Genomic DNA, 447,408 nt, shown 5'->3' on the forward strand with positions numbered 1-447,408 from the left:
TTTTTTTTTTTATTGTGTCCTCCTCATTATGACCCTTTTTTGGATTTTCAGTGCAGACTATTGTCATTTTATCATTTGCTTCTCCAGTCAGAATTTAATGTCTTGCACAGGGGCATACTATTAAGTGCTTGAAGTCAGACTTGAACACATGAAAATAAACCTTCCTGATTAAGTTCAGTGTACTATCTACTGCACCACCTAGCTATCCCAATTGTAAGCCATTTAGTAATTGCTTGCTGATTGATTTTTCTTTGTTTTCTTAAAAAAAAAAAAAAAAAAAAACAGGAATATGTGCTTTTTCAGAAGTTTTCCCCCAGCATCTATCAAAACAATCATGAATTGGTTATTATTTATTATTAATATGGTTAGTAGTGCTTATAGTTTTTATAGTATTGAACCAGCCCTCAAAATTCTGGAATGAATTTGAAGTGGTTATAGTGTATGATTTTTGTAATATGCTATCATCATCTTGCTAATACTTTACTTTTAATTTTTGGATCAATTGATTAAAGAACTTGATCTATATTTTCTTTTTCCTGTTTTAGGTTATCAAGATTAATTTTTTGTCATTAAAAATAATTTCATGGGTTTTGCTCTACATCCATTTTAAAAATAATTTATATAATATTAGAATTCATTGTCCTTTAAATGTTTGGTAAAATTCCTTTATAAATTTATCTCTTTTTGGGTTTTCTTTTATTTTTCCTTTGACAAGTCATTTATGATTTATTGAATTTCTTTTGCTAAGATATTCTCTTTCCTCTTCTTTGGAGCTGGGCAATTTATGTTTCTATAAATATCATTTATATCATTTAGAGTATCTGGTTCACTTATATATAATTGGGTGAAATAGATTTTTTTTTTTTTTTTGCTCAGGCAATTGGGGTTAAGTGACCTGTCCAGGGTCAATAGTTAGAAAGTGTTAAGTGTCTGAGGTGAAATTTGAACTCAGGTCCTTCTGATTCCAAGCCTGGTGCTCTCTATTCATTGTGCCACCTAGTTACCCTGAAATAGTTCTTTAAAATTGTTTTTATTTCTCTATTGATTGTGAATTCACTTTTTTCATTTTTACTATATTTTGATTTTCTTTTTCTTATTCAGTTTTGCTGATGGCTTGTTGATTTTATTGTTTTATTTCTTTTCAAAAGCAGTACATTTTATTTACTTAATTTTTAACTTTTATTTTTGTATTTTAAGTTTTCTATTTTAGCATTTAATTTAAAGGATTTAATTTGTTGGTATTCAATACTTCTTTTAGTTGCCTGTCCAAAGCAATGAATTAATTTCTTTCTCTTTTTTTATTAATGAAAGAGTTTAGCTATGCACATTTTCTCCTTATCACTGCTTTGGATGCACCTGACAAATTTTTATATATTGTTTCATTGTTGTCATTATCTTTATTGATATTTTATATCATTGTTATTTATATTGTATAATTTAATTTGTGACCTATGTTTTAATTAGGATTAAATTATTTAATTTTTAATAATTTTTTAATCCTTGCTTCAAAGGCCCTTTACTGAATGTATTTTTTTAAAGTCACAATTGGTAAAATTTTTGCCAATTTTTAATATTTTATTTTTCTACATTTGTTTATGAGATTTTTATGTCCTGATACATAGTCAGTTTTTGTGAATGTGATTGGCACAGATGATAAATGAGTATAGTACTTTTGATTCTCATTCAATATTCTCCAGAGCCCTAGCATAACTAATATTTCTAAAATTCTATTGCAGTCCCTAATTTCTTTCTTATTTATTTATTTTGTTTTGTTTTGATTTATCTGCATTTGAGAGGGATAAGTTAAGATATACCACTATTATAATTTTATTTCTATTTCTTCCTATAATTCATTTAAGAATTTAGATACTATGTGATTCAATATGTATATGTTTAATATTGATTTTAATTTATTGTCCATGGTAAAGTTTAACAAAATGTTCTTAGCCTCTTTATCTGTTTTAATTGGATCTGTTTTTTATTTTGCTTTGTTTTAGATCATGATTGTTACGTTTACCTTTTTTAAAAATTCCACTTGAAGCACAATAGATTCTACTACAGATCTTATTGTAATTCTGTGTCCTTATGTTTAAACTGTTTCATGTAAATAACATTGTTAGACTCTGTTTCTAAATCTCTTCTGTGCTGCACTTTTTTTTTCATTTTTTGCATCAGTTCATTACTTTCACAATTATGATTATTGTATATTTCCATATTCTCTTTTCCTTTTCTTTTCCCCCATCCCTCTTTTAAAAAATCCATTTTTTCTCTAATGCTTTTTAAAATCTATTCTTCTTTTTATTGTCCTCCTTTCTCTTAACCTCTCATTCTTATTTTTTTCTTGAATAAGATTTAATTCTATACCCAATTGTGTGCATACATTCCTTCCTTAGCTAGTTCAGAAGAAAGTGGTTTAAATGTCATCTGCTCTGCCTCCCCTTCCTTGCTAACTACTCCCTTCACGTATGACTTTTGTGTCTCCTCCATTTTGTGAGATCATTTACCCCATTCTTCCTGTCCCTTCCCATTCACTCATTCAAATAGAACAGAATCAATCCAGGCCCTTGGTCTAATTATAATTAGACTCCCTCTATGACCCTTACTGATACTAAAATTCTGAGGATTACATGTCTTACCTTCCCATATAAGAATGTAAACAGTTTAATCTTGTTTAATCCCTTATCATTTTTTCATTCAAGTTTATCTTTGTATTCTTCTCTTGACTCCTGTGTTTGTTATATGAAATTTGTTATTTAGATCTGGTCTTTTTCATGAAGAATACTTTGTAATGTTTTGTTAAAGATCCATTTTTTCCCTGGCATAAGATTATTCTTAGTTTTATTGAATGAAAAATTCTTGGTTATAAATCTAGGTCCTTTGCCTTCTAGAATAAAATATTCCAAGGTCTCTTACTTTTTACAGACATGGCTATTAAACCATATGTGATTATGATTATGACTTCTTGGTATTTCAATTCTTTCTTTCTAGTTACTTGTAGTATTTTTTACTTGACCTGAGATTTTGGCTGTTATATTCCTGAGAGTTTTCATTTTGGGATTCTTTTAGGAGGTAACCAGTAGATTTTTTCAATTTCTACTCTACTCTCTGGTTCTAAGATATCTGTATAGGTTTCTATTATGATTTCTTGAAATAATATGTCTAGGATCTGTTTTGTTCATGGATTTCAGTTAATCCAGTGATTTTTAAATTTTTTTTCTCAAACTTTTTTTCAAGTCAGTTCTTTTTCCTTTGAAATATTTCACATTTTCTTCCCTTTTTTCAGGCTTTTGACAATGTTTTGTTATTTTATGAAGTCTTTTGAAGTCATTAGTTTCTATTTGACTAATTTTATTTTTTTCTTTCTTTTTAAATTTTTTTATTATAACTTTTTATTTACAAGTTATATGCATGGGTTATTTTACAACATTGACAATTGCCAAACCTTTTCTTCCAATTTTTCCCCTCCTTCCCCCCATCTCCTCCCCCCGATGGCAGGTTGACCAATACATGTTAAGTATTAAAGCATATATGTCCTAACAGTTATTTTGCTGTATAAAAAGAATTGGGGTTTGAAAAGTGTACTAACTAATTTTAATTTTAAGTGTTATTTTCTTCAGAAAAGTTTTGTACCTCTTTTTGTAAGGTTTTATTTTATTTTATTTTGCTTTTTCTCTTAGGTCTTGACTTTTTTCTCATTCTTTTAGCTACTGCTCCCATTTTTAAAATGACTTTTAATTCCACACCTTTGCTTTAACTCTTATAAGAACTCTTTTTGGAATGAGATGATTCAGGTTAACTCCAATAGACTTATGAGGGAAACAGTCATTTGCATCCAGAAAGAGGACTTTGGGGACTGCATTTGGATCACAATATAGTATTTTCACTTTTTTGATTATTCTTTGCTTGCTTTTTTTCTTTCTCATTTTTCTCCTTTTTTTTTGATCTGATTTTTCTTGTGCAATAAGATAAATGTGGAAATACATATAGAAGAATTGCACATGTTTAACCTATATTGGATTACTTGCTATATAGGGGAAGAGAGTGGGGGTTAGAGAAGAAGAAAAATTTGGAACACAAGGTTTTGCAAGGGTGAATGTTGAAAACTATTGTTGCACGTATTTTGAAAATAAAAAGCTATTAATTTTTTTTATAAAAGAACTCTTGTTGGACTTGTATTCAAACTGCATTTATTTTTCAGGCTTTACTTGTGGATCTTTTTTCAAGTAATTGTCTTCTTCTCTGTGTGTTTAATCTTCTCTATTGCCATGGTAGGTCTTTATGGTTAGTTTTTTTTTTTTTTTTTTTTAATGATTTATTCACTCTTCCAGCCTATTTCTTGACTCTGGATATGATGTTTACTCCTTGGAGGAGAGGTAAAAGATGGAGGTATTTGTTTTCAGCTTCTGTCCCTTTGCATTATTGTGCTGTTTTTGCATTTCTAAGAGTCTGAAAGCTTTCAGTTCCTGCCAAAGGGATTTTATCTGGCTTGAGGTTGGTTTGTTGCCCTCCTACTGTGAATTCTGAAAGTTCTTGACCCAGATTTGGCTTATTTCTAACTGGAAGTTTCAGGAGATTGCTACTTGTCTTAGCCACTATTGACCTGCTGGGAGACTCTGCTGGGTCCCCTTTGATCTTGGATATTGCTCTCTACTTTAGGGATTCAGAGTCACACAGCTATTGCTTGTTTCTGGAAATGTGTTCATTGGTCTCTTCACAGCTAAAGCCAACATTTTAATACTCTCCTCTTTACCTTGGATCTGTGACCTATATTTGGAGACAGGTGACAGTCATGCTAGTGGGTATCTGTTCCCGTACCCACTGCTTCACTCAGGTGATCCTCTAAAATCTCTTTCTGGCTCCCTGACTTTGCCTTCTCTCAGTCCCTGGGAACTAGATTTCTCCCTACCACTGTAATTGTAACCACTCCCTTCCTAGTATCTTTAGACTTCTTTATCTCCCTAAGCCTCTTAGGCCAGGAAAATGACTCCCTGTGACTTCTTGACTTTCCTGGTCTGAATTCAATTTTTGTCAGAGATTGGGTTTGGGGGAGTTAGACTGTGAGGCTTCCTGTCACTCTGCCAGCTTGGTTCTGCCTCTTGAAAACACACTTTTATGAAAAGCAGCACAACACTGTCCAGCACATATGTGGAGCTCTAAGAGGTTAGAGGAACTGCCCATGCTCACACAGCTCAGATCTAAGAGTGTACACAAAGCTAAAGATTGCTGGCTTTTAGATCAGTCCTCTTTTCACTACCCCAACAATCAGGCTTTTACATTTTTTGAGAGCAGGGATAGTTTTTAACTTATATTCCATATTCTCTGTGCCTAATGCCATTTTCAAATGCTTGTTGAATGACTGATTAAGAAGAGTTAAGCCATCCCTTGATCTGCTTTCTTTGGAATAATCTCATATAGTTCTCGCAAGAACTCAAGAAGATAGATAGCAAAATATTATTAGCCTTATATTACTGAAGTTTAGAGAATGGTAATGACTTCACCTCAAACATTCAATTAGTAAATATGGGAAACAATGTTCAAACCCACACTTCTTAACTGTAAGTCTAGTGTCTGGCCAGTATAGCTGGATAAGAAAGATATTTCTTATCACTGTGCAATGGAAATGTTCTCTCTTGACATGAAATAGCTTAGCTGTCCTTATATTATTCATAGACTGAGCAAATGGAGGAGCAAGAAAGGACAATGCCTTTTGATACAACTCCCCACAAATAGTCTGGAAATGAGTTTCCGAAGTGGTTGGCTGAGATGAGTAAAGAATACCAAGGTCATTTTGCCCAGCTGTAAGAAACATTCTGTGGTAGGCTGTCCAATGTGGAAATCTGTTTGTTTGTAGCATTTTATGAGGATTGCTTAGGGCCTGGTGGAATTCTGTGTATTCATGGCAGATGATCCTCAGATAGCTTTCAAATTCTAGGAAGCAGCTGTATGTTTTGCATAATTGCCTTTACACTATTCAGTCACAGATGTCATCAAATGTTCTTAAATTTGACACAAACCAAACTGAACTGCTATTGATCAGTTGCCTGATGCAAGGATCTCAGGTTTTACCTCCATCAGATGTCACTTTTTCCCTCAAGTAATATAAAAGTGACCTCAGTCACTGTGGCTTCTTAGCTTTCCTTGAACCTGTATTGATTGCTCAATTAAAATGTCTCCCTGGTCATCTCAGAACTCATGTCTGTATTATACCCCAGATGCCAAACCTGTGTTCCATATATCCAAGTTCATCATCACTTCCCACCTGGAGTCAAAAAGGAACTATTTGGGATGGCCAACTAAAATATTTAAAATGGAGGGATGAGTTCAGCAGGTTAAGGGTGGGATAGGCTTTAGTCAAAATTATTTCATGACATGAATAGTTGCCAATGGGTCTTGTCCCATATGCTTTCCTCACTTCCAGTAAAACCATGTTCTTATTTTCAGTATTTTAGTGTTTAGAACACAATCCAATTGGAACACTGAGCACACACATTCCACAGTGGGCTTGCAACTTTCAAAAAAAAAAACAACAAAAAACACTGGTATTTGTACTGAATGTGATATTGACGCTGCAGGGGACCAAGAATGTTTGCATGCTTGGCAATTTTGGAGCCATTGAAATACACTTGGGACTGATTGATTAATTGGATGGATTAAACACCACTATAATCTGAACCATCTAAAGGAAATGATATTGGCAGTCAGTTCCTAAATTCATCTACGTCCCATTACATTTTTTCCCCCAAGCAAGCTTATTAAGCAGAGACATTATGGCAAAAGGAGCCTAGGTTCTAATCTTAGTTCTTCCACTTCCTCACAGTGTGACCTTTTACAACAACAATTATTTCTATTACTATTGTTATTATGTTTTACTGATGCTTTTTGTATTTGCCTATCAATCACTTTTGGTTATGTCTCCATCACACACCCACATGCACACACACATACACACATAGTAAGCTTTGTTTTCTAATAAATAAAAATAGCTAGGTAAAACCAACAAAGAGATATATGCAACAAACATGCATCTGATCATGTGTGTGACAATATGTGCCTAAAACTCCCACATCTCCACCAAAAGATTACTTCCTCATCTTTTCTCTGGAACCAAGATTAGTTATTATAATCTCTCCATGTTATAGTCATTAGACGTCTTATGAAATTGAGTCTCAATGTTCTCTATAAAATACAGAGGTTGCACCAGACAGTTTCAAAATTCCTTCAAGATAAAGCATTCTATGATTCTCTTCACACAAAAATTGATATTGGGTACCATCATCAATCAGCACACCAGATAAAACACAGCTTTTCCACAGAAACTATCATTATGAATAAAAAGTCTGTAACAACTCTGAGTCATCAAAAGCAGAATGTCACGTCCAATGTGACTTCAAGTGCATTGAGGCAGAAGGGCTCTCCAGCTGAGGTAGATAACTACAAACATCTCACTGGCTGAAGGGTGCATCTGATGTTTCCAGAAGCTTGATTCTAACTGATTTCAAATCTGAATCCTTGTGAATTATAAGGCCAATTTTCCAATCAATTCTGACTGAAATTAGGAACCTGGGTAGAGATTTAGAGGTTGGCAAGAGGGCCTTGCTGTATGATTGCCAGAGATAATTCCTGTTGCCACATTCTGGACCAAGTGCAGCTCCTAGTAATAAAACATCCTGGCGGAGATGCAAAGTTTTGCAAAGCTAAGAGTAAGTGTAATCCAATCTGGATGTAAGGAATGCATTCAAGCCAGTTTCCAAATCAGTAACAGGCAAGCAAGGTTTAATCCTTTACCATCATGTCAAAAGCTGTTGCACTGGGGGGTTTAAGTACATTTCTTAAAAGGGGACTATCCATTCAGCATCACTTCAAAAAATTTCCCTCTAATGTAGAAATAGAAAAACTGGAATTTGGGGGTAGGAGTTAGTGAATTCAGAGGCTTGGTGATTTCACTTTTTTCTTAGCTGAAGACCAATGTTAAAGCTTATCTTTTAGGAATTAACCTCTACTCAGCATTTCACCTCTGTAGAATATTTCAACCATAAAAAGTAGACATCTCAAATTGTCCAGCATTGGTGGGTGTATTGATCATTCTTTCCCCAGTGTTGGAGGTGGTGCCTGGTCAGAGAGATGAGACTTATGGGACACGCCCTTGGATTTATGATACCAGACCTGAGTAATATTGGAGGTGTTTCTCAAGAAAGCACACCCTGTGTCTTGCCCAATGATTTCAAGTTTCCATTTTGGCAGAAATGACACATACACTCACTCAATCATGATGGAGAAACTGAGTTATGGACCAGTTATTCTCATAAAAATTATTTTTAAATGAGTAAGGGGAGATGGTTTTCATTTAATTTATAAATGGACCTGGACCTTCATGTAATCTGACTAAACCAGATGTTATTTAATAATGAAAGAGGCATCAGTGATCAGAGTCATCTATTTAGGTATTCCATGCAACTCTACCCCTAAAAAACTTTAGGGGTAGAGTGATTTGAAATAGGAACATAAATATTAGCTCAAGCCAGTAACCTATTAAGGAGCATACTCAATATCCTGGGACCTTTATTCTTCAAACCAGTCCTTATGGAACAATGGGATCAATGATTTCATTTGTAAATTTTAAATTTCCTTGGGAAAAATTTCATCTAGGCTCAGAGTTTTGAATTCCTTAGGGCAACTGGATGTTCTCTTCCTTTTTTTCATTTACCTTAGTTTTCAAATATCTTTGACTATGCTCACTATACTATTTAAATCATCAGTAAGCCTATTGTGTAGTGGTCACTATGCCATCTCTATTTTTCTGCTTCTTATGGGCAGAAATTCTTTCTTTTCTTGTTTGTATTTGTCTCCAGTTTTAGTATAGTGCTTAGTATATAATAAACACTTATATAATACTTGATGATTAACTTATTCCTGGTCATTACTCATTCTCCTTGGTCAGGGAGATAGACACAAAATGAGAATAGAGTTGGGGTTTTTTGTTTGTTTTTTTGTTTTTTATTCAATTGTATCTTAATATCATAGCATTTGGCCAACTAAAAAAAAGACTTCTTTTTCTCCTTAGTCATGTTTTGCATGAGCTCATCCTTATCTATGTGACTTTTTCTTCTTTGGTACATTATATCTTTAACACTCACAAACACAAAATAAGTTAGAGAAGAAACATCTTATTGGCCTTCCTATACATCTCTTAGCTAGCTTGACCGTGCCTAGCCAAAGCATTTTAAGAGGTAAACTGATGCATCCTTCATAGAGTCATAGGACTTTTCAATTGGGGTGAATCTTAGAGATTACATATCCAATCATCCTATCCTCTCCCTTGCTTTCCAGATGAGAAAACAGAGACAGCAAAAGGTAAAGAAAGCCATTCTATTTCTGGTTTGCATGGGAGTAAAAGAAGGAAAAAAAGTAAAATCATTAAGATGGTTTGGAAGGTGTCTCAACTTTTTAAAGAGGTTACAACTTGAATTTATAAGGAGAATTTGGGAGAAACTGAGAAAAATAGAAAAGAAATAAGGGCCAAGTTCAAGATTTTAATAATAGAGGGACACCAGAGTCAGATCAAGTACAAAATAGGTAGGGTATATCATGATTAAAGGGGACTGAGGAAAACTTAGAACTGGAAGTCACAGACGTCATGGAGTCCAATATTCTCACTTTACAAAAAAAGAAACTGCAGCCCAGAAAGAACCAAATTTCAAATAATATTAGAAATGGATTTTGAATCCATTGATTCATAGACTCATAGGATTTGAATATTGTAATCCCTTAAAAGATTATCTAATGCAACTTCCTGCCCCTTTCTCCCAACACTTTATAGATAAAGTAACTAAAGTCAAGGGAAATGATTTGCTTTCTATTTACCAGCCTACTTACCACTTTACCAATCACTGATAGAATTCAGGACAGAAAAGCACATACCCAAGTGCTCCCCAACTTCTAATGTTCTCCTCCAGAGATGCAATTCAAACCAGACAGACAACCTGGGACAAAAATAATGCTGCGACCAGGAGAGAAAGTACAAGGTGGGAATTCATCTAACAAATAGCCAAAATGATGTTCAAACTTTGGGTCTGTAATTCTATAGTTAGTACTTTCCACTAGTAATACTTCATCAGCAGATCATTAAATATTATATCATTAATCTATAATCAGGAATATCAGTGGGGGGGGAGCAAATCCTCTTCTACCCTTCTAAAGAAGATAAAATAACAACAGGAATAGCAGTAAAATTAAGCATAAAAATAACAAAACATCATAAAATCAAGGATTTTCTTTATATCTAAAAAATCACTGAGGCAGCATGAAAAGAACACTGGATTTTAATTGCAGAATCATAGGTAAAAATAGAAGTGACCATCTACTTCAGTTCTTTCACTTTAGAGATGAGGAAACTGAGGCATGGGAGATTAATTGAAATGAACGTTTAAGGTTACATAGGTAATAAATATCCAAACTGGAATGTATGGGGTATTCAAGAAGTTATACCTCTTACCAAGCCCTTTTCAAAGCTACTCCACCTGATTCACTTTTCACCTGTGGTTCCAAGAAGCGATAGTCACATTATTAAAACCATTTCAGGAGATGAACTAAAGGAGGCTGATGGTAACTAATGGACCTCATACTTGTTGGTGCATTAGGGGGATGTCTCCCTCAAGCATGTGGAAACTTCTCCAGCAGAATGGGCAGATGAGAAGAAGTAGTTCCTACAGCCATCAGGTTGACTGAAGTAGGCACTGTGAAGCCATTAGAGCTTGGTCAGACATTGAAGATGCCAAGGGCACCTCAAGTTATATCCACTTGTCTTGACTTTTGTCACTAGATTTTGGTAACTCTGGAAGAGAAAATAAGACTGATGACTTTGTGCAACTCTGCCTTACTCAAATTCAACTCATCCAAGTCAAGACATCATCCTGTGATATCATTGGTTCTCTTAGACAAGGAAGTAAAACAAGTATCCATATTGCTTATTCCCTATATACTATCTGGATGACTCACTACTTTTAAAATAGTATATGTACAGGAAAGTCCTTTCAAGGAAGGATCACAGGATTATACATTTATATCTAAACAGGACATTATAAACCATCCATTCTGATAGTATCAATAAGGAGATAGAGTGGGCTGTTAAGTGCCTTAAATCTAGGAATTGTATAAAGGGCCCTTGAATCTACTTCTTCTGGACTCCAAGTTTAAAACCACTCCATTATACAGTACTGCCTACCCTAGATAAAGTAAAACACCAGCACAATCTAAAAAGTTCTTGAACGGGAGTGTCTTCTGGGTTATAGCCATGGTCTATGTCCCCTCTGGGGTCTGCGTGCCTGGGACTCTGAGCAGATGCCTCAGTGGGATGTTTCCCCATACCATGCCAGCACATTTATGCTTACTTGCTTCCTTCAGTGCAGGGTGGGGGGGAAGAGTTGAGCTCTGTATGTGATATAGACAAACCACAACAAGGAAATCCTTGGAACTATGAAATCAAATTAAATCAGAGTTTCTGGCTTGGGATTTAAACAACTTAACTGCCCTAATTTCTCTCTAGAAGCTAGAAGACAGAGCCAGTTCCCATCTTGTACTTTCTCTCCTGGTCAGAGCATTCTTTTTGTCCCAGGTTGTCAATCTGGTTTGAGTTGGACTTCTGGAGAAGAACATTCAGGGTTGAGGAGAGACTATCTCAGAAGCTTGGAGATGACTGGAATATGTGGCTCTGTGCCCTGAGTTCTGCAATCAGTGGCTGGTAAATCTTACACACTAATGGATCTTAACTGCTTCCCTGCCTTCCTCCCTCCTTTGGAAAACAGTCTAGCTTTTTCAGGAGAAAGAATAGATTGATGAGACATACCCCCATGGCTTATGTCTTCTTCCAAGACAGGAACCAGATCTTTTCATTTTCTTGTGTTTTTTGGCATTTGGACAGAGGAGTTTGGTTGAAAAAAAAAAGAAAGAAAAGTGCAAGATCACCTAAAGAAAACCAAAAACAAATGCACCATCTATAGTACAACAGAAAAACCACTGGCTTTCTTTCTTGTGAGATCTCGGGCTTATCATTTAAAATATTTCTGAATCCTCACTTTCCTCACTTGTAAAATGATTGGGTTAGATTAGTTGGCCTCTGTGCTTCTTTGATGATTTGGATTCAGGAGTGGGGATCAACCATTCCTTTTTGGAGGCAGTTAGGATTATTTGACTTGCTAGGATCACACAGCTAGCAAGAATCTGAGATCAGATTTGAACTCATGTTCTCCTGACTTCACAACTGGTAGTCTAGCCATTGTGCCATTTAGCTGCCTTTAGTGCTTTAATTTATTGTTTTTAAACAGGCTTCTCACAACAACCCTGTGAAGAAGACAGTACACTGATTATCTCCATTTTGAAGATGAGAAAAATAAGACTCAAGAAGGTGAACTGACATACTTTGAGTGAAGCAACTAATAATTGTCTTAGAAAACAAACTCAGATTTTCTTGACTCTATGTTTATACTTTCTCCTCTTTCAGAAAATTTTGAGATGTATAGTTAGAGATAGGCCAAGAAACCCAATTGATACCAAATGGATTCTGGACCTCTGAGATTGACTTGTCTCTTCTCACTAAATTCCACCCTTCTGGATGGAGTTCAAGGAAAATATCATTTTAACAATTGTACTATCTTAGATACAATTCATAACCAGATTCATTCCAATTCCTTTTCTATTCCCCAATCCTGTGGTCTATTTTCACCACCTGTATCCAATAAGGAGAAGTGACCAGTAGAGATTTTTCCATTGGCAAAATCAAAGTCTAGTCAAGGTCACTTTAAAACAGGTACATTTCTCAACAGAGGGGGTTTTAAAGTCCTTCTAGACTTTCCTGAAACAAAAAAGCAACTCTGACACAATAAGCTATGTAGATCAAGAACTTCTGAGTCTTAAGACATTCTAAAGCCTGAGCTGACTTTAGTTGCAATTCCCAGCTCATTCACAGAAAGCAAAGGAGGTAGGAGGGGGTGAGGTTAAGCGGGGGAGTAAGCACTAGGGAGAGGGATTGAAATGATCTGAAAACTCTTGCCTCAAGGTCTGGTGCAAAAGATCTTCTGAAGTCTGGAGTAAAAACAGTTTCAATCTATGTAAATATCGGGAAATTAAATTCCATATGTTCCTTGCCAGATGCTTCCAGCTGTTGCAGCTGTGCATGAACAGTAAGTAGACAGTTTGGATTTGTCAAGCAAAAAGAAGTGTCTTTCTTTGCAGAGAGGGAGACCATGTCTGCCAATCAGAGGTCAAAGAGTAATGTGTATGAGTGACAATGCCAGCAATCTGACAGGACAAACCACTGGACAGTTGTAAGTTCCATATGAAGCTTAAAGCTAGGAGATCAGACTGAGGGTATCATGGTCCCTGGGGACTAGGATCAACTTTAAAATATGTTGTTTATTCCAAATTTTATTGGAAGAGCATGTGTATGGAAAAAAATGCACAGTTGTAATTGAAGCACAGAGGATCATGGTAAGAAAATCAAACCTTGTCACATCATCAAAATAAGGAGGGGGGAAACATGACATTATAATTCATAGAAGACAAGAATCCTTCATAATGTGACAGCTGTTATTCATTCATCAGGTGCTTCATGTGAGCCTTATGTGAACTTCATTAAGTAGCCCACGTGAATTGTTTCTTTCTTACTCTTTTTTGTCACTATTAAACTTATTTAAATACTCTTCAAATCTTTGGATAACACAAAGCTAGGACGCATACTTGATAAGAGAGATAATTGACTCAAAAGCTGAAATAATCTCAACACAATTGAACACTGGAAGTGAAATCACCAACATGGTCTTTAAAAGGGTTCAAGGTAGAGACCTACATTTATATTCAAAAATCCAATTGCCCAAGTACAGAATGGTAGATACCTAGTTGGGCAATAATGTATAGGCGCTATTATAAACCTAAAGCTTAAAAGGAACTGAGAGTAGCATATGGGAGCTAAAATCTAGGACAAAGGTAGGCTATGAAAAAAAATGTGGTGTCCAAATCAAATTAAAGGAGTTGATTTTGTTCTCAGAAGTTCAGTCAAATGAGTTCAAAAAGATAAAACTTGAAGATACTTTAGTGGCCATTGAATCCAATCTCATTTTATAAAGAAACTAAAGCAGAAACTGATTATGTGACTTTCCTAGTATTACATAGCTAGTGATTGACTGAGGCAGGCTTGGAATCCAAATCTTCTTCACTCTAAGTTCAAAGTCCTATACATTACTCCATGCAGTACGGAGTGATGTCTAGGTCTCATTCCCACATTTTAAACAAAGATGTTGACAAACTAGAAAAGGTCTAGAGGAGGATAAATGGGGTGATGAGGGGATCTGGAAGATAAGTAAAATGAGTAACAGGCAAAAGAACTGAAAATAGTTTAGAAAAGCAAAGACTAAAGAGGATAAAAAAGTTATTTTCAGATATTTGAAGGGCAATGTTTTAGAGGGATGTAACCTACAAAACTCCTAACCTAGACAAATGATTTCCAAAAACTTTACTCATTTTCAAATGCTTAGATGATTCTGAATTCTAAGATTCTACAAGTTACCAGGAGGCAAATTTTGCTCAATTTTAAAAAATAATTCTCTACCAACTTTAACCATCCAATTATGTACTAGTCTATTTTATGGCACAATCTATGCAGATATACAAAAATCGGGTGAATCAGGACTTCTGAAGGATGCTTTTGTGGAGATTTCTGTACCAGTTATGATGCTAAATTACATGACCCTTGTGGTCATCTTCTAGAATTGGTGATTCTCTAAATATGCAAAAGGTTTATCATTATTCAGTAACATATATTTTTATCATTGATCAGTAACTCACATATGTATCACAATACATAAAAGGATGACAAACCTTTTCTACCCAGAATATGAAAAATGTTTTCCAGTAAAAGCAATGAATCTAAGAACAACTTACATTTCTGAAAGTCCATTCCTTGAAAAGATTCAAAGACATCACAAGCATTAGCTCATAACACCTTTGACAAGGTATAAGCCTGCAGTCCAGAGCAGCCTAAATCAGATTAAAATATAATTGGGAAATATTTAAGAAAATAAATAAAGATACAACAGAACATAGATAACATTAATTTGTGGTTTTCTATGTAAATTTGTAGCTCACAAGGATCCTTAGGTATAGTTTGGTAGCCCTTTTCTGTATGAGTTTGGCACCACTATTCTAGTTCACCAATTGGCTTTACTAATAAGGAATGTGAGATCCACAGAATCTCACTACCAAGATCAATGAGGCAGTAAATAGAAAACCTGAGATTCACAACCTGTTGTTTTTGGTTGTTGTTTTTTTTTATTATTCTAATTCAACTGCTCTGTGAACTACATCATAATCTTCTCTGTCTCCTTAACTGTTCTTAGGTGCTTTGTATGGGCCCCTCCTTACTGCTAACCCATTTCATTTTGTATTAAGAATCTTGTGAAGTGGTCTCAATATGACTTTTCATTGTATAATTCCATTTGTCTGGGACCAATTAATATATATATATATATATATGTTTATATAACTTTGAATTATGTAATTATAACTTTGAACAGTGTAAATTCAAATCAGTAGGCCACTTCACAGTGTTCATTATTTGAACTTATAGAGGAGTGGTTGAATACTTCTTTGTCTGCATATCATATTCTTCCTAACTAAATTTAAGATCCTTGAGAATAGAGACTGTGTAACCCCTTTGTATCCCCTGTGCTGAGATTAGTATTGAGCACAATACTATCTAATAGTATATATTATATATGGTTATATATGGTTATTATTATATATAAGCATAATGTTTATTCCTTTACTCAACAATATACCATACATAAATATATATATGTATATATATATATATATATATATATATATATATATATTTACTGAATATTTATTAACCTAAATCAGCTTCTACTTCTCTTACCAGTTACTAGTGAGGAGAGTTACAAAGGTGGACTTCTGACGAAAGTTTCCAGAGCAAGTTATTGGCTTATAAAAAAACATAATCTTGAAGTCTTATTTTCTTTGGTACAAAGAAGTCCCTTTTGGTTCTGAGTTTAGTTTTTCAAACCCATATCCCAGTCACAGAGTGGATAGAGCACTGGCCATGGAGTCAGGAGGACCTGAGTTCCAATTCAGCCTCCGACATTTGCTAGTTTTATGACCTGGGTAAATCATTTAATTCCTCATTGCCTCAAAATAATAATAGTAAAGGAAAAGTCTACTGGCAAATGTTGACCATACTCCCTGAGAAATGTTTAGCATGATTACTGATCCTTGCTTTGGGAAGGAAAGCAACTGTTCAATCCAATGCACCACTTCCCAAGTCAGCAAGTATAGAAATAGTGCTTGAAAGGAAAAATGAAAATAAATCTAAGCCCAGTCAAATCAAGAAGCCCAGAATGAGCAGCAACCTCCTTGCTGATACTTAAAATTTTTATTTCCATAAATACCTTTTCCATAAACTACTTTACTTCCTTACTCATCCATGTCATACCCACTTATTCAGTACCTTGTCCTGGGCCTTCTCTTTTCATTTTATATCTCTCATATGCTGATCTCATTCAACTACTGATGAATCCTAAATTTACATATTCAGCCCTAATCTCTTCTGTGTTGCCTTCCTGCTTCATCAACTCTCTATTCAACATTTCAAACTATATGCTGTCTAACACCTCAAGCTCAACATGTCCAAAATAAAATTCATTTGCTTTTCCCTAAGCTCTTACTATTAGTATTAAGGGAATACTCCTTACACCCAGGATCTTAAATGTTATCATTTTCGTCAACTCCCAACTCTTGCACAACTCATGTATCTCATCACTTGCCAGATAACATAATTGCTCTCCCATATCTCTCACATAGTTCCCTTCTCTCCATTCATGCAATCATCTCCCTACCACAGGTCCTCATAACTTTCTAATTGAACTTCTTGTTTCATATATCTTCCTAATACAATCCATCCTCCACAGAGCTGGTAGTAATTTTCCTAAAGTACAAGTCTGAACATGTCAGCCCATCCTGCCATACTTAATAAACTCCAATAGCTTCCTATTACTTTTAGGAGCAAATATAAACTAAAATGTTCTTTATAACCTAGCTCTTTCCAATCCCTGTGACAAACTCTATGGAAAGATAAGTGGTACAGTGGATAAAGAACTGGGCCTGGAATCAGAAAGACTCATTTTCCTGAATTCAAACCCAGCCTCAGACACTTACTAAATGTGTGACCCTGGGAATATCACTTAAGCTTTTTGCCTCAGTTTCCATATCTGTAAAATGTGATGGAGGAGATAGCAAACAATTCCAGTAACTTTGCCAAGAAAATCCAAAATGTCACAGAGTGACTACTACTAAAATGACTAAAGAACAAAATAAACTTTACAGTTCAGACATATTGAACCTCTTGCTATTCTGAATATAGTGTTTTATCTCCCAATTTCTTCACTTTTCATCAACTGTTCCCCCGTGTCTGTCAATGGCCTTTAGCTTTTGGAATCTTACATACTATAAGACTCATTTCCTTGTGTAAGCTCTTCCCTAGTCTCCTTAATGGCTTCTTCTATAAGGGTATCTTCTATCTATTCTATAATTATCAGAAATATACTGATTTATTTATGTCATGTTCTCTATTAGAATATAAATTTCTTTGTGGCCAGTAGGAAAATTTGTTTTGCTTGACTATGCCTATTTGTTACAAGGGTTTTCATTTGTTTGTTTCCTTGGTATATGTGTGTATAGGAGTAACAGAGAAAAATATTTATATATTTATCATACTTAAATATTATTTATATGTATGTGTTTATGTGTGTGTATTTATATATATATATATATATATATATATATATATATATATAAAGAGAGAGCAAGAGAGAGAAAGAGAGAGAGAGAGAGAGAGAGAGAGATGTTAAGATATACATACATATTTAAGAATATAAGATCCCGAAGAGCAATGGCAAATTTGTTTTGTCTGGAAATTGTGTATGTCACTGAGGTAAGAAAGTGAGTCACTTTTTTACGCAGAAAAGTAAGGGAGAGGGGAAACTACTTAATTTCTAAAAAGTAATTTCCTTGAGCGTAAGGATTATTTTCTACTCTTTTGTATCCCAAGATGCATGTACCTGACAATTGCAAACAGTTAATTTTTTTAATTGTTTTTAATTGATTGATTAAGCACAGCTCTCCTGGCTCTACTTTTAGTCAGGGACTCTTGAGTCAGTGGAGACTAGATCCCACAAGAAAACAAAAACAAAACAAAATTCAGGAACTATAACTTAGCGCACACTAATCATTGTGGGTGACTCTTGCCACGTCTGGTCTTGTTTTCTCATCATTTTTTTCCTTCCTCTGACACTGACCAAATGGCCTCTCTCTAAAAGACGGGCTCTGTGGGCTTTCCTGACATCACTACAGACATTTGGTAAACAAGAGGAGGATATGTGGCCCTAAAGTAAAGAACTTTGGCGGGAGGAGTTACTCAGCATTTACTGTCTGTAAAGGTGAGAGTCACCGTGGAAAAATCCAGCAGCCCGTATTGTTCTAACCTTTATTTAAATATAGTGCCTGTGACCCATGTTTCCAGGGAATTGAAAATAGTGGTTTTTGCTGACCACATCATCTAAGTTCTAAAGTATTTCATACTTGTACAATCTTTTATGGGATCAGCACCAGGGGAGGTAGGAAGAAATTATTAAAATGAGGTATGGTGGTATTTGAAAAAAAGAAGTCAGCATGTGCAGGCTTGTGAGTGAGTGTGAGAGTTTGTGTGTGTGTGTGTGTGTGTTTCATGGCTCTGCTGCTATGTATGTACGTGTGTATGAATGCATGTGCTTGTGTGTGGATGTGGATGTGAGCTTATCATCCTCAAGAGAAACATCAAATATCTGAAGCTTGCCAAAGTGTATGGTTTCCTTTATATTACTCTGTTATGCTGGGAAATCACCCTGTCTCCTTTCTGCAATCCCTGACTCCCCAACCTAACCACCATTTTCCTAGACATAAGATACTGTCTCAAATTTATCATTCCCAATCTAATTCCTATCAGTACCCTTCACAATAGTAAGTCAATTAGTCAACAAGCATGTATTAAGCACTTACTATGCTACAGTCACTGTGCTAAGCAATGCAAATACAATAGGAATGTTGGTTGAACAGTTGTCTGTGCCATTAATCAATTAATGATAGATCCAAAAATGAGTATAAAATACACTTCACAACTTTAGTTGCAGAGGTGGGGGGCTAGGATGGTAGAATATGGCATATACTGTATTGCATATGCAAGATTGCATAAAACTATGTTGATGTATTTCTTGATTTTGCTGAACTCTATCCTCCTTTTTTATTTATTGTTATAAGGAATGATTCTTTGATAAGGGAGCAGGTTATATCTGGAAATGAAGGCAATGAGAAAAATGAAATTTATCAATACAATTTTTAAAAAGGAAGCAACTTGATTGTTCAACTTTCTAGATAAAAAACATTAAAATATATATTTCCTTGATGAAAAATGTTTTGTAAGGTTTGGGTGGAAATCATCAATCTAAATGAGGTGTTTCCCAAAATCTTACAAAGCTTTGTAGCCTATGCTAGCCATACTTAGAGCTTTAAAGAAAAAAAAAATCATTTTTTATCTGTGCTAGACCCTGAGTGGTGTACAAACCCTCCACCCGTCCTGATTTTTATCCTTGAGTTTTGTTACAACACATGTTCCAGATTTCCTTTCTTTTTCTTCTCTGACATGTTCCCACTATTTTCCCCCTTATTCTACTTTGTTTCCTTTTGCTTCATGATAGATTGACTGAATTCTTTTGTTTTCTCTGTTCATCTTTTCTCATTCACTGATGTGGGAAGGACTATCCAGTTCCTCTCACCTTTTGAATAAACATAGAGCTTTGGAGGCACAGACTTTTAGGGCCAAAAAAGAAATTAAAATACAGTAGACTATAAATTCATAGAGGTAAACAAAGAAAATACTTTGGATATAATTTATAATTAATTTTATAGATGAAAAAACTGAGATCTGGAGAGGGGATATCAACCATCCACAGTAATACATAGTGGTGCAAAGATTGGGACTAACACCAGCATCACATGTCCTTTATTATTTATAACAAATTTTGCATCTAGCAAATATATATATATATGTATACAATTATTTCCATATTTCTGTGATTCTTCACCAATGAAGAAATGGCCCTTACATGGATTGCCTTTATTTAATGATTAAGGAATTTGAAAACCTAGAGCAATTACTTCATAAACTTTTATCTGCAGCCATTACACCCACTTGAAATACAGTATACCTTCACTCAGAGGCTACTTGGAATATTATTGATAGAGCACTAGTTCTGGAATTAGTGAGAATGACTTGAATCCAAATAGGACATCAGACACTTAACAGGTGTATAATTCTGGGTAAATCACTTAATCTCTGTCTGCCTTACTTTCTCCAACTTTAAAATGGGGGTAATAATAGTACCTACCTCTCAGACTTGTGAGAATGAAATGAGATATTATGTATAAAGCATTTGCTACATAGTAGGTGCTTAAATAAATATTTATTCTCTTCCCCCACTTTTCTGCTTAAATGGTAAAGAGCTAATTAACACATATTTATAGACAAAATACCATAATCATGTGTTTTGAGTAATGACATAAAGTACACCATGTGGAATTGTTTAGATTTTTCTGCCTTTAGCATGTATACTGTTTTCAGAACTATGATGAACAGAAACCAATGGATGTTGAGGGTTCAATAAACTTTAGACAGCTTGGGAATGGTTAACTTAAGTCTACTCTTTAGAAGGACAAAATTCTTTTTTTCTACTTATCATAGGAATTAACTTTAGAAGCCAGAAATCTAAGCTTTAGGCATTGATTGTAAAAACCCATCCCTCAGTTTACTCTTTTTTATATTCATATTCACTGATTGAAACATTTCCTCCTTAGCCCCTGGAAGTATTTAAAGCCCTGGAAGGCTTTAAGGAGGCAACGAGGGAAAAGGATAATTTTACAATCCAATAATAATAATAATAATAAACAGTATTTATTTAGCACTTTAAGTATGCAAAATGCTTTACGTTACATTTAATTCTTACAACAATCCTATGAGGTATTTTTATTATTCCCATATTACTGATCAGGATACCATGTCTCAGAGATATTTATTTGCCTATGGTCACATGGCTATTAAATCTCTGAGACTGGATTTGAAATCAGGTCTACCTATTTCAAACTCAAGTGCTCTATCTACTATACTACCTGACTGCCCTTACTATGACATCTAGATATCTACTATGAGAAACCATGAAAAAGAATGGCATAGAGAATAGAAATATGCTACTGGAGTCAAGAATAACTGGGTCTACTTTCTATAACTGGGCCCACTTTCTGTCTTTGACTCGTACAGGTTGTATGATCTAAGGTAAGTAAATTAATTATGAAACCCTATAAAACTGTATGTTACAGTGTTGGTTGGTAGTGGGAGTTTTCCACAATGATGAAATCATAAGTCCCACCTTCCAAAAAGGCCACAAAAATGACCTCTCCCACACAAAGTAAGAAATCATATCAGAGCTCTGCATTTTATAAATATAAAATCTGTGATCATTCAGCATGAAAAATCACCTAAGCAGAAAAGTGTCATGAAACATTCTTAGACCCTTACCTATAATTGAAGGCTTCCTACCTTTGTACAACATGTTAGACCTTGTGCTTTACTGGCATAGTCTAAAATAATCTAGAATTCCCTACTTGTTACTATGGGGCATGTGACAGTGTATTAACAAAACCATGATATCCGTATTAGCTTATATTTCTATGGCACATTAAAGTTAGTAAAACTTTTTCATTTCAGCAAAAGTTTAATTTACAAATGAAGGTAATTTTTTTCACAAATAAAGATACTGAAGAGAAGGAAGGGGTAAAAGGAAAAGGAGGGGGAAGAGGAGTAGAAGGAGAAAAAAAGGAGGAAGAAAAAAGGGGGAAGAGCAGGATGAGGAGAAAGAAGAACAACAAAAAGAGGAAAAGGAGGAGGAAAGGAGTTTTCTAAAGTTCTTTGACTTTGGGGACAAAAGACACAAAGTAAAAAAAAATAGTAAACAAAAAGACAAGAATTGAATATAGATCGCCTGTTCTATATCCAGTTCTTTAAATAGTTCTATTTTTTCATTTTTCTATGAGTAATTAGATTCATAAACAGATTTTACAAAAGTCCATTTTGAAAACTTCAGACTTTGACCACCTGGTAGGAGATGGGTAGGCCAAATCTAAAATACTTTGTCTACTTTCTGACTTTTATTTATGCAAAGAAATTTCAGAATTGCATCTACCTTAATTTTGGCAGGATATCAGTATAAATTTTGAAGATCTATCAAGAAACAAAGAGAAAACTCTGGATCTTCTTTGCCAAAAAATATAAAAATAATTTTTAAAAAAAGATTGTCTTGATGTTTAAGAAGATGAAAATTGTAGTTTCAATATTTTCAGGGAATGAAAGCATTGAATATTATTCAATCTGGAAAGAACCTAGAGATCATGCAATTCAAAGTTCTTAACCTGAAGTTCATGAACTTAAAAAAAGTTTTAATTAACATATTTTAATATAATTGGTTTCTATTCCTAATAAGATATTTTATTTTATTAATTTTAAAATATTATTCTAAGCAGGAATACATAGGATTCAGACAAAACAGTCCATGACATTAAAAAGATTGTGAATCACAACTCTAGTCCAAAATGTCATTTTACACACGAGGACACTCTGGTCTAGGAAAGGAAATGACTTGTCCAGAGGTATTCATTCATTCCTGAGCAAGAACATTTAACTTTTATGAAACACATTCTATTGGAAAGTACAACAGATATGAACTCACAAATATAAGAAGTGTCAGTTTATGCTCACTCATTTGTGACAAACTTATTCTAATAAAAGAAAAATGATTTTGTTCAAGTACATAAAATTAGTCATCAACTACCAGATGTTAGCACACAGTGGACCCAGTAGATGTATGCCCAGAAATGGGTTGGGTAGAAATGCACATAACAGAAGGGGCAGAGGTGGAATAAGAACTTAAACTTTACTCTTTTCATGTAAAAGTTTTAAACTTCTCTGAAAAACAAATGATATGTAGCACCAGTTTATCATTTAAATATCTAATATCTAAAAATTTATATTTGGACTCTTGATTTTAATTTTCTTTTGTTTGAGTATATCAAACAATATCTTTGTGCCTATTTCATAAAGATAGAAATAAACAAAAAGTTTTGCTTTTTGGTGAGGCAATTGGGGTTAAGTAATTTGCCCAGGGTCACACAGCCAGTACGTGTCTGAAACCACATTTGAACTCAGGACTTCCTGACTCCAGGACTGCTGCTTTATCCACTGAGCCTTCTAGCTGCCTCTGAAGATAAAAATTTTAATGAAATTGATTAGAATGATGAAGTTCTGGTAGAATTCTTCTATTAGAACTGGAATAGTGAAGGTAGAATATTAGAACATGGAATGTTAGAACTTAAAGGAACATTATAAAATAACATATAAAAAATTGAAAGATACCTTAGAACATATCATGCTAAGTTGGAAGGGATCTTGAGTATATAAATATGGAACTGCAAGTGATATTAGAATATAGAATTCCCATTCACTACTATATTGTAATAAAAGTGGGAAATATTTCTCCATCTTTCTTAATTTCCCACTTCTGCAGTATATTCAGTAAAGCCCTAGAGAGGAGGAAAATTCAGCGTTTGGGGGAGGAAAAGCAAATATACTTTAAACAAGAGAGGTATTCGTACATTGCTAAATCTTTCCAAGAAATGAAATAACAAAGGACCCTGTATCCAAGAGGAGCCACACATATCTCAGAATATGTAAGCATCATGGAAAAAAATTCTTGCTGGATTATTATTATTATTGAAAGGTTAGCTGGAATGAAAAGCAGGCTTATGTAGCCAAAGTGGCTTTCAGACTTTTTAATTCATCAGGTTTCATCTACCAACATTTGGCCCCTGGCACAAGTAATAAGATTACCTAGTTAATCATGAAGCCCTTTGGAATTAGCATGCTTCTACCTCCCATCAAAGGTCCCCCTGGATATATGAATGCAACAGCAAGTTTGTGAACTGTGGGTCTGTGGTAATTATGACAGAGAATAGGAATCTTATAAACAAGGAAAAAAACCAAAGAAACATCTTTGAGGGGGGTCTTATTGAAAAACAAAAACATTCATGAATTCTTAGTATGATTACTTGGTAAGGGAAGGCTGCTGTTGAAAGGGGCATTCTGCCTGGGAGAAACTGTGTGAGACTTTCTGTCTTTTCCCAATGTGCCTACATTGGGAAGGTGCTAGGGAGCAGAGCCTCTTTCCTTGGATATTTTTTTCTCTCCCTATTCCACTGTTTCTATCCTATTGACCTTCCCTTACTGACAAGAGAAACCAGTGAACATGAAAGGAAATATTCATTAACTGGCTTTTGCACAAAGGAAGGCAAGTTGTCTAGGAAAACATGTGAGAATCTGTTGAAAGAAATGAGGATAATCTATAGAAGACTGGGATGTGGGGCAGAGGGGCAAAGAGGTGGGAAAGAGTGAAGAATTAGGAAGATGAATGAAAGATAGGGGAGACAATCCCTATATTTATGCCCACCTGCATTTTTTATTTCCTTCACAAGATAATTGTACAATATTTCAGAGTCTGATTCTTTTTGTACAGCAAAATAACGGTTTGGTCATGTATACTTATTGTGTATCTAATTTATATTTTAATATATTTAACATCTACTGGTCATCCTGCCATCTGGGAGGGGTGGGGGGTAAGAGGTAAAAAATTGGAACAAAAGGTTTGGCAATTGTTAATGCTGTAAAGTTACCCATACATATAACCTGTAAATAAAAGGCTATTAAATAAAAAAAAGAAAGAAAGATAGGGGAGAAAAAGGAAAATTTAAGACAGTAAAAAGAAAGGAAGAAAAGAGATGAGAAGAGAAAGATGAGGGAGATGGAGTATATGTATATGTCTTCAGTTTAACAGGAAGAATATTCTCACAGCTAGAATTGTTCCACATTGAAAGGATGAATATATCCTTTTGAATTAATATGTCCCAATTTTAAGTGGACACTCAAGATGCTGTCAGAAATGTTGTAGAAATTATTCTGAATAAAGTTAAAGTTTAGAATAGATCACCCTTCAATCTCTTCTAGATCTAAGATTCTATGAGTCCTAGAAAACTAATTCCCTTTTTTACTCCTCAGCCATACAGTTATAGAATGGACACAGTAGTCATGGAACATTTGAGGGAACTGAGATTCCTTAACCTGCAGAAGAAAAGACCTTTTAGGAATCTCCAAATTTCAATTATTTGAAGAGTTTTTGTATGGAAGAATATTTAGAATTTTTCTCAGGAAGGCAGAATTAGGAATAGTTGATGGAAGTTACATAGAATGAATGATCAATAAATAAATGAATGAAAGAATTAGCATTTTTAATCATTTTAGCACGTTTCATTTTAATCATTTTAGCATTTTCAGCTAAGTGCTGAAAATACCCTGCCATCACCACCACCAAAAAAAAAAAAAAAAAGGCAGACAAGATAGTTTCTGTCCTGAAGGAACTTACATTCTAATAAGGAAGAAAGTATAATATATAAGGGAGTGTTTAGGGAGCAGAAGGAATGATGATTATAGCTATGGGGCAACTTATTAATTTGTCCTTACTAGGAATAATATTGTTGATTTTATTATTGTTGTTATGAGAGATAGATTTGGAAAGGGAGGGGACTGGGTATGATATGTCATGGAAATGATTTGGCATGATGGTATTGAGGCTAAACAAGATACAGCAAGATAAATGCTGTAGCTCAAGTAATATCATGGAGATGATTAGAAAGTGACAGATACTAACTTCCTATCCATTAAAGCTTCAGAAAGTAGAGGGTTGATCATCACCGGAAGATTTTAAGTAGAATATGAATGACTAATTTTCTGATATTTTGTTAAGCTGACCTCTGAGGGGCCTTCCAACTCCAAAATTCAGAGGTGTTATGATGGAATGTTAGATCTGAAATGGACAAATTTTACTTAAAAATCCTTAATTTAATGGTAAGGGAATGGGCTTAGAATGGATCTTGTGACAAGTTCAAGTTCCTAAAATGAGTTTAAGAGACAAGGAAAGATGAAAAGATACATAGTCAATTAAACTAGGGCTTCTTAAGCTTTTTCCTCTCATGACCCCTTTTTGCTGGAGAAAATTTTATGCGACCCTGTCTCAAATCCGAGCCAAGGTGTTTCTGGAAGCATTTGTGCATATGTAGTACAAAGTACATATGTTGTATGTTTAGAACCAATACTAGTAAAGTTGTGCAATTCAACATAGGCAAGTGCTGCCAGAAACACCTTGGATTCATTATGCATTTAATTTCAAGTTAATTTTTGGTCATTGCATTCAGAAACTTTATTGTTGCCAAATTTTTCACAAACTCCACATTCATTTACACAATCCATATGGGGTCATGATCCACAGTTTCAGAAGCTATACATTAAACTATGGACTGGCAATATTTCTTCTCTATCTTTTTATCATTTTTCATTGTTCAGCCTCAGACACAGTATATTTGATATATGAGTGGGAGTGAGAGGGTACAGAGAAGAGAAATATAAAAGATTTTCTGAATCTGATTATATTTGTCCAAGGAGACAGGGCCAGATTCTGTTGTCAGTGTATAGGCTACAAGAGACTGGACTAGATTCCCACTCCTTGGGGATGAGGGAGAAATGTTCAACCCCAGCTCCATCTTTTCTTGGGGGAGTAATCAATGGTGAGAAGAACAGAACAAGAATAGACTATAGCTGCCAGACTTGTCTAGGGCTCTACCTACTCTGGGAGTGGGGAGGAACATCTGACCCAGTCCCGAGTACAGGCATGGAGATCTGTTCCCTTCAGTAGCAGTAGTAGGGGACACACAGGATTTCTGTAATTGGATCTTCTACAGCCTATGGTCCTAAGCTTTGATTTGAGTCTGTTCCCTATTTCTTCCACTCCTTCTTAAAAAAAATAGTGAAAATGTACCAGATCATTCAGTAAACCAAGAGAATTATGAGCTGGGAGAAATGTGCTTGAGAGTTTTATGTCTCAGCATGATCTGTTCCCAGGGGAGAAGTATTTGTGTGGAAGAAGGAAGATTTTTGGAGGACTAGGGAACAGAGATAAGGCCTCAGACTAATTGAAAGGCTATGCTTTCTGGGAGATATCTCTGTCTCCTCATCTGCAGGAATTGCACCTTTCCTTAACTTCTCAGATTTTCCTAGACTAAGCAGGGTTGAACTTGAAGCCAAGGTGCTCCTATAAGAACTGGGGGCAAATGGGAGAAGCAGTTCCTTTTCTACTAAGCTGATTTTCATGAGCCAGCAGACCATGGGGCTGCTGTTTTGAAAGGGCCTAGGACTCCAAAGAAACTAAATTTCCACAAATTAGCTAAAAGAGGGTCAGCTATGTTTTAAAGCTACTTGGCATCTGATCCTGACTCTGACTGCTTCTGTTTCCATCTTAGAAAACATTCCTTTCAACTCCAACCATCTTCTGGGTTTTGGACTCAAGTTTATACCACTTCAATCCAGTCCCATTTTAATTAATAGCTAAATAAGTCCTCTTCTTTGACCTTGAACAAGTCATTATCCCTTGTTCCTGCCTTAACTTTCCTCTTTTATAAAGAATCAGTGATACCCAAGGTCCCTTTCTACTCTAATAATATTTTTCAAGGGGTTTGAAGGGATTGGGTTATTCCCTCTTTCAGGTCTTTCCCTAGAAGTATCTATCTGTTTGCTGTAAGTAATCAATAAACATTAATGTCTATGTGTCAAGCACAGTACTGGTTACTGGAGACACAATGGTAAGCATGAGACAATTCTTGCTCTCAAAGAATTTATAATCTATAATAGGGGTTCATCGTGCTTACAGATTGGTATGAATAGGATATGTATAAGACAAGTACAGTATGATTGAAAAGGTAGATGTGGCTTAAAAAAGATCTTTTGAGGGAGAACCAAAAGTTTTCCAGGAATGAATAGCAGTCTCATTGAAAAGGTATATAGACAAATTTGAAGTAGTATGGCATGTACAGGAAACAGAAAGTCCAGGTTGGCTAGACCATACGTTATATAAGGTTGAATAATATCTAATCATCCTGAAAAGATAAACAATGCAGAAATTGAAACATTAAATGCCATTGGGGGATTTTGTCCTAGAAAGCAATGAAGAGCCATTGAACATTCAGAGGATTCCTATGGTCAAACTTCCTATGCTTTTAGAATATCAGAGCCATAAAGCACAGAATATGGACTGTTTACAAAGGGTAAGTTGGCAAGAAGAGATAATGGATTCAGGGAGATTAATTAGGAAGATATTAATATCTATTAATATAATCCAAAAAAAAAGGAAAAGGATTTGGATTAACAGGTAGAACTAAACAGTAATTGAATGTGGTATGGGAAGAGGGGAAGGAGAAGAAATAAAAATTGACAGTGACTCCTAGGTTTCAATCCTGGATGACTGGGATAATCATGTTGCTTTTCACAGGAATAGGGATAATATGAAGAGGAGGAGTTTTAGAGGAAAATCTAATTAAAACTTTTGGACATGTTGAATTTGAAACACCTAAGTCAAGTAAGCAGTTGATGTAAATTTGAGATATGGGATTAGAGCACAAAAATGGAATTGGAGCATAAGAGAAATTGGAGCTCCTTTGCATAGAGATCATAATTGAAACAATGGGATTAATGAGAGCATCAAGAAAAGCTACAGAAATGAGACTCCTGTAGTAAATCCATTCACAAGGATAAGGATAAGGCTACTGAGCCTTTATAAGATATAATGAAGCATTGGTTCACTAAGATAGACAAGATCTTCAGCATTGTCCTGAAAATCTAAGGAGGAGAAAGTATTCAAAAGAGGATATTCAAAAGCCTCAGGAACTTAATAGAATATTGCAATCTTGGGTCTACATAAGCAAAGGAACTAATGAAGGGAATGGAACTAAAAGGAACAGGCAGGAAGAGTCCAGAGTCCAGTAGATCAGAGAATTAACAGGAAAGGACATAGTAAACTTTGATCCTATCTCATACTTACTTTTCTATTAACTACTGATTGTGGGAGACTGTGGGCACATGCATGTTTATTATAGATAGAAGAGTGTGATAGGCCTACAGTAACCTTACTTCTAAATAAGTGAGGGGCCAAATTTGTTAGAATTTGAATTTATTAGAATTTATGCACCACTATTAAGGTCCCATTGGAACATTGGTCCCAAAAGTCCCATTTGACAATTATAACTCCCATTTCTAGCCAACAGACAAACATAAACCTTCATATAACCTTGGAAGATGAAGCAGCAGGCTAATAAGAAAGTAGAATTTAGGAGACAGGGAGATAGCTTGCTTCTCAATTGAATGCATATGACAAGGTAGAGGAAGTAACTCCTTCTTTGTCCAACCTCTTTTGATATCAGTTTTATCTATTTAGTAAGAGGCTTCCCACAGAAAGGAAATGGTAGGAAGAAAGAAACTGGGACTCATGATAGTGACAGGGATATGAGCTAGACAACGAAACAAAGAGAAATCTCAAAAATAATATCTCACATTTATTCAGCACTTAATAAATGAGCCTCAATAACTCTCTCACTCCTATGGAATGCATAGGGAATGTATCCATTTTGGATTATTGGTGCTAATTGAAAAGCTTAATACCAATGGACAATAAAATAATAAAAATCCAAAATCAATTAATTTAAAACATTTATATTGTTGTGTATTATATTTTCTGAATACTTTTTCCCTTAAAATTACACTTTGTTTTGGTTGACAATTAATTTAGAACTATGGACTCCTAGAGGAGAAAAGAACCAAAAAACACAGAATATTAGGACACATAATATTCAAGCAAGGAGGTATATTATAATTTAGATTGTCAGAACATTTCCCTGGATCTCAGTTTCCCATTTATAAAAATAAGAGGGATTGGAACAAGTGATTTCTTAAGTCTTTTGTAGTTCCAGATTTATAATTTTATGACTTTATATGGAATGTTCAAAGTGGGAGGAATCTCAGAACACCAAATCTCAGGGTTGGCAAGGAGATATAATCCAATCTTCTCATTTGTCCTATGAAACTGAGGTCCAGGGAGTTAAAGTAGCTTGTTCTTTCTCATAAAACTGTGAGAAATGATTTATTTGGATCCTACCCTATCCTAATCGGTATTCATCAGTTTGACTTATTTCATAGGGACGTGATTATAAGTCCTGTATATTAGATCCCAAAGCTGTGAACTGAAGATCATAAGGTCACTTGCTTAATCATAAGGAAGCCAACCAGAGGTTCTCCATCCTTGGTTTGTTTGTTGGTTTGTTTTTATTTTTGTTTTAATTATTATCACCAAGCCAGTGTGGTAGAGGTGACTCAATTACATGGAAAGTTCCCCAAAATTATTTTTGTACCTCCAGAGCATTCACTCTTGTCTAACTTGAGCAGATGACATTTTTATGATTATCTTATGACTACTTAGTCAGTGGAGATGCCCCATGCTTCACCCAACCTGAGACCTTCCTGCTGACATATCACTTCTAGCTGATGCATCATTTTTAGGCTACAAAGCAGGATCTTTCAACTACTGGGATTCTGTACTTCGCATAGTCCTTCTAGCATGTTCAAGTATTAAATCTGTTATCAAGCCTTATAAAAATAAGAACCTGGAAGAAGGGGACATCTAAGAGTGAGAAAGATCTAATGTCTACGACCTCTTTAAAAAGGGGCTCTGCATCAGTTTCTTTTATTGTAGGTTGGACAATTTTAATCTCAAAACTAACTAGTGGCAAGCTTGGGACTAAAATCCAGGTTATAAAGTGTTACCATTCTACCTCTATACCCTAAGAATTGTTACTCTTTTGGCCAGTAACCTTCAGGGTCTTTCCCTTCTGGACTGATTGTTTTAGTTTGTTAGTTTTAGTTTTTGTGACTAGGTAAAAGAGGCCATTTTTTGCCTTATTTCTTACTTCACTTAAATCCAATTCACTTGAAAGCCATGATATCACTCTCTGATGTCACAATCCTTTTGGGAACAAAGGACAAAGGACAGTCCAAAGTTACATACTTTCCTTATTTCTTTCTACTTTTAAAAGCTGTGTGCTAGATTTCTTTCTCTGCTGTCTTAAAAGGGAGAAAAGCTTCCTTTCTGTTTCTGTCTCTAATCTTTTCATGACAATTCATGGCCTGGATACCTGGCTGAGAGAAGGGATATATAGCTTTCTTCACAAAGATGTGGGGGCTTCTGGAGAAAATCAGGGAACTCAGGATTGGCTCCATCTCCCATCTACTCTGTTCATAGGCGATTTTCACATTTTGTCCTCCATAACTCTTATTTTAGGAATGTTGCTGAAGAATCCTCTTGCTAGTATAGATGTGCCGCAAAGTAGAGATTCAAGCTTATCATAAGAATCTGTATGTAGGGTTAGCTGGAAGAACTTGGCTGTATCTTTATTCTGACACTTATTTCAGAGCACATAGCAACCCAGCTGAAGCCTGGCTTGGGCTGAGGAGAGTACACTGAGAGTCAGAGAAGGAGCTTGAGAGAGGTGAAAACAAAACAAAACAAAACAAACAAACAAAAAACAACCCAAAGAACAAGACTAGAAATACTGAGTTCAGTTTGAGATTGCCATTTTGCTGGCCCTTCTCTTCTACAGGGTTCAATGCTTTAAATACAATTCTTTAAAATAAATAAGTTATTGAGTTAACCATCTGTGCTAGTCCCTGAGACAAATACATTTAAAAACCAAATCTAACCAAAGCAAACCAGGTCTCTTCACTTCATGAGTTTCTATCTAAAAAGAAAAACCACAAAAACTAGAATAACATATGAATTCATCCTTCTTCATGGTCAAGACAAGATAGTGTTATTAGAAGGAAAGCAAAGAATCATTGAATGGACTTTTTCAGGTGACTTAGAGTTTGGGGCACTGAAGTCCCACATCTCATTTTACAGATAGGGAAACTGAGGCCCACAAAGATTAAGTGATTTACCTACAGTCAAACAAGTAGTAGTAAGTTACAGAGCTGGAATTTCAATCCAATCCTCCAATTCTAATCCAGTATATGGTTGGTTGGTTGGTTGGTTGGTTTTACTGCACACTGCCTTTATTATACCACACTGTTATATTTATAAAAACTGATTTTTAAAAAAATTAATTTTGGAAACAGATTATATTACATTTATACAGAGTTTAAAAGTTTGCAAAGGCTTTGTATTACATAATACATTAGATCATTATTATTTACTTTGTCATAGGAGCATACACCTAGAAATGGAAGGCAGCTCAAAAGCTATATACCTTGGTAATTTTTTGGATGAAAAAACTGGAATTCAGAGAGCTAAGTGATTTCTCTAAATTCACATAGATTTGAGCATTGGCCTATTTTATTCCAAATCTAGCATTCCATACATTGTACTCAAAGCATAAAATTTTAGAATGCAGAATGCTAGTTCTTGAAAATAATTCAGAGACCTAACTTTTGTACATAAAGGAAATAGCAACTTAACGATGGGTTAACTTTTTCAAGTTCACAGAGACAGAGCCAAAATTCAGGGCTCCTGAACATTCATCGAATATTCTTTTTATACCATCATACCATTTGTTTCTCTGAGATGATCTATGACCCAAAGTAGTTAGGTGTGAGTTGTTGTTTTTTTAATGCCACTTTGGTTCTAACAATGTAAGCTTAGTATGGCATTGATAAATATGAGATCATTCCTCTTTTAAGTACCCCCCCCAAAGATAGAGATCATTGGAAGCTAGACTTCAAATGATTATGCATGGTAGCTTGGAATCAAGCAAACAAGAGGCCTGTGTTTAAAATTCTTGAGAGAAACCTCAAATAATTGTGAAGAACAATACCAACTGCAAGTGCAGTCAAGTTGAGGTCATAATAAAAGGTGGATTTCTAATATGGAGTGTGGGGAGGGAGGGAGAGAGGGTGAAAAACAGGAAGTTAAAGTAGTGCCAGTGATAGAGTCTGTGATATGAAGCCAAAATGAATTAGTTTCTATTTCCTGAACTTGGCATTTAATTTACCACCTCTAGGTCTTTGAACAGGCTGGCCCCTGTACTTGGAAAGTATTCTTTTCATATCCATAACTTTATGATTTCTTAACAGCTACCTCATCATAAATCAATTTAGGCACAATTTCATAGGACTTTCCAGATCCTTGTTTTTGTGCTCTCTGTCCCTTCTCAAATTATCTTCCATATACTTACCTGTTTCCATGCTGCTTTCCCCCTACTATAATGCACAGCATTTGCGTGCAAAGACTTGTTTGTTTTGTTTTGTTATTTTTGTATACTTTAGTCACAGTAAGAAATTAATAAATGTTTCCTGGATTGAATTGAATTAAATAGTTGAAAGATAAAGGCCCATAAAGACCTTTTGCATATGCTTGCCAAATAGGCTCTTTTACTAAATTTGACAGTCATTCATTAATTCTGAACCTATAAAAGAAAAGTAAAGTAGAGAATTCAGGTAATTTTCTGGATATTTTAGACTAGCTACAGATTGAGGAAAAATGTTCTACTACTTTATAACTATGTAATAACATCTATGAGCCTAAAACTCATCATCTGTGAAATGTGAATGATGAAGCTACCCAAGTTACTTCTCAGGTACATTATGAGGGAAATGTTTTGCAAACTGCAAAGTATATCTAAATTTGGACTGCTATCATCATCATACTCATCATGTTGGTTCAAATTATATGAGCAATTGTGATATCAAGAATGATCTGACATTTGTGGGATACCAGTAACATGACCTTCTATATTATTCCCTACAAGTGGTCATCCAATATTGTCCCAAATACCTACACAGATAGGAAATAAATCAATGTTCAGTTTGGTCTTTTTGGAGGAAGTGATATATAATTCATTTTTGCCAGATTTCTATCTAAGATGGTTAACATAAAATGATTCATTTAAGGGAAAATCATCATCCCTCAAAAATGTCAGAGGATACATATCTGCATACCCTTTCCATTTAGTTCAATTGTTCCATGTACATAAGTCTTATGTATCAACCACGGACCTGGCCTCCTCTAGGTAAGAGACTAAATATTGCACTTCATTTATTTTACCCCAGTGTTTAGCAGAGGGCTGCATCCACAATACGTGATTAATGGCAGCACCATGGTTAGCTAATTTTGTCTCTGAGGCAAGAATATGAAATTTAACCCACCCCTTCATAATACTAGGACATGATTGAAATAGATAGAAGATTCATTTTTAATTTTTTTATTAAGTACCCTATACATAGTATGGAAAGTGCTAAGTAAATGATGGTTAGATGGAATTGGTTTTTCTTGTGTTCCAGTGCTTTGCACACTAGTGTCATTACCCTCATTTGCATTATACCTATTATGAGTTTTCTTAATGTCTATTTTTAGTCTTGGACAAAATGATAGGTCTATGGCACAGTGATCCATGGTGCCATGTTGGGAGGACATTAAGGTCTCAGACTAAAAACTGGAAGGGAAGCTGGAAAGTTAGTGAGACCCAGACCCTCAGTTTTCAAATGAGGTATCAAAAAGGCTGAGCAAATGAGACTTACAAAGTTAATAAATGTCTGAAGTGTAAGAAGAACTAAGGTCTTTCTAAATCACAGAATCATAGAGTAAGAGCTTGAAAGAAACTTAGAAGTTCTTATGTTCTATCCATTCGTTTTATAGATGAGGTAACTGAAACCTTGAAGGGGTAAATGACCTGCTCAGTGATGGCTAGGAAGTGTTCAGCGCAATATTTAACTTAGGTCTATTTTGGCTCCAATACTAGTGAATAGTGGATACACTGTGCCATGATATCTGACTGAACAACTCTATCATTCTATCCTCTATTCCCATACCATCTCATTTTTGTCTATCTTTATAAAAGATGAAATTAACAGGTTTTTTTTAGCTTTTTCCAGTTTGTTTTTTTAAATACAAAGACAGGCAGAAATATTAGATTGGCTGTAGTTACCAAAACTTGAATACATAGCAGATCTCAGGAGGTAAAGTTGTAATTGTTGTTTGGTTGGGTTTTTTTGTTTGTTTTTTGTTTTTTTAAGAAAAAAAAATTGGTCAAGTTCTCTGAATTCTCAGTCACATCTCCAAAATAGCTCAACCTCCTTGAAGTTTACCTTGCCCCCCGAAATCACATATTAGTCTATCATTTGGGGCTAGGAATATATATGCTGGGTGACTGATCCTGGGCACGCTGCCTTACACCCCACCCCCTCTTTGCAGAAGACATGGACAGGGTGGGAGGGTCCAGCCCATTGTGGTATACCTCAGCTTACCATCATGTCTAGCTTTGACAACCACCAAAGGTTAAAATAACGTTAATAAAAACTTAATGAACTTTAAGAAACCTCAGAGCCATTCCAGGGCAACTCAAATCCAACATGAAGGTTTGGGGTCAGTTCCTGTTGGCTGCAATTGTTTCTTCTTTCTCCGTAATACAGGCACATTTTACTGGTCTATGACATACAGGCTACAAAGTTGTTGGCAACCATGGACAAGTTTGATGGGCATTTTGCCTGCCTGAGAAATACAGGATCAAGCCAATTATTAGTTCATGACCTGCATGTTCTCCATCTGCTCAAATGCAGTTTACTGGTCTTTTGCATGTCCCTGCAAAGTTGTTAGGACTGCAGACGCAAAATTCCAGTCTTGGCTTCTTGTCATGCTTCTGTGATCTAGGTTGATTAAAACCACATTGGACAAAGTGCAAGGACGGAAATACCCAGTTCCTGAAGGGAGAGTGTCAAAAGGGACATGAATGATTAGGTGGCTCACTCTGAATTAGGAGACCCTTTGCTTGCTTCAGAATTGGGCTGGTTGGAATTCTTCCTGAAGTTGAAAATACAAGGAATGTGACATGAGTCATGGGAATGTTTTCTGATGAAGTAGTTAAGCTCCCTATATCTTTATGCAAACCTAAGTCTTTCTTCTCCCCAATTCCCCTTAAAGTAAGCCAATGTTCCCATATTCTGCTTTCTATCAACTTGAGGAGGGGAGGAGGCAAGGATGAGGGATATCTCTCTTTTAAGAAAGGTTAGAGAGATTGAATTATGAGAATAGAATGGCTGAAAGACCCATATAGCACAGCTGGAAAGGGACTAAAGGAAGGAAACATGAATGCTTTCATAAGTGTTGGAAAGGAGGTCTTGGAGATGTTATCAAGGGTAGTAAGGATAATTTGAAATAGAATCCAAAGAAAAAATAAAATTGTCAATTTTCCCATGTTTATGTGGTATGAGACAGTTATATACTCTGTCATCATATATACTGGGGCCCAATCTCCAAAGCATGTCTTAACACCATGTTATTGTGATGTGAGAGGATGAGTCCCTTCTTCTTAGGCCCCATTTATTCATTCATTCACTCATTCATTCAATGAAACAAACATTTTTAAGTGTTTACTTTATGCATTGTGTAGAATCATAGATCCAGACGGGACCTTAGACTATTTAATTAATAAGAAAAATGAAACAGTGAATTTTTCATGATCTCACAGATAGTATCAGAAATAAAATTTGAACCCAAGTTGCCGATAACCATAATATTTCTACTGTTCTTCCTTCTCCATTAGGTTACCTCCTAGGTAAGGCACCATCCCAGTTTTTATGGAATTCACAAAATCATGAAAAATAGTTGCAACAAATCTGACAGACTCTATTTCTTGGATGATCCAGTGTGGCTTCCATCAGATGAAGAGTGCCTTGGAAAGTAGAGAAATCTACAACTTTAACCTTTTTTTAAAGCAGGAAGTAGGAAAATTACAGATGATTCTATGGAGGGCCCTCTTCCCCAAACAATAGATGATCTACATGGGGAATGAATGGCTTTGGCCTTCTAAGTAAGAGTCTGTTGACACCCATAGAACAATGATCATGATCACTTCTGATAAAAATGGAATGTGTTGCTGTTCTGCCTTCATTGCCCCCCTCCTTTTCTTTGGCTATTTTCCACTGTAACAGAAGGACATTTTCACAGAGAGTGAACGAGAGGAAAAAAAAAAAAAACACAGCACTCTACTGCCAAAATGGTAAAATTTATCTGCCAAAAAACCGGCAACTTTTCACCAGGGGCAAACATGTGACTTTTTTTTTTTTCTTCTTCTCCAGGATGGAATTGTGCTGTCACAGCAGAAATCGATCTCCTTTCTTTGGAAATTAGCAACACTTTGCTCTTGACTGATCTGGTGAAAATTCCCGAGTCTCAGTTCTTATATGCAAAAGCTGGGGGAAAAAATAGGTTTCTTCTCATTTTCCACCTGTCTCATTACTCTCTAGTTTACAAGAAACTCCATGAAATCACAATGAATGAAAACTGGCCAGATATTAGATGATATATCCTGGTGTCCACTGCACCAAACCTTGTCAAATAATGGTGGTTTATTGCAGCTGAGAACTTTGCAATGATATGTGTCCTTCCTCTCTTAGCTCTGAATCCTAGCTCTGTACTCATAACCTCCAGCTCTCCTTCCCCAACCCTTCCATGTCCCCTTATATATTTTCCTGCAGCAAAACTTCTCTGATCAGAGTTGCTTTGAATTGAATTGCCCCGCATGTCATTAGTACCAGAATATGAATGCAAATAAATGGGCTACCAGGTGTTTTGCAATCAGCCTTTGACAATGAGACACTAGTACACTTTGGGTGCTATATATGGCAGTTAAAAATAAATCTCCTAGATTGTCAGAACTGGAAGGGACCCTAGAAACCATCCTGTCCAATCATCTTATTTTACAGAGGAGGAAAAAGAAGTAAAGAGATGTCAAATGTCTAGCCCAAAGTCATGTACCTAATGAAATGATAATGACTCCTGTTCTCTCTTCCCTTTGCCACATGAGACATCAGATTCCACTTTGCTACCATTAGGCAAGATTGTTTTTTATCAAAGTTATAGCAAACAAATATTGGTAGACTTAAATCAACTATTTTTATTAAAAGTTTATTATATGCCAGATATTGAGCTTGTTATGCAATGGTGATTGAAAGAAAAGCAAAAATAGCTCCTGACTTCAAGGTGACCACAGTCTAATAAGAGAGACAATGTGCATACAACTGTGTACAAATAAGATATATACAAGATAAATTGGCGGTAATCTCAAAGAGGAAGCACAAGAGATGTGCTGGTAAATATTTAACAATTATACCTCCTGAAAATAAAATATACATTGAACATCTTTTCCCCTTTTTATTTTATTTTTATTCCCATCTTTTTTTCTGATTAAACATGTATGTTACCTTTTAATGCACATTTCTTTATGAATCATGTTGGGAGAAAAAAATAGGAACAAAAGGGAAAAACCATAACAGAAAAAAAAAGAAAAAAAGGGGGGAAAAAGTGAACATAGCACGTGTTGATTTACATTCATAATCTCATAGTTCTCTCTCTGGATGCAAATGGTATTTTCTATCCAAAGTTTATTGAAATTACCTTGGATCATTGAACTGCTGAGAAGAACCAATCCTTTCATAGGTGATCATCACACAAGCTTGCTGCTACTTGTTCAATGCATTCCTTTTTCTATTTGTTTTGTTCAGCATCAGTTTGTGTAACCCTTTCCAGGCCTTTCTAAAGTCAGCTTGATCATTATTTTTTATAGAACAATAATATTCCATTACTTTTATATACTATCACTTATTCAACATTTGTCCAGTTGATGAGCGTCTACTCATTTTCCAGTTCTTTGCCACCACAAAAAGACAAACTGCCACAAACATTTTTTGCACATGTGGATCCTTTTCCCTCCTTATGATTTCCTTAGGATATAGACCCAGACAAAAACAATAAATCAAGATCCAGTTGCAGCATTTGCTGGTTTCTGAAGTGTAAATGCTCACACTAAGAATTTAACAATCAGCTCTCCTGAGTTGCTTTAAGATGACTCTCATACACTGCTATATAAGACTAACATTTAAGGGGATTTTTACTTCTTACAGAAGATGGCATTTTAGCTGACACTTGAAGGAAATCAGGGAAGCCAAGAGGTAAAGATGAGGAGGGAAAATATTCCAAGCAGTCAATAAAAATTCATGGTCAAAAGATGGAAGGATCTTGTCCAGGAAACTACATTAGAGTATGCACAAAACCATCCATTTTTGTTGCACTCTTAGTTAAGCTGTATCTCCTCTGTGACTTCGTGCCTCATCATGACCCTATTGTACAAAATGACTTCCAGAATTAAACAGGGAACCCCAAATTCTATGATTCTAACACTCTCATCTCAGGCAGGGTAAAGATAAAAAAGAAGGTACAAAGTGGAGTCATCCATAGGAGAAAGCACATTTGTCATAATAGGAAGAAGAGGAGGGGGAGAGAAAAAAGAAGAAAGAGGAAGAGGAAAAAAAAGAAGAGGGGAGTAGCTAGGTGACACAGTGGATAGAGCACCAGCCCTGAAGTCAGGAGGACCTTAGTTCAAATGTGATCTCAGACATTTAACACTTCATAGCTATGGGCAAGTCACTTAACCTCAATTGCCTCAGCATTAGAGAAAGGGAGAGAGGAACAATACTGCTGCTGCCTGACATTTGTATTGTGCCTCATTATTGTCAAAACTCTATCCCAAATATTGTTTCATTTGATCCTAGGGAAAATACTATGGGGTAGGAAGGGCAGCTATTGAGACCATTTAATAAATGAAGAAATTAACACTGAGATGTTAATTGACTTGACCAAGTCTTAACAAATAAAGAAAAATCAGAGTTTTATCTCATATCTTCAATCTTTTGGCTCAATTCTACTACTAACATCAAGGTTTCTATCTGTATATTCCTATGTTATATTGTTCTATTATACCTCAACAAGATTATGCACTCTCAAGAAAAAGGACTAGTTTTGAATTTTTTATAAGCCCTTAATGAAAACTGAATTCTCATTGAATTCAGAATCATAATATCATATATTTAGAGATGAAAGAGATAATCTCTCTTTCTTTCTCACTTTATAGACAAAGAAACTGAGGCCTAAGGACATGCGTATATCTAGAATTTTAACAGAAACCTTTTGACTCAAAATCCATCTCTAATAGAAAAGCTTTCAACTTGTCTTATCAGGGATTGTCTTGTCATCTTACCAGGCCATCTATTCTCCCACAATCATCTCTTTTTTACCAAAACTTCAATTTTGCCTCTGGTTCCCTTGACCGTAACAGGGAGAGTTTCTGCTTCCTCTTGCCTTTATATGGCTTCTTAGACTTCTCTTCTACATGTTCTTATGAAGGTTTCCCCATCCTGCTTTACCATGTTTCTAGCCCTTTTCTATGTAGTTTTTTTCCCATCAAAATATAAACTTCTTGAAGAAAGATATTATCTTACTTGCTTATATATGTACCTGAGCACTTAGCAAAGGGAGTAGTATATAGCAAGACTTCAATAAATCTCTTTCCTTTCCTCCCTCCTTTCCTCCCTTCTTCCCTCTCTTCCCTTCTCTCCTTCCTTTTCTCTTTCTCTCTCTCTCTCTCTCTCTCTCTGTCTCCCCCCCTCTATCTCTGTCTTCCCCACCCCTCTGTCTGCCTGTCCCTCCCTCTCTCTATTCCCTCTGTTTTTTCTCTTACCATTTCCTTCTTCTCTTTCGTTTCTTTTTCTCCTTTCTTAACTCTCTTTATCCCTTCCTCTCTCTCTTTTTCTTCATCATCTCCCCATTTTTGTCTGGATCTTTGTATCTCTGTTTCTCTATCTTCCCCCCCATTTCACTTGCTATCCCCTTCTACTATACCACATTATATATACAAAAGTCAAGTTGGCTTAACTTTCTATTTCATTACCTATGACCTGTCAGATTATAAACACTGAGGGAAGAGAGAGGAAGGAGGAGCAAGCATTATGTAGTGCTTACAATGTTAAAAATTTTACAAATGTTATCTCATGTGATTTGCACAATAACCTTGCAAAATATGTGCTACTTTTACCCCTATTTTATAGTTGAGGGAAACTGAGGATGATGTGTCCGATATTATACAGCTTTTTCCTTAAGAAAGAGATCCAGAAATCTGTGAAGATACCTACCCTCCATGACAACATATTTGTTGTGATTTTTTAAGAGGAATTTTGGCCCGCTGTAGGGACTTAAAAAGTTTCCAATTGTTTTTTGCCCACTTAGTTGACTATTGAATTGGTCTCTAAATAATTTATATACCAGAAAAGAGATAATCTGTTATAATATCACAAACAAAATTCAAAAAAGGGCCTTTGATGTGCTTGTGTGACTTCCTAAAATATCATTCCATAAAGAGATGACACAATCATGTCTTCCTCACTTTCTGTGTCACTCAGCTTCATTGTTTTCTGTATCATCTCTCCCTTGCTTCAGGAATCAGCCAAATAAAGTAGAGTACATAGTAGGCATCTCTGATTGTGATATACAGTCACTTGTGGTGTGGATGGAATCAGGAAAAGAAGCTTAGGATCAGTCTTTGCCCATAAAGCTTTGTTACATGCTGTACCTTGGTTTAAGTGCCCATAAATCTCATTAAAAATCATTTAAATTATAGGGACTCCAGAAATAGCTTTAACTGAGTGATGATCAAATATTTAGTTCCACAGTAGAGGAAGTCTGTGGATCCTGGCAGGTTGTGGGAAAAAAAGTCCTATTTAGTTAGATCATCTTTAACTTGGATAACTGTTAAATTCGTAAATTAAAAGTATATGAACAGGACTGGGAACATTTTGAAGTCAAAGATTTATGGTTTGGAGGTTCAAACTGTTCCAGTTCTCAAAACGTGCTGGTATATTTTCCTAGGACACGGGATGTTATTTGAGCTGTTCTAGTAACAACAGGAATCTTTTCTATGCTCCCCACTCCCATCCCCCATACATACCCAACCCTTCCTCCTCCCCAGGATCCTTGATCCTATCTCCTGGTACTCTGTGCTCCTCAGGCAGGAGGGAGCCATTAGTAGAATGGGGAAGACAATAGAAAGACTAGAATCCTGAGGAGAATTACAGAGGAATGGAAATTCACTGAGTCAGTCCCAAAACAGCAATTGTCAAGAGGGGAATTAAAATGACAAAGGACAGTAGATAGTGTTGAGTGCAACCATGCAGAGAAAATAGAACACTAAAAATGGAGTCAGAAACCTGCTTCAAATCCTCAGATACTAGCTAAGTGACTCTCCACCAGCCAGTAAGGCTGCTTCTTCCTTCCTTTCTTCTATAGACTGAAGGGACTGGACCTGATAGCCTGTAAGGTCCCTTCAAACTTAAAATCAATGGTTCCCTATTTCTTTAAAAATGTGCAAGGAAAAATCAATCTTTGAGATGGTAACTAAATTTAAATAATAAACATATAGTAAATGCAAGATGTAGTGTGATCAGCCACTGCATAAAATAAGAAAAAAACACAAGATAATTCCTGTCTTAAAGAATTATAATCTGTAAGTGGAATTATGGTATGTACACACACATACATGCAAAGGTATATACAATGCAGAATGCAATAAGAAAAAAGAAGAGTAATATAGTGTGCTCTTACAAATTGAGGAGGAACATAATGTTTTCAGCTGGAGTGATCAAGAAAAACTGTATAGAGAACATGGCTTTTGGGCAAGACTTTTCTCTATGGAAACTTCTCTGAACCCCTTCCTTTTCCCACACTCTAAATCTCAGCTAGAAATAATGTCTCTCTCACCTAATCTCAAGTACTTTTCTTTTTTCTTATCCACTTGGAATATTGTCATTTGTGTCATAAGCATCTGATGAATGTTTTCAGTCATCCACTGCATTACAATTTAAGGATAGAAATGATGTTGTAATGATCTTTGTATCTTCATGTAGTATCCATTACTGTCTAGTACATGAGTTCTTACTTTTTATGTGTTGTGAACCCCTTTAGCAACCTAATAAAGCTTATGGGCTCCTCAGAATTATTTTAAATGCATAAATTAAAATTTAGATTACAAAGGAAACTAAATACATTGAAAGAAAAATATATTGTCCTGCCTATGATTGTGAAATCCTTGAAATCTATCCATAGACCTCTAAGAAGACCCTGTAATTTTTGTTGTTAGATCATTGCACCAATGTTTACTGAATGCTAAATAAATTACTTCTGAGGTGCTCTCATATCAAATAAGTAATTATTTATCATGTGATATTTTTCAATTTTCCCTAAAGTGACACTTTGATTACATTGCTTTCCTTTGCAGGCTTTCCTTGACCTAAACAGAGAATCCGACATTCAAAGTTCTCCATAGACTGATCCCACCCAACATTTTCAGACTTAACTTCTACTACTCCCTTACACAAATTACTAGGGCAGTTACTCATGATCTTTAAAAACACTTATTTTAAAGCTTGTCCTAATTCCAAGCCTTTCCTTGTGTTCTTCCTCCCTTGCTCAAAAGGCTTTCATCCTTCCTTTAAGGAAATGGTACCTATCATTCAAAATCCATGATATGAGGACTTCTCTAAATGATTTGTTTTTCTGGATGCTTTCAGCATGAAATTATAGAATCCTTGTGCTATTAATTAGAGTTAAGAAATGAATGGATGGCTACTTGTCAGTGATGTTGCAACAATATTCATGATGTGGGTAGAAGCTGGGCTTGATGCCTTCTAAGGTTCCTTCCAGCTATGTAATTCTATGATCCTAGGGGACTTCTAGCCAACATGGCTGCCTGAACAGAGGCAGTCTGCCCAGCTCTCACAAATAAACTATCGTAAAAGCAGAGGTTTTTTTTTTTTTTTTTTTTTTTTTTGCCAAACTGAAAAATGATCAAGAAGTCCAGTAAGAAACTACAGAGACTTCTTCCATTGTAGAATTGCATAGAAAGTCAACCAGAAGTCCAAGTCCCATAGAAAAGAGTACCACCAGGAGGATCAGTGCCAGAAAAGACAACTTACAGCTTAGCATAAGCAGCCAGAAATGAGTCAGTGACTTATGAAGCCAATAGGATCCTAAGTCTATAGGTACCCCCTGAGAAAGTCCTAGAGATGTGAGAAAGTCCAGAATGGAGATGCGGAACAGCCGCCACTGGTATGTATCAATGCAACATAATGCTTAAACTTGGGCAGTGCAGATGTCCAGGAGCTATTAGGTCCCTAAAACTCTGTCTTGAGAAGTCATGCAAAACCCCGAAGTTACAGAACTTTAAATCTCAAAGATCAGTGAATCCTAATCCTGAGAGACAGCGCACAAGAACTCAAGTAACCCAGGTAAAAAACAAGCAGACCTGACTACCCTAAGTAAAAGGGCATGTAGGAGAGGAAACTGGCCCTAGCACAAAGTTCTGGTTCAGGAACTAAGACTGGAACAACAAGAAAAAGGGAAAGAATATATTAGCCAATTTGTGAGATTAATGTCAAACTAATGATCCACTAAAAAGAGAAAGAATAATTGTAGCAACTGCAAAGAAAGAATCAAAGGGGGAAAATGGATTTTCCATAAAAACTACTTGAATACTTAGAAGCATTGAAGCAAGAGACAAAAAATTAAATAAAAGCCCTAGAGAAAGAAGTAAAATAATATATAAAGTTTAGAAGAGAAAGTAAAAAATTTTAGCCTAGAAATGAACTCTCTGAAAACTAAAACAAAACAAATGAATTATTCGATAAAACAGTAAGAAATGATGAAAAAAAAATCAAAAGACTGAAAATAAAGAAGAAATATATAAAAAATAATCAATCTAGGAAACAGGACAGGAGAGATACTTTTTACAATTAGTGGACTCTGTGAAAACCATGAAAAGAGCCCTGGACATTATAGTTCAAGAAATCATAAGGAAAACTGCCCAGATCTATGAGAACCAGAGAGCAAAGTAAAGATAGAATACATTAATCACCCTCCTGAAAGAAAATCCCAAAGAAAAAGTTCCAGGAATATCATAATCAAAATCCAGAGCTCCCATGTCAAAGAAAAAACACTGCAAGAAAGCAGAAAGAATCAGTTCATGTACTGAGGAACAACAGTCAATATCATATAAGCCCTGAAAGCTTCTACATAAGTGAAAAGTAATCTTGAAATATGATATTCCAAATGGCAAAAGATATAGGCTTGTAACCAAAAATAACTTTCCCTGCAAAGGTAAGAGGGAAAATGGAAGAGAGACTTTCAACAATTTCTGATGAAAAGAACAGAACTGGATAGAAATTTTGAAATGAAAGCAAAGAATCAAAAGAAATCCAGAAAGATACATTATTCAGGCAATTGGAAGGAACTACGTGATGATGTAATATTAAAAATCTAATAAGGGGAGAAAAACAAGTTTCCCTTCAAAACCTTCATGTTTTCAAAAGAATATTAAGAGAACTAAAAAAGAAAACAGATAATGGGGTTAGTTAGCTTTGTTCTGAGAGTTTTAAGAAAAAGTGAAGAAATAATTGAAATATGTACTAGGGAAGAAAGGAGGAAGGAGGTAGAACTTACTATTTGTCATTTTGAGCACATAACAAAAATATTAAACAAATATGGAGGAAGGGATGATGAAAGATAGATTGATTAAATTGGTGTAAAATTTACCAAATGCTTACCATTTGCCTGATATTATACTAAGAACAAGAATATAAAACTAAGCAAAAAAGACATCATTATCCTCAAAGAGGTTATATCCTAATAAAGAAAGATAAAGATATAAAAAGAAAGCTAGGAAGTAAAGGAGGATAAAAAAGTAAAGACTGCTAGGTGAAAAGTGGAGGTCTGGAGAATGAAAAATGGAGCCCTTTGTGAAATGAACATAGTCTGGGTAATTGTTAAAATGACAATACAAACCAGAGAAGTACCACTCAGAAGAGAGGGTAACAGGGGAAAAGAGCAAATATTATTTATCTAAAATTATCAAAAGAGGATTGAATACACACCCACACACACAGAGAAATTAGTTAAGAAATACATGAAACTCTATAGATCAATTAGGGATAGAAAGGGATGGAGCTTTAAAGGAAAGATAATACCCAAGAGGAATAGCTGAAAGACAACACAATTCCTGATCTTCAAGGAGAAATGAAGGAAAGAAGGAAGGAAGGAAGGAAAGAAGGAAGGAAGGAAGGAAGGAAGGAAGGAAGGAAGGAAGGAAGGAAGGAAGGAAGGAAGGAAGGAAGGAAGGAAGGAAGGAAGGAAGGAAAAATCTAAGGAGGAACCATCAGTTGGATAAGGGTTGACCATTATATGAATCCAATTATGTGTTAGTATGTTATTAAAAAAAAAAAACCTGAAACATTTCAGGTAATTAATTTACAGTGAAATGATCAGTATCAGGAGAACAATTTATACAAGAACAACAAGATTTTAAAGAAAAGTAACTTTGAAAAACTTAAGAATTCTGATCAATGCAGTAGCAAACCAAGACTATAGAATCTCAGTGAGGAAGCAAGTTATCCACCCCTTTTCAGAAAGGGCATAGACCCAAGGTGAAAAAAGACATACATCTTTGGACATGGCCACTGTGTGGATTGTTTTACTTGAGACACTTGTTTTGTTTTGTTTTTTCCTTTCTCTTTATGAATTTCTGTCTGTCTGTTTTTGTGTCTCTCTGTTTCTCTGTGTCTCTATGTCTCTGTCTCTGTCTATGTCTATGTCTCTCTGTCTCAGTGTCTCTCTCTCTCTCTGTTTCAGTCTCTCTCTCTCTTTCTTTCTCTCTCTCTCTCTCTCTCTCTCTCTCTCTCTCTCTCTCTCTCTCTCTCTGTCTTTCTGTTGTGAACCAAGGAGATTAGCAATAGGGATGGTAAAACAAAAGGTAAGTTATTGCAATGTTTTTGAAATGCATAGAAAAGAAAAGAATGAAATTCAAAGAAAGCACAAATAGGATAGTTTGAAAAGTAATGTATAGAATACATGTGTATATATTCATGTATGTATATTATATTTGGTGTGTATGTGTATCTATGTATGTACCTATGTGTATATATATATATATATATATTTTTTATATTTGTATTTTTAAAGCAAATAGTATGAAATGAGATTCTGATATATATATATATATGTATATATATATTTGTATTTTCTTCTGTATATGTGAATATATTCCCTTTTTTGGTATATGAGTGATGATCTTAATTATTTAATATTTCTCCAATTTGATTATGTTCCTACAGGGAAGGGATCATAGCTAATGTTGCTTTTGTATTTCTTTCTGTGCCTCACCAAGCATAAATATCAGGTACTTCTGTGCCTTCTAACAATTCATTACACATAGTAGGAAGTGAACAAAAATTTGTTCAATTCAACAAACTGTAAAATATAAAAGAAAATATGGCCAGGTACCAGAAGGAATGTACATATTACAGTAAATTTAAGTGGCATGACATATGGGGAAAGTTTGTAAATTTTAAAGCACTGTTTAAATGCCCATCATTAATATATTCTTCTTCTTTTCATCTGATATTCATTCAATGGAGTTTGATTAGAAATGATGTGGGGACAAGTTACTATCCTTCTATGTTCTTTTATGCTTAGTGTTGGCAAACAATTAAGCAGGAAGGTAAAACACCTGCCTTTAGTAGTTGAATAAAAGTATAGAACAAATCTAGCATGTATCATGTACCTCATTCATGAATACCATCATGTATCTAGTAGTATCATGTACCTCATTCTTTTACCACATGGTTTTAACTTCTATAACCAATTAGTTTGTTCTAAAGTTCAATATTTTTAAAGCTTCTCATCCATAGAGTTTGAAGATATTGATGTGGTGATATCTATTAAAACATTATTACTGAATGTTGTGATATGGGAGCCACCTGCCAGTGGCTGCTGGAAGTCTAACTCAGACCTGTAGAATGAATCTCTTCATGTGAGAGGATTATGATGATACAAGGAGACTGAGAGGCACTTGCATTGTCTGACCTCTCTCCTCTTCTCTCTGCCTCCAATTTATTTCATTCCCCATCCACAAGAAACATCTGCATCAACAAAAGCTGCCATGCAACTCCTTCAAATGTTATGATTCACAGCTGTGGAGGGTCTCGGAGAATTGACCTGGCCCTTTACCTAGGCATGGTCCTTAATAATTGAAGGTTTATATATCAATGTAATATCCAGGTAATATGAGGAATTGTTTTTTTATCTTGATTACAGTGGAGTTTATTTTGTTGAACTATCAAGGATATTTTTAAAATAAGTGTTTCTTTTTTTAATAGCTTTTCATTTTTCCAAATACACACAAAAATAGTTTTTAACATTCATATTTGTTAAACTTTGTGTTCCAAATTTTTCTCCCTCCCTCCCACCTTCACCCCTCCCCTAGATATTAAGCAATCCAATATAGGTTAAATATGTATAATTCTTCTAAAAATATTTGTCTGAACATATCTAAACATTTGTCATTCTTTGAAAGAAAAATCAGATCAAAAGGGAAAAAAAGTGAGAAAAAAAGAAACTAGAAAGCAAACAAAAAAAAGTGATCCACATTTAGTCTCCACAGTTCTCTCTGAATGTAAATGGTTCTTTCTGTCACAGGTCTATTGTAATTGACTGTATCAAGGATATTTTTAGCATGGTATTTGTAGTATGAGGATTTGTCATCTGTTAAATTTTGAAGGAAAATGAGCTTCTGATGTATAATTGTCCTCAACTGACCATGTTCTTCTAAGTATTCACTAGGAGCTAATTTTTTTACAACCTGCCTTTGCATGGTGTTTACATACTCCTAGTAAAAATCTGCAATGATCCAAAAATACAATTGTCTTAAAGATGACCTCTCCATAATTTCTGGTGTCAGTAACCTGGCCTTGTATAATTATTTTAAATTTTTACATTTATATAAAGAAATTTATACAATTCAGTCATTTGTTTAAATCTTTTTTGATTGAGATAATGTAATATCATGCATAGAGGAGCTATGGAATCTACTCTTCGATCTTAGATGTTGCTTAGATTTCAACCAGAGGAAAACCAATATTAGGAACATTGTGTAATGCCGCATGGCTATTTATTGTCAGATTTTGCTGTTTCCCAGTGAAGAAGTATTTGTGCCAAAAATATTCCTGTTAAGTTTCTAAATTCCTTATCATACAAAATGAGATTATCCATTAACTTTCACCCTCAATGGTACAAAAAATCCTGTATTTCATTAATACAGTCCAGGTGTAATTTTGAATGCTTTCTAAATTCATTGGCATATGTTTCACTGTTTTAAAAGACTGATATTGCAAAGGTATTAATTTCCCTTTACATGTTCCTCCCTTTGAACTTTGACCATCAGTATATCATTAAATTTCTTGATATATCTTATGGCCACAACTTTTCCTCAATGAGTCTTGGCTAGAGAAGACAAAGGTATTTCCTTGGTAAGTATTAGTTTAATCTATTGGTCCTGTTTGACTCTCAGATGAAAGGTAGAAATCCATATTTTTATGTGGTACACTATCCATCCATCCATCCATTCAGATATTTACATGTATATGTATATATATATATAATATATTACAAATAAATGATAGAATATTAATAATGTTTAGAATTATGACAGAATATATATGTAATATAAAAATATATATGTATACATTTGGGAATTATTGAAGAAAGTTATCACAAAAAGAAACAATTAATTGATGTATTTCTCAATGCAGCCATGTAACTTGAAGTCACTGGTGTACAAGTGATAATGAATATGTTTTAGAGCAACTCTCTTTTGATAGAAAAATTCATGCTTAGTCATATTCAAGAGACATTGAAGTGAGTCTAGGGCTAGGCAGAAATAGAATGGGCTGTCCTTATCTCCTTAAAAATATCACTTGAGACTAGAATTTCCTTTTAATTTTGATCCTCAACATACTATGTAGTCCTTTATAGATACTATAGATGAACACTTTGTTTTTCCATTTTTAGTGACTTCAGAGATGAAGGGCACTTTCCAGTAATGAACTTTATACCTGACAGAAAAATGAGAATCTTCTCTCATCCAGAGGTATGCTGTAAATGATGACCTGTTGTAATTTCTGAATTTTTGAGAACCAATCATCTTTTGATTACTTAGAATAAAATTTCCTTTTTTCCTTTAAGAAATCAAATGGGGGGGGTAGAAAGAGAGAAGAAAAAGTTCTATCAAGGCTTTACATTCCAAGACACAAATATTTCTTTCAGGAAAATGTGGGTGCAGTTTACAGTTGAGTAATGTAGCAACAGATGGAACTCAACATGAGGCATAAGGATCCCTGGGTGTTTCCTAATGGAGGCCTAACTTGCCAGAAGAGAGAGCTGAGTTGTAAGGTTGTTTTATAGCAATGAAAATAAACAACTTTATTCAAACATAATTAATCTACCCAAAAATATTCTCCTTTGGTGTTTTTGTTCTCACCACTGTTTGGGGAATCTCTCCATAGGCTTGAGTCACCAAACTTCTATTTTGAAATTTTAGGTTATGTTTAGCTACAGACATGTTATTCCACAGAGAGACCTTAGTCACCCTTTCTCTGTGCTGAACCAATACCCTCTACCATTTGTCTCCATTCTACTTTTTCAGGTTTATCATCTCTCTATTCCTTGCCATTGGTCTCTACTCCAACGATACCCTCACTATTCATTCAACATGTCATATGCACTTTTCTACCTTCATAATTCCCTTCATAGAGAATCCTTTTTAATACATTTTATTTCCTATCTTCTTGTAAGAATCCCATTCATTCTTCAAGGTACAACTTAAATCTTACCTCCTCCTTACTTTCTTTATCTCAATAGCATATGAAACTCTGTCTCCCTCTCTTTGTCTTTCATTGTGTCTGTCTTTATCTCCATCTTTCTCTTTGCCTTGTCTCTGTCTCTAAATGTATGTTTGTGCCTCTCTGTGTCTCTGTCTCTGTCTCTCCCTTCCTTTCTTCTTCCCACTTTCACTCCTTCCTTCCTTCCTTCCTTCCTTCCCTTCTTCCCTCTCCCTCCCTCTGGTCTCTCTCTGTCTCTGTCTCTGTCTCTATCTCTGTCTCTCTCTGTTTCTCTCTCTCTTTCTCTGTCTCTCTCTCTCTCCCTTTTTTTCCTTTCCTCTATGTGTGTTTGTCTTTCTCTGTCTCTAATCCTCTTCCTTTTCTCTTCCCTTCTCCCCTCCCTCTTGCAAAGAGCACTTACCACATCAATATTTCACAATTCAGTTTTAGGTCTTATGGTGAGAAGAACACTGGATATGTATTTTTTTAATCATAGGGCCTAAAATACTAGCTCTGTTACTGTTTTTTTTTTAAACTGTGGCAAATTATTTCTCCTCTGTGGGTCTCAAAAGTTTTCTCATCTGAAAAATGTGGGATTAGATTACCGGGACTATGTATGTGTGAGCACATGTGTATGTATGTATTTTTGTGTCTGTACAATTGATAATATGGTGAAGCCTGTGGAACTCTTCTCAGAATAATTGTTTCAAATGTACAAAATAAAATACATAATGTTATAAATGAAATAAATTATATTAAAATGCTACTTTCCAAGTATTTAAAAACAAATAAGTTCACAGACATCTTGAAATATATCTATGGAACCCCAGTTTAAAAATCCTTGTACTAAATAAACTGTACACTCTGTCTTTGATTGCACATGATCCCTGGCCTGTGATAGAATGCTCTTGATACATTATATGATTGCCATTTTATTTTAAGCCAGACATGTGTCCTTTCTTCCTAAACAAACTCATATTTATTTTGTATATGGTTTTATATAGACATGTTGTCAGGCATGTTCAAATTGGAAGCTTCTGGAGAGCAGAGAAAATTTCATTTTGTCTTTGCAATCCAGAGATTAGCTCAGGGACTGGCACATGGTAGCAAGTCAAGTACATGGTTGTTGATTGATAGGAATATCCCTTTCCCAATACAGATCAACACCTGATCTGCAATTTGCCATCTGATACTGAGAGGTTGAGAAGCTTGCCCAGGGTCATAGACAGCAGGTGTCAGAGTTAGTCCTTCATCCCTTCTTGCCTCTCTCTGACCACTAGGCCATGAAACCTCTCCATTGAATATTATTATTCTGTACATGTTTTCAAATCTTCCAAACTATACTATAAGATCCTTAAAGATAAAGAAGAATATTTTATAATTCTTTGTATTCTGTGGAATATTGACTGTGGGACAAAAGATAGAAACCCAAAGAGTGCAGATGGAATACTTCAGCTGATAGACATCTCTTGAATTGAATTTTATTTTGTTTTGTTTTTTAATTTATTTTAGATTTAAGTACAAAGTAAGAAAAAATTGCCATGTACACAGAAGAACATAAGAGAGAATTCAATATAAAGCAATAAATTTCCATTTCAAGAAAACTTATATAATAAATACTACACATTGTTTTAAAAGCTATGCAGATTTTCTTTGCTGTTTTTTAGTTTTTCTTTTGTTCTATGCTATGCACTTTTCACTTTATTTTTTCCCTTCTTTCTCCTCCCCCCTTCCAATAGAAGACTACAATTAAGCAAGGATATATATGCACATAAATATCTATAAAATATATTTATATATTGTAAACAGATTCAGCCATTCTGGAGAACAATTTGGAACTATGCCCAATGGGCTATCCAAATGTGCATGCCCTTTGATCCAGCAATGTTTCTATTGGGCCTCCCAAAGAGAGCTTTAAAAAGGGAAAGGACCCATATGTATAAAAATATTTGTGGCAGCCCTTTTTGTAGTGGCAAAAAATTGGGAACTGAGTGGATTCCCATCAGTTGGAGAATGGCTAAATAAGTTATGATATATGAATGTAATGGAATATTATTGTTCTGTAAGAAATGATCAGCAGGATGATTTTAGAAAGGCCTGGAGAAACTTACATGAATTGATGCTAAATGAAATGAGCAGAACCAGAAGATCATGGTATATGACAACATCACCATTTCAGGATGATCAATTCTGATGGATGTGGTTCTTTCCAACAATGAGATAATTAAGGCCAGTTTTAATGATTTTATGATGAAGAGAGCCATCTACACACAAAGAGAGGACTGTAGGAATTGAGTGTGGATTATAAACATAACATTCTCACTATTTTTGTTGTTGCATTTCACTTGTATTTTGCTTTCTTATTCATTTTCTTTCCTTTTTGATCTGATCTTTCTTGTGCAACAAGATAATTGTACAAATATGTTTACATATATTGGATTTGATATATATTTTAACATATATAACATATTGGATTACTTGCCAACTAGGGAGGAGGCAGGGGGAAGGAGGGGAAAATTTGGAACACAAGGTTTTACAAGGATCAGTGTTGAAAAATTATCCATGCATATGGATAGAAAGCTTTAATAATTAATATATATATATACACATATGTACTACTATACTATTCTTATTACCATTTGTCATCTGTTTCTCTGACAGTGGATATCATCTTCTTTCACAGGTCCAAGTCCTTCTATGTTTTTTTTAATTCAACTAGTTCATCATTTCCTATATCCCAGCTTTTTAAACTGTGGTTCATGACTATATATATTCATAACTGAATATGGATGTTGTGAAATTATGACTTATTATCAGCAAATGTTTCTTTTGTATACCTATTTTATATACCTTTATACTCAGCATCATATAAAAAACTTGGGGGAAAAAAGCATCATGAGCGCAAATTTTTTTTTTTTTAAAACCCTGTCCTACACCATGGCAATATCCCAACCCAATTACATTCTGTTTGATATTGTCTATGAAAGCTTTTACTCCAATATTCTGCATTCCCTCTTTACCTGGATTCATAAGTTTTATTTACACAAGACAATTTTAAATTAAAATAATCAAAATTATTCATTTTGTACTTCAACAATGTTCTTACCTGTTCTCCTATGATTTAAGGTATGATACTACTGATTCTGCTTCCTTTACATTTTCCCCTCTTCATTTCTTTGAAGTTGCTGATTTTTTGTTCTTCTAAATGAAGCATGTTATTTTTTTCTCAACAAGATAAAATTTTTAATTAATTTAATTGGAATAGCATTACATAAATAGATTAGTTAGGTAAAACTGACATCTTTTTATTATATTGGCTTTACCTACCCATGGACAATAAATATTGCTTCAGTTATTTAGATCTAACTTTGTTGGTATAAAAAATGTTTTATGCTTGCATTTGTATAGTTCCTGTTTTCTGTTTTTCCAGGATTATTTTCAGATATTTTATTATATGTAATAATTTTAAGTGATATAAAATAATATTGAATAACATGGTAACTCATAGTATAATTTCCATATTTTTCTTTTAAATAAATCTATTTTAGTTCTAAATTTGTATGAAATTATGATTACAATGCTTGCTTTTGTAATATACTAAATTATACTTCTGACCTTTATTTTATGATTTTATATATATATGTATAATTTTTATAGCATTTCTTTAAAGCAACATATTGTTGAATTAAAATTTTTAATCTATCACTTTCCATTTTATGAGTAAATTCATACCAATAACATTCCAAGCTATAATTTAGTGTTGTATTTTTTCTCTTTCCTATTCCAATCCCTTGTCATTCTTCTGCTTTACTTCTACTTTAGGCTCCTGTTGCTTAACCCATATACTCTTCCAGAAATCCCTCTCTTGTCCATTCCCTTTACTGTATCCACTTGCCCTCTTGTTTGTTTGTTTGTTTCTTTCTTTCTTTCTTTCCTTCTTTCTTTCTTTCTGAATCTGGAAGAATATGCATACATACATACATATATCCATCCATCCCTCCATACATATATATATATATATATATATATGTACACACACATATAGATATATAAATATATAAAACTTTCCTCTTTAATGTGTTTTTGATGAGAATAAGATTTCAGAACTACTTACCAAATTCTCCTATTTCAATTTTTCCTTTTCTTTTTCTTTTGTAGATGATTCAATAGCTGATAGGAGATAGTTGATCCTTTTTATCTCCCCCTAAACAGTTTTTTTTTCTCTAATCACCCCTCATACTTGTGAAGATCGTGTATTTTTAAATCGACAGGAGTCAGGAATTCAGGTTAGGGGAAAATCGTCAGTCTTTATTCTCAGTGAAGAAGGATAGGAGGTGGAAGAGAATCGGCGATAGCAATGTGTGCAGCTGAGTCAAAAAGCTAGCTCGACCGCATCCACACAACCAGCAGCCGGAGTCTCGAACCCAGGCCCAATCTCCCAGCTTCTTCCTGTCTCTCTGCCTCCACCCACCAAAATCATCATTTCCTATCACACATCAGGACTTGACGGAGTGGGCAGGGACCATTCTTTATCCAATCATTATATTAATAGAGTATAGCCCAATACTATTTAGCCTCACGTACTTGGGACCTCAGTGCATCAACTCAAACCTCAGCCCATTACATTCCCCGCTTTTTTTTAGAACACAGGTGGTCTGCCATCCCGACTCCTCAGGGGTCAGAGCCCCCAAGGGAGGGTGATCACAGCCTCCAACTTCTCAGGAAGGAGGTGAAGCACTGAAGGAGGGTGATCACAGCCTCCCTGACTTCTCAGGAAAGGCGGTGAAAGCACTAAAGGAGATGATCATGCCCCCCTGACATCTTAGTAAGGGAGATGAAAAGCACAAAGGGAAATGGGTTGTAGGGTTTCTGGGCTGAAGGGTCTTATTATGCAAACCATCAGCATGGGAGATATTACACAGCATATGCAATAACGCAGAGGTTATTAGGGATGACCCCCCTCAGTCAGTGCAGGCTCGATTGGTGTAACAAACATGAATTTGCATAAGTAGCGGAATAGCAAACAACATAAATCAACATGGTGTGGAAAAGATCACCAGAAGTCCTAGGAAGAGGGTTAAAACAACATCACATACAACTTCTTCAGCAGCCAAGAGATAGTCCAAAACCAATCTATTGTCCATTGCTTTCCATGTCAGGGAATCCTGATCCCCTGAGTTTTGAAGTCCTGCAAAGTAATTTGTGTTAGGGAATCCAATGATTCCAGCAGATTTTTGAAGTGTTGTAACAGTCTTATCATTTTCAGAGAATCCAATGATTCCTGAGAGTTTTGAAGTCCTATGGCTCGAGAATCCAATGATTCCTTGAGGGCTTTGAAGTCCTATGTCTCAGAGAATCCAATGATTCCTGAGGGTTTAAGTCCAACAATCTTTGATGTCCATAGTCCGCCATAACTGCCCGCACGCCTTTCAATGGTGAGCACAACGCAACAGCACCACCGATATTTCTGTCTCTCCTTGTTTCAAGCTCCGTCTCTCTCGATGGACAAGGTGAATAGGCTCGTTGGCCTCCATCTGGATTCCTTCTCCACCTGTAGAGATACAAGCAAACCCTCTCCCCAAAAGAGTTAGCCTATCTGGTCCTTTCCATTCACCACTTTCTGGCGCTTATCTAAAGATAGTTGGCTCTGACTGGACACTGACCTTCTGGTGGGTTATAAAACCTGTTGCCGGGCCAGTGCATCTTTGTCAAAAATCAAGAAGTTAATAGTATAAAGAGCTGATTGAAGTTCTCTAGGGTTACCTGTGGCCCCTTTCTTTTGTTTTGAGGAGCCGCCTTAATATCTCTGCTCCTCCACTATTGCCTGTCCTTGAGGATTAAAAAGGTATGCCGTGGTGTGTAAATTTATACTGTGCACAAAAGTGTGCAAAAATGTTTGTATAAGCAGGACCATTGTCTGTTTTTTGCTTTGGCACAACCCATAATGGAAATGCTTGTGAGGAATTAGTGACCACTGGGCTGTCTCTTTGCTGCTGGCATTGCAAAGTGAATCGAAAAGGTGTTCCACAACATGGATGAAAGACAGACACAAAAGATTTATAATGGGTCACATCCATTTTCCAGATTTCATTGGTCCTCAAACCAGAGGTTCTTCCCTGGAGGCAGTGTAGGAGCGTGGAAAGGAAGGCAAGCCATACAGGCTTTTGCTGTGCTCCTAGCTTCCTCTCTTGTTATTCCAAATTGTAAACGCAAAGCTCCAGCAGCCTGATGATATTTAGAATGAGATGCCTGAGCTTCTTGGAACAAAGGGTATTGACCAACATAGTTAAGGCTATCTGCCTTTGAATTGCCAACAAATATGTGACCTGAAGTCCACTAGAGAATGGACATGTAATTATAGATCTTACCTGGATGCTTTCTCACTTGCTCTTGAAGTTTTGTTAAAGAGCTGATATATATTAGAGGCTGCAAATTTTATTTGGGCTGTGGCAATTTTTACACACCTACTGAATAGGCCGAATCAGATATTATATTTATGTCTCCTGGATATAAGTAAGGCTAGAATCGCTACAATAACATTTGCTAGTGGACTGAAATGAGTTCTGACTACTCTTTTATAGTTAGATCATGAGGTACACAGCACAATATTATGTTTGGATCACGTGAAGATAGTTGGTCCTTTAAGAGGAACTAAGAAACTTTTCTTCAAGAACCATTGCCAATTATGTAATAGTCTAGTTATCTTAATGGAGACCCATGTAAAAATTTGGAGCCATGGCTAATAAAATTTGCCACTTGGGATGGTCTCCACAACACCATTAATTTGTGTATTGGTAAAAAGGTGTATATCTTGTCGATCTTGTCCCAGATAATTGTACCTGCTTGCTTAGTGCCTTTAATAAATTCCTAGCAACAAGCACTGGGCGTGTAAGGCTTTTGTTCTTTAAGCGGAGGTTCACCCACTTATCACACTGTGTCCTTGATTGAAGGACTGCTGTGGGTGCCTCTTGTGTGGGCAAAACTGATATCTCCAAGGGTTTTAGTGACTCTTTCAACCACATTGAAAAGCCAGTTCAACTTCTCTCAAAGCCTCTTGAGTTTCTTTTGTGGCTGGGGAATTTAAAGCACTGTCTCCTTAAAATGTCATATAACGTTGTAACTGATAGGTAGTCAAACCTAACACTGGTCGATCCATTGATATCTCCTATCAATTTCTGAAAATCATTCAATGTGTTTAGCTTTTCTGTTCTTAAGGAGAGTTTTGAACTGTAAGCACCTTAGGTATACTTATATCCTAAATATTGAAAGGAGCATGTCTTTGAATTTTTCTGGTGCTATGTATAATTTGTAATTCTTAGTGTTTCTATGGTCTTTTGTAACATGCCTCTAAATTTGTTTCAGGTGCACATCCCAAATGTCATCCATGTAATGTAATAGCATAACTTTGGGAATGCTTTTCACTGGAGCAAAGAGTAGCAACATACATTGAACATAGTAGGGCTGTTTTCATTCCCTGTGGCAAAACTGTCCATTCATATCTTTTATAAGGCTCAGCTAAGTTAACGCTGGGCACTGAAAAGCAAATCTTTCATATCCTCCTTATCCAGAGGGATAGAATAGAAACAATCCTTAATATCTATGACCCAAAGAGGCCATTCTCTAGGCAACTGAGTAGGAGATGGAAGTCCAGGCTGAAGAGTTCCCATAGTTTCCATCTGTTCATTCACTTTTCTTTCTTTTTTTTTTTTTTTAATTTAATAGCCTTTTATTTACAGGATATATGCATGGGTAACTTTACAGCATTAATTGCCAAACCTCTTGTTCCAATTTTACCTCTTACCCCCTACCCTCCCTAGATGGCAGGATGACCAGTAGATGTTAAATATATTAAAATATAAATTAGATACACAATAAGTATATGACCAAACGTTATTTTGATGTACAAAGAATCAGACTTTGAAATATTGTACAATTAGCTTGTGAAGGAAATCAAAATGGGTGTGTGCATAAATATAGGGATTGGGAATTCAAGTAATGGTTTTAGTCATCTCCAGAGTTCTTTCTCTGGCATAGCTGGTTCAGTTCATTACTGCCCATTGAAATGATTTGGTTGATTCAAGGCTGAGGATGGCCTGGTCCATCAGAACTGGTCATCATATAGTATTGTTGTTGAAGTATATTCATTCAATTTTCTTAAATCCGTTAACATCCTCCATTTTCCAGATTTCTTTTTCACAACAAACACTGGGGAATTCCAAGGACTTAGAGAAGGTTTTAAGTGTCCTTGGTCAAGTGCTCCTGTACTATATCTAATAAGGCCTGAATTTTATCGTTACTTAAGGGCCAGTGCTCTATCCACACTGTGTATAGTTTTCCATTGGATAGGAACAGGTGAAAGTGTGGCAGGCCTTCAACAGCAGCCCTGCTTAAAAACCAAGTACTCATTTTAACCCTAATTGCTGTAAAACGCTCTTCCCCACAGATTGATGGGGATTTTTTCAACTATAAAGGAGTAAAAACTCCGTTTTGCCTAAAAGTCCATCTCATAGGGCAGCACTAACTTCAGCTGCTATTGATCCTCCTCAACCAGACATGTAGGTGTCTGCTTTAATCTTGTCAGTGACTGGCCAGTGGCACCCTAATGACCATCCGACTCACCAGTGTCACCAATCCCTTCCAATGGAAGCATTTATATAGATTGTGAGCATAGGTCGTCAGTTGTTACAGCTGCTGTCCAGGAAATTGCTGGATTTGTGATTGAATCAGAATCTGGTGACTATCACCAGGCTGCTTATTAGGATTCTGTATGAGTAAACCTGATGCTACTATTTCTCCTGGTGATAAGTCACATTGTCTGCCTGTATTGGTGACTGGGAATTATCTACATTCCCCAGTTCCCACATCAGTATGTGGATGGACACTGTTTTGTACATACCTTCAGGAGGTAAATGGTCATACTGTGCCTGGAGGCAACGGATCCATAGGCTGGAGAGGACAATTTCACCCTCCAGGGGTATCTCAGTTGTCTCAGCTGCATACAACTCTATTCTCCAATGTAACCCTTCTCCCATTAGGTTGTCCCTGGCTGATTGATTGTGTAATCCCTTTCTCCCATCATATGGCTTCTGGCTGATTGGTCATATTGGGGTATTGGCTGCTAGGGCACTCTCTGGATGAACCATTGGCGCCATCATGCCCAAGTGTTTTGCCTGGGCCCTGGGGCGGGCCCTCATCCGTTTCCTGAACCTGTCTACATTCTGAGGCCCAATGGAAGCCCTCTGTTGCATTTTTTGGACATGGGATACTGGTCTTGTTCTCCCACCCTGTTTTCTCACTCTGCCTCTATACCAACATTGACTTTCAGATGCCCCTACTTTTACCACACTGAAAGCATTGACGTCTCTCTAGAAGTCCCTTGCTGGAAGGGACCCTGTCTACCATGTTGGGATCTTGGGAAGTTCGATCAGAGTCTGGCTATAAAAGGCATTTGTGGCCCACTGTGGCACAAGCTCTTATGAACTCCTCTAAAGGAGCATCCTTGTGCAGTCCTATATAATCCTTCTGCACAACTTATTAGCATTTTCCTTAGCAAGTTGCCTTATTAAAACATCTGTTGTTGGATTTTCCCCATTAGTTCTTGTGATGAGTCTGCCAAACGTCCCACAAAGTCAGCAAAGAGCTCATCTGCCCTTGTGTTATTTTTGTGAAGGCCTCACCTTTGTCATTTTATTGTAATCGCACGCTTTGAAGCATTAGCAGCAATTTGCTCAATGCTGCTACTAATAATTAACCTTGGTTGACATTGCATATGGACCTATACCTTGTAGTAGGTCATGGTATCGCAGCATGAACAGCATTTTGACTATTTTGTTGGGCCTTGTATCCTACAGAACTCACTATATTCAGAAAGCCAATGTAATTTTGTCCAGGTTCTAGGCATTTTGAAGGATTTCCAGTCATCAGATCAAGATTTCAAAAGCCAAATTCTGTAATAGCATCTTAACATAAGCTATGTAGCCCCATAAATAGTTCAGGCCTTTTAAGATCTTTAATGATTTCTATGTTAAAGGGCATCTCGACTTTTGTTGACCTGAGGCATTAGACTGGGAAATTCAGATAAGTGGCTGAAGCTCGGATGTCCACACCCTTTCTTTTGGCCTCTTAAGCCCCCTTGCAGTCTGCTCATGATTGATGCTGGGGAGGTGCTGGGCTGTCACTGCCCCCACTGCCTCTCCTCCTCCATCCCAGAGGGTGGAGTTGTGGAGGAGAGTCAATCACTTGCTCCTGGGGTGGGCTGAAGCGCCCCTGAGGGGAAGGCCCACACCCTTGCTCTTAAGTCTCCATGCCCTGTGGGGATATGGTCATTAATCTTCTTGTCTTTCTCCTTAATATCATGGCTAATTTGAGAAGTAGAAGGGAGCCACAGGTTTTCTTCCCTTCTAGGGATAGGGTTTCTAGTGCTAACTGAAATATATTGTATAAATAAAATGCCTCAATGGAAATTGAGTGAGGACCACATTTCGAAATGCATGGACATCTCTTGTCCAACCCGAACCAACCGGATCAAGAGATCTGCTCCTCCTTACAAAACCAAGGGGAATGCAGTTTAACATATCCACAAATCTCCTATCTGTTCCCAAGTTAAAGTAACCCAAGTATTTCTATCACTTATGCATGCTTTCTTAGCACCACTCTTGGTGGGGTTGAAGGATGGAGAGTCTTTGGCTAGCATTTGTCCCATTTTAGCCAAAAAAGATTATGGTTTAGTTTTTAAGAAAATAAGTTCCATTTGTCTATTAACAATACTCACCCAGTTCCTGGTCACGAGACTTCTTCAGTCCTTGGTTCCCACCTACCAAATTGAAGATCGTATTTTAAATCAACAGGAGTCAGGAATTCAGGTTAGGGGAAAATCGCAGTCTTATTCTCCAGTGAAGAAGATCGGAGGTGGAAGAGAATCGGCGATAGAATGTGTGCAGCGAGTCAAGAAGCTACCGACCAGCATCCACACAACCAGCAGCTCAGAGTCTTGAACCCAGGCCCAATCTCCCCCAGCTTCTCTTCCCCTCTCTCTGCCTCCACCCACTAAAATCGCATTCCTATACAACACATCAGACGCAGGGAGAGTAGGAGGACCATTCTTTATCCAATCATGTATATTAATAGAGTATAGCCCAATTACTATTTAGCCTCATGTACTTGGGACCTCAGTGCATCAACTCAAACCTCAGCCCATTACACATACTCAGCTCAGTCTGTCTTTCAAGCAACCAAAATAAAGATGATTGTCATAAAAGAACTGATAATATTTTTACATATAAGAAATGATTTGAATTGATTAGTTCCTTAATAATTGGTTCTTAATATTTATATTCTCCTGTATATTCTATTAAAATTTCTCTAAAATCCTTTTGTTTTTGTCACAAATATCTAAAAGTCTTTCAAATTATTAAATTCCTTTTTTAATTCAGAATTAAATTTATCTTTGCTGGATAAGTTACCCTTGGTTGTAACCCCCACTTTTTTTTGTTTTATGGAATACAGTATTCCAAGATCCATGGTCTTTGTCTTTCAACATATTGGGTAGGTCTTATATAATTCTTATTGTAGCTCTATGATACTTAAATTGTGTTTTTTTTCTTATTGCTTCCAACATTTTCTCTTTAACCTGTGAGCTTGGAAATTTGGCTATGATATTCCTGTAAATTTTCATCCTGGGATCTCTTTCAGATCATTATTGGTAGATTTTTTAAAAATTTTCTACTTTGTTTTCTTGTCCTAAAACTTCAGGGCAATTTTCCTTGATAATTTTTTGTAATATTGTATCAAGATTCTTTTTTTAATAATAATTTTCAGGCGGTCCAACTATTCTTATTTTTCCTCAATTTGATCTCTAGATCAATAATGTTTTGACTATATATATCACCTTCTCTTCTATTTTTAAAATTCTTTTGATTTCATTTTATTATTTTTGGATCTTAAAATAGCATTAGCTTTCCTTTGCCCAATTCTAGTTTTTTAGAAATTATTTTCTTAAGTTTTTGGTTTTCTATTTCAAGTTGGTTGACTTTCTTTTCATTATTTTCTTGATTTTCTAATATTGCTTTTTTTCTCCTAATTTTTCTTTAATCACTTTTATTTGATTGTAAAAGTCCTTTAAAAGTTCTTCTAAGAAATCTGTTTGTGCTTGAGGCCATTTAATTTTTTTTTTTGAAAAAAGAAAAAAAAAAGGTTTAGCTCCATTATTTTCCTCTGACTATGAACCCTGATCTTCTCTATCCCCATAACAGCTAACTATAGTTGGTTGCTCCTTTTTATTTATGTATTTTTATTCTATTTCTTCACAGGTATTAGTGTGATCAAGTTCTTTTTTATTTTTATTTTTAGAAGTTATTTAGTTTCAATACACATTGCGTTATGAGTCAAGTTGGGAGGGAAAAATCAAGCAAAAGGGAAAAAAAACATGGGAGAGAAAAAATAACATGTGCTGATTTACATTCAGTCTCCATAGTTCTTTTTCAGGATGCAGATGGCATTTTCTATCCAAAGTCTATTGGGATTGCTTTTGATCACTGAACCACTGAGAAGAACCAAGTCTTTCATAGTTGATCATTGCACATTCTTGCTGTTGTTATGTACAACATATTCCTGGTTCTACTTGTTTCACTCAACATCATTTCATGTAAATCGTTCCAGGCCTTTCTAAAATCAAATCATTTTTTATAGAACAACAATATTCCATTATTTTCACATACCACAATTTATTCAACCATATCCCAACTGATGGGAATCTACTCATTTTCCAATTCTTTGTTACCATAAGCAGAGCTGCTATAAACATTTTTGCACATGTGGGTTGTTTTCCCTTCTTTATAATTTCTGTGGGACGAACTGATGCTGAGTGAAATGAGCAGGACCAGGAGATCATTATATACTTCAACAACAATACTATATAATGACTAGTTCTGATGGACCTGGCCATCCTCAGCAAGGAGATCAACCAAATCATTTCCAATGGAGCAGTAATGAACTGAACCAGCTAGGCCAGAGAAAGAACTCTGGGTGATGACTAAAACCCATTACATTGAATTCCCAATCCCTATATTTATGCACACCTGCATTTTTGATTTCCTTCACAAGCTAATTGTACAATATTTCAGAGTCTGATTCTTTTTGTACAGCAAAATAACTGGTCATGTATACTTATTGTGTACCTAATTTATATTTTAATATATTTAACATCTACTGGTCATCCTGCCATCTGGGGAGGGGTGGGGGTAAGAGGTGAAAAATTGGAACAAAAGGTTTGGCAATTGTTAATGCTGTAAAGTTACCCATGCATATAACCTGTAAATAAAAGGCTATTAAAAAATAATAATAATAATTTCTGTGGGATACAGAACCAGTAGTGGCACTGCTGAGACAAAGAGTGTGCAAATTTGATAGCCCTTTGGGCATAGTTCCCTCCAGAATGATTGAATCATTTCACAACTCCACCAAGAATTCATTAGTGTTCCAATTTTCCCACATCCCCTATAACATTTATGATTATATTTTCCTGTCATCTTAGCCAATCTAAGAGGTGTGAGGTGGTACCTCAGAATTGTTTTCATTTCAATTTCTCTAATCAATACTGATTTAGAGCATTTTTTTCATATGACTACAGATGGATTTAATTTCACCATCTGAAAAATGTTTGTTCATATCCTTTGACCATTTATCAATTAGGGAATGATTTGTATTCTTATAAATTTGACATAGTTCTTTATATATTTGAGAAATGAGACTTTTATCAGAAACACTGGTTATAAAGATTTTCCCCAGCTTTGTACTTCCTTTTTAATTTTGTTTCTATTGGTTTTCATTTGTGTGTGATCAAGTTCTAACCCCAAGGTATGGGGAATAATGCCCCAAGCCTCAGGTCTTTTTTACTGTTATTTTCTGAGTTGTATACCAAGGCTCAATTTTGAGCTTTCCCTTTCTCTCCCAAGTCAAGGCTAAAGTACTTTGTCATGCTGACCTACATATGATTGTAATTCCTTTGATTCCTTCCATGGCTGCAAGTGCCTGCGAGTACCCACAGTCAGCAGAGTCCCTGCCCTTCTGTTATTGCACTCACCTGGTGGGTACTAGCTACTTCAGTCAGCACACTCTTGCTTTGGTGTCCCTTGATAGCAAAGGATTATTATTCAGTCTTCTTCTACTTAGTTGTCAAACATCTCACAAACAATCCATGAGATGAAAGTTTCTAAGGGTGAGGCTGCTTCTCAGTCCTATCTGCCCATGAAACTTGTTTGTTAAGTCCGCTAAATTGGTCTGAAGGTATTTGCACTTCACTGAGGTCGAATTTTTGGAACTGGATGTCAGATCTTTCCTGGAGTCTTCTTAGTTGCCTTAGGAGAACAACTGTTTTACCCTGATTTTTGTTTATTTCTGCTACTCTACATTCCCCCTCTGAGGCAATATTCTGTCTTTTTCTATGGAGGAAATTTATAGAACTGAAAAATTTCTGGCCTACTTTGCCATCTTCCATGCTTTCTTGAGGTGAATAATTTCAGATAGATTTTATTCCCAAATTTTCCATATTGGTTCTCTATTTTGTTCTAATTATCAGGTAATTACTTAATTCTCTAAATCATGTTATGTGGGTACCAAACACTTAAGCTAAATCTACCTTAGACATTCTGTTAAATTCATAAAACATATAATAATCAATACTATGTTTACAGCCTAAGAATGTTAAAATACAAAAGAAATACACCCTGCTCAAAATAGCTTATTCCATAAGGGGATGCAAAATATAAGCAAATATGCAAGATACTATTTTTCTACAAACATATGCAACAAAGGTACTGAAGTCATGAGTGTTTGGATAATGCTGATCCAATCTCAGAAAATGGATATATATATATATATATATATATATATATATATATATATATAATGACAGTAGTAATAAGTTGAATTGGAATAGAATATTAAGGTATGGAACGTGCTTTCTTCACAATAATCCTATGAGGTATGTATGTAGGTAGATAGTTTAAATATTATTGTCCCCTTTTTACATATATGGAAATTGAGGTAATGAAAGATCCAGTACCCTACTCTTTATCAGAAAGTGTTCAAGTATCTAAAGTAAGTTATGCCTAGGATAATATATTATGACCAAGTAGGATTTATACCAGGTATGCAGGGCTGGTTCAATATTAGGAAAACTATTAGCATAATTCACTATATCAATATCCAAAATAACAAAAATCATATTATCTCAATAGATGCAAAAAAAGCATTTGACAAAATCCAGCACCCATTCCTATTAAAAACACTAGAGAATTTAGGAATAAATGGAGTTTTCCTTAAAATGATCAATAGTATCTATTTAAAGCCATCAGCAAGCATCAGATGTAATGAGAATAAACTAGAACCATTCCCAATAAGAACGGGGGTAAAACAAAGATCGAAATGTAGTCATGATTTAGACATAAAGAGTGATATTATGAGCAAATTAGAAGAAGAATAAATGGTTTACCTCTGAGATCTGTTGAGAAGGAAGAAATTTGTGACCAAAGAACTCAAGTATATTATTGAATAAAAAATGGATAATTTTGATTATGTTAAGTTTTGTTTGTGCAAAAAAAAAAAAAAAAAAACACAGACAAGATTACAAAGGAAACAATAAACTGTGGGAAAATGTTTTACATTTAAGGATTCTGATAAAGGCCTCATTTGTAAAATATATAGCAAATTGATTCAAATTTATAAGAATTCAAGCTATTGTCCAATTGATAAATAGTCAAAGGTATGAACAGACAATTCAGACAAAGAAATTGAAAGCATTTCTAGTCATATGAAAAGGTGCTCTAAATCATTATTGATCAGAGTAATGCAAATTAATACAATTCTGAGGTACCACTGTACCTCTCAGATTGGCTAAGATGGAGAGCAAAGATAATGAGAAATATTGGAGGGAACGTGGGAAAACTGAAACACTAATATATTGTTTATGGAGCTGTGAACTGATTCAACCATTCTGGAGAGCAATTTGGAATATGCCCAAAGTGATATAAAACTGTGCATACCCCAAGAAGTGTTTCTACTGGGTTTGTATCCTAAAGAGATCATATAGGAGGAAAGGGACTCACGTGTGCAAAAAAAAATGTTTGTGACAGCCCTTTTTGTAGTGACAAGAAACTGGAAACTGAGTGGATGCTCATCAGTTGGAGAATGACAATAAATTATATTAATGTTATGGAATATTATTGTTCAATAAGAAATGATCAGCAGGATGATTTCAGAAAAGCCTGGAAAGATTATATGAACTAATGCTAAGTGAAATGAGCTGAACCAGGATACCATTTTACATGGCAACATCAAGATTATGCAATGATCAATTCTGAGGGACATGGCTCTCATCAACAATGAGATGATTCAGACCAGTTCCAATGATCTTGTGATGAAGAAAGCCATCCACATCCAGAGAAAGGATAGTGGGAACTGAATGTGGACCACAACATTGTATTTTCACTCTTTTTGTTGTTGTTTTCTTGCTTTTTTAATTTTCTTTCTCATTTTTTTTCTTTTTGACCCGATTTTTTTTTTTTTTTTTTTTTTTTTGTGCAGCATGATATTTGTGGAACTACGTATAGAAGAATTCCACATGTTTAATATATATTGGATCACTTGCCATCTAGGGAAGGGGGTGGGGTAAGGGAGGGGAAAAATTAGCACACAAGGTTTTGTAAGGGTGAATATTTAAAATTATCCATGTATATATTTTGAAAATAAAAAGCTTTAGTTAAAAAAGAGTGATGGAGAAAATGTTAATAATTCAGATGAAATGTAAATGTAGAATGCATACATTTGGTGTTACTGAAGGGAATCAATTATTAAACATTTAGCAGCATGACCCTGTTGCCTTATTTCATCTATGCAGCTATTAATACCAACTTTATGGTCTTCTCTTCTGGCTTTCCTTTACCATGACCCTAATCTAGCCCCAGTCAACAATAAGCATTTATTAGGTGCCTACTATGTCAGGTACTAGGCACAGTGCTGGATTTAGAAATACAAAAATGAGAAATTAGAAAGAGGAAAATGAGAGGAGTTCTGCCTCAAAAAGCTTACATTCTTCTGGGAGACTATAACATGCTCATTGATGTGTTACAAACAAAATATATTTAAAGAAATATTGATAGAGTCATAGAATAGGAATTGGGTGTCTCTCAAAGAAAGTGACAAAGTTTTGGGGAGAGAGGTTCCATGAGATAGGAGAGAAGAGTGAGAGCATTCTAACCAACATGGGGAACGACCTATATACAAACAGCACAGAGGTTAGAAATGGAATGTCATAGAGATTAGAAATTAGTAATTAGTAAAGTATAACAGAAGTAATATATAATTATCCTGATAAAATAGTCTGAATCTGGACTGTTAGGGGACTTAAAATATCAAACAGAAATGTTTATATTTTATCTTAAATATAATAATAAACAATTAAACTTTTTTTCACTAAGGGAGTGAGATGATAAGAATAATTCTTTAAGATTATAATTTTGTCAGCTAAGTAGCAAATGGATTGGAAAGAGGAGAAAATTGCATTCAGGGAGATTATTTTGATAATCAAGATGGAATGAGATCTTAGTCTAGGATAATTGAAATATCAATGGAGAAAAGATAATGGATGCCAAAGATATTGAGAAAATAGGATCAATAAGATTTGGCACCTGAATGCTTAGGATCCAGCTGAACAGTATAGTGTTTGGGCTAGCTTTCTGGAGGATCTTGGGACCAGCCTTGGTCTTAGTGGAGGAATAAAGGAGGCAGGAAAGCCACCAGGATGGTCAAAGATGGACTGTCTCATTTCCAGTCATTCTCAGCCCTTATATATCTTAGTACAATTACATCTTTACATCATACTGAATATGTGTGAAGTAGAGAGCCATTGCATCACCATACTAAGTACTAAGTATATATGTGAACTAGAGAATCATCATCTCATTAGTTCCACTGAGTTAACACTATTATGGGCCAGAACTCTGAACTTGAAACAAGGGTTCCTTACAAAGTGCTAACTCAGTGGAATTGATAAAGACAATGGTTGTTTAACATGGTGCTTAATAGTTCTCTAGTTCAGTACATGTACTTAGTACTTAATATAGTTCTACAAGATTCACACCTATGATAATGGAGTATATAACAGCCAGCAAAGTCTGAGAGACAGATTCATTCCATTGTCCATCTTTGTGGTGGCTGGAGGCTGAAGCACAAACCTTTGGACTCAAAGAGATTCATTCACTTCATCTCATGCTGCCTTGGTGGCAGGCTCTCCTCCTTCGCTTCTTCACTGAAACCAAGATGCCAAAGGCCTCCAGAAAACTAGCTGAGCCCCAAGTGAAGGAGATAGGACTTTGAAAGAGACAATAAAGGATTTGAACTTTAACACCTGGCTGTTCTTGTAGTGATTACTGAATTGAAATGAAGAACATTATATAACACCTTTTTTAAAGTATACTTCTCCAGAGTTCCAGCCCTCTATAGAACAGTAATAAGAATGAAGAGTTGGAGTTGAAGCTGACTTCTAAATTGCAAACTTCCAGTGACTGGGAAAATAATCATGATACCCTTAACAGAAACAAGAAAGATAAGAACAATAGTGAGTTTGATTGAAGAGATAATGAGTTCTTTTGGGGTATATTGAGTTTGAGAAGCCTATAGTAAAATCAGGTGGAGATATCCAATGGGCAGTTAAAAAATGGAGTTTATGAGAGACATGAGTAATGTGTGTAGCTAGAGTATGTCTAGAATTCCCAATTAAGATCTAGGACAGAACAATGGGATATACTTACACATGAGGGATAATAATTCAACAAAGGAAATCAAGGAGAAAGCAAATAAATAAAAAATAGAACCAAGTATCATGAAATCCTATGATATCCAGAAAGATAAAGTGTCCAACAAAGTTAGTTGTTTCAGAGAGGATTCAGAATCAAATATCATTGGATATGTCAATTAAAATTTTATTGGAGGGCTTGGAATAGGTTTTTGTAATAAGAATTGTAACAAAAGCCAGGTTGTAAAGGGTCGAGAAAGGAATTGACGTGACAAAGTGAAGGCAAGAAATATGGATAGCTTTTTCCAGGAGTTTAGCTAGGGAAATGAGGATATAGCATAAAAAATTGAAAATATGATAGGTTTAATTGGAGATTTTTTTTTCTTCCTTTTTTAGTGTGAGGAAGTTCTACATATATTTACAGAAAACAAGGAAGGAATCTTTGGATAAGAAGAGATTTAAAATGAAATAAAACAATAGGAAAACCAAAGGGTCTAGTTCTAGAAATTAAAAGAAAGGATGACATTAAGAGTAAAAGTAAAAGCTTTGGTATGGATAAGAAGGACCATATCTTCTTCTGAGACTGAAGCAAAGGAAAAGAGAGTGGTAACTGACTGTTTCCCAGATTGATAGTTTTTTTTTTTTCTTTTGTGATGAATAAGTTTAATTCCCTTGCTATCTCCAGTTTCTTTTAATTGCTTCAATTTCCTTTTCTACTCAGTTTCACATGTTGGCGAGTTTTATTACTTTTCTAATATTCTTGAATCTATCAAGGTCAAAGACACAAAATAATTAAATTGAGAATCTTGGTTCCTGCTAGTCTTCCAATCTCTTATCTTCAATGAGAGCTTAGAGAAATCTGATCAACATAGAAGCCTGTAGGAATGAGTACAAGCTCTAAATTGAGAGAAGTTGCCTAAGTAAAAGAGCAAGCTTACCAAGTAGACTTGTCATTAGAGAAAATATTGGTCTTAAAATATTTAAAAATCTTAGTGATTTCTACTGTCTTGGTGACAGGGAAGGCACAATAAGAGAGGTTAGATTTATACTGTGACAGAATAAGATATGACTTCATAATTTGGTACATGACCAATGGTCTTTACAGAACTTTAAATTTCCTATTCACATATTCTATCCTATTGAAACACTGTTTCTATTTGCTTGCTATGTTTTGAGTGGCCCTTAGTAAATGAATTTACTTCTTCTAAAGTAAAAAGCTCCCCATGAGAAGCAGGTAACAGGAAAAGGTATACTTTGGAAATTCTGAGTTTCCATGTCATTATTATCAAATGGTTTATCCAAGATGATATTGGTGATATTAGTAGATAATGGATGTTTTTTTAGTAGTTTGCCTTCATTTTGCTGCCTAGGAAAAGTCTGCTGTCATTAGCAGATAAGTAGATAATTCCTGAAAATGTCCTGGACTCTCCTGTTATTTCTATAACCCTTTGAATTAAGAATAGAAAGAACCATTCCACCCACTACATGATCTGCCAGGGAATGTGGTTTCCAATACCTGCAGATGCTAATTAGGAGTTTTCCTATGACATTCAGTTTCCTCAAAGAGAAAATATCTTTTTTATAAGGGAAGAAGAAAAAATGAATAAAGATTAATCAGAGCCTCAAGATGTTCAAGAATTTTAAACCTTATTACCTCAGTGAAAAGTTATCCAGTCATTCTTCAACTATTTAACATAATGTATAGTTGCTGACAAATCACATTGCTGATCTCACACTTGCAGGTGAATAAGCATGGTATTATCTAAGATTTTATTTGAAAAACATGTTCATCTAATGATTAAATTGAATGGCACTTACTTTAATGGACACATTTGGTGTTTATTATAGAAAGCTCCAAGTTTGATTCTTTCAATCCCTCCCTCCTAAGAGATCACATAGGAAGAAAATCCACCACCATCAACCATTTCCAATGCAAAAAAACTTCTACAGGATTGGTCGAGAATAGTAAATCTCATGTAAACTTTTGGGAAAATAAAAAAAGAAAAAGCAGTGCAAGTCTCTCCTTCCTCTATGCTATACATGGAACTTTATATACATTATATACATCAGAAATTAGAAATGCAGCTAGAAGAGATCTTAGAGATTATCTAACTTAACCCAGTTATTTAACAGATGAAGACAATGAGGAATAGAAAAGTTAGAAGACTTGCCATTAGTAAGTGATAAAGCCAGCATTTGAACCCCTGTGTGTTGAATCCAAATCTACTGCTGCTTCAATGATATTATGTGTTTTCCATTGTGGGCTCCAGGCCAGCAACATGCTACCACACTCTGAGAAGTGGATGATGTGCACATAAAAGAAATCTTTGAGAGTACAACCAACATCTTTGACCTTTCTTATTGTGTGATACATTGTACAAGAAAGAAAAGGCAATAAAGAATATAAAATGAGAAGACCAGTGGATCAAACCCAGAAGGTCCATGTTAGAGACAAAACAATTTTCAGAACATTAAAAAATGGAAATGCCAACACAATAATAGATTTTACTATTTAAAAAAAGATAATTGGGAATATATCAATAGCTATTGGTCTCCAAACCAATGTATATGATTAGTTTATGAATATATTTATGGATAGTTTATATGAATAGTTTAGAACTATATTGATGAATATATAAGAAGGAATAGACAAGATTTCACAAATCAGAGGTTGCACTAAGATGGTGGAGTAAAGTAGGGACTCACCAAAGTTCTTCCCCAAGCTCCACCAAATGCTTTTGAATAGTGACTATAAGCTAATTTTAGAGCATCAGGACCCACAAAAAGATAGACTAGAACGATTTTCCAGCTGAAGACAATTGAGAACATGAGCAGCAAAGGTCTGTTGCACCAGGATGGGAATGGAGCACAGTTCTGCCAGCATAGCCCTGTCCCCCCCAAAAAATAAAAAACAGCCATTAGGGCCTCCACATCTGTGGTGGCAGCAGCAGCAGATTCCAGAACCCTCAGCCTAAGGACAACTTGGAAGATTGTCACGAAAGGTGTATTGCATAAGGCTGTCAGGAGAACCCCAGAAATGAGGAGCAGGCTTTGGGAGTCACTGAATAAACACCAGCAGCAGCTTCAGGAAGTCCAAACCCACAGATAAAAAGGATGAACAGCTAATCAGAAGGAAATTATGGGGGTGTCTTTGCTAGCACAGAGGCAAAACTTTGAATCACTTTGCCGATACTCAGACTGGGTTGCAGGGCTGACTCATAGTATAGGTCCTTAAAAGATCTTTGAAAATAGTTGCACAAAATCCCTGAATCTTGGGACATTGTATCTTCTACCCCAGAAACAGAGCCATACTTTAACAGTTAAAATCCAATAAGCTGTGAAAATATACTAATAACAGAAAAAAAAGATTCTAACAATAAAAAGTTACTATAGTGACAAGGAAGATGAAAATACACACTCAGAAGAACATAACAAAGAAAATGTTCCTGATCCAAAGCCTCCAACAAAATTAAAAATTGCTTTCAGACCATGGAAGAGCTCAAAAGGGATTTTAAAAAGTAAGAGAGGTAGAAGAAAATTGGAAGAAAAATGAGACTTATGCCAAAGGAAATACAAAAAGCTAAAAGGGAAAAGCATGCCTTAAAAAGCAAAATTGGCCAAATAGGAAAGGAGGTACAAAAGCTCATTGCTGAGGAAAATAACTTTTTTAAAAAATTAGAATTGAGCAAATGGAAGCCAATGACTTTATGAGACATCAAGAAACAATAAAATAAATCTAAAAGAATGAAAAATATAAAACAATGTGAAATACCTCATTAGAAAACCAAGTGATTGGGAAAAGTAGATCCAAAAACATAATTTAAAAATTAGTGATCTACCTGAAAGTATGATTGAAAAAAGTCCTATGCATCATCTTTCAAGAAATTATATTTTAAAAAATTGAACTGATATTCTAGAAGCAGGGGTAAATTAGAAATTGAAAGAATCTACCAATCATCTCCTGAAAGAGATACCAAGATAAAAACTCCCAAGTATATTATGGCCAAATTCCAAAACTCCCAGGTTAAGGAGAAAATAGTGCAAACATTCAGAAAGAAACATTTCAAGTATAGTAGAGTCACAATTAGGATAACACAAGATTTTGCATATTCGACATTAAAGGATCATAGGGCTTGGAATATGCTATACCAGAGAGCAAAGGAGGTAGAATTAAAACTAGGAAGCATCTGTCCAGCATCATTGAGTGTAATCTTTTAGAGAAAAAGGTGCATATTCAATGAAATAGAGAATTTTCAAGAATTTGTGATGAAAAGTCCAAAACCAAATAGAATATTTGACATTCAAATACAGGACTCAAAAGAAGCATAAAGGGATAATCACGAAAGTGATATCATAAAGGACTTAATAAGGTTTATCTGTTAACACTCCTACATGGGAAGACAATACTTTTAAGTCATAAAAATGTCTTATTGTTAGGACAATTAGAAGGAATAGACAGAGGGCACAGATGTGAGCTGAATATAAATGGATAATATCTAAAAATATAAAATTAAGGAGTGAAAAGGAATGTACTAGGAGAAAGGGAAAGGGAAAGGTGGAATAACATAAATTGTCTCCCACAAAAGAGGTAAGAAAAAGCTTTTACAATGCAAGGGGGAAAGGAGAAAGGAGAGGGAATGAGTGAACCTTATACTCTAATGAGAATTGCTTCAAAGAGGAAATAACCTACATACTTAATATGGGTATACAAATCTATCTTACCCTATAATTAAATAGGAATGAGATAGGGAAAGCAAATTGTAAGATAGGGTAGTCAGAAGCAAAACACTTTTGAAGAGTGACAGTGAAAGGAGACAGAGAATAAAATAAATGGGGAAAGGGAGGCATATAACTAGCGGTAATAATTGTGAAAAGAATTTGGAAACAAGTTTCTCTGATAAAGGTCTTATTTCTTATATACATATATATATATATGGAACTAAGTCAAATGTATTTTTAAAAAACAAGAGCCTTTCCCCAATTGATAATTAATCAAAAGATATGATTTATGTCCAAAGACTATAAAATCATACATATCATTTGACCTAATATTACCCATTCTAAGCATATATCCCCCAAAAAAACTAAAAGAAAAATAAAGGAAAAGTACTTAAATGTACAAAAATATTTATAGCAGCTCTTATCTGCTATGAGCAAAAATTGGAAAAAGAGAGGATACCCATCAATTGGAGAATGACTGAATAAATTTTGATATGGGATTACATTGGAACAGAATGTTCTGTAAGAAATGATGAATAGGATGCTCTCAGAAAAACCTGGGAAATCTTCCATGAGTTCATATAAAGTGAAATGTACTGTGTACAAAATAATAGCAATGTAGTGGAATGTAGCTGTGAATGACTTTGCTATTCTCATCAAGACTTCTCTGAAAGACTTTATGATGGAAAATGTTATCCATTCCCAGAGAAAGAATTAATAGTGTTTGAATACAGATTGAAGCATACCTCTTTTTTGCTTTTGCTTTATTTTTCTTGAGGGTTTTTTTGGGCGGGCAGGGGACAGAAATCTATGGGTTTTTTGCAACGTAACTTTGCTTTGCATAACTTCACATGTGCCTTCTCAATGTGGGGGAAGACACTGGAGAGAGAAGAAGGGAGAAAATCTGGAACTCAAAGTTTTAAAAAACAAATGTAAAAACGTTGTTTTACATGTCTGAGAAAAATACAATATTTTTAAAAAGATTTCACAAATCATATTCTATAACAGGCCACATCTTTGCAGTCATACAGCTGAATGAAGGGAATTGAGAATACAAGATCCTACTGGGTTATTGTTGTTGTTGTTTGGTTGATTGGTTTTTGTTGACTAAGAAAAAAATAGCATAACAAAATTAAGTACTAAATATTTTTCTCCAATAAGGTATCACCCATGCATATGTTAAGATTATAAAACATTTCTTGATAGTTATAATAATAGAGAGAACTTTTTTTCAAATATTATGTGATTATTAATATAGAGCAAAGCATAAAATAGAAAGCTTTCTGTGCAACAAAGATGTCATGGAAGATGTCCCACATTAAGCCCAGATGAAAGAGAGGTAAAAAGAAAAAAAGAAATGAGTTCATGCAGTGAAAGTTCCTTCTTCTCTCCTCCTTGACATCTTAACCCATTATTTCCTCCTTCACCCCCAAAGAGGTAGTTCTTCTCCTTGTCAAAGTAAACACCTATACATATACTCTTTTTTAAAAATATACTTTGTACTTTCTTTTTTAAAATTTATTTTGATAATAGCTTTTTATTTTCAAAATACATGCAAAGATAGTTTTCAGTATTTACCCTTGTAAAATCTTGTCAAATTTCCCCCCTCCCTTCCTCCCTTCCTTAGACAGCAAACAATCAAATATACATGTATATATCACATTCCATCTTCCTAGTGGTTTCCCTTTTAGATGACTTTTCCTTTATACTGTATGTATGTATGTATGTATTATATGTATGTAATAATTTGAATGTTGCTTTCCCCTTTAGAATTCAAGTTCCTTGAGGGAAGGAATCTGGTTTTTTTTGTTTTGTTTTTTTTTTTTTGTCTTTCTTTCCTTCCTTAGTATTTATCAGAGGAATTGATACACAGTGAGTGCTTAAAAATGCTTGAATGATTGATTGAATAAAGAACACTGCAGGATAGAGTAAGATATAGATAACAAGCACTTGGAGACAGAGGACATGGATTGTGATCCTTATTTTACTATCTGCTATCTGCATGACTGTGGGTTAGGTAGTACCCTTTTCCATGCTTTAGTTTCCCCAGTTACAAAAAGAATATGGGATTAGATGATAGCTGAGATCTTTTTTTTCATCTCACAATAAAATTTTTTAATCTTAACTTTTTTTTAAATTTTTATTAAAACTTTTTATTTACAGCATATGCATGGGTAATTTTTCAGCACTGACTCTTGTGAAACCTTGTGTTCCAAATTTTACCCTCCTTCTCCCCACCCCCTTCCCTAGATGCCAGATAATCCAATACATATTAAATATGTTAAATATATATTACATCCAACATATATACATATTTATGTAGTTATCTAACTGCACAAGAAAAACCGTATCTAGAAGGAAAAAAAAACCTGAGAAAGAAAACAAAATACAAATAAACAACAACAGAAAGAGTGAAAATGCTGTGTTGTAGTCTACACTCAGTTCCCATAATTCTCTCTCTGGGTGTAGATGGCTCTCTTCATCACAACATTATTGGATCTGATCTGAATCATCTCATTGTTGGAATGAGCCATGTCCATCAGAACTGATCATCATATAATCTTGTTGTTGCTATGTACAATGATCTCCTAGTTCTGCTCATTTCAGTTAGCATAAGTTCATGTAAGTCTCCCCAGGCCTTATCTACTATCTTCCAATTCTCATCTGATTTAGTGATAACAGCCATTTCTGTGTAATATCTTACACAGGGACATAAACCTCAGTTCTTCACTGGATCCATGATTTCACTGATACAGATATTCCCTCAAGGAATGTAGATCACAACCAAACTATACCACAGTATATATGTATGCAAATAAGCATACATATATTCACATACACATATCTGTATATATATGTGTGTGTATGCATATATACCCATTGCATACATATATGTATGTACATATACCTCAATTAGCACTCTGAACTCATTCTTATTTGGAAGATTTGGTACTAATTACAAATCTTTGAGATGACATATTGTATGCAAATTTTAGCATGATTGCAAGGTTTTTTTTACTCTGCAAAATAGGTTGCAGACCTGGAAAATTAGAGTATTTGGGGGACTATCACCATATATTTGAAATCTCCCAGTGTAAGGTCAAGAATTAAATTAGGGTTTGGAACAGAGAGTGAGTCAAGAACTAACCTATGTTATGCAGTATTCTGTTAACTATCCTATGTCTTATAGATAAATCGTAAGAAGGTATAAATCAAAGAAGGAATTTGGAATTTGGGGTGTGGAGTATAGATAAAGATTTTTGCAATGGCTAAGTTCAGTTTTGTTCTATACCAACAGCTTCTGTACTGTGAAACATTTCTTTCTCACATGTGGAATTCTTTCCTAACTTTTCCGTCTATTCAAATCACACTTAACCACCAAAGCAATTCAAACCCCATTTCTTCCATAAAGTACTGTCTAGTACAGCTCACACTGTCCTCTACTCAGAACTCTTATAGCACATACAATCTGAATCACACAATTTAGCACTTAATTATAGACTTGTTTGTATTTTTTTTTATTGATCCATGTGTGTCAGACCTGTCTTTTCAATTAAACTACAGTTTCCTTAAGGATAGAATATTATAACTATATAGAATGTTAAAGTTTGAAAAGACTACAAAATCACAGACCCAGAAGAATTAAAAGGAGCATCAGAGGAAGAACAATTCAAACAAGTCATCAGATAAAGAATCCCCTTTATAACATGCTCCATCACTTTTTCTTGAGGAGGAAGGGGGAACTCAGTAACTTTCAAAGCAGCAAATTCCATTTTTGGATACTTATCATAGTTGGCAAGTCTTTATTCAATCATGACAATATTTTTTTCTTTCTTGATAGAAGGGAGGTAGGAAGGAGAGAATGAGTATCTAAAAGTGGTTTTTTCCTATATTTAAAAAATTACTAAATATGTCTCTTTGCAGATTTTACCCATTGCTTGTAATTCTTCCCAAGGAGACAAGAACAAGTTTAATCTTTCACCCCCATAGGGGTAAAGATAGCTGTCATATAAGCCCAAAGTTTTCTCTTCCTTAAGTCAAATACAGTTCAGTTATCATGACATTTCTTTCTTACCTGCTTGTTTTCACAAGATGCTTTCCAGGATATATCACAAAATTGCAGATAATGCAAAACTTTTGTTTTGGACACATTGAGTTTGAGAATATAAGTAGGTAGAAATGTTCAATGACCAATTGAAAGCGTCTTCTTCTCTTCCTCCTCTTCCTCTTCCTCCTTCCCCTCCTCCTCCTCCTTCTCCTTCTCCTCCTCTTTCTTCTTCTTCCTCTTCTTTCTTCTACTGCATCTTGTTCTTCTCTTCTTTTTCTTCATTAGTTTTTGTTATTATTATTGTAAGCCTAAAGCACTCTCCTCACTACAGCTCTGTAACATAGGTACTATAACAATTTTTGATTCTTATTTGAATATCCCCAAAGGCCAAGGGAGATGGAGTCCCTTACTTTAAAAAAAAAAAGGCTTATTTGCTAAAGTCAGCTACAAAGTGGTAAAATAGGCTCTTAAAGGCTTACTTGAATAAAATAGAGAAAGAGAAGATCAATGAATTGGGCTTGCAACTTAAAAAGCTAGAAAAAGACCAAATTAAAAACCCCCAATCAATTATTAAACTTGAAATTCTAAAATTAAAAGGAGAAATTAATAATATTGAAAGTAAAAAAAAAACTATTGAACTAATAAATAAAACTAAGAGTTTGTTTTATGAAAAAAACAATAAAATTGATAAACCTTTGGTAAATTTGATTAGAAAAAGGAAAGAGGAAAATCAAATTAGTAGTCTTACAAATGAAAAGGGAGAACTTTCCACCAATGAAGAGGAAATTAAAGAAATAATAAGGGTTACTTTGCCCAACTTTATGCCAATAAATTTGATAACCTAAGTGAAATGGATGACTACCTCCAAAAATATAGGCTTCCCAGATTAACAGAGGAGGAAGTAAATTGCTTGAATAGTCCCATTTCAGAAAAAAGAAATAGAACAAGCTATTAATCAACTCCCTAAAAATAAAATCCCCAGGACCAGATGGATTTTCATGTGAATTCTACCAAACATTTAAACAACAATTAGCCCCAATGCTTTGTATTGTTTTATTATTATTATTATTATTATTATTATTATTATTATTATTATTATTATAACTTTTTATTGACAGAACCCATCCATGCCAGGGTAGTTTTTTACAACATTATCCCTTGCACTCACTTTTGTTCCGATTTTTCCCCTGTCTCCCTCCTCCCTCCCCTAGATGGCAAGCAGTCCTATATATGTTGAATATGTCCTAGATACAATATATGTGTGCAGAACCAAACAGTTCTCTTGTTGCACAGGGAGAATTGGATTCAGAAGGTAAAAATAACCTGGGAAGAAAAACAAAAATGCAAACAGTTTACATTCATTTCCCAGTTCTTTCTTTGGGTGTAGTTGCTTCTGTGCATCATTGATCAATTGAAACTGAATTAGATCTCTGTGTCAAAGAAATCCACTTCCATCAAAATACATCTTCATACAGTATCGTTGTTGAAGTATATAATGATCTCCTGGTTCTGCTCATTTCACTTAACATCAGTTCATGTAAGTCTCTCCAAGCCTCTCTGTATTCATCCTGCTGGTCATTTCTTACAGAACAATAATATTCCATAACATTCATATACCACAATTTACCCAACCATTCTCCAATTGATGGGCATCCATTCATTTTCCAGTTTCTAGCCACTACAAACAGGGCTGCCACAAACATTTTGGCACATACAGGTCCCTTTTCCTTCTTTAGTATCTCCTTGGGGTATAAGCCCAGTAATAGCACTGCTAGGTCAAAGGGTATGCACAGTTTGATAACTTTTTGGGCATAATTCCATATTGCTCTCCAGAATGGTTAGATTCGTTCACAACTCCACCAACAATGCATCAGTGTCCCAGTTTTCCCGCATCCCCTCCAACATTCATCATCATTTTTCCTGTTATCTTAGCCAATCTGTCTTTCTCTGATCAATAATGATTTGGAACACTCTTTCATATGAATGGTAATAATTTCAGTTTCATCATCTGAAAATTGTCTGTTCATATCCTTTGACCATTTATCAATTGGAGAATGGCTTGGTTTCTTATAATTTAGAGTTAGTTCTCTATATATTTTGGAATGAGGCCTTTATCAGATCCTTTAACTATAAAGATGTTTTCCCAGTTTGTTGCTTCCCTTCTAATCTTGTTTGCATTAGTTTTGTTTGTACAAAAGCTTTTTAATTTGATGTAATCAAAATTTTCTATTTTGTGATCAATAATAGTCTCTAGTTCATCTTTGGTCACAAATTCTTCCTCCTCCACAGGTCTGAGAGATAAACTATCCTATGTTCCTCTAATTTATTTATAATCTCGTTCTTTATGCCTAAATCATGGACCCATTTTGATCTTATCTTGGTATATGGTGTTAAGTGTGAGTCCATGCCTAATTTCTGCCATACTAATTTCCAGTTATCCCAGCAGTTTTTGTCAAATAATGAATTCTTATCCCAAAAGTTAGGATCTTTGGATTTGTCAAACACTAGATTGCTATAGTTGACTATTCTGTCTTGTGAACCTAACCTATTCCACTGATCAACTAATCTATTTCTTAGCCAATACCAAATGGTTTTGGTGACTGCTGCTTTATAATATAGTTTTAGATCAGGTACAGCTAGGCCACCTTCATTCGATTTTTTTTTTTCATTAATTCCCTTGAGATTCTCGACCTTCAACAATGCTTTGTAAACTATTTGAAAAAATAGGGAATGAAAGACTCCTACCAAATTCCTTTTATGACACAGACATGGTACTGATACCTAAACCAGATAGATTGAAAACAGAGAAAGAAAATTATAGACCAATTTCCCTAATGAATATTGATGCTAAAATCTTAAATAAGATATTAGCAAAAATACTACAGAAAATCATCCCCAGGATAATACACCACGATCAAGTAGGATTTATACCAGGAATGCAGGGCTGGTTCAATATTAGGAAAACTATTGATATAATTGACCATATTAATAACCAAATTAACAAAAAACATATAATCATCTCAATAGAGGCAGAAAAAGCATTTGATAAAATTCAACATCCATTCCTATTAAAAACACTTGAGAGGAATAAATGGACTTTTCCTCAAAATAATCAGTAGCATCTATTTAAAACCATCAGTAAGCATCATATGTAATGGGGACAAACTGCAACCATTTCCAATAACAGTAGGAGTGAAACAAAGTTGTCCACTGTCACAGTTACTATTTAATGTTGCATTAGAAATGCTAGCTTTGGCCATAAGAGTTGAGAAAGAGATTAAAGGAATAAGAATAGGCAATGAGGAAACCAAATTATCATTCTTTGCTGATGATATGATGGTATACTTAGAGAACCCCAGAGATTCTACTAAAAAGTTATTAGAAAAATAGGCTCTTAAAGTTTTTTTTTTTTGTTTGTTTGTTTTTTTTACTCCAAGTCCTGTTTCACTCTGAGGGGGAAATATATCTTGTGAAGATAAATTTTGTGCAGGAGAATTGGACACATTGATGCTTCCTTTTGCAAAATAAGTAGAATTATTGCACTTTTGCTAAAGTGATAATATTATTTGATTTGTTTGATAAGCTAATCAGGCTGTTACATAAATCCCAGGGGCTGTCTTCATTCATTCATGCAGTCAACAAATATTTTGAAGGTAGTTATTATATAAGCCTATGCCAGCTACTGGGGGGAAGAATGTAAATATGACATGGCAAGTCACAATGATTTTAATCAAATAAAGTGTATTTTCATAATGCCCAGGATCACACAGCTTGGAAGTGTTGAGTGTCTGAGGTCAGTTTTGAACTCAGGTTCTTCTGACTTCAGGGCTGGTGCTCTATCAACTGTGCCATCTAGCTGCCCCTGCTTCTTTATTTTTTAAGTTTAATATGCCTTTTAAAATCATTTATTGTTAATAAATATTGCTTTATGAATCATGTTGGGAGAGAAAAATCAAACCAAAAAGGAAAAACTATGGGAGAAAAAAAAAAAGAAAAAGAAGTCAACATAGTATGTGTTGATTTACATTCAGTCTCCATAGTTCTTTTTTGGGATGCAGATGGTATTTTCTGTCCAAAATTTATTGAGACTGCTTTAGATCACTGAACCAGTGAAAAGAATCAAGTCTTTCACATTTTTGCTTTTATTGTGTACAATGTGTTTCTGGTTCTGCTTGTTTCACTCAGAATCAATTCATGTAAATTTTTCCAGATCTTTCTAAAGTCAGCGTGTTCATCATTTTTTAAACAGTAATATTCCATTATTTTTATATATCATGACTTATTCAGCTATTATCCAACTGATGGGCATCTACTCATTTTCCAATTCTTTGTTACCACAAAAAAGAGCTGCTACAAATATTTTTGCCCATGTGGGTCTTTTCCCCTCCTTTATGATTTCCTTGGGATACAGACCCAGTAATGGAACTACTGGGTCAAAGGACATGCACAGTTTGATAGCCCTTTCATAGGTCCAGATTGCTCTCCAGAATGGTTGGATCATTTTATAATTCCACCAACAATGCATGAATGTCCCAGTTTTCCCACATCCCCTCCAACTTTTGTCACTATCTTTTCCTGTCATGCTAGCTACTCTGAGAGGTATAAGAGGTACCTCAGAGTTGTTTTAATTTAATTTGCATTTCTCTAATCAGTAGTGATTTAGAGCATTTTTACATGACTACAAATGGCTTTAATTTCATCATCTGAAAATCATCCATTCATATTTTTGACCCCTTATCAATTGGGGGATGACTTGTATTCTTATAAATTTGCCACAGTTCTATATATATTTTAGAAACAAGATCTTTATCAGAAACACTGGCTGTAAAGATTTTTTCCCAGTTTTGTTCTTCCCTTTTAATCTTGTTTCTGTTGATTTTGTTTGGGCATTTTTTTTTATTTTAATGTAATTAAAATTGTCCATTTTGCCTTTCATGATATTTTCTAGTTCTTGTTTGATCATAAATTCCTTCCTTCTCCCAAGATGTGACAAGAAAATTATCCCTTGCTCTCCTAATTTGTTTATGGTATCATCTTTTTTGCCCAAATCATATATCCATTTTGACCTTATTTTGGTATAGGGTGTGGCATGAAGGTCTATGCTGAGTTTCTGACATTATTTTCCAGTTTTCTTGGCAATTTTTATCAAACAGTGAGTTTTTATTACAGAAGTTGGAGTTTGAGAGTGTTTTAAATACTAGATTACTATAGGCCTTGATTATTGTGTTGTGTGTATCTAATCTATTCCACTGATTCACTACTCTATTTCTTAGCCAGTACTAAATGGGTTTGATGACTACTGCTTTATAATATAGTTTTAGGTACTGCAAAGCCACCATCCTTTTATTTTTTTCATTAATTCCCTTGATATTCTTGATTGTTTCTCCATAAAATAAATTTTGGGCAGTTTGATTGGTGTGGTACTGAACAAGGCAATCAATTTAGAAAGAATTGCCATTTTTATTATATTAGCTCGGCCTATTCTGAGAAAGTGACATTTTTCCAACTGTTTAAATCTGATTTTATTTGTGTGAGAAGCATTTTATAATTGTATTCACATAGTTCCTGGATTGTCTTGGCAGGTAGACACCCAAATACTTTATTTTGTCTACAGTTGTTTTAAATAGAATTTCTCTTTTTAATCTCTTGTTGATGGGCTTTGTCAGTAATATGTAAAAATGCTGATGATTTGTATGGGTTTATTTTATAACCTGCAACTTTGCTAAAGCTGTTAATTATTTTGAGTAGACTATTGTATTATTTTCTAGGATTCTTTAAGTATATCATCATATCATCTGTAGAGTGACTGTTTTATTTCCTCGTTGCCTATTCTAATACCCTTACTTTCTTTTTCTTTTCTTATTGCTAAATCCAACATTTCTAGTACAAAGTTGAATAATAGTGGTCATAATGGGCATCCTTGTTTCACCCCGATTTTATTGGGCATATATCCAGCTTCTCTCTATTAGAAATAATGCTTGCTGTTGGTTATAGATGCATACTGCTTATTATTTTAAGAAAAGCTCCCTTTATTCCTATGCTTTCTAGTGTTTTTAATAGGAATGGGCATTATATTTATAGACAGATAAATTTCTATACCCAGCTAAATGATTACGTTATTTCCTCTTAGAACCAAAATCGATGAGATCAAACTTCAGACAATGCTCATCCCCTTCCCTTCTTTCCTTGAATTGTAACAGGTCTTCTGCACCTCTTCATGTGAGCTAATTTGTCCCATTATATCCCTCTTTTCCTCTTCTTCCAGGGCAGATTTTTCCCACCCTTTAATGTCTTTTTCTTTGAAATCATCACTTCAGAGTCCATTCACAACCTCATCCTCCCTCCATGTGAAGCCCCTCTCTGTCTGCCCTAGTAACAGATACAGTTCTCAAAATTTACAAATATCATTTTCCCATCTAGGGATATACACAGTTTAACGGTTAAATAATATATATTTTTTCATTTACCTTTCTATGCTTCTCTTGAGTTTAGTTTTTTCCAATAGAAATGATGAAAGTCTCTTATTTCACTGAAGATCCATCTTATCACCTAAAAGATGATGCTCAGTCACATTAGGTAGCTAATTCTTGGTTGTAAACCTAGTTCTTTTGCTTTCTGGAATATAGTATTCCAGGCTCTCTGATCCTTTATTGTAGAAGCTGTCAGATCCTGGATGTTATCTTGATTGTTAGTCCTTGATATTTGAATTAGTTTTGTCTGGTAGCTTGCAGTATTTTTTCCTTGAGATTATAGTTGAGGAGTTTTGCCACAGTGTTCCTTGGGGTTTTCCTTGTAGGATCTCTTTGGGAAGGTGATCAATGGATTCTTTCAATAAGTATTTTCCCCTCTGATTTTAGAATATCTTTAGAATTCTTCTATTTTTTCATTCTTTTTATTTTGTTTGACTGATTCTTCATGTTTCATAGAGTCATTAGCTTCTATTTACCCCATTCTAGTTTTTAATGTGTGATTTTATTAAATTAGCTTTTGTATCTTTTTCCATTTGGTGAATTCCACTATGGAAGGTGTTTTCTTCAGTGGATTTTTTTTTTGCATTTGGCCAATTTTTTTTTAAGGAATTGCCTTCCTTTTTCAAGCTGTTGACTCTCTGGCATAGTTCTCAATTTTTTTCTCATTTGCCTTTTAAACTCTTTTATGAGCACTTCTAAGAAGCCTCTTTAGGCTTGAGACCAATTACATTACTCTGATATTTCCTCTGTGGACATTTTATCCTTGTCTGAGTTGGTGTTTTGGTCTTTCTTCCCACCACAGTACCTTTCTATGCTCATTGTCTTTCCTTTCCTTTTGGTATTTCCTTTTTTTTTTTTTTTTTTTTTTTTTTTTTTGGTGGTCATGCTTTTCCTGCTCTATTAAGGAAGCAGCCTGGTTTCCCAGAGTTTGCCTTCTGAGCTGGGATTGGAGGCTGCCCCACTGATCTGCCCTTCAACTCGACCATGATTGAGGGTCTCAGTTGCTGATTTGCTGTAATTAAGACCCTCTCATTGGCTTTTCCATAGTCTGTCTGAAATGAGGTGAACATTATCTTTACTTCAGTGAGACTGACCTTTCATGAATTTTTTTCCAGTTTATCTTGAACTGGAGAGTGGCTTCATTCTTTCAGACTGTTCGAAGGCTGGTTTTTATGTGGTTTTTAAGGGAAACTGGAAGAACTCAATCCACCATCTTGGCTCCACCCCACCCCAGAAGTTAAATATGTTTTATTAACATTTTCTTCATCATTTTCTTAAGTCTAGATAATCAAGAAAACAATAAATTAAGCCATGATTTGCAGATTTTTGCTGGTTTCTTGATTTTTCATAAACTTTTAAAAATAATATTTCATTTTTTCAAAAACATAATTTTTCCACATTAATTTTTGTAAAATGTTGTGCTCCATTTTTTTCTCTCTCCCTTAGCTTCACCTCCCCAAAACAGTAAGCAATCTGATATTTGTTAAATATGTGGAATTCTTTTAAATATATTTCCTTATTTGTCATGTTGTGCAAAAAAAATCAGATCAAAAGGGAAAAATCCATGAGAAAGAAAACAAAACAAAACAAAACAAAAAAACAAGCTAACCACCACCAACTAAGTTGAAAATATTATACTTTGATCCACATTCAATCTCCATAGTTCTCTTTCTAGATATGTAAGGCTGCTATAAATATTTTTGCACATATGGCTCCTTATTCCTCTTTTATGATTTCTCTGGGATATAGATTCAATAAAAACACTGCTGTAGCAAAGGTTATGAATAGTTTTATAGCTCAATTGGGTTTAGTTCCAAATTGCTTTCCAGAATGGTTGGATCCGTTCACAACTCCACCAAGAATGCATTAGTGGCCCAATTCCCACATCACCTCCAATATTCATCATTGTCTTTTCCTGTCATTTTAGTTAATCTGAGAGGTATCTGAGATAAATGATACCTCAAAGTTGTCTTAATTTGCATTTCTCATATCAATATTAATTTAAAACATTTTTATATCAGTAGAAGTGATCGATTTTTCATCTGAAAATTGTTGGTTCATGTCCTTTAACCATTTATCAATTGGAGAAATTATTTGTATTCTTATAAACTTGAATCAATTCTCTATATATTTTTAAAATGAAACTTTTATCAGAAATATTGGCTTTAAAAAGTTTTCTGCTTCCCTTATAATTTTGGCTATATTGGTTTTGTTTGTGCAAAACTTTTCAATTTAATGTTATCAAAATTATCCATTTTGCATTTTATAATGTTCTCTAGTTTTTCTTTGGTCACAAATTCTTCCTTTTTCCACAGATCTGAAAGTTAGAGTATCCCTTGTTCTCCTAATTTGCTTATAGTTTCACCATTTAGGTCTAAATTATGAACCAATTTCAATCTTATATTGGTATATAGTATATCAGATGTTAGTTAATGCCCAATTGATGTCATACTATTTTACAATTTTCCTAGCAATTTTGTCAAATAGTTTGTTCTTATCCTAGAAGTATGAGTTTTGGGGTTTATCAAATGCAAGATTACTATACTCATTGACTCTTGTGTCTTGTGGGTGCAACTTATTATACTGATCTAGTACTCTATTTCTTAGCCAATTTGTGGTTTCATTCATGCCAAACAATTCGGGTGTGTGAGTGGCAGAAGAAGAATTGAACCTATCTTCCTTGCACCCAGATAAGCCCTCTATCTACCACAGTCTAGCATTTTGTGCAAAGTAGAGCTATAAATGTATATTTTATTGTGTTCATTATTTATTTTTAAATAAGTCTTATATTTCATTAATATAGGAAGTTCAAGGTGAAGAAATTCTTTTATCAGTCTAGACTGGCCTCCAATCTGCAAACTATAATCTTAAAGTGTTGTCTGAGACAAGACAAAAATGTTATATTCTCAGGCCATACAGTCAGCAGCTTGGAGTTGAACCCAAAGCTTATTTCTCTGTTCACTATACTGGGCTACTAAAATTTATTAAATACTATCTTTTAATTCCTTCTCATCTATTTCCATTCATCACCCTTATTCTTGTTGCTATTAAATTCTTAAGAGTAAAGCAAAACTGTAGGTTGATCTTTTCTGGTTTAGTCTCATTCTCTCTTCCATTTATAGGAGTAGCTCTTTCTTACTCTTGTGTCTGCTTAAATGAAGTATGAAATCTCTCACATGTTATGAACTTACATTTTCCTTGGTCCTCCTTTCTCATCTCAACCCATGCCTTAAAGTTCCTTTATTCTGGGACTGATTCAAGTTCTTAGCTTTGAAGTATCCAGTTTTGAAAATTGAATACCATATTGATGAGAGAGTTAATATTCCTTAAACTGTCTAGGTTTTAGGACTTTAAAAGGAAGATGTGGAGAGGGAGAGGGAGAAATGTGGAAAGATACCACAAAGATAAGGATTTAGTTTGTTATCCACAAGACCTTTTGAAAAAAACACACATTTGGGAGAAGATGGAGACATGGAATTATGTGGAAACAGAAATAAGATGGAGAGGTGAAGTGTAAGTATTTAGAGATATAAAATAGAAGCACGAATGGATGGGTGAATAAATTAAAAAGTATTTGTTAAGTGAGTTACTTACTTTGTGCTAAGTTTTATTTTAAATACTGAGGATATAAATAAAAAAGTAAAAGCAGTCCCTTTACTCAATGAGCTTAGATTCTCATAGTGGAAAGCAGTACCTATAGAGGTATAGTACCCAGGAAGAGACAAAGGAAAGCTACAGAGAGGGGGAATGAAACAAGGTAGTAAAAAAGATACTTATATATCTTTTCTAAGAGCATAGCTTATTTGATTACCCCTCTATACTAGGAAAGGAGGGTTTTTTTGTGGTACAAAGGGCATACATTTAACAACATGGCAGCAAGTGAGTGAAGTAAAGCTGAATGGGTCTAGATATAGCTGACTTAGAGAAGTAGGGAGTGACAATTTGGAAGAAAAAGTTGTATTTATCACTTCTTTGGTATTGTTATGTAGACTATGTGGGTCCTAAAGAAAATAGAATTCATAAGGAAAAGGGCATATTTGATGCCCTAACAACTCTAGAGTGGTACTATAAGTCACGTAGACTATATCGATTCCTTGGAAAGATGGGATTTAATCCTTAGAAACCCTAAGATTTCAGGCATTGGAGAAATCAGAAATCTAAAAACAAAACAAAACAAACAAACAAAAAACCAAAAAAACCAGTTGATTGATTCTCTCCTTTGTACAGACTCTTTACTGAAGTTTGGAGGAAGAGGAGAAAGCAAAGGAGGAGAAAGAGGAGGAGGAAGAAGAGAGGGGAAAAGAATAGTGATAGTGATAGTACTGCTACTATTCTTACTATTCCTACTGCTAGCTAATATTTACATAGCACTTTAAGATTTTCAGTGCATATTATTTCATTTGATCTTTACCACAAAGCTGTGAAGAAGGTGCTATTATCAGTTCTATTTTATAAATGAGGAAATTGAGGTTAGGAGAAGTTAAGGGTCCTTCACAGTCACAAAACTAGGGAGAATTCAAAAAAGGATTTCATCTTAGATGTTACTGATTTGAGCTTCCACTGCAGCCAGTGACTCCCACTACACTACCTAGCTGTCCAACATAAGCTTAGGGTCAAAGCTACAAGTTACAAATAAACTGAAGCAGGCTTAACTGGATCATCTCTAAGGTTTCTTGCTGCTCTACTACTCTGTATCTTAGCATTCATTGCTCTAAGGTCTTCTGCATGTCTAACCTATGTTTTAGTATGCTCAAGGACATTTCCATTTCTAACACTATACAATTTTCACTGAGTCATCTCAGGCCAGATTCCCTATGGGACTCTGACCCAAAAAAGGGTAGCAGAGCTCATCACCTGGAGTGTTCCAAAGGAAGGGGAGGATAGAGAGCAAGTCAGGAAGAATTGGAACAACTGCGGGTAATTGTCCAGAAAATTATGCCTCTTTAAGGATTTCCATCTATCTGCCAAAAGGGAACTCTATCCTCCCCTCCCCTAGTATGAATTTTTCAACAAATTAATCTTGAAAACCGGAAACCTTATATAGGACATGCTGCGAGGTTCCTGTGAGGTTGTCTTGAACTCCAGATCTTTAATCCATTACATGGTTTCCCTTTGGAATATGCTGTCAATTCTTGTAAATTCCTTAGATCCCAGGGATACCCTTCTGTTGAATGGGGGAGGAGCTGAGTGAAGCCTGCTGCTATCATCTTTCTATATATCAAAGTTGGCTCCATTCTGCATCTTTTCTCAAGGCTAGACTCTGCAAGCAGAAAAAGGTAAAACTAGTCTCACTGCTTGCTTCTTTTGCCTAAATATAAGAAGATTGCTCTGTAGAAGATAGATGAAGATGGCATAAAGGCCACATATTAAACTAGTCTTTTACATATAGAAACCCCAAAGATTGGACAAATGATGGGGACTGAAGATCACATTTGAGAGGGAAGAAGTGAAGGGAAAAGAGAAAGGTTAAAAGTGTAGAGAGATTAAAAAAGAAGACAGAGAAAGGGAAACAATGAGAATGAGAGGAAGACAAGAAGACTAAGAGGCAAGAATGGGAAAGAGAGAGAGAGTTGGGTAAGGCAAAAAAGAAAGAGGGAAAAAAAGAGAGGGATGTAGAGAGCAAGGGTAAGATACAAAGGGATAATGTAAAAGAGAAAGAGGAAGAAATGGAAAAAGGAATGGGAGAAATAAGGGAATAAAGAAGAATGTGAGAAATTGAATGGGAAGAGGGAAGGAGAAGGAAAAGAGGAGACAGATAGGAACAGAGAGGCCTCCAGAGAGAGGAATAGAGACAATAATTCCTGAAAGACATTAAATACTACCCCTTTGATGATTTGTAAAGTTTAATTTCTGTAATGTGTTCTGATGACTGAGGCCTTCTTTCATTTTTTCAATATAGATTACTGAATGGATGGATGACTTATTTTGTGGGTGGAAGATATCACAGCATCCTGATATACTGATTTAAGAAGAAAATGTGGAGGCGGGAAGAAATACATCTAGACAGGGATGAAGGTTCCAAATCAATTATCCCTCCCTTTCATATTCCCTTCAGCCCCCTTTTGCTGTGGAATGAAACCAGGATAACGAAGAGGAGCAAAAGATGAGCAGTGTCCTATGGGATATGGAGTTTATAACTTATGCATTGCCTGGAAATGCCATAAGAAATTAATATTTGTTACAGAAACAGCAGGGCTGCATTAATATTTTAATGTTGGATGAATATTTAATCCAAAACTCTGAATTGAAAGCGAACAAGACAACTACGGCCTGAACAGTTAGACTGCTCCTGTTACGAAATGTTAATGATTTATTGACTGTGGCGGTAGTAATAACATTACCCGATTTCAGTTACGTAATGCCTCTGAAATATTGGTAAGCAGTTCCTAAGAACCAAAATAAGGATCGGAAGATAATAAAGAATTCACCTAAGTTTGTCCCCCATTCCTTTCCTTACAGTGAGCCAGTGTCTGCCTGCTTTTCCCAACTGGGCTAGAGCCTCTTGGTTCACCATTTCTTTATTGAAACAGGTTATTTTGTTTTGTTGTGAAACTCGCCTAAAGGGCATTGCTTTAATGCATGAAATTAAAATAAAATTACAAACTGCTTTTACAGATTGTCAAATGTAAAGAGCAAAAACACATTTCTTATTTAAAATACACTATCTTCCTACAGATTGCTGGATTCAGAGAGCCCGGAAGGACCTAAGAAACCATTTAGTCCCTCCCTCTCATTTTACAAAGGAGAAAAACAAAGGCCCAAAGAAGATACTACCAAAACAATCAAGTAGGTAGTTGGACTTTGAATTGGGTTTTCCCAACACCAAATCTAGTGTGCTTTCTTTTATAACATAATGGAGCTATAACTCTTCTTCTGACATATTGGTCTGAATAGAATTATGGCTGCAAGTGGAAGCTGCGGGGATAAAATTAACTCTGACATGGAAAAGAATTTACAAAATGGAATGTTGGTAGTCCATCCATATGTGCCTTCCCATACTTATTTGTTCTAATTCTATAGAATACAGAGGATCTAAATAGTACAGATTTTCCCAGAATAAGTAACAGACAATAGGAAGCTGCCAGTCAGCCTTGCTTTGTTGCTTTGTGGATCAGGGCAGCTGTTCACTAAACAAACACTTATAACAAACAAATACTTTTTGCATATTTACCATGAGCACAGCACTACTAAAGAGCTGTAAAGAATACCAAGACAGATAATATAATCACTGTCCTCTAGGAGTTTACAACTTAAACAAATACATTCTATTAAATAACAGGAAAAAAAATGTCATGAGATACTCTAATATTAAGTGCTAAATTAGGATACCCCTCTCCAGTGAATCATGATCGTTCCATTCTCTATACTCACAAAGCCTTTTGTGCCTCTCTGTACATTAAGATTCTATATTTAAACTGTATTACAGTCATATGTATATTAGCTGTCATTCTTAGTAGAGTATAAGTTGTCTGAGGGTAGGAAACATGTTATTAGCAAAGTAAATTAGCTATTTATACAATGTAAAATGGCAATTATGGTTCTATAAAATGGGGATTACTTATCTCTTCTCTCTCCCTGCAGGGGTGTCTATTTTTAAAGAGAGTGCTTAACCCAACCCAAGGTAACAATGAGTCTGAAATGGACTATGTATGGAAGTAGGGTTAGTATGAAAAATGAGTTCCTTTTGATCTGAAACCACATGGACCACAATATTCAAATCAGACAGCTATCCTCACTAATGTACAAAATTACACAATGAACTCAGTTCCCTGTGGCCTTCAAAGACAAAACTCAAGAATCCCAGGGACATGCACCTCTCATGGTTCACCAGCGTAGTCTGAGAAATTCCTGAAGGGTATCAGGGAAACTCCACTGCTCCAAACATCTGCCAAAAAGGACAGGTTCCAGCAGCTATTGTTCAATTGCTACCTATAGCAATCCACTCCCTGATCCTTGGTTCTTGATATCTTAGAATACCTGCATGACCACTGATGGCAATTCCCAGCCCTTTTTTATCCAGTTTAATCTAGATGAATCTTGTTTTTTATGCTCTCATCTTTGAGGATTTTCTAATAAACTAATTACTACTATTGACATTGTGCCCCAAATTACAGTTCATGCTGGTACATGAGTTGTTGCCCCCCCCTCTTAGGGCCCACAACACTCCCCTGAATTAGCGTATGAGAATAGTTCCTATACCTTTTTGCCTTTTCTGGATCTGGAGTCCATTGTATCAGAAAGCTCCAGCTATACCATTTTTCTTTTTGGATCATGTGGAGAAAGTTCTTCCTGATTCAGTACAAAAAGATCACTTGGGCTCCCATATTCATATCAGGTGACTACATCTACTAAGGTCCAAAACTATTAGCCAAGCTCCCTGAAGGCTTCTAAGACCAGTTCAATAACCCCAGATGGAGGGGGCACCTGATAAGAATAGGGGCAGCTGTTATAATCTCTTCAGAGAGGCCCATCCCCTCCAGATGTCCACCCACTCAGGGTCCCATGATCCCATCTGGAGGAAACTCCATCAGCTGTTGCCAGTTGCATGTGTAGTGTTCAAATCAATTACTTCCCACTACAGACCCTTTGGGAGAGAGGGATTTCACTGGAATGTTAGGGTGTTACCCTGATAGCAACCCCATGTTATTTCCACTTTTTGGAGGGAGTTGTAATGTTGGGGAAGGAAGAGGGACACTAATGGGCTAGTTGAATGTTGAATATGATTTTGTACTGGTTTATAAATTCCTATTATCCTTTAAATATATTACATTTTTGTGGAGAAAAAATAGACTATCCCATATCCAATATCCATCTTGGATAATGAATCTTTAAAAAGGAGGTGGAACCCCCTTTGCCCACATTTAAGAAAATCTTGAAAGGAGCTATATCATAAATAGAAAAAGATTTTCTTGAACCAATTCTAGGTAGGAACATTTAACAAAAGGAAGAAACTGATCATTTGGGGATCATCCATCATAATTGGATATAATTTGGGTGATGACAGTTTTAGGGGTAATTGACTTTAGGTTTTATTGTGTATATGTTGTATATGCGTGTATTTATTATATATATGTACATATATAGAGAGAATATATATGTTTATACACACACAATACACCCACATAGATTTGTGTATCAATAGAGTTAATGTGTGTATGTATATATGTAAAATAATTTGAGGGGAAAATCAGGTTAAATATTGTTTTCCCACAACCAAATATAAGTCCCTTAAAGGGAGATGGTTTTTGGTTTGTTGAGAAGAGAATTTGTACTTTTTGGATAATAACATAAAATACAGTAATGATAGGCTCCTGCCCAGTGATAAAGTACTCTAACAAGTGCTAAAAATATTATTTGTCTGGCATTTTATAAATCTAATCAAAAGAGCTTTAAAGTAAAAGAAAAAAGATGTAGTATATAGATAACTGCCTAAGAATATCCAGCAAGCTAGAAAACAAGGACTAGTTATAATGAAAGAATAAGAATGCCAATAAAGACACTAAGAAATTCAAAGGAGATAAAAAGCAAGAAAGAAACCAGAAATTACCCAATTAAACTTAAAAAATATGTATAATGAATGGGTAATACTTAAGATAGACTAAAAATACATAGGAAGAAAAATTTAACATCATGGTATCACTGAAACATTGTGGAATGAGACATATTTGAATATTATACCTATTCAAAAGAAGAAAAATAAGTAAAAAGAGGGAGACGCTATATATTAAAAACAGTTTGAAATATTTGGATAATAATGGAGACAGAAAAAAGGCAATATTGACATTGGAATAGGCTACACAGCCTTTGGATAAAATTTATATCTCTACTAAGAACATTATTCCTATCTCCTTCCCAATATAATCTTGGACCATGTTACCAGGCTCTAATGGGCAAATTTTCACCTTATCTTGTCTGGAATCACACCTCCACATCATTTTTTAACCACTTCCACACTATAATGCCTCCATTCCATAATTATCCCCATCCCTTCTTATCCTCCCAAATCTTGGACTCTTCTTCTGGGAATCTGAGCTCTGATAGGTGAATTTGTGCCTTTTCTTACCAGGAACAAGACATCCACACCACAATTCCATTCAGCCTTCCTCATCCCTTTTTCAACTTTTCTTTATCTGTTGTCTTTCTGGTTGTAATGCAAGTTCCTTGAAAACAGTCATGCATTCTTATATTTGAATCCCCAAGATTTAGTACTAGTTTCTGGCATATAAAACAGGTTATATATATTTCTATCTATCTAGCCACTTAACTATCAAGACTTTTAGAAAGAGATCTTAAGTCTGGGACAAAGACTATTATGTAATATTGGTGGTATATTTCAAAAGCAGAACAGTTAATAACTTCATGACTTGGCTATTTAATGAAAATTTCATCCCTCAGAGGCTGAGAGGAAGAGTTATTCTAAAGTTTTAAAGGAACAAGAGGAATTGGTTGTAGAATAGAATTACAAAAAGAAAGAAAATAGGGGAAATGTGCACCACATCTTAAAATCTATGACAGGAGAAGAAAACTGGGAATAATTCAATGTGCACCATAAATTTCATGAGGGCAAATTTCAAAGGGATTAGAGAAAAGTGAAGTAGGCATTCTAAGAATTAAAATCTACAGGGAAAGTTAGGTCAGGAAAGATTGGAAACAACCAGGAGTGAAATTATGAAGACACATAGAAAAATAATTCTAATGAAGAGGAAAGAAGAAACAATCTTATTGCATAATGAAATACCTACGGTTTTAATGGGAAATGACAGAGCAACTTAAATTTTGAGAAAGCATATACAGGAGGTAGAAGCAAAGATAAATGAAGAATAAAAAAAGTGTAACAAAGTCTGAAGAATAATGTCAGGAGTAAAAAACTTCATAACCATAGCTAAAGATCACTAAAGAGAAAATTATTTTAAGTTATGTTAGGGAAAAAGAGAAGTTTCAAAAAAAGAATGAAACAGCTGCTTGTGGTAGATAGGATAGAAGTAACAGATGACAGGGAGAAGATAGAATTGGTCAACTTTAATTGGAATAATATTAATAACTAGCATTTATATGTAGTTTAATATTTATAATTATATTTTATAAATATTCTATCATTTTATCCTCACAATAACCATGGCACATAGGTATTATTATTACATACATATATATATATATATATATATATATTTCACAAGTTAGGAAACTGAGGCAGATAGAGGTTAAGTGAATGGCCCAGAGTCACATAGTAAATGTCTAATGCAAGATGTGAACTCAGATCTTTCTGATTCCAACATCAAGTCTTTCTCCATGGTGCTACTAAATGTCTAGAATGATCTTTGGACTGGAAAGGACAAAATAGAAATGGCTAACAGAGAGGTGTAAGCCAATATAAATACTTTTTTAAGGAAGGTAGAAAGATAGCAACTAGTTGGGTTTTTCTGTTGTTTTTTTTTTTTTTTTTTTTTTATGAATTCAAGTCACCAGACTCACAAATTATAGTGCAGGGTAGTAATCAAATTGGCAGATGTGGTCACTCAGCCACAGTTGGTAAATTTGGAAGTATTGTAAAGAATGAAGTGATGTTGCAGGGCCAGCGATGGACAAATGTCTAGATTAACAACAACAATAACAACGTGTCTATCTTGCAAATTATAGCTCAATTGATCTTGACTTCGATTTATGGAAAAATTCTAGGATGGATTACACAGGGGATTGATAGTCAGCCTCTTAAAGAGGCATCAGTAATTTCCATGAGCTAGTAAGGTTTCATCAAAAACAAAATTATTATGTCAAACTAACCATGTTTCTTTTGTTGATGAGGATTGCTAAACTCAATCATGGAACATGGTCTATAGCACAGAACCTAAGAGTTAAAGGTCTTCAGAAAATGAGTCCTATCCATTCCTGATTAGGAATTCATTTTACAACATTCCTAAGTGGTAGTTGTCCAACCTCTGCTTGAATGAATGCTTCCAGGGAATCTATTTCCTATGGCAGTTGATTTCACTTCTAGACTAAATGCTAGGAAATTCTTACTTATACCAAGACTAAGCATTCCTATCTACACCTTGAACCTATTGTTCTTAATTGTACCCTTAAGACCAAACTTTAAATATTTAAAGATAGTTATTACCCCTATGCATACACATACAACATAAGCACAGTAAATGTTTTGGGTTTAGGTTTTTTGTATATTTTTGTTTTGTCTTTCACACAGTATAATCTCTCTCCCATATTGTTGGAATGGAGAAGTCCTGTTCTGCACATTGAATACGTAGGAACACTCACTTAATTTTTAGGTAGTGAATGAATGTTGAGTACAATATTGCTTGTATACATAAAGAATTTACTGAGTTAATCCCTCATCCTCCTGAGTAGACCCACATGAAAAGAGAAGATATAAATATGTAGAGGAAATATTATAAGGGAAGCCTTAACATGTTACTGATTTCCAGCTTTATTTCTTTGTAAAGCTGTTTTCTCTCAAGGTAATGGGATGGCATAATGAATAGAATTCTGGACCCAGGAAGATCTCAGTTCAATTAATCCCTAATGCAATAAATGGACTATTTTTATCCCAGTGTTACTATATCTTCTCCATAAATATAGTATGAGACATTTATCAAATACTTTGATAAAAATCCAACAATGATAATGATTTGCCAGTCTGGTCATCATATTAAAAAAAAGACAAACATATTTTACTCCGATTTTTACAATATTTGATTTTTTTTTAATTTCATTTTATACTTGTTAACAAAATACAGGAATGATGGCTAAAATGATAATCTAGATCTTTTTGAGCCCCATATTTATCACCTTTTTCCGGGGGGAAAAATCCTAATTAGAAATATTCAAAAATAGAATGGATTATCCCAGGAAATGATGAGTTTTCCTTCATTAAAGGTCTTAACATAAAGTCTATATGATCAATCATTGGGTGTAGGATAGAGGATATTCTTCAGCCTACGATTGAACTAAATGGCCTCCAAGGTTTCTTCCTACTATAAGATTGTGTGTTTCTATAATTCTATGAATGAATGAATGAATTTGACTTTTTCCCCCTTTTTTTCATGTGGGTATTTTTTTTTGTTTTATTGACTTTTTACACTGCAAATATTTGCAGATTATTCCTACTAAAGGTAAAAATTAGGTAAATTAATACTAATGATTCAATGACCTCATCTAAAAGTGAAATTCTACCACTTCATATTGTACCACATCTCACCTCTCTATTTTTTTTCAAATAAAGAAATCTATTTTTCTCCCTTCCAAAATTTCTTTTGTTCACTTTCATTTATTTCCTATATTCTTATCTAAGCACATCTACTTTCCCCAAATGGCATAGAAGCTCCTGGAGAGCAAGAACAGTTTCATTGCAATTTCTTTATGACCAGTACCTAGGACAGTGTCTTGTATATTGTACAATATTTGTGAATAAATAAATTAAGAGACTGATTAATTGATAGAGAAGCAATGTGATGAATTAGAATATGTAGGAATAGGACTTGAATTTCAATTCTGATTGCTCCTAGCTATGCATCTCTGGACACGTTATTTCATCTTTCTGAGTTTCACTTTCTTTTCTGGAAAATGGTGATGATTCCTATTCCATCTCTTTTATAGAGCTATTGTAAGAAAAATATTTTGTGAAACTTAAAAAATGCACTACAAATGTGAATTCTTATTATTATTAGGGTTTGGCGATTTCCTGACCGTGGTTCCCTTGCATAGACCTAGTCTAGGCTCATGTTGTTGAGGAAATGTGGGATTTGTTCCACCATTTCCATCCTTTGGGATCCATTGAAGATTTGGAATTTCAAGAGGTTTGGGGAGCAAGGGATTATTGTTTTCTTACTTTTTTTTTCAACTCAACCTCAGGGTCAGGTTGGATTTCCACACACACCCCCTGTTCTTAAGTACTTGAACTTCTGGCTCTTTCTCACACCCCATGTTGAGTGAAGCTACCTCCTTTCCTATTGGTTGGCAAGGAGCCTTTCTCCTTCAGCCCATCTGTAATGTATATGGAAGTGAAGGCAAAGAGATGGATTTCACAAAACTTAATCAGAGTCTTTAGTGAATCAACAAGGGCTGAGGAAGAGGTGGGAGACTTTAGGGGTGTGGGAAGAGAGTGGGCAGGTTTCCAGCTCCATCACATATGGCAATGGTTTCCTCGAAAACTGAATATGGTATTTGTTTCTTACAGTGACATAGTTCAGAGTAGTGCTGAAGCCAAATTTCTAATATAGGAACCCTAAACCCAACCTTCAGATCTTTTCAACTTCTCCTGATTGTTCCTTTCTCAGTTCTCAATATCCCTCCCCCATCCCACCCCTGACTGGCCCTGCTCCCCCTCATCATTTTTGAAGAATATCTGTTCCTTGTTGAAAGCTTGGGAGGTATGAGAAGAATGTTTTGATTTAATACAGTTCGCCTGCACTTTTCTTTCACAAATCAATTAATTTCTCCACATTTTGACAATGTAAGTCTGAAAGGGAGAGTGAAGGGGGAGCAATACTGGGTGGTTAGGGGATGGGGTATGAAGAGGTGAGCAGAGTACAAGCACAGAGTCCCCTGTTGTGATTTAGAGGGGAAAAGACAAATTACCTTTTTACTTAGTGTTGAGAGAAAAGGGGTGGAAGGAAATATAGTATCTGAAATTAACACACATTAGCATAAAGAGGGGAATAGTTGGGCATCATTTAGAAGGTTAAAAAAAAGACAATAACAACCTTCATTTCATGTTGACAAATACCTTAGGGGCTGTACTGTTTCTCTCCATCCTTATCCTGGGCCCATTTTTAAATCTTCTCTCTAGTCAATTTATGCCTTGAAATTCACTTCCATAGTTCCCATACACTACATTCTGAGGCATACAGGGAAGTTTTAGGATAGAAAAGAAAAAGTCTAAAACTAAGAATAGTTGAAAAGCTTCCTCTCTGAATTCATAGTGCACCTACAGATGGCATCATTCAGTTAAGAATTTGATGGACTTGCTTAGAAAGTTAGAGTCAGGAAGTATATTCAAGCTTATTTTACAGAGGAAACTGAGGTAGAGGAAAAGTGATTTAATCCTTGTTCTGGAGGGAGATGGTGTCTAAGCTAAATCTTACGGCTAAGCTAAATCAGGTTTTGTGACTCTCAGGACAGTACTCTTTGCTCTATACCACAATGCTTCCTTCCTGTGTATGAGTCTTGCTCTCAATTATACTGAAAGTTTGCAGAGGGCAGGTGGTGAGGAGGGGGGTGGGGGGTGGGAAGAGTGATTTCTCCATCTTTTGTATTCTAGTAAAGTATTCTATTCTAGTACAATGCTGAGTGCACAAATAGAAATCGGTGTCTGACTTTGGTGAATGCTGGTACTAATATTTATCCTTCTGCTTCAATTGTTCCCTATGTTTATGTTTTTGAAGGGGAGATGGAATGAATGAGATCTGTGATTTCTTCTGCTTAAAAAGATCCAGATTAAGACCTTATATCAATGTAAGTCAGTATCTTCTTTGAAATTCTTAGGGAATTTAGGTAAGGGACACTAAGAAGGTAAGTGACTTGGACATGGACATGGACATGTGCGGGGTAGGACTTGAACTGGATCAATATTTACTGCAGGTCCATCCTCTAATAAGAGCACTGTGTTGCTGCCTCTTATTTTATACTTATACATGTATATGTATGTACATATTCATGTGCAAACACAAAAACATATACATGTAGATATAAATCTTTTATATATAGTGTCAATCTTGTTTTGATATCATGTTTTAGTGATTAAGTGATCTGAATGGGCTCAAAATACTTTTTCCTACATTTAAGAGATAACTGATGATAACTGACTGATTTAAGGGATTAAGTGGGAATCGTGATTTTGTCATTTGTTCATCTCTTGAAGATTCTGTCTGCTTATTTATACATTACATATGCATTATTTACTTATTCATACTTATTTAAAAATCATATCAAATCAGTGATTCTTAACTTTTTTGGCAGTCTTATGAACCCCATGAACCCATTCTCAAAATAATGTTCTTTTTAAAATAATTGAAGGAAATGTTAAATTTCATTTAAAGGTTATTGAAAATAAAGAAGTTCACAAATCCCCTACAATGAATTCATACCTCAGTCAACCCCAGGTTAAGGACCACTGGTGTAGGATATCTTTAAGTCTCCTTTCAGCTATAAAATTTTAAGATTCTACATTAGTTGATTTATCTAAGTATCAGTTGCTTCATCTATACAGTGGGATAAATAGTAACTCTCCTGCCACCTCACAGGTTACTTTGGGGCTCAAATAAGAGAAATACAAAGCATTATGGACTATAAAGCATTGTACATGTCAGTTACTGTAATTATAATTTGGCATAAAATAGAATTTTAGCCTCTTATTAATGAATCTTCACCTGTCCAAGATCGGAGAACTAAAAGAGTATAGTGAAATATCCTGTCTTTCATAACTGCATAACAATTATGACAAAGGAATTATGAGAAAGGTTTTGAGTTTGTGGAAATAGCAAGGAATAACTTCAGGGAATAACAGGGAACAATTCATCTTTCTGCTTTTTTATACCTACACTGATGTTGGAGAAGAAAATTCCTGCCTTCACTGGAAAATTATAGAGAAATACTTTCCATTTAGCCTTATCTCTCTGATACCTGCTGACAAGCACTATCTTCCCTTTGATTGAATATCCCCCAATTTGTAAAATCTAATTATATCTTAGCGCCAGAAGGTCATGCACATTTTTTTTTCCATTTTGTCACTGTTAGAATCCAGTCTAAGAACAAGAGCCTATTGCAGAAAAAGGAATGAATTTAGTATTAGAATAGAACATAGAACTTGACCATATCCACTCTATAATAGAGTAACTAAAGAGAGTATTTATTAATGTGCCTGCTGTGCATATTGATGAAGTGGAAGGAGCATAGATTAGGTTGAGTCAAAACAACATAGGAAAATAATGATTCCCTTGAAGTCTGCCCTGGTGAGACTCCTGGTAAGCATTAAGCTTATTTTAAGGACTTTGGTAATCTAGAAAGCATCCAAAGGTGAACAATCAAGAGTGAAAAACTTTGAGTTCATGCTTATAGGGATAGATAAAAAAGAACTTGGGATACTTAACCTAGAGAAAAGAAGATTCAAGGGTAAAATGACAGCTACATTGAAGAAGTTGAAATGCTTTCATGTGAAAGAGACATTATATTTATTGGATTTGGCATTAGAGGGCAAGACTAATTCTAGGAACTATGAGTGAAAGTTGCAAAAAAAAAAAAAAAAAAAAAAGGCAGATGTGAGGTAAGGGGAAAAAGTACAGCATCAATTAGAGCTATCCAATGGTGGATTGAGCAATCTTGACAAAGAAGATTTCTCCCTCACTGGAAGTCTTCAAACACTAGATGAGGATATACATGTTGTAATAGGAATTCTTTTTGTTTGTTTGTTTTTTTTTTTAATCTGGATTGGACTGAGTGATCAGTACGGTCCCTTCCCACTCTGGAATTCTGCAGTTCTGTGAAATTTGACTTCTAGCTCCATATGTACCACTATTTTATCCTACAACCTAGTAAACTACAAAATTTTTAAAATCAGAGATTGTAATGGGCTGAGGTTTGAGTTGATGCACTGAGGTCCCAAGTACATGAGGCTAAATAGTAATTGGACTATACTCTATTAATATACATGATTGGATAAAGAATGGTCCCTGCCCACTCTGTGCAAGTCCTGATGTGTTGTACAGGAAATGACGATTTTGGTGGGTGGAGGCAGAGAGAGGAACAGGAAGAGAAGCTGGGAGAGATTGGGCCTGGATTCAATTCTCCTAGCTGCTGGTCGTGTGACTGCGGGTCTAGCTAGCTTCTTGACTCAGCTGCACACATTGCTATCGCCGATTCTCTTCCACCTCCGATCCTTCTTTACTGAGAATAAAGACTGACGATTTTCCCCTAACCTGAACTCCGGACTCCTGCTGATTTTAAAAATACACGCTCTTCACAAGAGATTGTGTCTTATTCATCATCTTTTCATTCTTATAGCACAGGACCTCACATACAAGAGGCCTCTAGTAAATGGGACCTTGTTAAATTTAATTAAATTAACGATACATAGGTAACTTCACTATTATTGAAATCAATTTTGGGTTATGCTAGCTTAATTTTAAAAATGTGATGAATCTTTTCTTCAGAGACCCTACTGATAAGCATATACTGCAAGATAAGAGCCATCTCCAGTCATTCTGACCTATGTGTTGCCACTGAACTCTGATGACTTTGGAGGGGAAAGTAAGACCAATGACTTTGCACAATCCTAATTCACTAAAATCCAATGCACTTGCAAGTCAAGACATCACCCTCCTAATATCATTGGTCCTCTTCAAAAATGAAGATAAATAATATTGCAAGGCAATCAAAGACAGAAAGATTTTTTTTTTAAATCATGGCAGTGAGGGCAGCTAGGTGGTACAGTGGATAGAATACCAGTCCTGAAGTCTGGAGGATCTGAATTCAAATCTGTCTTCAGACACTTAACACTTCCTAGCTGTGTGATCCTGGACAAGTCACTTAACCCCAATTGCCTAAAGAAAGGAAGGAAGGAAGGAAGGAAGGAAGGAAGAAAGAAAGAAAGAAAGAAAGAAAGAAAGAAAGAAAGAAAGAAAGAAAGAAAGAAAGAAAGAAAGAAATCATGGCAGCATTTCTGTGAATGCAAAGAACTAGAAAAATGACATAGTCTATAGAGATTAAACCTTGATACCAGAAATACATGGGGTTCAAGTCCTGCTGTTGAAACATTCTATCTGATCAAATCAAAACAGTTTAGTGATTTTGATACCTTTCCAAGACTATAAATTGAGAAATTTTTCTCATCTAGGAGTTTTGTACAATAATGAAATCACAAATCTAGTCCCTCTTCATATTCTACTGTTTGTTGATAAAGGAATGATTAAACAAACTATGGTGTATAAAAGAATGCAATATCACTGTGCTATAAGCATAATTAATACAAGAAATTCAGAAAAAATGGAAAGATGTACATAAGCTGATACAGTGGTTAATTAAAAGAACCAAGAAAATTTTCCAACGTTATAAATTAAAAGAACAATAAAATGAAATTAAAATAAATTAAATTAAATATAATTATAATGTCCAGACTTGGTGAGTTGAGAAAATGAACTTCCTTCCTTTCACTACACAGATGAAGGAATATAGGTAAAGAAAATAGTATTTTAAATTAGGAGCTATCCAAGAGTGGATTGAGCTGCCTTGAAAAGGAGAAAAGGGATGCCCTCTCACTAGGGACTGATTTTCAAAGAAATGCTGGATTACCATTTAATACACATGTATACTGTAGTAAACAATATAAACACTGTCAGACAATAGTCAGAGTATTGACTGATTTTGCTGAACCACTTTTCTTTTCTTTTTCTTTTTCTTTTCTTTTTAGATCTTTCTTGCAAGATTTGACATATTATGTAAAGGGAGAGAGATGCATTAAGAAACTAAAGTAAGCTAATAGATAGCAATTTTTAAAAAAAAAATGAATCTTATTAAAAGAAATTTTAAGAAAGAAAAAAAACCCTAGTAATTTGGATGGAGGAAGGGGCCAACAGAAATCTTGGTCTCCAATAAGAGTCAGTGCCTAAGAAGTGCTATATAAATACAAAGGATCTTCTTATGAATTGGCATTTGGGCAGGTAGTGTCCTTGTATACTAGTATGCTTGATGTTATTCTACTAGTAACAATAACATCATTTTGTGATTTTCTGCCACAATCCTTTAAATGGATAATCATAGATTCATAGAACAAGAGACTTAATAAGTAACTTAAGATATAGAAAATTGGAACTAGAAGGGGTCTTAGACACCATCAATTGCAATGTCCCTGTTTTTGCAGCGAAAAGATTGAAGCAAAAGAGAACTAACTGACTTACCCAGATTCAGAGTAGTGGTAACTGAGCTGAGCTGTAAATTCATGTTTTTAGTCTTTTTATACTTTCTGCCATGCCAATATTGAATAGAGATACACACATTTGCATATGTAGTCATTAAGATGTATACATGTAGGGTGCATATATAGATATATGTATATATATTTATTCATATATGCTTTTATTATTGACTGAAAGCAGTTTCATTAAGCCTGAGAAACAAATGGCTCAGTAGTAGGGAGAATAACTCAACCTGAGAATTCCTAATTGATTTTCTGGTAGTTGGCAAAATCATATGGTTTTTTTAAAGGTATTTTTGTAAATGTCAAGTAAAAAGGCAGCTCGAGCTCTAGTGTGATGTCAGGTTATTGCCTTTTCTCTGTTCCCATCAGCAGGAGCTTTAAAACTAGTTTGATCACAGCAGTGGAAATAATGTTCAAAAGGTCGATTAATATCAATATTAAACATAAGGATGATTTAATTTCTCCCAAGGGACCACTGTTCTCCATGTAGTTATCTTATGTGATACCTGTGCATACAGATAGATATCAGGAACTGAGTGGAGGAAAAGAATAGCCCCAGGAGTCAGGAGCCCTGGATTCCAGTAGCAGCTCAGTCAGTACTTACTTTCTCTGTAACTTTCAAAAGTCATTTCTCTTTTTTGGCTATCATTTCTCCTTTGTGCAAAAAAATGAGGTTTGATTGTATGACTTTGAAGGTCTTTGTTAGCTTAGATATTTGAATGAACAAAAGGGACATTTAAGAGTTTACCATGTGCCAAACATTGTGCTAAGCACTAGAAATACAAATAAAAAAAAAGACAATAAAACAAAACAAAACAAAATCAAGAGGACAACAACTTATAGGACAACAATGGCAGAGAGTGTCATTTTATTTACCATTTTATTTTCCACAATTACATATAAAAAAGCAATTTTTAACATTTGCTTTTTTATTATAGCTTTATATTGACAGAACATATGCATAGGTAATTTTTCAACACTGATACTTGCAAACACTTCTGTTCCAACCTTCCTCTTCCTTCCCACCACACCCTTCCCTAGATGGCAGGCAGTCTCATACATGTTAAACATGTTAAAGTATACCTTAAATATTATATATGTGTACATATTTATATAGTTCTCTTGATGCACAAGAAAAATCAGCTTTAGAAAGGTAAAAATAACCCGGGAAGAAAAACAAAAATTCAAGCAGTCCACACTCATTTCCCAGTGTTCTTTCACTGGCTGTAGCTGGTTCTGTTCATCACTGATCAAATGGAACAGAATTGGATCCGCCCATTGCCAAAGATAGCCATTTCCATCAGAATTGATCCTCATATAGTATTGTTGTTGAAGTGTATAATGGTCTCCTGGTTCTGCTCATTTCACTTAGCTTATTCACTTCACTTAGTTCATGTTAGTGTCTCTAAGCCTCTTTGTATTCATCCTGCTGGTCATTTCTTACAGAACAATAATAATTCCATAATATTCATATACCATAATTTACCCAGCCATTCTCCAATTTATGGGCAACCATTCTCTTTCCAGTTTCTAGCCAGTATGAAAAGGACTGCCACAAACATTTTGGCACATACAGGCCCCTTTCCCTTCTTTAATATCTCTTTGGGATATAAGCCCAGTAGTAACATTGCTGGATCAAAGGGTATGCACAGTTTGATAACTTTTTGAGCGTAGGTCCAAATTGTTCTCCAGAACGGTTGGATCCATTCCCAACTCCACCAACAATGCATCAGTGTCTCAGTTGTCCCACATCCCCTCCAACAATCATCATTGTCTTTTCCTATCATCTTAGCTAATATGGCAGGTATGTAGTGGTATTTCAGAATTGTCTTAATTTGCAGTTCTTTCATCAATAGTGATTTAGAGCATCTTTTCATATGAGTAGAAATAGTTTCAATTTCATCATCTGAAAATTGTTCATATCTTTTGACCACTTATCAATTGATAAGTTGAATATTTATCAATATTAATTATCAAATTATTATCAATAAGAAATCAATCAATGGCTTGATTTCTTATAAATTTGAGTCATTTCTCTATATAATTTGGAAATGAGGTCTTTCTCAGAACCTTTGAATATAAAAATGTTTTCCTATTTTATTGCTTCCTTTCTAATCTTGTTTGCATTAATTTGCTTGTACAAAACATTTTTAACTTAATATAATCAAAATTATCTACTTTGTGATCAATAATGAACTCTAGTTCTTCTTTGGTCACAAATTCCTTCCTCCTCCACAGATCTGAGAGATAAACTATCCTATGTTCTTCTAATGTATTTATAATCTTATTCTTTATGCCTAAATCATGAGCCCATTTTGATCTTATTTTGGTGTACAGTGTTAAGTGTGATTCCATGCCTAGTTTCTGCAATATTAATTTCCAATTTTCCAAGCAGTTTTTGTCAAATAGTAAATTCTTATACCAAAAGTTAGGGTCTTGGGGTTTGTCAAACATTATATTCTTATAGTTATTGACTATTTTGTCCTGTAAACCTAACCTATTCCACTGATCAACTAGTCTATTTCTTAGCCAATACCAAATGGTTTTGGTGATCGCTACTTTATAATATGGTTTTAGATCAGGTACAACTAAGCCTCCTTCAATTGTTTTTTTTTTTTTTTTTTTTATTAGTACCCTTCAAATTCTTGATCTTTTGTTCTTCCAGATGAATTTTGTTATTATTTGTTCTAGATCATTAAAATTGTTTCTTGGAAGTCTCATTGGTATAGCACTAAATAAATAGATTAGTTTAGATAGTATTGTCATCTTTATTATAGTCACTTAGCCTATCCAAGAGCACTTAATATTTATCCAATTATTTAGATCTGACTTTATTTGTGTGTAAAGTGCTTTGTAGTTTTGCTCATAAAGTGCTTTGACTTTCCTTTGGCAAATAGATCCCCAAATATTTTATACTTTCAGCAGTTATTTTAAATTGAATTTCTCTTTTTATTTCTTGCTGTTGGATTTTGTTAGTGATATATAAAAATGCTAAGGATTTATGTGGATATATTTTGTATGTGGCAACTTTGCTAAAGTTGTGGATTATTTCTAATAGGTTTTTAGTAGAATCTCTGGGGTTTTCTAAGTATACCATCATATCATCTGCAAAGAGTGATAATTTGGTTTCCTCATTACCTACTCTAATTCCTTTAATCTCTTTATCATCTCATTGCCAAAGCTAGCATTTCTAATATAATATTGAATAATAATGGTGATAGTGGGCAACCTTATTACATTCCTGATTTTATTAAGAATGGTTGCAGTTTATCATCATTACATAAGATGCTTACTGATGGTTTTAAATACATGCTCCTGACTATTTTAAGGAAAAGTCCATTTATTCCTATACTCTCTAGTATTTTTAATAGGAATGGGGTGTTGGATTTTATCAAATGCTTTTTATGCATCTATTGAGATAATTATATGATTTTTCTTAATTTGGTTATTGATATAATCAATTATATTAATAGTTTTCCTAATATTGAAACAGCCCTGCATTCCTGGTATAAATCTTACTTGGTCATGGTGTATTATCCTAGAGATGATTTTCTGTAATCTTTTTGCTAGAATTTTATTTAAGATTTTTGCATCAATGTTCATTAGGGAGATTGGTCTATAATTTTCTTTTTCTGTTTTAGTCCTATCTGGTTTAGGTTTCAGTACCATGTTTGTGTCATAAAAGAAATTTGGTAGTTCTCTTTCAATCCCTATTTTTTCAAATAGTTTATATAGCATTGAAGTTAATTGTTCTTTAGAATTCACATGTAAATCCATCTGGTCCTGAGGATTTTTTCTTAGGGAGTTGCTTAATAGCTTGTTGTATTTCTTTTTTTCTATTTAAGCAAATTACTTCCTCTTCTGTTAATCTGGGCAATCTATATTTTTGTAAATACTCCTCCATTTCACATCAAATTTATTGGCATAAAGTTGGGCAAAGTAACTCCTGATTATTGCTCTAATTTCTTCTTCATTAGTGGAAAGTTTTCCCTTTTCATTTTTAACACTAACCATTTGATTTTCCTCTTTCCTTTTTCTAATCAAATTTACGAAAGGTTTTATTTATCTATTTTATTGGGTTTTTTTCATGAAACCAACTCTTAGTTTTATTTATTAATTCAATAGTTCTATTTTATTAATTTCTCCTTTCATTTTTAGAATTTCAGGTTTAATATTTGATTGGGGGTCTTTAATTTGCTCTTTTTCTAGCTTTTTTAGTTGCAAGCTCAATTCATTGATTTGCTGTTTCACCCATTCATTCTTTAGGATGAGATTATTTAGTTTCCAATTACTTTTTGGTCTATTTTCCCCTGGCTTTTTATTGAGTGTAGTTTTTATTGCATTTTGATCTGAAAAGAAGGCATTTACTATTTCTGCCTTTCTGCAATTGATTTAGAGGTCTTTATTCCCTAATATATGGTCAGTTTTTTGTATAAGTTCCATGAACTGCCACAAATAAAGTGTACTCCTTTATGTCTCCATTCAATTTTCTCCAAAGATCGATCATACCTAACTTTTCTAGTGTTCTATTTACCTTTTTAACTTCTTTCTTATTTATTTTGTGGTTTGATTTATCTAGTTCTGAGACTGCAAGGTTGAAATCTCACAGTATTATAATTTTGCTGTCTATTTCTTCTTGCAGCTTTCTTAACTTCTCCTTTAAGAATTTAGATGCTATACCACTTGGTGCATATATGGTTAATATTGATATTGCTTCATTATCTATGCTACCCTTTAGCAAGATATAGTGTACTTCTTTATCTCTTTTAATTAGATCAATTTTTGTTTTTGCTTGATCTGAGATCAGGATGACTATCCCTGTTTTTATTTCTTCACCTGAAATATAGTAGAATCTGCTCTAGCCTTTTACCTTTACTTTGTTTTATTGCTCTGCTTCAAGTGTGTTTCCTGTAAACAACATATTGTAGGATTTTGACTTTTAATCCAGTCTGCTAATCACTTCCTCTTTATGAGAGAGTTTACCCCATTCACATTTATGGTTAAAATTACTAATTCTGTATTTCCTGTCATCTTGTTACCCTAGATTATGCTTTTCTCTTTCCTTTCCCCATTACCTCCCTCCCCAGTATTAAACTTGTGAGAACCACTTGCCTCATGCAGCCCTCCCTCATTAGGATCCCTCCCACTCTCTTACAGTCCCTCCCATTTTTTAAACATTTCCCTTACAAATTCTGCATTCCCTTCTATTTAGCTTACTCCTTCCCTTTTTGCTTTTCCCCTCCCTCTTTTCAATGAGGTGGGAGAAGTTTCTCTATAAATCAAATAAGTCTAATATTTTCTCTTTGAACCAATTCTTATGAGAGTAAGATTCACACTATATTCATCCCCCTCCCTTCTTTCTCTCAGATATATTAGGTTTCCTTTGCCTCTTTGTGAGATGTAGTACCTCCACTTTACCCCCTTTTCTGGTACAATTTCCTTTCCATCTCTAGCGTCTTTTTTATATTATAAAAATAAAACCAAATTATACATGTATTATTTATGATTACTCATAACAGAAATATAGTTCCCAAGATTTCTTTTTACCTTTTTATGTTTCTCTTGAGTCCTCTATTTGGAGGGTAAACTTTTTGTTTAGTTCAGGTTTTTTCATCAGAAATAGATGAAATTCACCTATTTTATTGAATGGCCATCTTCTCTCCTGGAAGAAAATGCTTATTTTGGTTGGGTAAGTTATTCTTGGCTGCATACCAAGTTCCTTAGTGTAATATTCTTCTCTAAAATATAATATTCTCTGTGAGCAGGTTTCTTGGGGGGCTTCTGGAGGCAGCCTTAGTTTCAGATTCAGAGTAATCACCCCAAATGCAGCCAGGAATTAAAATACAAATTCTTTTTTGTCTCTTTCCAAGTCTTGTCTCCTTCCCTGGGCCAGATTAGCTTTCTTAGAGGCCTATCTCTCTCCTTGGTTCCAAGAGTTCTTGTCACTAGTCCTTTGCCTCTGCCAGCTTCAGTCTCCAGCCAGCACAAAGGTGGAAGATGGAATGAATCTGTCTCCTCCTCCAAGAGCTTCTAGTGGACTTGTCCTTTATGGCCCTAAAGCTCCTCCTTATATGCCCCATACTGAGTATACATCAATCATTATATCACTAGGAAACCATTATTTGTTGTAGGATTAAATCAATGCTAAACTAGATTTAACCACTGTCTCCTCAATTCCACTTACTTGGCACATTGTAATAATCCTAACACAGCCTTTCAGAATATCAGATTCCAGGCCCTTCAATTCTTTAATGTGGATGCTGCTAGATCCTGAGTAATCCTTATTGTGGCTTCTCTGTATTTGATTTTTTTCCTAGCTGCTGGTAGTATTTTTTCCCTTGATCTGATAGTTCTAGAATTTAGCCACAATATTTCTTGGAGTTTTGATTTTAGGATCTCTTTCAGTAGGTGATCGATGAATTCTTTCAATGGCTATTTTACCTTGTGTTTCTATAACAGCTGGGCAGTTCTCTTTGATTATTTTCTGAAAAATAATGTCTAAGCTTCTTTTTCATCATGATTTTCAAGAAGTCCAATAATCCTTAGATTATCTCTCCTAGATCTATTTTCCAGGTCTGTTCTTTTCCCAAGTCAGTATTTAACTTTTTTTGCTATGTTTTTCTTTTTTTTTTCTTTTTTTAGTTTTGCTTGACTGATTCTTGGTGTCTCCTTGAGTCATTCATTTCCATTTGTTCAATTCTGATTTTTAATGAATTATTTTCTTCATTTACTTTTTATTTCTTTCTGTAACTGTATCAATTGAGTTTTTAAGTGAGTTTTGTTCTATGGATTTTTTTTCTATTTCACCAATTTTATTTTCTAGGGAGCTATTTTCTTTTTCCAATTCACTAATTCTGTTTTTCACGGAGTTGATTTCTTTATCCACTCTAACTTTTAATGAGTAACATGACTTATCCAGACCCTCTTGCAAAACTTCCCTTTCCTTTCCCCATTTTTCTTCTAGCTCTTTTTAAAAAGACTTTTTAATTTCTTCTATGAGAGCTTTGTGTGATGGGGACCAGGTTATATTATCATTTGGAGCTTCATCTGGAGACAATCTGCTTTTAGTCTCCTAGGGTTTGAAGTCTGCTCTCTTTCAGTATAGAAGCTATCTATAGTTAGAGCCTGCTTTGCCTTTTTACTCATTTTGACAAAGAAAGAAAGAAAGAAAGAAAGAAAGAGAAAGAAAGAAAGAAAAGAAAGAAAGAAAGAAAGAAAGAAAGAAAGAAAGAAAGAAAGAAAGAAAGAAAGAAAGAAAGAAAGAAAGAAAGAAAAAGAAAGAAAGAAAGAAAGAAAGAAAGAAAGAAAGAAAGAAAGAAAGAAAGAAAGAGAAAAAACAACTGCAGTATGCTTTTGGGGCAGTGTGGTATTACCAAGCTTCCTCAACAAACAACAGGAAGCAGCAGTCAGACAGTAGTGGAACATCAATGACTGTGTGGGATCAGCATCTGGGCTAGGATTAGCATCTACACTGTAGTCAGCAACTTCACTGGACTGCAGTGACAGTGGTTGTGCTGAGATTGTCCTTCCCAGGCCTGGATTCTAGCATTTTGGGGTTATACCCTTTTTGTTTATAGCTTTTCTGCTGGTCTACTGGCTTGCTGCCAGAGCAGAGTAACTGACACTGTGGTAAAATTCTCCCTGAAAATTTTCCACTAGCTGAGACCACACCCCACCCACCCCCTCTGGTTTGCTCAGAGGGAGCTGTTTTCTGTGCTCTCACTACCTACTTGCCTGAATTCTGCACTTGGCCTAGCTGCCCCTGTCTGCAAGCAAAAACAGATCTTTTCTGGTGAATTTTGAGATTATCTTCTGTTGGTAATGTGTTGTACTCCCAATATCCATGGGTTTTGACAGTTAAGCACTAATTCTGAGGCTGTTTCATAAAAAAGTAATCTGAGAGTAAGAGAGAGCTTAGATAGATATGTGTGTCCTCTCCGCCATGTTGGCTCTGCCATTAACATTTGTTTTAAAACTTTGAGTTCTAGATTATTTTCCTTCCTCCCTTCCCCCTGCTTAAAAATCAATTTATTAATACATCTTTTCTATGAATGATTATACCTGCTTAAATACTGTTCCCAGAGCTAGAAGTGGAAAAACTAGGAAGTGTGGGTTAGATGGTCCATCATGATGATCTGCTCCCACTAGATCAGAGTTTATCAGGTTAGAGATGTAGAATTATTACCTAATATTCTATATTCTACAACCTTCTATTAGGCTATGATTCTAAAGTCCCTGGTAGTTCCCCATCCTATATTTTAAGATGCTTTCTAAGTCTAACCAAAAGAGGTATATTCTTTATTTCATACTCTTTCCAGCATATTCATCACTCAATATTAGTGAAACAATCACCAATAACCACAGAAAATTAATAGTACCATTAGCACACAGTTGCCATTTTTAAATGTCAGACAATGAGAAAGTAGAATTTGATGAATAGAAACTTACTTCCCAGTATCTCCCCAGTCTTACACATCTGATCTATAAAAGAAAAATAAATAACTTTTTTTTAAAAAATAAAAAGAAGTCTTTATTATGCAAATTGAGCTGGACTTACAAGACGGAGGAAGTGTTCAAGTGTTAGGTTTGTAATTAAGAAATACATCATTTGGTTTTCTAATCATTCAAAGAAAAATAATCCCAACATCATCATCAACAACAACAATACAACAATAAGGACATAAAATATACTTGCAGTTTCAGAGAAGAGATGCTTCTTAGTCCAAAATCCCAGTATATGTTTCCATGCAATGAGAATTGATCTGGAGAAAAGGGGTGGGGGAGGGAGGAAAGAAGAGAAAAGAAGAGACTCTGCCTTTAAGAGGCTTGCAGTTCTGGAAACTGAATCAAGAAAACCTGAATTCAAATTTATCCTAGACACTAGCTGCATGACTGGGCAAATTATTTGATTTCTCCAAGCTAGTTTCCCCACCTGTAAAATGGAGAATAATAATAGTAGATACTACATAAGGTTTTTGTTCAAATAAAATGGAATAATATAAAGTGCTTCACAAAACTCAAAGCTATGTAAATGAAATGGAGAAAATGTTCTCCATCAGTCAATAAATAAATATTTACTAAAGACCTATTAGGTACCAGGCCAGCAATTTACTTTCTTAGTAATTAAAATTAGTTTGCTCTGGTCACATGGGTAGAAAGTGATCAAACAGATTTGAGCTGGAGCCTCTGCAAAGTTAGCAGTCTTGTCCATCTACCAGGGATTCACAAACATTTATTCAAACCCTACTATGTGCAGCAGATCAGCATTGTTCTAGGTACTGACAATATAAAGATTAAAGCAGAATTGTCCTTACATTCAAGTAAATGACATTCTATTAAGGGAAAGTTATATGACGAAGAGATAAGTATGTGCAAAATATATTCAAATAATGACAATTTCTTTAAGTGTAAGGAAGAGGCAATAGTGTGAAGAAGCAAGGGATCAGGAAAAAGCTCCTGTGGAAGATAATGCATGAGCTATATTTTTAAGGAAGCTAGGGATTCTTTGAGGTAGAAGTAAAGAGGGAGAACATTCTAGTCATAGGGGGCAACATGTACAAAGGTATACTGGCAAAGAATACAGCACAAGAATAGCTGTAATAGAGAATGTAAGAGAGGGAAACATGTATGATCTCTCTGGGAAGATAGCTTGAATGTAGGCTGTTCAGGGCTTTTATAACCTATATAGGCACTGAGTAGCCTTATTCCAATTCACACTTCCCCAGATGAATTTTGTTTCTAAGAGGTAAGCAATCAGTTACTCCAGAGAGATTAGGGTGATCTAATGCTACTGGCTCAAGCCCCCAGTGGTGTACTTCCAAAATGATAATTTGAGAATCAATTTGGTCTACCATCCTAAGAAAGTTTTGGAAAGAAGAACTTACAAATCTCTCCAAAAGCCGCTCATGCCCTCCCCACAAGTATATATAGAGTCCCCCAACTTAGAATTCATTTGTGATAACACAAGTCTTTCTTAACCTATCCATGGAATTCTCAAGAAGTTCCCCTTAGAATATATTTTCCTTGCTAAGATTCTTGTGGATCTATGGAACTATGTACAATCCATTTGTGACTCATACTACAGATAATAGCATGGGATTAGAATGCTAAACCTGTGATGATTTTAGGACATCAGTAGAAAAATGGGAAGTCCAAAATCCTCTAGACTTTTTGAAGCTATCAATAGAGCCAATAGAGAAGGAACCAATAGTCAATAAAGGAGACTCTCACCAAAGGTAGAGGAATAGACAGCAAGAAAACATTGAATAATGAAATAAAAAAAGTATTTTTCTTAATAATACCCTCTTCCAAGTTACTGGAAAGTTCTTCTCAACTCGTTTGATAACACAGATAAATCTTAAAGCAGGACAAATTTTCCTATGCTTATCCTTACAGGATACCCATTCCTGTGCAATATCACTTAAGTTTTAAGTACTTTTCAATTTTTAAGTCTAAAGTTTATGATTGATTGATTTAAACTAAAGTCTGGGATTGAGATTGTTTTCATCAGGTTAAAATGGCACGGACTATTATAATTTACTAAAATGGGGTGGGATGATATTGTTGAATAAATCAGTTTCACCTTTACACTTTAAATATTAAACCAAAATACTCTGGTTCAAACCTCATATTAATTCTCCAAAGATCTTGCTCCTCCTGGTGCCTACTTCTTTTAGTGGCATTGGAATCATTGCTAATTCATTCTTCTTTGTGCCCCTATACTTATAGTCAGTCAAAATACCCTGCTGATTTCTACCTCATGGTTTTCTTTCATTTCTTCCTTCCCTTTTCTTCCTTTCCCAACATCTACCCTTCAATAATTTTGGTCTTAAACATCTCTTATCTGTACTACTGTTTGGATGGTGGACTCCTCCTCAATGGCTTTCCCTCTTGTCATTACTGAGCATAGTGCCAGGAATCTCATTTCATGAATTTAAATCCTATATCCCTGCCTTTGCACTGGTATCTCATGTGTATATTTCTCTCTTCAGATCTGTCTCTTAAAATTCAAAGCTCTGGGAAAAGAGGGTGTGGAATCAGGATGGCAAGGAGGATATACACTTCTTTCTGAGCTCTCCTACTATCCTCACCTCACACTAATTATGAAATTCAGCCTCTGAAATACTTCTGGACTGAATCAATGAATTTTGGGAGTGCAGCAAATTACCAACAGAAGATAATTTCAAAGATTGCCAGAAAAGGTCTGTTTTGGTGAAGCATTGGAGGAAGCCAGGTGCAGGCAGAGAGGCAAAGCACAGGGGCCAACACACACTGAGCAGACCCAGGGCAGTGCGTGGTCTCCATAGGGCAGTGTGGTCTCCTCAGGGTGGTATAGACTCCTCACTGCAGAGAATCTTTGCAGAGAATCACGGTGTTGGCTATTTTGCCCTGGTTGCAAACCAGTTGATCAGCAGAGAACTTATAAAACATCCAACACAAACACAAAAGGTAAAGAGCGAACCACAAAGTGCCAGAGTCTCACGGGACCTGGCCACATTCACTTAGCACTGGGAGTGACTGAGAACAATCCCAGCACAGCTGCTGCCACTTCCTGGTGTCTGTAGAGGAAGCTTAGAAATTTCTTGCCTAAAAGCCCATCCCAACTTGAAAAAAAAATTGAGTAAAAAGGCAAAACGAGTTCTAACTATAGATAGCTTCTGTAGTGAAAGAGAAAAACAGATTTCAAACTCTGAGGAGACTAAAAACAGATGGTCTCCAAATGAAACCCCAAAGGGTGATATAACCTGGTTCCCACCACACAAGGCTCTCCTAGAAGAAATTAAAATTATCTTAAAAGAGAGCTACAATCCTTCACAGGCTAATTGTACAATATTTCAGAGTCCAATTCTTTTTGTACAGCAAAATAACAGTTTGGTCATATATACTTATTTTGTATTTGATTTATACTTTAATATATTTAACATGTATTGGTCATCCTGCCCTTTAGGGGAGGGGGTGGGGGGGAAAATCCAAAAATTGGAACAAAAGGTTTGTTAATTGTCAATGCTGTAAAATTACCCATGCATATAACTTGTAAATAAAAAGCTATTTAAAAAGAGAGAGAGAGAGCTACAAGAAGAATGGGAAAGGAAAGGAAAGCACTGCAAGAGAGTTTGGAAAAGACATATACTCATTAAAAAAAGATTGGAAAAATAAAACAATTCCCTTAAAAACAGATTATGTGAAATGGAAAAGGTAAAGAACTCTCAGGAAAACAGAATTTGTGAATTATAAAAGATAAAGAACTCCCAGGAAAATAGAATTTGTGAATTAAAAAGAAAGAAAATAACTCCTTAAAAATTGTGAAATGAAAAAATATTCCATAGAACTAAACAAGTCATTTAAAAACTCATTTGGACAAATACAAAAAGAAGCAAAAAAGTAAATAAAGAAAATAATTCATTAAAAATCAGAACTAAACAAATGGATATGAATGACTTCATGAGGCATCAAGAATCAGTCAAGCAAAACTAAAAAAAAAAAAAAAGAAAAAATAGAAAAAATGTTAAATACCTACTTAAGAAAACAACAGACTGGAAAATAGATCTGAGAGATAATTTAAGGATTAATAATTGGACTTCCTGAAAACCAAGATGAAAAAAGAGCCTAGACACTATTTTTCAGGAAATCATCAAAGAGAACTGCCCAGATGTCATAGAATCAGAAGGTAAAATAGCCATTGAAAGAATTCATCAAACACCTCCTGAAAGAGACCCCAAAATTAAAACTCCAAGGAATATTGTGGCTAAATTTCAGAATTATTGGACCAAGGAAAAATATTATAAGAAGCCAGGAAAAAAAAGAATTAAAATACCAAGGAGCCACAATTAGAATTACTCAGGCTCTAGAGCTTCTACATTAAAGGATCAAAGGTCCTGGAATCTGATATTCAGAAAGGCAAAGGGACTTGTCCCACTAAATTGAGCATTTTCTTCCATGGAAGAAGATGGGCATTCAGTGAAACAGGTTAATTCCATTTATTTCTGAATAAAAAAACCAAAGCTAAACAAAATTTGACTTCCAAATATAGGACTCAAGGGAACCATGAAAAGGTAAAAAGAATTCTTGAGAACTGTATTTCTGTTATGGGTATACATAGAGAGCACATGTATAATTTAATTTTGCTGTTATAATATAAAAAGGAACTAGAGATGGAAAGGGAAAAAGTGACGGTAAAAAGGTAAAAATGAAGGTAAAAAAGGGAAATTCCACAAGAGGCAAAGTTAAATTAATGTATCTGAGGGAAAAAAGGGAGGAGGATAAATACTGTGTGAACCTTACTCTCATAAGATTTGGCTCAGATTAAAAAATATTAGATATTTGGTTTACAGAGAAACTTCTCTCACCTTATTGAAAAGTAGGAGGGGAAAAGTGAAAAGGGAAGGGGTAGGATAAATAGAAGGGAATGAAGAAATAGTAAGGGAAAGGCATAACAAAGGGGGAGGGATTTTAAAGTGGAAGGGCTGCTTGAGGCAAGTGGTGCCCATAAATTAAATCCTGGAAGGGGGTAAGAGAAAAAGGAAAGAGAAAAGTATAATCTGGGGTTAACAAGATGGCAGGAAATACAGAATTAGTAATTTTAACCATAAATGTGAATGGGATGAATTCTCCCATAAAATGGAGGTGGATAGCAGACTGGATTAAAAGTCAGAATCCTACAATATATTGTTTACAAGAAACACACTTGAAGCAGAGTAATAAAACAAAGTAAAGGTAAAAGGCTAGAGCAGACTTTACTATACTTCAGGTGAAGTAAAAAAAAAAGTAGGGGTAGCCATCCTCATCTGAAATCAAACAAAAGCAAAAATTGATCTCATTAAAAGAGATAAGGAAGGGGGATTATAACTTGCTAAAGGCTAGGATAGATAATGAAGCAATATCACTATTAAACATATATACAACAAGTGCTATAGCATCTACATTCTTAAAGGAGAAGTTAAGAGAGCTGCAAGAAGAAATACACTGAAAAATTATAATACTGTGAGATTTCAACCTTGCACTCTCAGAACTAGATAAATCAAACCACAAAATAAATAAGAAAGAAGTTAAAGAGGTAAATAGAACACTAGAAAAGTTAGGTATGATCGATCTTTGGAGAAAATTGAATGGAGACATAAAGGAGTACACTTTATTTGTGGCAGTTCATGGAACTTATATAAAAAACTGATCATATATTAGGGAATAAAGACCTCTAAATCAATTGCAGAAAGGCAGAATTAGTAAATGCCTTCTTTTCAGATCAAAATGCAATAAAAACTACACTCAATAAAAAGCCAGGGGAAAATAAACCAAAAAGTAATTGGAAACTAAATAATCTCATCCTAAAGAATGAATAGGTGAAACAGCAAATTAAGACACAATTAATAATTTCATCCAAAAGAATGACAATAATAGGAGGTAGAGCCAAGATGGTGAGAGGACATACACTTCATTCTGAGCTCACTTCTACCTTCACTTACTAATTACCTAATTCAACCTCAGAAATAGTGCTTGACTGGTAAAATCTATGAATATTGGGAATACAACAAATTACCAGCCAACTTGGAATCACCAGAAAAGATCTATCTTGATCCTGCGTGAGGAGGCCAGCATAGGCAGGGAGACAGAACATGGAGCGTGGCACACACTGAGCAGACTAGGGACAGGGTGTGAGCTCCATGGGTGGAGAATTTAGAGGGAGGATTCTACCATGGGTTGGCTGTTCTTCTTTTCTTGCAAAGCAGTAGATCAGCAGAGAAGTTACACAAAACCCAAAGATAGAGTGTATCCCAAAATGCCAGAATTTAACAGGACCTAGCCACACCCACCCAGCACCAAAAGAGACTTGGCACAACCACAGTGCAGCTGCACAGTCGCAGTCCGCAACACTGCCCAGGGCAGTCACACTTCCTGCACAGGAGGGGCTCTTCCCAGGGTAGTAACACTTCCACAGCAGCGTGGCCACTCTTTGCAGCCTGTTCCCAGGACAGCTACTGTCCATCTATCACTATTCTGTAGAGGAAGCTGAGAACCTCCTTGCCCTGAAAGCAGAACATAAGGGCTTTTAAAAAAATGAGTAAAAAAGCTAAATGAGCTCTAATTATAGATAGGTTCTATACAGAAAGAGAGCAGATTTCCAAGCAGGAGGAGACTAATAGCAGACAATCTCCAGATAAAACCCCAAAAGGGGATATAGCGTTAAAGAAGGGAAAGAGACTTGTATGTGCACAAATGTTTGTGGCAGGTCTCTTTGTAATGAGATGATTCAAACCAGTTCCAATTGTTTAGTAATGAAGAGAATCAGTTATACTCAGAGAGAGAACTATGGGAAATGAGTATGGACCACACTATAGCATTTCCATTCTTTCTGTTATTTTATTTGTATTTTTGGTTTTTTCTCAGGTTTTTTTTTCTTTTTTTTGAGATCCAATTTTTCTTATACAGCAAGATAACTATATAAATATGTATACATATATTGGATTTAACATCTACTTTAACATATTTAACATGTATTAGACTACCTGCCATCTAAGGGAGGATGGGGAAAGAGGGAAAAGTTGGAACAGAAGGTTTTCCAAGGGTGAGTGTTGAAAAATTACCCATTCATATGTTTTGTAAATTAAAAGCAATAATAATAATAATAAAATTTTTAGCTCTCTTCAATACTCATTCATTTCAAATAATATCTCCTTTAAGAGCTCTTTCATCATCTCCCTTCTTGTTATTGCAAATCCTCACCAAGCCAATTTTTATGAATTTATCCATGAACATACTTCATGAATTTTCCTAGAAGAATGCAAGCTCTTTGAGAACTGTTTTACTTTATATCCCTAGTGCCTAATTCAGTACTTAGTATAAGTAGAGTCTTAATTAAATGTTTGTTGATTGATTTCAACATCTCCAATGACTCCTTCCTATCTATAACAGAACATCTAAATAAATAGACTATTTATTTTATTTTTTAAATAACTTTTTATTGACAGAACCTATGCCTGGGTAACTTTTTACAACATTATCCCTTGCACTCACTTCTGTTTCCTATACATGTTAAATAGGTTACAGTATATCCTAGATACAATATATGTGTGTAGATCCAAACAGTTCTCTTGTTGCACAGGGAGAATTGGATTCAGAAGGTATAAATAACCCAGGAAGAAAAACAAAATTGCAAGCAGTTTACATTCATTTCCCAATGTTCTTTCTTTGGGTGTAGTTGCTTCTGTCCATTCTTGATCAATTGAAACTGAGTTAGATCTCTTTGTTGAAGAAATCCACTTCCATCAGAATACATCCTCATACAGTATCATTGTTGAGGTATATAATGATCTCCTGGTTCTGCTCATTTCACTTAGCATCAGTTCATGTAAGTCTCTCCAAGCCTCTCTATATTCATCCTGATGGTCATTTCATACAGAACAATAATATTCCATAACATTCATATACCACAATTTACTCAACCATCTCCAATTGATAAGCACCCATTCATTTTCCAGCTTCTAGCTACTACAAACAGGGCTGCCACAAACATTTTGGCACATGCAGGTCCCTTTCCTTTCTTTAGTATCTCTTTGGGGGTATAAGCCCAGTAGAAACACTGCCGGATCAAAGGGTATGTACAGTTTGATAACTTTTTGAGCATAGTTCCAAATTGCTCTCTAGAATGGCTGGATGTGTTCACAATTCCACCAACAATGTATCATTGTCCCTGTTTTCCCACATCCCCTCCAACATTCCCTATTATCTTTCCCTGTCATTCTAGCCAATTTGACAGGTGTGTAGTGGTATCTCAGAGTTGTCTTAATTTGCATTTCTCTGATTAATAATGATTTGGAGCATATTTTCATATGGCTAGAAATAGTTTTAATTTCTTCATCTGAGAATTGTCTGTTCATATCCTTTGACAATTTATCAATTGGAGAATGGCTTGATTTCTTATAATAAATAGATGATTAATTTAATCTAAAGTCTAATTACCTTAACCTGGATTTAGTAGAACTCTTGAATTTACCTTTTCATCTTTATGTCTCATTGCTTTCTTTCCAGCACTGTGTTACTGGCAAAGGAGAGAATTTGCTCTTCCCTTACTTTTTCACTGCCAATGATGTTATTAGGGGGAAGAGAGAAATAAATCCATAATGTACTGGGGCAGAAAGCTAGTTGAGACTTGATGAATGGTAAAATATTAAGACTGAAGGAAATAAATGTTAAAGATCAAGAAAAAATAAGAGAGGGAGAAGAACAACTCAACAACAACTTGTTAAAAAGTTGAAACATAACATCTAACCTCCACATGTCTCCAAATATATAGATGTTTGGTGTTTGTAAACAAAGTATCCAGATGATAAACTAATATTTATTATTATTATTATTATTATTCTCACAGGTTTTTTTAGCTGATTTGAGGCTAGTGACTAAATCCCTAATGTCTTCAAATGTTATCATCAGTCTCTTGAAACTATTAGCAGCCTCTTTACATAGAAAAGATTTTTCTAATCAAGACCACTTACTGGATTTCTGACTGTTCCACTAACAAGAAACTTTGTTTCCCTACTCTGGACTTTTTCTCTCCTGATTTCTGTCTACTGGTTTCCACGGCTTCCTTTAAGTTGCAACTGAAATCTTCTACAATTCCAGTGCCTTTCCTCAGTTAATTATTTCCTATTTATCCTGTATATGACTTTTTGGGAGCATATATTTCTTTGTTGTCTTCCCCATTATATCATGAGGTCTTTTTTGTCTCTTTTTGTATCCTCAGAACTTGGCAGGCCACCCAGTTCATAACAGGTCCTTAATAAATATTTATTCATTGATCGATTAAGAACAGCTTGTCCAGGTGAGGAAAGGTGGGAGATTTTATGGAATGCACTCCCTCATTTTTAAGCAATACTATGTTACATTACTTTACAACACAAGCAAAAAGGGAAACAGGATAGGAAAAAAAAGTGAAATTCAAAAGTAAAATCGATAAACAAATGAACTTTAAAATATGAGCCCTTGATATGGAATCAGAAAACCTGAGAGTTCAAATACAGTTTCTTTTTACTTTGGTATGTGACATTGGGCATATCTGAGCATAGATTTTCTTATCTGTAAAATACAGATATTGAACTAGATAGTATCCTGTAAAAGGACTTGCCAACACCCCACCAGCCTTGGACATCACACAGGTCATGGCTCAAGTAATCTGAGGGTAGCCTTATAAGGGTGAACAAAATGGCATTGGGAGGAAGAGGTCCCACCCAAAGAAGCAACGTGGAAATTCCCAGGAGAGGTGTGCCGGACCTTAGAGGGGAGTACCTTGAATATCTCTATTAGGAAAGGAATGCCCACAATATGTCTATGTGTAGCTTCCTGTAGAGAATCATGTATTTACTATAGATTAGAATATGTTTATGTATGATGTAGGAAGTAGAAGCAGTCACCAAGGAGATAAAAGGACTTGCAGTCTTTGTAATAAAGCAGAATCTCATATTTCTCTTGGCTCTCGCCCCTCATTACTCCCAATAGAATCCAAAGCCCCCTCCATCTCTGAAGTTCCATGGTTCTAGTTAGCTTGATTGTTCTAGACACATCCGCCCACAGTATGATGAATTTGAGTATTATGGTAACTATGAATGACCATCCACTAAGTCCTAGTAAAAATCCACACCATTGGAAGGAATACCACAGCAAAAATCAAAGTTATTTATCCTGAAAGCACTGAAGTCAATTAGTCAATACAATTATTCCCTGGCAGACAGTTTTTATTGAGGCAAATCACCTAGAGTCTCCTAAATGGCATCAAGAAATCTCTCAACTCATAACATCTTTGATATAACTGATCTACAGTTACTTTCTCTTTTGCAGATAGTGTCTATAAGCAAAGACTTTTTGCCATGAATTTCTTGCCTAAGTAGTTGGCACTTCTGACCCCTTACTGTACCAGACTTTGTCAGAAGTGATAGAACAAGATATATTCCTAGCATCTAAAATTTCTACTCATTATATTCCACTAACCCATCCTTCCTCCAAAATCATTGAAGAATTTAAGGTCTATCAAATTCCAGGGATTGCTTCTTTTGAAAAAATCTCTCTGGACCATTACCCTGGCACTCATGCTTAGAGAAAAAATATATATAAAGTGAGAGTAGCAATCAAGAACTCAGGTTCCTGATGCAAGCATCACATATAAAGCCACTAAAACTGCCCATTCCCCACTTCTCATGGGAAGTCATAGAAAGAAAGAGCTACTCATGTATATTGGAGGAAGAAAAAGAATCAAAGGGTAGAATACTTTTTAGGGTCTACTGAGGGGGAGGGTTCTTCATAATTCAGCAACCAATCCTCATGCAGGCAGCTCTATCTATTGCCATCAATAGGGCCAAGGGATTGCTCTGAGAACACAAGTACCATATCTTTCAACACTATCAATCATATGTCACCCTCAGAAACTATGGATCTCAGTTTTTAATCTTCTAAACCTAAATTTTCACGTCTATTAAGTACCTGTGAGAGACCCCTTTGTATGATGGACAGAAGGTTTCTTAATTAATGAATGTAGAAGTATTTATTAATTACTTACTGCTTACCAGTACTGTACTAAGGGGCGAGAATTAAAATATAGTTCCTGTTATGTGAAAGTCCCCCAAAATAGTTCCTGCTTTTAAGAAATTCACCTTCTAATAGGAAGAAACAACACATATAGAAGGGGTCATCTATTGTAGAGTTCAGGGAAAGGACAAATCGTTCATAAGGTATGGCAGCAAAACTTAAATTCAGGTCTTGCTCTACTGATTGTGTGATTTTTACTTCTCAGTTATCCAAACAATTATTATGAATGACAAAATCTGTATTAATCTGCATTGGTTGAGATAATGTGGTATCTGAAATTCCATATGAAGATGAAATAATAGATCCATACAAAACCAAATGAATAAACAAAAACTTTCTGTAGTGTCAAACTCACAGGGTCATAGTGAAATCCACATATAAATAAAATATCATGAAAATCTTAAAGTTCCATAAATGTCAACTATTATTATCCTTTAGGAATTACCTCTGTATTTTCAACTGTGTTCAAATAGACTTGAGCAGAAGAGAAAAAGGTAAAATAAAAAAAGCCAATATTCCCTATGAGGAAGCATTGATTTGTGAGGTAGTAGAAAGACCATAGTATTTTATATCAAAGGAGTTGTGATCAAATCCCTAACCTGATTCTTGCTAGTGATAATGCCTTTAAATAAGAGCCATAAGAACCTTAGTTTCCTCCTAAATAAGTTAAAGGTATTTAATTCAATATTCCCTAAATTACCTTCCAAATCAAAATTCCATATATATCTGAGCATGGATCCATGACGATAAGCTGTTGCACAATATGGTGGATAGCTTACTGCCTAGCTTTGGGGAGGCCTGGTTTTAAATGCCACCTCAGGTGCTAACTTATGAACAGGTGAAAGTTATTTAATCTCCCTGAGTCTCAGGGAATAGATATAATAATACTTAAACTTTCTAGCCCACAAAGGCTGTTGAGAGGAAACTGTTTTGTAAACTCTGAAGCATTATGGAAATGTGGCTAATATTAGGTCCAATATTTGTATGATGTGTCAGGCTAGCAGAGGGACACATAGTTAAAAAAAAAAAAAGTCTCAAATTTGAAACTATGACTCCTGAGTTTCAATTCTTGAAGTTAGTTATTAACTTTATGACATAAGAAGAGTTACCAAACTTCTTTGGGCCTCAGTTTCCTCATCTGCTAAAATGAGGTGGCTAGATCAAATTTACTCTAGGAGCCTTGATGGCTCTAAATCATATGTTCCTAGAAAAGCCAAGAAGGTTGTTTATGAAGAATGACCTTATTATTGAAAGTTCACCAACCACAATAGGAGAATCACTGACAGCATCACCAAAGTGCTCCAACTGCCACCACCCTGAAAAAAAAAAGTGACTCCATTATATTCACTAAAAGTCCCTCCTTTTCACAAAAGAGAAGTAGTAAAGGTATGAAATGCTGTACATATTCAGAAGTGGTTAATGTCTCTATTGGTTTTCTTTTTTTTTTTTTTTTTCTTTTTAATTTGCTACAAGAGAAGGTTTTCGGGATTGGGGGTGGGCAGGTAAAGTATGTTATATTCAGAAATGCCTGTGATATAATAACTGAAAAAGAACAAAAAGAGCATGAAAAAGAATAAAAGGAAGTAACTGTATAGTATTGTTATTTTGAATTTTTCTTTGTCTCATGAGTTACAAAAATATCCTCATGTTATCTCTAAGTAGAGATATGTTAACTCCAAAATTTGAAGATTATCTGTAAGAGAAGAAAGGTAATTATTTTGAGGAGGGTCAATCAGATAGCTTCTTTTCTATCTTCTCTCTTCACTTATTTCTGATTATCAATGGCTTAGTTTTCCTATATATGGTATCTCCCCAACACCCATTTTAATAGTAACTTTCTTCTTTCCTCTTGCATTGATACCAGAAAAAAAAAGGATCAATACGCCAGAATGAAGTGGGTTAAAGTCCACTGCCCCAGGAAGTAGGTTAAAATCCATGCCCCAGAAAGACTTTCATTGGGGCAGACAAGGTTAAGTAAGGGTCATGGGATTTTGTGTCTCAATTTAGTAGTCTAAATATCAGGCCCAGCATCATAGTTCATAGAAAAGATTGAAGACTTTAGAGTTGGTCCAGATTTTAGTCTAACTCCCTTATTTTACAGATGAAGACAGTGAGACCCAGAGAGATGAGGTGACTTGCCCAGTAAATAACAGAAATAAGGATTCTATGGTTAATGATCTGTACATGCACAGACAAATGATAGAGGAAAAACCCTTACTGTCATGTCATGCTTGTCCTTTTTTGAGTCCTTTGTCAAAGAAAGAATTCATGATATAAAGGAATTAGTCTTTTATCTACAAACCCAGAACCTAACCCAAGTTCTGGATGGACTAGAATCTCTAGTTTGCCATGTCTTTTTCAAGGCCTGAAACCTGTCAGATTGTTAGGGAGATGTTTAATCAAATCATGTGAAATCTTTTCCCAAGGCAATAGGTGAATGAGAACTATTTGTTCCAATGACCAAGGAAGGAGCTAATGTAGGTGCTGTGGAGGGCTTGAAGCTTGATCAGACATAGAAGAATAGTAAGTCACCCAATGCATTCTGGGCCATCACCAGTCATTCTGACTTTTATCTTGACAACGGACTTTAATGACTCTGGATGAGAGAGTTGTTGGCTTTGTGCCAACTCTGTCTCGCTTAAATCTAATTCAAGACATCATTGTCTTTGATTTTCTTGGAAATGAAGAATGAACAACAGAGACAGTAAGCGATATAGAATTAAAACCCAAGTCCTCTTACAAGTGCAGTGTTTTCCCCCATTTCAATATTTCAGAGATATGTTATTTTGAACATAAGGGAGAGATTCTGCCTTCCCCAGCACAGAATATCAACTCCTCTGTGTCCATCTATCTAAATTATTCATTACCTTTCAACTAATTATTGTAATGACTCTTCACTTTTACCTAAACCAGTTCTGGGACAACAGACATACAATACATCACCAGATAGGTGCTCCAAGCTTTTCTAATTTAGAGATATCTCTTATCTCTTCATTGTCATAGCCTTCAAGAATTCAGTGTCATCTCCATTCCATGATTAAGCATAAGAATAAGGCTAATAATAATAATATTAAACATATATGCACCAAGTGGTATGGCACTCAACTTCCTAAAGGAGAAGTTAAGAGAGTTGCAAGAAGAAATAGACAACAAAACTGTAATAGTAGGAGATCTCAACCTTGCACTCTCAGAATTAGACAAATCAAACCACAAAACAAATAAGAAAGAAATTAAAGAAGTAAATATAATATTAGAAAAATTAGGTATGTTGGATCTTTGGAGAAAATTGAATGGAGATAGAAGAGAATATACTTTCTTCTCAGCAGTTCATGGAACCTATTCAAAAATTGACCATATATTAGGACATAAAGACCTCAAAATTAAATGCAAGAAAGCAGAAATAGTAAATGCTTTCTTTCAGATCATGATGCAATAAAACTACATTCAACAAAAAGTTAGGGAAATAGACCAAAAAGTAATTGGAAACTAAACAATCTCATCTTAAAGAATGATTGGGTGAAGCAGCAAATTATAGATACAATTAATAATTTCACTCAAGATAATGACAATGATGAGACATCATACCAAAATTTGTGGGATGCAGCCAAAGTGGTAATAAGAGGGAATTTTATATCCTTAGAGGCTTACTTGAATAAAACAGAGAAAGAAAAGATTAATGAATTGGGCTTGCAACTAAAAAACTAAAAAGACCAAATTAAAAACCCCCAATCAAATACTAAATTGGAAATTCTAAAATTAAAAGGAGAAATTAAAAATATTGAAAGTAAAAAAACTATTGAACTAATTAATAAAACTAAGAGTTGGTTCTATGAAAAAGCCAATAAAATAGATAAGCCTTTGTAAATCTGATTAGAAAAAGGAGGGAGGAAAATGAAATTAGTAGTCTTAAAATGAAAGGGAGAACTTTCCACCAATGAAGAGGAAATTAGAGAAATAATAAGGAGTTATTTTGCTCAACTTTATGCCAATAAATTTGATAACCTAAGTGAAATGGATGACTACCTCCAAAAATACAGAGTTCCCAGACTAACAGAGGAAGAAGTAAATTGCTTGAATAGTCCCATTTCAGAAAAAGAAATAGAACAGGCAATTAAACAACTCCCTAAGAAAAAATCCCCAGGACCAGATGGATTTACATGTGAATTTTACCAAACATTTAAAGAACAATTGGCTCCCAATGCTATATAAATTATTTGATAAAATAGGGAATGAAGGAGTCCTACCAAATTCCTTCTATGACACAGACATGGTACTGATACCTAAACCAGGTAGGCTGAAAACAGAAAAGAAAATTATAGACCAATCTCCCTAATGAATATTGATGCTAAAATCTTAAATAAGATATTAGCAAAAGACTACAGAAAATCATCTCCAAGATAATACACTATGATCAAGTAGGATTTATACCAGGAATGCAGGCTGGTTCAATATTAGAAAACTATCAATATAATTGGCCATGTCAATAACCAAATTAACAAAAACCATATGATCATCTCAATAGATGCAGAAAAAGCATTTGATAAAATCCAACATCCATTCCTATTAAAAACACTTGAGAGTATAGGAATAAATGGACTTTTCCTTAAAATAATCAGCAGCATCTATTTAAAACCATCAGTAAGCATCATATGTAATGGAGACAAACTGCAAACATTCCCAATAAGATCTGGAGTGAAACAAGGTTGCCCACTATCACCGTTACTATTTAATATTGTATTAGAAACACTAGCTATAGCAATAAGAGCTGAGAAAGAGATTAAAGGAATAAGAATAGGCAATGAGGAAGCCAAATTATCACTCTTTGCCGATGACATGATGGTATACTTAGAGAACCCCAGAGATTCTGCTAAAAGTTATTAGAAATAATCCACAACTTTAGCAAAGTTGCTGGTTATAAAATAAACCCACATAAGTCATCAGCATTCTTATATATCACTAACAAAATCCAACAGTCAGAGTTACAAAGAAATTCCATTTAAAGTAACTACTGATAATATAAAATATTTAGGAATCTATCTGCCAAGGGAAAATCAGAAACTTTATGAGCAAAATTACAGACCACTTTTCACACAAATTAAGTCTGATCTAACCAATTGGAAAAATATTAAATGCTCTTGGAGAGGCGAGCAAATATAATAAAGATGACAATATTACCTAAACTAATCTATTTATTTAGCTATACCAATCAGACTCCCAAAAAACTATTTTAATGACCTAGAAAAAATAACAACAAAGTTCATATGGAAAAACAAAAGGTCAAGAATTTCAAGGGAATTAATGAAAAAAATCAAATGATGGTGGCTTAGCTGTACAGATCTAAAACTATACTATAGAGCAAGTTACCAAAACTATTTGGTATTGGCTAAGGAATAGATTAGTTGATCAGTGGAATAGATTAGGTTCAAGGGATAAAACAGTCAACAAATATAGCAACCTAGTCTTTGACAAACCCAAAGATCCCAGCTTTTGGGATAAGAACTTACTGTTTGATAAAAATTGCTGGGAAAATTGGAAACTAATATGGCAGAAACTAGGCATTGATCCATACTTAACTGCCGTACACCAAGATAAGGTCAAAATGGGTTCATGACCTAGGCATAAAGAATGAAATTATTAATAAATTAGAGGAACATAGGATAGTTTACCTCTCAGACCTGTGGAAGGGAAGGTTTTTATGACCAAAGCAGAACTAGAGATCATTACTGATCACAAAATAGAAAATTTCGATTATACCAAACTGAAAAGTTTTTGTACAAACAAAACTAATGCAGACAAGATTAGAAGGAAGCAATAAACTGGGAAAATATTTTTACAGTCAAAGGTTCTGATAAAGGCCTCATTTCCAAAATATATAGAGAATTAACTCTAATTTATAAAAATCAAGCCATTCTCCAATTGAAAAATGGTCAAAGGATATGAACAGACAATTCTCAGATGAAGAAATTGAAACTATTTCTAGTCATATGAAAAGATGCTCCAAGTCATTATTAATCAGAGAAATGCAAATTAAGACAACTCTAAGATGCCACTACACACCTGTCAGATTGGCTAAGATGACAGGAAAAAATAATGATGATTGTTGGAGGGGATGTGGGAAAACTGGGACATTGATTCATTGTTGGTGGAGTTGTGAACAATCCAACCATTTTGGAGAGTAGTTTGAACTATGCTCAAAAGTTATCAAACTGTGCATACCCTTTGATCCAGCAGTGTTACTACTGGGATTATATCCCAAAGAGATTATAAAGAAGGAAAGGGACCTGTATGTGCACGAATGTTTGTGGCAGCCCTTTTGTAGTGGCTAGAAACTGGAAACTGAATGGATGTCCATCAGTTGGAGAATGGCTGAATAAATTATGGTATATGAAAATTATGGAATATTACTGTTCTGTAAGAAATGACCAACAGGATGATTTCAGAAAGGCCTGGAGAGACTTACACGAACTGATGCTAAGTGAAATGAGCAGGACCAGGAGATCATTATATACTTCAACAACAATACTAGATGATGACCAGTCCTGATGGATCAGGCCATCCTCAGCAACGAGATCAACCAAATCATTTCTAATGGAGCAGTAATGAACTGAACTAGCTATACCCAGAAAAAGAACTCTGGGAGATGACTAAAACCATTACATTGAATTCCCAGTCCCTATATTTATGCACACCTGCATCTTTGATTTCCTTCACAAGCTAATTGTACAATAATTCAGAGTCTGATTCTTTTTGTACAGCAAAATAATGTTTTGGTCATGTATACTTATTGTGTATCTAAGTTATATTTAATATATTTAACATCTACTGGTCATCCTGCCATTTAGGGAGGGTGGGGGGTAAGAGGTGAAAATTGGAACAAGAGGTTTGGCAATTGTTAATGCTGTAAAGTTACCCATGTATATATCCTGTAAATTAAAGGCTATTAAATTAAAAAAAAAAAAAAGAAAGAAAAGAATAAGGCTAATAAAGGTTTCCTGATAAAGTGACTCTTATTAAAATGAATTTGTTATCCCCATTAAAATATGGATTCTTGTGCCAATATTGCACATACATGCCCACCCATGTCATGTTATCTCTCTTCCTATAAGTTCACCAAAGGACATGCACTCATTGTGCTAGGAGCCTTCCTCATTTCTTATTGTCATAGTAAATATGCCAGTGGAGCATTTGGGCATTATTATTATTATCCTTCACTCTTATCTTGTGACCATTGCAAATTGTTTTCCAATTCTATATTTCTTCAATTTTACTATTTCACACACAACATTCCATGACTTATGGGATACAACAACATAAATAGAATATTGGAATTAAAATATATTGTAAGATTTCTACAATTTGTTAAAGGCAATCCAGTATATTTTCCTCTTCCTATTTAGTTCTGAACCCAACTTATTGTCCACTTGCAATATCTGTACAAATTATATTTATTCTACAGATTTTGTTCACCTAACTTCACGTCAAATTCTATACAATAGACTTCATTCACCTATTAGAAAATGTACTCTTTGAGAACAGGAACTGTTTTGCTTTTCTATTTTTATGTTTAATGCTTAGTACAGTGTTTGACACATAGTAAGTACTTAATTTTTTTTTTCCTTTTCCATTTGATTTTTCATGTATGGATGCTTGGGCCAAACTAAGTTGAGTGGATAATGGATTTTGTCCAGGAAGCTCTACAATGTTCTGGGATTTGATACAACCAGGACAATGTCATCCATAAATAGGAGCATCTGGAGAACCTCATCATCTTTGGGGAATCCCCTGTTATGTTGGCCTTTATGCTGGATCTTTGCCATGACAGTAGTGAACGTCCTTGGCAAGCATACATCTGGCTCTTTTATGCCCTGCTCAGAATTAATAATCAAATCGTCATTTAAGAAGGTTTATTAATTCTTTCTAAAAATTTTGTATAATTTTGATGTATGCCTGGGAAACTACTATAAGAGAGTTTGGTTTGTTGAATTTTTGAATTTTTGAATTTGAATTTTTCTTTGTCTCATGAGTTACAAAAATATCCTCATGTTATCTCTAAGTAGAGATATGTTAACTCCAAAATTTGAAGATTATCTGTAAGAGAAGAAAGGTAATTATTTTGAGGAGGGTCAATCAGATAGCTTCTTTTCTATCTTCTCTTTTCACTTATTTCTGATTATCAATGGGTTAGTTTTCCTATATATGGTATCTCCCCAACACCCATTTTAGATAGCTCTTTGCTCTACCAACATTTTTAATAGAAGGCAGACAAGAATCACATTGGGATTTTCTACATTTTTCAATCAATTATGTCACATTAAGATAAAGATGTGGACTGTTACAAAATATCACCTGGGAAATCCTGCTTGGTGTCTACTAATAGCACCATTAATGATAACCTAAATATATAGATATATTATTCTCATAAATAAATATAGATATAGATAGATGGAAAGTAGACATATATAGATCAATAGTTGATGTTCTCTTAATAAAAGTCAAGACATTTTACTTTGGGTATAGTATCTTCCTTTTGTTCAGAGGCCTTGCAAACACCTTTACAACAGTTTTATCTGTAGTACAGATTCCTTCCTCTATACTTGGTCTAATTTATTTGATTTCCTTTGTTCACATAGGTTGAATGTTTGTATGAAATTATTTAACTGGTGTCTTTGACATTTCTTCCACCATATCTTATTTTTCATTGTCAATATCTCAGCTAAATAATTTGTTATTTCTATATTAAATATAACTTTCCCATTTTCATATTTTCTTCTAGCCTTGTATTAATTTGGTCTTTGTTTTAATGTTAATGATCTATATGTGCACAGACAAATGGTAGAGGAAAAACCTTTGCTGTCATGTCGTCCTTTGTCAAAGAAAGAATTCATGATATAAAGGAATTAGTCTTTTATCTACAAATACATAGTCTTTGTTGTAGTCTGAACCTGACTCAAGCTAGTTCTCTTGCACTTTAAGTTCTTATTAGAATGAGATGAAACAATTATTTGTCATTCAACAGTCAACAAAGAGAGATTTACTTAGTTATATTTTCTTTTTAAAAATATTTTTATTTTCCCCAGTTACATTTAAACAATTTTTACATTTCTTTTTAAAACAGTGAGTTCTAGATTCTCTCCCTTATCCCCACCCCCTCCTCCATTAGGAAAGCACATTGTGAGTTATGCAAAACATGTCCATAAAAATCATAAAAATCAAAAAACATAGCTCTCTCCCCTAAAAAATCCTCAAGAAAAATAAAGGCAAGAGAAATTCAGAGACAGAGACAGAGTAAGTAAGGGGTGAGAGATAGAGAGGTGGCAAGAAGGAAGAGAGGAAGGGAAAGAAGAAGAAAGGGAAGGAAGGATTGTAAGTATGTTTCAATCTGCATTCAGACACAATCAGGTCTTTCTCTGGGTATAGATAGAATTTTTCATTACATCCTTCAGAGTAGTCATGGATCATTGAATTACTGAGAATAGCAATCTCATTCACAACTGATCATGACAGCAAATTGCTATTACTTAGTACACAGTATGTTTTACTTTGAGTTCATGGAGGATTTTTCAAGTTTTTCTGAGAGCATCTTTCTCATCATTTCCCATAGAACAATAATATTGCATCTTAATCACGTACTACAATTTATTTAGCCTTTCCTTAATTGATGAGCATTCCCTCAGTTTCCAATTTTTTACCTTAACAAGAGAGCTGCTATTAATATTTTTGTTCATATATGTTCTTTTTCTTTTTTAATCTCTTTTGGCATTCATACCTAGTAGTGGTATTGTTATCTCAAAGGACATGCATGATTTTAGAATCCTTTAGGATATCTTTTTGATCATTTATTAATTGTGGCATGACTCATTTTTTTATAAATTTTACTCAATTCCCTATATGTTTAAGAAATGAAACCTTAAAGAAACTTGCATCAAAATTCTTTTTACAACTACTACTGCTAGTAGTTATACTTTTAACAGGATATTCAACAAACTTGCAGCAATCAACTAATGTAGATGGGCTCTCAAACTCCCTGGCAAAGTTCTAAAAAAAAATTTTGTATTCTTTATATCCCCAACTAGGTTTCATATCACTCCACCTAGGGACAAAACAACCCAAACTTCACCAAGTGTATTCCACAGCTTCCTTGTTCTCAATAGTTTTGATTATTTCCCTAGTTCTTCCAATATCCTAACAAAAAAAAAAAAAAAAAAACCACCTCACCTTCATCTTGGCTGCCAGTACACAGGTCAGCAAGATCACAAAATTTTACCTCATGGCACAATAATCCTCAACCTTATAGCCTTGCAGTAAAACTAAGGAATCCTCAGGAAAAGAAGGGGTAAAATCCCCCCTCTTATCATTAGTCTGAACAGCTGATGAGGACTCACACAACTTCCAAAATGGCTAGGGCCAGCTGGGGTCCATTTGCCCCATGCCCAACGCAGGCTGGTGCCTACACCAGTATCTGACTATCTTGTAATATTCTGCAGACTAGGGGACAACTGCTGCAAATGCCATTAAAGTTGTTCTTTGAGAGCTAAATTTCCCTGCCAAAATCACTGGCTCACACTTCTAATACTTTGCTGTTGAAAATCTTATCACTGCCACTGAACTGATTACCCTGGAGGTCAGGACACCACTGCTTTCTTCATCTTACTACTCTCAAAACTAGTTATCCAAATGTTGTTGCAATTGTCACTGCCTAGGCTGCTAATTCAGTGAAGGAACCTCATTACCCTCTTGAGCTCTGAGTGATCCATTCAATCAAATGTAGAAGAGTATCCCACAAATTGCACCCATTTCTATCCCCTCCCCAGACATCTAAATATGTTACACCTTCATCATTTTATAGCCTCTCCATTTGTTCAAATTACCTTTCTAGGTTTCTTAAATTTTGTTTTCACATTTCAAAGTTATATCTACTCCTTTTTTTTTTTTTGCTTGAAAATCCCCTATTCCATAAATATTATTTTCTTTCTTCCCCTCCCCAGTATTATATTCAGCTTTACTAGATAAGTTATTATTGGTTGTAAGATCTCTTCTTGGTTAAAGTAGAAGCTGTTAAATCTTGTATGATCCTGACTATGATTCCTTTATACTAAAACTTTTCTTTTAAGGCTATGTGCATAATATTGTCTTTGATGTGGAAACTCTGGTTTTGGCTGTTTTTAACTTTTTCATTTAGGGTTTCTTTCTGTAGGTGACAGATAGACAGTTTTTATTTTCACTTTCCTTATAGTTCTAATAAATTTGACCAATTTTCATTTATAATTTCTAGAAATCTGTTATCAAGGACTTACATTGTTTTATTTTGGGGATAAGAGGAGGTAAGAAAAAGGGAGGCATGAGTTTATGGTTTCCAGGTTTCTCCTTCATCTCCACTTGTTTTTCCAGGTTAGTTATTTTCATAGCAGATAACTAACATTTTTTCAATCTTTTTTATATTGTTTTAATATATTTTGCCTCTCATGAAGTATTTTTTTTTTTGTTTGGCTTATTAATTGATCAATTCTAATAGGGAGTGCTCATTGTGTAAGAGGCACCACTTTTTGTTCTAAATTTTAGTCTTCCTATTTCTTTCTTCTAGAGATTTTATTTCATTTTTTAATCTCTTGCTTCATTTCTTCCAGGTAGTTTACCTAATCTTTGAGGGATGCCATGTTTCATTTTAATTCTCTGCTTATAATTGCTATGGTGTTGTTTTACTAGACTGAATGTTTGGGTTGTCTCTGGGTATATTATAATTACATATAATGATATATATTTAAAATATGTATTAATGTATCCAGCCTTAATTCTTGAATTGAAGATATGTGGTAGAGTCACTCTTGGCCCTCTGCTACACTTTTGAGATTGGCCCTGATTTATCTTTTCCCAGATCATCTGGATTTCTGTACTGATCTATACTCTTAGGGTTAGCCACTTCATCCAAATTTTAAAGTTTGAAGCAATGTATATTTAGATTCCTCAGTGTTGTTTCAGGATACAGTTTATGGATCTTGGAGCTCTTGATTCTGGAGTATCTCATTTTGAATGTTGTCATTTCCTGTCTCTTCTGAGATCCTCCCAGGGGTTCCCAAACAACACATAGTTTTCTTGATGGAATTTTCAATTCTTACAGCTCCAGATTCATTCTTTGCTTTTAATCAATGTTTTCCAACATGCTTTTCATAGGATTCACCTATTTTCCACCTTTGCACTGAAGTAATAGAGTATCATAATGTATGTTGATTAAGTTTGGAAGATTTTAATGAGTTCTTAGAATTTATTCATCTTCGTCTTCTTCAATATTCATCTTCTGCAATAGTTTTACAAAATGCAAAACTGCATTTTTCATATAGATTTTTTGGTAAATATTTATCATGAACACATAATTTCTGAAATGATATTTCTTATTGCTTTTTGACACATTACAAAAACAATTCCATCAACTCTGTTCTTTGCCTCTCTAAGGAGAACCATAAGTTCTCCTTCCATTTAGCTAGAATTTGCTTCCACCTTCTCATTTCAGTTACAACAATTGAATGAGAATTTTGTTCTATATTTGGAAAGGGAGGCATAAAGAAAGCATATTCCATCTATTAAATAGCAAGATACATAATTCTGCCCTCTAGAGGGAAATAGAATAGGCCTAGTTTCTGACATAATGAAAGAAGTGTCATCTTAGGGTCAAAAGAAATAGATTCAATTTTTAAGTCTTGTACATAAAATCTATAAACCAATTATTGCCTTCCCCCCCCAAAAAAAAATCAAAAGAGCCTAAAAAGTACCTTAGTCAAAAAATGCTTGTAGAGAAAATAACTCTCATAAGATAGCCAAATATCTGAGAACTAAATGAGTTATACCCATGAATGAGTTCATGAGATTCCCTCTGTCCCTGCCTGCTACTTTTCCATTGCAGTGTGGCCTATATGCAGGTACTTGTCTATACTTAGATCATTACAGCAACTTATTATGTGACAAGTGGCACATGAAAAGCAGAGTTAAAGAGAAGACTGGTTAGACTATTGCTACAGTATTTCTGGAGCAACAGCGGAGACTTTGCATTCTCAAAATGTGGTAGGAAGTCTTTTTATGTTGAATCAGTGAAGGGAAGATCAAGGAGCTACAACAATCCATCAAAACCAAATCTTACTGTCCTAATGATATGGAAGTTCAGCCCTAGCCACTGGAATTGGTGGCAAGAAATAGTGGTCATCTCTTTTATTATTAATAGCATTTTATTTTCAAAATATATGCAAAGAAATTTTTCAACATTCGCCCTTGCAAAACATTGAGTTCCAAAGTTTTCTCCCTCCCTTTTCCCCAACCCTTCCCCTGGAGAGCAAACAATTCAATATATGTTAAACATATGCAATTCTTCTATACATATTTCCAGATTTATCTTAACAGTGGCTGTCTTCTTCAGCATTTTCATTTGTTATATGTTATACTATTATTGAAAACTGCCCTTATATGATCTCAGAACATGGTACAGTAGAGACAAAAGAACACTGTACTGGGAATCAAGAAAACTGCATTTATATCTGAGTTCTGACCCTAATGAGATATATCAAACTGAATTAATAACTTTGTGTCCCTGAACTTCAGTTTACCTGTCTATTGGATAAAATCTATTCCCACTGCCTGTCTCATAAGATTGTGTTATGCAAGGATTAAAGTGCTAATGCCTTAATGATACTTTCAATGTTATTATCATAATTAGCATCAATATATCTCAATATCCATAGTTTTCATGTAGCAAAATCATCATTTGGGGAATATTTCTTTCTTTAATTTGTAGATTTTCATTTGTGATTTGGGGGAAATTAAAAAAAATCAAATTTTAAAAAACTGTAAGAAAAAAGATCCCAAAACTTTCTAATATGGCTAACTAAGCAGCTCTTTATTCTCCAATTTATCTTATTATACCTAATTGTTTTCTTCTCATTTCATTCCATTTTCATAATTTACAGAAGTCTTTCTAGTTCTAGGAAGTCTTTCTCCAGGTAAGGTAATTACTGATTTATCTGAATTCTTACTATAGTCATTGATGTAGAGGACCATGAAGAAGCAAACTTCATTGGCCAGTTTTCCTAAGAACAAAGGATGATTTCTTTAGTTTTCCAAGTGATAAAGACCCACATGAGTTTATCATCCTCAATTAAGATTCAAACTTTGCCTGCATTGATTCAAAATGTAGTTCAAACATTAGGATCCCATGCAATTTTCCTTCCCTCTTGGAATCCTGGCTTAGTTCTAGGCAAAAGTCAGCTTTGATTGGAGTCAATTAAGACTAAAATGGTATCAGAAAAAAAGTATGTATTCATTAAGATGTCACATAATAAGTCTGTCAAATTTCTTGGTTACAGGCCATGAAGGTGTCCAGAGCTTATTATTATTGAAAAAAATTTACATCTGGAAAATAATGGGAGAAAATCATGAATTCATAAGTTTCCCAGAAATGTGCTCATTCATGAGTAAAATTTGAAGGATAAAATGACCAGATTTCAAAGACAAGAAATAGTAATAATAATGACTTGATTCTCCCTTGAAGAAGGGTATATACAGTCTTTTTTTAAGTACTTTAAATATAAGGATAAATCTCTTATATTTCAGAGACACAAATTGCTTGGGCATTAATTTGTGTATTTTTCAGACAGAGAAGCAATCCATTAACCCCTACCACTCTTTAAGAGGTCATCAAATTCCACAGTAGTTTAAAAGTTGACTATTTCTGTAGCTCTCCTGGGTTCAGAAGAGCTTCAGAGGCACACTTCCACCTACCTACAAGACGCTTTCCCTTGCATGGACTACCATCTCTACATGAATAATGTAACTATATTATCAATATAGTTTGTTATCAAGAAACTTTGTGAATAAATTTTTCATGTTTAATCCTTAACTCACATCCCTTTTAAATGTATTATTTCTGCCCTTTATGTATTTGGAAAATTTAGAGTCTCTTTGACTATCCTTTTCTCATGTCCAGCCATGTCATAAATCTTCTGAGTTTTACCTCTACAATGTCAATTGCATCTATCACAAATTCTCTACTTCACTATAACTACTTTTGTGCAGGCCCTTATTATCTTTTGCTTCAATATTGCAAATAGTCACCAACATTTCCATTTTCTCTCTCCATAAATATAACCAAGATGACATTGATACTTTTTTTGAGGGGGGGTTGGAGTTGTGGGATGCATAGAACTGATCATGTCACTAGTTTTCTCCCAAATTTATAGTGGCTTTCAGTGGCCTCCCAAGTAAAATTCAGACACTATTACCAGCATTTATTCATATCTTTCCCTCAATGCAAGTTATGCTCCAGTTAAACTGTTTGCTCCTTTTATTCACTTCTACTCTCATACTTTCTTCCTTTTCTCAAGCTGTTTCATTTGCCTGGAATTCTCCCTTTGCCCAGTTGAAATCCTATGTGTACTTTATATCCAAAACCACATGTCACTTTAACCAAGAAGATTTCATTGATTTTCTGATTCATAATTGATGCAGTCACTTAAAATGTGTAGGATCGGGGAAAATCACTCCTCTCTGACTTTCATTTTGTCTAGAACATGAAGATATTTGACTTTAAGACTCTTTTAACTTTGACCCAACAGTGTTTCTACTGGACTTATATCCCAAAAAGATCTCAAAGAAGGGAAAGGGACCTACATGTGCAAAAATGTTTGTGGCAGTCCTTTTTGTGTTGGCAAAGAACTGGAAACTGAATGGATACCCATCAGTTGGAGAATTGTGGTATATGAATGTTATGGAATATTATTGTTCTGTAAGAATTGACCAGCAGGATGATTTCATAAGGGCCTGGAGAGACATGAACTGATGTTAAATGAAATGAGAAGAACAAGAAGATTATTATACATGGCAATAAAAAGACTATACAATATCAATTTTGATGGACGAGGCTCTCTTCAACAATGAGATGATTCAAACCAATTGGAATTGTTCCATGATGAAGAAAGCCATATACACCCAGAGACAGACCTATGGGAGCTAAGTGTGGACCACAACATAGCATTTTCGTGCTTTCTGTTGATGTTTGCTTGTATTTTGTTTTCCTTCTCAGGTATTTTTTTTCTTTCTACATTTGATTTTTCTTGTGCAGCAAGTTAATTGTATAAATATGTATACATATATTGTATTTAATATATACTTTAACATATTTAACATGTATTGGACTACCTGCCATCTAGGGGAGGGGATGGGAGGAAGGAGGGGAAAAGTTGGAACAGAAGGTTCAACAGAAGGAGTCAATACTGAAAAATTACCCATGCATATGTTTTGCAAGTAAAAACCTTTAATAAAAAAAGGCTCTCTTAAGGTACAATTTGGCATTTTCTAGTCTTACAAGTCTATTGATTTGCTTGCATTTGGTATTTTCCCATTATAACAGCATAATTCCTGTTGTTCAATTATATTATAATAAAATATTATAGGCACCCAGACCCAGTATAGGGTGCTCTGACCATCTGTCTGTAAAAAATATTTTTATGTATCCACTGTCTTTCACAGGCCAATCCAAGATTGAGAACTCCTGATTGAGAGCTCATCATTGTCCTCTCAGACCCATCAGAATAAACTCCAGTCTTTTTTCATGCCTTCCAGTCTTGCAACTTCCTAGATCAATACACTTCTCTTTGGCCACAACTTTCTTAGGTGTATTATCTTCTATTAAGATGAAAGGTCCCTGAAATGAGCAATTTTATAGTCCCAGAGCTTTGCATAGTATCTGACATATACTAAACATTTAATAGATTTTTTTAATCCATTCATTTATTGAACCTTTTAATCTCCTAAGAATAACAGAATCATCTTAGTACATTAGAGCTAAAATCCATCTTATCTGATGTTGAATCTTTGATTAGGAAAGAATTAATAGCATGAGAAGAAGGTAACCCCCTTCAAGGTCTCCACCCTTCCAACAATAACTTCTTTTTCATTTTTTTTATTATAGCTTTTTATTTACAAAACACATGCATGGGTAATTTTTCAACATTGACCCTTGGAAAACAATCTGTTCCAAATTTTCCCCTCCTTCCCCCCATCCCCTCCCCTAGATGGCAGGTAGTCTAATACATGTTAAATATGTTAAAGTATATGTTAAATACAATATATGTATACAGTTATCTTGCTGCAGAAGAAAAATTAGAATCTAGAAAGAATCAAATCTAGAAAGAAGGAAAACAAAAAATGCAAGCAAACAATAACAGAAAGAGTGTAAATGCTATGTTGTGTTCCACACTCATTTCCCGTAGTTCTTTCTCTGGATGCAGCTGATTCTCTTCATTACTGAACATTGGAACTTATTTGGATCATCTCATTGTTGAAGAGAGCCACATTCATTAGAATTGACCATTGTATAATTTTGTTGTTGCCGTGTATAATGATCTCCTGGTTCTACTCATTTTACTTAGCATCAGTTCATGTAAGTCTCTCCAGGCCTCTCTGAAATCATCCTGCTGGTCATTTCTTACAGAACGATAATATTCCATAGCATTCATATACCACAATTTATTCAATCATTCTCCAATTGATGGGCATCCATTCAATTTCCAATTTCTAGCCACTACAAAAAAGGCTGCCACAAACATTTTTGCACATGTGGGTCCCTTTCCCTTCTTTAAGATCTCTTTGGGATATAAGCCCAGTAGAAACACTGCTGGATCAAAGGGTATGCACAGTTTGATAACTCTTTGAGCACACTTCCAAATTGCTTTCCAGAATGATTGGATCCATTCACAGTTCCACCAACAATGTATCAGTGTCCCAGTTTTCCCATATCTCCTCCAACATTTGTCATTATCTTTTCCTGTCATCTTAACCAATCTGTGAGGTATGTAGTGGTATCGCAGAGTTGTCTTAATTTTCGTTTCTCTGATCCATAGTGATTTGGAACACTCTTTCATATGACTAGAAATAGTTTCAATTTCTTCATCTGAAAATTGTCTGTTCATATCCTTTGACCATTTATTAATTGGAGAATGGCTTGATTTCTTATAAATTAGAGTCAATTCTCTATATATTTTGGAAATGAGGCCTCTATCAGAACCTTTGACTATAAAAATATTTTCCCAGTTTTTTGCTTCTAATCTTGTCTGCATTAGTTTTGTTTGTACAAAAACTTTTTAACTTAATATGATAAAAATTTTCAATTTTGTGATCAATAGTGATCTCTAGTTCTTCTTTGGTCACAAATTCCATCCTCCTCCACAGGTCTGAGAGGTAAACTACTCTATGTTCTTCTAATTTATTTATAATCTCATTCTTTATACCTATTTTGACCTTATCTTGATGTATGGTATTAAATGTGGGTCAATGCCTAGTTTCTGCCATCCTAGTTTCCAATTTTCCCAGAAGTTTTTGTCAAATAGTGAATTCTTATCCGGGGTCTTTGGATTTGTCAAACACTAGATTGCTATAGTTATTGAAAAATTTGGAATGCTTCATGAATTTGCATGTCATTCTTGTGCAGGGGCCATGCTAATCTTCTCTGTATCATTTTAATTTTAGTATATGTGCTACTGAAGCAAGCACCCAACAATAACTTCTATAGCTCAAAATTGTAACCTTTCTCAGTAAAACATCCTCAGTTTCCTTAGTTAAAATAACAAGCATCAAAGATTAATGGAAGGCCAATGAATTTAAAGCCAAAAAGACCTGAGTTTAAATCTTGCCTTAGACACTTATTAGCTGTATGACCCTGGGCTAATCAATTATCCTTCTTTGGCTTCCCTTGGACTTGCAAATTAAACCTAAGATCCTTTAACTACTTTCTGGATAAATGCTAAAGTATGACAGATTATCAGTTCTGAGTTGATGAATATAAAACTAACCCCATTGCCAAGATAATAGGGAACAACAATACTAATGTTAACTTTACTTTAACTTAGTATACATAGCAACAATGGAAACATCAACACTCAAATTAATGGGCAGAAATTGAAGAGAAGATTTTGACTAAATGGAAGGAAAATTATCCTAGCATTCCAATTATGTAAAATTAGCAAATAAGGGGTAGCTAGATCGAGCAATGAATCAAATATTGGCTCTGAATTCAGGAGGACTTGAGTTCAAATCCAACATCAAACACTTAACACTTACTAGCTGTGGGATGTCACTTAAGCTCAATTGTCTTAAAAAAAATTAAATTAACAAATAGTGAATGAACTATCTTGGGAGGTTAGCTGACCATTCCCCCGCCCCCAGATTTTTGTTTTTATTTTTATTTGCTTCAAATAAGAGTAGAACTAAAGGTCCTTAGGTCCCATTAACCTCTAGGATTCCAGGAAAGCTTTTATTTTACTTCTATATTTTATTATCTTGTTTCATCTTTATGTTGTACCTACAAGGTAGACTAAGTTCAGCAAGACTGGTCCTAGACTGCCAATGTTAGGGAAAAAGCAAAATGCTAACACTGAAACATTAAGGAATTTTTCCATTAAATTCTGAAACCTAGTAGCATGTGATTTAGAACTGGAAAAGTCATCCTTGACATCCCCCTCAGTTTACAAATTAAGAAATTAAACATGTGACTTCCTCAAGGTAACACAATCAATAAGAAGTAAAAGCAGAAATTTGAACTCTGTTCATCTCATATCAATCAAATGAGTACACATTCCATAGCACCTTGGTATGTCTCATCTAAATCTCCCAACTTTTAGAACTGATCTTTTTCTATTAGCTCTTGCTGTAGGAGAAGAAAGGCAAATGCTTTTGAAATCTTCTAAATGGGAGAAGAGATTGGTGACTGAAGCAAAACAGGCGCTCTATATTTATTGTCTTTTCTATCTTCATCAGTTTAGTTTTGACTACCGGTGGAAGCAGTTTCTCATTCTGAAGTTCTGAATGTCAAAGTCTGTTGGAAGAGGACATTTATTTTCAGCAATGTGCCATGTCAGGTCATGTGTAAATTCCTGCCTAAGAAAAAAGAAGTGAGTCATGTGAGGTGATAGCAACTCACAATGAAGGTAGCTGAGTTTTACTTCTGCTGAGATTAGCATGGCCACTGCATGCTATGTGGCTAACAGCAGTGACAAAAGAGGCTTTTGAACAACAGAGCATTTAATTGTGCCCTGTACAGGTTACTGAGATAGGCTATGACATCTTTAGCCTTAATAGCACCTCAGAGATAAGGTGATGCCTTTATTTCAATTGTCATTCTTCAAGGGAATATAGGTTGAGGGATGAATGAGACTATTTGGATAAAATAAAAATCCCCATACTGCTGTTGAAATTAATCCCTTAAATGTTGGGAAATTGCTTGTCAATCAATGATCACCAAGTATTTATTCAGTTTGCTCAGTTTAGCTCACCTCTCTATAACGCTTCAAACATTGCATAACATTGAAAAATATTTTATTTACATAAATTATCTTATTTGATAATAAGACAGAATGGATATGGAGTTTGGAAACCTAGATTCTAGTTCTTTTTCTGCCACTAAATTACAATGTGATCTTGAATGACTCAAATCACATCTCTAGTCCTCAATTTTTTCATATCTAAAATTAGAGGTTGAGTAAGGCTAGAAGAAGGTTCTAGTAAATGTTTTCTAGGATATCTTTAATATTAAAAAGTACAACTTTGTGTAAAACATTCTGGAGAATCCCTGATGTTAAGTTATTTGGGTAGAAAAGAAAGGGCCACATGCTGAATTAAATTATCTAACAATATTCTTTTTCTATATCTGTTTTGTTTAAGAAGAGTTGAGAAAGGAGGGAGTTGGGAACAATTTGGAAATTCCCTCTACTGATACTGATCCATAGTTTGTCTCTAACTTAGTCACTGGAGTTACTAGGGACACTAACTGGTTAAATGATTTCTCTATAGTCACATAGTTAGTACATATCACAGACTATCAAATGGAGTCCATGTCTCTCAGATTCCAAGTCCAATCTTTTATCAGTTAAGTCATACTATCACTAAGCAATGATATGACATGAACTAAAACTGGCTTACCTACTATTTCTCACCCAAGATGCTTCATCTTCTCTGTCATTGTCTTGTGCTGACTGTACCCCATTCCTGGAATGTTGTTTCTCTTTGGAGATTCTCCTGGAATTTCTCACTATTTCCTGGATTCAGTTCCAAAGACAACTACCTGAGAAGGTCTTTCTTCTCTTCCTTCCCCATATGTGTGTTTTTGCACATACTTATCATTGTTTCTTCCTTTAGAATGTAAACTCCTAATGTTTGTGGCAGCCCTTTTGTAGTGGCAAGAAACTGGAAACTAAGTGGATGCTCATAAGCTGGAAAATGGCTGAATAAGTTGTGGTATATGAATATTATGGAATATTATTGTCCTGTAAGAAACAATTGGCAGGATGATTTCAGAGAAGCCTGGAGAAACTTATATGAACTGATGCTAAGTGAAGTGAGTAGACCCAAGAAAACATTGTACACTGCAACTGACTAAATGTAGATCACAATATAGTATTTTCACCTTTTTTGTTGTTTGCTTGTGATTTTTTTCTCACTTTTTTCTTCCTTTTTGATCTGATTTTTCTTGTGCAGCATGATAAATATGGAAATATGTATAGAAGAATCCCACACGTTTAACATATATTGGATTATTTACTGTCTAGGTGAGGTGGCAGGGGAAAGGAGGGAGAAAATTTTGGAACATAAGGTTTTGCAAGGGTGTATATTGAAAACCATATTTGCATATATTTTGAAAATAAAAAGTTATTATTATAAAAAAAGAAATCTGGTGATTTAATGGTTCTGTGCTGAAAAATCTGAATGAATTAGAGTTATAAAATCCATTCTACCCTGAGATTTCTCTATGTGGTTGAGGAAAGTATTCTTAGGAGATGTAATTCTATTACTTATAACAGAATTTATAAGAATTCAAGCCATTTTCCAACTGATAGTCAAAGTTTATGAACAATCTTCAGATGAGAAAATTGAAGCCATTTTAGTCATATGGAAAGGTGCTCTAAATCACTATTGATCAGAGAAATGCAAATTAAGATAACTCTGAGGTACCACTGAAGCGCTCTCAGATTGGTTAAGATGACAGGAAAAGATAATCACAAATGTTGGAGGGATAATCACAAATTGTTATGGAGTTGTGAACTGATCCAACCATTTTGGAAGCAATTTAGGACTATGTCCAAAGGGCAATCAAAATTTCCATACTCTTTGATCCAGCAGTGTTTCTGCTTTAGAATATAGGGCTATATTCAAAAGAGATCATAAAGGAGAGAAAGGGACCCACATGTGCAAAAATGTCTGTGCCAGCCCTTTTTCTAGTGGCTAGAAACTGGAAACTGAGTGGATTGCCCATCATTTGGAGAATAGCTGAATAAGTTATGTTAACCAGGAGATCATTGTACATGGCAACAACAAAATTATGTGAAGATCAATTCTGATGGACATGGCCCTTTTCAACAATGAGATGATTGAGGATAGTTCCAATGATCTTGTAATGAAAAAAAAGAGGTACCTATACTCAGAGAGAAGATTATGGAAACTGAGTGTGGATCACAACATAGCATTTTTACTCTTTTTGTTTACTCTTGTTGTTTTGTTTGCTTGCATTTTGTTTTCTTTCTCAGTTTTTTCCTTTTTGATCTGATTGTTCTTGTGTAGTACTATAATTGCATAAATATGCATATATATAATATTTAACATTAAATTTTCACATGTTTAATATATATTCAATCACTTGCCTTCTGGGGGTGGGGAGAAAGGGGAGAAAATTTGGAACACAAAGTTTTGCAAGAGTCAATGTTTAAAAATTATCCATGCATATGTTTTGAAAATAAAAAGTTTTAATTTAAAAGAGAGATGTGATTCTCCATAAAAGATAAAAGCCATGATATGGCACATACATATAGATTACTATCATAGCTGAGCATGTGTGAAGGTAAATGATATGATAGGTTTCTAAAAAACATTGAAATCCATAGATAGACCTATTATAAACATTGATATTGGAGGCTTGCTGAATCATTTTCTTTGGGCCTCAATAACAGGATCACCTTATAAAGGTCATGAAGTCCTTTGGACCTTTCTGAAATAAAAGTTACTTGGATGGGCCACAAGGTGAATCTGCATATATATATATATATATATATATATATATATATATATATATATGTATATTTGCATATAAAATTTAATATAATTAAAATAGAAACATAGAACTGGAAACTTAATGATCATAAAGCCCTTATGTGTGCCCCCCAAAAGGAATTAGTCTTACAACAACTCTGAGAAGATGTGTCCAGTATCTAATGAAAAATTATTAAAAATCAATTAGTTACATTATTGGATGTCTCTAATTTTTAGGTAGGTCTTCATAGTGAGCTGAAATCTACCTTCTGTAACTTCCATCCACTGGCGCAAAGTCCCACAGGGAAAGAAGAAGGAAATATCTCCTTTTAAATGTTTTTAATGTTCCTCCTTTTTCAATCTTATCTATCCTTACTCCACCATACATAAACCACTTTTACCTTAAACTTTTCCAGATAAATCATTCAGCTTTTCCAAATGATCCTGAACTGACAAAATCCCCCTCATCATTCTAATAGCCCCCTTCCAGCTTGCTAACATATCAGAGTGATGCCAGTACTAGACACACAGTAGTGTAAAGTAGAATGGAACTATTATCTCCCTTTTGTCAAATGCTAGGTTTACAGTTATGTAGCCCAAGAGGAAATCCGTGTGGGCACGGAGCACGTATGTATTTGTATAGGTATTTATGAATTTATTCTTAGGCTACATGATATGATCTCATCAGAGAAGCTGCTGTGTTCTATGAGCAGAGCAGAATTGAATTACCCCAGAAGTTCGAGATGCACAGTTAGAGAAGCCACCCAAATTTTCATATGGCCTATTTGTGTCTGACTTGTGGGAGAGCATTCCAAGCTCTTCTTGGTCTGGTCAGCCACAGTTGGACACACTATAACTCAACTCTATCATAGTGATGTATGTCATTCTGGTCCTCTTCAGGGCAACAACCAACTCCTGGATCTGAGGCCAGTTTTCAATTCACTGCTCTATACTACCTTTATCTTAATGTATATTGATATTTATATTTTATTCATAATATTTGTATTAATATGTGTAAAGGACTGACAAATATGAGTGTTGGAGAGTATAATGTTGGCTTTGCAATCAGGAAGATGCAGGGTCAAATCCACTCTTAGCTACTTACTATATGACCCTTAAGGTCACCTAAGCTCTCATTGACTTAATTTTCTCATCTGCTAAATTGGAATAATAATAATTGCACTTACCTCCCAGGGATGTTGTGTGGATCAAATTAGATAATATTCATAAAGTGTTTTGCAAACCATATAGTACTAATTAGATAGATGCTAGCTAGTACTAGTTACTTTTTGTTCCTATTTAATTTATAGGCATTTAAAACTCCTAAATCATTCTCAAATGCATTTTCATTCAGTCACCTCTCTGCAATCCTGCATTTGTGCTATTGATTTTTGAAACTGGAAATAAGATTTTACTTGGATCTTTATTGAAAGTCATTTTAGTTTCATCCTCCTGTCCCATTATTCTAGCTTGCTGATTTATTTGAAATTCAAGATGTCCCTTTGGCAGAACTGGAGACAGAGCAAAGGAGGAGGAGAAAGAGGAGGAGGATCAGGAAGAGGAGGAGGAAGAAGAAGAGGAGGAGGAAGAGCAGGAGGAAAAGCAGAAGGAGGAAGAGCAGGAGGAAAAGCAGAAGGAGGAAGAGGAGAAGGAGGAGGAGGAAGAGCAGGAGAAAGAGAAGGAGGAAGTAGAGGTACAGGAGGAGGAAGAGAAGAAGCAGGAGGAGGAAGAGGAAGAGGAGAATCAAGAGGAGGAGAAGGAGGAAGACAAAGAGGAAAACAAGGAGGAGGAAGAAAAGAAGCAGGAGGAGGAGAAGGAAGAAGAGGAGAGGAGGAGAATGAGAAAGAGGAGGAGGAGGAGGAAGAGCAGGAGGAGGAGAAGAAACAGGAAGAGGAGAAGAAGGAAGAGGAGGAGGAGGAGAATGAGAAAGAGGAGGAAGAAAAGCAGGAAGAGGAGAAGGAGGAAGAGGAGGAGAAAGAGAAGGAGGAGAAGGAGGAGGAAGAGGAGGAAGGAAGAACAGGAGAAAGAGGAAGAACAGGAGGAGGAGGAAGAGAAGGAAGAACAGGAGGAGGAGGAAGAGGAGGAGGAAGAAGAGGAGGAGCAAGAAGAAGAGAAAGAGGAGGAGGAGGAGAAGGAGAAGAAGAAAATTCAAGCTTCTAAATGAAAGGAACATTATGCAAAATATTAATGGTTCTTCAGAAAGAAAGTGGAAACCACTTTCCAAAATATGTATGGGTGATGTGAATACTGCTCTTGCATTTTTATTGATTTTAACTTAAACAGTAGATTCATAATATATGGATTTGACTCCTAGGTTTGAGGATGGGGAAGTGAGTGGGTTGTGAAATCTGATAAAACATAGCAGCAGCAAAACCATTTAATATATAATCTGACATATGGATTTGAGAGTGCCATTCATCTACTCAAAAATCTTCAGTGCCTCCTTACTGCTTGACATTGAAGGCCCTCCTCAATTTGTTGTCATTCTAACCTCATATTACTACTACTAATTTACTCTGCAAGAAAACTAATTTATTCTTTGCCGCAGAATATATCATGTGGCTTGATAGAGCTTTTGAAACTTAGAAAAACTTTTTGTTCTATTTTATTCTAATATTCTCCTCTTCCCTAGGAAGATTTTATCCATCTTTTAAAGAATACCTTAAATGTCACTAGCTTCAGGAAGCCTTCCTTGATTTCCCCTCTTCAATAAGTATCTTCTCCCTCTACTGTCATGCAGTTGTTGGATTTGTACTCCTTAAATTCCCTTATCATATAATATGTCTTGTATTATGGTTATTTATCTTGTGTTCATATATACCTAGTAGACTATAAGCTTCATAAGAACATGTACTGTGTCTTCTCTAAATTTCATATCACCCTTAAGACCTAGTATTGTGGTCTATCACAGTGAGTGTTTTATAAAGCCTTGTTAAATGAACAATTAAAACTACTTTGAATATTCAGCATAAGTAAGGCACTTTTGAAAAAAAATGTGGGAAATATATATAGGAAATATAAAGCCCTGGCCTTTTTCCTTCAAGGAGTTTATAATCCAATGGGTGTTGATATGATAAGCCTTTATGAAAATATGGTGAATGATTCAAGAGAGTTTATGTTTTTTACTGTTATTTGGTATGGACGGAGGTAATGGAATTTGAATTGGATTTTGAAGTTAATTCAAGCAGGGGGTAGAAAGAGAGAAAACGAGACAGAGAAAAAGAAGAGAAAGAGGCAAACAGTGACAGAGAGTGACAGGAAGAGAAAGAGACTGTGTATATTTCTTGGAAGTTACTTGGCAAGGGTATGGAGTTAGAATTCTCAAACCCACTCATTTACTAAACTTGGGAATTCCTGATCCATGCCCCCACTAAATGATTGTGTGTGTGTGTATAAATATGTGTATATATATATATACATATATATGTATATATACATATATTTGTATATATATTCTTTATGTGTATATATATATATCTTAAATATATATGTATGTATGTGTGTGTATCCTAAGTATATACATGTTATATATACTTAGCTCAGTAAGTATATAACTGTCCCCACTTCTAAGAGAAAACTTTGGTTCAGAAGTCAGGTAAAACAATTATTATTGTCAGAGATAGCATTTTATATCATGCCTAGAAAGAAGACGTGCACCTGGGTTTGAGTCCCTGCCCTGCCCCCTTACTCCCTGTGTGACTCTGGACAAAGTGATTTTTCCTCTCAAATCTCAGTTTCCTTATATATAAAATGAAGTCTCTGAACTTTTAAGAGCTCATCCAGATCTAAATTTCAGATTCTATGACTTGAGCATAAATCCATATCATGTAGCAATTTAGAGTATATCCTCTGTAATGGTCAGGACATACATGAGGAAGAAGAAGAGGAGAAAGAGGAAGAACAAGAGGAGGAGGAAGAGAATGAGGAGGAGGAAGAGCATAATATTGATGACAAAAGGAGAGAAATGACTTAGTCAAGTTCACAGAACAAAGTAGGAGCCAAACTTAGACTACAAACTCCTTAATGGAGTTCAGGGTTCTTCCCACTGTACTCTATTACCTCAAGCACATTCTATGTAGTCACTTAAACAACATATTTCAAATTCCTTTTATAGTGCTGGTGTGGTGGAACAGAGGATCAAGAGGGTAGAGTAGAATAAGCTTTTCAAATTCCTTTTATAACATGGAAGTTTTTGTGGGGGTGTCAAAGAGTGGGGAAGATAAGCTTCCCACTCTGACTTCAGTGGAAGTTAGAGAGGTAGATTTTAGCCTTGGGAATGTGAAGTCAATGACACTGGAGATTATCAAGCTGAATTTGGCTTCCCAATCAACTCTCAGGAATGCTGTATCAGGGAATCCTGGTCATCAGGAACCTCCTGGACTATGTTGTTGCTCACTCCTTGTTGCCCAAACTCCATTTGGGATTTTCTTGGCAAAGATACTGGAGTAGTTTACCATTTCCCTCTCTAGCTTATTTTACAGATGAGGAAACTGAGGCAAACAGGGTTATATGACTTGCCCAGGGACACAAAGATAAGAAATGTCTGAGGTCAGATTGAATCAAGTCTTCCTAATTCCAGGCTCTGATCTCTATCCACTGTACCACCTAGTTGTCCAAAAGTTTCTTTCAACTTGATAATTTGGTGATTCTGTGATACCACAATGAATACCAGAGGCATGGATAACATGTTATTTCTGTCTGATGTATTTCATGAAATCAATTTGTTTTAAGGCATAATTCAACTCTATTGTCCACTGAACATGTCTTTCTGCAAAAACAAACCATAGAATGATAGATTTTTTATTAATAATGATTCACATTTAAATAGTACTATAAGTTTTGCAAACCATTTTCCTCACAACCATTCTGAAGTGAAGTCGGTAGAATAAGTATTGTTATTCCCACTTTTCAGGTGAGGAAACTGAGACCTAAAGGTATTAAGTGACTTGTACAAGAACCTATAGATAGGGAGTGGTCATCAGTTCCATAACAGAAAGGGATTTAAGAAATCATTCTAACTGTGACATTATTTCATATTTAATTTTGTCTTAATTTAATAAGTTTTATTGATGTCATTTATATCAATTTTTAATATCTGGCAATTTTCCCTTACCTTTCAACATTACAATCAAAGAATCCCCTTATTTAAAAAAAAAAGAGAGAGAGAGAAAAGAAAAAGAAAGATAGTTAAGCAGAAGTCTGATAATGTTACACAAAACTCTAGTCTCACAGTTTTCTATCTCTTTGGTGTTTCCTTTTCTGTTCTTCATTTTATACTCAAAAACATTGAATCCCAATAGGAAGAAACTTGTCTTAGATCACATTAGTAGTAAATAAGTGAGAGAGCCAATTTCCTTATTTTGACCACTCCCTTTCTCCCCTAGGTTTTTTTTTTTGTTTTTGTTTTTTTTTTTTAAATCTATTATCCCAATGCACCTCATAGAAGTTCAAAGTTTGCAGCAGGAAGAACATTAAAATTAGCATTGATGGCAATTTGGTCCAGAGGTAGGCTACTCTGGGAAGAATGCTGAGTCTGGAGTCAGAGGAGATTGGTTCAAACCTTGTATTTGTTAACTTGCTAGCTATATAAATTTTAGACAAGTCATTTAACCTCTCTGGGCATCCATTGACTCTTAGATTCTTTTTAATTCTCTAAATATATTTCTCCATTATTGAAGAGGGTATTCTTATTACAGCAAATGAGGAACAATAAATATCAAGATATTCTTGTCCTGAATCTTGTTTTTAGATGAATTAGACTGCCATGAATCTGTGTATATACACAATATAATTCCAATCTGGTTATCTTTAAAAAAAAAAAAAAATCATGGATCATAACTTCTCCTGAATAATGGAACTTTCCTTTTCCCTTACTTCTTAAAATGTACTACATGGATTTGCTGTAAAAAGACAATAATAATCCCAACTATTCTTTATGACAAAACCTCATTTCTCATGATATTATTCTTGCAGTTATATATTGGCATAAGTGGCAGGGGCAGAGTAAGGTGGAAATATTTTTCAGAAGGTGCACATGGAAGAGACTGAAAAAAGTTCAGGATGGGAGCCTAGGTCAATTAAATTCTCACGTGGTCATATGCAGATCTAAGTTGAAAATGCGGACATAGATGTCAAGAATCTCTAATTGTGAGTCAGAAGATATATTTCTGGCTTTGTACTAGGACCAAACTCTATAACTAACTAGTTTTGTGACATTAACATGGGACTAAATGAGTTTTTAGGCTCCTTCTAGCTCCAACATTATATTTTCAGCTTTGAAACTTCTAACTGGCCCTAAGCATCATATATTATGCTTATTATCATGGAGATAAGGTAATGTCCATTCTTACTCCCTTTTGTTGTAATGTACAAAATAGCTATTGGGAAGAGTTAAGGCAAGGCAAATACACCTTGTGCCTCTCCCTCTCCCCATTGTTTTTCAGAAGATATCAGTTTTGGGGGAGGTAAGCCTTCATGTAGCAAATAGTGAAAGTTCATTAAGACAATTGTAAAGTTATTTATTAAGATCATTAAGTGGGTGAAATAAAAGGAAATGAAGATATGCTTATCTTTGAATTTATATTAGAGATATGTGCCTCAAAAATTACTAAAGAATGAAATTCTAATAATTGAACTTATTTTCTCAATGATTATTAGATTGTAAGCTCCTTGAGGGTAAGGGGCTGTATCCTTATTTTATTCTTTTATCATCAACACTCATCAAAGTTCTTTGAATGTAATTAGGGCTTAATAGATGTCTGTTAGACTCTAAGATTTTCTTGCTGTTGTTGTTAGATTCTTTTCAACTCTAATAATCTTTGAGGTATAACTTAAGAGTATAATTAGTTTTAATGATGTCATTATCAGATAATTTAGCTATATTTCCATATTTAAAACATAGGCTTTCTTTGAAGGATAAAATTAATGAAGGCAAGTTGCCATCATATATTTTATAAACAATTTGAAATGATAGGAAAAGTAAGCTTTTGTTAAGGAATGCTATTAATGAACTTTTATATCTATTAATATCTCCTCATGCTAAAGGGGGAAAAAAAAAGTGAAGACCTGGTATATTTCTGATTGAATACCTGGAGAAACTGAGTTCAGAAAATGCTGGTCCAAAGTTTGAAGGCAAGTTCTTACGAGAACAGAGTTCTGAGCCTGGAATCCATAGCTTCCAGGATGGTGCTGTCATCCTTTTATGCAGCATTCCCTCTTTTATGGGGGAGGTCTGAGTCATTCACTCATTCTCAAAATCTGCATACTTTCTAGAATACACATTCTCTGTTGGCTCCTACTTTCTTACCAAGGGGGCAGGAGTAATCTGAAGGCTCTGGAACAAACATCTGAAAGGCACATTTCAGGCAACCAAGCCCTTTTTCAGATTTGAATTTTATCTTCATGTTTCATTATGCTACCCTATATGTCAGAATCATAGTGAATATTTTTATCTCTACTTTATTTGAACAGACCAACAGCTAATAATTTGTAATACAACAAGGCTAACTCATTTTGACTTGTTAAACATTTGGGGGGAAAACAACTGTTTTGCCATTAGGGGGAGCTTTTGAGTTCTTTCAAGAGTAAAAAAAAAAAAAAAGAACATATGTATGTATACATACATATACATATTTGTATATATGTCCCAGTTCAGAAACAGACTCACAGAACAGCAAACAGCCAGACTTTTCTTACCTGTGGCTACAGATATGATAGAAGATTCAAATTTCTTATATTTGAAAAACTGAGCCAAATTAATCATATTTTTCTAAAGCTAAAATCATTACCAACACACAACACATATTTTAAAATTTTTCTTAAGCAAGTCTTTGGAAGCATTCAGAGATTCATTCCTACTGCATCCACATCTGAGAGGCAAGAGCTCTGGGAGATGCCTCTTTTCCTTTTCTTCTGATGATTCGATGAGGACTTTTAAAGCAACGTTTTCTTTAGCTGTACACCATTGCACTGAGGGGAATTGGAAAAGGGGGAGTCTTCATCCTTGAATAACTTTAAGGAAATAATAAGAGGGAAAAGGAGAGAGTGAGAGAGAAGAGAGGAAGCAGAGAGGAGGGAGAGAGGAGAGAGAGAGAGAGAGAGAGAGAGAGAGAGAGAGAGCAATTTAAAAAAAAAAATCTGAGAATCAAGTTTCAGGACTCTTTATGTGCTGTGCAGCAAAGGATGAGGTTTACCAGCAAAGTGCAAAGGGGATCTTGAGAGAAGAAATAGATTTTTTTTTTCTTTTGCCAGAAAAAAAAAAAGGAATGTGTGTTTTGAACTGGATTAAGAAGGAAAGCTGGGGAGACTGCAAAGGGGTGTGTGTGCAGAATTTCATTAAATTGTTACCTTAACATTGTCTTCTTTAAAAAAAAAAAAAGAGGGGGAGGGAAGGGGAGGGAGAGGAGAAAAGAAGAAAAACATAGCCAAAGTGGTGGAAGGCTGTGCAGCTATCTGCTTCTTCCAACTGATTGATTAGTCATGAATCCCGCAGTTTTAATAGGGAATCATTCAATTGGGAAGGTGGACCGCCCTTGAGTAGATTAGCATATTCTTGTTTACTCGTCTTCTGAGGGGCTTTTTTTCCCTCTTTTCTTTCATTTTGTGAAGAAGGAGGGAGGGGGACTGGGGGAAGAAGGGGGCTGTGGCTTGTGTTATAAAGGAAGCAAAAAAAATAAATAAATTAGAGCATCTTTTGGGGGGAGGGAATTCAGTGTATCCGTGTCTTGGGGACGCTGCTTTTTTTTTTTTTAAATAGGGAGAAATAATATCAAATCAAATCAAATCAAATCAAATAAAGGCAAAGAAACCCCATCAGAGAAATAGAAAAGAAGGCATCCCAGCTGTGGAAAAAAAAATAAGGCAGATAAAGGAGGGAAGAAAAAAATTGCAAACCAGGAGGAGTTTGATTGTATTTTTAAAGGGGAGGGGGGATAGACACCTTTAGAAAGGAAGAAAGAAAGAAATAAAAGACAAGTTAAAAGAGGACCAAATACCCAAGAAGGGTGAAGGAAGAAGAGAAGAAAGTCGAGGCGAGGAGGAGTCCAAAGCTGGCAGGTCGGAAGGATTTGCAGGGGAGAAGGGGGGGGAATATTGGAAATGCAGCTCTGGAGTTTGGTGCTGACTTTGGGGCTTCTCTGTGGAGCTCTGGCCAGCGGAGCCGAGTGTGGGATGGACGAACGCTCACGCAGGGCTAGAAGGGACACGCGGCCGAGCCGCCACCTCCACTCGGCCGCTCTCGGCACCTGTGCCACCAGGTTAGCCCGAGGCCGGCACTCACCCTCCGGCTGGGAACCTCTTCGTGCCCCCCGCAGGCGGCAGCAACGGGAGGTGAAGGGCGAAGAGGACTCTCTCATCCCCAGCCGGGCGCTCTATTTCAGCGGACAAGGAGATCAGCTGAGGTTGAAAGCGGATATCGAGCTGCCCCGGGATGCGTTCACGCTGCAAGTGTGGCTTCGAGCCGAGGGAGGACAGAGGTCCCCGGCTGTCATTGCAGGTAGGTGGCCCGGCTGCCGCTGCCCTGTCCCCTCTCCTCCGGGCGGCGGACCTCGGGGCGCGCGCGCGTCTGTGTGTGTGTGTGTGTGTGTGTGTGTGTGTACGTGTGCGCGCGCGTGTGTGTGTTTGCTGGGGGAGGGAGAGGAAAAAGAGGCAGAAAATCTCCTATAGCTTGTGCACATGGGAGTATGTGTGTGTGTTTGTTTCCTCGGAACTGCGTGCGTGTCTTTGTGTGTCCGTGCGTCGGCCTCATTCTGTGTGTTAGGCTTTTGCACTGAGATCCCTAAGGGATAACCGGACAGGTCCTTTGTTTGTTTATTTGTTTGTTTTAAAGAAAATCTAAAAGTATTTAAATGTCTGGCTTTTAAGTAAAGCCTCCTTTTGTCCGCGGGAAGAGCTGTTCCCCAAAGTGTTTTCAATGGCAGGACCGAAACTACCCCGGTTGTCAGTCACCTATTTGGAGCTTGGGATAAACTACCCTCGGAAGCTGCTTTGGGTTGGTGGGTGGGTGGGGGGAGGCGTGTGTGTGTGCGTGCCTGCCCACGCGCGTGCGGGTGGTGGCGTGGTTTTGATTGTTTTCCACTTTTTATTGGGGTATCCCCCTTTATTTCAGCCCCATTACCCCCTCGAGACTGACTGGGGTGGAGGCTGTGCTTTCTAAAGAGCTATAAAGGAAGATGTTATTTTGAGGACGTAGTAGCCCAATTAGCAGGGAGTCGCTTTGCCTTCGGCCGCTCGGAAACACTCCCCCTTGGAAACATCACTGTAGTGCTTGGCTGGCGTCCTATATTTTCCCCCTTTAAAAATCACAAGTCGAATGCAAATTGATTCAGGGTCAACTTGCTCTACGAAAACCCTTCGGAACTAAGCTTACTGAAGTCTGAGTATACTGACAGATATTGCACTTTTCTCATTGGCATTTTATGATCCTGCAATGAATTTGAATTTTCTGCTAACCTCTTCTCCCCCCTCCCCATCTTCTTTAGCTGTAGACCTCTAGTGAAATTGGACGCTTCGGGAGGGTTAGAAACCCTAAAGTGTCCTTATAAAAGCACTAACGCCCATCTTTTCTCGAAATGAACCTGTGGAAGTGTCCTTAATAAAACTGGGAGGGGGAATGAAGAGGGGTGGAGAAAGGAAGAAAGGGGGAAGAGAACTCAGTCCTCAGGTCAGGAAAATCCCTAACGCCTAGAAAGAACTTTCCCTGTCCCGGGATGCCTTAAAGAGATAGCTAGGGGCTCCCTCTTTTCTTTAAGGATGGTCCTGACACTGTGGATACTTTGGATTCTTTTTTTTTTTTTTTTTTCTCTCTTCTCTCTCTCTCTCTCTCTCTCTCTTTTTTTTTTTTGGTGGGGGGTGGAGGGGAAGGAAAGAAAAAGGTTTCAGCCTTCCTGTCAGTGAGTATGGTATGCACAGATTTCCTCTCTCTTTAAGTCATTTCGACTTCAAAATATTTCGACTCCTCTTGTCACTTGTTCATCTTGGTCCCATTCTTTTTCCCCTTGGCTTTGTTGACCTGAGTCAAAAAATGAGGGCTCGAGTCCCGTCTCTACCAACTTTTTATCTGTTTGACCTTAGTCAAATCACTTCCCTTCCTTCAGAGCCTCATTCAGATTTTAAAACTTTGCATTAATGACCTCTGAGGTCCCTTCTAGCTCCAAATTCTGATAATTAAGTTTGCTACTTTCTTCATTTCTTTTCCCTCCCCACCTCCTACTCCTCAACCTCCAAAGAGTTCTTTCTGTAGGAGAGGAAAACAAACAAACAAACAAACACCACCACCACCATCAAAGCAAATGAGTTACTTCCTCACCCCACCCCACCCCCAAGTCTGGCATTTGTTGTGCTCTTTTTGAAAAGTGTCTCTGAAAGAACTCAAAGTTTATCTATGAATGGGGATCCCATTTCCCTTACTTTCAGCCAAAGTAGGGAAGCCACAGCCGGGAACATCAAGCTGCACAGAGGTTATTACCAATAATAATACTATTTATGGAGTGATTTATGTTTGCATCACTTTTACAAACATATAAAAGACACAGCAATGACCCTGGCTGGAAGCATCTTAAAATATTAGATCTTCTTATTTTCAATCTATACTTGCACTGCTTGTGATCTGATAACTTCCCCAACAGATTTAGACAGATATCATCAATGAAAACACATAGTAAATGTATTTTCTTTTCTTTTCTTTTTTTTAATATGACACCTGGCGTGCCACATGAGTCTGTTTTACAAGTATCTGTAATTCAGACAAGGGACCTCTCTTCATACACACTCTTTTACATGAACCAAGATTGTTGCAGTAAAATACTTTAATTGGATGGGGGAGGTTAGGTTATTGCTTGTATAAAATACCTGGCCCATTTTATGTGTGGAAATCACATTCCTCTCAAAAAGCAGTGCTGTCCCATAGCACCAGAAAGCCTGGAGCTTTCCTCTAGAGGATTCTGGCTCCCCCCCACTCCCCTTCTCCAGCTGAAGACAAGCCAGATTTGGCTGTGTGTAAACACCTGGAATGAAGCCAGAGAAGGACTCATTCGGAGTATCCTCCACACAGTATTGCCTCTTAGATTGAGGAGAACCTGCTCCTTCTTTGAATTAAAACAAACAAATACGGAGATCCTGGCAGCTGACTTGAGAGGCTCTTCCTCTCTCTCTCTGTCTCTCTCTGTCTCTATCTCTGTCTCTGACTCTGTCTCTCTCTCTCTGTCTCTCTCTCTGTCTGTCTCTCTCTGTCTCTCTCTCTCTCTTTGTCTGTCTGTCTCGTTCTTTCTCTATGTCTCATATGTTTTGGATTGGAGTGTAATGGCTGGTGTGAATTTTTTTAAAAACTAAAGCTCTTAGGTTCATTGCTTCCTTTGCCCACTCCCCTCCCCACATCTAGTACCTAAACTTGAATATCTCAGTGAACACAGTTCTGTTACTGACCACCTGCCTGGAGGAACCTTAGAATCCCTTTTGAATGTATAGAGCAAAGGGTGTTGTTTCTTTAAGTTATTACAAGCCAGGAATCCCAGGTTACCAGTCTCCAGAGAGAGGTGCCCAGCAGGGACTGCACTGCTATTTCAGGCAAAGAGTTTCTGTTTTGCTGTCAAGCCAAACTTCCTTACATCACCCTCTGCTGCAGGATTCAATTTGGTTTCGTAAAGGGCTAATTTTACAGCACTGTTAACCAGGTTCGTCATGGGGTTGGGCCAGACCTCTCTTCCCCAGTAGGCGGGCCCAAGGTTCGCACACAGCATATGTGTGTGTGTGTGTGTGTATGTGTGTGTGTGTGTGTGTGGTTGCAAGGATGCTGTCCCTTCGAAGACTTTCTTACCATTCTGAAAAGTAGAGCAAGGGAAAAAAAAATAACACTTATGCATCTGACCTTCAGAAAAGGCACAGCCCTCTTCAAATGAAGGCAGAGTAGAGTTTTTGTCTGTGCCAAGGTAAAACCAGGCCTATAGAGTTAGTCATTTATGCTTAGCCCAGCTTTCCATCAATGTTGCAGCTTTTTTTTTTACAAACACCTCATCAACTCTCACCCCATACCATCATTGAACTACTACCACCCAGGAAGACCTAGTCTTCCAGAGAAAGACTTGTGAGTCGTTTCCAGGGGAGAGATGATTCTTGACAGTTTCTTCATTTTGGTAGGATTTTTGGCTTCTCACACCCTCCCCCCCATCCCAAGCTGATGCTCCTGTTAGGACAACAATAGGGTCAATTTGCTTAGGCCAGCTGGGGGGTCTGGGCAGTTAATCTGGTTAAAGTTTTTTAGGATAAGGGAGATAAAAATGAAATGTGGATCAGGCTGACAATGTGGATTACAATTGGAAACTTCTGTTTGGAAAGAGAAAGCAGTTTTATTCTGCAGTTCCTTGCTCTTTACAACAAGCTCAATGAATAAATTTATTTGAAGTGTCTATGTCTCTTTCAAGTTGCTAAGGGAGGATGGACAAGCTTTCCTGAAGAATATGATTTACCAACTGATACATATACTACCTTTTAAGGCACACAGTCTCATAGGATTTTCTCCATTTCATAAAGAAGGAGACTGAGGCACGGAAAGAGTAAAGTGATTTGCCAGTTTATTCAGTCAATTGTAATCAAACATTTAAATATCAACTTTGTGCAGTGCATTGTGACCAGCACTTAGAAGTGCAGCATTAAGTAGATACATAAGAAATATTTTACTGACTGACTGCATCAAGATTTAGAATTATTCTTTACTTTTGTAGCACTTTTGAGTTTTAGTAACTATTTAATTTAAAATAATTCTGTGAAAGACTTTCACAAGTGATTTTGTCTTTAGTCATTTCAGCCATTAGTCCTACTCTTCCTTATTCCTTTGGGAGTTTCTTGGCAAAGATACAGAGTGGTTTGTCATTTCCTTCTCCAGGTTACTTTGCAGATGAAGAAATTCAAGCAAATAAACTTAAATGATTTGTTCAGGGTCACACAGCTAGTAAGTGTCTGAGGCCAGATTTGAGTCTTGGAAGATGATTCTTCCTGACTCCACCCCAATTAACACTCCTCCCTTCTTCCCCCATCCCCAAGAAACTGAGTTTCTGAGTTATAAGGACTTGCCCAAAAGCCACTCATTAGCACTAGTACTCTGCCTAGCTTTAACATTAACCCAGATCCTTGGATTCTAAATCAAAGATTCTTTTCACTGACTGGATTTGAACCCTGATTCTGTGACCTTGACAAGTGTCCTTAACTCAATGAGCCTCAGATTAGGAAATGCTGGACTAGTGACTTCACCAATTGTTTAAAAAAATAAAGGATTTATGCTATTTGAGCTTTATGATTCTTAAACAGTCGATAGATTCTTTTTGAAAATAGAGACTATCTATGCATCCTTTTTTATTTACCCTCCTTACAACTGCAATTCTCTTCTTTGTAACTTCTTTCTTCTATACCTTGTAAAGCATTCCTACAGTTTAAATGGGATGAAGTATTTGGACTAATAACAGTCTTTGGAATTTCCTCATTTGACCCACTTTTCCTCCCCAATTCAGCTCACTTGACCTGCTTAAAAAACAAATAAAAAATGCTGCTGCTCAAGTGTCATTCAACATGCATTTATTAAACATTTAATGAATATAAGACCCTCTTTCTTTCATTATATTGAAAGCACAACGAATTTACAGTATCAAAGTGGGACTGGACAGCAACATAGAAAACTCAGATATAAAATTTTAGATACTAAGTATCAAACTGTACTTGGTGAAGCTGAAGTTGGGAGGTTTCTTCTTAGACATTTTGTGTTTAAGGAGATTTGATGGCTATATCTCTTAAGAGATCAGGTATAAATCCAAGCCACAGGACCATGGTGCAGGTTCATCACTCCATCTCACTCTTGACCTAGAGGGACCACCCCGAACTTCGAGAGTTAGGAGAGGGCCTCAGGGGGCATTCAGGCCTCTGGCCTCTAAACTGAGCCTGTGAATGAGGAGCCAATTAATACTGGGGGGAGAGAGAGAGAGTGAAGGGAGGGAGTGGTTTGACTGTAGGGGAAAGTTCCTCCCTCTCCCCTCTCTCCTAAGCCTCTTCTTCATCCCCTACCCCCACCTTTCCAACTCCTCTGAGAATGGGAAACTCCCTTTGGTCCAGGTCACTGAACCATCTGTCAGACACCTTGTCATTTGTGACATGTTTCTGTGTGAGTGATTTCTACACTTCCTTTCAGAACCTTCTTGGTCTCCTTCTGCATTGCTTGGCCCTTGAACCACCATTCAGTCTGGATGAATGAATGGGATGGAGTCTATTGGTATCTAAGCTGTTTTGTTAGATTGTCTTTTACCCAAAGGAAGGCAGGGTGGCCTTCTACCTAAATGACCCAGTCTGGCTAGTTTGATTTGGGGGTGTCGGGGAAAGGTCTCTTCCCTACCCAGGTAACTCCAGGCTTGAAATTCTAGCCTTAGAAATTCATTCCTTTTCTCTAAGGCTTTCTTTTAAAATGTAAATCCTTCTGAAAGGGATCATTGGATTTAGGTCTAGAAGTGACCTCCCAGATCTTCCAATCCAACCCCCTCATTTTAAATATATGAAGTCTGAGGCCCTGGGAGAGGAAGTTACTTCTGAGGTCACACAGGTAGTTAAGTAACTGAATTGGGATTCCAACTTTCTGTCTTCTAATACAAATTCCTGTCCTTTCTCTTCTTGTCACTAATGCTTCAATTAGCTTAACATTTGCTTTGAGGAAGTTGCATGAATTGGAGAATATTAGAAGTTTTGTTGGAGAATGATAGATGTTGGAAGAGAACAAAAGGATAAAGAAATAGGAAGAGTTCTGGTGAAACTGAGAAAAACTTAATTAACACAATATATAACAGAATGTATTCTAGAATGGAAATCTAGAATCCCAGATTTTACCTTGGCTCTTCCATTAATAATCTGTGCAACTTGTTTCCTTCTAGTAAATGACTATAGACAAAACTGCCATCCTTTCTGGCTCTAACTTTTTTTCTTAGGTCTCTTCCAACTTGAACATTCTGTGTTCTACAATCCCTTTCATCTCTAATATTCTATGTTCTAGAAACCCTTCCAGGTTTGACATTTTATTTTGGAAGTCCTATTCTTTTGACTTTGATGTTTTCTATAGCCTTATAAATTTCTATGTTTTAAAAGTGCTTTCCATGTCTAACATTCAATGCTTTGTCTACTTTCGTAATTTTACCCAATGCTCCCTTTTCTAAAGCATTATTCCTTTTCTTCTTCTGTATATATATTACAAGATAACAGAAATGAATCCATCTGTAATGATGCTCCCAATAAGGTAATGCAATCTCTATTCCAAGATCTTTCATCATATTCTTGCATGAGGAAGGTAGTGTACTTATCATTAACCAAGCACTGAACCTGGAGTCACAAGATTTGGGTTCAGATCCTGGTTACTGACATGCTGCATGACTTTGAGCAATTTTTTGATCTTTTTTAAGTCCTCAGGTTCCTTACCTGTAAAGTGAGGCAGGGAACCTCTCAGGATCCTTGCAGATTCTAAACCTTACCATACTTATTTTAGAGAAAGGGAAACAATTTAATAAAGGGTGAAATAAATTATTCACATCTATGTCAGATTTTAGCCCAAGTCTTCTGATCCAAGCCCAGGACCCTCTCTACTTGACTGTGCTTCCCAGGGAAGTAGATTAGCTCTTACTTGGAAACTATACCTTTCTACTGTGCCCATTTCTAATGCCCATTGCAGATGTTGCCCCAGAGTTTTGAGTTAGTTTTTTTTTTTTCATTGTGTGCTTTAACTCCCTTCCATAGGGAATTTATTTGCTAATGAGAGCTGTGTGTTTTACTGTATTTTTGTTTAGAGAACTGTTTCAAAGCATATGGTGGAAAAAGAAAAAAAAAAACCCACAACAATTGGGTGATTCAGGTTGATATAACAGTATTGAGGCTGAAGTCTTAAGGTTGTTTATTACCTTTTCCTACTTGATTGGAGGTCTGGGACTAGAAGTTAGAATATTTGAGTTCTAGGCCTAGTTTAGACATTTGAGCAAATTGCTTTATTTATCTTTCTTGACCTCAATTTCCTCATCTGTAAAATTGGGGTTCAACTAAATGATTTCTAATCTCCTTTTCAGTTCTGAATCTTATGAACCCATGATGGAGGGAGAGAAGAGAGGGGAGGGCGTGGAAAGAAGGGAGACCCTTGCTGTGGGCATTAATTACAAAATTTGAAATAGAGATCCCTGAGTAAAAGGCACCAAAGTAGTCCCAGAGGGGTACTTCCTGTGGCACTCTCTATCCATCATTCATTTTGCTAAGCCCTTGATCCCTCAAATCCCAATAGTCCCTAATTAAACAAAACCCACTCTAGCCAGATCCCTGTCTCCCCCCACACATCCACCCTCAGCCTGCTGTTTGGGCCTTTGATATCATTCTAATAGGGTAGTTTCACAGATTAAAATGTTTAAACTGTTTCTGCCATCTGGGGTCATCTTTCCCTCCATTTTATCCTGCCTTCTGCCGGAAATCCCTAGCCAAGGGGATATTCTCCATTAATACCTGCTCATCTCCCATCCCTGGAATATCTCTCCAGTTCTCTCTCTTGCATGCATGCACAATTCCCAAGGCCCTTTGATTTTTCTCAGATCAATAGAGCATTTAAACTCCAATCATAAAGAAAAGAAAGCGTGTTTATTCTCCTAAATTGTTTGACTGGAATGCAGACGCCTGCAAAAGAAGGGAGTGATGGGGGGAGGGTGAGGTGGCCCACTCATTGTTTATAAGGAGTTTGCCATTAAGTTTCTGGAAGTTTAGAGTTCTGAAAGCATATTGAGAAGGCAGGTAGGAAGGAAAATTGGGGTGATGTATGTGTTTGTGGGTATGAGTACATGTGTGTTCAGTTTTGAGGGGGAGAGAAGGTAAGGAAGAGTGATGAGAAAGAAGAAACCAGAGGGAGTGTGAGAATAAGAAATTAGGGAAGACTTTTCTTGATTTCAATTGTTTGCATTTGAATTCAAGACCTGTTTTATTCTTGTCTCTTCATATCTTTTCTATCCCAATTAGAGGGAAAAAATACTCCCCCCAAAAAACCAAAAATTTTATTTTGCACACAGTTTCTCCTGTTTCTCCTTCATCAGATGATAAGACTCTCATTTTCCTTGGTCCTTTTACTTCTCTTCATCTTATCAGTTGCTGATTTAAGCCTCCTTAGCTCTTTGCAGGCCTATCTGCTCTTCTGGTATCCCCTCATATCCCTCTTTACTGGTTAAAAGGCCTTTCACTCTATTTCCCTTTGGTCTGGCAAGTCTTATATCGACCCCTGTGACCTTAAGATCTCAGATCTTCTATTCATGGGCCACCCTTTGAGGAGAATGAGCCTTCTTCCTTAGAAGTGCTGGGATCAGCTCCCCCTAGATGAAGGACTTTCCTTTGGGAAAGTTGTCTCTGTGGATAGTCTTGACATGCATTGTTTTTGACATAGAAAGAGCTATCCAAAGGAGCTACTGATTCATGGCTCTGAGTATATGTGTAAAGTGTAACTGTAAAGTTAGGCAGTTGATTAACAAACATCCTGGAACTCACATGTCACAATGACTGCTGTCCCTTTCAAGATAGAATCATGGAATTTTGGAACAAAAAGGGACTGAGCCTCAATGGTGGTTGGAAAAAGAACAATAGACTCAGAATCAAAGAATCCTTGCATCTGCTACTTAGTCTGTGACTAGATAAATTGCTTAACCTCTTTGGGACCCAGTTTTCCTCCTCTGTAGAATGAAAAGTTTGGATCAAACAATCTCTTCACTTTACATTCTATGAGATCTTCTAGTCCAAACACTTAATTTTACTGATTTAAAAAAAAAAAAAGATTATGAAAAATGAAGTGTCTTACCTAAAATCATGTAGTCAGTGGAGAATCTGTGGAGATCTCTGTCTATTCCTATATTTATCATTATATATCTAACAAATCAATAAAGAGATATCTATATAGTTTTCTATATAAGAGCTATCTAGCTACATGGATATCTTTTATCTTTAGGTAGCTATATCTACAAAGAGGTGTATAGATATCTCTCCATAGATGTATCATTATGTAGATGTCTTTATATACATATGCTTTCTCTGTACACTATGTAAAGTATACATACATATGAGGCATTTACATCTATAATATATTCCACATATATATATACATGCATGTATATTATGCATATATTTATGTATGTATACAGTATATATTCATGTATAGGTGTGTAAATTTTAGCACTTTATGCACTAAATAATAGCTTTAAACCTAAGATTTTGGGATGATTTGTAGCATGCTTTAAGGTTAACAAAAATGCTTGACAAATAGTATTGCATTTGAAATTAGCTTATAATTTATAAACACATATGTATACATATATAATATGATTGATAAGTAAAAGAAACACTTTTGATTGATTGTCTCAGCATACACAGGCATGCTCATATATCTCAGTGTGAACTTTTATGAATATAAGAAAGAAGAATTGTGAAATTCAAAACACTCAGCAAAATAAGAAATGGTTTGTTTGGTAATGGCAAAATGTGGAATGAAGTTGACAGGCATAGTCTCAAGGCCCAGTGGAGCTAGATATTTTAACATATCCTAGAATATTAAAATTTAAATGGGCCTTAAAATTGTAAGATCTTAAGATTCAGAGCAGGAAGGAATCTTAGCCACCATCGAGTTCATCTAGTTTTTAGGGACAATCTAGTTTTAAAGATGAGGCACCTGAAATCCAGATATGTTAAGGGACTTGCCCAAAGTCACATAGCTATTAAGTGATGAAAGCAATATTGAAACCTAGGATCTCTGACTTAGTCAATGTAATGACCTAAGGTGACCCCTTTATTTTCCAAAGGCAATACGGAATTGAAGTGATTCCCCTCCCTCCTTTCCCCCTCCAAGATCCATCTAGCTAAAAAATAATAGTATTACTATCCAAGAAAAGAGCTCCTGATTTTGAGTTCAGTACTTTTAATACTACATCACACTGAGAACATGGGAGAACCTATAATAATAGGAAATTAGAGTTGAAGAATCATTAAAACAAATATATTTTATATTGTGCTTCTTGAAGTGTGTCTGCCTCAGAAAGTTAATTAAGCTACCTGTAAAAAAATTTTTTTTCTATTGTAGCTTGATTATCCAATTCATATTTTCATTGTTTGTTTAAGGGATTTTTCTATATATTTTTCTTTTATTCTTCCCTTCAGTCAGTCTCCCAGGTTCCTTTCTTATTTTCTCATAGTCTCTCCTGAGTACCAATCTTGTGTCACCAACAAAAATTCTAGGATATTTCAAAGTGGATACTTCACAGTTAGCTCAAATTCAACTCAACTTATCCAAAACAGATGTCATTATCTTTCCCCTAAATGCTCTCTCCTTTTCTGAACTTTTCTAATACTGACATAGGTATCATAATCTTCAAAATCACCTAAGCCTGCATCCTTGGTATCATCCTCTACTTCTCACTCAAACTCATCCTGCACAAGTAATCTATCCTCAAATCTAGTCATTTCTACCTTCATAACATCTCTTCCGTGTGTTGTCTTCTCTAGGTGCAAGTGCTCATTAGCTCTTATTTGAACTATTGCAGTAACTTAACAGTTCTCCTTCCTGCCTGATATCTTCACCTTCTCCACTCTATTCTCCACTCAGATGTTTCCTAAATCCAGAGTTCTGACTTTATCATCCTTCTACTTAATACATTTCATTTCATTCCTATTACCTCTAGAATAAAATATAAAATCATCTGTTTGGCTTTTAAAGCACTTGCAACATGCTCCCTTCCTAACCTTCTAGGTTTCTTACTCCTCTCCAGTCACCCTATAACCAGAAATATCTGCCTTCTTCTCTGAAGAGAACATTACCTCTTGTGTTTGTATTTTTATGCCTTTTTGTTGACTATCTTCTAGGCATACAATGATCTTCCTCCTCCTCCTCATCTGCATTTCCTGATTTCCCTGGTTTCCTTCAAGTCCCAATTTAAATTCCACCTTTTACAAGAAACCCTTTTCTGACTTAATCCCTCCATTCCACTCTCTTAGTGCTACCCTTGTGAGGTAATCTACCATTTATAGTTTATATAGTATATGTACATAGTTATTTACATATTTCCCCCCAGTAGAAGATGAATTCCTTATTGGTAGGACTCATGTTTTTGTTGTTCTTTGTATCTCAAACACTTAGCAGTGTGCCTGGTTCATGGTAACTTAATAAATGCTTGTTGACTGCCTGATACCTATCCTAATCCTTTCTCTGGAGACCTCCTGTCCTCAAGGAATGCCTAGAAGAACAACTCTTTCTTATATTTCCCTAAAAAGTACTAGGATGTTACAAGATTTCACATGGGACAGCAGAGCTCAAATCATTGGGTTAAATTTATCTGTAGTTTCTGATGGCAGAGTGAATGTAGTAATGAAATGAGATTCAGGGGCTCATTGTTCATAGGATCAGAAATATAGAGTAGGAAGGGGCCTTAGGGATCATCTAGTTCAACTAATTCTTTTATTTTCAACTAAGATCAAAAGAGATTGACTGTTTAGCCCTGAAATTACACAGTTTTGGAAGAACCAACATCCCACAGGACTCAGGTTCTGTGATTATCAAGTTCACTGTTCTATGGACTTTTCCCTTAATGCCTCCTAGATTTTGCCACAAGCTAGTCATGTGATCTTGAGCAAGTCATTCATTTCTCCAAGAAATCTTGGTCTCTCCATCTGTAAAACAGATTTCACAGAATATAAGTTTCAAAAGAAACATTTTAGAGATCATATCCATCACATTAATTTTAGCAATGAAAAAAACTGAAGCTCATAAAGTAAGATTGATTTGCCTGTAGTCACACAACTAAGTGGTAAAGCTTAGAAATCTTCCAATCCAGGGCTTTTTGCACTGAAATGATCTACCTAGTTTGCAGGATTGTTGTAAAGATTATATGAGATGAGAGATTTAAAATTGTTTTGCGATCATTAAAATTCTCTGTGCAGCCAATATTATTATTTTTATCCCATAAAGCACTCTAAGGCTTGTGTATGGAGAACATGAGTGCTCATTGTACTAGACTTACTCATTAGATCAATAAAAAGGTCAGTGACTGCCTAAGTACCATCAATGTGGTGCCTTGTTCATTCTTTAAAGAAACAGTGTTCTTGAAATGACTGTTGGTCCCTGATGGAGAGCATTCTTTAAGTAAACAAGAGTAGGATAAAATAGTACATGTGGGAAAAGAATCAAGTTTATCAGTGGCTCAGAAAAAGGAAAATCTCTCTGAAGTGGCTCACATCTATGGATTCACAACATTCTGAAGGACTAAGTAGTATGGTGACTTTATGATCTGAGGCGTGTGTGTGTGTGTGTGTGTGTGTGTGTGTGTGTGTGTGTGTTGGAGGAGGGAATGCCATGGGAAGCTCTCAGTATAGAGTTGTTTAGGTTGCTAAAGCATTTTCTACATGTACCTATCATATTCCCACTAGCCTTGTTAAAACAAGCATATTCATTGAATACAGTGCTGTCTTTGTGTTCTCAGCAACAAACACATATTTGGGAGCCTACTGGACATAACCTGCTTCTCTCTGTCTCTCTGTCTCTCTCTGTGTTTTTCTCTCTGTCTCTGTGTTTGTCTGTCTATCTCTCTGTCTTTTTCTTTGTCTCTATTTCTGTTTCTCTCTCTTCATTCTTCTCTCACTCCCTTTCTATATGTCTCTGTTACCCCCTCTCCTTCATTCTCTTCATCTTCTTCTGTCTCTTTTTATCTTTTTTCTTTATCTTTCTGTCCTCTATGTTTGTCATTCTCTCCTCCTTTTCCTATTATTTCTTTTCTCTCTCTCTTTGCCTTTTCCCTCTTGATTTCTTTTCTCTGACTTCCTTTCCTCCATTCTTCTCCCTCCCTCTTCCATCCTTTCCCTTTCCCCTTCTCTGTGCCTCTCTCTTTCCTTTTCCCTCCCTCTTTCTCGTCCTTGTCTTTTCTTCCCCATTCCCTCTCACTGTCTTGCCCCTCCTTCCTAAGTCAAATGCCAGCAGGAATAGCTGTTTACAAACAAAGACTCCAGGAGTCCCGTATTTGCAGGCTGAGTGTGTAGTTTAAATAAGCCCACAGAAATCTGCTCCAGACCCTGTGCTTTGAACGTCCTCGCTTGACTGTGTGTATTTCAGTGAGCATCTCTGTGTCGAAAGCTTCCTGATTGTGTAGCTCTCCATCTGCCTTAATGTCTGGCTTCCTCTGTCTCCTTCCAGTTATTCATTAAAGCCATTAGAAGGAAGGGAATGGAAAGGCAGGCTGCTGGGAGCATCCGTCGCCAGGAAGATTTGAAAAACAAAACACAACATGGGATTTCTAGAAAACAACCAAAGAACCAAAACAAACCCACCACATTAAGGCTGTAGTAGCCTGTGATGTAAATAGAGATTGGATAAGACAAGCAAGTCAATCATGTGGATTTAAAAATAATAACACCAAAGATACAGTAACAGTCCATCTAGCATCATTGAGGGAGTGCTGAGTATCTACATAGTTAGAGAGACGGTATGTCTCTGGGGAAAATACTGGATGGGCTGGGAATCAAGAGAACTGTATGGGAACACTTCTTTACTACCAATTAGTTATATAACCTTTACCACTTCTCTCTTAATCTTTGTTTTCTCACCTGTAAAATAGGTGGGGAGGGTTAGCTCATGTCTCATGCCTCTTCTAGTTCTAAACCTGCTATAAATACAGATAATTTCTGTCAATGGTCCAAGTGGGCAGGTGGCGCTGTTTAGTAGAAAGAACCCAGATTTAGGAATACAATGAGAGTGGGTTAAAGTTTTCTGTGTAACATTTAATCTGTGTGACCTTGGGCTTTAAGTCATTTAGTCTGTGAACTTCATTTCTTCCAATTGTAAAAGGAGAGGACCGGGCCAGATTCCTAAAAATTTTAGTGCTGAAACTTTTCAAAATAGATTTTAACTATGTGGGATGAAACCTTTCTATAACATTCATTGTTTTCATCCCTTCTTAAGTAAGGTAAAAAATCTTTTAACCTTTTCTCAAAGACTAACAATAGGGAGTTGATGCCCAAGATAAATAAGGAGAAAGTAAGACAGTATCTAGTTGTCTTACATGAATTCAAGTCACCTGATCAAGATGAACTAAATCCTAAAAAAATCAGAAGTTGTGAACTGATGTTAAGTGAAGTCAGCAGAACCAAGAGAACATGGTACACAGTACAACAGGATTATGTGATTATTAATATGATGAATTTAGATCTTCTTAACAAAGGGGTAATGCAAGGCAATTCCAGTAGATTTAGGATGAAAAGTGCTATCCACCACCAGAGATAGAACTGTGGAGACTGAAAGAAGGTCAAAACATAGCACTTTCATCTTTTGTTGTTGTTGTTTGTTGTTGTTGTTGTTGTTGATTTGCTTGTTTCCCCCCCTTTCTAATGTTTTTTATCCTTTTAATCTGATTTTTTTCCACAGCATAATTTTTTTTTTCTTGAGGCATGATGGATATGGAGATATATTTAAATGAATTGTACATGTTTAACCCACATCAGATTACTTGCTCTCTTGGAGAAAAGGGTAAGAAGAGGAGAGGGAAAAAATTTGGAACACAAGTTTTTGTAAAACTATCTTTGCATATATTTCGAAAAATAAAATACTATTAAAAGAAAAAAAAGAATTAGAAGATGTGATTATGGAGTGCCTGTCAGTAATCTCTGAGAGACTGTAGACAATGAGAGAAGATTCAAGAAAAGTTGTCACATTTAAAAAAAATTTTTATTTAAAGTTTTGAGTTCCAAATTCTTTCCCTGCCTTCTTCTTTCTCTTCCTCCCCTCCCCTATGCAAAAAATACATTATAAATGTATGATCATGTAAAACAATTTCATGCTAATTATTTTGTATAAGAAGACTAGAATTTAAAAAAATGAAAAATAACATATTTCATTCTGTATTCAATAATTATTAGTTCTTTCTCTGGAAGAGATAATATGCTTCATCATAGTCCTTTGGGATTCTCTTGAATCATTGTATTGCTAAAAATAGCTGTCATTCACAATTCTTCATCAAACAATATTGTTATTAAATATATACAGCATTGTCCTTGTTCTGTTCACTTCAGTATGCATCAGTTCATATAAGTCTTTATGGGTTTTTCTGAAATCATCTTGCTTTTCATTGCTTATAGCATAATAATATTCAATTACAATTATATACTACAGCTTGTTTAGCCGTTCCTCAATTGATGGGCATCCTTTTGATTTCCAATTCTTAGTCACCACACACACACACACACACACACACACACACACACAAGAGTACACTAATTTTTCTATATAAGTAGGTCCTTTCCACCTTTTTTAAGTCTTTGGGATATTGGCTTAACAGTGTTATTACTGTATCAAAGGGTATGCAGAGTTTTATAGCTCTTTGGGTACAGTTCCAAATTGTTCTCCATAATGATTGGACAACTCTATGAACAATGCATCAGTGTCCCAATTTTGCATGTTCCTTTTTGTTGTTGTTGTCATATTGGCCATTCTGATAGGTGTGAAATGATAACTCAAAGTTGTTTTAATTTGCATTTCTCTGATTATTTGTGATTAAGGCATTTTTTTCATAAGACTATAGATAACTTTGATTTTTTTGTTTGAAAACTTCCTGTTCATATACTTTGACCATTTAATGTTTGAGAAATGACTTGTATTTATTTTTTTTTTTACAAATTTGACTCAGTTCTCTATGTATTTGAGAAATTAGGCTTTTATCAGAGATACTTATTGCAATTTTTTTTTTCTTTCCTTTTAGTTTTAGTTGCATTGGTTTTGTTTGGGCTTTAAACCTTTTGAATTTTGTATAATTAAAATTATCAATTTTACATTTTATAATGCTCTCTGTATCTTTTTTGGTCCTAAATTATTTTCTTATCCATAAGTGAGACAGATAAACTATTCCATGCTCCTTCATTTTGTTTGTGGTATTAATTATGTGTAAATCATATATGATTTGGCCTTTTATTGTTATGCAATATTACATGTTGGTCTATAGCTAGTTTCTGCTATACTATTGTCTAGTTTTCCCAGAAGTTTTATCAAGTAATGAGGACTTTTTTTAGATGGAAAGAAATTTGAGTCTTTAAATGATAAACAATGAGTTTAGAAAGGTGAATCAAATGCTAAGAAGCTTCAGAACTGTGCAAAGATGGGTGAATATTTATGTCCATGAAGAAAAGTATTAAAGGTTAAAATAGAAAAGTATTTGAAGATGTGAACTAATATATTTCTAAGTGATATCTGGGGTACCAATCTCCTCTCATTTCACTTCATCTTGTTTACTTCCACCAAATGAATCTTCCTAAAATACTACTTTCATAGTATTCGTCTATTCAAAAACCTGCCAGGACTTCTCACTACCAACAGTTAAAATCAAAGCCATACAAGCCTAGCTTCTATTTCTCTTTCCAAACTTTTCTAACTATTCTATATAATCTAACCTACTCAACGATATTAATGGTAGAAAGTGAACACATACATGCCTTTTCAATCTGTGTGATTCCTGTCTATGTTCTCCTAGAAATCTTCCACATATGTGCTGCTCTCCTCTCCCCCCCCCTCCCCAATGCTGATAGATTTCTCTAAGTCTCTTCATACATAGGCACCAATGTTGCTATTCATTGATTATCTCTTGCTCTTAATATCGGACTAACATACCTCCTTTTCTGGTCATTTATCTTTTATGAAACTTTCTGCATGTAGTTCTTTATTGTTCTTTATTAATGTATCTCTTGGCTCACCTACAATTTTGATTTTTTTTTTGTTCTAGTTCATGATTTACATTATATAACATTTACTGAATAAATACTGATATTAAAACATGGAGTTTTAAATCTAGGAAAAGCTTTGAGTTCTTAAAATCCAGCTCATTCTCTTCATACCTAATTGAGGTCCCAGTTCACTGTCTGTCTACAGTTCCTATACAAGATAATATGGCAGAAAATCCATCCTGGTGGATGAACTACCCATCATCAAATTGCATCATAGGCTAGACAAGAGGCATTCTTTATACACTTGGGATTATCTATGTGGATAGCTAATTTGAACTCTTTTGAGTGATTATAGATCTCAGGAGGCTCTGTAGTGTTCTAGGGCTTGTTGCAATCAGTACAGTGTAAAGTGGAAATGGGGCACCTGAAGGATCGATAATAAATAAAATTTATGTAGCACTAATGTTTTCAAAACACTTTATATATTATCTCATTTGACCATCACAAAAACTCTGTCATGTCATTGCTATTATAATATCTCTTTTACAGCTGAGAAAATTGAAGTCAAGTGGTTAAGTAACTTGCCATGGATTATACCAGTAATAATTGTCTAAGGGAAGATTTGAACTTCAGTTTTCCTGACTCCAAATCCAGTTCTCTAAATTACATCTAGATACCTTAATTATGCCACTTAATTAATACTTATAAAGTCATCAAAAGACTTTGCAGATACCATCATTGGAAACTTCATCTATTGAACATATATCCCTGGCACTATCACCTCTACTACTACTACTCCCAACATTTCTCTTTTTCCTCAACTTGTCTGGCCAGACAATAGGGTTAAGTTTATAATCATGAAATACGAAGTAAACATTTTTAAAAGTAATAATTCAGTGGGATCATTTGTTTGGAGAACCATTAAGGATTTTGTACCACTGAACAAATAATATTTTTTAGTTAGATAAAGTTTTATTACTCTACTGACATAAATTTTGAGAATGTAGTATCAATTCTATTCCAAAATGAAGCATTAGAACAGGACTTCATAATACATACACATCCATACTTATGCGTGTATATGTATGTACACATACATACACATCATATGTATTATACATACATGTACATATATACATATACACATGTGTGTATGTATGCTTGTAAGGAAATATCCTAGTCCTTTCTTTATAATTTAGCCTTAAAATTATCATGTAAAGTTGGAAATAACTCAAATTCATTTTTATCTATGTCATTAATACAAATAATATGAGCTTCATTTTAAAAAAAATAGATAATAAAATTGTGGCTTCAACAGGTTAGATAAGTTACCTATAACCACAGAGCTAGGAAGCATCAGAGCCAGGATGAGAAGCCAAACCTTTGGCCTTCATATCTAGTGCTCTTACCTCTTCATGTTGACTTTCAATTATTCAGAGAATTCCAAATCATTTCTTTTTGGACTTGTAATTAATTATATGGTAAAGGGTAGAGGTCAGTAGGGAGGATGAAAACAGAGGTAAAGTAACAAGTGGTTTATTTTGCTTATTTTGTTATGATAGCCAAACAATGAGCAAGTAGTTACTGAGCACCTGTTTAGTCCTCAGCAGTGTGTCTTCTAGGCATGGTGGATCAAATAAGAAGTTTTAGTCCCCAAGTGATGGTCCTTAACTTTAAGAAGCTTAGAATCTAGCCAGAGATATGAATCATGTGCAAAAACAAGCAAGGAACACAAGGGAAGGAAGTACCATGTTAAATGATAAATGATAAGGAATTTTCTGTAAGTGGTTATAAAGAATTATTTAACAACCAGCCCTTTATTCAAACCTAGGGTTTCATCACTTGCTCTTTTCTGTGCTTCCTGTGTTGCTTCTACTTCTTAAGCTTCAGTTTCCTCATGAAAAGTAGGCAGGGTTTTCAAGACAAGTTCAGTCTTATGAGCCTATGAAGGTAAAGGAATAAGACTTGGAGTGTCAGAATAAGTCATTTTCATGTGGTGGGATTTTAACTGGACCTTGAAGGATGGATAATTAAAATGAGCTTGCATTCCTTAAGCATATACCAGCTGATGGTGAGGTGTGTGGTGGCTTAGAAGTGGGATAGGTGGTAAAAGAAAGCCAGACTATATATTTTTTCTTTATTATAGCTTTTTTTTTTGACAGAACATATGCATGGATAATTTTTCAACACTGACCCTTGCAATCATTTTTGTTCCAACTTTTCTTGTCCTTCCCTCCACCTCTTCTCCTAGATGGCAGCCAGTGTCATACATGTTAAAGTATATCTTAAATACAATATATGTGTACATATTTATACAGTTCTCTTGTTGCACAAGAAAAATTGGATTTAGAAAGGTAAACATAACCTAGGAAGAAAAACAAAAATGCAAGCAGTCCACACTCATTTCCAGGTGTAGCTGGTTCTGTTCATCACTGATCAATTGGAACTGATTTGGATCCTCTTATTGCCGAAGATAGCCACTTCCATCAAAATTGATCCTCATATAGTATTGTTGTTGAAGTGTATAATGTTCTCCTGGTTCTGCTCATTTCACTCAGCATCAGTTCATGTTAGTCTCTCCAAGCCTCTCTGTATTCATCCTGTTGGTCATTTCTTAGAGAACAATAATATTCCATAACATTCATATACCATAATTTACTCAGCCATTCTCCACTTGATGGGCATCCATTCATTTTCCAGTTTCTAGCCAGTATGAAAAGGGCTGCCACAAACATTTTTGCACATACAGGTGCAAAAGATACTTCTTTAGTATCTCTTTGGGATATAAGCCCAGTAGTAACACTGGTGGATCAAAGGGTATGCACAGTTTGATAACTTTTTGAGCATAATTCCAAATTGTTCTCCAGAATGGTTGGATCCATTCACAACTCCACTAACAATGCACCAGTGTCCCAGTTGTCCCACATCCCCTCCAATATCATCATTATCTTTTCCTGTCATCTAAGCCAATCTGGCAGGTGTGTAGTGGTATCTCGAGTTTTCTTAATTTGCATTTCTCTGATCAATAGTGATTTGGAACACCTTTTCATATGAATAGAAATGGTTTCAATTTCATCATCTGAAAATTGTCTGTTCATATCCTTTGACCATTTGTCAATTGGAGAATGGCTTGATTTCTTATAAATTAGAGTCAATTCTCTATATATTTTGGAAATGAGGCATTTATCAGAACCTTTAACTGTAAAAATGTTTTCCCAGTTTATTGAGGAAGCTGGACTATAATGAGATATTGTAAGAGATGAACCACAGCATGGAGATTCTGTGAGCATAGGAAAGAAAAATGTTTATACTTAATTTAGGAATTTCCCCTGTCATTGGCTTATTTTGTTTATCCAACTGGCCAATGAAAAGTTCTACATCACTGAAATTCTTCTTCAACTGTTTGGGGAAAGTTTGCCTTCCTCTTTTTTTAGAGCATAACACAATAGAAAGAGCAAAGTTAGAACATCTAGTTTCAAATCTTAACTCGGGTACTTACTAGCTCTGTGATTTTAAGCAAGTCTTTACTTCTCTTGGCCTCAGTATTCTCAACTGTAAAATGAGAGGAGTTGAAATAGATGATCTCTAAACTCTAGAGTTTCCAATTAGCTAGCTTTAAATTCTTTAATCCTATGGACAAGGATATCCTAATTCCCAGTTTAGTACAAGTTTCGACTTCACCATGTTGCCTTTCTATAAGAGTGACTTGAAGCCCATATTTTTGACCCATTTATTTCAAACCATATCCAAAATAAGTTTTGTCATAACAGAAGATTGGGAAGATCTCATGAGATTCCCTGGGATGGGAATGTTAATAAAGCAAGTGATAAATACCAGAATAAATTCTTACTTAAGCAGAAAGTAATTACATTTTGGCATGTTTGACAGGAGCATGTAATGACATTAAATCAGTTTAAACACAAAGATACAGATTTTAGATATTTAGACGAACTTGGTAGGTTTTTTTTTAGTTTTTACTACTTTTATCAATCCGGTACATATCCATCAGCAAGACAGAATATATTGAGGGCTTCAAAACTCTTGAATGAAAATTTAATTGTTTATTCTTTATTTTAGCCAAGACTTATTGTGTTACTTTTAGAAAGAGAACCCTGTGTAAGTTATTATAGTATTGGAGTTGAAATACAAAAGAAAGCAGGAGATACCTCCACTATCACTATCAAAGGAACTAAAATAAAATTGTCATAGCAAGATATACCTGAACATTTACAAACATTCATGCATGTAGAGTTGGAGCTAGAACTAGAATAAGAGGTAGGCAGAGAAAGTGGCTGTCTGGGTTGCAACATTCAAGGAGAGAGGATACAATGAAGGACACTTATAATATGGCATTATTTAAGTGTGGTAATTACCATGTCAGAAAAATTTGCCCTCTATTATATATATATATATACCATACCAGAGACAATAGTAAGTAACTTATGAAGTTGGTAGTTTTCAGATTTTTCTCTAAGACTTATAGATGCCTGATCTTAGCTTTGCATATGTAAACTAACTGGAAAATAAAAGCAAGGGTGTGACAATATGCCCTTCACAAGCTTTGTACCTTATTATTTCCACTACCCAATATGATCCTTGTCTTTTTTACCTTTCATCTGGGCTTTTTCATCTGCCTTCCAATTGGGTTGCCCATCCTTCAACACTCGTTCCTTGTTTTGTCCTTACACAAGTCACCAAAGACTCCACAAAGTTATAAAATCTCATAGTCAGAAAGGACTTCAATAGGGTCCAGGAGTCTTGAGCTCCCCAAATTTGTGAAACTCCACAAAGCATGAGCCATAATCAAATACAGTTGTAAGATATATAACAAAAATAAACAAAAATGCAATAAAACATAGATAATGTTGCTTAATGGTTTTCTAAGTCAATATGTAGTACATCCATTTATATGTGATGCTATTGACCTGATCCTATTGGATATTTAACAAGAATATACTGAACTACATACCCAGCAAATAATCAGTCAGCCAACTGCTGCTTGAAGACCTTCAGGAGAAGAAAGCATTATCTTCCAAAGCAATCTTTTCCATTTGGGGGTACCTCTGATTACCAGGGAAATTTTTTGTACATCTTTTTAAAGTATTACACTGATTGTGTGATTCCCTTGGTTAAGAAGTTACCATGGCTCCCTAGTGTGCCTAGCAATAAGTTTAAATTATTCTTCTTGGTATCTGAAGCTCTCCACCATGTGGTCATAGCCTAGCTATCCTAGGATCTCCATTACTTAAATTATTATTCCAGGCTGTTTACCAGCAAGTCACCTAAGCTATATCACCTAGACAGCTAGTAGACATGTAAAATTGCACACAGACTTTTAGACACTGTGTGTGTGTACATAAACATATATATATGCACATATTTACATATATATGCCCATGCATGCATGCATTTGCATTGTCACACCTTATATTTGTGCTGTTTTAACACATTTGGAAGCAGCCAGGTCTCAAGAGATACACAACTGGGCCTGGAGTCAGGAACACTTGAATTCAAATCCATCCTTAGACACCAGTTCTGCCTGCCTAGCTGTGATATTCCTGCTTCAGAAAGTTATTTCAGATTTCAATAGGATTGCATAGCTAAAACTAACTAGCCTTGCCTAATTCCATCATTATCTCCCTTTGCCATCTCTTTTCTTGAAAAACTAACCTCTCTTCTCCAGTGTAGGCAAGTAGGAGTCAATCACAGACACACTGGAGAGAAGAACTATTGTCTGAGGTGCACAGCCCACACTGTCTGGTCTGCATTTTTGCATAACTTGTTGTGGTCCTGGCTGTGTTGGGAAATTTACATCACTTGGCTCAGTGAGGTGGGAACCTTCTTACCTTCTGCTCCAAGATTGCTTCAGTGTTTTATGCCTTTTATTTCATTACTCTATGTGAATAATAGGCAATGAGGGGAATAGGAAAAACAAAACAGCAAAAATGTATGTGATATGCCTTGTCCTACTGATGCTTACAGTCCAGTTGGTACTTACCCAGAACTTTCTTAACTATAAAATTAGCATACTTGATCAAATAGGGAGTTTTTAACCTAAAGAATGCTAAAACATCCTGAGAGATTCCCAGAAAGGGATCTGTACATTCTTTTTTTAAGACATGTATTTTGCCCAAAGAAATCATAAGAGGAAAGTGGACCCACATGTGCAAAAATGTTTGTAGCAACACTTTTTTATGGTGACAAAGACTTGGAAAATAATGCCTATCAATTGGGGAATGGCTGAATAAATTATGGTATATGACTGTAATGGAATATTATTCTACAAAATATGATGAACAAGCTGATTTTAGAAAGGCTTGGAAAGATTTATATAAACTGATGCTGAACAAAACAAGCAGAACCAGGAATACATTATACACAGTAACAGCAAAATTATGTGATGTTCAACTATGACAAACTTGGTTCTTTTCAGTAATTCAGTAATCCAAGACAATCCCAATAGACTTTGTATAGAAAATCCCATCTGCATCCAGAGAGTAAACTATGGAGTCTGAATGTAAATGAACATATTTTCTTTTCATTCCTCCCCCCCTCTTTTCCTTCTCTCACGGTTTTCCCCTTTATTCTCATTTTTCTATCCCAAACATGATCCATAAGAAAATATGTTTTTTTTAAAAAGAATGTACATGTACAACCCCTCAAAAATGTTATAACTGGGGAAAATAAAAATAAAATAAACATTTTGATAACTATATTTCAGCATGATTAGATTCCTTTACAACTTTATGTATTTTATTTTTTTGCATTAAAGAAATATTTTGAAAGAGCAACTATTGAATTTAAAGACAGAAAGGGATTTGAGACAAGAAAAAGAAAAAACATTTCTAGTCCAGCTGATCTCTGAGGTCCCTTCCAGCTCTGCATTCTGCATTTTAAATGCTTTTTAACTCCATCATTTTTGTTCCATTTTCTATTTGATGTCCCAAGGATGTTTTTAATATTTTGTGTTCTACCCTCTTAACTTTTTATGTTCTATGGTCCCTTCTAATGCTGACATTCTTTGTTCTATATTCCCTTCCACTTCTGGTATTCTATGTTCTGAGGTCCCTTCTCTATCATTAAGTTTATTCTAATCTACTTTTCAGTTTTGTCATTCTGTAATCCTTCTTCTAATATTATCTGTTTTGGGGTTGCTTTTTATTCTAACATCTTGAATCTGTAAGTTTAGTAATTTATACAACAAATGATAATACGAGATTCAATGTTCAATTAAATGTCAGGGAAATACAGATGGATAAATGCTAAAACCCAGAAAAGATGGAGATTACTTGATTGAAAGAGACAGACCTTTGGGGAAGAAACAACATTTGAAATGGGCTTTGAAATATTGGGTCAGTTATAGGTAGGGAGAAGGAGTACAATAAGAGCCAGCCTTGGAGTCAGGAAGGAACATGATTGTGAGGAGATTGGCTTGACTGGAGAAGTCATGTAAATAGGAACATCTCACTTTTGCCCCTTGCTGTATGATTTATGAAATGCTTTCACATGTATTTTATTGTCTGAACCTCACAATCCCTTTCCCCCTCTCCTCAATCATAGGCAGGGCTAGAATTTAATATACCCATTTTATGGATGTAAAAATTGAAGGATGTAAAATCAGAGGGCAAAATTGATATAGCCAATTATATAGATTTTAAGACCCAGAAGCTGTATTCAGAATAATTTAGACTACCCTCAGGTTAAAGAAATAGCACCTTGCTTTTTTAGTACTTTTTTTTTTCAAATTATTTTCATATGTATTTTCATTTTTGATACTTAGTTTATCCTCTCAGAGCGATATGGAAGGGGCTATAATTTCATACAGGCTAAAAGAGGGCAGCTAAGTGGCACAGTGGCTAGAGAGCAGGGCCTGGAGAAATGGTAGATTTGTTTTCCTGAGTTAATACAGCCTCGGATATGTACTAGTTGTGTGACCTCAGGCAATTCACTTAATACTCTTTGCCTCAGTTTCTTCATATTTAAAATTAGTTGGACAGGGAAATGCCAAATTATCCCAGTATCTCTGCCAAGAAAACCCCAAATGAGCTCACAAAGAGTTGAATATGACTGAAATAAATGAGTAACAAGGTTCAAAGAAAGGTACCCCCCTCTAGGATCAAACCATTATTTAAGTGGAGAGCCAAACTTAAATCCAAGACTCCTAATCTAGCACCATTGCCCTCATGTCATGCTGTTCTAAATCAACTTTCTAATTCAAATAGCTTGCAGATCTAAAAGGACTGTTCTAAACTTAGTTACATGAGTATGGAAGGAGAACTGTTGCCTTTCCCTTTATTGCTCCCCAGCTCTCTCATCCAGCAAAACAGGACCATCAAAACCCAGAGGTGACTGGTGCAATCAAAGAGCCTGTCAGTCATTGAAGTTGGCATGGGCTTGGGTAGCCCCCCCCCCTTTTTGCTTCTATCCTCATTTGAATTATTTAAGCCTTCCCGTGTGAGGGAGAGAGAAGGTATGGAGGAGAGAGCCCATATGTCCTCCATGAAATCCCAGTTTTCCTCCTAGTACCGAGGACAGAACTCTGTCAGCTCCTTCCACTGGATCTTCTCTCACCCTACCGCTTGGAACATGGGTACACTTAACCCAAATCTGTCTGTTTTAATTACTCTCCTCTGGGCAGATAAAAGCTTTCTATAAGTTTGCTCTCTTGAGCATTCCTCTGTGGCTTTGATACCAGTGATGAAAGTATAAGAGGAAAACAAAATAGAAGAAAAAAAAGTAGAAGAACAGCCCCAACCTTTAGCTCCTACTCTTGGTCCCCTGACTACTGCTTTCACTGCTGACCTAAATTTCCCTTTCTTCATTGTGTTTCATCACCTCTTGTTGTATTTGAGAATACCACTTTCCAGCCTGGGGAAAGGAAGGCTAGTCCTTCTTTATCCCACTTCAGCCCTCACCATTCAGCCTCATTTTAAAAGAAGTGGGAATTAACAAAGCATCTCTGAAATGACCAGATGGAGGCAGCTTGAGACAAAGGAAAATGTATTGGAATAGGAGTTCAGCATATGGGTTCAAATTCTGATTCTCCTGCTTGCTAACCTGTGTGATCATGTGCAATTCACATCATTATCCTGCCCTTCCTTCACTTTCCAATTCTGTAAGATAAAAGGATTGGACTAGATTTGTTGTCATTGCTCAGTGTTTTCAGGCATATGCAACTCTTTCTAACTCCATTTAAGTTAGTTTTCCTGGCAAAGATACTAGAGTGGTTTGTCATTTCTTTTTCTAGCTCATTTTACAGATTAGGAAATTGAGACAAACAGGATTAAGTGACTTGGCCAGGATCACATAGCTAATAAGAATCTGAGGCCAGTTTTGAACTCAGGCCTTCCTCTCTCTGAGCTTGGCTCTCTATTCACTCTGCCACCCACTTGGACTATGTAGCCTATGATTTTTTTCCCCTAATCCCAGGGCTATTATCCTATGATACTGTAACCTCTAAGATTCCTTCTAACTCAAAGTCTCTGATCCCATGAGTCTCAAATCTTGCTATCTAGTTCTGCTTATCTACAGTCTCATATCTCCAACTTTCTTTCAGACATTTTGAAAAAACATTTCAGGTAGACATCTTAACCTCCACGTGTCCAAAACAGAACTCATTATCTCATCCCCTAAATTGCTTCTTTTTTTCCAAACTTCACCATTATTGTCTATGGCAACCTCATCCTACCATCCCTATCTTTCACTTGCCACTATCTCTCACTCTCCATATGTTACCAAGTCCTAGTGATAACATCTTTGTAATATCTCAAATATTCCCTCTTTTCTCCTCTGACACTATTAACACTCAGGCAGTTGCAATTGCCTATTTATTGTTCTGTCTTCCACAAGTCTTCCCTCACTTCAATCCATTTTCTATTACTAGTGTTACATCCCTATACTCAGTAAACTCCAGTGGCTCTCTTTCATTCTTGAGCTCAGTAACCATATTCGGTGGTCAAAATCCTTCATAACCTGTCTTTCTCCACCTCTTCAGTCTTTTTTACATCTTATACTTTCCTACCTACTCTTTGATCCAAAAACACTGGCCTCCTTGCTCTTATCTAAACAAGATACTCCTGCATCTGCTCTGGCTCCTGAGTTTCTTCTTCTTCCTAATCTTTATCCCCTGACTTCCTTCAAGTCTAATCTAATATCCCATCTTTTATGGAGAGACTTTTCCAATTTTTATTAATTTTAGTATCTACTTTTGGTTAATTATTTCTTATTTATCCTATATATGGCTTTTTTATACTTACTCATTTGCTTGTCTTTCCTATAAGAACTAAGTTTCTTGAGGCCAGGGATCATTGTCTTTTCACTTTGTATCACCGTTGCTTATCACAGTGTCTAGTACATAGTAGGCACTTAACAAAAGTCACTCAGCGACTATGAGCCATTTATTAATTTATTTATTTTTATCTGGCAAACACTAAGTACTGAATATGCTTGAGGTTTGGGTCTGGGTGCAGAGAGGAATGCAAAGATAAAAAAGATAAAAAAAATCTATCCTGAAGATCTAAGGTGTGAATATAGAGAGACTAAGTATAAATTAGAACATGATAAATGTATAAGAGGAGTGGAGAATGTTTTGTAATGAGATAAGTGAATAATCAGTTTTCACTGGACCACCAGGGAACAAATTAATCATACACTTGATTGAGTAAAGGTGAGGAGGGTAAGGAGACCATTTCTGTCATAGGAATGTGAACAAAGGTCTGGAAGTTGGAAATCACAAGATAGCTTTTGTGAACTCTGAATAATTTAGTTTGGTGGGAACATGTGTGATATAGTGTGAGGTAGGTTTGCAAGCTTATAGCTGGATCCTAATTATGGAGGGGGATTTAATGTTAGTCAAAGATGTCTTCCCTTCACTCCTAAATAAGAAAGTTGTCATTGGTTACAACACCATCTCTTTTTAATCTTTTGCATTTGAATAGCATTATTCAATGAGCTAGACTGAACTAATAATTTTCATCCTTGTTTCTCTGCCTATTCAGTTGGGATCCTTCCAATTCTAAAAGATTATTGACCAATAGAATACCTTGCATATGATATGTCCTCCCTCAATCTTTCTTAGGATCATAAAATCATAAAAATGTTAGTGCAAGAGGGAACTTTAAAGAATATTTTGTTCAGACCTCTTATTTTAGAGCTAAGAAAAGTTTGTCCAAGAGAATTGAATTGACTTATATGACTAAAACTATACAAGACTCAATGGAAGATGGAATAGAACTTAGATCTCCAGATTTCCCCATATATCCCGTCTCCATTACATGAAAAATATAATTGCAAATGAGCTTTCCTTTCACATATTCAGCTCCCAATAAATGTTGGTTGAGTTGAATTCAGTGTCCAGGAAGGAAAGTTTCTGTGATCATTTCAAATTTACTTTGTTCTGCCACCTAACAAACAGTAGTATCTTCTTTGTTGTTATTTTGCTTAATTAGTATGTGTAAAATTTTTTCTCTATTTTTATGATTCTTGAGGGTCTTGTGGCTGTCCCCATGTATTCTGTTTCTGGAGTTTTCATCTTTGTACTCTATACTCTGATGTTGTATCTATATTAGTGGGTGAAAAGGAGCTAAAATAGATACCCAACTCAAGGGAAAACAATGAAGGCATTTCTACTTGAAGACTACTTATAGGGCATCAACCTTATGGGGGTGGAAAGAGAACTGGAATGAGAATCATAAGAGAAAGCTGTTATCTTTATTTTGAGTTAATCTTGACATACATCTGTTTGCCTAGGTATAAATGAAAGGTGGTTGTTGTATAAATTTTAATAATCTTATACTCACTTTCAAAAGACACAATGCTATATAATGAAATAAACTCTGGATTTAGGGATTTGCCTGGGTTCAGATATCAACTTTGTCACTTATCTTTTTGATGTCACACAAGTCTCTTTCAATCTTCTTTCTTTGATAGTTTGGTGAAACCTATGTATTCCTTTTCAGAATAATGTTTTTAAATCTACAAAATAAAATAAAGAGAATTAAAAAGAAAATCAATTGTATTGAAATATAGTTTATTTTTAAAGAAACATTTTTAGAACTAAATTTAAGACTCTTTGGTCTAGATTATAATAATAATTTGCATTTTTATAGGCTTTTAAGTGTTTCAGTGTAGTTTCTGAGTATTATCTCATTGGAAGCTAATAATTGTTCTATGAAATATGGATTACAGGCATTCTTCTCCCCACTTTACAGCTCAGGAAACTGAGGCTCTGAGAGGTTATATAAATTGGCCATAGTGACAGAACTAGTATATAACAGAGACAGGATTTGAGCTCAAGTTTTTCTGACATTCTTGGTCAATCTACTATCACATACTACCAGATTCATTCTTACCTAAATCCCATGATTCTATGGCCCACACTTTACCATTTACTTCAAGAACCTGGACAAAGGTTCAGACTCTCTGGGTCTCATTTTCTTTTCTGAAAAAATGAAAGGATTTGAATAAATGAAGTCCAAGATCCTACAAAATGCTAAGGATTCTATTAGATTTTAGAGTTGATATGGATTTATGCTAATGTTATGCAAATTACATGCAGAATTACGTGTGGCCCTCCAGCTTGATACATCTGGATATGGCCTCCCAGGGAAAATCCTCTGGGATTGTTCTGCCTAGGCTCATACTAGGAAGCACTACTCTCTCATCAAGATCTCTATTCCTCTTCCCCCATTCCCCATCTGTTAGAGGGTCTCTCTGTATGTCCCAGAGTGCATAGTTTGTTTGAAGCACTGCTAGGTGTGAAACAGGAGAAGAAAAAAGTAGCTTTAGCTACACATGGCAATATGAAGTTTTTTTGGAGGAAATGACTTTATAGAGAAATAAACAAATTCCATAACCCGGGCCCTGAACTTCCCAGTTTGTATTCTCCTGTCTACTTTCCCAGGTAAATATTTCCCAGAGAATTTCTGGGAACATTGTCTCAATCTCTTCTTATCTTCCAACATATTTTTGTTTTTTGACACCTCCCCTAGCTTCCTCTAAACCCCACTCTTTTAGGTCTCCTCAACTTCTGGGCCTGTTTTTTGATTTTTTTTCTTTTGCTCTGTCTCTTGGGTTCTTTTCTCTCTTACCCTTTTCTGTCTTTGCTTTGAACAGAGGCACACTCAGAGCAAATGCTGGTCTCAGAAAGGTTCTGAACTGAGGGCGCCCTACAGATGTATAAACATTTTACCTTCCTAACCCTGAGATCTCCCTTCCAAAGGCAACAGGAAAAGGAGAGAACTAAGAGCCCCTGGCAAAATAAAATGGGGGTTGGGAGGTGGCCTGTTCCAAAATTTTCAATTTTCCCATTAGAGATGACTTTCCTTCTTCTTTCAGTGATTGGGGGGGATGGGAAGAGGAGAAGGAGGGGTCAGGGCAGTGAGGTGGGAAAGAAAATACAATGAGCCCTCTGGTAACCTTTGCTCTTGTTGATACTAGGCAAGACCACACTGTTAATGAGTGATCGTTAGCAGATGGCTATTGAGCAACTTGGTCAGAATCAGAATCAGAAGTGAGGGCCAGGGACCTTGGGAGGTGTGAGGGGAGAGAAGAGGCCTTAATATTTTGTCTCCTAATGCCGACTAAACTGACAAAGATTTATGATTTCCAAGTGGCCTCCTTTGGTGGGAGTTTGTGGAGGTTTTCATATTTTTGGCAAGCTGACTCATGGCCTGTAATAAGGGTGCCATATTTTTCTTATGTTCCTATATATCTCAATCTCTTCCCACTTACTTTTCTTGAAGCAAATCCCAGACCATCAAGCTCAAAAGAAGAGAGAGAATATCTTTTCACTTTCTGTGTCCTTTGAATTCTAATTCCAGAGATATCAATTAGTACCATTTATCTCAATGTTCTTTTCTTCATATCTACCAATTCTTTTAACAATATTTATGTTTTTTGTCTTTCTGATAATTTCTCCCTCTCTGCTTGCACCTTCCTCTCCCCCTACTGAAATATTCAAGCCTCTCTTATCCTTAAGAAAAAAAAACAACAACAACAACAAAAAAAAAACCTCCTCACCATCCTCTCAAGATGTCATCCCTTTCCTCTATTAGTAATTGAGATGGCCACTTTCATTTCCTCATTTTCTACTTGTTCTTCAATCCTTTGCAATCTGGTCTCCAATCCTCAATCCTACCACTCTACAAGATCAACAATCATATCTTAGCTGTCAGCTCCAATGATCTTTTTTTAAATTTTTCAGCCTTTTTGACAATTTTTTGGAGTATTAGACTTTGCTAGCCATCTCTTCCTTCTACCTATTAGCCTAAGTCTCCATCTCTAGAAAGGTTTCATCTTTTTCTTTCCTTCCTCCATATAAGTGTAAATCTTAGGCTAACACCTCCAGAGCTGGAAGGCATCAGAAACTATCTAGTCCAACCCCTTTATTTCAAATTTGAAGAAATTGAGGCCCAGTTAAGTGACTTGATCAAGGAAACACAACTAACTATATTGACTTCATCAAGAGAGATTCTATCCTCAGATCTCTCTCATCACTCTCTTCAGATGACTAAGTGGTACAGTGGGTAGAGTACTAGTCCTGTAGTCAGGAAGCTGCATCTTCCTGAGTTTAAAAGCAGTCTCAGATTCTTATTAGCTATATGACTTTGGATAAGTCACTTAATCCAGTTTACCTCAATTCCCTCATTTGTAAAGGAAATATGGAGAAGAGAATGGCAAATCACTCTAGTAGTTTTGTCAAGAAAACCCCAAACAATGTCACAAAAAGTTCAGATATTACTGAAAATGAGAGAACAACAAAAGGGACATGTGGATATCTAAGTAGAAGGATAATGTTTGGGATTTCACTGGTATAATGAACTCCTTTGAAGAAGTTCACTTTATTAATGCAAATAGCAACTGCTTTGCATCTTACAGCCTATGGAAAGTTTGTCTGAAGGAGGTAAGAGGTTAAATGAATTTTCTATGGTTTGACAGAAACATATGTCAAAAATAAGAGTTGAATCCAAGTTTTCCTTAGTCTCAGGCTAGCTCTCTTTTTATTACTTTGTGCTTTCTTTTACACACACACACATACACACACACACACATTTTAGTTCCAGAGCTGTTCCTTATACTGATGTTTTTCTGTATGTACGTGTGCATGTGTGTATATAGACACATATTATGTAGCATATGTAAATGTAAACAGCCCTGAGCTCACCTGAAATCCAGGTTCACAATTTTACTTGCTTATAAGATATTTATGCTTAAATATCCTATTGATATTTCATATTTAACTTAAAGCTGAGTTGATCATCTTCTTCCCCTTAATTCCCTCTTTTCCTCTGTATTTATTGATTTTGCCAATACCATCCCAATACCTCCTCTACCCCCCAAAATAAACCAAAACAAAACAAAAAACATACAAAACCCTAAACCTCTCAGTAATTTTGATTTTTTCCTTGCTTCCAGTGTCCTTGGATAGCCATTTCTTTCACTTATCCATCTCATCTTTTCTATTCACATAACTACTAGCTTAGGTCAGTTCTTTATTAATTCTCCCCTCCTTCCTCACTGCATTGCATAGGTCATCTCCCCCTTTCTTGAAATGCATTTCCTAATTTCCTCTACATCTCTGATGCAGAAAATGATTTCACTTACTGCAAGATACAAGTAAAATAACATTTCTTCCATGAAATTTTCTGAGATGCCACCAGATAAGGTGATGACTTTCTTCTCCAATTTATTTTTAGTGCTTTGCCTAGTCTGTCCTTTGCCTTATCCTATTTCATATATCTAAATATTTGTTGACATGTTGTATAGCTCCTGTCATATTATTAGTTCTCTGAGAGTAGAAATTATCTTTTTCCATTTTTGTAGTCCCAGGATCTTGAACATATTGTAGTGGGAACATAACCAGCATTTGCTGAATTATATTGATTATAAATGTAGAGTAAGAAAAACAAAAGATACAAGCATGAGAATGATATCTGTTTACCCACCAGCAAGCATTTCTTAAATATATATTACGTGAACTATATTTTGCTGGATCAGAATAAGATAGCCAATGAGACAGAATTCCTACCCTCAACTACTTCATGGTTAAATTAGAGATTTAGCCTATTTATAAAGATAAATACAAATATAATAGGATTGGATAAGTGCTAAATGAGTATAAAATGCCTTGAGGTTAGCTTAGGGATTTGGGCTTGGGGGTCTAATGGAAATTGGTCAGCAAGAAGTTACCAAATTGAGACATTCTCTGACATATAAAGAAAGAATAGCTATGTTCATACTTAGTGCAAGATCCCAAGTTCAATGTCTGAGTAAAGACTGTGAGGACATTCTCAATTTATTATTCTGGACATTCTCCATGAGCATCCTATTAGCGCTAATGGAAAATGTGCAGCTTAAGTTATGATGGCGGAAATCAATCTTGAGCCTGAAGTAGAAATTGTCTAAAAGGGTATATTGCATTCATTTTTATCTCTCTCTCCTTCTTTCTCTTTCTGACTCATATATCATTGTCTAGTGACCATTCTCTATTTCATAGAGACTTCAGATCTCAGGATTACAAAGAGCCTTAAGGGTCTCCTAGTCTAGTTATTATTATTGTTTCTTTGTTCTGGAAGAGGACCAATGATATCTCCAGGGTGATGCCTTGACTATTGAGTATGGCAGAGAGAGGTGTGCCTTCCTCTAGTATTGTTAAACTCAAATAGAAATGCTTCACAGTGGGCTGCCTATTGATTTAAAAAACTATAAATTAACATTATCTAAGTTATATTGGATTTTAACTTATTTCATTAAGCATTTCCTAATTACATTTTAATTTAGTTCTCTGAATTCTAGGACCGGGGATTTTGCCTTCCACAATTCTCACATCTTCTTGTCTAGTCTAGTTCCTACCTGAAGCATCTATATGAAAGGGATTTTAGTGGAAGACTTCTGAAGTTCCTTCCAACTCTGATATTCTAAAATTAAAATATTCCTTGAGGTAGAGAACTTTATAGATCTCTTGCTTAGAGTTCATTAAATATTTTGTTTTGTAATTTTGTGTGGACCTTTAGAATATTGTATATTAAAGTTAGGTGTGTTTGTCTTATCATAAGCTCCATGAAAGAAGCAATTCTATCATATTTAAATTATATTTTATCATATCTAGAATAGTCTTCAATAATTAGTGTACTGAATGTATAAAAATAGGGATGTATAAGTTCCATTTGCTAAATGTATAAATGAATGAATGTCAGTTCAATATAAGGTATATATCTTTATAAAAATAATCAGGGTAGTTAGGACAGGGATGAACAAAAAGATTGATCTAGTGATCAAAATAGCAAAGCCATTTTTGAGGTTTTCTCCAGTAGACCCACAGTAAAATGGAAACTTCACTACCCTACAGATAAAATTGATACAAATACAAAGGATGATTTTCCTTTATAGTGAGTGTACAGCTACCCTGGTCTCTGTCCAAGAAACAGGAGTCACATCTATTGCATTTGACCCCCAATTCTCCTGTCTAGTTATTGTAACAGCTTAATTGCTATGATAGATTTTCATAAGTTGAGATGGGATGGGGAAACATTTATGTGTTTTCTTACTTTATTCATTCATATTTCTTTTTTGGGGATACATAGGACTGTATGACAAATGTTCTTACACCTCTCGTGACCGAGGATGGGCCGTGGGAATTCACACCATCAGTGACCAGGGCAACAGAGATCCCCGTTATTTCTTCTCCATGAAGACAGATCGAGCTCGAAAGGTGACTACCATCAATGCTCATCGAAGCTATCTCCCTAATCAATGGGTGCATCTTGCTGCCACATATGATGGACGATTGATGAAGCTCTATGTGAATGGTGCCCAGGTTGCAATGGGGAGTGAGCAAGTGGGTGGCATTTTTAGCCCTTTGACCCAGAAGTGTAAAGTGCTCATGCTGGGTGGGAATGCCCTAAATCATAATTATCGGGGTTACATTGAGCATTTCAGTCTTTGGAAGACAGCTCGATCTCAGAAGGAGATCTTATTGGATATGGGGCGGGCAAATCATGGCCTAGGCACTGGACTACCTCAGCTTGTTATTCAAGAGAACTTAGAGAACATGAAGAGCATGTGGTCTTCTATGAAAGATGGAAGCAGCCCCCAAGTTGAATTCAGCTACCACCATGATTTACTGCTTGATACTAGTCTGGAGCCACCGTTGTGTGGGCAGACACTCTGTGACAATGTAGAAGTGATTGCCAGCTACAACCAGCTCCCAAGTTTCCGCCGCCCCAAATTGGTGCGTTACCGGGTGGTGAACATTTATGATGACAACCATGAGAATCCAACAGTCAGCCAACAGCAGATTGAATTCCAGCACCAGCAACTGACAGAGGCCTTTGACCGTTATAACATCACATGGCAGCTGGAAGTGCTGGAAGTTAGGAATTCATCCCTGCGCCATCGTCTCATCTTAGCCAACTGTGATATCAGCAAGATTGGAGATGAGAACTGTGACCCAGAGTGCAACCACACTCTGACAGGCTTTGACGGTGGGGACTGCCGGCACCTCCGACATTCAGCATTCAGCAAGAAGAAGCAGAATGGAGTATGTGACATGGATTGCAACTATGAGAGATACAACTTTGATGGGGGGGAGTGCTGTGACCCCGAAATTACAGATGTCACCAAGACATGCTTTGATCCAGACTCTCCATACAGGTAGGCAAATTTTTAAGCAAAAGTCCTGTACAAACAGTACCCAAAACAATCAGTGGAGACATTTATATCTTCATTTTGCAGATGAGAAACCTGAGGCACAGAGATAAATTATCAAAAGTCCCAAACCTAGGTAATGGCAGAGGCAAAACTAGGAGCCAGGTTTTCTGTCCTCATTCTTTCATGCTGGTTATAGAGAGCATATGCATAAGGAGAAACAGTGGAAAGGTAGAAGGAATACTCAGCTTACTTAATAATTGACTGAGCTTGCACTGTGGCCCATATAATAAAACTAGAAACCCATAACCAAAACTGCACTAAAACTGGTCTAGGCTCACTTCAGAGAATGTCCTTCAACCCTGAGGGCTGGAGATCCCAAGTCAAGAAGAACCAGCTGTTCTGAGTTTCTTTGGTTAAAACTGAACTGTTGCTTTCTATTTAACACGTACAATAGTGGACTTGCTGATGTTTTCAGCATGTTTGCTGGTCTTTGCATTTTTTTTTTTTTTTTGCTGACTCTTCTCTTAAAAAGTGCTGGCCTCCTGAACACAAACACAATATCTATAGAGAAAGGGATGCTGGCTCAGGGAGTAGGGAGGTAAGCAGAGAATCAAGGAGTTCTGGGAGTCAGAAAATATAGGAGTCTCTCTGCTTGATCCATAGTCTTGAACTTTCAAATATGGGATTTTAAAACTTGAAGAAACAAAACTCTTTCCTTGTTTGGACCTTAGTTTTTTCTCATGTAAAATAAGTAGCTTGGACTAAATGGTCTTTATCATCCCTTTCAAATTCAAAATTTCATGATTCTGTGGTTTTATGTTAGGGAGAAGAAATAAAGGAGAGAGTAATTGGACTTCTAGAATAGTGTCCTGGAGCTCGTCACTCCCTGCCCTTCCAGCTTGTCCTTCTAAGATACTGCTTCTCAAACTGTGTGCCATAGATCCCTTTGGAAGTCTTGCAGAGCCAGTGAACCTTTTCTCAATACAATGTTTTTAAATAATTGAAAGAAATGCTGTTTTAATTAAGGGTTAGTGAGGGGAAAGTATATAATTATGTATATAAATATACATATGTGTGTATATGTATACATTTATACATGTATTTGTATATATATGCATACATACACACACATATGCATATATATATATACAGATTTACTCATCAAGTTTATGATTCCTCAGAAATGTATCCATAGATCTTTTAGGGATCTGGTACTCAAATTAAAGATACCTGTTCTAAGATAAATGATAGAGAGGTCCACCAATCAACAATAATTTATTAATGCCCATAGAATTATGCCCAATCTTAATCAAGAAACTGCAGGTGAAGTAGAAGTATGACTGGATTCTTTTTTTTCAAAGAATTTATAGTCTTTTTGGAGAGACAAAACTAATATTTTTATGAAAAATAGTGAACAGAGGTCAGAAGGTAGTTTGATGATAAATTATATTACAGATTTTAAATTCAGAGGAGAGAGGAGCCAATGAGTAAAGGAGTAGTTAGGGAAGGTGCTCTAGTAAAAATTGGGTTTCAGATGGTCTATCAAGAATGGGTAAGGAATAATAATAATAATAATAACAACAACAATAGTACTTATATAATATTTTAAGGTTTGCAAAACACTTGATATAATCAGTCTTATTTGATCTTCACAATGATCCTGTGAAGTAGATAATATCATTGTTCTGATTTTACAGATGGGGATAAAAAGATCCTACAGGTGGCAAGGCATTATCTTAACTGAAGGGAAAATTAAGATGAAGGTAGAATGACAAACATATATAAAATGGCAGACAGAATCATTTTAGGTCCTAAAACCAGAGAAAAATTCTACAAGAAAGTTATGTGAAATGAGTTGCCCTTTCTGTTTAGTGAGGGGATTGGACTAAATTGAATCACTAAGACCCCAATAGGCTGTGAGCTAACATGCTACATTTCAAGTCCCTCCAAAGATGTAATATCCACCTTAAGTTAACCTTATAGTTCTAACAAGCAATGTTCTAAGTTCTCTTCCTGCCCTAACAATCTGTGTTCTAGGGTTCTTTCCATTATTAATATAGTATGACTATATACATTATATATAAATATATATTTAATTGACAAGCAAATTTATCCCTCCTCAATGTGTTCAGGTTAAAAGAGGGATTCTGGGATGTACAGATTATATTTGAAAAAGCTAATGATGTATTCTCAAGCCATCTCTTGCTTCCTAATTCACTGAACTGTTATTGCCCAGAAATCTCTGACTACAACCACGTGCCAGTGTTTTGAATGAGCACCAGAGATGCAAGTTTTCTGGCAGGGAAAGCAATACACACTGGATTAAACCAACCAAACAAAGACCTTTCTTTTGAAAATACCTAAGAATTGCTGTGCTCAGCCACAATGGCCCAAACCACATTAGCTCCTGTGGACAAAGGATAGCCTGTGGAAACCTGTGTTTAAAAAAAAGGAGAAGGGAAGGGTTTTGCTCAGGTGATCGTAGGGTTTAGGATCTGTTTGTGGATATGAGTTTTCTTTGCTTTGAAGTTTCTTAACCTCTTTCTACTCCCTTGCCATGTTAATCATGTTCCTTCCTGCCTAGCACTATTTGTTTCCTTAAGGGAGTTTTCTGTGACATGTATTCTACTATCAATCCTAGTATAAGGCAGCAGAATGTATGTAGACTATGATTGGAAAAGGGAGGGAAGTTCTGTCTCTTTCTATAAGCAAGTCACTCAACCTCTTAGTGTTCTGAGAAACTTTGTGAGGTTTTTAAGTTGCAGTGATGGTGCTGAGAACTTCATTGTTCTTTACCAAGACATTTCTATAATAATGAAATAACCCAGAGGAAGGAAGGAAAGAAAGAAAGAATGTAAAGAGAGAAGAAAGAAAAAAGGAGAAAAGAGGAAAGGAAGACAAGAAGTATAGAAGGAAGGAAGGAAGGAAAGAAGAAAGGAAGGAAGGAAGGAAGGAAGGAAGGAAGGAAGGAAGGAAGGAAGGAAGGAAGGAAGGAAGGAAGGAAGGAAGGAAAGAAGGAAGGAAGGAAGAAAAAATGGAAGGAGGGAGATGAGAAGAGAGGGAGGGAAGAAAAATGCACTTGTTATCAGGAGACACCAGTTCAAATCTTGTCTACTTATATTTCTAGTGTAAACACGTAGTTTTGCCTTTATGAGACTCAGTTTCCTGAACTGTGAAATGAGAAATAATAGTAATTACACTGCTTTCCTCACACGGTCATTATGAGTGATGTGTTTTGTAAATGTTAAAGTACTTTACAAAGATGACTTATTTAAGAAAACTTAATATATAAACACCAGAACTTATGAAACTGATCAACTACTTGAGTTACAAAAAGTATTCAACTAGCACTGAAGATATAATTCTATTTATTCTCAAAAATGGAAAGAAAAGGAAAAAAACCCTAAATTGCATAACTTTTTTGGGGGAAAATTAAATCCTTGTATAGTTCCCTTTGTCTAGGTTAGCACCTGCCTATGAATAGATTATTATTATATATATTATTAGATGATTGTGAAATCTTTGTCTTTTTATAAAAAAGAACATAGAATTAGAAGTGAAAGGTATGTTACAATTTGTGAATCACTTAGTATTGGTTATATCATTTGATCCTCAGAATAATGAAATCTGTCCCGCAGGTTTCGTCACTTCAGTTATTTTTTTAAATTTGAGGATCCTGAGGCCTAAAAATTTAGGTGACTGGCTCAAAGTTGAACTAGCAAGTAACAAAGCCAACACCAGAGTTGGATTCATCTACTACATTATGTTATCTCTTTTAAACTATGCTACTTCATACTCCCCTGGATTGATATTGTGAGCCAACCATCAAATTCTCAAGCCAAAAGAGGAGCCAGCAACATCAAACTAGTTGTTAAACAGGTTCAAGAATAATAGGATAGTGTATCTAGAAGAAATCTAGAACATAATAAAGTCCCTCAAAAGCCATCTCATCTAACACATATCTGAAGAAGAATACCTGAAGAAGAATCTCTTCTGCAAAATATCCCACAACTATTATTTTGGCTTCCAGTGAGGAAAAATACACTATCAAAAAATTGTTTGCATTTAGGTAGTGTGTTTAGAGTTACAAAATGCTTTCTACATAGTATATATTTATTTGTTCTTCCCAGCAATATTGGTAAGTACTCCAGAAATTCCCATATTATAGAAGAGGAAATAGCCTTGCCTAGAGAGATAAAGTAATTGGATAATGGTCACACACACCACTAATAAATGTGAATGGTGGTATTGAACACAGATCTCTAATAACTCAATACACTAATATTAAATATCTATTATATCGTGCTTCCCCCTGAGCAGCATGTTATAGGTTAAAGGAACAATTTAGAATTCATATAAGCTAATCACTTCTTTTACAGACATGAAACTAAGGCCAGGGAAGATTACCTGACTTGCTTAGCCATTAACATTGCTTGACTTGCCTAACATACAGACATACATCTACTAGGAGTAGATCTGGGGCTAAAATCTAGATCTTCTGATTCCATGTCTGTTGCTTTTTACATCATCCGTAACACAGTACCCTGCACATAGTTAAAGGGTCTGTTGAATTTAATTTAATTTGTGTTACATCCACATGACCTCCCTTGACTTTTATGCTGTCAGCAGTTGCAAGAAGCTTTGGCAACTATTACTACCTCTGTAATACTCACTCATCCCTTCCCATTTATTTACTACCATTCCTGAATTTGGATAACTAAGCCCTGTCACAAAAAAAAAAAAAAAAAAAAAAAAAAAGGAATAATTCAGAGCATGAAGATATTAGCTTAGAGGAGAAAAAAAAATGTTGGCAATTCAATTCTATAAATATCTATTATATACATACAGAGTACGGAGTAATATATTAGACTCTGAGTGAATTATTAAGTCAGGACATTTGAAGGGCTATCACAGTGAAGTTTGGGATAGTACTCAGAAGAGCCAATGGATAGAAGTTACAAAGAGGCAGATATGGACTTAATTTAAGAAATTACTAACCCAGAATTAGGAGATATTAAAACCAGAATGAAATACCTCACAAAGTAATTAAATTAGTAGTGACCCATTGTTAGTGACCCAAGCCCAGGCTAAATGACCACATGTCAAAGGGTCTAGAGGAGATTCCTGTAATATACTTTTGAGGTACAAGGATTGTAGTAAGACAGAGAATCAGATGCCTCTCTCAGTTCTGAGATTTCATGATCTCATATTTCATGATTTTTGCTGATTATATTCCATACTTCATTCCTTGGTGTCTTTAAAAATATGTTTATATGATCTTTAAGGTTTATAAAAATCTTTTCCTTGTAATTACCTTGTAAGATATAGAATGAAAATACTGTTATCCCTATTCTATGAATAAAAACTAAGAGTTTAAAACTTCATTAGAGTTTAAATGATGCTGTTCCCAAGTCATACAATCTATCAGCCTTGGGAGTCAGAATTTGAACCTAGATTTTCTGGTACTAATTTTTTTCTTCTTTCTTTGTAACAAGCTACTTCTTTTTCATAGCTCACCATTATAATCATGGTATGCATTGATTATACTTCACTTATGATACCCACTTTATAGAAGAAGAAAATGAGATTTAGAGAGGTGTTTTGTGCATAATCACATAGCTAGTGATGAAGAGATTGCAAATGAAACCAGAAACTATGCTAAAGGGTGACATCTGAGAGGGTATTCTTACAAGGAGGATGAATGTATCCAGGTTCTACTTGACACCCAAATTGATGAGGAACAGTTAATAACTGGCAGATACTATGACAGATTGAAATTTGCAGTCCACATGGTATCAGTCAAGTGTGCCTGTTGGAAGCATATATTCAGAGAGCTCAACTACCGCTGTAGAGATTCAGACTTGACAGAGGCATGGAATTCTATCCAAGGGTTTAAGGAGGAAATATGAGTTAAATAGGGAACACTCTACATGAAGCTTTGAAAAGGAAAGGAAAACAGGAATGGTTAATACAAACCATAAAGTCTCAGGAAATTCAGAGCGATGCCTGAAACTCCAGCTTGTGTGCCCCCTCCAGGGATGGAATATCACAGTCAATTCAGACAGTTCTCTTTTGGACAAATCTTGCAAAATATGAACAATGGAACTCTGAATGTGGTTATTCCAATTTGAGAATAATTCACAGTGGGGGAAAGAGGAAAGAAAAGTTCTTGAGTGTTGGTGAAGCACCACAATAAGCTGCACTCTCCCCACTTTTATAGACAAGAGGGATACTCCAGAGACCAGATTATAATTTTCTATTTATACTGATTCAACATTACAAGTAGTTTGGGAAAAGGCCAAAAAGAAGGCCCTTTACAACTCTGAGATATAAGATTCTAGGTAATAAGGGACCTATCTTACATCTATGGTTCTAAGGATAGTAAGTATAAAACACCCATCCCTGCTTGAGATAAGGTAGTCTTCAGTCTACCTCACCTGACTGTTGACAACATAAGTGCTTTTTCATTTTGCCCTCATTTATCTTGGGTCACTAAAGTGGTTATCTGCAGTTGGAAGGATCCACATAATATAAAATCTTATTTCCCTGTCTCTGAAAGTTTTACAAGGAAAAATCAGGATCCATCCTGTTTGAGAACTCTTGGGTAAAAAGAAAAATCTATTCAGTGGAGGAAAAAAAATTTTAATCAGTGAAGTCAAATTCTTATTCAGTAGATGTTAATAGAGCAACCATTAAAGAATATCAGAACTAGGATGGACCTTCGAGGTTACCAAGCCCAAGCTTCCCATTTTTCAAAAGTAGAAACCAGGGCTAAGAAAGGCAAAAACCTTTAGCTAGACCAATCCTTCATATTTCCTCTTTTTCATTCAAAGCACATGCTGAATATTTGGGGTCAATAAAACATGGTCCTTGTCTTCAAGACAAGACTCATTATTTGTTTTGGGAAACAAAACTAATTCATGCATGAAAATGTTCAAAAAATAGTGAGGAATCCGCTTGGCTAAAGCATAGACTTTGTGAAGGGGAACAGTGGGAAATATGACTGGCTCAATAAGTCTAGTGTCAGGATAGTGATTGATTTAAATGTGGAGTTTGGACTTTATCCTCTAGTAAGTGGGAAATGATTGGAGAGGTTTAAATGGGGAAGAGATAGGTCACAAGTGATATGTAAGGAAACTAATCAGATTATAATACATAGCATGAATTGCAGGGTAGAAGGATTCAGTGATGAAAAATGAGCGTAACCATGACCAGCTGATTATCATGGTGTGTGGCAAACTCTGGAATTGGATTGCACCTAAAAGACTGAAGACAGCATGTAGATATAGTGGCCATGTTTGAGATATTGGCCACATCAGAATGAAATCACGGCTGGACTTCTTCCATTTTTAGCTGCTGGGATGTCAATGGCATTGGGGTTTTTTGTTTTGTTTTGTTTTGTTTTTGTTTTTCATTTAATGACTTGCTCACATGTTCAAAGAACTTTTCTATCAGATTTTTGAAGAGTCTCTCTCTCTCTCTCTCTCTCTCTCTCTCTCTCTCTTTCTCGGGCAATTGGGGTTGTCCAAGGTCACACAGCAAGAAAGTGTTAAGTGTCGGAGGCCAGATTTGAACTCAGGTCCTCCTGACTTCAGAGCTGGTGCTCTATCCACTGTGTCACCTAGATGTCTCTGAAGGGTATTTCTTAGATAGCACTATATTCTTTCTTATTTTTGAAGTAAATAATCAACTTAATTTTATATTTTTTTTAATTAGAGCAGCTGTATTTCTTATTGAAATCATTTGATTTTACATCATCTTCATTTTCTGAATATATTTTCTTCCCATACCCAGTGAGTATCCCTCATAATAAAGAATTTTTAAAAGAGAAAAAAAAATAATTCAACAAAAAACCTTAATACCTTACTTGAGTATTTCAGAAAATGGAATATTACCAATAGTTTCCCATCTTTTCACAGAAGTGAAGGGTATACATTTTAAATCTCAACTTTACTCTAGAGTAAAGGAAACCATGCTTCCAAAGCCAACTGAGTATTATTTTTCCCTCCATTTATAGGAGGCATAGTATAATAAACAGAAGTAAATAAAAATAAATAAATGAGCAAGAAAATAACAATAAATGGATGAATTAATGAATTAATAAATGAATATTTTTGGCCTGAGTCAGAAGATTTGGGACTAGCTAACTTGTTATGGGGCAGGAAGACCTGAGTTCAAATTTGGACACTTATTACCTATGTGATTCTGGGCAAGTTACTTAATCCTATTTGTTTCAGTTTCCTCCTATACAATGAACTGGAAAAGGAAATGGCAAATCATTCTAATATCTTGGGGAAGAAAATCCCAATGTCATGAAGAGTTAGATACTACTGAAACAACTGAAAAGCAAAAACAACTTGCTGTAAGATATTGAACATGTTTGGGCAGCAAGATTCCACAGTAGATAGACCGTAGATTTTGGAATCAGGAGGATCTGAGTTCAAATTCAGTTTGAGACATTTGAAACTTACTAGTTGTGTGGCCGTGGGCAAATCACTTTACCCTGATTGAAAAAAATATATATATTGAACATGTTTCTCAGCCTCTTTGTGTTTTAGTTTATACACTATAGTTCCATTTCCCTCCCCATAATGGGAGCAAAAATTTCCCATGACTCAATTAAATTTAAATTTAATTAATCAAAAGTGCCTACTGGGCAGTCTCAGGTGTTAGTATATATATACTGCTGCTGTCCCTTTGAGAAATTACAGAAGTATTGTTCTCACTCAGAATAATTCTTCTGAAAGCTTTGTGGAGAATGAATTAGAGCATGGAGAAATTAGAAGAAGAGAAATCAATTAAAAATAATTATAGTAGTCTAGATGATAGGTGATGAAAATCATGAACTACTATACTGGCTAGATGAGTAGAAAGAAAGGGATGAATGCAAGAGATTTTTGAGGAATTGACTAGATAAGACTAGGCACTTGTTTGAATATGGAGTCTAGTGAGCTGACTCCAGAATTATATACCTGGACAGTTTCAAGTGTGGTGCTGAACTAACAGAAGTTAGGGAGTATATATATATATATATATATATATATATATATATATAAATATATATACTTCTGTGTGTTTACACACACACACACACACACACACACACACACATATATATATATATATATATATATATATATATATATATGGGGGTGGGAGAGAGAGAGAGAGAGAGAGAGAGAGAGAGAGAAATCTATGCTCTCGAAAAACTTACATTTTTATCCAGGGAAGAAACTGGTCCAGAAAGCTTCATAGAGGAAATGCTGCTTGACTTGAGTCTTAAAGGAATGTAAAGTTTATTGAGAGATGTTGAATTCCACAAATGAAGAGTGACCTGTAAGGATATACAGTATACAGAAGCAAAAGATGAGAAACCAAGTTATGGGAATGGCAAGGGATGTAGAGCTTTTAAGGAAATTTTGTGTGTGTGTGTGTGTGTGTGTGTGTGTGTATGGGTATCTACAGATAATAATATATGTATATGTACAAATTCCTATGTGCGATTGGGTGTATATATTTGTATATCCATTGCCAGATAAATCTTGGAGAGCCTTAAATGCTAGGTTAAGGAATTTTATTTTTATACTATAGACAAAGGGGAAACCCTTATGGTTTTTTTTTTTTTTTTGAGTAGAAAAATGATGTTGTATAACTGCTGTCCCTTTGAGAAATTACAGAAGTATTGTTCTCACTCAGAATAATTCTTTTGGAAGCTTTGTGGAGAATGAATTAGAGCATGGAGAAATTAGAAGAAGAGAAATCAATTAAAAAATAATTATAGTAGTCTAGATGATAGGTGATGAAAATCATGAACTATTATATGGCTAGATGAGTAGAAAGAAAGGGATGAATGAAAGAGATTTTTGAGGAATTGACTAGATAAGACTAGGCACTTGTTTGAATATGGAATCTAGTAAGCTGACTCCAGAATTATATATCTGGACAGTTGCAAGTGTGGTGCTGAACTAACAGAAGTTAGGGAGTTTAGAGGAGAGTTTGAAATGCCAACAGTATATAGGAGATTTCTAGTAGGCATTGAATAATATGCATTATAGGAGTTTAGTTAAATTTGGGAATTCATCTGTTTAAAGTTGGCAACAGAACCCATGAGAACATATTAACTTTCCATGGCAGCACATGTAGAGAAAGGAGAGAAGGGTCAGGACAGACTCCTAAAGAACATTTTATTGTGAGGGGAAAAGAAATAACATGATTATTTATGAATTAAGATAAAGAACTGAATTAACATGTAAGAAGAAATGAAGAGATGGTGAAGAAGTGAAGGCAGTGTTATTGTTCCTAGGAATTTATCAGGGAAAGATAAGAGAGATAAGGACGAGAGCTTAAATGAATGGTTGGGTCAAGTGAAGTATATCTGTTTGTTTTTTTGTTTTGTTTTGTTTTGTTTTGTTTTTAAGGATAGGGTAGAGGTCATCATGTTCATACACACCAGAGAAATAATCTGTAATAGGGAAAGATTTAAGATAAAAAGTTGGTGATGGTGACATGGATAAGAGTAGTGATAAGGCAAGCTTTTGAAGAACATAGGAGACATTAGGATTAAGGACACCAGAAGTGGTATTGACTTTGACAAGGAGAAGGCCAAATTCTTCTTCAAAGACAGGGTCAAGAGAGTTGAAAATTTAGAGGTTTGATATATGCTTTGAGGAAAGAAGAGGGAATTCACAGCTGAAAATCTGTTTTCTTCATAAAATAGCAGCTAAGGCTATCTGTTAGAAGAGAAAGAGACAAAAGAGATCTCAGGGAGCTTAAGGACATGGCAGAGGGAGAAGGGGAAAGAGTGTGTGTGTGTGTGTGTGTGTGTGTGTGTGTGTGTCTGAAAGAGAGAGAGACCGACAGACAGATACACAGAGAGAGAGAGACACACACACACGGCACACACACACACACAGGAAGATACACACACAAATAGAAGCACAGAGACAGAAAGAGAATAGAACATCCTTGAGTCAGCCCTAGAAAAAAAGGACAGAAATTCCCTAGAGGAGGAATAAAAGTTTTGACATAGTGAAAACCCAGTCGAAAGTTTGTAATGGGAATCTCTTGTAGGCCCAGCTGACTTGGTGGTATAACTTCTTCTAAAATCAACCAGCAACAATTGGGCACCACAGAAAAATCAAATGATTGGTGCTAACTAGAGTTGAAGATTGACAAAGGGTAGACCATGCTTTCCTTAGTCTTTTTTTTTTTTTAATAAAATTTACATGAGGGGAAGAGGATGGTTTTCATTCATGCCTAAAAGTCTTTTTCCCTCTTTAATTTGTGTGAATGTTGTCATCTGGAGGGAAAAAAGAAAGTATTATCCCAATAAGAAGTGTTCAGCTTTTAGGAAAAGACAAGATTTTTTTTCCTCAATAGTCTATGTTAAACATGATTCATTTCTCTCTCCAGTAGATAGAGTGGATGCTCAGGACATGATAAGGGAAAATGGAATTAGGTGAGAAAAGGGATGAACTAAAAATAAAAATAAAAAAAAAAACTTTTTTATTTTAATGAAACAAATTTTACAAAACTCAAAAGGCAATTTACTCCTTAGAGTCATCACTGTAAGCTTTTTCCACCTTTTGAGAGTGAAGTTTTGTCACTACTTTCCTGAAATTCAATTCTAGAACATGAATTTGTTTTGCTTTCCTAAATTCAACAACCTTTAACATACACAATCCTTTTGGGGACTTTCTCTCTTTTCTTTTTCTCAACTTTAAAAATTCCTTTTAATTCTATTGCATGTTGTAGCCTTCTATGTTTTGGGTCTTCTAGCTATAAGATTTTATATTTTGTATTTGAACATTCTTCATCCTAAGTTCCCTTCCAGTTATGACATTATGTTTTTAAAGTTCCTTAAAATTCTAACATTTGATGATTGATTCTTTTCCTTTCCTCCTTCATATCTTTTGTACTGTGTTTTGTTAGGGGACAAAGGCTATGGGGTAGAATGGTGACGGGACAATGATTTGGAAATTGCCAATGGTTGTATTTAATCAATTTACTCTAATAAGGAGCCAAAAGTGGTTCTGTTGTCTGATGCTGGGTCCCTTGTGGATTTAGGCATTCAGAGTTGTTAGCTAGGAAGACTAGCTTTTGACTACTGAAGCATTTTTAAAACTACAGAGGGCAATAGTGAATATAGCTATACCAAATTATATAGTTTCTCAGGAATTTGTGAGTGAGGGAATTGTAGAAAATAGGGAGAGGGGGAATGGTGCTGTTTGAGGTTCTATCTCAGAAAAAAGTATGATATCTGGTCACAAAATTAAAGGAGATATACTAATTTGTAGGGAAAAAAACTTGTTTTCTATAGGATATGTGCATACTTGTATGTATGTGTGTACGTGCTCACACATGTACATGTACTTTTTATTCTCTTTGTGATTTCTGGAAATTTGAGGTGAGTGTATAATTTATTGAAAATACTACAAATTCAAGGAGTAGTAGAAAGGGTCAAATTTGGAATGGCTTTAATTAAATCTATCAAATGTTTTCCATTCCAAGAAACATTTTTTAAAAATCAAGATTGATACCTTTTAGATCAATATTAATGTTCTTTGGATTATTTGATATTTTGGATTATGTGTGATGTACTACTATTATCTTCTACTGCCACAGAGATCACAGAATCATAGAATGCTAGACTGGGGGTGGGGGGCATAAAATATAGAAGGGTAGTTTTGAAAAAGACTTGGAACTTAGACTGTAAAAGGTAGACGGAATCTTTGATCACAAAAATGTTAGAGCTAAAAGGATTCAATGGTTTCAGAGAAACTTGAAAAAGACTTGAATAAATGATGCAAAGTGAAGCTAACAGAACCAAGAGAACAATTTATACAGTTGCAATTCTATAAAGACAAACAATATTGAAAGATTCAAGCATTCTGATCAATACAATAAAATGAGTAAGAGGATTCATGATGTAATATACTTTCCATCTCCAGACAGAGATTTAGATTATAGATAGAAATATTTAACATATAAATATATATATATATATATATATATTCATTCATACATATGGGCATATTTGTACATATATACATAGATAGGCATGTGTGTTTATAAAATTTTGGTTGGAGGCATGGCCAGTGTGAGAATATGCTTTACTTGACTCCATATGAGGTTTGTAATAGATTTTATTTCTCTTCCTTTTTCTTTGTGGAGTGAGTGAAGATTGTAAGAAAGAGAGAATGTGAAACTACAAATAAAATTGAATCAAGAAAAAATAAAAAGGAATTTAGAAATAATCTAATTCGCCATCCTCATTTTACAGATGAAAATAAGATAAGATGACTTACTCAAGGTAATATGTTCTAGCTAGCAAGAAAGTAAGGATTAGGACTCAAAATTATTTATCTCCCCAGTTAGTGCTCTTTCCATTGCATTGATTTTTAAGAAACAATAAGATACAAATGAAAACAATATGAGATCTGCCTTTCTTTTTCCCTTTCAGCTATATCCTTGGCAAGATTAGGGGTAAAGGAAGGATTACTACTACCCTTCACTCAAAGGAAATAATTAAGAGTTTATTGTAATTGAAATTCCAAACAGCTAAATCTGTTGAACTTCATTTCATAGGTCAGTAGCTACTGACACCTGGGACACTATCCAGTGGGAAGAGAAAAATTCTTTACATGTCTTAAATGTTGAGTGAAGTAAGGCTTTAGCTACTGTGTAACAAATTTTGATGCATTCTTGATGCATACGTTTTATTTCACTGCTCCAGGTTCTGGGATCCTCATTGTCAGTACTTAGCATAAAACATCTCTGGTGTGAGTCATTGGACACTGAATACAGAGTCATTCTGTCCTCATGAAACAAATGTTAGCTTAATATCAGTGAGTGGAAAAGATCCAGAATTGACTCAGGAAACCATGTCTGTGGTTTCCTAAACTATTTTCTTTTGTTTTATTGAAAAAGAAGGGGAAAGGCACATTTATTAAAACATGTTGGAACTATAAAGAATGAACTATAAGCTATTAAATGCTAGAACAGAGAATCTATAATATTAGATAGAGAAGGGACCTCAGTTATTAGATAGTACTTTTCTTTAATTTCATTGATAAGGTCACTGTGTTACTATGCCACAACAGATGACAGCAGTGATTTGCCCAAGATTACACAGCGGTAGAATTATGCATGCTTTTATAGCACCATGCTTCAAGAATTATTTAATTCGGATTAATACTGAAGCTTTAGAGCAGCAAGCTTTGGGAATATTGATTCTCAAACTTATACTTCTCCTCCAAAACCTCCAGAAAATCTATAGTGTGAGATGAAAATTTAGTGAGAGCACATTTCCTGCATTCTATTTGAATTTTTGATTCTCCTAATACAGGTTAGTATCAGAAAATCATGAAGATACCTTCTTCCAGGTTTGAAGTATGTCAAAGAGGGGTGAGGTGGGTGACAAAACAATTATTTAAGGGTGATTGAATTAAATTGGGGGGGGGAGTCATTTGAAAACACATCTTCAAAACTGTATGAAATTCTATTTATACTTTGAAACTATAGATGAAACCTTATCTTATGAAACTTGACTTTATGTATAAGAAGCAATTTACAAAAGAGGGAAAACTTTTGCCTTGTCCCTTCAATTCATTGTAGTTTTATCATACCACATTGAATCATTCCATCAGTCTTGTGGCAGTAGTATTTGAAAATTTCCTTATCTGGCTTATCTTGACATCAGCCAGACTTTAGATTGTGGCATTAGTTTTAATATTTATTTATATAATTAAATGTATATTTATGTATTTATATAATTAAAAATCCAAAAGATTCATTGTTTAGTTGTTTCAATCATGTCCAACTCTCTGAAACACCATTTAGGATTTTCTTGGCAAAGTACTGGAGTCATTTTACAGATGAGAAAACTAAAGGAAATTGAGTTAAGTGACTTGTCCAAGGTCACACAACTAGTAAGTACCTGAGGCCAGAGTTGAATTCAATAAGATGAATTGGGCATTCTTTCCATTGTGTCATCCAGCTGTTTTTTTTTTTAGTGGTTATACAACTTGCATTAAATTTTATATATGTAAAATCTTTCTATTAATACGTAGTGTAATTTTCCTTCTTACAGCTTTGGAAATATACACTGCTAGTATTTAAATGTCATTTAATTATGCAAACATGACTTACCCCCCACCATAGTCAGTGAGTAAGAGTCTCTTAGCTCTCTGTGGTTGGTTAGTTTATTTATTGATTGTGGTTGGGATACTATAAAAAGGAAGTGATGCTAGAGGAAAGAAGGAAGAAAGAAATCTAAACTATTTGAACCTCAACCACAACCAGACAGCAGTTGTCATTAATGTTCTCTTTAAGTTTTTTTTCAGGTAAAATGACAATGACAGATTGTGTATGTGTTTTCTTTACAATTTTAAAATACTTTCAGATTGATTGTCATTTGATCCTCATGGCAAGTTTAAGAGGCAGATAGGGCAGGAATAAGAAACTGAATTTTGTGAATGAGGATATCAGAGCTGAAATTGGTAAAAATGGCAGAGCAGATTTATACCTATAATCCCTGGGCATCAGTGTACAAAGAAAGTAACTATAATAGCCAATCACTAGGATTACAAGAATTTAATCTCTCTGAAAGTTTCCTTTAGTTTTTCATTGCTTAATTTCTCTATTAATATTTTCAGAGAAAAGAGAAACTGAGGCATTGTTGATGCACATTTAAAGAAGGAAGATGAAGCTAGGGTCATTAGAAGCCTTGAGATTAAGTATGAAATTTAGATTTATAACAGATCATAGATAGGATAAAACCTGTGCTTCAGAATACAAGGATATAACTACAATAAACATTCTGCCATTTATCTTAATGACTTTTTAAAAATACCTTTGATTTTCATTTTTGACAATCATATTCAAATGGTTTGAACTGTTTAGCAACTAGAAGAATGGTTTTGGAATTACTGACCCCTTTTGGCAACTGTAGTCAAGAGGCTATTTTTGTATTTTGGAGGCCAACTGGGAATCTAGAGTGAGGTAGGATTGATTAGAGGGCTTACTTGGGGAGGGGAGGCTTCCTGTAAGGAAAGTGAAACACTTTTCTTGGCAAAGAGACCCTTTTATTTAACTGTGAATGGGGTCCTGACAGCTCCATTGCTGATGCTAGACATTGCCAACTGCTTCTCCAAAGCTCACAAGAGGTCCTAGGGTCTATCTCCAGGAGCAGACAGTATGGAAAAAATCATGGGACAGCTTTTCCTCTGTCCCATCCTCCATCTTGCACACAAGAAGGAAAGAGGTCAGAACCTTGGCTTTGCACCTTTCAGAGTTTGTTGACCCTTGCTCTTTGTGAGGAAAGGCTACTCATGTGCAAACTGCTTTTGGGTGGGAACAGAAATACAGACTATGATGATTCAAAATCCCTGCCGGGCTGTAATGATGCTTAGGACATCTGGGCCTTTGGTAGATTCCTGCTTTACAGCATGCTAATGGTCATGTTATACTTTTGGAACTTGAAAGACTGAAAACTTCACAATCTCTTTCCATTACAGGAACACTGGTGAACATTTATTTAATTCTAAGTCTGTCATTTGTTGTTGTTGTGTGTTGTTCTCTTTTTTTTCCTTTTTCTTTTTCTATAAAACTTGTTCTGACAGCTTTACCATTCAAGCTATTATTGTATTGTACCATCACAGGCCAATGCATTTATGAAATATGTTGTTGGCACTCCCCCGTGAGATGCATAAAGGAAATATTCTTATGACAGTTGGGATAGCTTTGATCCCTCTCCAAAACTGCACTCATGGCTTTGAAATGTGATTTTGGCAGGAGAGTTAAGTCTAGGTTCTTTGGCTCTCTGTGGGTTCTCAGGCCCATTTAACCAACATTCCATGGGCTCCACATAACCTTGACAGTGAGGGTGAGGTACAGAGATTCCAATGGATTCAATATTTGACTCCAATAAAGAAACTATTCCAAATATTGAACCCTACATATTGGGTATCTGATTAAAGTAAGGTGAATTGAATTTAATCAGAATGAGAGAGTAAGCCCATCCCTTGATAATTCTAGACGTTAGGTTAAATAAGAGGATCAGTAACTTCCCTCTGACGATGTCAAATAGAGAACTGTGAGAACATGGTTTGGAGGAAGGGGTTGAGTGGAGTTTGGGGGAACTGTGCATTCAATTAAAAGAATAATGAAGAAGAAAGGATGGCCCCAGACTTGCAGAGTTGTAAGGGACCTCAGGTCATCAAATGTTGGAGCCAGAATGGATATTTGTTCATACAGTATGGGTATCTTTGAACATAGAATATGAAAATATAGAATTATAGTTTGAAGAACATAAGATGTTAGATCTGAAGAGGGTTATTTCATTTGATAAATGAGAAAACAGAGATCTAAGGCCATGTGATTAGCAAATCATAGACCTTTCTTCTTGAGAGTAGGTTCTGAATTAGGGAAGAAGGTTGGAAAGGAGAATCTCTGAGCAAGATACAAGGAACCCTGATGTGGGTTCAAGGAAATAGAAAGTGTCAGCAGCAAAGAATCTGGCTCTGCTAAAGACAAATTTGACCTACTTCATAGTTTTGTCAAGGGCCAATCCTGCCCACTAACATTTAGGCAAAAGTCAAAATAGGAAATTTAAAAACAAAAATCACTTTAGCTTGAGAATAGGAAGAGAAGCACCAAGGTTGGCAGTGGTTGTCTTTCCCAGCCACTGATCCAGATTTGAACCATTCGTTTTGTGATAAACATGTCTGACAGAGTGACTGGGGAAAATGCAACAAACCTTCACACTGTGATGTGTCACTAAATATTTTCTCCTTCTCACTGAGACAGCAGGGGGCCAAGGGGATTCCAAGCCTCAAAGTATTTTAGAGGAAATTACTTCAGGCAATAACAGGAACACTATTATAGAACACAGGCTGTTTTCCATTGACAGGGTCTCCAGGGAGAGAGACAACAAGGTCTTGGGGCCATGAAAATTTCCCTACTTCTTTCCCTTTGGGGAAACTGAACCTCACATATTAGAGGAACTCACTTAGGAAACAGTAGACAGAGGCAAGCCTATCGTTTCAGCAGGAAGAACTTTTAAGGAATAGAAATCCCCTTCCCCAGGATAGTTCTCCCTAATTCCTCCTCTAATAAATATTTCCTAGCCTAAAGATGTGTAAATTAGGGTAGGGAAATTATCTTCTCAAGAATCCTTAACATCATTTGCAGGGTCCATCCAAGAGAACTTCTGACAAGATGGGCCAACTGATTGGGATGAAATAAATAAATGATTTGAAAAGCTGACCTAAACCTAACTCACAGCTGTCCTGAGGACTGGAAGAGTATAGCTAACTCTTATTTTCCATTCTCCCATCTTTTCTGGGCTACTCTTAGCTTCAGGGTTCTATTCTAGTTTGGAACTAGAAGGACAAAAGAAAAGAACATTCTTTATATTCCAGGTTAAAATGCCTCCCAGACAGGAACTCTCTTTCATTTTGCCAAGGGCCAAGAGATTAGGGGCAGCACAGTTAGGTTTCTGGAAAACATCTGAATCTTGAGGATTAGCTATTGAATTTGCCATGCTTGCTCTTCTTAGACATAGGGATATTCTGCTTGTTATTGGATCTTGAAAAGAAGCTGGCCTACACCTCTAGCCCACACTGCTGCCAGATGCCCTTTGTGAAAAACTGAAAATTGGACTCCCATAACCATTTGGTCTATAGGTATTCTGCTTGCAGTTTTATATGAAATGGATAATTGGGATGTGTCTATGCTAGCCTAACAATTCATTTTCAAGCACTGACATCATATTCCTTGGTTCAGTAGCTCATTCCTTCAGGAAACATTTCTCAAGCATGTAAAGTACAAAATCCACAGTAGAGAGATCCCATAGCATAAAAAATAGATGGTCATTCTTGGACACAAAAAAGCTCATTTCAGATCCTAGTCCTGATATCTACTGTTTCACTATGAAGTCTGAGTCCAAATTTGAACTCAGATATTTTTGACTCTAGGTCCAGAGCTCTACTCATTGTGTCACCTAAATGTAGTTAAACCATCGATGCTCTCACCCAGTCCTGCTTTTTGCTAATAGCTTGTGAGCTATAGGATCCTGATAATACAATAAAGTCTTTTGCTCTGTTACAGCCCTGAAAAAAAGAGGGGAAGGAGGGAGTTGGGTTCTAGTCTCAGTTCTGCTATTTACTATTTCTGTGACACTGGGCAAATCACTTTCATGTTCTGGACTTTTGGTTTCCCATAAAAAGTTAGCTAATGCATGAGATCCCATTCACATTTTATTTTCATGATCTGTGAACTCAACTTCCTGTGATTTGGGTCAACAGTCACCAATTGCTCTGGAAATGGGAATTTCCCTAATAAGTCTCTTAAGAGGATTTGTTTTTGGAAAGGTGAACTGAATTTTCTTCCTTAACTCCTCCACCTGCGGAGAAAATCATATATTTGTAAGCAGAATTTTACAAAGTCAAGCAGACCCTGATGTATAAGTTGAGATGCTCTTGACATGTATGGAAACATTCTGTTGTGAAAAGAGCAGATTCTATTGAGTGTCTAAGTGCAAGAGATTTTAAAACTGGTCACGTCTAGGCTGTTCTAGCTTATCTCTTCCAGCTACACTGAATCTCTAGTAGTTTGAATAGTGAGGCAGTATTTTCTTCTCTTTCCTCCCCTCTTCTTCCTTTCCCTCTTTTCCTTTCTTCCTTCTCTCCTTCCATTCTTTTCCTCTTTCCTTCCTTCTTTTCCTTTCCTTCTGTATATATAATTATACATATACACACATATTCATATAAACATATACACATATACATATTTACATACATCTGACACTCTCACTGCTTTCCCCTTGAAGTCATTGCAGCCTTTTTGATGAAACATCAGGAGATGAAAAGCCAGTTCATGTTCTGTGCCAGCAGAAAGGTGTTTGTGGCTGATTCCATTTTTATTTTTCTCATCTTTACCCTCTCTTAGGACTTTAGCTGATCTTTTCTTTCCTTCTTCCTATATAATTGGCACTTTGACTTCAGGATTAAATATTAAAAACTCCTCCTACTTCAGTTTGAACAAGAATGATGAAGTTGGAGGGAATCTTTGAGATCATAGTTCAATCCCTTCATTTTACAGATGGAGGAAATAAGGCCCAGAAAGGGGAAATGAATTTTCTTAATACACTGAATATGCCAGCAAGAGCTGGCTTTGTATTCTATGTCTTTTGCCCTTCAATATAGGGCTGTTTCCATTATGCGATGCTTCTTTATTTCCCATGCAATGATCTAATCTAAGTTCTGGTTGATCCTTTTCTTCCCCATCTTTCTTAGTCTTCTATTGCTGGTTGCTGGTCTCTAAACTTACTTGTTTGTACACTGGTATTTTTAAAAACTGAATATTCACCCATAATATATGTATATTTATTTAAAAATATATAAAACATATATATGTATCAATAATGGAAACATTGTAAAATATATACATATACAATATATACATTGTAAAATATATACATAAGACATTAAAGAAGAATGAGATAATATTTGATCCTAAAGTTCTTAAGAAGCCCCTGTGTTTATTCAATATGGAAGTGAATTGGTTAGCTCTACACTTTAATGGGCAACTGTATAGAAGCTGTGTGGCTTGAATAAGACAGAGGCATAAAGGAAGGAGACCAACTAGGAAGTTATTGCCTAGTACAGATGAAAAGTGAAGAGGTCCTAAACTAAGGGGGAAAGGTGCATCTTATGAGTAGGGAGAAGAGAAGAGATCAGAAAGATGCTAAGGAGATTAAAAGGTAAGATTTAAACATTTATTTTATATACACACATATATACATATATACACATATGCATATTATGTATACACACATATAAGCATAAACATGCATATATACAATTATACACACACACATATATATATACATATATATATGTATATATATATATATATATATATATATATATATATACACACTTATATTTGCTGTGAAGGTGGAGGGCAAAATTGAAGAAACTGAGGAAAACATCAAGGATATAATCCTGGGCACCTAAAAGATTGTTGATATACAGTAATGGAGAGTTTTGAAAGAAGACTGATTTGAGGGGAAAAAAATAATGTCAGGAGATCTGTAATGAAGTTCAGCATCCATCCATGCTTGTTCAACCTATGTGAGTCACTCTATCTCATCCAAACTGAAAAGATCAAGGTGAGGCTCTTTCCAACTGGCTATTGCTCCCATCATAGAGCCTATTTTTCTGGGAGTTAGGGGGAACTCCAGAGTCACAAGATGATTTGAGGGGCAAAGATTAGATATAAGAAAGCTGGTGGATTTCCCAATGGCACCTGCATATATATTGCTACTCATGTGTGGGTCAAAGTTAGGTGATAATTGCCCCAGGAGTCCACATTTGATATCAAGTGGGATGTTGAAAACTTATCCAGTTGAGATGATACATAAAAGCAGCAACACTATTGGATGCTTAAGTGCATGGTTACTTCCATACCACTATGATTCTCTAAAGACAGTGCATGCTGCTGAAAAGAATAATCAATTGTTCACCATGAAAATACACCCCTAAATTTTTTTCTTTCTATAGAACCCCTGGAATCAGCAAGTCTGCCCATGTCTGTTGTAAAAATTTATTAGGGATTAATTAGGAATTAGTAAACATTGATCCCATCCTAGGAGAACCTTTATTATGTTTTAAACAAATTCAAAGAGTAAGGCAATTTCAGAGAATAATTTCCCTAATAAAAAAATGGTAAAGTGCTCACAAGGGTCAAAATCAAAATATCTGTCATTGCCAAATGACCACAGAAAGCCTATTCAGAACTGCTGGCTCAGGAAAAGACATTTTGTACCTTTCTGGGAAGCTAGTATTTCCTAGTGTGACCTTTTATTCCAGACTGTATCAAATTCTCTCTGTATCCCAATCCCTTTACAGAAATAATAGCAAACTATATTTCTATTGCAGAGCTTACTTGGATGTCAATGAATTGAAGAACATTCTTAAATTGGATGGATCCACACACCTTAATATCTTCTTTGCAAACTCCTCAGAGGAAGAGCTGGCTGGAGTTGCAACTTGGCCTTGGGACAAGGAGGCCTTGATGCATTTAGGTGAGTCTCAAACACTTAAGAGTTTTTCTCTTTGGGAGGTAAGCCACTTGGATTCTAGTTTATAACAGGGGTCCTCAAACTACAGCCTGTGGGCCAGATGCGGCAACTGAGGACGTTTATCCCCCTCATCCAGGGCTATGAAGTTTCTTTATTTAAAGGCCCACAAAGCAAAGTTTTTGTTTTTACTATAGTCCGACCCTCCAATAGTCTGAGGGACAGTAAACTGGACGCCTATTTAAAAAGTTTGAGGACCCCTGGAATCTGTTCAAACTTAATCTGTGGGTTATAAACCATAGTACTTGCCAGACAGATGAGGAAAAATGTCTGATTTAAATGAATTAAGGTCTTTTATTTTGAGACAATATTGCCCTTTCTCTAGTCTCACATTCGCATTAAGGTTAATGGCCTTTGAGGCAGTATCATGGGTTTTGAGTAGAGAATAGAAAGAAATAAGAAAGATCTTGTGGAAGTAGAAGTGACAAAATTTGTAATAGATATATGCAGTTATATAGAGGGGGTAAGTGAAGATTCTAAGGTTGTAAGTTTGGGAGACTTGAAGGAAAGTGATGCCATGAATTATAGTAGAGAATTTTTAAAAGAGGGGTGTATTTGAGAAAAAAGATGTCTTGAGATTTGTAATGAAGATCAGGACCCATCCATACCTACTCATTCATACAATTCGCTCTGATCTATCCAAAATAAAAAGGTGACACTTTTATTTAGTGGTTATTGCTTCCAACACAGAACCTACCTTCTAAGGGGCACCTAGGCTAATGGGTTTTTTGAGTGGCTCAGTTGACTTGGTTGTGTTTCATTGATTATAGCAAACTTACTACAGTGTGTATTGTTAGTTCACAATAGGAATTAGACATTTGAGAGATTGTGGGCGTGTTAGATCTTCCTTTAAGTTCTTTTGAATTCTATAATCCATTATTAATTGTAATCTATGAGTCATCTAATTTTTTAAGAAAAGGAAAAATATGAGAAACATATTGACATGAAGGAGAAATATTGTTTAGTTAGGATCCAGAAGACCTGACTGCAGAGTTGTGATAGTAAAAGTTTAATATTTGGTTTTTTGGAGGAAATAAAAATTGGACCCATAACATACTCTTATGATAAATAAAAATACACACACACACACACACACACACACACACACACACACACTTACACACACACTAAATCATTTCCTGATATGTAGCATTGACTGTTTTCAAGGTGCAGATGTTCATGGTGAAACTCTAACTTCAGCCCTCATGAACCAATGCAAGGTGACTATAGAAGTTATCTGCCTAACACTTAATTACTATATAATCATGAGAAAGTGATAATAACTCTTTAGGAAGTAGTTACCATATCTGTAAATAAATGGGTTGGACTAAATGTTCTCTGTGGTTTCCTTTCTTATCAATAAGTCAAGTGGAATAGTAGACCACTGGAACTGGAAAGAGGAAGACCTAAGACCAAAATCTATCTCAGATATTTCCTAGTTGTGTGAGCTTTAAATCATTTAATCTTTGCCTGTTTCAGTTTCCTCATCTATAATAAAGGGCATTAGCAACTTCTTCTCAATGTTGTTGTGAAGATCAAATGAAATAATATTTGTAAAGTGCTTTGAAAGTCTTAAAACTCAATGTCTGTTAGCTATTATTATGAATCACAATATATGTGTTAATTTTTAAGTAGGAATTTGTGCAATGTTCTGATTTTATGTGTTGGTGTATTCTTTCCATTGATACAGCTCATAATCGCTTATGAACTTATCATCTTCTGTCAGTTTTGTTCATATCTTTCCATAAATTCTCCATAGGGGATCTTCTTGTGCTCATTCTTTTCTAATATTTTTAGATATCATTTAACCATTCAGGTCATTCATCTGTAATCCCTTATTCTCATTACATGATGATTTCCCCTCTTTTTCTAACCCATTCTTCAATTCAGTGAACAAAAATTAGAAATTACCATCATTTTTTAGCAATATACAAGAAGCTCTAGGTCTAGTTTGAAGCATTCCGTCTTGTGATTAGATGCCTTGTTGCAAACTGAAATTCAGAGTTGTGCCTGTGGTAAGAGAACCAGCTTCTATTTTTCCTAAAGTTGTCTGCTGATTAAGACTAGTTTCCCATATATGGTTCTGTTACATGTAAGAGAATTGAGCATAATATGGAGGGTACCTAGCTTTTCTTCCTGCCCACTTATCCACTTTAGATGCTCTCCATGCCATTCCCTATATGTCTTCCAAAAGGAAGGGATATGGGACCACTGTGCTTTAGTAATACTATAATATTGTGGCACAGTCCCCGGGCATTCTATGAGTTGGGGAGAAGGATAGAGTTTTGTTCAATAAGATGGGAGTGCCTTTTTGCACTTAGTTTCTGGTCTTGAAACATACTAGTTCAGGGAATTGTCACCAGATATTTGCAATAATACCTTCTCACTGGTCTTTTTGATCACATTCTCTTTTATGTCTGATTCTTCTTCTCCCAGCCACAAAAATTATTGTTCTAAAACCCCATTTCCATAATATAATTCAATAGCCATCTTATGTGAAAAATTCTGTGCTAGGCTTTGGAAAACTTATGAAGTTTAGAAAAGATACAGCCTCACAGAGCTTATAATGAGTGAAACAAAGAAGATATTAGTATGGATAAATAGTTAGCAATATTACATGGTAAATTCACTAGATAATTATAAAACAAAGTTGTGTATGAAGTCTGAAGAGAAAAAAAAAATCATTTCCAGTCAGGGAGAATTAAGGAAAAAGCTGATTACTCTCTCCCTTTCCCCTAATGAAAACATTTTTAGTTCTCATTAAAGGATGGGTTAAAGCCAAGAATTTTGGTTAAACATTCGGGTTTCTTCACACAGTGTTTTATTTTTTTTCTTTTTTAAAAAAAAGTTAATTTTATTCTGATCTTAAGAAATAAACATGAATATAATGATAAACTATGAAAATAAAACAAAATAAAAATAAAAATGAGTGAGCAAAGGGAAAAGCACCTTGTCATAGATAGCTAATATGGTTTAAATAAATTCTGGATTCATATTCAAAAAAAGATAGTGAGGTTAAAAAAAAATCCACTTCATCAAAAAAAGAAAAGTCATATGATCACAGTATATTTTTAACTGAATGAATGAATGAAAAAATGCAAAAGCATTTAATAAGTATTTATAATGCGTCAGGCACTGGGCTAAGAACTGAGACATAAATAGAAAAATATAAGTGATCTCTGTCCTAAAAGATGTTATAGGTTAATTGGCAGAGGAAAATATATAGAGAAATTTGGCCAGAGAGGGTATTTTGTTTTAGCAAGTAATAGGATGAGTGTAGCCATAATACAATGTACTTGGGCTTCTCAGATAGTGATAATGTTGCTGGTATGATCACTGTTCCTGGAATAAAGAGGTAGAAGAGGCTGGAGGCTGAGGAAGCATGTTGAATAGGAAGGTAAAAGTAAAAAAGATTGAACAGCTGGTAATACTGAGCTCTCATCAAGCAGCACAGCCTAATATTCCACAATGCCACTCATGCAGTGTACACACAACATAAATACAACCTTGAAAACAAGATTTTTCCTATATGCAAGTAGCATTAGTGCCTAACACAATGGCATGTACTCACAAGGTTTTCAATTAGTATTGGCTATTGTTGGCTCTTGATGACCTTGTCTGTGGCCCCTTGGTGTCCATGGAAAAGACCCTAAGATATATCCAAGTCACAGATTTATGGCAACAATTTTGTGGGTGGTTACACTAATATACCCAAGATCCAGAAACTTCCTCAGTGGCAAGGAGCTCCATAAGAGTATCAATCCTGATGAGGCTATTGTCTTTGGTGCTGCTGCCCAGTCTGTCTTCTTATCTGAAGAGAAATCTAAGAATGTTCAGGACTTGTTAGTGTTGGCTATCACTCTCCTTTCCCTTGGTTTGGAAATTTCAGTGGAATCAGGACAATTCTGATGAAACACACAACACTATCTCTACCAAGCAGATACAAACCTATTTTTAACTACCCAGACAATTAGATTGATGTATTTATTCAAATCTATGAAGTTGAGAGATTAATGAATAAAGAATAACATCCTATTTGGCAAGTTTGAACTCCCAGAAATGCCCAATGCTTCCAGGAGTATTCCTTAGACTGAAATAGCATTTGACATTGATGCAAATAGCATCCTCTATGTTTCTGTTGTGGATAAAAGCACTGGCAAGGAGAATAACATCACCATCTCCAATTATAAAAATCACCTGAGCAAAAATGACATTGAGATCTAAGAAAATAAGAAATACAACACTAAAAAAGAGAAGCAAAGAAATGGGGTGTCTTCTAAGAACTCACTTGAATCTTTTGATTTCAACATGAAGATCACAATGCAGAATGAGAAGCTTCAAGGCAGAATTGGTAATGAAGGCAAAGAGAAGATCATTGACAAATGTAAAGAAATAATTGACTGGTTGGATAATAACCAGACAGTTGAGTAGGAAGAATTCAAGGATCAATAGAAAGAATTGGAGGTTTGCAACCAAACAAATAATTATAATGGAGTACAGGGGGCATGGTAGAAGGCATGCTTGGGGTTCCCAGGGAGTGATTTAGAAATGCTTCATCTGAACACAGAACTGAAGAGGATGACTAAACATTCCTGAAGGAAGAGGATTTCACACAGTTTTTCAAAAGCTGAAGGTTTCTGATTTATAGTAAAACAGTGACAACTTAAAAGTAACGTTTAAGCTACTGTGAAAATCTCCACATTCTGAATGTGTACAAGAGAGAGAAAATTGTACAACCTTGTACTTTATAAATACTGGGAACAAGTAAAAATTCAAGTCCTGTCTTGGAGAATAAAAACTATTTAAAGATACACATTTCCCAAAAGCATTTATTAAGTATTTACTACATGCAATATATTTAGCTACACTCTAAAGGGTACAAAATTAAATAAGACATGATCATGAATTCAAGAAGCTTATTCTAGTAGGAATAATTAGACATGTTCCCAGATAAACAACAAATTATTCTGTAATAAGTATGTAAAAGAATTAGAAAGTGTTCTAAAATCAGGAGAAAGAATCAGTGCACTGAGTCAGGAAATCTGACTTCTAGTCATGGTTTTGGTATTTGTTAGCTGACTCACCTTGTGTGAGTCACCTACCCTTTCCCCAAGTCTTATTCATCTACAAAATGAAAGGGTTGGACTAAATGGTCTATAAAGTCATTTCTAGCTCTAAAATCATAGAAAGATAACTTCCAGCTAAGATAATCACTAAAATATTTGTGGAGGAGGTAACATTTTATCAGAGCAAAAAAAAAAAAAGAGAGAGAGAGAGAGAGATAAAGACTAAAAATTGATTCACAGATTAAGAGAGGTAGTTCTATATGTGATACCCCAGTTATTAAGTCATCATAATCAGGCAGACCTATTATACTCACCCTTATAATGTTGTCCACCCAATCTTGTTAAGCCACACATATATGTGTACCACATATTAAGGGATGTATCCCCCAAAATTTATTTTACTACATTTATTTTATGAATTATTTTACTGTATTAAATATTTGTTAAATGCTAAATACCATTATTTTTATTCATCAAAATAGAAAAAGCTTTTTATTTTTAAACTAACTTTGCTTTAAAAATACAAATAAAGGAAACCCAAAATGCCACATTTAAGACATTGGAGTGTGCTTGGGCATAGGTAAATGGGATGCTTCCTAATCTGTATTCACTGTTGGGATTTGTTTTGGTATCCAGTTTTCATCAAGCAACCTCAAGTTGACTCTTTATAGATACTAAAAAAGGAAAATAAATTTCTTGTATAAACAATTTTCTCTACCTCTTAGTCTGTGGATTCATCTTTTATTTTATTCCATTCTTTCTTGTGACCACAAATTCTTTGCATTACTTATTAATTTTTAAAAACTGAAATATATCATATAGTTCTTGTCTAAATATGAGCCATCTGATGAGGTAAAAGTCTCTTCTTGAGAATTGGAACTGATGTAGGTTTTTGATTGCCACGAGAAACACATTCTCATAAGTACAGAAAACATTCATTTCTTGTCTGACATGTCTGACATGTCCCTTTCAACCCTAGTCAATCCCAGTTTATATTAGCTTTGTTTCCATCTCCTTGTCCTGTAGTTAAGCTAAAATGTCCTAGGGAAAAAAAAGACATGAGACAGTGAATTTCTTATTATGTCTGAAAAAATACCTAGAAAAGATTTCCTGTCTTAGTTTCTTTTATTCCTCCTATACCAATCCTCATGCATTCTCCTTTATCTTTACAAAAGAAGGCATTAAGCAGGGCAGAATTAATAGAATCTGTGATTTTCCATAACTTAGTGAGCTTGTCATCTCAGCAATTTTCCTAGTGACAAAATTCCCTTGGCTAAAATCTTGCTCCAGTCTCGTTTCCCCAAATTAACAGGGTACTATAGTCAAATTTTATTCTGTCATCATTCTTTGTGACATCATTTTTCCCTTAACTCTGATGGGCAACTTACAAGTTTGTTCAGCCCTAAATATTAACCTTTCATAATATTAATTTGTGTTTTAAAGTTTGGGTACATGTCTTAAAATTTGTTCATTCCATGCTAAGGAAGGTGCCATTTCTCCATGAGTCATAAAATATACAGAAACAGAAAATTCCATTTCAGAAGGCTTGCCTCTGTTTTTATTTTGAGCCAAGTGGTGCAGAATATATAGCTCAGTGCTACAAAAATTGTCTATGTACTCCAACAAGGAGATGCACTTTATCATTTTTATAAAAGGGCAATATATTCTTATCCTGGACCACTGTGCAAGTTATCTCAGTCAATGAATATTAGAGGTCGAAGGGATCCAATCAAGCATCTAGCTCAAACTCATATACAAAACTTCTAATACCTTGTATCATGTTATTGGCAAGTGGTCATATACACTTTCTTTGAACATTATCAGTGTCTGAGAAAGTACTACTTTATGAGTAAGCCCACTTGTTCCATTATTGAATGATTCTAAATGATTAAAAAAATCATTTTTCTTATGTTGAGCTGAAATCTGTCTCCCTGTAATTCCTCCTATCTTGTAGTGTTAGTTTTGCATTTACAGGATAACAGAAAAAGTCATTAACCTAAGGTCCAGGAACTTGTTTAAAAAACATTGATTATGGTATTATAATGAATTTCCTATGTAATCTTATATATTTTACTTTGTGAATCTAAAATTGTTTTTCCAATAAGGGGTCCAGAGGCTTAACAAGATTGCCAAAGGGGCCCATCCACTTACACACACACAGACACACACACAAATACACACACACAAAAGAAACAATCTCATAGGATTACAAGATCCCAGGAGGTACCTTTAAATGTCCCACTTTAAAGATAATGAAACTGAAGCCTAGAGAAATTAAATGTCTTGCCCAGGGTCACACAGTTAATAGGTGCCCCAAGTGGACATGAATTCAGGTCTTCCTGACTCTTGAGAGCAGTGCCCTCTCTACTATAATACATTCCCATGACAACCCTACAGAAATGTGAAGGTCATGATCACATTCAGCTTCCCCAGGCTGAATTATACCTTCAGTCCCCTCATGTAACATGACTTCAAGTCATTTTACCATGCTGGTTTCCCTTCTCTAAATATACTCCGCCTTGCCATTAAAATGTGACATCCAGAGTGGAGCATTATACTCTATGAAATTACATAACATCTTTAGCATCTCTCATCCAGTGAATTTCCATCAGTGGTCATAGAGTTAGCAGATTTCTGATTCTCCTGACTCCAAGGTTATTTCTCTTTCTGTTATATTTCTCTGCCTCTCCTGGAGATGTGCTATTCCCCTTCAATTGATGTCCACAAATATTTCATGAAGCTCTCCATTCAAGTCAGTATAAAAAACAATTGTTAAGAATTGTTAAATACCTACTATGTAAAAGGCCCTCTGCCAGACACCAGATTGCAAAGCATATAGTATACCTCTGCTATGGGGTATTTTGTATGTTTCCTATCCTAGATTACATTGAGATTTCTTTCTCATGAAACACCCAATTTTCACTCACATGTATAAGCACATGTGGTGCTTTGATATTTGATGTTTAACATGTTTAACAATTGGCTCTCCAAAAAATGTACCTGTGACACACTTTTAAATCTAATTATAGAGGGCTGGAACTCTGGAGAAGTATACTTGAAACAAGGATACTTACAACAAGGTGTTAACTCAGTATGATTGATGAGATGATGATTCTCTAATTTATATTACTTAATACTTAGTATGATGATGTAATAAAGACTTTAGACTCTATTCCTGACTGTCCTCATGGTGATTATCTTGGTGAGACTGAGGTCTGTCCAGAGGACCTCATTTAATATACATTATTAATATTTTCTCCATTACTTTAATAAATCTGAAGAATCAGCAAAACAATAAATAAAGCTTTGATTTGTAGCATTTGCTCATTTCTAAAATGCAAAAGGTTACTCTGAAAACTAAACAGTAAGTTCCCACAAGCCAGATCAAGCTGGCTCCAGTATATCCTTGTTGATACTTCAATATTGTTTCTTTCTCTACAGTTTTTTTTTTTCTTTCCTTACTGTAGATGCTCTATTCTCTCTCAGCCAATCCACTTCCTTTCTGCTCCTTCCAGATCTTGCTGAAATGTCCCTCCTCCCTTCATGAAACCTTCCCTGGCTGACTCTACTCAAAGACAGTATCTCTTTTCATTCCCAGCATTCCTTCAGGTTCTGAGGATACCTAATCATCATAGTTTACAAATGTGAATGAGGTGCTCGGACTAGATGACCTTTTTTGAGGTCTCTTAGAATTGAAAGAACCTAGCTTCAAATCATGCCTCTTACTCTTACATGATATGCTTCTGGGCAAGTCACTTAAACTAAATTTCCTTTTTTTGCATTTCCTTAGTTGCAAAATGATAGCACTGAACTGGAAGGAAAAATATAGTTCTATAGCTGTAAATGGACTGAAGAGGCTATCCAATTCAACTTGTATCTTTTATATTTGAGGAATACTGGATGCAACAAGGAGAAATGATTTACTCCAAGTCAACTATATAACATATATTAGAGGTGGAATTTGACTTTAGAATAAGAGTCTTTTCCTCTTTTGTATACCAAGGTACCTTCCGATCTACATCTATAATTCTGTGCTCACTAAACTAGAGAGCAAGAAATATTGGGGCTAGTCCTAACCCTTCTTCCAAGTTATTGAATAACCTTATGAAAGTGATTCATTTTTTCTTAAACAATATTAGGTTCCTCGTTTGTAAAATTGGGGTGTTAGACCATGTAATGTCAAAAAAATAGACCACATATGCTGTAACAAATATAGAAAATTATTGAAAGATTTATATACTCTACTGTAGAGTGAAGCCAAGCTAAGAATATAATATACATAAGTACTATAACAATATAAATGGAAAGATAACAACATGTACTTATAAACATCAAAAGTTATTGTTGTGAAATTATAAAAAATAAGCTTGTTTCTGAATAAGACAGAACTGGATTCTCTTAACCTACCTTTTGTGAGGTAAGAGGTCCACATGGTTGTGTGTTTTTGACTTTTTCTATATATTGATCAGTTTTGCTGATTTTTTTTTAATTTTCCTTCTATATTCTTTTCTCTTTCTCTTTTTTCTTTTGGCTTTTAAAGTACTCTTTGTTATAGGAATTGGTTCTTTGGGAGGAGGAGGAATGTTACTTGAGAAAACTATGAGGATATAAAAAAAAGACATTCATAAAAACTTATTTTTAAAAAAATCTATTTTATGATTCTGTGTTACACTATAATTTTAGAATAAAGTGAGCAAATAGACTTCCTGAAATGAAATTATTAGATTATCAATTCCATGAGACTTAGGAGAGTATCATTTCCCCCTTTTCATATCTATAGAATTTCACACAAAGCCTTTTATGTAAGACACAAATAATAAATCATTTCTTAATTAAATATAAAAAAGGATAGGTAGAGAAGATAAAGGATTGAGCCATGGTGCATCTATATATTTTTGTGGGCTTTTTTAACACTGATATTATGATTTTATTGGTATAAGGAGCTTCTGATGAGGAACTTTATCTATTATTGCAGATTGGCACCTTCTCTTCATTTTAGAATGCTTATAGAGCTGTCTGGAGGCACTGAGAGGTTAGATGTTTACAGGCAAGAAATTGTCTTAAGAAGGTAAAAGATAAAGGTTAAATGTTTGGATTTGAGTGTGAAGACATAGCTAAAAGATAAAGATCAATGCTAAGAGATAAAGCCATTGGGTTAGGTCCTTGGGCGTGTAGTCTCTGGAATTACATCACATTATCCATTTGCTAAATTCAGTGGTGAATTTTATATGGTGAAACTTTAGACAAAGCTGCTCAATATATTGAAAAAGTCCAAAAATATGTGCAATAATATGGACCTTCTACCTCCACCAAGAGATGGGTTAAAAGAATCCTCTCATATATATATATATATATATATATATATATATATATATATAGCCATGGAATACTTGTGGAATACTATTTTGCTAATCACTGAATCTGAGCCACTCTAGTTCTTAGTGTGCTCGTCCAAAAATGAAGGAAGTAGACTAATAAATCCCTATGGTGCTTTCCATAGGGAATATATTTTTTGTCGTATATTTTATGTTATGAAAGGAAATTCCTTTCCATTCTGATGTGTAAGGTCCGGTGATTCTAATGGTTTTGCGGACAACACTTTGTGAGGACCTTCTTGGAAATTAGTGAAGGCACAGTCCTACTATAGGATCATGGAATCATAGATTAAAAACTGGAAGAGATGGTGAAAACCACCTGAATTCATTGTGCTATGTCTGAGAGGCAGTTATTGTATGACCTTTTTTTTTTTTTTTTCCTTTCTTTTTAATGTTTCTTCAAAATTACTAGGTACTGGGGCAGCTAAGTGGTGCGGTGGGTAGAGTACCAGTTCTGAAGTCAGGAGGACCTGAGTTTAAATGTGGTTTCAGACACTTAATACTTTCCTTGGGCAAGTCACTTAACCTCAAAACCTCAATTATTAGGTACCAATGATATGCAGGGTTTTATACACAATGGGAAACTAGATATATTTTCCTATCTGGAGAAATTGTCACAAACCCCAAAACAAACAAACAAAAAATGAAAGCAAAAGGCATTCTCAATAAATGAATAAATACGGTCAGAACTGGGGAGTCACCAGGTAGAATAACAAAAATTTTTTCTTTTCATTTTCTCTATAAACATGTCTATTTTGACACTAACTTCTTGAACAAAATTCCTCTTCCGAATAAACAAAATAATTTCCTGAGGTCACTTCCAGTTCAAACTTTAAGATTGCCTGAAACAGAATAAATACTTACTAACTGCTTATTGACTGACAAACTGATTGATTTTGTGATTCTCAATTATATGTCATTTTACTGAGAAACAACTTACTGTACTTCTCAATTTACCTGGTTTTCCCCTTGCAGGTGGTATCGTCCTGAACCCATCATTCTATGGCATTCCTGGGCACACACACACAATGACCCATGAGATTGGGCATAGTCTAGGTCTTTACCATATCTTTCGAGGTATATCAGAAATCCAGTCCTGCAGTGACCCATGTATGGAGATTGAGCCTTCCTATGAAACTGGTGATCTCTGCAGTGATACCAACCCAGCTCCCAAGCACAAGTTGTGTGGGGACCCAGCACCAGGAAATGATACATGTGGCTTCCGGACCTTCCTCAACACACCGTACAACAACTTCATGAGCTATGCAGGTATGTAATTTGGTACTAAATTTTATGAATCTACTACTATTTTTATATAGCATGTTGAGCACAAAGAGGGCATTATTTTTGTTCAAAAGCCCTGGAATATAGTCTCTTCTGATGTAACTCAATTCATGGTCTCCAAGAAGTTGTTTTCCCTTAGCCTAGTCTTTTCATTTATCAAATGACGTGATAATAGGTATTTCAAAAGGAGCACAGTGAGGATCAAAAGAGATAGTGAGAACTTTAGAAAGTTAAAATCACTCTATAAATCTTGATTTCTACACTTAGCCCTATGACTTGGATTAAGTCATTTTCCCAGAGTCTCAGTTTTCATATCTGAGTGATGGTGATAAATAATCACTTTCATTAACTAACTTACAGATTCTAATGGGGAAGTGGATTACAAATGTCAAAAGTATGTGTGTATATACATATATATATATATATATATATATATATATATATATATGTGTGTGTGTGTGTGTATATGCACATATATACATATATATACTTGCATATATATACACATACACACACATATATATTATAAACATATATATGTTAAATCACTATGGAAAGATTTTGTATCATTTTCAATAGTGATAATTTTAGTAATAATAACAATAATATCACTTTTTGTAGGTTGCTATTTGAAAGAGATTCCAAAACAAAAACCTCCTTATTTGTCTAAAATATCAGATGTCTTTTAATTTTTCTCTGCATCCCCAAGTCTGGAAAGACACATTTTATTTAGTCCATTTTCTTTTTCCTTTATAGAATCTAATTTCATTAGAAATAAATAAAATAAAAACACATCCCTGAGACTCAGTTTCCTCACCTAATAAATCATTGGACAAAACATTGTCTAGGCTTCATTCTAATTCTGGAATTTTAAGTTACTTTCCAACGGTTCAGATTCCATAAACTTTTTTTTTTTTTTTTTTTTTTTGCTGAGGCAATTGGGGTTAAGTGATTTGCCCAGGGTCACACAGCTAGGAAGTGTTAAGTGTCTAAGGTCAAATTTGAACTCCAGTCTTCCTGATTTCAGGGCTGGTGCTCTGTCCACTGCACCACCTAGCTGCCCCAGATTCCATGAACTCTTAAAAACAACTGGCTGCTATCACATTTTTTTAGGCTCCCAGGAAGACATCAGACCTGTCCTCTAGTATCATTTCTCTGGAGTGTGATGCTCCTATCATAAATAAGGATAAAAAAGATACATAACCATTCTAAAGAGTTCCAAAATATTTGCACAAAAGCAGATCCTCACAGGGTTAAAGAACCCTGATGGGATCCATATTCAACCTCAATAGTCCAGTCACTGGGTAGTAATGATTCCATTTTATTCACTCTGCCTTTCATCTATTAAACACAAATACATGCTTACTGATTTAACTGGTCTTTAGCACCTTTCCTATGGATAGCTCATTCTACAGGCAAAATTAACAATAGTATGTGCTGGGATGTTTGCTTTTCTCTTGGGAGTTTAGGAACTGCCATTAGCTACCAGACCACCAGAAAAATAAATCTTTCCTCATTCTTTTTCTTTTTTTTTTTTTAACATATATAGAGTGATTGATTTATCATGGTGACTTTTTTTTAAAAAGAACTACTCAGCTCACTGACCCATTCAGAGTAGAACTAATTCATTGAGCTATGATAACAAACTTGCACCCACAAAAGCATATTTAAGGCAACCACAGCTTTGAAATGTTTGTTTTCCTTAGACTCTGATAGATGGTGTGACAAAAGCAGCTGGATTAAATTCAAAAAGCAGGACAAGATCAGGTTCTTGGTGCTGAACTACTCAAGACAGACCTTACTGTGGATGTAGGAATTGGGAGTCCATTTCTTGGGATCTTGGACAACTCATTTTTTCTTTTAGGAATGAATCTTTCCTATTCAGCATCTGATAGTAGACATTTATTAAATATGATTTCATCATGTATTAGGAGTCATAAAGACATAAATATGATGTAATCCTCACCTTCAAACAGTTTACAATCTGATAAGAGTAATAATAAAATTATATAAATAAATGTGATACATACATAAGAATATTACAAAGTACTATGAGATCAGATGAAGGAGAGTGATTTGGGAAAAAAACAAGTAAACTTGAAGTGGGCCGAAAACTAAAAATAATACTATAAAAGTAATAATAAAGATAAAACTACTTCCCATTTATATTTTATAGGAAAATAGAATCATAGATGTAGAACTGGAAGGAAACTTAAGGCTTATTGACTCTAACCCCTCATTTTACAGATGAGGAAATTGAGGCCCAAGGTCACACATAACTAGTAAATATCTGAGACAGTGTTTGATATCAAGTCTTTGGATGCTTAAGTCACTCACTTATGCATTGGATCTTATTTTAAAATTTCTTAAACAACTAAACATAATTTAGTACAAAAGGAATTGTTATGTAATAGAATTTTGGGGTTTACCATTTTGTGATAGTCTCAGTGTTCAAGATATACAAAGATGCACTTAAGTAAAAAGAATTAGATTTTTAGACTGTAATCTCTTTCAGGGCAACATTAAGTCATTTTTCAATTCTGTCACCTTACTGCCTAGCAGAGTACCTTGTCAATAGTAGTCATTTGATAAATGCTGATTTTATTAAGTTATTATATTAATTTAGTTCTAAGGCTCTTTCAATTCCTTGTTCACTTATCAATAGTGGCTTCAAGAAAATGAACATGGGAGGACTTGGTTATCCTCTTTAATATTGGCATTAAAGATTTAGCTTGACTATTCATTCACTAACTCACTCACTCATTCATTCATTCATTCAACAAATATTTACTGAGTTTCCTTAGAGGAAAAAAGATGAAATACACATAGTATGTCCGTGATCAAAATCCTACTCAATAAAAGATTTTGAAAGCACAGATTAAAAATTAATTCTAAACCTAATCCTTAAAAATAAGTAGTTCAAAGAACAAATCATATCAACAATCAATAATTTCATTAAAGATAATGACAACAATGAAAAAACATGCTAAAATTTGTAGAATATAGCCAAATCAGTACTTAGGGAAATTTTTGTTTTAATTGCTTATATCAATAATAGTAAAAAAAGGATCTGACCAAAGATTTAGGCAAGCAACTAAAAAAAAAAAAAAAAACCCAACACAATGACAACAACAACAAAAAATTAGTTCCCCTGAACTAAACACTAAAATAAAAATCCTAAAGTAGAAAATGCTAAAAATCAACAAAATCCAAAGTAAAACAATAATAACAACTGCAAAATCATTGAACTAACCCATTGACTAATTTTATTTTCCAAAAGAAAGCTGAAAACCTAACTACCAATATTAAAAAAAAATTATAAAGCTAAATTCACAAACAAGAAAGAGGAAGTAAAAGCAGTCATTAGCAGGAATTTTGCCCAATTATTTGCCAGTAAAATTTATAATCTAAATGAAATGGATGAATATTTATAAAAATATATAAATTCCTCAGATTAATAGAACAGAAAATAGAATATTTAAGTAACCCTATCTTAGAAAAAGGAATTAAACAAGTTATTAAAGAGGTCCTTAAAAGGGGGTAGAGGTGAAGAGGGAGGAGAGAGACGATGAGATGAAAAACAGGATCAGATGAATTTACAAGTTAGTTGTACCAAAAATTTAAAGAATAATTTTAATACTACATAAAATCTTTGGGAAAAAATAAGTAAAGAAGGAGTTCTGGCAAATTCCTTCTAAGCAACAAATAAGGTCTTGCTACTTAAATCACGGTATTCAAAACAGAAAAAAAACAATAATGCAATTGCCTTAGTGAATATTGTTGTACGGATTTTTAATAAAATACTAGCAAGATTATAGGAATATATCACAAAAATCATATTCTATGGCAGAAAGAATCTGTACCAAGAATAGAGATGGTTTAGTATTGGCAAAATTATAAACATAAATTGACCATATATCAATAATTAAAACAATAAATATCACATGATTATTTAAATAGATGCAGATTCATGTATTTGTTTTACAAAACACAAAATTTTTGCCTGATTTTTTAAAATAAGAAATAAATTAAACTTTCCTTAAAAAGACTAAAGCTATAAGCCTATCCAATAAGATCAGAGATGAAACAAAAATGTCTATTATCACAAATACTTTTAAGTATCATTCTACAAATGTTACCTATAGTAATAAGAAAAAAATGAAGGAATAAGCATGAACACTGAGAAAAAAAGCAAAACAATCACTTTTTTTCAGATGATATGATAACTTAGAAAATCCTACTGTCAATTAAAAAAGTAATTTAAAATACTAATAGCTTAAGTAAAGTTGCAAGATAAAAAATAAACCCAGACAAATTATCAGCATTTCTAAATAATACCAACAAAATCCAGCACAATCTTCATTTAAGATAACTATAAACAGCATATAATACATGGAAGTCCACCTGTTATCATTCCCACAGAAATTATATGAACACAATTAAAAAACATTTTACACAAATCAAACCATTCTGAAAATTGGAGAAATAGATTGACCAAGCCAATAATATAAAAAAGACAATACTACCTAAATTAAGTTTCTTATTCAGTGCCTGTTTACTCAGATAATTAAAATACCAAAAAATTATTTCATAGAGCTATAAAAAATTATTAAAAAATTAGGTTTCAAGCCCAAAAAGAATTCCTAGGAGACCTTAAATCTTTTTAAGGTTTTTATCCTTCTTTAAAAAGCAAATTAGAGAAATAGAAGAAAAATTGAAAAGAAGAAATAAAAGTAACATTACAGAATCATGGGAAAAGAGTAAATAGTATGAGAAAAGATATATAAATATATACCTAGGAAAATAATTCTCCCCAAAATAGAATTCATTAAATGGAAAAGAGAGTACAAAAGCTCATTGAAAAATAAATTCCTTATAAAAACCAACTGAACAGGTAGAAATTAGTGATTCTCTGAGACATCAAGATATGATCAAACAACTTTTAAAAGTGGGGGGAAAAGAAGAAAATGTGAATGTTTTCAATAGAAAAGAAATTTACCTAGAAAAAAGTAGATCCAGGAAAGATAATTTAAGAATATTGGATTATCTGGAAATAATGATAAAAAAGAAAAAAATGCTCTGGACAACATCTTTCAAGAAACTGCCAAAGAAAACTGACTGATATATTTAAAAATTATCTTGTGCTTTAAAAAAAAAAAAAAGTAAAATAAATATATGTTTTATTTTACCTGAAGTTGCTTGCAACCTAGGAAGGGAATTAAGACAAATAAATGTAATTAAGTACAGATTATGAATCCCTTAAGAAAGATACAGAGCACAGTGGCACTTTGAGGGATGGATAGCTATACCCTAGCTTCTACAAATAGCCATTCCTGTTTGTGTCCTAATGCCTTTTTGAATAATTTCCTATATCCTTTCCATACCAAATCTTACACATAATGAAGATCCAAAAGTTTTTATTTATGAGCCCACATTGATCTTTTAAATTTTTTCATAAAATTATCTTACTCAAGTTTTAGAAAATACTTCCTTTTTACATCTCTTCTTACCCCACCTACTCCAGTATGTTGGGATTTGTTGAGTAAGTCAATGATTACCTGATTCATGTTGTTTAGGTTTGAGTTTTCATTTAATTATCATTTACAATGAGCTGATTCCTGGACTGGCTTCTGTTTGATAAAGAGCATGCTGCCTTTAATTTTTTGTGTGCCCAAGAGAATAAAAGAAAAGATTGAAAAGAGACTACTGGCCTGAGAGTTAGTAGCATGGATTCTAAGTTAAAAACTTTTTTTTAAACTAGTTATGTGAACCTAACGCTACTTACCCATTTGAATCTCAATTTGCCCACAGATAAAGGGAAGAATTAAACTGCATTATCTCTCTAAGATCCCTTTTAGTTCTAATATCTTATATAATTTTTTTATGTTAAACATAGTAGAAATATATATTAAATCAAATATATGCATATATGTTTATACAATTATTTTTCTGCACAAGAAAAATCAAATCAAACAGGAAAAAAGAATTAGAAATAAAATAAAATGCAAGCAAACAACAAAAAGAATGAAAACGCTATTTTGTGAACCACACTTATTTCCCACAGTCCTCTCTCTGGGTGTGAATACCTCTCTTCATCACAAAATAATTGGAACTGGTCTGAATCATCTCATTGTTAAAGAGAGCCATGTCCATCAGAATTGCTCATTATATAATCTTGTTGTCATGTACAATGTTCTTCTGATTCCATTTATTTCACTTAGCCTCAATTCATGTAAATCTCTCCAAGCTTTTCTGAATTCATCCTGCTGATTATTTCTTACAGAATAATAATATTCCATAACATTCATATACCACAATTTATTCAGCCATTCCCTAACTGATGGTCATCCACTCAGTTTCCATTTTCTTGCTACTACAAAAAGGGCTGCCACAACATTTTTGCACATGTGGGTCCCTTTAATTCCTTAAAGCTCTCTTTGGGATATAAAAGCCCAGTAGAAACACTGCTGGATCAAAGGGTATGTACAGTTTGAAAACTGGACATAGTTCCAAATTGCTCTCCAGAATGGTTGCACTCGTTCACAATTCCACCAACAGTGTAACATCCTATATTATAACATTCTATGTTCTTTTCAGGCTATTTTCTGTGATTCTTTCTAGTTCTATTAACTAAAGGAAAGTACAGTTTGAAGAAAAAATATATTTAAAAGAATTCAGAAATGTATTACAAAATTTTGATATAAATGATTTTAAGTTAATTAATTTTAGGTTTTTAATTATTTTATTATCCATTGGCATTGAGTTCTTAAATTAGCACAGATAACCCCAAATAGACCATGATCCCTCTGCATTCTCCAGGAATGAATGGGTTAATGAGGCCATTTATTAAAAGGTTGCCTTCCCATAAAGAAAGTACTGGATAAGTGTGAGACATTATTATCTTTGAGATTTCTCTTTGTCTCACTGTCTAGATCATATTCTTATCACCATTTGGAGTCCCAATGCCTGTCTTCTTATCACTGCCTTGCTTGTGTGCTGCCTCATATTTAATTCGTAGAATTAGAATCAAGAGAGACTGGGCAGAGAGAGGAGCTATTTTCCTCTATTTTAACATCTTTATTCATTTAGAAGACTGTTCCCCACATTCTATATTCTGTTCTTTTATTGTCCTGTTGATTCACTTCCCAAAGTTACATGAAAATTTGTGTTCATCTTAAGACTGAAAATGGGAGTTGAAATGTTTCTATTAGTGGGTTTTTATTAGTAGTCTCAGCAATTCAGTTACTATTTCATTTAGGGATTGCCAAAGGCCTCTCATCTTTTTCTGGCCCCTTGAACCATAATCACATCATTGTTGTCATTGCTCTGGAAAGAGTGTGTCAAACTATTCCTCTCTCCCCTTAAGTGGCTTCACTCACTATCCCATTGACTGACTTTCTAAATCAGTAGCCATTCCCAAATCTTAGTCAGTAGAAACCTTCCTCTATTAGAATGTCAGCTCCTTGAAGGGAAGATCCAGTCTCATTTTTTTCATTTATGTCCCCAGTGCTTAAGAGAGTCCTTATTTTCATTCATTCATTCATTCCCTGGAAATAGTATAAGAAAAATAAGATTTAAATAATTTTGTGTTCTCTTTGTCATCTCCTAATATTGTACCATCTGTCTTTAACAGCAGACCTATATCTTCCTTGTTATTCTGATCTGAATAGAGGAAAAAATCATTTCATTTCCTTAGGGTTTTTACAAGACTCAGTTTATTTCAAGTTTTAAATTTTTTTATTATTATTATAGCTTTTTATTTACAAAACATATGCATGGGTAATTTTTCAACACTGACCCTTGCAAAACCTTCTGTTCTAACTTTTCCCTTCCTTCCCCCCACACTCTTTCCTAGATAGCAGGTAGTCCAATACATGTTAAATATGTTAAGTATATGTTAAATACAATATATGCATACATATTTATACAGTATCTTGTACAAAAAAATTGGAGCTATAAAAAAAGTAATAAAAACCTCAGAGGAAAAACAAAAAGGCAAACAACAAACAACAGAAAGAGTAGAAATGCTATGTTGTGGTCCACACTCATTTCCCATAGTTCTCTCTCTGGGTGTAAGCTTTAAGTTTTTATAGGTTGTTCTAGAACTCTCTTCTTTTTCTTACCTTTGCTTTTTTCTCTCTCAGTGTTCTCAGTATATATAGTGGACAAAACAATGAAGTTGTTGTCAGAAAGCCTGCATTTGAAGGCTTCTTCTGCTATGTTCTACCTGAATGACTTACTTTGGTCTTTTGCTTCTCTGCCTATAGAGCTTAGGATGTTGACTAGATCAGTTTGAGTTTTAGGGTCTATTAACTTCTATATATTTCTCCTATAACTTCAAAAATTTTCTTCACACTCTTCATTTCACCCATTACTCTTTCCTATACCATCTTCTTTCTTTTGATTCTTACTCTTTGTTAAAACAAAACAAAATAAAACAAAAAACTATACAGACCTTTAAATCTAGTTCCTTGAGATCAGATACCATTTTTTCATTCCTTCTTCCAAAAAGAAGAATAAGTTAACTTGTCTTTATATCCCATTTCAGACAAAGGAATTCACAAGACCGAGAACTGGAAGAAAATTTATAGGTCATCCAAATCAGACACTTCCTTCTGAAGATGTGGAATTTTAGGGTTAGTCAAGATCATCTGAATTTGAATCATGCAGTAGATACATATTGTGTAGTCCTATGCAACACACCTAATCTTTTGGGGTCTCCTTTTCCTCATCTATAAAATGAGGGAGCTACACTTGATGACCTCTAAGATCCTTTAGAGGCAACTCGGCCTGAGAGCTAAAACTCTGGGTCTGGAATCAGGAAAAAAATGAGTACAAATACAATCTCACATTCTTACTAGCTTCTGATCCTGAACAATGCACTTAAGCTGGCTGCCTCAATTTCCTCAACTTTAAAAAGAGGAAAATAACAGCATCTAACTTCCAGGATTGTTATGAAGGTCAAATGAAATATTTGTAAAATAAATAAATAAATAAATAAAAATAAAAATAACACAGTGTCCATCAGATAGCAGGTACTATATAAACATATATCCTCTTTTCTTTTTCTCCTTATATGTCTAGATCTTCTGAAACTGAGATAAAAAGAGAGGTTAAGCTACTTTCCCAAAGTTATACAGTAAAGATCCAAATCAGGAGTTGGACTTACATTCAGCATCCCTTCCATAGGCTACTTTGCTTTCAAAGAGCTTTCTATGTCCTATGTTTTGTATAAACATTTTCCTCTCTGTGTGAATCTACTCCAACATACATGTAGAAGGAAATATTATACACAAAGGAAGCAGTTAACAGATTTTTGTTGATAATATAATTGATTTGCTCTTGAATTTTTGAGTTGTAGAAACTAAATTTTTTCTTAGTAATTAGATGTGAATTAGATACTTGGCTCTAAGGGGAATGCGTGATGCTGATCCAAGGATACAGTAATGGGGGAGAACAGGTCTCCCCATCAGTTGTTACTAACTTAGCTTGTTTGAAGGGTTTGGATAGAGTTCTTAGACTAAAGAATTAACTAGGACTTTGCAGAGTATCTAATCCAATTCCCTCATTTTACAATTGAGGAAACAGACCTAAAGGAATTAAGTGGCTTGCTGAAGATGACCAAAATAGTAGCAGATATGAAATCAAAACCCTATATTGAAATGTCAAGTTCACTTTTCTCTCAAAAAGGCTCCGAATCCCACATCAGGAGGGGAATCTGAGGCTTATGAAAAGAGTTTTGTAGTAAAGAGAAGTACAAATTATTTTCAAAGCTTTTACAGACTCAGGGTTATATTGCTTTTCTGCCATTACCTCAATAGTCCTTCCTTGGTTTTTGGCAGCTAAGTGATAACAGTACATAGACTATTAGGCCTGGAGTCAGGGAAACCTGAGTTCAAATCTAAGACACTTATGAAATATGAGACTCTAAGCAAGTCACTAACTCTGCCTGAATTTCTTCATCTGTAAAGTGTATATAATAATAACCACCTGACGGTGTTGTTGTGAGAATCAAATGAGATAATAATTGTAAAGGTCTTATCACAGTGCATATATTAAGTCATATTTGCACGTTAGCTATTATATAATTTATTTTTCTTTTATGGCGCTTGCTAAAAGCCACTGTGTATTGTCTGGCTTTCTTCAGGAATATTTATGGATTTTACAAAATGTTAGAGGGCTTGATCATCACTACTAACTGAAGAATGAAGAATCAGCTTCTTTAATCCTTTTACTCCCACCACAGAGTTGAGTGCAAGGCTACTATTCCCAAACTCCCTGCATCTGCCTAACCTTATTTTCTGTTTGGTTGATAGAGAAAGCAAGTTAATACTGTGACATCAATGGCAGCAAGTTTATTTTAAGAATAGCTTTGAAACTGCTCCCTCTACCCCCACAAGTTGTCTCCCCAACACACACACACACACACACACACACAAAATCCCAGCTGCAGAAGCTCTGACTAGGAAAGTCTGGGAAGCCTTATTTGTTCCAACTTAAGCCAAAACAACCTCTTCACACCATTCCTGGAGTTAAGTGATTTAGATGCAAATGGGAAGGTAAGGACTAATCTTTATTGCCCAGGGTTTATTTCTGGGTCTTAGAAGGCATCCAGAATCCTGCCTACAGACAAAAAAGTTATTTGTCATTAACTAGCCAAGGAGTATTCAGGTTATTCAAAGGATAATAGTATTTAAAGCCAGAAGGAACTTTACACATTAGTAATGTCATCCTTCCACCTCAGTCTCATAATCTGTTCGTTTGTTATTACTATTAGTGATCTCTGGAGTGTCATGAAGAGTGGGGAAGGTGACATAAAACTGAAAAAGTTCAAATGTTGAAATTATCCAGAAAATGGGGAGGGAAGACAGAAAAAAAAGAGAAAGACATAGAGAGAAATAAAGACAGAAAAAAAAAGAGAAACAGGGAAAGAGAGACAAACTTGGAAGAATGAAAGATATGCAGAAAGACAGAAAACAGGGGGAACAAAGAAAGAGGAAGAGAGAGAGAAGGAAAGAGAGAAGCATAGACAGAGAGAGAGAAGAAGGGGAGGACAGAGAGAGGCAAAAGAAGAAGGGGCGATGACAGTAAAAGAGAGTAGCTGTAGAGACAGGGAGCTATGGAGAGAGAGAGACAAAAGAGAAAAACAGAAAGACAGAGATGGAGAGAAAAGGGGAAAGGGAGGAGAGACAGAGATGAAGAAGGGAGGAAAGAGACAATAAGAAAGACGGCAGAGACAAAGAGAGATATGGAAAGATAGAGAGGGAAGTTAGAAAAAAGCAGCAAGAGATAGAGATGAAGAGGAGGAAAGAGGGAGGAGAGAGAGAAACAGAGAAATAGACAGAGAGAGAGAGCTAGAAAAAGAAACAGTAGAGAGAAGACAGAGGAATGGAAAAATAGAGGGGAGAGACCAAAATAGAGAGAAAGACAGGGGCAAAGAAAAACAGAGGGAGGGAGAAAGAAAGACAGAGACACAGAGATAGAGAGACAAACTAGAGGTCAATGAGTTTCACTCTAATTCCAAGCAAAACTATTGTATGTATTATTTAAGGGATTGTTAGTGAGTTAGTTAAAGGGAAGCACTTCTCTCAAGAACAGGTCATGTCATAATAACATTTCTTTTTCTGACAAATTTTCTAGATTGTTGTACCAAAGTATTCTATAGAAAAAGATTACTTATATTTTAGCAAAGCACTCGATAGAAAGGATTTTGAGATGTGAGCTACATGACAATACAATCAAGTGGATTTTGTATTAGTTGAATGAACAAAAAGAGTCACTATTTGTATTTCATTTTGTACTTCATTTTGGATGGGGGTCTTTTCTGGAATGCCTCAGGTATCCAACTTTGTTCCACTGATTTTCATCGGTTATTGGTACACTGATTTTTATCAGTGATTTAAATGCAGGTACAGAGAGCTTGCTTTCCAAATTTGCAGATGATGCTAAGCCAGGGTTTGGGAGTGAAGGATAACTTGTAGGATAATAAACACAGAGCATCAAGAATCTTGACGGTCTAAAACATTGAATCAAGTCAAAGAAGAAGAAATTTAATAGGGATAAGGATAAAGTCTGACACAGGTTCAAAAAATCATTTTCACAAGTACAAAATGGGCAGAAGTGGCTAGGCAGAAGTTCATCTAAAAAACGCTGGCACTCCTAGTAGACCTTAAGCTCAAAATTAGTCAACAAATCTGCAATGTCAGTCAATTAAGCTTATGTGACCTTAGGCTCCATTTAGAAAAATAGCATTTTGAGAGATAGTCCTGTTGTCCTCTGCTCTAGTCAGGCCACAGATGGAGCATTGTGTTTTCAGTTGAGGGAATCACATTTGAGAAGGGACATAGGAAGAGATAATCACAACAAACTTAAAAAATAGCTTCAGAGTCATTCCATATAAGGAAGAAAATAAGTTTTTTTTTTCCTTTACATGGAATTTAATTGAGATGTAGATTAGTTTTCTTAAGTTTTAAAAAGACCTCTACTCAGGAGGATTAGATTCATTTTCCTTTATTCCAAAAGCAAATTTAGGAGCAATGGGTAGATGTAATGAGATGGACTTAGGTTTGTTATAAGGGAAAATTGCTTAACAATTAGAGCTATACAAAAGTTAAGATGGGCTGCCTTAGAAAGTTGTAGATTCCTCTTCCATAGAAACTTTCAAGCAAAGATTAAATATCTTGCTGGGGATGTTATAATTGCTGTTTTAAATATGAGCTGTATTAAATCTCCTCCAATGTCCATCAGTTGGAGAATGGCTGAATAAATTGTGGTATATGAATATTATGGAATATTACTGTTCTGTAAGAAATGACCAACAGGATGATTTCAGAAAGACCTGGAGAGACTTACACGAACTGATGCTGAGTGAAATGAGCAGGACCAGGAGATCATTATATACTTCAACAACAATACTATATGATGACCAGTTCTGATGGACCTGGCCATCCTCAGCAATGAGATCAACCAAATCATTTCCAATGGAGCAGTAATGAACTGAACCAGCTATGCCCAGAAAAAGAACTCTGGGAGATGACTAAAAACCATTACATTGAATTCCCAATCCCTATATTTATGCACACCTGCATTTTTGATTTCCTTCACAAGCTAATTGTACAATATTTCAGAGTCTGATTCTTTTTGTACAGCAAAATACCGTTTTGGTCATGTATACTTATTGTGTATCTAATTTATATTTTAATATATTTAACATCTACTGGTCATCCTGCCATCTAGGGAGGAGTGGGGGTAAAAGGTAAAAAATTGGAACAAGAGGTTTGGCAATTGTTAATGCTGTAAAGTTACCCATGCATATATCCTGTAAATAAAAGGCTATTAAAAAAAAAATCTCCTCCAAGTTTCCATATACCACTACCTATTTCATAGGACAAGATTAACAAATGAATGTGTAAAGTGATGCAGTGGATTTGTTGTTGTTATTTGTTTTTTGTGGGGGGTGGGGGGAAGGAAGTTCCTGTTCTAGTCAACTAGCAATGGGTAAAAATTAATGTAGCTGCCAAATTTTTGGTCATAAACTATGTACAAATTAAAACAACACTGAAATTCCACCCTATGCTCATGGATTGGGAAAGTTCCCCCCCAAAAGTAAATTTGACAATTATTGGAGATTATCTCAAAGAAGGCACACTTTGATGGAACAAAGAATTAATGGAACTATTCTGGAAAACAAAATTTGGTATTTTGTTAAAGTTATTCAAGCTGTACATAATCTTTGACTTAGTGATAGCACTACTAGTCATCTACTCCAAACAGGTTTAAGACAGAGGGATAGAACTTATATGTACACAAATAGCATTTTTGGTTGTAGCAAAAGAATTGGAAACCAATTGGGTGCATATCAATTAGGAGATGTATGAGCAAATTGTAGTACATAAATCTAACAGAATATTGTTGTATACGAAAAATTAATGGAACTTTTCAGGATCCTAGTTTTCAAATACTTTAGGAATACAGCTTATATCTTATGACCACCATGAAAATCATAGAGTCCTGAGATAGCAAGAGACTTTAGAAGTCCTCTACTTCAACTCCTCACCAAAGCAAGGTTTCTTTCTACAGAATATAAAATATAAATTTAACCTCATTCTATCCTAAATCCCTTGATACTATAATTGTCTTTGCATAATGTACAGGAATGGATTTGGAGATCAGATTGGAACTTAAAACTTTAATTTAGAGAAAGAAAAACTTATGATAATCTGTCTTCAAATCCTTTCTCTAGGATTATTACTTGTATGACTTTGACCAAATCAAATCAGTTCATCTCTGGACCTCTTTTTCTTCATAAATAGATCAGTGGATTTGATTAGATAGTATCTGAAAATGTCTTTTCTTTAAAGCCATGATTCTCTAAGTCACAAAGGGATCCAAGAATGCAGATTTTTTTAAAGTATCATTTTGAATTACAAAACAAAAGTAAATCTACAATATAGGAAATCTAAATGCCCAGTAAATGCAGAATAATCAAATAAATTGATTTGATGGGAAATGCTGGTACAATTAAGATTAGCTAGAGTGAATGTGATGGAAATGTAATGGACCTTAGAAACTAAGACTAGAACATGAAATATGCATCTGGAAAAGCCTTCAGAATATAGATAGGTAGAATTAATTGGAATCTTAGAGATCATCTAGGCAACCCCTCTCCTAACCTAAATGGAAAATCTCAAGTTCAGAAAGGGTAACTACTTAATCAAGTTTACTCAATGAAAGCACAAAACAAAATTCATTCTTCTCATTCCTAATCCATAGCTCTATCTATTGTACCATACTGCTGTTTTCACTGCCCATTTTGCCATAATTTTCAGTCAGTTCTCTGGCATTCCCTGGGTGTACTTTTCAGTGTGATTTCCACCCCACCCCTCCTTCTGTTTCCTTTCACCTGTCTGTAGAAGTGATGACTATACTAATTTGTTCACACACCATTAACTCCAGAGTGCTGGAAGAAGCCAACCTTGGCATTGGCAAGAACTCGGGCATGCATGCTCCCCCGCCAGCTGATGTCATAATTCTCTCCTCTACTCCTTCTACCTCCCATTCTTATCTCTTTTTTTTTTCTGGTTTGTAGAAGATGACTGCACAGACTCCTTCACGCCCAATCAAGTGGCGAGAATGCACTGCTACTTGGATCTTGTCTACCAGAGCTGGCAACCTGCCAAAAAGCCTGCTCCCATAGCCCTGACTCCCCAGATTGTAGATCGGACACCCACCTCAATTACCCTGGAGTGGTTTCCACCCATTGATGGCCACTTCTTTGAAAGGTGAGCAAAGGTTATAAAGTACTAACCCTTCCTTTTTCTTGCTTGTAGGGAAGAGGGAAAGAAGGGAGCTATTAGGATTTCTAAAGCAAGAATTCTTACTCTTTCTAGAATAGAAGCAAATTGCCAAACCTTGGAATCACTGTGAGGATAGGGGCAGGACTACCTGCTTACTAGAACTTTAGTGCCAGTATTTGACATAACTAAAAGATTCAGTTGACAAAATAATAGCTACTTATGTATACATAAGATTTTTGTGGTTACAAAGTGCTTACATATACAATATTTCCTTCCCTCCTCTCACAATGCTCCTATAAAATAGTTACTTTCAATTTTTTAATGTCTATTTTATGCACTTCAGTAAAAATCTGTGATTTTTTTTTCTGTTGTTGATGTGGGCATTCTCCTCATCAATGTACACAACAAATCCTGTTGTGAGTGCACACATTTTTTTTTTTTTTGCTCTGCATCCAATCTGATAATGAGTCTCCTAAACCTAATTAGTGAGAGTGGTCTTCACACAAAAAGCTATACAATATGACACCAATTCTTTTAAATCAGTGGGATGAATCAATTAGTACTAGACTGCACAGTCTAAGAGAATCTACTATCTTCTCCATGACAGAGGAGGAGAGCATTAATCGAGGAAGATTTTTTTTTTTTTTTGGCGGATAAGGAAAATGAGAATCAGAGAGGAGTAATAACACACCCAAGGTCATACGTCAGGAGAATTAAGCCTCTTGTTTCTTAATCCAGTACATTATGACATGTTTCCTCATTCCAATGCTGAAACCATGATATGAATTTGAATATTACTGATCAAATAACACAAAGTCCCATACCTAGATTTTTTTTTTAAATATGGAAGTACAGGATGAGAGAAGTATGATAGTAGTTAGGGTGAAAAATATCTTGAGTTTTTAATAGGCTGCAAGATTGATATGAGTTTCTCAACCATGTGAAATGGATAATTAGAAAGAACAAATATAATCTTAAGCCACATTGCAAGAAAATGTCCAGAATGAGAGTGACAGTAATTCCACTGTCCTCTTCCATGTTCAATCACGGAGAGAATGGAATTTAATTCTATATACAGCATTTTCAGGAGGTTGCAAGTTGGAATAAGTCTGGATAAAGGTAACCAGAATAGTAAAAGGACAAGAGACTTTGCCATATGACAACCTATATGATGAAATGAAAAAATGTATCCTGAATAAGAGAAGATTTAGGGAAAAACATGATAGCTGTCCATTTGGAGGGCTCTCATATAGAACAGGTATTAAATGTGTTGTATTTAATGCTATAGGGAAGAACTAGGAGCAAAAGGTTGAAACTATAGAGAAGCAGATTTTAGTCTGATTTTAGGAAAAACATTTTACAACATTTAATATTGTCTGAATGTAGAATGGGCTGCTTTTGGTAGTCTTTTCTGGTGCTCTTGAAGACTAGTTGGTGGTGATAGTCTAAAGGGGATTGCTGGTCATGTAAAGGTTGGACTACATCAACATGTCAAGCTCAGGTCAGCTTCTCTCAACAGATTACACAATTCCCCAGTGCTTGGGAAATGATTAACAAAATAAATAGAAATGCAATACAACATAGATAATGTTAATTTTTGGTTTTCTAAGTCATCATGAAGCCCAGAGGGATAATTTCTCTTTGACTGACATTACTGAACTGTATGACCTCTGAAGTCCACTTAACTAGATGGAGTCTGTGATTTTCTAACTCTTTTTTATTTTTCCCCCTGAGGCAATTGGTGTTAAGTGACTTGCCCAGGGTCACACAGCTAGAAAATGTTTAAGTGTCTGAGGCTAGATTTGAACTCAAGTCTTCCTGAGTTCAAGGCTAGTGTGCTAACTACTGTACCACCTAGCTATTCCATGATTTTCTAACTCTTTTAAATATCTTAACAGGATTGTGCTGAAAGACTACATAGGAGAGTCAAATTGCCAGTAAAGTTTTGAGGGTTAACACCAATGGAAAGGATCTAACCATGAGGCGTGAGTGTTGTGATGTTCCCTGAATTCAGGGCTGGCCCAGCTCACAGCCTCAATCACTTTGTCTGTGGTGGTGGTGCCTGAAAAATAACTTGATTCCCCACTTTTTTGAAGAGCTGTTATCAGTTGCTTTGCTGAAAGTTCTATTTAGGGAACGTTCCATAATACTTCAGAAACTATCTTTCCACCAGTTTTGAGATCCCCCCGCCCCAGCTATATGAATGATCAAACTTTTGGCCTATTTTTTTTTCTATAAATAGAATTTTTGTAAATGAAATGGCTCATGTATGTGTTTAATTTGTATTTCATAAGGCAGTTATTGTACATTAAATAAATGCCATCTGACTAGTTAAAAAACATATTGGAGGGTTAATTGTTATGTAATGAGATATGCTTCTATTACATAGTTTCTTGAGCCTTAATCAATATGTTTTTAATAACCCATAGTCAGTTGGCACTTAAAAAACATACAATAACTATTCTATTTGGCCTAAAGTTCCAAAATGGAATTATCATATGCTAAATTAATACTGACATTTTAGAAACATGTCTAATGAAGGTTAACAACTCTGTAGACTCAATTCAATATTTAGAGAAAGCCTGTCCATAAGGTGAATAAAGTATTGAAAACAATTAGAAATGCATGTCCAAAGAATGAACTGTAGCATTTGCAGAACAAAATCTCTTCTTGTTCCTTTCCAAGTGTTCCAGAAATATTTAGTTCTATGAAAATTTTTCTGCACAAGGAATATCCATTCATTTCATTTACATCAACCAATAACCAATCTTTCTCCCTAGTCATCCTCACCACCTGTTACTATTTAACACAAGAATATATATATTTTTAAAATGCACAGATACCCATATATTTTGCATCTGTACACACAGAATTCATTAAGGAATCATAACCAATAAGAAAGGATATTAGATTTGGAATCAGAAAGCCTGGAATTAGCTCCTGACTGCTACTAAGTTATTTGAATAAGTCATATGTCTCCTCAGAGCTTCAGTTTACTAAACTACAAAGTAAGAAGATTATTTGACCATATGGTGTCTATGATACCTTCCACATCTAATTTTGATGGCCATTCTTTCAAGGAAATATTCCAATATATCAATCAATTAATGAGTTATTATTACACACCTTCTGTATTCCGGGGATCCTGCTAAAGGTTAGGAATGTATGTGCAAAGAAGAAAACAATTTTAACTCTAAGGAGGTTATAGTCTTGTGTGTGTGTGTGTGTGTGTGTGTGTGTGTGTGTCTGTATGTTTCAGAGTTTTTAATTTGTTTGTTTCAACTAACTGGATAGTTGTGAGGGATGGATATTAAAGAAAACCAATGTCAAATGATGGGTTCTACTCCAAGTTTTGGTTCTACTGATAATTCTGGGACAATGCACAAGTTGATTCCCTTCTTTGGGTTTTTTACCCTTCAACTGTAGAAGTGAAGAAGAAAAAAGAGAGAGAGAGATGGAGAGAGACAAGAAACAGAGATAGTCAGACATAGAGATACAGATTCACAGAGAAAAAAAATTCTGGAGTAGTAGTCAGAAAACCTAGAAGTTTGCTATTTCATGGAAATTATTGAAACTCTAGGCTTTAGTTTCTTCATTTGCAGTATGAGAAAAATAATATGTATGTAATATATATAATTAACATACTGTTATAATTATCAATTGTATTCTTACAAATTAAGTATAATAAATATTATTAATTATATTTTATTATATATGTACCACAAATTACAATATACACCTCAGAAGTTGCCATAAGAACAAAAATACTAAATATGAAACACTTGGTAAACTGAGAAGTAGGGATAAACACTTGTAAGGTGTCATTGCTACTAGAAAACACAAACTGTTTCAAGAAATTCAGCATGTGAAGAATAATTCTGTGTAATGAAAGGAGAAAAAACAAAAAAGAAAAAAAAATACCAGAGAGGGAACATAGCCCTGTGCCAACTCATGATAAAATCAATTAGGTTCCCGATTCTGTCCCAGCAACTTTCTAATCTTTTTTGTCATCATGAATCCATTCATGTGGCTCGAGCTTCATGTGCTTGGGCTGCATCAAAACTGGAATTCTACTGGGGTTCATATAGGGAGGGGATAGAACCAGCCAACCTCCAAAGTCCCCTTCTAATTCTAACCTTGAATCTGTCTGTGGCTCTGTCCTTAAGATGAGGAAGTCTATTATTAATAAATTGATTTTTCCCCTTAACCACACAAGGTACTCATATTCATGTAGATAAGTTAAATGCAGGCCCTCTGCTCTTTATAACACCATTTGTTTACTCTTCAGTTTCTACAGGGAAATCTAGCATGAGGCTAGAGAGATATAATAGTATACTTATATAGTTTCCTTTTTCCTATTTTTCCTCACTATCCTCACCCTATTTATCCTATTCCTCCTCATTCTTCTGCTATACTTCTATCTGATCCCCTTACTCTCTTATTTCTTTCTGAATTTAATAGCCTTTTGTACCCTTCTACATATCTTTACCTCTATCTATCTTTCTGTCTGTCTGTCTGACTTTCTATCTACCTATTTATCTGTTGTGCCCTCTTCAATCCATTCCAAATGAAAATAAGATTATAATACAACCTGTTTTCCCTAGCATTAGCTTCTTTTGTATCTTTTTTTTTCCTTTTATGTTTTATTTGTATGAGATAATTACCCTTTTCTGGGTGAGTTACCCTTTTGTTCTACAGAATAAGTATTCTAACACCTTCAACATAGTAGTTTCTGCATCTTGTATAATCCTTATAATAGCCATGATATTTATTTTTTTCCCCTGGTTGCTTCCAATATTTTCTCCTCAACCTGTTTTCCTGCATGATTTCATATAATATTTTATAAGATTCTTTTGTTTTAATCATACTTTTCAAATAATCTATTCTTATATTGCTTCTCCTCAACTTGTTCTCCAGATTGTTTGGTTTTCTATTGAGATATTTCACTTTCTCTTCATTTTTTTTCATTCTTTTTTATTTTATTTAGTAATTTCTTGGTGTTTTATAATATCATTAGCTTCCCCTTGCCCAATTCTAGTCTTCAAAACATTATTTTCTTCTTAAGTTTTTGATTCTATATTTTCAGTTGGTTGACTTTACTTTTATAATTTTCTTTTTTTTTTTTTTTGGATTGCTCGTTTTTTCCCTAATTTTCCTCATCTCTCTTATTTTATTTTTAAAGATATTTTTAGGTTCTTACAAGAACTCTTTTTGTGCTTGGGACCGTTTGACATTTCTCATTGAAAAAGGAGTGTTTTTTTTTTTTAAGCTTCATTTGTCTTTCTCTAAATACAAGCTCAAATCTTCCTTATCCTTAAAGTAATTATCTATATTTGGGTTCTTTCTCCTTTGCGTACCCATTTTTATTTTTGTTTTTGTTTAGTTTGTTTTTAGAAGCTATTGTTAATAAAGAAATCTAGTTACCGGAGTACTAGATAGAATTAAGGTAGAGTATACATGTTACAAAGTCTGACTTATTGGGATCTGAATTAATTATTATCCAAGTTCAGAGCACAGAGATGAGTTTCCTAATTCAGCTGTCAAAGTGATTTTGCTATACTAAAAAACCCAGGTCTGACCATGTCAACTTCTTATGCAATAAAATTCGGTGGCTCCCTATCACTTCTAGGATCAAATATAAAATCATGTGTTTTAGCATTTAGAGTTCTTCATTATGTAATCCTTTCCCCACCTAATTTTCTAGTATTTGTACAGTCTTCCTCCTTTTCCCTTCCTTCCTATATTCAATGATATGGTAACATTGACCTCCTCACTGTTCCTCAAATAAGACATATCATTTTCTCAATTCTGACCACTGATACTGTCTGTCTCTCCCTGCCCCCCATGTCTAGGGCTCTCGTCTTTCTCAATTTTGCTTCTTGACTTTCCTGGCTCCTTTCAGGTTTTATCTAAAATCTTACAATCTATAGGAGTCCTCTTCTTACCCTCTGTTTATTCTAATGTCTTTTTTTTTTTCCTTTATATAGCTTGTTTGTACATAGTTATTTACATCTTGTTTTCCCCATTAGATTCTGAACTTGTTCAGGGCAGGAATTGTCTTTTGCTTTTTCTTGTATTACTAACAACATAATGGGCGTTTTTTAAATTCTGAGAGCATTCATAACTTTAATCCCAAACATTTTACAGAGGCACATCCAAATGGCACAATCAGTTTTTAAGAAGCAGGCAATTAGTTATTATTAGTCAACAATGCAGGCTTAAAAATTTTAAACCAAGGGTAATTCTATTGTCAGAAAATAACTTCTTGGATGCTAAGCTGCTAACAAATCTTTATTAACTGATTCATTTTCCTAGGATATAAAATTTTTTTGTTATGGATTCCCATAGGTCAAAGACAGGGCAGCATTTCTCCACTGACTCAAGGATCAGATTTGAATCTTCTCAAAATGGATAACCTGAGACTGCTATTGTATATAGTAAAATTATGGAGCTATTATTCTTACCTAAAACAGAAAACAAGAAACTATATTATAGAAATTTGCCTTTTCCAGCCCTATCTTTGGGAGGGATGCTAGCTCACAGTAAGAGTTCTTTTCCTCAAAAAGAGACCTGGGAAGCAGTGACAAGGGCCTTTCCATGTCCTTCCCTGTACTCCACCCTTATCCCTGATTTAAGGATAATGGTTTGGGAAAAAATTATGGGCTATTTCTGACTTATGAACCAGCATGTTAATTTCTCTGACATTTCCAACCTTGCTTGGGATTGTTCCTGATAGTTGATTTTATATCAAGAAAAGAAAAAGACTTCCCCCCTTTGGCTTCCTCCTAAGGTAATTATCTTCCTAGAGGATAAGTTGGATCTCAAAGATTTCCAAAATGAGATTGAATCCAGACATAGAAAATTAGATGTGGGAGGAGTTAGTCACCCAAAGATCCCACTCTCAATGGGCTTGGACTCTGAGTTTTCAGGGTTGGATACCCTAAGGGCTTTGAACTTCCCTTAGAAAAGTTGGCTGCTAAGTCAAATTAGATTATATGGTAAAGACACAGCTTTTGACTGGAGGAACTCAAAATGATGTGGATTTCTGGAGGCAGACTTGACCAGATCCAGAGTATGTTAACTCACAGAATGCTGTATCCATTGATTTTTCTGCCCCTATTATCCCTCAACCTGTCTTGAACTCCCTTCTCCCTTTCTTGGAAATTTTCTGAGGAAGAATCATAGAAAGGTGTCAGATGGAGAAAAAAATTACTGCTGGATCAACTAGCTAAAGTTCTCCATACAATTAATTCAAAAAGCAGAAATATATAACTATAAAATCCTATTCTTGTTCAAATGTGCCATTTTGGCATGAAGATGAGCCTGAGTTCTTAGAGTTTTGATTTCCATTATTATAAAATCTGACAGATTCTGCAAGAATGAAAAAGGTACACTTTATTTACTTCCCAAGGACCAGTTTTGCAAAATATGGAAAAAGTTTACCAGAAAATTGGCCATTAGAAAACTAACTAATCAATTAACTAATTAGCTAGCTACAATAACAACAACAATAAGGCAGCTAGTATTTATGTCATGCTTTAAAGTTTGGAAAGTGCTTTACATATGTTCTCTCTTTTGATCTTCACAACAATCCTGTGAGTTAGGTAAAATTTGTCACCTCATTTTTATAGATGAGGATAGTGAAGTTTAAGAAGTTAAGAGACATGCCTACAGTTATGAGTTAGAAAATGTCTGAGGCAAGATTTGGATTTTGGTCTTTCTGAATCCTAGTCCAACACTCTACTGTGTCTGTTTTGGCCATGTCAATTTATGAAAGAGAAACATGTCAAATGGTCCTTGTTGTGTTCAGTCCTCTTGTACTTCCAAGATAACTGACAGAAGTACAGAATAAGGGCAGAGAGGATAATAGTCACACAGTTCTTAGGGTTACTACAAACATTTATTTAACTGTTAGTATTCATAACATGGAATGACCAATGAGTTAACACATTATTAGAAAAAAGAGACTATTTATACTGACATTTTACAGTTAGTTGAGTCAAAGAAATAAGGGATCATAAAAGCACAGAATCAAAGACCTAGGATGGGCTTCAGCTTACAAGTTTAAAAAGTAACTGCTAAATGAAAAGACAATTCCTAGGTTCTCCTCTAAGCAACATAAAAAAGAGAGAGAGAGAGAGAGTTGGAGAGATTTGATTTTAACTTCCACCTAAAGACAAGAAAGAAAGTCACTTTAGGAAACATTCTCTCATCTCTTCTTCGAGTGTTCCTGATCAGCTTAAGAAACAGCCCTACTACAAAACATAAATTGTTGCAGAGGATGAAGATGTAGAGAAATGTTACAAAGAACTTGATAAAAATTATTTAAATCAAGTCAGCATATAGAGACATACCTCAGAGATACTGTGGTTTTGTTTCCAGACCATTGCAATAATTCAAGTCACACTAATTTTTTGGTTTCCCAGTGCATATTAAAAATAATGGTTGTACTATACTATAATCTATTAAGTGTGCAATAATATTACATCTAAAAAATTGTATATCCCTTAATTAAAAAATACTTTATTGCTAAAAAATGCTAACCATCATCTGAGCCTTCCATGAGTCATAATCTTTTTTGCTGATGAAGGGTCTTGTCTCAACGTAGGTAGCTGCTGACTGTTCAGGATAATGATTGCTGAAAGGTAGAATGACTGTGGCAATTTCTTAATATAAGACAACAATGAAATTTGCCATATAGAACATTTGAACATTTAGAGGGTAATTGGGATAACTAATTGCTCTAATTTGAATATTGTTATGTCTCAAGGAATAGGGAGGTATGGGAAGAGGGAGAGATATGGTAATGGGCAGTCACTGAAGCAGTTAGAATACACATGACTTTTATCAATTAAATTTGCTGTCTTATTTTGATGTGGTTTGTGGCTCCCAAAAATAACTACAATAATAGCATCAAAGATCATTGATCATCAATAATCACAATAAATATGATTAAAATGAAAATATATTGCAAAAATTCTCAAAATGTGACACAGAAGCATGATGTGTACACATACTTTTAGAAAAATGGCACCAATAGATTCATTAGACACAGAATTGCTAAAAACCTTCAATTTTGGGGAAGAAAACAATAAAATGAGATATACCTATAGCCCTATATTCAGCAACTTCAATATGGAAGTGGGTATAGGGAAGAAAAACCAAAACTATGTTGTAAAATAAAGTTCAGCATTTAAAAATGGAAGGAATCAGAATGATCCTCTACTATTCAAAAGCCTCATGTCATATAGTATGATTACTTTTTCAAGAAGAGGCTTGGAAATGATGGATTTGTAGAGCACCCAGTGACACTCCCACTCCCATCCCAAGTGAAATCGACTACATTTTAAAAGACAAAAAAAAAAAAAAAAAAAAAAATCTAGTTACTGATATGAGTCATTTCAGAATTGGCTATTGTGCAATCAGATCATAGGCTGATTAGGGCAAAGGTCAAAATCAATACCAAATTAGAAGAAAATATAAAGATGAAAAGAAACTGCAGTAATTATAGCATAACAACTTGGCATGTTTAAATAGGTTGTACAACTCAAGAAAATTAGAATTGGATGTGAGGGTGGGGTGAGCAGATACAATCATCATTTTTTTTTAAGAAATGTAACTCATGCAAAACAGAAGGAAGGTGGTGGGAGTTGGGTGGGGAATCTACCTAGAAACAACCTCAGACAAAAAACACTCTATTTATTACAAATAGAGTGCTGGCAGTCAAGGGCAAGCTAAATCCATTTAGAATTAAAACTTATTTGCTAGACATGACAGGAAGATGATAGAAGATCAAAAGTAATATGACCTTACAGAAAAGTGAGAGGGAGAAAAATTGAAGGAAAAAAATGAGCCCGAGTGAACTTGGTATGACAGTTAGCTAAACCAATCATCCCCAAAACACTTGTAGAGGCAACTGATAAAAGGATGACATTTAGAATGAATTGGAATATCCTCATCAGCTAAGATAGTGGAACCATCATAATCAGATATTGTTATCTCATGAAATACTTGGTTTGTATCTAGGAAAATGGTGATACTCAAGATCAAGTTAGAAAGATAAAACTTTAAGCCAAGATGATGGATTAGAGATAACCCAGGTGAAGTTTCTTAATACTTACCTCCAAACAACTTTAAAATAATACCTTAAATCAAATTTTATAGCTGCAGAGACACAAAAGTTTGGGGCAAAATATTTCTTGGCATAAGAAAATTTAAGTGTTCAGCATTAGAAGTTTGTGACCCTGGAATGTGGACCTGTCCGGAACCTACATATGTGATGGCAGCTATAGTAACTATAGCAGCCACAATAGCAGCTGCAGTGGCAGCAGGAGTTTTGAGAGCTCTGACTCCTGAAATAGTAAGAAATTTAGACAATTTGTCAGAAAGTGATTACAGGGGACAATTTGCTTTTATTAGGTAAAGCTGGTATTGATTGGGCAACAACCTTGCACATATGCAGTTCAGGATGGAAATGAGAGCTAATGGCTGCAAGGGATCAGGGGCCCTTCCTGAATAAAGACCTAAGAGATCAGTGACCACACCTCTCTCAGTATCACAATACTTGGAAGATTGTAGATGTCCAGAACTAGGTCTGAAAATAGTAGCAAGAAAAACCTTGAAACTTGCCATGATGCCTCTCCACCCCAAGATGAGCAGCCAAATTTTAACAGAAATAAAGTTCACAGTCAAGAAGTAGGTTGGGAAAATGAGCAAACAATGAAAAAGGAATTTGACTTTAAAAAGCTACTATGGTGGCATGGAAGACCAAAATATGAATTCAAAAGAAGACAAGCTGTGAAAACAGCTACAAACACTCAAAGAATCCAAGCTCAACAAGAATTTCTGAAAGAGTTAAAAAAATGAGTAGTAGAGGAAAAATTGGGGGGGGGGGATTAAAATGATGCAAGAAAATTATGAAACAAGATTTTCATTTTGCTAAAAGAGCACACCAAAAATATTGAAGAAGGGGGTAGCTAGATAGCACAATGGATAGAGGACTGGCCCTCAAGTCAGGAGGACCTGAGTTCAAATCTGGCTTCAATCACTTAATACTTCCTAGCTCTGTAATCCAGAGCAATCACTTAACCCCAATTGCTTCAGCAAAGAGAGAGAGAGAGAGAAATAATGAAGAAAATAATATCTGAAAAAACAAAACTGGCCTAATGATAAAAGAAGCACAAAATAAAATTATTGAAGACAAGAAAAAATATTTTTTAACAAGCAAAATAGACCAAATGGAAATTAGGCACAAAAATTTCACTGAAGAAAATTATTCCTTAAAAATTAGAATTGGACGAATAGCAGCTAATGATTTCATGAAACATCAAGAAACAATGCAACAAAGTGTAAAGACTGAAAAAATAAAACATGTGAAATAACTCATTAGGAAAAAAATTGATCTTGAAAATAGATTGAGATCTTTTTAATAGTATTTTATTTTTAATGACACATAAAAAACAATTTTAACTTTCATTTTTTAAATAAAAATTTGAGTTCCAAATTTTCTTCCTCCCTTTTTCCCCCTCCCTAAGACAATAAGCATTTTGATATAGGTTATATATGTGCAATCATGTAAAACATAAGTTCATATTTGTCATATCATGAAACAAACAAAAAAAGAAAACACACACACATAAGCCATAAAAATGGAATGCTTCTATCTGTATTGACTATCTTTTTTTTTCTGGATGTAGATAGCACTTTCCATCATGTGTCTTGCAAAATGAAAACTCCAAGAATGTTACAATTAAATTGCAGAGTTTTCAGGTTAAAGGGAAAATGTTCCAAGCAGTCAGAAATGAATGCTTTAAATACTGTAAAAACATAGTCTGGATTACATAAGATTTAGGAGTTTCCATATTATTAAAAAAAAAGAGAGAGAGAACAGGGAGTTTGGAATATGATATTATGGATAGCAAAGGAGCTAGTATTAAAACCAAGAAATTTTTGGTACACAGCAAAATTGAAGGTGAGTCTTCAGGAGAAAAAAAAAATGGATATTTAATGAAATAGAGGATTTTCAAGCATTCCTGTTGAAAATCCCGGAGCTGAATAGAAAATTTGATATTCAAAAACAAGACTTAAGGGAAGCATTAAAAAAGCAAAATTTGAAAGAGTAACCAAAGGGTTGCAAGAAAGTTAAACTGTTTACATTCTTAAAGGGGAAGATGAAACATATAATTCTTAAGAACTTTTTCATTATTAGGGTAGGTAAAAGGCATTTACTTAGGCAGAATGCATGGAATGAGCTCCAAAAAAATGAAAGAGTGAGAAAGGCAGATGCACAAGAAAAGAGGGAAGGGAGAGGTAGAAAAGAGAAATTTTTTTTTCCATATTTAAAAGACATGCAAGGAGCAGTTTTTACAATGGAAGAGAAAATAGAAGGAGATGGCAAGAAATGCTTGAACTTCACTCAGATTCATTCATTCAAAGATAGAAGACCATATATAGCTATATGCAGATATAAGTATAGAAATATATAGCAACATTCATTGTGTAAAGAAATGTACTTGCTCAGTAGGGAAATAGGAAGGGAAGAGAAAGAGAAAGGAGGATAGATTAAGAAAGGAAATGATTAAAAGCAAAATAGATTTTTGAGTAGGCATAGGATAAAAGGAGAGAGGCAGAGACAGAGACACAAAGAGGAACAGAGACATAGAGAGAGAGAGAAAGACAGAGAGAGATACAGAAATAAAGACACAGAGAAAGTGAAAGGATGAAAGAAATAGCAGAAAAAAGATGGAGAGAAAAACACAGTTGGTAGTCTTAACTGCAAATTTGAATGGGATGAACTCATTCATATCAGTATACATAATATCAGAAATGGACAGTTCACTGGATTAGAAACCAGAACCCAATAATATGTTTACAAAAGAAACACTTGAAACAGAAAGACACACATGCACACACACACACACAAAGGTGGAACAGAATCTAATATGCTTCAGCTAAGCTTAAAAAAGAAAAAAGGCAGCGCTAGTAATCATGATCTCATGAAAAGCAAAAACAAACATAGAACTAAAAAAGGAGGATACTCAGGGAAACTACATTTTGCTGTAAGGTACCACATACAATAAAGTAATAGCTAAAATTTTTACAGTTTCTCTGATAAGGCCCTCCCTTCTAAAATATATACTGAAAACTGAACTGAGTCAAATTTATTTAAAAAATAATAACAGCCAATCCCTAATTAATAAGTGGTGAAAAGATATAAATAAGAAAAAAAATAGACCCTATAGAATACATGCACAGTAAATGCATTGTTTTTTGAAGTTAAAAATAAATTGATTTTAAGTTGATAGACCACACTAAGGTCTAATACTATCTACCACCTCTCAGTGGAGATGTTATTTTTTGGAGAAAGTTATGTTCAAAAGATAATTTATTTACTTTTCATGTTTTCATTAAGGATATCCTTTGCTTCATGCATAAAACATTCTCATAAAGACCTTAAAAAAAAAAGTAAAGGGATATTATGTTGTTGTCTTGTTGATGTCTTCTCAGTCACTTTAAAATGTTCTTCTTTCCATTTTATGCTTTATTTTTTTCTTTGAGCTGTTTTAAATAAATATTAATATCCACAAAATGTTAGAGCTGTGTATCCTCCAATGCAGATTTCCAGAGAACTATGAGGATCTCAAATTTTTGAGACATTTATGAAATGAGTAGATTGTTTTTCAAGAATTTTTGGAAGGACAAATGCAGCTATTTCAAAGGATGCAAAGGGAGAGAGGAATTGTGGCCTCCCACTTTGATGCGAGTACATATTCCTTTAGGTATTAAAGGAAGTATTTTTGCCTATTTTCTATAATGATCAATGCACAAGATGAGCCTTTTGCATCTGCTTCTATATATCTTATCTCAACCTTTCAATCTTGCATCCATCTTGAATTAGAGATAGGATAGTTCCCCACCTCACCCCACAATTAACAGGTGATATCATTGATTATTTGACAGATAAAGTCACTTGCCTAAGGTTCATACAGCTTATTAGTGTTACAGCTAGGACTAGAACTCAAACCTGATTTTATGAATTTTTGTTAGAACTCTTTTTACTATATACTATAGTCAACATTCAATAGAATTCAATTATAATTTGTTTAGCAATAGCTATATGTAAGACATTGTACCAGGTTCTGGGCATACAGCAATGAAAAATACAATTTCTGTCCTCAAATACAGGTCCTTTCCCATTTTAGCCCCTTACTTTAATTCTAATGCCTTCTTTCTGTTAATTATTTCCTATTTACATTGTATATAGCTTATTTGTATGTATTTGTTTGTAAGTTGTCACTGCTGTTAGATTGGGAGCTCTTCTGGGCTATAATGGTGCCTTTTTTATGCCCCCAACACTTAGTATATTGCTTGGCATGTAACAGGCATTTAACAAATGCTTGTTGCCTTATTGTTATTGACTGATAACAGAATCTTCTGTGGGAGGAAGATATAGATTTCACAAAGACAATTTGACACATTCTTCAATCATTTTCCTAGGACTTAGACCTGGATGAGGCATTTGGGGATCATGCTGTCTAACTTTTCATTTTGTAGATAGGCAAAAGGAGCTCAGAATTGTCTGAGGTTATATAGCTAGTAAGTAGGAAAGTTGAGACTTGAATCCAGGTTCTTTGATGCAAAATCTAGTGTTCTTTACACTATATCAGCATAGATAGATTTTAAATCTCAGTAAGTATCTTTGCCAAGAAGTTCATTGGAAATTCACCCCAAAGGCCCTTTCTTGAAAGTGTTCTGCATGTGCCTTGTTAAGAGGAGAAGACTAAATAGCATTGTGTTTTAAGTCCCCTTCCCTTTATGCCCAGTTGGATCAGCAGCTCATTCAACTGTTACTAAGTTGGTGTATTTTTCCTGTTTTCTTGGCTTCCTAGAGAAGTGGGATCAGCATGTGACCTCTGTCTGGAAGGAAGAGTACTGGTTCAGTACGCCTTCAATGCCTCCTCACCTATGCCATGTGATCCATCCGGGCATTGGAGTCCCCGAGAAGCAGAAGGTAAGAGAAACGGGGCAAGACTGATGATGTAGAATGAGAGCCAAGGAAATGCCAGCCAACTCCATCATTCCCCTGTACTCCAAGGTCACTTAATCTTGACTCATAATGGAGAAGAGAAAGGAAACTAGACAAAGGAGAAGAAAGTTGTATGTACAATATTTTTCTCTCAAAGGAGCTTAAATATAAAACTGAGAGAAGGACTCAGAAATTCCTAGGAAATTTATTTGAAATATAAAGCAAGCAACATTCCTGGGCAAACATCCGTCTCTTTCATAAGAACATAGGTTGTGGGTGATAGATGGAAATTTTCTAGTCTAGGCTCTCCCACACTACAGGCATCTCTGAGAAAGCTAGGGTTTGTTTGAATACTTCCAGAAATGGGAAACTCACTCTCCATTTGTTTCTCTTCTATTTTGGATAGGTTTAATGGCTAAAAAGGTTTTTTTCTTTTGTATTGAGACAAATTCTGCCTCTCTATACCATCCAGTCCTCTGAACATACATAAGAAATGTAATCCTGCCTTCTAAACGGCAGTTCTTAGGTAGAGTTGGAACTGGAAGAGAAATGAGATCATTGTGTCATCCCCATTTTTTTAGATAGTGATTATGACTAACCTCTATCCCCACTCCTACTCTCAATCAGTATTCATTTATTTAGACCAAGAATAATCAATCTTTCATCTGATTCTTTTTAGTAGTCACCTCACCAAATTTACATGAAGATGTGATCTAGTGTATCATTATCCCTTCTAAAATGAGATACTCAGAATTAAACCCTATATTTCAAACTTGGTTCATTAATATAGTTCATGGTGCTGGAATGCTATATCTTAGGATTCTGCTTATAGATTCAGTCTTATAAAGGAAATATGGAGGATACTGGACCTGGGAAGACATTATTCTTTTTTAATGAATCCTATTATAAGGTCTATGTTTAGTTAAATCCTGTCCCTTCATTATCTTTGAAAAATATATTTTTTCCATGAACCAAATACTATTTCTTGTTTCCTTACTCATTTTCATGTTATTTATGTCAAAATACTTGTTTTTAGTCTTTCCCACTGAACATAAAATTCTCCAATCAACCAGCAATTTCAATTTCCTTAGTAGTAAATTGGGTAGAGTTCAAAGGATACAGATTTTAATATTGGTATTGCTACTAACCATAAGAACTTGAGCGGTTCCCTTACCTTCTCTGATCCATAAAATGAATAAATGAGACTAGAGCTTTTTAGTTTTTATATTTTATGTGCTAGGGCCCTTTATTTTAACATCTCTTCTAAGTCTTAATATTCTAAATATTACATTTTAACATTTTATGTTTCCTTTAAGCACTAATATTCTGTATTCTGTGGTTTCTCCTATTGTTGACATTCAACAATCTTATGAAATAATTAAGGCTGTCTTTCATTTAAATTTCTGTCCTGATCATTATTGAGTTCAATATCTACTTTTACCATCTTTTTCTTTGAAAGCATTTGATTATATTGCTAATTGTTTCACTAGCAAATAGATAGAAAGAAAACATGAGCTAGAAAACATGAGCCCCCCAGATTATTCATCTTTACTCTCTGGGGCCCTCCCTACTGCTGATCAGTTTCTTAAGCCTGAAATTTTAAAAAAGTGCATTATGTACACATGGAGGAGGGTGGAATTCTAGCCCTGGCTCAATAAGCAAGCTAGACTTGAAGTCCTCCAGGATCTGATTAACCTTATCTCATCACTGCAGATGTCATTAGTGGTCATAAAGTTACCTAACCTTTTTGTGGTCTTATCCATTATGATACATATTTAAAGAAATTAAGAAAGATCAAGAAAGAGTGATGTAAATAATTCATTGATTGAGCTCTCTGACCTCACGTCTTTAAAAAGGGCATTCTTCACAATGGATGAATCACACAAAACTGTAACTATGAACTCCACTTACGTAACAAGTCTTTGTAGTAATAGAGCAGCATACTCTTCAGAAGCTGGCACTCTTCACAGATGAGAGCTCAAGAATTTTCAGTGCAAAATCAAATGGAAATGTTTCATGCAGGTATAGAACTTGATGCTTGTAAGGCTCTCTACAAAGGTCATCCAGAAAATGGCATTTATCAGAGAAATAGTGGACTTGTTTTCAGCAGATTTGGATTTGAATCCAAACTCTGATATTTATTATCTGTAGAGTTCTGGAACAAATTGCTTAATCTCATTAAGCCTCATCTTCCTCCCCTTTTCAGTGACAAGCTTGGAATCATTATTTAGAACTGGAAGGTGAACTTAAGCTATGGTATCATTTTATAGCTAAGGAAATTGAGATTCAGAGGTTAAATCATGTGTCGAAGGTCACATATATTATGTAATAGAGTCAGTATTTAAACTGAGGACCTCTAACTTTAGACCTATGCTTTTTCCATAATTCCATTGCTTTTCTAAAGTCTTTTTTTAACTTGAAATCACATGATTCTATATGGCACAGACAACTAGCTAGCATAGTAAATAGAATGCTAGACCTGGAGTCAGAAAGACTTGAGTTAAAATTCAGTCTGAGATACTTATTAACTGTGTGATCCTGGGTTAGTCATTTAACTGTCGCCTACTTCAATTTCTCATCTATAAAAAGGAGGAGAGGAGATTCTAATAATAACTACTTCCTGGGGATATTGTGAGAATTACATGAGATAATATTTATAAAGCACTTTGCAAAATTTTAAGTGCTGTGTGAATGCTACCTGATATTATTGCAGGTAAGTTCATTTACTCATTAATTTGTAGAGCTTTTAAACCTTTTCAAAGACCTATACTGTATTATATGGCACATATACACTAAATTGAAGATACCCTCAAAAAGTTATAATCTGATAAAAAAAAAAAAAGTCATACATACATTAAATGGCATTAGAATACAATTATAAAATATTGATCCCAAAGAAGCTAGAGAATAAATGACAAAGATATGTGTATATATGTATATATACACATGTATATGGTATGTACATATATGTATATTTAATGTAACTAAAAAGTCAGACTATATGGATATGGATATAATTAACAATTTTTTCATTCTACTTTCCTGAATCCTATCTACTATCCTATAACTATGAGAGGCTTCAACATTACAAACCATAGTGCTGAAAAATGGGTTTCCTAGATGGTTAAGTGCTCTAAGAGTTATAGCATATGAATGAGGTTGAAGGGAAATTCATCAAAAATAAAAGAAGACTTAGGTGGGAGATACAGCAGGAGTTGTTTCCATAGTGTTACAGAGTATTGTCCTGTCAACACTTCAGAGATCAGAGCTAGGATCAAAGGATAAAAGTGAGAGGGAGGAAAATTCTAGATTGATGGAAGAAACTTCTTTCCAAGTAGAACTCTCTACTTGTAGAATGAGCTGCCTTTCAGTCACTTACTGCAGAAGTATTCACTTGTCAGTTTGTGACTCTATGCTTTGCAGATTCTCTAGTCTATAAAAGAAGTTTCTTAAAGTTTATAAAGCATTTTCCTTACAGCTCCAGAAAGTAAGAATTTGATATTTTAATAGCTCACAATTTAAATGTGGTGGGTATTCCCTCCACAAATACAAATTCTATTATTGGGCTTATAGTTGTCATTAGTTGTTTTGACTAAAAACACATCATCTAAGGGACCACCTTGAGGCAAGGATATTGTCAGTTTAGCTAATCTGGTATCCAGAAGATACTATCTGTCACTGGTTTGCATCCTGTCACCAGAATGATAAAAATCCATTCCCAGGTCTTCTAACTCATGGTGGTACCTTCAGAAACTGCTTCAGGGGCATAAATTGAAGATAGGAGATTTGAGTTCTTCAATTGTTAATATCACTTCTGGAGCTAAACTCTTGAACCTAATTGAATTAGGCCTCTTTCTACAATACTGGATTCAGAAAATAGTTTTCTACTTTGACTATGCTCTGGAGAATGAGATGGAGGAACAATGGAGGGAAGCAGACTCTTTATGTCATTCATAAACATAATAGAACACCTCCCAAATTTGTTATTTTCAAAATTATTAGTCAACCAGTCACATTCAAAAATCAACCATGATCCATAGATTTAAGGTTGAATCTTTAGAGTTTTTTTAGTCTATATTTTTCATTTTATAGATGAGGAAATTGAGGCTCAAAGAAATTGTGATGTAAGATGAAAGAGAAAGTACATGAAGTCTGGACTTCTGACTCCAAATTTAATGTTCTTTGCATAGTACCAATTTGTATTAGTTGGCAAAAAATGGTTTCATGTGAATGAGATGACAAAGAACTAGTACATTTAATACAGAATGGAGTGGGCAGGAAGAAGGGAGGGGATTCATTTGGATTTGATCCATGATTGGAAGTGAGTTAATGATACAGAGTAAAGACCCAGACCCTAAAGTTCCAAGACAAGTCTGGGATCATCATGTAGGCAATTAACAGAGAATTAAAACAGAAAGTGATCTACTTTTTCATTTAATTTAGTCCAATCATTCTATAAAAAAGCGAAACTGAGACCCAAAGATGGAAAATAGTTTTCCAAGATCACATGGGACTGGAATCCTGATTTCTTGTCTTTTAATCTGATGCCTTTTCCCTAACACCATGCTGCATTTCAGTGTGGGAAAGTCCCAAGAACTCATAGTCAAAATAGTGATTGGATTAAATTATCATAACTGTAAAATTTTGAAGTTGGAATGGACCTCAGAATCCATGTAGTCTAACTTATACCTGAAAATATTTTATTCCACATCCTTGAGGTCATTGTTAGGAGCAGATATTTAGAGCCTGTACTCATTACATCATTGTCACTTAACCTTAAGAAACAAAAAAATCCACTCATTTATAAGGTAGTCCAGTCTATTTTTTAACATCACCATATGTTGGAAAGTTTGTTATATTGTTATTTTCTCATATCTTCAGCCTAAATCTTTGTCTTTTTTTGTCACTTTTTTTTTATTTAATAGCCTTTTATTTACAGGTTATATGTATGAGTAACTTTACAGCATTAACAATTGCCAAACCTCTTGTTCCAATTTTTCACCTCTTACCCCCCACCCTCTCCCCCAGATGGCAGGATGACCAGTAGATGTTAAATATATTAAAATATAAATTAGATACACAATAAGTATACATGACCAAACTGTTATTTTACTGTACAAAAGAATCAGACTCTGAAATATTGTACAATTAGCTTGTGAAGGAAATCAAAAATGCAGGTGGGCATAAATATAGGGATTGGGAATTCAATGTAATGGTTTTTAGTCATCACCCAGAGTTCTTTCTCTGGGCATAGCTGGTTCAGTTCATTACTGCTCCATTGGAAATGATTTGGTTGATCTCGTTGCTGAGGATGGCCAGGTCCATCAGAACTGGTCATCATATAGTATTGTTGTTGAAGTATATAATGATCTCCTGGTCCTGCTCATTTCACTCAGCATCAGTTCGTATAAGTCTCTCCAGGCCTTTCTGAAATCATCCTGTTGGTTAAATCTTCTTCTTTGTAGCTACCTCTGAGCCTAAATATTCCTCTTGGCAATTTCCATCAGTTGTTTGTTCTGCTCTTCGGGATCCAACCTATTCCTTTGATATAATTCTTTAAATAATTCTGTATAGTCATTAACCTCTGCATTAAATCTTCTCTACTCTAGATATTTCCAGGACTTATAGACAGTTATTCTTTATTATCTTTGTCACTATGGTCTCCTCTTCCATACCATGATCTAGTTTGTCAAAATGTCCTTCCTAAAATTTGACACCCAGCATATTTCATTTCCACTCCAGGTATGGTATGACCAAAGCAGAAGTGAGTTGAATTATTACCATCCTCACTAAACAACTCTAATGAGTCAAGAACTGGGGACACCCCCAGATATTAAAGATCACAGCAAGGCAATTCCTTAAGATGAGTCAGGAGATAAAGAATAAGATGGTCATAAATAGTTTAATATGAGAAAAGACACTTTATACAAAAGACAGTCAAACATCCATTCACATAGTCAGAAATGAGGAAAGCCCCATAAAGAAATGAATTAGAAAGGGAAAAGACAGGAAAATAGACAATGAAGAAAAAAATGAGAAAAACTTGCAAAGTTGCCCCAGTCACAAAGACTTTATCTTTTTTCCTATTGGAGCAGATGCTAATCTCACTGAAGGAGCTAGTGAGGGTCTGTTCTGTAGATGGAAGCAGGCATATTAATGGATTTTATTAACTAGGAAGTATGGTAGTAAGGATAAGAATAGATATTAATAATTATGTCTCTTAATTTTTTAATCTCTCATACGAGCTAGAACTGAAAGTGATCTTAAGGATTATATAAACCAACTGTCCACAGATGGTGATAGGATGCAAAGGAGGAAAGTAACTTTCCTGAGGTCATAAATTACAGAGCCAGTATTTGAACTTATTTTCCAAATTCGCTGTCCTTTCCACCATCTCTTCTACTCTGCTCAAAATCTTTGTTTCTTTATTTTTTTTAAATTACTTCCTTTTATCCCCTTCTTCTCTGTATTTTCTCTGCTCCTCCTCTTTATCTCCATTTATAATTCTTTTTCTCCTCATGGGTTTTCTCCTTCTCTGGATATGAACATTCAAGAAAGGAAAGACAGGATGCATTTATTATTTGCACTAAATATCAGTTTTTCCATCCAGATCACCCTTCTGCATTTTCTATTTCAAATAATAACATCAGAATGCTTTGGATGTAAAAACTGAGACTTTCATTTGTCTTTATTAGTGCCTCATATGATGCTGAGGTGGGGGAAAATATAGTAAGAAAGAAAAAAAGAACTAAGCCATCTCAGGGTAGCTTTATTCTTGGTTATCCATGTGGCATGAAACAGTTACCTCTAAGGATATTAGAAAGAGGCTTTGGTGAGAAAAGCAGAGAAAAATGTTTTATGAGTAGCTCAACAACATTTCCTAAAGCTGAGATTAGCAAAACTATTGAGAATTCTCCCAAGAGAAATATTAGAATGAAACAATCTCCATTAAGAATGAGTAGACAGAAAAAAAAGGAAAATAAAAACTATTTTTAGAAAATTACCCGATATGGGAAATGTGAGAGTGAACAAGATGGTCTCATTTTTTTTTAACTCAGTTGGTTATGAGTACTGGCTATTCCATCTGCCTAGTATCTCTAGTTCAAGTAGAAAGCATCTTCTATGCTCACTTGATCCTTTCTTGAGAGCCTTCCTTTCCAGACTTTCCTTGGCTTTTTACCCACCATTATTGTTTTGAATGCTGCTGTGTTGCAAGAGAAGGAAGATGAGTATCACAGAGATTCATTAAATTTCCTTTTTTTCCTTTTTTCTTGTGTAGGGATAGGGGACTACACTGTTCCATTCCATAGAAAGGAAGTTTTTGTACTACTGCTAGGGTTTCAGGAAGGTTTGAAGCCACTGGAAGGGGAGATATGGAAGATTTGGTCACTCACTTAAAGATGAGTCATATATTTTGATTAAAGTCAGTAAGTTTTAGCAGAATGCATGTCGACTCATCCATAATCTATTTTTGAGGGGGTTGGTAGAGGGCAGATTTTCTCTTTTCAATCTCCTTCCCATTCCTTTCTTCCCCTCCATCCCAAATTGGAGAAGGCCCACCTTTTCATAATACTATTAGAAGATTTAAGAACTTGTTTATGCATCAATCAGAATTGTGCCAACAGTTTTGTTCTTTACTATCTTTCCACAGGCCACCCAGATGTAGAGCAGCCTTGCAAGTCAAGTGTCCGAACATGGAGCCCCAATTCTGCTGTTAATCAACACACAGTCCCCCCAGCATGCCCAGAGCCCCAGGGATGCTACCTAGAACTGGAATTCCAATACCCATTGATTCCTGAGTCACTCACTGTATGGGTGACACTTGTGTCCACAGACTGGGACTCTAGTGGTGCTGTGAATGATATCAAGCTGCTGACTCTGAGTGGAAAGAATATTTCATTGGGACCACAGAATATCTTCTGTGATATCCCACTGACTATCAAGATCCGGGATGTAGGTGAAGAGGTATATGGCATTCAGATCTACACCCTGGATGAACACTTAGAAATTGATGCAGCCATGCTGACCTCTATACCCGACAGCCCCCTGTGTATGGACTGCAAACCCCTCAAGTACAAAGTGCTCCGGGATCCTCCATTCCAGTCTGATATCCCCATTGTCATCGCTAACCTCAACAGGAGATACATAGATACGTAAGTCTTTGTCTTCCAGAAAGTTGTTAAAGTGAGAGAGTGATCCAGAGAAAATAAAAAAGTGGGAAGGGTTTCAGAGAGCCTAGAATGAACAGAAAAAAACATAATCATGCTTGGAAATTTTTGTCCCCATTTTATAGAGAGACAAGTCAAGATCTAGAAAGGTTAATTTTGTTGTATTAAAAATGGATCCCTTAGTTTGCTGCTTATAAACCCTAATCACTCTCTTAAACTTGCAGTACTAAAGAAGGAAGCTGTAAAGGGAGAATAAACTAGAAAGTGATTTCAAGAAGAAAAGGATATCATGAAATAGCAAAAACAGTAATTTTTTTGTCTGAATTTGGAAAAGTCCCCCTTCCCCCGGGCCTCAATATTCTCATCTGTAAAATGGGAGGTATTAGACTCAGTGGTCTGTTCTCTTCCAATACTAATATTCTGGGGACCCCAATGATTCTTTGCAGATAGGCTGTTTAACATCCTCTTTCAGATGACATTTGTTCCCTTAAATATTCCCCACTTCTTTAACTAGTTCTCTACACAAGACATGTTAAAATTCCATTCTGATATTATCACAGTCTTGTAGTGGGATTATTTTATAATTAAAAACACTTCAAAATGAGATTCCTTCCTAGATTTTGAATACACCTAATAGATCATCTCCTACAGTCCTTAACAAAAGCATCAAATTCTCTCTATTGCTCCTCCAACAAGAGCTGTCTAGCCTTTACTTGAGCACCTCCTGTAACAGCAAACTCATCACCTTATAAAGGTAGTCCATGCCTTTTTCAGTATTATTTTGATCTTTATAAAATGCTTCCCCATATTGAGCTGAAATTAGTAATTTCTACAACATAAAATTACCTCAGTAATTAAATATATTTGGATGTGATGTAAGATAAACCTGTCTTAAACCAAATTTTACTTTTTTAGTAAATAGAGTTCTAGGGAATCACCTAAAGGGTGAACCATTAATAATAGTTTATTGATGAGCTAATAAATATTTTATTAAATATCTTTTGTATCTGAGGATCTATATTGGGTCTTGAAAATACCAAGCATATTAGGTTTCCAAAGAGCTCAAATGTTAGTTGGAATATATGTACACATGTGTAAGTATGTGTGTGTATGAATTTTGAGGATCTCTACTAGGTCTTGAAGATACCAAGAATATCAGTTCTCCAACGAGTTTACATGTTAGTTGGAATATATGTACACATGTGTGGGTATATGTGTGTATATATATATATGTATATATATAAATTTTGAGGATCTCTAGTAGGTCTTGAAGATACAAAACAAATCATGTCTCTACATGTTAATTGGAATATATGTACACATGTGTATATATGTGTACGCACATAAATATATAGATAGATAATATATAGATATATGACTGATGGATATGTAAAATAAATGATATAAAATGTATAAAACAATTAATAATATAAGCCTATATAATAAATGCCATTTGAATGATGGATAACATTAAGTACCATGGAAATTCAGAGGAAAGAGGGATCATGAGCATAGAAACTCAGCCATTCAATAATTGTTTAGAGGAACTGAGAATATTTAACCTTAAGGAAAGAAGGTCTTGAAGGACAAAGCAATTATCTTTAAGTTTTAGAAAAGGGATTGAACTTAGAATTATAGGATGTTTGAACTGAAAAGTATCTTAGAAAAAATCAGATACCCCTCCCTCCATTTTAGAGATGAGGAAATAGAAGTGAGTTACCCAAAATCACATGAAGAGTAAGACAGAGCTGGGGTTTTAATCTAATACTTTTAATTGCTTGTTATATTTCATGTTCTTTCTTATATTCTATACTATACATCTTTAACTGTTTGACTTTACAAAGCAAAATTAGAAATTACTGGGAGACAAATTTTGCCTTGAAGGAAGGGGAAATTGTGTAATAATGAAAATGGAATTGGTTGTCTCAGAATGTGAGTTTCTTTCCACTGGAGATCTCTGAATGGCAGCTGGGTAACCTTTTCATTGAGGTGCTAGAAGAATTTCTACTTATGTATGAGTTAGACTGAATGATTTCCACAGCTCTTTCCAGTTTTGAGTTTGGGAGATTCTTGGCAGTGGGGTGGGAAGAAGGGAGATATAGGATGTGGGGGTAAAGTTATTTTACATTTTGGGTTTGAACAGTCATATATAATTCAGAAAGAAGATGAACCTTGAGCGGCAGCTAGATGGTGCAGTAGATAGAGTACCAGCCTTGAAGTCAGCAGGATCTGAGTTCAAATTTGATCTCAGAAACTTAACACTTCCTAGCTGTGTTACCCTGCACAAGTCCCCAATTGCCTCAGCAAAAAACAAAAACAAACAAAAAAATCTTTAATTTGAACCTTGAGTTAGACAAGCCATGAGAGAGGCCCTAAGCTGAATCCTGGGTCTGCCATTTAGTATCCATTGATTCAGAAAGATAGACTTTCTATCTGATTTAAAAAAAAAAAAAAAAAAAAGGTCTCTACTAGCTTTATCCTTGAATCTCTTTATAACTTTGGACAACTCACTTTTGCTCCCCTGGCCTCGGTTTTATTATCTGTGAAAGGAGAGAGTTAGATTAGATGATCTGTTTTTTATACATATCCTACTAAGGGTAAGAAGACTTGGGATAAGCAGCTAAAGCAGAAGAGGCTCTTCCTGACAGAAGAAGCATCATGAGCAAGGAAAAAGAGGAGAGAGTGAGCACAGTGTGTTTGTGGACAGTGGGGAGGTTGGTTTGGTAGAATCCTTAAATTTGTTTGAGGTATATGATTTTCATGTTTTTGTTTTATTTTAATATACTAATTACATTCAACCCCCAATCTTTGTTTCATGGCCTTCCTGAACCAACATGAAGGCAGCCCTGAAGTCCCTTTGTGCCAGGAGTAGAAAGCACTTTGTGGAAATGGTCATTCCAGTTTCTCTCAAAATGATGCCAAAATGTGTGGAATATCATTACAATTTTAATAAGCTTTTGTTCACAGGGGCTAGGTGGAGGAATGTCCAGGGGATAGGACTCCTGTCCAAATCAGCAAGTAAGAAAGACATTTGGGAAAAGTGGAAAATAACTCAGTCCCCTATGGACTATGGCCACATGGCCAGCAGGGCTTCATACAGAGGATGTGGCAAGGGAAATCATTGTGATCCATTGAATATCCTGGGAAGGAGTTTTTTGTTGTTGCTGTTTTGTTTTGTTTTACGTTCCATCAGAGGTCACAGGGCAGGCAGAGTAGTAAGGAGCTTATAGTAACAATTTAAGAATATCAGAATGCAGCAGTGAAGCACATCTTTAGAATATGGCTTCTTACCATAGCACTGGAGGTCCTGGAAATCTGGATTCTAATATTGTATAGCCATGAACAAGCCACTTCATCTTGCTGGGCTTTGTCTTTTCTCGTGTGTATAATGCCCAAGTTGGATCAGATGAGTTTTAGGGACCTATTATCCTTTTCTGCTGTACAATCTGTTTTCTAAGGCCACTTCTATCTCTACTCTTTGGTGCTTTTTGTTCTACAGTTCTATATTCTAAGGCCCCTTCCTTGAAACAAACAAAGTAGTTTAAGTTCAATGATTTTTAACTGAATGCATTTTCCACTTCCTTCCCAAACCACCACTATGAAGAGATGTACTTATGTAGCCCTTCAACCCCAAGGGGTTTCTTTCCCTCATCTTTATCTGTGTTTGGTCATGGATAGCACATTCAAAATCTCTGAGTTCCTTTTGGCTCCCCATCTGGACTGTTCTTTGAATCTCCGAATAAATGAAGCCCAGCATTCCAAAGAGATCGAGCATTCCAGCTTCTTTATCTCTTGGTAATTTGAGTTATAAACCCCAACACAAATACCTTTTGTATGTGTATGTGTGTATATATATATATATAACTGCTCTCACATTTTTTCCATATCAAATAAACTGGCTCTGTCACAAGTTCTTTATAAAGACATTGTGAGGAGAAGGAAAAAAAGAAAAAGAAATGCTTTTCTTTCCTCCTCAAGTCTTCCATATCATCCCATGATTCCCTCTGACCTTTTCCTTCATTCCCCCACCATGAAATTATTTATTCCTTGAGTTATCTGTGCAAGAAATTGTTCACCAAGGTGTGATGCTGAAGGGAGAAACTGCCATGGTCACCATTTGGAAGTTTCAAGGAGTCAGATTTTTTTTTTTTTTGAGGGAAGCAGGAAGAGGAGTAAGAAATCCAGTATTTTTCTTTTGAAAGATGGACTCTTAGCAAGACAGAAAAGAACACTGTCAGAGAGAATGATGAACTGTTTTTTCTTTGGGGAAGGATGGATGAGTCTTCATACACAAAGATTGCAACTGAAATCTTTGAAGAGGCAAGGGGAGGAATGGGAAGGTAAGGGAATAAGCATTTATAAAGCATCTGCTATATGTTAAGTGCTGAGTGTTATTTATTTTTTTAAACAAATATCCCATTTGATCCTCATGGCAGTCCTGTGGCCTAGGTAAATGCCATTTTCCTATTTTATAGTTGAGTAACTGAGACAAATTGAGTTGACCAAAGTCACATAGTAAAATGTCACTCATATCTTGACGATTCCAGGTCTAGTGCTCTTTTCACTATAACACCAGCAGCTTCAAAAAGGGAATGGAAAAATTCCCTTACTCTCCTCAGAAGTATGTAGGAAAATGTAACTTTAAGAAAAATTACCATCCAGAAGATGCTCAATTCATATCCTCCAAATTCAAATAGAAGAGTGAGGATCTTCTTGCTCCTTGAGGCTAATATCTGAAACTCATTATAGACCTTATACATACAGGGAAATGTCATCTTCCCCATTAGAAAATAAGCTTCTTCAGGGCAGGAACTTTTTGTTTTATTTGCTCTGTATCCCCAAAACTTAACAGTGCTTGGAACATGATATATGCTTTGCTTTTCAATTGATTGAGTAGAAGCATTAATGGGATCTAGGACTGGAAGAATTTAGGATCATATGACATATTGTATTTAATTTTATTTTTTTAATGATTTTCATATGCTTCCTTTGGTTTTTACTTTTTGCTCATTTCTAAATATTTGCTTTCCTAGTCAGATAGCTTTGCCTCGTAACAAAGACTTTAAAAAGGAAAAAAATATCCTGCAAAATTAAATGATACATAGCCCGTGTCTGATATTGTATATGATATTCCATACCCATAGTCCTTAATCTCTTCAATGAAGAGAAAGGACCTTAATGCTAATACTTCTTGGGTAGGAACTACCACAAAGTGGTCTTATGTTTTACTCCAGATATTGGAAAAATATAATAAACATTGATTTTTTACCCCTCTTCCCCCTGAAAAAAAAATAAAAATTAATATTCCTAAAATATTATCAGTGACAGGGATACCATTTTTGATTCCTTAGCTTCTGAGGATTTCAGAGAAAAATATGATACACATCCAATACTAAATTCATCATCTTTCTCTCAGAGCTAGCCTTCCCTCTCAACTTTCCTATATCTGTTCATTTCACCACCATGCTTCCAGTGACCTGGTTCATAGACTTAAAATTATCTTTGACTCTTTTCTTTCCCTTATTTCTAACATACAACTGTTTGTCATTGTCAATTGTCATTATCAATATTATGTCATTGTGTCATTTGGGTAATTTTTAGAGTTAAAATGCTTGTTTTAATCTGGACTTTCCCAGCCTTTTCTTTCCCAATGACTTGATATATTCCTTTATATAAGTAAATTAACCTTAATTCACCCCTCTGGATCTCATTCTCATTAATGAGCAGATTGGGCTATCTAATCATTATTACAATAAATCTAAACCTTAAAATACTTGTTTGTGCCCCTGCAATGTCTCACTTTTTCCCCCTTTTTTTCTCATCACAACTATCCTTGTTCAAGCTTGTTTCTCTTCTTGCTTAGGCTATTGCTAATAACCTCTTAACTGATCTTTTTCCCTCAAGTCTTTTAACTATTTATCCTTGAATCCATTCTCAGCATTCATACTGCTGCCTAATTTATGTTCTTAATGTGCTCTTCTGATTAAGTAATTGAGCCTAAAAAACTCCAAAGCTTCTCATTGACCAGATCAAGCTAGCAAGCTCTTTCTAAGTGGTAGACATTATATTAGCCACTAAGAATATACACACAATACACATGCATGTATAATACATATATATATACATATACACACAAATGTGTGTGTGTCTCTTTAAAGACCTACCACAATCTGTCAACTTGTTTTTCAAGCTTTATCTCATCCTATTCTACATTCCAATTAAACTGAACTAATTTTCATTCCCTTATCTTGTTTGAATCTCTTCTCTTTCCTTGCCTTTGTTCATGCCTTACCCCTTGTCTAAAACTAACTCCCTCTTCACTGCCTTTTCCATTTATAGATGTCCATTCAGCCTACCTGTTCCTGAAAGTTTCTTTGACTCATTCTGGTTCTCATTGCACTTTGCCTCATATGACACTCCTTTGTCATATTCTCTCTACCATGTGTGCTAGTATGTTGGTTCTTGTTTTTCTTTATGACTATGTGTATTCTTTTTTAATTCTTCCTCCTATTTGATTATAACTTTCTTGATAGCAGAGTCTATTCCAGCTATATTTTTATCCCTGAAGCTCAGGAAAACACCTTGCATGAGGTATTGTTAAATGAATGAATGAATGAAAATATGAATAGATACCCCTGGGGAGCCTGATTTGTCCTTGGACTCCTCTGGAGAATTATACAATGAGTTATATAATATGTACATCCCATTCATTCACAACTTCTTTGGATAAAGAGATGAAATCCAAATCTGAGAAGTGGAAAGCACTTAGCCAAACCTCTAGGAATGATCAGCAGCTAAACTAGGATTAGCACTCATCTCTTCCTGACTCCAGTGGCTTAACTCATATCACCAGCCCATGCTTCAGCTTCTATGACCTACCTACATTCCTCTGGAAAAAATGGATGCCTCCCTGCTCTGTTACATAGTCAGTTCCTTGTGGTTCTGGCCAAAGAGTCAGAAAGGGAAGATTTTGTTTTCCTATATCATACTCTTCCAATAAGGGGAATTGTTTGTGTTTATTTTGCCTGCGGTTGACCCACAGAAACATAGATCCATACACGGTCCTGAAAATTAAAGTCCTTGCATGTACCATAGCTTGTGGGAGTTTTGTAACCCAGAAGCCACACATTAGGTGAGCTGATTCTCCTTCTAAGAGCTGTTCTTCTTTATAGCTCAGTAACTGTTTCTCCTTCTGCCACCATGGCACATGAGCTTTCTTAAATAAAAGACAAATGGCTCTCCTCTTCCCTAAGTCAAGAAAAGAGGTCATATTTAAGATCTCATTTCCCCAGTTTTAGTAACAAGACCCTTCTCATCCTGGAATCTTAGAATATTGGAGTTAGAAGGGACCATAGGGGTGAAGTGTCACTTCATCCAACTCTCACTGTCCTGATTAACTCCTCTGGACATGTTCTGTTTTATTAATGTCTCACTTAATCTACAGAACCCAGAATTAAACATGAAGCCACATCACAGAGCACTTTTTATGTATACTATTTAATTACACAAATAATTTATGTTTTCAACAACTGTAGGGTCCCTTGTTACATAAGCTCCCTTCACCAACCCATTATTTTAGTTAAATAATTCTTAGGGAATTGCCTGAGGCACCTAGTGGTACACTTGGAGAGTCAGGAAAACCCTTATTCAAATCTGGCTTCAAACACTTACTAGCTGTATGACCCTAGGTAAGTCACTTAAATTCTGTTTGCTTGTTTCCTTAGCTAAAACAATGATGAATAACAATATCCATCATGGAGTGTTGTTGTGAAATATTTGTTAAAAAAAAAAAATACTGACATATAGTGGGCATGTTTATTCTCTCTCACTTTTTTTTCCTTCCCTGGGGCACAAAAAGTTTAAATGAATTTCATATAGTTGCACATTGCCAGTGATAATATTTGAACCTGAATCTTCCTCATGCTAAATCCAACATTTTTCCTGTTATACCACAAGTTCCATTTCCTATCTAGCTACACATTTGTTCTTTGGGGTTTTTTGACCGATCCAGACTATACAAATTTATATATATCTTCTTTTATCTTGCTAGGTGTCATTTTTTTGTTTTTTTAACTGTTGATAACAGATTCAGAATTTCAGAATTGGAAAATTTTTCAGAGGTTGTCTAATCAAATTCAAAAACCTCAGATAAGAGATCATCTACAAAACTCATAGGCAAAACTCCAAAATATGACCTGAACTTGATTAAAATGTAATCAAGAAATGTTTAACAGGAAATGTAATCAGAAATTGAAATATAATAAAACAGAGATAATGCTAATATGTAGTTTTCTAAGTCAATGTATAGCCTGCCAGGATCACTTTGTGTTTGATTTTGAAACCAACATAACTTGTCTAACTTGAATAGGAATCCCTTCTGTCTTTCTGGTAAGTACTCATCCAACCTGTGCTTAAAGAATTCTAGTGAGGGAGAATTCTCCATTCATCTGTAGAAAGAAAGAGCTAGATTCTGTAATAGTTTTCAATCCTGTGATTATGCCTTTCAAAATTGATTATAAAGGGATTTTCTTTATTATTATCCTCTGTAATTGCTCTATGGCTATTTTGTGCTTTATCCCTTTATTAATTCATTCAAATAGACATAGCCATATAGAAAATATGTGAGGGGAATGGAGGGAGGGAGTAAAGTCAAGTCCACTTTACCAACATAACTAAACACTATGTTTTAGCCAAATGAGCTCATCTTCTCTCTCTTCTCCTCACTTCTCTTTTCCTTTCTTCTAATCCCTTTGAATTCCTTATTCCTTCTCTTCCTTATTCTTCCTAGTGACAAAGAACAACAGAGTCAGAAATGTTCAAGATATTTTGTCCTTTGTGATGAAGTGAAAATCTCTGAGGATATATTTGAAAATAAAGGTGATATAAAAACAAGACATAAATAACATTTTAAAAGAGATAACAAATGAAAAGAAAAATCTGACTTTTAGACTAAATAAACTTGGAGTGGTGTCTACCATGGAGCAGTTTGGGAGTTTTGTTGAGAGGCAGTTTGATTGATTCTGTTTGTCGCTGGAAAAACTGAAGACAAAAGAGTTAGGACATTTGGATTCTCTCCCTGGCATTTATCCTAGGCAAATTGTGTCTGTAATTTTGAGAAGGTCATATCACTTCTCTGGGCCTCAGTTTCTTCAACTGTCAAATGATGGAATGGTACTATAGTCACACATGATCTGAGATGGCTAAGACTTTAGAGATCATCTAATCTAATACTCCTTAAATGATTAATCAGAGAACTGATCATCAGTATATTTCCTTTAGAGAGAATTCTATATTTTAACCCCACGCAGTAACAGATTGACCCATGAAAACATGAAAAAAGAGACTCGGTATTTTCCTCTAATATCACAAAGGATAGTACTTCACTCTTTAAGGGTATTATTAACATTTGCCATAGATAGTGGTTTGGGGGATCTGTCAGTTTAACTCATCCCTTTTGCTCACCCTAATGTTCCTGAAAATTGTATTTCATCATGATAGGTACTTGGCCTGAAACAGGCAAGGGGGAGGAAGAGATGAGGATGCCCAGCTTCTAGAAATAAAGTGAAATTGACTTAACAATATTTTGTGTCTGGTCAACATGGCATTAATTCTGGCTCTAAGAATATCAGCTATCACTTATGATGTATAACATCCATTCTTAGGTCTGGCAGCATTTCAGAAATCAGTAGTGATTTTGTTGGATAGACATGGGGTGGGGGTAGAGGGAGGCAGTCAGGAATGAATCCAACATAAATCATGGATATCAGCAAATGTTACTTGAAACTGCACTGGTTCTAAAATTTTTAGGTTTCCTCAAGGCATCTTCCTTATGATCTTTTGAATAATAGTTTGCCTTTCTCCCTTGTTTTCATCACTATGTTGTTTCTTGGAAGGAACAAAGTCTAGCTTTCAAGTCCACTACTTGATTTTCCAAGAACACATAGGGTAAGTAGCAGTTTCAATGACAAAGCTATTGCATAAATCACTTTATTTTGCTGTTCACATTGGGAAGGATCTCCATGGGAATTTTCAGAATTTTGAAATATGTAATGAAACAGTAAAAATCATCGGGCTGCAATTGAGAAACAATATTTTTTTTCCTCCAATGAGGCATTCTAGATTTATAAAAATATAAGGTATTATTATTATTAAACTACTCCTTTTTAAATTGTTTGTTCTTTGTAGCAAACAACACACAAATTCAACTTTTTCCTAGTACTTTCAGACAGAGACAGACATACACGCAAGGACAGACAGCCACACAGACACACATATACACACACATATAATTCAAGATATTCCAACTTTTGTCCCACTTGAGTCAGGACCTTACTTACAGCATTACTCATATAATTAAAAATACAAGATAGAATTTAATAAAGTTGAGAAAAAACACCAAATACAAATATGTTGAAAACAACACAAGAATTGTAAAGTCAGTCTTGTCATCAACTATCTGAGTCTGTTTCTTCATCTGTAAAATTAGGGTCTTAATTGAATAGATGATTCTAAAGATTCTTTTTTGGCCATAACACCCTTCTATGCCATTTCCTAGGCTTCCTTCAAAACATAATACAAAGCCTACTTTCTCTAGGTGCCCCTTCCCTATGTCCTCAGCTCTTTATATTTTTTGATTTTGGATTGTCTTCATCAATCATATTTTTATCTTTTATATATCTAGTTATTTCCATGTTGTCTTTCCCCACTAGAATGTGAACTTCTTGAAGGCAGGGACTGTTTTTAATCTTTCTTTTATATCTCCAGCACTTAGAACAATGCCTGGTACATAGCAAGTATTGAATAAATGATTACTGACTGACTGACTAATTCTGTTTAGCCATAGCACAGGTTCTACATTGACTGACTTTCATACTTAAACAAAGAATGACTTATGTTGTGAGAAATGTTACAGAGCAGGTGTCTGAGCCTGTCTGAGATTAACCAACAATCAGAATAGCTCTAACAAAATATTTAAGGCAAGTAAAAATTGAGAAAGCATTCATTTTCTTTGGTTACTCCAAAACCAAATTCAAGGATGACCTTTCACAGTCTGTGACAGCTTAACATGCACTGAGACTTCACTATAACTTTGCATAGATTATTAGAGTAAGGTTTTGAGCTTAGTTCTGTTGATTCCAATTCCAGTGATCTTTTAACAATAGTATACTACTTTTAACCTAACTCTGTTAAAAGGCAGTGCCACAGCTTGGTTCTTGTAAATACAGCTTTATAGTGAAGTTCCAGGCTCTGTAGTTCATTATCATCTTCCCTTCCCTTCTAGGTATGAATTGAGCAGCTTTTATTTTATTTTTTCCCTTCATTGATTCTCAACGTGTGGTCCAGGGTTGAGTTGTGTCCTGAAAGGGTCCTCCAGGTGGTCTCTAGTCTAGTCTCCTGAAGCATTAATATCTACAGCTTGACAAGGTTTATACTCTGGTTTCTGGCCTGAATTAATCATTTACTTATGGTCTTTAATAAATGCCAGGCATCTCCTCATTGATGTTTCATCCAAAGTATTACCAGCCTTCTCATTCATTCTAGTGAGGATTTTTCTGTTGTTATTTTTCCCTTTATAATAGGAAGTAGGAGAGAACAGTAGTTGGCCAATGGGGTTTTTTGCTCATATCCAAATACCCTGGAAATTAAGAAGTTTGAAAACTATCTCTCTAAAGCAAAGCCAAACTATATTCTAAAGCCAAGTTAATTGTGCACAAAGTTTTAGGCAGGAAGAATTCCTAAAGTATCTGTGCCTTCTATGGGTTAGACAGCTCCTCATCAGTCATATGGTCATATAGTCATTCACTAAACATTTGTTAAGTGCCTACTTTGTGCCAGAGATGGTATAAGACACCTTAAGTTAGATTACTAAAATAAACCCAAAACAGTCCCTTTTGTGGAGGGGCTTCCATCTGCAAAATGAGACTAAGGAGACATTGACCATCTACCTTCCAAGATAAATGTGAAGATATAAGGACTATACCTTAAAAATCATAGATTGTTGTTTCTATAAATGTAAACCATTTTGTTAGGAGTGTTTTTATCCTATCATTATCCTGGAGATCTCTTATTTCTGTAAGAAAATTCAAATATATTTTCCATTAACAACATCATAGCAGCTGTAGGAGAAAGTGCTTAAGAAATGAGGGATCCCATGTAGGTGGACATTAAATCTCATGTGATTTTCCTCAACCCTTCTTTTCAAAACAAACTGAACCTTTCAGGTTTAAGTTCTCACTCCTCTCATCTGAAACGTGACTTCCTGCTTCTAAGAAGTAAGGCTTAGAAAAGGGTTCATAAGACTTCTTGGACATCAAATAGTTCTTACAAAACAGCATTTTGATGATTTAAGTGTAAATGAATCAGAAACATACGGATTAAATTTTCTTAAAGCGCACATGGGTTTAAGAATTAAGGGGAAATGTACTTCCCTGACTGTATTCTGGGTTTCACCAAACCCAAAGCATTAGCAGGGGGGAGAAAAATAAAAACAACCCCCAAACACTTTTAGATGTGTTGCCAAATTTTAAAACGCTGTTGGGCTCGCCCTCTGCCAGTAATAAAATCTCTGGCCACCCAGAACAGCTACAATGAGGAACAAGAGGATTGTTTCCCTGACTGGCCTGCGATCACCAACAACTGTGTTAAGTTAGTGCCTCTCTATGACAGGTTGTCACTGTTCTCTTCCACTAGGCTGTTGGCCCTGTCCTGGACTTGATTTTCACACTACTCACTTGTTTACCATAAACTCTATCTGGTGTTTTGGCTCCCAGAGTCCTTGGTAATAGGTCAGTCCATGCTCTGTAATCAAGAGAAGTGTCTATCATGAAGAGAATGTTTGGAGAAGCTGTCATACATTTATTCCAGTTGTATTTGGGAAAAAACAAGAGTTCCTTGTCCATTTTTTTTTCCATCTTTAATGTCATCCAGGTGTGGAGTTCCCTTAACGCTGTAAATGGTTTCCCTTCAGATCTTTTCCTGACACAAATACCCTTCTAAACCTTAGGGCCACTGTTTGCATGCCTTCAAATTTGTTGCTACAGATATAGACCCTTTCTAATTTCCACATTGTTCCCTCATTTTATACTCCCCTACCCCCGCCCATATCTTATTTCATTTCACCAAGAAAGGAGAAAATTATTTCAATTGGTGGTAAAAGATGATTAAAACAGAATAACAAAGGCCTTGGCTGCAAACTGTTTGTTTTATTAAATTTGCTACTGTGTTTTAAATTGGTACCAGGGCAGATCCTTGGACAATTATATCAAGGCCTGCTGGAGTTAATCAGTCACATGTATATGTCTGCTACTTTCAAAGCCTGGACCCTTATAAGAAGTGAGGAGAGGGAGTGGACAAGAAGGAAAGGACAAATCTTATGTTGTTACCTGTCAAAAATCAAACTATGTTCCATTGCCAATGTGAGGGGGTACAGATACCCAACTCCTGTAGACTTTTCATTTTCCTTCCTTTCCATCCAGTTCATGGGTTGGATCTCCCTGTGGTCTACAGAAGAAATAACAGAACACGATGTTGCAAGACAAAGGCCGATTTGCACAAACAAAGATTTCTTCTTGGCAAGGAAATTCAAAGATCACAGCTTTGCTTTAATAATTGGAACAACCAAAGTGAAACAGATTGGAGACTTCTGACTGATGACTTGAATTTTGGTTGAGAGAAGGCCAGCATGGAGACAGACTATGATGTCCAACTTTTATTGGTTGGCTATGACAACCAATGTTCTATAACATACAGTGTCTTTTATACGCTGGAATTTCAGAATTTGATAGATGAAAAAGAGTTTAGTATGTTAAATCTTCAAGGTAACTCAGTACATGGACTGTGGAAATATTCTATAGAATGTTAGAACTACAGAGACATTTAGATCTCATTTTACTGAATTGCCTCATATAATAGTAAAGGGGAAAAATAATAAAATCCAGAGAGTAGAAATGACATGTGGTGACAATACTTAGAACTGAGGTCTCCTGGACATCTCATTCAATGTTCCTGCCCTTATATGTACCTTTAAATTACTTATAGGGAAGAAATAGGACAAATGTGAATGTTATATTGTATACACGTCATGGTCAAGGGAAATGAAACAGCTTGCACAGGGCCATACATTAAATTAATGGCAGAGTGAGGCTAAGAATCTAAGTCTGCTGGCTCCCTCTTTTGATGTGCTTTCCCCGATAGCACAGATGCCTCTATAAATATTCCATCCCAAATGCTAATCAAAAAAGTGATGCTTTAGTTCAACAGGGTCCTTAAATTTAAGGGAAAACAATTCCCTATAACTGTAAATCTTAGTTCTAGTACCAGCTTAGTCTATGACCTTGGCTAAAGTATTTCCTCTCGCTGGTTCTCAATTTCCTCATCTGTAAAATGAGAAAAGTTGGACTGGAGAATCTCCATGGTCCTTTTCAGCCCTAACAATCTGATATTCTATAAATGCCTATAGCAGAATTAGAGGACTAAGGTATTTCTCAACAAATAACAGCTATCTAAACTGAACGAACAGCAAGTAAAATCAAATCATCCTTTGTGAAGTCAGAGTAAAATGAAAGGACAGAAATTTTTAAAAGAAAGAGACTAACTAGATTAGGGGGTTATATGAAGGAAACAAAATGAGTAGAATTTCAATTATTCAAGTTAAATGTCCAGAAACTTTCTTTCAAGAAGATTAAGTAGTGGAACATTCTATGAAAGAAGGCTAATTGCCAGGAAATCAGAAGCACACAATTTTTGACAGAAGAAGGGTTAGTGTCTATTTCTTTCAAATCCCTAGTACAAGTATCACTCACCATTAAACATCTTAAACAAATGTTCATTCAGGCTCTGTTCAGATACCTTTAGTGATAGGAAACTCACTGCTTCCATTGTTAAATAGTTCAAAGTATTAGGAAGTTCTCATATTGAATTGACATCTATTTCTTTTTTTAAAAAAATATAGCTTTTTATTTACAAGATATATGCATGGGTAATTTTTCAGCATTGACCCTTGTAAAACCTTCTGTTCCAACATTTCTCTTCCTTCTCCCCACCCTTTCCCCCAGATGGCAGGTAGACCAATACATGGTAAATATGTTAAAGTATATGTTAAATACAATATATATATATATTCTTACAGTTATTTTGCTACACAAGAAGAATCAGACTTTGAAATAATGTACATTAACCTGTGAAGGAAATCAAAAATGCAAGTGGACAAAAACAGAGGGATTGGAAATGCTATGTAGTGGTTCACACTCATTTTCTAGAGTTCTTTTGCTGAATGTAGCTGCTTCTTTTCATTATTGAACAAATGAAACTGATCTGGTTCATCTCATTGTTGAAGATGGCCACGTTCATCAGAATTGATCATTATATACTATTGTTGGTGAAGTATGTGATGATCCTCTTGGTCCTGCTCTTTTCACTCAGCATCAGTTCATGTAAGTCTCTCTAGGCCTTTCTGAAATCTTCCTGCTGGTCATTTCTTTCAGAACAATAATATTCCATAACATTCATATACCACAATTTATTCAGCCATTCTCCAATTGATGGGCATCCATTCAATTTCCAGTTTCTAGACACTAAAAACAGGGCTGCCACAAACATTTTTGCACACACAGGTCCCTTTCCCTTCTTTAAGATCTCTTTGGGATATAAGCTCAGTATTAACACTGCTGGATCAAAGGGTATGCACAGTTTGATAACTTTTTGAGCATAGTTCCAAATTGCTCTCTGGAATGGCTGGATGTATTCATAATTCCACCAGCAATGTATCAGTGCCCCAGTTTTCCCACATCCCCTCCAACATTCAGGATTATCTTTTCCTATCAGCATAGCCAATCTGAGAGGTGTATAATGGTATCTCAGAGTTGTCTTAATTTGCATTTCTCTGATTGATAATGACTTAGAGCATCTTTTCATATGGCTAGAAATAGTTTCAGTTTCTTCATCTAAAAAGTGTCTATTCATATCCTTTGACCATTTATCAATTGTAGAATGGCTTGATTTCTTAAAAATTAGAGTCAATTCTCTATATATTTTGGAAATGAAGTCTTTGACTGTAAAAATGTTTTCCCAGTTTATTGTTTCCCTTCTAATCTCTGACATCTATTTCTTTAAAAATTTCACCCATTGGTTCTAGTCCAACCCTCTAAACCTATAAAAAATAAGTCTAATCCCTTTTCCACATGAGAGACCTATGATCAAAAGACAATGATCATCTCACCCTCCCAAATATTCCCTGTGTCAACCTAAGCAGTCCCATTTCCTTCAACTGTCCCTTATTTTCTATGGGCTGAAGTTGTCTTACCACACTGGCTGGATACCTTACATTTTTTTTATTGTTTCTCCTAAAATTTCATAATTCACTAGTCTTTTTTTTTCCAGAACTCATGAAACCAGAAAGCTCAAATAACTGAATGACTTTTTTTGGTCCCCTGCAATCATTCTGCTGCAAAACATTGGCTAAATAAATAAGATGATATGGGGAATTTCTCTCAAAAGGTTCCTTTCTAGTGTATATATGTTATAGGGTCAACTCAGTCTACTATATACTTTATATCTATATTTCTGTGCATTGATAACTAGTAATATTGAAGATGACACTGAAGTCCTTTGAGATCCTGAAAATGTCTTTTGAATGAATTATTAAAGAGTTTTTAGAATGTGCATTTCTAAGCATTATCATTTTATTCTGTACATAGCAGTGGGCTTTATATATATATATGTCATAGGCCAGGAGCAGTACGATGAAAGAAAGTTGTTCTTGAGGAAGACTACCCTGGCACCCATATAGGATGAATTGAAGAAAGGCAATCCTGGAGGAAGTTAGAAGACTTTTGTGAGAGACAATTCAGACATGGACAAAGGCAGGTTTTCAAAATGAGATCTGGGAGTTCTTGGAGGTCTCCAAAAATCCTTTTAGGAAGTCAATGAGTGCAGAACTAGTTTCATAATGATATTATGAAAACTGTTAACTTTCAGTTGATATTATAAAAATAATCATACAGAAATAATAACAAATAGCATTTATATAAAGCTTTAATATTGCAAAGCAATTTACAAATACCTTATTTCATCTTTAACAACACTGGAAAACAGATGCTATTATTATCTCCTTTGCAGAGATGAGGAAATTGAGGTAGTCAGAAATTAAATGACTTGCCTAGAGTCATATAGCTTGTAAATATTTGAAGATAGAATTTGAACTCAGGTCATCTTGACTCCAGGTTCAGTGCTTTATCCACTGCACCATCTAGCTGTTTCTATGGATAGGACAGAAGTTGTTAATAGAATAACAAGTTCCATGGGAGATTCCCAAGAATTTTAAAAATATGATGTGGTTTTGAGACCAAGAAGTCTGAGAACTCTGATTTAGGATAATGGCAATGAGATTAGAAAAGAAGGGATGGACAAGAAAAATTAGGAAGGAAGGATCAATAGGACTTGATTGCTGACTCTATTGGAGGTGGGGGGAAGAGGAGAGGTAGAGGAAAGGAGGAATCATAGTAACAGCCTAAATCATTCCAGATGGCTTTGGGAACAGCTGAAAGAAATGGCTTGACACATAACATCCTTCTTTTCGATAAACCATGAAATAGGTCCTAACCACTGGTAGGGGCTTTAAAGATCTTCTCCACCTCCTTCTAAGAGCTTAATTTTTTGTCCTTTTTTCTTGGGGGTTAGGAAACCTATGCTGTTTTTGTGACTAACTTTGATGCTAATTTAGACAAGTATAATTTAGACTCCTTTAATTTTTTTCTATGAAAATTCTTAGAGTCTCAATTGGTAGAAATGAATCATCTATTCAAAGGTTTAGGGAATACATATATTGCATCTATTTTCTATTTCAGGGCTCTTGTGAATATTCATATACATGTATGTATAATTTCAGGATTTCGGAAAATTATTATTCGTGGGCATTCCACTAGTTTAGATTACAATATCTCTATGCTTTTGGCAATAGCTTCATGAATTTTGTGGCCAAAAAAATATATTACCAGATAGTGATCCAGTCTAATCTAATTTAACAAGCATTTATTAAGTGCCTATTATATGCTAGACTCTCCTCTAGGTAGTAGAAATATAAAAGGGGGGAAAAGCTATCCCCAGATCCAAAGAACTTATTCTCCCAAGGGGATACTACATGTAAATGGATAAATATATACAACTGTTCTCTAAACTTCTCAGAGTATAGTGAGTCTTGTTGCATAATTGGATGATTCCTGAAACTAATCAGTCAATAATCATCCATCATTAAGAATTATTTAAACACTTACTATATGCTGGCCATGGTGCTAATCCCTGGGAATATAAATAAAAACAAAAAAAATAGTTTCTGCCCTCAAGGAACTTCAATTCTAAATGACCAACAAATTTATAAATAAATATGAAACAAATGAAAGAATATTACAAGGGAAGATACTATCAATTGAAGGGACTAGGCAAGGCCTCCTGTAAAAAGTGGTATTTGATATGAATGTTGACAAACACTAGGTGATACAGTGGATAAAGTGTAGGACTTGAAGATGGAAGACATCTTCCTGAAGTCAAATGTTATATAACCCTGGGCAAATCACTGAACCCCATTTGCCTCAATTTCCTTATCTATAAAATGAGCTGAAAAAGGAAATAGCAAACCTCTGCAGTATCTTGACCAGGAAAATTCCAAATGGGATCACACAGAGTCAGATATGACTGAAAGATAACTAAGCGATGAAACTAAGCCAGTTGTAAAGGCAACTTTCCTTCCTTGTGAAGGAAAGCATAGAGAGAAAACCTATCTCTCCCAGAAGTGATGTTTTTGACATTTCACATCCTTGAAAAACCAAATCATTATTGCATTGAGAAGTAAGAAATTGTTTGGCCTCTGCACCTGCTATCTTATTGAGCTTATCCAAACAGCCCTAGATCTGAGGGCAGCTGAAATAACAGATGAGTCCAAGAACTTGAGTTTTTTGACATCCTTCTTTTGTTTATGAAATCCCACCCCCCATGATGGAATTTAGCAGGAATTCTCTTCATTATCTTCTTTGCAATTTTCCCATGCTATTTAAAGGATTTTGTTTTGTTTTGTTTTAAGGGGAAAAAGATAGAAGAATAAGAAGTTTTGTAATTGGTTAGAGGTAAAATTCAGAGATAGAATGGGGTGATAATCTGGTTATGGAAATTTGGTGAGTTAATTCTCTAAGGAACCAATTCTTATAGGTTTTGTTGATTTACTGCTGTGGTCTTAAACTCGTTCAACAGATATTTATTAGGTGTCTACTTGTACAAGGGCAGCTAGGTGGTACAGTAATAGAGTGTTGGGCCTGGAGTCAGATAAACCAATCTTCATGAATTCAAATCTGGCCTACTCCAGCTATGTCCCTGGGTAAATTACTTAACATGATTTACCTCAGTTTTCTCATGTGTAAAATGAGCTGGAGAAGAAAAAGACAAACCATTACAGTATCCTTGCCAAGAAAATCCCCAATGAGCTTATCAAGAATTGGACATGACTGAAATGACTCAAAAACAACAATAATATCATGAACGAAGCCTTAGGTTACTATAGGTAATATAAAGATAAATGTGACTGGGCTTTATTCTTAATCCAATAGTAAATATAAAATGTTTCCAGCAGCATATGTAAGATATAGGATGCAATATAGTAAAAATAATTCTTGACAGAGTCCCCTGAAACTCTGAGAGTCATAAGGGTCTAAATAACCCTTTTAATGTATTCCAAGTGATGTCACTTTTCTGAATTCTTCCCATTATGACTACCAGGGCAATAAGAAGAAAAAGACTAGTAGTAAGGGCTTTCTTTGGTTAATTCCTTGACAGATCTGATCAACACACTGACAAAAAGATTAGTCTATCTATTAGAAACATGCCATGTACTTGTCCTCTGGTCAACCATTAAAAGTTGCAAAAATACCCTGAGATTTATTGGGAGAGAAAGGGGACTTAAAATGGCCAAAAATCAAAACTAAGCAAAAAAAAAAGTAAATCTCTCAATTTTCTGTATGTTTTAGAGGACTAATTTAAAATACTTAAAAGAAAAAGAAAAACAAAACAAAATAGAAGCCCACAAAGCTTTTGGAACTTAAAAGTAGGAGCAGGGAGAGGAGACCTAGTTCATGTTTCTAGGTGACAAGAAAAGAAAGGTGGGAAAAATATCTACTTCCACTCATCTTCATTAAATAATTTTCAGTACACGATAGTTTACAGAACTAACTCTTAGATGCTAGCTGGTTCCTACTTAACTTTCCAACTTTATCACTCTTGATTCCTTTTACTACATACCCTTTGTGCCAGTCGAATTAGTCTATCTGTGTGTGTGTGTGTGAGTGTGTGTGTGTGTGTGTATCTATTAGAATATACAATGTGTTTTTCTGTCCTTGTAACTTTTTGCTCAGGTTGCTCCTTCTGTTTACTCTACGACTTTCCTCATACTACTTTCTGATGCTGAGATCTTTGTTCTTCAGGGCCCAAATGATCTTGTCATCTCTTCCAACAGCCTTCTCACATCAACCCAAGAAAACATAAATTCTCCCACTTCTAACATGCATTAATGTTTCTGTTTCTCTATAAATTTCCTAGATTATCTTTCTATTTTTAAGCTTTCTTTTCCCCATTTCTATGCAACTGAAGTGGTAGCCCATGGTTCTTTTGTTTTATATTTCTTTGATTATTAGTGAGCTTGAATAATTTTTCAAGTGATTATTTGTAATTTATATTTCCTCATTTGTAAATTATGTACTCATCTCCTTGGACATTGTGAGTGGGTTTTGCCTTGAATGCTTTATTTATTAATTCCTTTTAAAGTATCCCTGACATTTGCTGATGAGTAAATTGAATGGTTATCTAAATTTCAAGGGGAAAAAACACCTATGGTTGAATCCAATCTGATCTCCTTTTTCTGCCATGTGTCTCTAATCTCTTTCTGTATTCTTCACAGGGAGCTGAGCCATGGCACTGCATATAAGTACCAGATTGTTACCATTTCTGGTACAGAGGAGAGTGAACCTTCACCTGCAGCCATATATATACATGGAAGTGGTTACTGTGGAGATGGAATCATACAGAAGTAAGCTGCATAGTGCATCTTGTATAAAGAAATAGTTCTTCCATGAACTCAAAATCATAATGGAAACACTAATGTGCTCACTAGAATTTAGATTTTTCTAATTCTTTTTTTTTCTTGAGGAAATTAGGGTTAAGTGACTTGCCCAGAGTCACATAGTTAGGAAGTGGTAAGTGTCTGAGGGCAGATTTGAACTCAGGTCCTCCTGACTTCAGGGCTGGTGCTCTATCCACTGTGCCACCTAGCTTCCCCAGTTTTTTTTTTTTTATTTCTGATGGGAAAATTGAATGAAATTTATTAATGACCCCTAAAATATATCATGTAAGATAATTCTAACTTATAGAATAGACAACACGGTACCATGCAAAGGACTCTGGATATGAAACTGGAAGACTCGGTTCTAACCCCAGCTTTACCATTTGTTTATACCTCACCATCATGAGTCTCATTTTTTTTTCATCTGAAAAATAAGGCGTTTGAATTAGATCTCTGAAATCCCTCTTAACTCTTAAGTCTACGAGAGTTGGACTAGATGAGGTTCCTATCAATCTTAAAGGCATCTTCCTCCACTATTGAAGATGAATTTTTATCACAGCAAATAAGAATCAATACAGATTTTAAGCAATTATAAAGGATTTTAAGTCAAAGAACCAGAATTCAAATCCATTTTCTACCACTTACTATCAGTTTAGATAGAACCATTTGGAGAACTTATTCTCTAAAACAGTTATTTTGGACATTGTGACATTAAGTATCTTGCCCATGGTTACATAACTTCTAGACCAGTAGTTTCAAACACAAATAGAAATGAGTCATTAAACCATATAGAATGATTCTTGCAGGCCACATAGTGATTTAGGAAACTATAAAATATATTAATTAATAATGCTTTATTGTATTTTAATGTATTTTATGAAATATTTTCCAAATACAATTTAATTTTGATTGGACTGCACTCAAAAATATTGTGGACTTTATATTTAACATCTCTATCCTAGGTTATTGGACCATAGATTTAGAACTGGAAGGGGTCTTAGAGGAAATTGATGGGAGAATACTCCTAGTTTACAGATGATTATATTGAGACAGTAGTATTTTAGCTAATATGTCATGCCGTCTTTCACATATTTATATGATATCTAGAATTATAGCTATATCTATGGCAAAATGGTAAATCAATTTTTATTTTAACTGGTAGATCACATACCTATTCCATATTATTATATCTTGTTTAAGTTAATTAGATATATTAGTCTGCAGCAAGCATGACTGCAGCATGAAAACTATCAACCCTGTACTGTGAAATTATTTAGTGGAAGGAGTATATACTTTAGCAAATTTAGTTGTCCATGAATTGTTAATGAATTTCAAGGACAGAGCACATAGCTTAGATGGTGTGAATTAGAGATAAGGAGCAGACAGGGTGGTTAGACTTGAGGAGATAGTTCATAACAAAACAAAACAAAACTTTCCCTATGGAGTACACAAAATAGATAGATGACACAGATAATCCCTACTTGGAGATATGATATGTGTTAAACACAGTGAGTTTGAGAGCAGTTTGGAACACGAAGTTGGTTTCATGTCTAACTGGCTTTTCAACTAGTGGAGTGGGACGATCTAACCAAACATCCTATAATGAAAGGCAATGAGATCCATTTGTAAAAGAAGAGATCAATACTAATTTCCTCAGTTACTTCCAGGGTTAATTGACCCATCTACACAGCTGCTCAGACACTTTTACAAAATGAAGAGCACTTACTAGTGTGAATTGTGGAGTAAAAGACAACTTCTGCAGTCCCAATCATGCAATGAGGGCTCCCAAGTGATTAGTGGAGGGTGGACACTAGGTTTCATAGGAAATCATTCAAACATTTGATGGAAATCCCAACTGGACAAGGGAGTAACAATCTACACACACACACACACACACACACACACACACACACGTTTGTATATACATACATGTGTACATATATATACTCATATACTCTTACAGATTTTCACACACATATGCACATATGCATATATATTTACATACATACACACACACACATGTCTTTAATTATATACAACAGTAAGCCTGGGAGCTAAAAATACTAAGGTATCTTAATTTGCAATCCACTTTGGTTTAGACAGTACATTATCCTGGACCTGGAAATGGGTTTATTGTTCAAAGACTTATATTAGAATTTCAGTGCCCTGCCATTTTGCCCCAGTCACTTTTCCTTCAATCAATGGCTGCCTTTTCCTCATCTGTAAAATAAGAAGATTTAAATATGTACTCTCTAAGATCACTATGTCTATCAAGTCACTTCTGTTAGACCAATTCCTTTTTCACATTTTTATCTACAGACATCTGGGGGAAGAGTGTGATGATATGAATAAGATCAATGGTGATGGCTGCTCCCTCTTCTGTCGGAAGGAACTGTACTTCAATTGCATTGGTAAGTCTACTCAGAGGCTGGCAAAAGGGGACTTGGGGCCACTACAAACTTTCTGGTGGTTTCTGCTGATACCCCATGACAGGAGCTATAACATTTGCAGAGATCCAGTAGTTCTATTGTAAATACTGTACGTCCATCTTTTTAGTGATTCTAATAGAAAATTGGTTTTCATCAGCAGTTGTTCCTTACTGCAGTCTTGATATGAGTTTAGCTTGATCCAGGCATGTTTTCCCCTTGTTAGTGGATGTGTTTGAAGGGAGAATAATCCCTGGATCCAAACTCGACTGACTACAAATAAGTTCATATCTCTTTTGAGATGCAAATCAATACTAAAGATTAAAGTTCCACCAGATACTGCTCTTTGAAAGAGGTGAAAATTAATCTAAGTTGACTTTCCTTCCTTTTCTTGATTAGCAAATATAACATTTTCAGTTTTCTATAAGAGTGTTGAGTTATATGTCCTCTAAGATATCCCTCTCCCCCACCTCTCATTTATGATTCTGTGAGTTTTAATCAAACAGCTAATAAACATGTTAAGTGCTCGAAGTAGGGTTTAAATTTAGGTCTCCTGATTTCAACTCCAGTGCTCTACTAAGATGCATAATGTCATATTTTGGTGACAGCCTCAGTTCTGTGAAATTTGAAAAAAAAAAAAAAAGCTAATGTTTTCATTTATTTTCAGTTTACCATGCAGGGGTAGCTAGCTAGACTTACTTTGGGTTGAGAAAATGCATATTTCAAACTCTTGGGAGTCCTTAACCCTGTCTTCCAGTAACCCATAAATTAGGAAGCCATATTTACATGTATGACAGAGTGGAACTCTTAGCTGTGTCTCTGCCACTAAGATATATGACTTTAGTCAAGTCACTCTCATCTAGAGAGGGCTAGAATATATAATGCATAATTCTTCATGGAAAAAAAAATTGATTTTATTGTTAGTAACTTCCCCATCCTTAATAGTTTCTAAGATGCCACGCAAGCCTACCTCACAAAATCTCTCTTTTAAGTTTTTTTTTTTTAATTAAATTGCTCTGTTAAAACAAATACCACAAGCATGCCCTATTAGGAAGGCAGCACTCCTCTCCCACAAAAGTGGAAATTATCTTGTCTTATTACAACTTAAAACAACAGGACTTGAACCACTCAGTTAGAAAATATGATATCAGTAAAAAGATAGCTCCCAGTAATAGCCACTGGCTGTGGCTATTGTTTTCTAGAGCAAAAAGAGGGTTGAAAATTCATTTTCTAACACCTTGATGTCATAAATATGGACATGTTACTGATAAAAGCTGAAAAGAAAATGGAATAGGCAAATTAGTCAGCCAAAGGATGAAGTTTCCAAAGGTTTTTTTTTTCCTCTCCTTAGTAATAGATCTTGAAATAGTCCCAGAGAAATATTAAATACTGAACAAAACTTCATAAATTTTGATAGATGATCATTTTCCCCCAGAGCAATCCCTAGAGATCTTATTTCCTTATTTATGAACATATTTTTGTGCCATGATGATTCCTTGGGGATAGCTTTAACAAACAAACAAAAATTCAAATGCCTTTGGAACACTAAAGAATTGAGATAACCTGTGTCTCTTAGTTTATTAAGTATAAAGAATCCTAAACTGAAAGTTATGAGCTTGAATTCTGCCATTAACTTACTGAGTGACCTTCACTGTATTGTTTCATCTCTCTGGGTCTCCGTTTCATTATCTATAAAATGAATATGTTGTCAAAGTAGATGGCCTCCAAGCACCTTCAGGATTTTAATTGCTATTCTCTTTATATGCTATTGTCTAAAGTTCTTGCCGCTCTGAAATTCTATTTTAAAATAATTTCCATCTCTAATTCAATCTTATGATTTTTGTTCAGTATTTTCATTTCTTTTCCCAGTGGCACTTAGATAGAACAAGTCCTAAGACAAGTTGATGTCCTGCTACTATTTCTTTTTTAATAAATGTTCTATAATTTATTTCACAGAAGACCACTGGAATATTGAGAAATGATGTAGGATTGAACCAGAAGGGGAACTATGTGAATGTAGAGAAGGGGAAAGATAGAAAAAGATGCAATAGAGTTGAATTAGCAAGACTTGAAAACTCAGGTAATGTGAGGATTAAAGGAAGATGTGAAGTGAAAGAAGATTCTGAGGTTCTGAATCTGCATGGATAGATGGATAGGATATCCTTGAATATGGGTAAATTCAGAAAAAGAAGTAGGTTTTGGAGAAAAGATAATGAATTCTTTTTTTGAGATCACTATTGGATATCCAGTTCTAAATATCTAATCAATTGATTATTTGGAACTGAAGGTCAGGAGAGAGACTGGGGATGGATTTATAGAACAGGGAGCCATCTGAAAAGAGATGATAATTGAATTCCTAAGAGGTGATGAGTTGACAGAGAAAGAGAGAGAAGACCCAGGAATGCATCATTGGGATCAAACCTTAATTAGGGGGCATATTATCAATGATTATCCAGCAAAAGAAAGCAAAAAGGAGGCATTCAGACAGGGAGTGGGAGACCTAGAGGAGAGCAATATCATGAAAACCCAAAATGGAAAGCATATTCAAGAAAGAGTCATCAATGTCAAATTCTGCAGAGAGATGTTAAAAAATTGCCTGAGAGCACAGAGAAATAGTTGACTTAACAGTAAGCATTCATTCATACCTGAATCCAGGTCCTCCTGACCCCAAAGTCAGCTCTCTATAAATTATTTTTCATACTCATTTGCTATCATCATTAATTTTAATAACAGTAATAGTTTATTTTATATGGTATTGTAAAGTTTATGATATGCTTTCTTGACATTAATCCAGGAAGACCAAAATAGCTATAAGATTGAAAAGTTTCTGTTTTCCTGAGTTGATCCATATCTTGGGGTTGCCGAAAATATATCTCTTTGCTTAAGATCATTATCATCATAATAATTTAACAATAAAAATAAAATATAAATGAGCCTGGGAAGGCCTGTGACTTTAGAACAGAAAGTCACCATAATTAATTTCCTGGACTCAGGAACACACCTATGTGTTAGTCCCCAAAGTCATCATTAAGAAGTTCTGTTAAGGGGCAGCTAGGGACGCAGTGGATAGAGCACCAGCCTTGAAGTCAGGAGGACCTGAGTTCAAATGTGGACTCAAACTACTTAACACTTTCTAGCTGTGTGACCCCGGGCAAGTCACTTAACCCCAATTGCCTCAGAAAAAATTAAAAAAAAAAAAAATAAAACAAAAAGTTCTGTTTAAAAAAAAAAATCTCTTCTAGATTATCAGTATTTGCCTGCTTCTCTCTGTCTCTATTTCAGACACAACCCTCCAACCATTGAGCTGGACACTTGCTGATAAATCCATCTTCAACCTCTCTTATGCAAAGTTTTTTACCTCTTTCCCACAGTCTTCCAGGCTCCCCAAGTGAGGCAGATAAGTTGGGATCAATTTACTTTCCCATCCCTCATCATATCACCAGAGGTGACAAGTCTGTATGGTCCCCTCTGTTAGATTGCCTTGGCTTCCTCAGAGGAAAGTAGGGAAAGCAAAACAAAAAGATTAATGATGTTTCTTTTCTGGAGATAGTCTAATAAGACCTTAGAAAAACAATGAGGAAAAAAAATAGCATCTGGTGGAGGTGAAAAGGATTAGGGATAGGTTGAGGGTAGAAGGTATAGCTATCTTTGGATTTATGTTTATTATGATTATAATAATTGTTATACTGTCAACATCATTATTATAGTAAACATATTGTTGAAATTAATCATATTTTATAAAATATTTATTAATAACTTTATTTGTAGCTATTATTAGATTTAAAATATAGATTCATTATTGAGCATGCATATTTAAGCACATGAACACACACACAATTCCATAAAAAAAAAATCTATTCTGTTTCCTCTACCAAAAAAAAAAAAGTCAGCATGGTCTGGAAAGAATTCTGAATAAAGAGTCGGAGGACTTGAGTTCAAATCTCATCTCTGTAGCTGATAGCTGATTTAAGACAAGTCACTTCCCATCTCTGCACCTCAGTTTCCTCTTTTATAAAGCAAAAGTGAGGGATAGATTAGGTGATTGTTAAGGTGGGCCTTCCAGATCTAAATCTTATCACAGGGGATTTGGAGACTCCAGTCCCAGTTGTTATTCTTCAGGCTTACTCTCTTGTACAATCTTGGGCAACAACACTTTCTCTTCCAAAACTGCTTCTTCATCTACAAGAGTTTTTGAGATCCCAGTTAGTACTCCGTGATCCTTTTCTCAAATGTAGTAGCTTTCATTACAATACCTTAAATTCCAAATGCTAGAACATTTGGGGTCAGAAATGAAAAATGTTTTTCTTTTCCAATTTTTGTTTTGCTTCCACTCTTAACATTATTTTGTAACAGGAAGCATACATGAATGTATGTTTTTCATATGGCCTGTTTTCCATAGCTCATGAAAAATAGAAATTTTGAATTATTGTTGTTGTTCAATTGTTCCATTTTATCTGCCTGTTCATGACCCATGGAGCCCTTCTGGGCTCCATACTGTCCATGAGGTTTTCTTGGCAAACATACTAAAGTGGTTTGCCATTTCCCTCTCCAATGGATTACCTTTTATCAGTACTTTGCACTCTGAACTGTCTGTTTGGGGTAACCCTGCATGGCATAGCTCATATTTTCATTTAGCTACACAAGCCCCTCTGCCACAAGACAGTGATCCAGGAGGTGTTAAAACCCTCCAAATACTTCAACGGATTATATCCTGCTCTCCCAGCCTGGTTCTGGATCTTGTAGCAATAATGAATTTTAGTTTTGCTTTTGACATTTTGTCCTCCCAAGCATTTTAATGAGTGCAGACAAATTTGTTTTAGCACAGGATGACTCTGAAAATGTCTTGTTTGAAAATACTCCCCTAGCCAGGACTTAAGACAATAGTAGGGAGATAGCCAAATATTTACACAACAATACTGCAAAAGCATTGAGCTTCAATATATTTGGGTTGTGACTTTGTCTCTGTAGTTAATTCATATAAGTCTGTGGACAAGTCATTTTACTTACTCCCTGTGCCCCATTTTCTTCTCTTAGATGATCTCTCTTTCCAACTCATATTCTACTTTCTATATTTAAAGTTTTTTGTTTTTGTTTTTGTTTTTTTTTTATTTTAACATTCTACTTTCTACCTTTTCTCTCTGTTCTTTCATTCTGTGTTCTATGAAATTACCTTGTTTGGGTTTTGCTCACGTTGGAACTCAGAAGAAACAATTCCTTTACTAGCTTTTCATCCGATGTCCCTTTCACACTAGCTGGTTTCTGTTCCTTAGCATGTATTGGATTTCACTGAAAGCCCACAATATTCCCTTAGCTTTATTTTTTTTTAATCTATTATTTTATATCATCTACATTTTTCAATCTATCTCATCTAAAGATCTGTCTCTTATACTAAAAGGGATTGAGGGAGGAGAGAAGGGAAAAGAAACAGTTTAGAAAAATAAATCAATACATCAAAAGATTCTTATCTTATATTCAATGTTACACAACCTAGTGTTTTTTTTCTCTTTAAGAGAAACAAAGCAGGGTGCTTTCTCATATTCTTGACTATTATGATTTCATAGCATTCATTTTCATTTATTTTGCTAATGCTATTTTATTTACATTTATTGTAGACAGTATGTATTGTTTTCCTGATTTTAATTCATTCAGCAAAAATTAATATAATTCTTAGGATGCTTTTTTGGTGTTTACCATATTCATTTTTTTAGAACAGTTATAGTTTATAATATCCATTTGCTATCCTTAACTTTAAAGGATTCAACCATTTTCTCATCGACTGCATCTGTTAGAAACTACCTTTAGGTTTTTTTCATACCTTACTTCTTCTAACTATATATTATATCTAGTCTCAGCTTTCTAACCTTATTTTTTAAAGATTACTTTAAGGATGATAGATTATAAAGCTTGGATAAGAAGCAAATTATATGGATGAGCTGTATAACACAAAGAAATTAATTGACCTGAAGTAAATTGCAATATTGAGTGAAGGATATGGTTCTAATATCATTCCTCTTTTTAAAATTTTAGGTTACTGAGTAGTATTCTTAAAATCAACTGATAAATGGGTCATACTTTCACAAAATGATAAATAATTTCATTCATTTATTCCCTCCCCTCCACTCTACTTTTGTAACAACACTAAGAGAAACTATATTCCTTTGATATTGGCAATTCTTTCTCAGTTAAATGTTTTAAGCTCATATTTCATTTACAATATTTATACCCTAATTGATGTAGGTACTCAGTATGTTCACTGACCAGAAAATATCCAGAAATATTATTATCTTAAAGGTGGCTAATATCCTCAATGATGTGAAAATAGTTGACATTTTGGTTGCTCCAGATAATTAGCCCCTTCATTAACCTAAACAATTGCACCTTCAATGAGTTTAAGATATTCAGAACTAACATGATCTAAACACTCAGTATACTTATTGACTAAAGACATCCTGTGCTCATAGTCCCCTCAGCTAGTAAATACTGATATTGATTAGAAGCTTCATTAACCTAAAGACCCCCAGAACTCTCACTTACCTCACTTACCAGCACTCTCTTTGACTTGAAGCCAAGTTGTACTAAATCCCCTTAGCACTTTCATTTATTTAAATGTCTTTCATTCTCATTTACCAAGGCTTCAGGCTAGCCTTACTGACTGAATGATGATCAATAACTTTAACCTAAAGTTGATCAGGAGACATTTAACCATTTTTGAAAGAAGATCTTATCACTGTTATTGAAATTATAAGATTTCTTTATCACAAATATTTGCAATAATCATTCAAAAAGACAAAAAATAAGATGATCAATTAATTGGTATGGATTGAATGTGGTACAGTGAAAAGAGTGCTATGTATTGTTTTGAGGACTTGAGCTCAAATTCTGGCTGCTGTTTAATATTTGTGTGACGTTGGACAAATCACCTAACTTCTCTTGACTTCAGTTTCCTCATTTGTTAAAGGAGAGGGGAAGAGGTTGTACTTCCTGTCCTTTCAAGACCCTTCCAGATCTAAATGATCTTCTATGAATGCTTATGACAAGATAGAATCATATGGCAGAAAAACCACTGGATTTAGAGGCAGAAAATCTGGTGCTGCCACTATCAGGATGATCCATAGAAAGATATTCTATTTCCATTTGTAAAATGAGCATAATTTCACAGAGTTATTAGAAGGAAAGTGATTTGCTGGTCTTAACATAGCGGTTTTATTATTCTTGAAATTGGATGATTTCAGTGTAAATCCTGGTCCTATCAGTTACTGACTATCCAACCTTGACTATTGGCAAGTCAATTCAATTATTTATTAAGTATTCATTGTATTCAAGGTATTTTCACCGTTTCTGAGCCTTACTTTCCTCATTTACAAAAAAAAAAAAATTAATCCTTAAGGTGCTCCTTTTTTTTTTTTTCCCAATAGAAATTCCCCCTGATTCCATGACCTGGATTCAAATGATAATTCTGATACGTAAAAAATTGAATGTTCAAGAGTTTCATTGTTTGAGCTAAAATTTTAGATACTAATACTTATGTTCCCTTCTTCATGGTGGTAGTGTGGGAAGGAAAAGTGCTTTATGCTTTTGAAACACCTTAGAACTCTATACTTTTGAAATATAGTAGAAATGGCAGTTACTCTTGTTGTTTGTGACAGTGTAAAATACCTATAGTTGTTATGATAAGAATAGTATTCAGAATATATTATACTTTATATAAATCTATATATCTATATATAATCTACCTATCTAGATTACAAGGCATATACACTGAAAAGATAACTGCCTTATAAGGCAGCAGATGATAAGCTGCAATAAATGTTCAAGATAACAAGTCCTAAAGGAATTAGGGACTGGATGATGACACAATGAATAGATCACTGGGCTTGGAATCAGTAAGACTCCTCTTGATGAATTCAAATCCAGTCTTAGACCTTACTATCTGTGTGACCCTGGGCCCACTTAACCCTATTTGCCTCATTTCTTCATCTGTAAAAATGAGCTGGAGAAGGAAATGGCAAACTACTCTACTATCTTTGCCTAGATACTTCAGTATCTACCCTAACATGGGGTCAGAAAGAGTCAGACTTGACAGAACAACCATCAAAGGGATTAAGAGGGACAGATCACCATGTGGTAAAGAGATCAAGTAAAGCTGCTCAGAAAAGGTGGCAAGATTCAAATAGGAGAGAGGAGTTTAGGCAAAGGAAGCTAGAGACAAGATAAGCAAAAAACATGCTAGTGGAAATAACAAAGACTGTATGGGAGACATTGAGAAGACTAACATGGCTGGAAATGAAGTTGTTTAGGTAAAATGGGATCAGATCACAGAAAGTTCTAAACAGATTTAGGAATTTACTTCTATCCTATAAAGCAATGGAGTGTGTTTTGAAAGGTCTGTTTTCTGTTTGTTTGTTTGTTTTTTTTTTCACAGAAGGATGACGTTAGAAGTGGTATGCTAAGCTGATTAACCTTTTCAAAGTGAAATACTCTTTTCCTTACAGTATGATTTAAAAAAAAAAAATTAAGCATATTTTTGTTCTTTTTTTTTTTGTCCTTATATATTATCACTTTCCAAAAATTACCCTCCCTCTTCTACTGAGGTATTCCCTCAAGGGAAAAACAAAATAAACCAAAAACCTGTTCCTAAGTTTACAACTCTCAAGACCAATTAAAAGTCCATACTGAAATTTTCCATAAGACTGAATTAAATGTTGCAAATCTTTCAATTACCATCAGCTAATTTTTATAAAATTTTATTTAATCTAAGTATCAGATTTAGGTAATCTATCAAAGTGAAAATCATATTATAAATAGAAAATAGAAAAGTTGGATTCTACTTCTAAATCTCATTATTTTTTGTTATTATCTTCTCTTAATCTAATGTATTCCCAAGCAGTGAGTGTAGAAGACAAATTTAGTGATGCTCTAACTCACTATGGTTGAACTGGAAATTTCTAGAAGAGTCTGGCTGGAAGGGAGATGTAGGAAATTGAGGATCTTTAATCTGGAAAAGAAGACCTTTGGGATGATTGAGGATAGGGATAGCTATCCTCAATTATCTCTGAAGAGCTGTTATGTAAAAGAGAGCACAAATATGTTTTATGAAGTTCCTAAGGCAAAGCTAGAACTGATTGAAGAGTGATAATTAATTACAGGGAAACAAATTTCAGCTCAAAATGAGCAATGTTTTCTTTTAAAAATTAGGCTTGTCCAATGAGAGGGAATTTGTAAAGGACTGAATTGCTTTAAATTAGAAGTACTTGAGCAGAAGCTTGATATGATGTTCTTTCAGAGACATTGGATAGAGGTTTCTTGCATAAGACAGAATACTGGAATAAAATGTTTTGTGACTCAAGACAACTATGCTGGTATATACATGAGAAATCCAAAATATTTTGAGATTTGAAAAAAAATACTGATTTTATAGCTATTAAGACACAAAGCCAGTCCTTTTCACTATAATCCCTAAAGAAAATGGAGTATTTAGCCAATTTAGGATAAGTAAACCAATCCTTTTAGTGTACGAATCTCATGTTAACTTACTATCAATTGTGATAACCTTTGCTATGGAAAAATAATATTTAAGCATCCTCAATTGTTTTTATAAATTCCTCATATGGAATGTCATGGAAGTCACCCCATATATATAGGCATTTCTCAATCAACATATGTTGATTATGCTTCCTTACTCCTTCTCCACCACTACTTTTAAAAAAAAAAAAGATTAATCAAAAGACTCTCATATAGTTTCTTTAACTCTCTGAACAATCTAAAAAATATGCTTTGATTGGTGGAATGAACTTTGTTTTGTGCACTATTAAAGAAAAATTTTGGAATCAGGGAATTCCAGTTTGATTCTATACTCAGTTGCTTAGTACTTGTATGATCTCTGGGGTTCAAGTTTCTCATTCTTTTTAAGTGATGTTTAATGTCTTAAAATCTTATGTAAAAAATTCAATAAAGCCACCAGCCATACTAGCAGAATAATAGAACCTGAACTCTCACACAATTTTCAGTCCCAAACAATGAGTGCCCTAGTTACTGCCAAAATCTTAGTTCTCTTCACCAAAGTGCTCAGGCAAAAGATTTGCTGAATACCTGGAAAGTAAAAATAAATTGATTCAAGCCCAGACCTTTGTGGGGAATCTTTTAAAGTTTTCTAATTTGGTTCCTGAATAGCCTAGTGATAGATCTATTCCCTGAATTTTGTGGATTGTATCTTACCCACATTATGGGCTTCTAATGTCTACACAGGACATGTTTTTTGGTGTCCCCCATAGCTCCATCACAAAACTATTCACCATAATTTTGTTGAACCAACAAATGAAAAAACTGATTGATGAATGAAGTCAATTAAGCAACATCATATATTAGATACCTAAAAAGCTTAAGGCAGTAGAAACAACTAGATATAGTAAATAGGTGTTGTTCTAGTAACATCTCTGACACTTACTTAAGGTAGAACCATATGAGCATGGCTCAGCTTCAGGTATTCTCTAGCAAATCCCCATTATCTGATTCAGTGGAAAGAATATGGAATTTGGAATCATCGGATCTGAATTCAAATCTTGATTTTACCACTTATTGACTAACTAGTCACTTAATTTCTCTTTGATTCAGTTTCTGCATCTATAAAATGAGGAACTGGCCTTCCAGTTCTAAATCTAGGATCCTGTAGTCTGCTAAGTCACAGAATGCTTTCAATATTCTGGTTGAGGGGTCCCCACATGAGAAGTTCCCCACATGAAATCACAGATCCTTTGCAAATAGCGAGGTTTTTTGCTAAGTTCTAGATGTGTTTGTATCTGTGTGGGGGAGAGAGAGAGAGAGAGACAGAGACAGACACAGACACAGACACAGACAGAGACACAGAGAGACAGAGACACAGAGAAAGTATTAATATATACATACATATATGTGTATATAGATAAATAGATTTTTTAAAGATGAAAACTAATAAAATTTCTGACCTATGCAAGTACAAGATAATATTGAAAGTGGTTGTAGGGGAGAGGGAAAGATAGTGGTAAGGGAAAATCCAGACAAAGTAACAAGAATATGTGAAGAGAGGATTGACTTTTAGTGAAAATAATAAAGAAGCTTTCAGAGAAGATTGTACAGTTGCTGAGCCTTAAAGGAAAATAAGTTTTACAAATGAATATGAGATAAATATACATTTTAAAATAAGTTTTACAAATGAATATGAGATAAATATACATTTTAAGTACAGAATAGCTTAAGACAATATAGTGAGGCAAAAGAGAACTGTTTAGGTTCAGTGAATATCTAACTGGTAGTCTAGTTTGAAGAACATTGAGTATAAACAATGAACAAATAACTCCAGCTCTATCTAATAATCAATGACTTCAGATGACTATTGTTGAGAATCATGGTATTGGTTGCACTGAAATTCTCAGTAATCAATCAGAAGAAAAATTTTCCATATGTAATGTCCCCAAATGCCCCCAAACTCTAGGCTTTTATAAAAACATTTGAATGAAGGTCAGGCTTTTGGAAGTGCCTATCAATTTTTCATTTTCCCCTTAAACTTTAACCCTTAGGATTTGAGTCCTTTTGTTTCTCTCATTATTTCCCTCATTCTACCTTTTCTTCTTTTCCCCCTTTCTTACAATGTTTGACTGGAAAGATAAAAACATACTCACAAATATTGATAGAGAAAAGAAAACAATTAAAACCACGTAGCCATTCAAGGACATCTGAATTCAAAGAGATACTAACCAGTTGGGAAATGACAAAGTTTCCAAGAGTAACCAGACAAATGAGATAAAGGGAACTCACCAAATTATAACTATAGTATGTCTCAGCTTCCACTATTTTAGGATGTCTCTCCTGGCTTGGTGACCAAGGGAATTGTTAATATTATAGAAGAGAGAAAACCATGTGTAAGTAGGATGGCAGAAGATTATCAATCTTTAAGGAAGTCCAGATCAATCATTGGCTAGAAAGGGTAGAATGTGAAGCTATGGTTTCTTTACATGAACCCTACTGGGAGCAATCATACTGTGGTCACCTTTAGTCATGAGCATCTGTATCAAGTTAAGGTAACTGACTTACTTTTTATGTGGAAGCCTGACTCATCTAATGATCAGAAGAGACCATCTAGGAAATATTCTGATAAGAATCTCACCTAGTTATAAAAATCTAACTCCTCAAAATATTTGCCAATTATGCATTGAAAAATGACATTTCACTGATAGCAATTTATTTTAACTTCTCTGTGTGTCTCTATAGCTGTTTATGTCTGTTTCTGTCTCTCTGTTTCTCTTTCTGTTTGTCTCGGTCTTTGTCTCTCTCTGTCTCTGTCTCTCTATTTTTGTCTGTCTGTCTGTCGGTCTGTCTCTCTCTTCCTCTTTCTGTGTTGTGTCTGTGTCCCTCCTCATTTTTGTAGTGCATATGGACATAGGAGATATAGCTAAAGATAGCATTCTGGGGACCAGTCTTTTTATTATGAAAAACTGAGTTCAAATCCTGTCTCTGAAACATACTAGCAACCTAAATATAAGCAGGTCATTTAACCTCTTTTTGCTCTTGGGAACTCAAAGCCGAATTTCAGAAGAATAGTGGATCTTCAGTGGAGGAAGTTTCTACATAGATGAAGTCTCCTCATTAAAGAAGTGCACATAAATACTTGTATTTTGTCTTTCTATCCATATGTCTGTGTATCTTATCACAGGTTTCTACATATTTAATATTAATTTGATGAGCTTCAAATATAATGTCATAGAATGTTAGAAATGGAAAAAACCCTAGAACAATTAAGTCCTTTAAGTCTACAAAATTATAGGAATAGAATAAAATAAAATAAAAAATAAAAAACATAGAAAGTTAAAGAGTACTATAAGCCTAATTCCCACTCCTGCTCTGAAATATAAATTAGATACATAACATTTTTACCATCACTGTCTCTGTCTCTTTTTTTTAAATAAAGAAACTGAGGCCCATATTAGGGAAGTGACACAATGTCATATGCCTTAGTAGCAGAAAGGGGACTAAAATTTTGTATAATGTTTGAAATATCACTTTTCATTTTTCCTTTTCAAAGAGATTAACATTGTGAGCATATTATTTGTAATTTATTATCTCTTGTCATCTTGAATCTCTGTGTTTTAGTAGTTTCCATTTGGGCAAATCCTCTAAATATCTGTGTTTTTTACTCATTTCTTTTTTGGGGGGGGTGTTTGGAGAGGACTGTTTTTTAGTTTATGCCTCCAGCTAAATCTCACTTTGTTATTTCTTGCTTTACATCTAAAGTTTTTTTTTTCTTTTTTACATTTTCTTCAATCCTTCTTTCTCCTTGTTTTTAAGATATCTCCCAGTTCCTTGGTATCTTCAGATTTCACTAAAATACTATGCTGTTTACTACATTTTTTTTAATCATCAGACAATGTATGTGGGTGTGGGTGTGGAAGGGGGGGGGGGGAACATGGGGCCAAGATTAGGGAGGAATAGGACTTGAATGGTAGAATGGGGCCAGGAAAAGGGGAAGGTCCAAGGGAAATCATCAGAACTTTGTTGTAACATACCGCTCATTTGCTTAGTATTGTAAACCTGGCAAATGAAGTTTACAACATAGAATGTTCAAACTAACTGTACCTTTAGTGATTAGCCAGCCAATTAACTTTATATTGCCAAGGTTTGAAGGAGTATAAATTTAGAGCTGACTGGAATCTCAGAGGTCATCTAGTCCAACTTCCTCATTTTCTAGATAAGGAAGCATAGACTCAGAGATGTTACATGATTTATCCAAATTCACTTCACTGGTAAGTTTCAGAGGCAGGATATAACCAAGATATGTCTGATTTTATGTCCAGCATACAATTTATTGGCCAAAGTAGAAGTTATTTACCTAAGTTACAAAATTGGTAAATGGAAGAGTTCAGATTTGAATCCAAATTCATATAAATTGATAAGATTTTCAAAGCACTCTGTTAAATCCTAACATATTTCATCTTATCCAGAAAAGTTTGCATAATTTTCTAATTCTTTTGAGAGAAACAAAGCTACATAAATAAAGAAAGAACAGCTTTAGGAAGATATGCTTTTCTGAGAGAAATTTGTTGATGCAAGGAAAATTAATAAAATTGTATTTTAAAAACATGTTTTTCAAATATTTTGCAAAAATTAATTTTAATATTTTAATATAAATTTAGATTTATAACCTACCTCAACATAGTATAGTGGAAACAATATTAACTCTTCTCAAATACAAGTCCAAAGTTGTTATCCTGACTCTGCCATTAACTCACTTGCAACAATATTTCATTGTCTTTAAATGGAAAAAGTTCAAATAAGGTCAGTTCTGGCTCTAATGTTTTAAGCTGTATTACCTAACATTCCATGTCTTAAGATCCCTTGTGATTCTGATATTCTATATTATTTCATTCTAATGTCCTTTACCTCCCATGTTTCTATTGTACATATTTAATGAGTATATTCATTGAAAGTCCACTAAAATTACTTTCAAAGTAGAATTTGGTATAAAGTAGGTCCTCTTTGGATCCCATCATATCATGTTATGAAAAAAAGAAATTATAAGATGGTTTCGAGGAACTAATGTAAACATTCTAGTATTCTTCTGTGAGATTTTAAAAGTACAAGAGACACATAGACTTACTTATCCTAAAATCTTTATCACTGATTAGAGATCCACTTGATGGAGCAGGAAAAGTGATTCCCTTTGTTGAGATCTGAATCAGTGAAAGATATGGAAACTAATGTAATCTTTCTAAAGTCAATAGACCCTGCTGATCTTAGACCTTTATCATGTATGTAAAGCTTATAGTAAACTTCAATATATGTGACAAGTCATCTATTTCTTGCCTTCAGTGTTCCATTTATGCTGATCTAATAGCAAGGATTAACAAGATACTATTCCTAGCGATAAGAATTACTAAGTGAGATCAATAGTCTGGAATGAAAATCAAACCTTTGAAGATAGACACTATAGGATCTGAATATTTTCAATCCTGAAGAGTTCCACACCAATCTATCTACCATGGAACAATTCCTACATAAATTATTACACATTGTTAGGGGTTAAGTTATCCCATCTGCTTTGCTCCAAGAATCTGTTACTTGGACGCCAAGTTCATGCATTTTTGTCCTTTTTTTTTTTCTCTTTTCTTTTTTTAAAACTTGGATGAGTGAATACTTATGTGGTATAAAGTTTGTTATGATTGGAACTATCCCTAGACTAACAGCTGAGCTTAAAAATACTATTTCTTTTGTCTGATCTGGGGGAGGAGAGGAAAATATATAGACACACATATGTATGTATGTGTATATATATATATATATATATATATATATATACACATACATACATATGTATGTGGTATACATATTTATTTAGATACATAACTAGATAGATATAGAAATAGATAGCTATTTTTAGATAGAGGTCATTGTGCTAAAGAAAATTACCTGTTGCTAATCAGATGTTATTTGAGTTGATGATGGGAAGCTATGGTAGATATGTGTCATCAATACTTTAATAAATAGCCTTAAGAATTAAAATCCAATTCAAGAATGTAGTCTATACCATAAGTTAAATAATATTGTTCATGGTCCATGTGCTATTTTTCTGCTTTTGGCTAACTTGCAGATTCATAACTCTTGTAAAATAAGGAGCTCTCATCTTTCCTTCTATAGGTAGTCACATTTCTCAGTGGGCCAAGCTTTTGGCAGTCCTTGTAGTTTTCAAGACAATATCCTTTCCCCCTCATTTTTCATCCTAGTGATTATTGGGAAGACTGAAACCAGAGATTTCTAGCAACATTGCTGATTTTTTTAAGATAAAAGGATGTTGCATTAACTAACCCTTCTCCAGGCTGTATCTGAGTTAAATGATCTTCTAAACGGGAGTTGCCAATTGCTAGCACTGGTTCCAAAACCTTCAGCAGTCCCTTACACCTTCTTCTTGAGGGAGCGGGACATATTCCTCTTTTGACTTTTTCCATTGTACTTGCCATATCCTCAGCTCTTGGATGTTTTTGTCTTTGTCTAGTTTGGAAGATGACCACTTGCTACTTGGTTTCAGGGCAATTTAAAATTACCAGTTCTGATGAAAATCTAAATTGAAGTTAGTTAAATAGTCAAATAAAGAAGATCTTTGAAAAGGGAAGAGTGATGGAAAAAAGGTAACTGGAATATTACATCAAGGATAAATAATTAGAATAACTAGATAAGTCAATGATTAACAAATTGTTTTAGATTAACTTTTCAATAATATGAATTTGTCCCCATAGTCACTTGATAAACATTGATAACATAACTATCTCCCCACCATTAAGTTATTTCTAAGTAATTATTAGTATGGTACCATGGAAAAGATGTTTTAAGTCAAATACCCGAGTTTGACTACTGACTTTGCTGTGGTCTTGAATAAAATCACACTTAATCTCTTCGAGCCTTGGATTCTTCAACTGTAAAATGAGAGGGATATACTAGACAATTTTTGTGATACTATCTCTGAATGATCCTTTGGAATGAACACAGAGGTACCATCTATAGCTGCAAATTTTACAACCCTGAAGACCACACTTTAGGATTATAGAATTCTGAAGATGGAATAACAGAGACTACAAACTCAGCCTCTTACTTTATGTGGAAAAAAGTTTTAACATATTCTCAACAAGTGATAGTTAAATCATAGAACTTAGAATCCTAAGATTCTATAAATCCTAGATTTTACTTTTAATATGATTGTCCCTGAGGCTTACTTTTTCCAACTTTAATGGGGTAACGATTTTCACTCTTGCTTAGGTTTTTGAAGATGCAGACTGAAATATTTTTAACTTGCCATATGACACACTTAAATTTTAAATAAAAAATGAGAAAAATAGGCATCCTCCTTATTAGTCCATTTGCAGCAAGTCTGTGATTATCTGACTGGGGAACACTGGGAACATTGGCAGATTTTGGTTCAACAAGAGAAGAGACAATCATTTATTATCACCACACTCCTATCAATTCTACCAAAAGTGTAGTTCCTCAACTCAATGGACAGGAGTAGAGCCAAAAAAAGAGATTTGTCTTTCATTGATAAAATAGAAATTAGAGCATTGAGATCTTTGGATGAAATCATGGCATTAAGTTATTAGACACTGTCTGTTTTTATATGAACTCCTTGGAACTACGAATGAATGACAGAAGCAGGATTTTCCACCTTTGTTTGGAATCTTCTGACTCCAAAGCTGCAGTTCTTTCCACTCTCCTTCCCCTCCCTAGGAATCCTTCTCGAGAATGACAGAGTTAGAAAGAACCTTAGAGATCATCTAGATCAAACTTCTTATTTTAAAGACTAGAAAAATAAAATCCAGAAAAGGGAAATTATTTGCTTACGGTCACACAAAATGGAAACTAAAACCTTTATGTCTTGACTCCCAGTTCACAATGGAAATTAACATAGCTTTGATAAAAATGCAGGAGCTTATTGGGATTCCCATTGTGTGAACAATTTATAAACCAGATTACAATTCAAAGATATTCCTATAAAAAGTCTTTACATGACAAAAGAGGACCATGCTAAGCACATCTTAGTTATTGAACTAAAATGAGAAGAACTTTAGAGGAAGAGTCAGGAGGTGGTGATTCAAGTTCTGACTCCTTGGACAAGTCAGTAAAGTTTTCAGTTTCTCTGGATCCTTATCTGTAAAATGAAAGGATTATAGTAGATCTCTAAACTCCTTTCCTACTCTGAAATTTTATGAATACAACTGTTTCTAGATGTTTCATAAATATCCATTGAATAAAACTAAATTCCATAGAATGAAATTAAATTCACCAAATCTTCATTAGAAAGTAAGGTATATGTTCAAGAAGAAAGAATATTGATTGTTTTCAAAGGATCCCAATTTAAACCCCATGTCTCACATTTATTAGCTGTGTGGTATTGGTCCAATGATTTCATGTCCTTTAGCCATCATTTCCCCATTTGTAAAACAAGAGAGTAGACTAATGTGCATACTCTGATGTTTTTTGAAATACCAGGATAAATTACAGTTTGTGTTTTATCCTTAAATAGAAAGATGGTGTGCCCTTGCAGAAACAGAGCTTTGAAAGTGAGGGAGGTTAAGATGTAAATTATAAAAATAAATTAAAAGCTTCCCCTGTGGTTTCTAACACATTTTTTTCATTTTCACCCCAGCTTTTGAAAGGAGTGAATCCCTCATGGGGCTGGACACATAACTAATAATCCCTGGGTCAATAGTAGCAAGCAAGAATGGAGGAGAGACCTATCTAGGTAATAGGGTCTTGTTTAGAGAAGGGACCTCCAGCAGGCATGTTCAACAAGATCTTGGCAGGAAGTGGATAATCTCCATGAAGTTCAGAAAGCTCTGTCTCTCTGTTTTCTTCCTCCCTCAGACTCTACTGACTCCAAGCAGACAGATTTATTGGGGTCTTAGGCATGATCAGGAAGAAATTAGCCTCTGTAAGAATTCTGTGAGATTCAGTGTGATGTAGAGGATAGACAGCTGGCCTCTGAGTTGGGATTCGAGGCCTGCCTTGGACACAGATCCACAGCATGATTCTAAGCAAGTCATTTAACCTCTTGGTGCCTCAGGCAACACTCTCAAACTATTAATTGCAACGGAATTTCTACATTAGAATTCCCTACATTAATGAAATGACAGGTTTGTAAAAAACAGGTATGGGTATGTTTACATACACATACACTCACACCAGCATGTGCATGAAAACTGACACACATAAAATACAAATTCTTTCTCTTTTTCATACACACACACACACACATTATAGAAATCAGAGATTTCCTTTTCATGTGATAATGAATTGAGGCATCTGACTAGAGTAGATCTGAGGTTTTGTTTATACCTATCATAGGATCTTACCACTATATTAGGGGAGGTAGAAGGCTTTTGTCTCAAATAACAACAATATAGGAAACCCTGTTATCTTAGACATCATGAATCTGAGGATATGTGAGCAGGGAAGGAATGATAAGCTTTTCACAAAGTTGTTTCTCCTTTCATTCAAATAGACCCCTGATGTTTGGCAGGGTAGGAGAAGAGTTTAGAGTATAGGAAGTGTTTCCTACAACTTGTGCTGAATACTTTTAATTCCTATTGTGGGTAGCCACATACTCTTTAGTAATGTTCTTTGAAATTTGACTATACTACAGGAATATGAGAAAATCAATGTATTGCTCTCCCTAGCCCCACTCCTCTTTTATGTTTTGGACAAATGTGTGCTTTTACACAAAAATAGTAGCCTGGGAGCCTGTGCTTACGATGATATATGACCCAGTGTGTTAGCATGCCCAGAATGATTAGAACTCTCCTCTCTACCACTAAAGTGGGAAGGGAAGATCTAATGATAATGTTTACCCCAGAGCTGTACCATCTGGTAACATTCAGTACATGCTTTATGCCTCTGGAATTAAGAGATTTAGATTATGGAATTACAAAATATTAGAGTTAGAAAGAAATATATAGATCATCTGGTCAAGACTTTTCCTATTATAGATAGGGAAACTGAGGCCTATAAAGAAGAATACATTTCCCAAGTTTACAGTTGATAAGTGATATAAACAGGATTTGAACCCACTTTTCCCAATACTTTTGGAATATTAGTCAGGATAGCTTGGTGGTGTAGTGGATAGAATGCCCAGTTTGGAGTCAGGAAGACATCTCTTTGAGTTCAAATCTGACCCCAAATGCTTTATTAGCTCTGTGACCCTGGATAAGTCACTTATCCCTGTGTACCTCATTTCCTCATCGATAAAATGAGATGGAGAAGGAAATGGCAAATTTCCCTAGTATCTTTGCCAAAACTCAAAAGAAGTTACAAAGAGTTGGATATGATCGAAAGGATTGATCAACAAAGACATCTATGATTGACTTTTTCACTGACTCTAACAGGAATACCATGCGTTAATATAATATTTTATATAACTCTTTTCCATATATTCTCATCTTCACCATCCCTATAATCATCATTGTTGTTGATATTACTATGAATAAGATAGAGAACTGGTCTTGAGCCTTTCTAAATATCATCATATCATATGAATTAGATATCATTTAATTCTCACAACACACTTATGAAGTAGATAGGGCAAGTATTACTGTCCCCATTTCATGAAAGTTTGAGTACCAAGAAAATGACATGATTAGTCAAATCTCTCAAATTTTGATTGTTTACTTACTACAGCACCATCCTTCTCCTCTATAATGCCATGATGCCTTTTGGCTTAAGGACTAAATGGTAGGTTTCATCTCATGCTCTCTTCCTATTTTTACAATTCTAATGATCTCATATCCAGTCAGTGGTCCATAATTGAAAGGGAGTCCTGCTAACTCACTTACCTGCCAAAAATATGATCCCATTCCATTGTCTTAGGGAAGAGAGATGCCCAGGAAATGATGTGTAGAAGCATTCTTGGGGGAGGAAATTTTTTAAATTAAAAAAAGCAAAAAGAATATGAGGAGGAATGACGTTACAGATGGTCATGATTAGATGAGATTCCATTTTCATCATATATAAGTTGGCTCCATACCATAAGAGATGTATGCTACAGAGACACAGATCATATTTCTATCATCAGTCCAGCCTCTTTCCCTCAGGCATGTTATTGGTCACTGGAGTCTCCAGCTGGAAATAGCCCATCATTAAATAATTGAATTATAATGAATTGATTTATTCTGGCTCTTGTGATGGTATTTCACTGTATAAACTGTTTATAGAAGTAAACAGGGGTCTGAGGAAGTTGGAAAGGACTCAAAATTCATTTGACATTACATTCAGTGACTCTTATTTTGCAGATAGTCATCTTAAGAACACAAATCTTATTAGGATCAGAAAGCTTGGACCTGGAAGGAAGTATTGTGTGGTGAATCAAATGCTAGACTTAGAACCAAGAAGCCCTAGAGTCAAATCCCATCTAGAGTCAAATCCCATCTCTGACACTTATTAGTTGTGACATTCTGAGCCTCAATTATCCCATGTGTAAAGTGAAAAGATTGGAATGGATGCTCTAAGTCTATGATCATATGAACCACAGGTAGTTTCTGGTTCAAATCTTTCATTTTAAAGGTGAGAAAACTAAGACCCAGACAAGGGATATAATTTCTTCGATGTCTCATGAATAGGAAGTAGTTGGGGATAGACTTTCAACTCAGGTCTGCCAATTCAAGAATCATTGTATATTTTACTATAGAAAGCTTATTTCTTTCTCCTTTACAGACTTTTTCTGAGTAGGGAGAATCTTCTTGTCTACTTATGACTCAAGACAATACTTGCCATTGTGCTACCTAATTATTAAGCTTGCTAAAAATCATTCCATCCTGATTAATATGGTTATGATTACAATACAGTTATAATCCCCAGGATCACTTCAGTACCATAACCTTTTTTTGTAAATGCCATCCATTCTGTTTTTAGAATATATCATTATGACCATTTTCAATATTTAATTTTTGTTTGAGCTCAAATGTTGTAGAAAATACATAGGTTCTACTAATGTGGAAGGTAGCATCACAACTCAGAAATTCTAAGATGTATAAAAGTGTATCAGAATAATAGCCCAGCATGTAGGGGCAAATGTATTCAACTATTCCTCCAACAGGATGAAACTCCTGCTTGCTCTTGAATGACCTGAAACACCATGAAAAAAATGAATTTTTATCCTCAATTATCCAAATAACCAACTTATCTTTATTATATTTTTTAAAAAGTCCTATGTGGGAACTTAAGATATGTCTTTTGCTTGTCAAGGGACTTAAAATCATGTTATATGAGTATCATTTAAGAGAGTAAGGGAGGGATTAAAGGGGGAAAAAAGAGAAAGGGGAAAAAAAAGAAACTGGATCCAAGGGGGTGCCCCATCAATTGGAGAATGGTTGAACAAATTGTAGTATGTGGAGATAATAGAATGTTATTATACTTAAGAAATGATGAAAGAGACAATCACTGAAAATCCTCTGTGGTATGAACTGAGGCAAAGTGAGAGGAGCAGAATCAAAACAACAGTTTTTATAGGGACAACAGGAGAGTGAAAGAAAACAACTTTGAAAGCCTTAAGAACTGTAATAAGTACAATACTAAACTAAATCTGTCTCCAGAGGACTTGTGAAGGGTAAATCTACCTCACTGAAAAGTGATGTCCTTAAGGTGCAGACATATATACAATATACAATTAGACATATACAATTGTGTGGTATATGTGTTTGTGTATATACACATACATGTATGTATGTCTACCCAAAAGATATAAAAATTCAGAAAGAAGCAGATAATCTGGACAGTTTTGAAAGCAGTGTGTGTAATAATAATGTTTGTTTTTAAACAAGAAGTACAAAATAGAAATTCATGCTGTTAACATAGTGTCTTGTATGTTCTGCTATGAATATAGAATTGCTCTTTTGGTGCATGTTAAGATCAGAATAAAGATATCATAAAGCATTCAAATATTTTTGGAAAGGGATCATGAATACTTGACATCTTCAAACACCTGAAGATTCATTATGTGAAAGAGGGATTAGACTTATTTTGATTGGCCATTGAGATTAGAAATTTGGAGCGATAGAAATTATAGGGAGACAAATTTTTAAACTCAGTATTTGGAGGTGCTTTCTAAAAATTGACATTTTTCCAGATTCATGCCTTCTGCATCATTTTCAAATGCATTCTGGATGATAGTTTCCTTAAAAATGTTTCAGAGAAATATAACTGTTTTAGACAAAGATTAGAAAGGATCTCACAAGGAACCTTTTTCCAACTTTTAGATGCTTTGATTCTAAGGATTCATGTTATTTTCTTAAATGAGATAAATCAAGCAAATAACTGAGAAAGACTCCCACATGCTTTCCCCCTGCCATTTGTCTACCTTTTGCAGATGAGCCCAGCCGATGTTATTTTCATGATGGAGATGGGGTATGTGAAGAGTTTGAACAAAAGACCAGCATTAAAGACTGTGGAGTTTATACACCAAAAGGTTTCCTGGATCAGTGGGCATCTAATGCTTCTGTCTCTCATCAGGACCAGAAGTGTCCAGGTTGGGTCATCATTGGCCAGCCAGCTGCATCCCAGGTAAGAGACAAGAAGCTATGATCAAGCCTGCAAAAGCCCTGGTCATTATTGATAGAGGTTTGCTCTCTTTCAGGACAGTAGTTCTAGTATAAGTCTCTTTAAATGAATGACTCTTTAAGTTAGTCTTTGGTACAAAAAAGTTATTATTATGATGATTTTGTAAAGCAAATTTTCTTCTAATTATGCAGATTTCATAAAGTGAATCTTAATTTCTAAAGCTGCTCATTAAGATCCCAAGATCTCTTTCATCATTTCTTTAAAAAAATCCTGATCTATCTAACTATAGGCATTCCTGCCCCAGGGATCTCTACTCAAACAGTTCCTCTCTCTCCTCCTATCTCCATTCTCCTCAAAGGCAATCGTGGAGTAGTGGAAAGATTTAGATTCTGCTGGTTATAACCTATTACACTTGAGCAACGCTAGAATTCTGTTTTGTTAACTATAAAGTAAAAAAGTGGACTAGATGACTTCCAAAGTCGCCTCCTAATCCTAAATCTTGTGATCATTACATAATGGCTCTCACCTATTCTCTTTGCAATGCAGACTTCTAGACCCAGCTCTAGTTCTTCTGCTTCTGTGGAGGCTTCTCTGAATACATTAGCCCCAAGTGATTTCTCCTTGGATATAACTCAAAGGACTTAATTGCCTTTCCTCTCCATTTGATCCTCAATGTATATATGTTAGTCAACTTTTCTTGTGCATATGTTTTGCATGTCTAAGTACATTTATTTGAGGGTGATAGGGTAGACCTGTGAGAAGAGCCCCAGAGTAGTAATTGGAAGACTTAAGTCCAGTCCCTAATACCCCTTAACCTCCTTTAATCATCTTGTACAATAATCAAGGGCAAGACTAACACCTACTCTGTTATTTGGCGGAGCATCCAACTTTTTCAGAGAGCACCTCAAACTGATATTCAGGAGTAAATTTGATGAAGTGTGTGTGTGTGTGTGTGTGTGTGTGTGTGTGTGTGTGTGTTGTGGCTTGCTTTGTTTATTGGGATAGGGTTTTTTGTCTTTTTTTTTTTTTTTTTTTACTATTTAGACACTGAATTGTTGAGTTAAAGAACATTTCTGTTCTCTTTTTCTCAAGTATATGCCTTTTTGACCATAGGCAAATCGCTTTCTTTCTGTAGACCTCAATTTTCCCATATGTTAATATGATGGAATTAGGCCAGATAATGGTTTAAAAGCCTTCTTGCTTCTTAAGTTATAGCTTTTTTTTTTTTTTTTTTTTGGTGGGGGGGAGAGTCCAATTCACAGGAAGATTCTGAAACAATAACAAAAAAGCTCTTTCCGAAAGTTTCTGTGCTGTGTGGGGGTAGGAGAATCTAGAGGGTAGGTAGGAAAGTAGTAAATATCCATCTGAATCTCTTGTTAAGTAAGACAGCTTACAAAGCCTTCCATTTTATCCATCTAGCCCTCAACATCATAACCAGAAGCCCTGACAGGGTGAAAATTAACCTCTTAGCCTCTTCTAATCATCTTGTACAATAATCAAGGGCAAGACTGACACCTCCTCTTCTATTATCTGACAGGGCACCTAACCTTTCCAGAGAACACTTAAATCTGATATTCAGGGGTAATCTTGATGATGAATTGTTGTGAGATTCTGGCTTGCTTTGTTTATTGGAGTAGTATTTGTTGTTATTGTTTTGTTTATTGGAGTAGTATTTGTTGTTATTGTTTGCTGTTGAGACATTCAATTGTTGAATTCAAGAATATTTCTGCTCTTTTTCTCAGATATATATTTTTTGGTATGTAATTATAATCCTCTGTTTTGGAAAATGTCACTGCTTCCTCTGTTGGACAGATCTCATTGCAACACTTTTAACTAAAAGTAAAATCTGTAACAAAATTGTATCTAAACTCATGATAAAATGACATCATAGGCTTCACTGGAATGATATTTATTACATTGAATAATTCAACTGAATGAACATTTTTCTTTCCTAGTTCTCAAATATAGATGTTAATAGAAGCAATAAAAAAAGAATATTGAATTCTTTAGAAAGACAATTGCTTGTAGTTTTTAATAGCACCTTCTTCATTCACAATGGGAAATCAACTAGTGCATTTAATCAATCAATAAACATTTATTAAGCATCTATGATGATATGCCAGACACTGTGCTAAATGCTGGAATATAGTGGAAAGGGCAATGAATCTAGAATCAGAAAACCTGAGTTCAAAATCCTGCCTCTAATTGGGTCACCTTAAGTTATCTAACCTCCCGAGCCTTGGTTTTCTTATTTGTAAAATGAAGGGGATTTTGCTAAATGATTGAGGTTCCTTGTAAGCTCTGAATTTATGGGTCTATAATATATCTCTACAATAGGAATACTGATCTTCAGGCGGTTTCATAGTATAACACTTCACAGAATTCAAAAACCAAAAGTATCCTAAAATATAGACTATTGGAACTCAAGAGCTGGAAGGAGCCTTAGAATATTCAATTAGAATATAAAGTATTAGACTTGGGAGGGATCTTAGAACAAATCATATTCTAATCTCTTCATTTCATGGTAGAGAAAACTGAGGCCCATAGAGAAGTGACTTAGGTGAGGTTTATGTGACATGGTATTTTAGTCAATATATCTCACCCCAGAATGACTATCAAGGATTTTAAAGGAGCACCCTTTAGTAAGCAGGAATGACTACCCTTGATACCTAGGAAGTTTCTTTCAAGGAAGTTATAATGTGAACAGTTGTTGGAAGTTTTGTTTTTTTTTTTTAGGTAAGTTTGTTGTGATGAAATTTGACCTGTATATTTAAAGGTAATGTATAATTTTCTCCACACCATTCAATGTTGTGTTCTTTTATATTCTGTGATATCTTTTTTCTCCTCCTGTTGAAGTGCATCTAATGTTTCAGTAGGGATAGAAATTTGAAATTCTAGGTATTTTTCACTTTATCTTATGATTACTTTCTTATATGTGTCCAAATCCCATACATGTGTAATGCATGCATAAACATAGCTATGTCTATATATCTACATTAATCATAAATTTTGATGGAAAATTAGACTATTATATTTGAAACTAGGGCAATGATCCTTACCTACTCCTGGGGAACACTGAGGCTAAGAGCACCAGCTGATTAAGGTCACAAGATTGATTTTAGAAATAAACACTCCAGAACTTCATTCAGAGCCAGCCTACTAAAACAGGGAGAAAGACATATGCATAACACACACACACACACACACACACACACACACACACACAATAACATCAGAATGTAAAGCTCATATGATATGACTCAGCTTATGTAAAGGACCTTGGAGATCACCTTGTGAAGAATCTCCTCATTTTACAGACGAGAACACAGTCCCAGAGAAGTTAAGTAACTTAGGATCATAGATTTAAAGGTGGAAGGGAAATCAATAGTCATTTAGTCCAACTCTCTTTGAAGGTAAGAAAATTGATCCTCAAAGAGATCAATAGTTAATTATCACTATACTAATATAAGGGGTGAAATTTGAACTCAGGTCCTATAACAGCAAGATATTACACTATATTCAATGGACTGACTACTAAGATCACAAAAGTAGTAGGGGTGAGATTTGGAGCTTGATTCTCTAACACCAAAGTCAGTGTTTTTGCCATATTACACAATACCAGACTTGGCTCCAAAAGAATTTTGGCTACTAACAAAGTACAGATGTATACTCATACTATCAAAGGAAGCAGTGTGCAGAGTGGAAAGAGCCCTATAATTCTAATGAGAAGACCTGAGTTCTACTTTATTATCATTTTAATTGTTTATTTCAAGCAAGCCATTTCTCCTCTTTTAAGTATTGACAGACATTATCAAAATGCTTTGACTTACTCCTTCCCCTGGTCAAAATCAAATCAACAATGAAAATGAGTAGATATAAAGTATTTTATTTTAGAAATCCAGAGAACATTAGTTTTAAATATTACAAAGACCAAATCTTGTTTTTGTTTTTGCTTTTTTTTTTTTTGGTACTTTGCACTAGGAAGCCTCTGATGTGCTTTCCAACTCTGAGATTTTGTGATTTTGTGATTTTTTTTCTTGTACTTTATACCAAAAAGTTGCCAAAATTATCCACTAAACAGCTCTTGTGTTATCAGAGATGGAAGAGGGAGATAATATATCTCAAAGAGATTATATTTATCAATAATCTTGGAATTGGAGCAAATGGATTAAAATTTTGGCTCTCCTAATTATTACTTCTGTAATTTTGGGCAATTACTATTTCTTTCTGACCCTCATGTCTTCATCTATAATGTTAGAGAATGGACTAGCTAGATGATCTCCCAAGTTTTTTCTCCTCTGAATCTATGATTTTATTAGACCATATTATCAGTGCTTGTTTCCTCCTAACCAATTATTTCCCTCCTTATAAAATTAGCATTAGAGTCAGAGTTTTTAATTATTTTTATGTCGGGGATCCTTTTGTAGTCTGATGACACTTATTAACCCTTACTTGGAAAAATGTTTTTAAGTGGATCAAATAAAGTAGGATTGCAAAGAAAACCAATCAAGTTAAAATACAGCCATACAAATTTATTTTTTTAATTCACTCTCTGCCTTAGAGATAACGAATAAATGAGTGGAATTTTTTTAAACACATGAGAATCATATAGTTAACTATAAGACATCTTAGGGATCATCAGTTTCAACCCCCTCCCTTTACAGTTGAAAGAAGTGAGGCTTAAAAGTATGACATATCTTTCCAGAAGTATATAATTAGTAGGGCTTGGTTTTGAACCCAGATCCTCCAACTTCAAATCCAGTGGTTTGTCCAGTGTATCATGTTTTATGGATGAGCAGACAATGAGATAATCAACTTGCTCTATAAATTTAATCTAGACAACAGGATTAGAAGCTATTAATGGAAATTGAAATAGGATAATTCATCTTACTGAATTGAGGAGATACAGAAAGATAGGTATCAATATCTTCAGATATTGATACCTCCAAATCTCATTAATGGGCAATTGCACAAGGTGAAATTACATTGCTTTTTGACATTGATTTTGACTGCCTATTTCTTAGTTCTTAACTAGGTCCTGAGTTGCTAGATAGGGTATTTTTATCTAAATATGGTATTAGTACCAGAAGCTTTCCTTTGCTTTTTGTTCTTCAACAATTTTTCATGGATACCATTATAGCACTCTGGATGTTTGTCCATCATCCATTTCTTCCTTCCCAGGTAAAAATGGCTAAGATGATGCATTTTATAAACTCTTCTCATGTTCAAGTCATTATTAATAATATCCATAATTGTCTTTTCATTGCCTTTGAGATTTTATGACTTCTGATATCATAACATTCTATAATTCATAGTCATGTAGTCATAGTAGAATGTTTGTGATTTTTGTGATTTATTTTATTCTATGGCAATGGATACTTTGCTATCATCATCCATGGTGTGCAATTTCCTTAAGACAACCCTACCCCAGCCCTTCTTTTTCCTATTTAATTCTCAGTCCAGCTATGTCTGAGCCCAGCCCATCCAAGACTTATTCATTGATGGTATAACTCAATGAGTGCAGCTTCCAAAAAAGGTGAGCATAATTTGGCATGGAACATATACCATATGTCTTCATTATAGAAAGGAAGTTACAATTCAAAGTAAAAAATGTAGGGTATGACTTTATGAGAAAAATTCTTCCCATTTCTATATTTATCCTTTCTTTTTCCTAGGAAGCTTACTAATCTAAGGGAGCAACTCTTTCCTTATGTCATGTGAGAAGAGAGGAAAGAAGGAAAAATACAATGAAATGTCAGAGGCAGTTCCAAGTAGTCTTCCCAAACACTTTAGGGATTTGTTTTCTTCCCGTGGTTTTAGAATATTTTTTGGAAAGTACACATGTAAGTCATCTAGGGAAAGAATACAGTAAGTACTAGAGACCTGGTACACCATGTTCTTTATGTGTATGACACCAAAAAATGCATACAGGGCACAAAAGCAGAATATGGAAAAGAGTCCATTAGTATATCAATCAGGGATGGGCACTACAACTCCCTTACAGGTACTAGGAAGTTTTCATACCTTTCAACCTAGGAAGACTTCAGTCCTACCATTCACTGATATAATTCTCAAGCATGTATTGTCTATTATGTGCCATACAATATATTAAATGCTAGAGATATAAAGACAGAAACAATAATTTCTTCATTGAAGGAATTTCCATTCTACTGGGGGGGTCGGGAATAACATGAATCATTTATAGATATAAAATATACCCAAGTAAATAGAAAGTAGTTTTCAGAGGAAGATGATGTTACAGAATATATTTTGGCTAGTATTCTTGATCTGAATCTTAAAAGAAGCTAGATGATGTACAAAGTGAAAGTTACGAGAGAATATATTCTAGTCAGTGGGAATAATCTGTGTAAAATCATGGAGATTGGAGGCTGAAAGTCAGGCAGAATGATAATTTGATCAGTTTGTCTGAAATATAAAGTACATATATGAAGGGAGGAATATTCAATGTTAGCAAAGGAGAAGGATAATATTATGAAGGACTTTAATCTTGATCAGAGAAATGACATGGTCATTGGCAGTTTAGAAAAGGATAATTTGGAGAGGGAAAGAGATTTAAAGTAAGGAGATCATTTAGAAGGCTCCAGAAATGTGAACTGTTATTTTTATAGTTATGAGCCTGGAACTAGTTGGCTTATTAAAAAGCAGACTGGTACATCAGTAAAGAAAATATATGTCTATTGATAACATGATAATTTATTCCCTCATATATTTATTTTTTTTAAGTTCTGCTGTCTATCTAATTTCCTAGAAACAGAAATTGCCCCTTTGGTTTTGTCATCCAGGCCAGAGAGGCATGTATCTTTAAGATCCCAGGGTCCATCTTTAGCAGAAAATGAGATAAGTGGCTGGACTGACATACTAGTTCTTTGAGAGTACACTTGTGCAATATTTTTTTGAATGTAGAATCCACAGTATTTGGCAGTTGATTGATCTGAAGCAAGAGAAAGTGAAGAGTTATGTATAACTCTAAGGTTGTTAATGTTAGAGTGGAAGGATAATGGTACCATGGTTAGAAATAAGGAATTTGTGAGAGAGGAAAGCTTAGCAAGGGAATTGTATTGAGTTCTGATTGGGGAATAATGAGTCATTTACAAATTTCCACTAAACATAATATAGGGCTGAATTTCAAAAGAATAGTTTTTGTTGTTTATATTTATCTGGGAGTCATCAGGATAGAGATGAAGTTCATCGTATATACGTTCAGTAGGTAAACAAATGATAATATACAAAAAGAAAAGAGATAATGGCTTAGCATAGAGTAGTGACCAGACTAAACCTATAGTAGAGATGGATATGAATGGCAGATAATTTTGCAAAGGAATCTAAGAAAAAGCTATCAATCAGTAAGTTAGGAAGAGAACAAAAAGAACACTCTCATAAAAATTTAGTATAATAGATTATGGAACAGGAAGGGATGCTTATCAATATTAAATGCTGTACAGTGGCCAGGAATCATGAGTACTGAGAAGAGGCCATCACATTTGGGAATTAGGAGAATTAGGTAATTAGGGAATTGGAGAAAGCATTTTTAGTTGAGTGATGACTTTAGAAGATATATTTGCATGGAGTTGAGAAGGAGAGGAGGAAAAAGGTAGAGACAAAATAAATACAAGTATCTCCCACTCCATCTGTACATTCTTACTTTAAGAATTTTGATATGAATAAGAAGAGAGATATAGGGCAATTGTTTGAGAGGATGATTGAGCAAAGAGAAAGCTTTTTAAGGATGAGAAGATATGGACATATTTGTAGAATGCAAAGAAAAAGCTACTCAATAGGAGCAATTGAAATTGGTGGTGTTGGAATGGAAGATAGTAGAGATTGTATTTCTAGAGGTTAAAGGAGAGTTGGGATCAAGGGCAAAAGTAGAGAGGTTGACCCCTAGTAAGAAAGGGGCCAATCTTTCATCAGATTGAAGAGAGAGAGAGAGAGAGAGAGAGAGAGAGAGAGAGAGAGATTAAAGAATACATGGTGGGGTTGTTAAAACATAAAGGAGGGAGAAAGAATTTCATGGCATATGGTTCTATTTTCTCAGTAAAGTAGGAGACAAATCCTCTGCTGAGAAGTTAGTTGGAGGTGGTATGGTAAACTTGAGAAGAGATGCAAAGAATACAGTCTCTGTGGGGAGTGAGATAGTCAGCTAAAGAAAAGTTAAAGGGATTGCCTTGCTGCCTGAAGAGCCCAATTGAGATTAGATAACATAAATTTGTTGTGGGCTCAGTCAGCACAGTAGTATGACTTCCTCCAGCACTGTTCAGCAGCATGTGAACGAGAGTGGAGAAGGCAGGTTGTGGGAGTAATCCAGGCTTGGGGTTTGGCACCAAGTTCCCAGTTTATAGAGTTCCAGCAATTGAGAGAATCTTAAGAGACTAATGTCTCTTCTATAGAAGTCTAGAATTTACAGTGAAGATTCTTTATGGCAAGCTTGCCAAAGACCAAAGCTATACATTAAAAGGCAGGGTGATGTCTTAAAAAGAGCCATTGTATGACCCGGGTACAAGGTTATTCTCTACCAAATATTAGGAGTTAAATAATCAGCAAATCACTCCCCCTTTCCAAGCCTGAGTTTCTTAGCATGGAAGATGAAAAATACTTATAGCTACCTCACAGTGCTGTATATATATTTATATACATGTATATTAGATCTATATTTAATGGGAGGATTAGTCTGTATATAAGGTTAAAAGAAAGGAAACTTGGGCTCTGTGATTGTGTGATGTTGTTTCCTTTCTCTGAAACTGTTTCTTCATCCATACACAATTATAGTGTTGGGTTAGACAATCTTGTAATTACTAAAATCCTTTCTCACCAAAATAATTACAATATCTTTAATATTTAGCTCTGCCCCAACCTAAAATATGACCACAATATCTCCTAGTTGCCTGACATTTATATAAGAATTTTAGTGAATTTCATTGAGCTCAATTAAATCTATCAATCAGCCTAAATAAAGATTCAGTGGTAATAATTCAACCAATCAATTGTATTTCAATTTAATTCAATACCCTATAGATACAGTTCTAGACTTAAACCAGAGTTTAAATCCTGTTTCAGCTAATTACCAGCCTGAGCATGTCAGTTCTCTGAGCACCAATTTCCTCTTCTGTAGTCATAGAGTTGGCTTTGATGATACTGAGATCCTTTCCAGTTCTCAATCCACAACCCTCCTACTATCTTACAAACCTAACAAGGTGATAGAGTGGCACAAGCCAGATTAAAAAAAAAAAAAAAAAAAGAAAGACATTTCCTTGTCATCATACACTGAAAGCAGTAGGAAGAGAAAATGCCAAAGAAAGGTAGAGAAAGTTTAATGCTAAGAAAGCAATCATATGAGATTGTTACAAATGAAAATAATTTTCCACCTCTATCTGATCTGCTGATTTTTTTTTGATGATAGGCTCATAGGTTGGTTGATAGAGGGTAGAGGGGTGGTGCTGCTGATAGTAGTAGTTTCATGAGCATGTTCATTACTATTTCATTTCTATTGAGAGCCAAAAAGCCAAATCATTTTGTCTACTTTATTTATCTATAAGGATTCCTTAAAATTTTTCTTCTTTCCCCAACTCCTCCTCCTTAGGAGGCAATTCAATTCAACCAAAGTTACTAAACACCTACTCTGCACAGAGACCATTATTCTTATGTGAGTGGGAGAAGGAAGTCAGATAGATAACAATCCATGGCTTCTTAGAACACAAAAACAGAATGGTTAATACAATAATTGAGGACATGAATGTAAAGTCTGGTCTTTATTGCTTGTGCAATAACTTGATCTTAGAAGACCTTCTGAGGTCCATTCTAAGTCTGAGGTTCTCTAAGGTCACATTTCTTTCTTGCCTTTAGTTTTCCCATGTGTAAAATTAGGGGATTGGACTGAATGATTGTCAAGGTACCTAAATCCTACCATCCTTATCTCTTCTGAATCCCTTAACACAATTCTCTTTGTAACAAAGCCAGAAAATTCTCTTGCAACATTGTCACTCAAGCCCCATTAAAAGCTTTTAAAAAGAAGAAAATATATGGGGTGTGGGGAGGGAACTAGAGCTTAGCCAGCATGGCCTTTGCTGTGTAATTTAGTTTCATGTTCTGTACCCAAAAAACATGTAAAAAATGTAAACAGGGCTCTCCAAGATTGTAATGTAGTTACTAAGCCACAGATACACAGACGTGCAGGGTGCTATTCTTCAGCAGAACGGAATTCCACCCTCAAAACCACACACTCATTTCTTAGAGTCTGAAAGTAAACTTTCTCATGTCAGCTCTGAAGCAAGGGTTTGTTGAGTTGGGGCTTTCTCCTCTGTGTGTTTTTTGTTTGTTTGTTTGTTGGGTTTGTTTTCCTTGGGTTTCCCCACTTTTCACAGAACTGAACTTGCAGAGTCAGGCAGGAGTTTCACCATCTCTACCTCTCCTCCTTCCCTTCTTTGTCCCTCCTGTGTTCTCTTCCGATTATTACTTAATAGGCCAACTAGATCAAAAACTTTTGTAGGGTTCAGATAAATTTTCTTTCCGTGTTAATCTTCACAGTGATACCAAAAAAAAAAAAAAAAAAAAGTGGTAGAGTCACATGGGAATTAATAAGGGTTACTGAGGTAAAACAACAATTACAATACCAAGTTAAGCCCCTACTCTATAGTGCAAAATATTAGGAAATGCAAGGTTTTTCCAAGAGATAGAGTACTTTAACCTCAAGAAACTTTCAGTGTAGGAGAGAGACTAACTTTCAGGACCAAGACATATAGGTAGAATATACAATATTCAATTACAATTGTATAACTGATGCAAAACAAAAGTCTGATGAGTTCTGAGGGGGAAGTCTTTACCATCTGGAGTGGTAAGGGAAAGCTTTTGTGTATGACTTTAAAGGATAGGTGATAATTTAATTGGTAAAGACAGGGAGGAAGTGTAAGCAAATGCTTGGAGGTGTGAGAGAGTATCATGTGATACAACAAATACAATAGGTTTAAAGATCAGAATTGTCTACTTTGACTGAATCATAGGCTATATAGAGAGGATATGATATGAGATAAAACTGATGAAGTAGATTATGGAAAGTACCCCCATTTATAAAACACAATGAGTATACTTTGACCAAATGAATGAATGAATAAGCATTTATAAATCCACTGTGTCAAGAACTGTGTCTAGGAAAATAAAAAGAAGCAGAAGACAGTTCCTATCCTCAAGAAGCTTAATGGACTAATTAGATAGCTTAGTTTAGGGGACACTTGGATCCTATTACTGACTTCATCCCTTGAGGAAAAGCTTATCTCTTTAACTGATTGAAAGAGTTGTGATACAGTATAGTAAAAATGGAGAGGGTGCTGGATCTGAGAATCAAAAATATTGATTTCAAATCTGACCCCTTTTACTCAATAGCTGTGTGATTCTACATAAGTCATTTCATCTCTCTATGTCTTGAATTATTCTTCTCTAAAATGAGGAATTTGGATTCCCTCACCTTTATGATTCTGAACTGTGAGTCACTGGTTTAATATCTCAGTATTCTTCCATGACATTGGTATATTGTATGTATGAGAGTTACTCCTTTCAGATTAATTTCTAGATCCCTAACTTGAAGTAGGGATTTCAAAAAGCAGAAGGAATTAAAGTTATATGTAAGTGCTATATTCTTTGACTATCCATTGAAAAACTCTGGTGGGAAAACCTTCTGTTAGATGAATAAAATATTTCTTCATCTCATGAGACAAGAGAATCAGTTGCACAATTTTTAACCTCCATTTCTTCAAAATATCTCAGAATTGAGGTAGGATAAGTTGGTTGAGAATCCTATTTCCATCTTGTTAGAATTAAAATGTATGATCTCCCTTTCACTAAGCAATTCCATTGACTTCTCACTGTTCATGCTATAAGATCCAAATAACTAGTATGGCATTCAAGGCCATCTACCAATGTAGCTACAAACTGCATTTTCTTTTCTTATATCCTATTCTTCTATGTGTCCTTGCTAGTTTTGGACTGCTCTATTCACTGTTTCCCAAAACATATTTTGCTTTTCTGCATTTGTTCTTTTGATCATTCTGTTTCCCAACCTAAAATATACAACCCCCATCCCAATACTTCCCATCTTTGTTACACTGGGAAGCAGTTTCAAGTCAGGTCATTTATTAAGTATCTACTTTGTGCCAGGAACTATGCTTAGCAATGTGGATGGAAAAAAGACAAAAAATATAATATAATGGGGGAGACATCTATATACAAGCTATATACAGGATAAATTGGTGATATCAAAGAAAAGGTGCTAGCATTTAAGGAGAATAGGAAAGCCTTCTTAAAGAATTTTAGCTTGAGACTTGAAGGAAACCTAAGAAGTACTCAGCAAGCACACACATGCACACACACAGTCACACACACACATACACACACACCAAGCATCATTCAGATCTTTAAGATTTGAGTGAAGATCCTCAGTGGCAAATTTATCTAGCACCCAAGCCATAAATAAAAAGAAGATTGTAGGTGATATGGTAGTGTGAAAAGAGCACATGGCTGGGACTGAAACATACCCTTATATCTATTTCTAGGAGATTAGGTGACCTTAGGGAAGTCACTTGATCTTGAAAGTTTCTTCCTACATCTAATATTCTATCATTTGCTTTACATGGTATCAAGGACTTTCTTTGCAGTCAGAGATTCAATCCTATTGACTTATAGAAACTGGCATAAGAATTAGGAATTTCCTCCCATGCTGGTTCTACTGGCTCCACCATGAAGACTCTTGCTAAGCTTGTGTGGTATTGGAGTAGAGCTCCTGTTCTCCTGGAAAGTTAGAGAAGGAAGCAACCAAAACACTTGAATAGTTTAATTAATCCAACTGTGGAGCTCATCACACTGACCCAGAGTTGTGTTGTGGTTGGATAAAAGTGAAGGGCTTCTCCAAACACCTGCAGCAAAATTGTACTTGGATACAGATGTGAGTCACTACATGCCAGAGGAAGCAACCAGCTGCTGGGAGAGGAATCAGTTCATTGGATGGCCCAAGTTGTTTAGAGAAATTCATTTATGTGGTGACGGATTTGTTAGTCAGCAGTTTTTTTATGACAGCTGGAATAGCCCTAGGAAGTGAGTGCAATCATTCTAATTTACACACCACCAACCATATCTTTGGAATCAAATAGAGTAAGCCAAGAGAAATTTCTCTCTTGCTCTTTTACACACGTTCAGATGGTTGAGTTGGGAGGTCACCAAAAAAGCTCCAGTTATTCAACTGTAAATGGTTCTTATCCTTCCCCCGCTCCCTTTCTCACAGCTTACATAAGGTGGGACATGGTTTCTCACTGGGTCACCTCCCCAGGGGAGATCTAGTTTGAAGCATAGCAATTTAGCAAGGAAACTCCATGCTCTTCCAGAAAGTACAAGGAGTAGTTCTGCATTTAGAGTACTATTGAACCCCAACTTATTAAAATGGGGAGCCTGGCAAGGGAAAAGGAGATAATGAAGAAAGTTCTTGGACTCTGTTCTGCACACAGCCAGGCATGGCAGACATATCCCATGAAAAGGGACATGGGGACAGATGTTTCTTCTCTTTCTGCTCTTGGTGGGATTGTTCTCTGTTGGGGTCTGGGCATCAGTTGTGGTTTTCTTCAGGTAATTTGGCTGGTAATTAACCTCACACACAACTTTAGACTCCTGGCTTCTAATTAGAAAAGCATAGAATCAGAAAAGGGGGGAGTAGGAACTTTGGAAACTAGTAGTTTTATGAACATGAGAAAGTCTTGTTCTTTCAACACAGATGTTTTTAAGTGAAAAATCGCTCCTCTGACCTTTCCTGAACGGTCCATGTGGTCAATTTTGTCATTAACTATTTCTTGACTGTTTAGAAGTATAAGAGAAAAAAAATTGGATGAAAATGCTCAAAGAATAGACAGATGGCCCCTTCCTCCTTTTCTCTTGAACTTAACTCTTAATTCTAAGCAAATATTTGAGAATAGACTGGTCTTATCCTCTTGCTTAGTTATCTGAAGCAAAGAGATCACTTACTTTCTCTGTTTTGGCATCTTTTTACCTAGAATAGGCAATATCCTCCACTAATACCTCATCAAGGTGTGAAAGTATCTTTTGGGTCCCAAATACTATGCAAGGAACACAAAAGATGTGTCTCTTTATTCCAAAAAGAAAAGCTTTAAAGAAATGGTATTTTCATCTAAAAATCAGCTTAGATGTAGTAGTAAAGCTCACTATCAGATGGAAAGCCACCAGAAGAGGAATATTTTGGCCATGGCATCTCATGCAACTAAAGTATAGAGAAATAGTGATTTCAATTAATTTGTAAGGTTTGCAAAAGAGAGTTTATGTTATATTAATTATTTTTGTTCCAGCTTCATCTCCACAATTCTCATCACCTACACAAGGCTCCTTGAATTGACTTCCATCTGCTCTTCTATATACTTCTGCCTACCATGTCCTTTTAGCCAGAATACCATTTATATATTTGCTTATTTATTTATTTTGGTCATGTCTCTCCAATTGCTGGATTGCTAACCTGGATTCACATTCATCAACAAATCAAAACAAAATTTGATTGTGACTTTAAATCCTCTTGATTCCTCTTAACATTTTCAACTAAATTTTGTTTCTAGTTAAGCACATTATGATGGAAAGAGTGTTGGATTTTTGAGTTAAAGGATCTGTGTTCAAATCTCTGTCCTTACAAGAGATTGCATGTGACCATAACAAGTTACTTAAACTTTCTGTGCTTCATTTTCTGCATATGTAAAATGAGCAGTTTCACAAATGACTTTCACAATTCTTTTATCTAAATCTATGAGCTTCTGAACCTTACCCTCTGTTAGTATTCTTGAAATATTCAGAAATCATCTTGTCTAACTCCCCAATATTATAGTTGAAGAAACTGAGACCTACACTTGATTTGTCCAATTTTATACAAGCAACAAATTGGAATTTGATTTCATATATTCTGTGATGAAATCCAGTATTCTTTCCATTTTATCTATATAATTTCCATCCTTCCTTTTTTTTACAAGACAGACATCTCTATAGAACCACAGCACCAAAAGTCTAGTGCACCCAATAGAACCATGGCTTTCATGAAAACCTGTCCACAAGCTAATTGCCATATCATGAAATCCAAACTCAACAAATACTGAAATATATTTCTCTTTGGACATGTATAGTATGTATTGAAGGAAAGAGGTAAATGAACAGGAAGGAATTAGGAGAGTGAAATTCAAAGCCTTTACTGGATAATGTCAAATGATCAGGATGGCAAAATAGAAATTGATATGACATATGGATATATATGCATGTGTATATATGTATACATAGGTATATATGTTATATATATGGAGAGAGCCAGAAAGATGACAGAGAGATACAGAGACAGAGACATACAACAGAGAGAGACATACACAAAGAGACAGGCAGACAGGAAGACAGAGAGAATGTGTGTATAAAATATGTCAGATGAAAGATTAGACTGGATGGCTTCTAAGCTCCATTCTATCTCTAGATCTATGGACCCTTCTGAGTCTGTTTCTTTCTCCTGGGGAATACAGCAAAGTTTCATTCATTCACTCCAAGACCATCCAAGGAGACTACAGTGAGTAGAGGTAATCTCTCTTCTTCCTCTGACATGAAGGATTATGTAAGCTCCACAAGAACTATCATATGTTAATATTTTTTCTACGTCCCCTTTTAAATAATAATAATTAAAAAAAATAAAACTTCTCCTCTACCCTCTGTCCCCCAGAAATTGCAAACAGGTAGGCCCACATGCCCTTGCTGTCAAAGTGCCTTCTGAAGCAGAAGGAAGGTTGCCATGGAGCAACTACATAGAGAGGTTTTTGGTTTTGGTTTGGTTTGGTTTGGTTTTAGGATTAATGGATAATATCCTGCTTCTCTGCATACCCTTGGCTACTCCCAGTTTAGATGTCCCTGTCAGGTGGCATTTTGCTCAGATCTTGAATGCTTGTCTCCATTTGTTTTATCCTTACTGGCTCCAAGGACATTTTCCCTATTATTTGAAATTATAATATTATGGATTTAGGACTTTAAAAGACCTTAGAAATCATGCAGTTTATCCCCCCCCCTCTTATTTTAAAGAAGAGAAAACAGGTCCCTAGAGATGAAATGGTTGCCAGAATTTATACAGTGGCCGAATCAGGATTGGAATACAGTCCCTGCAGTTCCAATTACAGTAGTATTTCCATTATACAATTTTGCCTTCAAAAAGTGCTTCTAATGGGCTAGCTGGCTTAAGGTAAAGTTTTTTACTGATTACTAATACAAATGAGGTAGTAGGAGAATGAGAGACTGACTAATAAAATTGTAGGTAGGGGACAACAGGACCTGTTGAGTTTCTTTGGGTGAAACAGTTATATTTCCCCTCTCTCCTCACATCTTACCAAAATCTTAAAATGGAATGAATTGATAAATAACAATGATATCAACATATCCAGCACTTCCTCCCTGTAGGATTTGATGTATACCAGAACTGTAACCATTACCTCAGACTGTTACCCTCAAGACTATGATTTCATTCACCCATTGGAATAATTTTGACCTGCTAGGACTATTGCAGAGCTTTTTTATCTCTGAGATAATTATCAGCACTATTCATGATTTGAAGGTAAATGTGCTTTCTTCTTTGTCATGAATTGCAAAGTGGATCATAGATTTAGAACTAGAAAGAAACTTATAAGTCCTAGAGAAATAAGTGTGTGTGTGTGTGTGTGTGTGTGTGTGTGTGTTTATGTACAGCTGAAGACAGAAAGGATTTCAGGAGCCATCTGATCTTAACTACTGTATATCTAAGGAGATGGTAGGATAAGCATGTTAAATAGCTTACCCACTGTCACACATAGTAATCTCTAAAGGAAAGGTTTGAACACTCTTCTTTAAATTAAAGTCAACATCATCACCATCATCAAACATTTATATGACATCTACAGCCATTTATAAATATTATTTCATCTGATCTTTACAAAGATCCTGTGAAGTAAATGCTATTATTACTACCCACCATACATATAAGAAAACTGAGGTAAATAGAGTTTAAGTGACTTGACCAGGGTCATACTCAGTATGGCCTGTTTGAACTCAAGATTTCCTGACTCCAAACTCAGAGCTCTAGCCACTGTGCCACCTAGCTGCTAGAGAGATTCTAGGCTCTTTCCACTATGCCATATATTCCAAATCCTGCATTTTACAAGAAGAGAATCTGAGTCCCAAAAAGGATAACTGATTTGACTAAAGTCATACTGGCACTAAGTGGCAGAGCTGATTACATAATGAATACTTCTTCTATTACACTGTGGGGGAATATGCTACTATTGCTACTGTTACTCTTACTATGTTAGTTACTGTTATTATTACTATTGTTACTGTTACTACGACTTATGAGGTTTTTCGTTTTTATTTTGTATTTTCACCCCCAGAGATCCGAAATCCATAGCCTCTTTTCTTATTGGGCATAAATCACCGAAAATGATTTGTATTGAACTGTAGCATTAGATATAATGGTACTTCAGAGAGATTCTTGGAATCACTTGGCTTTCAAATACTAAACGTAGGATCTTGGTCAAATAAATTCTCTTTTTTACCCTCTATTTCCTCATCTCTAAAATGAGGGAAATTGGACTTGATAAGTGTTTAAATCTATGATTCTCTGATTCCAAATGTTAATAACTTCATTACAAAAACCCAAAATCCTGATGGGGTGGGGAGGTGAATTAGATGGGAAATTATCTTATCTGGAAATATAGGCCATGTCAGAAATCTAAAGGTTTTGAGATATCTGTGACTGCAAGAGGGAAAAATGATCATGTTTTCTGTGCCCTACTCCTGCAACAGTTCCTGGCTGACTGTCTGAACAACATTCTGTCAAACTATAAATCTGAAAGTTGAAAGAATGGATTCTCTTTATCTCTTTGAGACTTGCATCCAAGCTGTAAACTACTCCCTGAGGCCCTGCCCAGGAAGGTGATAATTGTTTCTAATGGTTTGTAAACAAGAGGACTAGCTTTTTGTAGTTGTTAAGTCTGTAAAAGAGAGTTTGAGGCCAGTGTTAATCCATTAACTCTTTGTACTCTGGTTTTTTTTTTTCCTGCCACTTTAGTATGAGGTCTGGAAAGAGAGGGAGTTGGGGAGTTGATACTTAGAATAAAATAGAGATTTTAGGCTTCTAGGCTATGGAGGAGAGTTGGGGCTGGGCTGATTGTTAGCCAGTAGTTGGCCAGAGGTAATTCTAGGGAAACACTGGAGTATCACCTGGAGGGAGGGAAGATGAGGCAAAGTAATACCCTGCCTAGTTCAAATTAGCTCTAGGAGACAGCAGTGGGTAGAAGTTGCTTTGACAAATCTTGGCCTGACATTTCAATGTGAGGGGAAACTTACTAACAGTTACCCCAGAATCAGCCTTTTTTTTTTTTTTTTATGGTTAGGCACTTGCTATGTACTGGGCATTTTTTTAACTACTGGGGATACAAAGAAAGTTAAAAGACAGTCTCTGTTCTCAAAGAACTCCCAATCTAAAAGAGAAAACATTGTGCAAACAATCATGTACAAATTATAAACAGGATAAATTGGAAATATATATACTTGATCAGGGAAGGTACTAGAATTAAGAGGGAAATAAGGAAAGGCTTTTTTCGTGAAGACAGACATTTAGCTGAGAGGGAGAGCATTCCAGGCATAGGAATAGTAAATGAAAGTGCCCAGAGTTGAGAGATGGAGAATATTATTTGAGTAACTTCAAGAAGACCAATGTCACTGGATGACAGAGTATGTGTGAGAGAGGGAGGAGGTAGTAGGTATGTCCTATGTAAGTAGAGTGGGCTTGTCAGGAGCCAGCAAGATTTTCTTTAGTAGATATCTCCAAACAGAAACTTAATAAGAAGTTATTAGGGAACTCTAGTATCAATAAGTTTATGCAGGCTGCCTCCCATGCCTTGACTCTTCTTCCTCCTCAGATCAGCTTTTTTGAACCCCTAGTTCTTTTTGAGAACAAGCTCTAGCCATCTCCTTCAGTCATTCAATAATAAGTATTAAGTACTTACTAGTGGTGTAATGGATAGTGTCAGGCCTTGAGTCCAAAGACACATTTTCCTGAATTCATATCTAGCCTCAGACACATACTATCTGGGTGATCCTAGGCAAGTAATTTAACCCCATTTGCCTCAGTTTCCTTATCTGTCAAATGAACTAGAGAAGGAAATGGCAAATGACTCCAGGATCTTTGCCAAGAGAACCCGAATTTGAGTCACAAAGAGTCAGACATGACTGAACAAATTGAGAGAGGAGAGATACAACAGATTCTCAGAAAAGTAGAGATTGAACACATGATTTCATTGGTTTAGAAAACTTCTAAATGAAAATATTTCCTATAGTTATGCTGATCTTAAAGTTACTAAAAGTGTAGAGAAGTAGTTCTAGAAGTACAGTAAAGCATCCCTACAGGTCCCAGAAGCTCAGACCAGTATAAAATTATTTTCATAATAATAAGATGCTTTAATCTATAATCTAATAAATATTGATAGATCTAATCCACATAAACAAAAGCTCTTAGGAGGATAGGTACTTCCTGTATAATTTTTTTAAAATGTAAAAGGTATTGTGAGAACAAAAAATTTGAGAATGATTAGCTTATAGATTTGCCTAGAAGGCTGTGATATTAGGTCATTGTGTGTTTCAGAGGTAGCATCTAAATCCAAATTATCCTTAATTTAAACTAGCTCTCTTTATCCATTGTGCCAGTCACACTTGCTTTTCTACAGTTAAGTAAATATAAATAAGTGCAGGTTTATGTGAAGTAAATACAAAGTAAATGAGGAGAGGAGTAATTGGCAAATCAAAAAATGCCTCTTGAAGGTCTTTATTTATTTCATATCTGCTAGCATTTCATTCAATGTATAGTATATACTTTTATATATATAGTATATATTTGTTGTTGACTCCAGGTTCAATGTTCTATCCACTGTGCCACCTAACTGCTCCTCAGTATAAAATCAGTTCCTTCAGAACAGGGATTGTTTCACTCTTCTTTTTGTATTTCCTGTGCTTACTGATTGATTGTTGATATGATGGGATAACTATCCTGATTTGGGTTGGAAGTAGGTATTGACTTATGAGGTCTCTTACAATTTCTGAGCTTCTGGGAATTATAAATACATTGAATTGGACTTCTGTCCAATCAAGCATGTTTTCTACAGATTATTAACTCTGTTTTTGGATTTCCATGTGGTTACTTTAGCCTTCTGATATGGTAAGTCAGCAGTTCCTAAACTGGGCATGGGTAGGAGGGAGAGGAGGCAGGGGCCAGGATTTTTTTCCCCCTTATCATCTTAGTTCCTGCACTCCATCCCAAATAGAGCATTTTCTAAGTCCAGGTCGCCCTCAGGAGCTGCCTAGTGTTTGAAGGTCCACTGGGGTTAAGTGAAAAGAAAGGGCCAACTCCTGCCCCATTTACGCCTGTTTAATTCCCAATGAAGTCAATTGGAGCTGTGCCTTCGTAACTGAGGCTAACATTTGGCCTAAGGAGACACATTGGGAAACTTTGATTGGTGTGTGTATGTGAGTGTGTGTGTTTCCCTCCTTTCTGTCTTTCTTTTTTCTTTCTTTCTCTGTGGCACATTCCCAGGTCCCTTTGGGTAGAAAGAGGAAATTGGAGAGGATGGGCTGGAGGTTTGGTGAGCACTTCCCCCCTCCTGTGATTGACAAAGGACGGCATAAATCTGTCAAAGGGGAACTCAATAGAAACCGCATGGCATTCCCTCGTGTGGGAAAATACCACAGCTCCTTCTCCTCTTGTTCTCTCTGTCTCTCTGCCTTTGTGTACAACGTGTGTGGGTGGAAGATAAACTGGATTAAAAAAACCCTTTGAAAGCAAGACATCGTTAACTCCTCTAATTGAAAGCAGCCTTTGAGGACAGGATTTGGTGCTGGCTGCCATAACTGGTCACTTATCCAGTGGACGAATGCTCCCCCTATATCAGGAGAGATCACTCATGTCCCTCTGTCCTATCTGGTTAGTGGACTGCAGACAAACAATACTTTTCACTAGAACTTGCTCTGTAGAAGGATCTTTTAGCTTGGAAAGATTCAGACCATTCTCCTAAACTCCTTTGAATTTCCAACTAAATTAGACACACACACACACACACACACACACCATTTATTAATGGTGATGATGAGCCTAGATTGCTTTTCTTGATCTCTGGGTTCTCTTGGCAAAGGTAGGCAATGGCAAAACTATCCTCCAACTTTGTAAAAAGGAGAAAATTCAATCCAGAAATTCTTAACTGACAGAGAAGCTAGTGGGACATATACCTAATCTCTTACCCCCACCTTTTTTCTAGAGTATTTAATTTTTGATTCAAATATAATACAGATTATCTCTTTTAAGCATCCCTCATGGTGACTTTAATGTCATTTCATTGAATCCTAGAACTTGAGGGCTAGAAGGATCCTTAGAGATTATCTAGACCTAGAGATGAGAAAAGCAAAATACAAATATCTGAAGTAATTTTTGCCTAAGGAAGTGACTTGCTGGTTAGTACTACAGTTGGAATTAGAATTCTAGTTTTCTGCTTTCCCCATCATATTATATAGAGAGACAAAATGAATTCACATTCCTTGCTCTGAAACTGATTGTGGAATCATAGAGCTTGAATTAGAAGGATACATCAAGTGAAAATATTTATTTTACAGATGAGATTGAAGTGGACAGAAGTGAAATGACTTGCTTAGGGTCACACAGAGATACTGTTAGATTGAAATCCAGATCCTCTTCAAATACAATGTTTTTTCTTTTGTTTCTTACTTCAATAGTTTCTTGCCAACTATTGGCAATGAAAATCCAGCCAGAGAAATGACAACAACAATAATAATTGTGTATATTTGTGTGGAACAATATTTCTTACTGGCTGATGAAAAAATTTTATTCAGTGTTTTGAAGTGTTTTAGAGTGCTTTCTTTATAGCAACTATGCAAATGTGCCAATACATAAATTTCACCATAAGTTTATGAAACCAACAGAAAAGATATCCATATGCCTACCCTGTATATAAGGAAGCTTAGCAAGACTCGTTGGTTTTCTCTAAAAAGAGACAGAGTCAAGACCCAAGCCTTTGTTAACTACCACTAGGGCACTCCTCATTGCCCTATACTGAATCTGGGACTGATATTTACCTCAAATTGCAAAATTTTTAAGCTGGTAATATGATGAGGACCATTAGCCTTGCTAAATAAAGACCTAATGGAGCAAAAGTGAAAGGGTTTAGGCATATTATTGTCCTAATCTTAAACAGGAGTCAGGGGAAATGGAAATACTAAACAGAAAGCCATGCAGTTACCTCAGACATACTTGAGGAGCAGAGACTGAGTCTAATCAACTCTAACGTTTACTGGTGGATGAGCTCAGTGGTAAAAATCACTGAGCATGTGCACAGTGACCCTGAGGATTAAGAGAAAATTAGGAGCAGTCTTAAAAGGTAGCTGATAACAGAGTAGTCTAAAAGTACAGAAGGGTACCTACCTCTGACCACTTTTACAAGCTGTGTAATCACAGCCGAGTACTTCTTGGTACTCTAAGCAACTCTAAGAATGGAAGTGACAAATTGACATCAGTAGAGCAGACATTCATGTTGAAAGTTCTATACAGTGACTGAACCATAGCTCCGAATGAGACAGAGACAGACACACAAACATACGCATATACCCACACAAGGAGAGAGACACAGAGAATGACAGAGGGAAGCAAGCAGAAGGATAGAGATACAGAGGTGGGGGGAAGGAGGAAAGGGAGGAGAGAGAGAGAGAGAGAGAGAGAGAGAGAGAGAGAACTGGTTAACTAGACTCCTTTCCACTGTGGAAGGAAGGAAAACATACACAGAAATAACTAGAATGACTGATAAGTCCATAAGTACAGCTCCTGACACCAAAGGAATTCTTTACCAACCCCTGAGTTCACTCTTATCTGGCTTACTCATGATTAGTATATTCAAAGGTGCCCGGGGTCAGCTTCTCCTGAATTACTACATTTGAAAAAGGTTTTAGGTTTTTGTTCTCCTATTAGAAAATTGTTCTAAACCTAATTGCCACTTGCCATTCAGGATCAGCCTTCCATTCTGGGTAGGGTTAGTTCCTAGAGCTATCATCTTTCTGGGCTGGACCAAATATTGAGAAATGGTCAGTGATGAAGTATATTAGTACATCTTATATCTTCTATATCTCTTTGTGTCTGTTTCTCCCTGTTCTGTCTCTCTCCATACCTCTCTCTGTCTCTGTCTCTCTGTATCTTTGTCTGTCTCTGACTCTATTTTTTCTATTTTCCTTCCTCTCTCCCTCCTTCCCTCTTCCCTTCCCCTTCTTTATTTCTCTCTCTCTTCCTCCCTCTCTTCCCCTTCTTTCCTCCCTCTCCCTCCCTTCTGTCCTCTCCCTCCCTCTCTCCTTTCCTCCTTCCCTCCTCCTCTCTCTCTCTCTCTCTTTTTCTCTCTCTCTCTCTCTCTCTCTCTCTCTCTCCCCCCCCCCTCTCCACACACATACTCCAGGTAACTTGTAAATTAACTGTAACTAGTAGTTATACAGAATTAAGTTGTGTTTTTGTTCCTCAAAACTCCAAATTGGACTAGCAGAAAACAGAAGAGAGAATGGAAACAAAATATGATCAAAATGATGAAAATTAAGATTGGTCAAAGTTAACTAGGGTATTCAGGTTTGAGGGGAAAAAAGACTTATGGAAAGGGGTGCTGGGGTAGGAATTAGGGGAGATCTTTCTTTTTTGAAGAGTTGTCTTTTGAGGGAGGGAGCAAACAAATTCTAAGTGATTCCAGAGGACAGAATGAAGAGTACTGGGGAGAAATTAACAGGAAAGAATTTCAATCCATCTATAAGTATTTATTAAGGGCCTACTATTCCCTAGGCACTTTACTAGTTGCTAGCCATACAAAGATAAAAATTGAAACAGTCCTTTACCATAAGGAGTTTGTATTCTATCAAGAGACAACAATGTACAGATAACTTTAAATAAAGTAAGTAAAAGATAATTCTTTGCAGGGAAAAAACACTAGTTGCCAGAGGATCAAGAAAAATCTCGTGTAGGAAGTGATCCTTGAGGTGAGCCTCAAAGTAATCTAGATTTCATCTCAGTGTAAGAAACAACTTTGTATCAAATAGAGTTGCCTTCTAAGGGAATATGATTGCCTTGAATGATAGGGAACTTTAGGTCACAGGCCAGTATTAGAGTAAATTCTTGGAAACTTTAGAAACATTCTTGCATTAGATAAAATTGAATTAGATGGCTTCTAAGATCATGCCCAAATTTTAAGTTTCTATCTTTCTTTATCATCTTTTTTTTTTTTTTTTTGGGGGGTTGAGGAATGGGGAGGAAGACAATCTGGGTTAAATGATTTGTTCAGGTTCATACAGTTAGAACTTGTCTGAAGCTGTATTTGAACTCAGATCCTCTGACTCCAGGGCCAGTATTCTATCCACTGGGCTTCCTAGTTTTCTTTTCTTTATTTATTTCTAAGGAACTAAAAGGGCGCTAATTCCTAATTCCTAATAGAGGCAGCTAATGAGTTCAATCCATTCTCTTACAATTAATAGCAATATGACCTTAGGCAAGCTTATTTTCTTCAGTTTCTTCAATTGTAAAATGGGGCTAATAATAGTATCTGCCTCTCAGGGTTGTTATGAAGACCAAATTGGATAATATTTTAAAAGTGCTTACTATAGTGCCTGGTATATGGTAAGCATTATATATATATATATATATATATATATATATATATATATATATATGTTTATGTTTATTCTTTTTCCTCCCTAATTGGAAAACAACTAGATGAAAAGTCAAATATCATAAAACTTTCCTCTGAAAGATGCTCTTCAGGTGGTCTGAGAAAATATAACTACAATTCAGTTTCATTTGTAGGCTTATTCCACAATTTCCAAATGGGAGATGCACAGTGTTGCGTGTAAATGTACTTAGAAAATAAGGTTCTATACCCATTCACCTCACTGAAGGGTCATTCATATGGAACTCTCACACCAGAGATGTGTTTGAAATTGGTCGGGACTTTGGGCAAAGATTCAACTGGATTGCTTTCCTACTCTTTGATCTGAATTGACCGTCTCTGATTATAATCCTAGCCAAACTGAAAACAAAAACAAAACTAAACAAAACAACAAAAGAGAAAATATTGGCAGCGTGTTTCTCTAAAGCTGTGTCCTGTGCTGATAGACAGAGGAAGATAAGGGCTAACCATATTAAAGTACTAAGAGGCCTTTGTTCATGTCAGGGAGTTCTCTGACCATGAAGATGTTAGATGTGGACAGATAATTCCCCTTGACTATGGTGGGGTCCTCAGCTATGCTCTACTGAGGACTAAGGCAGTTTAAAACATGAGGAGGAAGAATTCTGAAATGATACATGTCGAATTGTTGGACTGTATTTCAGATGCCAAAGATAGTTTATGTAGTCTTACACTGTTGTAAAATGTAACACTACCCACTGGCGAGTCTCAGAGAAGCTTGGGCCCAGTTGTTTTTTAGAAAAATAAATAAATTCAAAAATGTCTTCCAGCCCATTAAAGCTGGTTATGTTTTGCCCATGGATTCCTTTGCACAAGGCCTTTAGAGAGCTGAATGACTGAAACCATTACCTCACTTCTAGCCAATCAGATGGCTAGTCCCTCAAGCCTTTTTCTTTGCTACAGTTTTACCTGCAGACTGGCAACACACTGCGTTCCATTTTCTCCAGGGGATCCTTTGAAGAATGTCTCTGGGTTTGTCTTTGCAGTGCCCTGGCATTGTTTAAAATGTCTCTTTTTATTCAAGGTTTAAAAGAGGAAACTTTTTTTTTTTCAATTCTAGGCTGTACATCAGGGTCCCCCTGCCTCTGACATTGACAAGCTTTAGGGAAGAAGGAAAGACTTGGAAGTGCTGTCAAGGATGGAGTTGTCCCTGACCTTGTTACACAAATCATCACCAAAAGGCCTTTGGTGTTTTCTGTGCCTTGGGCAGCTCAGTAACATGGCCAAGCAGGCTCTCCCAGGTCATGGAAATAGCAAAGGGAAAATACACAGACATACAGTAAAAAGCTCCTGGGAATAATACATAGTCCTCCCTCTCAATTTCCCTAATTTTCTACAAAATCTTACTTTTCTTTTCTCCTGCCTCTAACACTATATAAATTTATGCACAATAGAGTTACCAGAGGGATGGTCTCTAACATAGATAGTAAAAGTACATTTTTATTACTTTATTACTTTTATTAGAGCTATAGTGTGACATATCACAAATGCTAAACAATGATTTTATCCCACAGTTATATAGGGTATTATGTTGTTTTATTTACAAATGTTTTGTTAGTATTCAAACAATGCAAATGAAGAGAGATGGGGTAAAAGCTTGGCTTATGGAAGAAGAGAAAGGATAAGTGATCAGAACAGGAATTTATGCAAACATGATTGATTTTGTACATCAGTTTGCCTTCTACTAGAAATTGTGGGAAATTATAACATGTTTATGTTTTCTGTGGGTGGAGACATTATTGTCTCCATTATTCTCAATAAATAACAAGAAACCGTATGAATTTAAATCTGCAAATGAACCACTTGGCACATTAAAGGCTTGTGTAAGTTTCTAGAGGATGAGCACCAATTTTTTAAAATATTTGGTTTCTAAGAATCTATCATAGTATCTAGCACACTTGAGCTTATAGAACTTCATCATTAATTAAAAGCTTGTTGGCTATTAATCAAATTCTTGTTAGATGGTTGATTATAGGAATGGGTTATCAAGAACAAGAGTATTTTAACAAATACAAAAGATCAAAGTATCTTTAAGGATTTTAATGGAAGCATATACATATGTGCATATATGTATACAGATACACACATAATACATGAGAAAAACTCTTTATTACTTCAAGGATATACAATTTCTTTCTAGTGGCCACTCACTTCACTAATTACCCAATATACCTTAGATAACCACTGTCATTAATTAATTTGACTAAAAATATCTGTCCCTTAACAGATAATCCTTTTATTCATATACTTATCTACTACTGCTGCTATCATGAGCACCACCAGGCTAGAAAGACTGGAAGTATAACATCATCTGAGAACTAGCCTGAGTTTGCATCATCATCAGATTAGTTATAGGCAGATGAATTTTCTAGCTATGGCAACTTATATTTAGACCAAATCTGCTGAGGTATGGCAGGTATAGGATGGTATCCATGAAGTAAATAACCAAAACAACAAAATTATAGATATTTGATATGTTGAATTATATGTGTCTATGTTTGTGTTTGTGTGTATGTGATGATATACAAGTATACCTGTTTATAAGGTATACATATATACATGGCATATATACATATATATAGGGTATATGCATATATTATAAAAATAATTATATGTCCATTCACACTTGTTCCTGGATTATTCTTTTAGGAAGATATGTTTCCATTCTTTTCTTTTTCATTGTTCTTTAAAGTTTTACTATTATATTTTAAAACCTGCTTTGGAAAATGATAACCCATTCAGGAAGAGATATAGCATTTTCCAAAAACCCTGACCAGCCTCAAAATGTACCTTTTGATTACTGACCATCCAAATAAAACAAAAACCAATCACTAAATCTCACTCTGGTACCTCTGGATATTGAGCTGAGCTGGAAGAAGTGCTGAAAATAACTGAGGTTAAACTGTGTAGATGTATATTCACAGAGTTCATACATAGCAATGCATAAACACATCTTTTCTTTTGTGACCTATCGGACATAAAGAAGTATGCTTGTGCTGATTTTAAAGTATCTTTCTTTTTCCAGATGTGTCGAACTAAAGTGGTGGACTTAAGTGAAGAGGTATCTCAACATGCATGGTATCCTTGCACAATCAACTACCAATATTCATATATGGTTCAGACTACTTTCTGGCTCAGGGTAAGAAATTGGGATAAAAATCTCTTAAAATTCCCTACATATTTTAATACTGACTCCCTATTCTTATATATTGATCTATCCATTAAGAGAATTCATATAAGTGAAAATTCCCTTGTGAATGTGACGCTTCTTTATGGACTTCAAACAAGAATATTTCCATTCCTGTCCAGCCTTTTCTTATTTTCTGTTTCTCCCTTCCCTTAAAGTCCTGGAAAACGACTTTAATATCATTTGTTCTTTTCTTACAGGCTTACTTCTCCCAGCCAATGGTAGCCACAGCAGTTATTGTCCATCTGGTGACTGATGGAACAAATTATTTAGACCAGAAACAGGAGACCATCAGTGTTCAGCTATTTGACACAAAAGAACAAATTCATGATCTGGGTATGATTTACATATACAAACAACAAACATCTGTGTAGATATATGCATGTTTATATATATGTATGTGTGTTCACATACATACTCATAGACATATAACTGTACACATACTTGATTTTCTTTTGCAGGATTTCCTTTAACTATTGTATATGTGTATATATTAAATTATATTAATTAATATTAGAATTTGAAACAATGTTAGACATTTTCTAAAAAGAGGGACTTGTGACCTAGAGAGAAGAAATTTCTTCACTGAGGCAGATAGCTAGTTCATGGCTGAGTCAAAACTCAGTTCTCCTGTCTCCCAGTCTAAAAATTTTCCCCCTATCATGAAGTCTCTGTAAATTCCTTGGAATGGCAATTTCCTCCTTTCTCCCCACAAAACCATCTTATGATGCTTTATGCACTGGGTGCTGAATGAATGAATGTCCTAGAGAAAGCAATGATAAGAACATGAGAGTAGAAGAAACTCCTGTCCTGTGGCATACACAGATTGAGACACACAAATTATCTCTGAGATTGTCCCTAGTTGGCTGCCTCGCTATAGTTTCTGAGATGCCGTTCTTCTCTACCAAAGGGCCCAATTAGGCCTAGTGTTGACTTCAAGGCCCCTTGAGTATCTGCCTAGCAGGAGGTGAATTGATATCACCACCCTGAAAATATTATACTGGCTCCCCCTGCCCCCAACATCTCCTGAGTCCCTAACCCTTCTGGCAAGCTCAGTATAGTGGTAATCAGGGGATTGGGGAAATAGATGACTTTCAGTCCTGCAATTCCAAAGTGTTTGGAATTCCAGGCTGATGCTGCTCTGGCAGTCCCTGCTTCAAAGTGGGAACCAGGCATCATTCCACAGAGAGCTCATTTCAAAAGGCCTGTGGGAGGGAGGCAGACAAGGAGGTCGTTTCAGGGTCAGGTAGAAGCCAAATAAGAAGGGAGGAATTTTGCCCCCTAAATGGTCAGAGAGAAAATAATAAATAAAAAGAGAAAGAAAACTACCATATGTCTTTTAGTTCATAGGGGATCTCTATCTTGGTGAGGTGAAGCACATTAAAAAAAAGAAAAATTGCTGTTGTTGTCTTTGGTCCTGGGCAAAGATATTTGGAACAATTAGATATCTTTGATGCAGCTAAACCTGTGAATGCAATCTCTGTTATAATTGTTTAGTGTCTTGTTTGGTTAATGAATTCAGTCTTTCCTCATTGAGTCCTCAAGTAGTGCTGCATGCTTACACGTTCCCCTTCCACACTTCCCCCTTCCACTCTTGTCAGCAGGGTTTGCTGTGGCAAACACAATGACAGTTTAGGTCACAGGGCCAGGTTGAGAGGGAAGGGGAAAGTGACACATGTAAACAAGGCCAGGAAAAAGGCTTTATCTTATTTGAGTGAGTGTGGAGAAGGATTGGACCATCTGAAAAATGGTATTATCGAGGGCATGATTCCAAAGGGAAGGAGATAAAGAAGAAATTATTGTAATGAATGCTGATAGAAGAGTATGGACAGGAGAAAGAGAAGCTGGATGTAGGTGAGTAGAGAGAGTGGAGGAAAGAGAATACCTAGGAGACTAGGGAGTGAGAATGGAAGGAAATTGGAGAGGGTTTTTTTAATGCACAAAAAACTCAGACCAAAACAACCTTCCCCCACAAAAAAAAAAAAACCTTTCAATCAAACTTGAAATCCCCATCAGCTGCACAAATGGGGCTTTTGTGTGGTGACATAAAAGGGTCTGGAGGCTTTGGAAAGGGCCTTTGGGTAGTGTGTGAAAAGCATTGACTAATGAGTGTCCTCCCCTCCATTTCTCTGTTCCGCCCCCCCAACCCCAGGTGTCCATGTTCTAAGCTGCAGGAGCAATCCCCTGATTATCCCGGTGATCCATGACCTCAGCCACCCCTTCTACCACAGCCAAGCTGTCCTTGTGAGTTTCAGCTCACCACTGGTTGCTATCTCTGGGGTGGCCCTGCGTTCCTTCTACAACTTTGACCCCATCACCATCAGCAGCTGTCAGAGAGGGGAGACCTACAGCCCGGCTGAGCAGAGGTAAAGCTCTTAATTCCAGCTTTCTCTCTTATCCTCCTCTCCATTTCTTTAATACTCCTTACAAATGGTTTCCCTGCTTCCTCTAGTTGCAACCTCAGAAGGTTGGACCAGGAAACTGAACAGAAGGAACATAAACCTAAGTGGTCTTCTTGATGCTGAAAAAACTCCCAATATTCCTAATGCTTAATCAGAAAGAGATATTGATTTGTTCTTTTTTTGTTCCCTCTAAATTTTTTAAAGCCATAAAGAAGGAATACTCAACATTTAATTCCAAGTGAACACATAAGTCTCCTGGAAAATGAGAAAAGCAAGATGGGGATTGACCCATGCTAAATTTCAGCATTCACTCTACTTCACCCCAGAGTCTTATGCCTTTTAGCGATGGTCAAAATAACTGAACCTTCTTTATTCAAGGGATCCTCAAAGCATGACCCCAAAGAAATTTCATAATCTGTGGTATAGTCTCTAGAAATACTAATATTTCACTCATGACCAGATCTTTATTTTTCTTTTGTTCACCAGTCATTTATGATATTTCAATTTTTTTTTTTTACAGCAACAGTTTCTGTTTTTGTTTAGTTGTTTTTCAGTTGTATCTTACTCTTTGAAGTTTTCTTGGTAGAGATAATGGGATGATTTGTCCTGTCCTTCTCTCCTTCGTTTTCCAGATGATAAAACTGAGGTAAATGAGATTAAATGACTTGCTTAGGCTCACACAGATAATAGGTGTTTGAAGCTAGGTTTGAATTAGGTATGATGAATCATCTTGACTCCAGGCCCAGCACTCTATTCACTAAACCACTTATCAGCCCTATCACTTTCTGGAAGCTATGTGATGCTAATTAATAGATTGATTGGTTGGTTGATTAATTTTTGTCTAATCCAAAGTGACTCTCTAATAGTATTTATTTGTATTTTGTACTTTACCCTTCCAACTCTCCCATACCCAAAGTAATTTAATGGATATTTTCTCATTTGATTCTACTTCAGTCCTCCTTAGATTGACCTGGATTCTTACTCTAAATCTGCCTCTAACTCACTATATGGCCCTAAGCAATATGCTCAATCACATGTGACTTTTGTTCCCTGAATTCTTTTTCTTAAGGACCAATTCTCTTTTTTAAAAGTTTTTAATAAGCTTTATTATGGTTTCCAGAGTTCCTTTAAATTCCAACACTTTCTAGTTAATATTCTGTTTGTGTTAGGGAAGAACCCTATGAACTCTTGTGCTCTGTATATTTCCCCATTTTAATAGATTTTTATTTTACCAAATATGTGCAAAGATAGTTTTCAACATTCACCTTTGCAAAATATTGTGTTCCAAATTTTTCTTCCTCCTTCCCACTCTTTCCTCTTATAGACAACAAGCAATTCAATATAGGTTAAACATGGGCAGTTCTTTTAAACATTTTCCCATATTCATCATGCTGTGCAAAAAAAAAAAAAATTGGATCAAAAAGTGAAAGAAGAAAAAAACACAAGAAAAAAACAAGCAAATAAACAGAACAAAAAATATAGTGAAAATACCTTGATCCATATTCAGTGTGGATTGCTTTTTCCATCTCAAATCTATTTGAATTGCTTTGAATCACCTCATTGTTGAAAAGAGCCACGTTTATCACATTTGATCATAAACATAATCTTGTTGCTGTGTACAGTGTTCTCTTGGTTCTGCTCACTTCACTAAGCATCAGTTCATGTGAAATTTTTCCAGGCTTTTCTGAAATCAGACAGTTTGTCATTTCTTAACAACAATAACATTCTATTATCCTTTTATGTTGTAACTTATTCAGCCATTCCTCAATTGATGGGCATCCACTCAATTTCTAGTTCCTTGCCTCCACAAAAAGGGCTGCTACAAACATTTTTGCATATGGGGGGGGGGTTCATTTCCCTTTTTTATGATCTCTTTGGGATACAGCCCCAGTAGTAACACTGCTGAATCAAAGGGTATGCATATTTTCATAGCCCTTTGGGCAGAGTTCCAAATTGCTCTCCAGAATACCATGTTCTATAGTCTAACAGGCTGTATTTTAAGTTCCCTACTAATGACTGACTTTATAACTATTGCATGGAATGATAAGTATAAAGTTTTCTGGGTAAAAGACAGTTTGGGGCTTTTTACAAGAGAGCTAAGGCTAACGTAGGGCTCTCTATACAGAGAGGACCTTATGAATGTCTATTGAAAGACTTACTGAAAGAAAAAGACAGCTCTATGTGACATGGCTCTGAAGTTATGGAATCAATATTCTCCCTCAGGAACTGATTCCCCTATATCACCCTTTTTCAGTCACCTAAGTATAGAGGCTCCTATATACATAGTATCCTTAAATATAATTGTGGCCTGTAGCTGCTCATGGAATATACAAACACTATTTACCAGGGCAGATATAATTTGGGCTTGGGAGAGGTAGGGAAGACACTAAAAAGGCTAAGAAACATCTCTATGAATATATAGCAGCTATCAGAACAATAATAAGATGAATGCTGTAAGTGTAATGATCAGTATATTTTGTTTCCAATAAGGAATGGATAGTTCTGAAACAAAGAAACAACAAAAACCATCTGAGGACCTAGTTGCTAGTGTGTGTATGGAAGAAGTAGCTGGATGGTGGTATCTGACTTTTCAAGTCTTTCTTGCTTTACTTTAGAGGAAGTGGTAATGAGGGAAGCAAAGAAAGTAAGGGGTTCAGAAGGGGGTGGAAGAAAAAGAGGAATATCTCTATTACTAAATCAATCCAGTCAGTGTGTTCTGACCTAGATTCACGGCCTCTGATCACTCTGTCTAATAAACTGTATAAATTCAGAGGTCCAAAGAAAGGAAGATCAAGTTTCAAATGAAAAGTCCAGTTGAAAAGTCCATCAAATCCCAGCACACAAATTAGAAAGGGGAGAGAGAGACAGAGTCAGAGACAGAGTCAGAGACAGAGACAGAGAGAGAAGGAGGGAAACAGAGGGAGAGACGGAGGGAGAGAGGGAGAGACGGAGAGAGACAGAGACAACACAGAGAGAGATAGTTTGAGACAGTGATAAAGAAAGACAGAGATAAAGAAAAAAAAAAACAGAAACAGAGACAAAGAGAGAAAGAATGACAAAGAGACAGAGAAACAGAAACAGAGACATTAAAATGAAGAGGGAGAGAGACACCGAAAGAGACAGAGGCAAAAATACAGAGACAGACACAAAAAAGGGAGAAAAACATAGAGACAGAGAAACAGAGAAAGACACAGATAGACAGAGAAAGAGAAAGAGAGAAAATGAACCTGAAGGAAGGTTTTTTTAGAGGCCAATTAGAAGAGGAAAGCTTAGAATGAGGGCTGTCTATATAAGTGTGAATGTTCATGAGTATTCATGTGCCTTATTCCTATTCTCCATCCCCCTTTCTTCACTCATTCAGTTTTAAACAGGAATTGAACAGTTTATTATGAAATGTAAAGTAATGTGTGTTTAGAAAAATCATTTAAATTTTTTTTCACATTTCTTTTTTTTTCCTCACAAAAAAGCATATTCAGACCCTGGAGCCTGGTTTGAGCAGGGCTGTTACAACAGCGGAAACTAACCTTTGGAAAACCAGGCTTTTGAGGCTTTTGTTCCTGAAACTCTTTCACCACTGATTTTGGTTCTTCAAGCTTCAGTCCATTTCCTGGGTGGTTTCATGAGCCTTCCAGGGACTGGGGCAGCAGGCCTGCATGCTGTCCATGACAGGGACACAGAGTGACCTTGTACTGTTTATAAAACTTGGGATTTACTTCCAACAAAGGACGACCTCAGGCCTTTTGCCAAAATAAATTGCTTACTCTCCCTCCCAAGTGTATGGAGAGTAAAAGGCTTATTCTCTCAGGTGGAAATGAGATAGAATGGTCCCCAAGAGATAGCAAATCAGGATGATGGGCTTTACTCATGATTTCCCTGAGTTATCATGGGCTTGCCCAACTTTGTAATTTTATTAGTTATTATCTCTGCTCAGAATAACCTTCTTAAATTCTTTTTTTACTTTGAAATCTTTTCCTTCCTATATGCAGAATATAGTAGATGATCATTTTGTGGAATAAATGAGTGAAATCACTAGCTAAGCTTCGCCTCCTTTCCCCCTCTCTACCCCACCTTCAATTTATTATTCTCTTTTCCATTCCTTCCAAAAACTTCCCCTCACTTTGTTCCACTTTCCATTTTTTTCTCCACACTCCTTTTAACTCCATCATCTCTTATACTATTCTTCCTACTCTATTTTTTTTTAAATAAGAGCATATTTAAGGAGATATCTACAAACTGTTTATTCTGTAAGAAAGTATAGTAATACCAGTTATGATGATGCATACCTATAATTCCTGCTGCTGGAGAAACTAAGGCTGGTGGATCACTTGAGCTTGGGAATTCTAAGTTATAGTAGGGCTTAAAGCAGATTGGATCTCTACACTAAGATAGACACCAATATAAGAAGCCCTTAGGGATAGAGGGACCATGAGAATGCTTAAGGAAGGGGAGCCCCAGATCAGGCTAAAAAACAGAACAGGTCAAAAGTTTTCATTCTGGATATTAGTGGGATCCAGTCCATGAGTGGCTGTTGGACTTCCTTTCTGGGATAATTAGGGAGACTCAGCTTCCCTATCCCTACCTGAACAACTACTAAACATCAAACACATAAATAATGCCATAGCTATATAGAACTATATAGAACTAGAAGAAACCCTTTAGCTAATGTAATCCAACCTTCTTAGTTTACATATTGTAAAAGAAAACAAGAACTGAGAATCAGAGAAAGGAAATGCCTTGCCCAATGTCACACCCACAGTGAATGACAGAGGCAAAGTCAAACCAACTCTGACTATCAATCCATTGCTCTTTCTGGGGCTCACTAATTTCAAAAGAAAATGGTATATTCAAATACCTATATAGGTATTTTGTACTAGTGACTATATAAAAATGGGAAACTGAGAAGAATTTCTTCATGTCCCTTTTAAAAACTATGTCATATTGCATCCTATGTGTGTGTATCAAAATGATTTTTAATATTTAATGGTTTCAAAAATCTAGAAAGTAAGTGTTCTATTGGAAAAAAAAAACAAAAAGGTTTTAGTCAATGAGCACCTAAACTATCCTTACCCTCTTTCCTCTACTATAGCTTTCTCTTTAAACTGTATTAGAAGATCAGTAAGGTACCTTTCATATCTCACACTTCAAGACTCTTTATGTGTCTATTAGAAGTGAGAGTCTTGGGCAGTTAGCTGCATCCTTCAAATTAAAGCAACAACTAAGGAAAGTTTTAGAAAGGTCAAGGCTGAGGCCAACTACCTTTACCCAAAGGTCTCTCTTGGACTCTGATTCCAGGTCAACACAATTTTGCTTTTGTTTATTAGCATTCATGACCTCTGCGGAGAATAAAAATTTAATTTCCATGTATGAAAACAGGGCAAGGGGTAAAAAGGGGAGCCAGAAATTTGGAAATAAATTTCACAAGGAACATCAACAATTATTGGCCTGGGAAGCATTAATATTTTATTATTTTAAGATTTGTTTCCTTTTTTTGTGATGAAATCTATTGCAATTTTAGCGGAAGGACCTGAATTAAAAAATCTAAAAACCCTTTGTGACCTAAATGTATGGTCCTTTGAGTAAATGCTCAGAGTCCTGTGACTATTATTATAAAACCACATGACAAGTGTATTGGCATTACATCAGCATCATCTTTGAGATGGTAGCAATGATATGCATATGTATGTATACACACATGCACACACACACACAATGTAATAGTTCATTCCACATGAATGTACAATATGAACCATGTGCAAATCGTGCACATATACCTATCAATGTCTATATATGCATTATCACATAAATAATGACCAGTTTTTCTCATTTTGCAATATTCCATTATTTTTTGTTTGCTCTCTTCCCCATCTATATTATATGTGTATATATGTGATAAGTATTATAAACATTTTGTTCTACATTTTAATTATTTATTATTTCATGTTTATTTTGTTCTGTAGTTTTTCAATCATATCCAGTTCTTTGTGGCCAGATTTGGGATTTTCTTATCAAAAATATTGGAATGATTTGCCATTTCCTTCTCCAAATTATTTTATAAATGAGGAAACTGAGACAAAAAGAGTTGAGTAACTTGCTCAGGGTCACTCATCTAGTAGGTATTTGAACTCAGGAAGTTGTATCCTATATACCATGCTATCTAACTGCCTAGGTTTTTGTTTATTTGTTTGTTTTTAATGACCATTCTGCAATTATATAGAATTGTTGTAAGGTACAAATAAGATAATGTATGTAAAGTTCTTTGTTAATATTGATACATACAGATGAGGTTTTGTTGTTGTTACTGGAAATACCTGAATATTTTGAGAATCTTTTATTTATATAGATATGCATTCATCTATAGACATTGCATGGTGTGATGTTAGACATTGCTTCAATAGTCAGAGAAATATTGCACCCCCAGTTCTCAGAGTATGCCTAGATTACAAATCATTTAAAAATCATTACTTAGTAAATAAAGCTATCTAAAGTCATATGAATAGTTCACCAATTAGCTAACAAGGTCAGGGCATTCCCTCTCAAGTATTCACACTGGAGACAGCAATAAGCATGCAAAAGAAACCTACAGATGCATTTGCTCAAAAGACCATATATTTAGGTCAAAAAATGACCTCAGTTATTCTAATCCACCTCCCTTCCACTATATAGGAAATTGCGAGCCAAAAGGTTAAGTATTCTACCCAGAAGTACAAAATATCAGAGCTGCAGTTTGAACCCAGTTCACTTTTGTTTTAATTGTTAATTCTGTTTCATGAACCACTTCTTAGATTCCACTAACAATGGTAAAAGTCCAACATCCCCATCTGATATTGAGGTGATTTTATCTCATTCCTGTGAAGTTTTAAATCATTCTCCTGCCTCTGAGGAATAATGTTATTTTTTTCTTTTTCTAGTTGAGCAGTTTATGAGTATAGATGTGTATACACATACACACACATATACACACATATATGTACCATACACATACACCCACACACCTACACACACACACACACACACACATATATATATATAAACATACATATATACATTTTTTAATCTTGAATGATCCTGAACATTTTATAGTCATACCATATGGTATTACTACTACTACTATTAGTACTTCTACAGGGTACAATTGCAGAAAATAGCCCACCAGGCAAATTCAAACAGTGATTCAGTGGTTGATAGGATCTTGCCAGTCACTTGAATGCTGGCCCCTCTCTCTACTAACTAGACAACACTACTTGCTATCCTTTGTTATAAATGGCTTAAGTATATTTGGATTGCCAATAGGAGGGCTGTTTCTAATCAATTAAAGATTTGACTCAAAAATCTTGGCCTAAGTTGGAATGAAAATACATTATAAAAACCACACTAAAAATTGATTAGTTCTTCATTGATAATTTAACTTGGTAGCAGGGAGGGGTCAAGGGAGGATGAATCTCATGCTTTTCTCAGGAAAATTTGACAGACAAAATATTTCTATTTTACTTTAAATCCTGTTTTCTCCCCCAGTTTTCTCTTCTGCCTGCCTTCCTCCCCTTTACTATTAGCCATTTCCTATTCTCCCTCTCCCATCCCTTCCTCTTCTGCCTCTCCCTTTTCATTTCCCTCTTCATCTCCCTCTTCCTTTCTCCCTTGTAAATAACTGTAAATAATATAATGCCAGAGTAGGAAAAGTCTTTACAGGTTATAACATCTAGCCTTCTTATAAGTATAGGAATTCCCTCCTTTTTAATTCATGAACCAATAGGACTGAGAAGATAGGAACTAAAAAGGTATTGATGTAAGATCCAGAGCCAAAAGGGATCTTAGAATTAAGCTTCTTAAATTGTGAGTTGTGACCCCATGTGGAGTCATGTAACTGAATGTGGGGGGCCTTGATATTATGATTTATGATCATTAAATTTTTGATTTATATGCCTATTTTATATACCTTTATAGCCAGGGTTGTATAAAAAGTTCTTAGGTGGAAAGGGGTAGCAAGGGGAAAAAGTATAAGAAGATCTTCCTTAGAGGTCATTTATTTACTTTATTAAATAAGGAAACTGAAGCTACCATTATTTCATGAATATTTCACATATAACTATATGTGTGTTTACATGTATGCACATGTATGTGTATATATACATGCTATCTCTCCTTAATAGACTGTAAACTTTTTGAGGTCAGGGGTTGGTATGGCTTTTCTTTGTAGCTATACTCCAGCACCTAGCACAGTACCTAACACCTACTATAATGCACTTAAGAATTACCTTTTGATGGACTTCAAACTTAGTTGGCTAAGGCTATAGAAGAATCTGAATTTGAACTCAGAACATGTTTTTGTGTTATTTTTTTTTCCTATTCCACCCCAATACCACATCACTTTAATATAGACAGAGTTAGCTTCACTTAGCCCCTTTTTCCAACAAAGTTGAAATGGTTTGGACCACTGCCTAGACCTCATTATATGAAAAAGGTAATTAGCATCGAAGATGGAATAGATTTGGGAATGTGGCTAGTTATGAGGGGTGTCTCTTGATTAGCCCTTGATTTGGTAACACCAGAACCCAAAAAGGGAAGGCACCTCTTTCTCAAAGGTTCTCTGAATGTATTGACTAGGGCTGAATAATTGAATCTAAGTGTTCTAGCTGACTGCATATTGAGAAGCATGGCATGGTAAGGAAGTAATTCAGGGGAGCAGACAGCAAGGCTGTAACTTGCAAAGCAGATCTATTTACATGGAAAACATTTGATTATTTTTTTTTTTGTCTTGCTTACAAAATGTCAATAGTCACATTGTTTGATTTCACTACCTATCATATTGACTATAGAATTACAATCTCTTAGAGGTCTCTACATGATATAATTCAGAGGCCTCCAGGAATTGCAGAAAGGATTTCAAGGCTTTTTACAGAGGCTTCCAAAAGACCAAGTCAGAGAATATTATAAAATTACAGTGGAAATCAAAACAGTTCAGTATCTATCGCTCCATATGTGTTACCTTCCATTTCAAAGGTGTATAACTTCAGAGCTTGCTACAATAACCATTTGATGTACTAAATTAAACTCATCATTTCAAGGTATTGTTGTAGTTGTTGTTTCTTAATTCTGGATTTTTAGGACACTAAATTGAGTTATCAGGAGACATAATTTTGCCACCAAGTCAATGTACACTTTGGATGGGTTGCTTTCTTTCTAATCTTCAGAAAAATAATAGCTTAATGAGGATTAGAGTTGGAAAGGACATAGACATCAGTTAATCCAACTTTCTCATTTTTCAAATTAGAAAACTGGAACTGAAAGAGGAAAGATAATTTTCCAAGGGTCAACCAGCTAAAGTAATTGGGATTTGAATTCCAGATAACCCCAAATCCAATGTTCTTTTCATTACTCCTTCAGGAGATCTTTTCAATTCTAACATTCTTTATCCTGGCCTTAGACATTCACTAGCAGTGTGACCCTGGGTAATTCATTTAATCCTCTTTGCCCCAGTTTCTTCATCTGTAAAATGAGCTGAAGAAGGAAATGGCAAATCACTCTATTATCTTTGTCAGGAAAATCTTCCCAAAATAGTGTTAAGGTGAATAGGACAGAACTGAAAAACAAATGAATACCAAAACAAATGGCCTAACTTTCGGCGTTTTTTAACTTACCATTATACAATTTGTACTTTGACATTCTTTGTTCATAGAAATATCTCCAATGGAAGATCAATCCTTTTTAGGCACCTACTTTGGAGCATACCAAAGACCTACTTTTCAAAGAGTCACACCATTTTAGATCATTAGAACAGCTCTACAGCTGTAGTTATCTAACTAGATGCAACCAGAAGAATATCCAACAACATCTTTAGAATTAGGACCCATCAAGAAGTTGTGAGGCAGCGTGGACATAGTGAGTAGAGCTTTGGACAGGGAGTTAATAACTGGCTTCAAGTTTTGTTTTAGATATTCACAACAGCTGTCTAGTTGGGCAAGACTTAATCTCTCTGATCCTCAGTTTTCTTATCTGTAAACTCGGAGGGCCAGATGGTCTGAAATTTCTTTTAATAGTAAATATACAATTTCATGATCCTATGATTTACCAAATGCTTACTATGTACCTCACCCTATTCTAATAGGTGCCTATATTTACAAATATAGAATCAAAACTGAAACATCAGATCCAGAGCTTGTGATTTTTACTGGAGAAAGAAAACTAACACTTATTCAGTCATTGGGAAATGGTACATATAGAATTCCATCAGGTCCTAAAATGTGGCTCAGATGATAAATTCTATGGAAATCCACATGAGATAGAGATGTTTGTATATTATATTAGTCAGTGAAGACTTCATGGAAAAGATGGGGAGTTAAGCTGGGATTTAAGGAACATATAATATCTAGATTGTCAGAGAGGTGCAGGGCAAGTAATAGTCAAGGTGTAGTGTCTAGTTAAAGGTTTAGTCACGGGAATGAGCATGGAATGTTTATGGATCATTGAAAATATTGTCTGGATGGGGCAGCTATGTGGTATAGTGCGTAGAAGATCAGCCTTGGAATCAGGAGGACCTGAGTTCAAATCTTGCATCAGATACTTACTAGCTGTGAGACCCTGGACAAGTCATTTAACCCCAACTGCCTTATCCCTCTCCACCCCCCAGAAAAGGAAATCGTGCCTGGGATGGGATACAAGGTAAATGGCATTGGTGAACAGAAGATAATGACAACTAATAAATATATGATAATAATAACAACAATGATGATGATGATAATATCCAACATTTAAATAGCACTTTGAGTTATAGAAAGCTCTTTATAAATATTGTCTCATTTTATCCTTACAACAATCCTGGGAGATAGATGTTAATATTATCTCCAGTATACTTTGAAGGTTTCAACCTTTTCTTGTATTATCTCATTTGATTATCATGATCTTCCTTTAAAATAAGTACTAGAAACATTATTATCCTCTCTTTACAGCTGAGGAAACGGAAACTGAGAGAAAGGCTAAATGTGTTGCCCAGGTTTACATAGTTAAGGAAATATTTGAGGGAGGATTTGAAATAGCTCTTTCTTGACTTCAAATCTAGTATTAGCAACCCTACAGTGGTCTCAAGTTCCAAAGCTCGTCTAAGGCCCAAATCTGAAATGTTTGTATTGACTATTGACTAGTTTAATGTACTGGAACTCTGTATTCATTTCAATATTGCTGCTTTAAAAGAGTCTTCAACCAGTGAATTCAGATTCTGAAGGATAAACACTTACTCTTTTCACAGGATCTTTGGCCAAAGAAGGGTATCCCTGATTTTATCTACTTTTTGGCCATGAATCATCATACAGGAGAAATAACTATTTCATAGGTTCATCAGTTTGGAGCTAAAAGGAACCTTGAAAGTTCAAATCCATTATGTTTACAGATGGGGAAAATAAGACTCTGAGAGGAGAGATGCCTTGGCCCAGGTCAGACAGGATTGAACCCACATTATCTGATTCCAAACCTGCCACTCATCCATTTCACCATATTACCTCCGTAGGCAAGCTGTTTCAACATCCACTACTAAATAACCCTTGCATTCAAAGACTTCTAACTTAGGTCTCACTTGAACATTTATCATGCTCATTTTAGCTCATGTCCATCATCATGCCAAGTAACTGCTTCTGAGAGTGGTAAGGAAGAGATCCAACAATATTTTGGGACGATGAAAAGATCCCAAAGCTTCTGACTGGCACCTGCATCTGCCACCCTTTTAATGAACCCATACCTTCTTCTTATGGGTTTATCAAGGATGGGAGAGAGATATGCCAGATGGAAGGTATACATAAATGGAATATAAATTTCTTTCACAGAATAACAATACCAAGAACTCATAGTTCCCTAAACTTGCAGAGTTTGTAAGGTGCTTTCCTCACAACAACCCAATAGTAAAGTATGTACTATTATGAAGTCTGTTGTAAATATAAGTAATCTATGATTGAGAAGGGTTAAAGTAATTGTTCCAGCATCAAAGATAAATAAATATTGGGGCTAGGATTTGAACCAAGATCTTCTACTTCCAGATCCAGTGTTTTCCTTTTTTTTTTTTTTTTTCATTCATATATTAGTATGTTTCAGTGTTCTCTATTGTTTACATAGAGAAGATTTCAGGACCCTTAGGATCTAGATAAAAGAACTTTGTTCCTGAGCAGGAACTTTACATTGCATTCATCCAACCCTTTTTCTGACATGCATTTAATTGGCACAGTGAATAAAGTACTGGACCTGAAGTCAGTAAAACTCATCTTTGTGAGTTCAAATGTAGCCACAGACACTTACTAGCTGTATAACCCTGGGCAAATGAATTAATCCTGTTTACCTCAGTTTCCTCATCTGTAAAGTGAGCTGGAGAAGGAAAGGGCAAACCACTCCAGTATCTTTGCCAAGAAAACTCCAAATAAGATCACAAAAAATCATATATTACAAAAATAGCTAGATAACAGCAATAACAACATTTGACTATGGGAAAACAAGGCCTAGAGATAAGAAGTGAGATGACCATGATAGTTCTGTATTTGTAAGTGCTGTACTAAAATCTCTATTTCCTACCTCCCAGTCTAGGGGTGTGTGTGTGCATGTGTGTGTGTATGTGTGTGTGTAATGATCTTGTTTTAGCCCCAGTGAAATTCTATCTCTGAGCATGGCACCAATGAGTGGTTTGTGGGAAAGCTTAGTTATTCTGTATTCTACTAACCTCAAAAGCTTAGAGATATTCCTCAAACATCCTTTACTTCCTCTTAAGAGGTTGGTACAGATCAATCACTCTTGAATTTATCTACACCCTTCTTGAATCTATTTACATTCACTGCCTGTATAACCTCTGGGAGTAATGAGTTCCTTATGTTTATTACATACTATATGAAGTGGTATTTCCTTTTATGTGCCCTAAAATGACTTCCTTTAAATATCAAGAGGATGTCTTAGTTCTAGGGTTCCCAGATTTGGTGAGTGGATCCATGTTTACTCTCATCATGTCCTTCAATCTGTTTTTCACTTTGATCATATCCTTCTTCAATCTTCAACGTCCCAGTGACTTGTGACTAGATGTCTACTTGTTAATGTATGCTAATGGCCCATTTCTTGTTTCCTTGACAGCTGTGTACACTTCTCATGTGAAGCCACTGACTGCCAGGAGTTGAACATTGAGAATGCATCTCTGAACTGCTCTAGCACTGAACGGTACAACGGAGCCCAGTGCACCATCAGCTGCAAGATGGGTTATGTTTTGCAAATTCACCGAGATGATGACCTCATCAAAAGTCAGGTTAGTTGAATAGTCCCTTCCAACAACTTGCAGTCTAGGAAAATCAGTGTCGAGGGCAAGGCTTGAGGTAAGAGAGGAGGAAAAGAATCACTCAATTAACATTTTTTAATGTACCTACTATGAATAAAATCAGACACTATTCTAAGAATTGGAATGTCCTCACTCCCTCGCTAACCCAGCTGTGATCATGCTTTTTGGAATTATTTCAGACAGGGTGATTCAGTCTTTGCTGACTACACAAAATCCAAATGGATTCTAGTGACACTGCTCTCATTTTCTTACTCTTGCTATTATGATCACATAAATGAACTTGATTCATAATATAGAATTATTAATGTAGAATTGAGGTACCTTAGAGGTCCTATAGACCAATGTACTCATTATCCACATGAGACAGTTGAAGAGAGATTGTTATCTGAGTTCACATAGCTAGTAAGTAGATGAACTGTAATTTGAATCCAGATTCTCTTACTCAAAGTTTCAGGTTTCTTTTCATCTCTAGCATACTGATTCTCCTTTAGGTTTCAGGACAAATAGAATTGTGAGATTTAGAGCTGGCAGATACCTAAAGATTATCCAGTTCAACAACTTCATTTTATAGATGAAGAAAGTGAAATTAAAAGGATGAAACAAGTCATCAAAGTCATACAGATAGTAAAGAGCAGAATCAGAATCCTAAGCTATGTTCTGGAATTTTCCAATTCAGTACTCATTCCACTACTGGATGAACCATGTTTCAATCCTCTAAATTAGAAAAAGAAGAAGGCATGTTACAAATTGGAGTTTAGTGATGATTTGTGTATGTTTCTATCTCCCACTTTCCTGCTCCATGCAATTCCACCTAGCTATGTGCCAAGACCTGGGATAACAAAGCATTACATTAGAAGAACTCTTTCTCCTTTGGTTCTGAATGATATTCCAGCTTCATCAATTCAATATAGAGTGAGAAAAGATTAAACAGTGTATTTCCAGACAGACTTCCATGTATTCACATTCATACTGCACTATTTATGAGACCTCTTGGACAGGATAGAAGTAAAACACATAAAAGATTTTCAACACCATTGAAAAACAACATCACAATGTGGCAGAGAGGACTTTGCCATCTTAATGGCATCTGCGTTGAGATTGTACCATCAGCTCAGCATGGTTTTAGAAAACATAGACTAACAACTGTGAATTATTAGGCCAGGAAATATGGCTTAATATTTTTTTCCACTCAAAACAAATGAACTTGCTCTCCCCTAAAATAAGGGAAAGATAGTTTTTTTTTTTTTTTTTTTGGATGGAGGGGTATGTGAAACGTGAGGGGACAGACATTTCAACACTCCTAGAAACATTTTCAAGAGGAAGAGTGTAAGTCTGGCTTCATGTATGAATTGGATTGAAATGAGTCAGCTCAAGTTTTTTCATATAATGATTCTAAAGGTAGAGTAGCCTCGCAATTCCCTACACATAGTTTATGCACTGAAACAGAACACTTGGTTCTGATTTCTGCTTTTACTAGAAGTGTATATGACCATGAACCAATCTTTGTCTGCCTAGAAGTTGCTCCCACAGGAAAATGGGCAGAGTATCACACATAACACTTTGGTCTTCTTCAAAAAAAGGTTTTGGAGGCAAATGAATATAGATATGTGGTATATAGCTGATATCAACATAAGATACCATTGCTTTTAGAAATCTGCCCACTTCTCCTTCAGTATCATTCTCTGTCTAAAAAGATTCTTTGCAAGAAACACAGATGGGGTGATCAGTTGTTCAAAGCCAAGTTCAAATGCTTTGCACCTTAGTCTGTGGCTCCTTCTTTCCTTTACATTGGGGCTGGGACTCATTTGGGGTATTACCTGCACCCCAGAGTTGGCATTTGTTAGTTCCATCTCTTTTCTTCCTCTTTTCCTAGTCTTTCAAATCAGTTTATCTTTCATTAAAGATGTTTGGAAATAGAATGGGATAACATAGATTGGTAATCAGTACCAATTGAGGGCCTGGTGTTGCCTGTGTTTCTATAAGGACTACGCATGGAACTGGAAATATGTTCCTCATCATCAGATGGAAGAAGCCTTAGGGGAATTGGGTAACGAAGGCAGCCTGACAGAGGCAGCATCTGCTTGGGCAGAGAGTAGGAATCACAAAACACCATCTCCCAGAGCACGCAAGTTAAGATGCCATGCCAAAGAGTCTTTATGAGTCTGGGGTGACCTATTCTGTCTGATTAGGCAGAAACAAGTAAAAGAATTGGTTGAAAGAACTGAGAATTTATATGTCTGGAGAAGTAAGAAATCAAGATTCAAAGTATAGGATCAAAGATTTTAAAACTGAAAGAAATTTTAAAAACAGTTCAGGCCAACGATTGTCTAATCTTTTTTGTTTCACTGACCCTTTTGGCAATCTAGTAATGCCTTTGAGCCATATTTTAAAATAATATTTTTAAATGCATAAAATAAAATAAATAGAATTACAAAGGAAATCAATTATTTTGAAATGCAAATTTCTTTTTAAAAAAACCACAAGGTCCAGGTTAAATACTCCTAATTAAACCAAACCCCTTACTTTACATCTGAGAAAACTGGCCTAGAAATATAAAATAATCTGGAATAATATGTCAAACACAACTAATTAAGTGGCAGATCTGGGGTTCATATTTAACTTTTATAACTCCAAAATCAGGACTAAGAGAAAAACCATCATTACTCCTTTTATCCTGTGGATTTACAAAGACCAGAACTAGAACCAAAAAGTCCTAGACATTACAAACAAATTATTAGAATTTAGGTCAACATAAGGAAGCACTTTCTCATAATCAGAACTAACAGTGTTCTAAGATAGAGAGAAGAGACACTATAACTTGATGTATTTAAGAAAAGACTGGGTGACTTCCTGATAATATTATCATAGTTGAGATGTTGAATTATGGAAAATGAAGGATCTTTTGGGCAGCTCCTTTCTTCTTCCCTCCGCTCCCTTCTCCTCTCCTTTTCTTTCCTCTTTCCTTTCCTTCCCTTCCCTCCCCTTCTCTCTGCCTTCCCCCCTCTCCTTTCTCCTACTCTCCTTTCCTCTCTTCTCTCCCCTCCTCTCCTCTCTGCTTTCCTCTGCTCTCTTTTGCTTTCCTTTCCTCTCCTCTCCTCTCTTCTCCTCTCTTCTTTCCTCTTCTCTCTTCTTTGTCTCTCTCCCTTTCCTCTGCTTTTCATAGTTGATGTTCCTAACCCCATATTAGCTTCCATCTTTTTACTCCTCCAGCATCCCCAGGATCCCTGTGCCCTGTCTTACCCTCCTGCTTAATGGTCTCTTCTCAGCTCTCCTTCCTCTTTCTTTCCCTGCTTCCTATGGGCCTGTGAGTTGTCTTGCTTCCCTATCCCTAATGTTGCTCCAACAGAGAGGTGTTATTTAAAACCCAGCAGTGCCTTTGCCTTGTGCAAAAGCATCATTAATCATGCCAGCAAAAGAAAGCAGCCGCTCATGTGGGCTCAATTAGGAGCACAGTAGTGGGCACTGGTAGGAGAGGACCTGGAAGGGACCATGCAGCTGTGCATTTTTAAGGGGAAGAAACTTCACACATGAAGCATCTCCTGAAGAAAGCATAGTTCTCAGGCCATTGGAAGGAGGTGTGGCTTTAAAGCCTCTTCTAGAATCCCCCCAAACTGAGTATTATTGTTTTAAGTTTTAGTTGTTTTAATCAACACTGGCTTATGTGGTGGCAAGTCAGAGAAAATCGTACTGTCTTCTCTTTTTTTCCTTCCTTACTTCCCTCCATCCTTCTTTCCTTTTTTCCTTCCTTCTTTCTTCCCTCTCTCTCCCTTCCCTCCCTCCATATCTTCCTCCTTTTCTTCTTCCTTCCTTCCTTCCTGTTTTCTCTTCATTTTTTGTCACTTCATTTTTTTCTCTTCTTGATTATTTCTTTTAGTATCTTTTTTATCTTTCTTGTTCCTTTTCTCTCTTTTTCTCTTTTTCTTTCTCTGCCTCTTTCCCTCTCTTTAATTTCCCCTTTACACCTTTCCTTATGCAAAACCCATTTGGGAGAGTAACAAAGGGGAACCACACCAGGTGGTGGTGACATTCATGGTCCTCCCCTCTTCCACACTTTCCTCCCCCCAGATGACAGCTAATAAAAAGAAAACAACAGCTAAGGCTGATGCCATCACACCTCAGGCTGTGTGGTCTCATCAGATCTCATGGAGGTCAGTGCTGAGAGCAGGGACCTCCAAGAGAAAGCACTAGACCCTAGACCAGTTTCTCACTCAAGAGATGGTGCTGTTCCCTTTCAATCAGCCATGAACTGTGACCACTTTATAAAGCAGAGGAGGTAATGTGACTAGAGACTTGGGTCTTCATGTTGATATGTCAACTGAGGCTGATCAGCTGGTAGTTGTGTCCTTTCTAATGGGAATTAGATGCAGTGGCTATCTTGCCATTAGGTCCCATGGCTATTGGAGTTTTGCCCATTGCCTGAGGTTATCCCTTGCACAGCTGCATCTCTGCCAAGGGAAAAGTTATGATCTAACTGTATATGTTTTAATTAGTAAAACACTTGAAGATATTTGGAAATGAGAGCTCTATGAACTTGAAGTACTGTTATTGTTATGTTACCTTTCTTAGGCTTTTGGAAACAGATCTCTCTTGTCTGAAAACTAACAGACTGTTAAATTCATGGGTATTAGTCTGACCTCCCTGCCAGTGTAGAAGAATTATTTTGGGAAACATCCAAGAGTTATCAAGAATATGTACTAGTTTGATAAGCTTCTATAAGAGATGATGGGAAGTCTTCAAGCAAAAAAAGAGGAAGTCATTGAAACACTGTTCTTTTCAGTGAAAAGTCCCATTACTCTAGAAAATTTCCATTACCTGTTTGCCAGGTTTGGACATGCTAAAAACATAAGTAAGAATCACTTGGAAATAATTTTTTTTGTTTTGTTTGTTGTTTAAAGATCTCAACAAAATAACTGATATTTCAAAATAAAGATATAGATAACAGCAAAAAAAGAGGCAATAAAGTGGCTTCATAAACACTGAGATTCACTTTGAAACCTATTTGTTTCAATTATTTCATCAGAAACTTGATGAAAGAATAAAAATAGAATGCTCATGAAATTTGCAGATGATTCAATGCTTATACAGTTTGTTAAATGACTATAAATCAGAAGTTATTATAAGGGAAAACACTTTGTAATGCTTAAATGCTATATAGGCATGAGTTGTTAATTTACCCAAATATGTCTTGAAAAACCAGAATGATAGAACAAGTTTAATAAGATAGAACAATTTAAATTCCAATATATCTGCATTTTTTTTAATCATATAAGGACAAGGTTTATCAAGGTAACTGTTCATGTGAAAGGTATTTGGGAATAATCATGGGTTACAAATCCAATTGGCAATCAAAAAGATAATGATTCATTAAGAGAAAAATTGTATCTAGAATGAGATATGTAACTATCCTGTCTTGTTCAGGCCACATCTAGAATATAGGATTCCACTCTGGGCATCACATTTTAGGAATGATAGCAAACTGGAATATATCCAGATGAGAAGATCCAGTATGCCAGGATGGAAAATCATTCCATATGAAAACCAGTTGAAGGAACTGGGAATATTCAGAATGAAGAAGAGAATACTTAGACTGGTTATGATTGATATTTCAAGAACTATCATGTGGCCTTGTTTGATACTTGTTCACCTAAAATAAGAAAAGAATTAATAGAGAAAGAAGAAATAGAAAAGGCCATGCACTTGCTGCTACTTGGCAAGTCAGATGGGGAGATGAGACAGCTGTCATTCTCACTTTTTCTATCCAGAGACAACATTTCTTAATGTTGTAAGGAGTAAGAAAAGGTATTTGTATTTGTATATGTATAAACACACACACACACACATATATATATATATATATATATAATTAATAATAATAGTAAGATTATTTTTTTCTTTTGTTTTTATTAAAAATTAGGTCTGATCAGTTTTCTGCTCGGTAAACCCTAGTAGTTCCCTATTACCTCTAGAAGTCAATGTAATTTGGCATTTAGAATCCTATACAACCTGGCCATTACCTTTCTTTCCAGCTGTATTATATGTAGTGTTCTTCTTCAACCACTATATGGTACAGCCAAACTGGCCTTATTGTTCCTCATTTTTGGCATCCCATGTCTGACTATCCTTAGTACTTAAAATGCTTCCCCCATCTTTATCTCCATACCATTGAGTCTTCTTAGTTTTCTTCAAGACTCAGGTAAAGAATGTCATCTTTTAATCTGAAGCCTTTCCTAATCCTATCAGCTGATATCCCCTCACACACACACACACACACACACACACACACACACACACACACACGCACACACTCAGAGTTGTCTGATGTCTGTTTTTCATATCCATCTATCTACACATGTGATTCTTTGCTCCTGGATGGCAGGCATGAATTCATTCTCTTTATATTCCCAACATCTAGTACATGGTAGGGGTTTAAGAAATGTCACTGATTGCTTATTTACTTGCTTTTCTCCCACAATAAAATACAGTTTGGTACTGGGACTAGGCTAGTGAAACAGAAAAGGAAAGGTGTTGGATTTAGAATCTGAGGATCTGATAATGGATGGGGTATGTAACTTTGGATCAGTTTCTCTTTTGTTTTCTATAGTCTTAATTTATTTATCTGTAAAATGGGGAAGTTAGGTCAGATGGCTTATAAAGTTCCTTTTATCTCTAAATATATGATCCAAATGATCTCTAAAGTTGCTTTTATACCTGTTTTTTGACTTGATAAGATATTCCAACAGTGTGTTCCTCTTTCCCCCACTCCCCTCATAGGATTGCTCAATCAGGTATAAATAAAACATCTTGTTGGTTGGTTGGGCTTGCTTTTGTATGATGCAGAGCATCTAATAGGTAATGGAGAGAGAGTATGGGAATGGGAGAGTCCTAGGGGATTATAGTATTACAGCTCTGACATCGGCTTTGTGCCCAAGGCGGTGCAATGTCCTGTGCTGCCCTAGGAGACATTGTAACTTGCTACTGGCAGGACCTATTTGTGCAATGCTTCTGCCTTTGAAAAGGTGCCCACATGGGAGTTTCCAAGCCATTGGCTCCTTTCTCCCTTCTGAACATATCCATGTATCAAATACAGACAGGTCCAAACTCCTACGGAAACAATTAGGGTGTTTTGGCACTAAGGAATTTCAGGTCCCTTTGATGTGTGTTGAAAAAAGAAAGTCTTTTGCTTTTAAAATCCCAGATCAATGTTTGGCATTTCAAAACTCCTGTGATTTGGCCAGCATTTTTCCTCAATGAAACCCTCAAGGCCACAGGTGATGACTGTCACTCACTTGGCATTGTTACCGGTGGCTTCTCCCTCCCTCCAAGCACTATCTTTCTCTTGGGGTTTGGATCTCTTCCACCTCTAGTCTATTGACAAAAAAAGACAAAAACAAAACAAAACAAAACAAAGCAATCTCATTCTCTTTCTACTACCACTGTCCTGCAAAGAATTATTGAATATCTCCATAAAGTAGTGCAGTCTGGTCATCTCTCTCCACAGAGAAATAATTTGATTCACATAAAGAAGACATAGTCTGTGAATTCTAGAGACAGGGTTAGAATCCAGGTTGTCCATTTCTTCTTTTCTTTGTGCTATACTGCTTCTCAAATATTTCTCTCAGTTTCCCCGAATTTCACAAAGTGAACATTTGTAGGATGGCATGCAGCTCTCATTCTATAGATCTTAAGCATTTTTCCCATTAATTCTCTGTTCCTACCTTGAGTCTAACTCAACTAGCAAACTAATCAGATAGCCTTTTTAGCCAATGTTTATATTTGTTTACTCATTTATTTGTTTGGTGAGACATTTTGGTTAAGTGCCCCGTCCAGAGTCACACACCTAATAAGTGTTAAATGCCTGACGTTAAATGTCAAATTTGAATTCAAGTCCTCCTGACTTCAGACCTGGTGCTCTATCTATTGTGCTATTCAACTATCCCTCAGCCAGTATTCATGAAAGCATCATCTCTAATCCAAAGTCACTTTATCCCCATATCTTCCCCCCAAAATTGAAGAGTCATTAGTGGAGTTGAGAAAGAAACAGAGTAAAACCTCTAAATTTTGTGATCTGACTGCTGCTCTTCTGCCAAAAGAAATAATAATACTTCTGGCTGGTCATAATGTGCTTTGGGAACCACATATTTGTAGCTTGGATAGAAGATGTCATGGTATGTTAGAAAAGATACTAGACCTAGGGGCAGAAGTTCAAATTTTATACTAGGTGATTATGGGCAAGTTATTTCCTCATTCTGAGCTATTTCTTCATCAATAGGTTGGAGAATAATGTCAACTTTGTTATATACTTACCAGAGTTACCATAAAAAGTGTCCTTTATAACTATCCCCCACCCTTTGTTGGGGGGTGGGTCTAAATGTGTAATTTTAGATCTATGTAGAACTCTTGATGAGAAAACATCCTCTGCCAGTACCTATCAACTTCTCTTCAATTTATTCTTAGATAGTTTCTGGGGGATTGGGGGTTGGAGGTGGACACACTGAAAGATAAGTTACTTCTCCAGGATAATACACAGTATATGTTAACATGGGATTTGAACTTGGGTCTCCCTAAGGGACGCTTAGCCATTATCACATACTCTTTTGTAAACCTTAAAACACTCTATAAATATGAATTATTACTTTTTTATTAACAAAAAACAAAATAAAAATCAGATCTTCCTGTTCATGGGAACAAAAAGGAAAAAGATTTCCAACTTCATTCAGTCAGAAGAGTAACCTCCCAATGAAACCCAAGTCGAATACAGAATGTTGTTACATTTGTCCAGAAGTTGTTGCAGCTTTTACAGAGTGGGTACAATGTGTTTATAACATAGTTATACAGATAAAACTGGAACAAGGTTAGAGTATGTTAGTATAAAAGGAGGTGATTTTTCAGAATTAATTTCATAAAGAGACTCTACAGACCAATATGTCAATATACATTGTATACATTTTAACTGTAGTGTTACTGTATATTTGATAAATCCAGTAAAGCAGACCAATGTTATTGGGAATTCTCCATTTTAAAAATGAAATTTTAAATAGCACCATCATTGATGTGGGCTGTTTTTTCCACTGATAGAGATTATAACACATGTCTATCTTCTCAGCTTACGTGCTTCCTGTAGATTCATGGAAACCAAGCTGAAAAGAACCTCAAAAACCATCACGCACTTTCGAGATGAGGAAATATGCTCAAAGAAGTGTTAGTTGCCCAGGATCACTTGGATATTATTAAACATCAGAAGGGAGGTTTGAACCCATGTCCTCTGACTTCAGGGAGAGGATTTTTCACAACACATCCCACTGCTTCTCCTATCAATTTTCCAGAGAGGAGCTATTTGATATATACTAAGAACCTTGCTATGAACTTTGCCACTATTTCATGGCTATAAGTTCACCTAAGCAGCTGGTGGTATAGTTGCTAAAGCACTGGATCTGGAGTCAGGAAGAACTGAATTCTAAATTCTAAGACACTTACTAGCTGCATGACTTTGGTCAAGTCACTCTATCTCTGGTTTCTTCAGCTTCCTAATCTACCAAATGGTGGTAACAATAACAAATAATTCTTAGGCTATGTCTAAAGATAAAATTAGATAATATTTGTAAAGTGTTTTTCAATTCTTGAATTGCTAAATAAAGGCTGACTTGTCATTCTTTTGATCATTAATCATTTGGCATTTGTTATCCTTATTCTCACTATGTAAATAGGCCACTTTTTTTTCTAAGTCATCCATCATCTTGTCAGTGTATTTAATTCAATTCCACAAACATGTATCACTTGCCTGCCATGTCCAAAGCACTGTGCTGAGCAATAGAGATAAAAAGACACAGATGAAACAGTCCTTGCCTTCAAAGAGCTTACATTCTAAAGAGGATTCAAAATTTACAAAAGAAAAGGGAGAAAGATAGCACATTGAGGCATCAGAAAGTCTTCCTAATAGTAACATTAAGTAAGATAACATATAGGTTTTTTTTTTTTCAGTGTATTTTGGATTGCCTGCTATTATAATTCTTTTATTATATCCTGCCTGTGGCATGGTGGAAACTACACCTGACTTTGAAGTCATGGGATTCAAAAGACCTCAGCCTGAATTCTACCTCTGAAGTTCACTAACTGTGTTAGCTTGAGACGATCACTTAAATTGTTTGTCTCACCACTGACCTTGGGGCGAGTCTTGGGGATTTCCATTTCTTCATTTTTAAAAGATGGTTGGACAAGATGGACTTTAAATTTCTATCCAGCTCCAAATTTCTAATCATATTATCTATCCTGTGCTGCCATATACCATCAGTGGGAAATTTTTAATACCCATTTACACACACACACACACACACATACACACACGTATGTATGTATTTGTATAAAAATGAATTTCCTAAAGAAAATTATTGGTCATTCTCTACTCTTTGTTCATACCTCCTCTCCATATTTACCTCTTTGTAAATTTATATTGTATTCCCTCTATCATCTATTTAACTCAGAAACTCTTTGTGTGTGTGTATGTATGTGTGTGTGTGTGTTTGTGTGTTGGATTCTGGCACTCTGGTAGAATTCAGAATCTTTTTAATGAACTTTTAAATGAATAAAATAAAATATATGGGATTACAAAGGAAATATAATTATTAAAAATTTTAAAAATTTAAAAAGATTAAGTTCATGGAACCCAGGTTAAAAACTCCTGATTTGTCTTAAAGGCTTTTTTCTAAGTATAGTGATGGGAGAGTTACTTGCCAATGTATCCTAGTCATATTAGCTCTATCTGACACCTGATGGTAGTTCAGTTCATTCCCTATATTCCCACCCCCGGATTCCTGATGGGACCATTCTCTTCCCTTGTGAAAGAAGCCACAGCTGGTAAATCCACAGCCCTAGGATATGAGATAGAAAAGGAAGAGGAATAACCACATGCAATTGAAATCCTGGGGGAATTAGACAATAGCATCTAATAACCCAAACCAGGGTTAAGCCAATGAACTGGGACCCTGGTCTCATTAAAAGGGTCCCAAAGTCACTTATGGCACAGCTGCCCAGCCAAGAGAATGGGGCAGCATCTCCTAGCAGCAATGTCAAGGGGATTAAGTCAGGAAGACCTTTCAGGATTTTTCCCAGGGGACCTCTTAGATCTTTGGCTCCAAGAGTCCCCAGAGATGTTATGCATTGCCCCTGGGAGCCCCCTGACAGCAATAATGCCAAGGCAGCAGGTAAAGGGGATAAAAGGGAAGGATAGAAAAACAAGAAGAGAGAAGAGATATAGAAAGAAGAAAAAGAGGAAAAGGATGCATAGAATAAGGGATTATAAGGAGAATAATGTTAATAATGACTAACATGTTCATAACAATACATTTCTATAAAACTTTAATTTCACAAAATACTTTTGTAAGAAGTTGATGTGATAGAGAAAATATTACTACCATTATTTTACTATAGGGGAAACTGAGACTCAGAGAAATGATGCAGCTTGATATGATAATGGAAGAACTAGTATAGGATCATAGATTTAGTGCCAGAAGAGACTTTAAAGGCCATCTGATAGTTTAACTTCCTAACTTAAAAAAAATGTGACAATTGTGGTTGAGGGACTTGGTCAAGGTCACCTAGGTAGCATTAGTGTGAGATTCAAAAACATGTCCTCTAATTCTAAAACTTTCCTCTGTTTCATGCTGGCACATCTAACGTGTGTTTTTCCCCATAATGCCATTACTAAATGTATACTTGTTGTGTTCTTGGACCCTAAGTTGTCTTACCCTAACATTTATGCCACCTACTGATCTCTTTCAAGACTACTTGAGAATAAAACAATTTACTACAATGCCTATTTTTTTTTAAATGTAGCTATTTTTAATGCTTCAAGGCACATTATCATTGTCTCACTTGATCCTTTGAGACAGGTAGGACAAAGAATATGGTCTCCATTTCACAAATGAGGAAACTGAGTCCCAGAAATGAGATAGAACTGAGTTGTCCAAGATCACAGAAGTATTTAATGTCAGAGCTATGTCTAGAACCTTAATTACCTGACTGTCCACAGAACTCACAGCTCTGCACAGTTGTTTCTTCTATTGGAGGCAATAGTGTCAGATACACTTATACTTACTTCCACTTCCTTCCTTTTTCTTTCCTTTAATACATTCTCTTGTGTTTGATCCTTTTAGTCAGGGTCTAGTGTCACTGTTACCTGCACTGAGGGCAAGTGGAACAAGCAGGTGTCATGTGAACCTGTGGACTGCGGCATCCCTGACCAGTATCACGTCTACCCAGCTATGTTCTCCTGCCTTGAGGGTACCACATTTGGCAAGAAATGCTCCTTCCAATGTCGCCTCCCAGCTCAGCTGAAAGGTATTGTATATTTACCATGATTCCTTACTTTACCAGAAGTCTTCAAACTAAGGCTGTGGCCAGATGCAGAAGCTGAGGATGTTTATCCCCCTCATCCAGGGCTATGAAGTTGATTTATTTAAAGGCCCACAAAACAAAGTTTTTGTTTTTACTATAGCCCAGCCCTCCAACAGTCTGAGGGACAGTGAACTGGCCCCCTATTTAAAAAGTTTGAGAACCCCTGCTAGATCATAGAAAGCATTGGAGTACCTTTGAAGGGAGGAAGGGATAAACACATATCCCCTTTTTATGCCTATACATATAGGATATATATGTATGTAGAAAGATGATAGACAAATATATATGGATATATGAATAAATACCATTTTCTTATCCCTACACATACATACATGTTTTAAATATATATATATATACATATGTATAAAACACATGCATATGTGTCTGTCTATATGTATGCATGCACTCATATGTTATATATGCAAGTATATTTTATTTATAATTAAAAACTTAATAGTGGTGAGCAATAACCAAGCCTTTTTTTACACTGAAGGCTAATTTGCTGCTGATCTCTCTCAACTAAATGCATTTACTTATTTAATACAGTGTCCCTGAATGCCAAGGTAAAAGGCAAAAACAAAAAACAAAAACAAAACATTAAAGAGACTGACAGATATTTGTCCTTTGAGATTAGCATGAAATCTAGCAGGGGGCTAGTATGGGGAAAAGAATAAAATAGAATCTAAACTGGAACATCCACTTATATGGCATTGGAAACTCACTCCCCCTCTGCAGGATCTCAGTTTCCTCAATTATAAAATAAGTGTGTTAAACTTGATCTGTGCTTACTAGCTTCACAGATTTTTTTCAAGTTTCAGCTAAAATCTCACTTACTACAGGAAATCTTTCCCAATTCTCCCTTAATTCTAGCACCTTTCCTCTGTTGAGTTCAAATTTATCCTGCATATAGCTTTATTTGTTTCCATATCTATTTCTTTCAAGTTTTTCTGGTACATAACTTTTACATATTACCTCTCCCATTAGACTGAAAGCTCCTTGAGAGCAAGGATTATCTTTTATTTTTCATTGTAGCCTCAGCACCTGGCATAATGCCTGATAACATATTAGGTGCTTAATAAATATTTATTGATTGAATGACTTGACTAGATGACCAGTAAGATTCCTTCCAGTTCTACCATTGTATATCCTAAGATTTCTGGCAGCTCTTACATCCTTTGCTTCTGTTTTTATTGATGAAATTGTCCCAGATGAAGAAAAAAATGAGAAGTAAGGAGCACTTTTTAGAATACCATGTGACAGAAAAAAAAAATCACAGTCTGATTTGACTCTGACCAGGAACATAAATGTTCTCAGATAAATCAAGGCACATAAACCCATCTCTGTCTTGAAGGATTCTTACTTTTATCAGGGAATGCAGAAGATTGTGTGGTTAGTTAGCAATCGTCCAAAAACAGTGCTAAGACTAATTGCAAGATTACCTGGAAAACATTTTTTGATGTACTTTAATGATATATTTAATCATATCCATTATCAACTAAAACCCAGAAGGATTGTAGTTATCCCATGCTAAGTGCATTTGGTTCAGTTTGAACAATTTTATTTACTTTGCTTCAACTCAGTTTATGACTTATAATTGTAAAAGTGCATAGGGAAAATATGAGGAATTATTTTAAAGGTAATAAGAAAAAAGACCAAGAAATGAATAAAGAAACCCTTATTCTGAACTTTCAAAGGTATGAACTCAGATTGATGTCAGCAAGATTGCTGTGCCACAAAGCCAATGGGATATCCCCATCAGGATCTATGTCATATTTGGAGAATGACCTTTAGGTGAAGGACATTTAGTTTATTTCCTTCAAGTATCAAATGGACTTGACTATTTGACAGAGAGACACCAAGTCAAAGAATACTTGAGACAATTCAATATTGGACATAATGAAACTGAGTCTAAAAAAGAATTGATTCAAGTTGGAAAACGTTAGGGTTCACCTCTAGAAAATAATTCCATTTTCCTGTCATATGCAGAGTCAAGGACTAACCAACCTTTAGCCTAATCCATAAAATGCTAACTGGAACTAAGCTGGCCTGTGAGGTCAGTATTAGCCCAAGATTCATAACTATAACATTAGGCTGAAGTCATTTTCTTTTACTAAAGCCTATGAACTCATTTCAATATAATTTAATAGTTATCCTCCTATAGTAGCAGAAATTAATTCAAGTACTGGGCTGAAATAACTAAGGAGAGGATAACTTGGAGGTATTGGTGAGGCCTGGAAACTATTGGGAGCACTAACATCACCAAGAGGCATTCCCTTTAATCCTCTCTATTCATCTGAACTCCCTAAGACGTGAGGTGTATTAATAACTCCAGACGGAAATCACATTCCTCATCTCAATCAGAGGCCCTGGGGATGGAAGCTGTATAAATTAGCATTGATTATTAGCATTTTTATTTTGGTTAATAATAATTTCTAATCAGAATGATTTGCACCCACCTGGCTGTATCTTTCTCTATCAGCCCTTTTTTCCCCATGTTCCTTTCCCATATACTATCTCTCAAGGGGGTGTCAGAGGCCCCCACAATGGAAAAGAGGTCCCTGTGAGAATGATCACCTTGATCATTTATGTTAATTGCTCATATCCTTTCCCCTTAATAATCACACATGGATGCCACTAGGAGAAGTCACCCATTTGGACTGATTGTTGTCTTGAAACATACTGATTATCAATCCCACCTGGTGCTATGTCTTCTAAAGCTAGGAAAAGAGTCCTGCCTGGACTACTTAGAATCAAGGGCAGGAAAGTTTGTCCTCACTAAGATTTGGTGACTCAGGTGATCCTTCTTCAAATGTCTTTAGGATAGGAGAGTGTGGTGGGAGTTCCAAGCCTTCTCTGTTTCCTTCTCCATTTTGCTGAAAGCCCATCATGGGCTAAATGCAAGTTTCCTGTTTTTGCCATATCCCCATAAGTGTGTCTAGATGTTCTCTGTCCTAGGAAGCTTATAGCTCCTCTTTTCTTGCACATGCTTCTTCCTCTACTTGGGCCTTAGGACAGGCACAGCTTCCTTGAGTTTTGTACTTGCCCAAGGCAGTAAGGATAGCCTAGTCTGTTTCCAGAATGGGTTATACCTAGCTCCATAAGAAAGTCCAGAGTTCAGTACTTACAATTATTGGGTCTAGTCTGTTGTTACTTCAGATTCCTGGCCTGGTTGCTCATAGCTTTTCCTAAAATTCAGGAATCTCATATATTCAACTTTAAAGATCATCTAGTCCATTCATTTCTCAGAGAAGAAAACTTAGAGGGCAAGTAACCAATCTACAGTCATACAGTCAATGAAAGTCACAGGTGGGATTTGAAATCAGGTGTTCTGACTCCAGAGCTTGAGTTCTTTTCTCTGTAGCAAACTGCCTTTAATTCTCCTGACTCCTCATCTCAAAACTCTTAACTTTGCCTTCTTGTCTCCTTTAATGAATTAAATTCACATGGTATTATAATATTCAGAAAATCCTCTAACTCAAGATCTTTGAAAGGATCCAAAAAAAGGTGAAGATGCTCTTTCAATTATTGTTTGCAGAAAGATGTCTTAACCCTCTCTGAATCCTTACCCTCCCTTTTTTTCCCCGTCCAGTGACTTAATGTTCCTTATACTGATCTCCCCTTCCTTTTCCACCTTGAGTCTCCTAGTATAGGAGAGTCATCTGCCTTCTGAGGGTAAAGACATATTATTTGTTTACCAGAGTCAAAAGAGCACTGTCCTGAGGAGTTAGGAGGCCAAGTTGATAGCACCAACTCTACTACTGTGTGGCCTTGAGCTGGTAACTCTCTTCTTTTTACCTCCCTTCCAGGAATCAGCTTCTTTCTTTGTAAAATGAGGGGGTTGGGTAGTTTTTTAGGTTTCTTCTGGAACTAACAATCTACAGTATGATGTTCTATGTTTTAGGGTCCTTTCCGGCTCTGATAGCCTAAGATTCTTGTTTTAGGACAGGATAAAAGGGTGTTCACTGTTACTTTATATAGCTTTAAGGTTTGCACAGTGTTTTGAAGCTCTGTAAGCTTCTGACCTTGCAGGGATGTTTGTATAAATCAATACCTTTTCAGTCATATCAAGTGGGTGAAGATCACAAATCCCTCCCCTTAGATGGGAAGTTGGTGAAATCATAGCTCACCAAAGGACATCAATTTAAGATGCCACTTTGAAAGCTGGGTCATGAGGGGGACTTCCTTTGAAGAGGGAACTATGCAGATGTGCCTTTTTTGGGTTTTCTATTATATTTGAGAAAGAGCTTGTCATGCTGTCAAAAGCATTTACTTTGGAATGAGCAGACTTGGATTCAAATCTTCATTCTGGCACTTATCAGTTGTGTAAAGTTGGCTAAGACATTTCATTTCTCTAGACCTTGGTTTCCTCATCTGAAAAAAATGAGGGTAATAAAACTTGCCCTGCTTTTTTCAAAGGGTTATTACTTAAATGAGATCACTGATAATAAAACATTTTGTAAACCTTAACATATTATGTAGAAATAACAACCCTGATTACATTGGAGATAATCTCTCCATTTTATCTCTTGCTCTCTCTAAATTTTTCATTTTCTATTATTGTATCCCTGACCCTCTAAATCTGTCTCTGTTTCTGTTTTTCTGTGTGCGTGTTTCCCTCCATCTCTCTCTGTTGCTCTGTCTCCATCTCTGTCTCTCTGTCTGTGTCTTTCTATGTATCTTCTGTATCTGTCTATTTATCTATCTTTCTATCTCACTCACTTTGTAGACTTTCTTGATTATGACTGTCCATTAGTTTTATTCTCTTTATACATGTAAAAATTTGTAAAATTCAACCATCTAAATGAAATTGGATTTGCCCACACTTTTACCAGGAGGGTCCAATTTTAATGAACAATTGACATACGTTTTGGAATTGTCAAGTAAAGGATAAAGTTTCTTTTTAACTCTTCGATATAGTTGGAATCTGCAGATGAGCTGTTGGCATACCATCAATATAAAAACCAGTTTTGTCTATGACATAATTGTCCTTTCTGCTTCCCTGGCCTAGCAACTGAGGAGTTCAGCTATGTTTCTTAAGGTGCAACAATCAATTTGAAGATTCTCTTTCTCTTCATCTTGTTCTTGTTTATTCCTAAATAACTCTTTTCCTTTATTCTGTTCCCTCTTGCCTTTCTTTTCAATTCACTTGCTTTCTTGATTTCCAATGTTCTATTCAGTTTATTGAATGTCTCCTATGTATCAATTTAATATTTGGTAGTCCAGTGATCTGCTTAATCCTCTAATATCAATGAATAAATTTTATTCTCCCTTTTTATGCTATCCTTCACTCATAGAGTTTGGAAGCCTCTCTCTTTCCTGATATATCTATTCCTCAGTTGGTTTGAATCTTGCTTTTACTATTTTCTAATTATATGGACTTGGTCAATCACTTAGTCTAAGGTACCTTCCAGGCTAAAATAATTAACTCCAAACTATGTTCTCTTTTGTCATTAGTAATCTCCACAGCCCCATAAAGATTAGGTCAATAGTGTAATCTTGGATTCTTTACTTATGAGGGGGGGAAACCATGCCAGACCTCTCCCTCAAGCTCCCTAATAGTTCATAACCCTAGACACATTCTTGTTATGCTCCATTCCAAGTCCTGCTTGGGCCATGGGCTACTGGGCAGTAGCCTGACCTATGGCCTAGACTCAGTGTCTCTACATAATAGAATGTCTGGCTCCAATACCTTCAGTGGTTTCCAGACAATGGTACTAAGTGAACATCACTAGGTAATGAAGTAAGAGAAAAGGAAGTGATTGGAGCATGTAGTCCCTGATGCCCAGGAAGCTTCACCACTTTGCAGGAAACTGAATGAATCACTCTCTCACTCCTGCTGGCTCATCTATTTGTTGACGTCAAACTGTCCAGAGTTTGTAATATAACAGTTCATCAACACAGAAGCATCTGCTGTGTTTGTAGACAGTGGCCTTTATTTCACTCACTGGATGAATCATGCCAGACAAGGAAGAGGAGAAAGAGGTGGGGAAAGGAATCAAGCACTAAAGAGGAGCACCTTGCTAATTTGTTAAATGTGCAAAGGAATGAGAAAGGGACAGTACAGCTAAATGGGCAGGAAAGAAGATAAGAAATGCTGTGTTGCCTTGTGGGAGATCTGAGCATGATTTAACATAAAAGTAACTATATTAAACTCAGAAACCTAGATTTGAAATTTATTTCTTCCTAGTTACTACCTATATGTTCTTGAGCAAATCATTTCTCTATGGGCCTCAGTTTCCCCAACTATAAAATGAGTGGATTGGACTAAATAATCTCCAAGTTTCTTTCCAGCTCTAGACCCTATGATCCTTGACTGCCTCTGCAATTGACCTCCCTTTAATCCCTGAATCCCTGTGTTTCACATCTTTCCAGCATGGAATGTCTCTTGTAACTTGTCAACACCATTCCTTAATAAGCAAGTGACAAGAAGGATGTTGAGAAATGTGAGTTGCTTCTCTCTTGTCTCAGGGAAACTCTGGCCAAGCTGTTTCATTATATTCTATCATCTAACCAGATAAGGACAATCTCACTGTATTTTACTTTTATTTGCAAAATCCAAGTCCATTGATGTTGGTCAGTACAAACATGGGCTATGTTAGGAAGTGTCATTCATTTGGGTCCATCAATAAGGTTCAGCTCAACATTGAAATTTGAAAATCATTATTTTTAGCAACTCAATTTGAAGGCTACAAAGACTTTGAGATTTCTCTAGAGCAGGGGTCCTCAAACTTTTTAAATAGGGGGCCAGTTCATTGTCCCTCAGACTGTGGGAGGGCCGGACTATAGTAAAAACAAAAATTTTGTTTTGTGGGCCTTTAAATAAAGAAACTTCATAACCCTGCGTGAGGGGAATAATCATCTTTAGCTGCCGCATCTGGCCCGTGGGCCATAGTTTGAGGACCCCTGCTAGAGGCACAGACAAGTCTGCCCAATATATCTGGCCTTTTAGATGAACCTTAAAAGTTCAAGAGAAGGTTTAACTGGTCTTGAGTCATAAGCATGCCATTGTAAGATTTGTTAGGAGGTTCTGATTTCAGGGGAGACTACCTGTTCTTGATTGGGCCAGTGACTTCCCCTCTCCTTTCATGGCCTGAGATATCTTGTACATAAAATGAGATTTGGAAAGTAGATATCCCTCCAGGGCCACTCAACAGGATAGCAGGATTCTTGACTTGAGAGTCAGGGGACATGGCTTTCTGCTGTAGTCATAACTCTGGTAGGTTTCTTCTCTTTTTTACTTTGAGTAAACCATTCCAAAACTATAGACATCAGTTTCCTCTATGATATGATAACTTATAGACTCAATCTTTTCTAAGGTCATTTCTATGTCTAGAATTCCTTATTCTATTATGTGACTTATTCTATATACTTTATATACTTAACATACCATCTTTCTTTATTCTAAGGTAAATTTTAAGTTTAAAAAAAAGTTCTAATTTGACAGAATTCATATGATTAATAAAGGTAATATGAAGTTCCACTTTCCCATTGATTTCTAATGCTAATTCTAAGTATGTCTTCCTAACAGGAAACAATAGCTTTTTGACATGTATGGAAGATGGGTTGTGGTCCTTCCCAGAGGCACTTTGTGAACTGATGTGTTTGGCCCCTCCCATTGTACCCAATGCTGATCTCCAGACTGCTCGATGCCGGGAGGACAAGCACAAAGTGGGCTCCTTTTGCAAGTACAAGTGCAAACCAGGTTACCACGTGCCCGGCTCCTCTCGAAAGTCAAAGAAGTAAGTGAAGCTAAAAACATAAGCAAGGCATGTGGAGGAAGGAAAGTTGGTCAGTAGGCATCTGAATCTATTATCATGTGTTAGATGATATTATTATCATATCATTATCATACCAACACAAAGAATCTATTATTCCATGTTCTATTGTGGCTTCTAAAGTATAATCAACACAAAAATCAACAACTCTTTACCGAGTACCTATTATGGCAGCAAGTCCTATGCTGTCATGGGGGCACCAAATGCAAGACTACCCCCATACAATATTCCTACAAAATGGTCATCCAATTTCTATTTGAATATCTCCAGAATCAGAAAGCTTGCAGCCTCCCCCCAAAATTCATCATATTGCTTGGAATGAATAGAGCTCCCACCTCTTGGTTCTAGTTCTTTCCTCTGGAATTCTCCTCATACTTTTTCTACATGTCATACTTAGACATTTTAAAAATCACTATTTTTCTGGAATTCAGTTTCTTCATATATAAAATGAGGGGGTTAGACTACAGATATCCTTTTTCTAAGTACCTTTAAACTTTAAAATAACATTATTAGCCCAGCAATCATAAATTTAACTTACTGTTTGTGAATCTTTGTTTTACATCAAGACCCTGTCTCCTTTGAGTTGAGGAAGACAGCTATGGAGTAGCAGAAAGAACCTTAGATTTGGAGACAGAAAACCTAAGTTCAAATTTTGTCTTTATCAATTTCCTTCTACCTGTGTGATTCTGGGAGAATTCTTAAATTCTTTAAACTTCAGTTTCTTCATCTGAAAAATGAACTAGATAATTGCTAATCAGTCTAATTCAGTCTAATCAGTCTAGGTCATAAAACTATATGAGTTAGTAGACAAATATTGCCATTCATCATCCACTCCAACATAGGAGGTATATTGGCAAATTCTTTATGAGGATAGTTAGACCAAACTTACTTCATAGATACTTACAATGTTATGTGTACTCCTTGGAGTTTGACATTCAAATTTGAATGTTTTAGATAAGAAATTTAGCTAATCAGTCATTCATTACAAAACATTAAGTACTTTCTGTGTGCAAGGCATTCATTCAAATAATTCTTCTCATTTCTTCTTGGAAGACGGGCTTTTAAAATCCAGTGTACCCAAGATGGCAGCTGGCTGGAGGGAGCCTGTGTACCTGTAACATGTGACCCACCCCCACCTAAGTTTCATGGGCTGTACCAGTGTACCAATGGTTTCCAGTTCAACAGTGAGTGCAGGATCAAGTGTGAGGAGAGTGACATTTCTTTGGTAAGTGCCTTTATCCATTTATTTAACTTCAGTTTGCCTCACTTAAACTCTATTTTTCTCAGTTATTCAATGTGAACAATTATATCATTTTCTTTATTAGATTGTTGTGAGGATTGAGTGAGATAATATTTGTAAAATGTTTCACACAGTGCCTGACATATAGTAGATATTTTTAAAATGCTTATTCCCTTCCCCATTTCTTGATTCAATTAAAAAATTTATTTATTAAGTGGCTACTGTGTGTGGAGCACTGTCTTGTCCTTCCTGCTCGTCACAGAACCAAGAGTATAGGAATGTTTTTTTAAGTTTTTCTTTCCTTTTTTTTTTTTTTTTGATGTTTTAAAGTGTAAACTCACCTCTTTTATGAATTGTTCCCTGACTATAGCCCTCAGTGATATCCTCACTCCTCTGAGTGCCTAGAAAACTTATATTCACTATAGCAAGGCTTATCTTATTATATTTCATGGCATTGTGGGGTTCTTTAGAAGGATGTGAAATACTTCTATAAATCCTGTGTCAACTAGACTTCTATTAAGGGAGTTTATTATTGGCTGATAAATGTGTGATGGTGGTGGTAGTGGTGATACTGATGACAGTCATAGATTTTTACTTGAATTTATGTTGTAACTGAAAGCAGAAAACCTAAAAATGAATCCTCATTTTGCTCATTACTGCTTATATGGCTTTGACCAAGTCTTCCCACTCTCTTGACCTCATTTTCCTTATCTGTAAAATACAGATTTGACTAAATAACCACTATGGTTCCTTCCAGATCTAAGGTTGCAATAATAATGATGTTGATTGGGATAATATGATTATGATAAAAACAATCAACAATTTTATATTGAATGCTTCTTATATTTCTCCCTATAGTTAGTACCATGCAGAAGATAATTAAAACATAGTCCTTGATTACAAAGCTTATAATGTATCTGGAAAGGCATAAATAGCTCATGTGAACTAACAATTTAAGTACTAAAAGATGAGGTAATGAATCCAAGTTCCATGGAAGTTAAAAGGAGGTTGAATTCCATATGGCTAAAAGTAGTCAGGAGAGGCTTTATGAACTAGGTAGAAATTTGAGTTGAGCCATGAAAAATGGGAAGGATCTAGATCATTAAAAGAGAGAGATACAGAAGACATTCCAGAAGGGGAGAACAATTGGAACTAAGGCCCAGAGCTGGGGAATAGTAAGTCATAAATAGGGAGACAGCAGGAAAATAGGCATACATAGGAAAAATCATGGAAGGTTGTTTTAGATAAGCTGTTCTGAAAGCCAGCCAGAAGAGTTTTGACTTAATACAGTAGACTAGTGGTATCAAATAAATAGAAATGGGGGCCAATAAACCATGCCTAAAAATCCCTGTGGGCCACATATTGATTTAGAAAACCACACATGTTTATATGTCTCTTTAAAAAAATTAATACTTCAACATGTTAAAATCAGATAAGAACTACATTTTAATCTGGTTCAGCCCCATTCAGAAGTGTGGTGGACCGCATGTGGCTTTGTGGACCACATGTGGCCTGTGGGCCACATGTTTAACACCTGCGGTCAGCTATAGGAAGTCATTGTTCATTTCTTAGGTGGGAGATGTCATAATAAAAAGAATAATTTAGGGAGATTAGTCTGACAGCAAGAAGTTGAATAAATAAATTATTTTTCCCTTAATTTTTTTTGAATATTTTATTTTTCCCAATTACATATGAAAACAATTTTTAACATTTATTTTTTTAAATTTTGAGTTCCAAATTCTCTTCCTGTCCACCCCTTCTCCCTTGCCAAGATGGTACGCAATTTGATATAGGTTATACATGTGAAATCATGCAAAACACATTTCCATATTAGTCATGTTGTGAAAGAAAACAAACCAAAACAAAACCATCAAAAAAAAATAAAGTGAAAAATAGTATGCTCCAATTTGCATTTGAATTCCTACAGTTCTTTTTCTGGAGGAGGATAATATTTTTCATCATGAGTCCTTTAAGATTATTTTGGATTATTGTATTCCTGAGAATAGCTAAGTCATTCACAGTTGCTGTTATTATGGATAATCTTCTCCTGGGTCTGCTCACTTCACTTTGCATCAGTTCATATAAATCATTCCATGTTTTTCTTAAATCATCCTGTTTGTCATTTCTCATAGCATAATAGTATTCCATCAAATTATATACCACAACTTATTCAGCTATTTCCCATCTGATAGACATCCTTTCAATTTTCAGTTCTCTGCTACCACAAAAAGAGCTGCTATAAATGTTTGTATAAACAGATCTTTTTCCTTTTGGACACATTTTGTAGAATTTTTAATTTTTCAAAATGCTTTCAAATACATTTTTTATTTACTCTCCATCTACCCCTGTGAAGTAACCTTGATAAAGTATCATTGTCCCTATTTTGAAGTTGAAGATCATAGAGTTTAGAGCATCAAATGACTTCAGAGGTAATAAAGCTTAAAATTTTCTCCATTCTCCCTTTTACCAGTGAGGAAACTGAAGTTAGACCCCAAAGAAAAAAATTGTAATTCTCCAAGATAAGAGTATCATAGCCATGTACTGCAACCTCACTATAAAATGACTGGAGATCAGTGGGGTATACGAAACATATAAGAACTTGCAAGCATTACTAGGTTATATTTCTAATAAGAAGTAGCCCAGTCTTTCAACGCCTAATTATAAAAAGCTGAAATCATTAATTCTAGAGTTAAAAAAAAAAGATTTTAATCATAGCGAAATAACTTTTTTTTTTTTTAACAGAGGAAACAACTATTGATCATAGGGGGAAAGTGATTTGCCATAGTGCCACAGCCATAGTTGTGGATTTCACTTGGTAACAAAGTAAAATGTCTCATTGTTTGGCTTTGTAAAAAACAAAAATTCACAAGTATTTTGATTCAGCTTCATGGCAGAGTGGAATGCTGCCCATTAACTTGCTAGCCTGTTGCTTGGTTTCAGGAAGTACATTTGGTAAGATGCCAAAATGTATCTTAACATAAGATCATAAATGTAGGACTGGGAGATATTAACAGTCCTCTTCTCTCTCCCTGCATTTTGCAGATGAATTGACTGAGGCCATAACAGAGCAAATTACTTGCCCAAGTTCATATGCATAGTAAGGCACAGTGCCAGGACTCAAATCCAGTCTCTCTGACTTCTAACTACTGTTCTTTCCTCTGTTACTACATTACATTTCTACTCAAACTCACCCTTAACTTCCTACAAGTAGAGTTCAGGGGATGGTTGGTCATTCTGGAGACTTATGATTCCACATATACTTCATCAATAAAAAGAGACACACAATGGTGAATAGAAGAAGAAAATGATTGACTCTTTAGAAAGTCATGCAAAACATACATCCCAAACTATATATGGCCTTTTAGTTCAAGTCCAAGTGCCAATCACAACTGAATTTAGCAGTAAGTATCCAATCAAAATGCTACGTTCTTATTGAACTTAAAGTTCAATAAGACTGGGTCTAACTCAGTTCTATTAGCTCAGCCCCAAATAGACTTAAATTGGTTATTTAGTCTCTGTGGATCAAGCCTCCAGATTTTTTTTTATTTGATTGGCTGGTATGTGCAAGTCAAAAATCCTTGAGTGTAATGAATATGTGTATTTATGGGCATAGGCACGTGTACATACCAAGAAGGAAGAAAGAGGGCAAAGGACAGAGGCAGGAAGGGATGAATGCCATGATCCCCTTAGACTGCTTACAGAAAAAAATGTTAGTAAGTGTTACACAAGCCGCTGTAGCAGCAAGGCCAAATAATATTCTGGCCGTGGTCATGTTATCAAACTGAAACCCAGTCTGTCTGAAGGCTGCCAAGTTACTTTCATGGCCAGCTTGTATTTAAAGAGAGGAAAATGTAAATTTATCGGAGGACTACAGAAGGGCTGTTTGGCAATATGAGCAGGAACCTGGAAGCAGGAGAGCAGGGTATCGCTTGTCAGTTCAAAGAATGAAGCACTTCTTGCCAAATGGCTTCTAATACAATTGACATTTCTGAGGTTATTCTGAAAATGAATTTCCTCTACCCTCAGACCAACAACCTGAGAGCCAATTCTAGTATTCACCTCAGATTCCCTCTTGCTGCCTGTAAACACAGTACATGTGGATAGTACGGGACATTCAAAACCCAGTCTCCTCTATCTTGCCAGCTCCTCTCTTCTGGACACTGGGAAGCATGCCTTGTTTCAAACATGCAGGATGTATTGGACTGTGTTTTTAACTTTTCCAAATGCTTTACTACATACTATTAAAAAATTTCATGTTTAGTAACCATGTATGCATGGTTAAAATGGAAACAACCACCATTGCACACATTTACCTCAGTCTTGTATTAAAGATGGCATTTAAACTAAACATTTCTGAAAGCTTTTATTCTCAAGCAAACACTCGTTTTCTTCTTCCCTCCCACTTCACCATTTCTTTCTTTATTACATAACTCTCTAGAAGTTTATTATAGGCCCATAGGATTCAGAAGTAGAATAAAGCTCAGAGATCATGAGGATCTTTACACATGAGAAAATTGAGACTTAGAGAGAAGTGTGCTGTCTAATCTGACAGCTAGTAAATGAGAGGCAGGAGGTTTGGATGTAATGAACACTGACCTTGGAGGCAGAGAACCTGGGTTTCAAATCCACATCTGTCATAACTGATTATTTGTGTAATCAGGCAGATCACTTAACAACTCTGGACCTCTCTAAAATGAAAATGCTGGACTGGATAGCCTTGAAGATTCCTGGCAGTTCTAGAACTAGGATCATATGAAAGAGCAAAACTAGGATCTGAACCAGAGGCCTTTAATATCCAAATCCAGCGTTCCTTCCATTGTCCAGAAGCACTGCTTCTTATACGAACGGTTTGGGGTTTCTGCTGCTCAGAACTTCACTTCTCACTGCCTGACCCCACTGGAGGAGAAAGTACAGGGAATAGGCATATCCTATCTGGGATATTTCATATTATAACTGTAGTTCAATTTGATGGCAGTCTAGTTCCTACCTGTGATTTTGTTACCATAAAGAACTCCCTGCATGTAAAATCCCTTACTCATTCAGATTTAGCAACTCATCTCTAAATTACAGTATTAGAGTTGGCTTGAACATTGAGAGGTCAAGTGACTTGCCTATGGTCACACAGCTGGTATATATCAGAGACAGGGATTGAACCCAAGTCTTCATGACACTAAAGTTGGCTGTCTATCCACTCTTCCATGCTGGCTCTCTTAGACATGCTTTTTTTGTCTGGGTTCCTGTATGATGTAGTAAATTATCTGCGCTCTGGTTACATCTGCTTGTCTCAAACCAGGCCCTAAAAACAAAAGACTTTGCTTTGATAATTTTACATTTGACCCAGAATCCTTTGATGAGGTTTGAGTCTGATACAGTACATTACAAAGGCAATGAGTATATCCTGTAGCATTGTGCTGTAGACAAAAGCACAGGGTCCTGGCTCTGACAGTAATCAGCCATGTGGCTTTGGGCAGGTCATTTCTCTTAGTCTCAGCTTCCTCATCTATAAGATGCAGACATCAGATTCTAATTCTAATGTCCTGAGAAGTGTGTGTTGAGAGATTAGAAAACAGATCTTCCTCTGATGCTCTGGTTAATCATGTCTGAGCTCTCTCTTATTCTTACTGCAAAAATAAGAGTATATGGTGCTTCACCAAAAAATTAATTTATTCTCACTTATTATTTCATCTCTTAAGCTGATTGATAATTTCTCCCCAATGGATGGTAGAAGATTCTAGAAAACAGAAAAGAAGTAAGAACATAAGTTGTTTTATTCAATAGTTAGTTAGGAAGCAGACAATGAGTGGTAGGACATAGATTCAAATTCAACTTCAATAACTTCTTGTCTATGAGAATTTGGGCAGATCATTTAATCTGTTTCCTTATTTTTAAAAGGAAGAGGTTGGACTAAATGATTTAAGCTGCCTCTCAATTCAACTATTCTCAACTGTTTTTTTTTTAATTCTTTTTGTTATTCTCTTAGCACCAGGCACAGGCAGGACCTTCTATATTTTGGGATGGTGGGGTTTAGACCTGTGATATTCATAGTATTGAGATTACCCTATGAAACAACACCAACCAATGCAGCTTGGCAACTTATGTTCTCAGGGCCACTGAGATTTGAAATGATTTGACTAAGGTCACATAGATAAGTTGTAGAATTGGGTTTCAAACCCAAGTCATCTCACACCAAAAAACATTACTCTTTGTCCTTGGCACACAAGCAAATTGTAAATGATTCCTGAATTAAATTCTAAAGATCCTTCCTGTGCTAATAATCCATGATCCTACAAATAAGAAGAAAAATCCTAAATGAAATCCATAGTATTTACATCCTGGGGCTTTGGAATTAAGGGAGCTGGGTTTGGATCTCAGCTTGGCCACTCAATACCTACATGACCTTGGCCAAATTATCTTCTCAATTTCCTCATCCATAAATTAATTGCTAGGTTCTTTTTAAGTTCTACATCTATGATTCTGTGACCAGGAAGGTATGTTCCAAATTAAACCATCATAAAAGACTGGGGTTCTTGAATTAAAGAGCATAAGATAGAAATCTTGTTATAGAAGTGGGAAGGAGGGGAAGAGACTGGAATATGAACATTCCAAGAAACTTGAATAATTCACTTTCTGTTATAGTAAAACTGGTGGTATGACAGAGGTATATATATTACATGTAATCAACTACAGTCTATGGTATTGAAGCAGGGTGAAGGTGGAAGTCATTTGGAAGCTATGGAGAAATCAGTCTTTTACTCAAGAATAAACTGATTTCAGGAAATGTTCTCTGGTTATCAGAACCATGTTACTCCTCAGAATAACTTGTACCCTTTCATCTAAATCTTAAGGATCATATGGTTTCCATAGAAAATGATTACCCTAAGCAAAAATATTTATAAAACCTTCAGAAAACATATAAGGACAAAATGTGTAGTAAGGTAAAGATGGAGGGGGAGATATTGACTACAGCTTACCCAAAAAAGATGTAAATTATTTTAGGAATAAAACTTGTGATATGTTTCTGGTCATAATAGGTGATAATATATACTTGTACCCATAGAAGAAACTCATGTTTGCTTGGCATTGGAATCCTTAAAGACCAACCATGGATCAAAAATCCATACCCAGAAAGGAGACTTAAAGGCCATCAAATCTAATCCTTTTCTTTTTACAGATGAGTAAACTGAGACCCCAAGTTAAGTGACAGATAATTATACTTTGAAACCATCTCCTCTGTCTTAACCCAGGTCTCTTTCCATTATAAGTGATTCACCCTGACAGTAGAAATCATGGTGCCCATTACAAACTATAGGATATTTGGTACTAGGCAGAACAGGGATAGAAATTTCTGACAGACTGGGAGACTAGGAAAAGTGATTTCCCTAAGAGAGATTTTAATAAGCTATCAGGAAGGATGAGAGGTAGACAATGTGAGATTCTGAAATGTATCTGGCCCATTTTAGAAATCACCTAATTTGCAATCCCCTTCCTCCTTACACACACACACACACACACACACACACACACACACACACCCACACCACACACACACACACACACATCATTCCCTTCCCATTTTGTTGATTCATGCTGAAGTTCCTGTGAATTTATAATACTCCAGGCATTGGGGAATGAGAAGAGACTATAGGGGAGAGAAAAGTCACGTGGTTACTGAATTGGTGAAAGGCCCACAAAAAAAAAAAAAAGATTGCCCTTAAATCTGCCCAGAAAGTGCCATGAGGCTAAGAAAATTAAAGCATTATATGGAAACAAGTTTTTCATAACTTCACATGTATATAATCGATATCAAAGTGCCTTCTTAAGGAAAGGGGAGAAGACAGACAAAAGGGAAAGAATTTGAAATTCAAAATTAAAAGAGAAAAGAATATGAATTTTTTACATTATTGGGAAATATTTAATAAAATAAATAAAAACATATATGCTAAAGAGGGAGAAAAAGAAAATCATAGCATTTTGCGGCTAAAGTTTGAATAATTTAGGGAGTCTCTAGTCCAACTGCCTCATTTTCCAGAGGAAGAAATTGAGGCTCAGATAGAAATAGTGAATTTTCCCATAGTACCCCAGCTACTCAGAGATAGAATCAGCATTCCTGATTCCTTTTGTTATTGTTTTCCCCTTCATGAGAAAGAAGTCCCACTTTCCTTAGTTTTCTATAGCCTATAGCAATAATAAAAATCAGAATTTATGTAATCCTTTATGATTTGCAAATGAAAGTTTAGGAAGCATGTATGGGATAATGGAAAGAGCTCTAGACTTAGATTCAAGAAACTCAGTTTCACTCCTGTCTATTACTTATTACTTGTGTAATTATCAACCATAATAACAGTCATAATAATATCTAGCACATGCATAACACTTTAAGATTTGCAAAGCATTTTACAAATATTTTCTCATTTTATTCTCACAACAATTCCAGGATGTACATATTATTATCATCCCTTCTTTACAAATTAAAAACTGAGGTAGATACAAGTTACTTATCCAAGTTCATGCAGCAAAGAGTTTCTACGGATGGATTCAAATTCAAGTGCTTTAACTCCAAGCCCTACATTCTCCTTCAGAATCTAGCTGCCTCCAATCAATCATACAACTTCAGTGAACTTGGCTTTCTTCCCTGTAAAGTGGGAACAATAGTTGTGCATTCTTTTCCCCATAGTACTTTATAGATTATAGAGTGCTATAGGAATAGGAACTCTTATATGAACCAATTCTGTACTCTTGTAAATGGTCAAGGAGTAGCCTTCTGGTGACCTACCACCAATCTAGAAAATTCTCCTCAGATCTTTCCATTATCTTATTCCCAAGAAACACACTTTATATATTTCTCAGGTCCTCACTTAAGTTAAAATGGTTCGAAATTATCATAGTAGAATCCAAGTTAGGGTTTAGTCTCTCTGCTACAAATTTGATTTCAGGGCCAGCTTTGTCCCAGATTATGCTGAGGTCTGCAAACCTTTTAAGGTCTGTGGGCCAAACTCAAGGGAGATCTGAGCCAAGTTTCCAGGAAAATTGGGGACGATTTTTGGTTTCTGAAAGAAACCAGGAGAATCTTGGGGATGTGGGCCCAGCTGGGGGTCAGTGAGAGTCTGGGGTTTGCTAATGTCTGAGATACAAAGCTTGTAAGGAGAGAACCCACGTGAACCCACATAAACTGACATGAGTTCACACAGAACCTTGGGGATTCAAAGCCATGAAGTTCCCTGCAGCTGTGTGTTCAGGAAGGCCACCCTATGCTTCAATGCCAGACACATTTCGACTAATAATACTGCTGAGTGACCATACTTCCTGGACCTTCTCCTGTTGGCCTGTGGGAGTTAGAGCAAGAGGCCCCCTTTCTCTCTCAAATCCTGTTTCCTCTCAGCTGTTTTATAATCATAGAATCATAATCATAAAATGTTGGAGCTGAAAAGAACCTTAGAGATCAAATTTAACACCCTAATTTTATTTTTATGCCTATTAGTCACTCTAATAAGACATTAAAAGTTTACAAAGACCTTTCCTTACAATAACTCTATAATCTAGATAGTATAATCATTACTATTCCCATTTTAGAGATGAGAAAACAGAAGCCCCAACATGACAATGACTGGAACATGGCATGGATGCATGCTGATACAATGAGCTAGTTCTATAATTCTGCTTAGCAGGCCAGTGTTGCAAGCCCATAGTCCATACTTGTTTTCTCATCTACAGAGAAAACGGACAATTGTATTAGTGAAGGCCTGGGTTCAATTTCTATTTTAATTTAAAAACCTGAAGCTAAACACTTATCACCCTTTTAAAGTAGTCTAAGGAAATGATTAGATGTCTAACTATACCATATTTCCCACTCATTGGTGGGGGAAGAAGACATCAATATCTCCTGGAAGTCTCAATTCTGTCACCTTCCTATTCTTGCTAGTATTTCTTTCACTTTTATTTTCTTTACTACCTAATAATATGCTCTGTATACTGTAGGTATTAAATACATATTCTAATAAACTAAGAATTTTGTTGTCCATGTCCCACCCTAAGAGGTAGACAAGGTAAGGCAATCCTTCCCAATATAGGAAGCTAGATCAGAGAGGTTAAATGAATAAGAAATTTGGTGGAGATAGAGATATCCATGGTTGCTCCAACCTGTGGGAGGAAAAAAGTCAAACTTCGCTTGCCTTCTTAGGAAATCCCAAGGAATTGACTTAATTGTTGGTTTGATCAGTGTAAAGCCATTATACAAAGAGAAACTGTCATTACAAATCCAGGCAATTGTATTTATGGAAAAAATTATACTTGTGTACTAAGAAATGGGCTAAGAAACATTCAAAGTACAACTCCTATAAAGTTCATTTGGATTTCTATAAAGAGAATTACCTGAATGAAAAATTAAGGGGATAATTGAACTGTCCTTTTCTCTATTAGAACTTATGCTCCTTCAACAAGAGAACTGTTTGGTTCTGCACACATCTATTGTATCCAAGATCTACTGTAACCTATTTAACATGTATAGGACTGCTTGCCATCTGGGGGAGGGGGTGGAAGGATGGAGGGGAAAAATCGGAACAGAAGTGAGTTCAAGGGATAATGTTGTAAAAAATTACCCAGGCATGGGTTCTGTCAATAAAAAGTTATTAAAAAAAAAAAAAAAGAAAGAAAGAAAGAAATGAGTCAACCACTCAAAAAAAAAAAAAAAAAAAGAACTTATGCTCCTTGAAGACATGTTAACTTTTATCTAAACTTTGCATCTTTCCCTCCTCTGACAGTTGATGTCACGGTAGATAAAGTGATGGGCTGAAAGTCAGGGAGATCTGACCTTCAACTAACCCTGTACAAGTAGCTTCCCCTCTGTCTGCCTCAGTTTCCTCAACTGTAAAATGGAGTTAATGATGACATTTGCCTCTTAGGATTGTTGTGAATATCAAATGAGATAAAATTTATTAAAAAATGTTTAGCACAGTGCTTGACACATAGTAAAATGCTATAGAAATGCTCATTTCCTCCTTGCAGACTCCATGAAGACAGAGCCTGTTTTGTTCTTGTCTTCATATCCCCATAACTTAGTGCAGCATCTGACATTTAGAACTGACTTATGAAAACTTGTTGATTGATTGTTCTCTGAATCTCAGGGTCGTGGGAGCAATGTGATTCATTGCCGAAAAGATGGTACTTGGAGTGGGTCATTCCATGTCTGCAAAGAAATGCATGGCCAGTGTTCCCTACCTGATCAACTCAACAGCAATCTCAAGTTGCAGTGCTCTGGTGGCTATGAAATAGGTATGAGATGGTGGAGGGGTGGTGATGGTGCTGTGGATATGGATAGAAATTCTCCCCTTTTCTTTCCCCCTAGTTGAGTGGGATTGGTCCTATGAAACAGGGATGCTATGGGGAGGGTTTATTGCTAATATACCCTGGTGGAATTGGGCTCGATACTTGAAAAGCAGAGCTCCTGGTGTACCTCAGGATGCCCCTTTGAATGCCCCTCATCAAAGGATCACTTTGTCATAGATAGCTTCTCATTTTGGCAACTCCTCCTAAATACATTCCATCTCAGCTTTTCTATTTCTACTTTTTTTCCTCTGATAGCATTTAGAGACCCAGCATTAAAAAAAGTCCCATATAGACTTGGGACTTGGTATATGGTATTAGATGTGGCTCAGTGCCTAGTTTCTGCCATACTAGTTTCCAATTTTCCCAGCAGTTTTCATGAAACAGTGAATTCTTATCCCAAAAACTGGGGTCTTTAGGTTTGTCAAACACTAGATTGCTATAGTCATCGACTATTTTGTCCTGTGAATCTAATCTATTCCACTGATTGACTACTGTCATTTCTTAGCCAGTACCAAATGGTTTTGATGACTGCTTCTTTAAAATATAGTTTTAAATTTGGTACAGATCCACTTTCATTGGCATTTTTTTTCATTAATTCCCTTGAAATTCTTGATCTTTTGTTCTTCCAGATGAGTTTTGGTCCTCAAATAAGAGATTATATAGAATCTTAGTTATAGAAGAGAACTTCAAGGTTATCTACTCTAAATTCCTACCCAGGGCAGGATTCGGCATCCCTAACAGATGGGTTGAATTCAGTGAAGCCATACCTGTCTATGTATTGGCTATGAAGAGTAAAATCACTAATTAAGGTTGATGAAAAGCTTGGAGAAGAGGAAGTACTTTTAATGTGGATAAAGTGAATATATAAACATGCAGAGACATGGTTACACTTAAAGTTAGGGCATCTCCCACCCTCCCAGAACCTTGTGGGTGGCCATACCCACACTCCTCATGACTGACTCTTACAATTTTCATCATCTGTAAAAAGTGAGGGTGGTGGTAAGAAAGAAAAGGGCAGCTAGTGGCACAGTGGATTGAGTGCTGGGCCTGAAGTCAGGCAGACCTACCCTAAGTTCAAATCTGGCTGTGAGAACCTAATCAAGTCACTTTATCCAGTTTCCTTCAGTTTCTTTCTCTGTAAAATGAGTTGGAAAAAAGAAATGGAAACCATTCCAGTATCTTTGCCAAGAAAACCACAAAGGAGTCCATGAAGAGTTGGATATGACTGAAATAGATATAGCTGAATAACAACAACAAAAGCAATGTTCACAGTTTCCCTCACAGGCATTTTATGAAGAAAATATTTTGTACATATTTAATTGTTCTAGAAATAGGAGTTGTTATGATGTTCAACATTATTATAGTTTTTTGCCCTGTTTGGCATTTTCTTTCTCAAAGAAAGAAAAGAAAAATATTTACATGATATTCAACATTTCATTTTTTTTAAACTGCTCCTCCCCACCCCTTTTCCCTGCTCAAAGAATTTTTTTTTTTTATGATCTAAAAACCTGGGAAGCAGGAGGCAGAGAAAGCCTCATTTCCCTCCTGTCCCTCACTCTTTCCCTTGCTCGGTTCTTATGGATCTGAAATCTTCAGCCCAAATCTATTTGCCAAAGAGCTCATTGGTGCCTGGTGCAGGGTGAATCTGATCTAAGGTCACCTTGGACTCCATCCAAGAGTCCAAGAGAGAAGCATTTCCTAAAGGACCCAGGGTACCTCATTATAAGCCATCCTCAAGCAGGAGAAGGCCCCACAGCATGGCCCCTTGGGGCCAGTGGCAGCGTAATATTGAGGCTCCAGTGAATTTCAAAACTGTCGTAAGTCATCAGAAAACTGCTGCCGTTCATTCTCTAGGGGAGGAGAGGCAGGAACCTGGATGAGATCACCACTCTGTAATGATGCCAATTACTACTCATATATCAAAACAATGCGGACCTGTTCCTAAAGCAGAAATAGCTAACTGGGACGGGAGGAGGGGAGCAGAGGAAGGGAGGGAAGGGAGCTGAAGGGAGAGAGAATGCATGTAAATATATCTGCAGGCACAGGACTGGTACCACATCTAATTTGACAATGTTTTTTACCCTTGAGATAAGATGACCTTTGTTTACCTCTAAGAGGCTGCCTCTTTTTTAAAAGAACAGAAGTCATAACCCCCTAATTCTCATCTCAGGAATCTGTCTGCCTTGGAAAATCTCCCTTAGAACTGGGATCTTAACAAGGCACAAACCCTGAATAGTCTATGCTTGCAGTATATTTTCCTTTTTTTATTTTCTTAAGATCCTTCTTCTTGACCTTCCTTTTTTTTCTCTTCTCTCATTTCACTTGGGACATCACTCTCCCCCTTGCTTCTAATCCTCTATCTTTTTCTATGCCCCACTGCTTTCTGTTTCTTTATTTTCCAATTTTTCTTCCATTTTTTTAGTCCCTGTACAATTACATGCAAGGCTTTAAGTTCATATTCTCAAACCACAAATGGTCCAAGTTGGAAGAGACTTTAGAGACCTCTTTGTGTAATGTACCCATTTTACAGGCTGCTAGGTGTCACAGTGCCAGGTCTAGAGGAAGGAAGGATAGCCTTTAGCTATGAGACCTTAGATGAGTCACTTAACCCTGTTTACCTCAGTTTCTCCATCTATAGAATGAGGTGAAGAAGGGAATGCCAAACCTCTGCAATATGGTGTAGGGTCATAAAGTGTTAGACACTTCATGTGTCTAGAAGTGAACAACAACTGAACAACAATAACTCCTTTTAAGATGAGGAAACTGAGGCACAGAGGCTCTCTCAGGGTCATACAACTAGACTTGAAACCAGAATGTCTGACTTTTAGTCAATGCTTTATTCTACTATATCACACTACCTCTCAAAGCTAACACACACACACACACATACAACACACACAAAACAAACAAAAAAACCCTATAACACAACAGCATAATAGAGAGGACCTTCTCATCTAGAAGCACCTACAAAATAAACATCCTATGGAGAGGAGCTGTACTTTATTTTGTACCTATTCCAGCCTGCCAACAATGTAAAGGCTATCTTATCTTTGTTCTGTTTAGGCCAATATATGCTAGTCAATATTACTAGAAAGAATAACACAGAGAGTAATCATTAACTGATTCTTTGACCCTGGACTTATCTTTCCATCTCTTTTCTATATAGTGAGGGGTTTGAACTAGGTAACTTTATGAGGTCTTTTTCAGTTCTTAAATTTCTGTCATAGGGTCCCTTCTAGTTCTTACATTGTACAATCCAGTAGAAAGAATTCTCTGCCTTCTCTATATCTCCAACCATATCTACACAAATGTGATGGATCTTTTATAGAAGTTGATAAACATTTTTCCCTCACCCCATCTTCAGAGAGTGGATCAATATAGAATGAATTTAGGCTATAAATGGATCAGGATTAACTTCCTGATGATGAGAAATGTCAAACATTTGAATGAGCAATTGAAGTAGGGTTTTAAATACATCAGGTGTCATCCCTGTTGGGTGTGATTGTGTCCCAAGGGCAGAGAGACAGTTAACTAATCTCTCCCAAGGGGCTAAATTCTATGATACTTTGCCCACCATGAAGGATGATTCTCTAAGAGATACAGGTTTGATGTTAGGGATGAGAGGACTGAAAAATTATTCTATATGAGAATGAGACGAAGGAGTTGCACAGGAGTAGTATGGAGAAGAGAAATTTAGTATGGACATGATATTGATTTCGAGTTTTTGAAGTGCTGTCCTGAAGAAGGATTATATTTGTTGTGCTTGACTCCAGAGCTAAACCTGCTTATTAATAGATGTTCCAGAAAGGCATATTTGTTGTTGTTGTTGTTTTTCAATTATTTCTTACTCTTCATGACCACATTTGGTGTTTTTTGGATTTTGGGTTTTTTTTGGCAAAGATATTGGAGTGTTTTGCCCATTTCTTCTTCAACTAATTTTACAGATGAGGAAACTGAGGCAAACAGGGTGAAGTGATTTGCCCAGTCTCACACAGCTGGCAAGTGTCAGAAGCAGGATTTGAACTTATGAAGATAAATACAGACCTGATGCTCTATCCACTGTGCCATGTAGTACCACTAGTCAGATTACAATCAATTGATAAAATTTTGATTCAGTGTAAAGAAGAAGGAAAAAAAATCTCAACTATTAGATCTGTCCAAAAGTATTATGGGATGCCTGCCTAAGTATGGATTCCACCCCCCTCCCTAGAGATCTTCAAACCAAATCTGAATGACCCTTTGCTGGACAAGAGTTTTCCTGCTGCTGCTCTGTGTGAGACTGGAGACTATGTACCATTCCCCCTACTCCCTCCCCCCAGCCTTATCCCCCCTGGGGCATTCAGTTCATACAGCAACCCATTTGTTCTACTTGGAGATCCCACAAGAAAAGTGTCTTTGATCATCATGCTCATGCTGTGGGCGTGGTGGTCAGAACCCTTGTGGGGTGGAGCCATAAGGTTCATCTCCCCATGGAGTGGTAAAGGGCCCTGTTGTGGCTCACCACAGGAATTGCGCTGCCAGAAAGAAAGGGGAGCCTATGTGCGCTCTTGTGATGACTGATGAGATGGCAGGAGATCTAACCTGCTCCTTTCTGCTGCTTCTTCTCTTCTCTTCTGCCCGGCCGGCTGTTCAGGAGCAGAGTGTGCCACCTCATGCCTGGACCATAACAGTGAATCCATCATTCTGCCCATAAACATGACCCTGCGAGACATCCCCCACTGGATGAACCCTACACGAGTGGAGGTGAGTGGCTCTCAGCTCCTAACCTTCTCCACCCCTTGGCTTCCGGGTTTCATTAGCAGCTTAGCTGCCTGAGGAGAAGAAGAAAATGAGAAATTATATGCTTATACTTAGTGAGACGGCTTGGTGCATTATAAAGAGCACTTGCCTGGGAGTCCTGGAGCCTACCTAGTCTGTGCTTTTTCCTTCTCTGATGAAGGTCTTAGATTTTGTCCCTTCCAGATCTAACATTCTATACTCTGTATTCTAATATCTAATATTCTAATATCTATGTTCTAAATTCTCTTCCAGCCCTAAAGTTCTATGTTTAAACATTCAATTTTCTCAAGTTTCTTCCAACTCTAATATTCTGGGTTTTAAGGTCTAAGGTCTCTTTTAGCTCTTATATTCTTTGATTCTCTATAAACTTCTAGAAGGCAAAAAATGTCTACATTAAAAAAATAACATTTGTCACAGTACATACCATAGGGCTGGGTGCAGAGTAGTAAATACCTGTTGATTTGACATAGTCCCTGAAAAAGAGAAAATCTTGGGGAAAGGACTTATGCCTCTGCTCTTCATGAGGATTCAGCTTTGGAGCTTCCAAGTATTCCCTCCCTTGGGTAACTCAATCCAGGCCCAAGGAGCTGAGACAAGGCTGCTCATCTACCAGTATCCCTCCCTCTAAGCTCTAAGCTTGTATCTATAGGGATCCAAGCTAAAGAGCTTCAGGAGGATGCCATGGGATTTGGGCCTTTGCCTTCCAAGTCCGCACTAAGGAAATGGAGTGGGCATGGGGGCCTATGGTTTCATGTTCTCATTCATACTCACTTTTTTTCCTGGCTCTAATGTGATGAGCCTCTGGCATGGGGAACGGCTTTCTGCCCAATGCAGATTCTCCTTGTGGATAGACAGAAAACCCGATACAGAAGGTGTCCCATTTCTCAAACAAGCTGAGGTGACTAATTCAGATGCCTTACTCAGCACATCCTCTACTGGCCTAGGCATTTTCCCCCTCGCCTCGATAATGCTCCTCTTTTCCCCTTCTCTCTTCCAGTTTTATTTTCCCCCCATGTAACTGACTTCCTTCTTTACTATTTCCCTCTTTCCCCCTCCTGACTTCTTTTATCATCATGCAATATAAATGTGCATGTGAGCTCCCAAACAAACACAGAGCTTCTCATTACCGTACACTGAAGCTAAGGTAATCATTGATCTCTCTTCCCATTCTCATTGCCTCATGTACCTGAAACTTATGTGTCTTTGTGTCCCCATTCCCCTTACTCCATTATTTTGCATATACACACAAGTGTATGTGTGTGTACACTGAGTGCATATACAGGCAGCATTTCCTGAAGTAGCCTTTCTCCTCCCCCTCCCAGAATGGAACAATAACTTCCTAGTCCCATGAGTGTCTCCTTCAGTCCAGACTCTGATTATGTTACTGACCAGGCCAGGCCTGTGTCAGCTTCCTTGGAAATCCTGCCCTCCCCCTCCCCAACCCTTATCTCTACCAAATGGGCCCCTCTTGGAGCTCTAGGAATTAAAGAGATTTGTTGTAATTTTAGAACAAAATAAAACCAAGGCTTTGAAAGCCTTGAGTTTTACCCCCTCTACCCCAGCCCCCACCCAGTTCTCAGGGCCTGCCCTTCTTTATTGATACCAGTGTTCACAGGGAGTTGTAATGAGTTTTAGACCTCCATGGGTCCCTGGGGGCCTCATTAGCCAGAAGGAAGAAAAAAAAGTGGTAGAAAAGGGGGTTGGGGGAGGAGGGTGAGAGAGGAGATTGATGATTTCCAGGAATACAAGGGAAAATATGGGTCTATACTGTGCCCTTGCCTCCTCTGTGATGAGAATATAGAACTAGGGCCATTTCCAGTCCAAAATGTTCCTTAGGACTATCCCAGGGCCAAATTATTCTACTATTGGAGGGTGAGGCTAGAATCTCAGAATATGAGCACAAGGGCAAATTAAAAGTGAGAAAAAGCTTGTGGGGACAGATATTGTAGAGAGAAGACTAACCCAGGTTCTAGTTTTACTATCTAGTCAGCTAAACTAGTAAACTTAGGCAAGTTAGTTCCCTTCTCTGGACTATAGGTTTATTAATCACCACCTCCATGGGCCTCAATTTTTCTCATCTATAAAATGAAGAAACTAGACTAATTCGACCTGATGGCTCATTTCAGTTTCAGTGCTTTGTAATCCTACATTCTAAAATGTTTTCTTCTATATCCCCTTGTAGTTTGGATATTGTATGTACTAATATCCCTTGTAACTTTAACTTAAGATTCCATTGTCCCATTTTAATAATGACTCCAGCATTCAGTATCTGGGTGGTTTTGCTATTTTGACTTAGCAGATTAGAAATCATCAAGCCTTCCCTGACTCCCAAGCAATATGTTGTGCTTCAGTTTCATACAAGTTTGTAGTACCAATGATCTTATATCTGTGACACCAGCTAAATAGGATTTTCTTGTCTCAAGAAGTGAAAATGCCCATGTAGTTTCATTCATTCTTTCCTTTACTTAATGTCAGTCAATAAATGTTTATTGAACATCTTTGATGTTATCTCTGCTAGAGAATGTGGTAAGAATATATAAGACATAGTCCCTATCCTCCAGAAGTCTACAATTCAATGGGAGATAGTAGACATAATCTCCTTAAATTAATGACAGAACTGAAACTAGAGTCTGGAGTTTCCTTCCTTCCAGCTCAGTTATCTTTTTCTCCCTATACCTCAATTTCCCTTGTTTCAACCTGGGACCTAATTTTCCTTGTTCCTGAATTATCTGCTTTCTTTGGTTCAGCTTCTTCCACACACTTGTTTTCAAGAAATAAATAAAAAGTGTTGGGGGACAGTTCACAGGAGAGAGGGCATGGGTGAGGTGTTCTCTCCTGCTTTAATGCCTAGGGCAATAAACAGAAGTGTTCTTGCTGCCTCTGGTGGTATTCCAGATGTCTGTCTACAGCACCAAGAGCGTAGCTGACTAGCTGACGTTTGAGGGGCCTGCTCTGCGGTCTACTTTGCTCGTGGGATAAACAACCCAGTCTTCCCTTCTTAGCTCCCCACCCTTTCTCCATCTGTCCCCTTTCCCGTTTTCCCCCTTCACACAGACGGGCCCTGTAGTGAGACAGGTGGGGCACATGGAGCCTGAGTAATAGTGGAAAATCCAAGAGTGTCGGAAAGATAAACAGCCCCATCTAGATAGTATAAAAGTCCTTTTTCTGAACCCACGTCAGGTAAACCTCAAATGACAGAAACTGTAAAAACACACTGGAGTTCTCTTGCAGACGGATTAAATTAGCCCTCAAATAAACAGGGGGAGGGGAAGGGGCCATCAAGTCCCCACTTGATATTAATCCCTGTGTTTTTTGAAGTCTTGAACTATTAGCAAATGCCCCCTTCTAGCCCTTACAAGCACTTGTCCTGAAATGTGATTAATGTCCCATGATTGTTTTGTATAGAGTGAAAGTAGGCAATTTTCCCTAAGACCTTTTGATTTAGAGGAAAGAAGTTGGCATTGGAATTGGAATCATGAGAATAAAAAAAAATTCAGAAAAAAGAGGAGAGGTCCTAGGTTGTTGATTTTACCAGGGCAATTTGAGAAATAGAATTCAGTCAGACAAAAACTTAGAGATGCTCTAGTTAACCCTCATCTTTTTTTTTTTTTTAACTGAAGCTAAGTGATTTGTAGGATGATAAGGGCTCTGGAGAGGCTATCAAATCTAACTGCCTCATTTTACTGAAAAAGAAACCAAGACTAGAGAGACTTGCCTAAAGTAGCACAGATAGTAAGAATTTAGTTTTGAAAGATCTAATTTCAATATACTTTCCACTGATATAACTTAGAAGAGTTTGGGATTTTCTTTTTTTTTGACATTTTTTATTATTAATAATCTCTTTTGAGATGATGCACAATATAGAGCACTGCAAATAACATCAGACTTGGTACATGATTTTGCTCATTTTTTTCTATTCTTTTAAGGTGTTCAACTCAGTATGTATGTGAGGACTATAGTAGGATTGGACTATATAGGACTATGAAGGTGATAATGAGAATAAGCATTAAATCTGTGACAATTAATTTAGAGAACTCAGAGTCAGTCAGTCAACAAGCATTAATTCAGTACTTAGTATATAACAGACACTACTATATACCAAAATTCAAGGACACAAATAGTCCCTGATCTCAAGGAACTTACATTCTAATAGGGGAGACCATAATTAAATATAAGCAAGATGTATATGGAGTAAATGGAAGATAATCTGAGAGGGCAAGCTATTAGTAGTTGAAGACAATGTAGCACAGTGGATAGAGAGCTAGCTCCAAAAATAGGAAGACCTGAATTCAGATGCCTCTCAAACACATGCATATACATACATGCACATATATGTAAGCATGTGCCTGTCTCCAGGTGTGTTGATATGCATATGTTAACATATATGTATGGAATATTGTGTGTACATACACACACATACGTATGCCCTCCTACAGCTGGGATGCACACACATATACACATGCTGTTATTTCTATCACTATTACTACTATTACTATTATTACTACTACTACTACTACTACTACTACTACTACTACTTTTCCATTAACTCCAAACCATTCAGCATGTTGAGGTAAATTTGTTAGGCAACAATACAGGATCTCTTAGAAAACATTTCTGATTCTGTTTCTGTATTACTTACTGTCTGAGCCTTGGGTTAAAAAAAGGAAAAAAAAAAAAAACAACATTTTTCTCTCTCTCCTGGGCTGCCCTCACTTTTGTGACAGAAATATAGAATTATGACACATTGGGTGAACCACAAATATTAGTTTAATCTTAAGATTTTTGTTATTGCAAGTGTCTGGGCTAATGCATCAAGTAAATGCCAGGAGGGAGACTAGGCTTGGTGATTCCAAGAGAAGGTCAGGAGGTTGAAAATGGTCCAGTCACACAGAAGAGCACCTCATCTGAATTGTCTTATGTTTCTCCCTTTCTCTCTGTCCCGTTCCTTTCAGAGAGTCGTCTGCACTGCTGGGCTCAAGTGGTATCCTCATCCATCTCTGATTCACTGTGTCAAAGGCTGTGAGGTAGGTATCTCAGAAAACACTCTCTCTAATTTTCCAAACAGTGATATCCCTAAAATAAATAAATAAATAAATAAAAGCAGGGGATTTTGAGTCAAGCTATCCAGATTTGAATTCCAGATCAGCCATTTGCTCTCTGTGCAACCTTGGGCAAAAATAACTACCATTTACATAGTACTTTAAGGTCTATAAATGTCTCATCTTATCCTTATAGCTCCAGGAGGTAGGTGCTGTTATTATGCCTCTTTACAGATGAGAAAATTGAGGCAGGCAGAAATTAAGTGATTATCTAGGATCACAAAGCTAGTAAGCATTTGAGGAAATATTTGAATCTGAGTTTTTCTCATTCCAGGTTCAGGTTCTATGTAATCCTCCATCCCATTGCCTCTCTTAACTAGTTATAAATCATTTAATTTCTTTTGTTGCTTTTTCATAAAATAAGTAAGTTAGGATGGATGGTTTTTGGGTTCTTTCCAGTTTGATTGATATGATCTAATCACTATCTTCACATGAGGGGAGGAGATTCCCAGACTTGTGTCTTTTCAAGTATTTGCAGCGCTCTCATGTTGAAAAAAGAAACCAACTTAATCTGTGCAACTGCAGAATGAAGAACTAATGCCAATGAATGGAAGCAACAGGAAAGTATATCCTGGTTCATTTTAAAGAATATTTGAACATCTAGAGCTATACAGTAGTAGATAGGTTATTTCATGGAGTAGGGAAATTCCTACCACTATTCATACTCAAGCAGAATTTGAATGACTCCCTTTGAAGGGAGGGCAGTATAGTGGAACTAGTACAGGTTCTCGCGACCTCCAAAACCTATCGCCAAGCCTAAGATTTCCTGATTCTACTCTGACCCCTCTGGATTCTTAAGGTATAAAAGTTAAATGTTCATAGTATGTCTGTCCTAATAGTTGTTTATTTTGTTAATCCCCTTTGAAGACATTTCAATGAAGGATGAATATTCTATTACAGAGGGTATAAACCTTGATGGAAAAAGATTTGTGAAAGGAAAATAGAGGTTGTTTGGTGATTTGGATGATCTCATTAATTGAATACAATTAGATGCAATTCTTTTTTTTTCTGGGATCATGAGATAGGAGCCTTGACAACTTTAAAAGGGTTGATCAGGAGAACTATCTCTAGTCTATTTTTGTCACTAAATAGGAACAGAGATACTTTTTTAAAATCAAATTGACTCCCATCTCATTTCAAAAAGTCACTCCAAGCACCTGTAACTGGATGGTTGATCCAGCCACCCTGGTTATGTTGATGTCCTCAATTGTCTAGGAGACAAGTTTCTGATGATAATCTGCAAAACCTCAACCAAATTGGAAATGAGGGAAGGTATAATTCTTCTATAACTTTCAAGAAATAAGATGATTAAAACTATTCCCTTAAGAGACAGATGTAGATGTTGACCTGAGTTTCTACCAGGAGAGATTATTGAGCTAACAATAGCTCAATTGTAAGCTAGAGATACCAATTCTTTCAAGGGAGAAGTCATTTATCAAAAATATCATCTCTACCTTGGTACCCTTGGTACCAGACACAGAATGACTGTTTCCAAAGCCTTACAAAGTACATCAGTCTACAAATCCTTGTGTAACTTCTGGTTAACATCTCTGAAGGCTGACAAACTCTTATAATACCATGTTTCATAGTTCTTTAATGTATATAATGATTCATCAAGATAAACAATCATGAGTCAAGTTTTACCTCTTCCAAGGCTTTCTTTTGGCCAATTCTAGTCATTTTTTGTTTTTTGATTAATGAACTCTTTATTAGGAAAAGATGGTGTGAGGCTCATTTTGGAGGAGTTTACTATTTATCCCTAGATATTACCAAAAGGCCATATTCAAATGTCCATCCTATACTATCAAAAAAAAATCATAGAGGATGCTTCTGAATTCCACAGTTATAATGGAGGGAAAGTTTACTGGATATGGATTCAGAAGCAGTTTTGTATAGAGTCCAGAGAAATGGACTTAATAGAACCAGTGTCCAAAACCTTTCTCAGCTGCTTAATAAATAAACTAGCCTTTCTAGACTTCATATCTCATTTGTAAAGTGGAAAGAACATAACAATATGGGCCACTAACTTTATAAGGTTTTTTGAGGAAACTTTTTTGTAAAGCTTAAATCTCAATGTTAATATATCATCATCAATATGATAAATGTTTCTAAAAGCCTTTTTAGCTCAAAACTCAGATGAAATAAAAACATACATAGCTGCATTCTCCAGGAGGACACCATGTGATATCTCAGGAGCAGAGCCCGGATATACAACTTCTGTCATCATTTTTTGCACATCCCTTTCACTGGTTCTGTTATCTATCCACTGTGATACAGAAAAGAAATTAACCAGGCAGAGTCATCTCTCTTTCAACAACTATGACTAGTCCAGCATTTTAGGAAAAAGCCAGAGTCCAAATGCTTTGTATTATTTTTTATTCAATTTCACATGTATTGTTCCCTTTCCTCTCACCCCCTTGCTAAAGAGATGGCTGAATCAGCAGCTTAGTTGGACAATTCGACAGCAGAATTCAATCTCTCCTTTGACTCAGCACTAGTAGCCTCAGGGAGGCCCTCACCTGACCATGCTCTGATTGTTATCTCCCTGGCACACGGATAAGAGATTACTGCTCTTTTCCTCCCCCATCCTGATGACATGTGCTAAGGACAGTGGTGGCCCTCCAGAGCTCCTGAGAGACAAAGTGAGCAGGAAAATAAGAGCAGCTGGGCCCCTGTCTCAATAGATCCTAACAGACCAGTTTGGAATTACTGGAGTCTGATTTTTTTTTTCTTTTTTAAAGCTTACCCTATATCTCTTGACAAGTGTCCCTAAACAGCTTTAAGATTTTCAACTTTTCTGACTGAAAGCTAACCCACACTTCACAAATTCAAGGCTGGGTGGATATAGATAGGCAGAGGCTTGCTTGAAAAAATTATGGTAGTGTTTTAATTGGTCTCAAAGTTCAATGTGTCAAAGCAAATGTAATCTTAGGCTTCAGGGAGAGACCCATAACTTCCAGGAATAAGTTGGGGACAGTCCCTACTAAGCCCTAGTGGAACCACATTGAGAATATTATGTTCAGTTTTGGGTGCCACGTTTTCACAAGGGCATTTTTAAACTGGAACACAGTCCAGGGGAAGACAGCTAAGATGGGAAAAGTTCTTGAGTTCATGATGAATGAGGATTGGTTAAAGGAACTAAGGATGTATATAAGAATACTTTCAGAGGATCTCCCTCTTCTCCCCAATTCCAAATTTCAAACCACCTCTTCTATTTTCTCCTTCTTTGCTACAATCTCTAAATTTAGCAGAGGTGCCTGCTTCTTCTTGCTGAGACCAATCTTACTTGTGATTTGATTTACATCCCTTCTCTTTTCTTCTAGAAGCTTGCCTCTACATTCATTACTTACTCCCACTTTTCTTGGCATTTCTTTATTTTATTTTCTTTATTTTTTTAATTAATAAGAATATAATTTCTCTTCTTTATGTCACTTGCTCCTCACTGGGAAAAAAAAGTAATCCTTATAACAATATGAATTTTAAATCAAAATGATTCTCATATTTTCCATGTCCCAAAATCTGTCTTATTCTACATATTAATTCAGAACCTCTCTTTTAAAAGGCAGGAGTCTTCTGGAATAATGTTTAATCACATTTTTAAGTATTTTAAAGTTATTTGTTTTTACAATGTTGCCATTATAGTTTAAATTGTTCTCATGGTTCTGCATCAGTTCATAAAAATCTTCCCAAGTTTCTCCAAAACCTTTGTGTCATTTTTCATAGGACAATAGTACTTTATTCCATTCCATTCCATTTTTATTCCAACTCAATACCATGATGGATATATCCATTCCCCTAGCTGATGGGCATCCCCTTAATTTTCATTTATTTGCCACCATATTTTGTGCATACCTGCCAAACTGATATTTCTAAAATATAATTATATAATCCCCCTGCTTAAAAGATTATTGATTAACCCCCCCAAAAAATAGCAAGGGGATGGCAGAAACATTAATGAAGAAGATTGATGCAAAAGAAGCTGAAAAGGATTGGTCAGTGAGGTAAGAAGGCAATCATAACAAGTAGTAGTATCACAAAAACCTAGCTTCAGTGATTTCTTATTACTTCAATATAAGCTTCTCTTTTACCTGCAAAATCCTTTACTGTTTGGCTCTACCTTATCTTTCCTGGGTGATAATGCTCTATTTTCCTTCACATTCTCTTTATTGATTTATTATTGACTTATTGATCCCCATCCATGTCATTTCATCTTGCAACTCAGGACCTTTTCACAAGCTATCCCCCTTGTCTACAATGTTTTCCCTGTTCATCTTAGACCCTTGGAAAGCCTAGCTGACTTCAGCAATTAGCTCAAATACCACATTCTGTGAGTCTCTTTCTTTACCTGGGAAATTAAGGAACTAGTTATTTCTAGTTCATTTTACTTCAGTTGAGCTGGATTTTCCCTCCAGTATAAATATATTCTTAGATACTTTATTTAACATACATAAAGTAAATCTGGAAACGACTAATAAGTTGTAATGAAAGGAGGAATAGTTGACTAAATTTTCATACAGCAATGGCAGGGCATGGTATCATAAAATATCAAATATGAAGAAACATGGAACTGGATGAAGCAATGCAATTTTATTTTTTCTCTTTTAATAATATATTTTGTTTTGCTATATCATGTAAAACTTAATTATGCCTGACATGTTTGTTTTATACACAAACACACCTCTCTTTGGATTCCTTGGCATCCAATGGCTAAATTTACATTTTTAAAAGTTGCACCTTTTCTGAAAGAATTAACACAACATTTTCCCCATCAAGTTTGGCCTTCATTGTCATTTAACAATGTCATTTGTAAAACTGATTCCTCACTGGTATCAGAGTATAAATCCAAAATAGTATTGTGGTTAAAAAAAAGTATTTTTAAAAAATGACTAGATTTTGAGTCTGAATCCCTCTGCTACTTACTAATTCTTTTGACTGTAAGCAAGTCACAGCTTTTCTGAGTCTCAATTTCCTTATCTGTAAATTGGAAATAAGAGTAAACCATACAGTTACCTGGCTCATAGGGGTATTGTGCAGAAAATACACGGATCACAGATTCAGAACTGAAAAAGATTCATCTCCGGCACCCTTATTTTATAGGGAAGGGAACTTTAGTTCCCTTCCCTATAAAATACACACATAAACAGGTTGATTTATCCAAAATTATATTAGTAATAAGTGGCAAAACAAATATTAAAAATCTAGGTTCTCTAATTCTAAATCCAACCATCCATCTACTACATGTTGTTTTGTAAATGGTCAAGTATTATAAAAATTAGTTTGGCTATTATTATAAAATAATCTTTTACCAAACCATCTCCTTTCATTCCCAGGATAGGTCCCGGCATGCAACTCTTTTGGTTCCTTAACATATGTTAGGCCATAATCTAGAAGCAGTCCCCTTAGGGGAAAAGGGAACTGAAGCCCTTATTGATTGGCTCTGGTGCATCTGGTATAATATAAACTTAATAATGCAATCATTGAGTAATTCTCCTGTCATTCAGTCACACATACACTCACATAGCTCTGGGGTCTGAATAGTTTCTTAGCTCATCCTTCCTTAGAGAGATTTTTAGGGGAAAGGTCAATCCTTGTTCTTCCTTTAGACACCAAGAAGAACGTAGTGAAAAGAGACCTGGTAGTAGTAGGTCCTGGGAGATTTGGGGGAGGAAAAAGTGGGGTCAACAAGGTTAATGAGAGCCTAGCCATTTCATGAAAACCCACAGAGAGATTTCAAATACAGCCATAGGAATCAAGGCTACATCTTTAGATGAGCTCACTCTAAACATTAGAATGGGAAGGTAATCTCAAAGAACCTAGAATGTTAAAAGCTGATGTTAATACTGAAAACATAGAATATTAGAGCTGGAATAGACCTCAGTCCATAAAGAAATATTAGAATTGGGAGGGATTCAAGTACATGGAATGTTAGAGGTAGAAGGGATTTTATAACAAACTTAAAACACAGGACTAGAAGTCTGGGGAAGTAGGGGTAGGGCAGGAAAGAAGCCTTTATAGAGCATCTTGTAGGTGCCAGGTACTGTGCTAAGTGCTTTACAAATATTGCCTTATTTGTTCCTCACAATAATCCTTTAGGAGAGATGTTATTATTATCATTCTCATTTTATAGTTGAGGGAATTGAGGCAGATGGAGTTTAAGTAACTTACTCAGGTACCCATAGACAGTTAAGATCTGAAGTCAAATTTGAACATACATTTTTCTGGCTTCAGGTTTAGCTCTTTATCCCCTAGCAACTCTGAAGTCTAGTGTAGGAAGGGACTTCAAAAGTCATTTAGTCCATCTCCCTTACTTTACGCAAGAGGACTCTGAGACCCATGGAGGCTGTGATCTTCCCAAAATTACACACACACACACACACACACAAAAAAAATATCAGAGTGTAGGATATAAGTCCAGGTCCTCTGATTCCAAGGCCATTTTTTTTTCTCCCTGGTACCATATACTTCCCCTCTAATGTCAAGGGTAGGACAAATAGGGTGACATATAGCAAAGATTCTTAATTTGGGATTTATGAACTTAAAATTTTTAAAAATAATAACATTTCAATATTCCTAAAATAATCCTATGTATTTTATGTATTTAAAAACATTATTCTGAGAAGTGGATAAACACACGCACATGCATACTCTTGAAATTTTCACTTATCTGCCACTATATATTTTGCATATCTGCCAAACTGATATTTCTAAAACACCAAGATAACTATATAATTCCCCTGCTTAAAAGATTATTAATTGACCCCAAAATAGTAGGGGTGGGGGGGTGGTACAAACATGAAAAGAACATTTGGTTATGGAGATAAAAACATACATAGTTTCAAATTCTACCTATGAAGGTATTTGTAACCTTGCTTGAGTGTTATCTTCTATGTGACAAAGGGGATTGCACTAGAAAACATTGGAGGTTTCAAATTCTGAATATATCAAACCCTGAAAAATAGAATTTCAACACAGTTAAAGTTAAGGACCTTTGGAGATTAAATTCAATCCAACTATCTTGTTTTATATTTGAGGAAACTGAGGCTCAAAGTGAATCTTTAGACTATATATCAGTAGAGATATATGCAAAGATCGTGAGATCATAGCTTTAGAACTTAAAGGAACCTCAGCTGTCATCTAGTCTAAAATACTGAGAAAACTAAAGATACTGAAGATTGATTGTGGTTCAGATTACCCAAGAAATAAACTTAAAAGTGGGATTTGAACCTAGGCCTTTGCCTCCTGAGTCAGTGCTCTAAATATCTTCCCCTTCATTTTCTCTTATTTCACTTACAGGGAAGCAGCAGGAAGCTGCTATATTATCAAACTCTTCTTTCAATTAGATTCAGTTTCTCTGTATTTCACTTTTTATTCAGTGTAATATACTTCCATTTTTCTTGACAACCTAAGAGGAATCTGCAAAATAACAAATCATATCTCTGCAGAGTTTTAAGTTTAAAAAAAATTATTCACAACAATCTTGTCAACCAAGGAAATAAATTGTTATTCTTAATCATGTTTTCAGGATAAGAAAATTGTCACTCAGAGAGGTAAAATGATTTGCCCAAAGTCACTTAGGTAGGTGATATATATTACTAGGAGTTGGACTCAGGTTTCCTAATCCAAGTCCTAGGATGTCCCAAAAATTCCTCACTTATCTCTGGGAAGGGACAGTCATTTATTTAATTTAGCCCCTAATCTTTCTGACTGACAATTCAAAGGCAGATTTACTAATATTCTTCAGATATAATTGGTTGAGCTATACAATCTCTCAGCTATTACTGAGTTACTGATCTCTCCTGGCTACTGATCTCTCCTGTCTTTGACTTTCCCAGTTGCCCTGACATTACTAAACTGATAGCAAAAGCTTCTATTTGGAATAAAGATTCCTATATACATACCACTTAAGAAAACAAAATCCAAAGCAGATAAATAGGAAGAACAGACAGGTGCAGGAGGCTGAACTTTCAAGAGTGCTGCAAGCCTTCCCACTACCTTCTCCCACTGTTTGGCTGACCTTGGATATTAACAATGAATCATTCTGCTTCCTTCTTTCACTTTGGTTTTCCTTCCTCTACCCACTTATATCTAGATGTTTTCTAGTCCATTTATTCAACCAAAAAGACCTAGAAGTCTCCCAGGATATCCTCTGGGAGCTGTAGTCCTCTGGGAGCTGTAGTCTTGCCTGCCCCATAAGTAGTAGGTAACCCTTTAAGAGTCTGAGCTCCCTGTTGATGGTAGAGGTGGAGTATCTGAGAAAGGACATTATACACACAAAGGAAGAAGGAATCAATTATTTTCCGTTCTTGAACTGACTGGGACTCTTGGCCCAGGTACCTTATGAGTTTATCTTGATTTGAGGAATCTCAGGCACTCCAGTAGTTAGGAAAGAAGGCGATAGCTCACCACAAGGCGATGCCCTGGTATGGCTGTCCAAGTCAGCCTGCACTGCCTTTAAGACCCTTTTCATTTTTTGTCTTCCTTTCAACAGCCTTTCATGGGAGATAACTACTGTGATGCCATCAACAACCGAGCCTTCTGCAACTATGATGGGGGCGATTGTTGTGCCTCTACAGTTAAGACAAAAAAAGTAAGTAAGGGCTATTTCTCCTTCTTGGAGGAACCACTCCCCAAATCCCTTGCTTATAACCCTAAGGTGCCCCTATGTGCCTCATTCCTGGGGCTCAGGAATGAATCCAGTTAGGGAAGCTCTCTAATTTGCTGCTTCTAAGCTATTCTGAGATGGTAAAAAAGGATTGTATATTAAGTAAGAATTAACAGATGTTAGGTGAGGATCATTCCTATGAAATAAAATATATGGGGTTTGTTGGGGTTTTGTGATGTCTGTCTTGGTTGCTAAGAAGATTTTTTTTTCATTTTCTTCTGATTTTGCAGCCATATTCTAGAGAACTGAGGCTATTAGAAACCTAAATTCCAAATAAATGGGGTTTTAATCAATTGTTAAATCTGTGTCCCCCTAAAAAAAAACCCTTAATATTCACTTCTAGTTTAAGACTACTTTATATTACTTGGGTTTCATAGATTGAAGACAAAATAGAGACCAAATAAAACCAAAATCATTTGCATAAGTGGCAGCAATGAAGAAAAGAGAACAGCAAAACATAAAAGTCACAAGCCTTTTCAAGATAAGGTGAACCAGAAAGAAGAGATGTTCTTTTTTTAATTTATTATTTTATTTTTTTTTACCAGTTACATATAAAAACAAAGTATAACATTCATTTTTAAAACTTTATGTTCCAATTCTCTCCCTCCCTCCCCAAACTATTCATTGAGAAGGCAAGCAATTCACCATAGATTATGTATATGTATTCATGCAAAACATTTCCATAAAGGTAATATTATCACATAAAATATAACATCCTCCCCCCCCCCAAAAAAAGAAACCCTCAGGAAAAATAAAGTTTAAAATAAGGAGTGATTCAATCTATATTCAGACACCAAAAGTTCTTTCTCTGGGAATAGATAGCATTCAGAAAGAAGAAATCTGAGAGTGGTACTATAGAGTAGTGGCAAAAATATTGGATTTCCTGAATTTTAAATTGGGTTTCCAGGTTCCAGTCTTGGTTATACTACTTTTTACTTTTTGTGACATTAGGTATTTTTCTTATCTATAAAATGAAGGAGTTATACTTGGGAATGGCTCATTGTATCTTTGACATTAGGTATTTTTCTTATCTATAAAATGAAGGAGTTATACTTGGGAATGGCTCATTGTATTTTTAGGTCTTGGTATCTCTTTGATTCTAATTAAGATTTTATGAAAAGAAAATGTACTGACCAGATGACAGGACTTTGCAAGGAAAAGAATTCTATTCTGTTTATTATTGTAATTTCTAGATTCTAATCTTTAGACTGAAGATGTTACATAGTTTTGGAAGTCAAAATGGACGTGGTACCCTTTTCTTATTCCCTTTATAGAAGTTCCTTTAAGATACTAGACTCCATTTGTAACCTAAGAGGCCATTAGTATGTGGGCAACTGCATTTAGTCAGTCAGCAAGCATTTATTAAGTACATGATTTGTTTTGCATTGTGTCAAATGAGAACAAGGGGAGAAGAAAGAAAGAAGGGCATAAAAAGGTCCTTTCTGAAGGAGTTCACAATATTAAGGGCAATGCAACATGCAAATGACTATGCACAAACAAGATATATACAAGATAAATTGAAAATAATTAACAGAAGAAAGATATTACTATTAAAGAGGATTGGTAAAGGTTTATTATAGAAATTGGGGTTTTAGTTGGGACTTATAGGAAGATGAGAGGCAGAGGTGAGGAGGGAAAGAATTTCAAACATCAGGGACAACGAGTAAAAATGCCTGGATTCTAGAGATTCTCTTGTATGAGGAAACAGCAAGATGAACAATAACTCTATATTGAAGAGTACAGATAAACAATGGTGGGAAGATGATCCTGGACTAAGTGTGCTTATGACTTTGCACATAGAGTGTGGTGTTCAGAGATGGGCATAAAGCTGATGTTCTCAACTGTCCCTAGAAAGAGCTCTCATCACTGTCATTCTCCCAGGACATAAGCAGTGTCTAAGGATGCTCCAGCCAAGTAGCCAGTGATCTGAGAAATCATGGATAGATACACTCCTGAAGAAATAGCTCTGAGACTTTTAGGAACATATCCCACTGTAACTGGAAAGTTCTTCCTCAGTTCATTAGGGGTTGGCGTATAACATTGACATTACCCTTTTTTGATCTCCTGGCATTCTGAAAAGTTAGAACATGATTCCACGAAATCTTGTTTCTCTTCTCATCTTCAGGAGATTGTAAAAGGTTCAGAATGTACCTTGTCTTTTAGCTAGAGGCCATGTGGATCAAGTAAAGTTGTTTGGTGATTGTACCTCTTGGTATAGTGGAAAGAGTTCTGCCAAAAGATTCAGAAGACATGTGTTTAAGACCCATCTCTACTTCTTAGTAGACATCTGACCTTAGGCAAATAATTTTATGTGGGTTCAGTTTCCTTACGCATAAAATAAAAGAGTTAGATAACCTCTAAACTTCCTTTCAGTTTTAGCATTATGTGATTCTGTGATTTTTTTTTCTAAATTATTGAGTACCTAATATGAATTAGGTGTCATGCTCAGTGGAAGATTTATAAAGATTAGAGGGGGAAATCACTTCTGCCCTCAGGGAAATTATATATGGGGTAGAAGTGGGGATGGAGTATTATGACATCAATAATTGTATAATGAGATAGAATTCAGTAAAAGAAAATGAAAGCTCTACATAAGGTTTTATAAGAACATTATAAATTATAAGAACATAAATGATAATGGAATTTTAGGCATGGATCTCAGAGGTCACCTCTTTCAGCTGAGGTCACCTCATTCAACCTATAAATGAACAGGAATCTTTTCTACAACATCCTTGAAATGTCTGTTCACCTTCCAAAGAGTCATGTGACAAGTGATCTCTGTGGTCCCTTCTGACTCCAATCATATTGCTCTTAAAGCTCTAGGAGTGAGTTTTGTGTGGCAGTGGTGGGATAGAGATGTGAACATGTTAGGTTCTTCTAAACAAGGTTTTTTTTTTATTATTTATAAATAATAAGTTTATTAAGCCTTTAGTGCCTTGGGTAGGATCTAGAGACATATTGACCTGGCACATCTTATGGCCTCCAGACAAGGGATTTCTTTTTAGACAAAAGGGTAAATTAAAAGCAGCAAGCAGCAGCCACCACTGTGTTGGCTTAGGAGACATCCTTGGGTTCCAAAAAGCCCAGTTATCCCATGGCACAGCTCTCCCAAGAAGAGGGTTCCCAAATGGCATTTGCTCAAGAACTCAGTGACCTCCAGGTCCTTACATGCTGGGGGATCTGACCACGATTACCCCCTCCTCCAAGTAGCAGGGTATTTCCCTGCAGCCCTGGGGTGGTCTATCATGCTATTAAATCTTGGATAATTATTTCAACTAATTGCATTCATGTTTTCACAATCAGTAGCAGGGAGATGGGAAGTGCAGCTGATTGCTGAGCAGCAGAGTAATGTGGCTTTTGTACTCTGTGCGGTTTGGCAACCATCTTTGGCTCATTGCAGGCCCAGAGCTCTCAGACTCTGAAAATCCAGAAGGAATGCTGGCAGAGGCCTGAGTGGTGTCAAGGTGATGGAGCTCTCCAAAGATACGGAGATTGTCATGCTACCACCTGTCACTGGTTTTACAAATCCTTCAATATCCTCCTTCCTCCTCCTTAGACATCATTATATATGTTGGAAGGTTGCCTTTTATACACTATAGGGAGTCACCTCTCAGCTTCTACTCACTGGGAAGAATTAAAATGAAATGATGCCTAGATCTTCTAAAGCACAGAAGTCATCCCAATCCAATGGGCTTCTTCCAGCTTTAGAGAGTTCCCCTTAAAACTATGCTTGAACACTCTTCTTGATTTTATGTCTTTAGGACTCTAAGGATGATGTTCATGAGGTTTCTCCTAATCCTTGGATCAAATGCTGACTCCATAGCCATGAGTTAATTCTGCCTCTTCCTCAAACCTGATGTTCCAAACAGGGAATATTATATTCCCCTGTCCTCTGTTTCTCTTAACCATCAACTTTCAAGATTTTTTTCTAGGACCTTTGAAATATCCTCAGTTTAACCTAATATGACCTATTGGCTCTTGGAATTCTATTTTTTTTTTGAATTTGTGAGAATTATTCTTATACTAAGAAGCCAAGAAAAGAAAAATTCTTTCTGTCTTCCTGCACCCTCCCCCTCCTCAAGTGATCCATCAGCATTTACCTGAGAAGAATATCAAATGAAAGGAAATTAAGTGAGAATTCCCTGCCCTAACCTGCCTTAGTTATCTTGATACAGCCTTTGCATTCAGAAGATGATACACACTGAAGCACAGGCCCAGACTGTGGAAGCGGGGAGGAAGTTGTTATTCATACTTTCAGAGTTGTTCACATCAGGGAAGTTTTGAAAATGCTTTGACAGCAATCTCCAGACATGCTCCTTCCCAGCATGTGGTCCTCTTCCCTCATCACCTTCCTCCCCCTCTACTATTACTTGTTCTACAGACTGCCTTGTGCTTCTGGAAACTTGGAATTGACTGGATGGTACCAGAGGGGTTCCAGAATGATTCAAGCCAGAATTCAGAGGGCTACAGAGTAGAGCGACCAGAGTTGTTTACTACTGTCAATTTTGGCAACTTACTTCTCTTTACTGATTGTGATCATGGTATTTTTAAAATCCTGTGGCATTTCCTTTGTACTCCCAAATGTGGAGGGTGAGCTTAGACTAATGTCTAAGAAGACTCATGACATCTTCTTTGAAAATCATTGGCTTCTGCTATATTTTTGTTCTTCTTTTCTCAGAATAAAGTCCTTACTTTACTTCTATAAGATCCTAGAATAATAGTGACTAATACTTACATAACTCTTTAAGATTTACAAAGGTATCTCCCCAACAAATACCTTCAGAGGGAGATTGTACCTTATTGGTATGCCCGTTTTTCAAATCAAGAAATTGAGGCTGAATTTGTGGCTATGAGCAAGTCCCTTTTGCTTTTCCCCATTCTTAAATTCCACCATCCATCTCATTATGGCAAAATATGGAGCTAGGGATTAGCACCCAATTACAAAAATGTCTTGTTGTCCAAAATTAAAGCTGGAAAGTTGTTATGCAGTATCAAATAAGGGGAAGAGTTTAACTAAAATGAATCCTTTCCAAAGGTTTATATTTTTTTAAGTTAAAGTTTAGTTGTGGATTTTTAAAAATTCAGTTGTTTTAGTTTGCTTAATTTATTGAATAAAAAATAATATCCTTTAAGACTTTCAATTTACATACTATATGCACATATAATTTCCTGTTTATAAATGGTTAAGGGAGGTAGAGCTTTCTTCAAGCCAGAGCAAAGGATAACAGGTTAATAGTATATCTTATGAAACCCTGGTATCTATGGAATATTAAAAAAGACTTTGAAGAAAGCTTTTAGCATATTGGGAAGATCCTTAATGAAGGATTTTTGTGGGAATTTTATCAAGAATTACACAGGCTGAGGAAACATGGATTATTCCTCTACCATACCATTGGAGGAAATGGGATCACATATCTATTGATGTATAAAACCTACATGAATATAAGGTATTGTCTAATTCAGTCTTTTCATTTTACAGTTGAGGAAATTGAGCTCCTGAGAGTTTAAGCATTTTGTGCAAAGTTATACATGCAATAGTTGGCAGAATTAAGATTCAAACCCAGATCTTCTAATTCAAAATACACTATTTTTTCTATTATTCTACTTAAAGGTCATCTATCACTTATTTTACAGATGTGCAAAATGAAGGGAAGGGTTAAAGAATTTTTTCAGCAATACACAGCTAGCAAATGGCAGCATCTTGACTGACATTGCTCTTGACTTATATTTGGATGCTGTGTCTACTAAAAGGTAGTGCTGTTATATTCTAGACATTTGAATATGATGTTAGCATCCTAATCAGTATTTGACTGCACAAAGCTTTTTCACCCCTGCCTTAATTCTTGACAAGGAAAAGTAGTCCTTTTTTTTTTCATATTCCCCAGCTGTGAAAGGATATTTCCCAGAGCTGCAGTGAGGTAGTGTTCTTTAGGGTTCATAGACTGTGAGTGCTAGAAAAGACCTAATTCAGCACCCTATTTGAAGAAATGATGATACAACAAGGGGAACTGACTTGTCTGAGTTCAAAAACATACATAAAATCTTCCATTCCAATGAGAGGATGATAAGTTCATATATTTTAGAAACTAGAAGAAACCTTATAGGCCATTGAGTCAAAGATCTTCTTTTCACTAAAGTGGAAACTGAGGCACAAAGCAGTTATACAGTCAGCAAATGTCTAATGACAGGATTTGAATTCAACTCTTCATAACTTTAAATGCAGTGTTTTGTCTCCAAAATCACATTATCCTTCAAGTAGCATTGCTGCCAAGAGTCAGCTTCTTTTCCTCATATTTCTCCAACCCCTTCCTCTGCTTGTTGTTCACAAGATCTGTAATGCCCTTCCATTCTTTAAAAGTTATTTTACTTTCAAGTCACCATTTAGTTCAAGTCCCACTTCTTCCATGAAGCCTTCCTTGATTGTCTTAGGGATAAGGCTAGAACTCAAGTCTTCTGAATCCCATCCCATTGCTCCTTGCAGTCTTTATATTTTTCTCAATATGATAGTTTCAATGCTAAAAATTGTGAAAATCTCTGAAGAGCTAAGGTTCTTAAGTTAAAGCCCACTGGATTCTGCAAACTTATATAAGAAGAAAAGATCTCTTTAATGTCACTAGCCTACAGTTTCCTTTGTGGTTTTATGTGTTTCATTACACATTTAAAAACATTCTTTTGAGAAGGAGTATATAGACTTTGCTAGAATGCCAAATGGTGAATCCATGCTACAAAAATAAGTTAAGAAGTCCTGCTGCAGAAGAAATCCTGGAAAACTTCCAGTCAAATTAGAAGAATTGCCAGATGTCAACAGTATTTCATTAAGGGTTGAATGGGGACATGGTAGTTTAGTGTTGACTCAAAGGTAGATGTCACCTACTAACATTCAGGTCTTTAAAATTATTGCAAGCTTGGTAGTCACTTCAGAATTACAATTCTATTCCTTTTGAGATAGAATATAAGCTCATTCAGGGAAGGCACCAGGTTTTGTTTTGACTTTGAATCCCCAGTGCTTGCGCATATTAGTAAAATATGGTGGTTTGGCTTGAGGTTGCTTCCAGCTCAATGACCCTGTGACTCAGTGTTCTTGTGCCTATTTTCTCTCTCTACTCTTCCACTCCCAAGGTTGTTATCTGCCTGCTGGAGTCTGAATCAGAATCCTGCCCTTACCTGTTTCACAATAGCAGCCAAAACCTTCTGAGTTCAGAATTCTGTTGATCAGGCTGCATTCCTGAATTGATTACACAGGTTGAGGAGTCAGCCCTTATATGTATTTCAGTTGGAGAAACAGCAGCTCCTGAACTCAGACTTGGTCAATAAAGGGGGAAGAAAAAGCCTTTGCCTAAAAAAATGAATTAGCTTTTACTCAAACAGCTCTTGAAGGAAGTGCATCTTCCCTCTCTAGCCTCCATTACCTCCAGATGCCTATTCAGGAAGAGTTTTGTAAAGTTTGGCAAGAATCTCAAAATTTAAACCAGCTCCACTTACACCTAATTTTGGGGGAAAGGGTTGAATATGTTTATTGAAGAAGCAGCAAGGAGCATTGAGGGCGTAGCGGGGGGGGGAGGGGGAGAAGCTTGCCTTAGATCATGTGGCTTGACTTTTAAGCCTCAGTGTCTTCAGCAACAACACAGAAATAATAATGCCCGCCCTACATATCTTATGTGGTTTTTTTCAAGGTTCAAATGAGCTAACTGTGAAAAGCAATGTAAAAGCTACTTTTGTGACTTTGGATAAGTCAAATAACTTCTGAGCTTCAGTTTCCTCTTTTGTCAGATGAGGAGTTAGACTAGATGGTATCCTTTCCAATTCTAAGACCTATAAACCCTCATTTTCTAATGTTTTCCTACTCCTATGCCTGGCTAATTCCTCTCTCCCTACTTCGTCATGGAAATTTCTTTTACCTACTCTTTAAGTCACTTTACTCTCAAGTCACTATCAAGTTCATCAAACTTCTTCCCTAATTACCCTGGAAGACAGAAGTTCTCTCTACCTTCCAAATACCTTCAACCTTTGCTATACCCCTTTGTTCTTGCTCTAGCATTTATTTAAACATACATTGTATTTCTGTTTAGCCTTTCATATATGATTGGCTTCTCAACCTCTTAATTAGACTGTAAGCTCTTAGAAGGCAGGAAACATGTCTTGTATTTCATTCTCTTCACATCCTTTTCAGGTTAATAACATTGCCTTGCACCAAACCACAGTGGATGCTCAATATACATTTGTTCATAGGATTTAGAACTAGAAGAAAATCCAGAAAATATCCAGTCCCTTCATTTAACAGATGAGGAAACTGACCCATAGAATTATGATGACTTGTTCAGGGTCACATAAGTAATTAAATTAGCAGAACTTGGTTAATTCTGAGGATTCTTGATTCCAAATCCATTGATCTTTCTACTGTACTATGCTTCTTAAGTGAATACACTTTGGTAGCTCTTCCATCTCATCCCCAAATTTGTCAGCATCTTCTCATACTCTTTTCTGAATTTGAATGAACTGCCTTCTATTAGAAGGTATTTTAGAAATTATCTTATTCTTATCCTTGTGCTGCTTTTTAGTCCTGTCATCCAGTTGCTTATTATTCCATCTCCTATTCTGAAACTTCTCACTTCCTTGGAGACCACTTTTCAGTTGTATCTGATTCTTTGTGACCCCATTTGGGATTTTCTTGGCAAAGGGACTGAAGTGATTTTCCATTTCCTCCAGCTCATTTTACAGATGAGGCATCTGAGGCATTAACAGGGTGAAGTGACTTGCTCAGGGTCACCCAAGTAGTGAGTGTCTGAAGCTGTATTTGAACTCAGGAAGGTGAGTCTTCCTGACTCCAGGCCCAGTACTCTGGGCATTATAGCACCACCAAGCTGCCCTGCCCTTGTGTACCTTGCCCTTAATACAGAAATGAGAAAACACATTCAAAAACCAAAAAGACGGCTTTAGATCATGCAATCAAAAAGAATGTCATTGGAGAAAGAAAAGCATGAATTATTTTCCTGGTCCTTTTTAGGACTTTATAAATGTTCTCTTAGTTCTTACCTAATGGTTTTCTTGACATTTGTTATCTCTCAGTTTCCTAAAATCCCAAGTTAATAGAAAATATACACATATCTATTGATTTGAGTTAGGATTCAAACCTAGGTTTGCTAACTCTAAATGTAGTTCTCATCCCATTTCTCTGTGCAATGCTGCCTCTAGGGTTTCTGAAACAAAAGGAAAAAAAAAGTTTTAATGGGAACATCAGAGACAGTGTGGACCTTGTTAGTGAAAGAGGGTCTCCCTTTTCTTAAATTTTCCTTTGGGCCAAAAGTCTAGTCAAAAGGTTTGGCCAAAGGGACCATTCCCTCTGCCATGGGGTAGTAATTTAGTTCTGCATTGCAGGGGACTTGAATGGATGGAATTAACTACTCTCTTTGCCACACTCTTTTTTCTGAGTTAGGCAATAAAGTACTCCATTTGGCAATCCAAACATTCCCCAGCTTCCATCACCACATGAATGTGAAGACTCAGTCTCCCTAGGCAGACAGGCTGATGCATGTAGGAGAGGAGAGAAGCAAGGAACTAAGATGACTCCAAGCAGAGTACATTCCTAGTGCATTAGTGAAGAGGGAGCTACATCCTTATTGAACAGGAACTCTATTGAGGTGATGCATACATTGCCCAGAAATTAACTAGAGGGACATGTGTTAACAGCATAAGGGAGGAGAAAAGAAAGGGGATGGAAAGAGAAAATGAGTGGAGCAAGATCAAGAAAGCAGCAGATTGTTCACTGAGAAAATCTGAGCAGGTTTCAGTATTCCCCTAGAAGGAGGGGGAGGGGTGAGGTCATTAACTCCATGTGTACAGATGGGAGACACTCTTGAGAATGCACTTTGCAAATGTGGTGATGCAATAAGGTGAAATCACCTTACACTAGCATCTAGGCACTATAATCAAACTTAGACCATTCAAAAGTCCAGTTTTGTCTTACATTTAGATAGAGATAGACTCTGCCATGTGACCCTTCTTCCCACTGCTTTTTAGATGGGAGAAATGGAGACATGAAGATTTCAAATGGATTGAAAAGAGCTTAAAGATTACTTATTTCAAACCCTGTATTTTATAGGTGGGGTACTGAGGCTTAGAGAAGGAAAGTAATCTCCCAAGTATCACACAGTGAGTAGTAAAGCCAGAATACAAAGGCAGATCCTGTGACTTTAAGTTCAATGGTTTTTTGTTTTTTTTTTTAAATAATGCAAACTTTTCTTTTTAGACTATACTAAAATTAAAGAGATTTCTCCTCCTGGGCAACTCTGCCCTTCCATCCTTGATTAGTGAGAAGAAGCTGGGTAGTGTAGTAGACAGAGAGCCGGACCTGGACTAAGAAAAACGAGTTCAAATTCAGCCTTAGATACTACTGAATGATTCTGGGCAAGTCTTTCAGTCTCTTTCTGCCTCAGTTTCCTTACCTATACAATAAGATTCATAATAGCATCTACCTCAGAATCAAATGAGATCATGGATCGTGTTTGTAATACTCTTAGCAAAGTCCCTGGTATGTAGTAGGTGCTTTATAAATACTTATTCCCTTCCTCTTCCTTTTCCTTTCCTAGGCACTAATTCACACTAATGCAGTCTGTCTGTCTCTACATTCCTACCCCTATCTGAAATCACCACAACATATAAAATTCCTCCAAGTCCCTCTCATCTGAGTCTTTAATGAGGAATTAAAACGTAAAACATATCCCTGACTCAGAGCATCATACCACCAGACAGCAGAAGCCTTGCCTGACCCAAAGATGCTGCCAGCAGTCCTGTCACTATCCAAAGCCTCAGCAGGCTTTACAAAGCATGTTTTCGTGGGATGAGCATCTCCATCGTTCACTTTCCTCCTTCCCTATCTCCCCTGCAGGTGACCCCTTTTCCTATGTCCTGTGACCTACAAGGAGACTGCGCTTGCCGAGACCCAAAGGCCCAAGAGCACAGTCGAAAGGACCTCCGGGCCTATAGTCATGGCTAACAACGGATGAAGAGGAGCCAAAGACCATCCAGCCCGAAGGCAGGCTGCACAAGACACCACATCCCTTTTGGTATTGTTTTTATTGTTAGCTGCTCAACTGAATGGCCTCTCTGCACCCAGGGACCCTTAGAATTCAACCAGTCTGCCTTTAATTTTGCCCAAGAAGGACTCAAAGCTGGGGTTATGTACCAAATCGCATAATAATGACCAAACAGAACAGAGTTAAGTCCGGAAGACTTGGAAGTATTGCAATGGTGTGTGGTGTGCAGTGATGGGCCCACATAATTGGAACAGCATGTCTTGAGATGGAGATTACAAATGAGCTCTTTATCTATGATATGTATATGTGGTCTATACACATGCATATACATACATACAAATATATACATACATGTGTGTATGTATATATGTATCTGTGTGTGTATATATATATATACATATATATGTATGTGTATATATAATATCCATGTGTCTGTCTCTAGAGATTAAGGAGAGAGAGAGAAGGAAAGATAAGACACAGTCCTCTCTGGTGCTCACTGCTGATTCTCTATGGGAGAGTGGCAGCTTTGAAACTCCTGGAGTTATTGAGGCCACATTAGACCAATGCTGAGTGCCAAGGTATATTGTGCTCCAAGTATTGGGTATGGGGGCATGGGTTTCATCCCGGGACAGAGGCCCTCTGAAAGCCACATGATAGTTGGAAGGTGGAGGGGTGAACTTCTTAGTCTCAGTGGGCAATGGGTGCAAGAGAAGAGGAATGGGGTACTGTCCATTCTTTCTACTGCTGGGTACTAGTCTTCCACTTCAGAAAGAGTAGTGGGCAGTCCTGGGATGAAGCTCCAGATGAAAGGTGGGAAGAGCTTTCAGCCTGGCCTGGCAGACATACTAAGCTGGCTTGGCTCCTCAGAGACTTTGGGGGTGCTTATTCCTCAAGAGAACAAAGATGAACCAGTGAATCTTGCCCACCCCTAGAACTTGCCATTTAAGCACATCTTGCTGCTATGCCTGCTGCTACATCCCATCCGTTTCATTTCTTTATTGTGTCAGGACAGGGTTGACAACCCCCAAACAACCAAATGGTCTGCCTTAAAGCTTACCCACAGCCTGCCTTCCACTGCTCCTCACTATCTCCCCCTTAACCCCATGGCAAAAGACACTCAATAGCTTGTGTGGTGAGAGCTCATGTCCCACCTCACCTTCTGAATAGACCTTTTGGACCTAAGAGAGCAGGAGTTTTCAAGCAAAAAGACTCCAAAAACTATTTTAAGGGTCTTCAAACCAGAGTAAGGAATGCTGAAGACAGTGTTAGCATTTGGGAACTGAGTGTATCAGTGTTAAATTTTCAGAAACCAGAGAAAGATTCAATTTCTGGCTAGACATTGGTCTCCAGGATTCATTTCTGCCCTGAATAAATACTTGCTAGTGGACCAGTTTCTAGGGAACAAACACAGTCCAGAGGAGGCTAACGCTCTGTGTTCCATAATAATCTCACCTCAGTCAGGCTCAGTAAGACTCAAAGAGAGGATGAATCAGGAGGAGTGTCCCTCCAGCCCCCCCCCACAGTCCAGTTTTATCACTCTATATTCCATAGTATGTTGCCCTGAAATGAGTAGAAAGCACCATTTGTTATCTCTTTCTTATGGACTGAATCTCTAGGTTTAGAGGGTGCAATTAGTTGGCATAAGTACATTAGAAGCACTTAGTCGATCTCTCATCATTTATTTCCCCACCCACAACCCCCAAATATAAATGGTTCATGGCCACTAGCACCAAATAACGTCTCTTCAGATGGGGTAGGTTAGTGTTATGGAATTAAGGTGGCTAATGACCAGTTTGTATCACAAGGTTTGAAGACAAATCTCAAGAGAAATCTTAGCCTAAAGTGCAGAAAAAGGAGAAATTATATGAGATCCAGTCCTTGTATAGCCTACATCAAAGTTTCTTAACTAAAAATGTCAGGGCTAAGATTCAGAACCTGGTCACTCTGTCAGCCCCAAATATAATGGCAGGCGTCTTCAGCATAGTCTATGTTATAGGCACATTCAAACATTAAAATAAAATGGACACATCAAGCCTCCTGGTATCTGTACTCCAAGACCTAGGATTTGTGGGATGTAGGATGTATGTGCTGCTGCTCATTCCACATACTGCCCTCTTCCCTTTTAGCATCCATCTCCAACCTGAGACTCCTTCCCTATCTTTACATCTTGGTTTCAACAAGCTAAATTCTAACTAGAATTTAGCTGATATGGAAGGTGATGACGCTCATCAAGAGGCCACAATCCTTGGAGTGAATTTCTAATTCTATTTAAAATAGTGGGACAGGCAGGGAGCAGGGGAACGAGGCAGTATTTTGGAGGAAATCCTGCCAATCATGCCAAATTTCTCCCTTCTTTTCATCAGATGAGTGATTCTTCCAAAAGGTCAAGGAACCTTTCAGCAAAATAGCTTTACACTTGCTGAGACTTACTCTTCTGTCCTTCAAATAAGTCATTTTGTAAGGAAATTTGCTTAGGAAAGAGCTTTTTTTTTCTTGCCAAAAATGGAGAGTGGGGGGAAAGAAGAGAGTTTTTTTTTTGGTTTTTTTTTTTGATGTACAGCCTTGTCCATCCTCAATTTCTGCCTAGGGCCTTTTGCACAGTAGAGTTGGGGAGATATTCACCTGATGATGGGATATAAAGGCAGTATCAAACAGATTTCTCCCTGTATGTGAGAAGGGAATAATACTCTGTTGTCTATACCACTGAATTTCAAGTTGACTGAGAAGCTCTTCAGCCTGCTCTGGATACTCAGTCCTAACTCTTGTGTGATTCTGTTAAAGTCATTTCCTATATATATATTCTAAGATTTCTGAAGAGACCTCGGAAGCTTTGCTGACCATGACCAACTCTGAGATTCTGAAAAATTTGGTTTCAATCAGTGATGAAGTATTTGCTCTCTTGTTACAGGGATGACTAGCATTCTAATGCATTATGCTTTTTCTACCCTGGAAAGAATTAAGAACACCCAATGCCACACTTCAATTTTACAACACAGAGCCTTCCCCCCCCCCCATTTTTGTGCCAACAGCCTTTTGGGGGGAGGAGAAAGGAGACAATCCTTTCTGATTAGAGGAATTCATTTTGGTAAAAGGGTGAAGACAGATTCATAAATGGTAAGGCTTGGTGTAAAGTGAACCTACTGTCTGTAATTCTCATCCTTAGGGCTTTGAGAGGATGTCTGAATATTCTCCCCATTTTTCTAGTCTTATTTCCTTGATCCAAGGCTGAGAAGGCTGTGGAAGATGATACTTTGAGACAGATTTCAGCTACCTCCCTTCCAGTTCCAGGAAAAAAACAAAACAAAAAACAAACAAACAAAAAAAAAAATACTTGGTTGTAACTGTCGGTTTGTTATAGGTTTTACCTGTGTTTTTTTTTTTAAAGAATAATAATAATAATGATAATAATAATAATAATAAAGCAAGCCAGTTTCTTGCTGCAATTGATTCAAGTAAGAATATATAAAAATATATGTAGTAAGAAATCTGTACAATTAGAAAGGTGAATGGAAGAGAGGGAATAAAGAGAGAAGTGGGAAAAAAAAAAAAAAAAAAAGAAAAAATATTGCATGATCCAGAACCAAGAAGAGCAAAACATATTTTTATGTGTCATAAAGGAAAAGATGTATTCTGCAATCTGAGTAGTGAGTTAGACACAATCTCATAGAGTTCCCTAGAAGAGAAAACACAGTAGAGTTTTTAATAACACTCTGTTTTTCCTCATTCATTCTGATAAGCCCAGGAAATAAGGCAAAATTTTATCTCTTTGGTACTATGGCTATATATTTTGTTTTCAAGGGGGTGCTGTTTTCAATTTTACAAGATCTTAAAAGAAAAAGTGTATTTGTGCTTTTTACATTATTCAAAGTCTGTATTTCACTAGTATTTAACTGTCCTCTCAACACTGCACTCAGAATGACTGTGCACAGTCTGGTTTTCCCAAAATGCTGCTAAACAAAACAGGTAATACCACAAGTTTGGGTTTGGACAATCAAACCAAACCAAACTAAAATAAAATCTTTTATCTGTGTTTTATTCAAATGTTTTCCAATTCCTGAATTGAACATTTGGCCTAAAAGATAGAAAAGAGAGAAGCCAAAAGGAAGTGTAGCTCTGAAATGTGAGCACAGGAAGTTAACCAGTTCTGGCTAGTTTATATTTGTTTGTTTTTGCTATGAACAAGTCACTTTAAAAAAAAAGGAAAAAAAAAAAAAAAACCTCTCCATGCCTCAGTTTCTCCAGCTATAAAATGGAGATAATTCTTACCTACCTCATTGGGGGGTTGTGGGGCCTTTTGGATTGAGGTTTTAAAAGCATTTTGAGATGCTTGGGGACAAAGGCATGACACATTCCAAGTATTAATCTTTGAGACCAATGAGAGGTGAGAGTGAATTCTTCCTACTTTCCAAGTTAAAAAAAATTAAATTCCTAGTTAAAGTCACCTGGGAAAAGAGGCTTGTGTTTTAGAAGATTTAGCGTTTATTATCATTATTATTATTATTATTATTATTATTATATTTTTTCCTTCTGATTTTTGGCTTGTTCTCCAGCTCTGAGGTCCAATTAAAATCCAATTACTTCCTCCCATAGAAAGAATAAAAGATGGCGGAAGTCAGCTTGTCACATTTTGAGATAAAGTGTGAGGTTGCTTCTTAGCCCAGTGGGGAGGAAGCAGTATGCCAAAAGACAATTTCAGGCAACACTTCAGTTCTACAAACTGAGTTATTTGGATTTAAGATCCTTTATTTTATTTTATTTTATTTTATTGGCGGGTGGTGTCATTTAAACTATTTTCTCTAAAAAGTGAGAGGTCATGCTCCTTACAAACCACAACCTACCTTCTGAGTGCAAAAAACAAGGAGCTTAAATGAACTACACACCAGCAGTCAACAAAGGGAAATTGGAATAATTAGGAATTACATTATTGGGCCTCTGTAATCAGTTACCTGTCTGCAGATATCTATCTCTATATTGATATATATATGCACATGTATATAAATATACCTGTACATATATGTGTATATATATATTTAAATGTAATATTTACAAATAAAACTGTGATCTTGTCTAGAGAAAATGTATTCATATTACAAATGGCTCTTCCATCTTTATGTATCATACTGTACCTTTTTATTATTGTTATAATTATTATGATTATTATTATTATTTTGGAATCTGTTTGGCACCTTCTGGAAACTATGGCAAATAACATTTCATATCCCAAGTGCTAAAGATCTGTTTTCATGAACATTCTACTGTAAAATTAAAAAAAAAAAAAAGAAAAAAGAGAACAAAGTAAACACCCAAAGCAAAACACAATTCAATCTTTATTCTGTACCTCACGCACGTACGTTTGCTGCTCCTGTTTTGGGGTTTGTTTATTTGTTTGTCTGTTTTTATGGATCTAATTTAAGTCTCCAAGCCATATATAAAGATGTAAATAGTATAGCTTATTTATTAAGATTGTCATCTTTTTTTAATTTATATTTACACAAATGTTCATCTAATTTATTTTTTTCAATACTGTTTTTAACCATCACTGTCCTGTTTTGCTGTTTGAGAGATTGTTAACATTCTGTATCCATGGCATTGTTTTATATCTTTTTTTCCCCTGGTCTCAAATACAGGTTGGATTTCACTAAAATTGTCAAAGACAGAAATATTTTGCCACTGTTGATTCCTATACCTTAAAATTCTATATTATAAAATATATAATAACTTGTATGCTTAAAACTTTCCTGGTGTGGTTTTGTATATCCCGTAGCATGATGATCTCATAGATATGGACTCACAAATAAACTCTCACCTGAGTAGGGAAAATGATTGTTGATTCTTGCCCTTAGATACTAGAAAAGTTAGAAACCAAGGTTGTAGCATCCTGGGATTTAGAAGCCCTGTCTACAGATATTTTGGGGAAATTGACAATATGACTGAATCAAGTCATATAATCAGATATTTTCTAAAACAACAATTTTAGACACAGCCTGTTGAAAGGCAGAGCATGTGGTGGCTAGTGAGGGATGGAGTAGGTAATAGATGCATAATCCAGCTGTAGACCATTTTTAAAAATTGGGACATGGGACATATCAGAACATCACAGAATCTCAGAGTAGAAAGGGGTCTCAGAAGTAATTTATTACTACTACATGACCAATAGTCATCAATCAACATCTTAAAGAAAGAACTCCATTGCTGAGAAACTCACTACCTCCCAGGAAGCCCATTTCACTTTTGGTCCTCTGATCACAAGGGAAATTTTCCATACACTAAACAGAAATCTGACTCAACAACGTACAGATTTGATTCCTAGATCTGCCCTCCATTAGCATGTACAGGAAGTCTAATTTCCCTTCCTTATGCTAAGCCTTCAGACTTTGACAATAGCTTCCATACTCTTTCCAAACTCATTTCCCCTACTATCTAGGCTAAACATCCTTAGTTCCTTGAACTAATCCTAGTATTACATAATTTTGCATCCCTCCTCAAGCACTCACAAACCATTCTTTAATAGTACATTCTAGAAGTTTGCCAACAATTTAAGCATAGTCATATACAGTATTTTGAAACACAGTATTTTGAAGAATCTTCCCTCTTCTATTTGAGGAAAATCACATTTGTTCACTCCTAGTACTATGATATCTCTATCTTTAAAGCATATGATGCTTTAAAAAAAATCACTATGTGGAGCTCAGCAAACACATTCATAAATTCTTTCAATGGGACATTATCTATCTGAGTCTTGTAAATCGAATTATTGAAGGCAATGAGACAACTGCTACCATCTGCTTTTTCTCCTTGGCTCAAAAGAATTTGCTAAAAAAGAGAAAGGACCAAAAGTGTATTGTTAAGAAACACTGATCTAAGAAGGAGAATTGGGGGCTGGAGGATGCATGTTTAATTTTTCCTCTCTAAACCTACCCAACACCATATTCTTTGGCTAATTGCCTAACCTTTCTAAATCTTAATTGCTCCATCTGTAAATGGGGAGAATTATACCTTACTTGAAGCAATTATTTTGCCATTCCTAGTAACTTTAAAGTTTACAAATATATAATATAGGCACACAAAAACAGAAATATTTTACATACATGCACGTATAAATTTAAGACTGAGAGTAGATAACCTAAGACTTAAGTGTAAGTCTTTTGACTCCAAGTCAAGTTTTTTTCAAAAGTTAAATATGATTCCACTTCAAAGCAAGATGAGAGTAAAAAGCTAGACATGAATTTTTGGCTTTCTCCTTAATCAGCATAATCTCCCAGGGCACCTTTAAAACTAATGATGATTGCATTTACAATTACGTAGATCCTTTCTGATTCAGACCATTATCCATGCCTCATTCTGTGGTATGGGGAGAGTGAGATCTGCTCAGTTGTTTTCCATTTCTTTTGAGCAAAGAATTTGAGTCATCAATACCTAAGGATTTCACTGGAGAAGAAGACTTGTGCATTTGCAAAATATTTCAGATCTCTGGGAGGAAGGAGTACTCTGAAAAAGTAATTTCCAGTTTTTTATGGAAACCTCAGAGATCCTTGAAGATTTAGTGGTGACTAGATACACAATTTGCACATGGTGAGGAGGTTTCCCAGGGGCCAAAATAAGGTCTTTCTCATAAGAAAGAGCAATTTCTGTTTTTGAAAGAAATTGGGAAATTGGGAAACCAGCCTTCCAATCCTATCTTTACTATTGAATAGTAGTTCAGTTGTCACTTTTCTGGTCTTCAGTCTCGTGATCTATAAAACTCAACAAAAATTTATTAAACAACTCTATTATCTTAGGCACTGGAGATAGAGAGTCATAAACATTACATTGTTCCTTTCCTAGTTCAGAAAGACAATATGGAATATTGATGTTATCTTTGTTGTCATCAGGAAGACTTGGGTTCAAACCCTACCCAAGATAATAGCTTTCCAGCATACTTTAGGAAATTAATTTAATTTAACTTGCCTCAGTTCTTTATGTTCATTCCCCAGTAGGTAATAATGCAAGTAGATGGCACAGTAGATAGTCCTTCACCTGGAGGTAAAAAGACCTCAAATCTGGCCTCAAGTATTATGTGTAATTTTAGATAACCTCATTATGCCTCAGTTTCTCCAAAATGAGGATGATAATAGTAACACCTACCTCCTAGAGTTGCAACAAGAATCAGATGAGACAATATTGGCTGTTGTTGTCCTATCATTTCATACTCTATATGGGGTTTTCTTTGCAAAGCTATTAGAGTGGTTTGCTATTTCCTTCTCCAGCTTATTTTACAAATGAGGAAACTGAGGCAAACAGGGGTAAGTGAACTTGCCCCAGATCACACTACTAGAAATATTTGAGGTCAGATTTAAACTCAGGTCTTTCTTTTAGGCCTGGCATTTTATCCACTGTGCCACCTAGCTGCCTCGTGATTGGCACATAGTAAATGCTATATAAATATAGTTTACATATTCATAATTAATATGTTAATAATAGTATTAATAGAGGATTTGATGACCTCTAAAATCTTAGTCACATTGACAACTATAAGCCTATGTCCTTATTGCTCAAGAAGCTTGGACTCTGTTGGAGATAGGTATGGCATATATGCATATACACCCACATATATACATTGTAAAATATAATCGAATCTAAGGAGAGGCTCAGATGAAATGAGCTGGGCAAATTTGAGAAGACTAAGGACTTTCATCTGGGAAGGGGAAAGGGAACCTTCATGAAATAACGATCTCCTTTCAGGTAGGGCTGGGCACAGGTGAATACTATTGGTAGCAGAGATGAGGCACTCAACCAGATGATCTCAATGAAATGGAAGGAGCACTGAACAAGAGTCACAAGAAAAGGGTTGAAGCTTAATTCTCAAAATTAAGTGTCACTTAATTTCACTCAATTTTCTTACTGAGAAATAACCAAGAGACAATGATAATACTCCTTGAACCACTTCTCACACAAATTATTGTTTTTAAAAGTGCTTTGTGATCTTCAAAGTACTATATAAGTTTAAGGTGAGGAGCTAGGCAGTACAGTGGTCAGAGTGATGGGCCTGGATTCAGGAAGACTATTTTTCTTGAGTTCAAATCTGGTCTCAGACACTTATTAGCTGTGTGACCCTGGACAAGTAATTTAATGCTCTCTGCCTCAGTCTGTGCACAACGACTATGGAGCTGGAGCTGGCAGTCAAAGTATGCTTGTGTCTTCATTGACTTATTGTTTAGATGGAGAAAACATGCATCTCCTTTACTTCACCAAGAATGAAGCTCTGCAATCCATTAAACTTGTTTTCATCTGTGCAAAACTGGACACATCTTAGTTATATGCCTAAGGGGATGTTCAGGTCCAGGAAAAAGACAAAATCCAACCACAAAACTCTACTTTCTTGTTGGTGCATGAAATACACAACGTGGGTAAGGAGAGGAAAAAAACAACCGACGGTGATGACACATCCGATGAAGGTATGTTTTTACAGGTGAAGGTACATGAGTACAAATCAGTAATTAACTCATATAAGGTATTGGCTCTTTGTAGAATGCCTTTTAGAAGAATCATAAAATTTTACAGAATAAGCGAACCTTAAAGATCATATAGTCTAAAGGTGTCAAACACACTTCTAAGATCTATTCCTCAGCAAGGCTTAAACCAGATAAAAATGTAATTGGAAAATGGTTAACAAAATATAAAAAAAAATACAGCAAAACTTAGATAATGTTACATTTTATATCAACACACAGCCTGCAAGGATTCTTGCATATAGATTGTTGTTATTTAGTCCTATCTGACTCTTCAAGACCCCACAAATCATAGCACAGCATTCGTAATACACAATTTTATATTTTTAGCAAGCATCTTAAAACTGTCCATGGAGTTTTCTTGGCAAAGATACTGGGGTGAATTTTTTTTTACATTCTCTTCCCAAGTGGATCGCCTTTTGTCAGAACTTTCCACTATGACCTGTTGTCCATCTTGGGTCATCCTGCATGGCAGAGTCATATTTTCATTGGATTACTCAAGCTATGGGAAGATAGTGATTCAGGTACTTACAAATTAGTGACCCCATTTCTATTTAAGTCTGATCCTATTGCTCTAGTCCATCCCTCTCATTTTACTTATGAGGAAACTAAAACCTGGAGAGAACAGGTTATTTACTAAGATCATGTGGCTAATTATTTAGAAGAACAAAGAATAAAACCAAGGTTTATGGGTTTCAGTGCTTGTTCTGTATCATAGAATCACTGAGCAGGATGCTAGAGGTCATCGAATATTATGCTTTCATTTTAAGCCATTCCCATTTCTATAGCTCTTGCAAAATTTGCAAAGTTCTTGCCTCATAAGAACCCAATGAAGTATATAATATAAGTAGCATTACATTTTATATGGTGGAGCAGAAGTCCTAAAGTTCAGAAGACCAAAGTTCAAATCTAGTTCTGGGCGCTTGCTTTTTATGTGACTCTGGAAGTTACTTAACCTTCACCTGCCTCAATTTTCTTGTCTCTAAAATGAGGATTATAATAGCATCTTTCAGGGTTGTGAGAATAGAATGAGATTTTATAAATGTGTGTGGGTACATATATAAAATGTACAAAAATATATCTTATATGTATAATCTTAGCAAATCTTAAAGTGCAATGTAAATGCTATTATTTTTATACATAAGAGTCCCTGGACTTACCTCCCTAAGATCACAATTCTGGACTAGACCAGGGGAAAAAAATAAAAACAAAAATAGGTCTTCAGAGTTAAAGTTTGATATTCTTTTCACCATAGCATGCTGTTTGTTTCCTTAAAAAATGTCAAGATATTATTTCTCTGCTCTCTCCAAGTTCTTTTGGACTAACTTAAGGAGAAAAGCACAACCTAATTGAAACTTAATAGGCTTCCTAGATTATTCAAAGCTTTGGGGAGTTCAGCCACTATTATCAATCCTTAGTGTGGCCATTTTAGAAGGATTTTCATTTATCCCAAATTTAATTCAATTCCAGAAATATTTGTTAAACATGAATTATGAGCAAGTTAGATGATAGAAATATGAAAAGAAAAATGAAATAATACCTACTCTCAGGAAATTCTTTGAGGAACTTAGTTGCTTAGGGAATTCCTTAGGGGATACAATATGTATACAGATAAGTAAATATAAAAATATATAAAATAATAATGATGATGTTTTCTGCTCGGCTTCACCAGGTGCTAGTAACTCCTCCCAAGTGACTTCGTTTCTACTTTATGTTTTCTATACATATCTACCTATTTCTGTGTTTTCTCCTGTTAGAAAGTTCCTTGATTTTAGGGACTATTTCATTGTATCTTTGTTTCTGAAGTGGTTAGGATAGTACCTGGCCCATAGTAGACACGATAAATGCTTGTTCAATTAATACAATATAATTTGAGACAGACAGAGACAGAAAGACAGAAAGACAGACAGACACATACAGAGAGAGAGAGAGAGAGAGAGAGAGAGAGAGAGAGAGAGAGAGAGAAAGAGAGATTCAGAGAGACAGAGACAAGAGAGAGAGAAATGGGGGAAAAAGGGAAGAGAAGTGTTAGGGAATTAACTACTGAGGGAATAACTAAAGACTTTATAGAGAAGATGGTATCTTGAAAAAAGTAGGGACTCTAAGAGGTAGAGTTGAAGAGATGGACATTCTAGACATGGATGGTAATTCAAAGGCAGTAGCTTGTAGGTAGAATATTTTATAAAGTACAGCTGGTAGGCCAGTTTTACTGGAATAGGGAATACTTGATGGGGAACAATGAAAAATAAAACTAGAATATTAGGTGGGAGATGGAGGCTTTTAATTCCAAGTGGAAGACTTGATATTTTATTCTAAAAATAGTAAGAAACCTTGGAAAGTTTTTGTTTATTAGAAAGGTAACATGATCATATACATGTGCTATGAATATCTACTTTAAAACTATATGGAAAATGAATTAGAAAGGGAATTGACTAGAAGTAAGTAACTCAATTAGGAAACTATTATAATTGTCTAGATAGTAGAGATGAGGACCAGAAGTAGAGTAAGAATAGAGAGTGGGGGATGTCTATAAGAAATATTGCAGAAGTCAAATAGATAAGAAAACAATTAATTTGATATTAGGGAAGGTAGAAGTCAACAGGGAAGTCATGAATAACTTTAAGGTTATAAATCTGGAGTACTGGAAGTATAGTGGCACTGTTTACAATAATGAGGAAACCTGGACTAGTGGTGAGTTTTGGGGAAAAGAAAATTCTTTCTGTTTTAGACACATTGTGTTTTTGAAGCTAGTAATCTGTATAGGTAGGTAGAAGTGTCAGAAACAACATTTTTAATTCAGCTTTCTCAATTTCAAGAGACCTGCTTCCCTTCAGAGAGCAGTCAAGTGAAGTCGAATCAAACCAACAAGCATTTATTAAGCCCTTATTATGTTGTCAGGCTCTATGATAAGAGCTAAAAATGAAAATATTAGCAGAAAAAAAACATAATCCCTGCCCTCAAAGAGCTTACATTTTAGTGAGTGAATGAATATAATTCATAAAAGAAAACCAAAATAAGTGGCAGGGGGGAAATGGGTAATAGTAGAGAAAGTCTTGTGGTGAATCACGAGTGTTGTTTGGAGAAGAATGGAGACATAGTCAGACTGGACATCCTTCTTAAAATGAAGGGTCTAGAGCAGGAAACCTGCCTATAAAAGTAGAGGCAATAGGGATGAAAGGTATCAAATGAAAGATATAATCCAGAGACAGATTAAGTTTCCAAGATGAAAAATTTTTTATGGAATAGTGGAGAAAGTCTGTGTAGAACCAAGATTTCTGCTTAAAGAGGAAGAAGTCAGAGGACAGAGAACAGAGGACATTGGATTATGGGACAGTATAGTTGGACTTGTTAGGAACTTGTTGGAGGAAACTTGTTGGAGCACCTGAGAAAGCAGAATTGTCAGGTTTATTTTTTACTTCCAACACAAACTTATTCACATAACTCCCCACCCCCCATACTTCAATTTCTTTTTCTATTAAACAAACAATATATCTATCTTTAGATAGAATGACTCCAACCTAGTGGTGTCATTGTGGTTCACTTCAAGAATGAAGAATAGGGGTAGTTAAGTGCCACAGTGTTTAGAGCACTAGCCCTGGAGTCAAGAGGACCTGAATTCAAATGTGAGCTCAGATACTGACTGTGTGATCTTGGGCAAATCATTTAACCCTGTTTGGAGAAAGAAAAAAAAAAAAAACAGTTAACAACTGACCAAGCAAGACTAGTAAAAATTTAGGCTATTCAGTAATTAAGCTGGAGGTTTTATTTTACCACAATATTTAAATCTAGAAGGGAACGTTTTGGTCACTGAGGCCACATATCCCCTAATTTAGCAAGTGAAGTAACTGAGATCACATTGGATTGTGACTTAACCAAAGTCATATAGTAAGTAGCTAAGTCAATATTCAAACCCAGGTCTTCTAATTCCAAACCTGGCATTCTATTTGTATGGTAGATTTTTTAAAACTACTACTTATTAAATATTCTATATAAAACCATGGCTTTGGTCTTGAGTAAGTAAAAAGTTTACTATATGAATCTCAATTTATCTAGAATAATGGATACACTGATTTTGGTCCAGTTGAACCTATCACCTTAAAATATGGTAGATTCCCGATATAATTTGATTCATTATTTTATGGATTCAGGCAGGATATGTATGTACCTTCCCCCATCCTAGGTCATTTCTTCCACCCTCCCCAATATATACATATCAATAGCATTTGAATCTCAGAATTTCAGAGTTGAAAGAGAGGTTAGGTAAACTAATCAAATTACTCCATAAAGGAAAATTCCTCCTATAAAATCACCCCTCCCTCCAAAAAATGGCCATCTAGCTTGCCCTTTCTACTTTCCCCTTTGGTTGGTGATTGGTACCAGGGTTTCCATCCCAGGTCTGCCATTACATGATACCATATGACGCTGGGCAATTCTCTTCCTTTCACCTATAAAATAAAGGAGTTGGAGTAGATAATCCCTATGATTCTCTTCAGCTCTAGGCCATATGTGCTAATGAATATAGTGAATTTAGAATCCACATATGAGTCATGTCCTTCCATTCACAATAACAAAAGTTTTTCTCTAGGTTTAACATCTGACACCAGCATCTGCAGCTCTGTAATTCTCTAAAACATAGAGAAATAGTGTTTGAGTGAAGGGAGAAGTGTTCCTTCTTGTTTCTCCAGCCTCTCCACTTATCAGCTCCTTGGACTCTTGCAGGGGGCCTCCTGACCCTTGTTCAGTTGATGGGATCCAGTAATCTTCCTTCCCTGAAGGAATCACATATTTTCTAGGAGTTCTGCTTTGTTTCTCCTTGACACATAGCACTGTTGCAGGATGTTTGCTTACTAGTTCTGCCTGGTCCTCCATGAAGCTCTGATTACACATCTCTTTCCCCAAGGCCCTAAGTATCAGTTATAATAATAATAATCAGTACATAATAATATACATTACAATATCAGCTATGGGCCCATCAACATCCTTTCTGTGAAGTCAAATGGAAATCTCAGCCTGTAGTCCTTGAACCTCAGTTTAGTTGAAAGTCTCCTAGAGGGAGGAATGGGATGACTGCACCTCTTATTTTCAACAGGAGAAACTGGACAACCTTGGTTGACCCGGAAAGCTGAAATATATTTGATATCCCTGAGTTAAATTACAAAGAGAAAAATTCCTTTCCTTGTATCTCCAGCTCTTTGCTCAGCATCTCACATATAGCAGGTGCTTGATAATGAAGGTTGATTTAGATTGTTAATTTATCATGATTCTAGGAGATTGATGGCAAATACAAGGAGCTAAAATTAAGATTCTTGGAGTAGTCAGGTGCCTGAAAAATAACAGCAGTTATCCAGTTGTACCCTTGTTCAGTGTCATGTAACAAGACTTTTCAATGAAATAAGGTTTCAATTCAATTCAGACATTATTTGGAGGAGACATTCAGGTTTTATCACCAATAAATGCCTGGCTCCTGCCAGTTTGGGTTTTCTGAGGGAGAACTTAACAAAGGGAATACATATTACTCCATTTGCAAGGCAGGAGTGATCTCCAGAGACATATTTTCAGGTTAAAAGAAAGAATAAGAAAACTTATGACAATCCTAGATTATCAACATAGGTGACATAAGACTTGATGTGGTTTGAAGATAGATAGGTAATGAAATACTAGATAATCATTTGTCAGATATATTATGCTGGGGACTCCTTTAAGGTATCAGTTGGATGAAATGGTCACTGAGCACTCACCAAATTCATAGATTCTATAATTTATCTTCACTAAATTCAGGTCATATAATGTACTTCTTTCTAGCTGATCTAAAAATTGTGTTTCTTCAACCTATGTAATCTGTTTTGTGAGTTTTGAGAATTGTTTCAAGAAAAGTTTTGTTTATATATTTTAACGTTATATGTTTTATATATATATATATATATTCATATATGTTTAACATCTATTGGATTACTTGCCATCTGAGGAGGGGATGGGGAGTAAGGAAGGGAAATATTTGGAGGTTTTGCAAGGATCAGTGTTGAAAAATTATCCATGAATATGTTTTGAAAATAAAAAAAACTATAATAAAAAATAATAAAACAAAGAAAAAAAAAGAAAAGTGTTGGGTTTTTCCCTTCAGATTCTTTGATGAAAGACATAACTGATGCATCAAATAAGTCAAAGGCAACCACTGCTAGGACTTGCTAGGACATAGGATACTTATCTCTCTCTACTACATATATAGTTCTATGTCAGGTTCATTGCTAGGAAAATCTGATTTTTTTTAGAAGACATAGTCCTTCCATCAACTTTTGCAGGCTAGAAGTGCAAGTGCTACTCATGGTCCTGAAACTACAGTAAATCAGTATGGGATCTTTGATTTGTTCTGCTTCTGGCCTGAAAAGTTCTTCATTTTTTTTAGGAAGTATAGTGACTTACCTTTTCCAGAGTCTCACCATATCAATGGCAAAATGAGTGTAGAAATCAATTTTGCACTGGGAGCACCAGAGCGCACAATCATGTCCAACAAAGGGAGATCTTCCTGGTCATATTGAAACAATGTTATCTGTATTTTAGAGTTTTCTATGAAATAGATTTTGAAAGATTAAGAATTAATTATTGCATTTTCCACCTTTACTTAGGATAGTCTCACAAAACATCAATTTGAGTATGTTTCACCTTTACTTAGCACAGTCTCACAAAACATCAACTTCAGTCTTTACTCTAGTTCTTTCTTTCTTGTTAGTATTAGATCTTTCCTTAAGATCAGGATGTCCTGCAACTGATTATATTCTCTATTACCCTCTGCTATATGAGTAGCAGAAAAGGGGAAGGTGACAGTTGAAATGGCTGTAGGATTATTATTACTATTTTTTTATTATTCACAAGATTGATGCTAAAGATGGGAAAGACATAAGAACAGAAACCAGGCTCTCCCTAAAGGACAGATAGCAAAGTTTCCATCCCACACAGATAATTGCAGGCCTTGTTACCATCATATTTGAGTAGAGATTAGTTCATCATCAAAATAGTATTTTGTCACTTGAAAAACAGAAAGACAGAAAGACAGACACAGAGAGTCTTCTTTTTTAAATATCCCTGTTTATTTAATTATTCTAACTCAGAACCCAATCAGAAGACTCTCATTGGATGAGTAAATACAAGGCTTAAAACTGATCCTCTCCAAACTTTCATGCATCCCCAATGCATAATAATTGAGCATGATATAGAGGTTAAAGGGGCAAAGGGAACATGCTATACCGACAACTTACCAGGATTCTTATTTCTCATACAACGATGCTCACCAAGCATATTGAACCAAGCATGTTCACTGTATGAATCCAATGCATAGGCATAGTGTCATAGAGGATAAAGACATTGTTTTGGGAAGGTAAAGGGACCATTACTATAAAACTGACTCTCTGAATATTTTCTTTCCTAAAAGTACCCCAAAACTAAAGGGTTAGAAAGGTGGGGTTTTGTAGCAGAAATAGAAGACAAAAGGGAGGGTTATTTCCTTCAAGTAACTGACACAAATCTAGCTGGAACTTGCATGGAAAGTGAGTAGTTAATCCTAGTAAGTCTTCTTAGCATAGGGAATGTATTTCTTTCAAAGCATTAAAACTCAGAAATTTATGTCAAGGTAACACAGATCATATGTAGGAAATAGTATGACCGACATACTCTTATTCTAGCCTATCAAACACATGCAATGCACGCACACAAACACACATATATGCACACACTCAAAGAGGCAGAGAGAGAGAGAGCACATTTCAGAAACCACTGTAGTCACTTCTTAAATATCAATATCAAAACTTTTCTAAAATTTAATCCAATAAACTTCTTGGGTTTTTTGTAATATAGAAGACTCAAGTTGAAGATCCGTTATATATGTTCTCTTCTATTGAGATAATAAGAAATATACTCTACACTGATGTTTTAAAGGATTTCTCATAGTGTCCTTGGCCATTTGTTCTTATCCCAAAGCATCTGTAGTTTTCTTATAAATTATGGGAGCTGAGCCAAATATAAATTGTCCATATCTTACTTTTGATTTGCATATTGCTCCTAATATAGGGAGGAGGGGAATATTTGGGAGGAATATGATCAAAGCTCAGTAATTTGTATTCTGCTAATTCATATTTTGTAACCATTGTAGGGCAAGACCTGGACTGGTATAAAATCTTAGATTATTGGAGATTCAAGAAGCCATCTGCCATTTGTCAGATGAACAAACTTAGGTGCAGAGAAAGGAAGTGACTAGCTCAAGATCACACAAAGGATTAGTGGCAGAGTTGGAATAAGAATTCAGACCTCCTCTATCTTGGAACAATGTTGTTTCCAGTATATCATGTATCAAACCATTATTATCAATGAAGAAAGAATTTGCCAAGCCAACTATGAGAATAAAATTGGAAATTCCATAATAAAATTATAGTCTTTATAATTGTGGAGGATGTAAGATAACTTAGATGAAGAAACTAAGGATCAGGGAGGCTAAGTCATTTGCCCAGTATTTAAAATAACATGCTTGAACATTTTGGAAGCAATGATTACATAAAATGTAATTTTTACATTTTTGTACATAAATGTATAATTTATATTTACAAAAATAAATTTTATTCTCCTATTAAACATTTTCCCTTGATATCTCTGTTAGGAATTTTTTTTTAACATGTGTGTGTTATATGTGTGTGTGTGTGTGTGTGTTTGTCTTCTTGAAAGTAATGCTACAATTTTTTAATTTAAAAAATGCCAATTGATAGTCATTACCAATTATAATTCTTCTCCTCTTAAAACATATACATTATTGTATAGTTAGACTGGAACATCTTTCTGAATGGCTGCTATCATGTGAGTTGAAAGTGATGTCAATGATCTAAGTGAAAAGCTAATGTCCAAGTTCTCAGGGAAAATGAAGTGGGGGAAAACAGGCTCCCAATAGCTGGGATGAAATAGATGTTAAAAAAAAAAAAACACAACAACAATAAGAACAACAAAACAAAAATGAAAATAGAATACTGCAAAACCAAACAGACCATAATTAGAGGGTTTCACAAAGCTATTAGAAAATAAGAGTCAGAGTCTGGCAGCTTGAGTTCCACATTAGCAAATTGTCAAGAAGTGGATAGAGACAGCTACAGGACCAAGGAGAGCGCCTTAGGCTCTTCAGCTTCAATGAAATTCTCTAGTTTTTAAGGTCTCTTGTAAATATAAGAATAGCTTCTGTTTATGTAGTTCATCATAGCTTAATAATAATAACTTATGAAAGAATTTCTTCATACCAACCCTTTGAGTTAGATAATATAAAATATTTTTATCCCCATTATCTAAATGAAAAGTCTGAGGCTTAAATGCTTTATCTATCATAACTTAGCTAGTGTCAGGGGGAAAAAAAAATTTATGTATTGTGAAAATAAAGTTTATGCCCATTCAACTATCCTGCTTTTGCATTTGTAATTCAATGTAGCTCAAGACTATCTAATTAACTCTATTCACTCTATCACTACTTCTGCCTAAACTCCAACTGTGAGAGCTGAAAAGAAATCCCTTATCATGCCAGTTCTCTCTTTTTTGAGGGAGAAGTTGTTTGTAGTAGTCCATAAATATCCTTTTCTTGCTCCCTTTTCTTTTCTTCATTTATGGAACATCTACTATATGCAAGCCCCTGGGCTAGATATTGTGAAAAATAAAAACAAGAATCAGTTACAGTCCTTGACCTTGATGGTCTTAGAGTCAAACATATATTTGTACTAAATATACCATATAACAGGGAAAAGGGTATTACAAGGGTAGATAATAGCATAAGTATCCAAAGCCAAAGACAAGTCTTCCAGCTTTGATAAAGGTTCAGAGATTAATTAATTACATTGTTATATTTTATAGCTTAAAAAGTATTACAAACATAATATCTGATCAGAAAAATCTAATTCTAAATAAATCCAATCTCTTGTTCTTTGTTTGTAAGGGTGGGAATAGGAGTGAGGAAATAGGAAAGTAGCAATTCAGTCAATTCAAGCTGAAATTGTTGCCCTGACTTGTTCTCTATCAGAGCTCTCCCTTTAAGGTTTGGATGTCTAAGAATTGTTACAGTGAAGTACCTACTGATATGAAGGCTACATTTTTTTAAAAAATTAAGCTTAACCAGCTCACACCTGCTAAAAATAGGGATAATAATTGTTATAACAATATTAAAATGGTATTCACTTAAGATTTTGTGGTTAGAAAGCACTTTGATTACTGTTGTCTTACTTTATCCTCACCACAATCCTAGGAGACAAGCAAGTCAAATATTGTCATTCCCATTTTACAGTGAAGATATTTAGCTCCGGCTTATTTGAAGAGGCAGGAGAGATTAACACTATTCTGGTCTAAAAAATATTCCACACTGATTGAGATACATCTATAAGCTCAATGTTTTTTCACATGTTCTCCAGTGGTTTTAACTTCCCTATTAGAGACCGCAAACATAACAAAGGTAGGTTTATCCCTCAAATAAATTCTTCCCTCCCTCTTTTTTTACTTCCCTAGCATTCTACTTCTAGTAAATATCTATAAATATTAGTAAATAAATGGTGAAAATAGATGTTGGCATTGAATTACGCCATAAAATACTACTCCTGAAAGAGATGTCAGAGGTTACCTATTCTATTTTTCTCACCTTCAGTGAAGGTATTAAATTACCAAAGTCAAAAACTATAAATGGCAAAATAATGATTTAAACATAAATATTTTGATTACAAAAATAATTTTCCTTGCTCTCCCACAGTTATCTTGAGATACTTGTGGGGAAAAAATGGTTTTTTTTTTCAGTCTTAGTATCCCAAGATAAACTGTCTACCTATAAATGAGATTGTTTAGTGAGGGAGTAACACCTTCTACTATGTTGGGCAGAAGTGAAGTGACCAAGACTTTTAAAAGTGAATTTTGTTTTTTTACAACCTTATTCTAAGCCCTGACTCATCTTGTCCAGGTGTGTCCCCCTTACTCAGGTCTGATAATGTTGAGGCACGTCTAAAAAATAAAAGACAGATTAGGAGTTACAAGTGCAACATGTGTATTATTAGTCAGTTAGCAGTTATGCTGTCTGGCTACCAAATCTTCATTCTGAGTTACTACTGTGTCATCTCTACAGGTGGGAACTGACTTAAGAATGTTGGGTATCTACGTGTTCAAAAAGGGTTGAAAAGGGAAAGAACAATCAGTAGTCAGGCTACCTTGGTTCTAGATTCAGTTCTATCACTAATTAGCTGTATGGCCTAGAACAGATCATACAATCACACAATTTTAGAATCATGAGGAATCTAAGAGGTCATTTCATCTATTAAAGAATTAAATGGGAATTCTCTCTTTCATATTTTTGGCAAGTGGTCATAAAACCTCTGCTGAAAGACTCCTAGTGAGGGAGACATTTGTTCCCAAGGCATTGTTGTATATCAGTGATTAAAAATCATTTGATTAGAAAATCAGTAATTATAAAGCCTTTTCTTACCATAAGTCTAAATATGAATCCTCACAAATTTTACTCAGTAGGTCCTAGCAGAAAAAATTTCATTCCTTTTTCTATCATAGTCCTTCAACTACTTAAAGAGTATTATCTGCATAGATGTTCTAAGCTAAACATCCATATTTTTTTTTCATATTAGTCCCGAGGTACTTTCTCTGGATGTCATCCCATTTTTGTCCTTGCCAAAATGTTGTCCCAGGAACTGAAACTAATGCTACAACCATTGATCAGTATTTCATGGTTAATGCATTCTAAGATCACATTCATGATACTATACTGCCAATTTATATGGAACTTTGTAGTCTACAGCAAATTCTTACTACTCTGAGTCTTATGATTTTATGAAATGAAACCATACCTCGTGTTACCTCACAAAGGTGAGGAAAATGACTTGCAAAGCTTAAAGCACTATATAAAAATTATCATTATCATCTTCAAACTTCAAAGCCCTAGCTATTATTTTTGTTTATATTAGTATTGAACACTCTATATACATCTTGTTTAATGTTTATAACAATCATGGGAGATAAGTATCCTTGCCACCTAGCTTACTTACATCATGGTATCATAAATCTAGAGTTGGATGGAATCTTAGAACCTCGTTAACTCAGCTCTCTCCTACAGATAAGTAAACTGAGGCACAGGAAAACTGAGTGGCTTACTTGTCTTATAGATTTTGTAATCATAAACTAATATAAAAGATATATAAGAATCTTTAAATACTGCTAATTTTATGTAAATATAGGTACCACTATCTTTTCTACATAAAAATGTTATTAGAATATATGTATGGAAAACATTTATTTGGATTCAACAATAATACTCCTTGTGTCTTTGTGTAGAAATAGTCACATAAATATCTAATCTAAGAGGCGGAAAAACAAAATAGACCCATGTTTCTCAAAAGCTTTTGCTTCAGAATTAAGGAAACCAGATCCATAAAGAAAATGCTGTTTTCACTAGATAATCAAACATGGCAAAACCGTTATTTTACTATGTTTGTTGTATGTAATGTATGGGTTCATCTGGCATTAAAAACTATAATCAAAATCAGTCATGTACTCTGTTATTCATTATTAATCACAATTCAATCACTAAATGTTCCTAATATAGAACATGCATTTAGGTGTTCTTCCCCACCCTCCATCTCAAAAGACTACATATAAACTAGTTGTTCCTTTATATTCTTATTTTAAAATTGATATTTTTAGTGGCAATACTCATTGTGAATAATTAGATCAATCAATAAGCATGGATTAAGCAGACTCATGTTTCAGGAGCTGAGCTGAGTGATAAGATACAAATACTGAAGCTGATAAGATTGGGAAGGATAAGATTCCCCAACAAGGAAGTACTTGGAAGCATGATTGTGAAGTCCAAAGGAGTGCTGGATGGATAAAGTTGGGAAACTGAAAGAAAAAAATAAAAACAGCAAAAACTCTGTGGCAATAATCAAGATTATGGAGAGAAACCATGATATATAGTATATAGGACTGGCCGTTGAGTTCTTTCTCTTATATTTACTTACTAGGTAAGTTAACTTGGCCAAGTTGTTTAACCTTCAGTGACCCAAGTAACTTTACAAGATTTTTCATGAATGAAAGAAAATTCATGGAATTTATCCTTAAAAAGTGAAGTCATAGGTTTTAATTAAAAACAAATAACATAAACTGAAGATTAACTTTGAAATAAGTTCCTTAGAACCTTGTTTGGTATCCAAATTCCCATTCCAAAATAAATATAAACAAAATTATACTTATCTCCAATTTGAATTAATTTCTAATGTATACAATAATCACATTTTAAAAAATCCCTTTCCTACAACACTTTCTTTAAAAACAACAACAAATCATACTGAACTTTGAAACAAAACTCAATAGTTTCAAGTAAAAAGTTGTTTAACTAAATCAATTCTTCCAAACCTGTCTTATATAAGCAAAAGTAAGATACTGAACACACTTACCTTTCTCACCAAGTATATTATTTTTTGCCATATTGTTCAAATTTCAATAAAATTATTATGAAAAAATCTTATTTTTTGAATTTTTTGAATTCAAATTTTGAATAATTTGAAATTTTTATTTCACTTTGATGACTTCTGTATGATATTATATTCTACTCATGTGCTCCTTTGATGATTCTTCAATAAGTTAAAATGATTCTGTTTTCCTGATGTCTATATTCTCAATTTCTTAAGCTTTAGGAAGTATTCCTTACCAAGCTAAGGACTATGAGTATAGATCCAGTGGTGTAAGTAGGGAGTATCACCAGGTACTGAATATTTTTGTCTGCAACAATCCACTGCTGAATTTAGAAAGACAAGGAAATGTTGTAATCTGCCTTGGTAAAGGGATTACTAAAGTGAAATTATCAGTCTTGAAGTGTTTTAAGAGTTAAGAAAACTTTACTTTAGTTGTAGGAACACAGATTTCAGACTCCTTTAATCTAACCCCATCCAAGGAAGTTGAGACTCAAGAAGCAAGTAATTTTTCCAAGGCCATGTTTGGTACTAAATAGAATAGAGGATTTGAAACTAGGACTCAAACTAACATTCTTTCCATTATGCCATGAAGTCTTCCTGAACCTCTCTGGAACTTAGTAGACTGTCTGAGAATTGCTGTGGCCAAAAAGTTCTTCATTACATAAATAACCTGACTTGTTTCTTCAAACTTAGCTTGTCTAAGTTGATGATCAAGACCCCATCTGAAGAATTTCTAACTTAATTCATCCATCATATTGTCTTTGGGACCCCAGAGCCATCTCAATGCCACAGTAAGCAGCAGCATACAACTTTAGTAAAGAGACTTGTGAAATATTTGAGTTATTTTATTTTTTCCTCATGCAATCAGCATTACCAGAGTTTTCCAAAACCCTCGGAGAGCGGATTATCCTGAAACTTCACATTTCTCATATTGCTCAAATTTTATTCTTATAAGCACATTTTTCATTTAGACTATTTTTGGAGAAAGCTATTGAAAAATGTGTTCTATTTTCCATGTCTTCTTAAATGGAGGTTATTGAGCATGGTACATGTAGTTTGATTGTTCAGTGCTATCACTTGCGTTGTTGTTCAATCCTGTCTGACTCTTCATGATCCCGTTGACCACAGCAAACCAATAAACTCCATGATGTTTTCTTGGCAGAGGTATTAGAGTACTTTGCCAATTCCTTCTTTATTGGACTAAAACAAACACAAATTAAGGGACTTGTCCAAAGTCATATAGCTATTAAGTGTCTAAAGTTATATTTGAACTCAGGTCTTCTCCTAGGCTGAATATTCTATTCACTGAACCACCTAGTTGTTGCCAATTTATTCCTATGAATGGTGATTAGGTTGTGTTGTTGCATATTAATGCTTAGTATGCTTGACAGTAATTGATTTTTTCCTGAATTTTAATTTGACAGGGACCAGAAAATGATATCTTCAAACTTGTTAGACTTGTATGTAAAAGATGAGTAAGTAGATTCTAAATGAGGAACTAAAGAGTTCTCCTCTGAATAATACATAAGACTTTACTGGACTAAATATCTGTGTAACAGAACAAATGTTTCACATAGCAGTAAATCTTTACATTTTGCAGATTTAGCCTCTGACTCTGCTTCCTGTTCGGTATGATTTTGATCATCATGGAATGTGTCTTTCCTTGAAAAAACTCTTTCCCTTCCCTTCTCTTCCCTTCCCTTCCTTTCTCTTCCCTTCTCTTTCCTTCCCTTCCCTTCCCTTGCCTTTCTTACTACCCTCTTCTCTGCCATCCAGAGCAAGATGGGTAAGAGGCAAGCCCTAGGGAATATAAAATTCTTCTGTTCTCTAGAGTGGAAATTCCAACTCTTCACAGTTTCCATCATGTCAGAACATGGCCCTGAGGTATTATTAAGACTTCTAATAGGCAGGGAGGATATGCAGAAATAAGGGAAGGGAATCCTTTTTATTAGGAATTTTATAGTATTTCTAGATGAAATCTTTCCATCCAGTCACCAAAAGCCTTAGTGGTTGACTGCTCTACCTCCAGAATGTGGTGTGTATGTTTAAATAGGCCAAGAACAGAAGAGCACTTCATTCAGTCACAACATACTTTCTTTGCCACATTTTCCAGTTTCCCCCTGCTTCTTACTTTCCCAAAGGCCAAATGGATTGAATCAGTTCTAAAGTCAATCTCCATTCTTTGGGCTAAAACTATCCCTTATGCTTCATTCCCTTTCTTCCCATGGATTAGTCATTGATGTCCTGTCTCCGGGGAAATGTTGGGATCTCAACATATGCCAGGTGACCATTGCTGTTCTTGGGATGCTTTTCCCTTCATTACTGGTTTTGAAATACTGCATTGTTTTTGCTGAAGAGAGCCACAGCATGTTCTGTGACTGTTACATTCCATTGACACTGAAGTAAATATATTAAACAAATCAAAATGCCATTAGCCCAATTACAGATGTGCTGAGTAGGGCTTGAGCTTGGATCATTCCCAGCTCATCAATTAAATTGAAAACTTAAAAAAGAATTAGGGCATGAAGTCCTTCACCATGACCCAAACCACATGTCATTAGCCTCCAAAGAAAATCCTCAGCCACCTAAGCAGCATGCTAGCTGCTATTTTTCTTTTAAAATCTAAACCTGCATGTCTTATACTATGATGCACATGGCTGGTTAGGATACATTATGTGGGGAGTAAAGCTCTGCTTTACTATAACACCTGTGGGAGCAAGAAAAAAATGTAAGGGATTTATGAGAAAGAATAGGCTATGAGAAATGTCATATAGACTGATGATATGATAGATCTGAAGGGTAAGGACCTCAGAGGTTATGTGGTCAAACCTCCTCTCCATTGTGAAATCCCTTGTAGAGAATCACATATCTAACCTCTCTCTGAAACCAGCATGAGGGTAAGCTCACTACCCCATAAGGCAGTCCTTTGCATTGTTGGACACCTTGAATCATCAGGAAGCCCTTCCTTGTATTGATATTAAATCTGCCTCCTTTTAACTCCCATAAAATGGGCAAAGTTCTGCCCTTTGTAGCCACAGAGTCAATCTTTTCCACATAGTACCCTTAGGCTATCTTAAAAGAAAATGTGGTCTGTCTCCTGCTAAGTGTTCCTGTGTAAAATCATACAATGTCAGAACTGGGATGGCCCCTGGACCGTAGCATGTTAGAAAAGAATATATAAAGGGCATCAGAGATCACCCAGTTCAACCTTCTCTTTTTACCTATAAGGAAACTGAGGCCAAGAAAGGTCAAATGACATGACCCAGGGTACAGAATGAGTTAAAAGTACTCTCATTTTTTGAGAAATCGAAGCATTCCATGCTTCTGTTTCTCCCCTCCTGGCTGCCTCACCCCTCTCTTGTACTCACAGGGCATGTATCCAAATAGCCCTTCTGTATACACACCTTTTCCTGAGTGCTGGGAGAGTAACACAAAGGCTGAAGTGCTGGAGGGCTGCAATTGAAGAAACTACGTCATGAGGAGATCATAAAGCCTACTGAACCACTGCGGTTCTCATATTTATGATGAAAATAATCCCAAGGAATCTCTCCCCGGGCACTGATGCCTGGCTTCCTGTGCAGATGGGGGTAGGAAGGGAACTTTCTCCTGCCCACCTCCATCACTAGTTCCATCTATTAGAAAGGGGCTAAATTAAGGGGTTATTCTGGGGTCAGGATAAAATTGAAGAAGAAATTTTTTTAAGTTCCACAGATACAGGCCTGTCTCTTAACCAGCTACATTGAACATACTAGCAAGGAACCATTCCCTCTATGGGGAACTGAGTTTCTGAAAAGATGCCTGTTTAGAAGCTGGCTAATAAAAAAGAAAGAGGTCCTGAGTTTGGGGCTAGATCTAGGGACCCTTCCCACTATTCTATTTACTAGTTCAGTGGCCTTGAGCAAATGATTTTTTTTTTTCCTTTTAGTTAGGTAGATACTCAGATACTCACTGAGATAAATACTTACTGGGATAGATACTCGGATACATAAATAGATGATAGAAGGTAGATAGATAGATATGCAGATAGAAAGATTATAGATAGAGAGATAGATAGACACTCATTTGGATACTCAGATAGATAGATAAATAGATACTCATTCACATACTGGGATACTCATAGACAGACAGAGAGAGAAATGATAGATAGATGCGCAGATACTCTGTTAATCAGATACTGTTCTTTTTCTCAGTCAGGTACTCTGTTTCCTCCTGGGTAATTTCTTCCCAAGTGATTAAATTTTTAGTACCTACCTCATAAGTTTGTTGTAAGACCCAATAACAGATATTTATAAAGTACTTTGACATCTTCAAAGCACTTTTTATGTATTTTTCATTTGATCTTTTTAGCACAGCCTCAAGAGGTAGTCACTAATTCGAGTAGTTTCACTAACTCCCTCAGGTAACACTCTAGGCACACACATGTTAAGTGGCTTGGTCAAGGTCAGCAGTTAGTGAATTTGTCAGAGACATGATTTGAACCTTGGCCAAGTCCAGTACTACTGCCTGGCAGTCTTTGAAAAACAATAGTCATTTAAATTTATATGTTTAACTGCTAATAGAATACTTTTTACCCAATAGTCCTGCTGGGATTATCTTATTTTTTACAAAATAGAAGACAGAATAGGAGCAGTGTAAATATGTCTGAGATCATACGACTAATGAGTAGACCAATCTGGATTCAAGTACTGCCTCTCTCAGTCCAAGTTCAACTTTTCTTTTTTCCTGTTCTGCTAAGCTTTTGCCACAGTTTTGTCTCCTTTCCTTGAATCTTGGAATCTTTAGTCATAAGAGTCTACCAAAGTAGGTTAACATTTATATGATAAGGAGGAGAGGTAATTTGAGAAGAAGAAAAGCTAATAAAAATAATAGTTAATATTTGATCCAAGGCTAAGCTGGATCTGAATTCCAGACTCAACACTTTATCCTTTATAACACCTGGCTGAAGAATGACTCACTGCTGGACTAGAGTTTATATGAGTATAGGGCAGATTGAAGGGTACCACTTTTAAGTTCATGAACTACAAATTTCTTTTATGTGATTTCATTTACATATACATATATATGTGTGTGTATGTATGTATGTATGTATTTATATTTGACCCTGATTTTATATATAATTATTTCCTTTTATATATCATGCCCTTACTTTATTCTCATTCTCACCATAACCAACATTTTCTTAACCCCTCAGTTCTTCCCAGGTGATTGCCCCTATACTAGTTGTACTACCCTTTCTTCCCAATCCTGACCCCTTGGTGAACCAACTTTAACTCTGTTATTCTTTCTTCTTGGATCTCTTGCCTTCTTATCCACTGATTGTTCCTTGCCAGAGCCCAACCCTGAATTACTCTTACCATCCATCTCCTTCTCTCTGCTGAATACCTCATATTACTGAATGGAGCCACAGATTCATACAAACCATATCCACTACAAATTTATGTTTTGTGATAATAGCTGGGTCAAAGCAAGGCTTAACCCTGTCAAGGCCAACATTTGATTGTCCCCAAAAGATTTGCTATTTCCTATTGCTCTGTCCCCTATGGTTCTTCCAAATATTCCTCTTTTCTCAAGCTCCTATGTCATAGTCTTCCTTACCATCTCAACAAAGAACCTTGCTTTATATATGTTAACTGAAAAAAAAAAATTGAGGCCATTCCCAGAGTGCCTCTATTTCCTTTTCTCCTCATCTCATATTACTTAAAAAATATTCCCTCACTACCTTGTTTGCCTGGGTTTCTTTTTCTAGCAAACCCATCCCTTTCACAGGCACATTTGATCTCATTTCCTCTAATCTTCTTAAGCAGATTGCATCCACTATCATTCTCAGTCTCCTGTCTTCAGTTTGTTCATATTCATTAAATCCTTCATTCATGTTCACAGATATGTCCATGTCTTTCTTATCCTCTCTCCTTCATCTCCCCCCTACCCTCCCCACAAAGACACTTAATCTAGCTATACCCTCTTAGAAGCAGTAAGTGGATAATCGATAGAATAGTGCTGAGTCAGGATATGAGTTCAATTTGACCTAGTGTTTCCTAGCTGGCCAAATTGTTTAACCTCATCTCAGTTTTTTTTTTTTTTTTGTACCATAAAATGGGAAATAACAATAACATCTATCTTGCCAGGGTTGTTGTAAAAGTCAGGTGAGATATTTGTAAAAAGTACTTAGCACAATGCCTGGCTCATTGTAGGCTCTATCCATAGGTCTCCATATGTCTCTATTCACTTTTTTTGGTTAAACTTCTTGAGAAAATCATTTGTGCTTTGCCACCTCTCATTTCTAAACCCTCAGCTATCTGGCTTCTGACTTCCACATTCAAGCAAACGTGCTCTCTTCAGAATTACCAACCATCTAAGGCCATATCTAATGACCTATTGTCTATATTCATTCATATTGAAATCTCTGGAGATTTTGACACTGGTGATAACATTATCATAGATACTTCAAACGTTAGATTTTCATGCTACTCTCTTCATTTTCTTCTCATCTGACTTTTCCTAATCCTCCTTTACTGATTCTTCATCTAGGTCATGCCCACTATCCATAGGTATCCCCCAAAGTCCTATCTTGGGCTTCATTCTCTTTTTTACTCTATGTTTTCTTATTTGGTGAACCTATTAACTCCTATGGGTTTATTTGTCACTTTTATAATGATTCTCAAATTTGTATATCTAGTCCTAGTCAGTCTCATTTTGATTTGTGCATAAATTGGCTTTAACTGAGGCAGAGTAATACAAGTTGTGGAACTCACTTTCTTTCAGAGTCATCAAAGTCCAATGGCAAGACAAAGTCAAGGTTACTGGTGATGATTTATAATGCAAACCTTGGTGTCTCTCATGTTTAACTAACCTCTAAGCATTCTATGTTGCCTGCTTCAGCTGCCTTTGTGGCCTTTGGAACAAATTGTTCTCATTTGCCCATTCTGCCAGGACAA

General features: G+C 35.6%; 1 protein-coding gene and 1 non-coding gene across 3 annotated transcripts; one reads left to right on the top strand and one right to left on the bottom strand.

Moving 5' to 3' along the window:
- Positions 1-142,591: 142,591 nt before the first annotated feature.
- Positions 142,592-142,698, bottom strand: LOC111721699. Its single transcript, XR_002770773.1, has one exon. It is a non-coding gene; the product is annotated as a U6 spliceosomal RNA (small nuclear RNA).
- A 13,385-nt stretch (positions 142,699-156,083) lies between these two features.
- PAPPA (pappalysin 1) lies at positions 156,084-422,792 on the top strand. Of its 2 annotated transcripts, XM_003757073.2 has the most exons (22): positions 156,084-156,715; positions 191,517-192,585; positions 214,527-214,672; positions 226,143-226,436; positions 241,540-241,732; positions 256,636-256,757; positions 264,424-264,925; positions 285,876-286,004; positions 288,357-288,448; positions 311,334-311,527; positions 339,359-339,472; positions 339,721-339,856; positions 341,673-341,886; positions 355,015-355,183; positions 367,363-367,546; positions 375,132-375,342; positions 376,432-376,603; positions 387,739-387,886; positions 392,574-392,683; positions 397,672-397,743; positions 406,307-406,405; positions 417,366-422,792. In XM_003757073.2, exons 1-22 carry the CDS (start codon positions 156,319-156,321, stop codon positions 417,471-417,473), a joined length of 4,875 nt encoding a protein of 1,624 aa, XP_003757121.1. In that variant the 5' UTR covers positions 156,084-156,318; the 3' UTR covers positions 417,474-422,792. The 2 variants fall into 2 exon arrangements, with proteins under 2 accessions (XP_003757121.1, XP_031810052.1); XM_031954192.1 differs by lacking the exon at positions 406,307-406,405.
- The last annotated feature ends 24,616 nt before the right edge of the window (positions 422,793-447,408 follow it).

This window comes from Sarcophilus harrisii, chromosome 2 (genome assembly GCF_902635505.1).
Source record: "Sarcophilus harrisii chromosome 2, mSarHar1.11, whole genome shotgun sequence".
Lineage (NCBI taxonomy): Eukaryota > Metazoa > Chordata > Mammalia > Dasyuromorphia > Dasyuridae > Sarcophilus > Sarcophilus harrisii.

Excerpts from the sequence above, each read along its gene's own strand:
- PAPPA (XM_003757073.2), top strand. The coding sequence starts at position 156,319 with ATGCAGCTCTGGAGTTTGGTGCTGACTTTGGGGCTTCTCTGTGGAGCT. Across the intron at positions 286,005-288,356 it reads GGAGATGGAATCATACAGAA|ACATCTGGGGGAAGAGTGTG; the intron begins GTAAGCTGCATA and ends TTTTATCTACAG. Across the intron at positions 367,547-375,131 it reads CCTCCCAGCTCAGCTGAAAG|GAAACAATAGCTTTTTGACA; the intron begins GTATTGTATATT and ends TCTTCCTAACAG.